The following is a 502,269-nucleotide window of genomic DNA, read 5'->3' on the forward strand; positions in this document are numbered from 1 at the left end:
AGTCCAGCCTGCCAGCCCGCAGTCCAGCGGTGGTTATACATCCGCTATAGACCCACACGTGGGACCGAGGCCCGGTCATGGTCGGCCGAGTGAGGATGTGCTGTCAAGGACTCACTGACTCACTCGGGCCAACACACTTCACACCCCAAGTTCATCCTCCGGGATGAACGAATCTAGACTTCCTGAGCATCTCATGGGAGCTGAAGAGAACCGCAAACCTGAGACCCTAAACAGTGACATCATTCAATTGCTCCCATTACGTTTTCTGAGAAGAAGTAGCCCAAGCATAATCAGCGACACTGTATGTTCAGAAGGAAAAAAGTGCAGTGTTTACACTTTATTTTTGACATAAAGAAGCCGTATTTACACAATACATTCATATTTTTAAGTATGATACAGCTCTCTGTAGAAAACCATTCCATCACAAAACAGCAACTTGTGACCCGGATTCCATCTTTAAAATATTAAATCAAATGAAAATATTCCTAATTTTATAGCCCATCACAGAGGGAGACTCTGAAGGGAGGCGGGAGTGAAGAGCAGGTGACAGCGAGGAACCCCATCCGACGGGGACAGAGACCAGGAGAGCCCGAGGCTGGGGCACATGCCCTCCCCCGCAACCCAGGTGACTTCCAAGGCCGAGGACGAAGCACCCCACTTACCACTGTGTCATCAGGCCGAGCGCGGCTCTGAAGGCGCAGCTCTGGCTACGCGGGGCCGGCGCCCTGGGCCTGGCTGGCAGCCTTCTCGCCCGAGAGCTCCTCTGAGCCCTCCCGCTCCCTGTTCCAGTCCTTTAGGCCCTCAGGCAGCGAGGTGTCCTCGTCTAGGCTGCCGGTGCCTTCCACAAATTCCTCATACGTAGACTTTTCCGCAAACGGTCTGGGGCCCAGGAGTTCCACCATGTCATTCTTGTCTAACACTTCTTTCTCTAACAGGAGCAGAGCAACCTGCAATGCGAACACCTGTGGTTAAACAGTCACCCAGCAACGTCTCTCCAATCTCATCACCTCCTATTTACAGTCAACCCCCTTCCCCAAAACAGTTTAGGACCACTGAAAAGAGATATTCATGGTCATGTCGCTTTAGAATAAGATGTGCAAAAATCCTGGAAAAACACGTGTCCCCACGAAGGGCGCGGCTGCACAGTGTGGTACATCCAAGTGGCCCGTGACTGTGCCCTGGATTTAGTGGGGGAGCTCTGTCCCTGACGCCACAGAAGGACATCCTTGGGGAGGAGAACCAGAGGCAGTGTCCCTGGGCCCCACCTGCTTCCAAAGAGGGGAGGTGCTCCCTCTGGCTTACAGAGCAGAAAGAAATCCTGCCAGGAAGTGTAAGGAAGTGATGCAAGTGACTGGGGGTGGGGGTGGAGGTGGGGGAAAGGGTGGAAACAGGGAAATTTTAAAAGGTGGTTGACAAAAATAAAGACAAATGAGGCAGAGACAAAATATGAAGCAGGAGATTAACGTGAAAATATGCATCTCGAAGTTCTGGTCTCTGTGTGGCTGAACCACAAGACTGACATGACACACAGCCACAGGAAAAGGGACCCCTGCCAACTACGGGTGGGGAGGTGAGGGACGGTATCAGGAGGACAGGGAACAGGGTCACATTAGACCCGCTGTTACCACTGCCTTTCTACTTCTGCTGCCACCACGGCACCATCTCAGGAAGTTAAAACACACCCACGGCTGCCTCTGCACTGGCCTCTGATTGTCCCCCTGGAGATGGCACCCTGCTGCCACTCTATTTTTTTTTAATTGGTATCTTTTTTCTTTAAAGATTTTTTATTTATTTATTTTGGCTGCGCCGGGTCTTAGTTGTAACGTGCGGACTCTTAGTTGCGGCATGCGAGATCTAGTTCCCCGATCACGTATCAAACCAAGGCCCCCTGCATTGGGAGCGCGGAGTCTTAACCACTGGACCACCAGGGAAGTCCCTGCCACTCTCCTTTAAATGATGAGTTTTTAAGCATTTCCACTCCAGATTCTTTCAGTACTCCCAACTATAAAACACAGGGGCCGGATGAGATCTCCATGAAGGGCGCCTCTAGCTCCAGAGCTGTGTTTCCCACAGAGCTCTGGAGGCCCCAGACACCCTGTCCTGCCCTTCCCTCTGCACCCCCTCCTCGCTCACTAAGGCCCCACACAGCGAGTCCTCCTCTCTTCCCCATGTTCACTGTAGCCTGATGAGCCGTCAGGGTGGATGTCAGCCTTCTCTGCCCTCTGCCCTCTCCCCTCAGAGCCCCTGTTGCAGGCCCCTCCCACCTACCCCGCGCTCTGTGAAAAGGCACCTCTGAAAACGCACCTCGGGCTCTGCCCAGCACAGCTCACAGTGGGCTTCTCTGAAGATCTGCTGATCGGACAGCATCATCTTAGAATAGCTTTTTTCTCTATCAGTCCTTTATAGAAGACTTTTCACCTGTGCTTTTATCATGAGTGTGGAATATTTAAAAAACAGAGATTCTCCATTTGGTTGCATGGATTCTGAATAAGAGTTTACTGGATGCAAGAAATCGACTGAATTAGAAAGGCTCCCTCCCTTTTGAAAGTGCTATCAAATGAGGCACGACCACGGAAGATACAAAGAATGTTTGTTCATGGAAGGTCATAATTAAGCAAAGGTCCTACATATCTAGTTTGGCTAATTCTTTCATTTGCTGTTCCACTGCCTCTTTACTCTGGAGGTGAAGAGCAGTGGTCAATCCCGATCAGGCCACCGGGCTCCACATTTGGAAGCACTTGGTGGGTGAGTGCAGGTTCAACTCTGTGTCTGGTGTTGTGAACAGACTTCGTTAATCCCACACTCACATTCCTAAGAACCGGAAGCCGGGATCATGCCCGCTGCTGCTCCTCCCACATCCCCCAGCCCCACAGAGACAGGAGACACAGCATGAGGATGGAGGAAGGAGCCTGGGATTAACAGGCACAGGGGACGTCGGTGTCTACAAACCAACCAACCAGTCAAGCCATCAGTCTCAACTCTTTCTGCAAAATCGTGCAGAGAATCATTGGTGCAGCCGGCACCCACCTTCTCCACATCTGCTTTCTTTTCTGTGAGAAGAGCGACTGTCCTCTTGTAAGCATCGTTGATAAGTATTCGTACTTCGTCATCTATTAGTCTGGCTGTGGCCTCGCTGTAAGGCTTTTCCAACACCATGTCCCCCTGACGGGGGAGGTCAAAGGAGATTTGTCCGACCTTTTCATTCATGCCGAACTGAACAATCTGAAAAAGAATGCGTGACTAGTGGTGGGCATCCATTTCTGCTCACAGGTTTTTATAAAATGGCAGCAAATCCACTGACAAGAAATCCACACTCCTCACTGCAGTACTACTCTTTTACCCGCAACGACACGGCAGCCTTGAGTTGGCCAAGTAGATCAGGGTGTTCTGCGTAGATGGAGGTTGGGAGGACAAGACCAGAGACCCACAGGCAACATCCACAAGGCAGGCGGCAAACGGGCAGGGACAAACCCCAATGGTGACGAGACCTGCTTGAAATCGCTCTGCACGGGGGAGAGGTGAGGACAGGCAAGGAGCATCTGACAGATGGGAGGAACCACCCAGGCCACCCAGAGGCTCTTCCCGCGCCGCCCGGGCTCCAGGAACCTGCGAGGGGCGTTGGCATTCTCCCTGAGTCCACAGGGCACAGCCTGTACCCCATGAAACCCCCACACTAATCACACCAAAACCCCACATTGAGAAGAAGCTGTGGAAGTAAAATCCAAACTGACAAGAAAAGAGAAGGCGCAGATAAAAGAGGGAAGCAGGAACAGATCAGAGAGTAGGAAGACATGTTTTTTACAATTTATGAAAACAGCAGGAAACTCTAAAACCGTAAAACTAGAAAAACTGTCTTAACCTACCTCCTTCCTAAGAGATGAGGAAAACAAACTTCATGTAAAAGTGGGCAACAGAAAAATCCCTTACAAAGTTATGAGAAAAAAGGAGCAGAATAATGTCTACACAGATAAGGGAAGTGGGATGGAGGGACGTCCATAAAACAGAAGAAAACTGCAACCCACAACTTCAGAAAAGGCTAACCGAAATCAGGAAGGTGACAGAAGATAAGAAAGAATAACATTAAGTCAGAATCAGAAAATTTAGATAAGGTGCTAACTCAGGAAATAAAAAAAGAAAACATTACAGTTATTTTTTAAAATGGAGATTAAACTAGAAAGAACACAAGAGCAAACAACCCCAACAAACAAATTCCTTAAGAAAAATTATTGGGTTTTTTGGGGGTTTTTTGGCAGTGCTGCGCGGCACATGCGATCTTAGTTCCCCAACCAGGGATATAACCCACGTCCCCTGTATTAGAAGCATGGAGTCTTAACCACTGGACCACCAGGGAAGTCCCAAGAAAAATGAGAGGTATGGGAAAGTAACAGGCCCAGAAGAGCTGACATACGAATAAAAGGAGTTCCCAAAGAAAGTCACTGACATCAAGTTCCACGACAGCAAAATGACCTTGTCTGGGGATGGAGGTGCCCGGGATAAACTTAAAGGCAACAGGGGAATGGCTGCTCCTAGCAGAAAGGATCAGAAGGGACAGGCACCAGGGAGTCCACGCGGGATCCCACAGGCTTGAAACTGAACGTAAACTCTACTGATGTGCTTTATACACTTAGTAATAAACCTGAAAGACCGAACTCTCAAAACAAGGGTTTCTTTTCCTAAGTTTTGATCGTTTTAAAATGGATTTCTCTTAAGAAGTAACCCTTGCCTGGAAAGCCTAGACCAGTCAAACAGCAGTGCTGTTCCAGAGCCGTTGGTGCAGGTGAGGATGCAAGACAACCCCGCCCACACTCACCTGGGCATACGCACTCTGGGTCACTTTTCGCAAGTCATCCTGAGCGCCGGTTGTGATTCTCCCAAAGAAGATCTCCTCTGACACACGGCCACCCAGAGTCATGCACATCCTGTCCAGAAGCTGCTCTTTGGTGTAGAGGTACTGCTCCTTGGGTAAGTATTGCGCATAGCCCAGCCCTTTGCCCCGAGGGATGATGGACACCTGATGAGGAGAACACACGGTGCGCTGAGGACAGCGGCCACTGGAGGCTGATGTGGAGCCACAGGGAGACTCACTGGCGAGGAAAGCACCACAACCTCGGCCTCAGGAGCTGGGTGGGAGGGCCCGTCCAGGAGAGCATTTTCTCTTAGGGTAACCTCACCTGAGAGGTCTATAAAGTATTTCTTGTCTCTTATAAAACTCAACTGGAAGTGTTCAGTCCTGACAACAGGGCTGCTGCTGAGTGGCGACCCCTCCAGACTTGACACCGGCCCCGCCTACCCCACTTTCCAGGAAGCAGACAGAGGGGCCAGCAGCCTTTGTTTTCTAGTCCTCCTGTTGCAATTGAGTAGATTCCTTTAATTTTTACAGTCAATGCTCCCAGTTACAGGTTACAGTTCAGTGAGTTCTGACAAACAGCCTCCTCCCACAACCAAGATACAAAACATCTTCCTCTTCTCTCCGAAATCCCCTTCCCCGCCCCCACAGATGAGTTGCAATTTCTACAACTGCGCGTAAATGGCCTCATACAGTATGGACTTCACTGTGTCTGGTCTCTGTGACTGTCCCCGAGACCCACCCCCACTGCCGGCTGTGTTAACAGTGTACTCGGCTCTACAGCCACGCAGCAATCACTGGGTAAACACATTAAACATCCACTCCTTCTTGAGGGACTTCGGGGCTCTTTCCGGTTTATTGCTATTACGGATAAAGCAGTAAAAGTATTCCATGGACATGTTTTTATTTCTCTTGGGTAAACTCACAGGAGTGGGACCGTTTGGTTGTATTGGAAGCATTTGTCACCTTTATGGGAAACTGCCGAACTGGTTTCCACGGTGGCTGTCCCGGGTCAGGTGCCCGCCCGCAGGCATGGGGTCCAGCTGGACTGACCTCGGGACATGTGGAGCTTCGGCAGGGTTCCACCCACATCTCCCGGTGACTTAGGGCATCCGGTATCTTCATGCGCCTAGCGCCCATTCCTATTCCTTCTCTCGGGAACTACATGCACATATATCTTGCCTATTATTTTACAGGGTTGCTTGTCTCTCTACCACTGAATTTTAAGAGTCTTTCATGTATTCCAGGTACACATCCTCTGTCATATACATGTACTACAATTATTTCCAGGGTGTGTGGCTTGCCTTTCATTTTCTATATGGAGTCAGGGAAACCCCCTGGGCAAGAGAGCCCCAGATGCCCAAGCCTGACCCATGGTAGCAACTGCTTTTCCAGAGTGAACCCCTCCAGCTTTTGCACATTTTTCTTTCCAAACTTTATAACTCATCTGTGTGACCCCTTCATCCCAACACCATCAGCAGATGTTCCTGCCACATGGCCCAGTGTGGCCACCATCTGTTCCACGCCAACTGCCTCACCTTCAGGAGGGGGTCTGCGTGCTCCAGATACCAGCCGGCAACTGCGTGGCCAGCCTCGTGGTATGCCACCGTCTTCTTCTCCTCGGGCTGCAGAACCTGAGTTTTTTTCTCTAAGCCTGACATACAGAACAGAAAACAAAACCCACTGCTTTAGTGACACCGACATCAAAAGAGATTTACACGATACCACACAGAGTCTCATCTAAATCATGACTCAGAGACTAAGCTGCCTGTGACCATGGAAGATTCCCAATCAGGGGCAGAACAAAGCAAAGCATCAACTTCAAAATATACAACCACCGCAAAACGCATTCACTACCCCACCCGAGGCCCACTTTCTCCTACTCTCCCACTCGAGTCACATATCTCGTTTTGAGAAGTAAACAGAAATGCAAAGTAAAATTCAGCACTAGGGTCAATTTGACACATAAAATTCACAGAAAACGAAGACATCTGGAAAGAGCTCACTGCCCAGTCTAGGCATCGGGAATCACCAAGTAGGGGGAGACAAGGACCTGGCTGAGGAGGCGGGCACACGAGGGTGGGAGGAGAGCCAGGCCCATGAGAGGCAGCAGCCCAGCACCCCCAGCTCTGCTGCTGCAGAGCAGCCCTGAGGAGGTGCCCCCGAGCCGGCCCGCGTGTTGCCAGAACTGAAGGACCCCCACTCCAGCCTGGATGAAGGCGGACGTGGAGCTCGCCCGCACCTCTGGGCTGTAGTCTGTACTGATACAAAGCTCACAGGTGACACCAGCTTTCTCGTGTTCCAGGTACTCATCTGAGAATTTCTCAACTGGTAACACGTTACGGAGTCTGGGAGACTGAAAAAGAAAAGAGGGCGAACTGTGTTCCCAAGGACTCAGCCCAGGACACGCACACGCCGCAGAGCCGCCAGTGGGTGGGGAGAGGCAGGTGGACAGCCCTGTGCTCCACAGACACAGACACGCAGTTCTCATGCTCCCAAAACACAAGAACCCCCAGCCTGTCACAGGATTTTCCCTCCTCAGCTCGCGATCCCATCACAGGGCGCATGCTGGCCCCAGAGGCTGAGCGTGAACGGCACGTCCGTGCCCCTTAGGCCAAGGGCTCTGCCCCACCCACCGCCCTGGCCTCTTTCACAAACTCACTTTCCTACTAAACACGCCCCCTCCCCCGCTCCCCCCCCCCCCCGCCCCGACCTAAAAGAACACAAATAGTCTTCTCCCGTGTTTACAGTGAGGTATTTTAATTCCACTCACAACTGGCATCTTAGACTTCTTCTTTTCCCTAACCAATCTCAAACGGTCCAGTCACTCACTCAGCCCCGCTACAACTCCCCCCCCGGCCCCCCTGCAGTGGCACCTACTCCTTGTCTCACCTGCTAATGAGCCGGCCAGGCCTGTGGCACAAAACAAGCTTCCGAAACTCTGCTGACAGCCGTTTCCCCCTCGGCTGTCGGCTGTGTGGCCCGTGCCTTCACCCACCCCACAGCACGGGAAACACGGCCGTGCGCAGGACCCCACGGGTATATCCCGCCCCAGCTCATTTCCCGCCAAACCAGCAGCCCCGAGGACGCCCTTCCCACCTGTGGCCATGAGGCTCCCACGCTCACGTCCGCTACCGCATGTTAAGGACCAGTAGGGGCTCTGCCTCCAGATACGTCCCTTCTTCAAAGATGCACCTTCCTGAACTATCACTGACTATCCTGTTACTCAGTGGCTCAGGAAAACTCGTGTTAGTACAATACTGGCCGTAAAACAATGTAAACAAAGCTCTTAAGCTTAACACTCAAGGCTAGCTAAAATCTAGGTTTCCACACCTCTCTCCACTTTGTCTTCCTTCCCACAGGAACTGGAGTCTGAGCAACTCACCTCCCTCCCTGAGGCACAGGCCATGATCTGCTCCTCTGCTCAACCTCGTTCACACCACATCCCCTCCTCCTCCTGAGCCCAGTTTAAACCTCGCTCTTCTGTGGAGCCTGCCTGGCTACAGTGCCATTCCCTCCTCTGAATGCCCAAGTTCTCGAACTGCTAGTTATCTTTTTACCGGTATTAACTATAAGCTCTTTAGAAAGCAAGGAAAACACGTTACTGGCCAACCCTGCTTGACAGGTGAGCATTTCCCGGTCAAACAGTTGTTACAGCTGTTCATCCAGCACCTATATCTAGCTTAGAGCACATTTAACTCATGCGATGAAATTTTTGGAAACAGGGAGGTTGTGAGTGTTTTAGAAAAACTAGATTCGGGGGAGGACACCTCCCTGCTTGCCGCCCGTGCAGCATGAGGGTGTCGTTTCAGACCCATCCAACAGGGTGCCGGCGAGCCCCAGGCCTGGGCAGATACATGCCCCGGCCTCAAACTCACGCCATCTGCCCTTGGTCGTGGGTCCCACCAGCTGCCTTACCGCCAATTACTCGTTCAATTGCTTGTTCGAAGTGTTTCTGATTTATGCAATCTGAAAGGTGTCTCGCAGCAATCAAAGCAGCTTCATTGCAGACGTTGGCAACATCGGCTCCTGTGAAAGGGACACACACAATGGCTCACCCACCAAATATACTTGAGCTCACTGGTCACACATTGTGAAGAAGGGAACCCGGGCCAACCGTCCACTAGCAGCAGGCTGTAGCGCTCAGTCCTGCCTGGCACAACCTGGCCCCTGAACTGTGCGCTGCAAGTATCAGCAGTAGACAGATGCCCACAGGCAGCCCTCCACCTTTAGAGACTGCGCAATGACAGCAAACTTAAGACGGTGCTTTAAAATGCCCATCAACTTAGTTCCACCATCTCTGTTGGGAAAGTGACTTAAGTGGATATTGGGCAATCTGCTGAAATATAATGAAATACATAGGCATTAAAATGACCTAATGCATTCAGTTAAACAACGAAAGTTAAACGTGAGAAGCTTGCCAAAAGTTTTCTAGATCCGAGAAAGTATATAAGGATGCAAATAGGCCATAACACAATGTATGTGCTCAACAAAAAATATTAAAAAGTCAGGCCCTGGGGACATTGAAGGTGCCTGTGCCCGTGTATATAACCTTCTCAGGCTGTAGACAGATGATCCCTTCTATTTCATGTTCAGTTCGGAAGAAGGGATAGAGGGAACAAGAAAGGAAGGGTCACATCCTGTAGACACAACAGCAGGTCATGCTCACCCACCTGAAAATCCTGGGGTCAAGGATGCGAGTCTTCTTGCCAGCTTCTCCTTTTCCAGTGCGCTGTCCAGTTTCAGTGGTCGGAGGTGAACTTTGAAAATAGAGGCTCTTCCTTTTATGTCCGGCGGTCCTTGAGAAATTATTTTTAAGGAAAAAAAAAAACCATAGTGAAACAGATGCACCCCTCCTCACAAGAACTGGCCTGAATCCAGGGAAAACCATCTCACCGATAAAGATTTGCCTGTCGAAGCGCCCCGGCCTCATCAGCGCGGGGTCCAGGATATCTGGTCGGTTGGTGCCCGCCAAAATGACCACATTCGTCGTTGTGTTAAAGCCTGGAAATAGAACAAAGGTATCACCATTGTTAAATGCCGTGAGGAGGAAGGTGACAGCGTGCCTGTCCAGAACGTATGAGCACGAGACACACCACTTTCGTTTTCTATTTATTCTAGTGATTTTTTAAGTCACAAACTTAATGATTATTCTTACTATTCATCTTGTTCTTAACGATTAAGTCATATACAGTATAAGACTTAAAGATTTAAGGATCAACTACTAAAGACAAATTACCAAAGATTTTAATTTATGTAACTAGAAAGGTAAATTATGTTGTCAACTTCAGAAAGTTTTAAAAAATCAGTAAGGTTAAATTTGCAAAGGAAGTGTCTGAACTCCCTGAGCCACAGGGACCACTCACTGCATATCTGAAGGCAGGCACCACCCCACCTCCAACCTCTTCTGCAGGCTCAGCCTGCTCGTCTGACTGGCCATTTCTCAAACGGCAATGCTGTGGCCACAGAGCAGGACCATCACCCCCAGGACCCAGGCGCTGAAGGAGCCTGGCCCGTTCCCCCAGGGTGGGCTCTGCTGTGCATGGGGGTCCGCAGAGCCGAGGAGCAGCCCCGCCTTCTCAGTCTGGCTCCCATGCCCGGCCCAGAAACGCAGACCCGCTCAAAATCTGCCAAATTCGCACTTGCTAACCCATGGGTTTTCCTGATCCTTCAGAATCATAAATGGTTTGAGAATGAGATTATGATTCTTTAGGGAAGCATTTCACCAGTTTTTCTCTTATTTGGCACCAGGTACAAATGCCATCTTAACACCAATATTAAGTTACAGCAGGCTGCCAGGCAAGACTATTTTGCTATTACCTGTACTGGAATAAAAGAGCCCTTCGATAGGGCTGTTTATTTTAGAGAATCTCTTTGCTCTCTGTTATCAGCACAGGACTCTCATTTTAGAAACATGAAGAACAATTAGAAAGCACAGTTCAAAACACAAAAGACTTGAACATTCACCATCCATTTCCACCAGCAGCTGGTTGAGGGTATTTTCCTGCTCACTCTGCCCCCCGAAGTTGCCCCTTCCTCTCTTCCTTCCCACAGCATCTATTTCATCGATGAAGAGGATGCAAGGGGCGTTCTTCCGAGCGAGGGCAAATAAGTCACGGACCTGGATGAAAATGTAAGCACAGGAGTCACTTGACAAGTGAGTGTTATCCTCCCAATAAAACACAGACATCAAGCTTCCTGTCCCCCAGGAAGGCCATCCTGTGTCACACACTGTACAGTACAAACTTAAAAAGTTACAAGCAGCAAAGAAGTCATGTGGCAAATGGTGGGAAACTAATGTAAGGTGAGCAAATATTATTTCTAAAAGCTCTTCAGTTATTGTTATGTAAGAAGCACGAACACCAACAAACTGACGCTACGTATCTTTGTCCTACTAAAAGGTAACAGGTAGAGTTGTAAAGATGGTATTCAGTTTACAAGTCCAACCACCCCGGGCTCCCTTCACGCCCGTGGCAGGCAGTAACAGCAGACACTTACTCAAAGACCCAGTGACGTGTACACACAGCAGAGGCATGACCCTCCCGAGCCCAGCCAGCTGTCACCCCACCCTCAGACCACGGCAGCAGGGACCCTGCGCCCACCTTCTGACCTGCTGAGTTAATACAGTGTGAGGTGAGACTTACTCTAGCTGGACCCACACCGACAAACATCTCCAAGAACTCAGATCCACTAACGGTGATGAAAGGGACGTTGGCTTCTCCGGCTGTGGCCTTCGCCAGCAGTGTCTTCCCAGTGCCTGGAGGACCGGTGAGAATGGCACCCTTCAGATACAAAAAAGAAAAAGTACATTTGACTAGAATTTCAGAAAAATAAATTGCATATCCATAAATAATTCCAAGGTATAAATCTGCCTACAAATTTTAGTGATATACACTAAATATTTCTTAAACTTGTGAACGATGATAATTATATTAGTAAGAATATTAGTAACATTAGTAAGAAGAGAAAGAAAATTATATAAGAAATATAGAGAAATACATTAGAAATTATATTAGAGAAACATAGAGAAAGTAATTATATTAGTGAGAAGAGAAAGGAAAAGACTATTAGAGATTAGAGACTATACTGTTTTAAAAAACTTGGTAAGAATGTGAAATTTGAAATACTTCTCTTACTTTCTAAGATTTTTAGTGTTGCTTTTTAGACCTAACAGTATATAAAGGGTGACTTAAGCTGAGAATCTACTAATAAATCACCTGAGGTTTACTTCAATAATTCAAGGAGACACAAATATCACACTTCCAACTTACATTTTGCTTATTTTCTTTCCTTTAAAATTTCACAAATGAAGTAAAAATCTAATAACCAATGATGAACTTAAAAAGAATACTGTTTGCTCAAACACTGTAATTACTTAAGTTGTGAAGATGCCTAAGTATGATGTGAACAGGTACACAAGTATAACAAATTATAAAACCATAAAATGTGACTTTTTATCCATGGAGGCAGGTAGGACATGAAATCAAGGAAGTGATGATTCCCTTTACAAAGGACTCTTTTGAAAGTAAACTTTATTAACGGGTTTTTAAAAGAATTAGTTAAACATTTTCTCTTCATTTACTTAACGCCTGAGCCTGGCCCTGGGGACACAAAGATGGGCAAGGCTACCCGCGGCGCGCAGTGGGTGCGGGGAGGTCTGTCCTCCACGGAGTCCTGGGCCATGTAACTGAGTTCCAGGCCAGGCCTGCTCATGTTGCTGAAGGAGAGACAGGGAGGTCACAGCAGAGGCAATGTGCTCGGGGCTGCTGAGAGGGGGATGTCTAAGTTGCCCTGGAGGGAGAAGGAAGCAAACCAAGGGGAGAGGACACACATTTTCTCGGGAACACACGCTACCTGCAAGAAGACACATCCACGCAGGACAGCCGACCTGAAGAGACGCGCAAGTTAAACGGAGACTAGTAAGTTAAGATGGAGGAAGGAGAGAAAAAGAGCTACTTTATAAGTAATCAAACTTCATAAAATTGTAACTTCAGAGATCAAGAAATACTTCAGAAGATTTTGGGGTTAATGAGCTGAAAACTGTCTTCTGAAAGTTCATTTTACCTTTGGGATTTTTGCTCCTAGGTCTTGATACTGCTTTGGGTTTTTCAGGAAATTCACAAATTCCATTATCTCTAGCTTGGCCTCCTCGCAGCCCGCCACATCTTTGAACTTCACATCTATCTCGTCCTTTAGGACCTTGGCAGTGGTTTCTCCGACACTGAAGAGTCCGCCCATGCCCCGGCCCGTGCGGCCGATGCCAGCCGGCCCCCTCCGGATGGTGTAGAGCAGGAAGGTGATGATGAGCACGGTGGGCAGCATGCTCAGCAGAAAGGAGCTGCGGGCCACACGACAGCGCAGCGCTCAGGCGGGCGGCCCTGGCTCGACTGCCCTGCGAGGGACCCGCCACCCCGTAACTGCACACAGTTTCTGCCTGTGCAACACCGGGCTATCCGGGTACATCTGAGGCACAAGGAGACTCTTAGTGTGTCAGTATCACTGAAGGAGAATCTCAGAAAGACCAAAGAAAAACCTGTTCTTAACACGTACGCTGTCCAGTGGTGCTTTATTCCTACCTCAAGAACCACCATTTACGCACAGGACAGACCTGTGATTGACTATCACTGCATCAAAATTTCAAAGAAATTTCGTTCAAATTGCTCATTTAACAATTTTAACATGATTCTGGTGTTAGCCTGGGTAGGAATTCCAGTTTCCTTATTGGAATGCATCAACTTATTCTGAAGAGATGTCTTCCAAATATTCAATCCTTGTGAAGGCAACAGTGGTGAAAGCTGTCTCTGGGTAGCTCGTGCAGACTCACAGAGACCCAGGGGCAGCGGTGCCCTCCAACCCGTGCCTGCCCTGTGGGGAGCGGTTCAGGGATGACCTACAGCCTTTTGCCTTCTGTTTGTCTTAATAAAGTCAATTTCCACACAACTATGGGCACAGACATATACTGGGTAACATAATGCTATTTAGATTAACTGACCCTAAGAAATTTAGGTCAAAACCTGGTACATGGTTTAGGTAAAAAACAAAACAAAACAAGAATAAAACCAGGATTAGCTTTCTAACTTTTCATCTATTATAAAATTTTAAATGCTGCTATAGCATTTAACCCATGAACAATTTACCTTTGGTTTATTTCTGGAGAAAAAAAATAAACACACTGATAGTAAAGGTTTAAGGAATGGTGCAACAAAACTTTGTGTAATGTTTCAGGACAAGCCTATAAAGTTAAGTAATTACATGATAACTTCGGGGACTAAGGGATATATTGCATCACGTGTGAAATAATTTTGGCAGCTAGCTGGATCTATTAATAAATACTGCAGGTAGATTGCAGGTCTACATACACCAAGACTCAAGAGAGTCCCTGAAGCCGAGTAAGACCATCAGCTCAATTAGCACGCTAGCTACCCCTTTCTCTGCTCTCTTACATTTACAAAAAAATTAAGCTTTATTTTTACTTTCACTCTCAAACTGGTAACTCTAAATCAAGGTATGTGTTCTGCATTTAATGCAAATGGGGTCACCACTAGGAGATCTACCAGGGCGTACATGGGTGAGCACTCAAAGGCCATGTATTCCCAAATAAGCCCAAAGACAAGCAACTCCTGAAATCAACAAGCTGTTCCTGAAAGACTTGGACCTGAAGTGGCCTTTCTAAAGACAAATAACCTTTAAGGGAAGAAGCAGCTCTGACCAGGGAGTTCTAAGAAGCATTACTTAAAAATCCTGGAAACTCTGTGAAATATATATGTAAAGGATAGTTAAAAGGTGGGAATGCTACCTGTTAACACAGAGGGGCTCTTTATGCTAAAATCCTACTCAAGAACGGTGCATTGGACATTAACCCCAAACCACTGCTTAATCAAGATAAATATTAACGTGTAGAAAATCAACCGGTCTCCAGCAAACTAGTAAGTTACAAATGGTTGAAAAGAACTCTGGCCAAACTGAGAGGCCTGTTGAGAATATAAAGTGTGATGCGCTGCCCCCTGGTGACAGATTACACAGTGAGCCCCAGGAGCACAGGCAGCCTCCTGTGTTCACAGACACGCTTCTTACCCGTCACTCTCAGCAATGTAGACCACAGGGACCCTATTCTCCCCTTCTATGCCCAATTCCTGCTGTAAAGTTTCCAGATTCCGCTCAAAGGTGTCCACACTGCCAATATTGAACCAGACATATTGCTGTAAGGATAGAAAAACAAAATATCCTAATTTTGTTAGGGGAATGAAGAGGAAACAAAAGGATTCAATTCACAAAGGGTTCAACTTTCCAATAATTTTTCAGAAATACTGCAAATTTACAAATTAAAAAACCCAACAATAACACAAGACTTGTTTTAACAATGCAGTGACTAAGCTTCACTCAGTGAGAACCCTTGACAAGCCTCAGCCAGTAAGCAATTCTATAGCAGCATTCCTCCACGGTCCTAAAATTGTAAACTTGAAAAATGAAAACTCTCTTTGAAAAGACAATCCTTTTCATAAACCAACAAGTGTCCTTTTCCTCTTGTCCACTTCCCAGGAACTTCTTAGCTGCCTGGTCCCAAACTAAATACCAGCCTGCAGCAGTAATGGCACTTCTCAGTGTTGGGACGGTTCCCAACCCCAGGTGCACCACGACGCCCTGGGTCCTCAGAAGGCGGTGCTATCACCGACCGCTAGGAGGCAGTTCCACCCAATGGGACAGAAATCCCCTCCAGTCACTGGACCTGGGAGTTCCTGGGACCCTAGGGAGGGACACCCAAAGGGCTGGAGGCAATGGCGATGCTCCCCGCCAGCACAAGGTTCCCCACTGTGCTGGCGTTTACTGTCCCCGTTTGACAGAGGACAAAACTACAGGGGTGATCTCACCGCCCACGGTTACACATCTAGGAAGTGGGTGGCTCTGAGCCCAGGCAGGCTGGCTCCAGGACCAGTGACAATAACCAGCAGGCCACACTGGCTCTCCGACACAACCACTCCCACCTCTGGAGCTTCCCCCGACACTGGCCCATTCCCAGCACCCGGCAAGTATCAGCTGCACTGCACAGCCCTGAAAGACTTTGTTCCTCCTCTAACCTGCGAACGCCTAAAAAACATGTAAACCTCAGACACTTGAGATGTGTACACAGACAAGAGCAACACGTCCCCGCAACCCTTTCACCACCAGGGTTACTGAGTGGGGGCCGTCACTCTGGTGTTTCTCTCCACGTGTCTAAAAACAAAAGATGGCGAGTAAGTTGTATAGTATCATATAACAATAGTTCTTGGTAAGTTGTTCACAAAGCTACACGATTCCTGTGGTTACAGGCCCCAAATGTGTCAACGACAGAACACTTCCCAACTTAGCTCCCACCACCAAAGGGGCAACAAGCTAAATGATGCCTCACATCAGAGTCGGGCAGACTAAGGCCCAGCAGCATGGAGATTCCAGGGACAAGACCTAGGTGAGACCCTCTGGGGTGGGTCCCAGCTCCGCAGGTGATTCCTATGCACACTGAGGTTTGACAACCACCACTGACCTACACAATCTCATTTGAGAGCTAAGCCCTAAGAGTATTAATGTCACTCCCATTTTAAAGATAAAGAGACTGAGGCTTCGAGGGGTTAGACCATAGAGCTAGTAAAGAGCAGAGCTTATCTGAGGCCAAGTGTGTCAGACTCCAAAGCCTGTGCTTATACAGCACAGCACAGCAATTAATATCGCTATGCCGTAAGTAGTTGGACACTGAAAATCTTATACCCATTTCCGAAAGCTTGAAATAGTCTTTATTAAACAGGCAATACGTATTCTCTGTAAAAAACTAAAGAAACACAAACATAATGAAAATAAAAAGCATCCATGACCTCAATATCCAGAGATAAACACTATTAGCAATTTTGATGTTGTTTTTTCAAGGTTTCATAATACCCCTTTTACAATCTTGAAATACGCACAATTTTGAAAAGAAATCAACATAAAACTTTAACTGTAATATAAAGGAGTGATACAAAGTAATTTATAAGATGGTACAAATTTCAATACAAAAATGCTTGTGCATGCCAGTACTAAGTGTAAAAACTGCTCCCCAGGGAGGAGCAGGCCCTACTGAGAGCCGAGCCCCAGCAGGCGATTAAAGAGGGACGTGAGGAGCCGCTACTGCTGACCAGGGGCCTAATGGTCCTGTTTATATGGTTCTAATTTTTTGCCCTATAAACAATGTTTTGGAGGACATCCTTGCACAGACACCTTTACATGCATCCCTAATTATTTCCCTAGGATTATTACTGAAGCAAAATTACTGGGTGTATGCGTACTTTCAAAACTGCTGATAAATACACTGCCAAACTGTCCTCTTGAAAGGGAGTGCCAATTTAATTCCCAGCACTAAAAGTCTGAGGAATAGTTCTGAGAAAAAAAAAAAGTAGCATGGTTATTAATGAACATTTCATCATAATATAAAGAGAATGGGGGGGGGATTAAGACAATTCAAACAACTTTCCTAACAGTGACTGAAATACCGAAGTCCTATGACGTTACAGATATTCTTATATTTACTGATACGTTATCAGAGACATGGTCACCATCAGTTCTCGTTTTCCTTAAATGTCGCCCCATCCAGGCAGGATGACAACGAAATGGTGAAGCGAAGCCATCCTGAGATAGAAGGGATGCAGCCTGGAAGAGGGCTGGCCCTAGGGGAGCTATAAGATCGCAGGATGCCCAGGGGCTAGGAGTGGGCCTGGGGGTCAGGTCCAGGAGGGCTGGGAATCACCTGGGAACCTCATCTGCCCCCTCCCCCCTCCCCCCCATAATCCCCTCAACCCACTCTGGGGTCTCTGGAACACAGTTCAAACTGGTTGCACAAGAAATACAATTTTTTTTTTTTTAATAAGAACAGAAATGGAAATTAAAATAATATAAAATCACAAAACAGTTGGGAAAGATATGACCAGAATGCTTTTTAAACTGATTTGACAAAAGCTGTCTTAAGACATAAGCAATTCAGATTTTAACACTTTTTTTCTTAACCAAACAACTGTTTTCTCAGTCTTGAAAAATCATAGATACTGGAATACTGAAAACTAGATTTCACTCACTGGTTCCTAAATGAATAGCCAACGTGATCACCAAACCAAACCAAACCAAACCAAAACCACTGGCCAGTCCCCGCACACATTACGGACACAACGTTCACATCCTCACTGTTAGTGAGGATCCTGGCTGCTGCGCTGCCCAGCTCCGACGTGGCCAGCACACATGGCTATCGCAACGTGAGGGAATGCTTGCTTTTCAGTTTTACATCTGAAAAGTAAATTTACATCAAATAAAGTCATTTACCCCATCAACAGGAGTTTTTCCTGGTGTAAAAGTCACTCGAACAAAACGCTTGTTGACGACTTCCAGTCTGTCTACCTGGAATTTTAAGAAGTTAAATATTCAAACATAAATTTACACAAAGACTTGAGATATTCTTTTAAGCTCATCTGAAATGCTTGTATTTCAGATACACAAAAGAATATAAAGTAAAGAAAGAAGACAATGTAAGGATTCCCCATGTTCCCCCTTCCGGCTTGAGAAAGAAAACATCACAAACACTGCTGAAGCCCCCAGTCACCCAGAGGTGGCCACTCCCTGCAGCGGGTGCTGGCCACCCCAAAGCAGGGCCTGGTCCTGGGCCACAGAGACCCAACCCTAAACAGACACTCACTTCTGCCTGTTTTTAAACTTTAAAAGTGGTCTCAACTGGCATGTACTTTTCTACAACTTTCTTTTTCTTCTGTCCTTGTATTTGTAAGGTCTTTCCTTGCTGACATGTCAGTTCTGCAGGGTACCCCATTTTATAAGTACACCCCAAGTTATTGGTCCATTCTCCTGTTCACAGACATTCAGACTGTTTCAAGTGCTCCCCCATCACAAACAATGTTGTTGTGAACATTCCAATGTATACCATCTGGACACATCTTCAAGAACTTCCCTGGGATACGTACCTGTAGATAAACACAGTCTGGCTAGGCTGCAGTGCAAAATCGCTCTGCAAAACACTACTGTCCTCACTTGCTATTAAAAGACTTTTAAATTTCTGCCCCTCTAGGGTATAAAATTGTTTAAACTTGATTTTCCTGCAAGCTCCTAACACAGGGTTCTGAAGATCACTTGCACACCTCACCCTGAGGCCTCTGGCTGCTGCGGAGTGGAGCACTTTTGGGGGGGGCCTGTTTCCTGTCGCTGTCAAGTCTGCTCTGGCAGGAAGTCTGGAAGGTACGAGCCCAATATGCTAAGTGAGGGAGCCCTGGAAGGTTCCAGGAGGAAGCGGAATGGGGGCTCACCACCTGGAAAGGACTGACTAGAGAACTCTACCCCCCGTAAAACTGCTGGGGCAACGGCAGACTGACTGCAGAGAACCAGCGGGTCAGGAGGAGATGTGGCTATAGAGCCAGGACCTGTCCCCACACTCGAAGGACATGAGTCACTTCTTAGAAAGCAGGCTCCTCACGACACCTGGGAATCACACATGTGAGAGCCTCACTTGCTTCAAAAATCTGAGTAGATAATCGTTTCCATTTTGTCCATCCTCACCTTACTGTACAGCCTTTAAAAATAATTTTAGATTCTTTATATTTCATTAAGTATTAATATCTTTATTTTATTCATTTCATTGATGAAAAATCCAGTATTGAGAGCTTAAATCATTTCCCCAAGGTTACAGAGCAGGCCTAATCCTGGTTCTCTTACTATCACTTTACTTCATTAATTCTAAGATGGGCATTTTTCATATTGTAACCTCTCAGACATTGGGATGCATGTTGACAACTGATGGTATTACACAGTTTCACTGACAGCTCACTTAATCTTTCTTAGTAACATGTAAAGTAACATGTGCCTTACAATCCACAGCATCTTAAATGAGCTGAAACAGGGTCTCACTGGGCAAAGACCCAGCCCGGGGGCACAGAGCTCATGCCCGGGCCTTCACTCAGAGCCCATGGCTCTCACTGTAAACACTGAGTCACCTATTCACCCACTTCCAGGCCCACAGGAGATTACAAGCAGTGAAGGTGTAAAGGAGCTGGGAGAGGCACCCAAGGGCACAAGAGGAATGATGGGAGCAGACGGGGATGCCAGAGCAACAGTCAGGAGCAGTGGCTCCAAAGCGAGGCTCTAGAATGAAAAGAAATAAAATGAGTTCGTGGTAAATTTGGGGACTGCTGGGTCAAAACAAACAGGTTCCTTGGTTGCAGTACTTTCCAGCATTAGAAAAATCCAACATGGGACTTGATGACGAACAAGCCTGGCTAACTTGGTGGCTGTTTATCACTTTATTGGCCTCACCCGCCTCACCCGAACCCCACCCTTTGAACCCCTGCAGCCTGCGGGCCCACACAATACTCACTACTCCTTTGGAAAGATAGTTATTGACAAAGTCCTTCCATGTGATTTCTCTCCCGGAGCTCTTGAATAGGAAGTAAAACAGGACTCCTCCCCAAAACAGGGCGGTCCAGAGAAAGTACATCCTGAATTCCTTGTCATCCCACGGAATGTCACCCTGGGCAAGGAAGGAGACATTTCTGTGAAGCATGCAATGTAACAACACGGTCTATGCTGTGCTGGATGAAAATTCTTTCCAATGCCATGAATGCCACCCCAGAGCCACAACGTCAACCACACAGTGTGGAATCAAACCTTCTGGAACCTGGACCACCAGTGAGAATCGTCTTTCTTCCCACCTCGTTTTCCACCACCACCAACTCCTCCTCCAGAAGGACGCGGGGCAGCTGCTGGCTTCGATTCTGTTCACAGACAGAGAGTGTGTACAGTGGCACGGCAGGATTTCCTATATCTCAGCATGTTTTCATTAATACTGTTTAATAAAGTTTTATTGCAAAACACATGGCAACTGATCAGTTACTAAACAAAGTGCTATGAGGAAGCCTGAGACTAAGAGAGAGAGGGGTAGCCCTCAGGGAGGCTCCCGGAGCTTCACATGCACACAGGGTCTCAAGAGCTCCACACTTATCCAAGGACCAGTAGACACACAACTCCGCCCATCTTAGAGATAAGAAAGGGGCTGACGTGCCTGCTGATCACCTGGTGCAGTGCTCAGTGACAGTGAGGAAGTGACAGAACTGGGATCTGAGTGCACATGAGCCATTCCTGAGTTCCCACCTGAAGATAAAAAGTAGGCGCCCCCGCCCTGCCCCAAGCCCTGAAGTGAACGCTGTTAAATTTCTTCTGCAGGAAAGACATGATTTTGATAACTGGCCAAAAACAAAACCACCACCACCACCAACAAACCCACCTCATCCCCATAAAATCTGTTGGTAAGAATCTGAAATTAGTCACTGTCATGAGTTGAACTGTGTCCTCCAAACTCATTTGCTGGAGTCCTACTCCCCAGTGATCTTAGGGTCTTCACCAAAATACACAAGTTGAAATGAGGTCACATGGGTGAGTCCTAATCCAATATGATTAATGTTCTTATAAAAAGGGGATATTTGGACACAGACATGCACAGAAAAAAGGCGATATGAAGAGACCCAGGCAGAAGATGGCCGTCTACAAGCCAAGGAGAAGGCCTGGAACAGACCCTTCCCTCACGATCCTCAGAAGAAACCAACCCTGCCACCTGCCGACGCACTGATCTTGGACATCCAGCCTCCAGAACTGAGAGACATATTGTTGCTTCTGACACCCAGTTGTGGAACTTTGTTCTGGCAGCCCTAGGAAACTAATACAGTCACGAATACCTTCCCTTTCCCCCACTTCTCCATCCTTTCAAAGACCCACAAATACTGTTCTGACATCTTCAACTCCTGGGAAGCCACCCCCTCACTGGGCAGGCCAGGAGGCCTCGGCACCCAGTCACCTGCAGGGCCTCATGGCCTGGGCTTCCTGTCATGCTCACCCCTCCGAGATGCACACAGGGAGCTCCCACACCCCTATCTTAAGTGAGGCAGGATCTCAGAGAGGCAAGCCCACCCCTAAGAGGACCAGGCCTGGGAAATAAAGAGGAGGCACATTTCTAAACTTGTTGAATGATGTCCCATGTACTCCAGGACAAAGTAACATATATGCAAAAGGTACCCAATAGGTTATATTTTAAAAGTGGACCAATCACCATTAATCAGCCCCGAACCAAGGTCAACAGGAAGTCGCCCGGTCACCAGCACTCCATCAGCCCACATAGCATTGCTCCTTCCTCGGCTCTGGCCTGGCTTTCATGCTCCACATTCTCTTAGCATATACTTGTCCCTCCAATGAGACCCAAGTTCACTTAAAAGCAAAGGCTATATTTTATTTTTCCTTACATTTCCCTAGAAGGAAACGATGTCAGCTGAATGCCAGCAAGTGCCGGGCACTGTGCTAAGTGCTATCACACGTGAAAGGGGAGCAGGGCCTGGGACATACACAGGCCCCCAAGCCGCCGGCTCTGACAAACCCTCTCTGAGTCACTAAGGGAAGATAATAAGTCTCTGAGGAACAACTTGAAAAACACTGCACTCAAAATACATGTCAAGTAAATTGCATGTATTGATAATATGTGCCAAATGTACTTACTAAATATGCAGTTAGGTATGACTGATACTGACCAGCCAATATCTCTAAGGTAACCTTCAATTAATTCAATTTGAAAAATGACAAGAAATATGAGCAGAAAATTAAGATAAAATGAAACAGAATTTTATATGTGCTCCTAGACTACAGTTTTAGAACTGACTTAAGGTTTTCTTTGTTCAGTGAAAACTATCAGCAACATCATATATTAGGGGAAAACAGTAAGTTCAAATATAATCTTTTGAAAAGGTACCTTTTTTTTCTCTCATAACTTCTTTAGGTTCACTAGTTTTTTTTCCATTTTTCCCATTGGGAAAGTATTTTTCAAATCCTGTTAGAAAAGGAAAAAAATACATAACCTCAAACTAAAATTCATGAAGTTTTGTGTACATGCTCTTTGTTTTAAAAGCAGCTGATTCATCACTAAAAAGCACAAGCTAGAAGTATAACATTGCTTGTGTAGGGAGTAAATCTAAGTCTAGATAATACAGCTCACAACCCCGGGGAGTCAGAGGAAAAGGCCTCACTGGCCTGCCCACCTCATTACCAACAAAGGTGCCACATCTGAAGGTGACACACTGTCATCACTGCAATCACACAGGAGGAGGTGGGGTGGGTTATAGAGGAGACATGACTTAGGAATCAACTGAAACAACCCCTCTGCACCTGCCCTGTCAACGCCCGCTGACAGCGAGTCTCCGTCACAAGACTGTCCACCGTCACAGTCACATCTGAATGTTTACCTTTTGGAGGCCGAGAACAGAATCTCTGATAAGCAGCAATCACATCTGTCAGAAGAGAACTTCTACTGGTTTTTGCTTGACTTGTAGCATATCGATAAAGCTGCAACACAACATATAAATAAAAGCATGAAGGTTACATTAAGGTAAGAATGAAAAGAGCTTCATTTCCTAATACCACCAAGTGGATGAATGCTTCTCCCTTCAACAGGAAGTTACAGACTAGCATAGAACAGCTCCCCCACCGAGGGAGGACTAGGGTTGTCCAGTCCTGGGCCACTCTAGTCCATCAAAGTACTTCAAATCATACCTAATTAAGAGCTGCAGCCCAATTATGATTCTCTACAAACACATTCACTCTGGCATTGTTTACTTAATTTGTAGCATTCAAAAGGCAAACTCTGACATGGAACATCTGCTGCCTCACTTGCAGGGTCTATCACACTACAAGGTCATTTACCTGAAATTACAGAACAATGCTGCTTGTGAACACAATACTAAATTTATCTGTGTTCAAAGACAAGAAAGTTATGGTCCAAATGTCACTGATAGTCCTTGTACTAGTAACACTTGCTAAAGGTATTTGATATACTGTCATCCTGACAAGTCCCTTTACAGATTTATCTCTTCTTTAAATAACATGTTGCTAAAAATTGTTTGTAAATACTGCCTATATAAGTAAGAGTATAATGTAAACAAACTGAACAAGCTCCTTATTAAATATTTAGGTGCACAATTAAAAGCAATCAACAGCTAGGTCCACTGAGGGGCTATATCCAAATTTGGCAGTGGAAAAGTTCAAGTAATCCTATCCTTTTGAAAAGTGAAAATTCACCACCATTTTTTAGGACAAGCTTTTACATACAGGTGAGAATGTTAAAAGTGAAGTTCATCTGCATTAGTATCCATCCTCACTTGCCTACTTTATGGTCTGATGAGAAAAATAAAATACCACAAAACCATATAAAATCACTTCACATCCATAAGTGTGGCCATAATAAAAAAGAGAGACAATAACAAGTGTTGGTGAGGATCTGCAGAAATTGGAACCCTTGTGCACTGCTGGGGTGATGGGTACAGCCACTTTGGGAAAGTTTGGTATTCTCAAAATGTTAAACATAGAGTTCAGTTACCACATGATCCAGCAAATCCACTCCTACTCAAGAAAATTGAAAACATATGTCCACACAAAACCTTGTACATGAATGTTCATAATAGCATTATTCATAATAGCCAAAAAGTGGAAACAACCCAAATGTCCATAAACCGATGATGAACAGACAAAATGTGGTATATGCACACAATGGAATTTTATTCAGCCATAAAAAAGGAATGAAGTACTGATACATGCTACCATGAAACCTTGAAAACATTATGCTAAGTTAAAGAAACCAAACACAAAAGGTCACATATTACATGATTCCATTTATATGAAATGTCCAAAATAGGCAAATCCACAGAGACTGTAGATTAGTAGTTGCCTGGGGCTGGAGGAATGGTTGGGGAGAAATGGGGCATGACTGCTACTGGTTATAGGGCTTCTTTTTGAGTGATGAAAATGTTCTGGAATTAGGTAGTGGTAATGGTTGCACAAACTTATGAATATACTAAAAACCATGGAACGGTACACTTGAAAACGGTGGATTTTATGATATCTAGATTAAATAATCAACTAAAAACCAAAAAAGAATGAGTTGATTTAATTCCAAATTAATACACAATTAATAGCAAAGTAGGACAGAAACACTGATACTGTTCTTGGTAGACAGCAATGCTGGTCTGAGAGAACTTGGAGCTTCTGTTATGTTGGGCCCTCCCTGACAGCTGGAACACTTGGCCTAAGAAATAACCACTGATAATGGATAAGAGTGTGTCATATGTGAATAAATATTTTCCAATGCCAAATCTATTACGGGTGTGGATTGAAATGACCTGTTATCCAAGCTGGACGGGGCAACAAGTCACTGAATATCTGCTCCAGGCCAGGTACTGCCAAGCAGTGGGGAGCCCACAGGGGGACCAGAACCAGTGCTGCCTCGAAGAAACTCAGAAGAGTAAGGAAGAGTCCTGGGAACAAATCAATTACAGGACAGTACAGCACGCGCAACAATACAAAACCTTAAGTAGAAAGGTACAGAGGTGGCACAGAGAAGGAAGTGGGTACATGTTTAAGGGACCTAGGCGTGTCACAGGGAAGTGACACCTAGCCTGGGATTTGAAAGACTCACAGTTCACCAGGCAAACAGTGTCAAAACTTTTAATTTTGGTGAAGTTGGAAATGTGATTTTTTGCATGATGATCTTCAACATATCTCAGGATATTAGGAGACTCACAGTCATGTACCTGCAGTGGGAGAAAACGACGAATGCCCAGGGATACTACTGTGAGGGTCAAATGTGATAATATATGGAAAAGCACTTTTAAAATTGTGTGGCAATACCCAGATTTACATTATCATTTCCAATCATTCTGAGAGTTACTTGAGAGCAAGGGTTCTTTATTAACACCATATTAAGCAAGTCTTTGTATCACAACAAAGTACAGAAATGGGTACACAGTATGTACTCCATAAACATTATTAGCTTGCTGAATAATCAGCCCCCTTTAGGCTCTCTTTTCAAATTGCACTGACCTGGAATACCTCTAGCAATAACCCCCGTGACTGTATTTAATGATGAGATTATTTTCTACAAAAGAACCATCAATTAAATTTTTTTCCTCTATCGAATCTAAGCCCATTCAAGGAATAATACATATAAAAGATTATGAATTTGCAAAATTTAAGTACAGAAGACCCCAATTTAGAGAATTAGGTTTTACGTCTGACGATGTACCTTTTAGTTGTGAAGCATCAGTTTCAACCCTTTGAGGATTATACCTGAGACCACACATCAAAATCTTTTCCCCAGGAACCTCACTGTGAGAACAGATTTTTTTTTAACAGATGGACAAACGCAGAGGAAAATCTGTCCTCTCAGCGTCCCTTGCAGGTAGCAGAGTAATGCCCTGGCGTCCCCACCCAGATCTTCAGGGCAGTACCAGGGAATATGTGGCACCGACATCCACAAGCAGGTGAGTTTCTTACACCTCAGCATCGAAGATTCACGGAAACTATAGTGCCACTCGAGAAAAAGTCCTTTTAGATAAAATTCCTGACAAAAACCCCTGCAAACTCACAAGGCAGATCCCTACCTGCTTATTACATGTCTGAGTCCAATATTCACAAGGGACAAAAGAGGAATTCGAGCAAGTTTAAACGGAGAAATGGATGTAATGCAAGAAACGGAAAAAAGGCCTAGTGCACGGCCATACTGAGTAAGAAACGAAGACGAATAACCCTGGCTGGCAAGGGGGTTTCGAGGAGGAAACATCAGGAATGCAGGTGCTATCACTGCCCTTTCCGTGGAAAGACTGAGAACACTTCCTCCAGGGCATCTGGAGACTGACCCCAGGGCTCGCCCACCACCCCCGGGGCTCCGTGCGCGGTCGTGGTCAACCTGCGCGAGGCAGGTCCGCCGCGGGCACAGCCGACATCGGCTCTGAGAGCCCGGGCCTGACGGTGGCAAAGCAGCTCCCCTCTGGGGAGTACACCGTTAACGACCCCGGTTATTAGGCGTCGTGTCCGCCGTGCGGCGACAGCCCCACCCCCGAGCCCTCGCCGCCGGCTCCCGACGCGCTCCGCTCCGCAGGCCTCCCGGGCCCAGGGCAGCCCCGCCGCCCCGAGGCCCGTCTCCACCCGGGCAGAGGACCCACGCCGAGAGCAGGGCCCGTGACCTTGACTCCCGGCGCCGGGCCGGAAGCGGGTCGCCGGCCGGAAGCGGGCCGGGGGCGCCGGACTCACCGTCCGCAGGCAGAGCCGTTCGGTGGGGTCCGCGCGGCCGCCAGGCACGAGCATCAGGGGCAGCCCGCGGGGCCGGCAGGCGCCCCGGCCCCACAGCAGCAGGCACCGGTGCGCCATGGCCGCCGGCGCGTCCCTCGGGCCGGGCGCTGACGGGCAAGCGGCCGCAAACGGCCCCACGCTCTCGGAGCTGAAGCCACTGTAGGGCTTGCCAGCCACCTTACGCTCTTCTGCGTCTGCTCGCGCCCCGCCCCGCCCCGGCGCGCTGACGTCAGCCGCACGGCGGCGTGACCTCGGGCCGCGGCCCCGCCTCTGTAAAGTTCAGGGTCAGGGCGGAGGTGGGGCCTGAGGGGAGGAGCTCAGATGGCGAGGCGGGGCCTGAGGGAGGAGCTCAGGGCGTGGGGCGGGGCTTGAGGGGAGGAGCTCAGAGGGAGGAGGGCGGGGCTTGGGCCGGGCGCCAACCTCGGCGCGGCACGGGCTGGAGCGCGGGTCGGCCCCGCCGAAGCCGATGGGGCTCAGACGGGTGGCCCTCTCCCTCAGGGCGGAGGCCGTCGTCGATCCTTCGGACACCTGTCTCGGTAGGTCCCTCGTCACATACTTGCTTGAGAGGCTATTTTCAGTGGGGCCTTGTCCGTGGCAGGCACCGTCCTAGGCCCTGGAGGAGCTAGGGCGGCCGTCAGGAACCGGACCCACAGCAGGTGAAAATGCGCGGCCATCAGTCTCTCAGCAGTGAGAGGAACTTGTGCTCCCAGACGAGGTGGAGTAGCGGGAAACGAGGGAAAATGTGTGAGATACTGTGACTGGTTAAGTCGTGTGGGCTCTGCCTGGGGGGAGGAGGGAGGGTTCTTTTCCGGTTCGGGTTCGAGTAGGCGAACGTGACCGTAGCTGAGATCCACACAGCACAGGCTTTATTCAGTGGCCAAAGAACGGAGAAGCGGGAACTGAGTTCACGGGTCAACTTCTGCCCGCCTGGCCGTGTCACCGGAGGGTAGGTTCTTGTTTCCTCACAGAATTCAGAGCCCCACACGGAGGCGAAGCGAGGGTTTACTGAGCGACCGCACGCTGTCGGGAGGGAGAGCGGGCTGCTCGGGTGAGCAGCTGCCCTGAGTTTCCTACCGCGAGTTGGTTATATGGGGCGTGGAAACAGCTGGGAAGAATATTTATTACAGGGCGCGACTGAGGGGAGACTTCTCTCGATCTCATTTCCCTTCTCCGCCTCCCCAAGGACGGGAGAGTTTTGGTCCTCTTTGGTCTTTTCAGGTCTGTCGTGGCCTCAGGTGCAGTATGGATACTGCCCGGGTCACAGTGTTAATTCTGTTGTAATGAGGCATAATGAGCAGAAGGTTACTTTCCGATGACGCTGGAGGTTCCTGCCTTTCTTGTTTGCCTCTAGGACCCCTGTGGTCAGAAGATGTATGATTTCCTGTCAGACTCTCATGCCTCCCTTCTCTGTTCTTATCTGGCCAACTGCCTGCTCCAACACTGGCCCCCTCAAGGAGTTTGGACCCTTAAAATCTTTTAAGGGTCAAAGGGTCAATGGTCCGTCTTATGAAGCTGCTTCAAGCCGAGCAGGGGCATTGTCCCTACCTGTGGGGTCCAGACCACCTTGCCATCTGTCAGAGATAGGGGTATCGGGGTCATTGGCAGAAGCAGGGATGGAAAGTGGGGAGTGGGGGAGGGGCTGCAACCCTGTCCAGGTGATGTTGATAGTCCCCATCTTCATGTGGGCTGGGTTGAAATCCCTGGCGTACCATCATCTGCAGGTGAAACTGTTGTAATCTGGAGGAAACAAACTTAACACGCAGGTTATAAAGGCAGGGGCCCAAAATCAGTAAAAGTACTATTGCAATCAGAGGTCCAAGTAGGGGTAGGAACCAGGGGTATGTAATACCCCTCTGACTACAGTCCCAATGGAGTCGGCGCTGGGGTTACCCTTTCCAAAGATGTATAGCCATTGAGCCTGTTTATATACCTTTTGGATATCTTCTTCATCTGGCCAGTGGCGTTGATGTAGGTGCAACATGTTTTATTGATTATTGTGCCTACCCCTCCCTTCTAAGCTAGGAGATAACCCAAGGCCAGTCTTTTACCATCACCACATTTGCTAGGGAGTTAAGGGAGGTTGAGAGTCTGGAGAGTGCATTCCCCGTACTCCTGGCCAGAGTAGGTAGAGTAAGTGACAGGTTACTAAGCGTTGCCTTGTGGTATGCAAAGCTTCCCTGTGGGACCACCAAGCCAATAGCAGCTCCAATTCCTGCCAGGAGGAGGCCAATCGCACACTGGAGCCAAGGATGGGGAATGGAGATATTTATATGGATATTACCCCAGGGACTAAAAAGGCGAGTGTGTAGGATCCCATGGTTAATCTTTTATGTATGCATTGGTAGCCCATGGCTCAGAGGAGACTCACATAGATGAGACCCTGCAGCCTTCCTTTTGGGTGGCCACAAATTATGAGGTGTCCCCTTGGAGCACATAGCCATGTCTGGGATCTGTTTTCCTGAAGAAGCTGGCTCTGCCAGGTGAGGTTAGGATTCATTGAGCAGGTGCAGCTGGGGCTAAGTGGCCCTCCTCAGATCCCCACCTCAGGCAAGTGGGTCTTATATGGGGGAAGAGGTTCCTCTTCATGTGAGGCAGTCACGTTATATTTTGTGAATGGAGGAGGTAGAGTGCCCCCTTTCCAGCTTCCAAAATGGGGGTAGGTCTTGGACTCCCGGGATCCCAGGGATGCCAGACATATCCAATGGGTAGAATTCTGTGTCTCATCTAGCTCTGTTGAGGTCACTTCAGGTGTCCCCCTTTTGCATTTGTATCTTTGAATAGACCTTCAACATATGGGTTGTGTTCTACCCCTAAAGATGGCTGTCAGATCATGCAATCTTGAAAGTTTGAAGATATGATCCCTGTGTGTTTTAGGAAAAGGCTGGGATCTTTCAGTCAAGTTAATGCAAATGACTGAGGACAGGTTAAAGCATGTCCAATTGACCGTGGAGAGAGGCTCTTCTGTAGGTGGGTCCCAAGACCAATTGGACTGGTTAAGAGTATAGAGGGAGGTGTTGGCCGAGGCTGGGTAGAAGATGGGCCACCCCGGGGCCTCATGGGAGTTGGCATGGCAGACCCAGAAGTTAGTAAGATTTTCATTTTTTCCTATGGTGGAGGAAATTTGTACTATGGAGTTGCCGCTCCATCCCCCTTGTGCAGATATCCACAGGAGGGAGAGAAATTTTAGGGTGAATAATGGCTTCATGGTGGCAGTGGCGAGCTAAAAGTGAACAGTCTTCTTTAAACCCAGCATGGACAGAGGAGTTCTTCCCTGGCAGGGGTGGTTAAGTGAACTGGTAAAATGTAAGTAAGAGAATAATAGCAAAAATGGTAAGAGTTCAACCCACCAAATCATTTTACGTATCTGCCAACGATGTCTGTCCTTTGAGTATATATTCAACTTCTTGGTTTTTAAATAGGAGCCTCAGGACTTTGGTAGGCTCACAGGTCCAGTTGGAAGTGTCTTCCTGTTCATAGCCAGGGTCCTGTTTGGATTTAAGAGGAACTGGCTTGATTTGGGACAGGTGAACCCAACTGTTGATCCCTTGTAATTTAACTGCAGTAGGGGTGCTGAGAAGGACCTAGTAAGGGCCCCTCCACTTGGGCAGTAATTGATCAGAGGGGGACCCTTCTCTCCATGTTTTTAAGAGGACAAAATCTCCCAGCTGAACATGAATGGGGTCAGTTTCCTGGCTGGGGGCCTGATTTTCCATATTCTGAAATCGCCTTTTGGACCAGTCCCAGATTAATTAGGTACTTAATAAGCTCACTGGTTTCAGTATCCACCAAAATGTCAGAGGATAAAAAGGGCCTACCATAAGTCATTTCAGACAGGCTGATCCCTAGCCCCATTTTAGGTGCCCCCCTGATTCTCAAGAGGGCTATAGGTAAAAACTTTGTCCAAGGTTCTAATGTCTCTTGACAAAGTTTAGCCAGGATTCTTTTCAAAGTTTGATTTGCCCTTTCCACCTTCCCCGATGGTTGAGGCCTTCAGGCAGCATGGAGGTGGTAGCAAATGCCTAGGGCAGTAGAGATTTTTTGGGTAACCCTAGCCATAAAAGAGGGACCGTTATCACTTAGTAAAGACCGTGGAAGTCCAAACAGAGGAATTATTTCCTTTAGTAATGCCTTTATTACCTCCTGAGCTCTCTCAGTCTTGGTTGAAGGCTTCCACCCATCCGGTAAAAGTGTCAATAAAGACCAGAAGATATTTATATCCCTGGGAGGATGGCATCTGGGTAAAGTCTATTTGCCAGTTCTCCTCTTCTTTGGATGGGCTGGAGGAGAGGCGGAGGTCTTAGTTTTCCCCCTGGGTTATTGTGGTAACATATATTACAGACCGCTGTGACCTCTAGGCTAGTCTGAGAAAGGCCCATGCCAGAGAAGACTTTTTCCACCAGGCTAGTCAAAGCATCCCACCCCAGATGAGAGAAGTCATAGAATGATTTTTAAATATTCCACTGTAATGCTCTGGACAGCATTATTGTTTGTTCCTTAATCCACAGCCATTGGGGCCCTCTTGGTATACCCTAGTTCAGGCCCACTCTATTTCCTTGATTGTGTACAGGGGTGACAACAAAGTGAGCTGGGGGTTGATTATGAGGGAGTAAGGTGGCCTGAGCTGAAGGTGTTTTTTTGTTTTTGCTTTTTGAATTTTTTTTTTTTTTTTTTTTTTTTTCGGTACGTGGGCCTCTCTCTGTTGTGGCCTCTCCCGTTGAGGAGCACAGGCTCCGAACGCACAGGCTCAGCGGCCATGGCTCACGGGCCCAGCCACTCCACAGCATGTGGGATCTTCCCAGACCGGGGCATGAACCTGTGTCCCCTGCATCAGCAGGCGGGCTCTCAACCACTGCGCAACCAGGGAAGCCCTGTTTTTTGAATTTTATTGAAGTATAGTTGATTTACAATGTTGTATTTCTGCTGTACAGCAAAGTGACTCAGTTATACACATATATGCATTCTTTTTCATATTCTTTTCCATTATGGTTTATCATAGGATATTGAATATGGTTCCCTGTGCTATATAGTAGGACCTTGTTGTTTATCCATTGTATATATAATAGTTTGCGTCTGCTAATCCCAGACTCCCAACCCTTCCCTCCCCCACTCCCCTCCCCCTTGGCAGCCACAGGTCTCTTCTCTATATCTGTGCATATGTTTCTGTTTCATAGATATGTTCATTCTTGTCATATTTTAGATTCCACATATAAGTGATATCATATGGTATTTGTATTTTTCTTTCTGACTTACTTTGCTTAGTAGAATAATATCTAGGTCCATCCATGTTGCTGCAAATGGTATTATTTCATTCTTTTTTTTTGGCTGAGTAGTATTGCATTGTGTGTGTGTGTGTGTGTGTGTGTGTGTGTGTGTGTGTGTATCACATCGACTTTATTACCCATTCATCTGTTGATGGACATTTAGGTTGTTCCCATGTGTTGGCTGTTGTGAATAGTGCTGCTATAAACATAGGGGTGCATGTATCTTTTAGTATTATAGTTTTGTCCAGATATATGCCCAGGAGTGGGATTGCTGGATCATATGGCTACTCTATTTTTAGTTTTTTGAGGAACCTCCCTACTGTTTTCTATAGTGGCTGCACCAATTTACATTCCTACCAATAGCGTAAGAGGGTTCCCTTTTCCCCACAACCTCTCCAGCATTTATTATTTGTACACTTTTTAATGATGGCCATTCTGACTGGTGTGAGGTGGTACCTCATTGTAGTTTTGATTTGCATTTCTCTAATAATTAGTGATGATGAGTATCTTTTCATGTGCCTATTGGCCTTCTGTATGTCTTCTTTGGAGAAATGTCTATTTAGGTCTTCTGCCTATTTTTTATTGGGTTGTTTGTTTCTGTGTTATTGAATTGTATGAGCTGTTTGTATATTTTGGAAATTAAGCCCTTGTTAGTCACATCATTTGCAAACATTTTCTGCCAGTCTTTAGGTTATCTTTTTTTTTTTTTTTTTTTTTTCCGGTACACGGGCCTCTCACTGTTGTGGCCTCTCCCGTTGCAGAGCACAGGCTCCGGATGCGCAGGCTCAGCGGCCATGGCTCACGGGCTTAGCCGCTCCACGGCATGTGGGATCTTCCCGGACCGGGACACAAATCCGTGTCCCCTGCATTGGCAGGAGGACTCTCAACTACTGAGCCACCAGGGAAGCCCCTGTAGGTTATCTTTTCATTTTGTTTATGCTTTCCTTTGCTGTGTAAAAGCTTTTAAGTTTGATTTGGTCCCATTTGTTTATTTTTGCTTTTATTTCTGTTGCCTTGGGAGACCTGAGAAAACATCTGTATGATTTGTGTCAGAGAATGTTTTGCCTATGTTCTCTTCTAGCAGTTTTATGTTGTCATGTCTTATGTTTAAATCTTTAATCCATTTTGAGTTTATTTTTCTATATGGTGTATTCTAACTTCATTGATTTGCATGTGACTGTCCAACTTTCCCAACACCACTTGCTGAAGAGACTCTCTCTTTCCCATTGGATATTCTTGCCGCCTTTGTCGAAGATTAATTGACCATAGGTGTGTGGGTTTATTTCTGGGCTCTCTATTCTGTTCCATTGATCCATATGTTTGTTTTTGTGCCAGTACCATGCTGCTTTGATTACTGTAGCTTTGTAGTATTGTCTGAAGTCTGGGAGGGTTGTGCCTCCTGCTTTGTTCTCTTTTCTCAGGATTGTTGTAGCAATAAATAAATAAATAAATTTATAAATTTCTGTGGTTTCCTATTTCTGTAGGCTGTCTTTTCATTTTGTTTATGGTTTCCTTTGATGTGTAAAAGCTTGTAAGGTTAATTAGGTCCTATTTGTTTATTTTTTGTTTTTATTTCTATTGTCTTGGGAGACTGACCTAAGAAAACATTGGTACGATTTATGTCAGAGAATGTTTTGCCTATGTTCTCTTCTAGGAGTTTTATGGTGTCACATCTTACATTTAAGTTTTTGACCATTTTGAGTTTATTTCTGTTTATGGGGAAAGGGTGTGTTCTAACTTCATTGATTTACATGTGGCTGTATGACTTTCCCATTACCACTTGCTGAAGAGACTGTCTTTTTCCCATTGGGTATTCTTGCCTCCTTTGTCGAAGATTAATTAACCATAGGTGTGTGGGTTTATTTCTGGGCTGTCTATTCTGTTCCATTGATCCATATGTCTGTTTTTGTGCCAGTACCACTCTGTTTTTCTTTTTGTTTTTGTTTTGATTTTGAGAATAATATGTTAACTTTTCCATACAACTGTATTGTAATGTCATTTTTAAATGTAAAGGAACATATCCTTACAAGACCAAAATAACCCACAGTCCATGAGATTGGATTTTCCTTTTTTGTTTGTTTCAACAAATGTGCACCACGATGGTTCAACAATAAGGCAAATGCCATGAATATGAAAGCTGTAGTTTGCAATATACCACATCTAGAACACAGGGGAGGTGAATTAGACACAAGTGGTACTCATTCTAATTAAACGATCAGGAAACATCATGACAAGTTGGTCTGCAGCATCAAAAGTGTCCATTTAAGTGTCTTTTTTCTTAATGATCAGAGGTCCCACATTGTCTCCAGTTTCTTCATTGTGTTTTGTGTGAGAGCCATCACAGAGTGGGAACTTCTCGGACCTCCAACAGTGGCAGTACACAACTTTATCTCCCAAATCCTCCATGTCAAAAGCATGTACTACCTTGGGGTTGTCTTTCCGGATGTGAGGGTTTACCATAGATTTGTTGTGATAATCTTTGACATAAAATCTTTTGTAAGCTAGATATCCAACTGCAACTGTCCCAGCAGCAATGGTAACCGCTGCAATCCATTCAGCTCATATGCTGGAAGTCATACTCATGGCGCTGTCGCTTGCAAGGATGTACACAAGACACTGAGCACTGACCGGCTCGAGTGCACAGCGGGAGTAAAGGTGCGACAGGCGTCTGTCCTAAGGGCGAACTGCAGGCTGCCAGTACCACTCTGTTTTGATTACTGTAGCTTTGTAGTACTGTCTGAAGTCTGGGAGGGTTATGCCTCCTGCATTGTTCTTTTTCCTCGGGATTGCTTTGGCAGTTTGGGTCTTTTATGATTCCATATAAATTTTAGGATTATTTGTTCTAGTTCTGTGAAAAATGTCAAGGGTTATTTGATAGGGATTGCATTAAATCTGTAGATTGCTTTGGGTAGTATGGCCGTTTTTACAATATTAATTCTTCCAATCCAAGAGCATGGGATTCTTTCCATTTCTATGAATCATCTTCAGTTTCCTTTATTAATGTTTTTTAGTTCTCAGCATATGTCTTTCAACTCCTTGCTCAGGTTTATTCCTAAATATTTTATTTTTGGGGTTGTGATTTTTAAGAGATGCCATTTTATTATATTACCTTTCTGATATTTCATTGTTGGTGTAAAGAAATGCAATCGGTTTCTGTATGTTAATCTTGTATCCTGCTACCTTGTTCTATTCGTTTATCAGTTCTAGTAGTTTTTGTGTGGACTCTTTAGGGTTTTCTCTGTATATTATCATGTCTTCTACATATAATGACAACTTTATCTCTTCTCTACCATTTGAATACTTTTATTTTTCTTTTCTGATTGCCGTGGCTAAAACTTCCAGTACTATGTTGAATAGAAGAGGTAAGAGTGGGCATCCTTGTCTTGTTCCAGATTTTAGCAGGAAGGCTTTCAGCTTTTCACTGTTGAGTATTATATTGGCCATTGGTTTGTCATAACTAGCTTTTATTATGTTGAGATATGTTCTCTCTATACCTTCTTTCAAAAGGGTTTTTATTATGAATGGATGTGGAATTTTATTGAATGCTTTTCCTGCATCTATTGAGATGATTGTTGTTTTTGTCTTTTCTTTTGTTGATGTGGTGTATCACATTGATTGATTTGCATGTGTTGAACCATCCTTGTGACCAACTTGGTCATGGTGTATGATCTTTATGTGTTGTTGGATTCAGTTTGCTAATATTTTTTTTGAGAATTTTTGCATCTATATTCACCAAAGATATTGACCTGTGATTTTCCTTTTTGGTGGTATCTCTTGGTATCTTTTGTGTGGTTTTGGTATCAGTGTGATGGTGGCTTCATAGAATGTCTTTGGGAGTGTTCCTTTCTATTCAGTTTTTGGAAGAGTTTGAGAAGGATCTGAATAAGTTGTTATTTGTATGTTTGGTAGAATTCACCTGTGAAACCATCTGGTCCTCAACTTTTGTTCGTAGGGAATTTTTATTTTTTATTTTTATTTATTTTTAAAATGTATTATTTTTTAAAATTTATTTTATTTATTTTGTTTTTGGCTGCATTGGGTCTTCACTGCTGCATGCGGACTTTCTCAAGGTGCAGTGAGGGGGGGCTACTCTTCATTGTGGTGAGCGGGCTTCTCATTGGGTGGCTTCTCTTTGTTGTGGAACACAATCTCTAGGCATGTGGGCTTCAGTAGTTGTGGCATGCGGGCTTCAGTAGTTGTGGCTCTTGGGCTCAGTACTTGTGGCTCATGACAGCTTCTTTTATGATTTGAAGATCTTGGATCATTGTATATTCCCCATTTGGTTTGAGAACACGTAGGATTGGAGTATTACAAGGAGATTGGCATGGCAACAAAAGCCCATATTTGATGAATTTTGAGATCAGGGATTGGAGGCTTCATCAAGCCTCTGGTTTTGTGGAGTATTGATGCTTGGAAGGGAAGTTATTAGCCTCCTTTAAGGTGATTTTCACAGGAGTGGCAATCTTTGCCTGTCATTAGATTTCCTGGTCCCAGACCTGTGGATGTATGAGTTCTTTAATTTCTGGGGAAATATTTTGAGCTGGACTGTCCATGTCTTGTATAATGCATAGTCTAGCCAAAAATAGGTCTTGGTTTTGGTTTACAGGGACAGTAAGTGTCACTTACTCAGGGAGAGAAAGATTTGGAAGAATGAAATCTCTTCCTAATAATGGGCTGGGGCATTCAGGCATGACCAGAAACTTGTGAGTTATAAGAAACTTGCACCAGATGCAAGTTAGAGGGGTGGTGAAATGTTTTCATTTTGGCCTTCCTTCTCCCCCAACAATAGAGCAGGTTTGGGGGGCCAGGGGCCTAGCGTGAGAAGTCAGGACAGAGTAAGTTGCTCCTGTGTCTAGTAGAAACTGGACAACCTGCCATGTCATTGGTCACCTGTGGTTCCTCCCATGTGATAATGACTTTCTTCTTGGGAGGTCCCAGGTCCCATCTATCAACCACTGCCATGACTGGCAAGGGGGAGGAATTTCCCCACTCCCTTTGGATATGAGGGCATTCCCTTCTCCAGTGGCCCATCTTCTTACAGAGTGGGAATGGTGTCTTGGGTGGAGGCTGAAACCTGTTTTCTGGGCATTCCTTGCTCCAGTGTTGGGGGCTCCCACAGTTAAAACAGCCTCCTTTACCTGGCGGGGGTCTTCTGGGAGTGCCTTTGGGGTGACCAGGAGGTGAGTTAGGTCCTGCCATGATGGCTGCCAGAAGCTTGGCTTGCTAATGGTCCCTTAAGTCATGCTGTTCCTTCCTTTCTTCCTCAGCCTGGTCTCTGTTGTTAAAGACACTGAAGGCCATATCGATAAGAAGGTTGCAAGGGGTTTTGGGGCCCCATGGCAAGCTTTTGACAGATGTTGGGGGCTGACAAGATAATGAAATGGGTTGCAAGTACCATGTGTCCCTCAGAAGTGTTTGGGTCAACAGTCATATACTTTTAGAGGGCATCTACCAGCCTGGCCTGAAATAGGGCTGGATTTTTGTCCTGACCTTGAGTGATCTCTTTAACCATCATAAATGACAGGTTTAATTATGTATAGTTTCATCCCTTCAATGAGGCAAAAGATCATGTGGTCTCTTTTAGGGATACCAGTTTAGCCTGGCTGATACTCCCAACTGGGATCAACCAGTGGCACTGCCATCATGCCCACAGGATAATGATTGGGTGGGGCAGCGTGTAATCCATCCACATATGCTTGAGCCTCTGCCCAAATGTAGGTGTTTTCCTCAGGGGTGCAGCAGTGGGAGATGGCAACATTCAGGTCCTTCTAAGTGAGGTTAAAGGAGAAATTTAGTCCCTAGAGTTCTTCAGTGAATCAGCTAGGGTCCTCCAAGAATGGGTGTAAGCGGGTGCAACACTGGTTAAAGCTGGACAAAGAAAAGAGCGCAGGCTCAGTAGTTGTGGTGCACAGGCTTAGTTGCTCTGCGGCACGTGGGATCTTCTGGGAACAGGGCTCGAACCCGTGTACCCTGCAGGCGGATTCTTGACCACTTCAGCACCAGGGAAGTCCCTGTATCATATTTTAGATTCTACATATAAGTGATATCATATTATATATATATATTGCATTTTCTTTATCCATTCATCTGTCAATGGACATTTAGGTTTGTGTGTGTGTGATATGATACTATGTTTTTATTTATTTATTTAATTAAAAATATCTTTATTGGAGTATAACTGCTTTACAATGTTGTGTTAGTTGCTGCTGTACAACAAAGTGAATCAGCTATATGTATACATATATCCCCATGTCCCGTCCCTCTTGAGCCTCCCTCCCGCCCTCCCTATCCCACCCCTCTAAGTGGTGACAAAGTACCGAGCTGATCTCCCTGTGCTATGCAGCAGCTTCCCACTAGCCATCCATTTTACATTTGGTAGTGTATATATGTCAGTGCTACTCTCTCACTTCATCCCAGCTTCTGCTTCCCACCCTGTGACCTCAAGTCTGTTCTCTACATCTGCGTCTCTATTCCTGCCCTGCCACTAGGTTCATCATTACCGTTTTTTCAGATTCCATATATGTGTGTTAGCATGCGGTATTTTTCTCTTTCTGACTTACTTCACTCTGTATGACAGACTCTAGGTCCATCCACCTCATTACAAATAACTCAATTTCATTCCTTTTTATGGCTGAGTAATATTCCATTGTATATATGTGCCACATCTTCTTTATCCATTCATCTGTCGATGGACATTTAGGTTGGTTCCATGGCCTGGCTATTGTATATAGTGCTTCAATGAACATTGCAGTACATGTATCTTTTTGAATTATGGTTTTTTCAGGGTATATGCCCAGTAGTGGGATTGCTGGGTCATATGGTAGTTCTATTTTTAGTTTTTTAAGGAACCTCCATACTGTTCTCCATAGTGACTGTATCAGTTTACATTCCCACCAACAGTGCAGGAGGGTTCCCTTTTCTCCACACCCTCTCCAGCATTTATTGTTTGTAGATTTTTTGATGATGGCCATTCTGACCGATGTGAGGTGATACCTCATTGTGGTTTTGATTTGCATTTCTCTATGTTTCCATGTCTTGACTATTGTAAATAGTGCTGCTATGAACATAGGGGTGCATGTATCTTTAATTTTAATTTAATTTTTTTTTTGGCTGTGCAATGTGGCATGCAGGATCTTAGTTCCCCAACCAGGGATTGAACCTGTGCCCTTGCAATGGAAGTGCTGATTCTTAACCACTGGACCACCAGAGAAGTCCTTGCATGTATCTTTTAGAATTATAGTGTTGAATGAGTATATGCCCAGGAGTGGGATTGCTGGATCATATGGCAACTCTATTTTTAGTTTTTTTGAGGAACCTCCCTACTGTTTTCCATAGTGGCTGCACCAATTTACGTTACCACCAGCAGTGTAAGAGAGTCCCCTTTTTTCCCCACCCTCTCCAGCATTTATTGCTTGTAGACCTTTTTTCTTTTTTTAAATAAATTTATTTTTATTTTTTGGCTGTGTCTTTGTTGCTGCGTGCGGGCTTTCTCTAGTTGTGACGAGCAGGGGCTACTCCTTGTTGTGGTGCACGGGCTTCTCATTGTGGTGGCTTCTCTTGTTGTGGAACACGGGCTCTAGGCACACGAGCTTCAGTAGTTGTGGCACGCGGGCTCACTAGTTTTGGCTCATGGGCTCTAGAGTGCAGGCTCAGTAGTTGTAGCTCATGGGCTTAGTTGCTCTGTGGCATGTGGGATCTTCCCAGACCAGGGCTCGAACCTGTGTCCCCTGCACTGGTAGGCGGATTCTTAACCGCTGAGCCATCTGGGAAGCCCTGTTTGTAGACTTTTTAATGATGGCCATTCTGACTGGTGTGAGGTGGTACCTCATTATGGTTTTGATTTGCATTTCTCTAATGATTAGTGATGTTGAGCATCTTTTCATGTGCCTATTGGCCATCTGTATGTCTTCTTTGAAGAAATGTCTATTTCGATCTTCTGCCCTTTTATCGATTGAGTTGTTTGTTTTTTGTTGTTGAATTGTATGAGCTGTTTGTTTTGGAAATCAATCCCTGTTGGTTGCATCATTTGCAAATATTTTCTCCCATTTTGTAGGTTGTCTTTTCATTTTGTTTGTGGTTTCCTTTGCTGTGAAGAAGCTTGTAAGGTTGATTAGGTCCCATTTGTTTATTTTTGTTTTTATTTCTATTGTCTTGGGAGACTTACCTAAGAAAATATTGGTACATTTTATGTCAGAGAATGTTTTGCCTATGATCTTTTCTAGGAGTTTCATGGTGTCATATCTTATGTTTAAGTCTTTAAGCCATTTTGAGTTTATTTTTGTGCATGGTGTGAGGGTGTGTTCTAACTTCATTGATTTATATGCAGCTGTCCAACTTTCCCAACACCACTTGTTGAAGAGACTGCCTTTTTCCCCTTTTTATATTCTTGCCTCCTTTTTTGAAGATTAATTGATTGTAGGTGTGTGGATTTATTTCTGGGCTCTCTGTTCTGTTCCATTGACCCATGTATCTGTTTTTATGCCAGTACCACTCTGTTTCGATTACTGTAGCTTTGTAGTATTTTCTGAAGTCTGGGAGGGTTATGTCTCCTGCTTTGTTCTTTTTTCCTGATTTTTGTTTTTGTTTTTTTTTGTGGTATGCGGGCCTCTCACTGTTGTGGCCTCTCCCGTTGTGGAGCACAGGCTCCGGATGCGCAGGGTCAGCGGCCATGGCTCACAGGCCCAGCCGCTCCGCGGCACGTGGGATCTTCCTGGACCGGGGCATGAACCCGTGTCCCCTGCATCAGCAGGCGGACTGTCAACCACTGCGCCACCAGGGAAGCCCTCCTGCTTTGTTCTTTTTCTTCAGGATTGCTTTAGCAATTCTGGGTCTTTTATGGTTCCATATAAATTTTAGGATTATTTGTTGTAGTTCCGTGAAAAATGTCATAGGTGATTTGATAAGGATCACATTAAATCTGTAGATTGCCCCCAACATACATATTTGAAACCCCAACTTCCAATGTGACTGTATTTAGAGATAATGCAATATCTCTTATGAATATACATGCAAAAATCCTCAACAAAATACTAGCAAACCAAAGCCAACATCATATTTGAAGGATTATACATCATGACCAAGTGGGATTTACCTCAGAATGTCAGGTTGGTTCAACATAAGAAAAGCAATCAACGTAATACATCACATTAATAGAATGATTTTTTAAAAATCACATGATTGCTCCCACAGTATGGCTGGCGACATTAGCTAGCGCTTGCTCTACTCTCTCTAACGGGGAAACAGCGGACTACAAGAGATTGAGCTGTACCTGCCTCTATTTCCAGCAGACTCACGTTCAACTTTCGCTCACCAAAAAAAAAAAAAAAAAAAAAGGGGGGAAATTTTATTAACCCTTTTTTTGTTGTTGTTTTTTGCGTTACGCAGGCCTCTCACTGTTGTGGCCTCTCCCATTGCGGAGCACAGGCTCCGGACGCGCAGGCTCAGCAGCCTTGGCTTCTACGGGCCCAGCCGCTCTGTGGCATGTGGGATCTTCCTGGACCAGGGCATGAACCTGTGTCCCCTGCATCGGCAGGTGGACTCTCCACCACTGTGCCACCAGGGAAGCCCTAGCCCTTTTTAAAAAAAAGTTAATATAATATTATAGCAAAAAAGGAACCTGAACTTTAGTAACACAGCTGGAACAATCCGCAGCGGCGGCAGCAGCGGCAGGAGAAGATATTTAATTTAGTTGATTTTCTGTGGTTGTTGGTTGTTCGCTAGTCTCACGGTGATGGAAGCTGCACATTTTTTTGAAGGGACCGAGAAGCTGCTGGAGGTTTGGTTCTCCAGGCAGCAACCCGATGCAAACCAAGGATCTGGGGATCTTTGCACCATCCCAGGATCCAAGTGGGACATACTTTTGAAGGATGTGCAATGTTCAATCATAAGTGTGACAAAAACTGACAAGCAGGAAGCTTATGTACTCAGTGAGAGTAGCATGTTTGTCTCTAAGAGATGTTTCATTTTGAAGACATGTGGTACCACCCTCTTGGTGAAAGCACTGGTTCCCCTGTTGAAACTTGCTAGGGATTACAGTGGGTTTGACTCAATTAAAAGCTTCTTTTATTCTCGTAAGAATTTCATGAAGCCTTCTCACCAAGGGTACCCACACCAGAATTTCCAGGAAGAAATAGAGTTTCTTAATGCAATTTTCCCAAGTGGAGCAGCATATTGTATGGGACGCATGAATTCTGATTGTTGGTACTTGTGTACTTCGGATTTCCCAGAGTCAGGTAATCAATCAGCCAGATCAAACCCTGGAAATTCTGATGAGTGAGCTTGACCCAGCAGTTATGGAACAGTTCTACATGAAAGATGGTGTTACTGCAAAGGATGTCACTCGTGAGAGTGGAATTCGTGACCTGATACCAGGTTCTGTCATTGATGCCACACTGTTCAGTCCTTGTGGGTATTCAGTGAATGGAATGAAATCGGATGGAACTTATTGGACTATTCACATCACTCCAGAATCAGAATTTTCTTATGTTAGCTTTGAAACAAACTTAAGTCAGACCTCCTATGATGACCTGATTGGGAAAGTTGTGGAAGTCTTCAAGCCAGGAAAATTTGTGACCACGCTGTTTGTAAATCAGAGTTCTAAATGTTGCACAGTGCTTTCTTCACCCCAGAATATTGAAGGTTTTAAACGTCTTGATTGCCAGAGTGATATGTTCAATGTTTACAATTTTGTTTTTACCAGTTTTGCTAAGAAGCAGCAACAACAGCAGAGTTGATTAAGAAAAATGAAGAAAAAACGCAAAAAGAGAACACACATAGAAGAAGGTGGTGGCTGCTTTTTAGATATTGATACCAAGGGCCATGCTTTCCATAACTACCACCTTGTAGTTGCAGAAAGCCCTAGATGTAATGATAGTGTAATCATTTTGAATTGTATGCATTATTATATCAAAGAGTTAGATATCTTGCATGAATGCTCTCTTCTGTGTTTAGGCATCCTATGCCACCCTTGCTGTGAAATTGAAGTGCATGTAGAAAAAACCTTTTACTATATCAAACTTTACAACATTTGTGAAGACAACTCAATTTGGTTTATGCACAGTGTATTATTTATCCAGGTATCATCCAGAATTCCCCACAGACAAGGCTTTCATCCTCATTAGGTGTTGGCCTCAGCCTAGCCATCTGAGACTGTTCTATTAAATTGCTACCAGGATTTTGCATCCAGTTACCTCCACTTTCTAGAACATATTCTCTACTAATTTAATTTGAGAAAAGAGCAAAGTTGACTCAATTTTGTATTTCTTCTTGTCCTCAAACAATTTTTGATTCTTTCTGGATTGATGCAGTGATGTTTTTGTTCCTTCCATATTTATAAATGAAACACTTTTTTAAGTGTTTCTAAACATAAATTCTACTTGGTTTGAAATCAAGTGGTTGGAACACTTTTGACTTTTAAACATGTTGTTGATTCAGAGCTTCATTGAAGAAGCTTTCAATCAGTGGATCAGTCCGATTCTGTAATTAGCGCACAGTACCTAATGTTATGGTGCTATTATGAGGACCAATGCTCAAAGTGGATTTTGTTCTTGAACAGTGTCCCAGTAGATCTGATGAACATTTATTGGCTTGATGTCTGATTCCTGCCCCCCACCCCCACCCCTGCCCAATAGATTTAAGATTTCCATTTAATGTTGAGAAAGTGCACAAATTTGTATGGAACAAAGCCTAGAAAAAATGAAAACATTAGATTGAATAGTAATCTAAATTAATCCTAGTGTGTATGATAGAGGAGGGAAAATTTTGGTGCCATAATTTCTCTCTTCATGGTGTTGGACTTAAATCAGTTGAAATGTATTTCTATACCACTGTTTAAGCTTCAATAAAGGTTTGCTTAATTTGTTGTCTAGTGACATTCAGAAACTTTTCTGTTTATGTATTTTTAAAAATAGTATACATGACCAAATACTAGACATCTAAAATTTTTATAATTAATTGAGTAAATCAATATTTAATGATCATTTTTAAAGATTTATGGGAGTTGTAATAAAGATAAGATCTCTAAGCTCCTGGGAGAACAGATTTAAACATTTTTTTGTTAGTGGCTTCATACCTGAAGTTCTAAGGAACTCATCTGGGCTATATACCAGGATATCAAAGAGTAGAGAGGGTGTAAGTAGTAAGAATAAGAATGCTAGAGTTTGGAGCTAGAAAAGTGAAAAGTTTGAAGGTGGAATAATCTAACATTTTTTATGAAATAGGCTCTTGATGGTGGGGTGGAGGCAGAGTCTAACTCATGGTTATTTCTATTAACTAGAACAGAGTTATGAGCTTTTGATCATTGTGCCATGCAGGTATATATCTCATCATCTGAGTTAAAAAGGGTTGATTGTAGAAAAGCGGGTTGTTACATATGTGTGCAATACCTACAGCACCCGATTCTTTTACGTGAACAGGTAACTGAGTTTGGCAGACACTGGTGTTAATCAGATTCAGGGACATAATCTGAAAAATATGGTAAATGTGATATCACACTATGAAAGATAAAAGGCTTTTATTATCCTAGCCAGATAACTCATCATTTTCTGGCTACCCACCTTCAAACTTGACATTCTCATCTACCCTTTTTGTCATAATGGAAGAAGTACTGGTCCTTTGGATTCTATCCACCCATTCCTACCTTCAGAGACTTTCTGAGTTCACTGCAAGCATGTCCACTGTTGATCACCATCAGTTTGTTTTACTTTTCTGGTTTCTTCCCACTTATGTTTGCTCCTTAGGGGCTACTTTATTAGTCCTTTACAGGATGACAAGTGTCATTTCTTATCCCAAACTGAACTCTCTTCAGACTACTTCTTGCAATCTAGCATTTTTCTGAGTTGTTCAAACCAGAAACCTAGGATGAAATTGAGGCAGGGTCATAGAGATCTGTTATGTGACTAAGATTGGAAGAAAACCATTGGCAGTGTCAAGAGATGTCCAATATGCTGTTGGATATGTGAGCTAGGAGCCCATAAAAATACATCGAGATTTGTAATCAAACATCTTAATTGGATGTATATTAAAAAAAATTGTACCTCGAACCTTCACACCCTAGCTTTGATAGTCCTCAATTCTGCTTTGGTACATTCATCTGTCCACTATACACACCTCTTATTAGGTAAGATTTATAAAATTGAAATACACAAATCTTAACTACAATTTTGAAAATGGATATTTTTAGCCCACAGCCATATCAGGACAAAGGAAGGTTCCCTTATACCCCTACGTAAGCAACAAAGCACTACCCCTACTTTAGTTGGTAGTTTAACTACTATCCATATTTTTTCACCATAGCCTAGGGTTTCCCTCCCCCCCCAGCTCTGAAACTAAATTGAATCACTTAATGCTTTCATTAATATAAAGTTTTGAGAGGTTGAACCATGTATTTCTTTTTATTGCTGAGTAGTATTCCATTGTATGAATGTACCACAATTTCTTTAGCTATTCTCCTGTTAATGAACACTTTGTTTCCAATTTGGGAAAAATATGAATAAAGCTGCTATGAACATTTGCATGTAAAAACAAAAAATCACATGATCATCTCGATACAGAAAAGGCATTTGACAAAATCCAACACCATTTCATTAGCGAAAACACTTGGAATACTAGGGAAGTTAACTTTCTCAACATAATAAAGGGTACTTGTGAAAAACCCACAGCTAACTTCTTACTCAATGGTGAAAGACTGAAATCTTTCCCTCTAAGATCACGAACAAGACAAGGATGCCCACTTTCACCACTACTATTTTTTTCTTTATAAATTTATTTATTTATGGCTGCATTTGGTCTTTCTCTAGTTGCAGTGAGCAGAGGCTACTCTTCGTTGAGGTGCATGGGCTTCTCGTTGCGGAGCATGGGCTGTAGGCACACGGGCTTCGGTAGTTGTGGCACGTGGGCTCAGTAGTTGTGGCTTGTGGGCTCTAGAGCGCAGGTTCAGTAGTTGTGGCGCACGGGCTTAGTTGCTCCGTGGCATGTGGCATCTTCTCGGACCAGAGCTTGAACCCGTTTCTCCTGCATTGGCAGGTGGATTCTTAACCACTGCGCCCCCAGGGAAGCCCTCACCACTACTATTTAACGTTGTACTGGAAGTTCTAGCCAGATCAATTAGGCAAGAAAAAGAAATATTAGGCATCCATATTGGAAAGGAAGAAGTAAAACTATCTGTATACACACATGACATGATCCTAATTATAGAAAATCATAAACAATCCATTAAAAGTTACTAGAACTAATAAATTCAGCAAAGTTGATGATATTAAATAGGGAGTGAAAGTCAATCTCTCATTCTCACTGCTTAAAGGTAATTTTCTTAGAGTTTTTTTTGGTGTGCTGTGTATGTGTCCATACAGTTTACATGTATTTACGAGCATATAAAGTATATTTTCATTTGAATGAAATTGTAGTTTATACACTTTGCTTTTCTGATTAACATATACTTTTGTATGTTAATAGCATATACTTCCACCCAGTTCTTTAATAAGCTTTCTGGTATTCTATGGGAAAAGTGTAACAGTTTCTAACCAAGGGTCAGTTAGACTGCTTCCAATTTATTTGTATCTCAGATGCTACAATGAACATTATTATTGATGCATATATATATATATATATACACACACACACACACGTGCCAGTATATATTCAGTGGATGATATCCCAGCAGAGAAATTGCTTGGTAAACATTATTACAAAAAATAAATAAATTACATGTGTTTGGGGGCTAGGACCCTGAGACTGCTCACGCGAAGCTGTGCTGCACAGTTTGTCCACCAGGTGGCAGGAGAGGTCTATTAATCTATTAGTCTATTAAAGGCAACTGTGCATTGTGCATTCAGAAAACTTTCAAGTATCACAGGCTGGTCTGGATTTTTTTCCTCCTAAATGATGTTACTGTTGTTCATCTATAACAATGCTAATTATTTTCTATAAGGTGAAGCTGATGTGATATTTTCCGTCTGTGGTGATGACTTGTGCTGCTGTTCCTGATAACGTGCCTCAAGTAAAGGAATCTAAAGACACAATATTAATATCTCCTACATGACAACGAATAAGAGAATGAATTACAACATCAAACCCTAACAATGCAAGTTTCATGAATGACAATAGCAGAACATTTAGAATATTCCTAGTCACCACTTTACTCGGTAGTGATCAAACATTTTTCTAAAACTATTGGTCACAGTAGTGCACACAAATCATAAAGTTCGTAAATTTTTCCTAGTTGTATCTTCTCGAGAGAAAACTGATGATTGTTTTGGACACCAGACCCCTTGGTCATAAGCCATCTTTGCAATGCCAGAGGCATAATGGGAATTGGATAGAATTAAAGTGCCCAGAAACAGAAATAAGGAGCAAAAGTTAGACTACTTATTGTAGAGACTTACTTCAGGAATTGTATTTAAGGGTTGGGAAGAGGAATTAATTACATAGAAACATATACCACAGAAAGTAAACGGTCACAGAGATATACTATTTTAATAAAACATGAGACTATCTTGGCTGTGTTGAGGTTCAGGATAGTTCTGACTCTGGTTAGAGAGCTGTCTCTGGATGATGATAATATTCCTACATAGGATCTTGGAAGATCTAGATGCTGATGGTGCCGGCTGGAATCCTGCCCTCCTGCCCTCTTGTTCTAACTGCATGGAGGGTTGAGGAATCCCTGTAAGTCAAATCTTCATGATCATTGTATTTCAGGATCAATTAAACATCAGAGCCTAATGAAGAATATCCATGACAGTGGGAAAGGAACGGCTCCAAAAGTTCTTCAAAACTCCTTACCTGCTGGGAGATTGATTTTCTATCTAAATTAAAAAGCTATTCTGGTACAGCAGTTTTCAAACTTATTTATTTTTAGCAGCAGACTCTTGTAAAAGTGAAATTTTGACACTGAATCTCAATATATAACATGTGAATAGCTTAACAAAAAAGACTAGGACCACCGGTTGAAAAGCCTCTCAATTTACCCCACAGGTGACCCACGAAGGCACTAGGGTTTCCTAAACTCGACCAGGTGGCTCTGCAGTGGTGACAACAGATGAAGCCCCACCCACCCTGGCCAACCTGCTCCCAGGTTTATGATGCCCTTGGAGTCATCCGTGACTCCCTGAACAAGCACTTATCTGGAGCTCGCTGTTTGCCAGGTACCGCAACCGAGCGTGGGCACACAGAAATGAGCCAGGCCTGGTCCCATCCCAGAGCTCAGTCTAGTGCAGGACGCCTTTCCAAACTCCAGAGCGCTGTGATTGCCTTGGCTGCTCATTAACAATGCCTGTTCCTGGGCCTCACCCCAGAGATAACAATTCAAAAGCTAAGAGAGAGGTCGAGCCTAGATACCTGCTTCCTTAATAAGCATAATCTGGTGGGAGAGACAGAAACACAAACTGGTGCAGTAATTCTAAAACAATGTGCTGAGAGTAACGATGGAGGTATAGGGCACAGCCGTAGGAGGGCGAGGGGGCCAAGGAGCACCCCAGGGCACAGCCAAACAGAGCTCTGGAGGGAGTGTGGCATGGTGTTGGGACACTGCTCTGAGGGGCCAGCTAGGGAGCTGTGCAGGAACCCAGAGAGGGTGGTGCTGGATAGAGCCAGGTCAGGAGTCAGCAGGGACAGTGACAGCAATACTAACCACAGTCATGTACTCTGTCCTCACTAATTCCCACAAGTCCCAAAGGACTTTTTGTTTTTTTTTTTACTAGTAGCGTTCCCATGTCAAGGATGATGATACTGACATTTGGAGAGGTTAGCAATTTGCAGAATGGGAGCCAGGACTGGAACCCAGGTTTGTTCCTCTTCAAACCCATGCCTTCAGCTACAACTATTAAATCGTATTGGCTCTTAAAGAATGTGGAAGAAGTAAGGGATTAAAACAATCTAGAAGAGGTAAATCCCAAAGGACTCGATGATTGTTTGGATGTAGGGGTCTAGCTTGGCGTGCCCGGGTGATGCCAGGGACCTGGGCAGTGAATCCTAGGAGAGGAGTCTGTTTAATATGGGAGATGTGTGGCCATGATGCATTTGAAGTAGGACCTAGAGAACACCGCGTGGGGAACTGGACAGATGGGTAGGAATGAGATGGAGAGGCAGGCTGGGGACTTAGTGGAAACCAGGACACTCAGTGAATCACTCAGGGAGCAGGTGTAGAGGGAGAAGAACAGAGAGGGAAGAGACGTGTGTCCTGGGAAGGACCAGTAAAGAGGATGCAGAGGGAGCAGAGGTCCCAGGAGAGAAAGCCCAGTACTTCTCACGCAGCACAGAGGCCCGGGGGAGGGGGACAGAACGGCACCCGTTGGACTGGAAGTGCAATGGTTACTGATGACTAACGAGAGGTTTCGGGAGCCCGTTCCAGCCTGCGGTGGAATACATAGTAGTAAAGGAGCGGGAAGAGCAGATGCAGACTCTTGCTTTGAAAGGTTTAGATGTGAAGTGGGGCACAGCTCCCAAGATGCTGTGTGGTGGGGCCAGGGGTCTCCATTTCTAATAGGCTCCTGGGCAGCTCTGCTGCTCCTGGACCAGACTTGGTGGAACAGAGTGAGTGAAATGGTGATCTTTGACCAAAAATGGAGGTAGCAGTATAGGACTTGAAGCCGGGTGTGACGTTCATCTGTGTTTAACAGTCATTGATATATTGTGTGCCTATTGGGTTTCTGACTCTGGAAGTAACAAGGTTAATGATAACCTAGTTCCTGATGGTCATAACACGTGGTGGTAAGTCTCAGATGCAAGTATGTGCAAGTAGTGATGGAACCACAGAGGTGCTGACACCTCTGTGAGCCGGGCTTGGCCACTGGGACCCAACAGCTGTGAGTAAGATGGCTTTGAAAGCGAGGCAGGTGCAGGTCACAGTGAGCCTAGAGGCCACCCTCACTGCGCTCCTGCCCTCGGGCCCCAGCTCCACCACTAAGTAGTGTCTCTACAGAGATGTTTCCTGGTTAGGGTCTTGGTTTCCCCACAACCTCTCACTGCAATGTTTTCTGACTGTCACCATCAGCCCAGTTTCTTCAGCCTCATGCTCAATCGTGTTTGTGGAAAATGCTGATTGTAAATGATGATGCTTTTTGCTTTTTTTCAGTGGTTTGAGAGACGGCAATTTATTTATTTTTGGCTGCATTGGGTCGTCATTGCTGCGCACGGGCTTTTCTCTAGTTGCGGTGAGCAGAGGCTACTCTTCATTACAGTGCACGGGCTTCTCATTGTGGTGGCTTCTCTTGTTGCGTAGCATGGGCCATAGGCATGAGGCATGCAGGCTCAGTAGTTGTGGCTCGCAGGCTCTAGAGCGCAGGCTCAGTAGTTGTGGCACACGGGCTTAGTTGCTCCACAGTATGTGGGATCTTCCTGGACCAGGGCTTGAACCTGTGTCCCTTGCGTTGGCAGGCAGATTCTTTACCACTGTGGCACCAGGGAAGTCCAATGATGATGCTTTTTAAAGCCAGAATGACAGCACTGAGCTCAGAGCCCAGCACAGGGCGTGTTTCATAGCTGGCCACAACGGCCAGTCACTGCAGCATGGCTGTGGCGGACTCATCTCAGCTCTGCCCTCAGAGTGTGATCACTCAGCGCACTTTTACACCTCCTCAAACCCCAGTCTGCTCGCTAATAAAATGGGCAGCAGAGCTGACATGGGAAGATCGCCGTGAGGTTAGAGCGCAGGTGGCAAAGGTGGAGTGTGTGGAGCGTGGAGATGGTGGGGCCAGGATCCTAGACCAGGTCTTTGGGCTGCTTCTGCTATCTCCCCACTTCACTGACTCATTGCACAGGTAGGCTCGGGATGACTGCTCGCTGTGGGTGTTGCGCTGGGTGCTGCCCTTACACCCCAGCTCTTTCTGCAGAGCGACACACTCTTCTCAAACTAGCATCTCGCTTCTCTGCATTTGAACTGTATTTGTCGAAGTGCAAGGTAAATACAAATCTAGAGTAAAAATGATTTTTCCCGAGTGCAAAAGGTAAGGGGTCTCTCCTTTACTTGTTCTTAGAGCATCTACTCTAAGACAGTTCTAAGTTGTCTTTTTGAGATCTATGTAAATGTTTTTATTTATTTTTAATTAAAAAAAATTTTTTTGGCTGCGTTGGGTCCTTGTTGCTGCACGTGGGCTTTCTCTAGTTGCGGCGAGCGGGGGCTACTCTTCGTTGCGCTGCCTGTGCTTCTCATTGCAGTGGCTTCTCTTGTTGGGGAGCACGGGCTCTAGGCATGCGGGCTTCAGTAGTTGCGGCACACGGGCTCAGTAGTTGCAACGGGTGGGCCCTAGAGCGTGCGGGCTTCAGTAGTTGTGGCGCATGGGCTCAGTAGTTGTGGCTTGTAGGCTTTAGAGTGCAGGATCAGTAGTTGTGGCGCACGGGCTTAATTGCTCTGCGGCATGTGGGATCTTCCTGGACCAGGGCTCGAACCCATGTCCCCTGAGTTGGCAGGCGGATTCTTAACCACTGCGCCACCAGCAAAGTCCTATGTAAATGTTTTTAAAGGCTAACTAGGCCTTTGGCCAGCTGAACAACCCAGGAATGTTTTTTCTCAGGGACTTGGGAGCCATCCTTTTGAAACATTAGCCTAACTTACAGGGAGCACCTGGCTTCAGGCTGCAACCCTACCTCCTATGGGAATGAGAAATATATTTCTCCTTTGGACACAGACAAGTAGTGAACCCAAGTGGCCACTCTAATTGCCGGGTGAACTTAAGATGAGCTCTGACAAGCGGTGCTGTCAGTCTTCTCACTTGACATCCGGGTCTCGAGGGTCGCACCTGCCTGGCTACATAAAGGGTTGGATAAAGGGTTGGATTTCGTGGGGTCTTCGAACCACACAGCAGACTGCCTGCGAGGGGCCTCACGTTCTGGTTTAAGGCCTTTCCACACTTGCTGCTTCCTCCCCCCCTCCCACCACACTCCGCGGAGAGACTTGTCGGGCTGGTGGGACACACTGTTCCTTATCCTTCCCAACAGTGGGAACCAGCGTGGTTGGAAGGAGCTTTGGGAGAATTTGGACCACCTGACCAGTAGGAATGAGCCCCGCCCCCATTTCCGCAGTGGCACTAGGGTCCCGCCCCCTCCCCGCCCCGTAGTCGGTGCTTGCTGCCGGCACAGCTACTGGCAGTGCCTCCGCGCAGCCGTGGTGCCGCCACTCTTGTGATGGGAGGGCGCCCAGTCCCGACCCGCCCACTCCCTAAACGCCCTACACACCGAGTCCACACGTTCCGCCCCCCGCGGAGCAGAGCATCCCGGGCCTGGAGCTTCCCGGGGCTTGGGGCACCCCGGGCCGCACTCTGCGTGGGCGACGATGAGGGTCTGGAGCTCGGAGCATGTGTTCGGGTGAGCCAGCTGCGGCCTCAGTGGGTCCAGACTGGCCTGGGCCTGGGCCGCGGCCTCCGGGAGGGCGGGCTCTGTCCCTCGTTGGGCCGCGCTGCGGGCAGTGACCTGCAAGGGCCCGGGGTGGCGGGACCGTGTCTTCGCCCCCGCCGGCCTGGCCTCACCTCGTGCGGGGCTGTCGCAAGGGGCGGGGGCGGGACCCGCCGAGTGGCTGATCACGGCCTCCAGAGGGAGCCGGCGTGGGCATGTGGGGGCTTTGGCCCTGAATGCACTGTGGGCACTGGAAAGCCTCCAGCTGATTAAAAGTGCCCTCGTGACCTAGGCGGTGTCTTCTCTTGTCACTTCATCTGTGACACTCTGAGCTCATTCTTTCATTTTTTTTTTTTTTTTTTTTTTTGCGGTAAACGGGCCTCTCACTGTTGTGGCCTCTCCCGTTGCGGAACATAGGCTCCGGACGCACAGGCTCAGCGGCCATGGCTCACGGGCCCAGCCGCTCCGCGGCATGTGGGATCTTCCCAGACCGGGGCACGAACCCGTGTCCCCTGCATCGGCAGGCGGATTCTCAACCACTGCGCCACCAGGGAAGCCCTCTTTCATATTTTTTAAAGGAACTAAGATTTTTAAATTCCTTGATCCCACTTAGAACAGCATTTCGTTTTTTTAATTAAAAAAATACTGCATGAAATAGAATTGTCATCCTTTGGCCTTTTCGTGTAAAATTATAATGAAAATTTATCAGTGGGTTAAAAACCTCCGAAATTATTTTAATGAAATCTTTAGACTTGATGGGATCCACTTTTAGTGTTGATTTTTATACAGCCTGCAGCCTGTAGAAAAATCTCGTCTGGGGTTCCTTCCCAGACTTACTCCAGAGATTTTCTCAGTTCTCCCAAAGATGGGGCATGCCGGGCACCATCTGGATGCAGAGGGGACAGGTTAAGTTCCTGCAAATGGTGGATGCCCAGGCTGTGCAGCTCAGGCCAGGACTGCCCTACAAATTCAGGAAATGTTGGTCGACAAGCGGAAGTGATTTGTCAGCTGTGAAAAGTCACTATTGATAACATTCACCCATTTAAATCATACAATTCAACGACTTTTAGTAAATTTACATAGTTGTACAGCATCTCCATAGTCCAGTTTTAGAACATTTCCTCATCCTACAAAGACCCCTCATGCCCGTCTGCAGTCACTCTCCACTCCTCTCCCCAGCCAGATCAGTATCAGCTTCCTGTTTCTATGGATTTGCCTTTCTGGACATTTCACATAAATGCAGTCATACACCAAACCGTCTTCTGTGTCTGGCTGCTTTCACCTAGCATGATGGTTGAGGTTTATCCGTGTGGTAGTGTGCATCCTTGCTTCGACCCTCACTTCATTCATTTTGTGTCCCTGGAACGTAGTAGGTGCTCAGTGAGGGACCAAGGAATATCCTGGGGAGCAGATGTCCTTTGAAATGAGGGCGACTGTCCACCAGAGTAATTCCTGTCAACCCCTGACCTCCTGTGGACTGGCCACAGATCTCCTCCCATTGATTTTTGAACTTAAAAGCCAAGCACCATGATGAGAATTGACAAATGTGGAAGACAGCTGGGGGGAGGTCACATGGCTGCCAGGGCGGGTGACATGATGCTGTGTGGCAGCATCACATCTGCAGGACAGTACAGATTTGGAAGTCTGGCTTTCTAGCTGAGCTTACCTTGGAGTTTTCCCCTTGCTCAGTCCCTTGAAATCCCTGATTTTTTTCCTCTGAGGATTACACACCTTTTTCTTTCTATACTTGTTTTCTTTTTATATGTTTGTTGAATATTTGATTGGAAATTAATAAATTTACTCTTGAAAGGCCAAAAATAATCAGGCACAAAGACTTAAAAATTTTTTAAATTGAAATACAGTTGATATACAATGTTGTATTAGTCCCTCCCACCCCCTTGCCGCACCACAGACATGTGAGATCTTAGTTCCCTGACCAGGGCTCAAACTGCACCCCTGCAATAGAAGCATGGAGTCTCAACCACTAGACCACCGGGGAAGTCCAACAATGTTGTATTTGTTTTAGGTGTACTGCAAAGTGATTCAGATTATATATATATATATATATATATACACACTCTTTTTTTGATTCTTTTCCATTATAGGTTATTACAAGATACTGAGTATAGTTCCCTGTGCTATACACAGGTCCTTGTTGGTTATGTATTTTATATATAGCAGTGTGTATATTTTAATTCCCAATTCCTAATTTAATTCCCTCCCTTCCCCCTTTGGTAATCGTAAGTTTGTTTTCTATGTCTGTGAGTCTATTTCTGTTTTGTAAGTAAGTTCATTTGTATCATTTTTTTAAGATTCCACATATAAGCAATATCATATGATATTTGTCTTTGCTTGACTTTTGCTTCACTTAGTATGATAATCTCCAGGTCCATCCATGTTGCTGCAAATGACATTACTTCATTCTTTTTTTGTAGCTGAATAGTATTTCATCATGTACATATACCACATCTTCTTTATCCGTTCATCTTTAGATGGACATTTAGGTTGCTTCCATATCTTGGCTATTGTAAACAGTGCTGCAGTGAACGTTGGGGTGCGTGTATCTTTTTGAATTATAGTTTTCTCTGGATATATGCCCAGGAATGGGATTGCAGGATCATATGGTAACTCTATTTTTAGTTTTTTGAGGAACGTCCCTACTGTTTTCCATAGTGGCTGCACCAATTTACATTTTCACAAACAGTGTAAGAGGGTTCCCTGTTCTCCACACCCTCTCCAGCATTTGTTATTTGTAGACTTTTTAATGATGGCCACTCTGACTGGTGTGAGGTGGCACCTCATTGTAATTTTGATTTACATTTCTCTAAGGATTAGCAATGTTGACCATCTTTTCATGTGCCTATTGGCCATCTGTGTGTCTTCTTTGGAGAAATGTCTATTTAGGTCTTTTGCCCATTTTTGGATTGGTTTTTTTTTGTTGTTGTTGTTGTTGTTATTGAGCTGTATGAGCTGTTTTTATATTTTGGAAATTAATCAGTTGCATCGTTTGCAAAATTTTCTCCCATTCCATAGGTTGTCTTTTTGTTTCATTTTGTTTCCTTTGCTGGAGCACGAAAACTTTTGAGTCAAGTTTTCCTCCATTGTTCACACACCGAAGAAACCCTGGGCACTGGAGATCAGACAGAGCTGAGAGCAGTATAAACTCCCACAGAAATAGAGAGCCCTTTGGTTCAAAGTAGATTAAATAGTAGTGGAAAATATAGGACTGAAATAGAAACATATAGAAAGGGACACTTAAAAATTAACAGGCTGGTAAATGCAGGTTTATAAATCCCATCCTTACAGCATTGACTGAGGTTTCAGGTGGACCATAACAAAATCTTTAATAACAGCCAGTATGAGTAGATTCCCAGCAGAGTCAAGGCTGTACACTGCTTGGATTCTAGCAGCTCCCAGGAGAGGTCTCTAGTAGGCAGTGTCCCTCTCACAGAAGTAAGGAGGAGAGGCTGCCCTAAAGCAGGCTTGCTCTCTGGCCAGGAGGAGGGAACCCCCTCCTTTTTTAAATAAGAGAAATGGAATGTTACAGGTAGGAGGTGAAGTGCCCACTGTCCCCTCCTAGTGCTGTTCCCTCCTCTCTCTCATAGGCGGTCATGATTGTGAACCTGGTGGGTAGCCTCCCGAAGGTATATGTTCCATAAACAAAATGTAGTATTGTTTGTTTTTTTAAAATAGAAATCACTGGCACCATCTTGTACAGATCTTTTCAGTTTCCCTTTCTTCTCAACAGTGTGTTCCTGAGATCTGTGCATGTGTGTGTATATCTATTTGAGATCTGTGTGTTTACATGTACACATACACATTTGTATCTCAGCTGTATAATATTCCAATATTCCATTTATTCCATAAAGAATATGTCACCATTTTTTCTTTCTCTTATTGAAGGGACATTGTTTCCCCCTTATTACAAATCATGTTGTGGTGACCACTCCTGTATATATTTCTGGGTCACTTAATCAAGGGCCTACTTAGGCCAGAAATCCTCAAATTCGTCAGCAGTAGGACCTCTTTACACTCTTAGAAAATATTGGGGACCCAAACAGTGTTTATTTATGTGGGTTAAATCTAATATTTACCATATTAGAAATTAAAACTGATAAATTTTAAGATATTTATTAATATATTAAAATTAACAGTAATAAACTCGTTACATTAACATAAATATTTCTTAAATTTAAAAAACCTGTAGTTTCCAAAACCCCTCAAAGTAGTAAGAGTGGCACTGTTTTGTTTATTTTTTTCCCAATTTCTATAATGTCAGGCTGCATAGACACTGTTTTTTTATAGTCAACAGATTTAATTTTTTATTTTATTTAAAAATAATTTAATTAATTTATTTTTTGGCTGCGTTGGGTCTTAGTTGCGGCACGCGGAATCTTTGTTGCAGCATGTGGGATCTTTCATTGCAGCACCTGAGCTTCTCTCTAGTGGCACATGGGCTCCAGAGCATGTGGGCTCTGTAGGTGCGGCATGTGGGCTCTCTAGTTGAGGCACACAGGCTCAGTAGTTGTGGTGCACAGGCTTAGTTGCCCCGTGGCACGTGGGATCTTAGTTCTCCGACCAGGGATCAGACCCGTGTCCCCTGCATTGGAAGGTGGCTTCTTTACCACTAGACTAGCAGGGAGATCCCTGCATGGACGCTAACTTGATGGTCCTGTCGGCTTCTGCATTCAGTGTTTGCAGCCTGTTGTTTTGGTTGAAGTAAATGATTAAAATCCAGCCTCACACTGTATGTGAGTAAAACCTATTTGGCAAAGGTATTTCAAAAGTCTCTGAAAATAGTTGTGGCTGTTCTTTGCTACTGCAACGAAACAAGTGGTAGTTTCTCAGATTAATTGCAGTGTAAAATCTGACACCATGAGGACCAGAGTAACTGGTCCGTCTCGTACTTTGAATGAGTCCTTCTCCCATGTGATCTGTGACGTCTCGCACTGGTCACTTGGCTGTGTGGGTCACCGGGTACAGTGTGGGGCAAGAAGCAGGCCCATGGTAGTGATGAAAGTTTTCTAAAATTCCAGTTTTCACTTAGAAGCTCAAGTTTTATCTTTGGCAGCAAATGCCATCAGGTGTTTTCCTCCAAGTGACAGGCTAACTTCATTAATCTTTGAGAAAATGCCTGTCCGACACACACGTCTGAGTGACCACAGTTTGTGGTCAGTAGTTTCAAGGAGAAGTGGTGGCTGGGGAAGCACAGTAGCTGGGCTGCCACCCCTGTGGCCGTCAGTGCTTCCCGACCAGCAAGTCCTCCCGCGTCCTTTCTGTGCCCTCGCTCAGAACCAGGAATCCTGGTGTAGTAAAATGAGTCCTTTTACTCTCTCCTCAGGGATGGGCCTTGAGTGCACAGCTCAGCAGTGACCACCATGCAGCCTTGGCCTGGCCGTCACTCCTAGGGAGAGGCTGGCAGTTTGTGGCCTGACTCGGGCTCCTGCAGCTTTGGCTGATGTTGTGCAGCCAGGAGGGCAGGCCCTCCCAGCAGCGCCCAGGCTCCTGGAGGGGCCAGAGAGCCCAGCTTTGCGGGCCTTGCTCCAAGAACCACTGGGCTGGCCCGGGTCTCTTGGGGTCTGAGCACTTTTCCTTCATCTTTTTTTTCTTTTAAATATATATTTATTTTATTTCATTTCATTTCCATTCCATTTTATTTTATTTTTTTATTTCATCACGCTGGGTCTTAGTTGCGGCAGGCGGGCTTTCTTTTTTAAAAAATATTTTATTTATGGTTGTGTTGGGTCTTCATTGCTGCACGCGGGCTTTCTCTAGTTGCGGCATGTGGGGGCTACTCTTTGTTGTGGTGCGTGGGCTTTTCACTGTAGTGGCTTCTCTTGTTGTGGAGCATGGGCTCTAGGTGCATGGGATTCAGTAGTTGTGGCACGCGAGCTCAGTACTTGTGGCTCACGGGCTTAGTTGCTCCGTGGCATGTGGGATCTTCCCAGACCAGGGCTTGAACCTGTGTCCCCTGCATTGGCAGGCGGATTCTTAACCACTGCACCACCAGGGAAGTCCCCACGCAGGCTTTCTTAGTTGCGGCTCATGGACTCCTCAGCTGTGGCCCACAGGCCGCTTAATTGTGGCATGTGAACTCCCATCTGCAGCATGTGGGATCCAGTTCCCTGACCAGGGATCGAACCTGGGCCCCCTGCATTGGGAGAGCAGGATCCTAACCACGGCGCCACCAGAGAAGTCCCTCCTTCAATTTTCTTTTTGGACTCATTATTATGCACGTTATGCAAGAGTGGAGACTGGAATAATGAGTGTAGTCCCCTCCTGCAGGCTAACGATGCCTCTCACAGATGTCTGGTCTCACGCGCCCCCATTCCCTGCTCCTTCCCCTGGGTTGTTGTAGGCAGGTCCCAGGCACCCTGTGTCCTCACCCCACTTCCTATTTCTGACATCCTCGCTGAGCGTAGAGTTGCCTTGTTCTTCCTCTCCAGTGCCCCCAAGTGGAACCAGCAATTGCCCCCTCCCTGGCTGCCAGCCTAGCCGTGCACCCCCAGCCCCTAGTGCTACTGCTGGCCCGTTCCTGCAGCATGGGCACGGAGGCCTCCCTGGGGCAGCTCACAGGCCACCGTGCTCACCATGAGCCTCGGCCAAGGCCTGGGGCCTTTATCCTGAGGATGAACTTCAGCAAGTCTCCCTTCTGCCTCTCCCAGGAGTGGGGCCCATTCACATGTACACCTGCAGGCCTGGCTTCCTGTTCCCACGTCCTCCTGACACTTGACATTGCCAGACTTCTCAGCTTTTGCCAGTCAAATGAGTATTGGGCTATTTTCTTTAACCAAGAAGTGTGTGATACTGACTTGTGTACTTAAACCTTGTAACTTAAAAAATATTATTTTTAAAAATAAATTTATTTATTTAGTTTTGGCTGCATTGGGGCTTCATTGCTGCACGTGGGCTTTCTCTAGTTGTGGCGAGTGGGGGCTACTCTTCATTGCTGTGCACGGGCTTCTTATTGTGGTAGCTTTTCTTGTTGTGGAGCACGGCCTCTAGGCACGTGGGCTTCAGTAGCTGTGGCATGGAGGCTCAGTAGTTGTGGCACACAGACTTAGTTGCTACGCGATATGCGGGATCTTCCCGGACCAGGGATCGAACCCGTGTTCCCTGCATTGGCAGGCAGATTCCTAACCACTGTGCCACCAGGGAAGTCTCTAAAAAATATTATTATGTTTATCCTTATCCTGCATCATTCTGTTGATGTCTGGAAATTATTTTTTATGTGTTTTAAGCACATTGTATTTAGTTGAAATCATCAATTAGAAAGATGCAAGGTTTCTATATAAAAGAAGCATTGTGTGAGATGTGCTTAATACAAATGTTTATCAACTTTTAGATAATTTCAATTAATTTTAGAAGGCAGACCCTATTCTGCCTAAAGTAATGATTTTTATGAGAACTACTCTGGGGAACTTGACTTACAAAGCTCACAGCTTATTTCCCTGGGCAGCCCCCATCCCCTGCCTCTGCTCTCATGAGTATGTGGATTCTCCCTCCTTCTGCAGAGTTGTCGACTGTGCTCCTGACAGTTCTTTTCCTGAGAAGAAAGGCTCCCTGTCCCCTGCAGAGTGATCAGGACCAGGCTCATCTCTGCTCCTTTGGAGCTGGTGGACATGTTAGTGCAGTGACACGATTCCATGGCTTGAAAAAGCATTTCTTTGTTAAAGAGCGGGGCTTCTGGACCTGACAGTGCAGAGGCCGTGGGTGTGACAGAAAAATCGTGGAGTAGGGGCTGGGAGGCCCGGCTCTAGTCTGCATCTCATTGCTAGCTTTTTGACCTGGGATGAGTGTTTTATGAGTATAAAGTAAATTCACGGTCAATAAGTTATATTTTAAAAGGACATCAAAGATGAAAAAAAAACCTTCAATATGTTCATAATCTTTAATGCTTAATTTAGTAATTCCATTCTAGAAATTTATCCTAAGGAAAAAGACCTGTTGAAAGGCTGGTGTGAACCAGTTTTCCCTGCTGTCTTCATTGTACAGTGAAGTTTGGACGCGATCAAAATAATCTGCCGGGGGGTGGGGGAGAGACCGTGCGGGGCCGGAGGGGCGTCGGCGTCCGGGTCCTCTGCCACCCTCGGCGCGGGGGTTGGTCCGGGAGGTCCGCGGTCGCTCGCGGCCCTCGCGCCAAAAAAATTAAAAAAAAAAAAATAATAATCCGCCAGAGGAGATTGGTTCAAGATGGCAGAGTAGAAGGATGTGTGCTCACTTCCTCTTCTCAGAGCACTGGAATCACAACTAACTGCTGAACAGTCATCGACAGGAAGACAGTGGAACTCACCAAAAAAGATACCCCATATCCAAAGACAAAGGAGAAGACACAATGAGACAGTAGGAGGGGCTCAATCACAATAAAACTAAATCCCATAACTGCTGGGTGGGTGGCTCACAAACTGGAGAGCACTTATACCACAGAAGTCTACCCACTGGAGTGACGGTTCTGAGCCCCACGTCAGGTTTCCCAACCTGGGGGTCCGGCAAAGGGAGGAGGAATTCCTAGAGAATCAGACTTTGAAGGCTAGCAGGATTTGATTGCAGGACTTTGACAGGACTGGGAGAAACAGAGATTCCACTCTTAGAGGGCACACACAAAGTAGTGTGTGCATTGGGACTCAGGGGAAGGAGCAGTGACCCCATAGGAGTCTGAACCAGACCTACCTGCTAGTGTTGGAGGATCTCCTACAGAGGAGGGGGTAGCTGTGTCTCACTGCTGGGACAGGGACACTGGCAGCAGAAGTTCTGGGAAGTACTCCTTGGTGTGAGCCCTCCCGGAGTCCACCATTATCCCCACCAAAGAGCAGGGTAGGCTCCCGTGTTGGGTTGCCTCAGGCCAAACAACCAACAGGGAGAGAACCCAGCCCCACCCATCAGCAGACAAGAGGGTTAAAGTTTTACTGAGCACTGCCCACCAGAGCGACACTCAGCTCTACCCCCCACCAGTCCCTCCCATCAGGAAACTGGCACAGACCTCTTAGATAGCCTCATCCACCAGAGGGAAGACAGCAGAAGCAAGAAGAACTACAGTCCTACAGCCTGTGGAACAAAAACCACATTCACAGAAAGATAGACACGATGAAATGGCAGAGGGCTATGTACCAGATGAAGGAACAAGATAAAACCCCAGGAAAACAACTAAATGAAGTGGAGGTAGGCAGCCTTTCAGAAAAGGAATTCAGAATAATGATAGTGAAGATGATTCAGGACCTCGGAAAAAGAATGGAGGCAAAGATGGAGAAGATGCAAGAAATGTTTAACAAAGACCTAGAAAAAGTAAAGAACAAACACCTTGAAGAATTAAAGAACAAACAAACAGAGATGAATAATACAATAACTGAAATGAAAAATACACTAGAAGGAATCAATAGCAGAATAACTGAGGCAGAAGACCGGATAAGTGACCTGGAAGACAGAATGGTGGAATTCACTGCCATGGAACAAAATAAAGAAAAAAATGAAAAGAAATGAAGACAGCCTAAGAGACCTCTGGGACAACGTTAAACGCAACAACATTTGCATTATAGGGGTCCCAGAAGGAGAAGAGAGAGAGAAAGGACTCAAGAAAATATTTGAAGAGATTATAGTCATAAACTTCCCTAACATGGGAAAGGAAATAGCTACCCAAGTCCAGGGAGCGCAGAGAGTCCCAGGCAGGATAAACCCAAGGAGAAACACGTGGAGACACATAGTAATCAAATTGACAAGAATTAAAGACAAAGAAAAATTATTGAAAGCAACAAGGGGAAAACGACAAATAACATACAAGGGAACTCCCATAAGGTTAACAGCTGATTTCTCAGCAGAAGCTCTACAAGCCAAAGGGGAGTGGCATGATATATTTAAAGTGATGAAAGGGAAGAACCTACAACCAAGATTACTCTACCCAGCAAGAATCTCATTCAGATTCGATGGAGAAATCAAAAGCTTTACAGACAAGCAAAAGCTAAGAGAATTCAGCACCACCAAACCAGCTCTACAAATGCTAAAGGAACTTTTCTAAGTGGGAAACACAAGAGAAGAAAAGGACCTACAAAAACAAACCCATAACAATTAAGAAAATGGTAATAGGAACATACATATCGATAATTACCTTAAACATGAATGGATTAAATGCTCCAACCAAAAGACACAGGCTTGCTGAATGGATACAAAAACAAGACCCGTATATATGCTGTCTACAAGAGACCCACTTCAGACCTAGGGGAACAAACAGACTGAAAGTGAGGGGATGGAAAAGATATTCCAGGCAAATGGAAATCAAAAGAAAGCTAGAGTAGCAATACTCATATCAGATAAAATAGACTTTAAAATAATGTTACAAGAGACAAGGAAGGACACTACATAATGATCAAGGGATCAATCCAAGAAGAAAATATAACAATTATAAATGTATATGCACCCAACATAGGAGCGCCTGAATACATATGGCAACTGCTAACAGCTATAAAAGAGGAAATGGACAGTAACACAATAATAGTGGGGGACTTTAACACCTCACTTACACCAATGGACAGATCATCCAAACAGAAAATAAGGAAACACAAGCTTTAAATGACACCATAAATAGACCAGATAGATTTAATTGATATTTATAGGACATTCCATCCAAAAACAGCAGATTACACTTTCTTCTCAAGTGCACATGGAACATTCTCCAGGATAGATCACATTTTGGGTCACAAATCAAGCCTCAGTAAATTTAAGAAAATTGAAATCATATCAAGCATCTTTTCTGACCACAATGCTATGAGATTAGAAATCAATTACAGGGAAAAAAAAAACGTTAAAAACACAAACACATGGAGGCTAAACAATATGTTACTAAATAACTAAGAGATCATTGAAGAAATCAAAGAGGAAATCAAAAAATACCTAGAGACAAATGACAATGAAAACACGATGATCCAAAACCTTTGGGATGCAGCAAAAGCAGTTCTAAGAGGGAAGTTTATAGCTATACAAGCCTACCTCAAGAAACAAGAGAAATCTCAAGTAAACAATCTAACCTTACACCTACAGGAACTAGAGAAAGAAGAACAAACAAAACCCAAAGTTAGCAGAAGGAAAGAAATCATAAAGATCAGAGCAGAAATAAATGAAATAGAAACAGAAAACAATAGCAAAGATCAATAAAACTAAAAGCTGGTTCTTTGAGAAGATTAAAAAAATTTATAGACCATTAGCCAGACTCATCAAGAAAAAGAGGGAGGGGACTCAAATCAATAAAATTAAAAATGAAAAAGGAGAAGTTACAACAGACACTGCAGAAATACAAAGCATCATAAGAGACTACTACAAGCAGTTCTATGCCAATAAAATGGAAAACTTGGAAGAAATGGACAAATTCTTAGAAAAGTATAACCTTCCAAGAATGAACCAGGAAGAAATAGAAAATATGAACAGACCAATCACAAGTAATGAAATTAAAACTGTGATTAAAAAACTTCCAACAAACAAAAGTCCAGGACCAGATGGCTTTAGAGATGAATTCTATCAAACATTTAGAGAAGAGCTAACACCCATCCTTCTCAAACTCTTCCAGAAAATTACAGAGGAAGGAACACTCCCAAGCTTATTCTATGAGGCCACCATCACCCTGATACCAAAACCAGACAAAGATATCACAAAAAAAGAAAATTACAGACCAATATCACTGATGAACATAGACACAAAAATGCTCAACAAAATACTAGCAAACTGAATCCAACAACACATTAAAAGGATCATACCCCATGATCAAGTGGGATTTATCCCAGGGATGCAAGGATTCTTCAATATATGCAAATCAATCAATGTGATACACTATATTAACAAATTTAAGAATAAAAACCATATGATCATCTGAATAGTTGCAGAAAAAGCATTTGACGAAATTCAACACCCATTTTTGATCAAAACTCTCCAGAAAGTGGGCATAGAGAGAACCTACCTCAACATAATAAAGGCCATATATGACAAACCCACAGCAAACATCATTCTCAATGGTGAAAAACTGAAAGCATTTCCTCTAAGATCAGGAACAAGACAAAGATGTCCACCTTTGTCACTGTTATTCAACATAGTTATGGAAGTTTTAGCCACAGCAATCAGAGAAGAAAAAGAAAAAAAAAGAATTCAAATCAGAAAAGAAGAAGTAAAATTTTCACTATTTGCAGTTGACACGATACTGTACGTGCATAGAGAATCCCAAAGATGCCACCAGAAAAGTACTAGAGCTAATCAGTGAATTTGGTAATGTAGCAGGATACAAAATTACTGCACTGAAATCTCTTGCATTCCTATAAACTAATGATGAAAAATCTGAAAGAGAAATTAAGGAAACACTCCCATTTACCATTGCAACAAAAAGAATAAAATACCTAGGAATAAACCTACCTAGGGAGACAAAGGACCTGTATGCAGAAAACTGTAAGACACTGATGAGAAAAATTAAGGATGATACAAACAGATGGAGAGATATACCATGTTCTTGGGTTGGAAGAATCATTATTGTGAAAATGACTATACTACCCAAAGCAATCTACAGATTCAATGCAATCCCTATCAAATTACCAATGGCGTTTTTTACAGAACTAGAACAAAAAGTCTTAAAATTTGTATGGAGACAGAAAAGACCCCGAATAGCCATAGCAGTCTTGAGGGAAAAAGACAGAGCTGGAGGAATCAGACTCCCTGACTTCAGACTATACTACAAAGCTACAGTAATCAAGACAACATAGTACTAGCACACAAACAGAAATATAGATCAATGAAACAGGATAGAAAGCCCAGAGATAATATCCATGCACCTATGGTCAAGTAATCTATGACAAAGGAGGCAAGGGTATACAATGGAGAAAAGACAGTCTCTTCAATAAGTGATGCTGGGAAAACTGGACAGCTATAGGTAAAAGAATGAAATTAGAACACTCCCTAACACCATACACAAAAATAAACTCAAAATGGATTCAAGACCTAAATTTAAGACCGGACTCTATAAAACTCTTAGAGGAAAACATAGGAAGAACACTCTTTGACATAAATCACAGCAAGATCTTTTTTGACCCACCTCCTAGAGTAATGGAAATAAAAGCAAAAATAAACAAACTGGACCTAATGAAACTTAAAATCTTTTGCAAAGCAAAGGCAACTACAAACAAGATGAAAAGACAACCTTCAGAATGGGAGAAAATATTTGCAAATGAATCAGTGGACAAAGGATTAATCTCCAAAATATATAAACAGCTCATGCAGTTCAATATTAAAAAAACAACCCAATCAGAAAATGGGCAGAAGACCTAAATAGACATTTCTCCAAAGAAGACACACAGATGGCCAAGAAGCACATGAAAAGCTGCTCAGCATCACTAATTATTAGAGAAATGCAAATCAAAAGTACAATGAGGTATCACCTCACACCAGTTAGAATGGGCATCATCAGAAAATCTACAAATAACTAATGCTGGAGAGGGTGTGGAGAAAAGGGAACCCTCTTGCACTGTTGGTGGAAATGTAAATTGATACAGCCACTATGGAGAACAGTATGGAGGTTCCTTAAAAAACTAAAAATAGAATTACCATATGATCCAGCAATCCCACTACTGGGTATATACCCAGAGAAAACCATATTTCAAAAAGACAAATGCACTCCAATATTCATTGCAGCACTATTTACAATAGCCAGGTCATGGAAACAACCTAAATGCCCAGCAAGAGATGAATGGATAAAGAAGATGTGGTACATATATACAGTGGAATATTACTCAGCCATAAAAAGGAATGAAATTGGGTCATTTGTAGAGACGGGGTGGATATACAGACTGTCATGCAAAGTGAAGCAAGTCAGAAAGAGAAAAACAAATCTCGTATATTAACGCATATATGTGGAACCTAGAAAAATGGTACAGATGAACCAGTTTGCAGGGCAGAAACAGGGACACGGATGTAGAGAACAAATGTATGGGCACCAAGGAAGGAAAGTGGCGTGGGGTGGTGGTGGTGTGATGAATTGGGAGATTGGGATTAACATATATACACTAATATGTATAAAATGGATAACTAATAAGAACCTGCTGTATAAAAAAATAAAATTCAAAAAAAATACCCCCCCAAAATGTTAGGTTTCCAGGATTAAATGATGATGAAAGTAATATAAATAAGAGAAAAACTAGTTTAAAAACATAATAATCCACCAGAGGGGTCTGTTTACACCGCTGTCCACAGGGTGGCCTGTTGTGCAGTTACTTAGAGTCATATTTCTGAAAATAGCCTCATGATGCAGGAAAATGTTCGTCTGTTACATATAAAAAGTGGTGATCAGTGCATGTAAGGAGCATGATCCCAGTTTAATTTCTGAGCGTGTGCATATCTGCATGCATGCGTGTCTCCAGGTCTTGGGTCTGGGCTGTGTCTGTACATGCCGCTCAAACCTGTGTGGGTACATATGGGGAAACAACGGTGTTTTGAGACACACTCACCTCTGTGGGGATGCACCCGGGCGCGCATTCTGAAGGAAAAACCAGGACAGCAGCACCTGGGGAAGGTCCACCCTGAGTACGCCAGACTCTGAGCCCTTGGATGCCCTTAGGGCTGCCGGCCTCAACAGGCACAGAGCTCCGGGGAGTAGGGGCAGCTGTGTGGTCTCTGACGGCAGGAAACAAACAGGGACACCGGTGTCCACCCCTCACTCCAGGGCTCAGGGCCAGAGGGGAGGAGTGGCGTCTACAGGACGCCTGCACAGACTTGTCTCCAGATAGTGAAATTGTGGATTTTTATTTTCCTCATCCTGTGTTATTTTTCAAAATTTCAAATACGTTTTTTAATAATCAGAAAACATATGTAGCCATTTCAAGTCACATACTGCTTAGAAGTTGGAACAAAGTAGTTACTTCAGGACCTCATGGCTGGGCAGCAGCTGCGGGCGATCCGTGTTGGGCAGGTGTGCTGCTTTGGCCTGTGGTGGACTGCAGGGGTGAGGCGGGCGGTCAGCAAAAGGGCCCCCATGGTTACTGCGACCAGGTGGAGGCAGGAATGAGCCCTGGCTCCCCCGGCCTTGAAGCCCACAGAGCAGCACGGAAGGTGGTGACAGGCAGGGGATAGGGACATTGTCTCTTGCCCAGAAGCCCCAGACCAAAGGATTCTGCCTCTTTAGGCTCTGCAGGGCTGGGGAAGGAGGGGTCCCTCAGCCAAGCTGGGATGGCCAGGCCTGAGCCTGGTCTGTGGCCCCCGCCCGCCCCCTGGTTGTCCAGGGGATCAGGGATCCAGGATCTGGGTCCAGAGCCCAACTCCTCAGGTGTATTTGTTGGAACAAAGCTTGAAGAACAGGGTTGACCTGACTTTGGACCCACTGCCCGCTCATGCTGGTGGTTGCGTTTTCCTCCAGCCACCCGTGGGACACAGTCATCAAGGCTGCCATGAGGAAGTACCCGAATCCCATGAACCCCAGCGTCGTGGGCGTCGACGTGCTGGAGCGCAGTGTGGACAGCCGGGGCCGGCTTCACAGCCACCGCCTCCTCAGCACTGAGTGGGGGCTGCCCGGCCTTGTGAGAGCGGTGAGCCCCCAGTGGAGCCCGGCTGCACCCACATGACCCCCAGCTACACTCACACAGCCATCTACACCCGCCGGCCCAGCTGGCACCCATATGCAGGGAATGACAACCTTCCCATTTGGGATTTCTGGGAAGCCCCAGAAATGGTTTGTTTCTCTGTGAATTGAGTTAATCATCCACCTGCGTGTTCAACACATCCCCTGACCCACCTGCAGTGGGGACACTGCCCACAGGACCCCCCAAACCCCATGACCCCCGGTCCCCCACCCCTTCCCCACACCCAGTCCCCCCACGTCAGCCTCATCGTCCTGCTTGGTGTGGCCTGAACCCCAGAGTTGGCTCCGCACAGCGGGGCCCAGGGTTGGGGGGTCAGGGTCGGTCCACAGCTGACTCACCAGCCAGACCTTGACCTCAACCTTGACCTCAGCGCCCCAGTTCCTGCCCTGCTTTCTCCTCTGTCTAAGCACTGGTCCCTATTTCCCTGATTTGTGTGTCCGTCCCACCTGCTGGACAGAGGCACCTGGAGGAGCTGGCGGTGCTGCTGCAGCCGCACCTGCGTCCCTGGTTGAAGAGATGGGTAGCGGATAGGAAATGGTGGTCGGTGTTCCAGGATGTAAGGTGGAGTTTCTAACACGTCACTATGCTGGTTTTGCTTTGTTTTTCAGATTTTGGGAACCAGTAGTACTTTGACATACATCAGAGAACATTCTATTGTGGATCCAGTGGGAAAGAAAATGGAGCTCTGTTCCACCAATGTAAGCAATGGCCACGATGGTGCGTAATGGCTTCATTTAATTTTATTTTCAGCCCACCTTTGGTCTAAGTGATCTTTTATTTTTAATAGAAAGGCTGACTTTATTTAGCAGTATCTTACTTGTCTTTTATTCCAGTATAAAAATGTATAGAAGAACACACATAATGATGTGAACACACCTTTGTAACCAGTGGGCAGGCCAGGGGACAGACTGGCAGCCCCAGGGCCCCCATGCGCCTCCCCAGTGCCTCCCCACCCCCCCAGCCGCCATCCTGCCTGCCAACAGCACACTCGGCTCTTCACAGCCACTGAAACAGCCACTTTTCTCCTGGCCTCCTCTCTCATGTCTCACAATGAAGAACCACTGATATTGGCCTAATGCACATTCAAAGAGGGTGTTGGGGAAAATGGGTGGCCCGGGAGCATGGTTTATGTCAGGCCCCTTATGCTGTGGGTCGTGTCACTGTGTGTGGAGGCTCCTTGGTTTACCTCCTGGACCTCTGCCCGTGGCCCCCTTTACTCGGCCCAGGCAGCCCTTCTGCAAAGCCACAGGGAGCCGGTTGGGTGTGTCCACATCAGCCATTACTGACAGTTTATATATTGTTCTCTCTTCTCCTTCACTTGGAAAATTCCTCTTCCTCCTTCAGGAAGGCTTAGTTTGTCGGTAAGGAGGGATGGTTCTTGCTGTTGTAGGAGGTCTAGTGGAAAGGAAGGGCTTTGGGCGGGACAGAAGCATGCCTGCATCCTGGTTATCACGGAATCTCTGTATGGCTGCGGGTGTCAGTGATCAACTGTTCTGAGCCTCACTTTCTTTGTCTAAAAAAGAACAAACCTCACTGTATTGTCCTGAGGATTAATGAAAGAAAATAAGGTTTATTAAATACAGAGCCTGTCATAAAAATATTGCACATACAATGATGACAGCTAATGATCCGGGCTCAGGTTTGGGTGGGGTGTGGAAGGAGGGCGGTGACCGTTGCCAGGAGGGGCCAGGGGCCAGGACGCGGTGTCTCTGGGCTGTACTTTGGCCGTGCCTCCTGGGCCTTGGCGGGCTTTGGCGTTTCTTCTGCTCTGGCTCCAGTAAGTGCAGATTTGGGGATGGGAGGTGGGGGCGCAGATGGTCTGGGAAGAAATGCAAGAGAAACAGAACCTACAGCCACTGTTTCCTGTTTTAAGATCACACTCACAAACTGGGTGTCAGTGAGCGAGAGGCTGGTGTACACACCCCACCCGGAGGACCCAGGAAGGTAAGCAGACATTGAACTCCAAGGCTGGGGTGGGGTGGGGGCTCCCCCCGCTCCCCGGCTCCTCAGCCCCTTCACTTCTTGCTCTTCTGCAGGACCGTGCTCACCCAAGAAGCCGTCATCACTGTGAAGGGGATCAACCTCGGCAGCTATCTGGAAAGTTTGATGGCCAACGTGATATCGTCCAATGCAAAGAAGGTACCATCTCTAGCTGTTTGGGGGCCAGACGAGCGGGGGTCCTACTGACCGCGGGCAGATGGGGAGGGCTCCAGGCCTGGGGGAGCACAGGCCAGCAAGGCAGCCACCCCTTCCAGGAGCCAAACCATCTGGGCTTAGTTAACAAGACACACCCCACACGTCCAGGACAGGTATTGGCGTGGGCAGGCAGGACACTTGGGATTTTCACCAGTTTCATATTTAATTGGCATTGAGTGGCTCCGGCTGAGCCTCTCCGTGTGCAGGGTTTCCCTTTGCCTCTCGCTCTGGTGGATTTGGGAGCGAGCCTTGTGGAGGGAGTGGGGGAGGGATGGACCAGGAGGCTGTCAGCCCGGGCCTCCTCTCCAGCGGGGTTGGCAAGAAGAGCTTGGGTGTTTGGAAGGCACATCCCAGGCAGTGCTGGGTGCCAGAGCAGGGCCTGGCTGTTTGCCCAGCTCCCTTTTTGCCATCCTCCTTCTGCCGCCACCCCGACTCTCCCCTCTCCCCTTCTCGCTCTCGTTCATTTTGGTCAGAAGAGATTCTTCATTCTGGGACCGGTGGGATGGCACCTAAGCCATCCTTCCCTTCCTACCACGCTTAGGTCACGGCTTGGCCAAGAGCCATTTATTCTTGCGTTTAGGCTCATTGGTCTAGTCACTAATACAGAGCCAGTCTGCCCTATTTTTAGAAAAATCCAGATTTGAGGAAGGTCAGCAGTAGCTCAGCTCAGTTCAAGAAAGTCGGGGAGGCCCCCTGCCCAGAGCAGCATGCATCATGTCCACTCTGCGAGCCCTGGGGACAGAGCTTGACCGACTCACTTTGTGTGTCCGGGGTCTGGCTTAGGGCAGGCCTGAGTGTCTGCTGAAGAATATTTTGGGAGGAAGGCAGCACTGGGTGAGACCAGAGTCACCTCAGCCCTTTATGAGAAAAGTCAGGGGAAACTCAGTGAGGCCAGATCAAGGTCTTTTATTTCACTTTATTTGGGGGTTGCTGTTTTGGAGGCCTATGGAGAATCACGGCCACCCCAGCTGTGGTTGCCATCCGACAGCATTCCAGACAAGTTTGGGGGATGCTGGGGCAGCCAGCGGCCTGAAGATGGAGAAGCCAGAGGGGAAACTGGAGGGGGAGATGGAGGTGGAGAGGCGGGTGGCCCCGCACGTGGTTCAGGAGCCAGAAGTTAGGGGTGACTCACGGAGGAGGCTGAGGGGCTGCGCTCCCATCACTGCTCTCAGTAGGTGACGGCACTCATGAGGGGTGCGGGCTCAGCGTAGCTCAAGCTGGGGCAGGAATTTCAGGCAGAACAGGTGCCACCTTATTTCTGGGGCTGAGAAGCTGCCTGCAGAACATCTTGGCTGCGTTTGCTGCAGAGCCTCAGGGCTGTCCCTGTGCATTTATGTGACCTGCATAGCCTGCTGTCTGCGGTGAGACAGGCAGGAAGGACTTCTGACACCAAGTTGAAATCTTTCTGTGTTGCTCCAGGGGTGGGCTGCTATTGAGTGGATAATTGAAAATGCTGAACGCGCCCTGAGCTAACGAGGCCTGCAGCGCCCCTTGTGCTGAGCGGCGGTAACTACAGGATTCTTGAACCTGGGGAGGATCTGGTGCCCGCTCACTGTGTGCATGGCCTGCGGCTGGGAGGGGGTCTGCAAGACACAGCTGCATGGGGGTCTCCAGCCCTGTAGTGAAAAACCTAACTGGGTTCATCCTCCTCCGAATGCACCAACTCGTTTCGTGGCAGGATTTATGTTCAGGTTTTTTACCTCGTCTCTGAGGGCAGTTCAGCTTCTCCTTCAAGCTGTTCTCAGCACATGGTCATGTGTCCCGGGACTGGTGTGTCCTCAGCAGGAAGGCTCTCACAAACAGGTCCAGACAGTGAGAAGCGCTGATCTTATGGGGGTAGTTTTCATCGGGGGCAAGACTAGAATACCTGCCCACGTTCCTGTGAACGTGCCCCAGGCCTGGGCGTCAGTGCTGTGGTGAGAAGGCAGCCCTCCTCCCCTCGTGCTGCCAGCTGTGCACCCTCACTGGCCAGTCACTTTTAGTGGCCGAAGCCGTTTGCAGCATCTCCATGAGCTTCACAAACACTCCTTGGTTTCCTAGGCCAAGTGGCTGGGGTGTCAGCGGATTTGACACTCGTGTGGTCAGCAGTCGTCTCTGTACTTCGTAAGGTCAGAGTTTCCTGCTTCCCTCTGTTCAGGGAATCCTTACACTCCTTCCTTGAACCTCCTCTTAATCTTGGCTTTCCGAGCTGTGCTGCTCTGGGCCCTGCTTCCCACCATCGTTCGGTTGGTCGGTCGGTCTGTAGCATGTGTGCACACTCAGCGCCTCTGTCAACAGACGTGAGCCCCATGGCTCAGGCTCCTTTAAGAACTTCCTGCTGATTTTGTTTAAGCCACTGACGCTTAGGTTTGCCAGGACCTTCACCTTGAACCCAGGATCATGACCTTCTTCCTTGGATGAACCACTAGGGTGACCTTATGCAGACAGCCTGCCCACCTTGTGGGCGTCCTGCTTGTGCATGTGTGTGTTTGATGGTGTGTGTGTTTGATGGTGTGTGTGGAGTGTGTGTGGTATGTATGTGATGCTGTCACTTTGAGTTATGGACTCTGTCACATTCTGTTTCTTCATACACTAGAGCTAAATTGCCTCAATCTTTAATCAGATGCCTCACCAAAAAAAAAACCATCAGAAAGCAGGAAAAGGAAGAGAAGAAGGAAAAAGCAAGTGTGGAGTGCGGTCCTGCCTGGGTTGGGAGAGGCGGGAGCTGCTGGGCCACAGCCTCCGCCAGGCTTGTTGGTCATGACCACACAGGGCAGGAGGCCCGGCTCGCGGTGGCGCCTGTGAAGCGAGGCCTGGGGAGCAGACCTGCTGGGAGGAGGCTGTGCCGCTGCTCTGTCCACTCCACGCTGAGCCATGCACCTGCTCTGCCACCCGAGCTGATTTGCTCAGACGGCTGTGGGGCCTTATCAGTCCTCCCTCAGCTCCAGCTCTCCTGCCGACTTTCGGGGTCTCACTAAAGAGCTTGTCTCTTTTCAGAGGACACCCTATTTCCCTCACTCACCCTTGATCCACAGTCTCACTGCCGGTCTTTTCACACACATCTGGCCACCAGTTGTCACCTCAGAGGCAGCTGACATGTGTCCCTGTCTTATCCCCATCACGGATCTGTACACGCTAGAGTCGGGGTGTCCACCCCGATGGCGACACAGGGACAGTTAGGATTGGTAGGGATAGCCGCATGCTCTGCCCTTGGGCTGCAACTAGACTGTCCCGCCATCCGGGGCCCCCAGCCGGACCACAGCCTGTGCTGCCCCTCACCACGCAGGCACCCACAGCCACTGTCAGGAGGTTGCAGCAAAAGGGCTGTGATTTCAAGCTCCCAGCTGTCCTGTTAGCATCAAGGTACCTCCCACTGGGAGTTCTAATTTTCTCATTTTCAAAAGTAAAATGTAGTATCTCTTTTAGTGTGCTTCAAATTATAAAAATTTTAGAGAAGCTCTCCTCCGTAAAGGATGGGTAGAACTATATTCTACTGTGGTTTTTTTAGATACTGCTTTTTCTTTGATAATAGTACTTCCAATCCGAAATGAAATGAAATTCATTTTTATTTTTATGAGAATATTTTATGCACATAGCGTAAGGTGAGATAGAGTTAAAAGTTTTATAACAAAAACAATCCCTCTTACCTCTTCTGCAAAGCACTCTTCTACCCTTCTGAGGGGACTGTTGACTCTTTTGGTAGTTTTTAGATTTACTGTTAGATTTCTAAATAAATAAGCATATTCTGCTATTTCTTGATTCAACAATTTTAGACGTTATCTGCTGACTTCCTGCTGTGGTAGATGCTTATTTTCTCTCTTAAATCTTCTTCCCCTCTCCCATTTCTCCAGTGTAGCTATATTGTACCTTATTGTTAAAAGCACATTGGGGGCTTCCCTGGTGGCGCAGTGGTTGAGAGAGTCTGCCTGCTGATGCGGGGGACTCGGGTTCGTGCCCCGGTCCGGGGAGATCCCACATGCCGCGGAGTGGCTGGGCCCGTGAGCCATGGCTGCTGAGCCTGTGCGTCCGGAGCCTGTGCTCCACAACGGGAGAGGCCACAACAGTGAGAGGCCCATGTACCACACACACACACACACACACACACACACACACACAAAAAAAAAAGCACATTGGTTCCATAATTAAAACATACATAACTATTGTTTACTACCAAGTGAAAAAGTGTACTGTAATTACATTTTCTTTCTTTAAAAAAAAAATATATTTGTTTATTTATTTTGGCTACGCCGGGTCTTATTTGCGGCATGCGGGATATTCGCTGCGACACGCAGGATCTTTAGTTGTGGCATGCGGACTTCTTAGTTGCGGCATGTGGGATCTAGTTCCCTGACCAGGGATTGAACCTGGGCCCCCTGCATCGGGAGCATGGACTCTTACCCACTGGACCACCAGGGAAGTTCCTACATTTTTCTTTCTTATGTAGCTTTTTTCTCCTTGAAGGTAGTAACTGTCTTATCCTCTTCATCTGTTTAATCTTATTTTTAGAAGTCTCTGGCTGAGTCCCCCACACTCTTCACCTGCTCTCTGCAGCACCTTGTGACATCCTTTTCCAAGGTCAGACCCTGTAGGTAGCGCACCCCTTTCTCATATCTCTGGCGCTGTACTTCCTGGAGGCCGGTCTTGCTTTCTCTGACCAGCAGCTGTGTGGCTGTCATCCCTCCTGGCCATTTCCTCGGCCCGTCTCCCCTCCTGGAGCCCTTGTCTCCTGACCTCTCTGCCTTCCTCTCTCTGTTTCTTACCACAGGATGGGGAAGGACACCCCATAGTAGCTTCCAAGATTTGGCACATCTGAAAATGTCCCTTCTGTTCCCACTCTTCACTCAAAGCTTGGTTGGACATAGAGCTGTAGATAAAATTACTTTCAGAATTTTGAAGGCACTGCTCCATCATTTTCCACTCCAATTCCTGAGCCTCTGTATGTGGGTTTTTTTTCTCTCTGAAAGCTTTCAGGATCTCTTTGTTCCTGATGTGAAATTTCATACAGCTAAGCCTTGTTTGAAGTGATCTTTTTAAAGCTCTCTGTGCTGCACTATGTGTGTTAAATTCCTGGTTTTGATGCTGCGCTACAATTATGTAAAACGTTACTGAGGGATGTTGGCTGTTCCTGTACTACCTTTGCAGCTTCCAGTGAGTCTACATTAATTTCAAAATTAAAGGTTAAAAAATACATAAATAAATAGTGACTTCATGGAAAATGGTAGAGGTGGGTGCTCCCACTTCTGAAACAAATCAATAAACAGTCCTCCCATTGAAACAGTCAATAAACTGGCAAGAAAAAATATGACAGAATCAACTTTTGTAGAACTCTGGATTCTAGTCAAATACCTAAACCAACAAGTGGGGCGCTGAATGAATCTTGAGTAACCCACCCTGCAGATTTTGGACTTCACAGCCTCCAAAAGTAGAGCAGCCAATTCCTTAAAATAAATCCCTGTGTGTATGTGTATACACACACACACACATTCTATTGGTTCTGTTTCTCTGGAGGACGCTGACTAATACACTATTGAAGCTAAAACTGGTATCAATTCAAACTAGATTTGTGTGTGTGTGTGTGTGTGTGTGTGTGTGTGTGTGGTACGCGGGCCTCTCACTGTTGTGGCCTCTCCCATTGCGGAGCACAGGCTCTGGACGCACAGGCTCAGTGGCCAGGGTCACTGGCCCAGCTGCTCCGCGGCATGCAGGATCTTCCTGGACCGGGGCACGAACCTGCGTCCCCTGCATCAGCAGGCAGACTCTCAACTACTGAACCACCAGGGAAGCCCCAAACTAGATTTTTATGAATTTAAGATGATAATTATAATTACCAGAATACCCAGTAAGAAAATAACTAAAAACTATATAAAAAATAAAACAAAGGGGGAATCAAAGTTTTATACTAGAAGAAAATCAAACATAATAGGAGGCAGTGAAGAAAGAATTCAGGAACAAAAGTTGTGAAATTTATAGAAAACAAATAGCAAAATGTAAGAAGTTAGTACATCTTTAACATTTACTTTAAAAGTAAATGGATTAAGTTTACCAATTAAAAGAGATTGGCAGAATGGATGAAAAAACATGATCCTACTATATATGCTATAAAAACCTATAAAAGCCTATAAAAAACTCACTTTAAAGCCAGAGAGATAAATAGGTTGCATGTGAAAGGATGGAAAAAGATATTCCATGAAAATGGTAACTAAAAGAGAGCTGAGCTGGGTGGCCACACTAATATCAGAAAAAGCCGAGTTTAAGGCAAAAATTGTTACAAAAGGCAAAGAAAGATAGATACATACCACACTACAGAACCCCCAAATATATGCAGCAAAAATTAGCAGAAGAGAGAAATAGACAATTCTATAACGATAGACTTCAATAGTCCACTTTCAATAATGGATAGAATGTCCGTTATTGGATAGGCAGAAGATCAGTAAATAAATGGAGGATTTGAAGTACACTGTAAACCAACTTGACCTAACACACATATAGAACACTTCACCCAATAACAGCAGAATACACATTTTTCTCAAGAGCACATGGAATATTCTCCAGCATAGACCATATGTTAGGCCAAAAACCAAGTGTCAGTAAATTTAAGAAGACTGAAATTATAGTATCTTTTGTGATCACAGTGAAATGAAGTTAGAAATCAGTAGCATAAGGAAAACTGGAAAATTCACAAATGTGGAATTTGAAAAACATACATCTAACAACCAGTGAGTCAAAGAAGAAATTGTAAGTGAAATCATAAAATGGGATGTATGAAAATGAAAACAACATATTAAAACTTATGCAGTGAGAGCAGTGCTCAGATGGAAATTCAGTTACTAACAGAAACATTAAAAAAAGAGGAAAGCTGTCAAATCATTAACCTGACTTTAAGGACCTAGAAAATGAAGAAGAAGCTAAATACATGGCTTGCAGAAGGAAAGAAATGATAAAGATTAGAGAAGAGATAAAATAGAAACTAGGAAAATAATAGAATTATTGAAACCAAAAGTTGTTTTGAAAAGATTAACAAAATTGACAAACCTTTAGTTAGACTGACCAAGAACAAAAGAGGATTCAAAATAAAAAAATCAGAATTGAAAGCAGGAGCATTACTACAGACCTTACAGAAGTAAAAGGATATAAGAAAATACAGGCATACCTCATTTTATTGCATTTCACTTACTGCACTTTGCAGATACTGCGGTTTTTTTGTTTTTTTGTTTTTTTTTACAAATTGAAGGTTTATGGCACCAAGCAAGTCTGTTGGCACCATTTTTCCAATGGCATTTGCTCACATCATGTTTCTGTGTCATGGTTTGGTAATTCTTGCAATATTTCATACTTTTTCATTATTATTATATTTGTTACGGGGATCTGTTATCAGTGATCTTTGATGTCACTACTACAACATGCTGAAGGCTCAGATAATTAGCATTTTTTAGCAATAAAGTATTTTTAAAGTATGTATATATATTTTTAGACATAATGGTATTGCATACTTAATATACTACAGTATAGCATAAACATAACTTTTATATGCACTGGGAAACCAAAAATTTCTTGTGACTCACTTTATTATGATATTCGCTTTATTTTCATTGTCTGGAATTGAACCTGCCATATCTCCAAGTAATGCCTGCACTATGAACGATTATACCAGAACAAATTAGATAACCTAAGTGAGATGGACAAATTTCTAGAAACACACAACTTACCAAAACTGATTCAGGAAAAAACAGAAAATCTCAACAGGCCTGTAACAGGTAGAGATTGAATCAGTAATTAAAAACCTCCCAACAAAGAAAAGTCCAAACATTAAAGAAGAATTAACACCAATCCTTCGCAAACTCTTCCAAAAAAACAGAGGAGGGAATACATCCTAACATTCTGAGAGACCGGTATTAGCCTGATACTAAAATTAGGTAAAGACACCCCCAGAAAATAAAACTACAGACTGATATCCTTTATGAGTATTGATGCAAAAATCCTTAACAAAACACTTGTAAGCTGAGTAGGAAATAGAGAATAGGAAAATAATAGAATTATTAAACCAGAGTTGTTTTGTTGAAAAGATTAACAAAATTGACAAACCTTCCAACTTTTTCACTAGTTTTTATCTTGGCAAACTGTATTCTAGATTTCTAAATCTTTCCTGTTCATTATGGCATCCTGTCCTTGCTTCCCTCCTGTCTACAGAGATGAGTGTGAAGGGAGCTTTCCTCTGTGTCCGTCTGTGTCGGGGGCTTTACTCTGACACACTCAGGGCGAAACATTGCCCCCTACACTGGGTGACCCTTTTCTGCAGTGAACCTCTTGTTCCATGACCTCTAAGTAACTGTATAATCTCATAGAGGTAATGGTCTAAACTTGTCATGTAGGGAGTTCTGTTCTAGAGGGAGACATGAACATTTGTCATTTTGGAAACCATGGTTTTTAAAAATATATATACGCATACATTTTTATTGCAGTATAGTTGATTTACAGTATTTTATAAAAGTTTCAGGTGTACTACATAGTGATTCAAAATTTTTAATGGTTATATTCCATTTATAGTCATTATAAAATATTGACTATATTCCCTATGCTGTACAATATATCCTTATTGCTTCTCTATTTTATACATAGTAGATTGTTCCTCTTAATCCCCCACCCCTATCATGCCCCTTCCCCTTCCCTCTCCCCACTGGTAACCTCTAGTTTGTTTTCTGTATCTGTGAGTCTGCGCAAACCACATTTTTGAAGCGGGGATAAAAGTTCCAGAAAGGGTGGATTCTTGTGAGTCTTCTACAATGGCTATAGTGTGCAGAAATCCCCTGTGTAGTTTTGGAGGAAGATTGCATTTTTAGGGCAACGACAGTTGTACATGTTAGTTATTTGGACTCTTTAATTCTCTGGTAGACTGAAGTTGGGTAAAAATAAGCACATGCATGTGCTGGGTTTTTATTCTCCTATATTTTCCATTATCAATACTTTTTTTTTCTTGGGGGGTATTAGTCATTAAGAAATCAGTAGTGATTATCTTCAAAATTTGTTTAGTGCAAAAGTTTGGCTTTGTAACTTTCAGTTTGGTCTGGAAGTGGAGTCAATATTTATTTTTATTTGGAATTCACCATTAGTACAGTAGCAAATGTTGTCTGACAGAATACACGAAGCTGAGTGTGGATGGCCATGTGAAATATAACCTTGATTTCTAATTTGAGAAATACTCTCTGCTACCATTTCTTAATGAGTATTTGTCAACACTGCTGTTGCACTGACCTTCAGAAGGTACCCCCAGCACCCAGGGGCGGCCCCCTCTCCTGAGATGGCCAAGGCAGGAGACTGGAGAACATGAGCGCAGTGGGACCTGACCGGGGCCTTCTTCCTTGGGACGATCCTCACTGCTATTCTCTCAGCCTGGTCACAAGGCCTTGGAGTGGGTTATCAGCTGCCTGAACTCAGAGCTGGAGGGGCTGGCAGCCCCCGCCTGTGCCAGGGCTTGAAGCACCACTGGCACCTGGCCTTGTGGTTCCCTGCACCCAGGACAGGAGACACAGAGTCCGGGCAGCAAGTTGACAGCCGGGGCTGCACACACACGCCCTACATGTGTGTCCAAGGGAATATTCATGGTTACTGCATGCGTACCTGGGGATGCTGAGGAGAGTGACTCTGAAAAGGGGCTGAATTTGCTACATTCGGGCCTGTTGTTCACCTTTACCTTTCTTTTTTTGGTGGAAAGATTTTTTGTTTAAGAAGTTAAACTTTTGATATCCCTTCCCTAGAAACCAAAGTATCAGGGTGAAAAAGGAATGGCTTTCTCACACTCTGTAACCTCCCACATTCAAATGGAAAGTTCTTGTGGGTGCTGATCCGCAGGTTTGCTGTGGTCAGAGATGGTGGATATTTGCCTCAGATTCTCAGGAAGGATGACCTGTCAGAGGGCGGGAGCAGGTTTTAAACGTGAGAGCCTGAGGTTGGCCTTGGAGCTTGTTAACATGACACATTCCAGGCCGTCAGCCCCGGGGCTCCTGCCAGGTCTGGCTGTGGCTGCTCAGACCAGGCCTGGCGCTCAGTGGCCCAGGGGCCCTGTGGTCCGTCAGGGGCTGGGCGTGGCCTCTGCCCAGCCTCCACCGACGTGCCCATACTCAAGTCTCATGTTCTACAAACATCACTTAATTTGTCAGACTTCATTATCTCCCACTGACCACAGACCTTAGATTTAATTACAGACATATGTTTTTAATTATACATATATAGTAACATAAAGAAAGCATCCTTATTTCACATTTTTATGTTTAACCAAACCAACCAGTTTAGTGTTTTAGAGAAATGAGTATCAGGAGGAGGTATTTATATTGATAATGTATTACTTATTTATTTTCTTGCCAAAAGCATAGAAATAAATCCAGAATTCTGCTGCCTTTCCTCAGTTTCCTGTGTTACATCCCTGTTATTGTGGCCCTGAAGTCTGGTAGGAATAAAAGTTGAAATGCACTAGTTACTGTGTCAAGTATGCAGATAAACCAGAAGTTACTGGGCTGATGTTCAAGAGAAACCGAGAGTATTTTTGGGAAGCTGGGCCCCAGGCCATCCCGTGGTGTGTGTAGGCGCCAGCCTCCTGGTCGGGTGGTCCCGCCTCGCCATTACTATAGAAGCAGTGCCAGGGGCTCTGGGATCAGAGGCTTCTCTTCTTGTAGGAAAAGCGATGGTGCTGAATATCCTTTGAAGAGTGTTCTGCCCATTTGGCATTAGAACCAACTGTTGCAAGTGTCTCTGATTTGAACCAGTGTCTTTTGGCTTCGTAAGAGTGGGTGACTTTTTGCGCCAGCATTTCTGTCCTCATGTTAAGAACGGGGTGCTTTGATGTATGAGTTACCTGCTGGGTGTCTGTTACGAGTTCCATTTTCTTCCAGAGTAGTCTTCCCTAGCAGACCTCCACTTATGGCTAGGCCTCAGTGAATGCCCATATATTAAGAACAGATTTTCGCAGGTTCTGTTACAACTTCAGTATCTAAAGGAGAGGCAGGGTCGTTCTGATGACTCTGGCGGCTAGGGAGACGGCGTGCGGGAGTGAACCGGGCAGACCACGTGACTCCTGAGCTTTTTTCCTGTCTGTAAAGTATGGACACTGGGATCTACCTCAAAGTATTCAACCAGAAAGCGAGGTGAAGGCCTCATGGCTCCCAGTCCACAGCGCTGTTTCTGCCTGTGCTGGCCTGTTGCTCGGCTGCAGAGTCCCTCGAGGGGACTACTGGTGGGGCTGGAATTGGGAACACTGGGCTTCACTGATGGAACATACTTTTTTTTTAAACAATGGTATGTTTTGTTTTTTAAAAAAACTTTTATAATCACTAGTAAGAGTTGAACTATCAACAGTGAAAGAGGCAGGTAGTAAGAAATGAATGGACACTGACTCAGTAGTGAATTGGATTTCTGGCCTTGACTTCTCATGTTCTATGCTTGTGTTTTCAGCTGTTATAGGACAGTTTGCTTAGGGAAGGAGTTGGCAAACCACAGCCCATGATGTGGGAATGTTTTTTGCATCTTTAAGGGTTGTACATAAACCCCTCCACACAGGAGCGTATGTGACAGAGACCTAAGAGGCCCATGAAGGCTGAAATATTTACCGTCTGGCCCTTTACAGTAAAAGTTTCTGTAAAGCCAACCCCTTTCTTAGAAATTCCACTGTATCTTTCAATCAACATAAATAAAACTAAATTTGGTCCCTTCCACCAAACTGCTTTCCTCTCCCCGCTTTCTAATCAGTGCTCCTTCCATTCATTTCCCAAGTACAAAACCTGAGGTATTTGAGACGTCTTCCCCCTGCTCTTTCTCTGTAGCCATTTGGAAACCAAATATTGCTCTAAAAGGTCTCATCAATTCTGTCTTCTCATTTCACCGTCCCTGTCTGGTTTAGGTGCTTATTGCGTGGGGTGGCTGGCTGCCTCCTGCTGACCACGCCCACATGTGGCCTCCTCCATAGAAAGGGCTGACCTGTGGGGCCAGTGAAATACTGCAGAATACCCCATCTTGGGCGTGGCTTCCCAGGCCGGTCATGAAAGATGTGGTCTGGGGCAAGCTGGATGCCAGGTTGTGCAGACATGGGAGGAGCCGTCCTGGAAGCAGATCCTCTGGCTCCAGTGAAGCCTTCAACTAAGTGTACCCACATTAGAGACCCAGGCTGGAACCACCCAGCTAGAGCTGCACCCCACCTCCTGACCCATAGAAACCTGTGAGGCACTAAATATTTATTATTAACTGATACTTCACCATGTACTAAGTACACTCACCTTTGAACTGGTCTCCCTTTCCTTCTGTTCCACTTCTTGTCAGATTACTCAAAAATAATCCTGTCATAACTCCCCTTGATTAAAAAGCTAGAGCAATTTCTCATTACCTTTGTTTTGTTTTTTATTTTTAAATTTTATTGGAGTATAGTTGATTTACAGTGTTGTGTTAGTTCCAGGTGTACAGCAAAGTGATTTAGTTATACATATATTCATTCTTTTTCAGATTGTTTTCTCAAATAGGTTTTCACAGAATATTGAGTAGAGTTCCCTGCGCTATACAGTAGGCCCTTGTTGGTTATCTGTCATATATAGCAGTGTGATTTATCCCTCTCCACCACGTTTCCTCTTTGGTAACCATAAGTTTGTTTCCGATATGTGTAAGTCTGTTTGTTTTGTAAATAAGTGCATTTGTATCATTTAGAAAAATTAGATTCCACATATGAGTGCTATCATATGATATTTGTCTTTCTCTGACTTACTTCACTTAGTGTGATAATCTGTAGGTCCATCCATGTTGCTGCAAATGGCATTATTTCATTCTTTTTTACGGCAGAGTAATATTCCGTCATATATATATGTACCACATCTTCTTTATCCATTCCTCTATTGATGGACATTTAGGTTGCATCCATGTATTGGCCATTGTAAATAGTGCTGCAGTGAACATTGGGGTGCATGTATCTTTTCGAATTATGATTTTCTCTGGATATATGCCCAGGAGTGGGATCGTTGGATCATATGGTAGCTCTATTTTTAGTTTAAGGAAGCTCCATACTGTTCTCCATATTGGTTATACCAATTGACATTCCCCACAACAGAGTATGAGGGTTCGCTTTCTCTACACCCTCTCTAGCATTTACTGTTTGTAGACTTTATGATGGTGACCATTCTGACCGAAGTGATACCTCACTGCAGTTTTGATTTGCATTCCTCTGATAATTAGTGATGTTGATGTCTTTTTATGTGTTTTTTGGCCATTTCTTTGTCTTCTTTGGAGAAATGTCTATTTAGATCTTCTGCCCATTTTGTGATTGGGTTGTTTGGTTTCTTTTTCTTTTTTTTTTTTTGATATAGCGCTGCATGAGCTGTTTGTATATTTTGGAGATTAATACTTTGTTGGTCACTTTGTTGGCAAATGGGGTTGGCAACCCCATTCTGTGGGTTGTCTTTTCATTTTGTTTATGCTTTGCAAAAGCTTTTAAGTTTAATTAGGTCCCATTTGTTTATTTTTGTTTTTATTTTCATTACTTCTAAAAGGTGGATCAAAGAAGACATTGCTGTAATTTATGTCAGAGAGTGTTCTGCCTATGTTTTCCTCTAGGAGTTTGATAGTGTCCAGCCTTACATTTAGGTCTTTGATCCATTCTGAGTTTATTTTTGTGTATGGTGTTAGAGAGTGTTCTAATTTCATTCTTTTACATGTAGCTGTTCAGTTTTCCCAGCACCATTTATTGAAGAGACTGTCTTTTCTCCACTGTATGTTCTTGCCTCCTCTGTTATAGATAAATTGACCATAGGTGCATAGGTTTATTTTTGGGCTTTCTATCCTGTTCCATTGATCTGTATTTCTGTTTTTGCACCAGTACCATACTGTTTTGATGACTGTAGCTTTGTAGTATAGTCAGGGAGCCTGATTCCTCCAGCTCCATTTTTCTTTCTCAGGGTTGCTTTGGCTATTTGGGGTCTTTTGTGTTTCCATACAAATTATAAAATTTTTTGTTCTAGTTCTGTGAAAAATGCCATTGGTAGTTTTTATTCTGGTCGTGCCTGACAGCCTGTGGGATCTTAGTTCCCTGACAAGGGATAAAACCTGTGCCCCCTGCATTGGAAGTGTGGAGCCTTAACCACTGGACCACCAGGGAAGCCCGCCATTGGTAATTTGATAGGGATTGCACTGAATCTGTAGATTGCCTTGGGTAGTATAGTCATTTTGACAATATTGATTCTTCCAATCAAGAACATGGTATATCTTTCTATCTATCTGTGTGATCTTCGATTTCTTTCATCAGCATCTTATAGTTTTCAGAGTAAAGGTCTTTTGTCTCCTCAGGTATGTTTACTCCTATATATATATATATATATATATATATATATGTATGTATGTATATATATATAAAAAGATCTATTTATTATTTATTTATTTATATTTTTGGCTGCGTTGAGTCTTCATTCTGGCATGTGGGATCTTTCATTGTGGCACGCAGGCTCTTCATTGTGGTGCGTGGGCTTCTCTCTAGTTGTGGCATGTGGGTTTTCTCTTCTCTAGTTGTGGTGCACAGGCTCCAGAACGTGTGGGCTCTGTGGTTTGTGGCATGCAGGCTCTAGTTGAGGCACGCAAGCTCAGTAGTTGTGGAATGCGGGCTTAGTTGCCCTGAGGCATGTGGGATCCAATTTTCCCAACCAGGGATGGAACCCAAGTCCCCTGCGTAGGAAGGAGGATTCTTTACCACTGGACCACCAGGGAAGTCCCTATTGCTATTTTATTCTCTTTGATGCGATGGTAAATGGGATTGTTTCCTTAATTTCTCTTTCTGATCTTTTGCTGTTAGTATGTAGGAATGCAAGAGATTTCTGTGTATTAATTTTGTATCCTGCAACTTTACTGAATTCACTGATGAGCTCTAGTTTTCTGGTAGCATCTTTAGGATTTTCTATGTATAGTATCATGTCATCTGCAAACAGTGACTGTTTTACTTCTTTTCCAGTTTGGGTCCCTTTTCTTTCTTTTTCTTCTCTGACTGCTGTGGCTAGGACTTCCACCAGTATGTTGAATAAAAGTCGCAACAGTGGACATCCTTGTCTCATTCCTGATCTTGGAGGGAATGCTTTCAGCTTTTCACTGTTGAGAATGATGTTAGCTCTGCGTTTGTTGTACATGGAGTTTATTATGTTGAGGTAAGTTCCCTCTATGCCCACTCTCACTGGAATCAAAACCAAGGTCTAGGCATTGGTCCAGATGATTCTGATCCAGGTGTCATCAGACCACACTTTGGGGCATATTGGGTCCCCTCCCTCCTCTGAACCCACCTTGAAATCTACTTCTATGAAGGTGTTCTTGACTGACACCAGCTCACAGCTTACTACAAATTCCTAGACATTTATATTGCTTTGGAGTTTTTTGAACTATTCACACATGTATTTGACCAGGAGCCAAGATGAGATGTTTACTTTGCATGCACAGCCCTGGGCATTCACTGAGTGCTTGGTGACATGAGGACTGGATTCAGAATCATAGCCCTTGGTGGGAAAAGCATGTGGAAACACAGCAGGGTCATGAGCACAGCATCAGAAGTGGTGACCTCAGCTTGTGATGCTGGGCTAGTGGTTTGACCTTGGGCAAATGACCACCTTGCTATTCCTATTTTTCAGATGTAAAAGAGGGTATGCACAGCACCTGCTTAGAGTTGAGTATCAGAGTTGTGGCTGAGGGTGCTTTGCACAGTACCTGATATGGAAAAGGGCTTGAAACCAAGCAGGAACCTGCAGGGCCTTTGTGGTGACAGACCCCGCCTTCTGTGTCCCCTGCCTCTTGTTTGTAGAAAAGCTTTAGTCTCCTAGGCCTTCCCCAATTTCCAAAGAGCAAATTTAATCAGAGAAGTGAGAAAATGCAGAAACAAATGAAAACAGTCAAGCAAGTCAAAGTAATGATAATTTAGCCATTAAACGAACTCAAGGACCTTTAGTTCCCCCTCAAGGGCTATAGGTAATATCCTGAACTATATCCTGAGTTGTTCTGCAGTTGTTTTACAGATACTAAACCCTCACCAGGTGGAGAAGTTAACTGCATGTTGACCACAAGTACATACACCCCTAGAGTGGTTAGAATCAGAAGGTTGATGATGTTAACTGCTGAAATACCAGCCTGTTAGCTCACCACCACCAATCAGACAAATGTCCACAGGCTGATATGGCACCCATGACCTTATCCCTCACTTTGCCTTTAAAAACCCTTGCCTGAAGGACATCAGGGAGTTTAGGTCTTTTGCTCACGAGCTGCCCATTCTCCTTGCTTGGCCCCATGTAGGGTGCCTTGCAATAAAGGCTGTACTTTCCTTCACCACAACCCAGTGTCAGTAGGTTAGCTTTGATGCATGTTTGGTGAGCAGACCCAAATTTGGCTGGAAAACAATTTTGGTGACCCAGGTGGGCCTTCCATCCCAAATGGGCATCTTGCCAATGGCACACTGGCTGCTGGCCATTGGCAGCTCATGGATCCTGTCCAGCAGCTGCCTGAGCACTTTTTTCTCAGGAGCAGCCCCAAGTGCTTGCACTGACTGGACATTGCTGGCCCATGGCAGTTTTGATTCCATGGTGAAGGAAACAAGGCTCTGGTCCTGATCTGGTCTGGTCTGTGAGACCTCTCTGGTAAGTGGCAGAACTTCCTATGTGACTACACCGGGGTATTCTTCCCTACTGGGTTGCCTTGCTTGGAATTTTCCTTTTGGTGAGGGCTGTGTGGAGGGGAGACGTAAAACTTGGTCATCTGGTTTTGGAATGCCACTTTAATTGGATTTCCCCTTCTGGGTCAAGGAGTCCCTCAGCCATCCAGCACTGCCTGGAGTGGTAATTGGAAAACTCCCTGTTAGACCAAGGCTGATCTGCACCCCTGTCTGGAATTCCAGATAAGAAACTTTCCATTCTCATGCTAGGGAACTACAACCCTGAAAGGCCACCAGATAACACTGCCTGGTTCTGATGTGTTTCTGGAAATATCCGCAAAATGAGAAAAAAGAGGGGGGAGGAATCGGAGCTCTGTTCCATCTCGTAGTCCCCTGAGATGTATTTTGCAAAACTGGGAGAGCTTTAGTTATGCTCCTACAAAGAGATAGAAAGAAAATGATTTTTCCAACACTGTGTGGCCACAATATTCTTTAGACTTGGGAAAAATTCCAAAACTGGTTCTTTTTTTACTCAGAGAAAACTGGCTTGATAAAATATTTTTTCAAAATTCTGACCCTGAGAGAACAAAACGTATTCCTAGGAGAGAAAGCTTTAAGTTATAACTCTTATCATGTCCTTGAAATGCAAACACCGTCCACAATGCCTGAGACTACAGCCTTGGGTTAATCAGTAGAACCTGAAACTGAAAGGAAAAAAGGGAAAAGAGGCTTAAAATTCAAGTGAGTAAACTTACTCCAACTGTTATTTATAAACTAATGAGTTTTATAATGTCTGATTCATGACTAAGTTTTAAAATAAAGCTATGAGATCTCTGATTCTGTCTTCATGTAAAAATGAATCTATGAATGAGCTCTATTTAATTTGCTTAAAGGAAATTAAGTGCTTATATAAATTCTCAGAAATACAACAGAATCTCTCATGTGATCTGGGGAATATTCAATATAAAATTAATATCTGGCATTAAAGTTACAGTTTGTTGGTTTAATTAATACAGAAATGTCTCTAGAGTCATCAATATTAAATATAATACTTTTATCATACCTAGATTTAATAGAAGCCAAATAAGTTCATATTATATCTGCTGTAAAATTTGTCAGCAAAAAAAATTAACTTGGTATGATGATATATTCATAAGCACTGAAATAGAGATAAATGGGATAGAAGCTTTTAGGTGAACTCTTTAGGAATAATTATGCTTTAATTTCTCCAGAGGTTGGTAACTTGAAATTTTAGAGTTTTACTAAATTAAGGTAAATGATGAGAATTCATTGAATGTCTAGATCATTTTTAATTAAGATAAAATACTGGAATATTGATTGCTAGGCAAGTCTAAGTTTGACTATCTTCTTATGAGAGAAAAGCTAAAAACGTATGTTTATTAGACAAACGTCTTAGACCATGTTAAAAGAAAGAAATTATGCTATGAGAAAACGTATGTTTTTAAAGGTTTATGGAATGTTTTCATTAAATGTGCCAGCCAGGAAATGCTGATGTAAGAAACAGTTCACAGTTGCTTGCTTCTTGGTTTTTGCTAGAGAATAAGGTTTTTAAAGCTTAAAAATTACAATATATATGCAATTAAACTACTAAAGATAGTAAGGGAAGCTTTACAATATGTAAAGAAAGTAGTATATATGTTGTCAGTGAGAGAAAGTATAAAGAATGGAAATATTTTGTTAGGTGAAAAAAAGTAATTTTATCCTAGAGCTGGTTGTTTCTGGATGAGAAAGAAAATAAGGGACAAACTAATATGGATACAGAAAGTGATAGAGTGTTTGTGGAAAAGGAACCTTGAGGAAAGAGTTTTGTTCATGGTCAACATTGGCTAAGATTAGATTCAATTTAATTAAGTAAATAAATTTTGTCACTAAAAGTAGGCTGGTACAAACTGGAGTTTGATTTTCTCTGTTAAGAGAACAAAGTTTTCCTGCAATATTGAGCTGCTTTTGATAACAGATTGTAAGCTTCATAGGTTTTTCCTTCTCTGGCTAACTTTGGGATGTTTCAAAGGGCCCGTAAAGCATCTCAGTGAGAAATATTAAACTAATTAGAATTATTTGGTATATTAAATTACATGAGAAGCATTAGCAAATGAGTGGTGATAAACATTCTTAGGTTATACTGTATGGATAAATGTCATTAGTGTAAGTGTTCTAGAAATTATATGAAGTTCCTAAAATTTGAATATGTCCTGATATTATGTTATCGGTCAGTTTTAGCTAATATCTTAAAATGTTGTATATCAACTTGGTTAAGTTTGTCCAATTGCATTTTGATAAGATCTTTACCTGTGCCTTTTTTCATCCATGGAGAGTTATTGTTTCACTCTGATGCTTTTGCAAAAATGCTTTATCTTCAAGACGATTCATAGAAAGGACTTTTGGACAAGTACAGGTTTCTGATAACTTTCAGATCATACAGCTGAACTCAGTAAGAAATTAAAGAATTATAATAGAAACCCTAATGACCTCATAAAACTGTTTACCAAATGTTTGTCTCCCTATCAAAATGGAAAGAAAATTCTCTAGTAAAGTTGTCACAGAGTATAACTAATCATGACATGTATCACTGCTTGTTTTAAGTCTATTGCTAGAAGCATATGTACAATGTTTATGAGACAATTCAGTATAATTGATAAAATGTATAGCCTATAAAATGCTTCCCCATTAATCTAGCTCTGAGCTTGTTTACTGTCAGTTTTCCCCCAATGTGGACAACTAGGCAAATGTGTGTACACACAAAAGTAGGTCTAGCACTGAGGGACAGGATAAGCGGGGCAGGCAACTACCACCCTGGCATCGAGGGACAAATATTTTGATCATCAATGCTTTCTATAGAAAGATTTACAATCAAAAGGGGAAAATGACGGAGGAGATTCTCACATATTGAGGTAGGGGGGCGTCATTATGGTGTACACATGATTTAACTTGAACTTTAGGCTAATCAAAACAGTCTGTTTATGGCCTATTAAACATACATCGTACATCTGCTTTAACCATTCAATGAAATAATGCATTTAAAAAAATAAAAATAGAATAACCATGGTTCAGACATCCAAATGGAGCTGGGTGTCCTTTGTGGACATGGTTTCAGACGTGTTCCTATATAACTGAGAACTTAAATTTTCTGAATTGTATCAGACTCAAGGATACCACCAGCTGTTCTCAAAACATTATCTGCTAGCAGCTGCCACCTTATGGTCATAAGGTCTCCTCTTGTAACTATGAAACCTTTCTCTTACTTTAGGAATAGTAATGGCAAATGAGACAACTCAAGACGTAGCCTCCCAGCAGAAGGCACTACATTCTTTAACAAGAATAATACAAGAAAATAAAATTGCTTTAAATTTTGTTTTAGCAAAAAAGGAGATATATGTGTAATGGCCAGTAGCTCCTACTATGTATATATTAACACCCCAGAAAAGCTGAAACCCAAATAAGTAGAATAATTCCAAAGGTTACTTGGTTACAGAATGTATGTAAAGAGGAATGACCCACTTCAAAACTTATTTTTTCTGATTGCTATCTGGAATAGGAAGACTCTTTCAGGGACTACTACCAGGGTATGCATTTTGGTCATTATCATCACTGTAATATTAGTACTAATTTTCAAATATTTGTTCAGGTGCTATGACAAAGGAATCAGGGACTTCCCTGGTGGTCTTAACTTCCCTGGTTAAGACTCCCATGTTTCCACTGCAGGGGGGTACAGGTTCAATCCCTGGTCGGGGAATTAAGATCCTGCATGCTGTGCGGTGAAAAAAAAAATGACAAAGCAATCAGAGAGGTAATATTTTTCATAATACAAAATATTGATGCTAAGCTTGAGACTTGAGAATTCTTTAAAATTAAAGGCAGTGAAAGATTTGACAGCCAATATGGTGGAGTAGAAAGACCAGGAGCTCACCTCCTCTCATGAGCACGCCAAAATCACAACTATCTGCAGAACAACACTGATGAAAAAGACTGGAACCTACCAGAAAAGATCTTCTAAAAAAAGCAACCCCAACGAGACAGGAGGGGCATACATATGATACAATCAAAATTCCATACCCCTCCCTTGGGTGGGCAACACACACCTGGAGAATAATTATATTGCAGAGGTTCTCCTACATCAGTGAGAGTTCTGAGCCCCACATCAGGCTCCCCAGTCTGGAGGTCCAGCACCAGCAAGATGAGCCCCCAGAGCATTTGGCTTTGAAGGCCAGCAGGGCTTAACTGGAGAAGGCCCACAGGACTGGGGAAATAAAGAGACTTCACTCTTAAAGGGTGCACACAAAACCTCATGCACACTGGGACCCAGGGCGAAAGCAGTAATTTGATAGGAGCCTGGGCCAGACCTACCTGCAGGTCTTGAAGAGTCTCCTGGAGAGGTGGGGGGTGGCTGCAGCTCACCCTGGAGACATAGACACTGGCGGCAGACATAGTGGGGAACTTTCAGCTGTGTGAACACTACTGAGGCTGGTGGCTGACATCTTGGATCATTAGTGCCAAGACCTGGCCCCACCAAACAGCCTGCAGGTGCCAGTGCTGGGACACCTACTGAAGGCCACTTCTCCAAGGTCAAGAAATGTAACCAACCTACCACATACATAACAATACAAACAGCAACTTAGACAAAATGATGCAGCAGAAGATTATGTTCCAGACGAAGGAAAAAGATAAAACCCCAGAAGAAGAACTAAGTGAAGTGGAGATAGGTAATCTACCCGAGAAAGAGTTCAGAGTAGAGATGATCAAAAGAACTCTGGAGGGGAATGGATGCACAGAGTGAGAAGTTTGAAGTTTTTCACAAAGAATTAGAAAACAGAACAACCAGAGATGAAGAATACAGTAACTGAAATGAAAAACACACGAGAAGGAATAGTAGATTAAATGATTCAGAAGAACAGATCAATGAGCTGGAAGACAGAGTAGCAGAAATCACTGCTGCTCAACGGAAAAAAATAAAAATGAAAAGAAATGGGGACAATTTGAGAGACCTCTGGGACAATATCAAGTGCACTAGTAGGGGTCCCAGAAGGAGAAGAGAGGGAGAAAGGGCCTGAGAAAATAAAGAGGTAAATAGCTGAAAACCTCCCTAACCTAGGAAAGGAAAAGAGCTACCCAAGATCAGGAAAGAGGAACACACCAAGATGCACTGTAGTCAAAATGACAAAATTTATAAAAGATAGAATATGAAAAGCAGAAAATAAAACACAAAGGAGCTCCCATAAGGCTATCAGCTGAGTTTTCAGCAGAAACTCTGCAGGCCAGAAGGAACTGGCACAATATATTTAAAGTGATGAAAGGGAAAAACCTACAACCAAGAATACTCTACCCAGCAAGGCTCTCATTCATATTTGATGGAGAAATCAAAAATTTTACAGCCAAGCAAAAGATAAAAGAATTCAGCACCACCACACCAGTTTTACAACAAATGTTAAAGGAAGTTCTCTAGGTGAAAAATAAAAGGCCACAACTAGAAACAAGAAAGCTGCAGAATGAAAAAGCTCACCAGTAAAGACAAACATACAGTAAAGGTAGGAAATCATCCACACACAAAGCTAGAAGGGGGGTTAAAAGACAAAAGTAGTAAAATCATCCGTATCCACAATAAGCAGTTAAGGGATAACAAAAACAACTAGATGTAAAATATGATATCAAAAACAGTAATTGTGAGGGGAGGAGAGTACAAATGCAGGGTATTTAAAATGCATTGGAAATTAAGAGATCAGCAACTTAAAATAATCATGTATATATAAATACTGCTATACCCAAACCTCATGGTAACCACAAGCCAAAAATCTGTAATAGATAAACACACAAAAAAGGAAAAGGAATCCAGACATAATACTAAAGATAGTCGTCAAATCACAACAGAACAAAGGAAGGAAAGAGGAAAAAAAAAGACCTACAAAAACAAATCCAAAATAATTAACAGGACTTCCCTGGTGGTCCAGTGGTTAGGACTACGGGCTTCCACCTCAGGGGACGTGGGTTCAATCCCTGGCCCAGGAACTAAGATCCCACATGCTGCACAGCCAAAAAAAAAAACCTAAAATGGCAGTAAGAACATGTGTACTGATAACTACATTGAATGTAAATGGACTAAATCCTCCAACCAAGAGAGACAGACTGGCTAAATGGATACAAAAACAAGACCCATATATATGCTACCTACAAGAGACTCACTTCAGATCTAGAAATTCATACAGACTGAAAATGAGGGGATGGAAAAAGGTGTTCCATGCAAATGGAAATCAAAAGAAAGAGTAGCAATACTTACATCAGACAAAATAGGCTTTAAATTGAAGACTGTTACAAGAGACAAAGAGGGACGCTACGTAAGAAGATATAACAATTGTAAACATATAGGCACCCAACATAGGAGCACCTCAATATATAAGGCAAATATTAACAGACATAAAAGAAGAAAGTGACAGTAACACAATAGTAGTGGGGGACCATAATACCCCACTTACATCAATGGACAACTCATCCAGACAGAAAATCAATAAGAAAACACAGGCCTTAAATAACACATTAGACCAACTCGACTTGATTGATATTTATAGAGCATTCCCTCCAAAAGCAGCAGAATACACATTTTTTTTCCAACTGCACGTGGAACATTCTCCAGGATAGATCACATGCTAGGTCACAAAACAAGCCTTGGTATGTTTAAGAAAATTGAAATCACACAAGCATCTTTTCCAACCACAACACTATGAGACTAGAAATGAACTACAAAAAAACAAAAACAAAAACAACCTGCAAGAAACCCAAACAGGTGGAAGCTAAACAACGTGCCACTAAACAACCAATGGCTCACTGAAGAAATCAAAGAGGAAGTTAAAAAATACCTAGAGACCAATGAAAATGAAAACACAATGACCCCAAAACCTATAGGACACGGCAAAAGCAGTTCTAAGAAGGAAGTTTATAAAGATACAAGCTTACCTCAGGAAACAAGTAAAGTCTCAGCCTAATTTTACACCTAAAGCAACTAGAGAAAGAAGAACAAACAAAACCCAAAGTTAGTAGAAGGAAAGAAATCATAAAGATCAGAGCAGAAATAAATGAAATAGAGACTAAAACAAAAACAAAACCAAAAAACAACAGAAAAGATCAGTGAAACCAAAAGCTGGTTCTTTGAAAAGATAAACAAAATTGATAAACCTTTAACCAGACTCATCATGAAAAAAAGAGGGCCCAAATCAATAAAATCACAAATGAAAAAGAAGTTAAAACCAATACCACAGAAATACAAAGGATCATAAGAGACCACTACAAGCAACTATATGCCAATAAAATGGACAACTTAGAAGAAACCGACAAATTCTTAGAAAGGTACAATCTCCCAAGACAGAACAAGGAAGAATTAGAATATGAACAGACCAATTACCAATACTAAAATTGAATAATGTAAAAACTCCCCCAAAACAAAAGTCCAGGACCAGATGGCTTCTTCACAGGTGAATTAGTGAAGAGTTAACACCCATCCTTCTGAAACTATTCAAAAAAATTGTAGAGGAAGGAACACTTCCAAACTCATTCTATGAAGCCACAATCACCCTGATGCCAAAACCAGACAAAGATACCACACTCAAAAAAAGAAAATTACAGGCCAATATCACTGATGAACATAGATGTAAAACTTAACAAAATGCTAGTGAACTGACTCCAACAATACACTAAAAGGATCATACACCATGATCAAGTGGGATTTATCCCAGGGATGCAAGTATTTCTCAACGTCCATGAATCAATCAATGCAATATAACATATTAACAAACTGAAGAATAAAAAACCATTCTGTCGGGCTACCCTGGTGGTGCAGTGGTTGAGAATCTGCCTGCTAATGCAGGGGACATGGGTTCGAGCCCTGGTCTGGGAGGATACCACATGCTGCGGAGCAACTGGGCCCGTGAGCCACAAGTACTGAGCCTGCGTGTCTGGAGCCTGTGCTCTGCAACAAGAGAGGCCGTGACAGTGAGAGGCCTGTGCACCACGATGAAGAGTGGCCCCCGCTCGCCGCAACTAGAGAAAGCCCTCTCACAGAAACGAAGACCCAACACAGCCATAAATAAATAAAAATTAAAAAAGAGTTCCAATTTCAACGGTCAGATACTCTTACAAATTCCCACAATCAGAAAAACAAACAAAAACAACAAAAACAAAAACATTCGATCATCTCAGTAGATGCAGAAAAAGCTTTTGATAAAATTCAACATCCACTTATGATAAACTCTTCAGAAAGTGGGCATAGAGAGAATATACCTCAACATAATAAACACCATATATGACAAACTCATACACAACAGCTAATATACCTAACAGTGAAAAGCTAAAACCATTCCCTATAAGAAAAGGAAGAAGACAAGGATGACCACACTTGCCATTTTTATTCAACATAGTTTTGGAAGTCATAGCCATGGCAATCAGAGAAGAAAATGAAATAAAAGGGATCCAAACTGGAAAAGAAGAGGTAAAACTGTTTGCAGATGACATACTATACACAGAAAATCCTAAAGATGCCACCTGAAAACTACTACAGCTCATCAATGAATCTGGTAAAGTTGCAGGGTACAAAATTAATACACAGAAATCTGTTGCATTTCTATAGATTAACAATGAACTATCAGAAAGAGAAATTAAGGAAATAATCCTATGTACCATTGCATCAAAAAGAATAAAATACTTAGGTATAAACCTACTTAAGGAGGCAAAAGACCCATACTCTGAAAACTATAAGACACTGATGAAAGAAACTGAAGACCACAAAGATGGAAAGATATAGTGTGTTCTTGGATTGGAAGACTCAATATTGTTAAAATGACTGTACTACCCAAAGTAATCTACAGATTCAATGAAATCCCTATCAAGTTACCAATGGCATTTTCACAGGATTAGAAAAAATTTTTTTTATTAGAACAAAGTTTTTTTTTAATTTGTATGGAAACAGAAAAGACCCTGAATAGCCAGAACAATCTTGGGAAAGAATGGAGCTGGAGCAATCATGCTCCCTGACTTCAGACTATACTACAAAGCTACATTCATCAAAACAGTATGGTACCGGCACAGAAACAGACACATAGATCAATGGGACAGAATAGATAGCCCAGAAATAAACCCATGAACTTATGGTCAATTAATCTATGACAAAGGAGGCAAGAATATACAATGGAGAAAAGACAGTCTCTCTTCAATAAGTGATGCTGGGAAAACTGGACAGTTACAGCTAAAAGAATGAAATTAGAACATTCTCTAACACCATATACAAAAATAAACTCAAAATGGATTAAAGACCTAAATGTAAGACCAGACATTATAAAACTACTAGAGGAAAACATAGGCAGAATGCTTTTTGACATAAATCGCAGCAATATTTTTTTTGGATCTGTTTCCTGGAGTAATGGAAACAAAAGCAGAAATAAATAAACTAAATAAACTTAAAAGCTTTTGCACAGCAAAGGAAACCATAAACAAAATGAAAAGACAGCCTATGGAATGGGAGAAAATTTTGTAAATGATGCAACCGACAAGGGATTGATTCCAAAATATACAAATAGCTCATACAATTCAATAACAAAAAAACCAAACAACCCAATCAAAAAATGGGCAGAACACAACAGCTGAGCCTGCGCTCTAGAGCCTGCGAGCCACAACTGCTGAGCCCAGGTGCCAGAACTGTTGAAGTCTGTGTGCCTGGAGCCTGTGCTCCACAACGGGAGAGTCCACCACAGTGAGAAACCCGCTCACCACAATGGAGAGTAGCCCCCACTCACTGCAACCAGAGAAAGCCCGCACACAGCAACAAAGACCCAACACAGCCAAAAATAAATAAATAAAATAAATAAATTTATTTTTTTTAAATGGACAGAAGATCTAAATAGACATTTCTCCAAAGAAGACACAGATGGCCAACAAGCACGTGAAAAGATGCTCAACATCACTAATTATTAGAGAAATGCAAATCAAAACTACAATGAGGTATCACCTCACACCAGTCAGAATGGCCATCACCAAAAAATCTACAAATAATAAATGCTGGAGAGGATGTGGGGGAAAGGGAACCCTCTTACACTGTTTTGGCAGGAATGTAAATTGGTGCAGCCACTACAGAGAACAGTATGGAGGTTCCTTAAAAAACTGCAAACAGAGTTACCATATGATCCAACAATCCCATTCCAGGGCATATATCGGGAAAAGATAAAAACTCTAATTCAAAGAGATACATGCACCCCAATGTTCATAGCAGAACTATTTACAATAGCCAAGACATGGAAGCAACCTAAGTGTCCATCAATGGATGGATGAATAAAGAAGCTGTGGTACATACATACAGTGGAATATTACTCAGCCATAAAAAAGAGTGAAATAATGCCATCTGCAACAACTAGGATGGACCTAGATTATCATACTAAGTGAAGTCAGAGAAAGACAAATATCATGCATCACTTATATGTGGAAAAAATGATACAAATGAACTTATATCCAAACAGAAATAGACCCACAGACATAGAAAACAAACTTACAGTTACCAAAGGGGAATGGGGGTGAGGGATAAATTAGGAATTGGGGATTAACATATACACACCACTATATATAAAACAGATAACCAACTGTATAGCACAGAGAACTATACTCAGTATATTGTAATAACCTATAAGGGAAAAGAATCTGAAAAAGAATACGTGTGTGTGTGTGTGTATACGCATACCCATGTATAACTGAATTACTTTGTTGTACACCTGAAACACTGTAAATCAATTATACCTTAACTTTAAAAAATAATGAAGTCAATGACTTTTCTCTCCTCTTATCCTGAAAATTTGGCTTTGCCCCCATTCAGCAGTTAGTAGCCAGAGCAGTCATCATTCCTGTTCCCCTCAGGATTGAGGAATATCAAAGAAAAGGGGGGACTGAAACCAGGCAGGACCCTGTGGGGCCTTCCTTGGTCACAAGGAAGACCACCCCCTCCTGTGTCCCCTGCTTCATTTGTAGAAAAGTTTTAGCCTCCTAGGCCTTCCCCAATTTCCAAAGAGCAAATTTAATCAGAGAAGTGAGAAAATGCAGAAACAAAGGAAAACAGTTAAGCAAGTCAAAACAATAGTTTAGCCATAAAACAAAGTCAAGGACCTTTAGTTCTTCCTCAAGGGTAATAGAAAATATCCTGAGTCATATCCTGAGTTGTTTTGCAGATACTAACTCCCCCACCAGATGCAGAAGTTAACTACACGCTGACCATCGGCACACAGACCCCCACAGAGTGGTTGGAACCAGTAGGATGATGATGTTGACTCCTGAAATACCACCCTGTTACCTCACCACCCACCAATCAAACAAACGTCCACAAGTTGATTAGGCACCCTGACCCTCTCCCTCACCTTGCCTTTAAAAACGCTTATCTGAAAGCCATCAGGGAGTTCGGGTCTTTTGATCATGAGCTGCCCATTCTCCTTGCCTGGCCCCATGTTGGGGTCCTGCAATAAATGCTGCACTTCCCTTCACAACCCGGTATCAGTAGATTAGCTTTGCTGTGTGTCGGGCGAGTGAAATCAAGTTTGGTTCAGTAGTTCAGTAACATGCTCAATTACTGGTAGCTATTATTAGCGACTAAAAATCAGCAAAATATTTTAAAAGTTATTAATAACAGCACAAAATATCTAATCTCATAAAGCTTACCTTTTATCTTCCCTTATTTTCTTTTCTTGGCCAAATTATTTTTATATGACAAATTTGAAATCATTTAATATATTTTATTTCAGCCCAGTTGGCACATAAATTTTAATCAAAGTATTATGATTACTACCATACTATGAAAGGGGCGAGTAGTAAAAAGGCAATGAGTACGAGCTCAGTGCTGATAAACATATGCTTTGCATTTACGTAGTGGCTTCGATTATGGGTCTTTTAACATCTGCCCATCAATTTGTTAATGGAAAAAAGCTGGGTCAGGAGGCTGGGCTGTACATGGTGGCTCCACCCAGGGGCTCTGGAAGTGGAAGAGTGCCTGGAGAGGAACTGTGATGAGTGGCATTTACAAGAGTGGGGTCGGAAACCCAGACTGGCAAGTAGGGTTTCTGCAAGCTGCAGGTGACCAACAGATGCATGAGCTGCTGACTCAAGCCCCCCTATTCTAATTGGCCACGTTAGGGCTGCAGTGACTTGTTGACTTAGGATTGTACTCCTGCCTTAAACGAAAAACAGGGCTGTATGTGGCCCTTATGTGTTAAAGAGCACAGACTACACACTGTGTCAGCTGTTTTGAAGACGTTGATGGTTCCATCTTTGCATTGCTGACTTACGCTCATTTCCATATTGAACCTGCTCATTCACTGACTCCACAAAAACCTTTATTGAGCACCTGTTGCATGCCAGATAGTTTTCCAAATCTAGGGATATGGTGGTAAAGAAATCTAACAAATATCCATCCATCCATGTCTTCATGGAACAATGTAATAGATGCTGAGTGCAGTGGAGAAAAAGAAGATGCAGAAGGAGTAGGAAGGGCAGGAAGCACTGCAGAGACATGGCAGTCGAGAAGCTATTGGAAGCAGCCCCTGGCCGGGGAGGAAGCCCGTTCTGTAGAGCTGTGAGACAGAACCAGGGAGTAAACAACTGCGTGAATGACACAAGGGCTCCGTCCCAGCTATTGGACCTGTTCGGTGATGGAACCTGGCAGAGCATAAGCATCTGCCTGGCCCTGGATGTGTTTCATCAGGGCTGAGAACTGTGAGGGCCAAAGAGACAAGCTTCTTGGCTGGGGGTCCCATTACCACACACAGGAGGTGTGTAGACTGGGGACCCCTGTAGCTGTGGTAACTATTTATTTGATCAAGCTCGACAGCAAGAGTTGTCTGTACTTTTGTTTCCACTTAACACAATTAAAAGTCTGTTACATGTAGTCATCCCTCCAGCTACTTGCTTCCCTTTACGTCTCGACAGGAGCACATGTCACACTGTGGGAACAGAGACCTGCCAAGACAGACCACGTCTTTCCATCTTGCAGGGCTGGGAGATGAACCACCAGTAACCGGACAGTGCCAACATAAAGTGGCGGGTGCAGAGGTGTCTGTTTGGCTTTTTTTTGTCTGTTTTTAATATATGTCAACTCATCTTTCTGTTTGTTTTTTTTTTTTAATTTTGGGAGATGGACTCAGGTTCTTTATAGCAAATAGTAAAACTGAACTTGCCTTTGCCTCCCCAAGTTTCAAATAAATGCAGCATATACTGTTTCTTGCATTCATGTAATATAATCAGGTTCATCATCAATACAGAGAAATATTGTTTAATAACACTTGGCTTCAGTAAAAGTGCTGGCATGGATGCACAAAGTTTCTCACTACAGTGGGTCATGCTCTTGGTTACTCACTGTTCAGTGTTTGTGCAGTACCGGTCCTTTGACCCTGTGTGTTGTGTCTCTCCTGGTTAAAAGTGACCTCAGAGACCACCTCGTCCAACACCCTCACTTTAAAATTGAAGAAACTGAAATCCAGAAATGTTAAGGTGCTTTCCCAATGTCTGATAGCTGTTTTGCTGCCATGCTACAGCACAGTTTAGTTAGAACCATTTCAGATACTTGAGACCAGGTACTGCTGGAAGGCTCTGCTTCACTAATTACACATTAGTGTTTTTTTTTTTTTCCAGTTATCAGAAAGCTCTTTTTGCAAGTGAATACCATTGTGGAGCAGAGTCAGCTCCAGTTCCTACCATGAAGGAGGTGTGCCCACCACCGGCTGCACCAGGAGGAGGGGCCGTGCAGAAGTGGGGTGTCCAGCTAATTACACCCACAGTGCTCAGTCCAAGCTCACAGTCTGTGGATCTGACTCCTTAAATGACCTTGAGATTGTGGTAGGATGACCCAAATCATCTTCCCTTCCTTGGTGGATAGCTGAAATCTTCTCAGGCTTCTTCTGTCTTTGGGATGTCTAAGATCAAAGTTTTTTTCCCTTTAAATGAGAAGTTATTCTGTTTTCTGTTTACACCTTAGCCTCCCTGCTGCAGGAGCTACACTGCTGAGGTTTACCTGTGCAGAATCTTGCTGTTCCTTCTCTTTCTTCCAAGTGATTTCCTGCAGCTTTTATACCATGTTTGCTTAGGAATTTGATATTCAGGTTAGCTCTCCAGAAATCCTCAATTTCTCTTTGGCATTTCCACTCTCCCCAACACTGTTGCTCCCGGAAAAGTTTGGGGTGTGACATTTTCTGCTGTGTTACCTTAGGGAAAGGAGCTGGGGGAGGTAGGCCAGGGACCAACAGATGATTCCTGCAGTTACATGGGAACATCAAAGCAAAGAATTACACAGAAGGGCAAACTTCTAGTGAGGCTGCCCCTTCTTTCTAGCCACTCCTGAAGGAAGGAAGTTCCTCCTTTTCTTTAATTCATAGACAGTCACGTTCGTTGGAGCTGCTGTGAGAGCACTCACTCCTAGTACAGGAGCCAGCGTCTGGCCCCCTGGGTGAGTGGAACATCCAGGTGATCTCTCAGCTTTTAAGCCCCAGGGACATAAGTGAACTTTAATTAATGCCCCAGTTTTCAAGAGCCCACTTTTTAGAGAACTGTGTCCTGTCAGTTCTGAAGCCCTTTTACTTCCACTACTTCGATGGTAAGGAAGTGGCTCAGATTTTGCCACCAGCATCACAATCCAACAGCAGAAACAGAGCTGTACAATGTTCCACACAGTAAAATCTATTCTAAATAGATAAATATATATACATCATACACATTTTAATGGAACGAGCCAGAACAGCATTGTGAATTCAGTCTGCCGGGTAACTGCACCTGAACATTTAATTAGCGCAAGCAGAATTTTATATTAAGTAGATTCTTAGCTCTTAAATTTTTTTGGATGAGCAAAGGGAGATGTTTCTAGACGTGGGCCTTAGGCTGACATGCAGGAAGAAGGCGCATTCTGATGAATGTATGTGTACGTGTGTGTGTAACTGGAGTCTTGAAACACATCATATGTGCAATCAAGCCCTTACCTAGAAGAGTTCTCCTTATGAAATTCTAGACTCTGATGATTTGCAACTATACAACTTCTCAACAGGAGCTGAGAAGGAAAAAGAAAGATGCAGTTAAATAAGGGTTACCCAGAGTTTCCCTTCCTGGTACGCGACCTCTCTGTGTCTCTGGAATCCAGGAGGCACAAGGCAAGGGCTGTGACCCGGATTCAGAAAGTCAGTGAACATTAGAATTGTGAGCTGACATCTTGTTACACATGTCACAGAGAAACTTCAGCGGAAGAAGAGCCTAAAATATATCTGGCAAATAAGTAATGAATTAATATCACAGTCAATATCACGTAATGTTTAAGATATGTAAAGGGCTAATGATGCTCTATATTTAGTTAACATAAAGACAAAAGAACTTTCCTAAATTCATTCTGGGTTTAATCTTCCTAATTTTTTCTCGACTGTTTAAGAGCTACAGCAAGAAATTTTCTTCATTGGACATTTTAAGAATATATACCTTGAGGAATTCGATTTAGGAAAAAAAATAAAAGCTTTATCTTTCTATATATAATTTGTCTCCATAGATGTGACTTCTTATATAATAATTGTTATATATACTATTTATAGATTTTAGTTTCCTACCCTGCTGAGCTGAAAAAGGAGGTAGGCTGCTCAGTGACACAGAAGAGTTACAGTGACTGCTCATTTTCATTTATTTTTCCAGTGTGGTTGTAGATTGTATTTCTCAAGCTGATCGTAAACTGCTGATGTCATATAAATATATCTTGTCTTCCCAACCTAGGTGGTTTCCAACAGCTAGTTACCAAAAGACATCATCATTTTACAACAGGAACTCCACACAGAAGGTATGATGGAAAGTCATTTATTTTCCCCTTGATAAATTTTAAAATAAAAGACTTTAATGGAAAATGTTTAGTACTGTCACGTCACGCTGAATGCCAGCAGTACCTTGACTTTTATACACACGGGAAGCCAGGTCAACGTGTACACATTTCCCCATGGCCCTTCAACAGTTTTGCATGTACAAAATTGTCTGCTATTTTGCTTTAGCAAACAGCAACATAATTTAAAACTTTCATGTCTCCTATGTGACACCTAAAATCCGTCCAACATTTATTAATACAGTTAGAAAAATAAAAGCCTTAAAAAATTCATGGTATGAGCTCACGGTGCTAATCACATGACATGAGTTTATGAGTTCATGGGATCTCATCAAATGTAAGATCATTTTAAAAACTCCTACATAACAACTTTCTGGTTTAATTTGTAAGGCTTAAGACTTGAAATCTAGTAAGACTGTTAAGTCGATGTACAAATCAATTACTTGATTTAACTTTTACTTGCCTTGGGAGAGTTAATTCTCATTGTCCACTGAATGAACGCCTTTCAAATATTAATAACTATATTACAGTATTTACAAGCTTTCTTATCTATCCTGAACTGATAGAAAGTTCAGCTGTGAGAAGGGTGAGCTCATGAGGCAGGGGATGCAAGGGAGGGTGTGAGCCTGGAGGGAGGGGCTGAAAGTGAAGCCCCCCGCTGGGATACATCAGGCTCCAGGAGACCAGCCAGCCAATGACACTGTTGTTGTCAGACCAGAAGTAAGTGCCAACAACCAGGACAAAGAGGAGGCCTGGGAAGGTGTGTTATCCCAGTAGGAAGGGAGGAAGGAAGCTAGGCCTCAGATCAAACGAGGCTAAGGACTGAAAGCATGCCCCACAGGCTGGCAGTGAATGACCCTCTGGAAGTTACCTGATTTGGCTGAGGTGCTGGGGATACATGCCATGGATAAGGGAGGGGGTAAGTGCAAGAATTTGTTTTGGCACCAGATAGCGATGCTGATTTGATTTCTACAATATTAGCTGTGCCATGTGCCCTTTTCTACTGTACTTTCTGCAAACTGTCCCACGGAGACCTACCACCCACTTGACCTCTTCAATACACTTGGTAAAGCCTGTTAGTGCTGTGGACAGTGCTGTGGACTCTGCTAAGAGGCGCCCACGATGCCCAGACAGCCTGCACAAGAGGCGCCCACGATGCCCAGACAGCCTGCACAATGTCACAAACCTGGAGAAGTGAAGTGAAAGACTAGATGTGCTAGATTTTATGTGCCTTGTGAATGTGGACGGCATTCTCATTTAGGGGGTTTAGTTTCTTGTGTTTTATTAACACCTGTAAACTAGTCGTTATTTTAAAAAGCACACTCTCCTAGGTCTGGTCTGTGCATGGATACAAACACCACCCCATCTCCCTTGCACCCTTCCTGGTGGTGGTTTAGAAGCTGCTCACAGCAAAATTTTATAAATTAGATTCACTCAATATACTGTTTAAAGCTCTTACGTGAGTCTTTAAAACTTTAAACGTTTCCATAATCAGTAAGGGTTCTCTGGTGGCCCACTTTTACATGCAAATACAGACAAACTGTTAACATGCATTACTTTAGTCAATTGGTAAAGTTTATTTTGTAAGTGTAAGTAATTTTAAGCCATTTACTAATTTATAAATTTCAGTCATGTAAAACCACTACCAGGGCAGTTCTGAGGTATTACTGTTAATTCACTATAGAATTATAGAAATGAAATTATAGAAATAGAAATTCGCTATAGAAATGTTCCTGTATTGTGAGGTGGTGTGAAGTGTGACTGCCCTGCCTTTTGGTGAGCGGTGCTGTCATGGCGCTGACTACAGATGTGTCCTAGAGAGCGTTCATGAAACTGCTTTGCGTGTGCATTAACCGAGCTTCCAACCATGACTGGCAACTTGACTGGCTGGTCTGCCAAGCGAACCAAAATCATAAAGACGGCCACGGAATGGGCCACACAAGTCGAGAAATGACAGGTGTACGGTGCTGCCTCAACCTGGCTTCATCAAAACCCATCCTACTCAAGTCACTTACAAGGAGAACATGTGCAAAAAGCATCCACAAAGCCTATCAGCAGGTTAATTTTAAATGAACTAGACCATGTTTTTTCTTTTAAAATTCATTTATAAAAATAAATTTCAGTTTGAGACCTCAGATACCAAATTGTGGCTTAATTTAATCATGATGGCAAGACTAAAGTTATAAAAACTGCGGTTGGAAATGTGGGTGCTCCAGCTCGTTCACTGCAGCGTGGCCGACGCACTCACAGCCCTTCTCCTATTGGCCAAAATACTCAACTTCTGGACAAACTTCTAGCCTGCCCTTGTCCCCAAACACCACAAAACTTTAAATCTTAGACCTCCAATATAAAACTACTAGTAACCATAATACATTCAAGATAAGGAAAGCCCTGCACCTGCCTCAAGAGACACCACCCCACTGCCCAGGCACAGACACAGCGTGGGGGACATGGGCGTCCACTGGAGCGTACAGCTTATTCAGATGCTTTGTACTGGAGCACGGAGTAAAGTCCCTCCCGAGTCTTTATCTCAGAGCAACAATAATTTAAAACCAGTTTGAGAGCATGAGCAAATCCTTGTAGGTTCTGTGCTGTGAGACGGTAACAGCCTGGCCCAGCCTCCAGGGATCTGTGTGCATCAGGTAGGAACACTGTCGGGTGGAAATGCCAATATGACTTACTGCTTAGACTGTGCTGACTTCGACGCCTGCATTAGACCGATTTCTCACACCAGAAGCTTTCTGCCTCAGTCAGAAAATTGAGGGACAGTAAAGAACTGAACTAAGGAAAAAGTTTCTGGCCTCCAAATCCCCCCCCACACAAAAGCAAGATTCAAACTACTGTCCTCTCTCAGTGCAGACAAGGAACTGGCTGATATGAACGCAGTGTTCAGTCTGTGGAACAGTGTGATGCAACAAAACCCTGATCTCATGCAAACCCGAACCAGTTAACTGCAGCGAGAAGACAGCCCCGCTCAGTGTTCTCTCATGAATGCGACTCTGCACACGAATGCACGGGGCTCAGACCTCACTGATGGTCCTCTCTGAAGGGCAGTACTCCGAAGGGCCTGCTGAGGACATGTAGAAAGACTGCGTTTTCCTTTTCAATCGGGCTCTTTTGTTGGCCAGCACCAGGCTATACCGGCTTGAGTTGATGATTTCTGAAATGAACTTTTTGCAGTCTACACACACCTCCATGGTGCTCCAGTCCTCCATCAACTCTTTGGGAAATTGGAGTTCTTCATCTGATTTGTCCGCAGACTTGGATTTTGAGGACAATCTGGAAAAAAACAAAACATTTACAACATCCATTATTGTTACTTATAGTTCTACTGCAATACTAAGAAAATATGTGCAAAAAAAGTAAACCTGTTGGCAAAACATGATGGAATGGGTGGGTGATTTAGTCATGTCAGTTTTGTCCAAAGAAGAAGTTATAATTGGCGACAACTTTCCAAAATATTTTTGGGGACTTCTCTGGTGGCGCAGTGGTTAAGAATACACCTGCCAATGCAGGGGACACGGGTTTGATTCCTGGTACGGGAAGATCCCACATGCCGCGGAGTAACTAAGCCCGTGTGCCACAACTACTGAAGCCCATCTGCCACAACAACTGACCCGTGTGCTGCAACTACTGAAGCTGCGTGCCTAGAGCCTGTGCTCCACAACAAGAGAAGCCACTGCAATGAGAAGCCTGCGCACCGCAATGAAGAGTAGCTCCCGCTCACCACAACTAGAGAAAGCCCACATGCAGCAATGAAAATCCAATGCAGCCAAAAAAAAAAAAGACATGTCAAATTATTTTTAAAAAAAGGAACAAAATTTTTAAGAAAGAAACCAGGAAACCTTTTATTAAGGAATAATAATACAGGACTTCCCTGGTGGCGCAGTGGTTAAGAATCCATCTGCCAATGCATTCAAGCCCTGGTCCTGGAAGATCCCACATGCTGTGGAGAAACTAAGCCCATGCGCCACAACTACTGAGCCTGCGCTCTAGAGCCTGTGAGCCACAACTACTGAGACCGTGTGCCATAACTACTGAAGCTTGTGCACCTAGAGCCCGTGCTCTGCAACAAGAGAAGCCACTGCAGTGAGAAGCCCGTGCGCCGCAACGAAGAGTAGCCCCCACTCGCCGCAACTAGAGAAAGCCCACGCGTAGCAACGAAGACCCAACGCAGCCAAAAATAAAAATAAATAAATAACGTTATATTAAAAAAATACTACTACTAAAAACTCTTAGTATACCTTCTAGAATTTTTGGAAAATAGGATATTCAGAGTATTCACCTGACTACTATACATAGATAGATCATGAACTTTAACAACCGAAATGAAATGAAGTACATGTTGCTAATCTCTCTGATGATTCAGAGAGAACTTCAAGTTCTTTCTCCAATGACCCTGTGTCATGGTTAATGAACATTAGTTAACTGTAGATGGTAGGTCAGACTACAAGAAACTGAAGTAAATTTATCTTAATCCTACAACAAATCCTGAAAAATTATCTTTGAGCCAGCTTTCTTGTCATTTTCGTATTTATCAAATGTGCTTCCCCCTCCACAACAATTCTCTATATCTGGGTGACTGACTATTTGGATTCCAGAGAGCTGGAGTTAACTAGACCAACATGATCATAAATGTTTTGGGTAGTTTTTGGAAATATCTAGGAACCATCTACTCATTCACTATTTTAATTAAACCAAACAGGAACGTAGAGCTAGTGCAGGAAAGAACAGACCGTAGTTCACCTGCCCTGAGCCCGTGGACAGCAGCCCATACTCAGAGGTCAGGATGGGGACCGAGCACAGGGGTAGGAACTTTGGGTACAGGTTAATGCTGGGCTCTCAGCTCCCTCAACTCACTGTCCACAGACCCTGACATGCAGAATGGCCACCGTCCAGCATCTGGCACCAACACCAGTGTCCCTCCCAAACAGGAGGCTGCTGGTGCATAAAACCCCAACACCCTGGGCCCTGCCAGCGTGTGGTCTGACCTCCTGTCTTTCTTAAGGACCAACACTAACCTTACTCTGCATTAAATGCAAAGGGATTGGTATTCGGGCACCTTTTTTCTTTTAAATTGTCAGCTCTTGGCATAAAGCTTTATTTCTGCCTTTACAATAGGAAAGTAAGCCAAAGTTATCACAGACTACTGTAAACACAGGATTAAAAAGATTTTTTTCAAAACTAAAGAAGGAAAAAGATTAGACTGTTATGTGCAAGTTTCCAACTCCATTGAAAACAAGGTCAGTTTTAAAGATGACTTTTAAAGGACACACAAAAGTAATTACTTCCAAAGTAGAAAAAAAATTAAACTGAGAGATTAAGTGTCTTTCAGGGAGCTAGCCATCATCCCTTTGTCATGTGACCATTGGCAAGTTTTGGAGATTTGTGTACAAGTCAAAACTATATTAAAACCAAGCCACCCACCCACCCAAACCCCTGCAAGCCAAAACCCCACCATATCACCACAGTCCTCAAAAGAGCTCTCGTCTTTCACAAAGATGCTCTGGAGACCCGGCCCCTTGCTCACCTGGCAATGCTCCGAAGTGGCCGATGGTGGCCAGTGGAGGGTTTTTCTGGCCTCATACAACTTTCCCCTCTCTGCAAGGCAGAAGGTCCCAATGAAAAGATAGGAAGGGTGGAGTATGGCTTGGAGGGCAGCCGCATCTAGTATCCCAAATAAAACTGAGAATGAGCAGTACTGTTAAAGAGGTAGAGTCAATAAAATTAGCACAAGTTGTGATTTCACTAAGCTTAGCTTACCTTTTTGCAACACTGTGAGCACACCGGCCTGTACACAAAATCAGAAGTGTTACTCAGCGTGATAACCATGAACGCAACTGCAGAGTTAGAGAAGCCGCAGGCTGCGTGGCTGTGAATTTCTACAGTAAGTCCCCTGGACACTCTGCTGCTTCTATCAGAATGTAACAAACTGAGACAACTGGATTGCCAAAAAGACAATCACACTGTAAAACTTAACTCTTACACTGTGTCCTATGAAAGGATCAACTTACGTCTGTTTGGGATTTTCTTACTTGTCTATCCTGGGATCACGTGACAGTCACATCTATTTTTTTCTGTTCAAACATGACATATTATTATTAGACCTATCTTGGATATGAAAAGAAATACATGCAGAGAAACTTTCCAGGCTTAATATCAAATAATTGTACACTCTTGAAGCAATCACTATTACTAACTTACAAGCACAGCACATGATAACAGACTAGATTATTTCTAATATTGTTCCTCAGAGAAAATTGATGAAACAGTGGATCCTTGACTGCTGTCATCAATTACAAAAGCCTTACCTCTTACAGAACTGACAGGTATAAGACCAAGTGAAGAAGGAAAATCTCCTGGTTCGGCAACAAAAGCAGAGCTAAAAAATAAAAATTTTAAAGGAGAAAAAGGCATTGCCAATAGTTAATTTCCTAATTTGCATGTTTGGACACACATTTATATGTGGAAAGTTTAGTAGACAAAGGGAGAAGAGCATTTAGAGACCCTTTTATTAAGTTTGGTTCTGTGATAATTATAATCTGCTCTGTATTTGATCATAATTCTACCTTTAAATGGTAATAAAAGGCCACAGTTCTCAAGGGTCTTGCCACCATGGAAGCAACCTGAAGAAGGTTTTGAAAAAGTGTTCTCTGTTTCTCAGATACATTTTCTCTACAATCCTTTAAAAGTATAACAACTCAGGGCAGACCTTGTTCTATGAAGGCATACCATTATTTATTATGGTGGTTTTAACCTTCTGGTTTTCAATTTCTCAGGGAGAAATAAAAATATTCACTTTTGTGAGCAAGGCAGAAGAGGGGACTGCCTGCCGCGGGGTAAGCCTCTTGCCTCCTAGAACCCCCCCAAAATCCTATGCCATCTGGCCAGCAGACAGTGTCCTCAGGGGACATGCCTGTGACTGACCAATCTTCTAACCCTGCTGATCCATCAACTGTAAGTGGCTCTACCTTTCCTTTTTTCAGAGCAGTGTAGACATCTTTATACTGTTGGTATTTTTCCAGCTCTGCCTTCACCAGGACCTGACGAATATGCATCACCTCCTCCACAGTAAGTGCTAGGCATTCCACTGGGTAGCAGAATTCCTCCTGAAATTCAAAATTCCACATGAATAAGAAGCTCCCACCACCCTTCTGGCAAGGCAAAGTTCCCCGTCAGATCAGTCACCTGTTAGTAGCTTCAGAGAAGAAAAGAGGTTTCCCAGTAAACACTGGAGCAGAGCTGGCTCACTCTGGGGACCACACAATTTCTAATTACACTGAGACAAGAGATGGCAGAAAACTTCTGGGGACCATGTGAAACACTGTAGCCACTGAAATTTCCAATTAATAAAATTTCCTCACATTTGTTTAGATGTTTTGCCTCAGGTATCTCTATTCCATGAAGTGGAGCTACATATCTATGCATTGAAATCTTGGGGAAAAAATGTTATTGTTCTAAACCAAATTTCTGTCAGTTTTCTCCTATGATTACACAAAGATATTATTTAGTTTTGTCTTGTATATATCTGCTAATAGATAAATAGCAAATCTACAACATTGGTACTGTTTTAAAAACTGATTTGTGGTACCCAAAATAGCCAAAAGAAGGTGGTTAGTGATTGATATTGAGAAGCATTATTTAGTGGTAAGTTACATCAGCACAGCCTAAAAACTCCTAACAGTGTGAGTGGAACTGGACCTGGAAGCCAGCAGGCACTCCCGTCAGGCTGCCCACGCTCTCCAGATCTCTCATCACTTTTAAACAACTGCGGAAGCACAGTCCGCACTGGACAGATGTAGAGACACTCAGAGAACTCTGACGATAAATATCGAAGTTGGCTGTCTTATGTTAATGGTTTCCCTAACAACAGTGGAGGAAGATGTTGATGTAACTGATCCCACTGAATAAAGAGCCTCACACCATCTGCTCCCCAGCCGGCCCTGCGCTTGATTGGTGGGCCCAGTAGAAAGACAGAACAGTTTTGTGCGCCCGCACCCTGCTGGGCTTCACAAGGGCCATTGTGGCAGAGCGACACAACCCCTATGTCCTCGGTGCACACACGCTGGTAACTCACGCCCACACACACAATAGTGCTGCGCACAGGCATTCTGGAATCAAACAAGCCAAAGGAGACAGCACAGGACTATGAGTGCAGTCAGTTTATGTAGTTTTAACATTTAGTTCTGTCTTTCAATCAGAGAAAAACAAAAATAAATTTAGGTTGCAAACTTGAAAAACATTAGCATTTACTAAAAAAAAAAAAAAAGTCATTTGCAGAACTACTGCTTCTTACAAATAATCAATAAAAAATCATCTCTGTTCAAGCTAACTTAGGGAAGATTAAATTTTCTAAAAATGTTTTGGAAAAGATCCTGCAATTGAACGTTTAAGATGAAGAGCTTAGTATCTGGAGGGTGGGAGGAGGATAATTCATGTGCTCTAGGATGTTTGATATACTCAAAAAAAAAAAACCCACCATCACCCAATTTTCTTTCAACGGGAAGAGCTTTCAAAGTTGGCATGTCCCATATTTCCTGAGCTTCGCTTGACCCTGAGAACAGAGTGTGGGAACAGGCTCACCTCTGAATGCTGGGCATCACAACTGTGCACAGATAGTAGGGTCAGCTGCACACGTCTGAACAGTGACTTTTCTCAGGTTCTGACACAGTTCATAAGCAGTATCCCTACGGTCATCTTTATTCATCAGCAACAAGCATGACTATCGTACATTTTCTGACAGTTACCTATGTGACAATATTGCTGAGCTGGAGTAAAATAACGTATGAATCTAGCAAACAAGCAGAAGACCACTCCCTGAGATTGGCTGTCGTGTATTAGGAAGATGGCGATGGTGCCAACGTCACAGCTGCTACACCTGGGTGGTGGGGACGCTCCACACAGAGCAACCCAGACAGCCTGCAGTTCCCGCCCCTCAGTCTCAAGTCATAAAAGGGCCCAGTCGAGCACACTTCCAACTTACTGCTTTGACCCATACACAAATCCAGTGTTCCACCAGATGTAATAAGAAATTGTGGATTTTTTTGTGTTCTTGTTCTTTTTTAAAATTTCAATCAGATTATCCTTTAGTTAAATACCTTCCATCAGGTAAAATGCTAATGTTTTAATTCTGATGCTTTCCCAAGGACAACAAAACTTTAATGCAACATGAAAGAAAATAATAGTTACTAGAATAGCTTTCATTATTTTTTTCAACTGACAAAAAATATTAATTCAACATCCCCAAAGCCAAATTAAACCTTAACAGATCTTGCTGAGATGCTGATGCCCCAAAATGTGAAGAGCACTCAGGGTTCTACCCATGAGCCGAGCCCTAGTCCCCGTTGTTACGATGGGCCAGGTCACGCCTGCAGCAGGCACTGACCTCAGTTCATGGCATGGACTCCAGGGACCAGAGCTGCACAACTCTGATTCTCTGGCTGCTCTGTGCTTCAGTGTGGTTTCCAAATTTAGGAAAGGGAAGCTAAATCTTAAAGAATTTTAATAGAGATTACAATATACTGTAGGAGCAGATGTGCCTTTAGAACTCACTGTTACGTATGTCACCAAAATGGCTGAGTTTTTGTTAAATATTCTGATTATATTTACCATTCAAAAGGGGTCAGAGTTAGGGAGCACAGAAATCAGACAGCATGGTGTATAATCTCTGGTTACTGAGCCAGAGAAGTGGAAATGGTCCTATTTTATAGAGTGTTCTTGGTTAGCAAAAACTTCATAAATAAGTAGCAGATATTTGACAATTATCCAAAACAACCATTGGTTTTTGTTTTTAATAAACCAAAGGAAGGCAGATTTAAATAAAAATAGCAAATATTAAGTTTAATTACTCTTTTCTTTTTTCAAGTTCACCTTTAAATTTCAAGGTGAATTCTCTGTCTAAAGTCACATGTAGACTTAGTAGACAGACTGTTTGGGGAGGATTGAAAATAAAAATGTCAGCAGATCTTCAGAAACAGCAGCAGGAGGGACAGGATTAAATGCCACCTCCGCATCTGACCATGTGCTCACAGGGCCAGATCGAAAATGAAAAAAAGAAGAGATTTATCCTGTATTTCACGGCAAATAAAGAGAAAGGAATCTGTTGTACCTCATTTACATTCAGTCTCTTTTCTAAACCAAGATGGGTCATAAAGAAAAACAAAGAAACCAGCTGCTGGTTCGCTTATCCAGGACAGGTCTGGTAAACAGAGGACTGTGGAGAGCCGGGCTGGGCGGCTGCCGACACCTGGTCAGCAGGTCAGCAGCTCGGGTCACATTGGGGGCAGGGGAAACCTCAATATGGTCCGAGGCTTTTTATCCTACTTAAGTTTGGAAACTATTATACTTCCTTTAAAAAATGTATTCTGTATGAAAATCTCAACAACAATACAAAATGAGAATTATTTAAAATATTTTAAATAATCACATCAATTAAAAAAAACTTCAAATTTCTCTCTTCAGAGAAGCACGGTGTTTTTTCATAACCACCACATAACATCTTGACCATCACAACACAGCTTTAAAGGTGCTGCAAAAGAGAAAGAGTGCCCAAGCCTCCCTGGCCAGGCAGCTGAGTGTGTGGGCAATGGCTCTTCTGAGGGTGGGGCGGCCCTGGGCTGGGGGAAGGCCCTGATTGGGGGGTGGGGGGTGAGGGGACATGGTTCAATCAGGGGGCTCAGAAGCACCGCCCACAGCCCCTCTGTGCTGATGCCGCTGCATTCTGAGTTTGTTGTCCTTTCACTATCGTCCCGTCAATTGAGATCATGGTGTGATCTACGCACGCATCTACCAAAGATTGGAATCAACAGTCAGAAGCAAAGTGTCCATCTAAGCTGTTAATTTTTGCAGAGTGCGGTAGCTGAGGGATCACTGCCAAAGAGGCAGAGAAGAAAATAATTCCCAGAACCAGCAGAAAGAGGCCAACCTTTGCGGATTTCCACCTGCTGGTAAAAGCTCTCTCACACAGATAATACATAGCCCCTGCTACCCCCAACAAGGCTGCCTCCAAAGGGTGAGAGCCGAGCAGAGAAGCTGTTTGAAGGGTAGAAAAAAGCGGTCGGAAAGGTGTCGTTGGCCATACTCTGGTTATCCTAGGAACCTGAACAATAGATAAAGGAAAAGAAAACGGCAGGGGAAAAAGAAAAGGAGAAAATAATGCTGAATATGAGTGACCTACAAATAGCGATTACAGAGCATGAAACAAAAATAAACAAAACAGAAACACCACGGAGGACGTTAATGGTAGATTCCACATGCAAGTCCATCTGCATCCACATGTATCAGTCAGGAGCCCAACCATGCCTAGAGAACCTCAGAGTTCACATGGCAACACTTCAGCTTTCCGGAACTCGGTTGTCCTGTGAACACTGAGTCTCCTGCACGGGGTTCGGGGGGATGCAGGCCAGAGGCGAATGCAGAAACATACACCACGCAGCTGCCCCTCCCCCAGTCGGTACTTAAAAACAAGTCGCCTTCATTTAGAGGCGTCATCCACAATCATCTGACCAAATGATGAAAAGAATTACACTTTCAACATCCTAAGGAAAGGGAGGAAGATACAATAAAAATGAAAATCAGTAACAACAAATACATTTCTGCCATTTTTAGTTGAGAGCTTATAAATACAAAACGATTCCATGTTTTCTAAAACATAGCTAAAATTTTAAATTATCATACTTTTAAAAACAATACTTACCAAGCTAGACGGCACTACCATTAAAGGAGTGTGATTTTATGGATTTCCCAAGATAAGCTACTGGCAAGAAAAGTCAGGACTTTGACCTGGAGGTTCTTTTGTCTCAGCTGGCGTCTAGAGGCACTTCGGGGGCAGAGTTCTGTGCCGACCACAGGTCTCCCCTGCCTGCTCACTGAGCCACTTCTCCGCCATGGCATGTGGGTTGTATCTTCCTCTCCTTCTCCACAAAAAACAACTGACAGCCGGACCACACACACCGAGTTCCCCTTCGCCAGGAAATATACCTCACGGGCCTTTCTTGGTAAAGCTTCCATCACTAGCCAAAAAATCCTTGTAGTTGATCTGACAGTTTCTTTACACTGATAATTTTAAAATTTAAGTCTAACCTCAACAATGATGTCATATGATCACAAGGCCAGGAACGCAGCTGAATACTAAACTGACTTCTAGGAAAAGCTGTGAAGAAAAGAATCTCCTAATCGTTGGACTTGTGAAAAAAAACAAAGGAGTTCTCTCTTTTTCAGTTGTGACAATAACTGTATTTTGCTAAATAACTTATTAACAAAAGTCTTTGGATTTTAAACTTTGAACCTGTCGGGTTAGAGTTCTGTTGTTCAGTTGGTAAACCACTGATGAGGCTGTACTTCACCATATATCAGTGTGTGGTGATTATTTTGGAGTTAGAGGAATCCTAACAGGAGTTGCCACGAAATCATTAGTTCTTTAATCACATTATTTGGGAATAGAGAAGACTGATCAAATTTCAACACTATCAGCATGGTCAAACTTCGTTTCTTCACAAGATCCATACTATCTCCCTTCACCTGGATGGAGGGACCTCTATCATTGCTTCATTTGAACCCCTGATGATTCATCACAGCGTAAAAGTATGGACTGAGTGTAGTCCAGTGTTTTATTCATGAGAATCTGAAGAACGATTAGGTATCAGGTTGGCTGCTGGTAGAATTATTGACTGAAGCCCTGCATCTTGCCTGCAAGTATTTCAGAAGTCAAGTGGGACAGAAAGAGTCTTTGCAGGCTTCCTCTGTCTGGCAGACCTGTTAGCTCTTCCTGGAAGGGCCTCGTGTGCCACATCCCCTGTCTGAGAAATGAGTAGCCACTACATGAGCCTGGAAGTCTCCGGAAGACAGCAAAAACTGTCAACCCGTCCAAATAGCTGTTTTGGCTCCAGTATCACAAAACATGCTTGAAAACAATGAACAATGGTTTTTCATGGATCAAAATTCTCCCCTTGGACTTCTGCCTCAATAAAAGAGTCTACTGTAGTCAGACTTCACTAAGTTTTCTGTTTAGTTTCAACAATTTTTAAGTGGATTAATGCTCTTTGAAAGGAAGGAAGTATTTCTTTAATAAATATCCATACTTTCAACCATTAATAAGTCTTCCGGGAAAAAGAAGGTACTTTAAATGAACAAAGAATGGTCAGACTTCATTTGGGTTACTCTTAGGTTTGGTTTGGTTTTCTTTAGCTACTAAAAACCAATAAGGTTATTTAAAGTTCAGTCTAGCTTTTGGAAGCTTCTCAAGGAAGCTAATGATTCCAAACCCTCTAACTGCTCGCAAGTTACTCTGCAGAGTCTGTCGGTTACTTACGAGAGACCGGGAGCTCTGCCTGGACGCTGGCAGGAACTGTCTCACGTTAGTGGGTGTTTCCTTTTCAATGGAATGTCGTCTCTGGGGTGGCTGCCGTCGTTCTGGCTGGGGTGTGGAGGACATGGGCAAGAACTTTGGAGGGTCTAAAGAAACGGAAGGAACCACATTGAAATCAACTCTCATAAAAAAAACTTAGGTTTTGAATTTCTAACAGAAAACCCTTTGTCATTTGTGACAAACACTGCATTCAAAGATGAAGTGTTTATTTTGTTGGAGAGGTATATTAAGATTGGAGGTCCCTAGGGGGATACTGGAAGGATTGTTATAGAAGAATCTTTGCAAGATAAACTTGCTACATAAATAGCAAGGAAAAGGAAAAAACAGTTTTTAACATTCATTCAAATTCATGCATAAAACACAATATAAATAGTCTCTCAGATTTGTAATACAAATGCCATCATGTTATTTTCCACAGAATTTTGCAATTAAAGAGTCTCAGGTTTTATTAAAAATTTTTTTTAATTGGACAAAAGACTTGTATTCAATAAAAAATTTTAAGAGCAAAATATTCAAGAAATAGATCTTGGGCTTTATTTTAAAAGCATGTAAAAATTATGTCTTCTGTGTGTCAAATCATACCAAAATTCTCAAGTGTACCCTCCTTTTACATTCTCCTTTTTGAAAATAAAATATGAAAACTCTTTCTTCTTGATGTGTATCAAGACATTTTATCCTTAGGTTTAAATCAAGCTTTATTTAAATTTCAAAAAATAAATTCCAGCTTCAATGTTAATACTATATACGCCACTGCTCCTCTGCCTAGGAATATTTGGGGACAGGGTTTAAAAGGAGACTGTCTCAGGGTCTGATTCACATTTTGGAAACATAAGGAGGACAACAGAAATCATTTCTGCTGTCAGAACTTTACTTCTGTTATTGATTTCTAATCAATTGGTAGCCACCCCAACTCACTTTTGTTTACTCTCTGCATGGAATATCTTTTTCTATGCTTTCACTTTCAATCTGTTTATGTCTTTGCATCTCAAGGAGTCTCTTGCATGTAGTTGGATCATGTGTTTATCCATTCTGCAAATATCTGTCTTTTGATTAGAGTTTAATCCATTTACATTGAAAGTAATTACTGATAAGAAGGGACTTACTTCTGTCATTGTGCTGTTTGTTTTCTATATGCCTTATAGCATTTCGTTCCTCATTTTCTGCATTCCTGTCCTGTTTTGTATTTAGTTGATTTTTTATAGTGAAATGTTTAAATTCCTTTCTCATTTACTTTTTGTTTATATCCTATAGCTATTTTCTTTGTGGTTACCATAGGGATTATATTTAAGATCCTAACTTTATAACACTATAATTTGGATTAATACCTGCTTAACTTCAGTAACACACAAAACCTCTGCTCCTATACAGCTCTGTCCCCCCATCCCTTTTAGTTCATGGTGTCACAGAATTACATCTTTATATATTGTCTGCCCCAAAACAGACTAATAATTCTTTTAAATGCTTGTCTCTCAAATTATAAAGAAAACAAGATTTGGAATTACAAACCAAAGTTACAGTAAAACTAGCTTCTGTACTAATAGTTCTTTTTTCTTTAAATGTATTAGCTTGTTAAATCATGCAGAAAACAAAAAGTACAGTTACAAACCATTGTTATAATAATATTAGCTTTCATAATTGCCCATCTATTTATCTTTATTGAGATCTTTATTTCTCCATATGGTTTTGAGTTACTGTCTAGTGTCCTATCATTTCACCCTACAGGACTCTTTTGAGCATTTCTTGAACGTAAGGTCTAATGGTCTTGAGTTCCCTCAGCTTTTGTTTATATGAGAATGTCTTGATTTCTCCCTCACTCTTGAAGGACAGTTTTGCCAGATATAGGATTCTCAGTTAATGGCTTTTTTCTTTTGGCACTTAGAATACAGTGGCCCAGGGTCTACTGGCCTCCAAAGTTTCTGATGAGAAGTCTGCTGAAAATCTTACTGAGATCCCTTGTGTGTGATGACACTCTTCTCTCTTGCTGCTTTCAAGATTCTTTGTCTTTTGAAATTTTGAATATACAGGTTTCCCCCACTATCTGAAAGAGTATTCCTATGAATCCTTTCATAAACTGAAATGGTATAAAGCAAAGAAGCAAATACCTTAGGACACATCTTGCTAACGAATGCACAAAATAAATCAAGGTAAAGCACAGATGCTCACAGACACAATTCAAAGTTATGGTGGCCTGATGCAAAGGCTGAACACTTTTTTTTTTTTTTTAATAGAAAATTGGGCTGGAGATTTAAATTTATTTATTTTATTTATTTTTATTTTTGGCTGCGTTGGGTCTTCATTGCTGCACACAGGCTTTCTCTAGTTGCGGTGAGTAGGGTCTACTCTTGGTTGTGGTGCGCAGGCTTCTCACTGCAGTGGCTTCTCTTGTTGCGGAGCACAGGTTCTAGGCACGTGAGCTTCAGTAGTTGTGGCACGCGGGCTCTAGAGCGCAGGCTCAGTAGTTGTGGTGCATGGGCTTATTTGCTCTGTGGCATGTGGGATCTTCCTGGACCAGGGCTCGAAGCCGTGTCCCCTGCATTGGCAGGTGGATTCTTAACCACTGTGCCACCAGGGAAGCCCTGAACACTATTTTTGCTTTTCAGCTTTTTTTTTTTAGTAAAAGCGAAAATCCTCTCCTGATTTCTTTCAGTTAGTGAAAACAGGTACCAATGTAGGTCTTTTATAAAAGTGAAGGGACATAAGGTGAACTTTTGAAAAGCAGGGGATACCTGTAATGTGTCTTGGTGTGGGTCTCTTGACTTCACCTCAGTTGAGCTTCTTGGATATTTATATTCATGTCTTTCATCAAACTTAGGAAGTTTTAGCCATTATTTCTGCAAATATTCTGCCCCTTTCTTTCTCCTTTGCTCCTGGGACTTCCACAACGCATATGTTGGTCCATTTGATGGTGTTCCACAGGTCCCTTAGTCTCTGCTTTTTTCAATCTTTTTTCTTTCTGTTCTTCAGTCTTGATAATTTCCACTTGCTAATTCTTTCTTTTGCCTACTCAAATCTGTCTTTGAATGCCTCTAGTGAATTTTTCATATCAGTTATTGTACTTTTCAGCCCCAGAATTTTTTTGTTTCTTTCTAGGTTTTCTCTCTATTGATATTTCCACTTTGTTCACACATTGTTTTTGTCAACTTTCCTCACATCTTCATTTCTTTGAGTGTCTTTAAAATTGTTGTTTTAATGTCTTTGCCTAGTATATCTGTCATCAGGTCTTTTTCTGGGTCCTATTTCTGTTACTTTGTTCTTCTGAATGAGCCATACTTTCCTGTTTCTTTATATGCCTTGTGATTTTTCGTTGAATACTGAACATTTGAATTTATCAGTGTGGTAACTCTGGAAGTCAGATTTTCCCCTTCCCCAGGGTTTGTTGGGTTTTGTTATTGTTTTTGTTTATTGTTTTTCTTACCATTGAAGGCTGATCTCTGAAGATCAGCCTGAGGTGTAAACTTAACATTTCCTCAGGTCTTTTATGAGCCATTCCCTGGGCGATCATAGTCACTTTCTAATTCTCCAATATGCATATGCCGTTGTTTTTGAATGTTCTAGCCTTTTCACTCTCGAAAGGGGAAACATGAAAAATGAAGGGGTGGGGGAAAGGCATCAGCCCTTTAAATCCCCTGGAGATGACTTCAGCTAGAGGGGAGGGGGTGAAGCTAGTAACAGTGCAACAATGGCTGCCTGCCTCTTTGCACCTTTGAAATCAGAAGCACTAATCAGCAATCAGAGGACAGATCCCCAATATTTGGAGGACAGGGTCCTTTTTGTCCATCCTGGCTCCTGCAAGCTGCTCTAAGAACAGCACACAGGGCTTCCCCTGGTGGCGCAGTGGTTGAGAGTCCGCCTGCTGATGTGGGGGATATGGGTTCGTGCCCCTGTCTGGGAGGATCCCACATGCCGCGGAGTGGCTGGGCCCGTGTGCCATGGCTGCCGAGCCTGCACGTCCAGAGCCTGTGCTCCACAACGGGAGAGGCCACAACAGTGAGAGGCCTGCGTACCGCAAAAAAAAGAACAGTACACAGCTGCCTGTCATGTGGCTGGGGGTGGGGGATGAGTAGCTGCCACTGTGCTATGAGCTGAAATCTACTGAAATTAACCCTGGAAGTTTTAGACATTCAACAGACTCCAGAGTTCCAAAAATAATTACATCAGACAAATTCTACCACTGCAATTATTGTCTAGGTGGAAAGACAAATTCCGGTGCCTCCTACTCTGCCATCTTCCCAGAATCCTCCCCTTTAATATATAATTTTTAATCCTTTAGATTGATCTTATAAATGAAAAGATTACCAACAGTATTTTTAAAAATCACTTAACTTTAGATTCTGTATTGCCTGAAGAGTTATAAAGGTGTTTTTACTATCTACACATGTACGTGGGTAAGGATGTGTATGTGTGTGTGTATGTGTAGTGGGGATAACAAGTGTGATTATTCAGAGCTTCTGGCTTAAATTTAGATAAGGAGGTAATTAATCTAAAAAATACAGACAGTTGACCTATTCCCTACAACTATTATCTGTAAGCCCAAAGGTGACTGATTTGTTATAAGGTGAGAATCTGAGACCCAACTGCCCATTTGGCCCTACCTTATGATGTCATTCTAGAAAAATAACAATATTTCTCTTCCTGACTAGTGAAATTCCAGGGTTAGTTCTTTAAGTAACTAGATACCCCAAATGACAACAAGGCACTTTGGGATTCCCTTTTTTAGGTCAAGTATGTTTTTTAAGGCATCTGACACTAGTTCTTTGTACTACAAATACTCACTCTTCCTTGTGGACACAGCCTCCAGAAAGGGAGCTTCAAGGAAGGAGGGAGATGCACTGCTGCTGGCTGACCTGGGCAGAGTTTCTTCCTGAGAAAGGCACAGGCAGACAGAGAGAGGAGAGAGAGAGAGAGAGAGAGAGAGAGAGAGAGAGAGAGAGAGAGAGAGAGAGAGAGAGAGAGAGATCTCATGCAAATTAATAATGTTCACTCATAAATATTTAACATGAGGCACCAAATTTTAATGTCAAAGTTTCAAGGCAAGTTGGAGACAAGCTAGAAAGGATCTAAAATTAGACATGTCTGGGTTGTGCCCTGGCTTAGTCCCTCATTAGAGTGATGTGACGCTGAGCAAGTTTCTTATCTTAATTTCATAATTTCCGTAGGTCACTACAAGGACAGATCTGAGAACACATTTAAAATGCTTACCACATTACCTAGCACACAAGAAATGGTGATTAATATTATCATGAGTGGAGTATTTAACACATTTATAAAAGTAATAGACTTGGAACCCCACAAGGGTAGATGTGGTGTATCTTTTTTTTTTTTTTTTTTTTTTTTTTTTTTTTTTTTTTTTTTTTGCGGTATGCGGGCCTCTCACTGCTGTGGCCTCTCCCGTTGTGGAGCACAGGCTCCGGACGCGCAGGCTCAGCAGCCATAGCTCACGGGCTTAGTTGCTCCGCGGCATGTGGGATCTTCCCGGACCAGGGCACGAACCCGTGTCCCCTGCATCGGCAGGCGGATTCTCAACCACTGCGCCACCAGGGAAGCCCGATGTGGTGTATCTTGTTCATTGTTGTTACCTAGTACCAAATCCATCACTTACTAAGTAATGATTAAATATTTGTTGAATGAATGAAAACAGATATTTCATGAAATGTCATATGAATCTAGAAAAATGTCTGCATTGTGCCAAATAAAGTTTAAATTCCAGGGCTTCCCTGGTGGTGCAGTGGTTGGGAGTCCGCCTGCCGATGCAGGGGACAAGGGTTCATGCCCCGGTCCAGGAGGATCCTGCATGCTGCGGAGCGGCTGGGCCCGTGAGCCATGGCTGCTGAGCCTGCGCGTCCAGAGCCTGTGCTCCGCAACGGGAGAGGCCACAACACTGGGAGGCCCGGTTACCAAAAAAAAAAAAAAAAAAAAAAAAAAAAATTTCTATTACCAGTGAGAAGAGACCTTCTTAATTTGTTTTAGACTATACCAAAATAAAGTATAATATTTATTCATGAAAAATTTACTATTTACTACATGACAGGGGATATACATTAACTAGAAGACAACTTATTTCCATAATGTGTATAGAAAACTGCTAAACATTTTTAAATATACAAGAAAGTTAGGTTAATATATTAATCTATGACTATGTGAAACAAATAGTGAAAATCTCTGACCTACTTAGTTAAGGTAACTTTAAGAATTAGCCATTCACTAAAAACAGGCTTTACCTAAAACCTGCTGCTGAAAGCGTTAGTTTTGAACACGCCTCACTACGAAGGATCTGGCCAAGGAACAAGAGAAGAAGAAAGCCTTGTAAACCGCAGGGTCCAAACAAAGCCAGTCTGAGCAGCAACCTCCGCATTCTTGATACTCACCACCAAGAACAAGTCAGGCAAGGTAAGCAAAGCCTCACCCCAGACACGCTGGAGGTCACACAAGTCTCTAGAAAAGCCAGCAAGAACTAGCATAATCCCCTTCTGCTTATGGAAGGTCAAAAAGGAAATAAAAGCTAAGAGCATCTCATAGGAAAAGAAAAAAAGGAGTCATACCAGGACTTTCCAGTAGTTATGAGGTGGGAGCTAGAAACAAACAGCAGAAACCACACACACACAAAAAAAACCTCAAACTGGATTAAAGACCTAAATACAGAGGAAAACATAGGCCGAACAGTCTTTGAAATAAATCATAGCATATTTTTTTGGATCCGTCTCCTAAAACAGGAAATAAAAGCAAAAATAAACAAATGGGACCTAATTAAACTTAAACTTCCTTTTGCACATCAAAGGAAACCACTGACAAAATGAAAAGACAACCTACTTACTAAAGGGGAGAAAATATTTGCAAATGGTATGACTCATAAGGGGTTAATATCCAACATATGTAAACAGTTCACACTATTTTTTTATTTTTTATTTTTTTGCGGTATGCGGGCCTCTCACTGTTGTGGCCTCTCCCGTTGCAGAGCACAGGCTCTGGACACACAGGCTCAGCGGCCATGGCTCACGGGCCCAGCCGCTCCGCGGCATGTGGGATCTTCCCAGACCGGGGCACGAACCCACGTCCCCTGCATCAGCAGGTGGACGCTCAACCACTGCGCCACCAGGGAAGCCCAGTTCACACTATTAAACATCAAAAAAAAAAAAAGATTAAAAAATGGGCAGAAGAACTAAACATTTTTCCAAACAGGAAATGCAGGTGGCCAATAGGTACATGAAAAGATGCTCAACACAGCTAATCATCAGGGAAATGCAAATCAAAACCACAATGAGTTATCACCTCATACCTGTCATTTTGATGTCAGAATCGCTATCATCAAAAAACAAAAAAAACCCCACAAATAACAAATGCTGGAGAGGATGTGTAGAAAAAGGAACCCTGGGGTACACTACTGACAAGAATATAAATTGGTCTAGCTGCTGTGAAAAACAGTATGGTGATTTCTCAATAAACTAAAAATAGAATTACCATATAACCCAGCAATTCCACTCCTGGGTATGTATCTGAAAAAAACAAAAACACTAATTCTGAAAGATACATGGACCCCAATGTTCACAGCAGTATTATTTACAGTAGCCAAGATATGGAAGCAACCTAACTGTCCACCAATAGATGAGTGGCTAGGTGTATATTTATATATATATATATATATATATATATACACACACACACACACACACACACACACACAAACACACATATACATACAATGGACTATTACTCAGCCATGAAAAAGAATAAAATTATGCCATTTACAGTAACATGGATGGATTTGGAGGGCACTGTGCTGAGTGAAATAAGTCAGAGAAAGGCAAATACTGTATGATCTCAATTATATGTGGGATCTAAAAAATACGACAAACTAGTGAATATAACAAAAAAGAAGCAAACTCACAGATATAGAGAACAAACTAGTGATTACCAGTGGTGAGAGGCAGTGGGGGAGGGGCAATAGAGGGGTAGGGGATTAAGAGGTACAAAGTACTATGTATAAAATAAGCTACAAGGGCTTCCCTGGTGGCACAGTGGTTAAGAATCTGCCTGCCAGTGTGGGGGACTTGGGTTCAAGCCCTGGTCCAGGAAGATCCCACATGCCATGGAACAACTAGGTCCGTGTGCCACAACTACTGAAGCTTGCACACCTAGAGGCTGTGCTCCACAACAAGAGAAGCCACCACAATGAGACGCCTGCGCAACGCAATGAAGAGTAGTAGCCTCTGCTCGCCGCAAGTAGAGAAAGCCCACGCGCAGCAATGAAGACCCAATGCAGCCAAATAAATAAATAAAATTTAAAAATAAAATAAAATAAGCTACAAGTATATATTGTACAACGTGGGGAATATAGCCAATATTTTTTAATAAGTGGAGGATAACCTTTAAAAATTGTCAATTACTGTATTTTACACTTGTAACGTATAATATTATACATCAACTATATATATAAAGTATTTACTTTATAGAAAGAAAGAAAGGAAGAAAGAAAGAAAACTAATCTTCACCAGGATTAGTTCCTGCCCCAGAGGAGTCATGGAGACGCCCAGAAAGGAACCAGGGGGCGTGTGGTGTCCCTGTCATGTCCACTCCCATTGACTCAACACTTTCTGCCTGGCTGAGGTGTTTCAATTGGTCTCTGACATCTCTTAACATTAGTCTTTCCTACGGCCTGGTCTGGTTTCTGCAATTTGCTTATTTGTATTGTCTGATCCAAGTTACTAGTCTCTGACACTAAGTTAGGCCTTTTCTAGTTCTATGTCCTGACCAATGACTCTTAATCAGGTCCTGGATGCAATGAGGTCACTGTCAGAAGTCCCACAGTTTTGCTCCCTGGGTGGCACTCTCACTGAAGGCTGCCAGACTCACCTCAGGTGCCAGCCTGGGCACCTAACTCACTTAACAGGAAGGAAAATCTCCCTCTTCCTGAAAAGAATCCCAGTGAAGGCACAGATACAGCTCCTTTGCTTAGCTTTCCTACTGAAAGCTTTGATATAGCTCCAATCAAAGCTTATCTTGACTTTTAAAATGTTACCTGGGACAGGCTAGCAGAGGTTATTAAAGATAAGCAAGAAACACTGAGGTTTAGAGTTTTAGGAAGAGAAAAAAAAAGTGATGGAAAAAGATCTGGTGTTGGGAGGTCTAGTTTAGCAGGGATTCTGCTACTGAAAAGTTGTCTGACTTTCTAAAGTTGGTCTCTATCTCTACTAGGGGCTCAGTTTTCTAACTGAAAAGTAATGACGTTAAACAAGATTTCTAAGCCCCTTTCCAGTTTAAGTTATTGTAAATTCAAGCATTCTCATATACTGCTAGTTGGAATACTACAAAGTTTATGAGATATGGAGATTTTGGAGTTAGACTTGGGTTTCAAATCCATCTCTATAATTTACTCTTTAACAATCTTAGTTCAAAGACAACACCTTTCTGTGTGTCTGTTTCCTTATCTTTTAAAGGATCATAGCTACTTCTAGGGTCTGATCAATTTATAATACCTAAAGTATAACATAGAGTTGGCTCAATAAAAAGTAGATATTAGAGCTTTCTTTAAGGAACTTGGCAATATGTATCAAAAACTATAAATATGTACATTCTTTCACCTAGCAAACATTCTTCTAGAAATATCCTGAAAAATAATTCAAAGCAAAAATGTATCATAAGGATGTTCACAATATTATTATTTATAATAACAGAAAACTGGTAACAGCTTAAATGTTCAAAAACAGGGGACTGGTGAAATATAATATGGCAAATTATTATGATATTATGATACCACACAGATATTTGGCATCATGTTGAAAAAGGATTAATCAGATGGGAAAATGCTCATAATATTTTGTTAAGTAAAAAAACATGGGTTAGTTCCAGTTCTGGCAAAATGGCAGATTAGATAACCTATTCCTACGGCCTCAAGCAGGGTATAAAGTCTCTGGGTCACTACCAGTAGCCCAGTTTCACAACTAGAAACTTTTAAGGACATCAATTCAAGCTTGTAGTTAATGCTGATTATTTAACTATTATAATTTAAACGCACAAAGCTGCTGGGTAAATCTAAGAGAAAAAAAAAATCCCTTTACTGGTTCTGCAACTGGAGGTCTCAGTTGAGACCTGACAGAAAGGAAGAAAATGCATTTCCTTGATGGAACAAAGGACGCACGGCATTAAGAAGACTGAGGGCAAGTCATCATCTCATGGCTCTGAAGAGGATTAAGGAGTTTTTCTTTCTACATAAAGCAGCTGAGTTTATGTTGATAAAGTAAATAATCCATTAATATTTCATTTCATAAGAATATCTGACTTATAATAATATATTGACTCTTTACAGGGAAATTTACTACTCAATGGGGGAATATTTAGACAGGAACCTGTTCTTTGTGATAATTTGGGCCCAAGTTTAAGTTAACCTCAAAGACAGCAAGGGGCAACAGGAACTTTCTGGTGCACAATGGAATCAAATGAAGTATGTCTGCAGAGGTTAGCAGAGCTGCTACCCTGGAACGGTGGCAGTTACCTCTTAGTATGAAGTCTCTGTGGAAGAGAAAATTAAATGAGATCATGTACGAAAGAGTTCACCATACAGTCGGTATTCTGGTGGCTGGAAGGGTTTTTTTGGTCTGTTTTTATTTTTGTTTTTGGCCATGCCGCATGGCTTGTAGGATCTTAGTTCCCCAACCAGGGATTGAACCCAGGCCCTTGGCAGTGAGAGCCTGCAGTCCTAACCACTGGATGACCAGGGAATTCCCCTGGAAGGTATTTCTTAAACCTGAGGGAAAAACCTCTGGTGGAGAGACTGCAAGGTCAGCAGGAGACGTGTGATCGTGCACAGCAGCACTTCCTCCAGGAGTGAGTACGGTGCCCCGTCCGCAGAGGGACGAGCTCAGTGTCAGGTGTGCTGGGACTTCCTAGGGGTCCCTTTCTCTGAGAATGGAAAAGGCATGAAGATGGGGAGGTGGCGGGGTAGGGAGTGGAGGGCAGGGCCTAGCCCCGCCTCCATTTCTAGCTGACCCGCCTTGTACTTTTACAGCTTTGATGTGAAGAAAAAGTTTTGGTCCTTAAATTTTTGGAAGCCACTCAGTAAATGGGAGGGAAGGAGGAAAAATGGGGAAGTGGTAATAAAATTGAGGGGATGGAAGAAAAGAGTAAGACCAGCCTTTTCTGAGCTTCTTCTTTATTTGGCCTCCACTGTCCTCCACTACAGGCCTGAGTCTTAGTCTTTGTTCCTGTGCAGTGCTCCACCAGGAATGCTTTAGACAAGTCAGACAGGCGGGGTCAGTCCGCTCCTCCACCCCCAGGGGAAGTCCAGGCCAGGAGGGGAGAAACAGGAGACCGGCTGTGACGTGGCCTGGCACATGCCACGAACAGCGGAAGCCCTCTGCCCACTGCGCTCCTCACCTGACTCCTCAGCCCAGGTCCTCCCTCTCCCTGAGGCTTCTCCAGCCCCCGGCCCCCTGATGGCATCACACACGGGTGGCTCAAGAGATGCCTGGCAGGCCGCGAGCACTCACCAAACACGTGTAATGACTCAGTGTATGCTTCTTATTTCCCATTTGGATTATAAGCAAGGGGACAAAGCCTTTCACACTGCTGTTCCTTTACTGCTTACTGAAGGCATTTGGTAAATATATGAATGGAAAAAATGGAGAGGCATTGGAAAAAAAAAAAGTTGGCGAAAAGGAAAAATAGGAGAAGAGTTAAAGAAAAAAGTGTGAAAAAACGTTACTATAAAATGTGAATGAAGACACTGTGCAATGTGATGTGGGATATATCTGTCTTAGTATCTGTGGCTATTTTTATAAGTGAGCAAATAGGACCAGAGATAAATCAATCTTGGTTTAGGAATTCCCTGACACCAGGAATCCATTAAGGTGGGGAAAAGAACATCCATCCATCAATTTAGAGAAGGCAGGACTCCTCAGCCTCTTTTCTGCTTTCATACTTATGGACAGAACTGCCACATTCTGGAGCTGGAGGAGACCTCAGATGGAGGAGACGGTGGTGGCTGACACAAAGGGACCTGTCTTCGTGTACTGTCCACAAAGCAGAGCCAGAGCCCACGGCACGTTCCTCACTAACTCACACTGTAAGGAAACCCGGCTTGAGTTTCAAGGTGCTTCGTTCATGTCTATAGAAACATCGGTTAATTATCAGGCTTTACAAGAGACATTTTTCTGAGTTCGCTTCAACCAGTCGGTAGATAATCTTAAAGAGGCTAAAGTTAAGAAAGCTTTTTAGGATGAACACAACTAATCTACCACAATTAAATTAAAGCTGAGTTTCATCAAAAGAAACCCTACGGAGCCTCAGAGAGGGCACCAAAACAAACAAACAAACAAACAAACAAACAAACAAAACACCTCTACTGCAACTTGGATTATCACAAAGCCCAAGTTTGAAATATAGCTGTTTAAAATTAAATCATCTGTGTTTTCTAAATTTTAAAGTTTGAATGTATTTAGAAGTTTTAAAATTCTATATTCAGAAGTTTTTTTTAAAAAAAGGAATGTAAGGCATTCTCACATTCAGCATCTTTGCCCTGCCCCTCCTTAGTACTTCAGAGCATCAGCTCTAAGGGAAGAGGACAGAGGGGTGTGCTTGCTCCAGTCCTGGCCCAGGACCATTCCCTCTGTTCCAGAAATCAGAGGTCCCCACCTTACTCCCAATCATGGGAACCATGATTGCCCAGGCCTGGACCAGCAGCCAGACAAAGACCAGGCTCAACACTTCTCAGCACCGTATTTCACACTTCCTTTCTAACTAATGGGCAGGCATGCAAACACAGCCTCGCTGTGATTAAGAGAACTGTGTCTAGCAAATCGTCTCAAGATTTGGATTTAGGGCATCAGCACAATATTTTCACGAAGAGGAAAACTAAGACAACTGCAGAGGCCACCCACTGCCCTTCTCATGGCCTGGGCATTCTAACTCAGGGCAGTGAAGGGTGAAGAAAGGACAGGAAGGGGGCCCTGGACACAGGGGACGGCGTGCTCCCTGCACCGGACACAGGTGCTCCCAGCAGACTCTGTGAGGGCGGCACTGGTGTCAGCACCGTCCAGCTTGGTCACCTCCAGCCACACGTGAGAACTCAATGAACTGAGTTTTAGATTTATTTAATATAATTTACATTTCAATCATCACAGTTCTAGTGGCTAACCACTAGATCTTCTTTTAATTTAAACTGTTGTTCTCACAGTTTAGCATGAATTTCTTTAAATACGTGAGTGTCTGTTGGGGATTAGGAGCTGGGAATATAAGGTGAATTCCGCACCTTCCCTCCTGGGAGCTTGCACTTGGTGAGAGAGAGAAATAAATGGATAATTATATTACAAAGGGTCAATTGCTCTAACACAACAGACGGATCAGAGGGTTATTATGGAATCGGAGAGGAGCTGGGTATAGGCTGCACGCAGATGCACAGAGCGGAGCAACAAGGGAGTGAGCAGGAAAGAGCAAGGGGCCCAGTGGGGCTGAAGGGTAAACTGAGGCAGAGTGATGTTGCAGGCACTAGATGGCGCAGGCTCTGACGCAGCTTCTTCAGGGACAGGAGCTTAGTCCTGTAAGTGGTAGGAAGCCTTCAAAAGGTTTCAAAGACAAAGACCCTAGTGGTATTTCCAAGATGGAATCAGGGAAGCTAGGAAGAAGGAAGATATGACTGATGAGAGAGCACATGCACTGAATTGGGCAGTAATAAGAATACTTCTTTACTATTCTTGAAGTTTGAAAAACATTTAGTGGCAAAATTGTTATTACTGATATTGCTGGATGAGGTGTGGAGACTGGTGAGGACATTATGAGAGAATAACTCCTCAAGTTCTAACTTGGATGAATGAGGAGAGAATGGAGCCAGCAACCGAGACAGCAGACAGGGTACTAGAAGCCTGCTGTGTGTAGCGTCGTTTGGCAGGGGGCGGGGAAATCATTTCATTTTATATAAGCTGACTTAGAGGGTCGGGTAGTGGACACATACAATAGTGACACTGCAGACAGAGGCTTGCAGAGATCTGGGAGCACCCACGTCAGGAACAGGAAGGATCTGCAGGGCATGGGTACAGTGTTGGGGGACTTGTCTGTTGGTGTTACTATTACAGAAAAAAACTTCAGTATGGATGTGTGAGTGTGTGTGTGTGTGTTTGTGTTGTAGAGAGAGAAGAATCTATGAAGATGTTTTTCTTTTTCCTTCCCCAAAACAAAGGGAAACATATTTAAGAAAATATAGGTATGAAAATTGTTGACTTATCTTAACCTCACTGTAATCTGAGACTACGTATGTATGTACAGCCACTATATTGGCCTTTATTAAATAACAGTAAGTAATCCACTGTTTCATTTCCTGCTAAATGAATGAATTTTAAACCTAACTTTAATTGACTGAAAAATGGGAAGAGATTAAGTAACAGCTGGAGCAACACGAGGACCGGTCGGAGGGCGCTCGCCTCCTGACCCTGAATCAGGACATGGGGGGCCGCGGGGCCTCACCTCCGAGTCAGAGCTGTCCAGCTCGGCCAGAGTTGGGGCTTTGAGGAGTTTCTTCCGCTGCACAGGCACCTGTTGTACGGCACCTGCCCCATTTTCGTTTGATTGTGACGTTAAACCTCCATTCACCATCGATGATTCCAGGACATTCTTTGGAGATGCAGGGGTAGCTACCTCTGGTAAAACAAAGGTGAAAGCTTACCTTTTCTTGAGCACAGAAAGGTAATCAGTGAACCAAAAAAACTTTTCCAAGTACCTGCACTTGGAATCACACCTGAGGTGATACGGCATTTCTACGTCATGCAAATACATCGAGGCTAGACACAGTAACACCTATGCATATACAACACTTGTGTTGACATTAACTGTCAGATTCAAATAAAGGAAACCTTTAAATGAATAATTATATATTCACATTTGTAGATAAAAATTTAGAGCTACAAGAAATACTACAGATAACTGACTCCAACTTCTCTATTTTCCAGGGGGCCAGAGAAGCTAACTTTCCTTTCAGCCTCTAAAGAGCTAGTAATCGATGGATCAGAGTGATGGCATGCACATATGGCTATAAGATCTGAAAGTGGTTTGATTTTAAAATAAAAGTAGCTAATAATCTATATGCATATAAACATGAACACAAAGACTCTGGGATACATTTCATCTGATAAAGCTGATTTTGATTATCCAAAGCTCAAATATGGATGGGAAGGCAGTGAAAGAAATGTGGCAGCACAGAGCATGGAGTACAGAGTACAGACTACAGAACACAAGAGCATACAGTATGGAGTATAGTGTACAGAGTAAAGAATAAGAGTATGTAGCATAACGTATAGAGTATACAGTATAGTTAAGATGCAGATGGTTTGGATTCAAAGTCTAGCTCTAGTTGTTTGACCTTGAGCAAGTTGCTTAAAACTTCATTCCTCTACTGTAAAATGGGGCTAACAACAGAAATGGGCTTGTTGTGAGGATTAAATAAGTTAACAACTGCATATAAAATACTTAATAGTGTGTGTAATAAAGGCAGTGCACAGTAAATGTTAGCAATTATTAACACTGACTTTTATCTCCATTTGTAAGTGAGTGAACTAAGGCTAAGGGTGATTCAGCCAGTCACACAGCCAGCGCAGCAGAGCTGACACTAGAATCCTTGTCGGTACTGATTCTAAAAGGCCACCTTTTTTTGTACTGGAGACTGTAATCTTCCAATTCAAGTGGAACTAATTTTCTTCAGTATTTCAATAACTAATAATTTTAATAACTAACTACTAAATTAGAGTATTTAAAAGTGAGAAAAAGCAGTCCCTGCATGATTTAACTCACAGACCAGCCCATAACCTGGTTTTTGCCCATGGAGCAGTCTGTGAAACTCCCATGGTCGGGGGTAAAGGGTATGCTGGGCACTGAAAAGACAGGATTAATGCTCATTTGTGTTGGGGGGTAAGCGTTGTACCTGAAGTAACTATAAAATACAAGAATGTTCTATTTATAGTAGCTCCCCCCAACATGTAATAGGTTTATGCTTGAAGTGGAAGAGGTGGATTTCCAGGTAACATTCAGAATGTAAGTATGTTCTAGTACAGCCTTCCTTGACATTATTTAAAAGAATTATGTAAATTATTTATTATAAATGATGTATATCTAACTTAATATTCACAATTTCTGCGTATTTTTAGATATCAAGAAGGCCAGAACTAGAACTGCTCTTGTGAACTAGAAGGAAGGGTTTGAGTAAGCAAGAAAGGAATGAGGAAAGGAAAAAAGGCAGGAAGAAGACAGACTTGTCATCAATCATTTATCATTTTACATAAAATGTTTAACAGAAAACTTGACAACGCATGAGTTAATTTTGTTATTACCTCTCCAGGTATTAAGTAGCTAGAACAAATATATGATTGGGGGATGGGGTGTGCTGAAGGGACAAAAGGGCAAAAGCAGCAAGTTTTTACAAAAATACAAAGGTTAAAATCTTTAAATAAAACTTTCATAAGGTGTAGACAGCAGTAGGCTGCCACACTTACGAGCGTAATTTAAAAGTCTTCCAGAGAGCAAAGGAGGAAATGATTGGGCTAACTGATTAATTCCTACTCAAGAAAAAAGGTAATGTTTAAATATGGTCTTGAAGTATCTTTTGAAAAATCGTATTCTATAGCACACATTTTTTACACACTTCCTCCAGAGGTTCACGCAGTAGCAGCAGCCAGTCTTCCAAGAAAAAGCATGTGCATCTCCCACCGGCCCAACTATCCACAGCCAACTGAGGCTCTGCCTAGAGACACAGTGAGCTTCTCCAGGCGGGTCTCACAGGTCCAAGCCAGAGTTTCCCTAAGGGTGAAGTCACCAGTGGTGTGTGGAGGAACATTAACACAGTTTTAATGGTTATATATTTACTGTTTCAGAAAAAATATAATTACTATACCAGATACATGATTTTATGGATGTTTTTGCTTAAGAAAAATTTTAAAGTCATTTATGGTAGATTTAAAAAGCTTAAACAGTACTGGTGGCACTTAAGTCTGGTAAAATCATGAGGGCGATGTCTGCACTGAAGTTTAGGGAACACTGTTAAGTGACAGTGACTGCCATGAGCTAATTTCATTCTCAGTGCAAGGTATCTGAGAAATTACCCAATAGCTCTCTAACTGCCTGAAGACTCTGCTGAGGTTGGTAACTGTACTTGAGCTCACTGACTCAAACTACTGAAATAAACACCTAGTACTCAATTCAAAGCTTTGGGATAAATGGAATTAACAGAAGAATATGTTATGTCCCAGTCAGGCTTCAGGATGATCTCCGTATGTAAGACTAAATACTCTGTGTGACTTTATCTAATACTGCATATTTGTAAAAGCCCCAGTTGAACATACTTTTAAGAGATATTTTTAAGTAGTTTTATTACTTATACTTTTCTGTTCAAATGAATGAATCCTCATTATCACTTTAGTGTATCTGGTGAGAAAACCAAACCCTTGGATAAGACTTTAGACTTCTTCTATATAAGACAGAATTTCTGGTGATATTTATAAGTAAGCAAACTATTTAAGATGCTACACAGAGCTTTAGAAGTCACATGCTTCAGGTTCAGAATCTAAAACGCACAACCATGATATTAAATACCTTATGTAATAAGTCTATTATTACATAGTGTAATAATTATGTCTGTTAGATACACCCAGGCTGCTGCCTTATTTAGTTGGAGGAAATATGGCTGAAATAAAGATTATATATTTAATATTTGCATCAGAAAAATAAATTATACCTACCTTAATTAATGTTGACTGGATTAACATTTTCCACTAAGAATTAGTATTTCTAAAACATACCTGAGCAGCAGAACATACTTCAATGTGTCCTAGTCTACACTTACGTGCATTACCTACCCTACACGTTTAAATATTTACTCCTTAGTTAGCTAATTTCCCAACCAAGAAATGCATCCCGATCTTTGCATTTAGGTTAGAAGAATGTATCAGTCTTTTCCATTTATAATTTGGGACATTTAAATTGGTTAGTCAAAATGACACAATGAAAACACAAGAAATCGAGAATGAAGCATGTGGAAATTTCAAAGTACACTAAGGTACAAAATAAATTATGGCAAATGATAAGCAGTGAAAGCAAATCAAAATTTTTTGTTGCTCCTTTTCATCGAGGAAGCTCAGCAGCACCAAGAGCTTTCTTCCCAACACAAGAACCCATCATATAACCTGTAAGACACGAACACACCTACATACATGTGTGTGGGCATGCACGCCATACAGGTCAGCCACCTGTGCCTACTTCACGGGAGCCAGCAGCCAGTGTGCTTAGGCAGCGGCCACTCCCAGAGAGCCCACCAGGGAGGAACATCTTTAGTAGGTATTTAGAAGAGATGGATCTTAGTATGTGTTGCCAATTTTTGGAGGTCAGCAGTAACACATATGTTCTCAAACATTTCTGAGTTTATTTTCAAGACCAAGTTTTTTTTTTTTTTACAAAGTTTACTCTGCAAATGGTTGATAAAATAAAAATTGTCAAATGGATAAAGAAAATAGAAAAAGCTCCTCAGTGGTCAGTCAAAAGTAGTAAGTGAAGACTATAACATATTTATCTGAGTTTCTTGAAAGTGCAAATATCAGTCATGCCTAAGAGAACTACAAATATACATAGAAATTCAAAAAGCAGTTGCGAACTATTTTAGCAGTTGGAAGATACTCAGTAAATATTCACAGACAGAACATGATACTAGAACTCTCTGGCTCTTTAAATATTAATTTGTATGTAAGATATGTCAACAATTCCATGGCATGTAAAAGAAAATTCTGGAAGGAAATACTAGTGCCAATATCTTATCTCATTTTACATTCAAAACAGCAGCTTCCAAAGTCGAAAATTCTAACGTGCAAAACATTTTATTGGGACTAAGTTGGCTTTGAAAATTTGTTCATATATAATTTAAAAATTCAATTTAAAAGGGGGGCTGATTTTACAGATCAAATTTAATCATTAATAGCTACTTGTTTCACTATTAGTCCCTGTCTATTTAACAGAAGGGCTCTAAACGTGTACTACAAACCCAGGACACATGATTATATTTTACAAACAAAGCCATTACAAAGCTCGTGTGTTTTTAGACTCTTAACCAGCACACAGAACCAGCGTGACAAGGCCCTACGCACAGGAGCACTGGGTACGCAGATAGCACTTGCCCCTTAACTGAGAAGCAGTCATCCTCTGAAGCAACTGACAGTTCTGAGTTCAACTACCTGAGTAACTGAGTGCTTTAGAGAGTAAGAAGTGTCAAAACTTTGTTTCTTGAAAGTGTTTTCTATGCTCTGAAGGCAGAGTTCTGTTAGACTCTGACTGCTGCTTTATGAGATTGGGGGTGGGGTGGGCACCGTGTTCCATGACCACAAGTGTCACAGTTTTTCCACAGGCTCTTGCAAGGCAACAGATTTATTACAGTTTTAATTTTTTTTAAGTATACTATTTTCAAAGAAACAGAATGTTTTATTTGACTGACCACAGCTTAGAAGAAGCCTTTCAATTTTCTTTTTTGACATGTTTGAACAAGCAGATGAATGAAATGTATTTCACAGAGACCACAAAACCCACGTCAGGTGTGAAAGTGCTTTTTTTTTTACCTGACAAGTCAAAACTGTAAGACATGCTAAGTGGCCGCATTGCTGAAAAAAGAAAACAAACAATAAAAAGAAAATAATTCAGCTGTTAGGATATACAGGGAAGATGGAAAAGGGAGGAGGGTTCAAGACCTGTGGTGGCACATTTCACACTTTAAGGCAGAAGGCAGTGAATAACAATCTGAAATACAATAAAACCATGCGTCTTAGTTTTAATTATATTACTAAGACTTGAAATGGAGTAACAATAAAAGAAAAAAATAACTTTTTAAAAACATGTTAAAAATGAAAGCATGTTAAAGATACAAACATTTTAGAATCACAGTACAGGACTTTTTACTTATATATAAGAGAGTTAACGAGAAAAAACTAGCCATGTTTTAAAACATGATTTTAGGGAACATACAAAATCTTTAAAATTTAACAACAAATGTATTCTTAAATAATTAATTTCAGGATGAAAATGTGGCTCTCTGCATACAGGTGAAACATCTTATAAAAAATCTCATTCAGGTACTATCAGCATCACAAAGTGTCACTAACTCTCTGTTGTAGGCAGTGTAACCTGGCAGTTGAAGCAAGGCCTCAGGAGCCACAGAGCCTGAGTTTGAACCTCAGCTCTGCCATTTACTAGCAGTGTGATTCCGGGCAAGTTATTTAACCTCTCTGTGCTTCAGTTACTTCATCTGTAAAATGGGAATAATGGTACCTATTTCATGGGATTGTTATAAAAATTAAATGATTCCATGCAAAAAAAGGTGCTCAGAATAGTGCTTAGCACATAGTAGAAGTTAAATAAATACAATCTCTTAGGAATAAACTTATTTCTTTCCTGTTGAAATCATTTGTTTTAGAAATTTTATTACATATACTAAAAAACACTGAATTGTATATTTTAAATGGATGAATTTTATGGTAGGTAAATTATATCCCAATAAAGCTGATTAAAAAAAGGTTATTACCAAGGTTTGACGAATTTGGGTATTCATAAGAGTGAGAATTACCTATTTTCATTGTAGCCCCATCCATCCTATGCCCCAGGTCAGGGAGGACAGGTGGCCGTGTGGTCAGAAGAGGAGAGAACCGCAGGTCCACAGGCTTGTCAGGCACAATGTCCCCCCAGCTCATGTTTCCAAGGCATACCGCATACAGTTCTAACACCCAAATTTAACAGAATGAAAGTATCTCTCCATATGCTTTTGGCAGATGTTTTTAAAGGAACAATTTACATTTACAACCCCAAATCTCATAGTATGAGATGTTAGAAAAGGTGTTGGGAAAAAGAAAATGATAAGATATGAACAAAGGCTGATGCAAAAGAATATTACTTTCAGACTTAACAGGAAAAAAATGGAGCTAGCCTGTAAAACAATAGGGAAATAGTCGAGTAAAAGACAACTTAGCCATGTGTTAGTAATCCGTCCTTATAAATAATGCTGTGGGGCATATTTAACGACGTGGGAAGATGTTCCTGCCCCACACAACGTTACATGGGGACATCAGACACTGTGCACACAGCTCTTGTCTCCACCTCATGATGCACAAGCTCCATCACAGCGCATGCCTCTGCTGGTGAAACTACGGGTAATAGTTCTTCTTTATACACTTCCCCAATTTCTACAGTGGGTTTCTACTTGCAATTACATGGAGGGGTAAGGTTTTAAAACTATTTAGGGAACTTTTCTTCAAGATAATTCTGCCAACTTTACCCAAACTCCCCAAGGGGAAACTTTATAGTAAGAACCAATGTAGGTCTGCAGAAAGAAGAGTCCAAATCTCTTACTTTCCAATTAAGGTACAAGAGCAATTTAAAAAGTAAGACTCTCATAGAACAATCACTTTCAATAACAGCTCAATTCTGGTTGTTGTGAAACACCAATTCGTCAGGTTAAAGTAAAATAAGATATACTATACAGAAAATTGATATTTAATTATTCTAAAGTAGATTTCCTGCTAGTTAGCATCTAACTTGTTGAAAATGAAATAGAAGAATATGTATATGACAAGGGCATGTGATGCCACTTCTATGCAACGTGCGGTGTCCCGTTGCCACCCACAAGGACTGCTGGTCTCCCGAACGCTCAGCCCTGGCCACCCCCATGCCCCTGATGGGCTGCTGTCGGTGCTGCAAGGGGAACATGTACCTGCTGCCCCGAGCCTTTCCTCTGTCAGCACCTGTGGGCAGGGACTCTGACACTGCTCGTCTCTCTACTCCAACAGCTGACACTGCTGTTTAATAAACACTTGGAAAAATGAAGGAACTATATGTCAAATATCATCCAAATCACACAAGCACGTTACGTCTGTCTTGTTCCTTTCTCTGTCCTGTTGGTGCTTCCACCGCAGTTTATAATCCGTTCTCTTTTCTCCTGAAAATCGTGAAGCTTACTTTTCTCATGGTAATATATTTGTTTTGCCTTATAATTTTGTTGAAAACTTTTCTATTACCCCATTATTCCTTCTAAAGGTACAGTAATTTAAAAAAATCCAGTCTTAAGCAGCCATCCTATAACACCGTTTCCTTATTTTTCCATAGTGGTTCTTACTCTTTGAGGCTGTGGACCCTTTAGGAATCTGAGCAAAGCTATGAACCCCCTCTCCAGAAAATGCACATACATACACTTTAGGAAATACATACAAATTTTTTATATTTCAAGGGATTCACAGACCGTCCTCAGGCTCATGCAAGGACTCCCAGAATAAGAACTCTCCATTTATGCCGTGTATATGTTCTGGCTCATTATTATATAAATGCTCATATGGATTTGTTTCAAACATCATTTTAAAGGGAAATACTTGCTGCCATAAAAATCAGACAGGGATAAATTCACACAGCCTGCCCTCACTCTGAAGCTCTGTACGTGGAAGGTACATGCTATTATTTCAACGCCTCTGGGAGTACTTTTCATCACTGTCCCTGCAGTGGAGACCAGGACATAACAACCAACAAGACAGACATGGGCCCTGCTGCCACGGAGGCCACAGTGTGACAGAATGGCCAAAAGTCAAACAAAAGAACATCACTGCGCAGTGACTGACAGTCATGGGAGGCAGGGAGAGCCGCTGGAGTGGATGCAACTGACCAGACAGAGAAGAGGAGAGCCTGGGTCAGAGCGGGGAGGACTAGAGAGACCTAGAAGTAAAACCCACAGGGCTTGGCTGTTGGGTAAGAGTCAGAGGTGATGCTGAGCAAACTGTCCTGGGCTCTGAGATGGGGAACCAGGAGGAGACAGTTTGAGGAGAAAGCAGGCGAGGTCACCAGTGGCTGCGGGGCTTGTCCTGCGTGAGGGGCAAGGAGGCCCTGCTCAGCAGACGGCTGCACGTGTGGGTCTGAACTTTCAGAGAAACCTGTGCTGTAGGGCGGGAGCTGAGGAAACCAGAAACAAACCCTGGAGGAGGATGTGGTTGCTCAGGGAGAGGGAGCCCGGGATAGAAACCGGACGACCAGGCAGGGCTTGAAAGAGGCAGAAGAGGTCGGAGGATAGAACCAGGAGACAGTGCCACAGGGCCGGCTCCTGTCCTGTTCAGGAGCCACGAGACTGTTTCCCTGAATTCTTTGGGCACCTTTAATCTTACAAATTGGAGGACAGCTGCATAAACAAAAATGTTTACATTTTATAATATGCTTTTGCTCTAAATGAAAATCAATGTGTGCTTATAAAAAACATTAAACATAATAAATATAAAGTAACGTGAGTAATAAGTTAAGTGATATCAGTAATAAGTGAATCTCTCATCACATAATACCATATCTTCAAACCATAATTAAGACAATAGAAACCTGAAGTAAAACTATGTATCACTTATATTTCTAAAATGTAATAACTTATCCATGTATATGTATTACAATTTATAAAGTATTTTGACCATGATCCTATTTAATTCTTACGTGAAAGTCATAATGAAGGTGTAGAGGACTTTTTATCCCCCTTCTGCTGACAAAGAAATCGATGCTCAGAGAGGTGAAGAGACCGTCCTAAAACCACAGCCTAGAGGTCGGCAGAGCTCTGTCCACTATGCAGCGTGGTGCTCTCCTACACTCAGCATCACGGGGCAACAATTTCCTATTCCATGAATCTCAAGTATAGACTTCCAGCGTGAGGGTGTGTGCGTGTGTGTGTGTGTGTGTGTGTGTGTGTGAGTGTGTGTGTGAAAGGGCCCTGCAGACGGCAGTCTCTCACTGGACTGCTGTGCTGTCTTACAGCGACGCCCCGGAGACGGCAGTCTCTCACTGGACTGCTGTGCTGTCTTCCAGCGACGCCCCAGACTCACCTAACCTGCTGCGTCTGGTTTCCTCTGGTGACACGGGCCGCAGCTTTCTTTCTGCTTTGATTTCTTCCAGGATCCTTTCATGGAGGCTCCTTGGCCGTGGTGGAGTAGGCTTCAGTTTTCTGGCTGAGGCCTTAGAAAAAATATAATGGCTATAGAGACTTGCTTGAGTAGTTGTCCTTAAATAATTTTTACTGAAGTCCACTCATACAGCACATTATGAAATTATATTTTACAGATTGCAACACTGCTTGATAAAAGACCATTTTCAAGCAATAGGGAGATTATTGGATATCACAGTGGTTCAGTCACATGTGCTCAAGTAACTTGAAGGAGTCAGCTTTGCTGCATCTGTAGTCATGCTCCCTACGTGCTACTGTGACAGGCAATCCATTGAAATGTAAGCTGTACGTACCTATTACGATTATTGTTTTTGAAAGTAACGTTTTTGAGTAAGTCATCACAACCTTCTCAGAGTATTAACTTCGTTCTATAGTTGAGGAAATACAGGCTCAGGGAGGCCGATCAACTCTCCCAGAGACATGTGGCCACTAGGTTGTGTAGCTAGTGTACAAATCCGGGCCCATCTGACTCCACGCTCTTTCTGCTCCACCACCACCCGCCTTCCTAAAATTATTTCCTACGTGGCCTCTTTCCCTTATTTTAAAAAGATTTATAAGAGGGATCATTAATTATGTTTTAGATGTTCACAAACTGAGAAAGAAACACCATCCCTGTTCCAGTTACTGAACATATTGGGGTTTGAGAGGCCTTGGTGAGCATTGGCTGTGGAGCTGGGGGGAAGTAAGTGTAGAACAGAGGAAATGCAAACCAACGTTCAAACCAGATCAGAACACCCTGATTCCATGGTCATTAGAAAGAACCCCGTCAACAGAGGAAGATAATACAAAAGAGGAGGTACAGCAGGGTGGATTTACTGTAAAACAGTATCAAAATGACAATTTAATCAAGGTGAAGTGTTTGTACCATAAAGTAAACAGGGAGGGCAGCCCACACCAGGAACTACTTGGTATCATATTCAGCTGTTATTCTAGGAGGTATTTGGCCAGATTTTGCACCATAACTCAGGTTGTTTGAGTTAAAATATCCTAAGACAGCCTGTATTGAATAATTTTAAGTACTTTTTTGTGACTTAAGAATGTAATTTACAGTTGGGCTTCATAACTGAGAATGAAAGCTCAGTGTAAATACTCCTTTAAGAGCTGAGTTCTAGAGGTCACAGGCTAGAGGAGAATACTTCATTATGTGCTGCTCTCCAAACAAGGGGAATATGTCAAATTACATACTGGATTTAAAGGAGGTCTTGATCTGATGAAGTCCAGGATGATTTCATGAGCACTTTTTTTTAACCGAGGGGGAATATCACCATTCACCTGAAAGGAGACAAGAAGTAGAAGATTCATGTGACTACAGGATTATCATTATAAGTTTCTGGGTACGTATGTCAATGTATGTCATTTCAAAATTACTGAAGTGGAATCTGGTTCCACCAAGGATGCATTTCAAATCAATAAAAATGGAGAGTAAATGGCTGAATGATTCAGAGCAAAAATAACTATGCAGAAATGAAGAAACTCCACGTCCACTTTAGTTCTATATTTGGGGAAATTATATGTAAGATGCATCCTTCCAACAAAAGGTTTCTACAATTATGAATGTAAATGGAAAAAGTAATACTATGCTTAATTACTGTATAATTTCAAATGTCTTTGGGACTTCCCTGGTGGTCCAGTGGTTAAGACTCTGTGCTTCCACTGCAGGGGGTGCGGGTTCAGTCCCTGGTCAGGGAGCTGGGATCTCATGTGCCAGGTGGCGTAGCCAAAACAACAACAACAAAAAGTCTTTTACCTCTTATTTTCATCCTTGTACAAAATCTTGGTAATGGGAAGGAGTGGGGACATGGTTCACATTCTTAGACAAAGCTGAGGCTCAGATCGAGGTGGTGTCTGCCCCCTTCACAGGGCCAGTGAGCAGAAGAGCATGGCAGGGGCCTGGTCTGAACCTGACTCTTGCCCTAACATCCTCTCTTTTTAAAGAAACAGGTTACAAAAATTTTAAGAAATTTAAGAAAAACCCACCAAAAAACCCCCACCTAAACTCACATTCTGACCACTCAGAAGGCACAGTTGTGGTGACCATAAGTCATACTTATTTCCCAACCTCATATGAAAAAACAGAACTGCTAGGCACTTTCTGTCATTATTCTCATAAAAGATAGATGAAAAAAGAAATGTTAACAAATTACAAATTAAAAAAACTGATGAATACCTTAAACTTCTCAAAATCCAGAAAATCAGCATACTATTTTTATTATGAACTGCCTGAAAATCTTCTATAATACTTTTTCACTCTACTTTGGTGACCTACTCTTTATCTTGTCATATTCTAATAATTTTATGATATCAATTTTATTGGAAAGAAAAAAGATAATTTGTTTATTCCTCTAGCATCAATAGTTGATATTTTTAAAATTTTGATAGGTTAGAAAGGTTTCTTTAAGCTTCACAATTTGTTATTGGAATGTCATGCCCAATTTTAGAATTATCGTAAAATTTGGTCAAACTTTTTAAAAGTATTTTCTTATCTGAATTTTAAGACTTCAGGGCATGGACAGTTTTGTTATGTACTTCCCAATCTTAATTACTGTTTTAATTGCTCAGGATCATTAATCAATTGGTTATTTTTTATTGCAGCTGTATGAGTTTTGATTTGTCAATGTCACTATTTTGTGTCACCTGAGAAATGAAGTTAATTAAAAAAAAAAGAACCTGAACTGCTGCTTCCAGGCCCAGTGGCTGCCCCTCACAAATGCGACCACTCAGGGTGTGTGACAAAACTGCTGACATTATCCACTCCCATTTTCCCTGTGCCCCCCGCCCCCCAGTCCTGAGTGAGGACAGGACAGCCCTAAGGTTAGAGTTAGGAGTGAAAGATGCCTGAGCTGAGCCAAGCTTGTGACCACTAGTACTTGGTTTAAGGAGGGCGTGTACCCAAGCAGCAGAGCTGGGGGCCTACCGTGGCACCACTCTTTACCCATGAACTTCATGTTACAAAAGACTTTTTAAAAAATCCTTATTGTATGAACAACTTAATCAGACCTTTCTATTCTACTCCTGAAAAGGATAACACATATCTTTCTAGCTATTTTTTTTAATTGGCATTTTTAAAAATTAATTTATTTTTTTATTTTATTTTTGGCTGCACTGGGTCTTCATTGCTGTGCTCAGGCTTCCTCTAGCTGTGGCGAGCAGGGGCTACTCTTCGTTGTAGTGCGCAAGCTTCTCATGTCGTGGAGCACGAGCTGTAGGTGCGCGGGCTCAGTAGTTGTGGCTCACTGGCTCTACAGCACAGGCTCGGTAGTGTGGCACACAGGCTTAGCTGCTCCGCAGCATGTAGGATCTTCCCAGATCAGGGCTCGAACCCGTGTCCCCTGCATTGGCAGGCAGATTCTTAACCGCTGAACCACCAGAGAAGCCCTCTTTCTACCTATTTTTCATATACTTTTATTTTAATGTTCTTTCCATCACAAGAGCAGGATTGAGTGAGATAATGGAGTCAATAAGGCCAAGGTTGTAAGTTCCATTCCCCAAACAAGCACATTAACATCAGTTTCCTCACTAGTCAGAAACTGGATCCTGGATCCCAATTACAAAATGTGTGTCAGTGCTCATGAGGGAGCTGGTAGGCCAGTATTGATGTGAGTGAGTCAGTCAAAGTCCTTACTAGCAGGAGGAAAAGTAACAGCAAATTCCATTCTGCTGCTGGGTCAGTGAAATCACTTTTTTAAAAATATAAATACAGAACACACCCTGAAACAAGCTCTCTGAAGCTGCAACAGTAAATGATTTCTAGATGAACACAAACAGTAGGCCCATAAGTAAATGAGACCAGTTATAGAACTTGATCTTACTTTTGAGCCACAATGCCTTAAACAAATAACTTCTATATAAAAAATGTTTAAGTTCCTACATCTTTATTTTTGTTTTGAATTTTATTAATTTATTTTTGTACAGCAGGTTCTTATTAGTTATCTATTTTATACATATTAGTCAATCCCAATCTCCCAATTCATCCCACCACCACCAACCCCCTGACTATACATTTTACAAGGATCTTTCATTACACTGGACTAGTCTTCTCAAATAATTGGTTTATACTTAAGAAAAAAGAGGTTAAGACAATTAGAAATAAAATGCCTCCTCTGTTAGGCATTAATCAAAGAAAGACAAAGTTTTCAAGAGCTCAAAAACATCAGAAAAACAACAGATCATCTGATCAAGCTTTAGACCAAGGTAAATAAATAGAGGGAACTTGGTAATGCTTAAAAAAAAAAAAAAGACCTTTAATGAGATATAGTTCACATATAAAATTCACCCTTTTATTTATTTTTTTTTGGCGGCACCACTCGGCATGTGGGATCTTAGTTTCCTGACAGGAATTGAACCCACGTCCTCTGTAGTGGAAGCATGGAGTCTTAACCACTGGACTGCCAGGGAAGTCCAAAATTCACTCTTTTAAAGTGTACAATTCAGGGTTCTAAGTAGTCACAAGGTTTTGCAATCACTACCAATAACTTCAGAGAAGTTTTATCACCCCAAAAGTATATGCTGCACCCATTAGCACTCATTCCTCATTCTTCCCTTCCCACAGCCATTGGCAGCCACTAATCCACTGTCTTACTGATGTGCCTACTCTGGAAATGTCAAATAAATGGAACCCCTCATACATTATGTAGCCTTTTGTGTCTGGCTTCTTCCACTTAGCATGTTTTCAAGATTCACGCAGGTGGTAGGATGTATTGGTACTTCATTCCTTTTTATGCCTGAATAATATTCCATTGTATATTACCCACTCATGAGCTGATAAACATTTGGATAGTTTCCACTTTATGGCTATTATAAATATGCTATGAACATTCATACATAAATTTTTGTGTGGACAAATGTTTTCATTTCTCTTAGGAGTGCATGTAATGGCTGGGCCGTAAACTCTATGTTTAACATCTTGAGGAATTAGCAAACTATTTTCCCAAGTGTGCACCATCTTACATTCCCACCAGTGATATGAGGGTTCCAATGTCTCCACATCCTCACCAGCATGTTATTTTTTGTGATTTTATTTTAGCCACTCTAGTAGGTGTAAAGTAGCATCTCACTGCAGTTTTGATTAGCATTTCCCTAATGACTAATAATGTTAATCATCTTTTCATGTGCTTATTGTCCATTTATATATCTTCTTCGGAGAATAATTCAAATTATTTGCCCACTTTCCACTGGGTTGTCTTTTTTATTGTTGAGCTTAAAAAATTCTTTATATGTCCTGGATACAAGTCCCTTTTTGGATATATGATTTGTAAATTTCTTCTCCCATTTTGTGGGTTGTCTTCACTTTCTTTATATTGTCTTTTAAATCACAAAAGTTTTAATTTTTGATCAAGTCCAATTTATTTTTTTTCTTTTGTTGCTGTACTTTTGGTGTCATATCTAAGAAAGCACTGCCTAATCTAAGATCACAAACCTGTTTTCTTCTATGAGTTTTATAGTTCTAGTTCTTAAATTTATGTCTTTCATCCATTTTGAGTTAACTTTTATATATAGTACAAGGTAGCAGTCCAACTTCACTCTTCTGCTTGTGAATATCCATCTGTCCTGGCATCATTTGTTGAAAAGACTGATATTTCCCTTTTGTCTTGGGATCCCACAGAAATCAACTGACAACAAATGAAGGGAATTATTTCTGGACTCTCAATTCTATTCCACTGATCTATGTTTATCTTTATGCCAACATCACACTGTCTTGATTACAGTTTCTTTGTAGTTAAGTTGTAAAATTAGGAAGGGTGAATCCTCCAACTTTGTTCTTTTTTCAAGATTGTCTTGGCTATTCTGGGTTCCTTGTAATTCCATGTGACTTTTAGGATCTGCTCATCAATTTCTGAAATGACTGGCCAGGGAGCAGCTGCAGCCCTACACGGGCATGGAGCGTGGCGCACGGCGCGCCCGAGCGTGACCGCCACGGCCACCTCCCTCGGTGAGGTTGCCTGTTCGGGATGCCTGCCCACTTACGCGGTCCTTGGGGCGCCTATGCCCCGCGCCTAGCCGTTGCCGCAGCTGCCGAAGAGGCAGTTCAGCAGCCGGCCGGGCTCTGGAGCACCCAAGCCCGCTTCAGGAAAGCGCTTCTGCTCCTTGACTACTGGCAGCCGAACACTGCCGGCCAACGATCTACATTTTTATTTTTAAAGGTGAGTTATTTGAAGTTCTCTGTTAGAATTAAAGCATTTTACCAAAACATTTTGAAAAAATTACATTGAAATGTTTTGTACTTCCATAACTTAATGTTCTAAATATAATCCCATATGGCTAAGCCATTCAATTCCCATCATGAGCATCACAAAATACAAAAAAAAAACTGGATTACTATGGTATAGTTATGTAGTTTAAACCTGAGGATTAAATTAAGAACTTTTTAGCATACCACTTCAGAAACAGATAGACTGTGTGAAAATCCTTTGTGTTTATTCTTTACAACAAAACTTTTTTAAAAGAAATTAGGAAGTGGCAGTATATTGATAACAGTAAATTTTTTAAAAAAATATATCCAGTTTTTGAATGATTAAATATGAGTAGCTGAATTTCCACTCTCATTTATCAGGTACATATATACATAACAAGGAACTAATCAAAATCTTAGCCTGTTAGACTAAAACTTGAAAACTTCCCCCACGTGAAACCAATCACCACTAGAACTGCCACCTGCCTAGTCCCCTGCACAGAGGCTCAGTATAAACGTATCCAAGTGAACTGCATGGAATTAGCCAGACAAAGAAAGACAGAAAAAGGAAAACAATAATGGGTACCACAAAGTAGTAACATGTTCTTCTTTACTTACTACTCACAACCTCCAAACTGTATAAACATGCACATAACAGGAGTCCCAGAGGGACTGGAAAGACAAGAAAGGACAAAGAAAATGTGAAGAACTAATGGCTAAAAACTTCCAAAATTTGATAACAATACAAATCTACTCATTCAAGAAGCTCTATAAACTCCAAGAGAGCCACAACAGAACACATTATAGTCAAGTTGTTGAAAGAAAAATATTGAAAGCAGCAAGAAGTGACTATCACATACAAGGGATCCTCAATCAGATGAACAGGTGATCTCTCACTAGAAACCATAAAGGCCAAAAGGCAGTGAGATAAGTTTAAAGACGGAAAAAAACATTGTCGGGGCTTCCCTGGTGGTGCAGTGGTTGGGAGTCCACCTGCCGATGCAGGGGACGCGGGTTCGTGCCCCGGTCCGGGAGGATCCCACATGCCGCAGAGCGGCTGGGCCCGTGAGCCATGGCCGCTGAGCCTGCGCGTCCGGAGCCTGTGCTCCGCAAGAAGAGAGGCCACAGCAGTGAGAGGCCCGCGTACCGCAAAAAAAAAAAAAAAAAAAAAAAAAAGAAGAATAAATTAAGACATTCCCAGGCAAACAAACACTAAGGGGGTTCATCACTAGTAACCCTGCCCTAAAGGGAGTTGTTCAGGCTTAAAGAAAAGGACAGTAGACAGAAATTTGAAGCCATGGGTTGTGGAATTACACATTTGTAACTTTTCTGTGAGCTTACTGTATTTTCCAACTTTTCTATATTGAGAAGAACATTTTCAACAAATAACATTACCAAAAAACAACCATTTGAGTCCATTAACAGTTTTCTTTGTTACTTACCATCACTTTTCGCAAAGTGTATCTTTTGGATCGAATGTCATCCATTAGCATCTCATAAGGGGTGAGCTGATATTCAATGGGCAGAGGGTTATACTGCCGCTCTTGGACCTTCTTGAGTTTTACTCCATTCCGCAAATCCCTCATCACCTGCACCCAGAATCGAGCCTGAAAGAGCCAAGGGTGGAGAGACATCCATGAATAAATTTACTAGTTTCCTCTAAAGAGCTATAGTCGTAAAGAAAATATTAAGAGCTTGGATTACAAAACACCAAGCAAACCAAAGAGAAACAATTTTAAAAATTAGATTTTAGGGTACTAAAAAGCAGGTAGGATGCCCGCAGAGAATCCACCAGCTCTAACTGCGGGGACACCTGGATAAAACCTTAACTCACCCCCTGTGCTACCTGCATCCATGGCCTCAGTTCCTCAGGCCCTCATGTTCCACCTATCAGGTGGCTTTGCTCACTGAAGAGGTGTGTGTTTCTCACACTAGACTTTGGGTTTGGCTCTATTACTTGCTTGGCCACTGGAATTTTAGTGGATATGACCTGACCAAAGGCTTCAACAACAAATGCACAATGGCTTGTCACTCTGCTCCTGTCACTGCCATGAGAACATCACACTTGGGTTGGCACGAGGCACACTGGCAGGATTATCCAGAAGGATGATGCACAGAGTAGAGCCACCACTCTGATCTGCAGACTCATGAGCTGAGTAAATGCTACCACTTTATGCCATGGTATTTTGTAGTGTTCAGTTACACAGCATTACTGTGACCACAGCTAACTGATATAGCCATCTACTGCTATCTGACATCCGGCAAGTTCAGAGGGGAACCTCTCTGAACCCTGGCTTCCTCATCAATAAAAGAAAATGGCACTTTATAACTTGAGATGATCAGAGCTGATGTATAGTGTTCTGCACATAGATGCTCAAAAATGACGATTTTTATGTTATTACTATCTCTGCACAAATTATTTAATATCAATTTTCTTATCTACAAATAATAGCAAGTTGCTCTGTCTGCCCTTCAAGAAAATGAAATACATGTGAAATATTTATTATAATTTAAAATATATTAAATGTGTTAATATTATACTTTAACCCTTTTGTTTTCCTGCCTATAAGATATCATATTCTCGGCTTCAGTAAAGAGAAAATCAATATGATATTTAACTGAAATATTATAGGTTGTTAAACATTAATAAGTGGCTCAATAGCTACATAATATATTTATTAAAAATCAAGTGACATATTTCATAAGAATTGCCTACATAACTGATTAAACTTCTCAAAAATGTCCTCAAAAAACAATTTATGATTTTTAAAAAATGTATACTATTTCTTATTCCCAAAAGGATTTGAGGTACTTAATATTGTAGTATAGCCATCAGAACATCTTCTAAAATATTAACATTTAAGACAAGTTCTTAGATTCTGCCATTAAAGATATCCTAATATAAATTCCTAAAATATTTAGATCTCTCCTTTGGGAATGCTCGTCTCAACTTCTCTTGCTCATTCCTTGAAGATCCAATTCAAATACCATCTCATTTTTAAAATACTGTCTCTTCTCTTCACCTCCTCAGGCTTTAAGACAACCTGACATATGAAACTTTGAATTCTCAAAACAGATAAATTAGTGATGATTACTCACATTAGAATCTTTTGCTATAATTTATAGAAAGATTCAAACAGACTCTTTTATATAGCCAGTTCGTTATATATTATTGTGGCAAAAATTTTACAAATGACTTTTCAGAAACTAAGTCACAGTTATATAAAATAATGGACAACTGTCACTGTATGTATTCCCAGAGATTTTATCATTTACCCCTTATTACACTAGAAAGATTCTGAGATGTATAGATTCTGCCATTAAATGTATTCTAATTCTCCTTTGTACTATTCCTCATTCCTTCTTCATTTCATTCTAATCTTTCTAGGTAGTTCATTTTCATGATCTTATGAAAAAGCAGCTGGTGATCTAGGCAAATGTAACTCCCTTTGGAGATAGTACGTCTCTTGTAAGTGATAATACTGTTTTAGATGAGGTTGCCTTAAGAGAGTTAACTAAATTTTTGGTTCAAGTTTACACTAGCTATTTGCTAACTTCTGAGCACCTGGAGTTATTTACCTGGCTTCAATGTCTTGGAAAAAAATTTTTAAATTTATTAACCGGGCTTCCCTGGTGGTGCAGTGGTTAAGAATCTGCCTGCCAATGCAGGGGACACGGGTTCAAGCCCTGGTCCAGAAAGATCCCACGTGCCGCGGAGCCACTAAGCCCGTGTGCCACAACTACTGAGCCTGCACTCTAGAGCCCGTGAAGCACAACTACTGAAACCCACGTGCCTAGAGCCCGTGCTCTGCAACAAGAAAAGCCACTGCAATGAGAGGCCCATGCACCGCAATGAAGAGTAGGTCCCACTTGCCGCAACTAGAGAAAGCCTGCGTGCAGCAACGAAGACCCAACACAGCCAAAAATAAATTTAAAAAAAATTTTTTTTTAACCAAGATGACATACACCTAGAGCAACACTATGCAAAGGAAACTGATAATCAATATTATTCTAAAGTGACAATACTAGCTTATAAGACAATATAGCCTACTTGTTTTTTAACCTTACTCTTAAATATTCCTGATTAATATCATTCCAAATATCTCAGGAAAGATATCACCCATAAATTAAGAATATTGCTAACAGGAAACACCCAAATGACCATCAACATAAGAATGGATAAACAAATTGTGATACTTACATACAATGGAATACTACTCAGCAATAAAAAGTATAAACTATGATACAGGCAACAACATGGATGAAATCTCCAAAGAATTATGCTGAATAAAAGAAGCCAAAAAAACCCCAGTATATACTATGTGATTATATTTACATAAAAGTGTAGAAAATGCAAGCTAATCTATAGTGACTGGTTGCCTGGAAACTAGGGAGGAGGGAGGCAGGAAGTAGGGTTACAAAGCAATACGAGGAGACGTGGGGTGATGGACAGGCTCACTGTCTTCTTATGGTGATGGTTTGTTTCACAGGTGTGAATGTGTATGCGTATATGTCAAACTTTTCAAACTGTACTTTTTAAACATGTGCAGCTTGTTGTATGTAGATTACATCTTAATAAAGCTGTTAGAAAAGAATATGACAATTGAAATCTAACATGGTCAAAGGTGACTCGTTCATATCCTCCAAATTTGTATCTTTTCCGATTCTGTCATTTAATGTCATTATTTATCCAGTATCCTTAACATGAAAAGTCAGAATCCTAAAACGTGCCTTCCTACATGGATCTAGTACTATGTTGGAAAAACAGTAGACAGTCAGTGAGTCACATGAATACACTGCAATCATCTGTTCTAGAAATCTGTCTTCTGTTTCACCAGGGCAGAACATTATAACGTATCACTCATTCTGCATCCCCAGGGCCCTAATCCAGTAACTATTCATTGGATAAATGAATGTACTACACTATAGTTTCACTCTTTCCTGAAACAGAGCTTAAACTTTGACTTCCACATAAGAGGATGCTAAGGTATTAATATAATTAGAAAGGTCAATATTTTAAAACACTGAAATTCTCAGAGACATTGGAGTGGTTCTAATAAAATTAGATAGTTTTAGAAAAATGGAATAGCTATTTCCTCAAATGTCAGGTTAGGCTTTCAAATTGGTATAATATCATTTCATACTATAGTCCTTAAGATAAACCATTTTAAAAAACATGATACGACTTCTTCAACACTAAACAGAACAGAGAGAATACCCAGCTATCTCACCCAGTCAGCGTTTTTCAGTTCCTCCAGGTCTGTGTTAGATTCATTACTCTTCTCCATTTCTTGAATCTTCTTCAGATTCTACCAATTAAAATTCAAATAAAACATTTAAGCACAAAATTTCATTAAGCTACCTTCTCAAATTAAAATTTCGAACGGATACCTTCAGATAAAATATACACAGAAGTGTTACTGAAGCAGATAGCACAGAATCTACTCCTCTGTAAATTTCAGCTAATTTCAGTAAATTAAAATAAATGCAGTCCTGCAGAGAAATGGACTGAGATTGTTCATTCTAATTTCCTTTGAGACCTTGTGGTTAAACCTCAGTCACAATATTAATTCACATCTTCTAAACTGTACTGACATTTCCTTCCCCATCAACCCCCACATTCAATCCATCATTAATCTCACAGATGTAACTTTCTCTCTTTATTACTTAAGTCCTCTTCTTTTTATCTCCACTGTAAATCCCTTAATCCAAACACCATCTTATTTGGTCTGGACCTCTGAAGCAGGTTGCCCCGGAGGCTAAGTGCTAAGCCTTCAGGCAACCATCAATTTAACCCCAACCACAACCCATGTTACAGGAGAAACTGAGGCTCACGGAAGCTAATATCTGGGGTACCCCAAGGTGAGTGACAGAGCAGGAGTGAAGCAAATGGAAGTGCCCCAGGGCCTCAGACAAGGTGAGTGATGGAGCAGGACTGAAGCAGACATGAGGTAAGACGTATGGAAGGGACAGCACACGATGAGCAGAGTGTTGGGAATGTAGCATCCAGACGCTTAAATAACCCTGAGAAAATGGACGGGTAAAGTTCTACTTTAACTTGGCCAGAATGAGTATTTACGAACTGGTATTACACAAAGAAAAGAATAGGATTTATGATTTGTACCTGGGCTTTGTACATAATGGGTACTTAATAGGTGGTGTGACATTATGTCAAAATCTGAGTAATAATCATTATTAACTAATTCAGGACTCTCAGTTTTCTGACTTTAAAGATATATCAGAGGTACTGGTATTACATTATTTCTGATATTCAAAATTCCTCATTTTTTGCTAGGGATTATTAGTTAGCTTTAAAAAAAATATATCTGATGACTTAAGCCATAATACCAAAATCAGAATTGAGCGGGGAAGAGACCGAAAAGGAGAAGCACACGTGTTATTTTGTTCATCTAATGACTGCAACCCAGGCTCCATTCCCAAAAGAATTAAAGTACATACTACTTGGGATTTCCCTGGCAGTCCAGTGGTTAAGACTCTGCGCTTCCTCTACAGGGGGCGCGGGTTGGATCCCTGGTTGGGGAACTTAAGATCCCACATGCCGTGCGGCGCAACTAAGATAAAAAATAAATAACATAACGTAAAATATTAAAAAAAAAAGTACACACTACTCAAATGACTAGAAGATTCCTCCAGGTTTTTTAACAATTAAAATGGTGAAAGAAAAGAGACTTCGGAGGTGAAATGCCTCTGGGCATCCTGTGACTCTATCAGGCTATGTCATCTATTTATCAGCAGCAACACTCAAACAATGACAGCTGAACTTAAGTCCCCATCTCCCTCTCCCTAGAAAGCTTTACCCCAGATGCCCACTTAGCTAATTCCCATATAGCCTTCTCATTCTTGCTCAAAGGTTACCTTCTCAATGGGGCCCGCCTTGACCACCCTATATAAATTCCAAGCCCCACACCCTGCCATGAGCAACCCCTAGTCTAAGTCTTTCTCCAAAGTCCATCCTGTCTCCAACAGTCCATATGATTTACTTAATATGTTCACTGTCTGCCTCTCCCTGACAGATTCCAAGCTTCCATGGGGAAGCAGTTTTGGTCTATTTTGTTCACTGTTGGGCTCCTCAAATCTCTAGAACAGTGCCTTGAACTTAGTAGGTACTTAGTAAATATTTGTTGAATATGTGAATTAAGATACTTTCAACCAAGAATGTTCAATCACTTAAATCTCTTCAATAGCTCTTATCACGTCAACTTTAATAAGCGGAAGCTCAATCAAACGAAAAATTTGTATTTTCTTCCCTAAACTGAGAATCCTCCGGAAGGATGGGACGGAGAAATCTTATCTTTCTGTCATATTTCTCCCATCACCTAAAAAGTCTGATCCCACAGCAACCACTTTATTGTTTATCCAATGATCTATAAACCAAAAGATAAGGAAAAGAGCTGAAAACACAGTGGAGAAACTCATCTTTACAAGCCTATGTTGTTTTTAAAAATTCCAATGGTCTCTAGGTCCTTTTAGGATCCAAACAAGAGAAGGCAAGACAAATGTACAGATACAGTAGAAGATGGGAGGTCTTTGGCAAGATGAAATCTTTATCTTTTTTCCTTGAGTCCTACTACTACTACCAAAAAGGTGATTACAGTAGGTCTCTGAATTGTTCTTTCTGCTTCAGCTTCTTCCTCATTTGGTTTATCTTCTCAATTCCCCATGTCGGGTTCTTAGTGTCTCTGTTGTGCCCCTCAAACTGGGGTGCCTATAAGTACTTCTGGGGAACTCTTTTAGTTAGAGCCTGTCCTGGGGATGTTGAGAGAGAGAGAAAGCCAGTTTGAGATACTGGATCCAGCTGTGCCTAAAGCTAGCTGTGCCCTTCGATTCCCAATTAAGGGAGTCAATAAATTCCTCCCCCTTCCACCCATGCTAATTTGAGTGGATTTCTGTCACTTGCAATGGAAAGAATTATGATTTAACATGTCCCCTTAGTCTAGAAATATGAGTTCATGCTTCTACATCTTAGGGGTAGTCTGGTGGAAGAGTACGAGAAGCATATGGCCCTTTTACCACCCAACTTTAACTGTTACTGTTCTCAGACACATCCCTGACAAAATGTAGCCAGGATGGTCTCACTGTTAAGACTTTAGACATCTCTGTCTTTACTTGTGCTGTGACAAAATCCCTAACTCCCTGCAGCTAAGAAAAACTATCTGCTGTCTATAATACTGAAGATAATTTAAATGAATGGCCTGAGAATTTCATGCTTCTTTATTTTTCTGAACAGCAAGTAGCACTAATTGTAGCTCAGATACTTCCTAGCTGTGTGACTCTGGATAGTTATACAAATGCTCTAGTCTTCAGGTTGATTTTCTCACCTGTAAAATGCAGCTGCTAATAAATACCTTTTCAATTTTGTTAACATTACATAAAATAATACAAAAGAAATATAGCATGTGGCCTGGCTCATATTAAGCAGATTAGTAGATATTAGTTATTTAGCATTTATTTAGTAGATACTAGTTACTATAAGCCAATGATATCTATGAAGATTTGATTGTGAACACTTCTACTCTATCACAAAAACATTTTATTCTTTTTTTAAAAATCATTTTATCTTTTAACAAATGAGACTTCTCTTTAGCCTCTTCGTGAAGTAAAAAAATCCTGACTCAGCAATAACTCAGTATAAAATAGCTGAGAATCTGTAAATACTGTAATTGAACAAGCTTGAACAAATATTCAACGAAGAATCTCAGGTTTCCTCATTACCAGCAACACAAATGAGTTATTTGAAAGTAAATTACAGGTTTTTATAGTTTTAGAAACAAGCTTCTGTCAGTTATATTCTAGCTTCTGAATAAGTTTTTTTTTTTTTTTTGCTTGTACAAATGTAAGAACAGATGCCAACCTGTGCTTGGAATAGGGTGAGAAAGTCCTAACTGAGAGCATCCACGTGGCAATTAACTCTCCCTATTTCTGACACAACCATTCTCAAGCTAGCAATTAGAACTGCTCTTTGCCAACATCTTTAGTTCCTAGTATCTTAAAAAATAAATAAAATCTACTCTGTGAATCACAAGTATATCAAATACTCAGAGTAATGTTAACGTATTGGCATAGATTCAACCACCACCCTTACTGACAATGTATTCATGTATTAACATAATATTTTAATAATAGCATTTTGATGATCACCCTTTTCCTCCATATTGTTAACCACTTAGAACTATTTGTTATTTAATGGTATTCCCCTGTGCAATGGATACATGTTTTCAGCTAGAAACTTTTAAATATGTAAAAATGAATGTTTCAATAATTCCTTGAAAAAAACTTTTTAAACTCAGTTAAAATACGCTAATATACTTTTAAAGAAATTACTTTCATAGATACCATTAAATACATCTCACAAGTGACAAAGTCACTAATACAAATATTGCCTATAAAAAATAGAACACGTATATTAGCCTCACAGAGTAAGAGCCATGATGTCATTCCTAATTCAGATACTTTTACCACAGAAAAGAAAAAGGACTTCCAAATTAATATTTTGGAAATTAGAGCACAAAAAAGCCCCCAATTACAGCAATTCTTGTGATAAATGGAAGTCTCCCATGCATATCAAGAGCTAATGGATAATTACTAAAGAATATGATTTATATTTTCATCAACCTTTATGACACTGTCTTAAAGATGTAACATGCTCCTTCTCCCAGAGGGGTGGAAGAGGGAGAAGACAGGAGAGAAAGCCAGAGCATTTTACTTAATGAAAAATGTAAAATGTTAAGATACTGAACTAAAAGTTGATATTCTGTAAAGCTCAATTTGAATTTATACAGTTCACTGCAGAAATTAGAAGAAGTATAGATGAAGTCATCAAAATGAAGGAAATGCATTTCTAGGTTCCAGGAAAGGAACACTGTTCCTCCATTCTCCCAATATTTTTGTAGACAAACACACACACACACACACACACACACACACACACACACTCACTGGCTGAGTGTTTAATGCCTGTCTCTGCCCCAAGTAGCTGGACTCACAGTATCTCCCTAAAGACATCGATCTGCCCTTTCGGTTTTTATACTCATTAACTGTTCACACCTACAGAAATGCAGTGATGATCATTATAAAACAATCATTAAAATATCAGAGACAATATTTACAAATTATATCACAAAAAGCTATTTTCTTAATAAATTAATACAAATCAGTAAGAAAGACCAATACTCCATTAGAAAAATGGGCAAAGAATATGAATACATAATTGAAAAATAGCTCTTAAGCATATGAAAAGGTACCTGATCTCATTCATTGTAAGGAAAATGTAAACTAAAACTATGAGATATAAATTATCACTTAGAAAAACACAATGTGAAGATGTAGAAAAATAGACACTCTTACACATTTCCAAGGAGAGTGTCAGTTGGTAAACCTCAATGGAGGACAATCTCATAAATTTTATGAAAATTATAAATGCACAATTTCTTTGACCCAGCAATTCTACTTTTAGGAATTTGTCTTACATATACAATCACACCCATGAAAAACAGGTTAAAAGCTATCCATTGCAGCATTGTTTATAAAGAGCAAAAAATTGGAAAAGACTTATTAGTTGTCAATAGAGGACAGATTAAATCAATTACAGTCTATCCACACAACAGAACATCATGGAGACACAAGAAGTGTAAACACTATGTGCTGATATAAAATGATCTACAGATTTATTATTAAACGAAAAAAGGAAAGTTCAGAACAGCATAAAAAAGTAAGAAAAAATATTGATATTTTTCTGTTAGTTATACATAAATCATCTGTGTAAGGACAAAGAAGAAATTAACAGTATTTGTTGCCTGTGGGAGAGACTGTGCAGCTAGGAGACAGAGGGAGAAGAGTACAGCTTCCTGCACTACTTCTGGACTCCGGGAGCTTGAACCATGTGAATTTTTTTATTTGTTAAAATAAAGTTAATTAAGTTCAAAAAGTTACAGGACCTGAAAAGTCTATAACTGAGTTCTGACATGATCTCTACATAAAAGATTCTTCTGAAGCATTTTAACAGGGCGAGTAGTGACAAAACGCAAAGAAACCTAAGGGCAGAGAGGGTAATTTCACTATTGCTGATGAGATGAGTGTTCTGCACATTTAGTAATATTCACAAAATAAATCAAATAGAAAAAAGATAGACTTTGACAAGGACTCTAAAAAAGTTACAAATAATAGATGATTTAATTAAAATGAACTAAATGGCAACCATAAACATACATCTGGTGGTAGATTCTTTCTTTCAAAAAATATGTTCACTCCTTGGAGGACTAGAAATCCGTTTTGGCTCTAGAGAGAAATTTCCAGTTAACTTAAATGTCATCGCAGTTTTACTACTGGAGGTGGAGGGAGCAGACATGGGAGGGAGAGGCCAGGAGTATGAGAAAGCTAATTAAAATATACTTCAACATGTGAATGAGATAGAGGTCTTGTGGCTTTATCTTTGTGAGTGCATTAAAGCAGAAAACAGTCTCAAGTCATGTCACAGCAGACGTCTTAGGAGTCAGTGTAACTGGCAATGGCATAATGATGTAGGTGGACTTGGTTATAATGGCTGTGAGATACTGGGTGGGAAATAGTTACATTTGATTTTTTTTCAACCAATTACAGGTTATAAAATGTGGTCATCTGATTTTAAACAATAGACAAAAGACAATTTCATAACAGCCTAACAATTCCAAAAACACTGTTTTCCCCCCTTAGCAACAGAAGATACTTTATATATACATATATAGTATTCTATTTTAAGTAAAATATTTTAGTACTATCTTGTTTAAGATTAACTGAGCTCAAAGATTTCATCACAAATTTATGATTCTTTTATAGGACTAACTGAAATAATATATGTAAATCACTTAATAAATGATTACAGCAATCATTCTGATTATATAGTATAAAATTACTCATATAATCTTTTGAAAACTCATAATGAACCATGCTGCTTTCCCACTCACCTTCTTAGCCCATAATTTCAATAAATGGTCAAATACTAGCAGCTAAAGATAGACTGGCTCTAATCTGGGCACCTAGAAATCATCCTCCCATTACAGGGTTTTATTAAATTTGGGTAAGATTTAACCAATCAGAAGAATTTGACTGGTGAGGTTTAAAATAAAGTCACATATAAGTGAGAATCACTCAAAAAACTTAGAAAATGGAGACACTGGCGTAATGTTCCTTCTAACAGCTGTATCTCTGAGTACTGGCAGAGGAAACAGGTGCCTCCACGGCGCCTCCATTCACACGCCACAGCCCACATCCTACTGCTGGACTGGCTGCTCCTGGGCTGTGGCTCTTACTGGAGTATCTTGTTCACCACTGTGTCCCCAGTGAAATGGAAATAGTGAGCACTGAATGCATGGCTGTTGGGAGAACTGCACAGTTAATGCGCACCACAGCCTTAGAGCAGTGTCTGCACAGGATAAGCATGGGAGAAATACTAGCTGTTATTCATTGTCGTAGCACCTGCCGTATAGGAGACACTTGACACAACTGTTGCATGAATGAATAAATTTTGCCAATTGATCCTAATTCCTTTGGGACCTAGTGCTTCTTTACTCGCCAGGATTTGCAATAGCCAAATATGGCTGCTGAATTCTCGCAGGTCCCCCGAAGTCCCCCAGTCTCTGCCCACCCTCACACTCAGGTTTATGGAATCCTCCTGTACATCCTCATCTCCTACTGCAAGATCCATTTTTGGTGTTTGTCACTATTTCTAAAACCTTAGAAAGGAGTGCTAATCCCAGTTCTTTCTATCACTATGGGCAGCTAATCGATTATAGTTTGTTAAACTGTGCTTCAGCTTTCCTCTCTATAAAATGAGATGGGATGCAAACGGTAGTACTGCCTACTTATCAGGACTATCACGAGGTTTAAAGTGCTCACAAAGGCAATGAATAAGAGATAGTCAGGGATTATAAATGTTTATGTGGAAGTGACATAAATTGTTTGAGCCCAGAGCTGCAGCTGTGGGCTTTGGATCTTTTTTCCCAAAGTACATACATTTCTTTAGAGTGGAACTCTTTGAAAAAATTATAAAAAACCAGTAGCATTCCATCTCACCCCCTACTCCTCAGGTTCCCACTTTGGACAGCAGCTCGAATACGAGGGGATGACTATAAAGGACTTAAGGCTGATTCTATTTTGCTCTATTTCTTCTTGAATGTTAATGTGTTAAACACTTATTTACTAGGTTGAAAAAAATCTCATTAATGAAGGGCCCTAGTGTTGCCCTAAGCTGAGGAAGCAGCAAGGGGAACATACCTAAAAAGACGATAAGAGATGCTGTCCTCGGTCCCTAATTCTATGACAGGGTTGGGAATATAAACATGGTCCTTGTCCCTAAGTAAGGATGTTCAGTCTAATGAAGAGCCAAATGTAAATGGTAATTCCAATACAGTGTGATAAATGACAGAAGCCAGAGCAAAGCACTCTATGAATGAACACAGAGAATAAAGAAATTAACTTTGATCAGCAAAAGCATTTCAGAACAGTGGACATCTGAGTTGGGTCTTAAGAATAAGTAGGCATTTTCTATGTGAGAGAAGAGAGGAAAAGGACATTTCCAGCAGGTGCAGAGGCCCTCGACAATCAGGGGCTGGAGGAAGGGTAGCAAAGCGTGAACACGTGGTGGGCAACAGGGAATGAAGAGCCCAGAGAGGTCAGATTGGGGCCCGGCTGTAAACGGTCCCTATGCTGTGCTAAGGGGTCTAAACTTTCCACCTACAAGCATCAAGGAGTCAACAAATCTTTACGCAGGGACGGAAAGCTGGAGGATAGACGGAACGCTGGAGGGCAGACTGTACACAGGGACAGAACGCTGGAGGATACAGTCTATCCTCCATTAGGAGGCTTTGCCACAGCTCAGGCAAGAGACGCAGACCACTGCACAAGCAAGGCACAGGTAAGAACACGAAGGAGGCTCTGCATCTGGAGACAAGTCAGGAGTGTCAGGGGACCACGATTCAAGAGAGGTGGCAGAAATCAGATGTCCAACACCTGAACCACAGTTCTCTAAGTCATTCAACGCTGATCCAAGATTTATTATACAGGCCCTATTACACTGCGGTTGCAGCAGTGAATTGGAGAGAAAAGGTATCTGCCCTCAGTGAGAATGTATCCTGGTGGCAGATATGAATGAGGGGGAAAAGAGACCAGCAAAACAACTCTAGACTGTGATGGCTGCTAGAAATGAAATACACAGAGTAATGTGACTTTAAAGAAACAGGCCGAGTGCACTCACTACATAAGAGCATTTAGGAGACGCCTCAGACGTCCTTTCAGCTGAGGACTGAAGGATACAAATGAAGAACCATAAGTGAGGTGGTGACTGAACATAGCATTTATAAGAGGAGTTTAAGATGTCAACAAGCAACTAAATAATCAAGCACCACAGGTGCAGTCACACTTGAGAAGAGAGAAAGATCATTATGATCGGATAATCGGAAATGACAATCTACACCGTGATAGCCTGCCTCTGAAGAAATCCAAGATGGCTTAATGATATTAGACATCTTATCCCTCAAAGATCAAGATGTTTGGGGGTATTCTACCTTCATTCTGGGGTTGTTTACATGTATGGCACAAGAAACTGCAAGGCGAGAGAAAATTTTCATCACTTTAAGTATATAATCTTCTAACAGAAATTACATGCTTTAAAAACCTTTTACGTGCCTTCTAATTAAGAGTTCTTATTGCAACGATATGAACATATGTTTCATAATGCTCAATTATTTTTATGTTCATTCACTTATGACTAATATTATTATATTAGGAATTTCTTCTTTCCAGGAATTTGTTTACCGTTAGATTTTAAAATACAGAAGTTTGGGACTTCCCTGGTGGTCCAGTGACTGAGACTCCGTGCTCCCAATGCAGGGGACCCGGGTTCGATCCCTGGTCAGGGAACTAGATCCCACATGCTGCAAGTAAAGGTCCTGCATGCTGCAACTAAGACCTGGTGCAGCCAAATACATAAATAAATAAATTTTAAAATAAATAAATAAAATACATAAGTTTCAGTCCCCACTGACATCAGTACAGTAGCAATGTCAGTATTGAGTTTACAGCTCAATATTGACAACACTGAGCTTTCCTATAAAATCTACAACACTGAACTGCTTTCCTATGAAATCCATCTTGAATTTAAAATATAATATAAAACTGGATAAAATATGATATAAAATAGTATACATTAACTTCCTAGCAAATTTTACTGGGAATGCATTTAAAATGTTTATCTGTATATATTTTGCCTACACAAAACAAGACTGGTACAAAAATGAGGAAAATCTTGAATGAACAAAGATTTAGTCACATGAATTGTACTTTCTGCAGAGCATTTTATGACTAGAAGGAATCTGAGCATGTCTATTTCGCCCCCACTTCCCTTTTTAAAGTAAACAGAAATCTAGCAAAGGCTATTTGACTTAAGCAGTCGCATGACTAATGAGTGGAAGAATATGATTCACCAACACAAAAGGGGCTTTAAAAAATGACTGGTGTTGATATAAATATTTTGAATATAATAAAAATGAAAAATGAGTTATTTGCTTGAAAACAAGATTTTTTTTCAAAAGGTTCTTTTTAAATAGTGTACTTCCCTGATACATCAAATTTTTTTTTACAATGATAAATAGAGTTACACCTCTACTGTGAAACAAAGGGTTTCCTGGAGAAGTGGGGTAGGGCACACTACACACTAAATGTGGAGGCAATAACGTTAGAAAAGGCTGGGAACATACTGGAATCAGTCAACCAACTTTCTAGTCTGGAAATAATTTTATCTCAGTCTTTGACATTTCCATATTACTTCATACCTAAACCTAACATGACATATCCCTCCTCCCATCCCATTTCCATCTGTGTGCGTGAGACACGTGCGCGCGCACACACACACACACACTCTCTCTCTCTCTCTCAAACACATGTTCCCTCATGAGCCCCCTTCTCCCCCAGCTCCAAATTTTATTCTCTCTGGCTCACACCCCCTTCTTCCCAACCCTGATTAAAAGCCTGTATCAAAGCGTACACCTGCACTTTCCTCCAGGGACTCTTGTCATCCATGTTCCAGGACAGTCTGTTGCTGGTGACTGTTCTTACAGGAAAACAGGAATAACCACAGAGAGCACCTTTGCCAGGCTGGAGAGCGGGATGAGGATGGAAACACGGGCATCAGAAGTGCTGAGAACTTCCTTCTATGGGAACCTCTAAGCTAAGCCTCAGTTTACTAATCTGCAAAGTGAGAGTGACAGGACTGGTCATGAAGACTAAATGAAGCAAACAACATCAGCCACTTTGTGGCTGTAGGGCTTAAAGTATGAGGAACTGATAAATAATTTCATGTAATAACAAAACCAGGGACTGAAGATCAAAAACTGCTTAGACAGCAATGAATTAAAGCATACTGCCATTAATATAATTTCCTTTTTTCCAACAAAGTAATTTACACTTGAAATTGCCAAGCTCAATCCTCCCCTCCCCACTGCACATGCTCACCAGCTCTAGCCAATCGAATTGGGCTGGGGGGGGTGTGTCACTGGCACAAGGGCACAGGCCGTCTCTTCTTTCACGCGACCCTATGCACTAAATGGACGGCTCAGACAGTCCCTCCATCTACACTTACGTATGAGGATATCAAATTGCTTATAAGACACAGGAACACGTACTCATTTTCAAGGATATCAAATTGCCTTTGAGACACAATAACAGCAGCCTATTCAAATCTTCTCTATCATTTGGAGAACCACCTTAAAGGGTCTCATTCATTGTTTAAGAAGCAAATCATCACATCATGAAAAGAGATCATAATGAAAATGAATTTGCTTTCTAAATAAATAGATGAACTACAAGGCCTTGTGCTTTGTAAAGTAGCTAGGTCTGGTAAATGTAATGACTACTTTATATAACAATTATATTACCTGGAAATAGGTTATGGGTTTTATATTTTAATAAACTGCCAACTGAGCATATAAGAAGTTTAATATAATTAAAATACTTTTGGTCTATCAAATCAATACATTATCAACAACTGAGCTCAAACATTTCAATACTAATACTTTACCCTAATTTTATACACGCACACAAAAGCACATGCACACACACAGATATATGGTTGTTTGAAACATACTGATAATCAGATAATCAATCAACCTGTTGAATCAGAGGTTATTACTTTGAAAATTCCAGTTGATATACAGTAACTCACAGGTATAGAAGAAAGATGGTCTGATTCTTTTTTTTAAAAAGAAATCCTAAAGGGCTTCCCTGGTGGCGCAGTGGTTGAGAATCCACCTGCCGATGCAGAGGACACGGGTTCGTGCCCTGGTCCGAGAAGATCCCACATGCCGCGGAGCGGCTGGACCCATGAGCCATGGACGCTGAGCCTGCGTGTCCGGAGCCTGTGCTCTGCAACAGGAGAGACCACAGCAGTGAGAGGCCCACGTACCGCAAAAAAAAAAAAAAAAAAAATCCCATGGGTTTTAATATTATTTATTTATTTATTGGCTGCGTCGGGTCTTTGTTGCTGCGCGCAGGTTTTCTCTAGTTGTGGCGAGCGGGGGCTACTCTTTTTTTTTTTTTTTTTTTTTGGTACGCGGACCTCTCACTGTTGTGGCCTCTCCTGTTGCAGGGCTCCGGACGCGCAGGCTCAGCAGCCATGGCTCATGGGCCCAGCCGCTCTGCAGCATGTGGGATCTTCCCGGACCAGGGCACGAACCCTCATCCCCTGCATCGGCAGGCGGACTCTCAACCACGGCGCCACCAGGGAAGCCCGGGGGCTACTCTTCATTGTGGGGCACGGGCTTCTCTTGTGGAGCACGGGCTTTAGGCATGCAGGCTTCAGTAGTCGCGGTGTGTGGGCTCAGTAGCTATAGCACACAGGCTCTAGAGTGCAGGCTCAGTCGTTGTGGCACACAGGCTCAGTAGCTGTGGCTCACGCGCTTTAGAGTGCAGGCTCAGTAGTTGTGGCGCACAGGCTTAGTTGCTCCGTGGCATGTGGGATCTTCCTGGACCAGGAATTGAACCATGTCCCCTGCACTGGTAGGCCGATTCTTATCCACTGTGCCACCAGGGAGGTCCCTCGTCTGATTCTTAAATTGTGTATTTTGAGATCTTCAGAAAAAATATCAAATTAGCCCTGAGTTTTTTATTACTAGTGTGAATTTAGCACTCTTGAGACTAGGTTAAAGGTTAAAATGACTAACATACATACATGAACTAATATGTATGAAAATTTTCTTTAATTTCAAGAAAAATGCATACATTGAAGAGGAAAGGGAAATCCATTTGGACCCTATAAGACTTTACTCCTAAAACCTCAGTATTGACAGGCAATTTATGTAGTATAAAATCTGTAATTAAATGGTACAGAATGTTCATGCCAGGATTTCCACATATTTTATAGCTTACCTTCTCAAGACTCACTAATAAGTTCTTATGTGTAAATTTAAAGAATGGAAAGGGCACTCAAAGGCCTCATCTATAGCCCACAAAACTTCCTGTATTTACTAGAAATATCTTGGTCAAAATGTTTCTAATAGTCAAAAATGCTTTCAAAACTGGCTTCTTTCAACCAGAACGTTTCTGAAGCTCTGAAAAAACAGACATAATGCATAAATCATTTCAGTTCAACAGACATTTCTAGAGTGTTTCCTACATGCACACTCTGCAGTAAGAGTCACCGAAAGGAAGATGATTCAAAACACAGTCATTCATCTCAAGCTCTATTTGGCCCAGTTGTGGAGAAACAGTTCGAAGACAAGCAAATAACTCCCAGGGAGTATGAGATGTGCAGGACTGAGGGGTATAAGACACAGAGGGAGTGAAGGGTGGAGGGAGGTACCACGTGAGCAGGCTTTAGGTGGGTAAACAGGAGCTTACCAAGACGGCAAGGCAGGGAGAGAATGCCAGGCAGAAAGAACAGAAATGTGCTAGGGTCACAGACATACAAGAAGCATGATATATTCGGAAAGTATAAGTAATTCTGACTGGATAGTGTAAAATGCAAAGAAGGGAGAGTTGAAAAGGAGAATAAAAACACAACTAGGTGAAATGCCATGAAGGCCTCGTGTGCAACACAATGGAGTTTGGTTTCACTCTCTAGGCCATGTGGAGCCATGTTAACCAGAAAGCAAAGTGCCTTGTCAGGCTGCCAGGTGTCCAGTGATCAGGAAGGAGGAGCCAAACTGAAAGTGACAACCACGCCCTTATTCCCTTACTGCAGCAGCCCAAACAAGAGGCCAACAAAGAGGTTTTGCTCTCCTTGCTCCATTTTCCCCTCAGAATGGCGCTGGGTAAGGTCAGGTGACAGGCGGTGCAGGTGGGTGATCTTCTCACTGTGGAAGAGCACTGGATAGCAGGGCCCTGCATATGTGGACCCGGGGCTGGTGGAGGGAAAGAGTAGAGGCAAGGGCCTTAGCGAAGGTCCTTCGAGTGCAGGCGCCGGGTGAGGAATGCAGGTGTGCGTGCCCCTGTGGCCTATGGGTGTGGCACACCAAGCTCGCCATCCCCTCCAGAAAACCAGAGTGCAGCAGTCAAGTCCCGTGTGGAAAGGGCAGCCCGCCCCCAGGAGGCCTGCCTGGGAAAGCAGGCCTCGGGTCAGGCCTGGAAGAACATGTGGAGGTTTGGGCCTGGAGCCAGACTCCTTGGGTCAGATCTGTGACCTACAGGAATCATTCCTGACAAAGTAGAAGGTGAACTGGATGGAGAGAATTTACAGAGATGAGACCAGCAGGAGGCTACTGTAATAACCCAGGTTGGTCATATGGGCCTGAACTCTTGGTGAAGTGACTAAACCTAAGCCACGTAGGACAAGAAGTGAATCCAGGAAGGACTGATATACTGTCAGAAAATAGCAGGGAGGGGAGGTCAAGGGACAATACTGGTTCAGGTGGCAGTGAGGGGAAGAGCTCAATGGGCAGGGGTTACAGTCAGGGGGTGAGGAAAGAAAGCCCATGATTTCCAAGGTGGAATGATCACAGGTTATCACAAGGACAAAGGTGTGTTCAGGTAAGCAGAGTGCTGAAGTAGAGGAGGTGTCAAGGAGACAAGCTAAAGTTCCTTTTATCAATCAAATCAGTCCAGATGATGGCAGATGACAGTGACAGTGGGTTCAAGAATAACAGAAGCGGATGGCATGAGGTTTTGGTACAAGTGTGAAGAGTCATTGTTTAGAAGCAGCAGAGAGAAAGAATATCACCAACCGACCACAGTCCAAAGATCTGAAGCTGTGGAGGACAGAGCAGCCTCCCACAAGAGGGAGTCAAGAGAAAGCACTGCCCTTGGGGGAGCGGGAGTCCTGAGAAGAGCCTGAGGGTACTGAGAAGTTCTTTTAAAAAATGGAGCAGAGTTTCCAGAAAGAAGAATGGAGATTCAAGGTTGTGCTTAGATCATGTCAACAAAGCTTTTGCTTCATTTTAATGAATTATAAATTATATATTAAGAAAAAAAGGCCCTGAACAAAGATAGCGGAGTATAAGGAGGTGCTCTCACTCCCCCTTGTGAGAACACCAGAATCACAACTAGCTGCTGGACAATCATCGACAGGAAGACACTGGAACTCACCAAAAAACATACCCCACATTCAAAGACAAAGGAGAAGCCGTGAGATGGTAGGAGGGGCGCAATCACATTAAAATCAAATCCCATAACTGCTGGGTGGGTGACTCACAGACTGGAGAACACTTATACCACAGAAGTCCACCCACGGGAGTGAAGGTTCTGAACCCCATGTCAGGCTTCCCAACCTGGGAGTCCAGCAACAGGAGGAAGAACTGCTAGAGAATCACACTTTGAAGGCTAGTGCAATCTGATTGCAGGACTGGGGGAAACAAAGCCTCCACTCTTGGAGGGCACACACAAAGTAGTGTGTGCATTGGGACCCAGGGGAAGGAGCAGTGACCCCATAGGAGTCTGAACCAGACCTACCTGCTAGTGTTGGAGGGTCTCCTGAAGAGGCGGGGGGGTGACTGTGCCTCACCATGTGGACAAGGACACTGGCAGCAGAAGTTCTGGGAAGTACTCCTTGGCGTGAGCCCTCCCAGAGTCTGCCATTAGCCCCACCAAAGAGCCTGGGTGGGCTCCAGTGTTGGGTTGCCTCAGGCCAAACAACCAACAGGGAGGGAACCCAGCCCCACCCATCAGCAGTCAAGCGGATTAAAGTATTACTGAGCTCTGCCCACCAGAGCAACACCCAGCTCTACCCACCACCAGTCCCTCCCATCAGGAAACTTGCACAAGCCTCTTAGATAGCCTCATCCACCAGAGGGCAGACAGCAGAAGCAAGAACTACAATCCTGCAGCCTGTGGAACAAAAACCACATTCACAGAAAGACAGGCAACATGAAAAGGCAGAGGGCTATGTACCAGATGAAGGGACAAGATACAACCCCAGAAAAACAATGAAATGAAGTGGAGATAGGCAACCTTCCAGAAAAAGAATTCAGAATAATGACATTGAAGATGATCCGGGACTTCGGAAAAACAAAGGAGGCAAAGATCAAGAAGATGCAAGAAATGTTTAACAAAGACCTAGAAGAATTAAAGAACAAACAAACAGAGATGAACAATACAATAACTGAAATGAAAACTACACTAGAAGGAATCAATAGCAGAATAACTGAGGCAGAAGAACGGATAAGTGACCTGGAAGACAGAATGGTGGAATTCACTGCTGCAGGACAGAATAAAGAAAAAAGAATGAAAAGAAAAGAAGACAGCCTAAGAGACCTCTGGGACAACATTAAGCGCAACAACATTCGCATTATAGGGGTCCCAGAAGGAGAAGAGAGAGAAAGGACCAGAGAAAATATTGAAGAGATTATAGTCGAACACTTCCCTAACATGGGTAAGTAAATTGCCACCCAATTCCAGGAAGCGCAGCGAGTCACATACAGGATAAACCCAAGGAGAAACATGCCGAGACACAGAGTAATAAAACTGGCAAAAATTAAAGACAAAGAATAATTGTTGAAAGCAGCAAGGGAAAAACGACAAGTAACATACAAGGAATTCCCGTAAGGTTAACAGCTTATTTCTCAGCAGAAGCTCTACAAGCCAGAAGGGAGTGGCATGATATACTTAAAGTGATGAAAGGCAAGAACCTACAGCGAAGATTACTCTACCCAGCAAGGATGTCATTCAGATTCTATGGAGAAATCAAAAGCTTTACAGACAAGCAAAAGCTAAGAGAATTCAGCACCACCAAACCAGCTCTACAACAAATGCTAAAGGAATTTCTCTAAGTGAGAAACACAAGAGGAGAAAAGGACCTACAAAAACAAACCCAAAACAATTAAGAAAATGGTCACAGGAACATACATATCGATAATTACCTTAAACGTGAATGGATTAAATGCTCCAACCAAAAGACACAGGCTTGCTGATGGATACAAAAACAAGACCTATATATATGCTGTCTACAGGAGACTCACTTCAGACCTAGGGACACATACAAACTGAAAGTGAGGGGATGGAAAGAGATATTCCATGCAAACAGAAATCAAAAGAAAGCTGGAGTAGCAATACTCATATCAGATAAAATAGACTTTAAAATAAAAAATGTTACAAGAGACAAGGAAGGACACCACATAATGATCAAGGGATATATCCAAGAAGAAGATATAACAGTTATAAATATATATGCACCCAACACAGGAGCACCTCAATACATAAGGCAACTGCTAACAGCTGTAAAAGAGGAAATCCACAGTAACACAATAATACTGGGGGACTTTAACACCTCACTTACACCAATGGACAGATCATCTAAAATGAAAATAAATAAGGGAACAGAAGCTTTAAATGATACAACAGACCAGATAGATTTAATTGATATTTATAGGACATTCCATCCAAAAACAGCAGACTACACTTTCTTCTCAAGTGCGCATGGAACGTTTTCCAGGATAGATCACAAATCAAGCCTCAGTAAATATAGGAAAATTGAAATCATATCAAGCATCTTTTCTGACCACAACGCTATGAGATTAGAAATGAATTACAGGGAAAAAAACGTAAAAGACACAAACACATGGAGGCTAAACAATACGTTACTAAATAACCAAGAGATCATTGAAGAAATCAAAGAGGAAATCAGAAAATACCTACAAATGACAATGAAAACACCAAAATCCAAAACCTATGGGATGCAGCAAAAGCAGTTCTAACAGGGAAGTTTATAGCTATACAAGCCTACCTCAAGAAACAAGAAAACTCTCAAATAAACAATCTAACCTTACACCTAAAGGAACTAGAGAAAGAAGAACAAACAAAACCCAAAGTTAGCAGAAGGAAAGAAATCATAAGGATCAGAGCAGAAATAAATGAAACAGAAACAAAGAAAACAGTAACAAAGATCAATAAAACTAGAAGCTGGTTCTTTGAGAAGATGAACAAAATTGATAAACCATTAGCCAGACTCATCAAGAAAAAGAGGGAGAGGACTCAAATCAATAAAATTAGAAATGACAAAGGAGAAGTTACAACAGACACCACAGAAATACAAAGCATCCTAAGAGACTACAACAAGCAACTCTATGTCAATAAAATGGACAACCTGGAAGAAATGGACAACTTCTTAGAAAGGTATAACCTTCCAAGACCGAACCAGGAAGAAACAGAAAATATGAACAGACCAATCACAAGTAATGAAATTGAAACTATGATTAAAAATCTTGCAACAAACAGAAGTCCAGGACCAGATGGCTTCACAGGTGAATTCTGTCAAACATTTAGAGAAGAGCTAACACCCATCCTTCTCAAACTCTTCCAAAAAACTGCAGAGGAAGGAACACTCCCAAACTCATTCTATGAGGCCATCATCACCCTGATACTAAAACCAGACAAAGATACTACAAAAAAAGAAAATTACAGACCAATATCACTGATGAATATAGATATAAAAATCCTCAACAAAAGACTAGCAAATAGAATCCAACAACACATTAAAATGTACATACACCATTATCAAGCGGAATTTATCCCAGGGATGCAAGGATTCTTCAATGTACGCAAATCAATCAATGTGATACATCATATTAACAAATTGAAGAATAAAAACCATATGATAATCTCAATAGATGCAGAAAAAGCTTTTGACAAAATTCAACACCCATTTATGATAAAAACTCTTCAGAAAGTGGGCACAGAGGGAACCTACCTCAACATAATAAAAGCTATATATGACAAACCCACAGCAAACATCAACCTCAATGATGAAAAACTGAAAGCATTTCCTCTAAGATCAGGAACAAGACAAGGATGTCCACTCTCACCACTATTATTCAACATAGTTTTGGAAGTTCTAGCCACGGCAATCAGAGAAGAAAAAGAAATAAAAGGAATACAAATTGGAAAAGAAGTAGTAAAACTGTCACTGTTTGCAGATGACATGGTACTATACACAGAGACTCCTAAAGAGGCCACCAGAAAACTACTAGAGCTAATCAATGAATTTGGTAAAGTTGAAGGATAAAAAATTAATGCACAGAAATCTCTTGCATTCCTATACACTAATGATAAAAAATCTGAAAGAGAAATTATGGAAACATTCCCATTTGCCACTGTAACAAAAAGAATAAAATACCTAGGACTAAACCTACCTAGGGAGACAAAAGACCTGTGTGCAGAAAACTATAAGACACTGATGAAAGAAATAAAAGATGATACCAACAGATGGAGAGATATACCATGTTCTTGGATTGGAAGAATCAATATTGTGAAAATAACTATACTACCCAAAGCAATCTACAGATTCAATGCAATCCCTATCAAATTACCAATGGCACTTTTTATGGAACTGGAACAAAAAATCTTAAAATCTGTATGGAGACACAAAAGTCCCCAAATAGCCAAAGCAGTCTTGAGGGAAAAAAACGGAGCTGGAGGAATCAGACTCCCTGACTTCAGACTATACTACAAAGCTACAGTAATCAAGACAATAGGGTATTGGCACAAAAAGAGAAACATAGATCAATGGAACAAGATAGAAAGCCCAGAGATAAACCCATGCACCTATGGTCAAGTAATCTATGACAAAGGAGGCAAGGATATACAATGGAGAAAAGGCAGTCTCTTCAATAAGTGGTGCTGGGAAAACTGGACTGCTATATGTAAAAGACTGAAATTAGAACACTCCCTAACACCATACACAAAAATAAACTCAAAATGGATTCGAGACCTAAATTTAAGACCGGACACTATAAAACTCTTAGAGGAAAACATAGGAAGAACACTCTTTGACATAAATCACAGCAAGATCTTTTTTGATCCACCTCCTAGAGTAATGGAAATAAAAACAAAAATAAACAAATGGGACCTAATGAAACTTAAAAGCTTTTGCACAGCAAAGGAAACCATAAACAAGACGAAAAGACAACCCTTAGAATGGGAGAAAATATCTGCAAACGAATCAACCAACAAAGGATTAATCTCCAAAATATATAAACAGCTCATGCAGCTCAATATTAAAAAAACAAACAACCCAATCAGCAAATGGGAAGAAGACCTAAATAGACATTTCTCCAAAGAAGACATACAGATGGCCAAGAAGCACATGAAAAGTTGCTCAACATCGCTAATTATTAGAGAAATGCAAATCAAAACTACAATGAGGTATCACTACACACCAGTTAGAATGGGCATCATCAGAAAATCTACAAACAACAAATGCTGGAGAGGGTGTGGAGAAAAGGGAACCCTCTTGCACTGTTGGTGGGAATGTAAATTGATACAGCCACTATGGAGAACAGTATGGAGGTTCCTTAAAAAACTAAAAATAGAATTACCATATGATCCAGCAATCCCACTACTGGGCATATACCCAGAGAAAACTATAATTCAAAGAGACACATGCACCCCAATGTTCATTGCAGCACTATTTACAATAGCCAGGTCATGGAAGCAACCTAAATGCCCAATGACAGACGAATGGATAAAGAAGATGTGGTACATATATACAATGGAATATTAGTCAGACATAAAAAAGGAACAAAACTGGGTCATTTGTTGAAACGTGGCTTGATCTAGAGACTGCCATACAGAGTGAAGTAAGTCAGAAAGAGAAAAACAAATATCGTATATTAATGCATGTATGTGGAACCTAGAAAAATGGTACACATGAACTGGTTTGCAGGGCAGAAGTTGAGACACAGATGTAGAGAACAAACGTATTGACACCAAGGGGGGAAAGCCGCCATGGGGTGGGGATGGTGGTGTGATGAATTGGGCATTGGGATTGACATGTATACACTGATGTGTATAAAACTGATGACTAATAAGAACCTGCTGTATAAAAAAAGAAAAAAGAAAAAGAATGGAAAATGTCAAGAAGAGGTCAGCAAAGTAAGGAACAAGAGTAGGAGATGAGTAAACAGGACACAAATCATGTCTATAAAGACCCAGATGTGGGGTGGTGCCAGAGGGTGACAGGGTGAGATATGGCCAAAACCCTGACCTCAAGGTCCCCAACCTTGACCAGGGCCTGGCTGGTCTCTATGGGCATCACAAAAGCCATCAATGGTTCCAAAAACTTGTGTTCTTTTACTCCATTTGTGAGCATTTTCTTTAAATAGACTTTAATTTAAATAAATAATCCCTTTCTAAGAATTCGTCTGGCAAAGTTTTCATCAAGAGCAAATAAAAAAAAATTGAAGCTCACTGGAATAGAAAATTTATTAATCCTGTTCTTTAAGCTCAGAAATGATTCCTAAGACTGTCTGTGTTGGAAGGGCTCTAAGAGCTCATTTGCTTCATTCTAACCCCACAGGACTCTACTTATGCCCTAAAAATAACACTAGCCTCTCTGGAGAAGACAATCTCAATTCCAACAAGCTAGAGAAGACAATTACCAAAAAAAAAGTAATCTTTTCAGTAAATCTACTCTTTACTAAAAACCTTAATTGAGGATGTGCTTTTGGATGTTTACTCAGAAGCTTTTAACTGGACCCTTTGTCCTCTGGTTCTGTCCAGGAGGAAAAGCTAGCTTATGACGTATTTATAATTATTCTTCAAATAACAATTAGTTGACCCTTTCTACCCGGTTAAAGACTTTCTTCTTGGGTCCAGTTCTATAAATTCCTAGAAAAATAGACATAACTTTCCATCAGCCTATCAAAAAAGACAGACTATAAGCATTATCCTGGTTAGAACTAAAGAGGAATGCTTGGAGCTCTTATTCATACATATAAAATGGATTTATTTAGGGTGATTTATTAAGCATGATCTGAATAAACTTACATATTACCAGAACTAATTAGTCGTATTTTATTTAATATAAGTTAGTATTTTCCTTCCTCCCTTACACATCCCATATGTGTCTCTCCCCAAACTGTTTGTCGTCGTGAGTTTTAAACTAGTGTTTCAGATAAACTCCATACTTCAGTCACAAAAGAAATGATACCCACCACTGATCATGTACTGAGCTCTTACTACGTGCCAGGTGCTTTACATTGATCTCAAGAATCTTCACAACTGTCTGTGGGATGTAAAATATGGCAATTCACCTTGTAAATAAATTAGAATGATTCTCTTTGGACTCTACACGTAATTTTTTTTCCAACTAAAATGTTTTTATTACACAAAATTTTATAAAAATTGAAAAATACAGAAGTTATATAAAGTAAAAAGGGAAAGCTCCCTCTACCCCACCCTGCCTCTGTACTCTTTCTATTCCATAGTACAGAGTTTGGAAGGTTTATTTTTATGTATTAAGTAGGTCAGCTGTGTTTCCCATTCTTGGATAAGTGGCCTTCTATAGGAGACATTCTATGGGGCCAGCAGCACACTCCCCTCTGGGCACCAGGGCTATATGTGACAGAATTGACCCTCTGTGGGCTGCATGGGCCTTCAGTTGAGGCAGGGCTAACTGCTGTGGGTGCGCTGGTGAGTGCGGCTGGACCCTGGCCTGGTTGGCTGCCAGCCCCTGCCTCAGGCAGTGACTACTGGCCCACTGTGAGTGGGTACACATAGTATTTTTAACTCATAGACACTGATAGATAATAAATAAAATAGCTAAAATGAGATTCTGGATTATCTGAAAGTTAATTCACATCTCCTGCATTAAATATTTAATCACATCCACTATAAAAGTTAAATTATCAGATGTGTAGCTTCCTCTCTGCATCCTTCTCCCTTCCTGAAAGACACACTAACATTTTTTTACAATGGACAAAAGAAGAGTGGCAGAAAGAGGGTGAAAAGCAAGTCATATGGAAAACTGACTAAACCAGTTCGGTAACATTTATTTTCCATTTGTAAGGAAGCTTTATGAAAATCTTTGTTTTATTAAATGGATTCACACAGTAATATTTTAAAGAACAGATTTAATTCTGCCTAAGCTGCTTCTTTCCTGAATGATTTTCAGCACTCATCAGAAGGATGGCAATAAATATTTTAAATAATATGATAGGCAATGTTGAAAACTCAGGTTTCTCTTTCACAATGCCATTAAATAGGAAAGCAGTAGTACTTACCTCCTTTGCACTCTTAATTTTAGTCAGAAATGTATGCAGCTCCATTGTCTCTGCAAACAGTGCACGACACACTGCCTGATAATGATTTGGTGCCTCTGATGCAGTTGGGAGATGAGCAGCACATAACTACAGAAGAGGAAAATAAAGGTACTTTTTTATTATCTGTGGGGTTTTTGTACCTTAAAAACAGACACACCCAGTATATTCACATTTTCATATTGGACAGCAAGGCAACCCCACAATTCCCATCACCCAAAGCTTAATGCATCACAAGACGACCAGTAAAGTCCACACAATTATATGGAAAAAGTGGTCCAGTAACTAACAAACACCCAGCAGCACAGATGAGCTTACTAGAATTAGTTAGCTTCTACTTGAAAATGATAGGGCATATGTAAAAGTTTTGGTTGGGAGTAGAAAGGGAACTACCAATTACCGAGTACTGATCAGAACTCAGGTATTTTAATAGCTACCATTTATTGAGTATTTATCATGCCATGTTTGACATGTCATATACACAGCATAATACCATTTACTCTTCAACGTAACCCTGAATTAGCACCGTTATATAGCAACAGAAACTAAGGCTTCAGAGGAGTCAAGTGACTTGTCCACAGTCATAAAGTTAACATAAGGGAGAAGGAGAATTTGACACAGTCCTATTTGATTCTGAAGCCCAGGATCATTCTAATACACACTGAGTTGTATAATTTAGTAAAAAGAATGTCAGGAAGACATGTGGACCACTGGGAAGATACCTCATCAGTAGATGGGGAGTGGAGGAAAGAGGACAGAGGGCAACTGGTGATACAACCAGTCCTAACGTCCTTTACAATACACAGCCCATAACCCCCACAGAACTACTTGTAGGTAAAAGATGCAATTTAACATCACGCACAACAATTTAGAAAATGCAAACACACCTTATTAGATTGGAAAAGACATCCTGTCAAGAGCCTAGTGCATTTTATTAAAAAAGATAATTTTATCTTCCTATAAAATAATAGTTTTGTATCTGTGTACAACAGTTATGTTTTAAGGTACTTCATTTGCATTAAAAAGTTGTAAGTTCTCCCTTATTCTTTACTATATTCAGTAAACTTGACATTAATACAATTACTGAAAATACACATTTATTATATTTAATAACTTGTATCTTTTGGAGAGTAAAAGATATCTTTATAGCTTATAATATCCTTCATAATGTCTTTTCTGTTATTTTTTCATTTGTAATAAGTACTGTATGCAATTTAATAGTTAGATTACTATCTTTAATAAAATATATTCTCAGGAAAATATCTTGAGTTTCAGTAAGAAACTTTTCCCACAGTACCAAAAACAGGCTAAGAATTGATTCCTTGGGAGCATGAAAAGCAAAAATCTCACAAGCTTAATTATTCACAGTGACCAGTGAACAGAGTATATTTTTTGCTCAACTATTTTTGTATGCAGAAAACAGCTTCCCATATAGAATTATCATTTCCAAGGTTATGAAAGGCATCTGCTAGGACTTTCACCTTTCACTAATCCCACAATTTTATATTCCAATTATATGTTCTGAATATGACATAACATTTTTGACTGTAATTCACAGTAAGAAATACATTTTAGGGGGCTTCCCTGTGGCACAGTGGTTGAGAGTCCACCTGCCAATACAGCGGACACGAGTTCAAGCGCTGGTCTGGGAAGATCCCGCATGCCGCAGAGCAACTAAGCCCGTGAGCCACAGCTACTGAGCCTGCACTCTAGAGCCCATGAGCGACAACTACCGAGCCCACGTGCCACAACTACTGAAGCCCGCGTGCCACAACTACTGAAGCCTGCGTGCCACAACTACTGAAGCCCGTGCGCCTAGAGCCTGTGCTCCACAAGAGAAGCCACCACAATAAGAAGACCGCACACCGCAACAAAGAGTAGCCCCTGCTCAATGCAACTAGAGAAAGCCCGCGTGCAGCAACGAAGACACAACGCAGCCAAAAATTAAACAAATAAATAAACAGAAATACATTTTACATAAGGATTCAAACGCATGCATATGTATATGTTTTATACACAAAAATTTCACAAAACAAAACTTACACATTCAATTGATTTCACAACCCACTAACAGGCTGTGCCCTGCAACTTGGAAAACACTGGTGTAAAACTCTAAAATTTTTTTAATGCACATGATATAATCTTATATGTAGAAAATCCACAAAAACTATTAGAACTAAGAAGCAATTTTAGCAAAGTTGTGGGATACATGATCAACACAAAAAAGTTCTATTTCTAAACAATACTAATGAACAATCAGAAAATGAAATTTAGAAAACAATACCATTTTTTTAAATAGCAAAAAAAATACTAAGGAATAAACTTAACCAAGGAGGTGCAAGACTTATACACTGAAAACTCTAAAGCATTGCTGAAAGAAATTAAAGAAGACTTACATAAATGGAAAGACATCCCGTATTCATGGAAGACTTAATATTGTTAAGACAGTAATACTACACAAAATGATCTACAGATTGAATGCAATCCCTAATTCCCAAAGGCCTGTTTTGAAGAAATGGAAAAGCTTATCCTAAAGTTCATACAGAATTGCAAGGGGCCCCAAATAGCTGAGACACTCTTAAAAAGAACAGAGCTAGAAGATTCAAACTTCCAAATTTCAAAACTTACCTCAAAGTTATACTAATCAAAACAAAGTGGTACTTGCATAAGAACAAACATACAGATCAATGAAATAGAACTGAGTCCAGAAATAAATCCCATATATCTATGACTGACTGATTTTTCACGAAAGTGCCCAGACCATTAAGTAGGGAAAGAATATTCTCTTCAACAAATGATGCTGGGAAAACTGGATATCCACATGCAAAAAAAAAAAAAAAAAAAAGTAGTGGTACCCCTATCTCACACCATACATAAATATTAACTCAAAATGGATCCGAGACCTAAATATAAGAACCAAAACTACTATAAAACTCTTAGACGAAACCATAGGCATAAACCTTCATGGTTGTGGATTCAATACTGGTTTTTAAGATATGATACCAAAAGCACAAGAAATAGCATATCTTGTTTTATTGCACTATACTGTGCATCGCAGATATTGTGTTTTTTTACAAATTACAAGTTTGTAGTGACCCTGCATTGGGCAAGTATATCAGTGCCATTTTTCCAACAGCATTTGTTCACTTCTTGTCTCTATGTCACATTTTGGCAATTCTCGCAATATTTCAAACTTTTTCATTATTATTACATTCATTATGGTGATCTGTGATCAGTGATTTTTGATATTACTATTGTAATTTTTTTGTTTTTTATTTTAAAATTAAGGTATGTATATTGTTTTAGACATAATGCTATTACACACTTAATAGACTACTGTATAGCATAAACATAACTTTTATATGCAATGGGGACCCAAAATATTCATGTAACTCGCTTTATTGCAATATTTGCTTTATTGCAGTGGTCTGGAACTAAACCTGCAATATCTCCAAGGTATGCCTATAAATGGATAAATTAGACTTCATCAAAGTTAAACATTTTTGTACATCAAAGGATACTATCAAGAGAGTGAAAAGATAATCCACAGAATCAGAGAAAATATTTGCACATCATATATCTAATAAGGATCTAGTATCCGGAATACATAAAGAACTCAAACTCAACAAAAGATAACCTAATTTAAAAATTGACTTGACTAGACATTTTTCCAAAGAAGGTATACAAATGGCCAAAAAGCACATAAAAAGATGCTTAACATCACTGGTCATTAGAAAATGCAAATCAAAACCACAATTAGATACCACTCACATCCACTAGAATGGCTATAAAAACAAAGAAAAAATGGAAAATAAGTGTTGGCAAGAATGTGGAGAGATTGGAACCCTTGTGTATTGCTGGTGGGAATGTAAAATGGTGAAGCCACTGTGAAAAATAGCTTGATGGTTCCCCCAAAGTTAAAGATAGTACCACGTGATCTAGCAACTCCATTCCTAGGTATATACCCCAAAGAATTGAAAGTAGGTGTTCAACCAAAAACTGGAACACAAATGTTCATACCAGCACTATTCATAGCAGCCAAAAGGTGGAAGAATTCCAATGTTCTAAACTGATGAATGGATAAACAAAATGTGGTATATTCACAAAATGGAATCTTACTAAGCCACAGAAGGGAAAAAGGTATTGACACATGCTACAACATGGATGAACCTTAAAAATATTATTTTAAGTCTAAGAAGCCAGACACAAAAGGCCACATACTGTATGATTCCATTCATATGAAATACCCAGAATACATAAATCCACAGAGACAGAAAGCTGATTAGTGGTTGCCAGAGGCTGAAGGAGGAGGGATGGGGAGAGATGGGTATGAGGTTTCCATCTGGGATAATGTAAAAGCTCTGGAACTAGACAGTGGTGATGGCTGGACAGTACTGTGGATGTACTTAATGGCACTAAATCGTACACGTTTAAATGGTTTAAATGGTAAATCGTATGTGTATTTTACCACAATTTTTAAATGTATAAAAAATTTTAAAAGAACAACGAAATTCTGCAAAGTTTCCATTGAGACAGGAGAAATAATCCCTCAGAGGAAAAATAACCCCAGTGGTTATTTCTGTGTCAATGAATTACTTGATATTTATTTTATTATTTGTGTTTATATGCATCTTCACCTCTAACCTTACAACAACCCAATTTAGAGATTTAGAATAGCTAAGTAATTTACCCAAGGACACACAGCGAGATAGCAGAACTGGAAAGGAACCCAGGCAGTCTAACTCTAGAGCCCAAGTCCTTATGCACTCCACCCTAGAATGAGAGTATATTACTCTTCCATTAAAGGAAATAATGTTCTTAAAGTGCTTAAGCATAGAGCATAGTATACAGTAAGCATGCAACAAAATCATCTTCTACAGTTACCAAAGAGGGGATAATTTGGGGGCAGAGGGACACAATTAGAAGGAACAGGTTCTGTCCCATATCTATCAACATGCCATTATATAACCTTTATAACAATTCATTTAACATTGCTGGGTTTCAGCTTATTTCTAAAAGGAGAAGACTAGGCTATATAATATCTTACTTAACCTACCTTTGCTGTTCTATGAATCAATTTTAAGCTAAACCAAAATGCTGGAGTTTATAGGATTCAATCTTAGATCTTTGGGTTTCTCTCTACTCACCTTAGCTGGTCTTGTCTACTCTAACTGCTTTAAATGCTACCTATAAGGCTGATGACTCCCCAACTCCTACTCTAGGCCACTGCTTTTTTGGTCAGGAAAAGAACTACATTACCTTTAATCTGGAAAGATACTTCACTAGGTAAAGAATTTTAGGTTCTATTCTAGAACTTTGACAATGTCATTCCAGTCTGTCTTCTAGATTCCATTGTTTCTGTTGAGAAGTCAGGTGCAGTCCAGTTTTTTCTCTGGCTTGATTTTAGACTCTGTGCTTGTGGTTTTTAGCAGTTTAAGTATGAAACTAGATTGTTTTCCATTTAATTTATCTTGCTCTTTTTGTTTGTGGGGCTTCCAAAATCTGCAGCATAGTGTTTTGCATTGTCTTGGGAAATTCTTAGTATGTCTTCAAATATGCCTTTCATCCTCTCTCTTCTTTGGCTCTCATTGGGACTTTAATTATGTGTACTGCTTTTATTCTTTTTGTGTCTGTGCTTCACTCTGAATATTTTCTATTGACAACGTTCCACTTCATTCTCTCTTCAGCTCCATCTAGTCTATTAAAACCATCCACTAAACTTTTATTTCAGTTACTTCATTTTTTGGTTCTCAAATTTCCAATAGGTTCTTTCTATATATTTTCCAGTTCTCTACTCAAAGTTTCAATCCTGACTCTTAGAATCCTGAACATCAATTAAAAGTCTATCTGACAACTCCATTATCTGAATTCTCTGTATAGAATCATTAATAATATTGCCAGAATTGAAATTAATTTTCTGAAAACTTCATTACACACATAAGACCTTGTTATATATTTTCAACAGAACTTGAAATTATCAGCAAACCTGGGCTAGACTGATGTGATTAGAAAAAAGACAGCCCACAATACTTTCTCACACTTGGAAACATTTTTTGGTCAAATAAGTTAGCATTTGTATTTTGAAGCAATGTACCAGCTAGGAAAATAATCTTTATCTGATACCAAATCAAAGATGTATGCCAGAGACTCTATTATCCATTGGCCTTTTACCCTAATTAGCGTCAAAATACTACACAGTAAAAGACCATAAAGGTTTTTTTTTAACTTTGGCACAATTAATTGAGAATACAGTTTTTGTTTAAACTCTAAATTACAAAGCGTTCAGCAATTCAAGTCACTCTTTATGTCTGGAGACACATACTGCAGTGTGTGTAAATAATATCACCTCAGAAGAGAAAAAGGCATAATCAAAATTGTATCTTCTGATATATTTAGGCTTTATATCACAGTCTTTTGTTGATAATATTAGACTCCAAATTTCCTCATAATTTATTCTCAACTGCTAAAATTCAAGTTTTAAAAAATATTCAGTTCACAAAGCTTAGAATTTTATTTGCAAAAATCTAAGTAGAATATTTTAAACCATAATTAAAATGTTTTGCCTAGTGAGTATAATCATGCATTTGTCATAAGAAATTAATAACAAAGATAATAACAAAGATCATCTTCATTAAATGCAGCATCATATAGTTAGGATAAATTACTAAATTTTTGCCTAAACCAGTGAGAAAATTAGCACATTCCCAGAAAATTTCAAAACTTAGAGAACAAACATTTTAAAGTACAGAGAACTGTAGTTTGTTCCTTGGAGTCACTCTAATTTGACTGATGGACTATGGTCACCCAACTAACCTATGTTAACACACCTTCACTCAGTAACAGAGAAGCTCAAACTAACATCATGGCTTCCCTTGGATATACTCCATTAAACCTACGCCAAATTTATACACAAATGAAAATAACAGACTCATTCCACTTCAGCTGTCTGTAATACATGTGCAATTTGAAGATGAAGATAAACTGTGCACTGGACTAATCTAGCTTGGTATAATAAAATTAGGGACTTCCCTGGCGGTCCAGTGGTTGGGACTTTGCCTTCCAATGCAGGCGGTGCGGGTTCGATCTCTAGCCGGGGACCAGGGATCCCACATGCCTTGCGGCCAAAAAACCCAAAAACGTAAAACAGAAGCAATATTGTGACGGAATCAATAAAGACTTTAAGAAGTGGTCCACATCAAAAAAAAAAAAAAAAAATCAAAAAACAATTTAAATAATATAGGGGGTTTTTTCTATTTTTAATCACATCTACAGTACTATCCTTTTCTTAAATTTTTCTCCTGATGAGTTTTCAAAATAGCATGTAAATTCTGACATTATGTGGCAAACCAAAAACATATTAGCTTTTTATAAGCAGGGCTTATTATTTGTAAACTATATTCTTATATTTACAGAAACATGCCAGATTTTTTTTGAAAGTATGAATTAACACTGGACATATAACTATTCATGGGCAATAACTTAATACAGCCATACTAAAATTTTACATATTTTATTTATTATACAAATGCTAAACAATAAGAGGAATGGAATTTCTGAAGCCATATGGTTCCCCCTGAATCACAATGCCATTAATACCATTTATGGTAAATCATAAATCAGCACAGTCTCTTTTATTTTTATAAACTATAGATTTATTGAAAACCATAACTCACCTACCATTTCTTTTTTTTCACATCTTTATTAGAGTATAATTGCCTTACAATGGTGTGTTAGTTTCTGCTTTACAACAAAGTGAATCAGTTATACATATACATATGTCCCCATATCTCTTCCCTTTTGCATCTCCCTCCCTCCCACCCTCCCTAGCCCACCCCTCTAGGCAGTCACAAAGCACCAAGCTGCTCTCCCTGTGCTATGCGGCTGCTTCCCACTAGCTACTGGTTTTACGTTTGGTAGTGTATGTATGTACATGCCACTCTCTCACTTTGTCCCAGCTTACCCTTCCCCCTCCCCATATCCTCAAGTCCATTCTCTAGTAGGTCTGCATCTTTATTCCTGAGCAGTCTCTTCTTTATACACATAGCAGTACACACAGAATTTTGTGGTCTTTTTTCAATTTATTAAAACAAAAATTTCCCATATTGCTTCATAACCCACATAATTATAATTTAAAGACCACATGATAATCCATGTAGTTGATATACCATTTCTTTGTGAGTCATTTATTTCCAGTTTCAGAACAGTATAAATAATGCTGTGATACACATCTCCACGTATCTATGTAACATTTTGTTTTAAAAAACATCTCTTTGTACTGAGAACAGATTGGTGATGCCAGTGGTTGGGGCTTGGGGGTACAGGGTGGGTGAAATGGTGAAGGTGGTCAAAAGGTACAAACTTCCAGTTATAAAATAAGTAAGTCCTAGGGATGTAAAGTACAGCATGGTGACTATAGTTAACAATACTGTATTATATATTTGAAAGCTGCTAAAAGAGTAGAGCTTAAAAGTTCTCATCACAAGGAAAAAAATTCATAACTATGTGTGGTGATGGATGATAACTAGCCTTATTGTGCTGATCATTTTGCAATTTATACAAATAGGGAATCATTATGCATATTGTACAAGTGAAACTAATATAATGTTATATGTCAGTTCTATCTAAGTTTAAAAAATTGCCCTCTTTGATAAATAAATAAAATTAAATTTAAAAAAAAGTCCACAGGGACTGGAAAGCAAAAAAAAAAAAAAAATTGACCTCTTTGAAAAATTCCTAATAGTAGTATTACTATGTGAAAAAATTTCAAACATATAAAAAATGAGGTGAATAGTATAATGAATTATAGTGTACCCATCACCCAATTTAGTAATTATCAATTCATGGCTAATCTTGTTTTATCTACATCCTCATCCACTTAAGCCTCTTCCTCCAGGTATATTTTACAACAAATCCCAGATATCTGAATTTCACATGTAAATATTTCAGCATATATCACTAAATGAGTTCTTTTTTAAAAAATATAACCACAATACTATTATATCTAAAAATATGAATAATTCCTAATATCATCAACTATACAGTAAGAGGTCAAATTTTCCTGATTATCTCAAATATATACCTAGTTTTATAATTTATTTCTTTTAATCAAGGTTCATTCTACTGTAATTGGTATATATTAAATTTCTTTTAATCTGTTTTTCCTCTCTCCCCTTCCTTTTATTTTATTTTATTATTTTTTTTTTGCAGTACACGGGCCTCTCACTGTTGTGGCCTCTCCCGTTGCGGAGCACAGGCTCCGGACGCGCAGGCTCAGCGGCCATGGCTCACGGGCCCAGCGGCTCTGCGGCATGTGGAATCTTCCCGGACTGGGGCATGAACACGTGTCCCCTTCATCGGCAGGCGGACTCTCAACCACTGCACCACCAGGGAAGCCCTCCCCTTCCTTTTAATTTCTAAGTTACTTGTTGAAGAAATTATGTGATTTGTGCTATAGTTTCCCACAATCTGATTTTGCTGATTGCGTCCCTATGGTGTTATTTTAAATGTTCCTATGTCCCCTGGACTTCCTATAAATTGGTAGTTAGATTAGTTACATCTAGAGGCTTGATCAGATTGTTTATTTGGCAAGAAGACTTTGCAGGTGGTGCTGTAAACTTCCATCGGAGGCACAGAAAGTCTGCTGGTTTCTTGTGATGCCACAATGCTATTATTTTGTAGAATCAGAATATTACCATTTTGCAATCCCTATTACTTCCCTTTCATTTATTAGTTGGAATACTTTTATAAAGAGACATTCATCCAAAACTCTTTGGTTGCCCTGAGGTGCTGTCCTTATGGAAAAGGCAGAATGGATTCTGTCTATATGCCAGTTGTCAAAATAATAAGTGGGTTAACAACTTGGTTAACAACTGAACCACCGCTAAAGGTGACCAAAAGGGTTTTATTAATTATTACTTATGTGTCCAGAGAATGAAGAATATTTGGTCTGCTTTAATCCATCACAGCTATTATTCTTATTGATGATCAAATTCTTCCATCTGACCAATGCGGGAGCCTCCTTGAGTTGGCTTCTGAGTCCTTTTTATGTAATTTAGTAATCTTGGATAGTCTGTTTGCTTTCTGGTATGACAAGATGTTCCAGTCTATTTTACACATTTCCTTCCCAGATCTGGAATTAGCCACTTCTCTAAGGAATTCTGGAATTCTTTTAGTAGGGAGTGGTATTCGGAGACCATGAGCTGGTGGCAGCTGTGCTCACTGCTACTATGTGATCGTTGCTTTCCAGGTCTGTCTATGTGGTCACGTTTCTGATGCGGTAACAGTTAGGCTCAGTTTGCTTTGGATTTGGGGAGAGTATATTTCTACATTCAGTTTTGTTTCATAATTATGTAAAATATTTATATGGTTTCTAAATCAAATCCACAGAATCAAGTACACTCATAGATGTGTATGTAGCTTTAATGGCTGTCCTGGTTTCTACTCTGGTTTATCTTTCCTATTTTTAAAAAAAATATATAAACAAATACTTTATATATATTCTTATCCATACATTTTCTTAGATAAATGCTGGCATACTATACATAATTTTCTACACCTTGTTTTCTCATGTAAATGATATATCCTGGAGATCTTTCCGCAGCCCTTTTGATAGTGATATAGTACGCCACTAGTTGGCTGTACCACAGTTAATTCACCATTCCCCTATTAATGGACATCTGGGATATTTCTAGCATTCTGCTATTATAAATAGTGAATAGTTTTAGACTTCTTAATATACTGTCAAATTATTTTATGTAAGAGCTATGTAAATTTACACTGCAGCTATCAATTACTGAGCAAAAAAATTTACCGTAATTTCTAATTTCAACAAAAGTAAATTCTTGTTTTCAAAAGAATGGCAAATGGTATTGCTTTATTTGCATTCCCTGATTATTAGCGGGACTGGATTGTGTAAGAGAACCAGGATCCACCAGGCTGAGTTCAGTGCCCCTCTCTGTGCCCTACAAGCCTCCCATGAACCTGTGCTGGTCCACCACTTTCATATGTTCAGATTATTCATAAGGGTACCCCTTCTAGAAAGACATCCTACACATTACAGACATTACAAATTTTTATTTATTATGATTCTCTTACAGATGGAAGTACAGTATCCTGAAGAAGGTAAGCAGACTGCTAATTTACACCAAGGTGTATGGGCTAGTATGGTCCTAGACACCAACCAGCAGGTCCATAATATTTACCTCACTGGCGTTCATTTAACCCCAGTTAAGTTCATCTCCAAGCACCTGATAGAGCGCTCAGAACACGGAAGGCACACTAAACGCTTCCTAAATATCTGAGAAGGTAAATGAATGCATGAGTAAGCTGAGACTTTTACATTAGTCTCAAATGAAGAACTTTGCTCATGTGCTATTCTCATACTAACTTCATTCACTTCTCACACACTCCTTTCACTCTTCCTCTCCACACACTGTCTCACGTCCTCCTCTTCCATCATCCTGCCCCTGGTCTCCTTAATCTTCCTTGCCTGCATACTTCACTTTCCATCACCACCACCATTTACTTCACGTCTTCAATCCCTTTTCTTTTCAACTAATGTTAACTGAAGGAATCTTTTCTAGGATATATTTACATATACAAAAATAATTTTTAGGAATGATCTTTTCTTAATACTTCCTGAAAGGCTCCACTTAGTTCTATATGTTTCTCAACAAACAATCTGAAAGAAAAATATTTTAGGTGTTATATTCTTAATTTAAGAGAAGAACACATTCTATAGCTGACATAAATTTGTGCCTGCAATTTATTCTGACCTATATGCAGTGGCAAAAAGCCTTGGAATGACTCAGAACAAAATGATATATGTGTTTATATTTTACTTGTTTATATCCTGTTTTTCTCCATTACAATTAAGAACCATAAAAACAGGGACCAATTGTATGTTGTTACTGGTAAATCCCTAGCACCTAGAAAAATGCCTGGCATATAGTAAGTGCTATTAAATTTTTATTCATGACAAGCACTATACTAGGTACTTTATATTAATTATGTTATTTAATTTAATCTGCACAAAACTCAATCAGGCAGATATTCTCACTTTACATAAGAATAAGGATCATAGGATTAAATAATCCAGGGTAAAACAATTGGTATAAAAATGGCAAAACCAGGGTTCCAATCTAAGTCCTACCTGACTATAAACCTCTGAATTTAACTTCCTCTCATTCACTCAGTTCAAAGAAGCTGGACAAGTCACACACCTCTCTGAGCCTTAGTTCTTTCATTTGTAAAATGGGTATAACAATGCCAACCCAATACCTTACAGTGTTACCATAAATCTCACATAACAATGGACGTGAAAGTAATTTTCAAGTGTAACACACCGTATACCAAATTGAAAGACTGGTAGGAATAACTGTTCAGGGGAAAAGTTACACAATAAAAAGGTCTTGCTCACTAAGAATTAAAAACAAATTGTCTCCAAGTTCCTAAATATTCTATTATTTATATTATTCAAACTTAGTTTCACATTTCTACTTTCAGCAAGGAGAAAGCATATATTTCTTCGTTAATTCTTGTCTTCTCTTCCAACAATGTAAACAGGAGCCAATTTACTAATTGAACATTTCAACCCACTGAGCAAATCACAAACTCCTATGTGTCACTATTTGACCATGAATAATGGGGTTTTATGATATATAAAATTCAGTTTACTTGTCAAATGTTTCAGCAATTATTTTTCTTCTCATGTAGCTAAAAGAAATATTCAGAACATATTGATACAGATGTGGAAATTTTTACTGATCAGTTTTGGTTAACATAGAAACTAAGAAACAAGGGGTGAGCATATGATATTCTCCAGTAAAATTCCTAAGAATGGAATTGGTAAACTTAGTTTTCCTCCAATCTATAAAACCTTTCTAAAAAAGCATTTTAATTATTTATTTTTCATATTATGATAGAAATAAGATAGGCAGGAGGGCAGACATAGTAGCTCAAATTAAAAAAACAATAAAACAGTGTAAGAGTTATCAGTTCAAACTGATGAATGTCCAAGAATCGTTTTTTATAAGTTAACATACTGAATGTCATTTAGTAGAACTGTAAGATTCCAATAACTCTCCAGGCCTCATCTTCCAAATCTGTAGTATACAAGAGCAATCTGGCCATGACATCTGTCATTTGACTGGTGCCAGGGTTAACCCACTGACATGGTTGGTTGGGTGGGTTTCCCCTCCTCCTTCACCATGCCCTGTTCCCCACCACAAATACCCACTAAACCACTACCAAAAACTGTTAGCTCAGTTTCAGAGGTATACACAGTTTTGTTTCTTTTTTTTAAATAAATTTATTTATTTATTTTTAAATTTATGGCTGTGTTGGGTCTTCGTTGCTGTATGCAGGCTTTCTCTATAGTTGTGGTGAGTGGGGGCTATTCTTCATTGTAGTGCGCGGGCTTCTCGTTGCGGTGGCTTCTCTTGTTGAAGAGCAGGGGCTCTAGGCACTCAGGCTTCAGTAGTTGTGGCTCGCGGGCTTAGCTGCTCCGTGGCATGTGGGATCTTCCCGGGCCAGGGCTCAAACCCGTGTCCCCCGCATTGGCAGGCGGATTCTTAACTGCTGCCACACCAGGGAAGTCCCAGTTTTGTTTCTTAATGGAAAACTTTTTACTCTTCATTTCTCACAGACTCGAGTATTTTTAGTTCCTTATTCACTTCATTTATGTTTTTTTCATTTGCATCATTTTTTAATTAGATTCCACATATAAGTGATATCATATAATATTTGTCTTTCTCTGACTTACTTCACTTAGTATGTTAATCTCTAGGTCCATCCATGTTGTTGCAAATGGCATTATTTCATTCTTTTTATGGCTGAGTAACATTCCACTGTATATATACACCGCATCTTCTTTATCCATTCATCTGTCAATGAACATTTAGGTTGTTTCCATGTCTTGGCTACTGTAAATAATACTGCAATGAACACTGGAGTGCAAGTATCTTTTTGAATTATGGTTTTCTCCAGATATATGCCCAGGAGTGGGACTGCTGGATCATATGGCAACTCTATTTTTAGTTTTTTAAGGAACCTCCATACTATTCTCCATAGTGGCTGTACCAATTTACATTCCCAGCAACAGTATAGAAGGGTTCCCTTTTCTCCACACCCTCTCTAGCATTTATTGTTTGTAGATTTTTTGATGATGGCCAATCTGACCAGTGTGAGGTGATACTTCATTATACTTTTGATTTACATTTCTCTAATAATTAGTGATGTTGAGCATCTTTTCATGTGCTTTTTGGACATCTATCTATCTTCTTTGGAGAAATGTCTATTTAGATCTTCTGCCCATTTTTTGATTGGGTTATCTGGTTTTTTGATATAGAGCTGCACGAGCTGTTGGTATATTTTGGAGATTAATCCCCTGTTGGTTGCTTCATTTGCAAATATTTTCTCCCATTCTGTGAGTTGTCTTTTCATTTTGTTTATGACTTCCTTTCCTATGCAAAAGTTTTAAAGTTTAATTAGGTATCATTTGTTTATTTTTGTTTTTATTTTCATTACACTAGGAGGTGGAACAAAAAAGATATTGCTGCGATTTATGTCAGAGAGTGTTCTGCCTATGTTTTCCTCTAAAAGTTTTATAGTATCCGGACTTACATTTAGGTCTTTAATCCATCTTGAGTTTATTTTTGTGTATGGTGTTAGAGAGTGTTCTAATCTACAGATTCAATGAAATCCCTATCAAATTACCAATGGCATTTTTCACAGAAGTAGAACAAAAAATTTTTAAATTTGCATGGAAACACAAAAGACCCTGAATAGCCAAAGCAATCTTGAGAAAGAAAAACAGAGCTGGATGAAGCGCCCTGACTTCAGACTATACTACAAAGCTACAGTAATCAAAACAGTATGGTACTGGCACAAAAACAGAAATATAGATCGATGGAACAGGATAGAAAGCCCAGAGATAAACCCACGCACCTATGGTCAACTAATCTATGACAAGGGAGGCAAGGATATATGATGGAGAAAAGACAGTCTCTTCAATAGGTGGTGCTGGGAAAACTGGACAGCTACATGTAAAAGAATGAAATTAGAACACATTTCACTTATAGCTGAAAGTCTAAGGACTATTATCAAATGCTAAATCACCATTCAGTTTTTTAAAATGAAATAACAACTCTTCAAAGAAAGAGGTACTACTGTAAACTTTACCTTCATGACATCTCTATAGGACCGGATTGCTGAGACTTTTCTCTTCTCATCTTCCTCCTCCTCCAGACCTTCATCTGCAGCCTCATAGCCCTCATCATTGCTGCCATCAGCCTCTACCGTGTTGGCCATGCGATCGATGAGCTGCTCCAGGGGAGGGCTTAATTCCCTTTCTTCATTCTCCTTCAAGCCATAGTCCAGTGCCTTATAAATAATAATTCCCAAAGATTCAATAACCTAGGAACATTAAGGAAGGTGGTTAATAGAGACGACTAAACATTTTTATAGAACTAACTGTAAGGCATAAAATATTTAGTATGATATAAGCTAGGTCTAATTTATTCCATTTCAGAAACATGACAAATTAAATTTGAAGAGATATTTAAAAGTCTCAACTATGCTTTTAAAAACATCTCAGATGGAAATTTTTGTGTGATTTCTTCAAACCAGTATATAACACATACAAAAACCCTTTTCATGTTTCTTAGATTTATATCATACACTAAAATCTGTATTCTCCATTTATATAAAATACCAACAATACCAACCAGGTTGCTTTTCCACATTTCCAAAAGATATTTTTGAGAACGGACAGAGTTATCAAAGATCATATCCATTCAGAACTCTTATGGCAATGCTTATCTAATTAGGGATTTCATAGACATACCAAGGATCTGAGACTGAAAAATCAATGATTGGTAGCAGCTAATGTAAGCTTGAACAACAACAATAACAAAATCTATTAATAGCCACATACGTACTGCTCATTGAGTTCCATTCAATTATTAGAAACACATATCCCTCATATGATGCAAACAAGTGAGAGACTTTCAAACTCTGAACTTTCAGTGTAGTGCATAGATAATCCTCCCTGCCACTCATCTCCACCACTACTATCTCCCAAGAAATACGTACCTGATTTATGAACACTGAATATACATCCCTGCCTACTATCACCCTGACAAATGCTTTGGGCTTTGGCCAATACAAAGAATTCTACTTTATTCCGCAACACTACCTTCTTTTCTGCTCAGAAAAATCACAGATAAATAACTTTTAAAAAATTTTTTACAATGCCAACAGCTCATTTTACCTTAGCTATTTTGGAGGGAAGAACACAGGAAATAAAGCCAAAGATGTAGGATTTTGCCACTCTTACCACTAACCATTTGACTCAGGGCAAATTATTTATTTTAGTTAAATTATTTATTTTCTTATCTGTAAAATGGGTATCAATGATATCTACATCTCATGGGGTTTTGTTAAGACTAAATGCATTTGCTACATGTGGAAGTTCTTAGTACATGACTTCTAACATGCACTGAGTAAATGTTATCTGCCCCCAGCTCACCCCTTTCCAATGTTTATACAGTTAATATACAGACATGCATATATCTTTCCTTCCCTTTATTCCATTTGTAGCCATAGTCAGTGCTGTGTTGTTGTTGTTTTTTTAAGTTGTTTATTTGGTACCCAAAAAAAGGAAAAGACAGAAGTTTTGACAATGAGTTAAATACATGGAGTCACTGTCAGCATATATTATAGCCCTTAAAAGCACTCAAGCATTCAATCAAAAAATCTCCACAAAATCTGAAATCTACCTTATCAAGTGAAATAATATTTTCTCAACACAAATTTCAAAATGAATAAAAGACTTATAAATTCTCAGCTTCTAATTTTTAAATAATACTGGGGTTTTTTGAGTAATATTTCTCATTGAAAATATGTAATATTTTCATTAGTTTTTAATGGTCTGACTGGAACTCTAACCACTATTTTCAAAGTTGTTTTGTGTGACAATGGATCTTCTGAGTTCCAAGTCAGCTGACTACTTTGTTCACCTCTTCTGGGGACCAAACCTCTCTCGACACCCCACCTCCATCCACCCATCTGTCCTGGAGAGGGTACCTGTTCTGTGTTTCCCTGGCAGAAGGTCCACACAGCCAGGGACACTCTCACCACAGGCAGGCACTACACTTAGGGCAGGGATTTTACCTTTCAGTTCAATGTCAGCAGAGCCTGGCATTGTGATGTACGTGTAATAAAAACCCGTCAACTTGAACCTAGAGCAATCACTTTAATAATCAGAGCATCATAGCTAATATAATGAAAACCTTAGACATCAAGAAAAGTTAAATTATGTTCAGTACATTCTTTTTAAGGCTGAGAAGGATTTATTTATTCACTTATTTATTTGGCTATGCTAGGTCTTAGTTGCAGCACGTGGGATCTTTGTTGCCACGTGTGGAATATTTAGTTGCAGCACACAGGATCTTTCAGTTGTGGAATGTGAACTCTCAGTTGTGGCATGTGGGATCTAGTTCCCTGACCAGGGATCAAACCTGGGCCCCCTGCGTTGGGAGCACGGAGTCTTAGCCACTGGACCACCATGGAAGTCCCAAGGCCGAGAAGGTCTTAATGCAATTATTCTCGCATAGAAGCTACATTTAACTGAGAGTCTTACGTGCTTGGATGAATCTAGCCATCTATATCCCTACCCCACCCCTACCCGAGCTGAAAAAAAGAATCCACAGTAAATACCAACACCAATGATGGCTTCAACCTTAGAAAGGACCCCAGAGCTGCCCAGCAAGCTTCATCCCCTTCCCCACTCAGGACTTTCCCTCAAGGGGCCGTCTGCTCCTCAGCTCTGCAGAGCTCCAACACCCCTTCTGCCTCTCTTGGTCTCAGCTGATAACTCTCCTTCATACTCCACTGCAAAGTGAAAGTCCCTAGATGAAAATGCACTCATTTTCCCAACTTCAAACGCACAATAGTATAGGCATCTACACTTACTTTGCCCTTCCTTCCTTTCACAGTGGAGGAAGTATCTCTCTTCCTATCAGAGGTCAATCCCACTCTCCCTGAACCTACCTCTCATGCCCCTCCAGCCACAATCCCGTTTCTGTGCTCCCTTTCCCAGCAAAGCTTCTCATAAGGGGCCGTCTTACACATATTGTCTCTCTTTTCTCTCCTTCTATTCACTGTTTAAGCCATTCCAGTCTGGCATCTAATCTTTTGAAGCCCCTGAAACCACAGGTAAAATCAAAAACAATCTATATATGCCAAAACTATTGAACAAATCTGTCCTTATCCCAAATGGCTGTTCAGTGGCATCAGACACAACTGACAATAGTCTTCTGTTCTACAGACTCTGGACTTCTGATTTCCTCTCAACTCAGCAGCCCCTCCTCCTCATTCTGCCTGTAGGTACCTTCTCCTGCAGCTGCATAAATGATGGAGTTCCTCAGAGTTCATGCATTCTACTCTCTTCCACGGTCTCTTGTAAACTACTTTTATCCATTACCAGTTCTACAAATATGATATGTGCTCTGTTGTTTCCTTAACTTATATTTCTAGCTCAGAGAAACTTGTTGCCTAGGTAGCTGAAAGAGCCTAACTGGTCTTCCTTTCCCCATTATCTCTTCTTTTCTATTCATTGTATACAGTGATGCAGGATTAATCTTTCCAAAGTGGTTTCAAACTATTTAACCTAGCAGTGACTAAATCTATATCAGTCAGGATTAACCAAATGTGTATTAGGTCAGGGCTCTCTAGAGAGAACCAATAGGATGTATATATTCATACAGAAAGCGATTTAGCATAGGAATTGGCTCGTGCAGTCATGGAGACCAGTAAGTCCCAAATCTGCAGGGTGAGTTAGGAGGCTGGAGACCCAGGAGAGTCGATGGAATGGTTCCCAGTCCAAAGGCCAGCAAGCTTGAGACCCAGGAAGAGCCAATATTTCAATTTGACTCCGAAGGCAGGAAAAAAGCCAATGTTCCAGCCCAAAAGCCATCAAGAAAAATTTTCTCTCTTACAGGAGGTCAGCTTTTTGTTCTATTCAGGCCTTCAACAGATTGGATGAGGCCCATCCACATTAGGAAGGACAATCTGCTTTGCTCAGTCTACTGATTTAAATGCTAGTCTCATTCAAAAACACCTTCATGGAGGAAACACCTAGAATAATGCTTGTTCAAATATCTGGGCAGCCCATGACTCAGTCAAGTTGACACATAAAACTAATTCCTTGTCAACTTGGCACTCATAAAGGTCTCCTTAAACCTTCATCACCAAAAGAAGACAATAATAAGGTCACAATTCCACCTAACATGACACAACTCTCTCGCATACAACCAAAAATCACTAACCCCTTCACAAGAGGATCAAAATCCTTGAGTGATTTATACTCTTCTCCTTTGATATCCCACAACTTTAAATGTAAAGTTAATAATACCTAAGTATTATGTATAAAATCAATATATCTTATGTTACATAATAAAGGGATCAGAGAGGGAAGAAAACAGAGATACTTGAGATACACATACATACATACATACTCAGAGGAAATACTCATGACAACCGCAGTCCTCGGGTCTATAACTGCTCATGTGGTCATAGATGGTATTTATAACCACCTTCTTCCAGTATCCATTCCATATTCCCTTTGCCTTTAGTAAGCACCTCAGCCGGTAGTGGTTCTTTCCTTTGATGGTGTGACATAAATCTTCATTCCTGCCATTAGTAGTCCTGCCTGGATTGGGTTGTGGTTCTCCCCTGATTTTAATCACAGGGCATGGTAATTCTAAGAGACACCTTAAGGGCTCTCCTGTATTCCAGACATACTCTTCCTTAGCTCCACTGAGGAGGAGCAGCCCAATCTCCCCTTGGGAATCAGGGCCAGTCACCCCAGACAGCACGGTAACTCCTTCTTTGCCTGCTGATTCACAGGAATGAGGAACCTGAAGTGGACGAGAAGCAGTCTTAACTTCCAATTCAATGGACTCATTGTTGTCTCCTGATGGAATTAGGACCTTCAGGCCAGCAGAGCAGAGGCAGAGCAGGAACAGGAAGCAAAAATGTCGCTGTGGGTCACTAGGGGCAATGGTGAGTGGTGGCCCTCCCATTTCTACCCCTTGATTCCTGACTTTGAGAAAAACAGCACCATATATTGGAGAACCCTGCCCCCAGCCCTGCAAGGGACTGCCACCTAGCTGTCATTGTAACAGAGTCTTTCAAAAGGCCATTCCACCATTCTATCACGACTGCTGCTTCAGGACAGCGGGGAACAGAGGAAGACCAGTGAATTCCATGGGCAGGGGCCCACTGCCATACTTCATTTGCTGTGATGAGAGTTCCTAGATCAGAAGCAATGCTGTGTGGACCCCATGATGGCAATCTGTAAGTCCATGGATGGGAGTTTTGGAAGAAGCACTGCATGAGGGAAGGTAAGTCCATACCCAGAGTCAATGTGTCTTCCAGGAAGGACAGAATACTGCCCCTTCCATGATGGAAATGGTCCAATGTAATCAACCTGCCACCAGGTAGCTGGCTGGTCACCCTGGGGAATGATGCCATACTGGGGACTCAGTGCTGATGTCTGCTGCTTCAGACTGGGCACTCAGTGGCGGCCGTAGCCAGGTTAGCCTTGGGTGAGTGGAAATCCATGTGTAACCCCCACCCCTGCCCCTGTAGCCACGTTCATGAGCCCACTGGGTGATGACAGGGGTGGCTGGGTGGTGTCCATACAACGGGTCATCCTATCCACTTGAATATTAAAATTCTCCTCTGCTGAGGTCACTCTTTGGTGAGCATTCACATGGGACACACATATCTTCATGTTTCTTGCCCACTCAGGGAGGTCTATCCATGTACCTCTCCCCAAATTCCCTTATCACCAACTTTCCAGGCATGTTCCTTCCAAGTCCTTGACCATCAAGTCACAGCCCAGGGATCGGTGTACAGTTGTACCTCGGACCATTTCTCTTTCAAGGAACAACCAGGTGCACTGCTGGAAGTTCTGCCCACCAGGAGGGCTTCTGCTCACTGCTGTCCTTCGGGGGTGCCCCAGAGACGGGCGGCAGTGCTGCAGCTGGTGCCCGCAGGCCAGGCAGAACCGTCTGTCTATCTGGCCTGAGTTTTCTCTTCCTCAGTCAACTGACTGTGGGCAACACCCCAAGAGGCCACAGGCAGGGACTGAAACAGAGAAGATAGTGTGTGTCGGGGGGCAATGACTCCACTCAAAACTAGCAGTTTTCTGGGTCACTTGGTAAATGGGCTGGAGTAGCACTCAAGTGAGGAATATGTTGCCTTCAAAGTCCAAAGAGGCCACCAGGCATTGTGCCTCTTTTCTGGTTGCAGGAGGGGCCTTGGAAGGGTTATCTTGACATGCCCCACACCACTGGACCCCTAGAAATTTCACTGAGGCAGACGGTCCCTGAATTTTTGTCAGATTTATTTCCCACCCTCTGACACACAAATGTCTTGCCAGTAAGTTTGGCATAGTTGCTACTTCTTGCTCACTAGATCTAATCAGCATAATGTCAGGAATAATGGGCGAGTGTGGTATCTTGTGGAAGAGAAAGGCACCCCTGTGAAATAAATTATGACACAGGGCTGGAGAGCTGATACACCTGAGGTAGGTCAGTGAAGGTGCAGCGCTGGCCTTGCCAGATGAAAGCAAACTGCTTTTAGTGGTCTTTACTGACAGGTACGGCGAGAAAGGCGTTTGTCAGGTCAATAGCTGTATACTAGGTGCCAGGGGATGTGTAAGTTGCCCAAGCAATGAAGCCACATCTGGTACAGCAGCTGCAACTGGAGCCACCACCTGGCTAAACTTACAATAATCTCCAAGATCCATCATTCTTCTGCACAAGCCAAATAGGCAGGTTGAATGGAGCTGTGGTGGGAGTCAGCACACCTGCATCTTTCAAGTCCTGGATGGTAACACTAATCTCCGCGGTCCCTCCAGGAATGTGGTGGTGTTGCTTTTGGTGTACTATTTTCCTAGGTAGAGGCCACTCTGCTGGCTTCTACTTGGTCTTCCCCACACACCAGCCCTTACTTCACAGGTCAGGGAACCAGACCTGTGAGGATGTCTATGCACTCCAGAACTGAAGAGATGACTGGGGAAATAACCAGATTCAGGATGGGTTCAGGAGAGCACTGTCCTCACTGTGAGACAGATCTGAACTAAAACTCTAGTGATCATCTGACCTCCATAAGCGCTGTTCTAACTGCTATACTGTGGTCACATTTTGAGTCTCCTAGAATCAGTGTCAGTTCAGAGCCAGTGTCCAGTAGTCCCCAAAAGGTCTGCTTGTTTCCTCTTCTCCAATGCTCAGTTACCCTGGTAAAAGGCTGTAGGTCCCTTTGGGGAAGGCTGGGAGAAAGATGAACAATGTAAATATCTGGCAGCATATTGGGGTCCTCTCCCCAAGGGGACCTCGTCTCTCCTTCATTCAAAGGATTCTGGACCTGTAAACGGCTCAAGTCTGGGAATTGATTGAGAAGCCATGACTCTCAGTTTTTATGATTCAAAGGTTAGACTTCTGTTCACTTAACCTAGACCTTTTCTGTTTATACCTATCAAGTGAGACTTTAGTGGGCTTCCTTCCTATCTATGTCACTTCTAAGAACACCATGATCAAGTAGCTAATGCCATAGGTCTCTGGGAGTCAGAGTATTCTAAATGCTGCTTTAAAAAATAAATAAATAAATGCTGCTTTGACTCTGCAATGTATTATGGTGACCACACCCACCGTGCCTTGTGGGTGTAGCTAAGTGCTACCACCGCAGGATCCAGTTATTCCCATTGCCTTTAGGTTTCCCAATTCAGTGACTGCAGTCCCCCCTCTGTAAGATCTAACCTACAAAGGAGGATGATCATAAAGCTCTTCAAGGGTACCAGGGCCCCCCTCATAAATTTATTTCTCACAATCATGGTAAAAGCTGTGTCTTCTAGACATTCCCAGGGTGGGTGAGTAGGTCTTAAATGACAAATCCACTCATAACTTTTTTCTCACTTGCTATAACTTTTCAACCTAATTTTCTTTTATTATCACTCATGAGCGCTGTTATCCGAATATACTAATTTCTTATTATTTCCTTTAAATGCTCTACACTTTGTCCCTAAGCTAGTATTCAGCATCATTCCTATTTTCTACATGGTCTTTCCCCCGTATTTTTGTATGCCCAAATCCTACTCATTTTTCCATCCCCATACTCAAAGCAATCTCCTCCATGGAAGACTCGTTAACCCTGATTTTACCATCACATCACAGTCTCTACCTACCCTTTTTTCCTAGATGAAAACAGTAATTTTTTCTTCAGACTAGCCATGACATTGACATACACCCTTACGTGCTTACGTTTCACTTTTTAAACTTGGGTTACAGTTAATTATGTATATGTATTAATCCCCCAACAAGACTAAGCTCTTTGATGGCAAAATCTTCTATGATTCATCTTTATGTTGTTTTTTTTTTTTTGCAGTACGTGGGCCTCTCCCGTTGTGGAGCACAGGCTCCGGACTCACAGGCTCAGCGGCCATGGCTCACGGGCCCAGCCACTCCGCGGCATATGGGATCTTCCTGGACCAGAGCACGAACCCGTGTCCCCTGCATCAGCAGGCGGACTCTCAACCACTGCACCACCAGGGAAGCCCCCATCTTTATATCTTAACATTATTTTATAAACAGCAAAGACTCAATAGTTAATAAATGAATTAACCAAAATATAAATTCTTTCCACTCTTATGGAAGTGGACATGTATGGTTGACAGCTGGATACAGATTTTATGGACAGAAGCCATGCCACCTAGTGGCATCCCAGCCCCAAACAGCTCTGAAACATTTTGGAGGGTCTCTTAGCTCAAGGATAGACTATGTCCAACCTGGTTTAAATGTCCCAAACCTATTCACCATTCCTGATTTAAACTTGAGCCATGCAGCAGTCCTATATTTAACCCAACCTCTTAGAAACATAGCATAACAAGGCTGGGCATTATTAGACTGACATGTACATCAGGTGACTCACCACTTTCATGGACTAAGGGAACCTCTAGCCTTTTGCTAGAGAAGCATATACCTAGTTCTTCACACACAGTCTTGAGCTGGGGATAAAGGGTGACCACCCAAAAAATAACTGAAACATAATAGTACCTGGACATACCAGCTTGCCTAAATATATACTTATTTATACTAATTTTAGAAGCTCATTTTCCAAAACTTGTGGAAATGTTAAGAAAATCCAAGAGAAAGAGCAGTATCAGATCTGAAATATTAATGAGTCACCAGTCTCCAAAGAGCTGGAAAATCATCGGTCATGTCCTGTCACAGTGGCACCTCTAACATTCATTAAAGTGAGCAGGAAGTGCAGTATAAAACCTTAACGTTAAATGGAACAAGTGAAGCACAGAAAGCTGTGGTTTTTAAGCCTAACTGATTGACAAAGGGTGGGAGAAGAAGGTATTAAATAAAATCACACATTCCAAAATTTAAGGCTGCTACGTCATGCCTAATTACCTCTCAGCTAGTGACAGGCGGCTATGAAGCCCATGGCTCTGGGGTAACAAGACACAGGAATGGAACTGCCTGGTCCCTGGCCTCAGACCCAGCCGTGCCGTCTGGAGGGCAGCCTCACACAGAGACAGCAGCCCACAAGCTAACACCATGCTTCGTGCAACCACCCAAGGTTAGCTACAAGTCCACCAAACCCATATCCCATCTTCCTCTGACCACACCACCCTTCATGTGGCCCCTCTTCATGTTGACTTGTACTTCCTAAAAATATTTGAGTCTGTATCTGTCTCCTTTACTAAAATGTAAACTTCTCTAGGACAGGGGTCAAGTATGATTCTTCCTGGTATTTGCTACAATGCCTAGCACTTTGCTTTACACAGAGTACAAGCTTTAAAATCTTTGTTAAACGTGTAAACTGCAGTAGCACAAAAGCCTTTAATGCCAAATCTGATGAAATGGGAATGACCCATATCAAGGGTGTCAAGCACAGCACCTGGCACTTGAGCTGACACCAACGAACAATAGTTGCTCTTGCCATCACCGTCCTGCCTCACTGCCAACAAACACCCCCTGTCACCAGCCTAAAAATTAAAACAAAAAGTTTCTTCATCTCTTCAAGTCCCCTTGCCAATTAGACAAATGGGACTTCCTTATATCTGTATAGCATTTTACTAAGCATGTTTTCCTTTATTTGTCACAATCCTGTTAAGTAGACATTATCCACATTTTAAAGACGAGGGAACTGAGCTTGAAAGAGGGTCAATAAATTGCTAATCGTCAGACAGTTAACAAGTAACAAAGTCAGCGGGGACTCCAACCTGGCCTTGTTACGTATGAAATTCCATACCCAGAATTCTACTATACCACAAAGCTGCACATGTGAACATCTCCTAGTCTGCCAATGTTTGTCTAAAATGTGGTGTCCAGAATTAAATCCTATTCCATGTGCGGTACAATCATCAGAGAATACACCAAATGAGCACCTTCCTCATTGCACACCACATGCTTCTATAAATACACCGTTTGCTATTCAGATTTCTGGTCAACTCATTAAATTGCTGATACCCTGGGTTTACAGTCAACCACAGTAGCCAAGTCAGAACCACCACATATTAGTTACACATCTTTCTCTCTTAGCCTGAGTCTGTAAAGATTTTTTTTAAGACATGGTAAAGCATTTTACATTTTTCTCAAATCTATTTAATCCTATTTATTTTGACTAATCATTTTAGCTTAGGAAAATCACTTAAAATCTAGAGTCCACCATCTAATTCATTATCTATCACTCCTAAACTTACAAAACCTATCATTGGGTATGCCTTCTGAGGCTTCAGAAAAGTGATTTAAATATTAAATAGGAGAGTTCCAAACAAGAAGACCTTCAGAAAACCAGAGACATTCTTCCCATGCTGACATCAATTACAATCTACCTTTGTAAATACTGACCTGACATTTATCCATCTTGCTCACAAAAATATTACAAAAGACTTACTAAAATTTCCTACTGCAATCTCTAAATACTAACTGTGGTACACTCATATCTAGTAAAACTTATCCCCCAGAAGCCTAGTTTTCTATTAGTTAATCTAGCTAATGTCCAGTGTACTTAGCGCCCTTCCCTTCACTCATTCAGTCAACAGATATTTACTAAGAATTAAGTGTATGTGGCGATGAAGGAATAGATGAGGTCTCTGGCCTTCAAAAAGCTTTTGTCCTAGGGAAAACAGATAATAAAGAAGACAAATGATTGTGCTACACATTATAATAAAAAAAGGAAGGGTGTCATGAGAGCATAATTTAATAGGCAGCCCTAATCTAGTCTGAAGATCAGGGTAGCCTTCATTAAGAAAATAAATTTTAGGACTTCCCTGGTGATGCAGTGGTTGAGAATCCACCTCCCAATGCAGGGGACATGGGTTTGATCCCTGGTCTGGAAAGATCCCACATGCCACGGAGCAACTAAGCCCGTGTGCCACAACTACTGAGCCTGCGCTCTAGAGCCCACGAGCCACAGCTGCTGAGCCCACGAGCTGCAACTACTGGAGCCCATGCTCCACAACAAGAGAAGCCACTGCAATTAGAAGCCCACGCACCACAAAGAAGAGTAGCCCCGCTCGCCACAACTAGAGAAAGCTGCGCAGCAACAAAGACCTAACACAGCCAAAAAATAAAGAAAGAGAGAGAAGAAGGAAGGAAGGGATGGAGGGAGGGAGGGAAGGAAAGAAGGAAGGAAGGAAGGAAGGAAGGAAGGGAGGGAGGGAGGGAGGGAGGGAGGAAGGAAGGAAGGAAATAAATTTTAAACTGAAACCTGAAAGGTAAGTAGAGTTAACCAGGATCAGAGGGGGTTAGAAAAGAAATCCAAAGAGAGGAAACAGTGAGTATGAGGGCCTAGAGGTCAGGAAGAACATGGTAGAAAAAAAAACTCCTGATGACAAGAGGAAGGGCTAGGATGAGGCTAGGGAGGTGGGGAAGGGTGATTCACAAACCACACAGGGCCTCAAAGGGTATCTGAAGGATATGAGTCGTCATCAAGTAAAAACCAGGGCAGGACCCTAAAGTGTTTTGGGGAATGGAACAATATGATCATATTTTTATTTTTAAAAGATATCATGCCACAGTAATCAAGACAGGGTGGTACTGGCAAAAGAACAGACAAAGATCAATGGAACAGAATACAGGGCCCAAAACAGACTCACAAAAATATAGCCAAGTGACCACTGACAAAGGAGCAAAGGCAATTTAAGGCAATTTAAAAGGATAGTCCTTGTTGGTGGGAATGTAAATTGATACAGCCACTATGGAGAACAGTATGGAGGTTCCTTAAAAAACTAAAAACAGAACTACCATATGACCCAGCAATCCCACTACTGGGCATATACCCTGAGAAAACCATAATTCAGAAAGAGTCATGTACCAAAATGTTCATTGCAGCTCTATTTACAATACCCAGGACATGGAAGCAACCTAAGTGTCCATCAACAGATGAAAGGATAAAGAAGATGTGGCACATATATACAATGGACTATTACTCAGCCATAAAAAGAAACGAAATTGAGTTATTTGTAGTGAGGTGGATGGACCTGGAGTCTGTCATACAGAGTGAAGTAAGTCAGAAAGAGAAAAACAAATACCGTATGCTAATACATATATATGGAATCTAAGAAAAAAAAATTTCATGAAGAGACTAGGGGTAGGACGGGAATAAAACATAGATCTACTAGAGCATGGACTTGAGGATATGGGGACGGGGAAGGGTAAGCTGTGACGAAGTGAGAGAGTGGCATGGACATATATACACTACCAAATGTAAAATAGATAGCTAGTGGGAAGCAGCTGCATAGCACAGGGAGATCAGCTTGGTGCTTTGTGACCACCTAGAGGGGTGGGATAGGGAGGGTGGGAGGGAGGGAGATGCAAGAGGGAAGAGATATGGGAACATATGTATATGTATAACTGATTCACTTTGTTGTAAAGCAGAAACTAACACACCATTGTAAAGCAATTATACTCCAATAAAGATGTTAAAAAAATAAACAAACAAACAAAAAACAACAAAAAGAGTCATGTACCACAATGTTCACTGCAGCTCTATTTACAATAGCCAGGACATGGAAGCAACCTAAGTGTCCATCGACAGATGAACCGATAAAGAAGATGTGGCACATATATACAATGGAAGATTACTCAGCCAGAAAAAGAAAGGAAATTGAGTTATTTGTAGTGAGGTGGATGGACCTAGAGTCTGTCATACAGAGTGAAGTAAGTCAGAAAGAGAAAAACAAATACTGTATGCTAACACATATATATGGAATCTTTAAAAAAAAATGGTCATGAAGAATCTAGGGTCAGGACAGGAATAAGACTCAGACCTACTAGAGAATGGACTTGAGGACACAGGGAGGGGGAAGGGTAAGCTGGGACAAAGTGAGAGAGTGTCATGTACATACATACACTACCAAATGTAAAGCCAGCAGCTAGTGGGAAGCAGCCGCATAGAACAGAGAGATCAGCTCGGTGCTTTGTGATCACCTAGAGGGGTGGGATAGGGAGGGTTGGAGGGAGGGAGACACAAGAGGGAAGAGATATGGGGATATATGTATATGTATAGCTGAATCACTACATTATAAAGCAGAAACACGCCATTGTAAAGCAATTATACTCCAATAAAGATGTTTAAAAAAATAAAATTAAATTAAAGGGTAGTCTTTTCTTCAAATGGTGCTGGAGCAGCTGGACATCCACATGCAAAAATATGAGTCTAGATTCAGGCTTTACACCTTACACAAAATTAACTCAAAAGGCATCACAAACCTAAAAGTAAAATACAAAACTCTAAAACTTAAAGATAACGTAGGAGAAAATCTAGATGAGTTCGGGTTTGGTGATTTTTTAAAGATACAATGCATGACCCATGAAAGAGAAAATTGGTAAGGTGGTCTTCATTATAATTAACAAATTCTGCTCCATGAAAGGCACTGTTCAGAGAATGAAACAACAAGCCACAGCTAGAAGAAAATATTTGCCAGATACATGTCTGATAATGGACTGGTATCCAAAATATACAAAGAATTCTTAAAACTCAAGAAGAAAATAACACTGGGAGTTCCCTGGTGGCCTAGTGGTTAGGATTCTGGGCTTTCGCTGCCGTGGCCTGGGTTTAAACCCTGGTCGAGGAACTGAGATCCAGCATGCCGCACGGTGTGGTCAAAAAATAAATTAAAATTACCCGGGTCTTCCCTGGTGGCGCAGTGGTTAAGAATCTGCCTGCCAATGCAGGGGACACAGATTCGAGCCCTGGTCTGGGAAGGTCCCACATGCCGCAGAGCGACTAAGCCCATGCACCACAACTACTGAGCCTGCGCTCTAGAGCCCACAAGCCACAACTACTGAAGCACGCACGCCTAGAGCCTGTGCTCCGCAACAAGAGAAGCCACCACAATGAGAAGCCCGCACACCGCAACAAAGAGTAGCCCCTACTCACCGCAACTAGAGAAAGCCCGTGCACAGTAACAAAGACCAACACAGCCAAAAATAAAATAAAATAAATAATTTTTTTTAAAAACGCTTAAAAAAAATTATCCAATTACAAGCCGTGCAAGTAATCAGAACAGATACCTCACCAAAGAAGATATACAGATGGCAAAGAGCATATGAAATGATGCTAAAGATCATTTGTCGGGCTTCCCTGGTGGAGCAGTGGTTGAGAGTCCGCCTGCCGATGCAGGGGACATGGGTTCGTGCCCCGGTCTGGGAAGATCCCACATGCTGCGGAGCGGCTGGGCCCGTGAGCCGTGGCCGCTGAGCCTGTGCGTCCGGAGCCTGTGCTCCGCAACAAGAGAGGCCCCAACAGTGAGAGGCCTGCGTACCACAAAAAAAAAAAAAAAAAGATCATTTGTCATCATAACTCGTACCAATGTTTTCTTAGGTGAGTCTCCCAAGGCAATATAAATAAAAGCAAAAATGAACAAATGGGACTTAATCAAACTTACAAGCTTTTGTACAGCAAAGGACATCATAAATGAGATGAAAAGCAGCCTACGGACTAGGAGAAAATATCTGCAAATGATGCGACTGACAAGGGCTTAATACAATCCAAAATACATGAACAGCTCATACAACTCAACAACAAAAAAACTTACAACCCAATAGAAAAATGGGCAGAAGACCTACATAGACATTTCTCCAAAAAAGACACACAGATGGCCAACAGGCACATGGAAAGATGCTCAACATTGCTAATTATTAGAGAAAAGCAAATCTAAACTATGATATACCACCACACGCTGGTCAGATGGTCATCATTAAAAAGACTACAAATAACAAATGTTGGAGAGGGTGTGAAGGAAAGGAAAACCTCCTACACTGTTGGTGGGAATGTAAGTTAGTGCAGCCACTATGAAAAACAGTATGGAGGTTCCTCAAAAAGCTCAAAATAGAGTTGCCATGTGATCCAGCAATCCCACTCCTGGGCATATATCGGACAAAACTATAATTCAAAAAGATACATACACCCCAATGTTCATAGCAGCACTATTCACAATAGCCAAGACATGGAAACAACCTAAATGTCCATCAACGGATGAATGGATAAAGAAGATATGATACAATCAATGGAATACTACTCAGCCATAAAAAGAATGAAGTAATGCCATTTACAACAACATGGATGGACTTAGAGATTACCACACTAAGTAAAGTAAGTCAGAAAGAGAAAGACAACTACCATATGATATCACTTATATGTGGAATCTGAAACATGACACAAATGAACCTATCTATGAAACAGAAACAGACTCACAAAGAGTACAGACTTGTGGTTGCCAAGGGGGAGGGAGGGAAGGATGGATTGGGAGCTTGGTGTTAGCGAATGCAAACTATTACATATAGAATGGAAATACAACAAGGTCCAACTGTATATCACAGGGAACTATCAATATATTCAATATCCTATGATAAACCATAATGGAAAAGAATATAAAAAAGAATGTTAAAAAAAAATCACATGTCATTAGGCAGTTGCAAATTAAAACAATGAGATCCCACTATAAGCCTACTAGAATGGCTAAAATCCCAAACAGTGGCATCATCAAATGCTGATGAGAATGTGGGGCAACAGGAACTCTCATTAATGGTTGGTGGGAATACAAAATGGTTCAGCCACTGTGGAAGACATTTTGGCAGTTTCTCACACAACTGAACATGCTCTTATCATACAATCAAGCAACTGCACTCCTTGGTATTTACCCAAATAAGTTGAAAACTCATGTCCACACAAATGTTTAGAGTAACTTTATTCATAACTGCCAAAACTTGGAAGCAACCAAGATGTTCTTCAATAGGTGAATGGATAAACTATGGTAAATCCATACAATGGACTATTATTTTTCAAAGAAAAAGAAATGAGCTGTCAAACTACAAAGACATGGAGGAAACTTAAAAGTAGATTGCTAAGTGAAAGAAGCCAATCTGAAAAGGCTAAATTCTAACTATATGACATTCTGGAAAAGGCAAAACTATGGAGAAAGTAAAAAGATCAGTGGCTGCTAAGGGTTGGGGTTGGGGGTAGGGGTGGGAAGAGATGAAATGGTGGTGCACAGGGATTTCTGAGGCAGTGAAATTGCTCTATATAATACATTAATGAGGGACATATCATTTATGTGTCACAACCCATAGAATGTACAACACAAAGAATGAACCCTAATAATGTAAACTATGGATTTTAGTTAGTAATAATAATAATGTATCAATATTGGTTAGTCAATTGTAACAAATGTACCATACCAATACAAGATGTAAATAATCAATGAAACTGGAGGAGGAGAGGGATATATAGGAACTCTGTAAGTTCCAACCAATTTTTCTGTTAACATAAAACTTCCCTAAAAGATATAAAGTCTATTAATTAAAATTTTTAAAAACACAGTATGGTTTAAAAAATATAGTATTAGAGAAAGGATCCAAAATGGGCTAGAACAGCTATGGGAAGATTAGCTAGGGGACTACTGCAGTAGTGTCCAGCTTAGGGATGATGGCTTCTTGGGCCAGGGTGATAAGAGTGGGTAGAAAGGAAATGGTGAGGATTTGAAGAGCTTTTAGCGGGGGTGGAATGGATAGGGGATAGGACTGGGCAGTGCAATAAATGGAGGGAAAAGGAACCAAAGTGATTTCCATGCAACTAACATGGAAAACAGTAGGAAAAAGAGTTTCTGAGAGAAAGGTAAGTTCAGACACCTATGAGAAACACAATCACAGGTGTTAGATAGGCAGCTATGTGGACTGCGAAGAGACTGTGATCTGGGGTCATGAAGTGGGATTCCTTGGCAAATAACTGGTCCATGAACTCATGAGAGTGTATGAGACAACCCCTGGAGAAAAACTACCCAAGAGATGGAGAACCAAACACTTAATGACTGGCCAGAGGACTAGACTGTAAAGGAGCAAGAGTATTGCGGAAGGGAGGGAAGGATGAAGACTGATATCACAAAAATCAAAGAGAGAAAATACTTCAAGAAGGAGGTCATGGTCCTGTGCATTGAATGTGGATTAGAGATAAGAAGAGGCCTAGGACACAGCTGCTGGATTTAGTGAGGCAGAGGTCACTGGTGACTTCATCAAGGGCAGTCTGGGGGAGTAAACAGTGCCCTGTGTAAACAGTACACTCAGAAATTTTTATGAATAGGAAGGGAAATATATGGCAGCAGCTAGAGATGAAGACAGGGCAGAGGTAGGGCTTTTTAAATTACTTTATTTGAAGACTACAAGTCTTAAGCATGTTTAAATGGTGATGGAAAGAAAATGGAAAGGAAAAAGCTGAAGATAATGAAAAGATAAGGGATCAGAATTCCTGCCAGTGATCTTTGTTTGGCAAGTCAGACCTCCAAAAGAGGTTAGTCACTTCTCAAAAACAAAAATCTTTCCATAAAATTTAGATATGCTTTTTTCTTTTATTAAGTGGGGGAAAAAAAGAGGTCCATTTACACATGCATGAGAGTTAGTCTTTTATTCAAAATTACTTCCTGAGCATTTTCTTTCTTTTTTTTTCTTTTTGGCGGTATGCAGGCCTCTCACTGTTGTGGCCTCTCCCGTGCGGAGCCTGTGCTCCGGACGGAAGCACAGGCTCAGCGGCCATGGCTCATGGGCCTAGCCGCTCCGCAGCATATGGGATCTTCCCGGACCGGGGCATGAACCCGTGTCCCCTGCATCGGCAGGTGGACTCTCAACCACTGCGCCACCAGGGAAGCCCCTACCTGAGCATTTTCTATGTGAACATCAGATAAATTCCTTAACATGCCATTTTAAATCTTTTACATTCTGAGCCCAGTGAACTTTTCTGTTCACAGCTCCACAAAGAGCCTATCACTTCAGTCATTTTCCTTTTGCTATACCTTTCTTTATTCATGTCATCCTCTGCCTATGGCATTTTTTGTCTGATAAATCCTACCTATACTTTTATCCCTCAGATCCCAGTACAGTGTGACCTGCTCTGTGAGACATTCCTAGTCACCCAGAGTTGATCATTTCCAACCTTGCCACCTTTCCCTGCTCTGTTTATCCAACTTTTATCATAGTACATGTGACTATTAATTGCATCCAGAACTGCAGAATCATTCTTTTCAAGTGTATCTGGAATGTTCACCAAGACAAACCCTATGCTATGCCAAAAAATAAAATGTCTCAATAAATTTCAAGATTGAAATATCAAAGATTATGTTTTCTGACAATGGAATGAAATAAGAAATCAGCTAACAAAGTAACTGGAACATTCCTAAGTACTGAAAAATTAAATAGCACACTTCTAAACCCTTGGGTCAAAGAAGAAATCTCAAGGGAAATTTTAAAATATTTAATGATAATGAAAACATATACCAAAATTTGTGGGATGCAACTAAAGCAGTTCTTAGAAATTTATAGCTTCACATGAATAGACAAACTCCCTGGAAGACACAGCTTATCAAAATTTGTAAGATCTCAACACTCAAAATTTGCAAGATCTCAACACTAAAAACTAGAAAGCATTGCTGAAAGAAATCAAAGATCTAAGTAAGCAGAGAAATACACCAAATTCATGGATTGAAACACTAAATATTGTTACAATGTCAGTTCTTTCAAATTGATGAAAAAGTCAATGCAATCCCAATAAAAACTCTACTAGGACTTTTGGAGGAAATGACAAACTAATTTAAAAATGCATGTGGAAATGCAAATGACCTAGAACAGCCAATTTGGGAAAAGAACAAAGTTAGATGATTTACACTACCTGATATCAAGGCTTACAAAAAAGCTGCAGTAATCAAGCCTCTATTGGTATTGGCATATGGAACAATAGAGAATCCATAATTAATCCTACACTATAAGAGCAACTGATTTTCAACAAAAATGCCAAAGTAGTTCAAAGAGGGAAGGATATCATTTCAACAAATGGTGCTGGAACAACTAGGTATCCATATGGAAAATTAATAAACACAGACCCCTACATCATATCATACACAAAAATTATTTTTAAATGGATCATACATTAAAATGTAAAACCTAAATCTATTAAACTTCTAGCAAAAAAACACAAGAAAAAATCTATATAACGTTAATAGTTTTTCATAGATTTTACATATTTTCTACATATATCCTCATGTTGTCTTTGAGATAGGCAAATATTTCTTATACAAAACACAAAAAGCATTCATAATAAAATGAGAAAATTAACAAATTAGATTTCATCAAAATTTAAAACTCTGCTCTTCAAAAGACCACAGTAACAAAATGAAAAGGCAAGTCACAGACCGTGCAAAAATATCTATAATATAGATGTATATACCTGACAAAAGACTTCAATCTAATATACATTTTAAAATTCTTACGACTCAATAATAAGATAAATAATCCAATTAAAATGGGTAAAAGATTTAAACATAAACTTCACAAAAGAATATCCACAAATGGCCTATAACAGTCACTGGGAAAATGCACATTAAAATGACTAGGTCATAATTTACATCCTCTAGAATGGCTAGCACTAAAAGACTGACAAGTATTGGTAAAGATGTGAAACAACTTGAATTCTCATACACTGCTGCTGTAAATAAAAAATGATACAACCACATCATAAAACAGTTTGGCAGTGCCTCACAAAAGTTAAACATAAATTTACCATATGACACACCAATTCCACTCCCAGTTACTTACCCAAGAGAAACAAAAATATATGTCCACAAAAGACTCATACATAAATGCTCACAGAATCTTTATTTGCAATAGCCCAAAACTGGAAACAACCCAACTGTCAATCAGCAAATGAATGGATGAACACATTGCAAAAGATCTACCCAGTGGACTACTACTCAGTCCTAATAGGAGCACACTATTAGTGCATGTAACAACACAGAGAAATCTCAAAAACACTCTGCTGAGCAAAACAGTGAACTAACAAGTACATTCTGCATGGTTACATTTATGTGAAATCGGGGCTGGGGGTATTGACTGCAGAGGGAACTTTCTGGGGCAATGAAATGATTGGGGTGGTGGCTACATGAGTGTACAAATTTGTTAAAACTCATCAAACTTGACATAAAATATCTGCATTTTGTTAGCTTGGTCCAGTCACTTAATCTCTATGCATCTAAGCCTCTACAAGAGTAAACTTGAAGAAAAATCATTGAAGTCCTTTCCAATCCTGATTCCTACAAGAACAGGAAAACTGCAGAATTGGAATACTAAAAGAAAATACAAAGGCTGTAACTATGTAGAGGTTTGCTTATGGAAATGTCACAGTTGAAGAATCAGAGGTTAATTGGACTTTTTTTCTCAGTAGCCCTTTGAGTAAATTGTACTTTAACAGGAGTAAAGTAAAATGACAGCAACTGCGGTCTCTGAAAACCCTAACTATCATAATGGGAACTTACCTGGACTGCTTTGTGGGGTCATTCAATTTGGAAATGATTCCCAACTTAAAAAACAACAACAAAAAATCCCCCCAAAACTCAGACCCTAAGGACTTTTTAGGAGAGGAAAAAAAACCGTATACACAAAAACATGTCAAGGACAATCAAATCTGAACAAGGCTAAGACCAAACCAGGAATTTTCCACTCTTGAGAGGAAAACATTTACATACACATACACAATGACTAGTAATAAAACTTACTTTTAAATGATTAGGGCTATATATACAATGAAATACTGTTCAGACTTAAAAAGGAATGAAATTCTGATATATGCTGTACCACGGATGACCCTCAATGAAATAAACCATTCACAAAAATACAAATATTATATAAATCCACTTATATGAAATATCTAGACTAGATAAATTCATAAAAACAGAAAGTAGATTAGAGGTCAGCAGGGAACTGGGGGAGGGGCAGGGAGTACTGTTTAATGAGCACAGAGGTTTTTTTAAAATAAATTTATTTCTTTGTTTTATTTATTTACTTTTGTCTGCGTTGGGTCTTCATTGCTACGCATGAGCTTTCTCTAGTTGCAGCAAGTGGGGGCTACTCTTCGTTGCAGTGCACAGGCTTCTCATTGCGGTGGCTTCTCTTGTTGCAGAGCCTGGGCTCTAGGTATGTGGGCTTCAGTAGTTGTGGCACACAGGCTCAGTAGTTGTGGCTCGTGGGCTCTAGAGCACAGGTTCAGTAGTTGTGGCGCATGGGCTTAGTTGCTCCGCGGCATGTGGGATCTTCCCCTACCAGGGCTCAGGCCCGTGTCCCCTGCACTGGCAGGCGGATTCTTAACCACTGCACCACCAGGGAGGTCCCAAGCACAGGATTTCTATTCGGATGATGAAAAAGTTTTGAAAAAGATAGCAGTGATAGTTGCACAACATTGTGAATGTAATTAATGCCGCTGTACACTTAAAATTTTATGCTATGTGTATTTTTACCACAATAATTTAAAAAAATGATGGTGGCTGCTCAGTTTCTTAGGAAGTGCTATCACTCAGCAACACTCAGTAAGGTCTGATTCTTCTCATCTACAGGGGTTAGTAATGTTTCCAAAAGGAAATAAAGGGACCAACTCTCCTCTCTACTTGGACACCAGAACCCCTTTTGAGCCACAGTTCCACTCCACACCACCGTTCTGTTTAGAGCCCTGAGTGGAGGCTCTAGGTACTTGAATCATCAAGCCTTGGAAACCACCTCTCACCAGCATTTGACACAGTTGACCAGGCCCTATTTTTTTAAATTGTATTCTCGTGATGCCACACTCTTCTATTTTTCTTCCCCTCTGGATTGATGACCGTGACAAGAACCTTTGACAGAGTGGGTCTCAGTGAAAACCTGAGGAGAAGAAATGGTGACCGTGGAACAGGATATGAACAGCCCTTTCTGGCTATTTCTGAAATGATGCTCTTAACAGGTACTTGGTACAGATGCAGCAAGGCAGATAGGGTGGTGGGAGAATGTGAAAATTCTCTTCAGGTTGTGTCTATTTTCTTGAGTAAAAAAAGCAGAGCTCATGGAACATTCTCCAGGATAGATCATATCTTGGGTCATATATCAAGTCTTGGTAAATTTAAGAAAATTGAAATCGTATCAAGTATCTTTTCCAACCACAATGCCATGAGACTAGATATCAATTACAGAAAAAGATCTGTAAAAAATACAAACACATGGAGGCTAAACAATACACTACTTAATAACCAAGTGATCACTGAAGAAATCAAAGAGGAAATCAAAAAATACCTAGAAACAAATGTCAATGGAGACATGACAACCCAAAATCTATGGGATGCAGCAAACGCAGTTCTAAGAGGGAAGTTTATAGCAATAAAATCCTACCTTAAGAAACAGGAAATATCTCAAATAAACAACCTAACCTTGCTCCTAAAGCAATTAGAGAAAGAAGAACAAAAAAAACCCAAAGTTAGTAGAAGGGAAGAAATCATAAAGATCAGATCAGATATAAATGAAAAAGAAATGAAGGAAATGATAGCAAAGATCAATAAAACTAAAAGCTGGTTCTTTGAGAAGATAAACAAAATTGATAAACCATTACCAGACTCATCAAGATAAAAAGGGAGAAGACTCAAATCAATAGAATTAGAAATGAAAAAGGAGAAGTAACTGACACTGCAGAAATACAAAGGATCATGAGAGATTACTACAAGCAACTCTATGCCAATAAAATGGACAATCTGGAAGAAATGGACAAATTCTTAGAAATGCACAACCTGCTGAGACTGAACCAGGGAGAAATAGAAAATATGAACAGACCAAGCACAAGCACTGAAATTGAAACTGTGATTAAAAATCTTCCAACAAACAAAAGCCCAGGACCAGATGGCTTCACAGGCGAATTCTATCAAACATTTAAAGAAGAGCTAACACCTATCCTCTCAAACTCTTCCCAAACATAGCAGAGGAAGGAACACTCCCAAACTCATTCTACAAGACCACCATCACCCTGATACCAAAACCAGACAAAGATGTCACAAAGAAAGAAAACTACAGGCCAATATCACTGATGAACATAGATGCAAAAATCCTCAAAAAAGTACTAGCAAACAGAATACAAAAGCACATTAAAAGGATCATACACCATAATCAAGTGGGGTTTATCCCAGGAATGCAAGGATTCTTCAATATATGCAAATCAATCAATGTGATAAACCATGTTAACAAATTGAAGGAGAAAAACCTTATGATCATCTCAATAGATGGAGAGAAAGCATCTGACAAGATTCAATACCCATTTATGATAAACCCTGCAGAAAGTAGGATGGGGGAACTTTCCTCAACATAATAAAGGCCACATATGACAAACCCACAGCCAACATCGTCTTCAATGGTGAAAAACTGAAACCATTTCCACTAAGATCAGGAACAAGACAAGGTTGACCACTCTCACCACTATTATTCAACACAGTTTTGGAAGTTTAGGCCACAGCAATCAGAGAAGAAAAAGAAATAAAATGAATCCAAATAGGAATAGAAGTAAAGCTGTCACTGTTTGCAGATGACATGATACTCTACACAGAGAATCCTAAAGATGCTACCAGGAAACTACTAGAGCTAATCAATGAATTTGGTAAAGTAGCAGGATACAAAATTAATGCACAGAAATCTCTTACATTCCTATCTACTAATGATGAAAAATGTGAAAGTGAAATTAAGAAAACACTCCCATTTACCACTGCAACAAAAAGAATAAAATATCTAGGAATAAACCTACCTAAGGAGACAAAAGACCTGAATGCAGAAAACTATAAAACACTGAGGAAAGAAATCAAAGCTGACATCAACAGATGCAGAGATATACCATGTTCTTGGATTGGAAGAATCAACATTGTGAAAATGACGCTACTACCCAAAGCAATCTATAGATTCAATGCAATCCCTATCAAACTACGAATGGCATTTTTCGCAGAACTAGAACAAAAAATTTCACAATTTGTATGGAAACACAAAAGACCCCAAATAGCCAAAGTAATCTTGAGAATGAAAAATGGAGCTGGAGGAATCAGGCTCCCTGACTTCAGACTATACTACAAAGCTACAGTAATCAAGACAGTATGGTACTGGCAAAAAAACAGAAATATAGATCAATGGAACAGGATAGAAAGCCCAGAGATAAACCCACACACATATGGTCACCTAATCTTTGATAAAGGAGTCAAGAATATACAGTGGACAAAAGACAGCCTCTTCAATAAGTGGTGCTGGGAAAACGGACAGGTACATGTAAAGGTATGAAATTAGAACACTCCCTAACACCATACACAAAAATAAACTCAAAATGGATTAAAGACCTAAATGTAAGGCCAGAGACTATCAAACTCTTAGAGGAAAACAGAGGCAGAACACTCTATGACATAAATCACAGCCAGATCCTTTTTGACCCACCTCCTACTGAAATGGAAATAAAAACAAAAATAAACAAATGGGACCCAATGAAACTTAAAAGCTTTTGCACAGCAAGGAAACCATAAACAAGACCAAAAGACAACCCTCAGAATGGGAGAAAATAGTTGCAAATGAAGCAACTGACAAAGGATTAATCTCCAAGATTTACAAGCAGCTCATGCAGCTCAATAACAAAAAAACAAACAACCCAATCAGAAAATGGGCAGAAGACCTAAATAGACATTTCTCTAAAGAAGATATACAGATTGCAAACAAACACATGAAAGAATGCTCAACATCATTAATCATTAGAGAAATGTCATTAGAGAAATGCAAATCAAAACTACAATGAGGTATCACCTCACACCAGTCAGAATGGCCATCATCAAAAAATCTAGAAACAATAAATGTTGGAGAGGGTGTGGAGAAAAGGGAACCCTCTTGCACTATTGGTGGGAATGTAAATTGATACAGCCACTGTGGAGAACAGTATGGAGGTTCCTTAAAAAACAAAAAATAGAATTACCATATAATCCAGCAATCCCACTACTGGGCATATACCCAGAGAAAACTATAATTCAAAGAGACACATGCACCCCAATGTTCATTGCAGCACTATTTACAATAGCCAGGTCATGGAAGTAACCTAAATGCCCACTGAACATACAAATGGATAAAGAAGATGTGGTACATATATACAATGGAATATTAGTCGGACATAAAACGGAACAAAATTGGGTCATTTGTTGAAACATGGCTGAATCTAGAGACTGTAATACAGAGTGAAATAAGTCAGAAAGAGAAAAACAAATACTGTATGCTAACACATATATATGGAATCTAAGAAAAAGAAAAAAGAAAAAAAGTCATGAAGAACCTAGGGGTAAGACAGGAATAAAGACACAGACCTATTAGAGAATGGACTTGAGGATACAGGGAGGGGGAAGGGTAAGCTGTGACAAAGTGAGAGAGTGGCACGGACATATATACACTACCAAACATAAAATAGCTAGTGGGAAGTAGCCGCATAGCACAGGGAGATCAGCTTAGTGGCTTGTGACCACCTAGAAGGGTGGGATAGGGAGGGTGGGAGGGAGGGAGACGCAAGAGGGAAGAGATATGGGAACATATGTATAAGTATAACTGATTCACTTTGTTATAAAGCAGAAACTAACACACCATTGTAAAGCAATTATACTCCAATAAAGATGTTTAAAAAAAAAATAAGCAGAGCTGCAGCTGGGAGTATTGGAGGGATGAAGGAAGAGAAAAGGTATGAAACAGTTCCCCAGCCATCAGGAAATGTGGCCTCTTTAAAAATCCAAGTTTTATCACGACCCTCTCTTGCTAAAATCCTTCACTACTTAAACAAAAACTGAAGGGCACTACATTAAAGAATCTCCCTGTAACTCCAGATCACATCTAGGAATGATTTCTTCAGTCAGAGAGAAAGTGGTGTGGGTGTGTCTGTGCGACAGGACACACGCACAAGCCTGGCCGAGACCCTGAGACTAACTGTGGATGGGGCGGCCATGCCTGCTCCAGAGTCACAGCAATATATACCATGAGTGAGTGCAACGACCGAGAGCTATAAGTTTATTTCCATTTTATTCACAAACTCAATTTTAATTAGAAAGAACTGGGCAATAAGCAATGAGGACAGTGTCAGGGTGAATCCACAGCTACACCATACACATGAGATGCTACGAATATTTGCCAATTACCAAATAAACAAGGTGATGCAAGTGAAATCCATAATAGTTAATGACATTATTAACATTAAAATCTATACATTCTAGGTGTCCTAGTTTTAACAGTAAAATAAGGCTTATTTATGCCTTTTTTCAAATAGCACATACTTGATTGCTTCATTTATGTTTAGGAAGTGAAGGTCTAGAAAACAAATCAAGCCTTTATTTCTTCAATTAAGTTCAATTTAAAATTAGATTACACATATTTATTTCTCCTCATAACATGGCAATTTCCTAAGTTCTTTATACAACTAATTTTATTTTAAAAAGATTATAAAACATAGTAATGTCCCAAATGTCCATCACCTGATGAATGGATAAACAAAATGTGGTACAGCCACACAACAGACTATTATCCAGCCACAAAAACGAATGAACCTTGAAAGCATTACACTAAGGGGAAGAAGCCAGCCACAACAGGACACAGATTGTATGGTTCTATTTATATGAAATATCCAGGGACTTCCCTGTAGGTGCAGTGGTTAAGAATCCGCCTACCAATGCAGGGGACACAGGTTCGATCCCTGGTCCAGGAAAATCCCACATGCTGAACAACTAAGCCCGCACGCCACGACTACTGAGCCCGTGTGCCACGACTACTGAGCCCGCATGCCACAACTACTGAAGGCTGTGCGCCTAGAGCCCATGCTCCACAAGAGAGAAGCCACTGCAATGAGAAGCCCACGCACCATGACAAAGAGTAGCCCCTGCTCGCCGCAGCTAGAGAAAGCCCACGCATAGCAACAAAGACCCAGCAAAGACAAAATCTAAAAATAAAAATAAAAAAAGAAAGAAAAAGAAATATCAATAATTAGCAAATCTATTGAGACAAAAAGTAGATTACTGGTTGCCAAGGGCCAGGGGCATTGGGGGAAATGAGGAATAAATGCTAATGCGTGCAAGAATTATTTTTGGGGTGAAGAAAATGTTCTAAAATTGATCATGGTAATGATTGCACAACTCTGTGAATATACTAAAAACCACTGAAACTATACACTTTAAATGGGCAAACTGTATGCCATGTGCATTGTATCTCAAAAAAGCTGTAGGGACTTGCCTGGTGGCGCGGTGGTTAAGAATCCACCTGCCGATGCAGGGGACACGGGTTCGATCCCTGCTCCAGGAAGATCCCACATGCCATGGAGCAACTAAGCCCGTGAGCCACAACTACTGAGCCTGCGCTCTAGTGCCCACTCACCACAACTACTGAAGCCTGTGTGCCTAGAGCCTGTGTTCTGCAACAAAGAGAAGCCACTGCAATGAGAAGCCCATGCACTGCAACAAGAGTAGACCCTGCTCACCACAACTAGAGAAAGCCCACATGCAGCAACGAAGACCCAACACAGCCAAAAATTAAATAAATAAATGAATGAATGAATGAATAAATAAAATAAAGTTTGAGGTGATCTGAACCACAGGAAGAACTGCAAACTCCTCAGGTGCACAAGGCCCAAGACCAGACTCTGCTCACCCCTCTAGCTTTCTCCCCCCAACTCTCTGGCCCATTCACACTCCAACAACTTTACTCACAGTGCCTCATGCCTCTGGGTCTCTGTGCATGTTGGTCCTATGTGGACCACCCCACAACCTAACAAACACATATATCCTTCTTTATTTACCATCAGTTCAACATGGCGTTTGGGAGTTACAACCATAAAAAGCTGGAGAAAAAGGAACTTGCCCTGAAATCCATCTCCTTCCACAGAATTAACGAATATGAATCATGACCTCTTTTCCAAAAACTTACTTACCATAAAGGAAAAACAATCCCATTTACTAGGTTCCTATTAAACTGGCTACTGTGTTAAGATATATATCCTAACTCACTTAACCGCAAGAAATAATGAGGTAATAGATTGAGGAAAGTTAAGTATCTTGTTCAAGGCCAGAGCAGGAATCTGAACTTTAGTCGAGATAATTACGAACCACATGATCTTTCTACTATACCAACTTGCTCTCCCAAAGTTGCTTCTTATATACAATGATGAGGAAAGCTCCTTGGATCTCTGGGACTCAGAACGTTAATGCAGTTGAAATGTCAGTCAAAAAAACCTAGAATAAAACCCAACATTAACGGAATGATGTGGTATCATACAGAAAGAACTGAAATCTAAGTACCATATTAAGAAATAGTATTTTTAATAGTCCAAAAGAAATACTGAGGTAAGAAATGGAAAAAGGCTAAGAACCACAGGATGGTTTGTCTAAAACTGTAGCTTAGAGTACAGATATGATGACAGAGTCCACTGGAGTCAATTGGTATACATAAAAATGGGCAGCATGCTTTATTCTAAACTGCAGCACTGCCTAGCAGGACTTTTTGGGTGATAACATGGTCTATATTTGTGCTTCCCAAAACTATAACCACTAGCCACACTTGAAATGTAGCCAGTATGACTGAGAAGACAAAATTTTAACTTTATTTCATATTAATTAATTTAAACTTAAAAAGACACAGGAAGGTAGTGGCTGCCATTCTGGACAATGCAGGTCTAGAGAAAGGAAAACAATGCCTTCTAGTGAGTCTACGCACAGGCTAGAGACAACAGAAAGAGCAGGGTATAATCACCAGAAAGGCCCAAAGTTTGAAAGTTGTGGAGCATTTTACAGCCCAGAGACCTAAAGGGTAATAAAGACAAGTAGTACCTAAAAGACACTAACATTTAACTGTCTTAAGGATGTTGCACAACAAAGGGACCAAGTCTTGTTATAAGCATCAGCTGATGAAGTTTATGTGAAAGCAATATATAAATGTAAGATAAACGTATATAAATTCTTACCATCTGGATAGACCTGGAGAAGACAGAAATTCACTTTTCTTTTTTCCAGGTGACTCTTCTATTTATCCTCAAGGGTAGGGGTTATGTTTTATTAGGTCTCTCTCCTGCACCTAGCACAGTGCCATGCACATGGCAGGTACTCCATAAACGTCTAATGAACTACTTAAGTGAGCAACTCTTTACTGAGTTTCCAAGCCAAGGATGACAGACAAGAACGCGAGAATAACCCACAGGTGAGTCCAGGAATCCTTGAAAATGGGGAACATGTCCCATGTCATCAAAAATAATCCTGGGGCTTCCCTGGTGGCGCAGTGGTTGAGAGTCCGCCTGCCGATGCAGGGGACACGGGTTTGTGCCCCAGTCTGGGAAGATCCCACATGCCGCGGAGCAGCTAGGCCCGTGAGCCATGGCCGCTGAGCCTGTGCGTCCAGAGCCTATGCTCCGCCAACGGGAGAGGCCACAACAGTGAGAGGCCCGCATACCGCAAAAATATATATATACATATATATATAATAATAATCCTGATAGGACTTCCCTGGTGGCTCAGTGAGTAAGACTCTGTGCTCACAATGCAGGGGGCTCAGATTCAATTCCCTGGTCAGGGAACTAAATCCTGCACACATGCTGCAAATAAGAACTGGTGCAGCATGCATGAGTGAATGAATGAATGAATAAATAAGTATTTTTTAAAAAGAAACACCCATCCTAAAATTTTAAATGTCAGGATTATTATTAATTTTTAAGTCAACAATCCTATGTTAGTCATTTCCACTGAAAGTTCTCAAACTACTTATTTAAAACATTATTACTATAGTACTTTGAGCTGAAGTAACTTTCATCTACGTTGCTTAAAGCACTTAATTAGTAACCATTATTTAAGGTTCTGTACTGTACAAAGTATAATTTCCATTTGAAAACAGGCAGATTAAAAGGTGAAAGTAAAAAAGCAAAAAGCGACACTTTTTTTTTAACTCTAACTTGATTAAATCTGAAAACACCGTCCCCACTAATATTTTTCCTTAACTATATCTACTGAATCAAAATTCATTAGGAGAGACTAATGTTCTAAACGCTTAGTTTCAGAATACAGACAAGGGACTTGAAGAATTACTTTTGCAATTATAGGTTTCACTAACAATTTTCTGCAAATCTAAAAGATTCACATTACCACGAAGTTTGCTCCTTGAAAGTAAGTTAATTTCCTTACTCCACAAATGACAACTCAAAACAATATCATGCGTACAAGAGAATAAACAAAAATCAGAATCAAGTCCTCTGAATCCTAGTCAGTTCTATATACTATAAACCATGATGAATGTCAGCTAAGAGAATCAGTATGTTAAAAACAGGAAGATGCCTAAGACCACCAGCCCAGACACTCATTTTGGGCTTTCATCCCTCTGACGAATGTTTCCAATGATTGACACTGTTGATATAAAGGCCCAGAGGCATGTTCAGCCCAACCATCTCCTGTAGGGCACATGAAAAAGATGCAGGAAAGCTGAAAGAATTATTTGAGAAAAAAGGAAAAATTTACCATTGCTGCTTTAGTGTTATTCAAATGGTGATAACCAGGTATAACTTAAAAAAGAGAGAGAGAGAGAGAGAGAGAGAGAGAGAGAGAGCGCTAAAATGTGGTATGTTTCCTCGCTTTAGGGGATCAGTGTTTCACTTCATAATTATTAACTATATCAGGAGTCACAAGTTGTCTCAAGATTAAAAGAAGTCCATAAAACATCAGTCCAGATTGTTCCAAATCTAGCTGATAATCACATTATCTGGTGGAATTTTTTGTTTGTTTCTTAGCATATGTATCCAGGCTCCATATCAGACCTACCAAATCAAAATCTCCAGGGTGTGGGGCCAGGTATGAGTACATTTTAAAGCTACCTAGATAATTCTAATAATCACCTATCCATTAATTGATTCATTCAATAAATGTTCACTGAGCACCTATGTACCAGGTATCATGCCTGGTGCTAGGGGTACAGTGGTAAAGGAAACAGACATAGTCTGGACCCTACACTCATGGAACTTAGTACAGGGGTCACAGAGATACACTGAACATCCACGTGAGGACTGTGGCAAACTGGAGAGTACAGGTCCTAAAAAGAGGCAGCAGCTTTACTATTTTAGCTGAATGTTTCCATGTAGGAGTGCATGACTGATATGGCCATATGTGATTTTTCAAAAAGGTAGGAAAAGGGGGTTGGCGGATCTAAATCAAAACGTGACAGATAACACAAAATAAGATAAAGGAAATGAGTTCAAATATATCAGAAATAATAATATATGTAAACAGGTGAAATGTCTATAAAAAGCAAAAGACTCTCAGATGAGATTTAAAAAAGAGATAATCTAGCAACATATTATTCACCACAAATATACCTAAAACAAAACAACACAGAAAGGCTTAAAATAAAAGGAGGGAAACGTGCATTCCAGAAAAATACAAATCAGAAGTAAGCCACAGTAACAATGTTAATATCCAAAAATGAGAACTTAAGGAAAGCAGTATTTAAAAGGGTAAAACAGGGCAACTCAAAAAATAATAATTATGAACTTGCATGTACCAAAAAATATAGCCTTAAAATATAACCACAAATATTTTACCTAAAACGAAAATTGTCAGAATTACAAAGTGAAAATGATAAGTCCTTAGTCACAACAGGAAATTTTAAAACATTTCCTTCAGAAACTTAGAAAACAGACAAAAAAATTAAGATGAAGAGTGTCTGAATAATATGATGAACCAGCCAAATGGAAAACATACACATACACACAGGTACATGCTTGTGTGTGACACTGGAGTAGTAAAACATGTCACCCTTCAAAGAATAAGCATAATTTTTCATTAGAAAAGCAAAAGTTAGAGAAACTGGAAAACTAAGAAACTTTGAAGGATGGAGAGAAGAGAAAGGGATAGCTAGGGTCCCACCAGACAGAAGGCTTTCAATGACAGCAGCAACAATTTAGATGTCATAGCGAAATATAATTCAGAAAGAAAATTCAGATAATTCTCTCTTTTGCTGAAAGCTAGTTATTCCTTCCACCCATATAAAAATGAGGTAAAGGCTAGAAAATTTAATAAAACATTTACAAAAAAATAAGTTATAGTGGGACTTCCCTGGTGGCGCAGTGTTTAAGAACCCTTTAAATGCTTGATTCAGTTAGCAATTTAAATTCAAGTTGTCAGGCTTCCCTGGTGGCGCAGTGGTTGAGAGTCTGCCTGCCAATACAGAGGACACAGGTTCGAGCCCTGGTCTGGGAAGATCCCACATGCCGCAGAGCAACTAAGCCAGTGCGCCACAATTACTAAACCTGCGCTCTAGAGCCCACGAGCCACAACTACTGAGCCTGCATGCTGCAACTACTGAAGCCCGTGAGCCTAGAGCCCGGGATCTGCAACAAGAGAAGCCACCGCAATGAGAAGCCCGCACACCGCAACGAAGAGTAGTCCCTGCTCGCCCCAACCAGAGAAAGCCCACGCGCAGCAATGAAGACCCAACGCAGCCAAAAATTAAATAAATAAATAAAAGTTATAATGAAAAACGGAAAATAATGTGATATCTGTCCATAGCAAAATGTCATGTTTTGGTTAAAAAGGTAGTCTCTAAAATTACTTGCCTGGGTTCACATCCTGGCTCCATTACTCATGTATTGTTGGAAAAGTTGCCTCACATATCTCTATGCCTGTCAGCTCATGTATAAAATGGGGATAATAACTGTACCTACTTCATAAGGTTCTTGTGAAGATAAAATGAGGTAACAATATATGCAAAGAGCTTAGAACAGTGCCTAACATACTGTAGCTTTCAAACCTGTTAGTGTTCCATCAATGAGGTACACAATGAGGCAGCTCTATGTGTATCAATATGTAAAATGATGCCCAGCATGTATTATAGTTTACAAGGCAGCTGCATAAAAACACTGATATACAAAAGCAATATGTATATAATAAACATATATGCCTGTGTATACATATACATTTATCTAGAAGAATATACAAACTGTTAACAGTTACCTCTGGTAAGTGAGACTAGAAGAGCTTGGCAAACAGTTTCTTTCTGTATTATGTGAATTTTTTGTAAGAGTCTATATTACTTTTATAAATTTTAAATTACAAAAAACGTAAAAATCATTTTTCACTTCTCAGTTATTTTGCCACCATAATCCTAAAACATTAAGCCCTATAGAGTAAACTGTTATTCGCACAACAAATTTGGTTTGACCCATGCCTACATTCATTCCTATGCCCATAAAACAATGATTCTTGAACCAAGATCCCAGGTTACCTTGGTATCCCACAGGCTGGAATGAAGCATCATGCCAACAAGATCCAAGAATAATAGCCTCTTCTAAATTACAGAAATGCTTGAATTAATGAAGACAATTCTCTCAAATCAATCTAATACACTTTTACTAGCAGATGATCAAACAAATTAACAACATGCAAATTTAAAATAACATCTATTTACAAGGAGTTGATTAGGCTTCATTCTATAGCTTTCTCATGGATGTGTATGCTTAAAGGGAAGTTATATAGATAAAGTCATTCTCTGCTAGTAAAATTATTTCAAGTTTATAAGACAGCTTATCATGTGTTCTATAACAAGCATGATGGCTCCATCCTCTGAATAAATGTGATAATCACTGCTCTGGATTTATCATCAGAAAAATTATAAGGCCTGTCAGAAAAATTATAATGTAGATATGGTGAGAAAATGCATATTTCATTTAACTGTCCTTTTAAAGATATTCCTGAATCTAGACCCTTAAAGAAAGCAAATACTGTCTGAGTCTATTATTAGAAATGACAGCTAACATTTACTTAGCATGAACTGTGTGCCAGTGACTATGCCAAGCACTCCATGTATACTCTGTATCATTAAATCATCACAGCAGTTCTATCAAGTAAGCATTATTCTTACCGTTTCCTTCTGATTAAGAAACTGAAGCACAGAGAAGTTAAGCAATTTGTTCAAAGTCACAGAGACAATAAAGAGGCAGAGCCACTAAAAAGCAGGTAGTACCTAAACTGTGGAGGTCATGGGGTGGTAAGGGATTATTATATACAAAATAAGATTCTACAAGACAAACGGAAAGACTACTGGATTGAGCAAAAGCAGACCAAAATCAGGATTCCAATTCTCCCACTTAGTAGCTCTGAGACTATCAAGAAAAATTTAATTTCCCTGGCTTCAGCTGCCTGGTCTGTATAATAAGGCAATGCTAGAGTGGTTCTGATGTAATTTCAAACTTTAAATAAATTGCTAAATATATATCTTAGTACTCATAAGGCAGCCAGAGCAACTGAATAAAAACAAAGGCTGGATCAACAGACCCAGGAAAACATTCTAAGAGAACCCTCTCCCTGAGTCGTTCTCAATTTCTGATACAGAGAACAGCCGATTCCTTAGGGTACCAGTTAAAAAGAGTCCCAACCCTTCCCAGTCCTGCTGAATTAGAACCTGCAAGGGAGGGTCTGGGACTCCACACTGTAACAACTCCTTAAGTGACCAGCATGCACTGGAGTTGGTGTCCCCTGACTTAGGTATTAGGGAGAATCTAGCTCAGTGTAAATGATCTATTCAACACTTTTGCTTTTTGAAGTTAGGAATTCCTTAAAATTGTTTAATTTTTAAAAAAATTAACAGCTTTCTTAAGATGTAATCACATACCACACAATTCACCCATTTAAAGTGGATAATTCAGTGGTTTTTCATATATTAACAGAGTTATGCAATCATGACCACAATCAATTTTAGAATATTTTCATCACCCCAAAAGAAACCCCAGACCCATTAGCAGTCACCATTTTCCCCTAACCCCATCCTCTCCCCCCCCAGTAGACAACCATTAAACTACTTTCTGTCTCTATAGATTTACCTATTCTGGACATTTCATACAAATGGAGTCATACAATATGTGGTCTTTTGTGACCAGCTTCTTTCACTTAGCATGTCTCACTACACACTCCATCCATGTGTCACTATTTCATTTATTTTTATTGCCAAACAACATTACATTGTGTGAAGGTACCTCATTTTATTCACCCATTTATCAGCTAATGACTGTTTAGTTGTTTCTAAAATGCCTAATTTTAATAGAGAAAAAAGGAGATTAGATAAAAATTTTTTGCATTAAGATTTTTCCAGGTAAACGTTATCAATGTACTCAATATGTTCACTACAGTAAACCTTACTACAAAGTAAAAAAAAGTACTACTTAGAGTTAATAGCATACTTTTACATATTACTAAAACAAATAGGCTACCAAAATATGAATATGATTATCACATGTTTAATAGCAGAGGTTTTTATTTCTAAACCGAATACTCTTTCTTTCAAAACCAGTTGTTAAATTCTGATTCTGCCACCGGAGGTTATGGCTTCTGTGCTGGAAAACTACTGACTTCACTTTACAGCTCACAATTGCTCTCCTTGTCCCACTTTTTTTTTTTTTTTTTTTTTAAAGCTCCGTGGACTTGCTCCAGTCTACTTCACAGACCTCGTTCTTTCTCCTCCCTTCCTTACTTGTCTAGTGCTGACCTACTAATTGTCCTTGCAGGCAAATCTGTCAGCTTGTGGAAGCACTTTTATTCAAAACTCTGGAAAACTACACTGATTTTCCTAAATCTTTTTTTTAACTTCAGAATTCTTTATTAAGCTTTCAATTTAAAACTTTATCCCTGCTTCAATTTAAGTTTCTTTTTCCACTTGAGATTAGGTAAAAAGCTTGCTTCTAATAATTGGCAAGTTCCATGGCACAACCATCTTTCTCACTGGACTCAGTGTGGTCAGGCTCACACCTGTTTTGGTCATTGTTGTATTCTCAGCACCCAGCAGAGAACACGGGTAGTTATTCATAGTCTTGTTGAAAGAGTGAAAACAGAAATCAGCTTGAAGTAGATTTTTATCATATAGCTAACATGTATTGAGCTTATTTATACATGCAGGGGCCTAGGCTAAACATTCTCATGCACATCTTACTGAATTCTCATCACAGTACTAAACCGGCAGTATGCATACTACCCCCTCCCAATTCAAAAGATGAAAAAACTGAGATTCAGTAAGCAACAGAACCAGAACTCAAACCCAGGTCTGCCTCAAAGCCCATGAACTTAACCTCCGTGCAGCTCTATTCACACAGTCAAAGCCAAAAGAGTTAAAGCCAAAAGAGCAAGCGAAAAAGAAGGAACACTCGTGACCACAGATCACACCACTTGGGGACCGAGGGAGGATGTCCGAAGGTGGCCTGTCCCTTTGGGGTTTCTGTAGAGAAGGCAGGCATACTCCTTCTACGACCTCTCTTCAAACATGCACTCAGGACAGAAGAGGCATAAAAATTTGCACTCAGGACAGAAGAGGCACAAAAATTTCCACGATACATGAAATGTCTTTCTCAGCCCCAGGGGCTACTGAAGTTGCTCTTATAAAAATGAACTCATTCTGAGTGGTTCACACCTCATAACTTCTGAAGCAAAAAGCTTCTGTGCTAAACTGAAAAAACAAACAAAAAAGGATAACCTGAGAAGAGTCAGGGCAAGGACAGCTGCTAATAACAAACTGCCAGCTCCTGTTGGTTCTAATGGAGTCACAGCCACCACCTCAACACTCACGCTCATCTGTGTCAAAAGAGGGAAGCAGGGAACACATTTCTTTAAGGATTAAATTAACCTTGCTACATAGAGAGTGGTTTAATGTGACAATGATATTAGGTTATCAAAATAAGTACTTTTCCATTGTCTGTTCATATTCAATTTATCTCCATAAAGGAAATTTATATTGATAAAGAACAGAGATTTGCATTTTTAAAAGCGTAGATGCATAATAAATACACTTTCAGGACTAGTTGGGATATTAGGATATTTTAATCTTGCCTCTCTTAGTAACATTTTTCCTATGTAACAATGAAAATATCATTCTAAAAGGCAACTCCTAAAAAATGATTCTGAAGAACTTAGGGGCAGGACAGGAATAAAGACGCAGACATAGAGAATGGACTTAAGGACACAGGGAGGGGGAAGGCTAAGCTGGGAAGAAGTAAGAGAGTAGCACTGACATATAAATACTACCAAATGTAAAATAGATAGCTAGTGGGAAGCAGCTGCATAGCACAGGGAGATCATAAGGAGGGTGGGAGAGAGACACAAGACGGAGGAGATATGGGGATATATGTATACGTATAGCTGATTCACTTTGTTATACATCAGAAACTAACACACCATTGTAAAGCAATTATACTCCAATAAAGATGTTAAATAAATAAATAAAAGGCATCTCCTAACTTCTGAATGGGTTATGTTCCAAAATTCCCTTTCAGTGCAGTCTGAAAACTAGAAATTAATTTTGCCCATAGAAAAGAAGTCATAAACAATTCCAATATTAGGCCACAATTGACTATTTAAATTGAAAATAAAGTACAATACAGGGAGGGGGAAGGGTAAACTGGGACAAAGTGAGAGAGTGGCATGGACATATATATACACTACCAAATGGAAAGTACATAGCTAGTGAGAAGCATTTGCATAGCACAGGGAGATCAGTTCAGGGCCTTCTGACCACCTAGAGGGGTGGGATAGGGAGGGTGGGAGGGAGGCACAAGAGGCAGGGGATATGGGGATATATGTATATGTACAGCTGATTCACTTTGTTATAAAGCAGAAACTAACACACCATTGTAAAGCAATTATACTCCAATGAAGATGTTAGAAAAGAAAAAAAAAGAAAGTGCAAAAGTAGTCTGAGTCCCACGTCCACCCTAGAGCCCCTGGACCCCTGAGTAGCGGAAGGCAGCACGGGCCCTGTGGAGTCTCCACAGCCAGCTGTGCGGCAGCAGCAGGGAGAGAAGGAGTGATAAGACCCCCCAGGGAGGCCCCTGCAGCACTAGCAGCAGGAGCACTGCAGCCTCTCGGACCACACAGCACCCTGCTTGAGTCAAGGACCTCCATCTGCACACGCTACTGTATACAGTTTGTGAAATGGGTTATGCAACGCCCATGACCTCTTCAGCTTTAATATACACTCACTGGGGAGTACTCAGTCAAAACGGTATCTATAAACAATATATAACCCCTTATTATCATCTCCATTTTTATCTATGGGAAAATAGATTCTACAGATTAAGTTATTTGCCAAATATCACAAAGCCACTGACATAGCAATGAAACAAACAGACGAAAGTCCCTGCCCTCCAAAGCCAACATTCTAGAAGAAAGAAAGAGAGACAACAAACAAGACTAATAAATAAATTACAGTATTATTAGAAGGTGCTGTGTTCTGTGGGGGAAAATGCCGTGTGAAGTGCCAGGGTGGTGGTGGGAGCAGCCTGCAATGTGAGCAGGACAGTCAGTGTAGACCTTACACCAGATGGTTACACAGGAGCAACTGGAAAGAGGTGAGAGGGCAGTATGTGAATATCTGGGGAGAGAGTTTTGGGCAGAAGGAACAGCCAGTGCAAAGGCCTTGGGGAGGATGTGGGCCTGGAATGTTCTGTCAACAGCAAGGTGGCCAGTATGTCTGAAGAAAAGCAAGCGAGAGTATGAATGAGAAGTAATGGAGCACCAGGCGCACGGGACCTTGCCAACTGCTCTAAGGACTCTGCCTTTTACGCTGAGGGAGTAGGGAGCCACTGAAGGTTGTGAGTAGAGGAATGACAATGATATAACTTACAACTAAAACTGAGAGCTTCTGGCTCTGAGACTCCAGCAGAATAAAGGCAGGAGGAAGGAGTGCTGGCGAGAGGTGGGCAGCTCCTGGTTGTATCAGGAATCAACGAGGACACCAAAGTTTCTGTCTTGACCAAATATGGAAGACTCTAGGAATAGCAGGTTTCGTGGGGAGGGGATCAGGAATTCAGTTTTACACAGATTAAGTTTGAGATGGCCATTAGATTTCTCAGAAGACCAGTAAATTGGCAGGCAATTTCAGGGGAGCAATGCAGGTTACAGATATCAAGTTGTAAGTCGTCAGCACCGAGATGATATTTAAAACAATGAGGCCAGATGAGATCACTGTCCTAGATTCAAAAGCTTGAATATAAAGAAAAGAATTCACCTGGATTTTCCTTATTCCGAGATAATAAAGAATTGTCAGCAGTTTTTAATTACTGAAGATTCATTTGAAGGGCTTTTACAATGTATGAAAATACTAATAATCTGTTAAACAAACGTAATATTATCACATTTTACACAAAGGAATAATCCCCTTTCTCATTCATGTGTCTTCTCTCAAGGGCAAGATTTTTCTTGTATATTTGTTCATCAGAAAAATCAGATGATTTCTGAGTTTATGGATCATCTAATCCAATTCCTTTCTTTTACAGAAAGAAAGATGAAGGTGAAGACAGGTAGGACAACCTGCCTAAATTCACACAACCAACCAGTGGCAGACCCCACGCCTGGTGTCCCTTCCACCCCAGCAGTCTTCCTGCAGAGCAGCGGCTCCCAGCCCACCCCTGTCTGCACACACCATCATCTACGCTCACCATGATGGCAACGGGACTGCTGTGTGGGGAGAGGGCAGAGCAGCTGACAAAGTTCCTCTGGGGACCTCACCAGGGCTGCCCTCACCCCAAGGTTGTGCTGCTTCCCAGTGGGATCACTACTGGAAGGAGTTAGTAAGATGAAAAAAGAAGGAAAAGAAAGGATAATTGTCAATTAATGACAATGCAGAGAACTGTGAAGCATTCACTACTACTATCTTATAAGCCTAATCAAGTGCTCTTATTTTCTGCTACTATTAGGTTCTCTGACCCATATCCAAATATTTGTTGTATGGTTATTTTTCTTGTTACCTGATCAAAGCCAAATTATTACGAGCCATTAGATACAAAAAAATAAGAGCCTTCAGCTTCATGCTATAGTTTTAAATCAAAATAATACCATAATTACAAAAGTTTCATCAGAGTTTATATCTAATTACTACTTAAGACAGGCTTAAAATATAAACAATATAAACTATTAACTGAAATTTGTTTAGAAAGCAAATTCTCTACTTAGAAAAGTTAAGACTGCCGATATGAGAATTACTAACATTATTGCTTAACTATCAATAAAGACTAATATATTAAGTATTCAAATAACAGATCAATTCATTCGCAATCCATAATACCAATAAATTTAAGAAAAGAAAATAAGAGTTGAAAATATTTTGTACACTAAAAACCACTTTACAAATAAAAGGTATTATTAATTATCATGCTTATCTGATAAATAAAAATACAAGATTGTTGAAGATCATCACTTAATGATGAACACTGGAAACTGAGGGGATTTCCATGCATTCATTCATTCAAAAATATATTTACTAAGAAGTTCGTCCTATATACCCGGCACTGCACTTAGGGCTGAGAAATACAATCGGAAATAAGACATAGTCCCTTTCCTGAAGGAGTTCATAATCTAGTGGGAGACACACTTAAGAAAGCATGCAATTAAAATACAGCAGACCGAATGCTTCCAGGAGTAAGTACAAAACGCCACCTATCAAGCACACTGAAGGGTCAACTAATTCAATCTGAGAAAACTTCCAAGAAGGAATAATAAGCTTAGGCTTAGCTAGGCAAAGCAGGAAGTGTGCTAGGAGCAGAAGGAAGAGCAATGCAAATATCTGAAAGTGAAAGAAAGACAAGCTTTCAAAGCCTTAATGGTGGATCAACATTACCAAAGTATAGCATGGGAAAGGGATGAAATGAGAGACATGCATAATTAAATATTAAGTGAATAAATAAATACCCTAAACATTGAGTAATGCAAGATTGGTTAAATAAATTATATCCATATAATAGAATATCGAGAAAGTAGAATAAATATCCATATAATAGAACACTATGCAAACATAAAATATGATGCTAAAATACATTTGATAACATGGAAAGTATTATTTAAACAAGTATCTATTGAGCATCTATTATGCACTGAGCTAGCTAGACAAAAAAATCAGGTTGCAAACCAGCATGTTCACATGTGATATAACTCTTATGGAAAACATACAAATCTCCATGGGAGCAAAGATAAAATTACAAAATGCTAACAGCATAATTGGGGAATGGGGTTGCAGTTGACTTTTTTCTTTTTTTTGCTTATCTTTATTTTCTAACCTTTCTCACCTTTTATAGAAGTTAGTATAAACAATCCAAAGTAGATTAGAAGCCCTTCCATAGGGCCAAGTATTATTTAAAGAAAACTACATGGGTAAATCTTCTATCACTGGGGACTTCCTTGGTGGCGCAGTGGTTAAGAATCCACCTGCCAACGCAGGGGACACGGGTTTGAGCCCTGGTCCGGGAATATCCCACATGCCACGGAGCACCTAAACCCGTGAGCCACAACTACTGAGCCTGCGCTCTAGAGCCCACAAGCCACAACTACCGAAGCCCGCGTGCCTAGAGCCCATGCTCCGCAACGAAGAGTGGCCCCCTCTTGCCGCAACTAGAGAAAGCCCATGCACAGCAACAAAGACCCAATGCAGGCAAAAATAAATAAATTTTTTTAAAAAATCTTCTATCGCTGGCTCTGGCAAACAGCAGACACCTAGAGTTGTATATGTGTTTTTAAAACAATTATCCAACTAACCTTTACTGAATGCCTGCCTTTTACCAGGCACTGAAATATGGATACAAAGATAAATGAGGCACATATTCTATTCAGTTTTATCATATGTGCAGGTTCCTGTGTGAACCATCACAGTCAAGATACAGAGCAGTTCCATCACCAGGAGGATCCCTTGTGTTGCCCTTTTATACCCACACCCCTGCCCTCTTGCACCTTCCCTCACTCCTAACTCCTGACAAGCACTCATCTGTTCTCCATTTATATCCTTTGGTCATTTCAGAAATGTTATATAAATGTAATCATTAATAACCTTTTGGAATTGGCTTTTTCTTTATTTTATTTTATTTATTTTTTTATTCCTTAAGTATTTTTATTTTAAAACTTCTTAATATTTAAAAAGTGTTTTTTAAAAAGTAATGCATATTAGAAAGAAAGTTAATACAAATTCATGATGAAAAAAAGTTCAGACAGTACAAGAGAATACACAGGAAGTCCCCCTCCCACCCCAGACCCCCAGTTTTCCAGACCTTCTCAGAAACAACCACTTCTATCAGTCTCCTGGATGACTTTCTATGCAATATAAGCTTTGGAAAAAAACCTTCTTTTTTTTAATTTTTGAATTTTTTTTATACAGCAGGTTCTTATTAGTCATCAATTTTATACACATCAGTGTATACATGTCAATCCCAATCGCCCAGTTCATCACACCACCCACCACCCCCCTGTGGCTTTCCCCCCTTGGTGTCCATACTTTTGTTCTCTACATCTGTATCTCAATTTCTGCCCTGCAAACGGGTTCATCTGTACCATTTTTCTAGGTTCCACATATATGCATTAATATATGATATTTGTTTTTCTCTTTCTGACTTACTTCACTCTGTATGACAGTCCCTAGATTGGAATTGGCTTTTTCATTCAGCATAACTCCCTGGGGATTCATCCAAGTTGTTGTGTGTATCAATATTTTCTTGCTGAGTAATATCCATGATGTGGATATACCAGTTGGTTGACAGCTGTATTGTTTCCAGTTTTTGACTATTATGAATAAAGTTGTTTTGAACATTCACGACAAAAAAAAAAGATAAATGAGGCACAGTCCTTGCCCTGAAAGGGCTCACAATCAAGCAGAGAAGACAGAAATGCAAACAGAAAGCATGAAAGGGTGAGGGAACTTTAGCAGAGACGACAAAGTGCTACAGAAGCACTGAGGACAAATACTTACAGAAGGTCAGAGCTGTAAAACAAGTATACCACTTCTGGCACTGCAGAAGTTGCTCTTAATATGTGCCTTATGGTTTCTCAAAAAACTGAAAACAGAACTACCATATGACCAGCAATTCCACTCCTGGATATGTATCTGAAAAAAACAAACAAACCCCAAAACTATAATTCGAAAAGATACATGCACCCCAGTGATCATAGCAGCACTATTTACAAATGCCAATATATGGAAGCAACCTCAGTGTCCATCAACAGATGAATGAATAAAGAAGATGTGGTACATATATACAATGGAATACTACTCAGTCATAAAAAAGAATGAAATTTTGCCATTTGCAACAACATGGATGGACTTGAAGGGCATTATGCTGGGTGAAATAAGTCAGACAGAGAAAGGTAAGCACTGTGTAATGTGATTTATATGTGGAATCTAAAAAAATATGACAAACTAGTGAATATTAACAAAAAAGAAACAGATTCACGGATATAGAGAACAAACTAGTGGTTACCGGTGAGAAGACGGAAGGGGGGAGGAGTAAGATAAGGGTAGCAGATTAAGAGGTACAAACTACTATGTATAAAATAAGCTACAAAGACATATAGTACAACACAGGGAATATAGCCAATATTTTATAACAACTATAAATGGAATATAATCTTTAAAAATTGTGAATCACTACAATGTATACCTGAAACTTACATAATATTGTACATTAACAATACCTCAATTTTTAAAAATGTGCTTCATGTACCCAGTGAGTCACATTTATCCCACGTCACTCTGATCAATTTGCCACAAGAAAATAAAGGTGGGGAGGGATTGGAGGAAACAGCAATTACACAGACCCAACCAGGCTCACAATGCAGGGCTGACACACTAAACCTGCCTTACAAGGAGCCATTGTAGGAGCTGCACAATGGCCCGCCCGGGAGAGCGGGTCAGACAGTCTCACTCCGGGCTGTCAAGGGCAGACACGCAGCTGGGTCTGACTGTGGAGGGACAGGGAGCTTTCTACTAAAGCCAAATAGCCAGAAAAGAGGAAGCCCAATATCACCCATCTTTCAGTGAAAGAAAACAATTGAAGGACAAAATAAAAGCCAGGAAAGAAGGCTAGAGTCTGCTCTTATTTCATCCACCAAATAAACCAAAACAATAATTTTCCCTTTGCTTTCACCTTAAAAACTCATCACCAGGGGTTCCCTGGTGGCGCAGTGGTTCAGAATCCGCCTGCCAATGCAGGGGATACGGGTCAAGCCCTGGTCTGGGAAGATTGCACATGCCACGGAGCAACTAAACCCGTGCGCCGCAACTACTGAGCCTGTGCTCTAGAGCCCGCAAGCCACAACTACTAAGCCCGGGTACCTAGAGCCTGTGCTCGGCAACAAGAGAAGCCACAGCGATGAGAAGCCCATGCACCGCAACAAAGAGTGGCCCCCACTCACCACAACTAGAGAAAGCCCACGTGCAGCAATGAAGACCCAACACAGCCAAAAATAAATAAATAAATTTATTTTTTAAAAAAACTCATCACCAACTCTTGAAATAGTTTTAATTTCCTATACTTATGTTGCCTTTTTCATTTCACAGACATTTCATTTTTCTCCTTCACCATACCACTTCCAGTTTTCTTTTAAAAAGGTAGGAACAATCAAATATAAGTATCAATCTAGCCACTTTGATTATTTAAACCTCTGTTACACACAAACTTAGGAAGAAATCTTTTTTCCTACAAAGTTCAAAGAGAAACAGGAAATATCCTAACAGTGTAAATCACATAAACAATTGTAATTTATTACTCATGTCAGATAGTCACTTGAAATGTCATTAGGAGGAGAAATCCATGGCTTATATAAAATTCATATATTACAATGACTGTGGCACTGAACCTAATTTAAAATCACACCTAATTTTGTTAACACATGGTTAATATTAATATTTAAAATGATGTGTCAATTCACAAAACACACAGCTGGGAGATACGACTTTTGTCACTGACTTTGTAACTGTCTATTGCATGTTCTTTAAGATCAATGTGGAGATGAGACCCTAACAGCACAAGTGCAGGAATGCACTGCCTGTTACCCCTTCCCTATTTCCTCCTCCACCTGGAAGGAGTGACCCGAAAAGCCTGCTCCAATCCTCACTACCCTATTACTTTATTGTAGCCAATAACAACAGCTCGTGACACAGGCCTTCCTGTCTTTCTTCCTTTGCTCCTCTATAATAACCAAAGTACCCCATTTGCATCATCTCTTACCTCAAAACTTCTACTCTTCATTTCATTTTTGCAACTTTAGTCTGTCTGTCTCTCACACACACAGTTATCTCAACCACCTGGCTTATTTGCAGTCCCAGGTGGGAAGAGAGCCCACCCACTGGGGCCACTCCCGCTCTTTTCTGGGCCTGAAGAACTAAAGAAGCCTGAAGAACTAAAGAAGCTGTCAGGTCGGAAATCCCAGCGAATCAGGCACCACCCACGGGTAAGAGACTTCTGGGGTAAGACAGGAAGTGATCAGGCTCTGCTTTAACCCCTGCTGATAGACCTTGAAGACTCACCCACAGGTATGAGCCAGAACAGCTTTCCTCTCCAAACTAGTGCCAAAAACTAAGGAGAAGCTGTACTACTATCTCTGCACCTGCCATTTTTCAGCATTTGCCAAACGAATGGTTTCATCTCAGGGCCTCCAAAATACTTCAACTGATTAAAGGAATGTTTGGAAAAAAAGGAAACTCTGCATAGTGATAATCTGCTGAGAATTAAATACTAACAACCTCCACAGCTGGCTTCTCTTGCACTCAGAGTATTCAAAAAAGCAGAGTAGATATGGGCCCTGCCATTTATTTATTTATTTATTTATTTATTTATTTATTTTTTGTGGTTTTTGTGGTATGCGGGCCTCTCACTGTTGTGGCCTCTCCCGTTGCGGGGCACAGGCTCCGGACGCGCAGGCCCAGCGGCCACGGCTCACGGGCCCAGCCGCTCCGCGGCACGTGGGATCCTCCCGGACCGGGGCACGAACCCGTATCCCCTGCATCATCAGGCGGACTCTCAACCACTGCGCCACCAGGGAAGCCCTATTTATTTATTTTTTAAACATCTGCTCACCTGCCTGCAACAGCTGCTTAACTTCTTTGCTCTGCTTTCTAGAGGGCATAACTAACAATGCAGGCTGGAGGAAGAGGAAAAGAGTGGACTCAAATGGCACAGATGACCAGATGACTGCATAGCTCGGTGTGTGGCCCTCCCTGCCCCCGGCTCCCCACCTTCACTCTCATCCAGCCCAGGACTGGACAGCACTGGAGTGGAGGCGGCGGTGAGGAGAGCCAAGGCCACCGGCCAGCATGAATGTGCAGAGGTGGCAGAAACTCCACATACTTTGGATTCTACATAAGACACTAGCTTGAGTCACCAAACTAAAGGGTATAGTTAAAATTGTTTTAAATATGTGGTATAAAATAAGAAAACAAAGTAATATCTATATCATTTACTCCTAACATATTTTTCTTATATGTCTTTGGTATAATTATGTCTTCCTAAAATACACATTTATTTTTCAAACTAAATTAGGATTGCACAATGATTATAAGACACTTCAAACCTAAAATTCCTTTCAAATTATGTTGGAAGCAATAATTCTTTCAAGAATACTCCCTAAATTCCTGATTCTTTATTAAAAGAAATGTTCTGAATTCTGCCTAAGATCTCCTTTGGAGAGTACATAAAATTCAAATTACATCTTAATGACCACATAAAAGAAAAAGAGTGTACTATTTTTATTTTTTTTACTGGGCGCAGGCTTTCTCTAGTTGCAGTAAGCAGGGGCTACTCTTCCTTGTGGTGCACAGGCTTCTCATTGCAGTGGTTTCTCTTGTTTGGAGCACGGGATCTAGGTGCACAGGCTTCAGTAGTTGTGGCTCGTGAGTTCTAGAGTGCAGGCTCAGCAGTTGGCACATGGACTTAGTTGCTCCGCAGCACATGGGATCTTCCCGGACCAGGGCTCGAACCCATGTCCCCTACATTGGCAGGCAGATTCTTAACCATTGCGCCACCAGGGAAGCCCCCAAAAATGTACTTCTATCACCACTTGCTTTCAGGCTGTATCTGTCCCAACATAACTTTAACGTAAATCACTGATTATATGTTTTTTGGTTTAAAAAAAAAAAAAAATGAAACTTCACCAGCCAAAATAACTACCAATTTAACAAACGTTTAAATGACAGAATAAGCTTTTTTGTTTGTTTGTTTGCGGTATGCGGGCCTCTCGCTGTTGTGTCCTCACCCGTCACGGAGCACAGGCTCCGGATGCGCAAGTTCAGCGGCCATGGCTCACGGACCTAGCCGCTCCACGGCATGTGGGATCTTCCCGGACCGGGGCATGAACCCGTGTCCCCTGCATCGGCAGGCGGACTCTCAACCACTGAGCCACCAGAGATGCCCAGAATAAGCTTTTTAAATGCAATTATTACCTAATGTTATCAATAAAATCTATTTTGATGAAAAAATACATAGTTTTAAGTTACCATTATTTATCTGTAAATAGATGCCCCAAATTAAGCTTAGTACTTTATGATCAACAGGGCAATAACAAAAAATAAGCCCATAAATTAACCTTAGTATATATAAATATAGATAACAAACATTCCATTTCAAATCAGTGAAGAAAAGTAGAAGAATCATTAGTTAACATCTTAGAAAACAATAAAATAGCATCCTTCACGTTGAACCATCCCCAAATTTTCAGGTAAAACTAAAATTTACTTTTCAAAGTACTAGAAAAAATGTGAAAATTTATCTGCCAATGGTATGGAAAAGACTTATTGCCTATTTAAGAGCAAAGAAATAATCCATTTTTAAAATTCTGTAGGACAACAAAAATAAACAAATGGGACCTAATGAAACTTAAAAGCTTTTGCACAGCAAAGGAAACCATAAAAAAGACGAAAAGACAACCCTCAGAATGGGAGAAAATATCTGCAAATGAAGCAACTGACAAAGGATTAATCTCCAAAATATACAAGCAACTCAATATCAAAAAAGAACAACCGAATCCAAAAATGGGCAGAAGACCTAAATAGACATTTCTCCAAAGAAGACATACAGATTGCCAACCAACACATGAAAAGATGCTCAATATCACTAATCATTAGAGAAATGCAAATCAAAACCACAATGAGGTATCACCTCACACCAGTCAGAATGGCCATTATCAAAAAATCTAGAAACAATAAATGCTGGAGAGGGTGTGGAGAAAAGGGAACACTCCTGCACAGTTGGTGGGAATGTAAATTGATACAGCCACTATGGAGAATATTATGGAGGTTCCTTAAAAACTAAAAATAGAAATAACATACTACCCAGCAATCCCACTACTGGGCATATACCCTGAGAAAACCATAATTCAAAAAGAGACATGTACCGCCATGTTCATTGCAGCACTATGTACAATAGCCAGGACATGGAACCAACCTAAATGTCCATCGACAGATGAATGGATAAAGAAGATGTGGCACATATATACAATAGAATATTACTCAGCCATAAAAAGGAACGAAATTGCGTTATCTGTAATGAGGTGGATGGACCTAGAGTCTGTCATACAGAGTGAGGTTAAGTCAGAAAGAGAAAAACAATATGCTAACGCAGTATGCTAACGCACATATATGGAATCTTAAAAAACGGTACTGATGAACCAAGTGAAAGGGCAGGAATAAAGACGGAGACATAAAGAATGGACTTGAGGACACAGTGGGGGAAGGGGAAGCTGGGACAAAGTGAGAGAGTAGCACTGACATATATACACTACCAAATGTAAAATGGATAGCTAGTGGGAAACTGCTGTATAGCACAGGGAGATCAGCTCGATGTTTTGTGATGATCTAGAGGGGTGGGATAGGGAGGGTGGGAAGGAGGTTCAAGAGGGAGAGGACATGGGGATATATGTATACATATAGCTGACTCTGTTGTACAGCAGAAACTAACACAACATTGTAAAGCAATTATACTCCAATAAAGATATAAAAAAAGTAAATTCTGTAGGACAAAAATACCATATATAATGTAAAAATGCCAAGAAATTGATTACAAACATTGCTAACATATACAACAGAACAATATGACATAACAAATAATGGGCTCTTACCCAACACGAAGATGAATATCGCAACAGAAAAGAAAGCAAAAGACATGAATGAACATATCACTAAAAAAGTTTAAATAATCAAAAATATGGTTTTTGTTGGTGTTGTTAAAAGTTCAATCATACTGACAATCAGAGAAGTATATATTTTTTAATGAGATGTCATTTCTGCCTACCCATTTAGAAAATATTCTTAAATGCTGATACTCAAAATATCACTGACTGTTCAGAAAAATGAACATTCTTTCTTTCGCATCATTTGTAGGATCATAAATTGGCACAATCTTTTGGGTGAACAGTTTGGAAATATGTCATCTTAAAAAATGTGTACACCCTTTGGTCTAGCTACTCCACTTCTCTGAATTATTTCCTTATGATAAATTCATAGATGTAACATTTAGTTTGTTTACCAAAGAATTTCTCATAATATAAAAAAACTGGAATCCTAATGTTCTATCCCAAAGGACTGGTTAAATGTACAGCCTTACAACTTAATGCTATATAATTGCTATATTATCAGATATTTAAAGATATGTAAAATATCCACAATATCCACAGCAATATGTATACTTCCATGCCTGTAAAACAAATTTTATATAGACACACACACACACACACACACACACACACACACACACTCCCCAATGGAAGAATATACAGTGTAATCCTATATCCATTATCAAGGATTGGTTCAGGAACAGGCAAGTCACAGTATCCGAGTCAACTGGAGACAAAGAAAGGTTTGCTGGGAGTGACTATCTCCCCAGGTGGGTAACTCTAGAAAAAGGAAATACAGAAATTCTCGAGACTTTTCTTGAGACATTTTCTTTAAGTTTAAAATTACATCAAAGTGAAAACGTCCAAAAAACTTAAACTGACATGAATGGCAAGGATATTTATTGGCTCAATGAGAAAACATGCAGCCCTGACTGTTACTGGCAACCATCTACAACCTCAGAGCAACCAGCTTTAGGATGAAGCTGACACTATGGGCTACAGAGCAGAGGGATGGAAAGAACCTGGCTATTTCCTAAGATTGCTGAGCTGCTAAATAAAGCCAACCTTAAAGTCCACCCCTCTGGACTTCCAGCTTTTGAGCCAATAAACGCCCTGTTGTCTGAGTTTTTTAGAACTTTTCATTTCAATATAATTTTAAACTAACAGAAAAGTCTCAACAACAGTCCTAATGCTTCACCCAAATTTATCAATAGTTAACATTCTGCCCCATTTGCTTTATGTTCTCTCTCTCCCAAACACACACACACACACACACACACACACACACACACACACACACACACACACACTCCTGAAACCATCTGAGAGTAAGTTACATACATCATGCCCATCTCTTCTCCAAATACTGTAGTGTTTATTTCCTAAAAATAAGGACCTGTCTTAGATGACCATAGTACAATTATCAAACTCAGGAAACTTAACATTGATACAACCTAATCCACAGTCTATACTCAAATTTCACCAACTGTCCCCAAAATATGTCCTTTGTTGCTATTTTTCCTAACCCAGGGTCACCCATCCCATCTGCTGTCATGTCTCATTCATCTCCTTTAATCTGGGGCAGTTCCTCTGCCTAGCATGACAATGACACTTGTGAAGAGCATCAGCCAGACTCTGGTCTCTCTCACATCTCCTCAGGTTCCGCGCACTTGGCAGAATACCTCAGAAGCGGTGCTGTGTCCCTTTCAGTGGGACAGGAGGCACACAGTGCTAGTTTGTGCCAATACTGGTGATGTTGACTTTGATACTGTGGCAGACAGACTCAGGTGTCCCCGTGACCCCAACCTCCTCGTGTTCATGCCCTGTGTGCCCTCCCTTGAGAGTGGGCAGGACCTGTGACTTGCTTCTAACCAAGAGAACAGAGCAAAGATGACAGGATGTTCGTAACTGCAAGTAAGTGATTATGTTACATAAGAGGTAACTTCCATCTTGCTGGAGCCCCCTCTCCCTTGCTGGCTGTGAGGAAGCAAGTAGCCACAATGGGGAAGCCACCTGCAAAGAAGCAGAGACAGCCTCTAAGCACGGAGGGCTTCCTCCCGCCAATGGCCAGCAAAACAGTGGAGGTGTCAGTCTTAAACCACAAGGAACGGAATGCAGCCAACAAGCACATAAGCAGGAAGTGGACCTGCCACAGTCGTGCCTCCAGATAACCCAGCCCTTGGTTAAAGTGTCATCAGACCCTAAGCAGAGGACCCAGCAAAGCCATGCCCAGGCTTCTGACTCACAGAAACTATGAGGTAATCTTAAGCTGCTAAATTTGGGGTAACAACTTTCTGGGCATTGTTACACAGCAATAGAAAATGAATACAGTCACACTTAAAGTGGTTCTGCCAGATTACCCCAATGTACTCTTTTTCCCTTTGAAATCAATATATAATTTATGGGAAGCTCCTCTGTAACTATGCCAACACCATAGGCCTCATCAAACTTTCACAGACTTAATAATCACTGGTAATTCTTGCTTAAGCCAACTATTACTACCATGTTTGAAAAATTATGATGTTCTATCCATCATCCCTTATACATTTATTAGTTGGTAATATGGGGAAAGAAGAACTTTCCCTTCTCCCCCATTTATTTATTCATGAATTTATCTACATGTCAAATACACTCACGGATTATTTTATTCCATAGCAGATTTAATCCACTGTCATTATTTATTGTGATAAATAACCAGATTCAGCCAGTAGGAGCTTCTTCAAGCTAACTCCTGAGTCCTTTTGACAAATCCCATAATTTTTTTTTTAACTGCCTTAATGAGATATCCTTTATTAACCATAAAATTCACTTATTTATTTATTGATTGACTGATTTTAATAGATCGTTATTGGAGTATAATTGCTTCACAATACTGTGTTAGTTTCTGTTGCACAACAAAGCTAATCAGCCATATGCATACACATGTCCCCATATCCCCTGCCTCTTGAGCCCCCCTCCCATCCTCCCTATTCCCCCCCTCTAGGTCATCACAAAGCACTGAGCCGATCTTCCTGTGCTATGCTGCTGCTTCCCACCAGCCAACAATTTTACATTCGGTAGTGTATATATGTCGATGCTACTCTCACTTTGCCCCAGCTTTGTCCTCCCACCCCATGTCCTCAAGTCCACTCTCTATGTCTACCTCTTTATTCCTGCCCTGCAACTTGATTCATCAGTACCATTTTGGGGTGAGGGAGGATTCCATTTATATGCGTTAGCATACAGTATGTTTTTTTCTCTTTCTGACTTACTTCACTCTGTATGACAGAATCTAGGTCCATCCACCTCACTACAAATATCTCAATTTCGTTTCTTTTTATGGCTGAGTAATATTCCATTGTATATATGTGCCACATCTTCTTCATCCATTCATCTGTTGATGGACACTTAGGTTGCTTCCATGTCCTGGCTATTGTAAATAGAGCTGCAATGAACATTTTGGTACATGTCTCTTTTTGAATTATGGTTTTCTCACGGTATATGCCCAGTAGTGGGATTGCTGGGTCATATGGTAGTTCTAGTTTTAGTTTTTCACCACACCCTTTCCAGCATTTATTGTTTCTAGATGTTTTGATAATGGCCATTCTGACTGGCGTGAGGTGACACCTCATAGTAGTTTTGATTTGCATTTCTCTAATGATTAGTGACGTTGGGCATCTTTTCATGTGCCTCTTGCCATCTGTATGTATTCCTTGATGAAATGTCTATTTTGGTCTTCTGCCCATTTTTTAACTGGATTGTTTGTTTTTTTGATATTGAGCTCCATGGGCTGTTTGTATATTTTGGCAACTAATCCTTTGTCTGTTGTTTCATTTGCAAATATTTTCTCTCATTCTGAGGGTTTTCTGTCTTGTTTATGGTTTCCTTTGCTATGCAAAAGCTTTTAAGTTTAATTAAGTCCCATTTGTTTATTTTTGTTTTTATTTCCATTACTCTAGGAGGTGGGTCAAAAAAGATCTTGCTATGGTTTATGTCAGAGTGTTTTTCCTATGTTTTCCTCTAAGAGTTTTACAGTGTCTAGTCTTACATTTAGGTTTTTAATCCATTTGGAGTTTATTTTTGTGTACGGTGTTAGGGAGTGTTCTAATTTCATTCTTTTACATGTAGCTGTCCAGTTTTCCCAGCACCACTTATTGAAGAGGCTGTCTTTTCTCCATTGTATATTCTTGCCTCCTTTGCCGTAAATTAGGTGCCCATATGTGCGTGGGTTTATCTCTGGGCATTCTATCATGTACCATTGATCTATATTTCTGTTTTTGTGCCAGTACCATACTGTCTTGATTATTGTAGCTTTGTGGTATAGTTTGAAGTCAGGGAGCCTGATTCTTCCAACTCTGTTTTTCTTTCTCAAGATTGCTTTGGCTATTCGGGGTCTTTTGTGTTTCCATACGAACTGTAAAATTTTTTGTCCTAATTCTGTGAAGAATGCCATTCGTAGTTTGATATGGATTGCATTGAATCTGTAGATTGCTTTGGGTAGTACAGTCATTTTCACAATATTGATTCTTCCAATCCAAGACCATGGTATATCTCTCCATCTGTTGATGTCAGCTTTGATTTCTTTCATCAGTGTTTTATAGTTTTCTGAGTATAAGTGTTTCGCCTCCTTAGGCAGCTTTATTCCTAGGTATTTTATTCTTTTTGTTGCAGTGGTAAATGGGAGTGTTTCCTTAATTTCAGATTTTTCATCATTAGTGTATAGGAATGCAAGAGATTTCTGTACATTAATTTTGTATCCTGTAACCTTACCAAATTCATTGATTAGTTCTAGTAGTTTTCTAGTGGCATCTTTAGGATTTTCTATGTATAGGATCATGTCATCCGCAAACAGTGACGGTTTTACTTCTTTTCCAATTTGTATTCCTTTTATTTCTTTTTCTTCTCTGATTGCTGTGGCTAGGACTTCCAAAACTATGTTGAGTTAGAGTGGACATCCTTGTTTTGTTCCTGATCTTAGTGGAAATGCTTTCAGTTTTCCACCATTGAGTATGATGCTTGGTGTGGGTTTGTCATATATGGCCTTTATTATGTTGAGGTAGGTTCCCTCTATGCCCATTTTCTGAAGAGTTTTAAACATAAATGATGTTGAATTTTATCAAAAGCTTTTTCTTTATCTATTGAGAAGATCATATGGTTTTTATTCCTTAATTTGTTAATGTGGTGTATCACTTTGATTGATTTTCATATATTGAAGAATCCTTGCATCCCTGGGATTAATTCCACTTGATGATGGTGTATGTTCCTTTTAATGTGCTGTTAGATTCTGTTTGCTAGTATTTTGTTCAGGATTTTTGCATCTATGTTGATCAGTGATATTGGTCTATAATCTTCTTTTTCTGTGATATAGTTTTCTGGTTTTGGTATCAGGGTGATGGTGGCTTCACAGAATGAATTTGGGAGTGTTTCTCCCTCTGCAACTTTTTGGAAGAGTTTGAGATGGATCGGTGTTAGCTCTTCTCTAAAGTTTGATAGAATTTGCCTTTGAAGCCATCTGGTCCTGGACTTTTGTTTGTTGGAAGAGTTTTAATTATAGTTTCAATTTCATTACTTGTGATAGGTCTGTTTATATTTTCTAATTCTTCCTGGTTCAGTCTTGGAAAATTGTACCTTTCCAAGAATTTGTCCATTTCTTCGTGGTTGTCCATTTTATTGGCATATAGTTGTTTGCAGTAGTCTCTTATAATCCTTTGTATTTCTGCAGTGTCAGCTGTGATTTCTCCTTTTTCATTTCTAATTTTATTGATTTGCATCCTTGCCCTTTTTATTCTTGATGAGTCTGGCTAACGATTTATCAATTTTGTATATCTTCTCAAAGAACCAGCTTTTAGTTTTAGTGATCTTTGTTATTGTTTTCTTCATTTCTATTTCATTCATTTCTTCTCTGATCTTTATGAATTCTTTCCTTCTACTGATTTTGCAGGTTCTTTGTTCTTCTCTCTCTAGTTGTTTTATAGGTAGGGTTAGATTGTTTATTTGAGATTTCTCTTGTTTCTTAAGGTGAGATTAAATTGCTATAAAGTTCCTTCTTAGAACCGCTTTTGCTGCATCCCATAGGTTTTGGGTCGTCGTGTTTTCATTGTCAAATTTTGTTTCTATGTATTTTTTTATTTCTTCTTTGATCTCTTGGTTATTTAGTAGCATACTGTTTAGCCTCCATGTATTTGTGTTTTTACAGTTTTTTCCTGTAACTGATTTCCAATCTCATAGCGTTGTGGTCGGAAAAGATGCTTGATACAGTTTCAATTTTCTTAAATTTTCCAAGGCTCGATTTGTGACCCAAGATGTGATCTATCCTGGAGAATATTCCACATGCACTTGAGAAGAAAGTGTATTCTGCCACTTTTGGGTGGAATGTCCTATAAATATCAATTAGATCTATCTGGTCTATTGTGTCATTTAAAGCTTGGGTTTCCTTATTAATTTTCTGTTTGAATGATCTGTCCATTGGTGTAAGTGGGGTGTTAAAGTCCCCTACTATTATTGTGTTATTGTTGATTTCTCCTTTCATGGTTGTTAGCATTTGCCTTATGTATTGAGGTGCTCCTATGTTGGGTGCATAAACATTTATAACTGTTATGTCTTCTTCTTGGACTGATCCTTTGATCATTATGTACTGTCCCTCCTTATCTCTTGTAACAGTCTTTATTTAAAATCTATTTTATCTGATACGAGTATTGCTACTACAGCTTTCTTCTGATTTCCATTTGCATGGAATATCTTTTTCCATCCCTTCACTTTCAGTCTGTATGTGTCCCTAGGTCTGAAGTGGGTCTCTTGTAGACAGTATATATACGGGTCTTGTTTTTGTATCCATTCAGCCAATCTATGTCTTTTGGTTGGGGGACTTAATCCATTTACATTCAAAGTTATTATCGATATGTATGTTCCTATTACCATTTTCTTAATAGTTTTGGGTTTGTTTTTGTGGGTCTTTTTCTTCTCTTGTGTTTCCCGCTTAGAGAAGTTTCTTTAGCATTTGTTGTAAAGCTGGTTTAGTGGTGCTTAATTCTCTTAGCTTTTGCTTGTCTTAAAAGCTTTTGACTTCTCCATCAAATCTGAATGAGATCCTTGCTGGGTAGAATAATCTTGGTTGTAGGTTTTTCTCTTTCAACACTTTAAGTATATCCTGCCACTCTGTTCTGGCCTGCAGAATTTCTGCTGAAAAATCAGCTGATAACCTTATGGGGATTCCTTTGTATATTATTTTTTGTTTTTCGCTTGTTGCTTTTAATATTTTTTATTTGAATTTAATTTTTGTTTGTTTGATTAATATGTGTCTTGAAGCTCAGCAGGCTCCCCAGGCCAAGTGGGTCATGCAATCACCCTCCACTCCTCTCCCGCTCCACCCAGAGGGCCCCTCCCGCCTACCTCTCCTGATCTCCCCAGCCTCAGGGTTGATGATCCTGTCTGGCCTCCACTTCTCTTCCCCCCCCGTCCCCCTATGTCCTACTGGTTCACTTTGGGGTTCCTCCTGTCTCCTTGGGCATCAGAATTCCTCCACCAGCAGCCGGGAGGCACCCAAGTTGTGGGGAGATGCTAACTCCGTGTCTTCCCACACTTCCATCTTGACCAATATTAGCCTTTTCTTAATTCACTTATTTAAAGTATACAGTTTGGAGATTTTTAGTTTATTTATAAAATTGTGCGACTATCACCACAATCTAATTCTCAAATTTTAATTTTTTATCACTCAAAAAACAAATTTCATGCCCATTTGCAGTCACCACCCTTCCAAATCCCAGCTCTGGGAAACCATTCATCTATTTTCTGTTTCTACAGATTTCCTTTTCTGGACATTTCATATAAATGAAATCACATAAAATGTGGTCTTTTGTGTCTGGATATTTCTCACATAGCATGTTTCTGAGGGTCATCTGTGTTGTAGCACTTGTTCCTCTTTACTGGCAAATACTATTCTCATTGTATGGACATGCTCCCTAATGTTTTGTATGATTCCCTCTCATCACAAGATGTTCTGGGATCATCTTGTATTTTTCCTTCTGCAGCCCTGGCATCTGCCATTTCTCCAAGGAACCTTGGCTACTTTTAGTGGGGAAGGCTATTTAGAAACCAATATCTGGGTGGCTAGAAGTGCTCAATGTTACAGGGGTGCCCCTACTGCTTCCAGGCCCTTTTGTAATACATGTATATGTACATATAAATATGTTTCTATAAACATAGACACACATATATACATGCATACAAACATAAAAGGTTGACCTACTTTTTGTTGCTTGCAATTGAGAGCATCCTAACTCACACAGACATCAGAGATGAGATAAAAATCCCTTCCTTTCAGGACTTCCCTGGCGGTCCAGTGGTTAACAATCTGCCTTCCAACCCAGGGGACAAGGGTTCAATCCCTGGTTGGGGAACTAAGATCCCACATGCCACAGGGCAACTAAGCCCACATGCTCTAGAGGCCACAAACCACAACTAGAGAAAAGCCCATGCACCACTACGAAAGATCCCGTATGCCGTAACTATGACCTGATGCAGACAAATAAATATTTTTTTCAAAAATCCCTTCCTTTTTCCATCTAGGAAGGAAAGGGCAGTAAAAAACACATTCGACTTTAAATTTCATTCTATTTTATAACTCTGAAACATATACCCAAAAGGCTTTGCTTGGGCCTTTTGACAAAGAAATCTCTTCCAAGCAATGATCTCAAATGCTTGATGTTAAATTTTTATTTTTACTTTCCTCTCTAGAAATCTGCATAGTAGGTACAAAACTATTTTGGTTGAGTTTGCCTATCAATGCCTATCAATTCATACACTGGCTTAGAGAATAGCTACTGAAGGGGAATTTCTCAGTCATGTGTTAGACTGAGTGTGAACTGTGAGTTCACCCTTTCAGACTGTCATTCCACATCAAACACATTCCAGATAAATGACAGCTAATTTTTTTTTAACCTTTCTGAGATACAGCCATGCTCAAAAAAATGATCAGCATCTCCATGGACCAGAAACAAACAGAAAAACAGCAATAAAAGGGCTGCAGTCATGATCTCTCAGCTTCTGTATCCAGTAGCAGCCAGGAGGTAGGGACTCATGCACAGTTGGAGACTTGGAATCAGTCTACTGTGTATGGCGGGGATAAGTCTGTTCTGCTGATGAAAACTGCAAATGCTGTGTAGCCTACAATTTGTAGTAAGTGGCACTGCCTGCTCAGGGACCGAATCTGTGAGATCTCTGATATCACTGTAGGATGAGTGCTCCAAGCCACTAGTATAAGCCAAAGAGTCAATGCCCTAGTTATATATGAAGTCCTTCTAAGGGCATCAGGAGTTAAAGAACCCACTGACATTTTAGGTAAACATTTAGTATATTTGAGTGCTTATTTTTCTGAGGAAGGGTTCATACTTTTCAACAGATTTTCAATGAGGTCGGTGATCCCCGTATAGTAAAGGACCACTGACCTAATACGTGTGTGAGTTAGCACAGAGTAAATCACTTGGTGGCTTCCAGAGCTTGCAGCTCAGTGTTTAGTTCTGTCATCTGTCCTCAAATATTTGAGTGCCAGACTGTTTGCAGAAATAAACACAAAATCTCTGCTTACTTATTAGTGGGGAAAGAGAAGAACCAGAGTGCAGTCTGTCTTTTTGAGAAAAAGACAGACCAAATCATGTCACTGCTCAAAACTCTCCAATGGTTGCACACCCATGTCCACTGCAGTACTATTTACAATGGCCAAGGCGGGGAATCAACCCAAGTGACCACCAAGAAACGAATGAATAAACAAAATGTTTTCTAAACACAGAGTGGAATATTATTCAACCTTAACAGGAAGAAAATTCTGACACATGCTACAACGCAAATGAACCTTGAGACATCACGCTAAGTGAAATAAGCCAACCACAAAAAGACAAATATTGTATGATCCCACTTATATGAAGTACCTAGAGCAGTCAAGTTCACACAGACAGAAAGTAGAATGGTGGTTGCCAGGGACTGTGGGGAGGGAGAGTTCTTGCTAGTAGCTCAGAGTTTCACTTTTTCAAGATGAAAAGATTCTGGAGCTCTGTTGCACAGCAATGTGAATACATTTAACACTGCTTAACTGTATGCTTAAAAATGGTTAAGATGGTAAATTTTATGTTTTTTACCATAATAAAAAAATTTTTAAATCACATTATTTTGTTTGCTAGCAAATCCTAGAGGACAAATGTCCAAACAACAAACCAGCAATAAGAGAAAAACTCAGAAATGTGATTAAAAATATCTCATACATTACCAATTATCAAAATAAGGAGACCTGTATGTAATAATTCAATTACATTGTCTGTGAGGTGAATTATTCCTAAGTAAGAGGGAATTAAATATGTAATAGTCCTCAAATAAATCTCTGTTGAATAGGTATGTCAGTATCTGTATTAGTGAGAGCAGTACTAGTTGCTGTAATAAACAAAGCTCTCCAGTGGTTTCCACACACTCTGTGGATGCTCACTGTGGCTCACAGGGCCCTGCATGATCTAGCCAGCTGCTACCTGGCTGACCTCCCCACCACCTCCCGGAGCCACACTGGCCTCCTTGATGTTCTGTGACCACGTGAGTACCTCTCTGTGCAGTGCCTTCACACTTGCTTTTTCTTCTGCCTGGCTTATTCCCTCACATCATTCAGATCTCTGCTCAAATGTCACCATGAAAGAGACCTTCACTCCTACAATATACCCTTCTCTTCTCTGTCCACTCTACCCCCTTGCCCACTTATGCTCTATTCCCTTGCCCTCCTTTATTTTCCTTCATAGCATTTAATACCATATATTATTTTATATACATTTATTTACATGTTATCTATAAACAATAGAATGTAAATCCACACAAGCAGAGGTTTTTGTCTGTCTTGTCCATTGTTATACTCTCAATGCATAAAACAGTGTCTGGCACAGGGTAGGTGCTTTCTTGTAGAAAGAAGGAAAAGGAAAGAGAGAGGTACTAGGAGAGAGGGAGGAGGGAGAGAAGGAGAAAGAAAGAAAGAGGGAGGAGGGAGTGGGAGGGAAGGGGGAGGGTGTGTCTCTGCACCTCCCTAGCTCAGGGGCTACTCTCCTGGTCTAGCTCCTTTCCAGGGCTGCTTATTTTACTAAAACCAGTAAATTATTTTCTCCCTTTACTTACCCGACTTTTACAGTTAACGGTGTTAATGTTCCCTTTTATTAGTACTCTACACATAATTAAAAACCTGACTTACTCTCGTACCTGCTGAACAGTGGGATAAAAGATAACTTTGTTAGGACACGCAACTTGCTTTTTACTTAGCTCAAGGTAAACAAACTGCAGAAAATATTTCAGTTATCTGCGAAGTCATCTAGTATAAGAAACACACTGTATCTCTCAGCTTTGTTACTATATTTGTTTGTGTGACTCAGGTACTGGTTTACATAAGATCAAATTTCCTGGTTTCTAATTGCTTGAGTAACTTGTGACGATCACAAGGTCCTGTTTCTTGAAAATGGATTGTGCTAATTCAACAATATTCCTGGAAAGGCTTTAAAAGAAATTGTAGTTCATCTTTTTAGGATGGCCTGGAACTGCTAACTTTCCCCTATGTCTCACATTTTTTTCTTTTGGGTCACCTTGTCAGATGCTTTCCACCTCAACCCTATTTCAATTTTCTCTCCTAGTGAAAATCATCGAGATCTCTAAAGACACTGAATTTTATGGGAATCTACTACACTATCGCTGACTTGTGGCCAGGCTCGAAGGCAATGAGCATGGCTTGTTGCCTCCCCTGCTCATCCCAGGCTTAGTCACAGGACTGGGTCTGAGTTTGGACAAACGGTGCAGAATGCTCGAGTCACTCAGAACTAGTAAGAAAGCAAATGTATGTTCACCTCACATACCTCCTCTCCACCCCAACATATACCACCCATGATGTCTCTTTTCTTATTACAAAAGAAAAATATATCCATTAGAAATCTCGGAAAATACAAGCAATCTAAAGGAACATTATAGGATGGACCTAGAGATAATCATACTAAGTGAAGTCAGACAAAGAAAGACAAATACCATATATCACTTACATGTGGAATCTAAAATATGATTCAAGTGCACTTATCTATGAAACAGGAACAGACTCACAGACATAGAAAACAAACTTATGGTTATCAAAGGGGAAGGAGGGGGAATAAATTAGGAGTTTGGGATTAGCAGATACAAACTACTATATATAAAACAGATAGGGCTTCCCTGGTGGCGCAGTGGTTGAGAGTCCGCCTGCCGATGCAGGGGACACGGGTTCGTGCCCCGGTCCGGGAAGATCCCACATGCCGCGGAGCGGCTGGGCCCGTGAGCCATGGCGGCTGGGCCTGCGCATCCGGAGCCTGTGCTCCGCAAGGGGAGAGGCCACAACAGTGAGAGGCCCGCGTACCACAAAAAAAAAAAAAAAAAAAAAAAAAAACAGATAAACAACAAAGTCCTACTGTATAGCACAGGGAACTATATTCATTATCTTATAATAACCCATAAGGGAAAAGAATATGAAAAAGAATATATATATGAATGAATCATTTTGCTATACAACAGAAACTAAAACATTGTAAATCAACTATACTTCAATGAAAAAAAAATTTTAATGAAAAACACTTATGACCTGACCCAATAAATGGAAGCATAATCCCTAATTTTAAAAATATATTTCAACATTTAAAAAAAGATTATATATATATAAAATATATACCTATATCTCACTTTTAACAGTTCATTATATTTGTCCTGTTCATATTTGTTAATAAAAATTGGATCATTTGGTACCTACTATTTGATAACCTGTTTTATACCAAAATGGACCATCTTTTCACACAAACAATTCTATTCCATCCATTTGTTTTTAATAATGTAGAGTCTTCTGCTGCACAACAGTGAGACAGCTAGACAGATGCTAACTTTTCTCTTATAAAAAGTGCTGCATTATAACTGAATCACTTTGCTGTACACCTGAAACTGATACAACATTGTTAATCAACTATGCTCCAATATAAAATAAATTATTTTTAAAAGTTCTGCAAATAAATATCTTCTTGCTACATTTTTGCACAGTTATTTCCTTTGAAAAAGTTCCTAGAAATATAATTAATGGATTAAACCCATGCTCTTCAATGATAAACTGCTCTCCAAAACATTAACTGCAATCTCTACTCCTACATTTGCATATGAAAATGCAGTATATAATATGTTTTGTGAATTCCTTTTACCAAAGTTTTACGTTAAGGTGATGACAATAATAATAATAGCAATAATATCTGCCATGCCAGGAGCTGTTCTAGGCACTTTTCCTATCTGATCTCTAATCCTTACAACCACCCCAGGGACAGGTGGTAATATCATCAGTTTACTGACAGGAAACTGGGGCTCACTAAGGTTAGGGGCTATACAGAAGCAAAATTGAGGATTAGTACTAGTTCCAGGCCTGCCTAACTCCAAAGCTCCCAAATGGGGCGAAATGATTTTAAAGAGAAGACACAGAGTCAGCCCTACAGCCCACGGCGCGCTGCAGAGCCCACAGCCACTAATCAGGAGCCCAGGGGCAGAATTTCAGAATTTTGCAAGCTGGCTGGCTAAACTTCTGACAGCTTAAAATTGGCCAAGTGGCAGTATTTAGACCACAGAAATCAGTGTTGTTTTATTTTGAGAGCCAGTTCACCAACAAAGCAAATTCAAGTACTCAAGTCTGACTTTGCTTTCACCGTCATCTCTCCCGGTCATTACCCAGGTGAGTAGGGCTGTTGTCTTTTTTTTCCCTAAGCAGTTGCCTGCTCCATTGCCAGGGAGAAGTCAGGGTCTCCCACCTGCTGGTGTCACAGGTAGCCCCACACACTCCTCTCCAGCACCCACCGCCCTACACCTCATCTGCCCTGAGATCTGCACCAGCACTAAGACCACCCTGCCTGTGTCCCCACTGATGGCAATGGGGACAGAAGCTACAGGTGCCCGTGACCCACCTCCCCACCTCGTATCCCACGAGGCTCCACAGTCCCCTCTTCTAGGCCTGGGCCCGCCCCTCCCCAACTCTTGAAATCCTTCCGTTGTGCACAACTAAGGGTTCCCTGTATCTTCAATTTCTCTGAATGCTCCCCCTTCCCCTTCTTGCTCTAACCTTGCACTCCCCAGGGGCAGTGCTGGTCCTGGCTGGCCTTTCTGTAATAATTCTCAAATCGCTGGGCCTGGAATTGGGAAGATGTCCTCCTTGCTTCTCACAGTGCCTCCTCGCCCACCTCCCTGACTCCCCCTCAAAGCTCCCCAGCTTTGCCTCTTCTGTCCCAGACAACACCTGCCCTCCTCGCTGCTCTCATCTGTGACTGTACACCACACAGTGCCAGGACGTGACCTGCGGCTTCACTGTCCTTCTCCTCCCTCAACTCTTGGTGATGTTAACAGGACCTTTCCACACCTTGGCTCTCGTTTCTGTGCCACCCACTGCCATGGCAATACCCCGGACCCCCTCATTACCAATAAGTGCAACTTTCCATCACCTCCATTTCAAGGGTCCCTTTCTTTGACAACCTCCTTCCAGCTTTCTAGTTCATTCCCTCTAGGAATTGACTCGAATAATCTTTTGACCCCACCAGGATCTCCAATCCATTGATCCTATGTTCTTTTCACTCTCCCTCACCTCCTTTGACTACACCACACACTGGTTAAACCCCACTCTTCACCTGCCTTTGACAACTGAATGTGGCTGGAGCAAAACAGAAAACTGGGGCTTCCCTGGTGGTACAGTGGTTGAGAGTCCGCCTGCCGATGCAGGGACGCGGATTCTGGCAGGATACCACATGTCGCGGAGCGGCTGGGCCCGTGAGCCATGGCCGCTGAGCCTGCGCGTCCGGAGGCTGTGCTCCGTGATGGGAGAGGCCACAACAGTGAGAGGCCCGCGTACCACACACACACACAAAAAAAAAACCAGAAAACTGTACTGACTGATCTTGCTTTAAATTTATTTAAATTTACAATTCTGCCTCTCATGTGGCTGGCTAATGAAGCCCAGAAGCCACCATTTCCTTAGCCCATGGACTCTCCTACTGTCCCAGCTGACTATCTCCCCTCCTCCTCTCCCATGTCCACATGCCAAGAAGGACCCCGCTACTCATGTCACTGTGAGGGCTGAAGTCATCAGAAGAGCACATCCACAAACCCCCTGCCATCACGTCTAACTGCCTTTGAACACCTCCCATACACACAGACTTTGTCTTCCCTCCTGTTACTCCACATGGACTGTCCTCATCCTGTGTGATGACAATTCCCAAGTCCTTCACTTGTGCTCTAGCTCCCACCCTCAAGGATAATTCACCAGCAATTCTCCCCTCTATTCTGCATCAACAGTCTTCCTTTGTATACTGGATCATTCCTGGATCAACATACAAATATGCTGTTACTTCTTTTATCAATACAAAAATAAAACAAAAACTAAGAACTCTTTGGGATCCCACCTTCCTCTCCAGCTATCGTCCTAACTCCTCCGCTTGCCGAGTTATCCAGACTCCCAAGTGGCCCCTGATAGTCCCCACACTTGGCACCTATTCTCTCATGTAGTGCCTCCCACACTGTGTCCACAGGACCAACAGAAAACAGCACAAGTGACGGAATGTGACTTCTAAGGCTAGGGCATCAAAGACATTCTAGCTTCTCGATCTTGGGTCACATTCTCTGCAAGAAGCCAGCCGCCGTTCTGCCTACGAGAAGGCCATGTGGTGAGGAACTGAGGCCCCTGCCGGCAGCTGTGTGAGGGAGCCACAGTGGAAGCAGAGGCCCTCCCCACCCCCCAGCTGAGCCCTAGGATGACCGCAACCCTGGCTGATATCCTGACTAAACCTCCTGAGAAACAGAGCCAGAGCACTCAGATAAGCCATTCCAGACCCACAGGAATGGTGAGAGAGCAAATGTTTGTTGTTTTAAGCCACTAAGTTTAAGAGTTATTTGTTATGTAGTAGATTAACTGATATACCCACAGTTTACAGGAAAATGCCTCAATAAGTTGTCTTTATTTACTGTCTCCAATTTCTTTCCTTTCTCTTTTAAACTCACTGCAGTATGACTTTTGCCCCCACACCACTACACCAACGCCGCCTGTCAGCAACCACCACACTGTCAAACTCAATAACCAATTCCTAGTTCTCATCTCACTTACCTGTTAGATAGCATTTCATACAGTAGGCCACTTCTCCTCCTAGATGTGCTTTAGTTACTCGGTGTCCTGGACATGACCCTCACATGGTTTTCCTCCTACTTTTCTGGTCACTTCTTCTGAGGCTTCTTCACTGGTTCCTCTTTGTCTCACTACCCTCTTAATGTTGCGGAATTCCAGGGCTCAGCCCTTAGTCCCTTCTCTTTTCTGTCTACCCTCATTCCTTTAGTGATCTCAAAAGTCTCATATTTACATAGTCCTACAGTGGTCTTTAAGGCCCTACATCCTTGGCTAATCAAAGTGTGGTCCTAACATCAGCAGCAGCAGCACCTGAGAGTTTGTTATCTCTGGCTCTACTCAAAACCATCCAAATCAGAATCTAAATTTTACCAAGATCCTTAGGGGGGTTGTATGCATATTAATGTTGGAAAAGCACTACCTTGGTGATCTGGTACCCCATTCCTCTCTGCTCCCACCACGATGGCCTCCTGCCATCACAGGAGCTCAGCAGATACTCTCCCACCTTCAGACTGGAGCAGTACTGTTTGCTCTGTCTGAAATGCTCTTCCCCAGATATCTAGATACTTGCTCCCTTACCTCCTTCAAGCTTTTGCTCATTTGTAACCATTTTGGGAGGTCCATTCTAATCACCTTGTTAAAAAATGCAAACCTACCACCATCACTACTACCACCATGCTCCCCATCACAGTTCTCTATATTACTTTTCTCCAACACACTCATAACCTTCTACATACTACAGTTTACTTATTTATCATATTTATTTTCTGTCTACCCCTAGTATAATGCAAATATTTGAGGGCCAAGATTTTTGTCTGTTTTGTTCACTGGTATCCAAATCCCAGAAGAGAGCCTAGACACAGCAAGCAGGTGCTCAAGAAATGTTTGTTGAAAAAGGACTCTAGTCTCCAATAGCTTCTTCAAGCACTTGGTAATCAACTCTGTGACTCAGGTGCCCCTGAAATCACTTCCTTCATTAGCACAGTTATTCATGCCTGGAATCTCTCTCCCCCTTGTCTACCTAGAATCTACTCAGTATATCTGAGAATAGGCATCTACTGTTTTACCAAGATTTAACCAAGCCCCTCAACATTCTGTTACTGCCTCCCCACTAAGCCTCATGATTTTTTAAAGATAATTCAGAACTAAAACTATTCTGGTCCCTTCAAATTTCTCATTTCTTAAATATTTCCATTCCTTCTTCTCCCTATTTCTTTAACCAAATGTGGCTATTGAGCAATTGAAGTGTGGCTAGCCCAAAGTGAGAAGTGCTGAAGCAAAATACACACCAGATTTGAAACACTTAGTATAAAAAAAAGATACAAAATAGTTCATTAATAATTCTCAAATTGATTACATGTTGACATATAATTCAGAAATAGTGGGTTAAATAAAATATATTATAAAAACTGATTTCACCTGTTTCATTTTATTTTTTAATGTGGCTACTAGCACATTTAAAATTACATATGTGGTCCCCTGTTATATTTCTATTGGACAGCACTGCTCTAAACAAGTTCCAAACAGAATGGTTGCTTCCTTCCTGGAAGAAATTCTTCCCGTAGTTTTTGTTTTAACAAGCAGGAGACTGGGAAAGAATGTGGGGGAATGCAACATGCAATTAAAAACAGAAACTAAAAATCTGTAATGCTTTGAAATTATCACTTTGATGGTCACTTGAAATCGAACATTTTAAGATAATATTCTTCAAAGACATATAATAATAGAGTACATTTAAGTGATATTGAAATACAATATTATCACTATCTGTAAAAATTCATCAAGCTACAACCTAATAATCTGTACACTTTTTTCAATGTCCTATACTTAAATATTTTAAAATATAATGTTAACACCACACAAATTAATTTAATCCAAACCAAGTGATTCTGTGTTTAAGGAAAAAGAAGATTCTTGCTTTTTCATGCTTCCTAAAAGTTAAAAGGAGTGAAATAAAAGCAACCTCCTCCTTTCATTTCCTCCCTTTAAAGTCAGAGCTCAGTAACAGATCACTTAAATACTACCCCTTCTCATCAGAATCTCCTTAGCAACCTTTTACAGCTTGTCATGGGTTGCAGAATTTTCCCATCTCCCATTCTTAAAAGGACCTGTGTCCCTTTCAGAACAAAGGAATTTAAAACAGAAAACAACAAGCTGTTTAAATAAAAATTTTAAGGTCACAATCTCCTTCAATGCTTTTGCCAGCTCCTTTCCTGTAAGCATTCTGCTTTCCTCCCTTCCCAAGTTAAAATCAGATCTGGTAACAATGACTCCTGCAAAAACAACAGGGGACACTTCTAACAATACCTGGCAGTCATAATTACAGGCCATACCTACTGGCCCAATACCATGAGACCCTGGGCTCATTTCACAATTACAGGTTGTGGATCCATTTTTAATTAATTTATTAAATTTATTTCCTGTGTAAGCTGTATAACAGTAATAGAATAATATATTTGAAAATACCTTAAAAAGAAAAGTACCAAATAATACAAATGATAATTGTTTTGCTCCTTTTTATTATGTTGGAATTAACTACCTAATTTTATTAACCATGCAGAAGGAAAAAATAAAATTCCAAGTTTAATAAAGCCAAATTTATATAAATAAGTTTAAGAAATCAGGTACTATTGCCTCTAGAGTAAAAAGAGAATATTTGTGTCCAAAGCGTGTATCCACTGTTCTCATTTTTGCCATGTTCATGTAATCCTAACCAAATTATTTACTTATTTATGTATTAAAACACAAGTTCTGGGACTTCCCTGGTGGTGCAATGGTTCAGAATCCGCCTGTCAGTGCAGGGGACACGGGTTCAAGCCCTGGTCCAGGAAGATCCCACATGCCGCAGAGCAACTAAGCCCATGCACCACAACTACTGAGCCTGCACTTTAAAGCCCGCAAGCCACAACTACTGAGCCCGCATACCACAACTACTGAAGCCTGCGTACCTACAGCCCATGCTCTTCAACAAGAGAAGCCACCACAATGAGAAGCCCGCACACTGCAACGAAGAGTAGCCCCCACTCGTTGCAACTAGAGAAAGCCCATGCAAAGCCACGAAGACCCAACGCAGCCAAACATTAATTAATTGATTATTTTAAAAAAACACCTCTGAATAAAAACATGGGAGTGCGACAAGTAAAGTCAGTCACCAACTCCTCACTGGAAAGCCATACATACCTTTTAAACTTATATCCTAGAAAGTACTCTTGCAATAAAGTTGATACTCTAAATAGAAAATGATCCTAAGGGGAAACAAAAAACAGCTCAAAATTCAGTTATACTAGGCCAAACTATGTTTCAACACACAAAAAATTTATATTTCTACTTGAACTATAAATTATATAAAGATTATTTCAAAAGTCTCTGATTTAGCATTCATATATTTAAATATTCTCTCATAGAACAGATTTGAAGTAAATAACTTAAAGAATTTGGGGGATTACGCCACCCTCTGAGTTCCATAAAAACAATTTTTTTTTTTTTTTTTTTGCAGTATACAGGCCTCTCACTGTTGTGGCCTCTCCGTTGCGGAGCACAGCCTCCGGACGCGCAGGCTCAGCGGCCATGGCCCATGCCCAGCTGCTCCGCGGCATGTGGGATCTTCCCGGACCGGGGCACGAGCCCGTGTCCGCTGCATCGGCAGGCGGACTCTCAACCACTGCTCCACCAGGGAAGCCCCATAAAAACAACGTTTAAAAAGAAACAGCAGGGCTTCCCTGGTGGCGCAGTGGTTGAGAGTCCGCCTGCCGATGCAGGAGACGCGGGTTCGTGCCCTGGTCCGGGAAGATCCCACATGCCGCGGAGCAACTAAGCCCGTGAGCCATGGCCGCTGAGCCTGTGCGTCCGGAGCCTGTGCTCCGCAACGGGAGAGGCCACAACAGTGAGAGGCCCGCATACCCCAAAAAAAAAAAAAAAAAAAAAAAAAAGAAACAGCAAGGGACTTCCCTGGTGGAGCAGCGTTTAAGAATCCGCCTGCCAATGTAGGGAACATGGGTTCAATTCCTGGTCCGGGAAGATCCCACATGCCGCAGAGCAACTAAGCCCACGTGCCACAACTACTGAGCCCACGCACCTAGAGCCCGTGCTCCGCAACAAGAGAAGCCACCACAATGAGAAGCCCGCGCATCACAATGAAGAGTAGTCCCTGCTGCTCACTGCAACTAGAGAAACCCCGTGCACAGCAAGGAAGACCCAACGCAGCCAAAAAAAATTAATTTTTTTAAAAAAGACTTAAAAAAAAAGAAACGGCAAGAAAATGAAATAAATGACATCCATATTGGAAGTGAAGAAGAAAAGCTATCTCTATTCACAGATGACATGATCTTGTACATAGAAAATCCTAGGGAATCTACTAAGAAACTACTAAAACTAATAAATGAGTTCAGCAAGATTGCAGGATACAAGATCATTATACAAAAATAAATTGTATTTCTAAATATTTACAGTGAACAATCCAAAAATGAAATTAAGAAAGCAATCCCATTTATAATCACATCAGGTCAATTGATTTTTGAAAGAGTACCAAGAGCATTCAATGAAGAAAAATAGTCTCTTCAAGAGATAGCTCTGGAACAACTGGATATCCACATGCAAAAGAATGATGTTGGACCCTTCATACCATATCTAAAAATTAATTTTTCTTTCCTTATTTATTTTTGGCTGCGCCACACAGCATGCAGGTTCTTAATTCCCCAACCAGGGATTAAACCCACACCCCCTGCAGTGGAAACATGGAGTCTTAACCACTGGACCACCAGGGAAGTCCCTAGCAATGCATTTCTAGATATGCCACCAAAACGAGAAAGAAAAAACAGAAGATTGGTCTTCATCAAAATTAAAAACTTTTGTGCTTGAAAGGATACCATCAAAAAAATAAAAAGAAAACTCACAGAATGGGGGGAAATATCTGCAAATCATATATCTGACAAGGGACTTATCTCTAGAATATATGAAGAACTATTACGACTCAATAATAAAAAGTCAAATAACCCAATTAAAAAATGGGCAAAGGATCCAAACAGACATTTCTACAAAGATGTACAAATGTCCAATAAAGCACATGAAAACATGCTCTGCTCAACATCAGTCATCAGGGAAATGCAAATCCATACCATGAGATGCCATTTCACACCCACTAGGATGGCAAGAACAAAAGTCAGATGATAAGGGGTGTTGGCGAGGATGTGGAAAAACCAAAACTTTCATACACTGCTGGTGCAGTGTGGCAGTTCCTCAAAAGTTAAAACACAGAGTTATCAGTTGACCCAACAAATTCTGCTCTTGTGTATATATCCAAGAGAAATGAAAACTTACATCCACACAAAAACCTGTACAGAAATGTTTATAGGAGAGTTATACATAATGGCCAAATGGTGGAAATGACTCATATGTCCATCAACTAATGAATGGGTAAAAACAAAATATGGTCTATCCATACAATTGAATATTCACAAATAAAAAGGAATGAAGTATTGATACATGCTATAACACAGATGAAGCCTGAAAACATTATGTAAAGTGAAAATCACAGTCAGTCACAAAAGACCACATATTATGATTCACTTACATGGAATGTCCAGAGCAGACAAATCTATAGAGAAAGAAAGTAAATTAGTGGTTGCTAGGGGAAGTGGGAAGATGAGGGATGATAGCTAAAGGGTAACAGATTTCTTTTAGAGGTGACAAAAATGTTCTAAAAGTGATTGTGGTGATGGCTGCGTAATTCTGTGAATATAACAAAAGCTAATGAATCACACACTTTAAATGGTCGGTTAACTTGTACAGTTTGTGAATTATATTTCAATAAACCTCTCACAAAAAATTAAGAAACACCATCATCAAAAGAAATTAGGTAATTATCACAATACCACAACATCAATTTTACTGCTAACAGGTTTTTCTTTTAAATATGTCTTACAATATCTGCCAAACACAATAAAATCTCTACAAAATTTAGGGAAGATGCCAAGAGACACCACACTGAACAGCAGAAGCTCTCTTAATCAGCCTCTGTCTAGCTGACTTACCCATCTCACACTCCCCAGTCCTCTAGAGACCATACTGACTGATCTGCGTGATAACTACTGGCCATGAACAGGCTAGCTACTCTTAGGTCACCAGGTAAGGGAGCTGAACGTTTACCACAGGTCAGTTGAGTCTGGTCCCAAACCTATTCATACAACTCTACTTATGTGACTACAAAAACAATTTAATTAAATGATGCTTTAACTGATGAAATGTGAATGCATAAAAACGATACCCCTCCTAACTACAAGCAAATGAAGATACGTAGAAAAATAAGAATGACCATAATGAAACAGAAGAAAATTTCAGAAGGAAATGATTTTTCCCTTGAAGAGACACTGGATCTATATCCAATCTTTAATACAGCCTCTAAGATCTGGCACCACTTGTCTGCCTCCATTTCCTGTACCTTCCCCCTCACACTCTCCATGCTGACATCCTGCTCTCTGTCAGTTTCAACAACAGCTTGCTCTCTGAGTCCTCACTATGATGTCCTTTTGCCTGGAAAGTTCCACTCCATACCCAAACCCTTTCCATCAGCCTGGCTAACTCCTTAAAGCCAAGTTTGTCATTTATACAAAGATACATGTATCCCTAAGAGTAGCACAGAAAGGTGCTCAAAGAATAAGTCAACTTTATTATGTATATATAGGAAGAAATGTCTAGAAGAATATTCTAAACAGTCATTACAACTAGATGGTAGGGTATGAAGTTATTTTAACTTCCTTCTCTGTATCTGCCTGTGATACAAAATACAACAAGCTAACATAATTTCTATAAATGAAGAAAGGTACTTTGAAAAGGAAATAAAAATCTACCTCCTTTGGACTTCTCTGGTGGTGCAGTGATTAAGAAAATCAGCCTGCCAATGCAGGGGACACGGGTTCGAGCCCTGGTCCAGGAAGATCCCACATGCCACGGAGCAACTAAGCCTGTGTGCCACAACTACTGAGCCTGCGCTCGAAAGCCCGTGAGGCACAACTACTGAAGCCCACGCGCCTAGAGCCCGTGCTCCACAACAAGAGAAGCCAGAGCAACGAGAGGCCCGCGCACCGCAACGAAGAGTAGCCCCCGCTCACCGCAGCTAGAGAAAGCCTACGCATAGCAATGAAGACACAATGCAGCCAAAAATAAATAAAATAAAATAAATATATTTTTAAAACAAAATCTAGCTCCTTTCCACTTTGATACTATCAGCATTGTATTATCTGTGTTGAAAATTTCTATTTTATCTTATTAAAAACATTTAAAATTTAAACTATTCATTAAGGCAGATTGATATGGCCCCTGGATATGGCAAATTATTAAGAAAACTTTCTACTCTATCATCAAAGTACTTAGAAGTGCTTAAGTTACCTGAAAGGTAAACTTTCTGTTCCTTCAAGAATAAAATGTTGGGCTTCCCTGGTGGCGCAGTGGTTGAGAATCCGCCTGCCGATGCAGGAGACACGGGTTCGTGCCCTGGTCCGGGAAGATCCCACATGCCGCGGAGCAACTAAGCTCGTGAGCCGTGGCCGCTGCGCCTGCGCATCCGGAGCCTGTGCTCCGCAATGGGAGAGGCCACAACAGTGAGAGGCCCGAATACCGCAAAAAAAAAAAAAAAGAATAAAATGTTTACTCCCAGATAATTTGGTTACTCTGAAATCCTTCGTGAGACATACGTAGAGTACAACTGTCAATGGTCTTCAAATATAGTAAAAACTACACAAAGTAACACTACTTGTTATAAATTTTGTGTCCTATAGTCAAACAATGTTGTTGTGGTCTGAGTGCAGGTTGGAAAAGAATTTCCAGACACAAGGCAGAATATAAGGAAGATAGAGTTTATTAAAGAGAAGGTCACTGCAAGAATAGCAGGCCTTAAAGGGTCGCTGCAAGAACAGCGGACTGACTTCCTGGTAGCCAGGGAAGTCGACCCCCTTTGTGGGCTAGTAGCCAACTTTTATAGCCTTAAGACAAAGAAAATTCCTGCTGTCAGGATGGCATTAGGTGATTGGTCAGGATGCTACAACATTACTACATGGTGATTATTTTGCCTAATATGGAGTCAGAGGGCTGTCGGTTTAGATTAGGAGATCCCATGGGAGCAGTTGCTATGGGGGCTCGGTTAATTCCAGAATTTTTGTCCTGTGTCCTTGATGTAGGGTGTCCTTGATGTAGGGCTCCACAAATGTCCCCTGTATTTACAACATGTACGACTGTACCACAGAAAGGCCATTTTGGTAATATTATCTGAGACAGAGTGAGAAGAGAGGGGAGCGATGGGAATGAGGGGGCAGAGGAGAGAGAGACAGAGGAGCTATCATGATGCCACCAGTCTATATCTGATGATACATGAAATCACATCATCAATATCTCACTACCAACCTCCATTAGTACTGACTCTCAGAAGTAACAACTCAAAGGTAGACACAATTTACTCTGAGGGCACACAAACTAATTTCCAGACCATATAAGTTAACGTCAATCAAATGGCTGTGTAAATTTAGGCATGTTTGGATTCTTTAATCCAAAAAGACAGGAAGCGGAATGTGATATACTTCCTCTTCCTTTTAGCCTGCTGATCAAGGAGAAAATGCTGCTGTTACCAGCAGTTAATTTGAACTTACTCTTCCAATCCTTTTAAAGAACACGTATCATCATTTTAACTTATCACACAATCCTGCTTATAAACCCTTAAATCAAGGTTTAAGATCAGACAATGCCTTCCAATAAAAGGGCAGATGTGATAGTAATACCTTTTTGTTTCTGCTAGATATTTCTAGATTTACTAAATGTGATATCAAATACTATTTTCACATAAAACAGGCTCGGGACTTTGCTGGTGGTGCAGTGGTTAAGAATTCGCCTGCCAATGCAGGGGACACGGGTTCGAGCCCTGGTCCGGTAAGATCCCACATGCTGTGCAGCAACTAAGCCCATGCGCCACAACTACTAAGCCTGTGCTACAACTACTGAGCCTGCGCTCTAGAGCCTGCAAGCCACAACTACTGAGCCCGCGTGCTGCAGCTACTGAAGCCCACATGCCTAGAGCCCGTGCTCTGCAACAAGAGAGGTCACCACAATGAGAAGCCTGCACACTGCAACAAGGAGTAGCTCCCACTCACCACAACTAGAGAAAGCCCATGCACAACAATGAAGACCCGACGCAGCCAAAAATAAATTTTTTTTAAAAAGGCTCACTATGCAGCTAAAGCTCATGTAAATATTTTTGTGAAGATATTACATACTTCTTTCATGCTTATTTTTTAGTTACTTTTGAAATTAACTGAGGGCTATCAAATGTCAATTAAAAGAGAGATTACTCATCCAACTATCACCATAAGTCTACATGAGCCAGAGGTAAAATCAAAGTACAGGGGGCTGATTTAGCTAAAGACAAAATGGATATTTTTTTTCGTATTATACTCTGCGTGAAAGCAGCAAACACCCACAGACTACCTTTGGCAGTTTATTTTAGGCTGCGCAGGAAACATAAAAATTTTTCACATAGTCCAGTTTGTATCAAAAACTGTACATAACCAGAATGCAACAAGTCCAAATACTAACTATGATGTATTTCTTGGCTCGTTCTCAAAATCTTTGGGTTTCCCCACAAAGCAGACTAATTCTACGTCTGATTTCCCAAGAGGTTAAAATATTGATATGTACCATAATTCTTGAGTCATTCTGAGTAATTTAGAATCAGACTAATTCACAAATTACTACAGTACAGACCCTACATTCACCTAACAATGGGGCTGGAGGTTCGTGGATGGCGTTTGTTCAATCCTTTGCCTGGTTTCCATTCAAAAGAAACATATTCCCGGGCTACATAATCCCAGGACTGAGTCATAGGTGAGAAGCATATACAGAATAAGGACAATTTCACTGTCCCCAATAGGGCACAAAATTAATTATCAGCATTATGCAGATGCCTCACACAGCAGACAAATAAAGGCTGGATAAACACAAACATAAGAAAAGTGAAGAGACCTGGTTCTGCAACATACTGGCTATATGGCCTTGGGCAAGTTACTTAACCTCTCTGTACTTTAGTTCTTATTTCCAAAATGAAAATAATAGTATCCAGGGTATATGCCCAGTAGTGGGACTGCTGGGTCATATGGTAGTTCTATTTTTAGTTTTTTAAGGAACCTCCATACTGTTCTCCATAGTGGCTGTATCAATTTACATTCCTACCAACAGTGCAAGAGTGTTCCCTTTTCTCCACACCCTCTCCAGCATTTATTGTTTCTAGATTTTTTGATGATGGCCATTCTGACCGGTGTGAGATGATATCTCATTGTAGTTTTGATTTGCATTTCTCTAATGATTAATGATGTTGAGCATTCTTTCATGTGTTTGTTTGCAATCTGTATATCTTCTTTGGAGAAATGTCTATTTAGGTCTTCTGCCCATTTTTGGATTGGGTTGTTTGTTTTCTTGTTATTGAGCTACATGAGTTGCTTACAAATTTTGGAGATTAATCCTTTGTCAGTTGCTTCATTTGCAACTATTTTCTTCCATTCTGAGGGTTGTCTTTTGGTCTTGTTTACGGTATCCTTTGCTGTGCAAAAGCTTTTAAGTTTCATTAGGTCCCATTTGTTTATTTTTGTTTTTATTTCCATTTCTCTAGGAGGTGGGTCAAAAAGGATCTTGCTGTGATTTAGAGTCATGTACCAAAATGTTCATTGCAGCTCTATTTACAATAGCCAGCACAAGGAAGCAACCTAAGTGTCCATCAACAGATGAATGGATAAAGAAGATGTGGCACATATATACAATGGAATATTACTCAGCCATAAAAAGAAATGAAACTGAGTTATTTGTAGTGAGGTGGATGGACCTGGAGTCTGTCATACAGAGTGAAGTAAGTCAGAAGGAGAAAAACAAATACCGTATGCTAGCACATATATATGGAATCTAAGAAAAAAAATGTCATGAAGAGACTAGGGGTAGGATGGGAATAAAACACAGACCTACTAGAGAATGGACTTGAGGATATGGGGAGGGGGGAGGGTAAGCTGTGACAAAGTGAGAGAGTGGCATGGACATATATACGCTACCAAATGTAAAATAGATAGCTAGTGGGAAGCAGCTGCATGGCACAGGGAGATCATCTCGGTGCTTTGTGACCACCTAGAGGGGTGGGATAGGGAGGGTGGGAGGGAGGGAGATGCAAGAGGGAAGAGATATGGGAACATATGTATATGTATAACTGATTCACTTTGTTGTAAAGCAGAAACTAACACACCATTGTAAAGCAATTATACTCCAATAAAGATGTTTAAAAAAAGTACAATAAAAATAAAAATAATAATAGTATCCACTTCATAAATTTCTTGTGAGAATTAAATTAATGCCTATAACAGTAACTCAGCATAGAGTAAGCTCTAAAGTATTTTTTAAAGATGTATGTGGGAATGAAATGGTAAGTACTTATGTACAGTACACATGAACTTTATTTCTAAGATGGGAAGATGAATCTTTTTCATAGTTTCCCTCAGTAAAGCTTAAATTTTTCTGCTATGCTCTGATTTTTACAAACTAGCTCTATCAAGATTAAAGTATTGACAAAAGTTATTTAACTTTATATAATGCTTTAACCAATTCCACTTAAAATACAGCAAATCCATCAAGGAGAACAGAACAGGATTGTCCTGGTTATTCATTTAACCTTCTTGCCTGCTAAAGGGAAAGGGCCTCTGAGTGCTACATAATTAACTGTAGTTAATAGAAGACAGAATGTGATGAAATTTGGAAAGCTAAAAACAATGAAAAGGTCTCAATTAAGATGCTTGAAAATTCAAATCTTTTATGTTTTAGTATTTTTAAGTGCTTAGACTTTTCTTCAAGTATAAGAGTATATAACCCACAAGACTATTTAAATAATGGCAGAAGGAAAAACTTGTAAACTGAGAGTGAAAGTTCCCCTAAACTGTGGTTGGGACTGCTTCCTTGACAAGCAAATGCCAAGTACAGGTCAGTCACTCAAGACTTTTTTTGTTGTTTTTTTTCCACTGAAGAGTTTATAAATTACCAATTTGAGCTGTGAGCCATTCTGAGAGGGGAGGCCGAGGGAGAGTAACACACTATTTACCTTGCAGGTCCTCCTCAAAACCAAAGGGACAGAATACAGATAAGTGGTTGCCAGGAGTTGTGGGGTGGGGAGGGAAAGATAAGAGGGGGAGGGGGGGTGAAGGAACTTGAACTTGACTGTGGAGATGGTGTTTGTCAAAACTCGAATAATTTTAACTAAAAAGTTTAAATTCTACTGTATGTAAATTATATCTTCAAAATATAGAAACAGCTGTAAAAAAAATTAAATTGCCTATTAAAGTAAAAATTTTGCATGTCTTTTAAAACAAATTACATGAAAGATTTCCTTTCGTGAGTTCAAACTCTGTAAAATACTTGTATAATCCAGTGTATTAAAAAAAATTTCCACACAGTGAGAAATAAGGAAAAACACCCGATTTTATTTATTTATTTTTTTCAGTACGCGGGCCTCTCACTGTTGTGGCCTCTCCCGTTGCGGAGCACAGGCTCCGGACGCGCAGGCTCAGCGGCCATGGCTCACGGGCCCAGCCGCTCCGCGGCATGTGGGATCTTCCCGGACCGGGGCACGAACCCGTGTCCCCTGCATCGGCAGGCGGATTCTCAACCACTGCGCCACCAGGGAAGCCCAAACACCCGATTTTAATAAACATTAAGCTATTCTTGAGGTACAAAATCCCGTAACAGTTATCTGAATGCCTATGTATGGCCTCCTTGCTTTCTCTAAAGTCCTAGTTTTGCTTGGTTTTTATGAATACAGGTAAAATATTAAAAAGAGGACTATCAGTAAAACTAGAAAATAATTCATGATTTTTATGTACTAAGAAAACTATTAAACAAACACTTCAAGTCACATCTTTCAGCCACGTGGAAAAGTGAGGGGGCTGCGGCTCCCCTCGGGTCTGGGAGCCTCGCCGGGAGTCGGACCTTCTTCTCCCCCATGGGAAGCCGCAAGCGTCCGCCGTGTTCATTCACCGGCTTCCACAACCACGACCCCACCGTGTTCATTCACCGGTTCCGCACTCCATGCTCGACCTGTACAGCGAGCCGCCTTAGGACAAGACCAGAGCGAAGAAAATGCGGCGCCGATGGAGCTCAGGCGCGCCCCTCCCTCCTCCCAGGGAGAGGGTGGGCGCACATGCGCCGTGGGACTCCAAGTGCTCTCGGTGGTCGAAGCCCCTTCCCACTCCTCCCACATGCACCGGGGTTCGCAGTCCTGGCCGGAGTGGACTCAACTCCAGAGAGGGCCCATGGGGCTTCTCACTTACAGGAGGTACAGGGAATCTCTTTTCTCAACAGAAAAGCAATTTTAGGGTGAAAAGAGGCCCTAGAAGTCACCGTTCTGACCCTCGCTCTCAAAACAGATTGGCTTCATCACTATATCACGGCTTTTCTCACCTTCCACCATCCACCTTAGGCCTCTGGTTTGACCTCTCTCGACCCCCAATTCCATTTCTCAGGAAGAAGTATCTCTGCTCTTCAGGCCCCAGCCCAACAGTTCTCAAACTAGTTAGTTTCAGGATCCCTTTTACACTCAAAAATTACCAGGGAGTCCAAGGATCTTTTGTTTATATGAGCTATAACCTATCAAACATTTATAGTATTAGAAATTAAAACTGAGAAATTTTTTAAACATCTTTATTGGAGTATAATTGCTTTACAATAGTGTGTTACTTTCTGCTTTATCACAAAGTGAATCAGCTATACATATACATATATCCCCATATCTCTTCCCTCTTGTGTCTCCCTCCCTCCCACCCCTCTAGGTGGTCACAAAGCACCGAGCTGATCTCCCTGTGCCATGCAGCTGCTTCCCACTAGCTATTTATTTTACGTTTGGTAGTGTATATATGTCCATGCCACTCTCTCACTTTGTCACAGCTTACCCTCCCCCCTCCCCATATCCTCAAGTCCATTCTCTAGTAGGTCTGTGTCTTTATTCCCGTCTTACCCCTAGGTTCTTCATGATCTTTTTTTTTTTCTTAGATTCCATATATATGTGCTAGCATACGGTATTTGTTTTTCTCTTTCTGACTTACTTCACTCTGTATGACAGACTCTAGGTCCATCCACCTCACTACAACTATCTCAATTTCGTTTCTTTTTATGGCTCAGTAATATTCCATTGTATATATGTGCCACATCTTCTTTATCCATTCATCTGTTGATGGACACTTAGGTTGCTTCCATGTCCTGGCTACTGTAAATAGAGCTGCAATGAACAGTTTGGTACATGACTCTTTTTGAATTATGGTTTTCTCAGGGTATGGGCCCAGTAGTGGGATTGCTGGGTCGTATGGTAGTTCTGTTTGTATAAAACCGAGAAATTTTGATTGAATCATTCAAATTAAATTGTTTAAAAATAATATTAAATATGTTAATATGTGTAACATTTTTATAGAAACTCAAAAAAAAAATAGTGAAAGGGGTGGTACTGTTTTACATTTTTGCAAAATCGCCCTCTCTTTCTGTCTCTGTCTCTCTCTCTGCCCCCTTTCTATCACTACCAGCACCAAATGTATGGTCTTCCCCAAGCTAAAAAACAAAACAAAACAAAACAAAACTTCCTACTTAAACTATCTCCTCCTTCTCTGGAGTCAAACTTCTTGAAAAAGTTCCCACTCCCTCTACTGCCCCTCCTTTTTATTATTTTAATTATCAAAGTAATATACAGTGACATTCTCATTTCAAAACAAATCCAAGCAATATAGATAAACCACCATCCACAATCCCAATCTGTTCCCAGAGGTAATGACCACTGTTACTCTAAAAAATACTCTGAACTCATTCTGTAAACTGAATATCACACTGAACTTTTTATTTTCTCATGATTTTCCCTCTCCAAACAGTTAGACCAAAAAGAAAAAAAAATCTGAGAGTTCTGTTTAGATTCCAATTCTTTTGATGATCCAAGTTATGGATCAAAGAGGAGATAACATGAAGTGACATTCCTATACAAAGCAAGTGCTAAACAAAATGTTAAAACCATGTTGATTTTATGGCAACAAAACATAGTAAGAATAATGAGATTTATGACTATGCCTAGTATGTAAAATCCTCACATTTCATTACCTAAATGCAGATGAATGCTGATTATATTTGTATCATTCTGATGTATATAATTGTGTCTTTAGAGTTTATCAAACTTTTTCACCTATATAATCACTTTAAAATTTACAACCCATGAGATTAACAGAGATTATCTTCAACATTTTATAAGTAAGAAAGCCAAAGTCCTGAGAGAAAAAACTACTAGTATGCTCAAAATTACATAGCTAGAAAGATGCACACCAGAAACCACAGACAGAACTTGTATTTTTGGACTCAAATCAAATCCCTATCCTTTATATCATATTGAACAATACATCAAATATTGTCACAATATAAAAATATTAAGTTCTTGCTCATCTTTACAGCTAATTTGGAAGAAATTACCTCTACTTCTCAAGTTGAACAGAAAACGTAAAATGCGTTGAATAACTTCTGAATGCAAAAAAGAATAAATTATTTTTCCTTCTCTATTATATAATATAATCCCTTAGGAAGCTGACATCTTACTTAAAATAACAATTAAAATTTAATAAAACCTACATCAACATGTAAATGTATTATAAAATTAGAAAAATAACTTCTTAAATCCTTAATTAGGCATTGCCATTAACAAAAGAGCTAAGACTCCTAATTAAGGATGATGCAACAGCTCCAGAAAAGACCACCACACATACATAATTCATTAATGCTGCCCTCATATTTCAGTGTCACCACTGAAATTTCTGCAAGGGACACATGGAGTCGCATAAATTTCACAATCCGAATTTTATTTAAATTATTAGAAAATAATAAACCTACTTATACAAATGACAAAGCATTTAATTCATCAATAATCTTGCTGAAACACTTTCCAAGTTCCTATTTTTTCCTACTCCCAGTCAACTCCATAGGAGTCCAACACATTTAAAAGATTTATTATGACACACTACATTGGATTATTTAAAAATTGAATGTAAACTACTTATTAAGGGCTCTGAATCTTAGTTAACTCCATTTCATAAACAACAACATAGGAAATTTTTTAAACTATGACTAAGCTGATCTTTATAACACACCTTGACATTTTAAAACTATGGACGAGATAACTGATTTTTCTTCACATTTTACTCTTCCTAAATATAAAAGATATATACTTGCTCTCAGTACATCCTTATCAGAAAACCAAAAACCCATAGTGAGATATTTCAGAACTCAAGTTAGTCTAAATAGAACTTCAAAGCTGCATTTCTGAGAGATATTTGAGGATTTCTCTTACCTCTGTTTCTGTACAATGTGAATATTCCAATTTACCTGTAATGAAAATACAAAAAGTTACTTTCAGAGGATTTTGGGTTTTTTATCATTGACAAAGAATATCTGAGCTATTCTGACTATGGCTTCATTATATCTATGAAAATTTATACAAAAAAAAAGGTATTAGAATGACCAAATTTCTGGAAGGTCCTGCTTAGGGATTTAAGTTTAAAAATACCCATAAGAGAATAATAAAGAAAAAGATGGGAAGAACATGCTTAACTGATAAGATATAAAACATACACACATATTTAATATACATATATAAATTAATGAAGGTAAAATAAAAATACTTTTTTCTTGCTTTCTTTTGAAAATAACTTAAAATACTTTAGAGGCCTTTAAAAGGTACCATTTAAAATACTTTTAAATACCTTAAAAAAATCTTTAAAAGATTCTTGGGCTCTTCCCTAAATATATTTCCAGTTTAAAGTTACACTGATCATTTCAATTAAAGCAGAAATGTTTCAAACTCCTATTTAATGTACGATGGCTGTGTTTCTTTAATACATAAATAGACACAACCATATAATTAATTTAGTAATTCTTCCAGTAGAGGATCATCTATAGAATAACCAGACTGAACAATATTTGGCTGCACCAACGTTAACATTTTCTCGTCATCACTGAGACATAATACCAAAGAACATGTACAGTTACATACTTCTGTCAATTTGGGTGATTAAAACATACTTTCAAAATTTAAAAAAATGCTATTTTTAAAGGAGAATCACTTATTAAATAGCTTTAACAAAAAGAATACATATTTATATTGGATGCTAAAAAACTTAATTTCCCCAGTCTACATTTCTTAAATTTCATTGTCCTAAGTTCAAATATATATTTATCTCTACCTCTTTCCCTCCACCCAAAACTATCTTTCCTCCTAGCTAACTCCTTCTCCCCAACAACTGATGGGTTGTTCCATCAGTCTGTGAGTTTTTTTTAATGATTAATGAGAATTTGTATACCTTAGAGTCTATGATGATACCACCAAAAAAAAATCATAAATAATGTTTTTATATGCCTCCTAACTCTTAAGATGAAAAATAAAGTTGATACCCACATTTCTGTTGACCTAATGATACTAATGTGAAATACTGGCTGAAATTGAGACCAGAAAATAAGGAACCTTGGGTTCTTTGAATTAAAAATGATATATAAGCAATAAATAATTTTAAATTATATGAAGACACAGATAAAATGGGTTTAATATATGTGTGTATATACTAGAGTTTGATAAATATATAACTGTTATTTATATATTTAGTGTTATATAAAATTATATATTATAGTTACATTTTTCATGTTATATATTATCTTTTATTTATTTATATATGACTGCTCAGAACATTAGTGCTTTTGGTAGATTAATTATACTTCACTCCTATAGAAATGGTAATTAATTTAACATAGGAAGTACTGTGGACAGGAATAGCTCACAGAAGGGCACAGAATACCTCTCAGCAAACATTTACTGAGTGTCTACTCTGTAAAGGAGGAAGAGGAAGGGAGAAAGACAAGCCATACAGATAGTAACCTCTTTGAGAGTACATGGATATACATCTTCGGTATGATACATTCTCAGGGTAAAAAGAATTACAAAGGAAAACAATTTTATGTAGTAGGTTTGTTGTTGGTAATAGCGTTGGTGAAAAATTCTGACACTATTTTGTATGTACTGTAGCACTGAGAAAACTAGTAAATACAGTGATATTGTTGGGAATCAGCAACAGAGGGAAAAGAATATACAAACCTAACATGTGGGAAGGAGAGAAGAGCCCTGCAGTGGCGAACTGGACCAAGAGGTATTATACAACTTCAGAAAACCATCTATTTCCTAGCTCTGCCCTCCAAAAGAGGGAGAAGCAACAGCACCCCAGTTTGCAAGAGCATTCCTAGCCCATTCCCACTCAAAGGAACCAGGACTCCCGGAAATTGGCAGAAATCAGGGCTGGGACAGGTAAATTATAAGATAAGCTAGAAATTATAAGATAAGCTTCATTACTTTGCACTAGAATGTAATGAAGTGCTCAAAGAATGACAGAGGTACAAGTCCTGTAAGATTTTTTCAGTGACCTCTACTATAAAACTGAAAATGCTTTCCTGTAAGAGTACTAAAATTTTTGTGAGAACACACGCTTCTTTCGGTTATTCAATCTGAACTGGTAAGTCACACAAATATGAAAAGGTGGTTAGGGACTTCCCTGGTGGTGTAGTAGTTAAGAATCAGCCTGCCAATGCAGGGGACACAGGTTCGAACCCTGGTCCGGGAAGATCCCACAGGCCGGGGAGCAACTAAGCCCACGAGCCACAAATACTGAAGCCTGTGTGCCTACAGCCCATGCTCCGCAACAAGAGAAGCCATCGCAATGAGAAACCCGCGCACCGCAATGAAGAGTAGCCCCCACTCGACACTACTATTGAAAGACCACGTGCAGCAGCAAAGACCCAATGCATCCAGAAATAAATTAAATAAATAAAGAAAGAAAGAAAGAAAAGGTGGTTAAGTATGAAGTACCTGACCACCTGTACTACTCTGCCATCCAAATCCCTGCTCAGACTGACCCAGGAATCAGAAAATCCCAATTACAGGACAGCAGAGCTTCAAGGATCCCTGGAAATGATCTTGCCCAATCCACTCATCCATAAATGGGTAATCTGAGCCTGAGGAGCCAAACATGAACAAAATGACAGAGAGAAAAGAAGCCTCCAAGGCTCCGACCTCTGCGCAAGTATCAGTGTGCTTTTGTTACCCTGCTCCCCCATTCCCACTTGCAGGGGCCAGTGTCCCAGCTACCTACCACTGATGACATTGTTTCTAGGGAAAAGCACCCCTGATTTAACAGTTGGAAACTTCCAGTATAGCACCTAGGATTTTCATGTGACACTTTTGAGCCTTTCTTCAAAGGCTGGCCACCTCTCTTTACAGAACCAGACCTAAGGGATCCCTCTAAAACCTATAATCTTATGACTTCACTTTCAACAATCCCATGACTTCACTTTCAACAATCCCAGTAACCTAATCTGATGGTAGGCCTAAGCAAGGTTTGAGATTATTAAATGCAGTAAATTAATTCTTTCAATTAAAGTAACAACTTTACTGATGTATTAATTCTATTAATTTTTATTAGGTTGAGTTTAATTAGAAGGCTAGATGTTATGTGATGATACAAAATAAAATCAAATATCTGAAATAGTATTTAAACATTAAGTTTCAAAATATTTTAACATTATCAAAGTACGTACACACTAGGAAGAGGGATGATTTGCATAGCAAGCCAAAAATTCATTTCAGTATTTCTCAAAAGGAAAGAGCATTTTAACAATGCTTCAAGAATCAAGGCTGGGGTTTAGACCCTTCTTTTTAATTAATTCTGAAATATCTGATGCTCTTAAGATTTACTAGAAAAGTTCCCTCATGTCCCAGGAAATAGAAAAACTAATGTCTTCCTATAAATTAACATAGAATGGCTTTAAGAAACTGCCATAAAGAACTCATCACCTAAGAAACACTGTCATCTTTAGCAGACATTTTAAATCTCAAATGTTGATAATCAGATAATCCCACTCAGCAGGCTTGCTCAATAAGGTACCAGAGGGAACACATCCCACCCAGTAGGCCACTCAAAGCCCTGCTGTTCACACAGCACTTTCTGAAACGGCTTCACCTCAATAGAATCACAAATTCTGATGAACCACACAACTATCTGGTGGAAATTAAGGCATAGTTTCAAAAAAATTCACAGATGTTCACAGAGGTGAATAACAGTTTTATATTAAGGTAGCACTCCAGTCTGCGGGGTAGAAACCTCAGCATATGGCTGAATTATCACAGTCACATTATCAATATGATTCAAATTAGCTGAATACACAAAAGGCAAACTATGCCTGCCAAAAAGACACAGAATCCCGGTAACTTTTAGGATGAATAAATGGCTCTTGAGAATTACTCTACAATTTTTTCCTATGTGACCAAACTCTGGGCAGTGTCTAGGTCTATCTGTTCTTTTTCATGGTGAAACAAAGCAGTATCAACAGGTACATCCGCCTTCTCGCCAGCTCACTCCTATCCCCCTTGTTCCTTCAATAAATATTTACTGAATACCTACTACATACTGCTGGTAACACTGATGATAAAGCAGCAAACAAGTCAGGCATGGTCCTTGCCTCATAGGGCTTACATGTTAGTGAACAGAGACCAAAGAAGGCAATCAAATAAAATAATTACAACTGGTAATCAATGCCATTAAGGACAGAAAAGGGAGAGAAAGAGAACAGCAGGAAAGACTCCTTGAGAAGATGACATTTAAATAGAGACCTTGAAGTGGGGTAGCAACTCACTGCAGGGTTGGGGAAGCCTCTGCTCTGAGGTGGCAGCTGTGGGAGGGCCCTGGAAGCTTCTGCAAGGACAGGCGGGGGCAGATCACATGGGCCTTGAAAGACAGTACAGGGAGTTTCAATTTGAGGTGAAGTACAATGGGAAGCTCATGGAGGATGCTAGGAAGAGCGTGAGCTGGTGCGAGATAGGTTTCCAGGTCAGTCATGCCATATGAAGAAAGAAGCAAAGAGGGTCAAAGTGAAAGCCTGCGGCCAGTGAGGAGGCCACTGTCACTGTCTTGGGGAGCAACGGGGCTGCCAGCCTGGTGGTGGCAGCATCCAGGAAGAAAAGCAGCGGATGCAAAGTATGAATCAGGAGCAGAACACACAGAACCTGCTGATGGGCTAATCAGGGGTGGAGTAGAGGAAGAAGGAAAGAAGGATGCCCTGAATATGCTTCATTTTTCCAAGGAAAGTATTCTCAACAACTTGATCAAAACTGATCAACAACAGCACTAGCTTAAGAACTCAAATATCTTATAAGGGAGAAGTAGTAGGCTTTTTGGACAGTTTTTATATTAATACTAGAAAAAAAAGAGAATAGTTTTGAACTGTTAACAGGCTGAAATTTAGCAATAAAATAATTCCTGCAGCCTAACCAAGCCTGGATTTCTGAAACACCATGGCCACTGAGGGCTTAGAATCCATGATCAGCATATACTTTGCTGGGGGGGTTGTTTGTTTGTTTTTAGGCCACGCAGTGCAGCATGTGGGTGGGATCTTAGTTTCCTGACCAGGGATCGAACCATGCCCCCTACACATTGGGAGCACAGAGCCTTAACCACTGGACTGCCAGGGAAGTCCCTAGTTTGCTGTTTCTGTATCAAAAGTAAGGACAGTGAAACTATGTAATCATTAGCTTATACCCAACTCCCCCATAAAATTATTTTTTCCAAGTTACATTTTTAATGAGGAAAAAAAAGCTATGCATTTGACATAAGAAACAGCTACATAGAGGATACTTTTATTTTGACTGTTAAATTATAAAATCATTATCCTCTATGTCAAACAAATTCACTAGTATAAATGCTCAAAGATTAACAGGAACATAGAATTTAGAAATGGGAGAAAACTAGTATACTCTCTAACCAACTAAAGAGTTTCATTAAGTTTCTCTTCTTGTCCTGGCTGTCAGGAAGAATGAAACAAAATTTAACTTTCCACCACCATAATGGCCCTGTGCTAATATATTTCTTCACAATTGCTGATGTTCAAGCAGTTGAGTATCTAAGTAAGCCTTTCTCTTGGCTGCCTTGGTAAGGCCATCTAGTAGAATAAGTATCAAGGACAAGCCTTTAGATTTTGACAGGCCTAGGTTCAAATCATCCTTCCATCACTTAATAATTGTGTGATGCGACTTTAAAATAAGATACTTCCCAGAGTTTTCAGCTTTCTCATCTACAAAAAAGTGGGATAATTCCAACCTCATGAGGCCAATATGAAAATTAAATGTAATAAAAAATGTTTTAAAGTGCTCTGCACGATGCCTACAGTAGGGGCTCAGCAACTGGTGGGCTTATCATCACAACCCTGTGGAAAGAAGGGTGACGCGGACACATGAAAATAAAGTCCTAAGTAAAACCGGCAGCGTGAATTAACAGAAAGATCTTAGTTATTCTTCAAAACTCTTGTGATAAAATGTTCTATAGAGAAACTGAATATAAATTTTTATGTTTACCAGATTACAACCATGTAAAAGAGGTAAAACTTTGAAATACAAAAAGTAGCTAAGTCATATGATGGATTGTTGTAAAATTCAGCTCATTTTTATACCTGCTCACTAAGCTCTTTAAAAGTCACTACCTTTTACTCTACACCTCTCTCCAGAGCTTCCTTAACACACACTCTCCTCTCTTCATGTGATGGTATCTGGGGGGATGACATCAGCAGAGGCTCAGGCCAGGGTGGTGGGGAGGGGGGTTTCATCAGTTATTACTCAAAAGTGAAAATAAGAAAGTATGGAATGGCCATATCCCATGAAGAGACTAAATAAGCCAAATAATGACACACACACCCCCAAAGATGTCCACATCCTCATCCTCAGACTCTGTGAATATATTACTTTAACGGCAAAGTGATTTGCAGCTGTGGTTAGTGGTCTTGAGGTGGGGAAGAGTACCGTGGATTATCCAGGTGGGACCAATGCGATCACAAGGGGCCTTACAAGAGATCCAGAGAAGGAGCGGTGGTGATGGAAGCAGAGGCTGGAGTGACATGATTGCAGGAAGGGGGACACAAAGTCAAGGGATTTGGAAAGCCTCACTAGAGGCTGGAAAAGGCAAGGAACAGATTTTCCCCTGGAGGCTCCTGAAGGAATACAGCCCTGCTAACAGCTCAGTTTCAGCCCATAGGACCCATTTTCAGACTTCTGACTGACAAAACTGTAGGATAATAATTTTGTATTGTTTTAAGCCACAAAATTATTGGTGATTTGTTACAGAAAACAAATACACAGACCATCAAAAAGTCAAAGCAGGGCTTCCCTGGTGGCGCAGTGGTTGAGAATCCGCCTGCCGATGCAGGGGACACGGGTTCGTGCCCCGGTCTGGGAAGATCCCACATGCCGTGGAGCAGCTGGGCCCGTGAGCCATGGCCACTGAGCCTGCGCATCCGGAGCCTGTGCTCCGCAATGGGAGAGGCCACAACAGTGAGAGGCCCGCGTACCACAAAAAAAAAAAAAAAAAAAAAAGTCAAAGCAATATGACGACCTCTCACCACCCCAAACATGACCCTCAGGCCACGCTGTATACTGGCAAATCCCATAGAGAATGACCCACAGGGTGCAGGACAACAGAGCACAGTGGTTAAGAGCAAGGACTCCAGGCCAGACTTTTGGGGTTTGAATCCCAGGTGGGCTGTTGGCTGTACTTAAGGCCTCTACACTTCACATCCCATTTGTAAGGTGGAGGTTAATAACAGTACCTATCACAGGGTTGTTGTGAGGAGCAAAAGTAATAAACTGCTTAGCCTGTCACCTGTCACATGATAAGTACTTGATAAAACATTAGCTCTATTACCACTTAAGTCTTTGAAGCATTCTCTCCAGGGAGAAAATAAGTCAAAAAGACTTTCTTCTTCCAAACCCAAAAAGCTGTGGTCCACAGACCGCTTGACCCCTCAGATATGGAGGTATAATTGACAGGCCCACACCCATGCCCTGGCCTGTAAGGAGGAAGCCCGCCATGCCATCTGTCCATCTTGAGCTGCGTCACCTGTACGTGCTGCGTCAGCCACGGGAGAAGACTCGGGGCTCACGGCCCTCACCCCACTCTCCTCTGCCGCCCTCCCCTCACCATCTTCTCTCCTCCCTGTCCCGTCCAGGGCATGTAGTGCTCATCGTCCACTGCCTGTGCACAGGCAGAGAGTCTTATCTTACCTCTCAAGTTCTCCTTCCAAAACTGACAGCACTAAGAATGATTCTAGTTATTATAATTTTTCATCTCCCTACCCTGAATAACTCTAGTTGAAAGCTTCATTCAGATGGACTGACAATTATTTTCACAAGGCCCCAACCTTAAAGGAAATGCTATGATCAATGGAACTATTCTGAACACCTCTGCCAGAAACATATTAAAGACAAAAGGCATCCATCCGAAATTTCTTAGACATTTCTAGATATCCATGCCATTCAAAACACCCCCACAATGCTCTTTTAAATTCTAAGAAAATAAATTATTGTTAATGAAATATTAATACTTCAAATTAATCCACACTTGCTTTACATGGATCAAACATATTCTACCTGCTGGTGTGAAGCCCAGACCTGAGAAGCACTGCTGTAAAACCTTCATTTTTACAGCTGGGGAAGCTAAAGCTCTGAAGAATAAAATGACTCAGTGAAGGTCAAAGAACTGGGACCAGTCATGAAGCCCAGTAAGGGAGAGACTAGGAAGCAACAAGTGCCCAGAAGTGAAGCACGGGTTGGCACTAGGAGGCAAAGTTCAAGAAAAAGTGAGAGTGGCATGGACATACACTACCAAACGTAAAATAGATAGCTAATGGGAAGCAGCCGTATAGCACAGGGAGATCAGCTCGGTGCTTTGTGACCACCTAGAGGGGTGGGATAGAGAGGGTGGGAGGGAGGGAGATGCAAGAGGGAAGAGATATGGGAACATATGTATATGTATAACTGATTCACTTTGTTGTAAAGCAGAAACTGACACACCATTGTAAAGCAATTTTACTCTAATAAAGATGTTAAAAAATAAATAAAATTTTAAAAAGAATATTAACAACAAATTTTGTTAAGTACAGGACTTTCAGGACAATGCCCCATGCATTGGTGGTCCAGCAGTTAAGACCCCATGCTCCCAATGCAGGGGGCCTGGGTTTGATCCCTGGTCAGGGAACTACATCACACATACCGCAACTAAGACCTGGCACAGCCAAATAAATAAATAATTTTTTTAAAAAATTTGCTAAGTATCACTTTGGTTTACTCATCCCCTGCTCACAATAAATGTGGGCAGAGAAAAAAAATATGCTGTGTTTATGTGAGCTTTATAAGTCCCTTTAATAAGACAAAGGAAACCCCTGAATAATCAGTGTGAACAATACACTTAATCACATTTTGTAGGATTTGGAGCATAATCTTACCATTTTAAGGAAGTGTAGAACTTAAAGCCATTATATGTTTCCTTGTATAATCAGCATTGCTCTTACAGATGACATTTTTTTTTTTTTTTTTGGCCACGCTGTGTGGCTTGTGAGATCTTAGTTCCCAGACCAGGGATTGAACCTGGGCCCTAGGCAATGAGAGCGAGGAGTCCTAACCACTGGACCGCCAGGGAATTCCCTTCAGATAACTGATTTTGATCCTGACCCTGGTGAGGAACATAACCTTTCATCTGAGTACCACTTATAGACGAAGCATTCATTCATCTCTTCACTCATGGACAACATGTTTGTGTGACAGGCTCTCCCCAGAATTTGACTCTCCTTCCTTGAGATCATCTGACCCCCACTGGCAGACTCCGCCCCAAGCCAGGCTCTAGAACCTTCAGCGTCAAGTCACCTTTGCCGTAAACCTCAAGTTTAACTCAATTCTGAGATGTGGGGGCTTCTGCTTTAACTTTGAGACTCAGACTGTACTTTGCATCCTAGATCCCGTAACTAAATCCTTTATTTTTTTTAAAAAAAAAAAAGGAAACAAGCCGTGGCTCGGCTTATTATTGCCAGTTGCCTTCCTAGGGACTACCTAGCCCTTGGACCTAATATCCCCAGCACAGACCACTTACTGGCCCTTATCTGCAGCCCCTGCCTCCCTTCTGGCTCTGCTTGCTCATCTGATGAACGAGCCCGGCTGACTGCCTTACAGAGCTACCACCCCTGATTTCTGTCTCTCCTCCACCACCAAACCCTCCCAACCTATTCCATGGCACTAGAGTAACCAAATATAACTGAGCCTGTTCTGAAATGAAAGTTCTAGTTAATACATTTTGTTAATTATTAGGTTATTTTTTTCTTTCTATTTGGCAACCTTAATTAACTAAACTTTATATCATCTCATAGAACAAACATCATTAAATGTCAAGTATTTTCTACTGAAAAATAATTACTTCAGTTTCAGCCTAACTTTTTTCAACAAAACTCAAATATTATCTTTGTCTGTTTCATGTAACTTGGCAACACTCAAAGCTTGTATAGCAAAGAGGTTTCCCCTCCTGTGCAGATTCTAGTCAAACAGTAGTGGCTGTCTAGGATGCCACTTTCAGAAGAGTTCTGAGGGCAGTTATGGGGTGGGAGGAGCCCGTGGCCATTTAGCAATGTTTCCATGGCACAGAGGGAGGGGCAGTGCAAAGGCCACATTTCTGACACTCCTGTGTTGGATGCGATGATGGAAGTTGTGGTCCTTTTCATGTACAGTCTGGATTTGGGTTAAAAAAATTTCCCTAGTGATATTAATCCAACCATTAGTTGCCTAAATTTCATGAGACCTCGAAAATACAGTGAGATCACAGCACTTTATCACTTTTCTTCAAGAACAAGGAGAACTTGGAGGGGAACTTCCCCAAGCCAAATCATAAAAAGAAGATGACTAGTGAGTGTCAATCCCAAATGTTCTCATATTTCCTATCAATTGAAAAAATCTGGCTGTCATGCATTTCATACTCTGTGTATTCTCCTAAGAATCTCCTCTCCACTGTAGCCTCTGATCAAGTACGAGACCATCCTAGCCAAGAGGAACCCTGCCAGAGGTATCTCAGGTACTTCTTCTATCCCCAGACTGAAGCTCCTTTAGATACAGCACCATAACTGCCATCTATATCCATTTGCCCAAATATGTTACTTATCCTCTATCAAGATTGGGTATACCTGATTTAAACTATAAAAACTACCTAGGCACACATTTTTATCTATTTAACCTTTAGTATATATACAGTGTGTATGTGTGTGTGTGTATATATATATTTATATTATACCTATGAGTAAAATATAGGGCTGGTCAAAAAGTTCGTTCAGGTTTTTAACCAACCCAATACTAAGTTCTTTAAATGCAAATGGAATCAAAATGACTATTAACTGCAAAAGGAGGTCAGAGTTAGGGATCAACTATCATTAGAAATTTTTTTTACAAATTTTAATCATTTCCCACCAATAAAATTTAATTTTATACACATCAGAAAAAAGAATAACCAAATGTTTCATCTAAGCTATGTCTTATCTTACAGTTCTCAAATGAAATTGGTTTCAACAGTTTAGGGGGAAAAGTTATATTTACATTCTTTTTTATTATTAATGTAAACAAGCCCCCCAAAACTCCTCCAAGGATTTAAAGGGGCCAAATTAAATTATGAAGAAGTGAATATCAAACAAGTTAGAAAGTGATAAAGTGAAAGAAAGCTAAATTCAAGAATACTATATGATTTTTTAAATTTAAAACTAGTATAACTGGTGGTCAAACACTAACTTTCCCTATTTTTTTTAATTAACATCTTTATTGGAGTATAGTTGCTTTACAATGGTGTGTTACTTTCTGCTTTATAACAAAGTGAATCAGCTATACATATACATATATCCCCATATCTCCTCCCTCCTGTGTCTTCCTCCACCCTCCCTATCCCACCCCTCTAGGTAGTCACAAAGCACCGAGCTGATCTCCCTGTGCTATGCGGCTGCTTCCCACTAGCTATTTTACGTTTGGTAGTATATATAAGTCCATGTCACTCTCTCACTTCGTGCCAGCTTACCCTCCCCCCTCCCTTTGTCCTCAAGTCCATTCTCTACGTCTGCGCCTTTATTCCTGTCCTGCTCCTAGGTTCTTCATAACCTTTTTTTTTTTTAGATCCCATATATACGTGTTAGCATACGGTATTTGTTTTTCTCTTTCTGACTTTCTTCACTCTGTATGACAGACTCTAGGTCCATCCACCTCATTACAAATAATTCAATTTCGTTTCTTTTTATGGCTCAGTAATATTCCATTGTATATATGTGCCACATCTTCTTTATCCATTCATCTGTCGATGGACACTTAGGTTGCTTCCATGTCCTGGCTATTGTAAACAGAGCTGCAATGAACATTATGGTACATGACTCTTTAATTATGGTTTTCTCAGGGTATATACTCAGTAGTGGGATTGCTGGGTCATATGGTAGTTCTATTTTTAGTTTTTTAAGCAACCTCCATACTGTTCTCCATAGTGGCTGTATCAATTTACATTCCCACCAACAGCACAAGAAGGTTCCTTTTTTTCCACACCCTCTCCAGCATTTACTGTATGTAGATTTTTTGATGATGGCCATTCTGACTGTTGTGAGGTGATACCTCATTGTAGTCTGATTTGTATTTCTGTAATGCTTACTGATGTTGAGCATCCTTTCATGTGTTGGTTGGCAATCTGTATATCTTCTTTAGAGAAATGTCTATTTAAGTCTTCTGCCCATTTTTGGATTGAGTGGGTTTTTTTTCTTTATTCAGCTGCATGAGCTGCTGGTAAATTCTGGAGATTAATCCTTTGTCAGTTGCTTCATTTGCAACTATTTTTTCCCATTCTGAGGGTTGTCTTTTCATCTTGTTTATGGTTTCTTTTGATGTGCAAAAGCTTTTAAGTTTCATTAGGTCCCATTTGTTTGTTTTTATTTCCATTTCTGTAGGAGGTGGGTCAAAAAGGATCTTGCTGTGATTTATGTCATAAAGTGTTTTGCCTGTTTTCCTCTAAGAGTTTTATAGTGTCTGGCCTTACATTTAGGTCTTTAATCCATTTTGAGTTTATTTTTGTGTATGGTGTTAGGGAGTGTGCTAATTTCATTCTTTTACATGTAGCTGTCCGGTTTTCCCAGCACAACTTATTGAAGAGGCTGTCTTTTCTCCATTGTATATTCTTGCCTCCTTTATCAAAAATAAGGTGACCGTATGTGCGTGGGTTTATCTCTGGGCTTTCTATCCTGTTCCACTGATCTATATTTCTGTTTTTGTGCCAGTACCATACTGTCTTGATTACTGTAGCTTTGTAGTATAGTCTGAAGTCAGGGAGCCTGATAACTCCAGCTCCATTTTTCTTTCTCAAGATTGTTTTGGCTATTCAGGGTCTTTTGTGTTTCCATACAAATTGTGAAATTTTTTGTTCTAGTTCTGTGAAAAATGTCATTCGTAGTTTGAGAGGGATTGCACTGAATCTGTAGATTGCTTTGAGTAGTAGAGTTATTTTCACAATGTTGATTCTTCCAATCCAAGAACATGGTATATCTTTCCATCTGTTTGTATCATCTTTAATTTCTTTCATCAGTGTCTTATAGTTTTCTGTATTCAGGTCTTTCTTCTCCTTAAGTAGATTCATTCCTAGGTATTTTATTCTTTTTCTTGCAATGGTAAATGGGAGTGTTTTCTTAATTTCACTTTCACATTTTTCATCACTAGTAGATAGGAATGTAAGAGATTTCTGTGCATTAATTTTGTATCCTGCTACTTTACCAAATTCATTGATTAGCTCTAGTAGTTTCCTGGTAGCATCTTTAGGATTCTCTATGTATAGTATCATGTCATCTGCAAACAGTGACAGCTTTACTTCTTCTTTTCAAATCTGGATTCTTTTTTTTCTTTTTCTTCTCTGATTGCTGTGGATAAAACTTCCAAAACTATGTTGAATAACAGTGGTGAGAGTAGGCAACCTTGTCTTGTTGCTGATCTTAGTGGAAATGGTTTCAGTTTTTCACCATTGAGAACAATGTTGGCTGTGGGTTTGTCATATATGGCCTTTGTTGTGTTGAGGAAAGTTCCCCCTATGCCTACTTTCTGGAGGGTTTTTATCATAAATAGGTGTTGAATTTTGTCAAAAGCTTTTTCTGCATCTATTGAGATGATCATATGGTTTTTATCCTTCAATTTGTTAATATGGTGTATCACATTGATTGATTTGCATATATTGAAGAATCCTTGCATTCCTGGGATAAACCCCACTTGATCATGGTGTATGATCCTTTTAATGTGCTGTTGGATGCTGTTTGCTAGTATTTTGTTGAGGATTTTTGCATTTATATTCATCAGTGATATTGGTCTGTAATTTCCTTTTTTGTAGTATCTTTGTCTGGTTTTGGTATCAGGGTGATGGTGGTCTCGTAGAATGAGTTTGGGAGTGTTCCTCCCTCTGCTACATTTTGGAAAAGTTTGTGAAGGACAGGTGCTAGCTCTTCTTTAAATGTTTGCTAGAATTCACCTGTGAAGCCATCTGGTCCTGGGCTTTTGTTTGTTGGAAGATTTTAAATCACAGTCTCAATTTCAGTGCTTGTGATTGGTCTGTTTCTATTTTCTGTTTCTTCCTGGTTCCGTCTCAGAAGGTTGTGCTTTTCTAAGAATTTGTCCATTTCTTCCAGGTTGTCCATTTTATTGGCATAGAGTTGCTTATAGTAATCTCTCATGATCCTTTGTATTTCTGCAGTGTCAGTTGTTACTTTTACTTTTTCATTTCTAATTCTACTGATTTGAGTCTTCTCCCTTTTTTTTCTTGGTGAGTCTGGCTAATGGTTTATCAATTTTGTTTATCTTCTCAAAAGGGGGTTGAGTATTGATGTGATTCATAGTATGCTGTAGCCCCCGAGTTTTAGTAATATGGCTGCAAGGACTATAGAGCCTGCGATGGTAGCTTCTACATGTGCTTTGTGTAATCAAAGGTGGAGGCCATAAAGGAGTATTTTTACTATAAAGGCTATCATGCCGGCCAGTCATATAAAGACGTTGGATCAGGAGTTGCATAGTGGTAAGGCTCAATATTGAAGTACTAGGAAATTCAGAGAGCCCGTGGTGTTTTGTATGTATATTAATGCCACTAGCAGTGGGAGTGATCCAACTAGTGTGTAGAATAAAAAAGAGTCCTGCAGTAAGGCATTCTGTTTGGTTACCTCAGCAGGTGATGATAGTAAGGGTAGGAATTAGTGTAGCTTCAAATATAATGTAAAATAGCATTAGTTCTGTGGTGGTAAATGTTATGATTAAAAATGTTTGTAATATGATTAGTATTGTCATGTATTTTTTTTTTTCGGATTAGTAGTTCTTTGAGTAGGTGAGATTGACTGGCTATTAGTATTAGAGGAAGGAGCCATATTGTTAGGACCAGTAATGGTGCGGATAGGGAGTCAGAGAAGAATATTAACGAGACGTTAAAGCTACTGTCACTGAATTGGTTAAGAAGAAGTAGGCTTGGCCTTCCCAGGTGGCGCAGTGGTTGAGAATCCACCTGCCAATGCAGGGGACACAGGTTCGAACCCTGGTCCGGGAAGATCCCACATGCCACGGAGTAACTAAGCCCATGAGCCACAACTACTGAGCCTGCGCTCTAGAGCATGTAAGCCATAACTACTGGAGCCCACGTGCCACAAGTACTGAAGCTTGCGCACCTATAGCCTATGCTCCGCAACAAGAGAAGCCACCACAATGAGAAGCACGTGCCCCACAACAAAGAGTAGCCCCCGCTTGCCACAACTAGAGAAAGCCTGCGTGCAGCAACAAAGACGCAACACAGCCATAAATAAATAAATAAAGTTTTTTAAAAAATGAAGAAGTGGGCTTGTGAAACTAATTAGTAGGCTATGGGTTGTGGAGTTAATTCAGATTATGTTGCTTTTTTCTTTTTTTTTTTTTTTTTTTTTGCGGTACGTGGGCCTCTCACCATTGTGGCCTCTCCCGCTGTGGAGCACAGACTCCGGACACACAGGCTCAGTGGCCATGGCTCACTGGCCTAGCCGCTCCGCAGCTTGTGGGATCTTCCCGGACTGGGGCACAAACCAGCGTCCCCTTCATCGGCAGGCAAACTCTCAACCACTGCACCACCAGGGAAGCCCTATGTTGCTTTTGATAATCAAGTTAGGGGTATTAGTATGACTGTGGGAATAATAAATTTCAGCATTGGAGAAGGTTGAGGTTTTGTACATAATCAGTGCCATAGGTATTTGATACTACTACTAGCAAGGCTAACCCGAGTGCTGCTTCACAGGCTGTGAACACCAGCAAGATGACTGGTATTATGCTGGCTAAAGTGTGAATTTAGGATTGCTAGGATCGCCAGGATGAATAGTGACAATATTATGCCTTCTAGACAGAGCAGTGAGGATATTAGGTGGGATTGATATATTAGTAATCCTATGAGGGATATAGTGAACACTATAATAATATTCATATTACTAAAGACACTTGGTAATTATGTGTCTAATCATAATCTAATGAGTCAAAACCACTTGTTTTGTTTTAAACTAAATACCATATTCAGCCCACTCCAGTCCCTTTTGAGTTCACGTGTAGGCCAGCCTAATTGCCAATAATGAGACTAAAAGTAAAGCCATGGGGCTTCCCTGGTGGCACAGTGGTTGAGAGTCCGCCTGCCGATGCAGGGGACATGGGTTCGTGCTCCGGTCCGGGAGGATCCCACATGCCGCGGAGCGGCTGGGCCCGTGAGCCATGGCCGCTGAGGCTGTGCGACCAGAGCCTGTGCTCTTCAAAGGGAGAGGCCACAACAGTGAGAGGCCTGCGTACCACCAAAAAAAAAAAAAAAAGTAAAGCCATGGTGAGTACTGTTTTTAGGTTGTTTGTTTCTCAGGGGAGGGGCAGTAGGAGAGCAATTTCTAGGTCAAAAAAGAGAAATGTGATCGCTACTAGGAAAAATTTTATGGAAAAAGGTAGGCAGGCGGATCCTATAGGGTCAAATCCGCATTCGTAAGGGCTTGTTTTTTCTGCGTGTTTAGTTGAGGGAGTCAGAAGGCAATGAGTACGAGTAATAAACCTAGCGTTGTATTTGTTAATAGGGTCAGTATTAAGTTTATTCTTCTTCTTCAAGGTACCGAAACGAACTGATTGGAAGTCAGCTGCACTAATTAATACTAAAAGAGTTATGAGCTTCCTCAATAGATATACACGAAAAGGAATAGTCAAACATCTACAAAATGTCAGTATCAAGCAGTGGCTTCAAAGCTGAAGTGGTGGTTGGATGTGAAGTGAAATTTTAATTGGCAAAGGAAACAAACAATAAGAAGGTAGATCCAATGATTACATGCAGTCCATGGAATCCTGTGGCTATGAAGGAAGCTGACCCGTAGACCCCATCTGAGATCATAAATGGGGCTTTGTAATACTCTGAGGCTTGTAGGAGTGTAAAATAGATACCAAGAGTAAATGTAATAAAGAGGGCTTGTAGAATATGCTTGCGATTTCCTTCCATAAGGCTATGGTGGGCCCAAGTAACAGACACGCCAGAGGCCAACAGCACGGAAGTGTTGAGAAGTGGTACTTCTAAGGGGTTTAGAGGGCAAATGCCTGTTGGTGTCCAGCACCCGCCTAACTCAGGGGTAGGGACGAGGCTTGAGTGATAGAAGGCTCAAAAGAAGCCGGTAAAAAAGAGGACTTCTGAGACAATAAATAAGATTATTCCGTATCGAAGTCCCTTTTGGACGGTTGGCGTGTGGTGGTCTTGGAAACTGCTTTCTCGAATAACATCTCGTCATCACTGATATATTGTTAGAGTGTTAGTTAGTAGGCCTAGTATTAGTAGAATTATTGAGTTGAAGTGGAATCATAGATTAGGCCTGATGTTATGAGAAGGGCTGAAAGGGCTCCTGTAAGGGGGTCAAGGACTAGGATTTACTATGTGGTACGCATGGATCTGATGTGTCATTATATGTTGTCATGAAGATATAAGCTTACTAAGAGGGTAAATACATAGCAACAGCGAATTCGAGGATAGTGAGTAGGGTGAGAATAATGAATGTAATGAGAGCCCTGAATGTGCTGATGCTTATTAGCATTAAGGTTGCTTCTCCGATTAGATATATTAATATTTGACCTGCTGTAATAATGGCTATTAATCACACAGCTAGTGCTACTGGTTGGATAAACCGGCTGATAGTTTCGATAATTACTAGCATGGGGATGAGAGGGGTGGGTGTGCCTTATGGTAGGAAGTGAGCTAACGATGCTTTTGTATTGTTGTGTAAACCTATAACCACGGTACCGGCTCATAGGGGAATGGCTATTCCCACATTCATTGAGAGCTGCGTGGTGGTTGTAAATGAGTGGGGCAGTGGTCCAAGAAGGTTGGTTGACCCAATAAATAGGATGAGTGACGTTAGTATTAGTGAGCAAGTCTGTCCTTTATGATTATAGATGCTTATTATTTGTTTTGATGTAAGTTGGATTAATCATGGTTGAAGGGAAGTTATGTGATTGTTAACTAGTCGTATTGATGTTGGAAATAAAATACTTGGGAATATAATAATTAAAATGACTATGGGGAGGCCCATTACTGTCAGGGTTATGAAAGAAGCAAACAAATTTTTGTTCATTCTGTTTCTCAAGGGGTAGGTTGTTTTTGCACTTTAGTGAGTGCTGACTCTGGGTTGGGGTAGTAGATATGCTTTGAGACTTTTAGTTGAAATATAATAAATAGTGTTAGAAATATAGATGAAATGGTAATTAATCATGTTGATATATCTCATTGTGGGCATATCATTAAGGAGAATCTTAGCTCTCGGTCTTTAACTTAAAAGGTTAACGCTAATCTAGCTTCTTAATGAGCATATAACATAGATGCAATCATTTTGCAAAGTATTTTAGAGACACTAACTCAAGGACAGTTGGCATGAAGCTGTGGTTTGATCCACAAATCTCTGAACACTCTCCATAATAAAAGCCTGGTTGTGTTGATATTAGGGTTGTTTGATTTAGGTGTCCTGGGATTGTATCTGTTTTTAGGCCCAAGGAAGGTACGGCTCATGAGTGTAATACGTCTTCAAAGGAGATTAGTATTCAGATTGTTACTTCTATGGGCAATACTACTCGGTTATCTACTTCTAGCAGTCGTAGTTCCCCTGGTTTTAGGTCTGATGTTGGGATTATATAGGAGTCAAAATTTACGTCTTCGTAGTCAGTATATTTATGGCTTCAGTATCATCGGTGACCTATAATTTTTACAGTAAGAGATGGATTATTAATTTCATCTACTATGTAAAGGATTCAAAATGACGGTAGGGCAATTAAGATCAAGATAATGGCCAGTAAGATAATCCAGATAGTTTCTACTTCTTGTGCGTCTATCGTGCTAGTATGTGCTAGCTTAGTTGTTAGTATTAGTGAAATAATATAAAGAACCAGGGAGCTAATTAAGAAGACAATTATTAGCGTGTGGTCATGAAAGTGTAGTAGCTCTTCCATGATGGGTGATGTTGCATCTTGAAAACCTAGTTGAAAGGGATATGCCATAGAGATGTACAAGATTTCCACCTGTGACTTAACTTCGACAAAGTTACATAAAATTTTACTAATATCTCGTCCATGGAGAAAGACATAGCGGTTATGGTGTTGGCTTGAAACTGATAAAAGAGGGTTCTACTCTTTTCTTTCTTGACTACTTTAGATTGATGTAGGTTAGCTCTTCAAATGTATTATATGCTGGAGGACATCCACTTAGTCACTCTAAATTTGTAGTAGTGAGTTCTACTGTTAGTACTTCTCATTTGGAAGCGAATGCTTCTCAGATAATGAAAGTTATCAGCATGACTGCTGTTAATAAGTTGAATAAGCCTATTGATGAGATAGTATTTCATGTTGTATAGGCATCTGGGTAGTCGGAGTATTGTCAAGGCATACCAGATAGGCCTAAAAAATGTTGTGGGAAGAAAGTTATGTTGACACCCACAAATATGATTACAAAGTGAACTTTTGCTCATGTTGAGTGTATATCCTGAGACTAGTGGGAATCAGTGCACAAATCCTCCTATGACAGCGAAAACAGCTCCCACTGAGAGCACATAGTGAAAGTGTGTGACTATATAGTAGGTAACATGAAAGACAATGTCTAATGATCAATTAGCTAGGACAATGCTTGTTAGTCTGCCGACTGTGAAAAGGAAAATGAAACCCAGGGCTCACATTATGGCCGGGGACCACTTAATATTACATCCATGGAGTGTTGCCAGTCAGCTAAACACTTTCACCATTGTGGGAATGGCAATAATTATAGTGGCTGATGTAAAATATGCTCGTGTGTCAACGTCTATACTCACTGTGACTATGTGGTGGGCTCATACAATGAACCCTAAGAATCCAATTGATATTATAGCTCATACTATACCCATGTATCCAAAAGGTTCTTTTCTTCCTAATAGGCTACAATGTGTGAAATCATCCCAAATCCAGGCAGGATTAAAATATATACTTCAGAGTGTCCAAAGAATCAAAATAGGTGTTGATATAAGTACGATTGGGTCTCCTCCCGCAGGATCGAAAAAGGTTGTGTTCAGGTTTCGATCAGTTAGCAATATAGTGATTCCAGCTGCTAGTACAGGTAAGGAGAATAGAAGCAATATTGCTGTGATTAGTACTGATCATATGAATAATGGTGTTTGATATTGGGTTATAGCGGGCAGTTTTATATTGATGATAGTGGTGATAAAATTGATAGCTCCAAGAATTAAGGATACACCAGCAAAGTATAGGGAAAAAATAGTAAGGTCAACTGAAGCTCCTGCATGTGCTAAGTTTCTGGCTAAGGATGGGTATACAGTTCAACCTGTACCCACACTGGCTTCAACTATTGATAATGCCAGTAGCAATAAGAAAGAAAGAGGGAGTAGTCAGAAACTCATATTATTTATATGGGGAAAAGCTATATCGGGTGCTCCAATTATTAGGGGCACTAGCCAATTTCCAAATCCACCAATCATAATGGGTATGACTATGAAGAAAATTATTACAAATTCATGGGCTGTTACTACCACGTTGTAAATCTGGTCGTCTCCGAGCAGTGTTCTGGGCTGACCTAGTTCAGCATGAATTAATAAGTTTAGGCCAGTGCCTACTATTCTGGCTCAAGCACCAAAGAGTAAGTATAAAGTACCAATATCATTATGGTTGGTTGAGAATAATCAGCGGTTTATGAACATAGGTAAAATGGCCGAGTAGGAATTAGACTGTAAATCTAAGAACAGAGGTTAAGTCCTCTTTTTGCCAAGTCCTATGATGAATTGATCATTTTGAATTGCAAATTTAAAGAAGCAGCTTTAACCCTGCCAGGGCTTCTCCAGGCCTTTTTTTTCTCTCGGCGGGAGAAGTAGATTGAAGCCAGCTGACTAGGGTATTTAGCTATTAACTAAAAATTCGTGGGAGATGTATCCCTCCAATCTAGTAAGGATTTAGCTTAATTAAAGTGTTTGACTTGCATTCAACTGATGTAAGATATAGTCTTGCAATCCTTATTAGGCAGGAATTAAGTAAATTGTACTTGCTTAAGGCTTTGAAGGCCCTTGTTCTGATTTAACCTAAATTCCTACTCTAAGATTGACAGTATTGGTGTGAGAGGTATTTTCCAAAAGATTGGAAAAGTAAGAGCATGGCCCAGATTGCTGAGAGTTTTGAAGTATTGTAGATATTACGATTATGGTTGGTAAAAGGATTGTTTGTTTTGTAGAGTCAAATATGGTTAATGCTGTGGAGTATGTAAGTTGTATGTAGAAGTACAGGTTAAGTAGTGCTGTGGTGGCTATAAGTGTGGGTAAGATAATACTATTGGTTTTTGTTATTTCTTGAATAATCATTCATTTAGGCATAGATAGTGGTGGGAGTCCTCCTATTGACAGCAGGGTGGTCATGATGAGGGTTGTGATGACAGGTGTTTTGTTTCATGTGTGTAATAGTGATAGTGTGGTGGTGGCTGAGCTGTGAATAAATAGTATGAATATAGTGAGGGTTATTACGATATAAATTACTAGGTTTAACATGATTATAGTTGGGTTATATAGTAAGATGGCTGTCATTCATCCTATGTGGGCAATTGATGAGTAAGCTATGATTTTTCGGAGTTGTGTTTGATTTAATCCTCCTCAACCTCCAACTAGAATAGGAAGTATAGACAGAGACAAGATTAGGTTTAGATTAATTGATGATGAGATTTGATAGAGGATTGATAGGGGTGCAAGTTTTTGTCATGTCAATAGAATTAGACCTGCTGTTAATGGGATGCCTTGTGTTACTTCGGGCACTCCAAAGTGAAAAGGGGACAGTCCTAGTTTTATGGATAGGGCTACTGTTATTACTGTTGATGCTGCTGGATTGAATAATTTTGTGATAGTCCACTGGCCAGAGTGTGAGAGGTTAATGACGACTGCTATTATAAGTAGTGTGGATGTGGTGGCTTGTTTTAGAAAATATTTAGTGGAGGCTTCTATGGCTCGTGGGTTAAAGTTTTTTGTATTATAATAGGGATGATGGCTATTATGTTTATTTCAAATCCAATTCAGGCTAGTAGTCAGTGGGAGCTGGTTATTATGATTATAGTTCCTAAAATGACAGTTACTAGGATAATGACAGAGAGGATGGGGTTTATTAGTACGGGAAGGATATAAACCAACATTTTCAGGGTATGGGCCCGATAGCTTGTTTAGCTGACCTTACTGTAGAATGTAGTGTAATATGGTAGCACGGAGAATTTTGAATTCTTAAGGGTAGGTTCAATTCCTATAATTCTAGAAACAAGAGGGCTTGAACTTCTATTATTTACTCCATCAAAATAATTCTTTTGTCAGACATATTTATGTTTGTGAGGGGGATGCTTGCCGTTATGATCGGTAGTGATATGTATCATATGCATAGGGCTAGTGTTAGAGGCAGGAAGCTTTTTCAGAGTAGGTATATTAACTGGTCATATTGGAATCGAGGATAGGATGCTCGAATTCATAGGAAAGATACGGTTAGCAATAATGTTTTAATGGTGAAGTTAATTGTGTATAGTTCTGGTGTATATGGGTTGTGGAATGCTCCTAGAAATAGGATTGTTGTGAACATGTTTATTATACTGACGTTGGCGTATTCTGCTAGGAAGAATATGGCGAAGGTGCCTGTTGCATATTCTACATTGAAGCTGGACACAAGTTCAGATTCTCCTTCTGTTAAATCAAAAGGGGCTCCGTTGGTTTCTGCTAGGGTGGAAATAAGTCATACTATGGCTAGTGGTCATGATGAGAAGATTAGCCATAGTTGTTCCTGTGTTGTGGTTAGGATTGATAGGGTGAAGGACCCGTTTATTAAGAGCTCTGATAAGAGGACAATTGCCAGTGTTACTTCGTATGAGACTGTTTGTGCTACTGCTCGTAAGGTCCCAATTAGTGCATACTTTGAGTTGGAGGCCCATCCAGATCATAGGATAGAGAATACGGCTAGATTTGATATTGCTAGCATGAATAACACCCCTAGATTTGTTGATGAGGGGGTATGGCATGTGTAGGGGGATTCATATTGTTAGGGCTAGAGTTAAGGCTAAGATGGGTGCAATGATAAATATGGAGGTGGAGGATGTGGCTGATTGTAGGGGTTCTTTAGTGAGTAGTTTGATTGCGTCAGCAATAGGTTGGAGTAGGCCGTGCGGTCCTACAATGTTTGGTCCTTTTCGGAATTGTATGTAGACTAGGATTTTTCGTTCTACTAATGTTAAGAATGCTACGGCTAGAAGAATAGGAATAATGAGCATTAGGATGTTGATTGTAAACATTTTGTTAGAGAGAGAATTTGAACCTCTGGGCATAAAGATTTAAGTTTTACACAATTGCCGGGCTCTGCCACCCTAACTAAACACTGGTCTCGGGTGATTGTTTTGTGTTTGCTTATTAAGTTGAGATTAGATCATTAATTGTTTTGAAGACACTTGTTTAAAGTGGGCCTTATTTCTCTTGTCCTTTCATACTGGGAGAAATGCGTAATAGACAGAAATCGACCTGGATTACTCAGGTCTGAACTCATCAGGTAGGACTTTAATTGCTGAACAAACGAACTCTTAATAGTGGTGACACCATTGGGATGTCCTGATCCAACACCAAGGTCGTAAACCCTATTGTCGATATAGACTCTAGAATAGGAGGATTGCGCTGTTATCCCTAGGGTAACTTGTTCCGTTAATCTATTTTTTGAATCAATAAGTGATATTATGCTTTGGCTACTGTGTCTAGGCTTTAACCACTCGGAGGTTTTTTTGTGCTCCAAGGTCACCCCAACCAAAACTGTCAACCCATGTGAAATTTTGTTATTCCTTAGTAGTTTAAGATTATGGTTTTGGGGGTTAACTGAAGCTCCCTAGGGTCTTCTTGTCTTATTTTGTAATCCCCGCCTCTTCACGGGGAGGTCAATTTCACTGATTAAAAGTAAGAAACAGGGCTTCCCTGGTGGCACAGTGGTTAAGAAGCTGCCTGCCAAGGCAGGGGACATGGGTTCGAGCCCTGGTTGGGGAAGATCCCACATGCCACGGAGCAGCTAAACCCATGCGCCACAACTACTGAGCCTGCAGGCGACAACTACTGAAGCCCACGCGCCTAGAGCCGTTGCTCCACAACAAGCGCAACAAGAGAATCCACCTCAATGAGAAGCCCACGCACCGCAACAAGGAGTAGCCCCCGCTCACCGCAACTAGAAAAAGCCCGCACGTAGCAACGAAGACCCAACGCAGACAAAAATAAATAAATAAATAAATTTTTTTTTTTTTTAAGTAAGACAGTAAAACCCTCGTGTAGCCATTCATACGAGTCTTTATTTAGAGATCAGATGATTACACTACCTTTGCATGGTCAGGATACTGCAGCTGTTTACAGCTGTTACTGGCAGGCGGTGCCTCTAATACTGGTGATGCTAGAGGTGATGTTTTTGGTAAACAGGCGGGGTTTATAATCGCTGAGTTCTTTTTACTTTTTTTAACCTTTCCTTGGGTGCACACCTGAGTTGGATTAACAGTGTATTTAATAAAGAGTTTAGTGTTGCACTGTATTTATTTACTGTTAATTATCAGTATATTATTAGTTGCAAGGAGAAATATTTCTTGTTACTCATATTAACAGTGTTGCTTCTATAATTTTATAGATTGGTCCAGCAGTAAGACTAGGAGTTGATTTACTTAATACTGGAATTGAGATGTGTTAGTTGTTGAGCTTTAATGCTTTCTTAATTGGTAGCTGCTTTTAAGCCAACTATGTTGTTGTTTGTTTTTACTCTCTAGTTAAGGTTGTACCCATTTCTAAAAAGCTGTACCTTTTTAGACAAATGTTTAAATATACGTTGAAACTTAGTATTATTTACCATTGAACTGAAATTCTTTTCCTGGACAACCAGCTATCACCAGGCTCGTTAGGCTCATCACCTCTACTTATAAATCTTCTATTTTGCCACACAGATGAGTTTGTACTAGTAGCTGTTCATAAGTAGCTCATCTGGTTTCGGGTAGTTTAGCTTAAGTTCTCTTTGTTAAGTTGTTGCTAGTTAAGTCATTATGCAAAAGGTACAAGGGATAAGCTTTGCTTTTTATTACTTTTAATGTTTCTTTCATCATTCCCTTACGGTACTTTCTCTGTAGCACTATCAACGTCTAAATTTCTATCTCCTATACTTTAGATGTCCGGTGAATGTTTTATTTGACTAGTGTTAGTATGGTGGGAAGAGTGTGGGCTAGGCTTAGTTTAAGGCATACAAAGGTTATATAATCTTCTAGGTGTAAATTAGGTGCTTTATTTAAGCTATGCCGTGGTTTATGCAAGCACAATTTCCAGTAATGCTTACCTTGTTACGACTTATCTCCTCTCATATAATTGATTAGCATATGTTAATAACTGTGGCTTTGTCATAGCACTTGAGGACGGTGACGGGCAGTGTGTGTGTACTTCATGGCCTTATTCAATTAAGTGCTCTTATTCAATTAAGTGCTCTATTAATTTACTACTAAATCCTCCTTTAGTTTTTAGGTTTCATAAAAACTTTCATATAGATAAAGGGTATTCTTGGTGTATAAAACATAGCCCATTTCTTCCCACCCCACAGGTTACACCTTGACCTAACGTTTTTGTGTTATAGTTGTGCTTACTTTTGCTCCTTTTTAGGGTTTGCTGAAGATGGAGATATATAGACTGGATTAGCAAGAGTTGGTGAGGCTTATCGGGGTTTATCGATCATAGAACAGGCTCCTCTAGAGGGGTGTGAAGCACCGCCAAATCCTTTGAGTTTTAAGCTGTTGCTAGTAGTACTCTGGCAAATAGTCTAGTTCTTAGGATTATCTGGGTTTAGGGCTAAGCACAGTAGGGTATCTAATCCCAGTTTGGGTCTTAGCTATCATGTAATCAGGATATGTTAAAGTCACTTTCATAGTTTATTTTTACTTTAATTATGGCTTTTTACAGCTTAATCAAGGTTTAATTTTATTTTGTATAATTCTTTAACACGCTTTACACCTAATTCTATTAATTCGGGTCAATCGTATGACCACAGTGGCTGGCATGAAATTTACCAACCCTTATTAATATGACTTAGTTGAACTTTCATTTATGGCTTAATCCTTATCACTGCTGTCTCCCGAAGGGGTGTGGTTGAGCAAGGAGTTGTGAGCTGCTGGTACAGCATGCTTGATACCTGCTCCTTTTAATCTTAGTGATTTAGAAGGCATTCTCAACGGAGTGTGGATATTTGCATGTGTAATTCTATTAAAAACTAACAAGAAGGCTGGGACCAAACCTGTACGTTCATGGGGCTAATGAGCCCATCTAGACATTTTCAGTGCCTTGCTTTAAGAAGTATTTAAGCTACAATAACTTGTTATATATTGGTGGTGTTTGTATGGTTGGGTTGTGTGGTTTGTGTCAGATTTAGTATTAAATTTTTGATAAAATGGCTGGCAAATCTAGGGGGATGTTTGTCTATATGGGTGGTGAATATCCAAGTAGCTCATTGGTATGATGGAGGGCGGTTTGAGGTTGAGTATATACCTGGAACAAATGCTACATTTGTTCACCAAAAGACATGTTTAATAGTGTTCACAGAAGCATTATTCATAATATCCAATAACTGGATGTCCAAATGCAAGATCCCAAAACTCCAATGTCCATCCAGAGTAGAATGCATAAATTATGGTCTAGTAATACAATGGAATATGACACTAAAATGTGAACGAACAAACTACAACTATATGCAACAATGTGGATCAATGTCACAAAGTTCAGAGAAAGAAGTCAGAAATAAGCTAATACTAGTTGATTCTATATATTTAAGCTCAAATACAGGCTAAACATATGGCATTAGAAGTCATGATGGTGGTGACTCGGGGTGGTTGGTGACTAAAAGGGTGCACAGGCAGACCTTCTGGGATGGTGGTAATGTTCTGTTCCTTGATCTGTGTCCTGCTAATGTGAGTGTACTCACATTGTGAAAAGTCATCATTTATGATTTATGCACTTTTCTGTTAGTTACATTTTAATTAAAATTCGCTTTAAAAATGAAGACAAAATAGAGACATTTCCAGACTAACAAAAACAGTGAATTCAACAGCGGCAGACCTGTACTAAAGTAAATACTAAAGGGAGGTCTTCAGGCAGGAGGAAAATAATCCCAGAAGAAAGTATAGTAATGTAGGAACAAACAAAGAGCATGGAAAGAGCAAATATGTGGAAAAACCCACATGAATATTAAACTGTACAAAAATATTATCTTATATTTAAAATCTATGATAAACTAAAATACATGTCAACAATAATAAAAAAGCAAAAGGAGATAAATGGTGTGACAGTTTCTCAGATCTCTGTATTGTCCAGAGAGTAATATAACTAGTAATTTATATGAAACTTTAATAAAAAGTCAATAATCTGGGACTGCCCTGGTGGTCCAGTGGTTGAGAATACGCCTTCCAATGCAGAGGGCGCACTTTGATCCCTGGTCAGGGATCTAAGATCCCACATGCCGCAGGGCAACTAAGCCCACGCGCCACAACTAAAGAGTCTGCGGGCCGCAACTAAGACCTGACGCAGGCAAAAATAAATAAATAAATTTTTTTAAAAGTCAATAATCCATGTTGTAAAGCAACTACAAAAAAGAACAGCAAAGCAATATACAATGAGCAAGCTAATGAAGGAAGAAATTTCAACAATTAAAAAATACTTAATCAAAAAGAAGGGACAGGGGCTTCCCTGGTGGCGCAGTGGTTGAGAATCCGCCTGCAGATGCAGGGGACACGGGTTCGTGCCCCGGTCCGGGAAGATCCCACATGCCGCGGAGCAGCTGGGCCCGTGAGCCATGGCCGCTGAGCCTGCGCGTCCGGAGCCTGTGCTCCGCAAAGGGAGAGGCCACAACAGTGAGAGGCCCGCATACCACCAAAAAAAAAAAAAAAAAAAAAAAAAAAAAAAAAAAAAAAGAAGGGACAGAAAGTTAATACAGAACTGGTGGGACAAATGGAAAGAGTAAGATAATGTGCTTTTAAATTACTGATTTTAAAAATCAGTAATTATATTAAATGTAAATAAATAATCCAATTTAAAAGTACATATTGCTATTATATTAGATAAAAAAACAAATCCAAACGATATCCTCCTTGTAAAAGACACACCTTAAATGTAAGAATATAAAAAAACTGATAGTGAAATTATGAAAAGGAATATACCATGCAAACATTAGTCAAAGAAAGCTGATGTAACTTTACACACGTAACTATAGCCACATTGACACAAAGGTCAATCCACCAAGACGTTATCACAACTCTAAATTTGTATTCATCTAAAAATTATAGTCTCAATATAAATAAAAATTGACAGAATAACCCATGGATCGAAGAAGAAATTACAATGGAAATCAGAAAGATACTCGAATTTAGTGATAATAAAAATGTGATGATATATCAAAACTTCTAGGAGAGTGACATGAGAAATATAGCAGAGTGAAAAACTTATATTCATCAAAACACACCATTAGGGCTTCCCTGGTGGCACAGTGGCTGAGAATCCGTCTGCCAATGCAGGGGACATGGGTTCGAGCCCTGGTCCGGGAAGATCCCACATGCCACGGAGCAGTTAAGCCCACGCGCCACAACTACTGAGCCTGTGCTCTAGAGCCTGCAAGCCACAATTACTGAGCCTGCATGCCACAACTAATGAAGCCCATGCGCCTAGAGCCCGTGCACCACAATGAATAGTCGTCCCCGCTCGCAGCAACTAGAGAAAGCCCGTGCGCAGCAACGAAGACCCAACGCAGCCAAAAATAAATGAATAAATAAATTTATTTAAAAAAAAATAACACCATTAACAATGTGAAAAGGAAAGCCACAGAGTTGGAGAAGATAACTGCAATACACACAGGTGGCCAATGGTTTGTATCCAGAGTACACAAAAATCAGAACATGTAAAAATAAGGAGAGACAAAACACAACAGAAGTAGGGTTGCAGTTATCAGGGGCTGGGGAAGGGGAGAACCAGCAGTTACTGCTTAACGGTTACAGTTTCAGTTTGGGGTGATGAAAAATTTTGGAAGTAGATAGTGGTGATGGTTGTACAACACTGTGAATGTAATTAATGCCATTAAATTAAATGGTTAAAATGGTAACTTTTATGTTATATATCTTATAAGAAAAAAACCTAATAGAGAAATAGTCAAAAGACCTGAACAGGAACTTCACAAAAGAGATACCCTCGTGGCCAATAAACATATGAAAAGGCACTCAACCTGATTAGCCATCTGATAAACACAACTTAAAACCATTATGAGATATGCACTAGTCAAACAGCTAAACTTATTTTTTAATAACATTTCCAAGTATTAGAGTGGATGTGGAGCAGCAGATACACTGTTAGTAAGAAAGGTAAAGTGAAACTAGCACTTTGTAAAACTGCTTGGCAATATCTACTAAAACTCAAGAGACGCACATGCAACAATCCAGCAAGTCTACTAGATATATACCTAAAACAGAAGTACATACATATATTCAGAAGTGTTCATAGCAATGTTATTTGAAATAGCTAAAAACTTCAAACAATTCATACATCCATCAACAGCAGAATGGGTAAATCAACTTTGGTTTTTTCATGCAGTTGAATACTGTATAGCAATAAAAACAAACTAAAGCAACACGCAACAACAAGCAATTTATCTCACAAACATGTTGAACAAAAGCAGCCAGACACAAAAAACACATAATGTAAGATTCCACACATATAAAGTTCATAAGCAAGCAAGCAAGCCCAATGTATGGTGATAAACTAAGACACTGATTACATGTGGAAGGCTACTTGTAATGTTCCTTTGTTCTTAATCAGGTTGGTATTTATGTGATTGTGTCATTAATGATTTGTGCACTTTTCTGTACGTATAGTGAACTTCCAAAAAAGTTTAAAAAGCCCAAGAAAATAAGTTTTGAGGAGGAAATGTCAAAAGAAATTAGATTTTTAGACAGAAGCGGTCAATGATTTAATTATCTTCAAATAGATACAACATATGCCAGAGTCTTTACAAAATTCTGATTACCAGCCTGTCATCACTAAAACCAAAAACAGCTGTTGAAATCTCATATGCAACTAGATGAAAACTGCTCAAACTGCATAGAAATCTGGTATAACATTTTCTTAATGTATTTTCTTTGTATGATGAGGATAATGCAAACAGCAAAATAAAACAAGGTATCTATTTAAAATCAATAGAATGCCAGTTAGATACTGCCCAGAGAACAGCAGTCTGGACCAGATAAGCCGAATAATAAATTCAATGCCCGTGCAAGAAAAAAAAATCTTGTCTTGTCCTGACCTTGTTATACTCCCACTCGAAAGTAACTACACAGAAATTAGAATTAGGGAAAATACCACTACCTTTCCTAATAAATACGTATTACTATTTATATACATCAGTATTTTTCTGGTCCCCTAAAATAATCACAATCCCATGTAACAGTCAAATACTTAGACAAGACCAAAAACCATTGCCTCAATGATAGATACTTAGTTTTCATCTCTTTTGTTTGTTTGGTTTAAGACATTTTACAAGCATTTTATCTACATGTTACACTTCAGAAACATAATGAAAATGCACAGGAACTTCCCTATGGTCCAGAGGTTAAGGCTCTGCACTCCCAATGCAGGGGGCTTGGGTTCGATCCCTGGGCAGGGAACTAGATCCCACACACTGTAACTAAAGATCCCACGTGCTGCAACTAAGACCCAGCGCAGCCAAATAAATAAATATTTTTTTAAAGTGTGTTACCCATTAAAAAAAAGTTAAAAAAGAAAATGCACATTTACAAAATGGGGAACAATTTCAAATCTGGTTGATTGTCAACATTCTGCATGGTTCTGCTGCTATTCTAGGGACACCTCTAGCCCAGAGGTGCCAGAAATACTTTCAAGAGGGAGGGCAGCGATGCCAAGATCTGTCACAAACCAGTTCTTTTTTATTTTTTTTTTAAATTTAATTAATTTTTTTTTTTTTTTTTGGCTGCATTGGGTCTTCATTGCTGCGTGCAGGCTTTCTCTAGTTGCAGACAGAGGGAGCTACTCTGCACTGCAGTGAGCGTGCTTCTCAGTGCAGTGGCTTCTCTTGTTGCGGAGCACAGGCTCTAGGCACACAGGCTTCAGTAGTTGTGGCTCGTGGGTTCTAGAGTGCAGGCTCAGTAGTTGTGGCACACAGGCTTAGTTGCTCCACAGCATGTGGGATCTTCCTGGACCAGAGCTCAAACCCATGTATCCTGCATTGGCAGGCAGATTCTCAACCACTGCACCACCAGGGAAGTGCCCTATTCCTGAGCATCTCTGTATCTCGGTCAATCCACACTTGACACCAGGTCACATTTCACTGACCTCCCCTCAGCTCCAATCCATTCAAGTTTATACCCCAATACAGGCTCCTCTGGCTTCAGTTCCCAGGTATATCTCCCTTCTGATAAACAGGTTGGGCAGACTGCTCTCTCCAAGCTTCCGTACTCAACTTGGCTCTATGGTATTTAATAGACAACTGCTGAACAAAGGAATGAATAGAATATACAGGCAGACAGTGGTGGGCAAGCCAGTAAAAGCAAGATACCAGACAGAGATACTTCCTAAATCTAACAAAGTATGAACAACAAAAATAACCAAAACTTTTACCATTTCAATTCTTCTTCCGTATTAAAAACAAAACCAGGGTAGAAGCAAGAAGAACTACAATCCTGCAGCCTGTGGAACAAAAACCACATTCACAGAAAGATAGACAAGATGAAAAGGCAGAGGGCTATGTACCAGATGAAGGAACAAGATAAAACCCCAGAAAAACAATGAAATGAAGTGGAGATAGGCAACCCTCCAGAAAAAGAATTCAGAATAATGATAGTGAAGATGATCCAAGAGCTCGGAAAAACAATGGAGGCAAAGATTGAGAAGATGCAAGAAATGTTTAACAAAGACCTAGAAGAATTAAAGAACAAACAGAGATGAACAATACAATAACTGAAATGAAAATTACACTAAAAGGAATCAATAGCAGAATAACTGAGGCAGAAGAACGGATAAGTGACCTGGAAGACAGAACGGTGGAATTCATTGCTACAGAACAGAATATAGAAAAAAGAATGAAAAGATATGAAGACAGCCTAAGAGACTTCTGGGACAAAATTAAATGCAACAATATTCGCATTTTAGGTGTCCCAGAAGGAGAAGAGAGAGAGAAAGGACCAGAGAAAATATTTGAAGAGATTATAGTTGAAAACTTTCCTAACATGGGAAAGGAAATAGCCACCCAAGTCCAGGAAGCACAGCAAGTCCCATACAGGATAAACTCAAGGAGAACACGCCGAGATACATAGTAATCAAATTGGCAAAATTAAAGACAAAGAAAAATTATTGAAAGCAGCAAGGGAAAAACGACAAATAACATACAAGGGAACTCCCATAAGGTTAAGAGCTGATTTCTCAGCAGAAACTCTACAAGTCAGAAGGGAGTCACATGATATACTTAAAGTGATGAAAGGCAAGAAACTACAACCAAAATTACTCTACCCGGCAAGGATCTCATTCAGATTCGATGGAGAAATCAAAAGCTTTACAGACAAGCAAAAGCTAAGAGAACTCAGCACCACCAAACCAGCTCTACAACAAATGCTAAAGGAACTTCTCTAAGTGGGAAACTAAGAGAAGAAGAAAGGGACCTACAAAAACAAACCCAAAACAATTAAAAAAATGGTCACAGGAACATACATATCGATAATTACCTTAAACGTGAATGGATTAAATGCTCCAACCAAAAGACACAGGCTTGCTGAATGGATAAAGAAACAAGATCCATATATATGTTGTCTACAAGAGACCCACTTCAGACCTAGGGACACATACAGACTGAAAGTGAGGGGATGGAAAAAGATATTCCATGCAAATGGAAATCAAAAGGAAGCTGGAGTAGCTATACTCGTATCAGATAAAACAGACTTTAAAATAAACAATGTTACAAGAGACAAGGAAGGACACTACATAATGATCAAGGGATCAATCCAAGAAGAAGATATAACAATTATAAATATATATGCACCCAACATAGGAGCACTCAATACATAAGGCAACTGCTAACAGCTATAACACCTCACTTACACCAATGGACAGATCATCCAAAACGAAAATAAATAAGTTAACAGAAGCTTTAAATGACACAACAGACCAGATAGATTTAATTGATATCTATAGGACATTCCATCCAAAAACAGCAGATTACACTTTCTTCTCAAGTGCTCACAGAACATTCTCCAGGATAGACCACATCTTGGGTCACAAATCAAGCCTCAGTAAATTTAAGAAAACTGAAATCATATCAAGCATCTTTACTGACCACAACGCTAAGAGATTAGAAATGAATTACAGGGGAAAAAAGTAACAAACACAAACGCATGGAGGCTAAATAATACATTACTAAATAACCAAGAGATCACTGAAGAAATCAAAGAGGAAATCAGAAAATACCTAGAGACAACTGACAATGAAAACACGACAATCCAAAACCTATGGGATGCAGCAAAAGCAGTTCTAAGAGGGAAGTTTATAGCTATACAAGCTTACCTCAAGAAACAAGAGAAATCTCAAGTAAACAATCTAACTTTACACCTATAGTAACCAGAGGAAGAAGAACGAACAAAACCCAAAGTTAGCAGAAGGAAAGAAATCATAGAGATCAGAGCAAAAATAAATGAAATATAAACAAAGAAAACAATAGCAAAGATCAATGAAACTAAAAGCTGGTTCTTTGAGAAGATGAACAAAATTGATAAACCATTAGCCAGACTCATCAAGAAAAAGAGGGAGAGGACTCAAATCAATAAAATTAGAAATGACAAAGGAGAAGTTACAACAGACACCACAGAAATACAAAGCATCCTAAGAGACTACAAGCAACTCTATGCCAATAAAATGGACAACCTGGAAGAAATGGACAACTTCTTAGAAAGGTATAACCTTCCAAGACCGAACCAGGAAGAAACAGAAAATATGAACAGACCAATCACAAATAATGAAATTGAAACTATGATTAAAAATCTTGCAACAAACAGAAGTCCAGGACCAGATGGCTTCACAGGTGAATTCTATCAAACATTTAGAGAAGAGCTAACACCCATCCTTCTCAAACTCTTCCAAAAAACTGCAGAGGAAGGAACACTCCCAAACTCATTCTATGAGGCCACCATCACCCTGATACTAAAGCCAGACAAAGATACTACAAAAAAAGAAAATTACAGACCAATATCACTGATGAATATAGATATAAAAATCTTCAACAAAATACTAGCAAATAGAATCCAACAACACATTAAAATGTACATACACCATTATTAAGCGGAATTTATCCCAGGGATGCAAGGATTCTTCAATATACGCAAATCAATCAATGTGATACATCATACTAACAAATTGAAGAATAAAAACCATATGATAATCTCAATAGATGCAGAAAAAGCTTTTGACAAAATTCAACACCCATTTTTGTTCAAAACTCTCCAAAAAGTGAGCATAGAGGGAACCTACCACAACATAATAAAGGCCATATACGACAAACCCACAGCAAACATCATTCGCAATGGTGAAAAACTGAAAGCATTTCCTCTAAGATCAGGAACAAGACAAGGATGTCCACTCTCACCACTATTATTCAACATAGTTTTGGAAGTCCTAGCCACGGCAATCAGAGAAGAAAAGAAAAGAAAAGGAATACAAATTGGAAAAGAAGTAAAACTGTCACTGTTTGCCGATGACATGATACTATACAAAGAGAATCCTAAAAATGCCACCAGAAAACTACTAAAGCTAATCAATGAATTTGGTAAAGCTGCAGAATACAAAATTAATGCACAGAAATCTCTTGTATTCCTATACACTAATGATAAAAAATCTGAAAGAGAAATTATGGAAACACTCCCATTTACCATTGCAACAAAAAGAATAAAATACCCAGGAATACACCTACCTAGGGAAACAAAAGACCTGTATGCAGAAAACTGTAAGACACTGATGAGAAAAATAAAGATGATACAAACAGATGGAGAGATATACCATGTTCTTGGATTGGAAGAATCGGTATTGTGAAAATGGCTATACTACCCAAAGCAATCTACAGATTCAATGCAATTCCTATCAAATTACCAATGGCATTTTTTACCGAACTATAACAAATCATCTCAAAATTTGTATGGAGACACAAAAGACCCCGAATAGCCAAAGCAGTCTTGAGGGAAAAAAACGGAGCTGGAGGAATCAGACTCCCTGACTTCAGACTATACTACAAAGCTACAGTAATCAAGAGAATATGGTACTGGCACAAAAAGAGAAACATAGATCAATGGAACAAGACAGAAAGCCCAGAGATAAACCCACGCACCCACGGTCAAGTAATCTATGACAAAGGAGGCAAGGATATACAATGGAGAAAAGGCAGTCTCTTCAATAAGTGGTGCTGGGAAAACTGGACTGCTACATGTAAAAGACTGAAATTAGAACACTCCCTAACACCATACGCAAAAATAAACTCAAAATGGATTCGAGACCTAAATGTAAGGCCAGACACTATAAAACTCTTAGAGGAAAACATAGGAAGAACATTCTTTGACATAAATCACAGCAAGATCTTTTTTGATCCACCTCCTAGGGTAATGGAAACAAAAACAAAAATAAACAAATGGGACCTAATGAAACTTAAAAGCTTTTGCACAGCAAAGGAAACCATAAACAAGACGAAAAGACAACCCTTAGAATGGGAGAAAATATTTGCAAACGAATCAACCGACAAAGGATTAATCTCCAAAATATATAAACAGCTCATGCAGCTCAATATTAAAAAAACAAACAACCCAATCAGCAAATGGGAAGAAGACCTAAATAGACATTTCTCCAAAGAAGACATACAGATGGCCAAGAAGCACATGAAAAGCTGCTCAACATCACTAATTATTAGAGAAATGCAAATCAAAACTACAATGAGGTATCATCTCACACCAGTTAGAATGGGCATCATCAGAAAATCTACAAACAACAAATGCTGGAGAGGGTGTGGAGAAAAGGGAACCCTCTTGCACTGTTGGTGGGAATGTAAATTGATACAGCCACTATGGAGAACAGTATGGAGGTTCCTTAAAAAACTAAAAATAGAATTACCATATGATCCAGCAATCCCACTACTGGGCATATACCCTGAGAAAACCATAATTCAAAAAGACACATGCACCCCAATGTTCATTGCAGCACTATTTACAATAGCCAGGTCATGGAAGCTACCTAAATGCCCATCGACCGACGAATGGATAAAGAAGTTGTGGTACATATATATAGTGGAATATTACTCAGCCATAAAAAGGAATGAAATTGAGTCATTTGTTGAAACGTGGATGGATCTAGACACTGTCATACAGAGTGAAGTTAAGTCAGAAAGAGAAAATCAAATATCGTATATTAACGCATGTATGTGGAACCTAGAAAAATGGTACAGATGAACCGGTTTGCAGGGCAGAAGTTGAGAGACAGATATACAGAACAAACATATGGACACCAAGGGGGGAAAGCCGCAGTGGGGTGGGGATGGTGGTGTGCTGAATTGGGCAATTGGGATTGACATGTATACACTGATGTGTATAAAATTGATGACTAATAAGAACCTGCAATATAAAAAGACAAAAAAAAAAACTAATACTAAACTTTCTTTGAGTTATTTGTATAGAAATATGTTAATACAAATGTTTCAGACATTACATGAAATTTCTAAAAATCTTATATGTTCTGGTGTAATGTTGTAAGTCATAATTCTAGTTATTAATGTATATCTCAGAAATAAAACAAACAAAAAAAACCACCTCGGTAACAACAAGGACACCCAGCCCTGAGCTCCTTGGAGATATATCTGATTCTAGGGCTGGGGCAGACAATACACATAAGCCTTGAAGCATCTTGTAGTGCCAGAAAGTAAGGATGTGCTCCAAAACACAAAAGGATGGGGCACATCAAAGGGATATGGGAGCCAACCTGAAGGAGCTTCCAATGGCCACAACTGGAACAATTTGAGCAACAAAAGTAACAGATAACAAAGCGTAACACATACATGGATCCAGACTTAATAAATGATTGAATAAATAAGTAAATGGGGAGAAGAATCAAATCTTCCTTGCAGAAGAATTCCAAAAAATACTAAGTAGATATTCACCACTCCAGGAGGAGGCCCCCGTGAATGCAGACTGGACTCAGTAACTCCCTTCCAAAGAATAAAGTACAGAAAAGGGAAAAACAGTAAAACTCTTTATTGGAGAAACCTGACAAACAAGGCTCACATCCCCAGTGGTGCTGCGTGGATATCATGTGCCTCAATCCAATGTGACGAGGGGAGCCCTTCCCCTTTCTGGTACTCTTCGCTCAAACGCACAACCCCAGCCTCGTCAAGAAAATAGCAGGCAAACCTAAATACAAGGACTTTCTGCAAAACCCCCAACCAGTACTCCTCAAGACTCTCAAGGTCATGGGAAACAAGGAAAGTCTGAGAAACTGCCACAGAGAGAAGAGACTAATGAGCCATGATGACTAAATGCAACTAGGTGTCCTGGGTGGGATTCTGGAACAGAAAAAGGACACTAATAGAAAAACTAGGGAACTCCAAGTGAAGTCTGAAGTTTAGTTAATAGTAATATGCCGTTAGTTAGTTTTGACCAACGTACCTAGTAATATAAGATGTTAACATTAAGGGAAACAGGTGAAAGGCACACAGGAACCCTCTGCACTATGTCTGCAACTTTTCTTCAATCTAAAATTATCTCAAAATTAAAAATTTATTTAAAAAACATTAAATTTAGCAACACGCAATATTTTCCTCATAGTTTTAAACAAGAATCTGGGAGACGGTAGTTTCTTTTTTTACTACTTAGCCAACAGGAAGCAAATGGGAAATATGACTCCAATATTATGAAAGTGGGATGGGACCTGTTGCCATTTTACAGAACCTACGAAGCAGGAAAGCGATTCCCACCTTACAAATAAAACAGGCAGAATGTGACTCATCATCTCTTATCAACATATAGTCCTTGGTAGATCAGTGACTTTTTTTCTTTCTAAAGTTGCATCAAAACTCTTAGTAAGGGCTTCCCTGGTGGTGCAGTGGTTAAGAATCCGCCTGCCAATGCAGGGGACACGGGTTCCAGCCCTGGTCCGGGAAGATCCCACATGCCGTGGAGCAACTAAGCCCGTAAGCCACAGCTACTGAGCCTGCGCTCTAGAGCCTGCGAGCCACAACTACTGAAGCCTTTGTGCCACAACTACTGAAGCCCGCGCGCCTAGAGCCTGTGCTCCGCAACAAGAGAAGCCACCGCAATGAGAAGCCGGCGCACCGCAACGAAGAGTAGCCCCCGCTCGCCTCAACTAGAGAAAGCCCGCACGCAGCAAGGAAAACCCACCGATTCCAAAAATAAAAAGAAATTTAAAAGTTTTTAAAAAAAGAAAAAGAAAAAACTCTTAGTAAGACAAATCATTTCCCAGGAGTCCCAGCTTACTTATGTACCTATATGTATCTGTGACTGATATTTTTCCACCGTTTTCCTTTGCACAAGGCAGAAATACAGATACAAAACCACAAATACATTATTCCAAAATTTCTCCCAAAAATGTCTGTGGCCATTCTCACACAACACAAATGGAAGTACACTGGAGAGTAAACTGGAGTCAAAAGTGACAGCAATCTTAACTGATTATGGCTAAAATACCTTAATCTTGCAAATGGTCATCTGGACACACGGTTAAAGCCCCCCCCCCCCAGGGGCCTAGAAGGGGACTGTTTAAGGGAGCAGGTTCCAAGTTGACCTGCGTTAGCTTCACGGTAAAGTGATCACTGTTTATGTTCTATTTTCTCCTCTATAATGACTAAACTTGGACACTGCTTGCACGTAGTAGGGACTCAGTGCATGTTTTTTAAATTGAATTAAGCCTACATATCTGGACATATTGTTCACATGGAATAATTCTTACTTATTGCTGTTAACTGACAAGGTATTTCACCAACCCCTAATACTGTCATTCACCCCCAACCGCTACCATGGACACACACACCTCAAGTATTCCTTTCATTTAATGATCGGAATGTAAACACTCAAGAAAAATATCAAGAGTGAACAAAAATTAATCTTTTTAAACATGTTTTCACTATTTCAACCTTCTCTGCAAATATTCTGTCTCTCTTTAAATTCAAAAAGGATATTATTCCAAGACCACTTCCCCACCAAATTGGCATGAACCCTGCCGAGAAGCCTCATGGATCACATCCTCTTTTCAAATCCCAAACAAAGCCCCAATGTTCCCTATACCAAGGGATGCCTTTATTAATATGCAAGCAGTCCTTCATTGTTCTTCCCAGGAAAACCTATCACTAACCTTACAATGATTTTAAATCAAGATGTGCTCATAATTTTGAAAGTGTTCTTTATACATCTAAAGCTAAAGGTACATCAAAAATTTTGAAACAAAATCTGAAACAAAGTTATTTTTGTCAGATGGGTATTTAAGGTCTACAAGGCTGCTAAGACCATGCAGTGGTTCTAAGCTCTAGTACTACCATTAACAGTTCTTTGTGGCATCCCAGAAAAAAACGAGTTATAATCTTGTGGAGATTGGAATATAACTAAACTCCATCAATGGCTACTTTCTAAAAGAAAGTGTATACTAAAATGTGTCTAAAGACCAGTTAAATGCCCTGATTAAAAACAGCAGATTGTATATCAAGAGCCTGAGTGCCTTTGACTCATTAATTAATGGTGTGAATGAAAACTTCACCAACCTGAATGTAATAAACTTTTACCAAACAATAAGGTCTTTTTATGACTACAAGTTCATAAACATTGGGGAAAATAAAAATTTTAAGTAAGCCACCTAAGATAAATCATAAACCCTCTTGATTCTAATCAACAAATCACCCTCCCGTCATCACAGAAATACTTGATAAAATATACTGCCCATTTTAAGATCCTGATTCATAATTTAATCTCTTCCTCTTAAGGTATTCTCTAAAGAACTAGTTTTCCTTCTTCTCCAATCTCCTTCAGTCCTATATCACACTGCTTTCATGGTCATGTTAGTAAATGACTTTAAGTTACATCTGAATGCTAAATAAAATTATCCATTCTTCACTGTTTTCTTCCAATATTGGTTTCATTTCCATGCCTCCCACATTTTTCTATTTCTCTTATATGTATTTCTAATTTTTTTAATTCAACCGGAATGTGAATATTCTGTACGTGTCAATACTATTAAAACAAGAATAAAATCAATTACTGATACATCCAATTCCAAAACAAGTCAAGAATGAGTGTGAAGTGCTATTTCTTCCTATGGGACTAAATGGAGCGATACTGCTGATAGTGGTAAGAACCAACTATTCAACTCAACAGCAGAGAACAGTGGCCAGCTGAAAGATTCACACGCTTGAAGATTACAGCTGGGATCCATTTCCCCACACTAAACACAATCCATGACACCACCCACCATTGGCTAGACCAATGGTTCTCAACAGGGGACAGGTGTCCATGTCTGAAGAGTTTACTCAGGGAAGGGGGGCAGGTGATTACTGGCATCTGGTGGGTAGAGACCAGGGATGCTGCTAAGCATCCTACACAGGCACAGGACAGCCCCCACACAAATAGTTATTCAGTCAAAAATGTCAGTGCATAGGCTGAGAATCCCTGACCTAGACATGTGTCCCAATTCTGAGTAAAAAATACAGAACAGCTAGACAGAGGCACCGTGGTGCTGTGAAAGGACCGCAAGATCAGGAGAGGGAGAGACCTAAAACTTACTGAGTACCTGCTACATACCAAGCCTTGCGTTAAGCACTTTACCCATACCATCTCACTTAAACCTCTATCCCATAGGGAAAAAGTGATCTATTCTCACTTTACTGATGAGAAGGTTTCACTCAGGGAGATTAAGGAACTTATTCAAGGTCACTCAGCTAGAAAGGGGAGGAATCATGATTCCAATTCAAACCAAATCTGTTCCATTCCACAATACTACAAAGGCTAGAGGTTAAAAGACCTGGATTTGATTCAAAGAGTTACCAGTATGAATTCAAGCACATCACTTAACTTCCTAAACCTGCATTTAGAAAATAAGTCAATGGATAACACATGGAAATACAAATGCTGTCGACTGCCACCATACAATCATGTTAAACATCTTACAATGAAAAACAAAGTGCTTCTTAAAATGGAGGTTCAAGATTACCATTTTTCCTTAAAAATAGAATTTATACAAGTGTGCGGAATACCAAGTTATACAGCATTTTTAAGAATCAGGGTAAATGTTCAGAAGACATTGTGCCTTCCATAGCCACACAACTACTCTTAATACTAAAAAGAAATATATCTAATATAAACACTATTTTAGTATGAATTTCCCAAATTTTTAATCAATCGGCCCTAAAATGCTCAAGACCATATCGGCAACTTTGATTGGGCTCTCTCCACAAGTGGCAGCAAAGGTCACAAGCAGAACTAATTAGGAAGAGGATGGATTAGAAGTCCATTACTGCTGCTGCAGTAAATAACTCTGCCATTCTCTCCAGAAAGAGAGAATGTATTACATTGAAGTCAACACTTTATCATTCATATGAATGATACAAAAAGTAATTCATTTCAACACAAGGTTATGATTTTTTTAAAAACTACCACCAGAATCCATTAGTCTTTGACAACTAAACTACTAGTAGGTCCACAAACATAACTTGAACTCTGGGATTAAGTTCAAGGACAATGTAAATCCAGTTCGTTCCTTCTGGAAATCACCACTACAAATGCTACTTCTAAAAGGAGGTTGTATACAACCATTTTTCCCCTTGAAACACTGGATCTCAAGGTATGACTTTGCTGTATTTTATGAAAGTATCTTTTCATATCATATTAATACACTTTAAATAAATTATAATTGCAAGTATTTCCCACTAATATTGTCCAAGTTTAAAAGCAATAGACACATCAAATGAACTAAAAAACTGTTTGAAATAATTTCAAAAGAATCGTAAAAAGACTGGCTTTAAATAAATTAAAACTCTAAGTCTGTTTACCTGACACCGAAAATAAATAATAAATATTCTGTTGGAGTTGAAAGAATTGATAACATACTCTTGACTCTTCTCTATTTTAATCAATTTAATAAGTCACTTTACTAATTCTGAAGTACATCTTTCACCTTAAGCATTTTAACACTTCCATCAACTTTTTAAGTAAGGGTGTATTTTCTTTTTTTAATGTTTTTAATAGATCTGTCTCTCAAAATGCTGAATTAGATAAAAAGTGATTGGAGGAACCTATTATCAACATTCTCTTCATCATCAATAGATATTTGGGTAAGCCGTAGCTATATGTTGATGGGTAGGTGATAATCTTGAAGAATTTACATTAGATAATGACCTAAGTAAAATCCATTTTATCTAGTTATCTGACATCCTGTCAACTTTTTACTTTACAAGCTTGTTTTTCATCACAACAAATATTAATGTACAGGGAAATCGTATTGTTTATTTTTATGTTAATTCAGCCTCTTCTTCATTTCTCCCAAAATAGCAGCATTCTCCTCAGGGCTCAGATTTTTTTACATTCCCAACCAAGGGAATATCGTTGCCAGTCTTTTTAAAGTACAATCGGCTGACAACTCCTTGCGAAAGCGCAAGCCCTCCTGCCAGCGCATCACCCCCTCCCCACCAGGTCTTGGTGAACGCCTGCAGCGCCGAACACATCCCACCCGGGCTCGGCCGCGAGCAGCACGAGCGCGCAGAGCCGGCCTCCCGCGTCCGGGGACCGACCCACTCCCCTTCTCCGGGGCCTCGGTGCCCCGACAGGCCGCGCACTGACACTCGGACCCCCGCCCCACTCCCGGCGCAGCCGCCCGCTCCCCGCCCAAGCTCCTGCCCACGCTCAGACCTACGCGGGCCGCGCTCGGCCGCAGGCCCTGCCCGCTTCCCTGGCCTCCCGTGAGCTGTGGGGGGCCGCGGGGCGGAAGGGCCCGGGGCGGGGGTCCTCCGTGGAGCCGTGAGAGATGTGGGGGTCGCTGTACGGAAAGGGCCCGGGGCCTTGGCGAGGGTCCTCCACTAGGAGATTGGGGTGGAGAGAGCGGCGCCGGGGCAGAAGGGCCGGGGACTGGGGGGCGAGGTCCTCCTGGGGCCTCCTGGGGAGTGGGGGGTCCTCCGTGGGCCGTGGGAGATGGGGGCCGCGGGGAGGAAGGGCACGGGGCTAGGGGTCGCGGGGGGTGGGGGAAGGGTCCGAGGCGGGGTCCTTCTGTGGGAGAAGGGGGTCGCGGGGGACAGCTCACCCGCGGCGGCGGCCGGCTCTCCCGCGTCGCCGGCGGCGGGCGCCAGGGTGACGGCGCCGTCCCTCCACAGGCGGATCTGCGCGGCCGAGCGCACCCGGCGGCGGGGCTGGCGGCGGCCAGCGTCCGCGGCGCGCAGGGAGCCGCAGCACTGGTAGCACACGGCCCACGCCTGCTCCTCATTGATGGGCTGATTGTAGAGCCGCAGGATTTCCTCCAGGCTCAGCGCGTGCTGTGGGCCCGCGGCCGCCCCGGGGTCCGGAGGCCCCTCGCCGCCCTCCGGGCCGGCCGGCTGAGCCATCCCGTGGGTCGCGCCGCGCTCTGGGCGCTGCGTCTCCTCAGCTGAGGAGCATAGTCTCCGCGCACCGCCGCCGCCGCCTCATCCCCGGAACCCCGCCCAGCGGGCCGCGCGCGCCGCCGCAGGGACGGGGGTGGACAGGGCGGAGACCAGGCCGGGGACGGGCCACAGGTCGGGCCGGAGAACCGGACAGGAGAGTGCCAGGATACGAGACGCGATGCTGCGCGCCCGACAAGACCGCAGACAGCCGGTAGCAGCGCAATGGCGTCCGCGAACCCGCCCTCCGAGCCCCGCCCCAGGGGCGCGCCCCGACTAAAACCCCGCCCCCGCTTAGAACCCCGCCTCCATGGTCCTCCTGGGTCCTCCCCGCCCTCTGAGTCCGGCCTCTGTCCCGGGTTCTCCTAGCACACCGAGCCCCGACCCCGGGTTGGCCCCGCCCCTGGGGGGGTCCGCCCCGCCCCGCACGTGCACCCACACCCGCGCCAACTCCAGCGCCCTGGTCCAGTCTCCGCGCACTGGCCGACTTCGTAGTCCTCTGGCCTCTCCTCCCGCGTCCCCATGCCCTCCCCTGCTCCGTCGAATACTGTCGCCATCAACGCACCGGAGCGTTCGCTTAGATAACGTCCCTCTCCACTCTTAACTCCATCCTAAGCCCCACGAGGACAGGGTCTTTTCGGGTTTTGATCACTGGCTTCTCCCAAGCGCACAGATCAGGGCCTGGGGTAGAAGCTTGTTGCAAACAATCTGCAGACGTCCCTCGGATTCGCTTGTGACATTTGTACAACTCTTCACCAAGATGATATTCCCAGTGACCACATGCCTCGTAGCCCAGTTAACCCAGTCTATCCATACCTCATAGAACCGATAGCACAGGGGCAAAACTGAACTGGGGCATTCAGCCATAGAATAAAAGACGGCAGTCCTCCTGGGCCTGGGCCTCGCTGAACTCATTAAGTGTACAATAAAACACATAATTCTTAGATAAAACAATCGCTCATTGGCAAATAAGTTTAACTGGTAACATTCCACTCTGATACTAGTCCCGTATGAGAATCTTAGTGTTGAAAGCATCAACCAAGTAAGAAATGGATCTATGCTAAGTACCAATAAACCTTCTAAGGCAGTTTTATGTGCAGTATTAATATTGCACTCTCAACATCTGCATCTTGCCATAGAAATTACAACAGTCATTGTAATGCCTAAGACACCACAGTACATACAGCAGGAGTCGGGAGAAGAGAGGAAAGCAGAAGGATATAAGAGTAAGAAATTGAAAGACGGGAGGAAAAAGTTTCTCCCTAGGCACCCTATTATAATTTCATCACAAGAAATACAAAAAAAAAAAACCCTTTAAAGTAACATCACTTAATTGTGTGTCCATAATCCAATTTGTAAAAATGCATCCAATTTGTAAAAATCCTTTTGTAAAAAAAAGGTCTAATGTCTTACATGATATAGATAGGATAGATAGGTATAGATATACAAAACCTCTTGATTAAAAACATAGAAACAGGGCTTTCCAGGTGGTGCAGTGGTTGAGAATCCTCCTGCTGATGCAGGGGACACGGGTTCGTGCCCCGGTCTGGGAAGATCCCACATGCCGTGGAGCGGCTAGGCCCGTGAGCCATGGCCGCTGAGCCTGCGCGTCCGGAGCCTGTGCTCTGCAACGGGAGAGGCCACAACAGTGACAGGCCCGCGTACCGCAAAAAAACCCCACAAAAACACATAGAAACAATTACTAAATTTTGCTAGTTTGCTTAGGCCCTGTGTGAATTTTGAAAATACAAACGGCTTTAAAAATACTGAATTTTTTGTCATCTTAGTGCCCCGACCAGGGATGGAACCCGCGCCCTCTGCAGTCGAAGAGCGGAGTCTTACCCACAGGACCGCCACAGAAGTCCCTAAAATGCTAATTTGAACAATGCAGGAAAACAGCGGATCTACTTTTATAGACAATAGCACCATCTTCTGGCCTTATGGGATATTGCTGCAGTGTTGAGCTTGGACAACAGCCAAAAATCACTAACATTTTTGTCCTTGCCTCACCCCTCAAAAGACAAGCAAATGATTTAATCAACTGAGCAATCCATGAGCCAGACACCTGCTACCCCTGGCACAGTAAATCTCAAGTAAAGATAACGATGACAGGAAGAAGGAATGAAGTGGAAGTGAGGAAAAGAAGTACAAATTTTATCTCAAATGTTATCTTTAAAACCAATTCACAACAGAAGGATGTTTTTCCCTTCCTAAGTGATAATTTTTTTAATATGAATACATTTTAGAAAGAAAAATACTTTGGTACTGAATCACAGGAATATACAGTATTACATATAACAAAAGGGCTTTTGTTTTGTTTTTGCCAAACACAAATTCATGATTAATATACTGTGTAAACTTCTTGCCTTTGTGAGCTTATATGGAATTAAGTTGAGGCAAGATGACAAGTTAAATGTTTCATCCTTCTGTATGCAGTAAAAATAAAAGGTAAATCCTTAAAAAAATCCTAGCTATCTTCTATTATATTGATAAATCTAGTCAATGTATACCCTGAACACTTGATGCTTTTTTATACAAAGACAGTATAATTGTACTAGTATTTATATGATTTTCAGAACCCTTTGAAATTTTGATAAGCCCCACTGTCCATCACCCCCAGGACTCTTAGAAAGTGACTGCTGACAGCTCAAAGGCTCTCAGAGGCTGACACAATCTCTGCAGGTCCAAGCAACATTGTAGGATAACCCGGGACCTCCCCATTTTCTTTTTCAACTCAAAATCGAAGATTCAGATACCTTTATGTACAGTATACTTTGTTCCAATTTCTGTCATTGATTTTTTTTTTATCCTGTGGCTTCACCACCCTTAAAAAATTGCTCTGTGTGGTTAAAATATGTGAACAACTCAAATCAACATTTGAATGCCGTCTTCAAAGTGCCGCGAGGTCTGTGAAAAGTGGTGGCCTGTGTTAACTCCAAATACGACTTTAGTTTTTGTTAATTTTATTGTTGTATTTATTTTAAAAACAGAACCCTTGAAATGTTTTCTTATATTTAATTATCACTTTTGCAGAATAAATGTACTTCATGCTTCACACTCTCGATGTGCCAGCTGAGCTGCTCCGAGTCTTTCGGGGAGCACACTGCCTGTGCAGCCCAAGCTTATCCCAGTCACTCCCAGACAATTGCTCCTAAGAGGCACATTCACCTAGAAAAGTGCACCAAAAAGGAAAAAAACAGAACAGCATATTTTTTTCAGCGTTATAACCTAAGTTTTTCACTACCTACAATTATAATACCTTATAACTTTACAGTGATATTTTATACTTTCAAAGTGCTTTCTTCAGTTATACAACTTGAAGATCAGATATTATTTATCTCACAGATGACATCGTACAGATGACAAAATACAGGGCTGGTAATGAAAGATGTAGACTGGGATCCAGGCCTCCTGATCAGCCCAGATCTTTCTGCTACACTAAAACATCTCTCAACTAGCCCAGAACAATAAAAAAAGTCCTCACACTTCATCCCACCCTGTACCAAGCAGGAGTACAGTAAAAAACAGATGCTTTAAAATTTGTACGTACCAATATGATCGATTAAACTTCTGATAGTTTAAATACTTTAAATAAATGATGTGATGCCCCATCTCCCTTGATTGGTCCTTGTGAATTCATTAGCACTTAAGTTTCAACCCAGCAGTTATCTCCCTATAGTAGTACTCATCTTCAAAGCGATTTATATGACTTCATCCCCATCAAAGGGCTGTAAATGATCACTTCTCTAAGGAGGTGAATTCCATCAACAATCCTAAATGCAATTTGAAACTCATCTCTTGTAATCAGGTATCAGATTGAATATTAACCAAAATCTTTAAAAATCTGTCATGAAAATTAACATCTAACCTTATATGCAGAACTAGAAGTACACAGGCCAGATAAGAACACAACAGAATTGGTTTCCTCAAGTCTATAAACTTGTAAAGAATTAGCTTTTTTCTTATGGCAAAGACACATGTTTATTGGAAAACATTTAGTAAATATCCATTAATGATCTTTTACTAAGTTATAACCCAAACCAGGGTTTTTCCACATTTTCATTCTGCATCATCTAATATGTAGGTTTACCTATCCTACCTTGATTAGATCAATTTATATACCTATTAATAAAAATTGAGGAAAAGTAGAGGAATGAGGTAAAAGATGAACAGTAGCGTATCGGTGTGTCCATGGGGGACTCTGGAAAATCCTAGGCCAAACAATAGTCATGTTTTAACTTCTTAATGTGATTCTCCTTTGAAACAATTATTTTAAAACCAACAAGGAGAGATGGTATTCTCATCCTGAATATAAGTGAAATTATTAGCTTCAATTAGTTATGATTTGATTTGGAAAAATCTCATAGATCTAAATTTTAAGCCAAGCCACTATTTTACACTTAGGGAAATTTGAGTCTGCAGGAGATATGTGATTTACTTTAAATTACTGCTAGTTGCCAAAAGTAATTCAAATATACTTCCTGGGCTTCCCTGGTGGCGCAGTGGTTGAGAATCCGCCTGCCGATGCAGGGGACACGGGTTCGTGCCCAGGTCCGGGAAGATCCCACATGCCGCGGAGCGGCTGGGCCCGTGAGCCATGGCCGCTGAGCCTGCGCGTCCGGAGCCTGTGCTCCGCAACGGGAGAGGCCACAACAGTGAGAGGCCCGCGTACCACAAAAAAAAAAAAAAAAAAAAAAAAAAAAAAAAAAAAAAAAATATATATATATATATATATATATATATATATACTTCCTATAACATAAGCTTTCCAAATGCTCTTTTTTAGCCATATTGCCTAGTTCTCATTGGATTTCAAAAGTTAGGATAAGCAGTAGTTCACTTAATTCCAATGGGAAATAGAAAATAACATAAGGCACTAAATATATCTTTGATAGAAAAATGTTGATGTTTAACAATAATTGCTTGAAAATATAGATTCTCAATGAAACTTTTAAGAGACCAGAGTTTCAGGTTGTTTAAGGTAGAGACAATCCATTTTCAGGTCAAACTCATACCTTATTGATGAGACAAAGCTAAACTATTTTTTTCAAACCTCTGTTAATTTCTGCTTATCTTTATACCAAAAAAAGAAAAAAAATGGCCCTTTCTTTTTGCTCAGAAAATCTTGTCTTTTCCCCCTAATGTACATAGGTAGAAGTCTAGAGCTGCTCTCACATCTAGAATTCTACTCTGACCCTGTTAAAGGCTCATTTCTCTTCCAAAGTCAACATGTAACCAACACACATGTGGCTCACCTTCTAATTAAATTAAATAAGCAATGAATTAAGCACCTTCTAGCTATCCTCTAAGCCTTGCCTTGGTAATTTTTGTGGAAGGTTATAGGTACAGCTGTACTCCTTATATTTATTCACTCACTGTTCTGTGAACCTGAATTCCTGTGGCCTCTTGATCCTTTCTCAAGAGTCATTCATGGAGCACGTCTTTCTCCTATTTGCTATGCATTCTCATTCCTCTCAAGAATTGAAAGTTGTAACCCTTACTCCTACTTTCTGCCTAGTTATCATAATCCTTTTAAAGAGAAGAAAATCATTGACATTGAAATTCATAAAGACATGACTCCCAGATTTCAACCTGAAGCTCTACAATATTTTAAACAACTTCCTCACTATTCTTTTAATGGTATTATTATTCCCTTGCAAGATTTGGTAAGTAATGGTCATTCTTCAACTGTAATACTTGCATAATGCCACTGACATTTTCAGTTTTAACTAAATAATATTCATTTTTTTCTTTTTAGCAGAAGCAAATTTTAATTTTACTTATGTTACAGGATTATAAATATTGGGCCAACTTTCCTCATCCACAGCAGAGCACCAAAGTAACCACCCAGATAATGTAGGCCAACTATTCACAACCTTTATTCTGATTTAACACATAACATAGAAGACATTCATTTATATAACAATCCTACAAGCATATCTAGGGATATTTGAAATTCTCAGCCACCTACCTATTTATACTTCCACTGATTTCTCTGCACTCAAGAAAGCATGTCATTATGCAAGACAATGAACATGACAAAACTAAACACCTAACAGCATAGGCTTAGCACCTTAAGTTTGCCTTAATTATTTTACAGTAAATTAACACATTAATATTTAAATGAAATTTTTTTCAAAGCACCTAAAAATGTGTAAAGTAACTAAGAAGAACTTATAAAGTAATAGAAGTGTATTAAAAGAGATTACCCACAACTCCAGGCAGGTCCCCTCTCATAATCTCATTTTACAAGCAGGCAAATGAGGCCTGGCCCAGAAAGATCAGCCTGCTGCAGTTCTGTCGTTATCAACTCAGATATAAGACCGTAGCTGGTCATCAACTTTTACCTGTACAGACCACAACACGAAAACTAGCATTTTCAGTGATTAAGTAGAGTACCAACTGATTGGAATCTCTATTATACATATTTTAGAACAAAAATATAACGTGAAGACATTCAGTATCTCAAAAAGACTTTAATTAATTCTGAATATGTCTTTGAAAAAGAACCTAATATTGCTATGGAAAATTAAAAAGAAGTAACTACTGAATTAATTTCATCTACCATATTTAAAACAACCTCTACTTGTAATATATAAGCTATTTAACCTATTCTTACAATCAGGTTTATTAAAAACTGAAGGTTCCAATTTAACATGTTTTAACTAATCCAAAGACACTAGTTTTAGTAATATAATGCCAGAAAAAAAGTAATCAAGTTTCATTTGACACATTATAACTTTAGTTTAAAAAAATTAAAAATTCCATATATTTAACAATCCAGTCAAAAGGCAGAGTGGAAAAAAAACAAGATTCTACTATATGCCATCCATGGGAGATACACTTTATGTTGAAAGATACAGATTACTTGAAAGTTAAAGGATGGAAGAAGATATAATCATGCAAACAGCAACCATAAGAAAGCAAAACAGAGTTTAAAACAAAAATATTATTATACATAAATAAAAATATTATTAGAGATAAAAGAATATATGCATATAACAATTATAAATATATATAACAGAGCACCAAAATACATGAAGCAAAAACTGACAGGAATGGAGACTTCCCTCATAGTCCAGTGGTTAGGACTCTGCACTTTCACTGCTGTGAGCCTGGGTTCAATCCCTGATCAGGGAACTAAGATCCTGCCAGTGGCATGGCATGGCAAAAAAAACCCAAACCTGACAGGAATGAAGGGAGAAATAGGCAATTCAACAATAACAGTTGTTGACTTCAATATTCCACTTTCATTAGTGATTGAACAACTAGGTTAGAACCACTAATGGACAGATCAGCAGGAAATATTTGAACAACACTATACCCAGCAGGCATCTAGAGAACACTCCACCCAACAACAGGATATACATTTTTCTCAAGTGCACACGTGAACATTCTCCAGGATAAGCAGTATAAAACAAACCTCAATAAATGTGAAAGGATAGAAATAATACAGAGTATGTTCCCCAACCACAATAGAATGAAATTAGAAATCAATGTAGCAGGGGAAAAAATTGGGTAACTCACAAATACATGGAAATCAACACATTCCTAAATAGCCAATGGGTTAAAGAAGAAATCAAATGGGAAATCAGAAAATACTTTGAGATGGAGGAAAATGAAGAACAACGTACCAAAACTTATGGGATGCACCTAAAACAGTGCTTAGAGGAAAATTTATAGCTGTAAATGACTATATTAAGAAGAACAATCTCAAATCAATAACCTGTGTACCTTACACTAGAAAAAGAAGAGCAACTAAACCTAAAGCAAGAAGGACACAAATAACAAAGATCAGGGTGGAAATTAATGAAACAGGGAATAGAAAAACAAAGAAAAATCAATAAAACCAAAACCCAATTCTTTGAAAAGATCAACAAAATTGACAAACCCTTAGCTAGACTGACCAAGAAAAAAAAAGGACTCCAATTACTAGAATAAGAAATGAAAGAGAGGACATTACCATTGACCTTATAGGAATAAAAAGGTATAAAGGAATACTATGAACAACTGTATTATACATCAAAATTAGATAACTTAGATGAAATGGACAAATTCCTATAGAGACACAAACTACCAAAACTGCCTTAAGAAGAAAAATAGACAATCTGGATAGACCTATAACACCAGAAGAGATTGACTTAGTAATCAAAAAACTACACAACGTAACACCCAGGCCCAGATGGCTTCCAAATTCTACCAATTAAAGTAAGAAATGACAAAAATTTTTCAAACTCTTCCCCAAAAATAGAGTGGGGGGGCTGGGGGAGGGACACTTCCAACTCATTTTATGAGACCAGTATTACTCTGATACCAAAATCAAAGACATCACAAGGAAAGTAAACTACAAACCAGTATCGCTTGTGAATATAGGCACAAAAATCCTCAACAAAATAGTACTAGCAAACTGAACACAGCAACATATAAAAAGAATTATACACCTTGACCAAGTACAATTTGTCCCAGAAATTCACGGTTGGTTTAACATTTGATAATTAATTCATGTAATACGCCATGTCAATAGAATAAGAAACAAAAAGCACATAATCGTCTCAATAGACACGGAAAGAGTATTTGACAAAACCCAGTACCCTTTTGTGATAAAAATTTTTTAAAGGAGGAGTAAAATGGAACTCCCTCAACCTAATAAAAGGGCATCAATGAAAAAACCAGTCAACATCACACTTAATGGTGAAAGACTAGATGATTTCCCCTGAGATCATGAATAAGACAAGGATGTCCGCTTTTACCACTTCTATTCAACATTGTGTTGGGGGTACCAGCCAGGGCAATTAGGCAAATAAGTGAATGAATAAGTAAATACATCCAGAGTGGAAAAGAAGTAAAACTATCTCTCCTTGCAGAAAACTTGATTGTGTATGAAGAAAATCCTAAGGAATCCACCAAAAGATAAAAACTATTAGAACAAATAAGTGAGTTCAGCAAGGCTGCAGGATACATCCATATACAGAAATCAATTGTATTTCTATACATCTTCAATGAACAATGCAAAAATAAAATTAAGGGAAAAAATCCATTTACAATAGCATCAAAAAGAATAATAGGAATAAATTTAACAAAAGAAGTGCAAAACTTACACTCTGAAAACTACAAACATTGTTGAAGGAAATTAAAGATTTAAAATAAATGTGAAAACAACCCATGCTCATGAATCATAAGGTTTAGTTAGCATTGTTAAGATGGTGATACTACCCAAAGCAAGGCATAAATTCAAGGCAACCTAGAATCCTGCCTTCCTTTTTGTAGAAACTGACAAGCTGATTCTAAAATTCATATGGAATTGCAAAGGACCCAGAATAGCCAAAACAATCTTGAAAAAGGACAAAGTTGGAAGACTCTCACACTTCCCAATTTCAAAACTTACAACAAAGTAGTGATAATCAAAATGTATGGTACCAGCACAACAGAAGAGACGAGCACAACATGAACATGCATCTGTAATTATAACTGAAGTTGTGCTCTAGATGTAGAATATGCTATAAACTATATGTTAAGCTTCTTCAAAATTGGATGGCTTCTAGCTCATGTGTTTGGTTATTTTGTTAAGATTTTATATACGCTTTGGCTAGTCTCAAATGATTTCTTAACTACCAACTGCTAGAAAGCAATGCTACTTTCATTGGTATAACGTGTAGGTACATGTTAAAAAACAGATCTGGGCTTCCCTGGTGGCGCAGTGGTTGAGAGTCTGCCTGCCAGTGCAGGGGACACGGGTTCGAGCCCTGGTCTGGGAAGATCCCACATGCCGCGGAGCAACTAGGCCCGTGAGCCACAACTACTGAGCCTGAGCGTCTGGAGTTTGTGCTCCACAAGAGAGGCCACGACAGTGAGAGGCCCGCGCACTGTGATGAAGAGCGGCCCCCACTGGCCACAACTAGAGAAAGCCCTTGCACAGAAATGAAGACCCAACACAGCCAAAAACAAATAAACAAAAAACAGATCTAACTCCTATACTTATCTACTTAAGTAGAAAGTACAAAATTGTTACCTGAGTTAAAAAAAAAATTATGAAACTGCAAACTGTAGTCTAACTTAAGCTATTTTCTTGTTTAGTAGAGCATGAAACCATAAGTTTGAATTAGCTTAAGCAATTCATGGTTCATAACTAATGTCTTCCAATGGTGAGATATCTGGCACAGGATACTACTTTATGAGATATACTATTTTCAGACATAAGCCTTCAGTTCATTTGGCTCAACTCTTATCTTTGTTAAGAAGTAGAAAAATGGGTTTCAAATGTGTGTACCTTCCAGAACTGCCAGGTTATAGATGCTTTTGCAGATCATAGCTAAAAATGTATATTCCTCAATACTAGAAAATACCTTAAAGGCACCTGGAGTGTTCAGTTAGTTGAAACTGAATTTAGTTAAGTTTTATTCAACAAGTTCATGCTTGACTAATGAAGTTTCTAGGTTTCTGATATTCTATGAAATAAATATACCTATTATATATTACATATGTAGAGAGAACTACGTTAGTGCACATATCGTCAAAAAGAACACATTAGGGACTCCCCTGGTGGTGCAGTGGTTAAGACTCTGCGCTCCCAATGCAGGGGGCCCAGGTTCAATCCTTGGCCAGGGAACAAGATCCCACTTGCATACATACCATAAGTAAGAGTTCGCATGCCACAACTAAGGAGCCCACCTGCTGCAACTAAGGTGCTGGTGAGTTGCAACTAAAGGAGCCCACCTCCCGCTACTTAAGACCCAGCACGGGACGAAGTGAGAGAGTAGCATGGACTTATATATACTACCAAATATAAAATAGATAGCTAGCGGGAAGCAGCCGCATAGCACAGGGAGATCAGCTCGGTGCTTTGTGACCAACTAGAGGGGTGGGATAGGGAGGGTGGGAGGAAGACACAAGAGGGAGGAGATATGGGGATATATGTATATGTATAGCTGATTCACTTTGTTATAAAGCAGAAACTAACACACCACTGTAAAGCAATTATACTCCAATAAAGATGTTAAAAAAAAAACAACCCAGCACAACCAAATAAATATATAAATAAATAAATATTTTTTAAAAGAACACAACAGAAGCATTATATTTTAAAAAGTTTACAATTTTAATAGAAAAACAATTTTTATGACAGAGCTAAATATACAAGGTAAATTTAATTTTTAAAATGAAAAATTATTAGTAAGAAGAATAGCAGAATTCTAGTGATAAAAGGACTGAAATAATATTTGGAAATAAACCATCTTTTAAGGAAAATATTAATTCATGCCAGACTCTATTAAAGTGCATAAAAAGGAAATTTATTTTAGAATTTACACCAAAGGCGCATTATAAGTACCTGTGTTGCTCTGGCACAATAAGACAGAAAGCCCAGCCTCAAAGACAACACAGCCTTGATCTCATATATTATACAATCTGCCTCTTAGTATGTGCCTCATAAAGAGTTTGTTCCAGAAGTTGAAAACTACAAGACACTTTCTCTGTCAATAGCTTTGTGAGTAACTGCAGCAACAGAGTAAAAGTCTAACTCATATCTCGCTAATCCTCTAAAGTCATGTCAGTCTCTCAAGAAACTCCTGATCGTTTTCAATAAAAATTGATACAGGAGGGATATTTTCAGACCTTTTAAACAAGTGAAATCATAAATAGTTATCATACGTAAAAATAAAACAAAAAGTAAATTTTAGGATATCTTTAGGTTTTATTTTTTAAAACATTAAATCATCTTATTTGTGATGGTGAATTAAAGTGATGAAAAGAATAACTTGCACAGCCAACAGTACACAGTCACTTTCCTAAGAAGCCCAGCGGGAGAAGGAACTGAACCGAGAGCTGTGCAGAGGCTGACGGACCTGCAAAGTAATCCATCAGGCAGCTTCTTACAGTCAAACTGCTACAGCCTCTTTCTTCAACACTCACTGTGCTCAATTTAAAATCAAACATCCACATGGAGACGCTCACAGAGGCTTATTTTTCAGTGGCCTCACACACAATTCTGATTTAGATTTGTCACATATACATCGATGTTTTTACCACAAACTGTGGTTTCAGAAGATGGACTCCATGAGAGGCTAGTAATGAATCCTCTGACCACAGAAAATCAGCCAGCAATAGACTGCCAGTATCAATTACAGAAAACAATTTCTCAACATCATAACAAAAGGGTATGATAAATTTTTTCTAAAATACCCAATTCACTTTTATAATGAATCAAACTAACAAATATTTATAAATTATTTGTGTACTTTCAAGTGCAGTTTGTTTTGTTACTAATATTTATGCTTTTCTGGTACTAGTTTTTTCCCTGCTCCTGCATCCAAATCTTCCCATAACTCTCTGGAAAGTCACAAATATCCCTATGGTTATGGGTAAACACCACAAAAGTGGTAAATTCATCAAAATGTATTTTCACCTATGCAATAAATAAATCTGTTGTGAAGTTAAAGTCTCCTAACTTATATAAAATATTCCCATTAATCTATGAAAAATAATCATATTAATTTTACTATGGCTCAAACCCTTAGACAAATAACTTTCTGATTACCTGTTAATGTAAAGAAAACTGAGTAAATTTTATATTCATATTTAAACTACTGACTACCTATAAACAAAGTAGCATTTATTAAAATAGGATACACACTTAATTTATACTAACTTCCACTCAGATTTATGTAAGTTTTTTATCCTTAATTTTTAAATACACACATCATGATTTTTTTCAAACATTATTAGGTATATACAAAAGTGAAATATGACATCCAAGCCAGACTGTGATTTTTAAAATAATGAACCTGTAAACAGCTAGTAATGTATCAATACGACGTGTAAAATTCCAATAAAATACAGGTATATTCTTATAGCAATGTTAGTTAGTCCTATAGTACCGAGCGATATTTACAAGCAAACATGATCCAAACAGCACATGCAGATTCAGGGTAAGTAAACACTCGGACACGAACTGCCAGTCGCACCTGGTCTCCACGGCAACAGATTATTTCTTCACAGAAAGGAGACCTACAGAAGAAAGAAAATGTATTCAATTAAGAAATGAATTTAGGTTTTACTTTCCTATTCCCAAGAAAGTCAGTATTTAAAATGATTTTTAGGGATAGGGAGGGTGGGAGGGAGACGCAAGAGGGAGGCGATACAGGGATATATGTATACGTATAGCTGGTTCACTCTGTTATACAGCAGAAACTAACACACCATTGTAAAGCAATTATACTCCAATAAAGATGTTAAAAAAATGATTTTTAAAAATCCTGTCTCTGCTACCAATGGCTCTGTAATTTTGGTAAAACTATTCAAATTATAAACTGTTTCCTCATAGTCTGTAAATTTTTTAAGTGACGCTAGATAAGATCAGTGATCCTCAACTAGATTGCACCAAACCCACTGGGAAAATTATCCCGAACTCTCTAGAGCTACATTCCAGTCCTAATGAATCACAACATGTGGCAAGAGGATACATCATAAGAGCTGCCTGTGTGACTCTGAAGTCATTCCTAAATGAGAACCATACTGATGGCTGAGATTAAGTCAGAAACATCTATGATGTCACAATCCACCTACCGAAGGCATGTGGCAAAGGCGCGCCGTGCATTTCTATACACAAAGTGTATCGGGAACCCTTTAAATGTGTGACCATCAGGTACAGCCCTCCTAATAGCATCCTGAAATTCTTCATTGCCTGCAGATATACTGGTTGTACGCTCAAATTCATAAGATGCCAGAGCTGGTGATAAGAGATAGGAAAGCTGGTCTTCCCAAACAGTAGTGAGGCCAAGATCCTACAACAATCAAAAGGGAAACTGATTATTTTATTGATTATTTTAATAATTGATTATTTTAATATATGCCAAAAGATTTTTTAAAACCTGTCATAACTTTCTTAACTTCCTATTATTATAAGGATACACAGAAGTAAAAATTATAAAAGAAACCACAGGTATCAGGTTTTACTTCTTAGAGAATCAACAAAAATCGGCCAATGCAATGATGTAAGTGAAGGCTCCAAATCCTGTACTTCCTTAATATCCACAAGACCATAAGGAATCATCCTACTGCAGAAGACACTGTGTCACTGAATTCTGAGGTCACATTTTACTTAACTTCAAAGAGTTTAGCAAGATTGAATCTGCTTAATTTGATTGCACCCACCATAAATTCAACTGTAGTATGGGAGAAAAGTCAACAAACAAATTGCATATATAATTAAACTCATATATTTACCAAGCATTTATTCTGTAAAAGGTACCGAAGAGCACAGGCTTTAGGCCCTCAAGGAACTTAAAACATGTTGAAGGCAATTCTAATGTCATTTATAACATCAAATGAACTATTGCTATCTAGACACGTGATTTTCTTAAAATGTTACAAACAAACTCAAAATTCTAAATATTTTGATTATCATAACAGGTCTAATTTCACATTCAGTTACAACTGGTTTCAAGTGATTCCAAGGTCTATGATCACCTATATTTTTCCTCGAAATCCCACTTGCTGGTTTACAGACACCATTAACTTAGCTAGTGATCATCAATAGCATCCAGCTCAGTTTTGTTTTCTTTTTCTATACAAAGTAACTCTTATAATGTAATAAAATATCGGTTTTATTTGTGAACAGGAGCTAAGAAAACTAAAAAGCAATACAAGCAATGGAGGGCACAAGGCAGGGGCTTTGGCTTCCAGCAGTGCAGTGAGCTGGGGCCCTGACCCACCTATTGCTGCATACACACTACAGATGTCACGTTAAATACTTCCCAAAACATATTCCTAAATGCTTTGAGGAGTTGGCAAGTAGGTAAGATTTTAGAGGCCAAATTAAGAGTAATTGGGGGCTTCCCTGGTGGCGCAGTGGTTGAGAATCCGCCTGCCGATGCAGGGGTCACGGGTTCGTGCCCTGGTCCGGGAAGATCCCACATGCCGCGGAGCACCTAAGCCCGTGAGCCATGGCCGCTGGGCCTGCGCGTCCGGAGCCTGTGCTCCACAACGGGAGAGGCCACAGCAGTGAGAGGCCCGCATACAGCAAAAAAAAAAAAAAAAAAAAAAAAAAAAAAAAAAAAAGAGTAATTGGGAGCCCAGAGAACATACTTGATAATCAGCTTGCCTTTGATGGTCTCAAGGAACATGAGTATCAGGGCTCACCCAAGGTGGGGAGTCTACTAGGGAATCCCTAAAGGTGAATTAGAAATCAATCCTCTGTAGAAGTTTTGGACTCTAGTCTTTTGCTGGTTATATGTGTGGCAAATAACTTTTCCCACTCCAAGGCTGCTTTTTAACTCTCTTAATGATTTCTTTTGATGAACATAAGTTCTTAAAATATACTAACCTTTTCCTTTATGATTAGTTCTTTTTATGTCTCCTTTAAGGCCCTTTACAAAAGAAATCTAAATGACTAATAAGAAGTTTGATCTCATTAGTAATCAGGGAAATGCAAATTAAAGACACAATGAGGATACCATCTTACATCTACCTACTTTAATGTAATAGAAAAACAAAACAAACTAAACAAACCTGGAAAAAAATGAATGAAATTACATGCCCCCCCCAAAAAAATTATTAAATACATAAACAAATGAAAAAACTGCATGAAAGCACAAACGTCAGTGTTAATTACCTTCCTGTGTTCCGACACGAGTAGCCTGAGCTGCATTTCAATTTCATTGCTTGTTACCGAAGCATCGATCGTGGATGCACACAGCGGAGGGAAGGGAGGGAGCGACGTGGTGGCCCCTGGCGCACACACGGATTTAATTGCTTCCTCACTCATGGGTTTCCATTTGGACTCATCATTCAAATCAAACACACAGCTTTCTACTGAGTCAGAGGGCTGACAGTTTCCCAGGAACATCTGATGATTGAAAACACAACCGATTGTTCGATACGGGTACAACGGTTTGGGCTGTTCAGCAGCTGAAGGTTCATCAGGATTGGTAGGTTTGTGGAGGTACCTAAAAAAGGTTAATCATAATTTTATATAATAAGAACTTAAAAATTAAGACAACAGCAGCTTATTGAGGAAAAAAATTATTCTAACACTTAAGGTCATAACTATTTCCCTGGACTATAGTTTAATACTTGTTCTTCCTTCTTCTATTTCCACAATTTGATTACTCTATGTTAATTGTATGGCACATCTTATGATATAGAACCAATTTTATTCCTTTAACACAAGAACATATTCTGTGTATAGCATTAAGATCAAAAACATTTATCAGATAACCAAATAATGGTTACACATTTTTAGGTACAACTAACTAAAATAATTATCAACGAAGGAAAAAGAAAACCCAGGAAAATGAGAAGAGGGCCCAGGGCTGTGCCTTCAAAACTCCCACATTTGAAGATAAAATGAAGGAAAACAGAGAACAGCCAAAGAGGAATAATGAAAACTGAAACACAGTGCTACGAGAGAAGCTAAGGAAGAGAATGTTCCAGGAAGGAGGGAACATTTCACTCTTTAAAAATATGATGACACTGAAAAAAAGTACAGTGGATTTACCAACACAGAGTTGGTAACCACATCAAATTTTCAAAAGAAATGATTTACAACTTGTATTTATTTTTAGGCTTAGGGAGATCATCAGGAAAAACATATGCCGGGACATCCCTGGTGGTCCAGTGGTTAAGACTCCACACTTCCACTGCAGGGGGCGCGGGTTTGATCCCTTCTCGGGGAACTAAGATCCCGCATGCCATGTGGCATGCACAGCCAAAAAAAAAAAAGAAAAGAAAAGAAAAAACATAAGCCAATTACACAAAATTTAAAATAAACATAATTTATTTTTTATTAATACCATGTTGGTAAAGAACATTTTAGGTGTACAAATTTTCTTAGAGTTTATTTCCTAGCTATCTTACTTGAAGTAATTTTTTTTTTTTTTTTTTTTTTTTGTGGTATGCGGGCCTCTCACTGCTGCGGCCTCTCCTGCTGTGGAGCACAGGCTCCGGACGCACAGGTCCAGTGGCCACAGCCCACGGGCCCAGCCGCTCCGCAGCACGCGGGATCCTCCCGGACCGGGGCACAAACCCGCGCCCCCCACATCGGCAGGTGGACCCCCAACCACTGAGCCAAAAGGGAAGCCCAGTAATTTTTTACATAACCAAAATTATCAATACGTGTCTTCGACTATCATCAATACAAAGAACCTATAGTTTACAACATTTTCACCTTCATGTTAATATCCTTATAAACTTAGTTGACAAACCTGTGTCCTGTTAAACTCTCCCAAAAAGTGATGGTTCCATCAGTCCCACACGTCATAACCCACGCATGGGGCACTCCCTTGGCCTTTGTCCCGACACAGACAAAGGCTTCCAGCCCATATCCGAGAAGGAGGCTGCACAGGAGGTTGGCATGGTCTTCACAGTCTCCCTGGAAATGAAAGGAAGTAAAATTAACTATTTACTCTTTCATATTGTTTCCTCTTTAAATATTTAAATACAAAATTGCAATTAAAAAGTATTATTAAATTTTCACTTTTAATCATTAGTCCAGTGTTAAGCTAAAACAATGAGGAGAAAAAAGAACATAAAAAATTTTAAAAGCACCTATTTTACGAAGTCAGTGCCTACAAATCTGATAGTCATAATATGTACACTTCAAGATTCCAAAGTTTATAAAGAACTCATACAACATAGAAAGAAAAGCAGTACCAATTAAAGAGAAATAGCTAAAGGGCATGAACACACAAGCTGACAAATCATATAGTAGGAAATGAAAATAAATGGGAAAACACTCAAACTTAAATTAAAACAATGAACTAAAGTATCTATACATGATTATTTTAAGGAAATACATACATAGAAAAAAATGATTGGATATAAGAACAGAACACCAACAATAGCTACAATTAGTGTAGATTAATATACATATAGTTTCCCCTTCTCTTGTCTAAACTCTTTGATAATGTTATATTACTTTCACAATTTTAAAAAGTTATGAAACAACAAAAATAATAGAAAATATCTGACATTTTCTGTGAAAAAAGTATTAAAATTAATTAAACAGTAAGGTTATAATTATATGAAGATATATATTTAAGTGTAGGACTACAGGTAATATACAAAAGCAAAAATAACTATCGAGTTCAGTGTTAGAATGAGGGATGATTTCTTTCCCCCAAAATTTTGCATTAGTGGCTCTACACTGCTGTCTTTTAATTAACAATAATAAAACAAATAGCATCTTATAATCGTTAAATTGACTTTTGAAAAATATAATATCCAACCTTTTAGACCCAGTTATTTCTATACATGAGATTTTGTATTAGAAAAAAATTTCAGGGCTTCCCTGGTGGTGCAGTGGTTGAGAGTCCGCCTGCTGATGCAGGGGACATGGGTTCATGCCCCGGTTCGGGAAGATCCCACATGCCGGCTAGGCCCATGAGCCATGGCCGCTGAGCCTGTGCATCCGGAGCCTGTGCTCCGCAACAGGTGAGGCCACAACAGTTGAGAGGCCCGTGTACCGCAAAAAAAAAAAAAAAAAAAAAAAAAAAATTTCAAAAGAAAAATAACAATACAACCAAAGACATTCAATGCAAAAATTCATTCACAGTGATATCAAAAAAATTGGAAGCAAGCCTAACTTGGCCAAAAGAAACAGTCCTATGATGGCAAAACAGATCCTATGACAGCAAAACAGTTAAGTAGATTTTGTATATCAACTCATGAAAACTTTATTCAGCCATTAAAAGGTGGAGATCATAATGACTGTAGCAACACATAGGAAAATGTTCAAAGCATAATGCTAATTTATAAAAGCAGGGCACAAAATTTTATCTATATCAATTATAATTATGGAAAAAATCATATACACACAGGAGAGAAACATAAAAATATAAAGATAGATGAAAAATAGAATTATGGGTGAAATTTCACCTTTACTGTTGTAAAGCTATTGTTTGTGCAAGAAAAATATTTTAAATAATTTTCAAACTTCTAAGTCAAGCTGTGCCATCTCTTCAAATAAACTCAGGTAAAGAAAATAAAACAGAAAATCAAGGGGGGTGATTATTTGTTTTACAAAAGAATTATTTAGATAATAATTTAAAATATGTACCATTCCTACTATATTTGAAATTTTTATTTTAAGTTTAAATCCATACATACAACTTCTGGGAACTACAATTTGGGAATAAATCAAAATAATTTTTTTGATAAGTAATGTTTAACTGTTTTCAATTATCTTTAAAAATCTTTCCAATTGACAAATCAATCTCTAATCTAAATGGTTTCTTCCAATGTATAAGCTTTGCCTTGTGAATACCCATATGTACTATTTACACAACTTCAGACTAAAAATTATTTCAAAACAATAATACATTAAAGAAATTTATTTTTTCTGTTGTGTTTCAACAGAGTTGGAATGCTAAATATAGTCTTGTTTTCATAATATCATCAAAATTTTTAGAACACAGAAAATTAGAAAATATATCATAAAATATAAAATTCGTTTACTGAAATCAATTCATTTACATTCAACATCAATATATATATACAAATTCTTAAATATATACTTATATTTGAAACTAAATACCGTGAAATCCAACATTTTTTTCCATATTCATTTTGTAACTGCCATTTTCTCTTTAAAAAAAGAAAAGTACCATCTAAGCAAATTTTAACCCATGAATAGTACTAAGAGACCATGGTTCTGGTCTTGGTGCTATTAATTCACTGTTTACCTCTCCACCTTGGTTTCTGACACTATAGTACTTGTAGGTCCCTACACCTCACAAAAACCACATTATGTTAAATAACAAATTACATGAGAAAATAAAGATTTTTTTTTTAATGTACTGACATTTAAATGTTAAGGAAAATGATGAAAACAAGACCCTGACTAGTTCAAATTGACAATACGTACTTTTTTCCGAAGTTAATTCTTTTACAAATACACCATAAACTCACAATAACTATGATGTACTTGTTTTTAGCTCTATTATGTGTGTAGGATACCTTGTTTCTACAGAGAAAGGCCAGCAGAGTGCACCACTGTTCCTGTTTACCTCCTCCTCCGATAACAGGGGCTCTTTCATAACCAAGGACATTAACAAATCTTGCTGCTTGCCTTGGAGTATCCAGAAGCCTCCCAGCTCGAAGTGGTCTAACATAAGAACAGACTGGTCTATTTATCCCATTTTCATCCTGGAGGAGAAGGGGAAAACATTATCTGTAATGACAGGTGAATCATTCCCAATTTTAACATTTTTTCTTAGAATACATTAATGAAAGAAAGTAATTCTGGACACCACTTCTCAAGTGCTCACCTTACATGTAGCACTAGGCTGCTGAGTGTTGTTCATGCAATTTTTCTGTTAATCCTCATAACATCTTATTATTTTCATTTCATCGATAAAGAAACTGAAGCTACACGCAGAGCAACTAAGCCCATGTGCCACAACTACTGAGCCCTCGTGCCACAACTACTGAAGCCCGCACACCTACAGCCTGTGCTCTGCAACTAGAGAAGCCACCACAATGAGAAGCCCGCACACTGCAACGAAGAACAGCCCCCGCTCGCTGCAACTAGAGAAAGCCGGCACACAGCAATGAAGACGCAGCCAAAAATAAATAAATAAAATAAAAAATAAATAAAGTTAAAGAAACTGAAGCTACAGCTATTACACAACAGAGCCAGGATTCAAACACTGAGCCATCTGACTCCAAAGCCTGTGACAGTAAGAACTTAAACCATCGTATGACCCAGCAATCCCACTCCTGGATGTACATCCAAAGCAACTGAAATCAGCATCTCAAACAGATACCTACACACCCATCCCAGGTCACTGCAGCATTATTCACAACGGCCAAATTAGGGAAACACCTAAGTGTCCGTCAAGGGATGAATGGATAAAGAAGGTGTGGTGTGTATGTATACACAACAGGACATTATTCACCTCTTCCGTGTGCCATTTCTCCGATCCACTTCCTCCCTCCCTCCCTATGCAGGTCCCCTCTCTGGTCCGGGATTCCACAGGGCAGTGAATAACCACATCCCAGACTATATAGACAGCAGGGAGCCAGTTATACCTCAACTGGTTTCTCTTCACCCTTGTCCTAACATCACCTGCCCAGTCATTCAACGTATAGACAACGCTATTGGAAAGTCAGAAGCCACTTCCCGCATTTCCACCACCAGTCAACTAGGTTTCCCATTCTCAAGCTCCTCATCTAGAAACTGAACCATTTTTAGCCTGTTCTAAAATCTAGGGAATGTAGGTTAAAGCTAGACAAATGTATAGGATCTGAGAAATACTACCCAAAGTACTACACTATACTCATATGAAAGCACCTGCTCGAGGCTGAATACACATAAAATATTTGAATGGTTCCTCAGAAGTTGTAAAAAAAAAAAAAAATGGATCTGATCATTTATCTTATGTTGGTTCATTAATAAGAGAAAATGGGCTTAGGATACAGAAAAAATAGAGGCAGAGGGACTTCCCTGGAGGTCCAGCAGTTAAGACTCCACGCTCCCAATGCAAAGGACCCAGGTTTGAACCCTGGTTAGGGAACTAGATCCCACATGCTGCAACTAAAGATCTCGCGTGCCCAACTAAGACCTGGCACAGCCAAATAAAAATAAATAAATATTTTAAAATTATAATAAAAATAAACAATAGAGGCAGAGATACATAACTAAAATGCTGTAAAATATTGCTGGTCACCAGCTTAGAGACCTGGGTTAAATAAAATTATTACATGTAATATTGTTTGCCTTAAAGACTACCCTAACAGGGCTTCCCTGGTGGCGCAGTGGTTGAGAATCCGCCTGCCGATGCAGGAGACACGGGTTCGTGCCCTGGTCCGGGAAGATCCCACATGCCGCGGAGCAACTAAGCCCGTGAGCCATGGCCGCCAGGCCTGCGCGTCCGGAGCCTGTGCTCCGCAACGGGAGAGGCCACAACAGTGAGAGGCCCGCATACCGCAAAAAAAAAAAAAAAAAAAAAAAAAAGTACCCTAACAAAAAAATACATGCCTACGCTCTGAATTCTGTACATGAAAGTTGAATTTATATATAAATTGCAAAGTGTCCCAGTACTTAATTATTTAGTACAAAGTATCTATCAAGGACACACCCCAAGTTAAACAAAATGAGTTTTCATCTAGTTTAAATCAAATATATTCAAAAAAGGTTTAGAAAAACAACTGAAAAAGAAAACCAAAATAAAACAAAGATTGTGTTATGTCACTCACCTACTTACTACTGTAGGAGAGTACTACAAAATCAACATTCTATTTTATAAATAAACTTTCATTTGTCTGGAATAAATAAATTTTACAAATTCAAGTTAAATGAAATTTACATTTACAACAGTAAATCTCAAATAAATACATTTTACAAATTCAAGTTAAATGAAGTTTACATTTACAACAGTAAATCTCAAATACAGGTGTGAAGCTTTCTCATACAACTTACAAACCTGTGCAAAAATCTTAACCAGCCGTGAATTGTGTGAGGGTCGAATTTGCAAATATTCTCTCCACCACTGCTTAGCATACACAAGAAATAACCGCTCTTTCTCTGCAGTTTTCTGACGTTCCAAAGCAAGCTTGAAATTAAAAATATATATATCAATTTATATTCATTCTGCTTAATTACTTACTTCAAATACGTAACAAATCTCTGCATTTCCTCCACTGTTACCAGTACCCTAATCAAAAACACCACCATTGCTTGTCTGTAAGGGGCTCCTAACTGGTCTCCCTGTTCTCACACTTTCCAGGACAATCCAGTCTCCATACAATAGTCAGAGCCACCATTTTTGACCCCAGACAAAAATTTTTTAATAATGATTCATATTGTCCTTCTCTTGCTTAAAACTAATAAATAATTTTCTAAAAAGAGAACACTTTCTACAATTAACAGGTAAATATACTATTATGAAAACACACACACAAAGAAGAGAAATTCAGGATTATTTACCTGTGTGTTCACTACTTCCTGAGATAATGTTTGATTGAGTGGTGGGTACATCTCAAGTTTTATATTTAAAATTCCCACAGAAACTTTTGATTCTGTGCCTGTAAATGTAAATAAATGTAACTTAAGAAGTTTCAATACTATATATATTTAGTCAATCAAAGTTTAACCAAAATAATTTAAGAATTTTTGTACTTTACCACTTACATGGAATAAAGATAATATTTAATATCATCTTTAATATTCATATTAAAAATGAACCAAATCAAACTAGTTTTTATTTTGTTCAAAGGCCTTTATCTAGTTATAAGGAGATTACCTATTTTCTTAGCTTCCAAATCACATTTTAAAGGACTTTTCAGACCTAAAGAATTTATGATTCTTGATTTTTATCTTCATTAAAAACAAAGTCAAAGCAACTGTTTATTTTCTTCTTCTTTTTTTCAGTACCAATAATGTATATATGTCAATCCCAGTCTCCCAGTTCCTCCCACCCCACGCCCCCTTGGTATCCATACATTTGTTCTCTATGTCTGTGTCTTTATTTCTGCTTTGCAAATAAGATCATCTGTACCATTTTTCTAGATTCTGCATATATGCATTATTACACGATATTTGTTTTCCTCTTTCTGGCTTACTTCACTCTGTGTGACACTCTCTAGGTCCATCCACGTCTCTACAAATGACCCGATTTCATTCCTTTTTACGGCTGAGTACAAAGCAACTGTTAACACTTCATTCTCAGAAAATATTTATACATTGTCACATATAGTAATTTCCATTTATCCCTTCCCATTTTTCACATTACATGTGAGTACAAATTTTTAATCCATGCCTGGATCTAAAGAATTAGAGAACAAATATACTTCACACCAGAACTATTTAATATTTCTTTGATGAATCAGAAATTTCCAGGTCATTCTATGACTATCGTGTTAGGTCTATTTGAAAACAAATAATAGGTAACTCTTTTGAGAATAAATATCCTGGGACTTCCCTGGTGGTCCAGTGGTTAAGACCCTGCACTCCTAATGCAAGGGCCCCAGGTTCAATCCCTGCTCAGGGAACCAGATCCTGCATGCCGCAACTAAGACCCAGCACAGCCAAATAAATAAATAAATACATATTTTAAAAAATCTCCTACATAGAGCTTTCTCCCTACTATTTACTTATGGAAAAAATGTATTCTGGGTTCTAACTTATCAAAATCTAAATTACTAAAGCTCTATTGTCCACTGGCCAAGTTTAACTCTGTAACCAAATTTCAATACCACAAGTATTGGGTCGGCCAAAAGGTTCGTCCAGGTTTTTCCATAAGATCTTTTTGGTCAACCCAGTAATTGCATAATATGTAGTGTTTAAAACAGTGCAGGTTTTATTTTGTTTTTCATTCCATTAGCAAATATGTATTACATATCAGGTAGCATGCAAGAGTCCAGGAAAACAATGGTGACAAGACAGGTACCATCTCCGTTCTCAAACAATACTACCGTTGATACTGACATTGAGCAAATTAGCCCTTCTTTGAGCCCCTTTCTCACCTGTAAAAGGTTAGAAGAATACCTACTCCATGTTCTGCAAGAACCACTGGTACAGGAAGGCCCTGGCACTGATGGGATGCGCAGTATTCTGGGCTGTGCTAGGATGGAGGTTGTCACGTATGGGTGAGTGAGTTCGTGCGTGTGTGAAGGATCTTAACTTTTTTTTTTTTTTTTTTTGTGGTACTCGGGCCTCTCACTGCTGTGGCCTCTCCCGTTGCGGAGCACAGGCTCCGGACGCGCAGGCTCAGTGGCCATGGCTCACGGGCCCAGCCGCTCCGCAGCATGTGGGATCTTCCCGGACCAGTGCACGAACCCGTGTCCCCTGCATCAGCAGGCGGATTCTCAACCACTGCGCCACCAGGGAAGCCCTTAACTTTCTTTATAGCAAATAAATTTGGAGGAAAAAAGCTGTCAAGATTTCTTTATGCATCTCACAGAAAAAAACTTTTTTTCCTTTAGACAAGGCCAGAGTGACTGTGAAGTTCTATACTCACACTACTCAAGACATTTCCTAAAACTATAATACTGGAGTCCAATTGTAATTCCAATGAAACTCTTTTTACACGTTTCCCCCTTGGCTTACAAAGGCATTTTTAAAATGTAAAATGTATTTACAAACCAACTGTGGCTATAAAAAGGTAACAGTGATATTAATCATCATACCTACACCCATAAGTTCCACAGTAAGATTGGTCACTCCATTTTCTGAGCCCAAAACCGATCGCCATTCAAGAAAATAGGATGCTACCAAAGTGGTCTCGGCAAATATGTCTGTTTTGATTAGCACCATATGAACTGGGTCACTTATTGATAACATTGTTGTTGAATCAGCCATTCTAGTTCCATCACCTAGCAACATAAACAAAAAAAATTATACCACATTACATATCCAGTTAGACCAACGTAAAAGATTACTTTCATTGAAAAGGATACTAATAATAAACAAATAAAATCAAACACAGCAAGTTGGCAATGCCTCAGGAAGCATGCTACAGAATGGGAATAAAAGCACAGTCCTATTTGTATCACTAACTTTTGAGAGGACTGGTGGAACTGTGACAAGTTACCTAGTTACTTAATGCATATTGGTGTTTTCTGACCTCTAAGAGGTAAGTCTGCTCTTCAGAAGTACATAAATAATATATGCTACCATAATAAAAGGCCTTCAAATATGTCAACATTCCCCTTTAATATTTCCCTTTAATAAAGGTACCATTATTCCCCTTTAATAAAGGTATTTTAGGAATAAAATACCTTTATACCAAACAACCACTGTATTATCTACACAAAACTGAAAGATCCAGCACCTTGGAGCCAGCAATTTAAGCCACTAACTGCCTTATTAAGGTAACATTTTTCACCGAGTGAAAAATAACAAAATTTTAGTAGTGCATTAGCCATCTCAGTAATCTAAAATTCTGAACATATAATTATAAAACTGTTAAGTTTACAAATATGTTATAAAGATTTTGATATTGACAACTAAAATATGTAAGATACCTTTACAGAAAGAAACAATATGAAATAATTACAGTAATCACGCATCATAATTTTAAAGTCATAAAAATGAGTAATAGATTCACATCCAAACTTTGATTGTAAAAGTTACGTGACATCGTAAATCTAACCATCTTTCATAAATGAGGAGGATCCTGTCTCATTCTCCACTTAACAAGCATTTAAATTTTTATTACTAAAGAACCAACCATTAAAACATTCAAAAAATAATATTCAGGGAAAACTAATTTGCAAAAAATAAAGCAAGAAGGTAGGTATAAGTAGTTTACGTAGAAAAAAGCATAGAGGGAAAAAAAATAAAACAAAAGACTGGGAGATTCATCCAGTATAAATCTCTCCTTAAGCAGAAGTTGTTTATTGCAGAAATTGTACTGCAATAAAACCTAACAAAGATTTACAAAATTAAATGGCAATTTATTATTGCTCCTTACCTAAATTTTCTCTGTGTACTTCAAGTAAAAAACCATCATGAAAATCTGGTTCACAGGCACATGGAACAGGTTTAGAACGAAAACGTTGGTTTCGAAAATGTAAACATAAAGTAAAGGTTGAACAAGCTTGTCCTGGTAAAGGCTCAGGTTCTTGCAGATGTTCCAAGAAAGCTTTTCCACCCAAAACCTGAAGGTAAAGATACCTCCGTGTTGGATCAATATTAGCTGTAAAGTGTAGCAATATATATGAGGAAACTGCCAATTAACTTAAGCAATGTGATCAAGACAACAGGAAATAATAACTTGACAGAAATAAAACCAAAGACTAAATAAAGAGTAACATATTTACTATATACCAGGCCCCTGTGTACCCCTTGAAGAAAAGATACCTAATACGGTATCTTTTTCTGAATTTACACTCTGGCTACTTTCTCTCAGCTAGAAAGGAGTCAGAGCCAAGGTTTAGGATACCTTTATTTTTTAGTTGCTTATCCAACATTCCTTCACCTCCACAAACCAACTCAGTCAATTACCAACTCAGCTAGTATACTTGTTAGATAATTACACTGCCATTAAAAAAGCAAGGCTGTATATAAGATATATTAATAAAATATGAGAAACAGGTGGTCCTGTTTTTGCTTCCACCCACCCAGCTAGACATTAAATCTTCTGATATACTTCATGCAAAATAGAATCTAAGTTTTTTGGATGATTAATCACAAAAATATAAGTATTTCATTCTGGAAAAAAAATCGAAATGTTTTTTATCAAATACCAAACAGTACAGCCCATCAATATGCAGTACTATCCACAACTAAATTAATATTAAAAGGAAATACACATACTTTTTTTTAACAACGTTGATTGTTTATCAGTAAAGCCAACAGGTTGTTTTGGAGAGGAAGGGAGTTCTTGATCAACATTATCCTAGAATGGCAGAAAAAAATCAAAACAAATTAGAAAACAAAAATTATAGTTAAGCAAGGAAATGCCAATAATGGGACTAAGAACTGAACCAAAAGTAGACAGGATAAAACCCCCTCAAAATGTCCTTACTTTCCTAGCATAGTTAAAATAATGAAAAGCCTGCCAAAACAGTAATGCAACTGGTCACTCCTAAAGTCTAACACGAAGGAATTAATGTTCAAGCCATGTCCACAGAATGCTAAAACAAATTCTGAACACTTTACAGAAGGTTAAATTTTCTCCAAACCTCATATAACATCTGGCTTGTGATTCCACCAGGAACAGAACTGATTTTAATAAGGAAGTGACACATTCACACAGCAGAAGCTGTTACTAGGTCAATTTTTATAACAAATGAGTTTATAAACCTCAAAAACCAAAAAAGGATGCTGTACTAAAACACTTATTCCCTGGTGTATTATGAAGTCCATCCAATTTTCACAATATATTACCTAGGTATTGAGGTCACAGTATCTCATTATTGCCTCATTTTCAAGACCTACTTACTAATTTGTGCACTGAGAGGCTATCACCTCACTACTGACCTATTTGTATGAAAAGATTTGAAGGTTCTTATGCAGACAATTATTTTCTTAAAGAAACTGATAATTTGTTCATCTTAGAAAACACAGTACCAAAAGAATGTGTTTATTTCAAAAATAAGCTTAATCTAGAAAAATTATAGAATATTAGTAAAAAAGAATTAGGTTGGAGTGAACTAATTTGACTAATATATATACTTAAAGTTACAGACCTAGAAAATAACAAGAGAAAAAACTCTCACTGTAAAGGGAATAATCAGGTCCATAACTCCAGTTTCACTGAGGCATAATTCTACCCGCTCCATTCAAGGGTAGAGTAGCTCATACTTGAGACAAGGATATTACTAGACAAAATGGTCTTATTTTAAAAGTAGTTTTACTAAAAGGAGAGGTCCCAAATATGGACCCTATGAGCAACAGTAAGCATGAGAATATACTTAGACTCTCAAATTTTTTCCTCTAAAAGATCACTCACAGTAACAAAATTAAGTTCTTTCATCACATCATCAATGATTCCCCGGCGTCTAAGGGCTTTGATCAAATCTTCGGTTGATAACTGTTGTTGATCAGGTGCCAGTTCTTCCCGTATGGTTTCAGCAAGGATTTCTCTTATCCTGCCATGGACATCCATCTATGCAGAAAACTCGCATTACGACTTACAACGTTACAAATCAGTCAAAGATTGCCAACTAGCTAACTCCTTTCTAAAATACTGACCCGCCCCCCCCCAAAAAAAATAATCATAATGAGAGTGTAGATAGACTAAATTCAGAAAGACATCTAAAGTAACAATAAACGTGAAACTATCACCGAAATTCACTGAGAATAAAGATAACGTTTTTAAAAGGAAAAAAAACTTTAAAGATGAATTTTTTGGTACAAATCCTAGAAATATGCTAGCATTTCCCCACAAATAACACTCAACCGAAACCAGCCTTTTGAGAGTAGAGCAGAGACCTGCAGGAAACGATCAAAGGCTAAATGTCAGCTTTCAACTTTTTAGATGTGACCGTGAGTTAACTAAGTGACCCTTTATGAATCTGGGGGACACAGTGCCGTGTCAGGATCACGGCGGGGCTGAAAGACGCCGACACTCGGCACAGACGCGCGGCGGGCGGGAGGCGGCTGCTGCGGGGTCCCAGCTGAGCCCCGAGGACCGACAGCACTTCCACTCCAGAGCACCGGCAGCCCCTCCGCCGCCACCTCCCCAGTGAAGCGACGGCCTGCGGCCCCACAGCCGTGCTCGACGCGGCTCCGCGGGACTTGCCTCCCGCCCCAGCCCGGCCCCCGCCGCGCCTCGCCTCGCCTTGCTCAGCTGCTGGTGGATGAGCTGCTTCAGCTCGGACGCCTTCTCTGGAGGTAACGACATGCTGGGCTCCCCTTCGGGTGCCCCGGCCGCCGAAGCGTCTCCGCAGCGGAGCGAGAGCCCGCGACCGCTCGACTCGCGCGCTCCCGGGCCGCCGCGTCAGGCAGGCGGGGAAACCGGGCGGCGCCAACTGCTATTTCCAAACGGCGGCCGGGCTGCCCCCGCGCCGCCTGTCAGTCATCTCGGCCAGCGCCCCCCGCTCGGCCCCGCCCGCCGCCTCCGCGCTGTGCCCGCCGGCTCCCCGCGGCGCCGCCCCTGCCACCGCCCCTCCACGCAGGCCCTGCCGCGCGCCGCCTCGGCAGACAGTGGGACGGGCACCTCAGGACCCCGCGCCGGGGGCCTCGAAGGACCCCGCGCCTAAGGCCTCGTAGGACCCCGCGCGCCTCCCGCCTGCACTTCCGGCCGCAGGCTCTTCCAGCTGTAGCAGCCGACTAGACCATGTTCGTCCCCTGCAGGGACTCGGTCCCCGAGCTCGCGGGGTGCACGCTCCTGATGGTGAGTCCGGCCTCGGGGGAGGGGGCGGGGTGGGGGTCCGAGCGGCGGTCCCCGGACGCGCGCGAGTTTGCGGCCCCGAGTCCTGGTGGCTGAGAGCGGAACGTGCGGGGGAGTGACCTGTGCTCAGCTGGTGTAGTACGGGCCACTCGCTTTACATTTCATCCTGGAAAACCTTTTCTCAGCTAGTTCGGGAGTCAGGTTCAAGCTAGCCAATCGTTGTCATTAGCCTGGAAACTACAGACGGGTTGCTGAAGACTTTTGCTCACTCAGTGAGCGTTCTGTGGTGTCAAAATGTGACAAAAAGACTAGATTTTTGTCCTCAAGGAGTTTGCAGTTTAGTTGGAAACACATGTATATAAGTAAGGCTAGAACGTTGAAAAAGATACAGAAAGGGCCTAGTATTTATTGGGAGGGGGAGGGACCCAAGGACCTCTTAAGAAAAGCTTCATATTTGGAATTTAAAAAACAAACAAACAAACAAAAACTTATAGAGGGCTTCCCTGGTGGCGCAGTGGTTGAGAGTCCGCCTGCCAATGCAGGGGACACGGGTTCGTGCCCCGGTCCAGGAAGATCCCACATGCCGCGGAGTGGCTGGGCCCGTGAGCCATGGCCACTGAGCCTGCGCGTCCGGAGCCTGTGCTCCGCAACGGGAAGGGCCACGACAGTGAAAGGCCCGCGTACCGGAAAAAAAAAAAAAAAAAAAAAAGTTTAAAAAAACTTATAGATACAGAGAACGGATTGGTGCTTGCCAGTAGGGGTGGATAAATTGGGTGAAGGGGGTCAAAAATACAAATCTCGGGCTTCCCTGATGGTGCAGTGGTTGAGAGTCCGCCTGCCGATGCAGGGGACGCGGGTTCGTGCCCCAGGCCGGGAAGATCCCACATGCTGCGGAGCGGCTGGGCCCGTGAGCCATGGCCACTGAGCCTGCGCGTCCGGAGCCTGTGCTCCGCAACAGGAGAGGCCACAACAGTGAGAGGCCCGCGTACCACAAAAAAAAAAAAAAAAGTACAAATCTCTAGTCAAAAATAAGTCGTGGGATGTAACTCGAAGCATGGTGACTATAGTTAATACTGTATTGTACATTTGAAAGTTGTTAACAGAGTAGATCTTAAGAAGTTCTCATTACAAGAAAAAAAGTTTTTTCTGCCTGAGTGGTGTTGGTTGCTAACTAGACCTGTTGAGGAGATCATATTGCAGTATGTACAGATGTCGAATCACAATGTTGTACACCTGAAATTAATATAATGTTATATGTCAATTATATCTTAGTTTTTTAAAAGGATGATGGTAATAGAAAAGTTACTTTTTGATAATTTTCATCATAATAGTGCACACAAGAAATATTAATGGGGACTTGCCTGGTGGTCCAGTGGTTAGGACTTCACCCTTCCACTGCAGGGAGCACAGGTTTGATCCCTGGTCCAGGAACTAAGATCTCGTATGCTGCGTGGCCAAAAAAGAAATAAAATGTCAATAAATACTTAAATTAGCATGTGATAGTGTACTGAGGAAGGAAATTTGACTTCATTTCAAAGTATCTCCCTGAAAAATATTTATTAATCACAAAAGAGAAAAGGCGTTTTTGCAGGAGATACCTGGCAAGAAAAAAAGAAAAAGAAAAATGTCATAGAGAAAGTAATGTCCAAAAGATACTAGTGGTACCCTTGACAGTGGAGTGGTAAAGAGGGAAGCCATGCTGGGTTGAAGAAATGGAAGATTCATTCCATTGGGGTATTCAGTAAGTGTTCAATCAGTAGTCTGAAAGGTGGAGCTAATGAAGGGGTCAGAATCCAGCTGTGATTCACCTGAGCATAAGCATGCAGTACCAGTACTGTGATTGTTGTTTTCTGACTAAACTTTTTAAAGTGTGCTAATTTGGTTGACTTAATGAATATATTATTTTACTGTTTCAGCCAGCAGTATCTGTTGGAAATGTTGGCCAGCTTGCAATAGATCTGATTATTTCTACACTGAATATGTGTAAGATTGGTTACTTCTATACTGATTGTCTTGTGCCGATGGTTGGAAACAATCCATATGCAACTGCAGAAGAAAATTCAACAGAACTCAGTATAAATGCTGAAGGTGTGTTATATTCTCCTACAAGGTAGAGTTGTTTTAAATCAGAATCAGACCCTCCTAGTATGTCCTGCAGCACCTGGCACCGGCTCTGTGCAGAGTTCAGGGCACTGTGTTCTCCTCTCCTGCATACACCCTGGTTTAGGCCTTAGCCTTTCCTAAATGGCAGCTCCCTTGAGAGATGTGGTTGTATTTGTATCCTTGGATGGAATTTGAGATACCTATTTGTTTAACGTGGGGTTTTTCCCTTTTATCCTCAGTTTTATTTTCTCTCCTTACTGGCGTGGGTAAGCATCATTAATACCAGGGAGAGAGAATTCCACTGGGCTCAGTCTCGTATGTTTAATATATGCTACCTCACACAGGCCTCTGCCATCCTTTCACGTTGTAGAATCCGTCGTAACACTGACGAGGCTCAGAGAGGCCGAGTTTCCTAACACTGCAGTAGGTGTGGGCTCTTCCCACGCCATACATCTCCACAGTTCCTTGTTGCACTGTCAAGCTGGGTTAGTTGGGGCACACAGTTTACAGCCCCCGACCACTGTGTTCATGATGAGACTGCCCTTCGGGAGGAGAGGAAAACAAAGGAGCCTCCAGTTACCTGGCATGATGAGCAGCTGCTGCCTTGGCCTCTCAGTCTTCGGTTTACCAGTTTAAGGTAGAAGCCAAAGGTGACAGGATGACAGAGGAGCATGAAAGACCGTAGGTGGACCGAGAAACAAGTGAGGAAGCATTTTGGGTCAGTCTTATTAACCATGTCATTAGCTTGCGATAATGAAATACACTTTAGAAAGATGGTTTTGTTAACACTAGATAATTTCAATTATTGCCTTGAAGGACAAAGGACTATAAATGGTAGAACTAGAATTTTTATATTTAGACTAATGATAACAACTGTCATTTGTTGAGTATCTCCTCTGAGCTGAACACTGTGTATTTACATGTGTTAATTCACTTAATGCTCATAACTACTCCATGGGTGGTTTTATAGTTCAGGGAACCAGTGCACAGAGAAGTTATGGTCCCATGATTAATCGAGCCAGCCTGACCCAGAGACCTGCCTCCCCGTCACCTGCTAATGCACCTTCGCTCCAGCGGAAGACCCACTGGCTTTTTCCTCTGACACAAACTGGCAGCAGGTCTATTGGGTACAGTTCTTTAATCCACTTTTTAATTTTTTAAGATGAGGTGTCTTTTTGAAATAAATTATAGACATCACAACATTCCACCCCCAAATATGTAAGTATGCACCTCTTATAGTACATTTTTTTACATAGCTAAAACACCATTGCATTTAACAAAATTAGCAATATCTTCCTATACCCTATCCATATTCAGAGAGGCCCAGTTTACCCAAAACTGTCCTTTAAAGTTAGTTTGTCCAGACCAGGCCATAGTACTTCTGATTATCATGCCTTTGAAATCTGTTACCCTACATAATCTCTTTCCCTTCTTTGCAAAACTGATTTATTGAAGGAAAAAACTGGACACATTGTCCTATAGAATGTCCCACCTTCTACGTTTGTCTGATTGCTTCATGTGGTGTCATTTGCTATGTTCCTCTAGTTTCTGTATTTTATGAAACTGGAGTTAGGAAAAAAGGTTATTTAAAAGCTAAATATTTTTGGCCAGAATACATGAAAGGCGATGTTACATCACCTGACAAGAAAAAGGATCTGGAAAACAGGGTCTTAACAACATAAAAAGACCTTCGTGATACACTGGTGGAGAACACAAGTGTTGCTGTTGTAGAAAGTGGTACATCTTATATATTAAAGCTCAGCCTGCCCTTTTCCTTAATTCCTAGACCTCCTGCTGTAGCCTCCTTTGCCCCACACATACCTGGTGGTCAGCAGACTCGCTGATGTAGTACAGCCCCGGCCACCCCACGTGCACCAGTCCAATGAGACAACCCTGAAAAGACCTGTATAACAAGAGAGACGTGATCCACCAAAGGCTGTGCCCAAGTCTAGGGTTATTTGTAATCTTTTTACAGTAACTGAAAGCTTACCCCTTGGCACAGTGGCCTAATCACGTGTCCTCGGGCACTCTGTATTTTGTCCTTGGGTCATTTTGGAGCTTCTCATTCTTGGAGGTGAAGTTGGGCAGGACCTCTTAAGCATCAGTAAAGTGGGCCCCTTGTAGAATCTGATGAAAATTCTGGATCCTTTTTGCAGAAAAAATTCACACAGGTCGACTCACAAAAATTTTTGCATGTTATTTTAGGTCTTTCAAAAACTCCTAAAGAACACAAATGTACCTATTGCGGGTATTTTATTACACAGCTAACATTTGCCACATGTTATTCTTCCTTCTTCTAATCCCAATGACTGTTGCTGTTCTCTAGAGAGAAGGGGAAAGAATATCAGAAACCAAAAACGGTCTTAAGAATGATGTCATTTGTCATAATGCTAGAAATTTCTAGGGGAATAATTCTCTGGTTTTACAGTCAAAGAAGAGAAATAGGGGCTTCCCTGGTGGCGCAGTGGTTGAGAATCCGCCTGCCGATGCAGGAGACACGGGTTCGTGCCCTGGTCCGGGAAGATCCCACATGCCGCGGAGCGACTAAGCCCGTGAGCCATGGCCGCTGGGCCTGTGCGTCCGGAGCCTGGGCTCCGCAACGGGAGAGGCCACAACAGTGAGAGGCCCGCATACCGCAAAAAAAAAAAAAAAAAAAAAAAAAAAGAAGAGAAATAATTTTTGATAATTTTCTTACAGTTAACTTTTCAGCACTGAATGTATTCCATAGAATAAAGCCCACAGGTGAATTCTGAGGTATTAAAGTGTTTTGTTTTAACTAAATGACATAGTGCATATGTTCTATATTTTAACTATCAAAAACATTTAGATACAGAAGTTGTCCTAGTTCAGCTTTTTATCATTATAACTTCACTTGTATGACTCCTTCAATTTAACTATCACTTGGTTTCATTTTCTTGGACTTGCAGTGTATGCATCGCCTTCAAAGAAACTAGTGGCTCTTCAGTTAAGATCCATTTTTATTAAGGTTAGTATGTTATTTTTGCCTTCTTAAGTTTATTAAAGTACAATATAATGAGAAAATACTGAGTCATTATCATTAAGACTCAGAAATCATTTCTTTGTTTATGTTTATACGGTTAAGCAAGGTCTGATTCTATAGAGAAATATTCATAAAATTTCGGAGTTGTTAGTATTATTTCATGAATATATTGAAAGGAATCGGGACATATAGCTTGGGTCTTATATATTCCCGATTCACGTAGCATTGGTGAAAAACTTTAAGCATATAAATATTACAGGTTTATTCTATTTGAGTTACATTTCAAACTGGTGGCATCTACATAAAAATTATATATATATGAAAATATTTTCTGAATCCAACTTCTTTCATCTTCCGCTGCCACCACTCCAGTCCAGCCACCCCCTCCCTCATGCCCGGATTCTGCTTCCGCACCACCCGCCCCGCAGACAGCTCCACTCATGATCCTTTAAATCTCAATCAAAGCACGTCACTTCTGCCTTCCAAACATGCCAGTAGCTTCCCATCTCAAAGAGAGTTCACAGCCCTCACCATGGCCCGACAGGCCCTACATCTCTGACGTGGCAGCCACTAGACACATGTAGCTGTTTAAATTTTGACTCACTCATTAAAAGTAAGTAAAATTAAAAATTCAGTTCCTCTGTCCCAGTAGCCACACTGCAAGTTCTCCACAGCCATGCGTGGCGAGCAGCTGCCGTAAAGAGCATTTGGTTACCTTGGAGCGTCTGCGGGGCAGCTCGTTCCCTGGCCCCACATCCAGCTGTCCTGCGTGCCTGTCCCTTGCTCCCCCTCTTACTTGCCCTGCTCCAGCCACGCTGGCCACCCTGTGCTGTTCAAACACATTAAGCTCATCCTGTCTCAGTCTTCACAGTAGTTTCTCTGCCTGGACCACTTTTCCACTGGACACCTGAATGGCTCACTTCCTTTAGTCTTTGCTTAACTGTCCCTCATCAGAAAGGCCTCCCCCCAGCACCATTTCTCTCCTCTTATCCTGAGCTAGTTTTCTTCTTGACTCCTCACTTCCCACCTCTGATAGAAAGGAAGTTCCCTGAGAAAAGTGACAAGGTGTCATTCACTCCTGTATCCTCGGCTTCTAGACAGAGCCTTGGTGTAGAGTGGATTGAGGTACCACCTGTTCAGGGGGATAGAAAGGTCTCCCCTTCCTGGGGGACCTTCCACACACCCCCACAGTCACCATGTTGTAGGAGCGGGATCTCACGGGTGCACTTCTTCACGTCTGGCCTCCTTTACTCCACATTCTGTCTGCGACGTGCTTCCACATTGTTGCAGGTGGAGGTAATTACTTCCTTCTCACCTCTGTGCATGAATCTGTTGTGTAAATAAACCATGATTTACCCATACTGTTGATGGAACATTTGATTTTTTTCCAGTTTGAGGCTATCATGAATGGATCTATGGTTATTTTAATATTTATCACTCTTTCCTTAGTTAACAATATCACACATAAAGTTTGGCAGTGAGAGTTCTAGCATTTTTACATTGTGCCACGTGGCTTTTTTGTTCTCTTCCTAATATCAGTGTAAGTTCGAGAAGTAAGATGGACAATTCAGACACTTCTAAATGAATTTTTTTAAATTTTTATTTATTTATTGGCTGTGTTGGGTCTTTGTTGCTGCATGTGGGCTTTCTCTAGTTGTGGCAAGCAGGGGCTACTCTTGGTTGTGGTGCGCAGGCGTTGGGCGGGGGCTGCTCGGCTTCTCATTGCAGTGGCTTCTCTTGTTGCAGAGCACAGGCTCTAGGCACGTGGGCTTTGGCAGTTGCAGCACGCAGGCTCAGTAGTTGTGGCTTGCGGGCTCTAGAGCACAGGCTCAATAGTTGTGGCGCACAGGCTTAGTTGCTCCATGGCATGTGGGATCTTCCCAGACCAGGGCTCAAACCCATGTCCCCTGCATTGGCAGGCAGATTCTTAACCACTGTGCCACCAGGGAAGTCCCTGAAATTGTTGATAGATGTAAATAAAGAGTGATTTCAAAGTAGCAAACATTTTTTGAGCATAGATAATTTGCACCAATAATTCTCTAAATACTTCAAGGCATGTTTCTCTACTCAGTCCTCACAACAATCCTAGGAGGCAGATGCTAATTATTTTCATTTTACAAGTGAGAAATCGGAAACACAGAAGCTCAGGCAGCTTGCTCAAGCCGTGTGGTCCATGGGTGGAGCCAGCATTCTAGACCCGGCAGCCTGGCTCTGGAGCTGGCCTCTCTTAACCACGACACAAACTGCCCTTCTGTTTTTAAAAGGTAGCCGTTTCTTACCTGTGTTTTAAATTTTATTGAATAATTATTTTATTAATAGTCTCTGAAAAGAGTTTCCATAAAGTGGGTTTTCCCCCCAAATTTTATGACTCAGATCAGTCACCTGTTCACATCGTGCCACACCTGCTTGATTCTCTTTGTGCAAGTACACACAGTTTCCTCCTGCCAAACAGTCCAAAAGGAGGCTGCTGACATCATGTTGCTCACTCCATATGAGAAGGGGACTCTCCTTCACACACAACCTCACTACCACAACACTGCCACACACCTAGAAAGTCAGCATTCAGTGAATTATTAAGTACTAGCATTCAACATATTCAGATTCCCCAGTTGTTCCCCAGATATCCTTCAATTCTGGATCCAGGCAAGGTTTGTGTGTTGCCTTAGGCTGTTAGATCTTTTCAGTTGGTGTTCAGGGTAGAGCTGCCCTCCTCTTTCTGTGATTCAGAATATTGATACCTCTGAGGGACCCAGGCCAGATTTTCAGCCTTCTGGATTCACCTAACTGTTTCTTTCTGATCAGATTTGGGGCAGAAATTTCTGGCAAGAACGTCTCATAGATAACCACGTGGTGGTTTTTGAGTAACAATAGATCACTGAAGTACAGAACAGGGAAATTGAAATCTAGATTCCTCACACTTACCTTATCTCTACTTGTAAAGATAAAATAAATAGTCATTGTGGGGTGCCTTCAAGATGGTGGAGGAGTAAGACGTGGTGATCACCTTCCTCCCCACAAATACATCAAAACTACATCTACATGTGGAACAGCTCCTACAGAACACCTACTGAACGCTGGCAGAAGACCTCAGACTTCCCAAAAGGCAAGAAACTCCCCATATACCTGCATACGGCAAAAGAAAAAAGGAAAAACAGAGACAAAAGAATAGGGACAGGACCTGCACCTCTGGGAGGGAGCTGTGAAGAAGGAAAAGTTTCCACACACTAGGAAGCCCCTTCACTGGTGGAGATGGGGGGTGGCTGGGGGGAAGCTTTGGAGCCACAGAGGAGAGCGCAGCAACAGGGGGGTGCAGAGGGCAAAGTGGAGAGATTCCCGTGCTGAGGATTGGTGCTGACCAGCACTCACCAGCCCGAGAGGCTTGTCTGCTCACCCACTGGGGCACGTGGGGACTGGGAGCTGAGGCTCAGGCATCGGAGGTCAGATCCCAGGGAGAGGACTGGGGTTGGCTGTGTGAAGACAGCCTGAAGGGGGCTAGTGTGCCACAGCTAACAGGGAGGGAGTCCAGGGTAAATTCTGGACCTGTCTAAGATGCAAGAGACCATTGTTTGGGGATACGCGAGGAGAGGGGATTCAGAGCACCACCTAAACAACCTCCAGAGATGGGTGTGAGCTGTAGCTATCAGTGCGGACCCCAGAGACGGGCATGAGATGCTAAGGCTGCTGCTGCAGCCACCAAGAAGCCTGTGTGCAAGCACAGGTCACTATCCACACCTCCCCTCCTGGGAGCCTGTGTGGCCCACCACTGCCAGTGTCCTGTGATCCAGGGACAGCTTCCCCGGGAGAACACATGGTGCACCTCAGGCTGTTGCAACGTCACGCCAGCCTCTGCCACCACAGGCTCGCCTCACATTCCATACCCCTCCCTCCCCTCAGCTTGAGTGAGCCAGAGCCCCCTAAGCAGCCACTTCTTTAACCCTGTCCTGTCTGGGTGGGGAAGAGATGTCCTCACGTGACCTACACACAGAAGCAGGGCCAAATCCAAAGCTGAACCCCAGGAGCTGTGTGAACAAAGAAGAGAAAGGAAAATCTCTCTCAGCAGCCTCAGGAGCAGCGGATTAAATCTCCACAATCAACTTGATGTACCCTACATCTCTGGAATACCTGAATAGACAACAAATCATCCCAAAATTGAGGCAGTGGACTTTGGTAGCAGCTGTAGACTTGGGGTTTTCCTTCTGTATCTAATTTGTTTCTGGTTTTTTGTTGTTGTTGTTTCTGGTTTTATGTTTTTAGTTTAGTATTTAGAGCTTATTATCATTGGTAGATTTGTTTATTGATTTGGTTGCTCTCTTCCTTTTTTATTATTTAATATATATATATTTTTTCCTCTTTCTCTTTTTGTGAGTGTGTATGTGTATGCTTCTTTGTGTGATTTTGTCTGTATACATTTGCATTTGCCATTTGTCCTAGGGTTCTGACTGAGCATTATTTGGTTTTGGGGGGGTTTTTTAGTATAGTTTTTAGCACTTGTTATCATTGTTGGATTAGTTTTTTGGTTTGGTTGCTCATGAGAGATTACTACAAGCACCTATATGCCAATAAAATGGACAACCTGGAAGAAATGGACAAATTCTTAGAAAAGCACAACCTGCCAAGGCTGAACCAGGAAGAAATAGAAAATATAAACAGACCAATTACAAGCACTGAAATTGAAACTGTCATTAAAAATCTTCAAACAAACAAAAGCCCAGGACCAGATGGCTTCACAGGCAAATTCTATCAAACATTTAGAGAAGAGCTAACACCTATCCTTCGCAAACTCTTCCAAAATATAGCAGAGGGAGGAACACTCGCAAACTCATTCTACGAGGCCACCATCACCCTGATACCAAAACCAGACAAAGATACCACAAAAAAAAAAAAGCTACAGGCCAATATCACTGATGAACATAGATGCAAAAGTCCTGAACAAAATACTAGCAAACAGAATCCAGCAGCACATTAAAAGGATCAATACACCATGATCAAGTGGGGTTTATCCCAGTAATGCAAGGATTCTTCAATATATGAAAATCAATCAATGTGATAAACCATGTTAACAAATTGAAGGAGAAAAACCATATAATCATCTCATTAGATGCAGAAACGGTTTCAACAAAATTCAACAACCATTTATGATAAAAACCCTCTAGAAAGTAGACATAGAGGGAACTTACCTCAACATAACAAAGGCCATATATGACAAACCCATAGCCAACATCGTTCTCAATGGTGAAAAACTGAAACCATTTCCACTAAGATCAGGAACAAGGCAAGGTTGCCCACTCTCACCACTATTATTCAACATAGTTTTGGAAGTTTTAGCCACAGCAATCAGAGAAGAAAAAGAAATAAAAGGAATACAAATTGGAAAAGAAGAAGCACAACTGTCACTGTTTGCAGATGACATACTATACGTAGAGAATCCTAAAGATGCTACCAGAAAACTACCAGAGCTAATAAATGAATTTGGTAAAGTAGCAGGATACAAAATTAATGCACAGAAATCTCTTGCATTCCTATACACTAATGATGAAAAATCTGAAAAAGAAATTAAGGAAACAATCCCATTTACCATTGCAACAAAAAGAATAAAATACCTAGGAATAAACCTACCTAAGGAGACAAAACACCTGTATGCAGAAAACTATAAGACACTGTTGAAAGAAATTAAAGATGATACTGACAGATGGAGAGATACACCATGTTCTTGGATTGGAAGAATCAACATTGTGAAAATGACGCTACTACCCAAAGCAATCTACAGATCCAGTGCAATCCCTATCACACTACCAATGGCATTTTTCACAGAACTAGAACAAAAAATTTCACAATTTGTATGGAAACACAAAAGACCCCGAATAGCCAAAGCAATCTTGAGAATGAAAAATGGAGCTGGAGGAATCAGGCTCCCTGACTTCAGACTATACTAGAAAACTACAGTAATCAAGACAGTATGGTACTGGCACAAAAACAGAAATATAGATCAATGGAACAGGATAGAGAGCCCAGAGATAAACCCACGCACCTATGGTCACCTTATCTTTGATAAAGGAGGCAAGAATATACAGTGGAGAAAAGACAGCCTCTTCAGCAAGTGGGGCTGGGAAAAATGGACAGCTACATGTAAAAGAATGAAATTAGCACACTCCCTAACACCATACACAAAAATAAACTCAAAATGGATTAAAGACCTAAATGTAAGGCCAGACACTATAGAGCTCTTAGAGGAAAACATAGGCAGAACACTCCATGACATAAATCACAGCAAGTTCCTTTTTGACCCACCTCCTGGAGAAATGGAAATAAAAACAAAAGTAAATAAATGGGACCTAATGAAAGTTAAAGCTTTTGCATGGCAAAGGAAACCATAAACAAGATGAAAAGACAACCCTTAGAATGGGAGAAAATATTTGCAAACAAAGCAACTGACAAAGGATTAATCTCCAGAATATACAAGCAGCTCATGCAGCTCAATATCAAAAAACAATCCAATCCAAAAATGGGCAGAAGACCGAAACAGACATTTCTCCAAAGAAGATATACAGATTGCCAACAAACACATGAAAGGATGCTGAACATCACTAATCATTTAGAGAAATGCAAATCAAAACTACAATGAGGTATCACCTCACACCGGTCAGAATGGCCATCATCATAAAATCTACAAACAATAAATGCTGGAGAGGGTGTGGAGAAAGGGAACCCTCTTGCACTGTTGGTGGGAATGTAAATTGATACAGCCACTATGGAGAACAGTATGGAGGTTTCTTAAAAAACTACAAATAGAACTACCATACAACCCAGCAATCCCACTATATATATATATCCTGAGAAAACCATAATTCGAAAGAGTCATGTGCCACAATGTTCATTGCAGCTCTATTTTCAATAGCCAGGACTTGGAAGCAACCTAAGTGTCCATCAACAGATGAATGGTTAAAGAAGATGTGGCACATATATACAATGGAATATTACTCAGCCATAAAAAGAAACAATATTGAGTCATTTGTAGTGAGGTGGATGGACCTAAAGTCTGTCATACAGAGTGGAGTAAGTCAGAAAGAGAAAAACAAATACTGTATGCTAACACATATATATAGAATTTAAAAAAAAACAAAAAAATTGTCACGAAGAACCTAGTGGCAAGACAGGAATAAAGATGCAGACCTACTAGAGAATGGACTTGAGGATATGGGGAGGGAGAAGGGTAAGCTGGGACAAAGTGAGAGAGTGGCATGGACATATATACACTACCAAATGGAAAGTAGATAGCTAGTGGGAAGCAGCCACATAGCACAGGGAGATCAGCTTGGTGCTTTGTGACCACTCTGAGGGGTGGGATTAGGGAGGGTGGGAGGGAGATGCAAGAGGGAGGAGATATGGGGATGTATGTATACGTATAGCTGATTCAGTTTGTTATACAGCAAAAACTAACACACCATTGTAAAGCAATTCTACTCCAATAAAGATGTTAAAAAAAATAATAACAATAGGACTTCCCTGGTGGCGCAGTGGTTGAGAGTCCGCCTGCCGATGCAGGGGACACGGGTTCGTGCCCCGGTCTGGGAAGATCCCACATGCTGCAGAGCGGCTGGGCCCGTGAGCCATGGCCACTGAGCCTGCGCGTCCAGAGCCTGTATTCCGCAACGGGGGAGGCCACAGCAATGAGAGGCCCATGTACTGCAAGAAAAATTTTTTTAAAAAAGAAATAGTCATTGCTCCTCATCTTTCACCTTCAGTCTAAGGACAGTAAGTGGATCTAAAAATAATTATAATTTTAGTATATACAAACTATATATCATCACATACCATGGGTTATGTGATGATAACCTAAATAAAATAACCTTAAAACCTAGTCTAAATACTATATAGACTACTCTTATTATAACTCTAGGATCTAACTTTTCTATTTTTGTTTTATTCTTTCAATGGTATACAAAGTATAAATCAAAGTCATTCTGTGAGAAACTGCTTTCCTGGGTGAAAAGCAGCAACTGTGCCAAAGTTGTTGTTCTTTCAAGCAGCCACTCGTATCACCGTAATGACCTCCAGCTCCGCAGGTATGTCTCTGTCTTTGGAAAAGTATTTTGCTATGGTTTATACAGTTATTAGGATGATTTCTGTATTAAAAGGTTAAAATAAAAATTTAAAGCCATGTATATCCTTTCTTGTCCTCCCTGGAATTTAGAAAGAAGGAGGTAAAGAACATGAGCCAGGAGGAGTAGAGGTGGGGGGCCCTTGACATTCCCAGGGCTGCAGCACTGGGATCCTAGGGTAAAAGCGGGAATGGTTCTGGAGCCGTGCTCTGCTGTGTGGTATCACATGCCTGGCAGCACCACAAACCTCAGCTGATGAAGAGAAAGGAGAAAGGGTACCTGATGTTTGTTGGTTGATCGTTTTTCAAAGACTGGATTGATGTTTCTATTTATTTCCATATATTCAACCATTTGTATTTGCAGAACTCCAGTTGCCTTTAAGTATAGCTCCCAGGCATGTCAGATTGAATTCTTAAATAGAAAACAAAGTATCCAAGACTTAAAAATCTAAACTAGTTTATTACATTATAATTTCTTCACCTGTAAAATTCTGATGAAGAAATTATTAGCCAAGAGTAACCTTTCAAGACTAGACTTAGTTTCTGGGACTCTCACAGTGGGCCTGGTGGAGCGTGGCTGTGGACATCTTCACGCTGGCCTGGCCTTGGGTTAAGTTTTCCTGTGTCTACGCTCTCCCCTAAATTTGTAAATAGCAAGTCAGAGCAATATTTTTACATGTTGCTCTTCCATAGACTGCTAAAACGCGTGTTTTGCTTTGTGCAGCAGAATATATGGAGAACAAGATAATTTTTGCTAAAAGAACTGTTAACTGTCTTAATGTACGTATTTGTGAGTTTTTAGTTAATTATATGATTGTTTCCAGTACTCCCTTCAGGTACCTACTTACACCTTCCATGCAAAAAAGTGTTCAGAATAAAATACAGAGCCTTAACTGGGAAGAAATGGAAAAAAGCCCACGCATTCCTGAAATAGATGATTCTGAGTTTTGTGTCCGTATTCCTGGAGGAGGTATCACAAAAAAACTCTATGACGAAGGGTGAGCTTACCTGTATATTTGCTGCCCATCTTATCTGAAAATGAAAGTAAGATAACTGGGATAGTGTTTGGAGTACTTACTGGAACTCTGAAAATCTCTTCATTAAATAGGTACCATGTTACATTCAGGCGAAAGATTGAAATGTGGTTATAGAATTGGTTCCTGAAAAGCCATATTTAATGCTTTATTATGTGTGTCATGTTAGGGGTCCTAATACATATTCTGTGCAACCTCTGCAGTCAGTCCTCTTTGCAGTGGCGGTGGTGGTGAGATGTACATAACATTAAATTAACCATTTTTAAGTATACAGTTAAGTGACATTCAGTACATTCATTGTTCTGTACCCATCACCACCATCCACTTTCAGAACTTTGTCATTGTTCTAAATAGAAGATCTATACTCATTAAATAACTCTTGTTTTATACCTGAAAATCTATGCTCTTATTAAAACCATCATTTCCTTCAACTTTTGTTTTTTTCCTAGTCTATCTTCCATTCGTGTTTTCACTTCTTTCCCTGTCTAGCTTATGCCCTTTAGTATAATATATTATTTCACCTCTTTTCTTACCACAGCCTAAAAGCCCTGGCCACCTGGTTATTCTCCACACCTGCCCTACAAACCACCAGCTTTGAATTCATTCAGGCCACATCACCCATGGCCTGCACTTCTGTCAGACCATAGACTGCGGGGCTTAAACAACAGAAATGTATTTGTTCACAGCTCTGGAGGCTGGAGGTCAGGGTGCCGGCCTGGTCGGGTTCTGGGGAGGGCCCTCTTCCTGGCCTGCAGACGGCCACCTTCTGGCTGTGTCCTCACGCAGCAGAGAGAGAGCTCCTTCTTTCCTTGTAAGGCCATGGTCCCATCGGATTAGGGCCCCCTCCTGTGACCTTTCACTGAATTACCTCCTGCCTCCAGATACAGTCGCCCGTGGGTGAGGCTTCCACTTGTAGGTTCTGGAGGGACACAGTCCAGGACACAGCAGCTGCTGTCAGGGTCTCTTGATCGATCCCCTACTGCCTCATTCTGACCTGCCCTGACCACCTCAGCAGCGATGCTGGAATTAACTTTCTAAAATGCAAAACTGATCACAAGCCTCCCTGAGTAAAAATCCATCAGCAGTTTTACTTGCCTTTTGCGGAATCTGGTTCATCCTCCTCAGTGTGCCATCCAGAGCCCTCCAGGCCCCTCTGGCCTGGCCCCCCAGGTGCGCTCTGCACAGATGCTGGCTTCCTGGCCCTCACGGTGTCCCCAGAGCTGTCGCATTCTTCCTTGCTTTTGTTCTCTCTCCTTTTCTCCTCGTCTCCTTTGCAACAACCTACCCGCTTTGCCAGAGTTGGCCCCACGTCGCCTCCTGTATGTCCTTGCTGGTCTCGCCCTTCTCCGTGGGGGGAGGGGGATTCTGCTCTCTTCGTGCTCCCCCCGCACTCTGCCCCTTCAAACTGACTTCTTGCTTCTTTGCAAGTCAGTCTCCTGTCTTTGCTTCTGGCCGTGTCAGAGTAGCTGATAGCAGACTTGCCCTCCTGCCATAAACAATTGGAAACTGGACAACATTAATGAAACAGCTGTTCATCAGACATTGGACACCATGCAGCACTCAGCTGTGAAGCCTGGGAGAAAGCAGTAGAGTCCTGCTATTGCCCCAGCTTCCTGCTGGACTGCAGCATGGGGTGGGGAGACAGGCAGAGTGCAGCCATCTTGCTAAGTCGAGGGGACTGGAGACCAGAGTTGGGGTGGCTGACACAGCTGGAGACTATGAGGCAGAGAACCAGAGGGGGACAGCTGCTGGGGGAAGAGCTCTGGGGCCTGCTTGAGCCCTCCTCAACCCTGAGCTCACAAGTATAGGGTGAAACTGTGAGGGCAGAGAACAAGCTCTGGGCAGCTGTTAACTTTGCCCACAAAGTTAGCAACACTAGACAAAATATTATGAAAGACATGTTCCTCATAGAACATTTTGCAAATGTAGAATAGTCAAAAGAAACAATATTTTAAATACTCAGTTCTGTCACCTAGAATAAACTACCACTACTAATTTCTTGGTCTGTTTTCTGTTTTGAATTAAATTGTTTTCTGTTTTGAATTAAACATTTTGAATTAAATGTTTGTATCTGCAAGAAACCGCAGCTCTACCATCTGTAGCTTTAAAATTCATGCTATTTACGATATTTCTCACAAAATTGATGTTCTTTTAATTTTCCAGCGCAAATCTTGGTGTGGGGCAGGAACATTCATGTGCCCAGGGTGGGTGTTACATGGTTCCTAGTTTTGTCCCTACAAATAGAAGATACATAAGTGATCTTGTGATGTGGCATCTCCTTGCCTAAAACCTGGCAGATTATCTCAGCTATAAAAACAGGCACACTGGAACCATCATCTTGTATCAGTAGAAGAATATCTAATTATTCTTTTTAATTGTTGTAGCTGTTCTAAAGAAATCCCAATGGTGATTCTGCTGAAATTCGTTTCGGAAGGAGACAATATCCCAGATGCGTTAGGTCTTGTTGAATATCTTAATGAATGGCTTCAGATAATCAAACCATGTGTAAGTTTCACTAAAGCTTAAGTCTCTGATTTCTCTGGTTATGTATTCATAAACTTGCATTTTTACATGCTATATAAGTAGACCAAATAAGTGAAAGTTTATGTTAAATTTAGACATCTTTATATAAAATTTAAGTTAGCTGAACTTTTCAAAAGAAGACAGCTAAGCAACCTGTTGTCTACAGTTGTTTCATTAAGGCTGATTTTCAAAAAAAAAAAAAGGAAAATCTTAAGTACTTTGTTGTATTTATTCTTAGTGTTGCATTAATTATACCAGGCAGCTTTTTATAAGGATAAACAAGTCCTCTTTGGAATTCAGGTTTTTCTTTTTTTTTTAAGCAAAGGTATAGCTTTGTGAGCAATACTTTAGCTATTCAATATGCATTATAATTAAAATACTTTTCTCTATTATGAAATAAGAACATGACACCCAGGGAAATCAGTTAGCCTTTAGACATAACAGAAGTAACCTAAGCCTGCTTTACATGGTAGGTGACTGTCTTTTTAATTCAGGCTTTTTTTGAAGAACAAATTGATACAAATCACACAGCATTGATTTTTTTTTTTTAACCACTATTTCTTTTGAATTTGATTTTGCTCCATGGACTCTATTTATAGCCTTTCTGGTTCATATCTTTATGGTTTGGAAATTGAGGAAATTTATCTTCAGCTGATATAAAGACACAAATGTATTACTTTGTTTCTTCCTTACAATAAATCACAGCAAGAAGTGTCAAAACCAAAAGGAACAACGACAACAAAGGGAGAGTTTTGTAATACGTGTTAAAAGGAGATTTAGTGATAAAGTTGAAGGATTACAATATTTTGTTCTTCAATTGCAGCGTGATGACCCCTCAGCATCTGCCTTGCCATGGAAAATGCCGAGTTCCTGGAGGTTACTCTTTGGCAGTGGTCTTCCCCCTGCACTTTTCTGATCCGTTTTCAGTTTTATACCTTATGTCCCAAGATACTTACTACCAACACAACTGTTAAACAACTATATAAAAAGAATGTATTAGGAAATCTTTACTTTTCACAGAAAAATCTCAAAGAAAAATGGATTAACAAAAGGTTGTTTTTGCCATGCTTTTCATCATATACAACAAATGTAAATTTTGTGCAATAAAGTGTTTCCTAAGTAATTTTATCTGAATTTTTTTAAACTCAGACTTCTATATTAGTTTCCTATGTCTGCTGTAACAAATTACCACAAACTTAGTGGCTTAAGACAAAATAAATCTATTATCTTAGAATTCTGGAAGTCAGAATTCCAGAATAGGTCTCACTGGGCTAAGTCAAGGTGCTGGCAGGGCTGCGTTTTCTCTGGAGGGTCTTGGAAAGAATCCGTTTCCTACCGCTTTCCAGCTTCTAGAAGCTGCAGCATTCATGGGTTCATGGCTCCTTCCTCCATCCAGAATAATTTCCCCATCTCAAAAGAGTTTGAGTATAAGAGAAGAGATTTTCGTTTTTGAGTGCCTACTACATACCAGTCACTTTTTACCTGCTATTTTGTGTTACATCTGTGCCTTGGCTTTCTCATCTGTAAAATGAGGGCTTATAATATTAAGGGGTACACCCTACTCCATAGCGCTCAGTAAATGATTTATTTCTGATAAATTATTCTGGATTCTATAGCCTGATGTGTTTCCCTTTGGGAAACTATTGTGGGGTTGGGATGTCAGCCAGATGATGGGATAGGAAGTCCCAGCCCTTGACCCAACAGAGACACCACTTACAAATCAAAATACCTTTATGGGAAGCAGAAGCCAGTTAAAGAGTTCCAGTTCCCCAGGCAAGTCCAGAGTTGAGAACAGCTGCACTGAAAACAGAAGAGCGGTTTCACTTTACCTACAACTGTCCCTCACTCAAGCCAACAGCTCAGCATGTTGGGAGAAAGTCACAGCTCGAGGCTTCTGGGGGATGGAGGGGTAGGGAAGAGGGGACTGCATCCAATGGGTTGGCTTTTTGCAGGGCCGCTGGAGTGGCTGGTTTCTGCCTTGACTGACTTGGAGCCCTGATGAAACTGGCAGAGTTTAGATGGCAGGGGGCCACTGAAAGCAAAGGCGGGGTTGGGGGTGGGGGGCAGGAGTGGTGTGCTGCAGCCCCAGAGAGTCTGCAGTGCCACAGACAGGTCAGCAACATCTCTACACAGTCCAAATGCACCCAATTGGAGGGAAAGAGAAGAATAAAGTGTGGGTCCAACAGTCCAGCTTCTCAGAGGGTTGTTGAGGGACCGTTATCTGTCTCACCTGACTCAGGATGCTGATGGGGGGATGGCATACTTTGGATGCCTGGGGACTGCTGAGGACAAAGGGGAGAGTGGCACCTTGCTGCTGCAGCACCAGAGAACAAGCCTCGGACACCACAGGGAGCAAGAGATGACAAGCGCCTAAAAAAGGAACCTGCAATTCTCTCTAACTGGGAAATTACATGCACAAGCCCAGAGAAACTATGTCCTCCAAAAAGGATTTCTGAGGCCCCCAGACTCCCCAGCTAGCCCAACTGGTGAAGGTCTTCCCTGTAAGAAGACAGAGAGGTGGCTGTTTAATCAAATACATAAAACTCAACAACAACCACAAAATCATGAGGCACAAGAATAAACAAACATGGCTCAATCAAAAGAACAAAAGAAACCAATCTCCAGAAACCAATCCCAAGGAAACAGAAATCTATGAATTACATGACAGCATTCAAATTAATTGTCTTAAAGAAGCACAGTGATCTACAAGAGCACAGACAACCAAGTGGATTAAGAACAGTGCATGAACAAAATGAGAATATCATCAAAGAGATAGAAACTATTTTTAAAAGAACCATACAAAAATTCTGGAGCTGAAGAATATAATAACTAAATTGAAATAGTCACTAGAGGGGTTCAACAGCAGACTTGATCAGGCAGAAGAAAGAATCAACAATTTTGATGATTGAAATTAACCAAGTCAGAGGAATAAAAAAGAGACTGATGAAAAGTGGACAAAGCCTAAGGGACCTATAAAGCAGCATAAAATGGACCAACATATGTATTATGAGAGTCCAAGAAGGAGCAAAGAGAGACAAAGCATATTTTTAAAAATAATAGGGGCTTCCCTGGTGGCGCAGTGGTTGAGAGTCCGCCTGCTGATGCAGGGGACACGGGTTCGTGCCCCTGTCTGGGAAGATCCCACATGCCGCAGAGCGGCTAGGCCCGTGAGCCGTGGCCACTGAGCCTGCGCGTCCGGAGCCTGTGCTCTGCAATGGGAGAGGCCACAGCAGTGAGAGGCCCACATACTGCAAAATAAATAAATAAATAAATAAAATGACAGGGACTTCCCTGTTGGTCCAGTGATTAAGACTCTGTGCTTCCAATGCAGGGGGAGTGGGTTTGATCCCTGGTCAGGGAACTAAGATCCCACATGCCAGGTGGCACTGCAAAAAAAAAAAAAAAAAAACAACTTTTCTAATCTGAGAAAGGAAGTGGATTTGAGAAGCTCAAAAGACTCCAAATAGGATGAACCTAAACAGCCCCCACCCAAGACACCTTTTAATCAAAAAACTGTCAAAAATCAAAGACAGAATCTTGAAAGTAGCAAGAGAAAAGCAACTCGTCACAAGTGAGTTCCCGTAAGATAATAAGCAGATATCTCAGCAGAAAACTTAGAGGCCAGAAGGGAGTGGGATGATATATTGAAAATGCTGAAAAGAAAAAAAATGTGCCAGTCAAGGATATTATCCTGAGGCTTCCCTGGTGGCACAGTGGTTAAGAATCTGCCTGCTGATGCAGGGGACACGGGTTCAAGCCCTGGTCCAGGAAGATCCCACATGCCACGGAGCAACTAAGCCCATGCACCACAACTACTGAGCCTGCATGCCACAAATGCTGAAGCCCGTGCACCTAGAGCCTGTGCTCTGCAACAAGAGAAGCCACTGCAATGAGAAGCCTGTGCACTGCAATGAAGAGGAGCTCCTGCTCACTGCAACTAGAGAAAGCCCACACACAGCAATGAAGACCCAACGCAGCCAAAAATAAATTTTAAAAACTTAAAAAAAAAAAAAAAGGATGCTACCCAGCAAAACTGTCCTTCACAAATTAAGAAATAAAGACTTTCCGTGGTGAACAAAACCCGAGGGAGTTCATCACCACTAGATGTGACTTACAGGAAATGCTAAAGCAAGTCCTGCAAGTTGAAACAAAAAGATGTTAGACAGCAACGTGAAAACATATAAAAATATAAAATGCTCTGGTAAAATTAAATAGACAAATACAGAATCTAGTAATGGTGTAAAGGTGTTGTGTAAAGCACTTTTAATTCTGGTATAGAATTTAAAAGATAAAAGCATAAAAATGACTATAAAACTGTTAATGGATAAATAATATATAAAGATGTAAACAAAGTGAAGGTGGAGAGATATAAAAGAATAGAGTTTTTGTAGGTGATTCAAGTTGTTATCAGCATAGAATAGATTGTTTTAAGATGTCTTATGTAAGCCTCACAGTAACCACAAAGTAAATATCTATAGAAGTTATACAAAAGAAAATGAGGAAAAAATTAAAGCATGTCAACACACACAAAAAATCAAAGAAACACAAAGAAAGGCAGCAAGAGGAAAAGAGGGACAAAAAAAAAACTAACAAATTAACAAAGTGCCAATAGTAAGTGCTATCATCTGAATGTTCCCATCCCCCAAAAGTCATATGTTGAAATCCTCATCCCCAAAGTGATAGTATCAGGAGGTAGGGCCTTTGGGAAGTGGTTAGGTCATGAAGATGGAGCCCTCATGAATGGGATTACTGCTCTCATAGAAGAGCCTACAGAGAGCAAGCTTGCCCTTTCCCACCACATGAGGGCACAGCAAGAAGGCACCATCTATGAGGAAGCAGGTGCTCATCAGACACCAAATCTGCCAACACCATGATCTTGGACTTCCCAGCTTATAGAACTGTGAGAAATAAATTGTTGTTTATAAGCCACTTTGTTTATGGTATTGCATAGTAGTTCAAACAGACTAACACAGTAAGTCCTTCACTATCAGTAATTACTTTAATTGTAAATGTATTAAATTTCCCAAACAAAAGACATAGAGTGGCTGAATGGACTAAAAAAAAATGCAATTATATACAGTCTACAAGAGATTCACCTTACATATAAAGACACACACAGGCTGAAAATGAAAGGATAGGAAAGGATTCCACATAAATAATAACCAGAATAGAGCAGGGGTGGCTATACTAATATCAGACAAAACAAACTTTAAGTCAAAAACTCTCACTAGAGAAAAAGAAGGACATTTTACAAGATAAAAGTGTCAATATACAAGGAAGATATAACAATTATTAACATATATACTCCCAACATCAGAACACCCAAATATACAAAGCAAACTGACAAAATTGAAGAGAGAAATAGACAATAACACAATAATAGTATAAGTTTTCAATACTCCATTTTCTTTTTTTTTTAACATCTTTATTGGAGTATAATTGCTTTACAATTGTGTCTTAGTTTCTGCTTTATAACAAAGTGAATCAGTTATACATATCTCCATTTTCAATAATGGATAGAACAACCAGATAGAAGACCAGTAAGGAAACAGAGGACTTGAACAACACTATAGATTGATTGTACCTAACAGACACATGCAGAATACTCCACCCAACAGCAGCAGAATACATGTTCTTCTCAAGTACACATGGAATATTCTCCAGGATAGATCACACGTTAGGCCAAAAAAAAAAAAGTCTTAACAAATTTAAGAACATTGAAATCATACCAAGTATCTTTTCTGACTAATATGGGATGAAACTATAAATCAGTTGTTGTAAAAAATAAACTGGAAAATTAACAAATAAGTGGAAATTAAACAACATATTTTTGAACAATGAATGGGTCAAAGAACAACTGACAAGTGAAACTAGGAAATATCTTCAAACAAATGAAAATGAAAGCACAACATATGCAAACTTATGGGATGCAGTACTAAGATAGAAGTTTATAATAGTAAACACCTACATTAAAATAGAAGAAATTTCTCAAATCAACAATCTCACATTATACCTCAGGGAAGTAGAACAACTTTAACCCAAAGTTAGCAGAAAGAAGAAAACAACAAAGATTAGAGAAGAAATAAAATAAAGAATAGGGAGGGGCTTCCCTGGTGGCACAGTGGTTGAGAATCCACCTGTCAATGCAGGGGACATGGGTTCAAGCCCTAGTCCGGGAAGATCCCACATGCCGTGGAGCAACCAAGCCCATGCACCACAACTACTGAGCTTGAGCTCTACAGCCTGCGAGCCACAACTACTGAAGCCCGCATGCCACAACTACTGAAGCTTGTGTGCCTACAGCCTGTGCTCCTCAACAAGAGAAGCCATCGTAATGAGAAGCCTGCACACTGCAACAAGGAGTAGCTCCCGCTCACTGCAACTAGAGAAAGCCACATGCAGCAATGAAGACTCAATGCAGCCAATAAAAAAATAAAATATATTTTAAAAAATAAAGAATAGGGAATTCCCTGGTGGTCCAGTGGTTAGGACCTCACAATTTCACTGCCGAGGGCCTAGTTCACTCCCTGGTTGGGGAACTAAGATCCTGCAAGCCATGCGGTGTGGTCAAATAAATAAATAAATAAATAACTTTAAAGATAAAATAAAGAATAGAAAAAAGTCAATGAAAGTAAGAGTTGGTTTTTGAAAAGACAAACAAAATTGACAAAACTTTAGCTAGACTAAGAAGAAAAGAGAAGACTCAAATAACTAAAATCACAAATGAAAAAGAGACTACAACTGATGCCACAGGAATGAAACAGATTATAAGAAACTATGATGAACAATTATATGCCAACAAATTGGATAATCTAGAAGAAATGAATAAATTCCTAGAAACATACAAGCTAGTAAGACTGAACCATGAAGAAATAGAAACTATGAAAAGGCTATTTCAAAAGAAGGTTGAATCAATCAATTATCAAAAACCACCCAACAAAGAAAAGCTCAGGGACTTGCCTGGTGGTGCGGCGGTTAAGAATATGCCTGCCAATGCAGGGGACATGGGTTCAAGCCTTGGTCTGGGAAGATCTCACATGTCGCGGAGCAACTAAGTCTGAGCGCCGCAGCTACTGAGCCTGTGTGCTACAACTACTGAAGTCCATGTGCCTAGAGCCCATGCTCTGCAACAAGAGAAGCCACTACAATGAGAAGCCCGTGAACCGCAACAAAAAGTAGCCCCTGCTTGCTGCAACTAGAGAAAGCCTGTGTGCAGCAATGAAGACTCAATGCAGCCAAAAATAAGAAGAAATTTAAAAAAGAAAAGCCCAGGACCTGATGGCTTCATTGGAGCATTCTACCAAATATTTAAAGAAAAATTAATACCAATCCTTCTCAAATTCTTCCCAAAACTTGAAGAGGAGGAAACACTTCCTAACACATTTTATGAATCCAGCATTACTCGATACCAAGCCAAAGATACAAAGAACAAAACAAAAACAACAACAACAAAAACAACTATAAACCAATATCTCTGATGAATATAGATGCAAAAATCCTCAACAAAATACTAGCACTTTCAAAAGATTATACACCATGAAAAAGTGGGATTTATCCCTGGAATGCAAGAATAGTTCAACAAATTTATACATGTTAATACAACACATTAACAAAAAATACAAAAATCACGTGATCACCTTAACTGATGCAGGAAAAGCACTTGACAAAACTCAACACCCTTTCATGATAAACACTCAAGAAACTAGGAACAGAAAGAAACTACCTAAATGAAGGTAATTTCATAATGAAGGTCATATATGAAAAGCTCACAGCTAACATCATACCCAACAGGGGAAAAAAAAAGTTTTTCCTCCACAATTAGGAAGAGGCAAGGATGCCCACTATTGCCACTTCTATTCACCATAGTCCTGAAAGTCCTAGCCAGGGAAATTGGGCAACAGAAAATAATGGTATCCAAATTGGGAAGAAGTAAAATTATCTGCTAGCAGATGACATTGTCTTATATGTAGAAATCCCACATGTGTGAACACGTGTCCTTCTGTGTGAGCATGCCCACACACGCTTATGTAGAGTGTAAAGGTAAGGTGACACACTCAGTTTTGAGCACCCAGGCACGTCTGCATCTGTGCTGAATGACCCGTTCTCACAAGCAGGTCCGGCACGTGGAGTGGCCGTCCCATCCGCACTGGCTTTATTTGGTCGAAAAGCATGGGTGGTTCCCAGACGGGAGCCAACGCTGAAGCCTCTCCCAACCCCGTCCATCCCGCCCAGGGGGGTTCCCACTCCCTTCAGTGTAAAATGAGGCCACCCAGCATCACTGTGCCAGCACATCCCAACCAGACCATCTTCTCCTCCATCTTCTCCTCTATCACGGCCTTCTTAGAAGTCAGGCAGATGAATTTCAATAGAGAGAAATTCATTCTTACTTTTCAATATTTCACTTCTCAGTAATTGACATTTTTGGCGTTGAGACAAGTTTGAAAATAGTAATATTTAGTAAATATTTAGTGAGCACCTACTATGTGCCAGGCACGGTTCCAGCACTGCAGACCCCTGCCCTCTTGGGAGTTAACATGGATGAACAGGCCATGAACAGGAATCACTGTAAAAATGTATCGCGTACTGCATGTGGAAAGGCAGGGGCATGACAGGAAAGGAAGATTGGCCCGGGGTGCAGTCAGGGTCAGCGTAGTTTCTAACGTCCCTGTCTTGCTCTCACACTAAACATCTCTGGTACCTCCCTAAGTGTGTCACCCAAGCCTCTGTCCTCTCCTGACCCACATCCCGCCTCAACCAGGCCGTCCGTGCACATGCAGGCCTGGACCCTCACCGGCTTCCCCGCCCACCAGGCCCCAAGCCAGGCTCCAGCTCTGTCTGACTCGCGGATGGTGTGCCGGGGTGGCCCACTTCCCAAAGGCTTTGGGGACCGTCTGTGGTCCTCTGAACTCCCTGGTGTTTGCCAACCACTGCCCACATTCAGGCCCTGGACCACGGGCCTCCCTGAGTTGCTGCTGAACCACGTCAGTCCTGGAGGGTGAGCATCACCTCAGGATTTAACTCAGCTGCCTTATGGGTGTGTGATAGGCCCCAGGAAAACCCCTGTTGGATAAGTGAAGTACAAACCACTAAGGAGAGACATGCGCACAACTTCTAGATGGTACCAGACCTCCTCCCTGCTCTTAGAGGAGTGAACAGAAGGATGGAGGCGATTCTGTCAACCTCTCTGCCAAACACTAGTTTTCAATCTTTGAGCAATTGTTTATAAAACTGATTTGACATAAGACATCATATTTTCAAGCCACTTATATTTTCTATTATTACTCTCTGGAACTGTTCTGTGAAAGATTTTTGGTTGCTTGCTTATAAAACTCTAAATTATGGCCTGCCTGGTTAATAAGCAGTTAGAATCCCATTCAATCGACTCTGCCATTGAGGTCAAGTCCAGCAGATTCTGTGTACTGTGCCCAGCCATAGCCAATGCCATACAATAACTCTGAATGTGGTCACGACGATTCACATCCCGAGAAGCTCTTTTTCAAGAGGTGGGAAATGTCAGCAGGCATTTGAGAACATTTCTTCCAGGAATTGCTTTTCGGTGGCTGTGCCCCTGAAGGACACAGAGGACAGACTCTGCAAAAGGCCGCAGGTGTCTGGCAGAGTCTGCATCTGCTCTGGGGCCCTTGGACTGGCACAAGGAAAACGCAGCCCTAGCCCTAAGGTTTTATTGACAGCACCTGCTGGAAACCGCCCTGAACTTGAACACAAGCCAAATATAATTAAAGCACAAATTGATGAGGTTTTAAAAAAAAGGTTAAAACTGATCATTTGGAAGCTCCTAGGGGCCAAGTGGACAAAGAATGGCGTTAAAGGCCGAGGTCCACAGAGAGGTCCAGCCTCAGCCCAAACACCGGAAACTCAGACGAAACGGAGCCCGTGAAACCCTTGAGACTTGGTTAGTAGGACTTACGCACACCGCAGCCTCGTAGACTCTGTCTCCATGGCTGGTCTGTCCTCCTCCTTCTTCCCTGGACCCCGCATCTTCTTCACCTTCTGACCCTGACCTGCTGTCACTTATTCCAGGGGAGTCTGGAGATGTGCTTGGGGTAAACATGAAGCCTGGCTCATGGGGAGTCAGGGGAGGCCTCACGCCAACGGCCTCACTCTTCACGCCTCCTGGAGTCTGAGCCCCTGGGGCCCGGGACGGACCCCCTGTGCGTCCAGCCTGCACCGACCCACGTCCCTCTCCGGCTTTGGGTCTTTCTTCCCCTCCTCAGGCTGCAGGCCACCGTCTCTCTTCCTGAGTTCCTCCCTGGGCGCCCTCTCCTCCCTGCCAAGGTGGGGAGTCTGCAGGGGGAAGAGGTGAGGAGAGCCCATCCCCTGGCGGGTGCGCCTGGGGGCAAAGAGCCATCAATCACCAATGAAGAGGAACAACTGAAAATCCTTAGCGTGTGAAGCTTCACCTTATGAGTGAAGCCCCAATCCACCCTCGCTCTCTTGTTTGGCCCAACACAAGGGACACCTGGTGTGATTCCCGAAACTAGCCAGGCCAACAGGTTCCCTAGGGGGTGGGTGGCTGCCAAGTTGTGCCCACCCACCTCGAGTTCCAGGATGCGGGAAAGCAGTCAAATAGAGACCCTCAGGCAAACACAGGGGAGGGGTCTTTAACTCGCCAGCCAGTACGACCAACCAAGGGATTTCGAGAGAATGATTGACACTGATAGGGTTTACTGTATTTTAACTTTGGAATGTGAGTATAGCAGAGTGTAGTGTAAGTGTAATGACAGAGAGCTCAAAATGGCTTAAGAGAACAAAAGAAAATTTGGACTCAGTAACAGGAAGGCAATTTACACATTTAATGACGTCAGCTGGACTCTGTCCCGCTCCATTTTTTTTTCCTTTTTAACCAAACCGTCTTCATTTCTTAACTGCTTTCTGCTGTGTTGGACTCTTAGCCCGCCGCCCCACCCCGCCCCGCCTCCCACTCTCCAGTGGGGGTGGGGCGTCCCAGCAAGCCGAGGCCAACACCCACCAGGCCTCAAGTCCAGTGAAAATGCTCTGCTTCTCCACGGGGCCTAATAAAGCCCAGAAACACGAGCCACACCCTGAACTAATGATTGTGTGTGGGGTTGGTCAGGTAACGCACTTGAGAGATGGGACTTGGCCCCATCAACCCTTCCAAGTACATACGCGGGGGCTGTACTGTGTAGGACATTTTCTATATTTTTTCAGAATTGTATAATGAAGTGTTTAGGAGCACATATATGATGTATGTAATTTATTTCACAATGTTTTACTAAAAACAGATAAAGCAAATATGGAAAAAATAATCCTTATATCTAGCTAGTTGATGGGTATATATTTATATTATTCTCTCTACTTTTATCTGTAGTACTTAAATATTTCTTTTCTTTTCTTTTCTTTTTTTGTGAGGGTGCTGTGCCGTGCAGCTTGTGGGATCTTAGTTCCATGACCAGGGATTGAACCTGAGCCCTCAGCAGTAAAAGCACCGAGTCCTAACCACTGAACCGCCAGGTAATTCCCTTAACTATTTCATAAGTTAAAAAAATAAATGCCCACACAATTATTTTCAAGTAAGTATTTTCAAAAGTGATTTTTAAAATAAAATCATAACATTTCTACATGAAATTCTGCTAGAACTATAAGGTGTCATACAGTTTTTCCTTTTTAAAATAAATTTATTTATTTTTGGCTGTGTTAGGTCTTTGTTGCTGTACGCGGGCTTTCTCCAGTGGCAGCGAGCGGGGGCTACTCTTCATTGCGGTGCCTGGGCTTCTCATTGCGGTGGCTTCTCTTGTTACCGAGCACAGGTTCTAGGCATGCGGACTTCAGTAGTTGTGGTGCACGGGCTCAGTAGTTGGGGCTCACGGGCTCTAGAGCGCAGGCTCAGTAGTTGTGGCGCATAGGCTTAGTTCCTCTGCAGCATGTGGGATCTTCCCGGACCAGGGCTCAAACCCATGTTCCCTGCATTGGCAGGTGGATTCTTAACCACTGTGCCACCAGGGAAGCCCTCTTATACAGTTTAATCAAAACTTTTAAAATTAAAAACTAGACATTATGCATTCATTTCTTAGAGCTGTGAAAACAAATTATCACAAACTGGATGGCCTAAAATCACAGACATTTTGTCTCTCACAGTTCTGGGGGCAGAAGTTGGAAACCCAGTTGTTCACAAGGCCGTGCTCTCTGAAGGCTCTGAGGAGTATGTTTCCCTGCCTCTTCCAGCCTGCGTTGGTGGCCAGCCATCCTCAGTGATCCTTAGTTTGTAGACTGGTCACTTCAGTGCCTGTGTCCATCTTCACATGGCTTCCCCTGTGTCTCTTCTCCTCTTTTCATAACAACACCAGTCTTGTTGGATTAGGGCCCACTTACTCCAGGGTGACTTCATTTTTGCTTAACTCATTACACCTGCAGTGACTCTATTTCTAATTAGGGGTCTGGGAGGGACATGAATTTGGGGGGACACTAATCAACCTCAAGAGTTTTATACATTTGCCTGTGGACCTGTTTGGCCAGGTTGTGCCAGGGGGTCGTTCCTGGCTGTGCTTAGAGTTCCTGAAGGGCAAAGTTGTCCTCAGAAGTACTGAAATAAGGTGTAAACCGATGGCTCAGTGTAGGACCAGAGACGCAGGTTTCAGTTTGCATCAGGTGTAGCTGAAGGTAATCTCTGAATACACTTCTTTCCCTCTTCATATCAGTGTTCTAAGACAAGAAAGCTTAGAGGTTTTATAGTTTTTAAAATACAAAGTAGGGCTTCCCTGGTGGCGCAGTGGTTGAGAATCCGCCTGCCGATGCAGGAGACACGGGTTCGTGCCCTGGTCCGGGAAGATCCCACATGCCGCGGAGCAACTAAGCCCGTGAGCCATGGCCGCTGGGCCTGCGCGTCCGGAGCCTGTGCTCCGCAGCGGGAGAGGCCACAACAGTGAGAGGCCCGCATACCACAAAAAAAAAAAAAAAAAAAAAAAAAAAAATACAAAGTATTTTGGTTTCAGAATTTATTTGCTTAGCTACTTCGGAAGGAGTTGACGTCATGTCATCCCCGGGACTAGGTAAGACAGAGCAGACTACACAGTGCACAAATATTTGATTTTAGGACTGGGAAAAATTGTCCATTTGAGAAACTGAATATGAAATCGTTTGCTCTCAAATACACAAATGTTCTCTGTGAAATATGACTGCATGGCCACAATAATTAAAATATTATTTCCCTGGATTTTGAGTCTGTCACTGAGTTTCTTGGTTATTTATTTTATATCAGATTTATAAGGTCCAGGAATTTTATTTAATGCAAAGGATTATCTCCGGTTTCATTTAGGTGAACCAAAATGGAATAATATGCACACACAACCAGGAGGGTATATAGCTGTCAGCAAATGTCCCCACCTCCCTGCAACTCACTCTCCCAATTGGCTCTTCTCCATGGAACCACAGCTAATCCTGTGATATCTTTCCCTTCAGACCTTTAACATGAATATTGAAACTACTTATATGTTTCTGTGAGTGAATGTGTGTAGTTGTTTATTTATACATAAGTTGAATTAGATCACATGTATTTTGGATTTTGGGACAACTTGTTATTTTTTTTAACTAAGCTATCCACCATGATCACACTGACACATCCCGCGTCAGTGTACAGTGTTTCATTCTGCATCGATAACCATTTATTTAGTCCACGCCCCTCTCGATGGACATTTAAGTGTCTCCAATTTTGGAAATCCTCATTTTTACAGGGAGTTTTCAGCTGACAGTACCCTTTTGTTAGCAGTAGCTTTGGTTCAGCTCTTTAAAGGAAACTGGGGGAAAAAAAAAAGGTTGGGATGCAGCAACAAAGGACAGTTTCTCCATCATCTTTTTTATTGTTGCCACTAACATTAACCAAATATTAAAGAGTGAAAAGCAAAGGGGACTTCTGGTTTCCAGCTCAGCATGGAAGGCACCTTGGAAGTGGTTACTGTCCTAACAAGTAAAAGTTGAACAAACTGAAAAATTAACAACTCTTGGGGCTTCCCTGGTGGCACAGTGGTTGAGAGTCCGCCTGCTGATTCAGGGGACGCGGGTTTGTGCCCCGGTCTGGGAAGATCCCACGTGCCGCGGAGCGGCTGGGCCCGTGAGCCATGGCCGCTGAGCCTGCGCGTCCGGAGCCTGTGCTCTGCAACAGGAGACGCCACAACAGTGAGAGGCCCGCGTACCGGAAAAAAAAAAAAAAAAAAATTAACAACTCTTCTTAGATGCAGTGGGGTCACAGGGAAAATGGCTGCCCCCCTACATTACAGAGACGGACAGGCAGATACAGATAATCACAACTTATCGGGGCAAAAACCCATGAGCAAAATTTCCCAGAGTAGGAAATCCTGAAGTGTGACTGACAAATTGCTGGAGGCTCGGTGTGGACAGGCCTGAGAGTGAAAAAGCCCAAGGGCCCCAGTAGGGGTAGGAGGGCCATATATTTGTGAGTTTTATCTCCAGGAGCTCTACCAGTTTCTCAAAGTGAATATCAGAGAAAAAAATCCTCGTGTTTAGGACAGGGGGAGGGGAAAAGCAACAATTCTGAAGTTCACCAGAGCGTTCTGTTCTTCTTAACAAGGTCTGTCCTCAGGAGAAACTATTTCCCCAGAGCCTAATGTGCTGGGGTTTTATCAGATCCTACACTCTAGGCTCCTGTCTTTCCTGAGGCCATGGAGGTGGGGCACGAGGGGGGCAGGGAATGAGGATCACGTGTGAAGGACACAGTCCGGTCTGAGACCGAGACTTAGTCACAGGACCACAGGATGCTTCCTGACCCCCTCATCTTACTGCCACATCACTGGAGGCCTATTTATACCAGTTCCTTTTACCCAGTACATAATATCCTGCTACACAGAAAAAATGAGAAGGCATACCGAAGGCAAAACACACAATTTGAAGAGATGGGGCCAGCTTTAGAATTAGACATGACAGGAGTGTTGAAATTTTCAGTCCAAGAACTTAAGACAACTATGATTAATATAAAGGCTCTAAGGGATAAAGTATACAACATCCAAGAACAGAGGGGCAATGTAACAGAGATGGAAATCTTTAGAAAGAATCAAAAAGGAATGCTAGAGCTCAGAAACACTGACAGAAATAAAGGATGCCTTGGATGGGCTTGTTAGTAGACCGGAAACAGCTGAGGGAAGAATCTCTGAGATTGAGGTTATGTCCATAGAATCTTCCAAAACTGAAAAGTAAAGAGAAAAAAGAATGAAAAAAATAAATAGAAAGTCCAAGGATTGGGAGAAATAAGTGAAGGGGATTAAGAGGTTCAAACTTCCAGGAAGTTGCCTGGTGGTCTAGTGGTTAGGTTTCTGGGCTCTCACTGCTGAGGGCCTGGGTTCAATCCCTGGTCGGGGAACTGAGATCCTCCCAAGCCACGCGGTGCAGCCAAAAAAAAAATCGTATGGAGGGAAAAGAGGTACAAACTTCCAGTTATAAAATAAATAAGTCACAAGGATGTAATGTATAGCACAGGGAATACAGTCAATAATATTACAGTAATGCTGTATGGTGACTGATGGTTTTTAGACTTACCATTTTGAAAATTTGTAATGTATATACATGTCAAATCACTATGAAACTAATATAATATTGTATGTCAACTACACTTCAGTGAAAAAAATTTTTTCAAGAAAATCCAAGAAATGTGAGACAACTACAAAATGTGTAATATATGCATAGTGGGAATACCAGAAAGTGAAGAAAGAGAAAAAAGGAAAAGAAATATTTGAAGCAATAATGATTAAGAATTTCCCCCAAATTAATATCAGACACGAAACCACAGGTCCAGGAATCTCAGAGAACACAAAGTATGGGAAATGCCGATAAACTACACCTGAGCATATCATTTTCAAGCTACACAAAATCAAAAATAAATAAAAAGTTTTAAAAGAAGTCAGGAGGAAAAGTACTTTACTTATAAAAGAGGAAAGATAAGAATTACATTCAGGGCTTCCCTGGTGGCAGTGGTTAAGAATCTACCTGCCAATGCATGAGACACGGGTTTGAGCCCTGGTCCGGGAAGATCCCACATGCTGCGGAGGAACTACTAAGCCCATGCGCCACAACTACTGAGCCTGCGTTCTAGAGCCCGCAAGCCACAACTACTGAGCCCACATGCCACAACTACTGAAGCCCATGCTCCTACACCCTATGCTCTGCAACAAGAGAAGCCACCGCAATGAGGAGCCCGCGCACCGCAACCAAGAGTAGCCCCTGCTCACCACAACTAGAGAAAAGCCTGCACGCAGCAACAAAGACCGAACACAGACGAAAATAAATAAATTTATATTTTTAAAAATTACATCTAAATTCTCAAAAAGCATGCAAGAAAAGCGTAGAATAAAATAAAGTGTTGAGAGAAAAAACACCAATTCAGAATTCTGTTTCCTGTTAAACTATTCTTCAAAAGTGAAGAAGAGGACTCTGGGAAGATGGTAGAACGGGGAGCACCAGGAATCTGTCTCCCCACCCAGACAGCACTGCACTGGCAGAACCTGCCTGATGCAACTAGTCTGGAACTTGAGTCCATTGAAGGCTTCCAACTTCACCCCACACCCCCAGTTCCCCTGCCCAGAAGTGGCCATGCTTTTTGAGTTTTCCTTTTTGGTGAATCCACCAAAGACTCTATCTGCTATCAGATATTAACTGAAGCTCCCTCAGATCCTCCTGTAAGTTACACGGTGACCCTGACGACCTCTCGGGGCAGACACATCCAGTGCTCTGAGAGGAAGTGAACAAGGAAGACCCAAGCTTACTGTGAGACTTAAAAGCCAGGTTTCTGAGACCCACAGCATCATCGTGAAAGCAAACATTTTTTGCTAGTAATGGTTGAGTTGTTTTTATTTTTTTTTAAAAATTGAGTAATAACATACAGATAGTAAAGTGCACAAATCTTAAATTTGCAGCTTGATTTTTACTTATTTATTTATTTATTTAAATTGATTTATTATATTTATTTATTTTTGGCTGTGTTGGGTCTTCTTTGCTGTGCACGGGCTTTTCTCTAATTGTGGTGAGCGGGGGCTATTCTTCGTCGCGGTGCGCGGACTTCTCATTGCGGTGGCTTCTCTTGTTGCGGAGCACAGGCGCTAAGTGTGCGGGCCTCAGTAGTCGTGGCACTCAGGCTCAGTAGTTATGGCTCACGGGCTTATCAGCTCCACGGCATGTGGGATCTTCCCAGACCAGGACTTGAACCCGTGTCCCCTGCATTGGCAGGCAGATTCTCAACCACTGTGCCACCAGGGAAGCCCCTACAGCTTGATTTTTAAATATGTGAAAACCCATGGAACCCATCCCCAGACATCCAGAAAGGAGTCAGGCTTTTGAGAAAAAAATGGCGTTTTTGAATTCCAAAAGGCTAAGAACCCAAAGGAATTAAAGCACAGAGTTTATACATTAAAATGTCTTCAAAAAGAGATAAAATGTTATTACCTAGAAGAAAAAAAATTGTCTCTCAGAAGACATCCTGCTTCCCACTGAGGCCAAGAATGGGGTTGGTAGGTGTTAAGGACCGAATTGTGTCCCCTGATTCATATGTTGAAGCCCTAACCTCCAACCTGACTGTTTGAGGAGACAGGACTTTTCGGGAAGCACTTAGGTTAAATGAGGTCATTAGGGTGGCCCTGGTCCGATAGGGCTGGCATCCTCACAATAGGCAGATGCTCTGGGCAGTCCCCTCTCCACACACAGGCGCCAGGGAAAGGCCACGTGAGAACGTGGGAGAAGGCAGCTGTCTACAGGCCAGGAGGAGAGGCCTCGCCAACACCAGCCTTAGGGTTTTGGAACAAAACCCACACTATCCTCAGTCAATAACTGTTCTCCTTTGAGAAATTGCTTTGGCCAGTTGCTGGGTCCTCCTGAGTGCTTGGTCGTGAACCACCAAGTTATCACGTGGCCTGAGTGTCCATCGTGAACCTGGAGTGTCTGACCACTGGGCCACGATGACCCAGCAGTCTGCATCCCTGACTGACTCCATGAGTGCAGACCTCAGCCGGCCACGGAGGAGCCAGTTAAATGGCTGAGGACTGAGGTCTGAATGCCTCGAGTTTGCATGAATATTAAACTCACTTTGGCTGCTGGTCACCTATCATAACAGTAATTAAGTTTCAGTCCTGTTTCATAAACTGGACTCCTTTGACACGGGCCCTCCTGTTAAGGTTTTCCACAGGGTTACAAGGCTTCTCCCTCAAGGAGCACTCAGAGGCGACCATGCTTCCTCTCCGGCTGAGCCCCAGGACCCAAATCGATCTGTGTCTCCAACCCCCATCACCACTCCCCTCACTAATCTGAGCAACAGAGAGATGTTCCTGTGTTTCCCACTTCCATGGATTTGGATTTTACAGGGGGACACCCAGACACTAATCACCTTAACCCAAAGAATAGTGAGAATTTAGGCATAACAGAAACAAGGAAATTCGATTTCAGTCATTACATTTTTGTTTTTCCATTAAAAAAAAATCAACAGTCAAGCCTGGCTCTGATTCAAATAATAAAGACATTGGTTAAGCAAACCCCAACTATAAACTTCATAGCATCAAGCCTTCTGGGTTCCAGGGTTTGTTCCACAAGACTGGAGGCTCACAGGATGCCATGATGAGGCCCAGCTTCTCCAGGTGGAGGCCCAGCAGCCTCAGAAGAACATCACCAATGGAATCACCTTGGCTCCAGGTCTGCCCACAGCCTCACCGTCCAAGACACGTCACTAGTCAGAGGCCTAGATGGGGTTTAGGGTTAATAACTCATGATAAGGAAACTCACAGAACACTGAGCTATGAAGTCAAACAGGCCAATTTGCTTGTTTAAAAAAAAAAATCTGTGCATTTTTCTCAACCTGGACTGTGCATGTTTTGCCTAGAGGAAGACAGCTTATCTGAAAATTGGCTGGTAAGCAAGAAATCAAAACAAGAATTTTGGTTGTCTGATTCAAAAGCTAAACTGCATCAAATCCTTTAGCCTGATGGATCCATGTCTGGAACAGGAATATTCCTTCCTGTGAAACAGACACTTCCCTCAGCACTTTCTGCAGCGTTGCGTTTTCCTTGAACTCTGTGACAGACACATTCCTTTTCTAGCTGTAACGACTGGGTTTCACTAGTCTTTGTTCTGCTCAGGGACCACTTTCTGTCTGTGACACCCAACGTTCTGGCCTCACCCGTCTTGTGATTTTTTTTTTTTTTTTTTTTTTTTTGCGGTACGCGGGCCTCTCACTGTTGTGGCCTCTCCCTTTGCGGAGCACAGGCTCCGGACGCACAGGCTCAGCGGCCATGGCTCACGGACCTAGCCACTCCACGGCATGTGGGATCTTCCCGGACCGGGGCATGAACCCGTGTCCCCTGCATTGGCAGGCGGATTCTCAACCACTGCGCCACCAGGGAAGCCCCCGTCTTGTGATTTTATGTCCAGTTTTCAGAGCTCAGCCGTATTCCCCATTCCCTCCGAGTTCTGCTTCCGTGAACGATTTTCTGTTAACTGTGGTGTACTTTAACAGCCCTTTCATCTAGTGCTGTGTTTAACTTCACGCCATCTTTCTAGTATTTGTTCTTTCCCATCACAAAATGATTTGAGAATGTACCCAAAACGGGCAATTTGAGAGCACCGAAAAGAATGGTTCCATGCATTTAAATGAACAGCAAAATTTTTTTAAATGAAAACTTCATTGGTCACTTCCAGAGTTTATTAGGGCACTAGCTCCTTATTCTGAAAACTGGCAAATCTCAAGAAAGAATCAGGCAACATTGATCCTGACTTGACTGTACAAACTATTTCAGAGCCATGTAATAGAAGAATCACAGCTGGTAACTGCAGAAGGAGACAGAATGAGAAAATTACCACATTGCTTCCTCTGATGAAGTGACAGATATAGGGGATGAGCAGTAATGGCAGCTAACACCCACCAGGTGACAGGTCCAGGGTGCTTCGTAAGGATGGGTCAGCCTGATTCCACCTGCACCTCCCAAGCCATCAGCTCTAAGAGCCGCCGGGTGTGACACACAAGTGCACTCACCACCCGTGCAGCATCCAGGCTGAGAATGTTGCACCTGCACCCAATCCAGCTCAACAGAGTCAGGACAGAGGGGAGCCTATTAAATAACACCACAAGGATATAATCAGCTAAATCCCAGATGTGGGAAATTCTATAGGACGAAGGAGCCAGCGTTTTCTACAAATAAATGGGGGGGTTGTGGATAAGGGGAGGGAGGGAGGCTGTTAGAGGTTATCAGAGGCCTCGGAGCATTTTAACAAGATGTAACGTGAGGACTTTGGATCCTGATTCAAACAAATTGACAGGAAAGATCGTTTCTGAGATAACTGGAAAGTCGAAGATAGACCAAGTATTAGAAGACAGTAAGTAATGAACACTAATTTTGTTGAGTGGGATAACGATAGTGTCATATCTGTTAGTGACACAAAATTACAGGCTCCAGGTGAGATGGCTTGGTATCTGGGGGTGGGTGGCAGGTGAAACAAGAATGGCAGGAAGCTGAGAACTGCTGAAGCCGGACGACAAATACACAGAAGGCCACCATACCGTCCTCTTTACTTCTGTGTATATTTAACAGCCCTTTCATCTAGTGCTGTGTTTAAGCAAACTCTTCCTGTAAAGAGCCAGACAGTAAATATTTTTGGCTTTGCAGGCCATACGGTCTCTGTCATAAGTCCTCAACTCCGCCACCATGGCAAAAAAGTAAACAAATGTAACACATAAACATATGGCATGGCTGTGCTCCAAGGAAACTTGATAAAACAGGCAGTGGGCGGAACTTGGCAAATCCTGAACAAGGGAAACCAAGTCACCGATGGGAAGAGAACTCATGGCTTCAATAGAAAAGTAATAGAATAAAATCCAGCTACTGAATACTGTGCGAGAAGCACACACGGGGACTGTGCACAGCTACACAGGGAGGAGGGTGTTTCCAAATATGGGCGATACGCTGGGGGCTGGGGTTCAGAGGTCAAATGCAGACACCTGTGCTCTGGGGGCTCCCCTTTCCTCCCCAGCTTTAATATTTGTTCTGCATGTACAGCGTCGGACTACATAGCACTACACGCTAAAGTCTCCCCACTTCAACCCGCCCTTAGCTTTAGCTCACTAAGTGACTACCTGTTCCTCACCACCACACCTTGTGTCAGCATCTTTCTAGCCATTTTGTTGTCTGAAGCTTGTTCTCCAGAAGGTTCCTAAGGAGGAACTCATGAGAATAGTACCCCGAAATCTTTTATGTTGATAACTTTTTTTTTTTTTGGCTGTATCGGGTCTTAGTTGTGGCACTTCGGGTCTTTGTTGAGGCATGTGGGTTCTTCATTGTGGTGCACGAGCTTCTCTCTAGTTGTGGCGTGCAGGTTTCTTTTTTCTCTCTCTAGTTGTGGTGTGCGGGCTCCAGGGCTCGTGGGCTCAGTAGCTGTGGTGCACAGGCTTAGTTGCTCTACGGCATGTGGGATCTTAGTTCCCCGACCAGGGATAGAAACTGCATCCCCTGCATTGGAAGGTGGATTCTCAACCACTGGACCACCAGGGAAGTCCTTATGTTGATAACTTTCAACATCACTTTTACTGGATTTTATATCCTTGACTCACAATTTTTTTTTTTTTTTTTTCCAGTACGCGGGCCTCTCACTGCTGTGGCCTCTCCCGTTGCGGACCACAGGCTCCGGACGCACAGGCTCAGCGGTCATGGCTCACGGACCCAGCTGCTCCGTGGCATGTGGGATCTTCCCGGACCGGGGCATGAACCCGTGTCCCCTGCATCAGCAGGTGGACTCTCAACCACTGCGCCACTAGGGAAGCCCGACTCACATTTTCTTGACATGAGGATCTAAACATATCTTCTGGCATGGAGTGCTGCTGGACTGCAAATAAAAAGAAAACATGTCCCTTGGGCAAGAAGAGCACATGACTTGCAAAGCAAAGAAAGTCAGGTTACCATCAAAGTTAGGCATTTCACTAGAACATGACAATTGTGGCAGCTTTGGGTTGATATTCTCAGGAGTACTCTCTCAATATGAAGTTTCAAGTATTTTTATTTCTGGAAACTTTTCTTGGTTACATGTTAGTGTTCTGTTCACTCTGCGTTTCTCAGGGACGTTCTTTGGCATCTTCAATATCGTCACCTTCACTTGAATCATTTTTAAGTCTTCCTTTATTTCTTAATAATCTTTTCAGAATAGTTTTAGATTTACAAAAAAATTACAAAGGGTACAGAGAGTTCCCGTATACCCCACAGTTTCTCTTCCTAATAACATCTTACATTAGAATGGTAGATACATTTGTCACAATTAATGAACTAATGTTAATACATTATTATTAGCTAAAGTTCATACTTTATTCGTATTTCCTTAGTTTTCACCTAATGTCCTTTTTCTGCTCCAGGATCCTGTCCAGGACATATTACATTTAGTCACCCTCTCTCCTTGGGCTCCTCAGGGCTGTGACAGTTTCTCAGACTTTCCTTGTTTTTGATGACCTTGACAGTTTGGGGGAGGACTGGTTTGGTATCCCCTCAACTGGGATTTGTCTGATGTTTTTCTCTTGATTAGACTGGGGTTATGTGTTTTGAGGAGGAAGACCATAGAGGAAAAGTGACCTTCTCATCACATGGTGCTAAGAGTATATACTATCAACACGACTTATCTCTGCTGACGTTGACCTTGATCATCTGGCTGAAGGCCTAATGTATTTTTTTATCGCAATATAAGTAACACATCCTTTAGGTAACAGTAACGTTGATATTAGTGAATATTTAAGAGCTGGCAACCGCGCCAAGCATTTTAGATGCCTTTACGCCTCTCAACAACCCTGAAGTATACATACTATTATTCCCACTTCACAGATAAATAATTAGGGAGAACATTCCCACAACACACACACACGATTGTGCTAAAAATACATAAAATTTACCATTTTCATCTGCACAATTGTGACATTAAGTGCATTAACATTGTTATGCAGCCACTACCACCACCATCTCCAGAACTTTCCATCTTCCCAATATTATACATTTCTTACCCTTGTTGAGCATCACCAGTCTTTTGGTCTTTCAAAGGTTCAAATGGCTCCAGTTTATCAGGCCCACCTTGAACATTCCTGTGGGTGGAGAGCTCATGTTGGTGCTTCCAACTTGACTTCATCTTTACTTTTTTTTGTATCTTTACTGAGCTCTGACAAATAAAATTGTAAGCTTTTTAAAGTGTATGCCATGATTATCTGATATGTGTATATGTTGAGATCTTTACTTCATTTGCTCTGAAACGCGAGCATGCTGGACTTGGTGGCACCCTGGACGTCAGCCACGTGTGTTGTGCTTGGCTGCCTTGCTGTGATGTAGCATCACCACCGCTCCCCTCTGATGCCGATAACACATTTCCCAGGACCTTCTTCCCTGGGTAGTTCCGGTTTAGAGGCTGCAAAGGAGAGAAACACGCACCGAACTTTGTTGTCTCGGCTTCCTTCCTATGCACCAGACACTCAGAAGTACTGGGATGGGGGAGTGAGGGGCCCCTCAACCACCCCGTGTCTCAGGCCACACACTGTCCTGGCTCCATCCGGGAGGAGTCAGCTCACTCCTTGGTTTCCCAACTCTCTGTCCCAAGTCTGATCTCAGTGGAGGGGTTTTCACATCCACCCCACTTGAGAGTAGCTGCAGCATTTCAGGTGGGCTAAGAATTGTCAGGAAGAGACCCATCCAAAGACTCACAGGTTACATTAAATTCCTGATTCAACTAAGATAAACTTTTATCAAAAGTAGGCAATCACACAGGACAGTGGCAGATACAGCTTATTTCAGAGGAGCTTCCCTTGGCCTCTAGAAACCTCGGAGTGACATGCCCCTGACTCTCAGAGACCACTGGGTAGGGTCTCACCAGATCTGGAAACTTTGATCCTTGCTTTGATGCTGCCGTTTCCAAACGGGCTCACATCGGCATTTGGAAAGAACACAGGCTAGCAATCTATGCACTGCGCTTTACCCCAACACATTCAAACGGACTCCTCGTATCTTGAGCCAAACTTCTTGTAAGGCCACATCCTTATCCAAGTAGAGCAGCAGAATGAGGACCCAGAGATCCTGAATGATGTCTCTGCTTCTGCTTTCCCAAAGCCCGGTTCTTCACATCTAACTAGGTACCTTTTCACTTCCACCACAGTGCTTACCACTAGTTTTAACTGCATGTGTATTTGCTTATTTACACGTGTGCTGTATGACTTTCCCACAAGACTGCAGCAGACCACAACCACATTCCCCTCGTCACTGAATATGCAATGCCTAGTACAGCACCTAGCACGTTAAGTGTTCAATAAACATTCATCCAACGAATGAACAAGGAATATTCCACTAATTCCAAATGTTTTGTCACAGTTGCAACTTGGGTGCCCATTAAGGAAGACAGGGCATCACACCTAAAGCACAAGCAACAAAATAAAAAATAAACAAGTGGGACATCAAACTAAAAAACTTCTGCACAGCAAAAAAAAGCCATCAACAAAGTAAAAAGACAACCTACTGAATGGGAGGAAATATTTGCAAACCATATGTCTGATAAGGGGTTAATATCCAAAATATATAGAGAACTCATACAACAGCAAAAAACCAAATAACCCAGTTAAAAAGATGGGCAAAGAACCTGTACATTTTTCCAAAGAAGACATACAGATGGCCAAGAAGTAAATGAAAAGATGCTCAATATTGCTAGTCATTAGGGAAATGCAAATCAAAACCACGAGATATCACCTCACACCTGTCAGAATGGCTATTATCCAAAGGAGAAGAAATAACATGTTGACAAGGAGGTGAAGAAAAGGGGACCCTTGTACACTGTTGGTGGGAATGTAAGTTGGTGTAGCTACTATGGAAAACAGCACAGAGGTTCCTCAAAAAATTAAAAGTAGAACTACCAGATGACCCAGCAATTCCACTTCTGGGTATTTATTTGAAGAAAACGAAAACTCTTAATTCAAAAAGACATCTGCATCCCCATGCTTACAATAGCCAAGATACAGAAATAACCTAAGTGTTATCAATTGATAAATGGATAACGAAAATGTGGTATGCATACAACGGAATACTATTCACCCCCAAAAATGAAAAAAACTTGCCATTTGCAACAACATGGATGGTGAGAGCATGATGCTGAGTGAAATAAATCAAAGAAAAAACATATACTGTGATTTTGCAAATATGTGGAATTTAAAATATCAAAACTCCAAACTCAGAGAAAAAGAGATTAGATTTGTAGATACCAGGGTGGGTGGGTGGGTGGGTGCAGTGGGGCGGGGGAGGGACTGGAGGAAGGTTGTCAAAAGGTGAAGACATCCAGTTCCAGTAAGTCCTAGGGATGTGATGTGATGCACGGCACGGTGATTGCAGCAAACACTGCCGTATGATACGCAGGAAAGTTAAGACAGCAGATCCCAAGAGTTCTCATCACAAGGACAAATTTCCTTTTTTTATTGTATCTGTGTAAGATGATGGATGTTAACCATACTTACTATGCTAATTATTTCACAGTATGGTTGACCCTTGAACAACACAGGGCTTGTTGGTGCCCACCCTCCAAGTAGCAGAAAATCCTTGTATAACTTAGTTGGCCCTCTGTATCCATGGTTCCACATCCATGGATTCAACCAACTGTGAGTCATGTAGGACTGTAGTATTTACTACTGAAAAAATTCTGTGCCTAAGTGCACCTGCACAGTTCAAGGGTCAACCGTATAAGCAAATCAAACCATCGTGTTGTACAATTTAAACTTATACAGTGATGTATGTCAATTATTTCTCAATAAAACTGGAAAAAAAATGTATATAAATGGACTCACAGCAGCCAAAAAGATGAAATGGTGCAAACAGCATGCTGGGGGCTTTGGGGTTTAAAATGGAGGCAAATTTTTCTAAGGTGGCATCAGAGAATTTCAAGGAGGGTAAAACCAGATCTTTACTTTAAATCACTTGTGAGGCAGAGTGGAATGGCAGGAAAGCCTGCTGCCGTCACCCCCACATGCAATGAAGGTGTAAGCTAAAGCAAGGCAGTGGAAGAGATTTGGTGAGTTGACTGGATGTGGAGCCTAAGTGGAGGAACTGAGAATGAACTTCAGTTTCCTGGCACATGCTACCGAATAACCAGGTAAACACGGGAGGAAGATGAGATGGGGATGAAAGAGACCACACTCAGGTTTGGAGCTTAAGGAATTAATGCAATGACCATTCATGGATCTAGATGTATGGGTTTAACTCAGAGGTGATGTCTGGCCGGGAGTCGAAGAAGTTACATGTAGTCAGCACAGAGGTATTAGATAAAGACTTGGGCAAAGATGAGATCCTCCAACGCTGAAATCAAAGGCTCAAAGACAAGACCTTGGGAATTCCAATATACGAGTCAGGCAGGAGAGAAATAAGAGTGAAAAGGCAACCTACTGAATGAGAGAAAATATTTGTAAGCCATGTATCTGATAAAGGGTTAGTCTCCAAAATATACAAGGAACTCCTACAACTCAACAGCAAAAAAACTAACCCAGTTAAAGAGTAAAGGACTTACTGAAATAGACATTTCTCCAAAGAGGACATACAGATGGCCAACAGGTATATGAAAAAATGTTCAACATCACTAATCATCAGGGAAATGCAAATGAAAACCACAATGAGATATCACCTTATAACTGTAAGGATGCTATTATCAAAAAAAAAAAAACAAGTGATGGGGAAGATAAGGTGAAATTGGAGCCCTCATGTACTGTTTGTTGGTGGCAATGCAAAATGGTACAGCTGCTATGGAAAACAGTATGGAAGTTCCTCAAGAAATTAAAAATACAACCACCACATGATCCAGCAATCCAGCTTCTGGGTATCTATCCAAAAGAACTGAAGTCAGGATCTTAAAGACATATTAGCACTCCCAAGTTCACTACAGTACTATTCACAATAGTCAACATGTGGAAACAACCTAAAGGTCCATTGACAGAGGAATGGATTAAAAAGTGTAGTATAGGGCTTCCCTGGTGGCGCAATGGTTGAGAATCCGCCTGCCAATGCAGGGGGCGCGGGTTCGTGCCCCGGTCCAGGAGGATCCCACGTGCCGCGGAGCGGCTGGGCCCGTGAGCCATGGCCGCTGAGCCTGCGCGTCCGGAGCCTGTGCTCCGCAACGGGGGAGAGGCCACAACAGTGAGAGGCCCGCGTACCACAAAAAAAAAAAAAAAAAAAAAAAAAGTGTAGTATATACAGACAATGGAATACTGCTCAGCTTTATAAAACAGGCATGAGCCTTGAGAACATTACACTAAGTGAAACAAGCTAGTCAGTCACAGAAAGCCAAACACTGGATATTCCTCTTACATAAAAGTATCTAAAAGTTTAATTCGTAGAATCAAAGAGTGGAATGGTGGTTGCCAAGGGCTGGTGGGAGAGGGAGTGGGTGGATACTAATCAACAGGCATAAAGTTTCGGTTAAGCAAGATGAGAACAGTCTAATGTCTGCTGGACAGAACTGTAGCTACGGTCAACAGTACCATAAATGTGTTGTATACTTAAAAAGTTAAGAGGGTAGGTCTCGTGTGGTATTCTTACCACAATAAAAAATAAAATTTAAAAAAAAGAAAAGAGGAAGAGGAGTCAGGCAGGACTGAGAAAACCCAGAGAAGTCTTACTTGAGTCTATGGAGAAGCTTCAAAGGAGTTCATTCTGCTGTCAAGAAGTCATTCGAGGGAAGAATTAAAGAGTGTCAACTGCATTTGGTACAGTATGAGCTAAGACGACCTTTACGGGCCATTTTTGGAGTGACGCAAGAGAAAGTCACAATCTTCGGGGAGAGTATCGGGAAGTCAGGAAATAGAGGTAGCTGAGTGCGGAAAACGCTTTCAAAAAGCTTTGTCGACACACTGGAGGATTATCTTGCTGTACTTTGTGGTATAACGAACTTTCCATGCATTCTTTAGGAAAGATTTAATAGGAATTAATAACGTTTGCTTACTCCTAAAATAGACTAAAACCCCATGGACAACAAGGCAAAAAGGAAAATGGGAGTCATTAAATTTGTGAAAGATGATATAGATTATTCAATGAATGGTGTTACAGAACTTTCACAGTTGTCAAAACAAAAACAGTGAGTTGTCACGTCACAGTGATGCTCACGTGACGCAGACGTGAGTGTCTCTGGATGAGTATCACCAGGACTGAGGACTGAGTGGACTCAGAGCCCAAACCCAGCACGTGGTCGGGAAATTAGACGGTCAAGAGGCCAAATGCCCCCTAAGGAAGGAACCTTTGGTCTCTTTACAACAGGAGGTGTTTAGAGGAAAGCACAACCTCCAAGGAGAGAGTAAACACTGTGATTTTAAAAACTGCACTGAATTGCTGTACTTATCTAAAATTGATTTAAGGGGATTCCCTGGTGGCGCAGTGGTTAGGAGTCCGCCTGCTAATTCAGGGGACGCGGGTTCATGCCCCGGTCTGGGAAGATCCTACATGCCGCGGAGCTGCTGGGCCTGTAAGCCATGGCCACTGAGCCTGCGCATCCAGAGCCTGTGCTCCACAACGGGAGAGGCCACAACAGTGAGAGGCCTGCATACCGCAAAATAAAATTGATTTAATACCATTATCCATATTAATATTTTTCCAGGTAACAAAAGGGATATTATAACTTTCCTTTTGTTGCATTCACCTAACCTATATTGATAGGGTAACTAAATAAACATCTTAAAAAACCAACGGGCCAATATTTTGAACCAATTTCAATTTAAATGTCAGTTGCTAGTTATAAAAACTTGAGAGCAAACCCTTAGGAAAACATTATTTGAAGCAGAGCTGTCCTAAGATAATGCACACAAACCAACACAGCCTATTTAATAAAAATATTTAATGCTGCCAAAAAGTATAAAAATACAGTAGGAATGGCAGTACAATACAAAGTAGTCTTTCCTAATTCATTTCTTTTACATCTCTCTACATTTCACACACGCATTAAAAAACTTAACAATGCATCAAATGAAAGTGTTCTGCAAAGTCTTCTGCTGGTGGTGTTCTTCGTTCCCTGGATGTAAGGTTTACTTTGTAAACAGACAAATGTGAGGCAATCTACAGGCTTATCAAGCCTCACTAAGTTTCCGGAGTGGGCTTCAGGTCTTGCTTTGCACATCAATGGTTCAAAATTTATAGCTGCAGAACATTCTCAAGTCATGAATATTTAGGTGTCTGTCAATCTTGGCCTAAAACATAAAATAAGAAGTCATCTATTCAATTCATATTTACCAAACACACAGACATAACACAGATACACACAAACATAAAAGGACTAACAATGAACTAAAAAGGCAACCAAAAAACATTCCAACACATCACACTCAATCACACTGAGTGCTTCGCTGTTACCTTGGTAAACTGCTTATGTGCTTGATTTTCAAACAGAATTGGTGGTGTGAGATAGACTCATGTTAAAGCACCATAACTCTCACTCTTTTACAAGAATTAATAACTATGAATTTTTTTAGGTCATCCTGCATTACTCAAGAAATGACCTCCATGTGAGCTATACTGACAGACAGACAGTTAAAAAAAAAATGTACCCACAACAGTTTAGCAAGATTATAGGGTATGTGCTAGACTTACCAATACTTTGGAATTCAATGCAAAAGTCTAATCCAATTTGGACCTCCACTGTATCATACTGCTAAAAATATTATGAATGTAATGTATGAACATAAAGTTGGTTTATATCTTTAACTCATGGACTGTTAGCAGCATGCTTTTTGTCCTGAAGGGTAATACTAATGATCACAGAAATACAGAACTGAAGTGACATGATTTAAGTATTAAAAGAAAACACAGACATAAAATAATTGATAGATTTATTGTACTTTAATGCCAAAAAGTAAAGATAAATGAGAGTTTAAACAAGTGATAGAGAGATGAAATAACAACTAATTTAAGGGCAGGTGAGTTTTTAATGTTATTTCACAATATTTGCAAATAGCTGAACTTCTGAGGTGGTAACTGGTATTTCCCCTCAACGTCCCTTGCTCTGACAAAAAACCCCCCCAGATCTAAATACTTGTCATTATTGTGCCTCCACGTGTATAAATAGGAGATATAAACCACACCCACACATTTATCCAAAACATTTAGTCAAAACCCCCAATACTACGAGTTGGCTTCTTCCTGACTGCTGGCTCCTTGGTGTCTCATTTCCAGCACTGACAGAGAAATGTCCAGACACCAAGGAAGCATTCTTGTTAGGTGCCTGTGGTCCCAGAAACTACCACAGGTGCTTCTTGCAGGGACCTGAGAACCCTGAACCAAAGTGGCTGATGTGAGGAAAGGAGCTTCTGACTGACCCTGAGTGCTGCAAAATATGCATGTGTTTACCACACCTTCAGAAGTCCCCTTGTTAAAACCAAGGAACTGATCCAGTCAGAGTGAATGAAATAATGGTTTGGTTTAGAGAGTGCTCTGATGTTCCAGTATTATTCTGGCTCCGTGGTAGTTCAAACTGTTCCACAAAATTTTTTGGAGGGGAAAACTTTGATTTGTTTCACTTAGAAAATAAAATGAGGGTTATTTTGGATTTTAATGGGTAACAGTAGCTGTCTAATGCTTTTCCATTTAAATATTCCATAAAAACAGGTTGCGTGTGACATAATGGGAAAGTGTGAGGCCTGGAGTTACTGGGATTCTACAGACTGGAGTTCAAATCTCAGCTCTGTCGTGATCTAGATGTAAAACCTTGGACAAGTTACTTATTCTTTGACTCAGTTTTCTCGTCTGAAAATCGGGTAATGGGATGCACCTTGGAGAGGTGTATCTACTGACTGGCAGAACCGGCAGGTGTTGCCTCCCCAACGGCATGTTAAAGACACACTCAGCAAGGATGAACCACCCCTTAGAACAACTAAAAGGTCTTGACAGGGGCTGGCTCCACACCAAAGTAGTTCTTTCCACCAGATACTCATCCTTGCTTTATTGAAAAGAGTCCCGCACACTTCTCTGCGGTGAGCAAGGCACTCACTACCTTACAGACAACATCACCTTACCCAGTGGGAAACTCCCGAATTACCCAAACTCAAAATAACTTCAGGTTTTTTATTGTAGTAATTTGAAATATCAACATCATCATGTCTAAAAAATCTATGCCAAATTAGAGCAACAATAAAGAATTGATGCTTTTCTTTAAAAAATGGTCTCCATAAAGAAAAAAATTCCCATTCCATTCTCCTCATAGCTCCCCCAACATACCATGTGATGGAAAACCAGACAATAGTATTAGACTCTGCAAGCAATATCCTCCCTAAATCCTAAAATTCCCATATTCCACTCTAAATTATAAAACCCAAACAGAAATGAGTACCAATGATTGGATTTTTCATTCTCCCACTGGACTGCACAGAGATGGTGATAGCGTTTGAGAATTCTCGTTGTCAGGTTGTTACTGATAAAGACAATCCCTCGACCCAACTAAAAGCCCCTCGGGCTGAGTCACTGCTTAGCCGGGGCAGTACTCTGAAACATGACATCACTCATCCACATTCAGCAGAACAAGAGGACACCTGGCATTTCTAACTTATCTGCTGTTGTAGGGGCTGTGGGTGCTGCTGTCCCAGAAACAGTGCTTTGAAGACAGATACAAGGAAAGATGGAATCAAATCCAAACCAATGAACTAGGGAAAAGATGAAAGACACAGGTCAACTCCAGAATAAATCATCCAGGGGACGACCAAGACCTGTATTTTAAGTCAAAAGAACTTAATTTTATTATGTGAAAAAATACTGAATTTCTGTTTTTCAAAACTTTATTTATAAGATGACTATCATCTAGATAAGTCAACACCAAATAAGGGTTTCCTGAAGTAAGAGAGACTTGAATAGCTGTGATGTAGAAATGGGAGCCCAGAACACACCACCCCTGCCAGGCACTCAGCTCCAGCAGGGGACTGACTTGGGAGTCCTAACCTCAGCCACCCCGCCCTTGTCCATGCTTTCTACCCCACTAACAAACCCACAGGGACCTGCTGGAACCAGAAATAAGTCACTGCTGATGGAAGGTGTGACTCTTAGACTCTTGCCTGGACATAGGGAGAAATGGATGATAGACATAATGGCATTAGACCTACAATATACTGTATTTTAAAAGTCTCTGTAAGACTCGTGTCTGAAAGTAAAAATCAAGGCAGACTAGATTTTAAAATCTGTACAATAACCAGGCAGTCACTCTGGAAATGTACTCACTAAAAGAGAGTATACAACTGTCAATAAAATATTTCTAACATACTCAGGTTCTAGCCTGTGTCTGTTCACACAGAATCTAGTCAGAGATATTTTTCTAAGAGGGAAACGACTTGCAGAAGTTAAGTCTTTCTTTGAGAATTTAATTCTAAAATACACTCTACATGAGCGTCTTCAATGATGGCAACAGGAGAGAAGGTAGAAAGGTCAAGTCTCAGGCTGACTCTGGTTCAGCAACACCACCACCTGCTGCACAGGCTTGTGAGGTTACCAGGAGAACACGTGGGAAGCCCCAGCACCATGCCCGGCACCACAGAAATGACCTCTAAGTGGGAACAACTATCACTGTCAAGGACGCTGAAAGCAAAGATGGAACTGATACAGAAGCTGGAGGACTGCTCCATGCCAGAAACTACTTTTTAAACCAATGTGTATTTTTTTTTAATTCAAACCATCAATTCTAGTTTATTTGAAACAAAAGGGACATGCACAAGTGTACATAAAATTAACTTAAGGGCACAATTCCTTCCTCTGACGCACCTATTTAAAAAAAATCAACTTTTTAACTTCCTTTCTTTTTGTTCATTCCTTGGTAGAAATACTAATACATAATGAAATGGACCAAAAATTTAGAAGAGGATAAGGACAGAGCAAATATATGAAACATCTAAACATGAGAAGTCGTCTGTACATTACCAAAGTTCTCTATGCACTTTTACATCATTTTTATGCCACATACGGATAAACTAAATATGGAGAACTGTATTTGTAGATATTCTACACATGCAAGCATAGATAAAAATCAGTAGTAGGATGGCATAAAATGCTTGGCTGCACGTGGAAATGAGTACAGAGCCCGTTGGTACAGCCAGAAAAGACGGTGCTGAATCAGGGGTGCTGTCAGTTTATCATCGGCAGGAGCAGATACAAACACAAATGAACTAGGTATTAATGCAGATAGTCTTTCTTAAAAATAATAAAGCTTCTGGCTTTTTTATTAAGAAAATACCAGCACCTCATCGAAGTCAAACCGTACAACTGATTTTCAGCATCTGTTCTAATCAGAAAACATCACGAAGACCTACAAACACAAGTTCTGGGAAGATGCACACCCACCGTGGTTGCCGACTCCTCTGCTGTTCCCTGAGGGCAGGACCCCACCTGGCCCGCCCCTCTGACTAGACGCCTTCTTTAATAAAGGTCAGGCACGTGGCCACGCATTTTCAATAATTAGTATAGGGCACCCACCAAAAACACAATCCCTGGTAAAAATTAACATGCTCTCCTCAGGGATGTGCTTGGAGGAGGAAAGATGACTAACATTTGCAGCAGCAATAGTTTATCAACAAGTGTCCACTACACTGGATGTGATTTTTAAAATACATTATGGCAAACATCTCCAGAAGGACGGGAAGCAAAGAGCAAAGCTGAAGCACTGAGCCCCACGAAGCACGTCCACTCTGCCCAAGGACAAGGGTATCATTATCAGCTTGTGTTTCCCATAAAGTCTTTGCCTTTTATTGAAAGCAAGGCGACCCCCAGTGGGAATTGAATAGGTCTACCTGTATTTGACTTGCAGAGTAATACTGTATTTTAGCAAAGATAAACCACAGCAAATTGGAAAGAAAGATTTTAAACCAATAACGACCTAAAATGTAAGGGTCATGGTGCCTGAACACAGGGGTGATGCAGGCAGACACAGCAACATCCCTCTTACCTCCTTCCATGTAAAGGTTACAGGACACAGCAGTGCTGAGCGGGGCGTGGGCACGTGACACAAACTGTCCTCCAAACACAGAACCACCTGCATCCTGCTCTCATACTCTCAGCATAACTCAACCCACTCGAGAAGGCTATTCGAACCAACTCAAAAGTCTATCTATACCTATGGTTTTCAAACTGTTGTTTAAATGATCACTGCCCGCTGAAAATAATTAAACCTCGTGCAGCAATCGTACCTAGTATGTAAAGTGGATAAAGCAGAGGCAGCCTACTTTATCTGCTGGAAGTAAAGGTTGGAGGTAAAGGTTGGCAGCTTGGGGTCCTTCCTACCACCTCCTGGTGACCCCTTAGAAATCCAACAAGCATAGTTTGAAAACCACTGAAATAATGTGATTTCATTATTTCAGCAGATAAATTTATAACAACTATTTAAAGTTTAAGTAAAACAAGTTAAACACTGAAAGGAATGTTATGATCTGAAGAAACCTAGCACTCAAATGAGCAGTTAGGTTCATTAAACAATATGCTCTAAAATACCCATTAAGAAGTTAAAGGGACAGTGCAGGTCTGAACATCATTATACTATTTATTGAAGTAGAAAAACCTTAAAAAGTTTTTACTGCAAAACTTCAGTCTAATAAACTGAAATCACGGATGATAAAATGCTGCTCGTTATTTTTATTTCTTAAATTATGGTTTACCCCAATTATAAATTAGGGTAATTACATTGAAATTTTCCTGAAAAATAAACAGTATTAATCATGGGCTTTACAGAAACCAGTTTCTTTACAAAGTCTTGACCAACTGTTACCTGACTACGCCAGTAAGGAGAATTTTCCTTCAAAGATATTTTTAGAGAAAATTTTTGTTTCTTTTTCTTTTTAAAATTGGGAAAACTGTAAAACATAAAAGAAATGCAAATATATAGTAAAAATTGCTTATTCAGAGTTCTACCTGCTCATATCAAACTTTTCTTCAGGAAAATGTATCCAGTACAATTGAATCAACATACACTTTATTATTTTTTTTTGTGGTAACAGATATTTTTTCAAATTGAGCTTTTAAAAAGTACATTTAACTATAAAAGTAAGATTAAATAGGTACTTATAAAATATATTTACCCTGCAATGGTTAAGAATATAAAATGTTGATGCCCATGTGAACAGTACATTATACATTACACGCATTACTTAAAGGTCATTTTCTTTCCAGTAATAATGTCCATAAAACCACAATATTTATTGCTTATATCAAGTGCAGGTTAAAATCCAGACAGCCTCCAAAAACGAATCCTCGTGATAAAGGACTTCTCAGTCTGGTCAGGTGAAATATTACACTTAACATGTATGAATACAGTTGAAAATGTACCAGTTCTTAAGAAGCATTCAAGTCTTTATTTTAGGGAGCGGGTACAGTGTGGGCAGCGCCTTGGGGTGCTGAGGGGACTGCACACCCCAATTCTCTGTGGGTGTCTAGTCAACTGCACCGTCTGGCGTCTGAGGAGTTTGCTAACAGATGAACCCCTGTGATTCATGCAACACTGTCAGCTACCAGTGCCGAAGCTTGCGGGGCAAAATTAATTATTTATAGGGCATTTTGCTGAAAAAACAGTGTCCAGCCAACAAAAGCGCCAACCAAAATGACGGACACAAACCCCATCTTAGTGAGAATAGGTTGCCAATATAACCACCTTTTCCTTTTTCGTTCGGTCTCGTTCAGCCTCTGCTTCATCTGCTGCACCTTCTGAGCTGTGCTGGCTTTCCTGTCTTCCCGAAGGCGCTTGCGCAGAGCACTGTGAACAAACAAGAGCACATCAGCAGGGCTGGGCTCAACCATGCAGGCAGAGCACACACACCCCGCCCACCCCACTTCTCAACTCATTCAGACGCTGGAACTAAAAGGGGAAAAGCTTCAATACTGTAAATGGTCCAGAGATGCACTCAGGTAATTCAATGACAATTGCTGGTACAGTTTTATGTAAATAAATATTTTTAGTAGGACTTGAAAAGAAGCATGGTGTCAGTATTTTTTTCTTTCTTTGCTAGCCAGCCAGCAGGAGTGGGAAGACAGAGGGTCCCCAGGCATCTGATCCTCTTTGGAGTTCATATTTGATTTTTCACAAAGGCCTCTACACTTAACATTTCCTTGAATATTCTGCTATGTGAGTGCCTACTGCTGTCTGCCCATCCCTTTTCTAGCTCCCATTTTCCTATTCAACACAGAATTTTTGTTCCAAAGGAAGCTCTGACTCTGGGATCATGGTCCCGAACAACACAAAGAATGGCCAAAGGCTACATGAAAACTACTATTTTTTTCCCTTGAAAAAAATCTCACAAGCCTAAGATGGCAGCCACCATAAAGAAGACAGCAGCAGAAGACGTCAATGTTACTTTTGAAAATCAACAAAAGACATACAGATTTGCAAGGAATACAAGCAGAATCACAGAGCTGAAGGAAGAAACAGAAGTAAAAAAGAAACAACTCCCAAACTTAGAAGATGCTTGTTAGGACATCATGCTTGCAGACGAGGACTGCTTAATGACACCTCATCAGACTGGTAATGTTTTCATTAGCCATTCTCAAGAAGAAACACGAGAAATGCTAGAAGAAGCAAAGAAAAACTTGCAAGAAGAAACTGACGCCTTACCATCCAGAGTGGAATCAATTCAGCGGGTGTTAGCAGATTTGAGAATTCAGTTATATGAAAAATTTGGGAGCAACACAAACCCTGAAGCTGATGAAAGCTAAACATTTTATAACACCAAATGATATGGAAAGCAAAACTTAAAAATTTTTTTTCACTTTTTTAATGGAAACTTGCTTACTTTCACATCTTGCTTACTTATGTTTTTTAAAAAAACGACAGTATTCATCTATGTATTTTGCATAACAATTGTATCATGTGTAGGGGTTTTATGTCATGTTATTAAAATCAGTTAATAAAAAAAAAAATCTCACAAAATCCATCTCCTCTTTTCACTTACTGCTTATACTACAGCAAAAGCCTAACCAGTTTCCATGCCTTCAGAGTAAATACTATGCCCCAGTAATTATTCTGAAGCACAGCTCTGATGGTATGGCTTGATTAAAAATCTTCAATTCCTTTTCAGCATCTACTACATTAAGAGGCAGCTTTTTTTCCTTGCCCAAATGTTTAACCTGTATCTAACAGTGAAAAACAATCAGAGGAATCCAGATTGTGAGGCATCCTAAAAGGCAACTCATCTATAAGCTGCAATGTCCAGCAACGGGGGAAAACTAAAGGTGGTGGATAGTCCCAGGTCAAAGGAGACTAAAGAACCACATCAACCAAATACAATGCATGATCCTGGATCAGATCTCAAATTATTTTTTTAAATAGCTATAGAGACTGAGATCATAAAAATGTTCCAAAATTACATTATGGCGATGGCCACAGAACTCTGTACATATACTCAATCCAGTAAACTGTACGCTCTAAATTTTGTGAACTCTATGCTATGTAAATTATATCTCAGTACAGTTATTTTCTGTAAAGCTTTAAGGTGGATTTTTTTTTTATAATTAGAGAACTCTAAATATGGACTACACATTAGATTATTTTATCAACGTTAAATTACGTGGGAATATTGGCACCTTCAGACATTGCTGATGGGAAGGTGAAGTGATGCAGCCGCTTGGAAAACTGGCCAAAAAATGCTCAACACGGAGTGGCCACGTGTGGCCCAGCAACCCCACTCCTAGTTACACACCCAAGAGACAAGAGCACATGTTCTCCTGCCATGTACAACCTCGTTCTCACCCAAATATATATATTTTTTGCTGTTCTCCAAGTTTGTTTCCTTCTAAACTAAGAAACCTCTTCTCTCTGGTTCTCTCACCCTCTAGAGCCCTTCTATTCTCATCCTATGGCATTTCATTTATAGTAAATAATTTATGTTGCTAGTCTGGGTTCTTGTTTTGTCCCCTAAGTGTATTAGCAGCTTGGGAACTATATTTTGCTCATCTCCATATGCTCTGCAGTCTTCCTAATGTCTTTTTCACTTTAACTTATCACACACACAGGTATCTCTGGCTGTGTGAACTCTACCTGAGTATTTCCTACAATGACTTGCAAAAATTATTACTCAGAATTCACTCTCTAGACTGAAAATTCACTATAACAAGTATGTGTGTACCTGCCAATAAAAAAAATTACACTGTAGTCAAGATCAGGCAAAACATATATAAAATATATAAAAGGATACAGAGCTCCCAGTATTATTTCCTGACTTAAAACTAGTAAATCTAAGGTAGAAGAAGAAACAACTTTATGCTTTAACTTGTAGTCTAAACCACTGAAGCCACACATAAGGAGTAACACTGCTAAGTCATAATGAACTCTTCAGTATGATATATAGCAACTTACTATGTACTGTAATATGCTACCTTTTATAAAATTTCAGGCAATTTTTATACTGGGGAAATACAGAACTAAAGCTATAATGTATAGGAGACCTTAACGATTTTCACAGCACATCCCAAGAACCCACTGTAACAAATATGACTACAGCATAAAATTTTCCATAAGAAAAAGCATATTTGACAAAAAGAAAAGAAAAAAAGTCTTTCAGAGATATTGAAGAGAGGGAGTAAAAGAGCTTATTCACTTTTCTGAGAGACTCACACCTCAGGACACCAGCTTCATAATGTGTGAGATATTTGGAGCCCGAGAAATGTAATTTTTCAAGTTTAAAAACTTGAAGAGTTTACACATTCATATGGATTCAAAACTCAAAAAGTATAGGGCATTTTATGTGATTTTTTTTGAAAAATATTTTTTTCTTCCAATAACAGAATTAAGTTGAAATATTCATTTAATTATTTCATAATGGTATTAAAGGCATATTATCAATTACATTGTAACAGTAGCATGAACACTATATAACTGTACAAACGGCAGGTATTCATACTGTTTTCTGCACCATACTACACATTTTAGCATCTAATTATATTAACTCTTACACTCAATAAGTATTGTGTTAAACCATTTTCCAATAGGTTTCTGTCTTTAAGTATTAGCTTCTTTTAGATCAATGATGTCATTATATACTACTTAAATGCCCTTAAGTAATAAATAAATGGTTACATTAATTCAATACACTAAAGGTCTATATTAGTTCCCATCCACAGAACTTATTAAAAGTCTCATCTTTTCAAGCATTGTTATTGCAGTAACCTTACCTCTCGCTGTTTTCCTCCAGAGTATCTTGAATTTTAGAGGACAGTCCTGTATACCTGTCACTTGTCAGTTTTTCTTCTTCTAGGCCTATCCTGTTCCCATTGTATTTTTCAGTCATTATTTTGGTTGTTGAATGATCGAAAACAGGACATACATCTTCCTTAGAAAGTTCTTTCCACCGTTTCTAAGTAGGGAAGAGAAATGAGAAACAAATGCAAACACTAAAGTTTTGACTTTCCTTAAATCAAATTTATGAAACTGAAATTCTATATTTAACTTAAGAAAAACCTGTGATGCTAACATACGAATGAAAAAGAAAAACGTGTTTTGTCATACCACTTCTAGCTACGTATATTTTAAGTTGAATATTTAATAATAATAAAGCATTTTTAATAAATCTATCTATCTATCTATCTATCTATCTATCTATCTATCTATCTATCTATCTTAGTTGCATTGGGTCTTCATTGCTGCGTGTGGGCTTTCTCTAGTTGCAGCAAGTAGGGGCTACTCTTTGTTGTGGTGCATGGGCTTCTCATCGCGGTGGTTTCTCTTGTTGTGGAGCACAGGCTCTAGGCACATGGGTTTCAGTAGCTGTGGCACGTGGGCTCAGTAGTTGTGACTCGTGGGCTCTAGAGCACAGGCTCAGTAGTTGTGGCAAATGGGCTTAGCTGCTCTGCAGCATGTGGGATCCTCCCGGACCAGGGCTTGAACCCGTGTCCCCTGCATTGGCAGGAGGATTCTGAACCACTGTGCCACCAGGGAAGTCCCAATAATAAAGCATTTAATATTGATGCACATCAGTATATAGTTGAATACAATAATCTTTATAAAACGTAGTGACTTTAACCTCACCAAAATACAGGTCCTAGTAAGATCTTCACCAAAGTCAGATTTTGCTGTCTCCTAATCCAGAGGCATGTGCCTCTGGAAGGGTGACCAAGATGGCCCTTGAATGTGACCCAGTGTGCCCTGCTCATTGCCACTGTCCAGTTTAGCGGAGAACCAATGGTGAGACCTCCCAGCAGGTCCCTGCAGTGCCAGAGGCCTTCAAGTTGACTGTCCCCACCAGGTATACCCGCAGCCCAGGAAGATGGCTGGACACTGGGTTGGGAAGACTCCTCAGCACGCCTGGACTTCAGATCAGGCAGGATTTAGACCAAGATGAAGAGACATCCTATCTTCCTCCAATGAAACAGAACTTTCACCTGCCTTGGGACTTGTGACTAATGAGATGACAGCTAACGAGTAGCAGAGTCGGAATTTGAACCCCTCACAAGGCTCTGTATCTTGGAAATAATCATCAGTGTCAGACACCAGATAGTTTAAGTATCCAACAAAAATGTTAACTGTCTCCAGAATGCATGCTGGTCAATTCCTCACTGAGATCTAGTTACAGCAACTTGGCTTATACTTGGGCAAAACTCAACAATGTCAATAAACAAGATGATGCCAAAAACCAAGTCTTACTGGACCACTTCCCAGAATATGCAACAAATCCAGAATCTGTCAACAGGAAGAGTCAGCAGGAGGGTTGGGGGAGAAAGAGAGATTTAATGCTAGTGAATTTTAAAAAGAAAAAACAAAGGGCAATGTCATTTTGCCAGGTCTCTGGGCAGCAAACTCACTCAACTTTGCCTCCCCTGTGACACACCTGGCAAGCAGGCTCCAGGCTCACCTGCCTTGGCGGTGCTGCTGGTGCTGCCAACTGTGAGGCCAGGGACCCAGCACTGCCCTCGGCTCCCATTTGGAGCAGACGGGGCTGCTCACCTCCCCCGACTGCACACTCAGCTGAACTGCACTCGCGGAGCAATGCCCCCACACCATCCGCAACCCCACCCCCATTTCTCACTGAAGAAAGTCCCTCGAAGGAGCTGTAAAGTGATGTATTTAAACTCAAAACCCACTGTAATTTGTTAAAAGTATATATTTACTTATAACTTTATTAGTTGTGTATTTTATGTGATTATCACCACAAACAGTTACTGGTTTCAGATAACAGTCACTTTAGATGTGAATATTAACAGCTCTCCTTTGTCCTGGCAGGTTCTAAATCATTTTATATCCACATATGCCAGAAATCTTCACAGGAAAACTAACATGAAACTGTAGCCAATAATGAAAACACCACTCATATCCCATAAATCTAGATTAAGACTGAAGGTAAAGACAGAGGTCCCCTTTAGGAAAAAGAACCAGAGACGAAGCTTACACAGTGTGGGTGCTTCTGGACAGATGGCGTCCCTCACCCCACTGCCATCAACTCACACTCGAAAAGCTTCCTTCTTTCTTCTTACAAATATTAATTTTCCCCAAAAATCAGAGTTAAAGGGGAGGAGGCAGATGTATGGAGAGAAAGACAAGTCCATAAACTGCCTATCACATCCTTGTATGTCCTATGAGACACTTTTTGGGACACGGGACAGAGTCATGCAGTTTGGAGTATCCACATTAACAAAGTAACTCTAGATCTTTGTAACAATAAAGTTTTATGATTTAAGATTTCAGGGAAATTTATTTCTCTGAGATTTCTGGTCTAAGCTAAGGTTCTAGTATAGCACTGTCCAATGAAATGTAATGTGAGCCACATATATAACTTAAAAAATGTCTAACAGCCACGTTTTATTTTTTTACTATTTTTTATTTTATTTTATTTTTGGTTGTGGTGGGTTTTCGTTGCTGTGTGCCAGCAGTGAGTGGGGGCTACACTTCATCGCAGTGCGTGGGCTGCTCATTGTGGTGGCTTCTCTTGTTGCGGAGCACAGGTTCTAGGCACGCGGGCTTCAGTAGTTGTGGCGCCCAGGCTCAGTAGTTGTGGTTCACGGGCTCTAGAGCGCATGCTCAGTAGTTGTGTCACATGAGCTTAGTTGCTCCGCAGCATGTGGGATCTTCCTGGACCAGGGCTCGAACCCGTGTCCCCTGCGTTGGCAGGCGGATTCTTAACCACTGAGCCACCAGGGAAGTCCCAACAGCCACTTTTTAAAAAAGATGAATTTTGACAAGATGTTTTATTTAATTCAACATTTAAAAATATTGTCATTTGAATATATAATCAATATTTTTTTAATTACTGAGATATTTTACACTTTTTCTCCCTATATTTGTACATCTTATACTTTAAGCAGAACTCGATTCAGACTGGCTACATCTCAACACTCAACAGAACACGTGGCCCCAGCATTTGACAGTGGGGTTCCAGAAGGAGAAAATATCTACATAAAATGAACAAGTCCATATGCATAAATACGCAGTCCTGGAAGAATACACACAAGCCTCAATGGTTACATATTTGGGGGGTGAGTTAGCGAGGACTTCTACTTTGTAAATGATATACTTTCACATTCTCTGAACTCTTTTATACTCAATATGTACTAATCAATTATCTAAAATTTTAAAAATTTCACAGCATCATATAAATTATTAGAGCCTTGCTAAGATCATTTCTGTGGAAACTGAGCCCTCCGGAAGGGTAACAGGCTTTCTGATACTGAGCACTTGAAAAATAGAGACATTTCCAACATCCCATCTGGACAGAGGCAGAGGACGCCTGGGTCTGTCTGAATGAGGGATAAAGGTGCTGAGGCAGAGATCTGACGGCCACACCGCACCAGATAAACTGGGGTAGGAAAAGTTCTTCCGAGCCACAAACTGCACTGTCATGACAATAGGGACCACACAAAAGCCCGTCCATAAAACTCATCTCTGTGGGGAAAACGATCTGCACAGGAAGCACATATATATTCTAAAACTAAAGGAATGAAATTTGAAAAAAGATTAAGGTGGAGCAAGCGGTAGTATCCAAAGGACAGCACACGTTCCATAGAGTTACTCAGTCTGGAAGAACAGCCAGGAAATTAGCAAGGAAGCAACAGAAGTGTGTGGGGAAAACCTCTGCATGTAAACTGGCACACACAAGCTGAGATTAGAGACCTGTTCCTAATCCTGAACATCTGAGGTAACGTCGGAGGAGGGTCTCGTGCCTCATGGGCTTAATCTTCACGTACCAACCACTTTACAGACTGATGTTTCTCTTCATTAAAAATTATTCTTTAGAGGGCTTCCCTGGTGGTGCAGCAGTTAAGAATCCACCTGCCAATGCAGGGGACACGGGTTCAAGCTCTGGTCTGGGAAAATCCCACATGCCACAGAGCAACTAAGCCCGTGAGCCACAACTACTGAGCCTGCGTGCCACAACTACTGAAGCCCACATGCCTAGAGCCCGTGCTCCGCAACAGAGAAGCCACTGCAATGAAAAGCCCACGCACTGCAAAGAAGAGTAGCCCCAGCTCGCCACAACTAGAGAAAGCCCACGTGCAGCAACGAAAACCCAACTCAGCCAAAAATAAATAAATAAATAATCTAATTAATTTAAAAAAATTATTCTTTAATGCTAAAGATTTGGGGGAGGGAACTTTTTAAATAAAACTTAAAATTTTTATTGATAAATACAATAGATTGTCTTGAATAGTTAAAATAAAACCAATGATCGGAACAAAAAAGTTAGCTGATAAATAAAATTGCTTAAGAATATTTAAATGTCTGTGTAATCCATGCAACACTTAACTACTTATATCTCATTCCATTTTGACAGATGGTGTGATCTCAGTTATAAAGGAGGGCTTATTCAGAATATTCCTGCTTTGGTTAGTAATCACAGAAGCTGAAGAGCAAGCAAACGGTTCATGTGAGAGAAAAATAAAGAATTCCACCTGCTTATGTCCAATTCCATATGATCAGCTCAGACAAGAAACCGGTGTCTGTTGTTACTTCTGTTTCTATTTCACATGTTATGTTAGTACATAAACACAGATTTCTGATAATCAGTCTTTGAACTTAGCTTTTACAAATGTGGAATAAAAATACCTTCATGAGAATAAAGCCACCAACCAGAGAAAAATAACATTCTCCTGGAATTTCATTACGTTTGCTGCAAGTACTCAAGATGCTCGCTCATTGTTATAAAAGATAAAATATCTATGATATAAACTAAGTGTTCTTGTATAACTCCAGATCAGGTTTTTAATGGGGCAAAAGTAGTTAAATTTTCTGGTTATTTTAATGATGAAATGCTTAAACCCTCCTTTACAAGAAACCTTACTTTCTTTAATGAAATTGTGTCCCCACTTGGGCTTCTGAGTAACAGGCAGGATTTAACATGAGGCTGAGGTACACAGGAGGAGGGGGGCATACATTTTACAATCTTAGGGGCCAGCTGGATTTACCACATTAATGTAAACATGTTTTTTTGGAAGGAAGGGAGAAGACACATGCGTAAACGGAGTGCAGCTACGTGATGCAAATCGTATGTGATACAGTTTACCTGTATACTTGAATCTCCCTTTATAAACTTTGCTCCTTCTATTATAGTCATGTATGAAAATCTGAGTTGATCTGGTGTCTGAATCAGCCCCATTCGGTATTTTCTCATATTCAGTAACAGTTGTTTAATATTAATATTGTCTCCTTTTTCCATCTGCAAGAAAGGTAAACATTATTCAAGCCTTTTGTTGTTAAGAGTCCAGGAAAGAGAAGCAGTACAGGAAAACCGCTAGGAGCAAATCAAGTCAGCACAGGTTGCCCGTCTGCCCTGTCCAGGCAGCAGAGGGAGGACTCCTGGCCCTTCAGCTAACTCACAGTTGGCTCCAACCAACAGGAATCTCATTCACTCTGGCTAGTGGTTGGTCGAAGGGAGGATTTATGGCCCATTCTGGCTTAATGTAAGGATAAATACATCGAGATTAGTGCCTTTCTTTTTTAAGAAGGTCTTGGCAGGAGTAAATCTTTTCGTTTGGCGCCCCTCTGCCTTCACATCTGTGTACAGCAGCCACCTGAGGGTGCTGGAGCAGAAAGGCAGAAACAGCCAGACCCACAAGGACACCGTGGAGCCGCTGCACCAGCTGGGGCTGGATCCATGCAGTCCCACCCCAACCAGAAAAGAGAACAGCTGCTGAAGTTACATTTGGCAGGGAACAGGCAAACACATGATCCAGTTTTAATATTTACCATTAACAGAACAGATGCTTAGAGTTCTTAAACATGTCAAAGTTAACATAACAAGCTGCTTTTGACTGAAGTATAGGATATTAGGCAGAATGGTAAGTAACACAGTAGACGTGCTAAGATACCCTCCCCATCAACCTAAAGGGAGGAAAGGCACAGGCCGGTACCCAGGCTGGGGCTGGGAAGGCTGGTGGAGAAAGAACACAGTCCTCGGGCACAACAGGAACCTCAGGGAATGAAATTAAAACCCACACTCACCGAGGGCTTAGAAAGTGTTCTAAATGCACTCATCCACTTAATTCTTATGACAGTCCTGGGAGGAGAATACTCTCACTCTCTGCAGTTTGTAAATAAGGAAACCAAGGCAAGAAGGAATTCAATATCATCTACCAACTGATGTTTGAAAAATAAGAAGGGTGGGGGGACCCATCATTTAGGTTAACAAAAGCTACCAGGAAAAGTCTCCTTCAAGAGCTCTAGAATTATCTTGGATGCAGCCCCACCAGTCACAGCAAGAGGCAACTGAAAGGATGTGAATGAGAGTTTTTGGTTTTTCTAAAAGAAGGCAGAAGTTCAAGTTTGAAAAACACAGTTCTGGGATCCTGACATTCAAGCTTACTTCTGCCAGTGGAAACAATAAAAAGGTACAGAAGACTGAAATGAGGTCACTTACCAGAACAAGACAAGTGTCCACCAGAGAAAAGGTGCCTGACCGCCCGATGCCGGCACTACAGTGGATCACCGCAGGCCCGTGTTCAGGATTCAAAGAGCCAGACTCTCGCACTTTAAATAAGAAATTGAGAAATGAAGCTGGTGATTCAGGGACTCCGAAATCTGGCCAGGTAGTATAATGAAAGTGAGATATTGTTCTGGTTTCACCACTCTAAAAAGTGAAAATCAAGGGGGGAAATATTAGTTCTGAGTTTTTTCTTTTAAAAGTCTACTGCAGAAAGATGTGTTTTGTGTAATGTACCATGATTTTTCATTTGGTTTTTGATAATCACATACACAAGTGTGGGAAGATTTTCTTTAGGAGAATTTAGAATATATTAATAATAACTAACACTTCTGTAACACATTATTTTGTATGCATGTTCTAAGCTTTTTATTTATTAACTCAACCCATACAACAATCCTATCAAAACCCATTTTCCAGATGAGAAAACTGAGGCGAAGGGTTAAGTAATGCACCCAAGGTCACACATCAGAAAATGGCAGAGGCAGGATCAGAGCAGCACTTGGGTTCCCAACCACAGACCTGCACAATACATGCTGCCAGGATTTTCTTTAATTCATACATCATGAGTGGATTCTATTCTATTTTTTAAAATTTCTACCAGTTTAATTTTACATTCTTCAATGGTTTCCTTTTTAAGAATTTCAAAGTTTTAAAAAATATAATGTTCCCCATTATATGAGTTATCTTTTAGATTCTGCTATACAGGCACAGAGGAACAACTCAAGAATTAATTTAAAGAAACAATCTTTACATTTTTAACTGAAATTGCTCTCCTAATTGCTGCTTTTCCCCATGGTAACAATTTCCAATCCTAGAACTGTTGACATGCCTTTGTTGATGTGCTAACATGGTTTACCAACATGCTAAGTGTTTCCTGTCTCGTAAAGCCTGCCTGGCACTCACCAGCACTTCCTGGATATTCTCGACGACCTTTATTTCTGACTAACTCATTATGAAAACGTTCCTTGGCTTTTGCCAAAGGCCCTCTGCCCCCAGGAGCACTTCTCTGCTTTCTGCTCTTCATTCACAGAGGGAGCAGCGACCCGCTAACACATCTTTGCACAGTGTTTCAGCTTTAATTACAGGACTATTTTGGAAGAAGAAGCCATGGAAGCAGCATAAAAACCCCTGGTTTTTTTAATGGTTACTTTTTTTTTTTTTTTTTTCGGTACTATGCGGGCCTCTCACTGCCGCGGCCCCTCCCCCTTTGCGGAGCACAGGCTCCGGACGCGAAGGCTCAGCGGCCATGGCTCACGGGCCCAGCAGCTCCGCTGCATGCGGGATCCTCCCGGACCGGGGCATGAACCTGTGTCCCCTGCATCGGCAGGCAGACTCCCAACCACTGCGCCACCAGAGAAGCCCTTTAATGGTAACTTTTATAGCATCTACCTTTCAATACAAATTTACAAAATTAAATTTAGCTTTCTTTTTTAAAAAAATAATATTTCCCTTTTTTCAGTACAAATTAAGACTCCTAAGTCCCAGATTCAGTTATATGAGGTACAGCACTGATTAAATACAGTGCAGAAGTTAAAAAAAATTTTAATCATACACATTTAGTGACTAATTTTTCTTGACATCCAGCTTTCATAATTCCAAGTACACTGTGATCCATAGGTTCTCAGTACACTGAAGGTACTAGAAGATTTCCTATTACTAACTAAAAACGCTCACTGTGATTATTAAAATTCAAAACATTTCCTTTTAAATTCCAAATTAATTATGCTAAGTGAAAGTGACAGACTCTAAAGGCTGTATACTGTACGATTCCATTTACATGACAGCATGGAAAAGACAAAATTATAGGAATTGAAACCAGCCCAGTGGTAGCCAGGAGCTGGGAGTGGGGCCGGGCTGACTGTACACACGCAGCATGAGGAACGCGCACACACGCGTGCGTGCGTGTGTGTGTGTGTATCTAGGGAATGGTGAAAGAACTGTTCTTTATCTTGACTGGGCAGGTGGTGACACGAATGCACTATCAAAACTCAGATCTGTATATCAAAAAGATTGTATCTTACTGTATGTAAAAACAGTGTTTAAAACATTCCAAATTAAGGAGGCTAAACTGTAGCTTCCTTCTAGAAAACCGTAAATGGCAGCCATCTGATACCCACACAGGACTAGGGTCCGAAGTCCTTTCCTCCATCAGCCCAGGCACACGGTTAACTCAACCGCATCTTCCTTTAAATGGGGCCTCAGATTCCAGTGGGTGTCTTTAACCCTCTCCCCCGACAGCTGCCCTGCTGCAGTCCTCAGCCACCACACTGTGCTGACCATGCATAGAGGCCCAGCCCTGGTCCACATGGGCCTCAGCCAGGTGATGGACCTGCTGGAGGTCCCAGGCCTAGGAGGGGTGGCGCCAGGGCCTTGCTCCCAGGGGAGTGCTCCCTAGGGTGTGGCCTATACAGTGTAGGTTCAACTATGAATCACCTCCTGGCCCCAAACCTACAGTTAACCCACAATCCTGGGCAACTACTTGCTTTTTCTTTGCTTGTATGATTTTGGCTCAAGACTAGTGGCCTCTTTATTTCTTTCAAATTCAGGTCACACTGTCTGGGATGCTCAAAGCCAGTTCCCAGAAATGCTCACCACTGTATAATACAGTCTTTCTCACTAACAGATTTTTGAAAATCCATCTTTTTCTTCCCTGTAGGACCAGACTAAAGAACTTCTTAGAGGTTAATTTTGTATTAATTCACTCCTACTGAAACAAGATTAAAAAAACTTAGCTCACAAAAATCACATAATTCCCTAAGGGCCACAGAAGTAATGAGATCCATATGTTTACTACTCTGGTATAAAAAAAAGTTTACATGAACGATTGGATACCTTTTCCCTCTTTTTCATGCTGGAAAAAAAACGAGAAGCAGAGGAAAGGGTTCCAAAGCATACAGAGCTAAAACAAAATTCATATTTATTCCAAAAAGTCTCTACATTTAGACTCTACAGTTTCTGACAAACTCCTAGTTTCAAACAGCGGACTCACCCTTCCCTCCTGCTCGGTCACCAAGCCCCTCAGTCCTGCTGTGACACCCAGTCAGCTCCGTCCCTTCTCACTGCCACCCCTCACACCCCACTTCAGCCGGTCTGCACACACCTGCCCAGTTTTCTCCATAAGGCACTACATCATGGACACCACCCTGTACACAAAGATGTCAGCAGTTCACCGTTCTTCTCAGGGCAAAATTTCATTTACATTTTTTGAAGAATTTTAAATGTAATGTCTTTGAATCAGATGACAAGCTCATGGTACATGGAGGCCAGGAAGCTAAACTAAGAGCTGAGTAGGTACAAGAGCTGAGAGCCTGGGGGCAATTTAAGTGTGTGCCATCTAGAGCCATTCAAATGCAAGTTAACTATAACTGTTATCAATATGAGTAAGACTATAAATGTTCTATTATTACTTAAAAATCTATACAGCTCTACAGCCCGAGGCTCAATTTTCACACTTTAGGCACAGAAAGAAGGTAGCAAGATTGTTTCCAAGGGTTTCACAAGCCCCAGTTCCATCACCTGTAAATGGGGTTTAAGAAAGTACTGATCTCACAAGGCTGCTGTGAAGGGTAAACAAGGGAACACCTGCACGTGGTGGCATGTGAAGAGATGCGGTAACCTCTGACACAATGACACACTCGCTGCTGCCTTTACCGCAGCCCCTGATCCACTCCCATCAACTGTAACCTCTCCACATTTCCAACCTCCTCACCTGTGTTTCTGCTCCACCTGGAGAGAAGCAAGCTTGTCGACCCTGCCTCCCTTGAGGTCACTGCCCTAGTTCAGTCCCTCACCAGCTCCTGCAGGATACCGCACTGGCTGTGTTAAATACCTGGTCACCATAACTCACTCTGGAAGATGACCAGAACCCCCAGGTGGTGAGGGGAGGAGAGCACCAGGGCAGGGGGCAAGGGGCCGGGTTCTAAGCAGGGGGTAGGGCAATGCCCAAGGCATGGTCGGGAGAGGCAAGGCAGGGACTGGCCGGGGACTCCTGCACCGGCCACGGAAGGGCTTCCCAGACCCCAGTGGAAGGACCAAACCATGTTTCAGGACAAGCACTCAGGTGTGCGGTGGTGAACAGGGTACTCGGTGCAACCGCACAGGGGGTACAAGGGCAACAGGTAAGGACCCTGCCCATGGGGAGCTGAAAACCTTGTTATGGTGTCAAAATGTACACAAGTGCTGCACAAGCTGGGAAATGGTAAAATTTAAATTATGAAGAGAAGCGTAAGAAGATCTTAGCTGTTAGGAGTGAATGCATCACAGATACATTAAGTGACCAAAGTGAGAAGTGGGCACAAGCTGGACAGAAGAGTACACAGGACATAAACAGACAGGAGAGGAGGATGCCCGGGTGGCATCTAACCCTGCTCTGGGCAAATCTACAGGGGCAGAGAAATAGAACTCAGCATGACAACAGCCTTCCTGGAACTTGATACACATAAAGCTGGCCAAGGACACTACAGAAAACGGTGAAGGCCAACTAAACAGAAAAGCCTGAAAGACAAGTTCTCCAGATGACCTGGGATTTTAAAAGCCCCTCAAAACTATCTTCATAGCTTAAGCCACAAGGCCCCTTTAAAAGCAGACATGGAATCTCTTCATGTGGGGGCAAAAGTTCAAAGTCTGAGTTCTCATCACGACGCTGGAAAGGGCTGCTGGTGCCGTACTGCCCACCAGATGTGAGGTCTCTATGGAGCAGTGCCTGACAGGAGGCAGCTCTGGCCCCAGATCTGTTAAGAGGCACAGCCAGACTCCTTTAGAAGCAACCTGGTCCTCTGAACCTCAGGAGCCTCCACCCAGACCTGCAGGTGAAGCCGGCTGTCCCTCCCCTACTTCATCATCACCTTCTCCACTGCCCTGGCTCCTGCAGCCCTTCCCAACTCCAAGGGAGCCGCTGACAACAGGAGACGCCACACTGAGTCTGAGGCACTGTCAGAGCATTAATTCACTCGATCATCGTAACAACCCTACAAGGCAGGTGCGTCATCATCCTCGTTTTGCAGATGAGAAAACGGAGGCACAGAGGTTAAATAATGGGACCAGTCATGCAGCCAGGAGTGGTAGAGCTGGGATTTAAACTCAGGCCACATAGTTCCTGAGTCTAAATACTTAACCAAATGCAATTCTGTCTCTCCTACTGAAACGCTACTTTATTCTTCTAACACAACCAAATGCAATTCTGTCTTTCCTACTGAAATGCTACTTTATTCTTCTAACACTCCTAGCTCTTACTAAAGATTGTAAAATAGAACATAAACTGTTGCTATTTAATTATGGTATACTCTGAACCCAGGGCAGTAAGAAATCACACAGTTGCTAGCAATTAAAACGTAGTGGTTGGCCTGTTCCCAGGGCGGGCTCAACTTCAGAAACTTTAGAACCAAGGATCTTCCTTTACAACAATCAGCATCTTTTTCAAAAGACTTGGTCCCATCTCATTAGAAGTTAGGAGATCTGGACTTGAGTTCTGGTCTGTCACTTATTAACTGAGTAATCTATTTGTGGAAAAAAAATCCATTAACCTCATGGATTTTCAGGTTATTTATTTTAAGTATGAAAAACAGGGATATTAAGAATATTTACTCTGTCCACATTTTAGGAAGACTGTAGGACAAATGATACATATATGAAAATACTTTGCAAAGTGACAAAGAAAATACAAAAGTTATTCTATCTTATTATTATTTGAGGTGTAATCAATGCTCAGGACAGAGAAAAATACCTATGCCCACCTCCTTCTAAATCAATTTTAATGCCACAAGCAGACGAGGTACCTGGGATAAGTAAACACCACGAGAAGATGATTCCAAGACCCATGAGAACTTTATGGAAATGCAGCTCTGTTTCTGGGAATGAGCACTGGACAACCCAGGACCAAGTAGTAGCTGATGTATTTCAATGCAGCTTAAGATACATGCAAATGTATGTATGTTTGTATGTATGTTTGGAATCATTGGTACAAAACAAATACAGTGAGGAGATTCATAAAGAAGCCTCCTCCCTGGATGACCTAAGAGATCCCATAATAAGCTTAGCTATGAAAGTTATGGAAGCTGGACCTGGCCCGAAGCACTCGGCACACATCTGTACTTATAGTACATAATAAAAAACAGAGAGGTGTTTCAGAAGATCAACCATAAAAGGTACTTCTGCATATCTAAAAAGTGTATATATCTCCCTTCACTACAAAGCTTTTTTTTTTTGGTTAATGATCACACGTTAATCACTCAATTCACTTAATAGTTAACTAAAACAGTATCTCCCTTTAGACTAGATACATTCCCAAAGCCATTTTTGGGCAAACATTTTCCTATTTTCTAGTTTTTCTAGTTTCTGAGAGCATTTCAGTATCACTCTTATTTCATATTTTCTAGTTAGTTATTCTAATTACAAACCAAAGAAGGCAAAGAGGTAAGTGGGAAGAGGGGAGAAGTATCTCAATCTTCAGCCTGACAACAGCAGGCTCACAACCCACCCTATGCCTGTATCTCAACCAAGTACCAGGAACGAGTCTTATATTTTTGGAAAAAAATCCAAGTAAATGTTCTTGAGACCATATGGTAAATTTACTTCACCATTTTCACCAGTTCAATAAAGACAAATTTCCGCGTGACTAATCCCTTGAATTAACAACACTCTCAACAGTAGTATCAGAGCTGGCGTTTACCAGGCACCTGGTCTGTGTCAGGGCCTCTGCACACACACCCTCACCCGACCCCATAACGGCCCTGAGAGGGAGGCACCACCATCTCTATCCCACAGATGAGGACAGACTTCAGGAGGTCTGGGAGCAGGTACACTAAGTAGCAGAGCTGGATGTGAATCCAGGTTGGCCTGATTCTAAAGCCCTCTCTCTTAATCCCCGACTAATTTTAGTAAGTTATTCTGAATCCTCAAATATTTACCTGACCTTTAAAATTCTTAGTTTCTAGGGTTTCTTAAGAGCCCTCAGAGAGCTACCACATATAGGAACAATATCTATAAGGAAAAGGTTATGGCTGTACACTATTACAGGTATTATTGAAATGAATGGGCTGCCCCAAACTTCATATCTAAGAACAAAGAATAATCCTTAAAATCATCATATAAAGCCCCATCGTTTGGGCATGAAAAGTCTTACATTGGTGTTTCCTAACTGCAGCAGATGGACTGTATAATAGGACTTCACATCTTCCGACAGGAACTTCACACTGAAGCCTGTTTCCTTAAACAGCATCTCTCGGTCATCCTTTGTTGGCCAGTACTGTGCACATTTAACCTAAATTTAAGAATATGCATATGACTTTTTTTAGTTTATGGACATAATGAAACCATAAAAAGCTGGAAAGGAAAACAAACCACACACACTATATATATTTTTCAAGTACCCAAATCTAAGAATAGTTCGCACTACGTTTGATGTTTAATGTATTTTAATAAGATTGACATCTTACAAAAGCAGGTTTGTAAAATGTTCCTCTAACTTATACACTAAAAAAAAAACCATAAACAGATATCATGTTCATAAAATGAAAATCAATTTGTCATTTCTAAAGCAGGGTAACATATGTTTTAACATCATACTGGCATTCACACTATGTTTCTATAAATATCAAACTCTTACAAGAATCTTATCTTCAAACAGTATTGAAAAGGCTTTATTTTACAAGTATTTTCCATAAATACCAGTTAATCTACTACTAAATACTAGTACATATCTAGAAATAACATTGCATACCTACTTACTAAAATTAAGTCAGGGAAAGAATTAGAAGATAAGCTCCCTTTACCTAGAGTTGTTACATTTTGGCAGAACTATTGACATGGAATTTGTATTTGTGACAGTAAAAACATCTTCCCAAAAGCCAAATTATGAAGCCAGCAGGCTGAGGTAAGGTGAGCTAGAGTCATTTCATTAGGAAAGAACACCAGAAAAACATCCTTGTAAAATATGGCCATTTCTCCTTTTCCAAATCACAAATAGCTACAACAATAAAAATGTTTCCAAAACAAATGAATACTATGAGCTGACACTTCAAAAGGTCAGCTAAAAGACATTTAAAAAATGACACAAGTGAAAGAGCATAAATTAGAATTCGAACAACTCAGAAATGAGGTGACAAAAGAAAAAAGATTCAGAAATAATAGAACACATTTCATCAACAAAGACTAATTAATTAAATTAGGGAAAAGAGATGTGACTAAACATAACAGATTATGCCTTAAGAGAAAAAGGAGGACATTTTTAAAATAAAAAAGAAATGAAGAGAGAGACAAATAGCATTAGAGAAAATGTGACAAACATAAAAAATAAGCAAAGAAAATCTAATACATGTATAATAGGAGGACCCAAGAAAAGGACACCAAAGCAAGCAAGGGAACAGAATAAATGTCAACAAGTATAATTCAATAAATTTTTATTTAAAGAAAGAAAAAATGTCTGAAATCACATACTGAAAGAGCACTCTATGCCCCTGGACAAACTGACCCAGAATGACCAACACAGAAATATTTTGGTAAAATTATTGGGATTTGAAGGAAAAAAATCCTTTGGGTAACCTAGGTAAAAAGAATAAGTGACTAATAAAGGAAATAAAGATGTCCATTTGACTTTGACAGTAATTTGTAATGACAGAAGAAAATGAAGTAATACATTTAAGTTGTTCAAAGAAAAGCAAATATGAGCCAAAGATTTTATATTCTGCCAAACTGTTAAGCACTGAGCCAGCAGATTAACTGTAAGACACCAGGGACTATGGTGCCAATGAGTCCTTCCTCAGGATCCTCTGGAGTATGAGCTACAGACAGAATGACTGGAGAGACACCTCAACATATACAGACCTACACAAAAGGGGCATAAGGGACAGAGTATAATGTGCTATAAACTCTGACAATGCACATAAAGTACAACTTAAAAAAAAACAGAGAATGGGAAAAGCAAAACATTTTAAACTTTTTTTCAGTAGTTATTTTGGTGATGGAGTTGATTTTGTTATAAGTATTTTCTGTGTGCAATATCAGACAAAGTAAAAGAGTCACTATAAGATATTTGACATCACTAGTGTCTTTGAGAACCAGAATTCATGGTATGGAAAACACTGTAACAGATAAAGGATAGAAAGGGTTGAGCCAACCCCTATAGGCCTAAATTTGAATCAGAAATATCAGTACGAACACTAGCACTGTGTTATCTTAACACACAAACATATTTTTCCTTAGCTCTGTTCACTGAAAAGACTAACCCAGTGGCAACAAACATCCCTATTTTTGTTGTGACCCTGAAATACCACTGCCCACTGAAATAAATTAAGGCCTCTTAAAGAAATGGCTGATTCTTACACAAGAGTTTAAGATGAGCCTGCAATATGGAGTCATTCCAGACAGCAAGTAGCTATGAAGACTCTTGGGTCTGTGTAAAAGAACTCAGGGCCCAACTTGAAGAGCTTCCTGCTGGCCAGTGAAGGGACAATCTGACTACAAATAAGGATAATAACTGCCATGGAGTGAAATGAATCAAGGATGTTTGAATCCATGACTTCACAGTACCTGATGCCCTCCCACCCTGCCCCCACACCAAGAAAACCTAAGTGGTCACATGTTGAGGACACTAGGGAATCAACTTCTTTTGAAAACTGCTTTTCCTATTTAAAAGTGGCCAAGTAACAAAAGTGGGAGGTTGCTTTTTTTTTTTAATAGAAGCATTCCAACAAGAGCTCCTGGAATATCACTATTTTATATCCCCTAATTAATTAAGGAGCTAAACACCGACCAGCAACAGCTGCCACCATCATTACGCTGACAAACATTATGCCCCCACCCACAGGTGACCTTCCCCCAGACAATTAAACCTGACTCTAGATCTAACCACCGTAAATATGATTTCTGGTGGCAGTCTTATCTTTTTATTATACTAATTACACTGCAGAATGAGGGATGAAACTTATAATCCTCTAGTTGGCAATGCTGCTCAAAATGTCCCAACTGATAGAGCCCCCATCACTTGAAGCATGAAAACCACTGTAAACGACTATGCTGACATTGCTGGACACTCTAGTATGTTAACGCCACTTCAGATCTGAAACAGACTAGAAAAACCTTCACTACCATTGAAAACTGGCAACTATTAATTTAGAAAAAAGGAAGAGGGGGCTTCCCTGGTGGCACAGTGGTTGAGAGTCCGCCTGCCAATGCAGGGGACACGGGTTCGTGCCCCGGTCCAGGAAGATCCCACATGCCGCAGAGCGGCTGGGCCTGTGAGCCATGCCGTTGGGCCTGTGCGTCCAGAGCCTGTGCTCTGCAACAGGAGAGGCCACAGCAGTGAGAGGCCTGCATACTGCAAAAAAAAAAAAAAAAAAGAAAGAAAAAAGGAAGAGGAATTTCCCTGGTGGTGCAGTGGATAGGAATCTGCCTGCCAATGCAGGGGACGCGGGTTCGATCCCTGGTCCGGGAAGATCCTGCATGCTGCGGAGTAACTAGGCTCATGTGCCACAACTACTGAGCCTGAGCTCTAGAACCCATGTGCCACAACTACTGAGCCCGCAGGGCTAGAGCCCATGCTCTGCAACAAGAGAAGCCCCCACTTGACTAGAGAGCCCGTGCGCAGCAATGAAGACTCAACGCAGCCAAAAATAAATTAAATTAAATCTTAAAAAAAAAAATAGGAAGAATCAGGAACCTGAAGAAGCAGAGCAGTCTAAGACCTCAGGGATGAAAGAGACCGGACAGACATACTTTCCAATTTGTATGTTTGACAGAAGAGGACCCTAAAGCCAAAGAAGCTGAAAGACTTACCCAATGTCACACCACTAATTAGCACTGGGTTTAGACTGCACTTCAAATGTCAATAAATTTATACATTTCCATACTTACTGCCTTGTGACCTAAGAGCCAATGGTAATTTATAAAGGTTTTAGAAACCTGTCACTTTAATCTTGTATAAAATTTCCAGGATTTTGATAATAATAAATTGTAAAGATTGTGATAAAGCCTAGGTATTCCAAAGATCTAAATACCACTACTAGCCAATACTGGCTCCATTATACTTATATTTTGGAGGGTAGTGGTCCGCAACTGTTATTTAAATATTTAAGGTAAAAAAGGAAAAGGATACATTAGCTCTTCTGGTCAGAATCACCCTGACCACTAGCCTTTAGCAATTAAAGCCAAAACTAATGAATGAATATCCCAAAAGAAATAAGAAAATATTTATAAGTTAACAATCACAGGCAGTACACTAAGTTGTAAATATCAAGTATTACTCACCGATTCTTTCTCCACAATTCGGTTTAGCATGACAACTGCTTTGGTCTTTTGCTGCCAAACCATGAGCCAGAAATGACAACCTGTATTAGGAAGTGGACCCTGTAAGAACAGAGAAGGAAAGGTAGGTAAGAGAAAGGGGACGGAGTAGGGCTCTGAGGAAACTCCTTCAGGGAAGCTTCTCGTCTGAGAACAGTGTTATCGGATCATAAAGAGTAAATCTAGACTTTAAATCCACTTGAACTAAAAACATGTCTGTGCTAGTGTGGATTACTGATTATCAATGATCAAAACTGACTTTTATTTACTTAGGCAGAAAAGAAAAAATTTCAGGCTCCCAGGTGACTTTCAGAGTTGAGGGCTGGAGAATCAGGCTTGGGTAGGAACAAACGTCAAGGCAAGATTTTGTCCAAAGAGGAGTGGGCTTGGGACAGTACTCCCTACCTGTCACTAACATCACCTGCTTTGCTGGTACTACCATCCTAAGGTGGCCGTAGTACTCACGCACAACCTGTAAGCAAACCAGGGTCAAAATCGCAGGCGCCAAGATCTACGGGTTGTGTTCTAGCTGCAAAGGAGGCAGGCAAAGGCGATTTCTGTCCCCTCCGGTCTCTGCCGCAGAAAGAGAGGCCCTGCCTTCCATGATGAGGGCAGCCCTGCAAAGGAGGAAGTCTGTGCCAGCACTGGCCTGCAACCAACCCAAGTTAGCTACAAAGAGAATTCCAGAAAAAGCAGAAATTTCAAAAAAGCCGAACCACTATGAAACTGTTAATCTACAAAACCAGAGAATGTGTAACCTCAAGAGCAGAGTTAAAAGGGGTAACGGTGTATATCACAATATTGCCATGGAGAAAAAAAATCAAATCATATTATGAATTTCTAATTACCTTCACATTTTGATTAATGGGTAGCACAGGGCAGAATAAAAGGCAAACGAGATGAGAAGGCCATGCCCAAACTTTAACTATTTTAAGTGAGTAAAGATTAACATGAACAAGGTTTGACTGTACCTCCAGTAACTCAACAACATTCACCTCGCAGGACGCTGGGAGGCCAGATCTCACTAGAGCTTCAGCTCCACATGGAAAACAAGGCAATTCAAGTGGTGCTACACTGAAAGCAGCTTTAGGGCAGTTGTACCCCTGGTGTGTAGTGGGTGTTGGGTAAATATCATTTGAACTAATAAACTCAAGTTCTAAGTCATACAAATGCTAGAAAGGGATTGGGAATCCTGAGGAGCTGCACCCTCAGGTTTGAGGGACTGTTCCCCTCCTTCGGTGCATGTTATCCAATACTTGAGTTACTTCCAAAACCAAACAGTGTGAAGGTAAAAATAGCAATGAGAAGATCCCCAGTAAAATGAATGCCGTTTCTTTCGTCTAAAAAAATGGACAGATCAGTTCACCAATGAAGTCACTCCTTAGCGTGTTCATGCACATGCATGTGCACACGCGCGCAAACACACACACACACATACACACATTCTGTTAGTGGTTCTGAAATGGGAGAGGGTTTCTCAGCCCTTCCACTTACCAGCAATACTACCTATTTTTCTTGTGCAAAATGGAGATCTATACCAAGGGACTGATATATACGTTTTTAATTTCCATAAAACTCAGAGGGAAAAGATGACAAAAATAATAAGCAACACAGGACAATGAGAACAACTGCAGTTTTAATAAACATTTAGCATCTCTGGTTTTCTCTATCCTTTGAAATATTTTCTGTGCGTGTTCTCTGTTCCAACGTACTAGATACAAAGGCAAAAGCAGTCTCAGATGTCAAAGAGCTTACGACAGAGGCAAGGAACGGAAACACATCAAGCACCACAAGAGTAAGGGGTAAACCATCAGGTCTGCAGGAGTAGGAAGGATACTGGCGCAGAGCCTTAAAAATGAAGAGGGCACTGACATGGGAGAAGAAAGGGTAGGGAATCAGGATCCATTCCCAGCATAAAGAAAGGCATATGCAAGTTTAGGGGACATCTGGGAAAAGACAGCTAGATTGCTGAGGGCAACGTGGAGGTACGCGGTAGGAAACTGCACCTGCAGAGTGGGATGGTCTCGAATGCAAGAAATAGTCACCGAACTCTTCTTTAAGGAGTAAAGGGATATGACCAGATTCATATGTCACAAAAAATAATTCTGGTGGAATTGTTAAAGATGGATTAGGAAGGACGGACTGGTGGCAAGGAAATAAGAAGCTACCACTTTGGTGCAGATAAAATTCAAGAGAGCTCTGAAGGAGTGCAGGGCAGCAGAACAAAGGAAAGTATTAGACACATGAGGAGGACAGCTTTAACCCAGATGAGAAAAATAGGAAGGGGGCTGGAATGGTTTAAAAAAAAAGAAAAAAAAAAGGAAGAGTTCGACATAGAAAATGCAGAATTTGTGACATCAATTGGTCATGTGTGTAAAAACACCCATATGGACATTGAAAAATATAAGGCAGGGGGTGGAGGCAGGGGTGGGACTCAGGAAATAAGAAAAAGCTGAAGACGGGCTTCTGAGTCCCATTTAGAATGAGGGGGGAGGGACTCTTGTCAGGACACAAAATAACTGTCCAACATGGACAGGAGGTTTAAATGAGATCACTAGGGTATGAGTCAGGCATTTTCTTTTTCGTGATGAGATTTATAATGTTTTATAAAAGGGTTATTACTATCATTACTACTAATAATAAAAAGCAGCAACAAATGCCACAATAAATACTCCATGAAGTACTCACCATAGTACCAGGCACTATATGAGTTTTTATCAGCATTGTTCTATATATAGATAATAGAGATAAATATCAATAATATAGGTACACACTTGACTCTCGAACAACACGGGTTTGAACGGTGGGGGTCCACATATAGGCAGATTTTTTTCAATAAATACACAGTTGGCCCTCTTATCCATGGGTTCCTCATCCGCAGAATCAACCAACCTCAGATGGCAAACTTAATACATGATCCATGACTGGTGTAATCTGTATATGTGGAATCCCAAGGACAGAGAAGGACCAACTATGCACTTGAGCACCCATGGGTTCTGGCATCTGCAGAGGATCCTGGAAGCAAACCCCCACAGACACCAAGGGACGACAGCACAGGCTTGGGGAATAAGTAATGTGTCCAAGGTCACACAGTAGTTTCAAGGCAGCAGATCTGAATAATTAAGAGCAGAACCATGCAGTCTACGGAGACTGTGTAACTTCACATCCTGGCCTCATCCCACTTGTTTTAGACCTTGGTTAAGTTATTTGAAGTTCCTTTGTCTCTTTAGGTGATTCCTTGTGTTAACATACAGATAACAATAGTATTTACCACAGAGGGTTATCCTGAGGCTTAAATTATACAAAACATAAAATACAGAACAGTGTTAAAAACTGCTAGCTGTTACTATTTACAACAGCTAAGACATGGAAGACATCTAAGAGTCCATCTACAGATGAACAGATAAAGATGTGGTACATATATACAATGGAATACTGCTCAGCCATAAAAAATAATGAAATAATGCCATTTGCAGCAACATGGATGGACCTAGAGATTATCATTCTAAGTAATTCAGACAAAGACAAATACTATATGATATCACTTACATGTGGAATCTAAAATATGATACAAAAGAAATTATTTACAAAACAGAAACAGACTCACAGACAGAAAACATACTTACGGTTACCAAAGGGGAAAGGGGAGAAGGGATAATTTAGGAGTTTAGGATTCACAAATAAACACTACCATCTATAAAATAACAGGGTTTACTGTGTAGCTCAGGGAACTATATTCAGTAACTTGTAATAACCTACAACAGCAAATAATCTGAAAAAGAACAGATATAGATGTATTTGTGTGTATATAACTTAATCACTTTTTGTATACCTGAAACTACATACGGTAAATCAACTACAGTTCAATAAAATAATAAATAAAAGATTGCTAGCTCGGGGACTTCCTTGGTGGCACAGTAATTAAGAATCCGCCTGCCAATGCAGGGAACACGGGTTTGAGCCCTGGTCCGGGAAGATCCCACATGCCATGAAGCAACTAAGCTCGTGCTCCACAACTACTGAGACTGCTCTCTAGAGCCCATGAGCCACAACTACTGAGCCCATGTGCCAAAACTACTGAAGCCTGCGCGCCTAGAGCCCATGCTCAGCAACAAGAGAAGCCACCACAATGAGAAGCCTGTGCACTGCAACAAAGAGCAGCCCCCGCTCCCTGCAACTAGAGAAAGCCCACAAACAGCAACAAAGACCCAACACAGCCAAAAATAAATATATACATATTAATTAATTAATTTAAAAAAGATTGCTAGCTGCTAGCTGTTAATTTTACTTCCCACTAGGATGTGAAGTTCATAATGGCAGTTTTATGAATGGCTGTTTTATTCAAACAATGCTGCCACAAAGTAGGTACTCAAAGCTTTGCTGGATGAATGAACATCCAGTGAAGCAGCCAGACTGGGATTCAAATACAGATACCATGAGTCCAGAGTCTACCCTCTTTCTTAAGATACAAAGGTTCAAAATGTGGTCCCAGGGAGCTGAAGTGATGAGTGTAGACTGGACGGGGGAAAAAACCTAAGTCAGAATCTGGAGAAACAACTGCATTTTTAGAGACTAAAGATGAGAAAGAGGAATGGATAAAAAACACATGAAAAAAAGAGAGAGGGCTTCCCTGGTGGCGCAGTGGTTGAGAATCCGCCTGCCGATGCAGGAGACACGGGTTCGTGCCCGGGTCCGGGAAGATCCCACATGCCGCGGAGCGGCTGGGCCCGTGAGCCATGGCCTCTGAGCCTGTGCGTCGGGAGCCTGTGCTCCACAACGGGAGAGGCCACAACAGTGAGAGGCCCGCGTACCACAAAAAAAAAAAAGAGAGAGAGAGAGAAAGAAAGGGTGTGATAAGGAATCTAGGGTAATTATTCTTTTCTGTTTTTTATCATTATGGTTTTTTCAAATAGAAAGTAAATTTTTTTAACTCTAAAACTGAGTTTATTAAAAACATGAATGCGCATAAGAAAAACTTCAAATATTACAGAAAATGGCAAATTAAAGTCTCTCTTTTTTCCTAATTCCCAGAAATAATCAGTAAGAATAGCAGGTGTATAATTTATTTAGCCAGCCCCTTGCAGACTGTTTCAGTTCTACTATTTCTGGCCCTATGCTATTAAAATGAAGTTGTAACAAACAACCTCACATGTATCTTTATGTCTTTACATATTAGACCTCTGAGTATTATAAACTTTTAAATCCCTGCTGATCTGACAGGAGAAAAGTGGTAACTGATTGCTGGTTTAAATTTATATTCCCTAATTACTAGAAAAGTTGAGCATCTCTTTATATGTATATTGTCTATCTTTATTTCTTTTCTTTGAACTGTGAATTTATGTTCTTTGCCATTTTTTTTCATGGATTGTTTCTCTTTTTCTTGATTTACAGGAGCTGCTTTACTTCAAGTAAAAAAAGAGTAATTAATTCTTGTTTCCTGTGAATTAGAGATAGTATAACAGTTCATAGTTACATTAATTTGAATATCTTCTTACCATTTTCAACCGTTTTCACTTTCAGTAACAGGTTATTCTGATCTGAAATGGGTTCTTTAAAAATCTCAAACATTATAAATACACAGCTTATCTTTTTTAAAATTTAAGTATAGTTGATTTACAATACTGTGTTAGTTACAGGTGTAGAGCAAAGTGATTCAGTTACATACATATATTTTTTCAGATTACACTCCATTATAGGTGATTGCAAGATACTGAATAATACAGCTTATCTTTTGAATATTTAAAAATCATTAACTGAGGGAAATGAGAGCACTGTTAATTAAATCTATTATTTAATAAACAAAGGGTAGCTGGTGTGGATAAACCAAAATCATTTCTGCTATCTCAGAGTGGAAGAAAAGTGCTGCTGGAACATGGGTGTGGCTGGTGTGCTGAGAAGCGATCGGGCAGGAGGCCAAAGGGGCAGCAGGCTCCTGGGCCTCCCTGTTGGTTGTCTGGGCACCTGGCTCACACCCTCACCTGCCCTGACATCCAAGCCCTGTCCACACTCTGAAAATACACACCAGGGCGGGGCAGAGAAGAGCTTTCAAAGGGCCTCTCGTTCTGATTCAAGTGATGTAAAGAGAAGCAGAAGGTAACAAAGCATCAACAAACCAAGGCTTTGTACAAAATATTCAATATAAAGCAAGGAGGACAACTGGCCAGAAAAGAACCGGCCTAGCCAAATTTCACGAACAACTTTCCTTCAGAGAACGTGTAACACTGAAGATTACTTTTATCTGAAATATACACAGCTGCAAAACATTATAACACCATTCATTACATAACAACAGAAAAAAATGAAATAGCATTTCATCTCCAAAAGAAGACAGGACACACTTTTCGCTGTGTTTTAAAGAAGACCAATCACAAGAATGGCAATCAGGCATCGGCTGCACATCACACCACTTGCCTGTGTTAAGATGTAACTCCTCTGCGCCTCTTCTATGTCAACTAAGCTGGCATTAATATAATCATTTTCAGCATTTTGCAGTTTAACACGACTGTGATCATCTGAAACAGAGCATGACAAATCATACCGTCATTTCAAACTTGCATTTCTTTTTTATTTTAATATTAACTTTCTGGATATTTATAAAATGATAGAAGAGACAAAGAAAAATAAATTAGCACCCCAGTAGAGTCAAATCCCAAATTACTCCCCTTTTTACTACATTTTAAAAAGATTATTTATTATTTTTGGCTGCGTCAGGTCTTAGTTGTGGCACACGGGATCTTTGTTGAGGCATGCAGGATCTTTCATTGCGGCACACAGGCTTCTCTCTAGTTGTGGCACGCAGGCTCCAGGGCACATGGGCTCTGTAGTTTGCGGCACACAGGCTCTCTAGTTGACACACACGAGCTCAGTAGTTGTGGTGCATGGGCTTAGTTGCCCTGCAGCAGGTAGGACCTTAGTTCCTTGACCAGGGATTGAACATGCATGCCCTGCATTGTAAAACGGATTCTTTACCACTGGACCCCCAAGGAAGTCCCCCAAATTACTCCCTTTTTTAAAAATGAAGTACAAAGATGAAATCCTTTTGTTTGTTACTGTGTGTTAGAAGGAAGTGCTTCTGTTAGTGGTAGTTTAGCTGTTGTTTAACTAGAAAAACTGACCAAAGAGTAAAACATAGTAAAAGAAATAAAGCACCTATCTTCCTAAAAGTAAAAGGATGGTAGATTCTTGATGCCTAAGAACTAATAGATCTACCTACAAAAAACAATGCCCTCAAATAAACAAGACCAGATCCCCACAGTAACTACATTTCATTTTCTTCATTCAACAGATGTGCATTCAACTATATATAAATAATTTTTAGCACTTAATTATATAATTAGATCAAGTGCTAAACTATATTTAACACACTTGGACTATTCTAATTCTTTAAAAGACAACTAAAGATACTTCATTACTTAGATTGTGTTATAACAGTTTAGATATACTAGTTTTTAAAAGTGAAAATCTCACAGATTTAGAATTGATGCTAATTTAAATACGTGGAGCACAAAACTTTACCTATATCATTTTGGAGGGAAGGGAAGAGAAGACACTGCGAGAGGAAGCACATGTATAATAACAGAACTAGTGTTAACTTAGAATTCTAAATATATGACAGGCAGAGGCATATGACTGAATTACAGCCTACATGTACGTTTGATGTCTAACTAGAGAAAACGTTCTATTGTAAACTGCTCCCCTCAAGGCAATACCAAACAATGATTCTCTCCCCAACTTTTTTTCTTTTTTATAAGGTTTAATTTTAGAAAATCTTTTTTTTAATTTATTTTTTTTAAACATCTTTATTGGAGTATAACTGTTTTACAATGGTGTGTTAGTTTCTGCTTTACAACAAAGTCCCCCACTTGTAAACTAAAAAAACTGTTCACATTACCTCCATGTGAAAGAAAATGTTAAATGGCTTTAGTTCCACACATCAATTTATGTGAGATGTTTCTGCTGGATTGAACCCAAGACCTCTGTAAATATTACACGTCATGTGCAAACAGGAAAAGCGAAGGTCTTGTTATAGTAAATCACTTATACTAGTTCTCGGAAAGATGATGTCAACAGTCACTTTTTTTTTTAAACAGTCATTTTTTTTTAACAGTTTGATCACTCTTTAACTGTTATGTGAGAGTAAAAAAGTCAGCTATATAATTAACAAAATAAAGACCATACGCCTCCTAGATAACACATATCAGAAGAATAATGCATGCCTTTAGAATGCTACACAATCCCTAAAATTCAAGTTCTGCTAAAATATAATACCAAAGGAACGTATTTCCTCATGCTGTAATCACAGAAACCCTGGAGACTAATCATATCTATTGCACAAGTGAAAAAAGCACTTTGGCAAAAGCAAGAATCCACAGGCACTGGGAAGGTTCCCCTACAGGGCACTGGGAATTCAGTTATCCAGCAAGTCATCCAGACCCTTCCATAGCCTGGAGAAAGACCTCAGGGGTGTTTTAAGGGTATCTGACATGCCGCCTTCAGGACTTTGAACTGGGTTCACTGTTATTTTCTCTCCAGTGTTAACATCTACACCTGGTGTCACTCCAGCTCATTAAAAACATGAATCACACACCCCCAGATCCGTTCCCTGGAGCCCGAGTGCTGACCAGTAGGGGAGCAGGGTGTTACCTGAAAGGCACCCCCCAAAAGGAAGGTAATCCTTGGGAAAAGTCTAGCTATTTAGAACTGGCTACAAGTGTTGGCTGAACCTATGTTTTCTCCTCAGGACTGATTTTTAAAAAAATTTTCAGCTACATCTAACATCATTTTAATTCTTCTGTTCCATTAAGAAGATTAATAAAAAATGCAAAGCATGTAACTTTTTGATTCAGAAGAGAATCTGTATAGAGAAAAAAACGTAAGAGTTTCTTGTGTTAAATGAAACATATCACTTTAACACTACCTACCAAGTAAGTATAAACATTTCAGGAAGTGAAACTATCAAAGCCTTTTTATGAGGAATTGTGACTTGATGATTTATATTCTCTGGCAATGATAACAAAGAGAGTCAAAGCCTCTTTTCCCACGAAGAACCACTTACTGTCTGGTCTGAAATATCTGTGAGGGTGACATGGGTCCTCTTAACACTTGAGGTCAAGTGTCTCCTCTCCCTGCCCATCATGACTGGTCAGCCCCAAACCAAACTTCTGACTTCTGAGTTAGAAAAAAACCCAGGAAGTTATATGCTTTCTCCTCTCCCCAAAGCAGTTGATCCTGCCTAAGAATCTCTGAAATGAGACTACCAGATCAGAGTCCCACAATCTTGGGGCCATCAGCACTTTATCATCATTCTAAGTGTATGGTTATCCCCCACTTCCTTATCTTTTAAAGGATCCAGCCAAAGGAGGAAATGATGATTCAAACTGTATTGCAGGAGAGGCCACAAAAGTAACCAAACCACACCTCACAGGAAATCTGATTTCTCAACATCTAATACCACCACCAGCAGGACGATCAAGAATGCATACTTTTCTCCACAGTGGCATCATCAGGGTGAGTGAAGAAATGCATACCCCATGGACTGCGGCAATGAGCTGGATTAGGCAAACTTCCAACCACGAGTCCCTGCACCTCCCACCCGCAAACAGCCTGTTTTCTGAGAAATGGCTTCATCTGTCAAGAAATGACTGGCTCTAGCTGCGGCCTGAGCTGACAACACAGATTAGCTTCCTCTTTCAATACTGTCACAATGAGCTTTTTTCCCCCATCCCACCCCACCCCCAGTTTCACTTTTTTTCATTATTGCAAAGACATCTCCTTGTGGAAAGTCTTCCAGGTCAAACAGGAAGGGCTCACATTTATGCCGAGGCAGAGATCAAGAACAATGAACAGAAACTGAGCAGAAGACTATCAGCACAGCTTTAACAGACTTCCTGCTTCAGGCTCCATTCTCAACAGGGGACAGTAAGCGTTCGGCACTGATTTCCACACCATGTGGCACTTCCCAGCCAAGAATGTAAGCATCTGACAGATGTGTCAACTCTCTTCAATCCTACAAGTAGATACTGGAGGCACAAATAACATGAATTTTCTCTCAAAAATCAAGCAATGAGCCAAAAGCAAAGCTAGAGCTAAACCCCCGTCAGCATCGGCATGGCCATGTTAGTGGAGAAGAAACAAGCCATCATGCAGAGGGTCAGCATCTCAGCTGTCTCCTCAGCAAAGTAAAACCATATGAGCTGAACTGTTCCTTTTCTGATGACATAACCAACCACAACGGCTGTTCAGGACTTTTCACTCCTGCGACGTGTCAGGTGCTCGCTGCTCTCCACCCTCACCCCTCACACCGAGTCATGTTGTGCGCATTTTGCTGACACTCGAGCCAGTCAAGTCATCAGTCTCAATCGCACCCTAGAAAAGCAGCAGCAGAGGCCCAGAGACGCCCCAGATCCTCCCCAGCATCGCCGCCCACCCTGCTCTTTGCCTCAGGGATGACTTCCGCCTCCATCTCTGCACACACACCTCACCTCTTTAAGGCCTGGCCCAGGACTTCCCTTCTCCAATGGAAGCCCCCCTCCTGCACATCCCGCCCACCAGACGATGTGCTCTTTAAATTGACCACCTTCCACACCTCGTCAACACATACATGCCAGGAGCCAGGCAACCAGGACAGAGAGATAAGACATTATTTGTTTCAAGCTTTTTAAAAGAAAAAAAATCCTATCGGGAAATGAGTCCTAGTGCCGTACTGCGCTGCGCTGAGTATGGTGGGAGCAGACCAGAGTAAGAGGAGGGGAGGGGGTTTCCAGCAGGAGGAGCAGCTGGAAGAGGAGCACAGGGGCCGTCGAGAAGGACCGGGAGGAGGAGAGGCCCTGGCAACTCCGCACAAGCACCTGAGCTTCGAGGAAAGAAAGAGCAGCAGACAGAGGACGGGCTGGAACGAGGAGGACGGCCTGACACTCAGGCGGTCCCATCCATCGGGGCCTGTGGCGCAGCCACATGGACCAGCCACCACCGATGCTGTGTGGAGCACACAGCGGGCTCGGTCTCCTCCAAACGAGGGGCCAGCTGCCTGCACATGTCCACCTCTCTCAATCCATCATGATTCCAAGTTCCTAACCTTGACAGGACAATGTTAACTGGTTAAATTCTGCCTCCGCACATCCCCAAACTGAAAAAGGCCCCTTGAATCCACCCCAGAGTCTCTAAGATGGAAAGAAGACTGGGAGGTGTCCTTACAAAACTGGTAAAGGTCACCACTGTCGCTTGAACATGGTCACCTTTCCTCTTCGATAGCATCTGTAAAACAAGACATGGGACTTCCCTTGTGGCGCAGTGGTTGAGAGTCTGCCTGCCAATGCAGGGGACACGGGTTCGAGCCCTGGTCTGGAAAGATCCCCCATGCCGCGGAGCAACTAAGCTGGTGCACCACAACTACTGAGCCTGTGCACTAGAGCCTGCGAGCCACAACTACTGAAGCCCATGCACCTAGAGCCTGTGCTCTGCAATAAGAGAAGCCACCACAATGAGAAGCCCACACACCACAACAAAGAGTAGCCCCTGCTCGCCACAACTACAGAAAGCCCACTTGCAGCAACGAAGACCCAATGCAGCCAAAAATAAATAAACAAATAAATTAATTAAAAAACAAGACACACCACACTTTGGTCTCATACAATCAGTGGCAGCTCACCACTTTCCTTGAAGCTCAGATCTCTCCTTCTAGGAGAAAGGAAGGGAGAGGGGGTTGGGGGACAAATGGTATTTCCCTTTCATCCACAAACCCAGGCCCCTGGAACCCATCCACACCCCTGGGGAGCTTACCTTCTCAGAAAGGGAGACAGCAATAAGCAAAATAATTAAGTATTTTTTATTACATGTTATGCAGTAATAAACCCTATGGGAAAAAAGAGCAGAGTAAAGGGCAGCTGTGCTGGGAAGGGGGACAGGTTGCAATTCTAAACAGGTGGTCAGGCTGGGCCTCACTGTGACAGTGACACTGAAGCAAAGACTTAGAGGAGGTCAGCCACATGAATATTTGGGTCAAGAGGGTGCCACGCACAGAGAAGAGTGAAGGCTTTGTGATGGGTACATGCCTCACGTTTGGGGATGGCAACTGCGGCACAAGCCCCGTGAACAAAGGGAAGAGAAGCGCCTGAAACTTAGGTTCAGAGTTGAGAGATCCTGTAACTGATTCATTAGTCTCAACTCCTAAATCCAACTATCAGAGAAAAGGGGCTTCTACTTCCATTTTCTCGTAGCACCTACCAGCACGGTGTCGTAACAATTTAGGCTGGCAAGTGGTCAAGCACTGTTTATACAATGAATTCCAGAAAATGTTCACATTCAAACTGTTAAGCTGTGGTAGAATTTTTTTTAGAATGACATGATACTATTAAAACACTCTAAACATCAGCAGGAGATGAAACTACAACTCACTTGAGGAGTAAAGTAATTCAGCAAAAAACAAGAGCTCAGAAAGCTTCAGGACTTTTTCTTTTTCTTTTCTTTTCTTTTTTTTTTTGCAGTATGCAGTCCTCTCACTGCTGTGGCCTCTCCCGCTGCGGAGCACAGGCTCCGGACGCGCAGGCTCAGCGGCCATGGCTCATGGGCCCAGCCGCTCTGCAGCATTTGGGATCCTCCTGGACCAGGGCATGAACTCGTGTCCCCTGCATCGGCAGGCCCACTCTCAACCACTGCGCCACCAGGGAAGCCCCGATTCAGGACTTTTTAGTAGAGGCAGCTAGAATCATGTGGCCAGATGAGAGAACAGTGAGGGAGGCGAAGGGGTGTGGGTGTGGCCCCAGGGTCTGCTCTGGCTCCACTGGCCCCCATGGCCAAAGAAGCCGCTGTGAACTGCACAGAGCAGGGCGGCCCCCGGAGGTGCGGGCCCAGGACCCGAAACCCAGCACTGGTCCCTGGGCCTCTTTCTCATCCGTTAAGAGGAAACGGCCAGACTACACTGGTCCTTCTCCACTATTTCTACTGACTGACCCTCATTTATACCCTAAACGTGTCAAGTACAGAACTCCTCAAAAAGTCCTGTTTTATCTTAAAAATTTACAGAAACTTAAAAATTCTACTTTGCTATGTATCTGTATTTCAATATATCAACCACTCCTTCCCCCAATGCCCGTTCTGAGTATAACGGATGGTCCTGGAGGATGTGCCCAGCTTCCTCACTGACTTAAGGGCTCTCCCTGCAGCCCCGGTGCAGCTCCAACACCAGAGCTGTCCACGCGACGCAGTGGCTACAGGCGGGACCTGCCATGACAAGGCTCCAGCCCACTCAGCGCCCAGGCCTCAGCCATCGGCATGGCCAGGGACCCTGACAAGTTCACCGCATCCCACCCCCGCCTCGCACAGTGCCCTACCCAGGACCCGATTCAGGAAGGCCGTGAAATCCAGAAACCTGGAAAGACACTGGAATAACCCTCAGACCTGATACCCTGTCTCCTGTTTTGCAGGCAACACTCGTATGGAGCGGTTTTATTACGTGTGCAAACTCATGCACCTGCCACCACAAGCTCCTCTGTGCCCCCTTCAGAGTCTCTCTTCTCCGACCCGTCCTGACCCAGTGATCTGCCCTCTCCTGCAACAGAGGCACCATTCCCAGAATGCTGTATAAATGGAATCACGCAGGAGGTAACCTTGAGACTGGACTCTGCTCAGTGGGAGTCCTCTGGGGCCCACCCAAGCTGCTGCAGGGCACGGCGAGCTTCCCATGGCAGGAACAAAAGAACCATGGTGTGTTGACCACTTACCCACTGATGGACACTTGGGTCGTTTCCAATTTGGAGCTCTTACAAACAAAGCTGCTCTGAACACCAATGTTCACATTTCTGTGTGGACATAAGGTTGCAATTCTTGGAGATAAATGTCCAGTAGTGCAGCGGCTGCATCATATAAGGTAATCAAGAAGGTGCCACACTACGTTCCAGAGCGGCTACACCGTCCACCGTCCTCCGTCCTCCCTGCCGCGCAGGAGATCCAGCTTCTCCGCGTCCTTGGAGTCCGCGGCCGTCATTTCAGCTCCTCTAGTATGTTTGTCACAATCACTCACCACCATGGTTTTAATTGCTTTTCTCTAATGGTTAGTGATGTTTTCCATGTACTTATGTGCCATCTACGTTCACATCTTCTGCCCATTTCTGAATTGGACTGTTTGGGATTTTTACTGCTGTATTTTCAGAGTTCTGTATATATTCTAGATATGAGTTCTTTGTGGTTTATAAATATTTTCTCCCACTCTGTCCTTGTCTCTCCATCCTACTAACGGGGTCTTTCACAAAGCAAAAGTTTTAAATTTTGCTTTAGTCCACTTTGTTGATTTTTTTTCTTTTAAGGATTGTGCTCTTGATATCATGTTAAGAACTCTTCATCAAAAACCAAAAACGGAGATAGAACCAAAGATCAAAATCCTAACAGTTAATGAGAAATAAGTAAAAGAGCTGTTTACACAATGGATTTTGACAATAAGTGCATTTAGTCTTTATTTTTTAATAATTTTAAAATTTTTAAATTTATTTATTTATTTATGGCTACATTGGGTCTTCGTTGCTACACGAGGACCTTCTCTAGTTGCGGCGAGCGGGGGCTATTCTTCCTTGCAGTGTATAGGTTTCTCACTGCAGTGGCTTCTCTTGTTGTGGAGCACGGGCTCTAGGCACGTGGGCTTCAGGAGTTGTGGCACGTGGGCTCAGTAGTTGTGGCGCACGAACTTAGTTGCTCTGTGGCATGTGGGATCTTCCCAAACCAGGGCTCGAACCCATGTCCCCTGCACTGGCAGGCACCAGGGAAGTCCCTGGTCTTTATTTTTATAAAGTCCCAGTCTTTATTTATAATTTATTTATTAATTATTTGTTTTTATTTATTTATTTATTTGTAATTCATAACTTTATTTTTATAAAGTCCCAGTCTGTATTTTTAAACTTTAGATATGATGAGGAAGAATGTTAGCAAATATTTACAGAAGAGTTACCATAACATTTAAATTATATCTATACTTATTCTGATTTTTTTTTTTTTTTTTTGCGATACGCGGGCCTCTCACTGTTGTGGCCTCTCCCGTTGCGGAGCACAGGCTCTGGACGCACAGGCCCAGCGACCATGGCTCACGGGCCCAGCCACTCCTTGGCATGTGGGATCTTCCCAGACCGGGGCACAAACCCGTGTCCCCTGCATCGGCAGGCAGACTCTCAACCACTGCACCACCAGGGAAGCCCCTGATTACTTTTATACAATAGTTTTTATCTAAGTGTGCTTAGCAAGAAAGATGACAAGCACATTCTTGTCATATACAGAAATCTGTTTTCATAAATTGAAAGTTTATTGTCTTATAATTCTGAGACTATCTAAATGTTTATTAATTACTTGATTTGTCTGTGAATTTTCTGGATTATCTATGCAGAAAAAAACCATATAATTCATAACTGTAATGGTTTTGAAACATGCCCACAGTTCTTTGTGACAACTCTCCCCTCTTGAATCCGGATGAACAGAAATGTGGTATAGGTGATGTGTGACTTCAAAGGAGAGGTGACACAGCTCCCGGCTAGACTCTAAGGATGCTCACTCCTTCAACTCAGGGGCTACTGGTGAGGAAGTCCAGGTCACATGGAGATGCCATGTGCAGGTGTTGCAGCTGACAGTTTACCACTGGGTGAGGGTCCAGGTGACCCAGCCAGGCCACCACCTGAGCTATGCTGCCTGGGAGATGGTGAGCAAGACCTGCCTGCGTCCAGTCAGCCTCCCGATTCCAGATGTGGTGAGTGACTGTTAGGGTTTGAGGGGGTTAGTTAGACAGCAGCAGTTCCCAATCCTTATGCCTTCATTTATTATACTTCTCTTACTGTAGTGTCCGGGACCCAAAGTGGAAGTGTTACTTGTGGGCACCCTTGTCTTGTCCTCGAGTTTTAAAAATGTTTGTAACACGTTATCATTAAGAGTAATGTGACTGTATGTGTCCTCTCATATTAGTTACAGAAGTTTCCTTCTGTTTCTAGTTTGATACGTTATTTGTTTTTAATCAGGAGAAAGAACTGACTTTAAATAATCTTTTTGCATCTATTGAGATATTAATATGGCTTTTTCTCCTTTGCCTTGTTACTAAGGTTAATTACATTTATAAGACTGTCTAATTCTAAGCCACCCTTACATTGCTAAAATAAACTTAATAGAGATACTGCTGTATTCAGTTTCCTAACCTTTCTTTAGGATTTTTACATCTACATTGATGAAGTAGATACGCCTGTAACTTTTAATCCTCTCACTAAACTTTTCTGGTTTGGAAATCCAAATTATCTAATAGCCTCACAAAAGGAACTGAGGAGTATTCTCTTTTTCTGTTCTCAGGGAGAGTTTTTATTATTATTAAGACATGCCCGTTGGGACTTCCCTGATGGTGCAGTGGTTAAGAATCGCCTGCCAGTGCAGGGGACACGGGTTCGAGCCCTGGTCCAGGAAGATCCCACGTGCTATGGAGCAACTAAGACCGTGCACCACAACTACTGAAGCCTGCGTGCCTAAAAGCCTGTGCTGTGCAGCAAGAGAAGACACTGCAATGAGAAGCCTGCGCACCACAATGAAGAGTAGCCCCCGCTCGCCGTAACGCAACTTAGAGAAAGCCCCGTGCAGCAACGAAGACCCAACACAGTCAAAAATAAATAAAATAAATAAATAAATTTATTTTAAAAAGACACACCTGTTAAAGCATCCAGTCCCAGTGTTTTCTTAGTGGAAAAAATTTTTAAATTAATTTAATTTATTTAGCTGTCACAGGTCTACTTAGACTCTACTTCTCCTTTAATCTGTGTTGGTAAATTCTACTTTTCCAGGAGTCTGTTCCATTTCTTCTAACTGATCACATTTATTGCCATAATTGTTTGCAGTACTCTAGCTTTATAATTCCTTTTACATCTGTATTGATGTTCCCCTTTTTTCTCCTAATATTGTTTATATGCACCTGTCTCTTTCTGGGGTTTCTGTTTTGTTTTTAAGTATTTACTGTATGTATGTATGTATGTTTATTTATTTATTTAGCTGCGCTGGGTCTTAGTTGTGGCATGCAGGATCTTTGTTGCGGAATGTGGGGTTTTTTAGTTGAGGCATGTGGAATCTTTTTAGTTGTGGCATGCGGGATCTTTTAGTTGTGGCATGCGGTATCTAGTTCTCTGACCAGGGATTGAACCTGGGCACCCTTCATTGGGAGCATGGAGTCTTAGCCACTGAACCACCAGGGAAGTCCCTGTCTCTCTGGTTTCTATATTTTGTTTTATTTTTCTTGCTCAATCTTGCCAGTTTATTAGTCTTATCAAGGAACTAATAATTTGGTTTTGTTTGGTCCTTTGATTTCTATTCTTCTTTTATTTTTGTATTATTTCCTTTCTGCTTTTTGTTTTGTTTTTATTCTGTTACTTTTACTCTAAGCACTTTAATTTTCAGCCTTTTGTTTTAATACAAACATTTAAGACAGTGTATTTTTTTTTTTTTTTTTTTTTTTTTTTTGCGGTTTGCGAAGACAGTGTATTTTTTTGCAGTACTCTTTTTGCTGCTTTATGCAAGTTCTGATAAGTAGAATTTTACCTATTGTTCACTTTTAAGTTTCCATTATGATTTCCTCTTAACCCATGAATCAATTAGAAATCTTTAAATCTCCAAATTTATAGGAATTTTTATCTTTTTATTAATAATCTATAATTTAATTGCATTACAGTCAAAGAACATGGTAAGACAGTAATTCTTAAACTGTTTTAAGAGTTACTTTTAGAGCCTAGTCAATTACAAATATTCCATGTAAGTCCTAGAAGAATGTGAATTCTCTAATTGTTGGAGAATAGGTTCTATATATAACATTTTATATATTTTTCTTATTAAATAAAGCTTAACTGTGTGGTCCAAATCTTCTACTTCTTTACTAATATTTTGCCTTAAGAAGTCTGTGAACAGGCTTCCCTGGTGGCGCAGTGGTTAAGAATCCGCCTGCCAATGTAGGGGACTCAGGTTCGAGCCCTGGTCCAGGAAGATCCCACATGCCGCGGAGAAACTAAGCCCGTGCACCCCAACTACTGAACCTGTGCTCTAGAGCCCACGAGCCACAACTACTGAGCCCGTGAGCCACAACTACTGAGCCCACACACCACAACTACTGAAGACTGCGTGCCTAGAGCCTGTGCTCCGCAACAAGAGAAGCCACCGCATTGAGAAGCCTGCACACTGCAACGAAGAGTAGCCCCCGCTCGCCGCATCTAGAGAAAGCCCATGCGCAGCAACGAAGACACAACGCAGCCAAAACTAAAAATAAATTAAATAAATAAATGAAAAAAGTCTGTGAATATAGAATTGTCCATTTCTTTCTGTAATTCTATTCATTTTTGCCTTATATACCTTGAGACTATTTTATTAGGTGAATACAAATGTCATAGCTGATACTGCCATGTGCATTCAGAGTAGCTATGCCACTTGCTGAGATCTTTTTTTAGGAGGTGGGGAGCACAGAAAGCCTGAATGTCTTCCTTACTTCCTCCTCCCCACCTAGTAATTTATTTTAAAAGTGTGTTTATTGAGAATCTTCTTGTTTTACGGAAGTAAGAAACTAGGGACTATCTAACCTGCCACACTACTGGAATCAGAAGTCCACGTGTTACTTTAAACACTGATGGATGAACCTTGAGGGCATTATGCTATGTGAAATAAGCCAATCACAAAAGAAACACTGTATGATTCCATTTCTATGAGGCACCTGAAGTGATCAGACTCTGAGAAAGAGGAAGTAGAATGGTGACTGCCAGGGGCTGAGGGAGGGCGTAGGGTTTCAGTCACACAAGATGACAAGAGCTGTCATACAACAATTGTGCATACAGCCAGCAACACCATGATGGACACCTACAAACTGTTAAAAGGGTAAATTTACGGTATGTGTTTTTACCACAAACAAAACAAAACAAAACAAAAAAACTACTCTTTCACCTCCTTTTAGATCAAATAGTAAACTTGGATTTCTATGTGCAAAGCAAATATAGTAAGGAATATTTCAAATTCTGGCAGCTGTCTCTAACAGTACAAATACAATTTTCAAAATGATGACTACAACCTTTCTTTTCTCAACCAACCACCTTCTGGCCAATCTCTTCTACAATTACCTCATGGTTAAGTGAGACAAATAAGGCATCTTTTCAGTCATGGCAATTATACAAAGACTGCAGACTTCTTAAAATTCTATTTCAAAATACCCCTCTTTGGGACCTGCCTGGCAATTATACAAAGACTGTAGACTTCTTAAAATTATTTCTATTTCAAAATATCCCTCTTTGGGACCTGCCTGGCTATCCAGAGGGTAGGACTCTGAGCTCCCAATGCAGGGGGCCCGGGTTCATTCCCTGGTCAGGGAACTAGATCCCGCATGCATGCCACAGCTAAGAAGCCCACACACTGCAACAAGGATCCCGTGAGCTGCAACTAAGACCTGGCACAGCCAAAATAAATAAATAAATAAATATTAGAGGAAAAAAACACCCCACAAAATACCCCTCTTTGAATATGTACCTCATATTCATACCTCCAAATGTAGTTTCAAGCTGGGCATATAAGAATCACGTAAGGAGTTTGTTTAAAAATACACTTCCAGACTTGATGAATCAAAATCTAGAAAGATCTGTGATTCTGAATTAAAAACAAACAAACAAAAAACAATTCCTGGGCTTCCCTGGTGGCACAGTGGTTGAGAATCCGCCTGCTGATGCAGCGGATATGGGTTCGTGCCCCGGTCCGGGAAGATCCCACATGCCGCGGAGAGGCTAGGCCCATGAGCCATGGCTGCTGAGCCTGCGCGACCGGAGCCTGTGCTCCGCAACGGGAGAGGCCACAACAGTGAGAGGCCCGCATACCACCAAAAAAATACCCCCCCAAACCCCCCAAAATTCCTTTTGATTGCTTGCAAACATGTCATTGTCTGCTTTGCACTCAGTATTTTTTATTTTTATTTTATTTATTTATTTATTTATTTATTTATTTATTTATTTTTTTGTGGTACACGGGCCTCTCACCGCTGTGGCCTCTCCCTTTGGGGAGCACAGGCTCCGGACGCGCAGGCTCAGCAGCCATGGCTCACGGGCCCAGCCGCTCCGCGGCATGTGGGATCTTCCCGGACCGGGGCACGAACCCGCGTCCCCTGCATCGGCAGGCGGGCTCTCAACCACTGCGCCACCAGGGAAGCCCTGCACTCAGTATTATCTATGTTTATTTCCTGTATGGATGCTTAGAAATTCTTTATATGAAAAATAGTTGCTGGTTTAAAACAGACTATTTTAATAAAGTAAAAAAGAAAAAAATTATCTTAAAAGCTGCCCCTAACTCCTTAAGCAGAGCTGAGTGCCTCTTCTCGGCTCCACCAGCACTGTGCCATCTCCTGACAAACAAAGCACAGCAGGCACGTACACATACACACAACCCGCCCCCACTGCACGTATGTTGTTGGCAGGCAGGGCATGTGGACTCACGTTCCGCTCAGGCACAGCACAATGGCAGACATGCAGCTGGTTTTCAATACACGTTTTCTGAACAAAGCCAACAACTGTATGGGACTCTGTATGGAAATGATGTAACGACTCTCAATCAAGAAAGGTATACCAGCATCACCTCAGGAACTTTGAAAAAGTACCTATTCCCAGGTCCACCTGGATTTAGTGGGAGTCACCAGTTCCATGACCTCCTCTCCTGTGTGAGGATAACACCCCTGGGAAGTGGTTGTTTAGATGGTATTTGGGGAAAGAGGACTTTGAGTGAAATCGGTCAAAGAGAGAGGAAGCCTATTCCAAATGGGAATGATATTCAAAAACTGTTAAAAACAGGGCATGTTGGTGCCAAGTGAGTCACCAAAACAAACAATTTGTAGGAAAATGGCTACAAAAGGCCTTGTATGGTAATGCTAAAGCACTTTAACTTTTCATAAAACTGAGGAGCACTACTGAAGACAGGAGTGGAGGACAGACTTGCATCACACAGAGATTGCTCTGGATACCATGTGGGGGTCGGACTGAGGTGGGAACAGAACGGAGACTAGTTAAGAGGCTGCTGTAATAACCCAGGCCTGAACCAAGCCAGTATGAACAGAGAACAGGTTTGAAATATACTATGGAAATGGAATTATAATTACTTAGTCACCAACAAGATGTGGGAGCTGAATGAAGAGAGGTTTGAGTTTCTAGCTGCAGCAAGTGTGCGGCTAATGGTAGCCCTTATGAACATGGGGATAAAGCAGAAAGAACAGATTAGGGCTGGGACTGAGGGACTGTGGGGAAGGCATTCTGAGCCTGAGGTGGCTACATCATATCAAGACAGCGAAGTGCGTAAGTGGTTCTGTAGCCGAGAATAGAGATGTAGGCTGCAGATGAGATCTGGGGTTGGAAGCAGAGATGGCAACTGAACTCACAGAAAATGAGGCCATTCACACAAGAAGAGGAGGAGACAGAGGCAGAGACAGAGCCCTGAAGACAAAGACAAGTGAGGAAGAGAAGTTCTGAAAAGGTGTGATCAGCCAGAAAAGTAACAGCAAAATCAAGAAAAATATGGACTTAGGGAAGGAAGGCACGGTTGACAATGCTGAAAGTCACAGAGGGATAAGAAAAGACACCGATGGAAAGTTCCTCATTGCATTAGAAAACTAGAAAGCGCACAATACTTTAGAATAAAAGTTTCAGTGGGGAGGCTGGGGTAGAACCATGGCTGAAGAATGCGTGGGTGATGAGAGTGGAGAGACAGACAGGGTAGTGCACGCTTCTAAGATTCTGTGTGTGTGTGTGTGTGCGTGTGTGTGTGCATGCACATGCACATGCCTGTGTCTCTGTAGGTGACAAAGTGATAGCTGGAGTGCGATATATGGGTGTTGAGGTCGGAAGAGATTGGAGCACATCTGAATAATAAGGGAAGAGAGTTATTAGAAAGAGGTTGAAGCTATGAAGAAGAGGGGTGATGGTGGAGTGTGAGGCCCATGAGGAGGCACCCAGCATCAAACACAAATGCAGCACACCAGCAGCCCTAAAGAGGATGCCTACGCTCACCCACTGAAACCAAACATGGGAATCCTCTGAGCAGTAAGGCAGCTTAATTCAATATCTGAAGGTGGGATCCATCAGAACAAAAATAAAATCACTTGATGAACACATTTTTAAAGCCTTGGTGTTACAACTGTTCACAAAACCGTGTGTGTGTGTGTGTGTGTGTGTGTGTGTGTGTGTGTGCGCGTGCACGCACATGCACATGCACAGCAGAATCTAAGTCCAACCACAGGGAACTGTTACATAAAGATTGAGCTGCCCAAAGCCACTGTGGAAGCCACTAAAAGACTGTGTTCAGGACAGGAAACGTCTACAACATGTGGCCACACAGGAGAAAAGCTGCAGGTCAGTGTGTGCAGGATTCCAGCTGAATTTAAAAGAATGTACATACACGTTTACACAGACAAATACCGAAAGAATATAAACCCAATAGTATTTGCTTGTTTTTAAATGATGAGAGTTTTTCCTTTACACATTTCTGTGTTTTAAAACTTTTCAAGTAGTAGTAAATACACACTACTTTTGTAATTAGGGGAAAAAACAAATTACACCAATAAGTATTTTAAGAAATACTTATAAAAGCTATGGAATAATATGAAAAGAAGTAGACATATATGACTATACATACACATATATATGATTACAATTATTCTGAAAAGAGAAAAATCATGTGTAAGAAAAAAGATTGCTAAGAAATGTATCAATTAATGGTGGCTGTGTTGGAGGAGGAAATAATTATGGGCAATTTTCCTTCATTCTACTATTTTATGCCCTGAAAATTTTCTTTAAAGAACATATACTACGTTAGTATGAAAAAAAAATCACCATACTTACCAACCCCGACCCCAATCTTTTCCACCATGTCCCTCCTCCTACGACACACACACCCATACCCCCCACAAGTACTTACATGGGCTTACATCTCTGTATCTGTTTCGATTTCTGTTTTCTGGAAACTTGGCCACTCTATGAGGATAGTCATGGGACTCACTGCGAATTTCCTTAAAATAACAAAAACATATTTTAATATTTCTCTTAAATTTTATATAGCAAAACAGATACTTTCCAAGCCAGTATAAAATAACTTTCACTGAGCACTTAGGATAGGTCAAGTACTATGAAAAGCACATCATCGACGTGATCTCATTCAATTCTCACAACACCAGTGGGAAAGATTACCTTTCCCATTTTGCATGTCAGGGGTGACAGGCTTTCAGGGGTTAAATGATCTACCAAAGGTCCCAGAGCTAATAAGCGTGAGACGCCAGGACTGAATCAAGGTCCTTCAAGCAGAAGGCTCTGCTCTCATACACGTTCACTGCCTTGCCATGTTCAACACCTACAGCAATGTTAACAGTTTATGTGACAACTGATGCAAAGGAGGAATCTAAGGTTACCACATCATATTCAAATTTTCCAACTAAACTCTCTGAATATTATCTACCTATATTTCAGAGCTTCTATCTTAAAATTTTAATCTATTTCTTTATCTTCATGCCATATAACTGTTACTTTATTCTGAACCCAGGTATTCTCTAAGCTCTATTTTCTAGAGCTACAAATGCTCATTTTTAGGACCTTTATGGTTCTTGGTATTCCACTACAGAAGAAATTCTATGCCAGTAAGCCTTCACTAGGCACTCAGCTACTTGGTGTATCCATCATGACCAGCTTTTTCTCCCAAATGGAACATTATGCTAAGAATTCAGGTAAAACCAGAAACATACCAAAAAAAAACCCCAAAGACTATGCATTAACAGCAAAAATTAATTTGGGCTTCTGCTCATACTACCATGTCTGGAGAAACAGTATTTTAAAAGTTAGGTACCAAGACTTCCCTGGTGGCGCAGTGGTTAAGAATCCGTCTGCCAACGCAGGGGACACAGGTTCAAGCCCTGGTCCAGGAAGATTCCACATGCCGCGGAGCAATGAAACCTGTGTGTCACAACTACTGAGCCTGTGCTCTAGAGCTTGTGAGCCACAACTACTGAGCCCACGTGCTACAACTACTGAAGCCTGCGTGCCTAGAGCCCGTGCTCCGCAACAAGAAAAGCCACCGCAATGAGAAGCCCACATACTGCAATGAAGAGTAGCCCCTCCTCACTGCAACTAGAGAAAGCCCGCACACAGCAATGAAGAGCCAACTCAGCCAAACATAAATAAATAAATCCATTTTTAAAAAAGTTAGGCACCAGGTAATTTTATAAATTAAGCATAAATATGTTATTCAGGTAATTTTCCTACCATCCTGCCTGTCACCACTCAACAGCCCTAGGACAGGTAACTTTCTAGCTCATATTTTTACCCAATGGGCCTTCCAATACCCAAGAGTAGGGAACAGAGACCACCTCTCAGTGCAAGAAATCACAGCCTCTTTGTGCAAACAGCATGGGGGTTCAACATGTTGATGCAGTCCTTTTGGAAAATGCAATCTGCCACACACAGAGGAACAGAAACACACACATACACATGTTACAATTGTTGCTACTGACTTTTTAATGCTACTCTCACACGCAGCAATCTTGCTAAGCTCTCTAACATTTGGTAGCTGGTTCTGAATCACTCAATACCAGCGAACAGTGATAATTCTGTCTCCCTTATACTTCATATTTCTCATTCATACCTCATTTCTTTTTATCTAATTGCGTTGGCTAGGACCTCTTATTCAATGTCAAATAGAAATATTTTTTCCCTGATTTTGAAAGAACTGCTTCTAAGGTTTAACCACTAAGTGTAATATTTGCTTTAGGTTTCTGGTGGATATACCCCTTTCAGGTTAAGAAGGTTCCCCTCAGTAATTTCTAGTTTACTAAATGTTTCTTTCATCATGAATGGGTGTTGAATTTTACTCAATGTTAACCCTGCATTCATGGATATGATCTTAACTTTTCTCCTTTAATCTAGTAATGTACTGAATTACAATAATAGATTTTCATTTAGATATGCATTTAAGGTTCCTTCATGTCTTTTCATGGCTTGATAGCTCATTTCTTTTTAGTGCTGAATGATATTCTATTGTTTGGATGTACCACCATTATTTTAAGATGTATGCATCTACATTTTTAAGTTGAACTGACCTCTAATTTTCTTGTCCCATATAATTTATTCAGTTTTAGTATCAAAGCTCTACTAGCCTCATACAGTAAGTTGGACAGAAATATTACCTTTTAGCTTCAAATACTTTTCCATGAAAGCATATCATGACAAATTACTGTGGATGAAAAAAGAAATAAAGCTTCATATCCACTGATTAACTATAAAAGATTTTAAGTGTCAAATAATAAGTTTTATATGTAAAGTTAAACACATTCAGGTCTTGGATTATATCTGTATAATCTCAAACACTTCAGAGTTGAAAAACTACAGAGTGCAAGTAATTTTATATTCCAAGTTAATAATTGATATAAAAGAAAAACATTAATTTAAAACAATACTAAAACATGCATGTTGAGAGTTCTGCATCAAATGCAGAGAAAATAATTGACAAGAATAAGAAATTCTAAGAACATCAGGCAGGTGAGGAGAGAGAAGAAGTGCTCCAACACTTTGCTGCAGAGCGTACACTGCTGTAATGTTTCTGTGAGAACAATTTGATAAGGTTGTAAGTTTGAGCCACCAATTTTGCCTCCAGGAATTTATATCACATACAGCCATATACCTGTATGTACCAGGATGTTCACTGTACATAACAGTGGAAAACTGGCAGCAACCTCAGTGCCCTGCGGGAATAAAGTAGAGATGAGGGGAAGCGGGGGGACAGGAAAGGGACACAAGTGCTGCAAACACTTGCGTGGGATGGTCTCAAGGACACACTGTGAAAAAGGTATGAAAGATGTTGAGTAGCTCTCACCTCCATCCACTCAAACATAACTATGCCTGAGAACACAATGAATAATTCTAGAACGAGTCAAAATACTAGTAACTTGTGGGGCAGAAGACTGGGGGACCGAACATCTAGGGGAAGGTAGAGATTTATATAACTAAAAATTTGCTTTGATTATAAAATATTTCAAACAAAAAAATATAGATAATAGGACACTCCATGTTCCCATCAGTGAGATTAAACATCTGTTACCATTTTTGCCATATTTGTTTCTAATCTCTTCTCTTAGAAAAGGTATAAAGTACATCAGACACAGCTTTTCTCTACCCTGCTCCTCTCTCCTTTCCAAAGTAACCTTCCATCATTCTAACTTCTTTTTATTGGAAACCTTTTGTGCCATTTAAATTTTAAAGCATATACTCACATATTCTTTAGTTTATATACTACTTAAAAATAAACTAGCTAAAATAGTAATAAATACTAGTGTAATATCAGTCTTAATGCTAATAAGTAGTTGGTTTTTTTTTTTTTTTTTTTTGCGGTACGCTGGCCTCTCACTGTTGTGGCCTCTCCCGTTGCGGAGCACAGGCTCCCGACGCACAGGCTCAGTGGCCATGGCTCACGGGCCCAGCCACTCCGCAGCATGTGGGATCTTCCCGGACCGGGGCACGAACCTGTGTCCCCTGCATCGGCAGGCGGACTCTCAACCACTGCGTCACCAGGGAAGCCCCAGAATATATTTTTTAAAAGAACTCCTACAACTAAAATATAAAACAATTTTTAAAAGGGCATTATACGAGCCCTTCTTCAGTACTCCTGTTATGCTTATACACCAGTCCATCTGTTGGTTGCTGTTTCCAGTTTTTAGCCTAAAAAATGGTTTTTTTGTGTACACTATAACTAATCATTACTGATACTGCAAAAAAAGAATAGGGCAGGGCCCCAAGTATTGGGGCAGGGAAGAGATCTTAATTTACAACATCATAAAACATACATTTTCTCGGTTACTTTTTTTTTAAAGAGAGAATTCTTACAGAGTTCATTTTCCCATATTTCTAATGTTATCATTATTATTTGTTCTCCTTTACCTTTCTTTAATTTCAGTGCATTTAGGAAGAACCCCAGTACTTTAGAAAGTGGCTCCAGAGGTATGTACTAGTTGCCTATTCCAACATTGATTCTTTCTTACTAAAGGTTTCTGAATGTATTTTCTGACTTACAAAGAGCCCAACTAAGAGCCTGTATTTCCCAGCCTCTCATACAACTAAGAATAGTCATGGGATACAGTTCTGGCCAATCAATGGGAATAAGCAGAAATCACTAGGTTGGGATGCAGGAGAGCTTTGATCAAAAGGGCTGGCTCAGTTGAATACAGGCTCTGATGTGGGGGGAGAGGGGTGGGAAAGGGCAGGAGCTATCTGGTGACCCCAAGGTAAAAGCACATCCTGAGGAAGGCCAAGCAGAAATAGAGTAGACTGGGTCATCTAAGACTTGATGGAGCCATAGTAACAGCTCTGGACTCCTATCTCCAGAATTCTCATCACACAAGAAATGGAAGTCCCTGTTTGTTGCTGCCTGATTTTCTTTCCAAGCAGCTAAATGCATGTCTCTAATACACACAGTAGAGCCAAATCTCAACAATAACTAGATCTGACACTGATGAGGCATTTTCAGGACCACCCAAGACACAAAAATAAACAATTTTATAAGCACTTTATGAGAGCAATAAAATACAGGTGTTTCTCAAAATGGGGATGGGAAAGGCAAGTGTTGAACTATTCCCTAGGTCTATCATATTCGGCAAAATAAGCCTCTACTAATGTTCTGATTTTGAAATGTTCCCCTCCTATAGCAGAGAGAACCCATAAACACTGGCCCTAAATACACAAAGGATGTCTCTGTTAGCAGTAAAACCTGTCAACCTCAGCAGTGCTGACATTTGGGCTAGATAACTAACCCTGTTGCGGGCCCTCTTGTGCCTGGCAGGATGTTTAACAGCAGCGCCCGGTCTCTACTTGTTAGATTGGCAGTAGCACCCCCTCTCCCAGATGTGACCACCAAAATTCTCTTCTGACATGTCCCCGGACAGCAAAATCTACCACCAATACACCCCACCAACACCCAGCTGAGAATCACTGTTCTAATCTAGCGCCCACTCCGACCTTTAATAAAGCTAAATTTAAATGGGAAAGATCTCTGTTTTAAAGAATAATTTAACCAAAATAAAAATTTTAATCCTATTGATTTTTATATGATTTTTTGCTCAAAAAAGCTAGGAATAATTGACTCACTAGTTATTTCTTTCTTAGTGGCAATGATCCAAAATGTAACTAACTCATGCACAAGTGTCTTTCATAGAGTTATTTATGACGTTGAAAGGCTAGAAATAACCTAAATGTTCAATGTCAGGGAAAAGACTGGTTGTACAAATCATGGTGCATCCAAATGAATACTGTGCAGCCATTTAAAAGAAAAGGCACTCATGCCAGTAGTCGCATAAATTCATACAGTCTCCTGGAATGGTAATATATGACATAAACAAAGGCATAACAAACCAATAAATGGAACTGAGCTCCTATTTGGGAGAACAATTCATTCAGTTCCTCAGCTGTATTTGAAATTTACATATATGCGTGAGCTGACTATATTAAGATTGCCCAACACCTCCTTTTCCTAAGGATCTGGAAAGGAACTCATGCAAATCTGACTTGTTCTTCCCTAAAGATAACTTCTCTTGTCTTTTCTTTACCCTGAATAGTTAGAAAACTCATCAGAATGCATCCTGGCTTTTATGCTTTTTAAATATATTCCTGGTGGAGACTCTGACCTTGAGACTCAAGGTGTTCCTCAGCTCAAAGATGTTCCTCAGCTCAAAGATGTTCTTCCACTATTACTTCAGTTATTGCTTCATCTGTCTCCTTTGCTCTCTCTTCCAGGAACTCCAATCACAGATTTGAGACCTTCCTGTGTTTTAAATGCTCTCTTACTATTCATTTAAAATACCTTTTCCCTAAATTCTGCAAGGTTTTTTTCCAAGCTAACTTGGTATTGTGTACTATCTATTCTGCTAGTGAGTCCTGATTTTTTAACAGTCACATTCTATAATTTCAAGAACTCTTTCCTGTTCTCAGCTTATTTTATTTTTACAATCTGCACTTGTCATATTGGGAATCTGAATTCCACTTTTCTCTATTTTTTTATACTATTTGGCATACTCTAAATGATAGTCTCATTTTCTTCAAGTGCTGAGTTTTTCATATGTCTAGCATTTCTTTGTTCATCTTTACAGAAAGGATCAGCCCTTACCTAAGGTTTTGTGGACACTCATACTGTTTACTATCAGAATCCTCTGAAAAAAAAAAAAAAAGAATCCTCTGAGTCTCAAATATGTGGGTGGGACCCTTCTCTAGTGTCAAATAATAATGTGGATTTTTTCTTATACTGTGTTTTGGGCATTTCAGTGATCAATAAGAACAACAAAAAAGCTTCTACTGCATGGAATTAAAGACCTAGAAAATTATATCCTTTTCTCATTTTCTATTACTTTTCTTGCTGCCAATTTTTACTACTATTTGCACAATTGTCTCTGACACCTTTCTCTTTAAAATCAGACCTCAGACTTTTCCTTGGAACTATCAAGGAGCCTGTCTAGTAAGTGGCATAAGAAAAGCACGCTCACATTTAAAGTAAACACAGGAAGAGAATTTATTTTTGCCTGAGGGCATAACAGTGCATGAACAGACCAGAATGATGAGCAAGCAGATGTCAGGTCAACAAGCTGGGAAAGATGGGTCCAAGCAGAAAAAGAGCTGTGCGAAGTCAGAAAGATGTGAATGTATGTAATGAATGAAAGAATGATTAACTGATGTCTTGCAAGAAGTATAAGCAACACAAGACTTGTGGTACACGAGAGACGGAAATGCAAGACATGAGGATGAACAGGTGGAGAGAGATCAGATTATGCAGGCATTGGTTCATACTTCACTCACTCAACACACATACAGGGATTCTGCAAATTATGAAGATAGTGTTGCAAATGGAGGGGCAGGAGGAAGGAAAGATGGATTATTCTACAAACAGTATGATAAAAGCAAGCAGTTATTTAGGAAAAAAAAATTAATTGATCAGGAACAAGACAAGGATTCCCACTTTCACCACTTCTATTCAACATAGTAATGGAAGTTCTACCTGAGCAATTAGGCAAAAAAACCCAGTAGGCATCCAAGTTGGAAAGAAAGTTGTTAAACTATCTCTATTTACAAATGATGTGATCTCATGTGTAGAAAACCCCAAAGAATCCCCAAAACGATTGTTAGAGCTAATAAACAAATTCAGCAAAGTTGCAAAACACAAAATCAACACCCCAAAATCAGTTGTGTTTCTATACACTAGCAGTGAACAATTCAAAAATAAATGAAATTAAGAAAGCAGGGGCTTCCCTGGTGGCGCAGTGGTTGAGAGTCCGCGTGCTGATGCAGGAGACACGGGTTCGTGTCCTGGTCCAGGAAGATCCCACAGGCCGCAGAGCAGCTGGGCCCATGAGCCATGGCCGCTGGGCCTGCGCATCCGGAGCCTGTGCTCTGCAGCGGGAGAGGCCACAGCAGTGAGAGGCCCACGTACCACAAAAAAAAAAAAAAAAAAAAAAAAAGAAAGCAATCCCGGCCTTCCCTGGTGGTGCAGTGGTTGAGAATCTGCCTGCCAATGCAGGGGAAACGGGTTGAAGCCCTGGTCTGGGAAGATCCCACATGCCGCGGAGCAACTGGGCCCGTGAGCCACAACTACTGAGGCTGCGCGTCTGGAGCCTGTGCTCCTCAATAAGAGAGGCCGCGACAGTGAGAGACCTGTGCACCACGATGAAGAGTGGCCCCCGCTTGCCACAACTAGAGAAAGCCCTCGCACAGAAACGAAGACCCAACACAGCAATCAATCAATCAATCAGTCAATCAATAGATTAAAAAAAAAAGAAATTAACCCTCAGAGGGACTTCCCTGGTGGTGCAGTGGTTGAGACTCCATGCTCCCAATACAGGGGGCCCGGGTTAGATCCCTGGTCAGGAAACCAGATCCCACATGCATGCCGCAACCAAGAGTTCGCATGCCACAACAAAGGAACCGGCGAGCTGCAATTAAAGAGCCTGTGAGCCACAACTAAGGAACCTGCCTGCCACAACTAAGACCAGGTGCAACCAAATAAATAAATAAATATTTTTTTAAAAAAGAAAGAAAGAAACCCTCAGATCTATGGTCAACTGATTTTCAACAAGGGGGCCAAGACCATCCAATGTGGAAAAGACAGTTTTTTCAACAAATGGTGTTGGGAAAACAAGACATCCACATGTAAAATAATGAAGTTGCACTATTACCATATACCTTACACAAAAATTAACTAAAAATGGATCAAAGACCTAAATGTAAGAGCTAAAACTATAAGAAACTCTTAGAAGAAAACATAGGGATTGAGAAGTTTCATGATCTTGAATTTGGCAATGGTTTCTTAAATTATGACACCAAAAGCACAGGCAACAGAAGAAAAATAGATAAAATGGACTTCATCCAAATTAAAGACTTAAGTGCATAAAATGACACTATTTAAAGAGTGAAAAGAAAACTCACAGATTGGGAGAAAATATTTATATACCGTGTATCTGATGATATTAATAACCAGAATATCTAAAGAACTGCTACAATTCAACAACAAAAGGACAATTTAAAAATAGGCAAAGACACTTGGGTCTTCCCTGGTGGTCCAGTGGTTAAGATTCCAAGCTCCCAATGCAGGGGGCCTGGATTCAATCCCTGGTCAGAATCCGCATGCCACAACTAAGAGCTCGCATGCTGCAACTAAGACTCGGCACAGCCAAAGAAATAAATATATATTTTTTAAAGATAGGCAAAGACACTTACTAGAATGGCCAAAATCTAAAACACTGACAACACCAAATGATAACAAGGATGTAGAGCAACAGTAACTCTCATTCTCTGCTGGTGGGAATACAAAATGGTTGAGCCATTCTGGAAGACAATTTGGTGCTTTCTAACAAAACTGCACATACAATCCAGCAATCATGCTCCTTGGTGTTTACCCAAAGGAGCTGAAAACGTACGTCCATATAAAAACCTGCACATGGATGTTTATATCAGCTTTATTCATAACTGCCAAAACTTGGAAGCAACAAATGTGTCCTTCAAGGGTTGAATGGATAAATTGTGACACATCCAGACAATGGAATATTAATCAGTGTGAAAAAGAAATGAGCTATAAAGCCATGAAAAGACATGGAATAACTTTAAAATGCATATTACTAAGTAAAAGAAGCCAATCTGAAAAGGCTACATACTGTATGACTCCAACTATATAACATTCTGGAAAAAAAACCAACCCATGGAAACAGTAAAAGATCAGTGGTTGTCAGGGGTTGCAGGGATGACAAAGTGGAGCACAGAGGATTTGTAAAAATACTGTGTATTATGCCATAGTGATGGATACATGTCACATAGTACATCAGTCCAAACCCATTGAATATACAACACCAAGAGTGAACCTTAATGTAAACTACGGATTTTGGTGATTATTATCTGTCAGTGTAGGTTCCTGGGTTGAAACAAATGTGTCACTCGGGTGCGGGGTGGGGGGATGTTGATAATGGTGTGGGGTCAGGGGGTATATAAGAAATCTGTCTCTCAAGTCTGCTGTGAACCTGAAACCACTCTAGAAAAGTAAAGTCTTAATTAAATGCAAACCAAAAAAAGGCAAAGGACTTGAATAGTCATTTCTCCAAAGATTCAGAAATGGTCAACAGCACATGAAAAAGATGCTCAACATTCTTAGTCATTAGGGAAATGCAAATCTAAACCACAGTGACATACCTACTACGCATGACCATAATTTTTTAAATGGTAAATAACAAGTGTTAGGATGTGAGGAAAGCAGAAACCTCAAACATTGCTGGTGGTAATATAAAATGTTGCAGCCACTATGGAAAACAATTTAGCAGTTCCTCCAATGCTAAACACAGAACTACTATATTATCCAGCAATTCCACTTCTAGGTCCAAACCAAAAGAATTAAAACCAGGAACTCCAATGAACACTTGCACAGCAATGTTCACAACAGCATTATTCACAATAGCCAAAAGGTGGAAACAATCCAAATGTTCATTACCAGACAGAGAAACAAAATGTGGTATACCCATACAAAAAAAATATTAGTCAGCCATAAAAAAGGAATAAGGTTGTTACAGACGACAACATGGCTCAACGTTAAAAACATTATGTTGGGTGAAATTATCCAGACACAAAAGAACAAATATTGTATGTTTCCACTTGTATGAGGTACCTAGAAGAGGCAAATTCACAGAGCTAGAAAGTAAAGCACAGGTTACCAGGGGCTGGGGGAGGAGGGACTAGGGAGTTATTGCTTAATGGGTACAGAGTTTCTGTTTGGGGTGCTGAAGGGGTTTGGGAAATGGTGGTGATGGTAGCACAACACTGTAAATGGAATAAATGACACTGCAGAGAGGGCAGACAGCAGAAGCAGGAAGAACAACAATTCTGCAGCCTGTGGAATTAAAACCACGTTCACAGAAAAAGACAAAATGAAAAGACAGAAAACTATGTACCAGATGAAGGAACAAGATAAAACCCCAGAAAAACAACTAAATGAAGTGGAGATGGGCAACCTTCCAGAAAAAGAATTCAGAATAATGATAGTGAAGATGATACAGGACCTCAGAAAAACAATACAAGCAAAAATCAAGAAAATGCAAGAAATGTTTAACAAAGACCTAGAAGAATTAAAGAACAAACGCCTAAGACTTAAATAACAAACAAAAAGAGATGAACAATATAATAACTGAAATGAAAACTACACTAGAAGGAATCAATAGCAGAATAATTGAGGCAGAAGAACAGATAAGTGACCTGGAAGACAGAATGGTGGAATTCACTGCCATGGAACAGAATAAAGAAAAAAGAATGAAAAGATATGAAGACAGCCTGGGACAACATTAAACACACCAACACTTGCATTATAGGGTGTCCCAGAAAGAGAAGAGAGACAGAAAGAACCCAAGGAAATATTTGAAGAGATTATAGTCAAAAACTTCCCTAACATGGGAAAGAAAATAGCCACCCAAGTCCAGGAAATGCAGAGTCCCAGGCAGGATAAACCCAGTGAGAAACACACCAAGATACAAAGTAATCAAATAAACAACAATTAAAGACAAAGAAAAAAATTTTTAAAGCAACAAGGGAAAAATGACAAATAACATACAAGGGAACTCCCATAAGGTTAACAGCTGATTTCTCAGCAGAAACTCTACATGCCAGAAGGGAGTGGCATGATATACTAAAAGCGATGAAAGAGAAGAACCTACAACCAAGAATACTCTACCTGGCAAGGACCTCATTCAGATTCGATTGACAAATCAAAAGCTTTACAGGGCTTCCCTGGTGGCGCTGTGGTTGAGAGTCTGCCTGCCAATGCAGGGGACACTGGTTCGTGCCCTGGTCCAGGAGGATCCCACATGTCGCGGAGTGGTTAGGCCCATGAGCCATGGCCGCTGAGCCTGCACATCCGGAGTCTGTGCTCCACAACAGGAGAGGCCACAACAGTGAGAGGCCCACGTACCGCAAAAAGAAAAAAAGCTTTACAGACAAGCAGAAGCTAAGAGAATTCAGCATCACCAAACCAGCTCTACAACAAATGCTAAAGGAACTTCTCTAAGTGGGAAACACAAGACAAGAAAAGGACCTACAAAAACAAACCCAAAACAATTAAGAAAATGGTAATAGAAACATACATATCGATAATAACCTTGAATGTGAACGGACTAAATGCTCCAACCAAAAGACACAGGCTTGCTGAATGGAAACAAAAACAAGACCCATACATATGCTGTCTACAAGAGACCCACTTCAGACCTAGGGACACATACAGACTGAAAGTGAGGGCATGGAAAGATATTCCATGCAAATGGAAATCAAAAGAAAACTAGAGTACCAAATACTCATATCAGATAAAACAGACTTTATAGAATGTTACAAGAAACAAGAAAGGACACTACATAATGATCAAGGGATCAATCCAAGAAGAAGAGATAACAATTATAAATATATATGCACCCAACACAGAAGCACCTCAATACATAAAGCAAATGCTAACAGCTATAAAAGAAAAAATTGACAGTAACATAATAATAGAGGGGAACTTTAACACCTCACTTACACCAATGGACAGATCATCCAGACAGAAAATTAATAAGGAAAGAGAACCTTTAAATGACACCGTAGACCAGAGAGATTTAATTGATATTTATAGGACGTTCCATCCGAAAACAGCAGATTACACTTCGTTCTCAAGTGCACACGGAATCTATTCTCCTGGATCTATTCTTCAGGATAGATCACAACTTGGGTCACAAATCAAGCCTCAGTAAATTTAAGAAAACTGAAATCATATCGAGCATCTTTTCTGAACACAGCGCTATGAGATTAGAAATCAATTACAGGTAAAAAAATTGGAAGCTAAACAATACATTACTAAGTAACCAAGAGATCACTGAAGAAGTCAAGGAGAAAATCAAAGAATACCTAGAGACAAATGACAACGAAAACAAGCCAATCCAAAACCTATGGGAATGCAGCAAAAGCAGTTCTAAGAGGGAAGTTTATAGCAATACAAGCCTACGTCAAGAAACAAGAAAAACCTCAAATGAACAATGTAAACATACACCTAAAGAAACTAGAGAAAGAAGAACAAACAAAACCCAAAGTTAGTAGAAGGAAAGAAATCATAAAGATCAGAGCAGAAATAAATGAAATAGAAACAAAGAAAACAATAGCAAAGATCAATAAAACTAAAAGCTGGTTCTTCGAGAAGATAAACAAAACTGATAAACCTTTAGCCAGACTCATCAAGAAAAAGAGGGAGAAGACTCAAATCAATAAAATTAGAAATGAAAAAGGAGAAGTTACAACAGACACCGCAGAAATACAAAGCATAAGAAACTGCTACAAGCAACCCTACGCCAATAAAATGGACAACCTGGAAAATGGACAAATTCTTAGAAAGGTATAACCTTCCAAGACTGAACCAGGAAGAAATAGAAAATATGAATGGACCAATCACAAATAATGAAATTGAAACTGTGATTAAAAATCTTCCAACAGGGCTTCCCTGGTGGTGCAGTGGTTGAGAGCCCACCTGCCAATGCAGGGGACAAGGGTTCGTGCCCCGGTCTGGGAAGATCCCACATGCCACAGAGCGGCTGGGCCCGTGAGCCATGGCCGTTGAGCCTGCACGTCCGGAGCCTGTGCTCCTCAATGGGAGAGGCCACAACAGTGAGAGGCCTGCGTACCGCAAAAAAAAAAAAAAAAAAAAAAAAAAAAAAAATCTTCCAACAAACAAAAGTCCAGGAGCAGGTGGCTTCACAGGTGAATTCTATCAAACATTTAGAGAAGAGCTAACACCCGTTCTTCTCAAACTCTTCCAAAAAATTGCAGAGGAAGGAACACTCCCAAACTCATTCTATGAGGCCACCATCACCCTGATACCAAAATCTGACAAAGATACTTCAAAAAAAATAAAATTACAGACCAATATCACTGATGAACATAGATGCAAAAATCCTCAACAAAATACTAGCCATCAGAATCCAACAACACATGAAAAGGATCATATACCATGATCAAGTGGGATTCATCCCATGGATGCAAGGATTCTTCAATATACAAATCAATCAATGTGATACAACATATTAACAAATTGGAGAAAAACCATATGATCACCTCAATAGATGCAGAAAAAGCTTTTGACAAAATTCAACACCCATTTGTGATAAAAACTCTCCAGAAAACGGGCATAGAGGGAACCTACCCCAACATAATAAAGGCCATATATGACAAACGCAAAGCAAACATCATTCTCAATGGTGAAAAACTGAAAGCATTTCCTCTAAGATCAGGAACAAGACAAGGATGTCCACTCTCACCACTATTATTCAACATAGTTTGGGATGTCCTAGCCACTGCAATCGGAGAAGAAAAAGAAATAAAAGGGATACAAATTGGAAAAAAAGTAAAACAGTGTTTGCAGATGACACACTATACATAGACAACCCTAAAGATGCCAAGAGAAAACTACTAGAGCTAATCAATGAATTTGGTAAAGTTGCAAGATACAAAATTAATTCACAGAAATCTCTTGCATTCCTATACACTAAAAATGAAAGACCAGAAAAAGAAATTAAGGAAACAATCCCATTTACCACTGCAACAAAAAGAATAAAATACCTAGGAATAAACCTACCTAAGGAGGTAAAAGACCTGTATTCAGAAAGCTATAAGACATTGATGAAAGAAATCCAAGATTACAAAAACAGTTGGAGAGATATACCATGTTCTTGGATTGTAAGAATCAATATTGTGAAAATGACTATACTACCCAAAGCAGTCTACACATTCAACACAATCCTTATCAAATTACCAATGGCATTTTCTACAGAATGAGAACAAAAAGTCTTAAAATTTGTATGGGGACACAAAAGACCCCGAATAGCCAAGGCAGGCTTCAGGGGAAATAAAGGAGCTGGGGGAATGAGACTCCCTGACTTCAGACAATACTACAAAGCTACAGTAATCAAGACAATATGGTACTGGGACAAAAACGGAAATATAGAACAATGGAACCGGATAGAAAGCCCAGAGATAAACCCACGCACCTATGGTCAACCAATCTATGACAAAGGATGCAAGGATATACAATGGAGAAAAGATAATGTCTTCAATAAGTGGTGCTGGGAAAACTGGACAGCTACATGTAAAAGAACGAAATTAGAACACTACCTAACTCTATACAGAAAAACAAACGCAAAACGGAATAAAGACCTAAATGTAAGACTGGACAGTATAAAACTCTCAGAGGAAAACATAGGAAGAACACTCTTTGACATGAATCACAGCAAGATCTTTTTTGACCCACCTCCTAGAGTAATGAAAATAAAAAAAATAAAATAAACAAATGAAACCTAAAGAAATTTAAAAGCTTTTGCACAGCAAAGGAAACTATCAACAAGACAAAAAGACAGCCCTCAGAATGGGAGAAAATATTTGCAAACGAATCAATGGACAGAGGATTAATCTCCAAAATATAGAAACAGCTCATGCAGCTCAATATGAAAAAAACAAACAACCCAATCAAAAAATGGACAGAAGACCTAAAGAGCCATCTCTCCAAAGAAGACATACAGATGGCCAAGAGGCACATGAAAAGCTGCTCAACATCTCTAATTATTAGAGAAATGCAAATCAAAACTACAATGAGGTATCACCTCACACCAGTTAGAATGGGCATCATCAGAAAATCTACGAACAACAAATGCTGGAGAGGGTGTGGAGAAAAGGGAACCCTCTTGCACTGTTGGTGGGAATGTAAATTGATACAGCTACTGTGGAGAACAGTATGGAAGTTCTTTAAAAAACTAAAAATAGAATTACCATATGACCCAGCAATCCCACTACTGGGCATATACCCAGAGAAAACCATAATTCAAAAAGATACACGCACCCCAATATTCATTGCAGCACTATTTACAATAGCCAGGTCATGGAAGCAACCTAAATGCCCATCAACAGATGAATGGATAAAGAAGATGTGGTACAGCGGAATATTACTCAGCCATAAAAAGGAACGAAATTGGGTCATTTGTAGAGACGTGGATAGACCCAGAGACTGTCATATAGAGTGAAGTAGGTCAGAAAGAGAAAAACAAATATCGCATAATAACGCAAATATGTGGAATCTAGAAAAATGGTACAGATGAACCAGTTTGAAAGGGAGAAACAGAGACAAAGATGTAGAGAACAAACCTATGGACACCATGGGAGGAAAGTGGGGTAGGGATGGTGGTGGTGGTGGTTGTGGGATGAAGTGGGAGATTGGGATTGACACATATACACTAAAATGTATAAAATAAATAACTAATAACCTGCTGTATAAAATCAATCAATAAATAAATTTTAAAAATCATTACATTGTATAATTTTAAATGGTTGACATGGCAAATTGTTACTCATTTTTTACCACAAAAACAATTTAATTGGGTGTCTACCTCATTCCTTATACCAAAATCAAGCCCTGGTTGAGCAACGATTTAAACAGAAATAAAACCATAAAACTGTTGAAAAACACTGGAGAAAATACTTTGTAATCATAGAGAAGCTCTCTCTGAGCCATGGCACAAAAACTTAGAAAGGTTGATAAATCTGATTTCATAAATATTTAAAATTTCTACATAAAAAAAGATCATAAACGAGGTCAAAAGATAATCCATAAATTTAAAAAGTATTTATAATATATGACAAACGCTTAACTTCCTTAATATGTAAAGAGCTCTTACATATCAGAAAGAGAAAGGAAAAAGAAATGACTTTTTAAAATAAAAACTGTTTAATTTCATTCATAATAAGAGAACTGCACAATATAACAACAGTAAGACCATTTTCCACCTATCAGACAAAGATTAAAAAACTAGGTAAAGGTGTAGGGAAACAGGCACTTTCTTATACTATTTATTGATAGACATGTACAACTTCTTTGGAAGGTTATTCACTGCAGCATTGCTTACCATAGCTAAAGACTAGAAATAACCCACATGTCCATTATAGATGAGTGCTTAAATAATGAATACCGTTCAACTGTTAAAATGAACACATGAGATATAAAAGGATGGATTTTCAAAATATAAGTGAAAAAAGCAAGGTGCAAAACAGTATGCTGTTTGTTTCACAGGGGTTGGATAGAGAGAGAGGGAGTGAGAAGGGAGAGAGGAGCGTGATCACCTACAGGGAAGGAATGAGGGAACATGGGGTAAGTGACTTACTTTTCCACTACACACCCTTCTGTACTGTCCTCATTTTTGCCATGTTCATGTAATCCTAACCAAATTATTTACTTATTTATGTATTAAACGACAAGCTCTGGGAGCTCCCTGGTGGTACAGTGGTTAAGAATCCGCCTGCCAATGCTGGGGACACGGGTTTGAGCCCTGGTCCGGGAAGATCCTACATGCCATGGAGCAACTAAGCCCGTGCACCACAATTATTGAGCCTGCGTGCCACAACTGCTAAGCCCACGTGCCACAACTACTGAAGCCTGTGCACCTAGAGCCCATGCTCCGCAACAAGAGAAGCCACCACAATGAGAAGACCACGCACCGCAACAAAGAGTAGCCCTCGCTCGCTGCAACTAGAAAAAGCCTGAGCACAGCAAGGAAGACCCAATGCAGCCAAAAATAAATTAATTAATTTAAAAAAAAATACACACAAGCTCTAAAATTCAGTCCTGGACTCCTATCTGGATCTACTTTAACTGCACTGTAAATGTGGAAAAGTTGAATCTCATTTGTAGCCACCTACAAATGAGTTACATAGCATTTGAGTGATACAAAGTAGGAGTTCAGTCAAGCTATGCTATTTTATTCTTTTTTTTCAAATAAATTTATTCATTTATTTTTGGCTGCGTTGGGTCTTCGTTGCTGCGCACGGGCCCCCTCTAGTTGTGGCAAGCGGGGGCCACTCTTCGTTGCGGTGTGCAGGCTTCTCATTGCGGTGGCCTCTGTTGTGGAGCACGGGCCCTAGAATGCGTGGGCTTCAGTAGTTGTGGCACGAGGGCTCAGTGGTTGCGGCCCGCAGGCTCTAGAACATAGGCTCAGTAGTTGTGGCATACGTGCTTAGTTGCTCCGCGGCATGTGGGATCTTCCTGGACCAGGGCTTGAACCCACGTCCCCTGCATTGGCAGGCAGATTCCCAACCACTGCACCACCAGGGAAGTCCCTATTTTATTCTTATTAAAGTATTTTCCTCACAGAGGAGGGCCTCTCAAAAAGAAGTGTGATACATAGCAGAACTTATTCCACCAGGAATCTTATCTCCCCAACCAGCGACAGGCATAATACGAAGAACCATAACCAACTGGATACCCTGACACATGCAACATATTTAGCTTCCTACCTCATTGTGTCCATCCACAGGATCTTTATACAGAGTATATGCACAAAGATTTGACTAATAAAACAAAGTGAACACTTAACCATCATATAATTCAGGATTCACTTAGGGACCTTAAGTATAAAGAAAGAAATTTCAGTATTTCTCTCATAAGTAGAAACTATCAATTTGGGATTACCTTAAAGTCCTACTTTTTTCTTATAAAATTAATATCTCTTTTCCAATTTCCTAAATTCTTATTTGCTGTTCCTTCACAACAGCTCGAGGTAGAATATTCTAAAGTACAACAAGGATATAACGTTTTCTGTGTATTATATAGAACAAGGCTATGTACCAAACACTAAAGTATTATTTAATACTATATCATAATAAAGTGTTATAACTATCTCACCCTGACAATGTTACAGTAATAGAGATTTTAAAAAATAAAAACTTAAGATTTGAAATGTGAACCTATGTTTTCACTGGTTGAGGCATACATCAGTTCTCACTGTAGTGGAGGACCACCTGGATGGTCTAATGTCCCAGCCTTGACTTGGGGGAGTGGGCCACCCCCTGGGAACCTTACCCCAGGCCGCCTCAAGAATTCCTGGAAGCACTACTAAGTAAGAGGAAATGATAGCTTTCAGAGTATAAGGTTGTTTGAATACAGTAAAAGAAGAAACAAAATAATTCAGTATGAGATTTTCTTTAGAGGAATGAAGGCAGTTTAACACAAAGTTATCAGTGATCAGTGACATGACCCAAATGAACTAGGTGATAGAACAAAGAGCATATTAAATCAGAGTCCTGGGTTGTGAAAGGAATAGGAGCACATAAAAACAAACAAACCTCCCAAACTGAAAAAGATACCAGAAATCCACAGATACACGTTTCCTGGAGGTCATCAACCTCAACAGTTCTTAGGGATCTATGATACCCTTGAAATCACATGCCAAATGTGGGGTAATTGTATGTATGTGGTCATGTCTCTTGTTCACAGGTTTCATCTTAAAGGTGTCTAAAGGTGTCCACGATCTTTAAAAGCAAGGATTTCACTGTTAAGTCAAAACAGCTTCCTGAAACATTACTACTACTGTACCATAAATAGAACATTAAATTAGCACTACATTAAATACATTTAAAATAGCACTACACTCACTTCAGACAACAGCCCAGCAAGGTACAACAGCATTCCAACTAAGAATGTAACAGAAAAGTTTACTATTCTGCTCAGAACAGCAGAGTCAGAACTTACATGCTTTAACACTTAGCCTGCTGAACTGTATCTGTTCCTTAGTTATCAGCTGCTATGTTTTAAGTTTATATGCTAAATTGACTTAGTATACGGTTAGTCGCTATTATCCAAAGTAACCAAGGGTATTATCCAAAGTTCTAAATTACTAGTTGGTTTAAATATTCTCTGCCCCTAACAGTTTACCAATAAGAAATCATTTTAATGGCACCACCAACAGGGAACAGAGCATGGAGAATCCAGATAAGAATTTCCAGGGGAGGGCTTCCCTGGTGGCGCAGTGGTTGAGAATCCGCCTGCCGATGCAGGGGACACGGGTTCGTGCCCTGGTCCGGGAAGATCCCACATGCCGCGGAGCAACTAAGCCTGTGAGCCGTGGCCGCTAGGCCTGCGCGTCCGGAGCCTGTGCTCCGCAACGGGAGAGGCCACAACAGTGAGAGGCCCGCATACCGCAAAAAAAAAAAAAAAAAAAAAAAAAAAAAGAATTTCCAGGGGAAACAAATCATATGAATGCTTATCTGAGAAAGTGAAGAGCACACATATGGTAATTTTAATTCTGCTCTCCTAGATCTTATCTGTCCATAACTCTGGTTTACTCTTTGGAAGAGTGAACAGAGTAAGAAAACAAAGCAATCAGACAGGGTGTCCGAACCGCAGGAGTCTGCAAGAGCTGTGACAGTTCTCCAACTGGGAACAGGGAATTCTTGTGGATACTAATGATCTGGAAGAAGCCAAAAAGGGCTATTGGAGATTCTGGTTAAAATCAAAAAACTGAACGAGAGGCAAGCTAGAAAGAGCCTATAGGGGACAACAAAGCTATCTGGATTTCCATGATTATAGGTATCAGTAACCTACAGAACCTGTCAAAGGCAAAAACAGTATTATTTCTAGTTCTATATTCTTCACTGGAGAATCATTCCCCCAGCTGCTTTTCCTTAAAGCAGTGGTTCTTACCTTCTGAGGAATCACAGAGCTCCATTTAAGAATCTGACCAAAGTTGTACTTCCCTGGTGGTTCAGAATTCGCCTGCCAATGCAGGGGACATGGGTTCGAGCCCTGGTCCAGGAATATCCCACATGCTGCAGAGCAACTTAAGCCCGTGTGCCCCAACTACTGAACTATAATCTAGAGCCTGCGAGCCACAACTACTAAACCAGCATGCCACAACTACTGAAGCCCACGCACCTAGAGCCCATGCTCTGCATCAAGAGAAGCCACCGCAATGAGAAGCCCATGCACTGCAATGAAGAGTAGCCCCCGCTCGCCACAACTAGAGAAAGCCCATGTGCAGCAATGAAGACCCAATGCAGCCAAAAATAAATAAATAAAATAATTTTTTTAAAAAAGAAAGAATCTGACCAAAGCTATGGAATCCCCCAGAAACTACATCCTCCAGGGCATTCACTCAAGTTAGCACAGTTTCAGGGGACTTGAAAATCCCTTTCCAGTCTAATCCATGGATCCCAGATGCTGTTTTAAAGGCCTCCAGTCCCAAAATGACCCAACCTATTATAACACATTCTACTCTCTCCTTGCCGTCAAAAATGTAGATGATTCTCTCAGTACCATTAATCTCAAGTAGATCAAAAGAAGCAACATAGGCTGTCATGCTGGTCAAGCAGGACAGTGCTGTAGTGAGAATCACAAGGACGGGATTTAGGCCCCCGCTGTATCACTAATGGATATGGTAACCTTACAGAAGTCACAACCTCGTGCTGGACAGTTTCTCCTCAGCTGTGAGTGAGGGGTTGGAATAAACCAAGGTGCTGACATCTTACAAATGGAGCAGTACTCTTGTTTAGAGAATACTATCTGAGCATCTAACACACTGCAGGCCTACAGGCAGATGGTGGGGAAACAAAGGAAAATGAGGCAGTCCTCAAGGAGCCAGACAGACAAGTAGACAGTTATAAAGCAATGTGACTGGACTTTCCTGGTGGTGCAGTGGTTAAGAATCTGCCTGCCAATTCAGGCAACATGGGTTTGAGCACTGGTCCGGAAAGATTCCACATGCCGTGGAGTAACTAAGCACGCCCACCACAGCTACTGAAGCCCGTGCCTAGAGACTGTGCTCCACAACAAGAGAAGCCACCGCAATGAGAAGCCCACGCACCTCAACGAAGAGTAGCCCCTGCTCGCCACAACTAGAGAAAGCCCGCACGCAGCAACGAAGACCCAACATAGCCAAAAATAAATAAATAAATATATATATTTTTAAAAATAAAAATAAAACAATGTGACTCATACTCTAATAAAAGAATATAGAGGGTTCAGGAATCAGAGAATGAGCATATAACTAAAGTCTAGTCTTGGAGACACTTCCCAGAAAATAAGGTAGGCAAAGAGTATGTCCAACATGTGCAAAGACTCCAAGGTGTGAGAAAGCAGGTGCTTCTCAAGGAAATTCAAGGAGTTTAATACGGCAAGCACTGAGAACTTAAAGGCTGGCAGGAGAATGTGCAACAGACACTGCAAGGGAAGTGTTTTACAATACGACAGCTTTGATTTATCCTCCACACTGGCTGCTCACTGTAAGTACTAGAAGAATAGAGTTCATTTGATATTTAACTTCTAAAAATTAGTTGAATCACAAATGGTAAAAACTGCTCTTACTCTGACAGTATTTGAACTACAAATTTCTAATAAAGAAAAATGACCAGTCAGTTAAGAGTTCCATAAGTCTGATTAATCAACCAAATTCCTTCTGAGCTACCACTTACTAGAAACATTATTCCATGACCTAGCTTTTGCCATTTCCCTACAGTTTTACTCTCTTCCCCGAAAGGCTCACAGAACTCCATTCCTTTCCTCTGCCCTTCTAATGCCCCAGCCTGATTCAGACAGCAATCATCAGTGACAAAGGAAAAGCAAAAAGCAATCATGAACATTTCTCAAAAAGCCAGAATTAATCTCAGACTACATTAATGTTATTAGTCTGTCGCTCAGACAATTTAGACTTTTCCAGCAATCTCACTTCTGCCAACCATGCCCGTCCAAGGCAAGTCTTCTGCCGTGTGCTCCTGATCCCATCAACTCCTGCTTCCTGAGGTTTCTGGTTCCAATAATCTTCCCTTCTCTTTCTTCAACCTCCAGTCTCTTTAGGCTTCCCCCCTCCCCAATTATGTGAACACACCAAGTCACCCATCTGTGGTAGGAAGTCATGTTCAACAAACACATATCAAGTGCCCACTAGATGCCTGAATCTGCACAAGGCATTGGCACAGCCTGCAGGAAGGCTAATGAGGCCAAGAAAAGATAAACTAAGAGTCAGCTCCAACCCAGTCATTCATTCCCAGAAACCTCCCATTTCAAAAGTTATGTTATAAAAGCAACTGTTCAAAGGGGGTAAAAAGAGTAAGGGGCCAGGGCTCCCCTGGTGGTGCAGTGGTTAAGAATCTGCCTGCCAATGCAAGGGACAGGGGTTTGAGCCCTGGCCTGGGAAGATCCCACATGCCACGGAACAACTAAGCCTGTGTGCCACAACTGCTGAGCCTGCACTCTAGAGCCTGTGAGCCACAACTACTGAGCCCATGTGCCACAATTAATGAAGCCCATGTGCCTAGAGCCCGTGCTCCGCAACAAGAGAAGCCATGACAATGAGAAGCCTGCACACCGCAACAAAAAGTAGCCCCCACTCACAACTACAGAAAGCCCGCGCACAGCAACAAAGACCCAATGTGGCCAAAAATAAAAACAAATAAATAAGAAAAAAAATTTTTAAAGGGTAAGGGGCCAGAGTATCAGTCTCAAAATAATGCATTCACTTTTCCTACAAGACTTTGAATAATAAGGTATAAAGCAAAAGTCCTCACACTGCTAAGCAAGTCTAGCTCTTAGTTATATTTAGCTTTTTTGCTCAGGAGCAAAACCTTTCTTTTCCTAGTCAAATTTGTATAGCCAAAAAAAAGCATAACTCTTCTCAAACGTTATCATCAATATACCCACTGCTGTGATCTACAAAGAAGAAAGCCCACTGTAACACTTTTTCCTACTCAAACGATAGTGGTTTGCTTAACAGAAACTGTGGTCTCAAAGTCCTGTGCTGCTGTATCACGTCCAATGTCCTGTCTTGAAAGGGGAGGCCATGGGACACTATGGGTACATAACAGGGGATCCCACCCTGCAAGGGAGGGCCGGGAAGCTCCTCCCACTGCCTCACCCTGAGGAAGTGAGACTCCAGGAATGAGGAGGAGGTAGTTAAGCAAAGGGGGAAAGAAAAAGGGAAAGATAAGTTGTGCTCAGGCAAAGGGAACTACTATATCTACTTCCCTTCCCTTAAGGGAAGGACAGACAGCACATTTCAAGGAGCAGAAGAACCCAATGACAAAGAGGGAAGAAAGTCATATGGTGAGGCAGGACCTGTGGTCTTGTGAGCCGTGGCAGGGGTTTGAAGTCTACATGGTGAGCAATGGGAAACCACTGAAGGTTTAAAGCAGGGAAGTCACATACTCATGCTTCATTTCAGCCACCATTCCCCACTCCATCCCACATCTGACTTCTGTATTCCACTCAACTTGCTCTTTTCAAGGAATCTGTTTATCTTCTAGCCATTAATTTAACGGGCACTTTCGGTTTTGACCTTGTTGGTGCCCCTGCAGCACATGCCTGCTGAACATCAGCTCCCTCCACACCCACCACCAATTTTCCCCCCACTTCTATGGCTATTCCTCTCTAGCCTTCTTTTTGCAAGCTCCTCTTTCTCTACCTATGCCCTTAAACATTGCTATCTGTCAAGACTCTGTCCTTGGCTTTCAGCATTTCCAAACCCTGTTTTCCCTAAGTGATCTCACCTGCATCTAGGACCTCAAATACCATCTGCATGCTCATGATGTCCAAAATCATTTACAGCTCAGACCTCTCCTGAACTCCAAATTTATATATTAAACTAGTCCCATTTCGATGTCTTACAGGAAGCAAATTGAACAGTTTCAAAACCAAACAAATCTATCCCCTTAGCATTTCAAATCTGTATCTCCCCTTCATTCTTCCTGCCACTGCCTGAGTTCAAGAGCTCAACATCTCTCCTCAGGTTGACTCCCAAAGACCCACCTCCCTGTACCAGCTGCCCAGTTAGCCACACCCAACCCACAGCTAGAATGGACTTGCTAAAAGGTAAAGAGAATATGATTGCGGTACTTCCAAGCATCAAATTCCACAGTGGGTCCTATCAACTAGCTCACAGTCCTCAGACTTATCTACAAGGGCCCACGGGCTCCGTCTTACTGTCTGGCCTTGTCCCCAAGGCACCTCAACGTCATACCGCACTCTGCACCAGGCTCAGCCGTTGGCAGTTCTCTTGGCCTTCTATGCTCTGTGTCTCTGCACACACACATTTCTTTCTCCTCTGAACACTAATTCTCTCCCTCCTTCATTCTCCTCCCCTGGCCGACTTGTCCTTCAAGACTCAGGCAAGACCCTACCTCCTCCAGGAAGCTGCACCAGGACTCCCAAATGCATCCTGTGGGGGATGCACAGCACCCTGTGCTTAACACGAGCTTCTGCGTTCTTACTCTCATGTTTTCATCTGCTTCTTCCCTAGTTACCACTCTCCACTCGGCTGGATCCTGGAGAGCAGGGACTCCGTCTAACATTGGCACATGATAAGGTGTTACAAGTGAGTAAATGAAAATATGGAATTGTGATGAGGCCTTCAAGAGACCAAGTCCCAGAAGGTGAGTGCCTCAGGAGCAGGAACCTGGTCAGTGGCTCTCTGCTGAATCCCCAAGGCTCAGGGCAGGGTGCACAGCGCAATCTGTAGAATGGCTGAGTGGATGTTTAGAGTCAAAGGAAAACAGAGTCAAAACTCTCCTGGACTTGCTTTCCATTTTTTCCTGGTTTGTGACCAACTTTAACAAAACACCAGTGTATACTGCATGATTTGTACTGACCAAACAAATGCTCTTGTTCTTCCACTAGGAAAAAAAATAATAATAAGAGCTTTGACCAACCCACTAAAGGATTCCTAGGCAGAAGCCCATGGAAGGATTTCCTGAACTCTATGAAACTGAAGGCAATTTTCAGTGGATATAAATGCATTTTTCTGGTGAGATGGATTACACTTTTCACTGAATATTCATGGATATTAATGATAAAAAAAAAGTCAAACTACTTAATCAAAATGTCAAGCTGAATTAGGCTGTAGTATGCACCGTCTCGTCTCAAACCTGTATTTTGATAAACCACTCGCAACCTGGGGACAGCAGCCTCTCCTAAAACAAATGTAACTGGAGAAGACACAGCTGGCAGGCTCTCACTTAGAGCTTCCTACCAGAATTTGCATTTAAAACTTCCTATAATTGGGAAAGTCCTTACCAGCATTCTCTGACACACTCTGACCCACGTGAATCAGCGTATTTATGACACATCCTGCTAATGTGCTCAAGAAGAAAACGTTACATTACGAACATAATGACAAGAGGAACTGTCATCTAATTAAACGGGAAGGGGAAAAGCACGGGAGCATCTAGATTTACAGGAAAACCCTTTTTGTGTGTATTTTACTGTACACAGAGCAACCTGAGCAACGGGAGCAGCATTTAGCTCACAACCACTCACTGCAATCCTGGAAATAACATGCAATAATTAGCAGTAGGAAGCAAACAACTATGTCACTTTAAAGGAGATAAAATGAAGTTCTGCTCGATCGAAAGGCTCCGTGGTTGACCCAGGAGACCGTCCCAGGGCGCGTCTCCACGAGGTGACCAGAAATCACGCCGGGCGCCTGCGTTCTGGGAGCTGCCTCACGACGCCCGGAGACTCGAGCCCCTCAGGCCGGGCCCCGGGGCGCGGACGACCCCTCGGCGCCTACCCTGACTCACCGAGCTACTTCCAGAAAGCTCTGAGGGGGCGACGGCGTGCCGGGGACGCTCGGGCCGCGGCTGCCCGGACGCCCCACCGCGGTTCCGCGACCCTCCCCGGCTCCCCGACCCCCCGACCCCCCGACTCTCCGACCCCCCGACCCCCTGACCTCGCGGCCGCCCCCTGTACCGTCGCGTCCACGCCCACGCCCGCCCCCCGGCACCGCCCCCCGGAGCCCACTGCGCCTGCGCGCATGCGGCCGCCCCAACCCCGAGCTCCCGAGCGCCGAGGCCCGGGCGGCGCACGCGCGCCCTGAGGTGGCCCGCGCGCCGCCACTTCCGCCCCAGCGGGAGTCGGCGGAGGCGGCGAGTGCCGGTGGATGCCGGCATGCGCAAGCCAGGTCTTCGGAAGGGGCGGCGGTGGCTGCGCGAGCCCGCCACTCACCAGGTACAGCTGCTGCCAGCGATTCTGAGCGTCCAACTCATCAAACTCCCGCTCGATGGCGGCCGACATGGCGCCGGCCGCGAGCTGGCGCGAGGGAGCCTGCGCCGGCGGAGAGGCTCGGGCCCCGCACGATCAGGGAAGCGCGCAGCCGCTGCCGCGCATGCGTCCGCCACGCCCCCACGCTGCCCCGGCCGCAGGGAAAGTACCTGGTTCGTGACGTCAGCGCGCCGGCTGCGCCGCGCGGGGCGGGGCGGCGGGGGAGGCGAGGCCCAGGCGGTGCCCAGGTGGAGGGGGCGGGGCTTGGCGGCGCCAGAGGCCGGGCTCCGGGGAGAGCAGTCAGTTGAGTACCTTGGGGTTTGATTTTTATTTTGAATGTCCTCTAGGTCAGTTTAGCGGCCTGTGCACCACTTTGTCCTCTCGGAAAATGTAAACCAGGACTGCTTCCCGCTCCTGGGCGCCCGCTGGTTTTGTGCCAAATAAACCGCTGCAGCAAAAGGAGAAGCAACCTCTCCTGGAGGTTGGAGACTACAGCTTGTTAAGTGAACGTTACACAACTTAAAAGTTAGTGTTACCTGTAAAAAGAGCAAATTGTCTGTTACCAAAAAAGTGCTGATTATGGAAATCATCTCGCTTCACATAGGGAAACTCATCTGCTTAGGACACCTTATCATCTTCAGTAAGAAATGTGAAGGGTTAGAAAAACGTTAGTGTGCTGTCCAACACTAAAATTTAAATTTTAATTAAAATTAAATGAAATGACAAAGATTCTCTCCTTGACCAAACTCTACTCAGGATCCTCTGAGCTCTTTTTCAGCTAAGTCTCAACTTTTGGGCTTCCCTGTTTCTCTCTGCATTGTCGAATTTTAGCAAGAATCCCCCATTCTCAGTATCTGGTTACTCTTAATTTTTTTTTTCTTTTTTTTTTTTTTTTTTTTTTTTTGGCCACACCTCAGGGCATGCAGAACCTCCCTGGACCAGAAATCGAACCTGCACCCCCTGCAGTGAAAGCACGGAGTCTTATCCCCTGGACCACTAGGGAAGTCTCTCATCACTCTTGATATTTAACCAGGTTCCGCGTCTTCTGCCATCCCCCGGGGTGACATCTGATATCCGTGGCCTGCCTTCAGCTAGAATCCTATTAGGCTTACCCAGAACCCCCCAGTGCTTCCTCTGTTAAAAACAAAACTACAGACCCAAAATGAAGTCGCTTGGGAAGCCCCGTGTCACCAAACCTAAACTTGATGGTAGTTTCAGCTCTCCCAGAAATGGAACTTAAAGCAAGAGTCACTAATCACCACTGGTTAGGTGATCTGCCTGATAGACCCCTGCCCTCGACCCTGCAGTAACCAGTTCACTTCTCTGCCTGAGATAACTCCCTTGTTCCAACTCCCTACTACCTGTAAGTCTTTCATTTTGTGTAGCTTCTTGGAGCTCCTGTCCATCTGCCCAATACATGAATCATTTAATAAAGCCAATAAGATCTTTAAATTTTACTCAGTTGAATTTCATTTTTTAACACCTCTTAGTAATTTTCCATCCACTGACCCCCACCCCGTCCCCCAGCTTGGCTATAAATTCCCACTTCCCATTCTGAATTTGGAGTTGAGCCCAATCTCTCCCCGACTGCAAGACCCATTGCCATTGTCCCTATACCTGTCACAGTAGTCACCCCACACACACCTTGAATAAAGTTTTCCTTACCTCATCATCTTCTACAAGTATCAGGAATAATTTTTTTCTTTAACAGAAATTGAGAATTCAGTTCCTCAGTTGAATTAGCCACATTTCAAATGCTCAATAGCCACATGAGCTAGTGGCTAAAGTATTGCAGAGCATACAAATCATCGAAGTTCTGTGGAACGGAGCTACATGAGACTTTTAAAATACTTGGGGAAAAAAAGTGTCCTTACACACATAAAATAATGAAAACACTGATCAGAAAAAAACCAGTAAGCTGTGGTAGCAAGAAGAAACTGTAATAAAGAAAATTAAGCAGCCAATCAGCGTTTCTACTTACAGAGTGTAATTAAGGAATATATAAGGTCTCCCTCCAGAAGTGCCCCACAATCTAATTGTCCTGGTTTCTGAAGTTCTGTCCTTGAAACTGATTATTTAGATTAAAGGCAGGGTATCTCCTGGGATACCCCATGATTCTTAGCATCAATCCCCTCATCAAATCTTGATCTCAAAGCAACAGTTCTTGTCACCAGATGCACACCATCATTCAGGAACTCACTTGTCAACCCCCAGTTGGGGGAGCAGCGCTAGCCCTCTAACGGTTTGTCCTAGTTTGCTGCGAGCAGCTAGGATTCTAAGGCAGTGGTTCTCACCCCAGCAGCATCTGCATTGACTGCGAGCCATGAAATGAACAGATGAACTACATTCCCCACGTGGCACCGTCTACCTCATTCCATGGGGGAGATGGGTTGCCCTGGACCCTCCAGTCGCCCTAGAGAGGCTCAGCATGGCCTCCAGCGGTTGGTGCTCCTGATGGTATCTTTCAGTTGTGAGACACATGGGAGGGGCAGAGAGCAGAGGAGGAAATGAACGGAGAGAGAAGCACAGTGGTAGGAGAATTACTGCTTCGGAGACAATTAGGAGGTATTTTTATGACCACAGGAAATTTGAGAAGGAGCAATGTCTACAGAGGATTTCTGGGATGTTTCTGGGGTATATCCTGTGAAAACTCCTGGAACAAGACTTGAAGAAAACTGATAAGAAAGATCTAAAGTATTCTTCAAAGCTTGTGTAGTTGGATTTTTGTTTCATTTGAATGAAAGTTCATGCAGACAGGGGTCCAGGAGCCTGGCTTGTATAGTCAAGTGGCATGAGGGTCCACAGACGTTAAATAATGTTGAAGCAATCTAGTAAAGCTTCTCAAACTCAACTTATTCAAATCTGGATTCAAGACCTTATTGTTGAGACCTGCTTCTTTTTCTGCATTCTCTCTCCCATCACCCATTTACTCAAGCCACAAACCTGGACGATAACCTCACCGTCTCCCCATCCTTTCTCTTCTGTGTCTAACAGGTCACTTGATTCTGTTGATTCTTCCTTCTAAGGACTCTCTCTCTGCTCCACTCTGTCCCCCCTGCTGCTCCCTTAGTTGAGGTTTCGTCATCTTCCTGCCTTGTCTCCTGTCCCATCTAACTGTATGATGTCCCATTTGGGAATCCCAAGTCCAGCATAGTGCCTGGAATACAGTAGATGAAAAACAAACGTGACTGAATGGATCTCTGTTGGACATTTAGATTGTTTCCAATTTTCCTGCCATATAAAAATGCTGCAATATCCTTTTTGGATATAGCTCCTCCCTCCTTTTTAAGGATTATTTCCTTTGGATAAATACCCAGAAGTGGAATTATTGGGCAAAAAGGTATCACTGTTATCTCCATTTAGATTTTCCCAGAAGCAAGCCCTGAGAAGGAGATTTGAGTGCAAGTATGTTATGTGGGAGGTGATGCCAGGAAACCCTGGTGAAAGAGTGTGGAAGGGAGGCAGGAACAGGAAGGAAGGAAGCCGCAAAGGGTTTGTTAACAACCCGTTACCGCTGTAGGCAACTGGACCTGGTTCCCCTGGAGAGCTCCAAGAGGAAGTCCAGAACTACTGCTGAGCTATCCAAACCGAAAAGCAAGGAAGCTGGGGTGTTACCACCAACTCCTCACTTGTCATGGTTTGCAGAAAGCTTCTAGAAGCTCTTGGTGCTCTGGCACTCCAGCTTGCCCTGGTGTAAACTGAGCGTGTTCCTGCTGTGGATGCGTGTCTACTTCTCCCCCTGATTCACATGTTGAAATGTAGATGGGACCTTTGGGAGGCAATTTCGTCACAACGGTGGAGCCTCATTAAAAGAAACCTCAGCGAGTTCTGTTGCTCCTTTACTGCCGCACAGGGGGAAACGGCGAGAAGACAAAAGACAGCCATCTATGAGCCAGGAAGCTGGCTCTCATTAGACACTACATCTGCTGGCATTTGATCTTGGACTTCCTAGCCTCCAGAACTGTGAGAAATAAATGCTTGAGCCAGCACATCTATGGGATTTTGATTATAGCAGCCCAAATGGACAGTTCCCATGGCCAGAACATCTTTAAGCAGAAAATAGTCTCTAAGAGTACAGGTGGCTGTTGAGGGGATATGGGCAGGGCACTTAGAGAATCTGCTAAAGATATTTTTGTAGCTTTTGAAATGCAATACTAAATTGCTTTATGAAGGAAGAAAACCAATGTATACTACAGGTAGACATCTAAAACTATATGAGTTTACCCACATCCCTAGTAACATTAGCAATTATCATTATTCTTAAGAAACTTAGCATATTTGAATGCACTGAATTTTTTTCCTTTTGCTTTTTGTTTATCTACAGCTGCTCCCCACTTCCTATTACTTTATGCTTGTGTGTAAATTGGGCTGCAATTTACACTTGAATTATAACAAAGTTAATATAAAAACACAAAGGAATTGTTGTTGCAAAAAGCTTTTTCTGCCAGGTGGAACAGAGGCTCTACACAGTTTTAATTAATATTTTTTTATTAAAAATTGTTTATGAAGTATGTTTTTGCTATGGAAAACACATTCAAATCCCCAGATCTTAATCAGGTGCACTCAGCGTCATAGCAGTATGAATTCTATCTTTGAGCACCTCTCCCTTCTTGCCCTGGGGTTTCTCTGATGCTGACGCATGGCACACCCTAAAGAACCCACTATTCCCCCAAACACGCCTAACTCAGAAGCTCAGGGAAGTTAGCACGGGTGGAGTCACTCTTGACCAATGATGATTTATTTCTTCTTTCACCCTCAGGCACACGGTCCTGAGATACATTTCTTAAGGTTTCTTGTGGGGCCCCAGTGGGGATGAGCACCATTTGTACCTAGTGGTGGCCAACATGATAAGGCATCCTCCTGTCAGCGTTGTCTCCTTACCTGTTCACACCCCCATCCTATACCATTGCCCCCTAGAAGCACTTTCCCAGATTCCTGCACATGAGCCTTTGTCTCAGGCTCTGCTTTCAGGGATTCCAGCTAAGACATTTAGTCTCAGAAGTGGTCCTAGAAACAGACTTTCTGGATGGGATTTTGGAGCCGTGGCACACAGCAATCCGGAACACATTGCTGGAGGTGAGTGGCTGGCGGTAACATCACAATTACTAAGCATCTCACCTGCGGTGCTTGGGATGAGGTGCAGGTGGGAGGAAGAAACATGGGGCTGCGTGGTGGCTCCAGCAGCTAAATGGATAAAGATACTGGAGGTGGCTGGACTTTGTCAAATGCTTTGGAAGACTTGAACAAAGTAAAAGACAGGTTTTGATCGCCATCTATCAACTCGAGTCAAGTCGTGGAGGCAGCGGAGCCCCTATGGCCATGTTCAAGGAGACAGCTCCTTAGTCCCAAGAATGTGCTGGATGAAAATCAGGCACCAAACCTGCTGTAATGAAAACAGAGATGCAAAGGGGAATAAATGCATGGCCATAAAAGTTCTCATCATCAAAATCAGAGACACAAGAAATATTTGGGTGGATGACCCTGAGAATCTTGCAACTCCAGATCTTTTGGACCCTCCAGGTACACCCCCCATTCTGGCTAGATTCGCCTGAAGAGGTGTCCCAAAATGGTGCTTCTACTTCTCCAGATTTACCCTGCACCACGTGTTGCCTCTTGACTGATAATCAGAGTCCACTCTCAGCGCAGCTTGAGTTGGGAAAAACAGTTCATACTTCAGGAAGAAAGCTTATACAATCAAAAGAATTGTAAGGCCTGGCTCACATGCACCAATAGAAAGGAGAAGAAAATGGGCAATTGTAAATTTTAAGGTGTTGAATGGAGAAGGAGGGAAGTATGAGGATGGGTAGCGGACAATTTATTGATACAGAAACACTGAAGATTTGGGAGTCCTTGTGATGACACCTGCATCCACTCCTAAATCACTGCTAGAATAGCTTCTCGAAGCGCAGACAGGATGATGATCCACAGTGAATGAGCTGAAGTTTGAACTTCCTTGGCAGAGTACTAGAAAAGGTCAGGGAGCTTGGATGTTAGAATGGCTCCACTCTGTGGGAGCAGAGACCCCACCGTCTGGCTGTGTTCCTTGGGAGACTTGAGAGGAGTTCCCTTCCTAAAGCACAAGGAGTGCACTGGTGAGGGAGGCACGGTCATTTCTGAGAGGCTGGTGGGACACGTCCTTTGTGGGCCAGAGCTGACCAGTGAAACGTGCTGCTGATGGGGTTGACGGAGTCCTGGAATAGCGGTGGAGGGAGAGATGCACCAGATGAAATGGCCAGAGTAAAAGTTCCTGGACCTGTGAAGTTGTGCCCTGGTGACTGATAGATCCAGGGGCTCTGCTCTGGGGGTGAGAGACAGCAGCTGGCCAACTAGGGTCCAAGTGTTGGAAAGCTGAAGTTTGAAGTTAGCCACAGCAATGGAAAATCACAATCTCTCATTCACTGTCCAAAGCCAAATCAAATCACAGACCTGAAAGCACAATGATTGAAGGGAAGGCTGCCAAGGCTTCCCCTTGATGAAGGACACTGCAACACCACTACAATGGTAAATGATAAACATGACCCACCCCTTCCCCAAAGGAACCTACAGTCACATGTCAGGATAATGGTGCCCAAGCAAATGGGTAGAGAATCTGGGGTGAACTGAAATACTGTTATGTTCCTGCAGTTAGAGTTGGGCTTATGAAGGCAGGTGATGATTGGAGTTCCGATCCAAGAGCACCCTGCAGCGGGTCCACTGGGTCCACTGGGGACCTGCCTGGGGTTATTTCCCAGTTCCACATGTATAATTGGGATGATGCATGGTAGTTTGCAGAATCCTTACAAGGATTTCCTGACAGGTAAAATAAGAGCCATGGGGAGAAGTCACTGAAACTGCCCCCAACCCATCAAAATAAAAGTTAGGAGCAATCCTAGGAGGAATTGCTGAGAGTAACAACCAGAGGGATGTTGGGATGGAGGATGGTGGTCTTCATCAAAAACCAGAAGGATCGTGGAAGGTAAGGGTGGATGAGTGTAAACTGAACTAAGTAGTAACCCAATCATAGGTGCCTGGCCCAACGCAGTGCTAACTGAGCAATCAATGGTTTCCAGCACTTATTACGTGGCTGTTCTCCTCAACATCCATCAATAAAGGGGGTCAGAAGCGAGCTCTCACTATCTTTCCTGGGACTTTGACTTCCTGTCATAGTGTGGTCCTCTGGGATCGCGATCTTCTCGGCATCTGCACTGGTTCACTATTTGAGCTGCTCATCCCAAGTGAATCTACTTTTGATCCTCTTTGTGGATCCTCCTCATTTGCATAGATGGCTGACATCGGAAAATACACATATGTATTTTCTTGAGGCCTCACTTGAAATTAAGACTTCTGTATTACTTTTTAAATTGGTAATATATTATTTTTAAAACTTATATTAAGTAAAATATGACATGATGTTCATATTTGTTCATTCCAGGTGGTAGCTACATGGATATTTGTCTTATTTTTGTGTTGTTTTGTTCTGTTTTTGGTATCTTTTTTAATGTGGTAAAATACAACACAAAATTTTCCTTTTTAATGTGTATAATTCAGTGGTGTAAAGTACATTCACCATGTCTGTCACCACCACCATTTCTAGACTTTTTCAGCACCCTGAACGAAACCCCCACACCTTAAATTATTTTTATAAATAAACAAACTATAAAGGTTAATAAATAATTTTTAAATTTTTATTTATTTTTATGTTTTTTTATTGAAGTATAGTTGGATTGCAATGCTGTGTCAATTACTGCTGTACAGCAAAGTGATTCAGTTATACATTCTTTTTCATTTCTTTTCTGTTATGGTTTATCACAGGATATTGAATATAGTTCCCTGTGCTATGCGGTAGGACCTTGTTAATTTTTTTAAAATAGTTATTTATTTATTTAGGCTGCCGGGTCTTAGTTGCGGCACAGGGGATCTTTGTTTCGACATGCGACATGCAGGATCTAGCTCCCCAACCAGGGATCAAACTGGCCCCCTGCATTGGGAGTGGGGAGTCTTACCCACTGGACCACCAGGGAAGTCCCCTTAAATAATTTTTAAGAACGGAAACCGGAGCAGAGTTTTTCTTGGAGGATGTCAGCCATCGGCTCAGCAAGGAGTGGGGTGGGGTGCACAGGCCGCAGTGTGGTACCCAGAGGCCTTCACCATCTGAGTCACACTGAGACCAGAGCCCCGTGAGCTCCATCGTCCCATCACCTGCTGCTCCCTCACCTTCAGGTCTCCTCGTTTCTCTGGGAAGTCGGTCCTGTGCTTTCAGAGTGAGCAGTACGTCTCTCTGTGCTGTGAGCGGCCCCATCGATGCCACCTGGCACCTGTTACAATTTCCTGCTGGTCTTGCCTCTCAGGTGGCAGCTCCTCGGGGACGCAGCTGCAGGACTCCATCCTCCCGCTGCCACCAGCACCGGCCCAGCTCTGAGAACGCTCCTCCTTCCCTCGTTTCCACGCAGTCGCAGGGACACGGCCCTGAGCGGGCATCTCTGTGGGCAGGTGGCAGGGTGGACACCTGCGGACGCCAGAAGGAAACTTTCACACAACTGCCTACTGAAAATCACGTTGACTTATGCTGAGTCTCATGAAAAGAAAGTAAATTCCCTTAATTTAAATTTAGAAATACAACAGCTGACCTTCAGGCTTCAGTTTAATTTTCATAGTTCCATTGAAATGTCTCACTACAATTTGTTGAATCAATCCTCTACTGTTGGGCATTTAGGTTGTTTCCAACTTTTCACTATTATAAATAACAGTAAAATAATGTGTGTTGCCACAGTTCCCTCTAGAGCCGCCATCCTAATTCCCTTCCCCTGTGTGACCAAGGCCTGGGAGCCTGGAAGTACGAATTGGCCGTGAAAATCCGGGATGTGCGGTGCCCTAGACAAATGGACACAACTTGTCTTAAAACAAATGTATGCACAGCTCGTTTTAAGAATATATTACAGGGGTCTTCCCTGGTGGTCCAGTGGTAAAGAATCTGCCTTCCAATGCAGGGGACGCGGGTTCCATCCCTGGTCAAGGAACTAAGATCCCACATGCTGCGGGGCAACTAAGCCCGCAGGCCACAACTACTGAGCTCTTTGCCTCAACTAGAGCCCGCATACTGCAAACTACAGAAACCATGCGCCACAGCTAGAGAGAAGCTAGCTGGCACATAACGAAAGATCCCGCCTGCAGCAACTAAGACCAATACAGCCATAAATAAATAAATAAATGATAAATAAATCTTTTCCAAACAAAGAATATATTACAAAATTCATAGGTCTGTGTGATGTAAATGGATTTATTGATAAAGATTTAAAATAGCGGCCAGAGAAGAGACACGTCCACGCCTGTTTGCTGTCCATCAGGGCCTGTGAAGGTTCTCTGTGGTGTCCTGGCTTCCATTTGAGAGAAAGCAGCCACCTGGTGGCCGCTTGCAGTACGTGGCCCTGGCACCTGTCAGTGCTGCCCAGTGGGGACCGTCCTGCCGCTGCGCACCATCGCCTCAGGGGCTGCAGCATGGGGTCTGCGCGGGGGTCTGTGCCCTGGCTTCCGTGGGGCCCCTGCGCTCCTCCGCCGTGGCCCCTGCTGCGGTTACCCAGAGTGAGATGGAGGATGCAGGCGAAAGTTCCTTTTCTGGGGGTGAAGGTACTGTTTGGAATCTTATGGCACAAAGTAGAACAACCTCCCAACCATGTCTTTTCTTGTCCTCTTTAAGCTATAATCACCACACTCTTAGAATGTGATCCCCTCCAGGGTTGCTCCACCCTGGCTTCCCCACCTACCACCAGCTGGGGTGGCTTCGTGTCGATAAGCAGAGGTTCATCCCGGAGGACTTGAGACTGACCAGGTAAAGCAAGACATCATCCCAGTGATCGGAGGCAAGAGGCCATCAGTGGAGGTCCTGCCTGCGTTGGAGAGCAGAGGTCACACAGGCCCCCAGAGGTAGGTGTGTTGTGGCCACTTTGGGTGTCAGCCCTCTGCCCTCAGGGGCTGTGGCCAAAGCAGCATCCAACCCAGATAAGCCACGTGGAGCCACACACATGGACCAAAGTGGTGGAGAGTCGCCCAAACCTGTGTGTTAGTACCGCTGTGGACCCCATCTCTCGAGCCTCTCTGGGAAAGAAGCACTGTACCAGCAAGGGGTTGTGGTCCCCTTGCCACCCGCCCCCCGAATTACCCCACCGACAGAGTTTTGGGTCCCTCCCTCCTCCCCTCCATGCCCGCCAGCTCGTTGGGACTAGAGCAGAGAGTCCATGTGTGCCCTGAAGGAGAGAGCTGGGCTGTGAGATTCTGAGCGACCTGGCCTGGGACTAGTGTGCCCACCCATGTGGCCCCGCCTCAGGGGGAGGCAGAAGACGTTGAGAAATGCAGGACACAGGGAGCTTCTGGCTCCAGATCCCCCATCTAAAGGCAGAGCCCAGACTACCACCCACAGCAGTAACTGAATGATGGCTGAGAGGGAGGATTATTTTTATTGCCACTGTCAGTGGTGAGTCTAATACCAGCCAAGCAAATGTGGAAAGTCTCATACCCTCCAGTCAGGGGCACCCCCGTGCTCTGTTTAGCCAGACTGTTGGAAAATGTACAGGAATAGCTTATAAAGCAAAGGAGGCAAGTATGGGGACACTTAGTTCTTATCAACTAAAGATAACTTCTCATGCTGATTTTTTAGTATTCCTCTTCCAGCTACAAGTCGGCTTCATAGGCTATTGGATCCCTTACTCTCTTTAGCTAGGCTTCCAGACTAACTTTTGTTAAAGTGTCATTGCAAGGAAGGCTAATGTTTTCACAGAGCCTGCCAAAATAGATAGGAATGACTTTAAAAAAAAAAAAAAAAAAAAAAAAACAGTTCCAGGAAACAAGTAATAACCTTTTTAAAACAAAGATCCGGAGTCTGGATTTGTGAAAAATGCTGTATCAACGCTCCCTTTAATATTCCGGGGATTATTTTAAAGCAAAAGTAAGGGTTTAATTAACAAAAATATGTGGCTTAAAAGACTGTGGGAGATTTTGGAATTTTTTTAAAACTAATTTTTTTAAACTAATTTTTAATTTTTAATACAAGGAAAGGTAAGACCTTTCCTTGTATTGTGAGAGTGAATGATAATTGTTTCTTCATTACATAGATTTTAAACTTGGTGAAACTTTTAGTCTTTAACCATCCAGCATTCTCTAGGATGTCGCATTAGCTTTCAAATGAAAAATTTACATAAGTAGTTCTGCCTTTTTGATTCTCTTCCAGGGAAGAAAGAAAAGAAGAAAGGGAGGGGGGAGACAGGAAGGAGAGGAAAGAAGTGGGGGGAAAGAGAGAGGAAGAGAGAGAGAGAGAAAAGGAAGGAATGGAGGGAGGAAGAAAGGGAGGGAGGGAGAAAGAGAGAGAGAGAGAAAAGATAGAAACTTCTGGGTTCAGTTAATGGATCATCCATCTAATGACATCCATTTGTGTCTGTGTTTGAAGGTCACTACCAGCAGACAGTCCCTTCCCCCTGAATTCTCAGTAGTGCCCCCTTGCAAAGCCAGCCTGTTGTACTTATCTCTGGTCTACATGACTAGATTGTTTGGGGGCAAGAGTTGATTAGAATCGTTTTGGAAAACTGACTTCTCTCATTCAGATATAGCTTTTCCGGAGCAGAGTATTTTCAGAACACTTACTGGCAGCATAACATAGATGATATCACAGAAGTAATTCCCGCACTGCTGAGCTGCTCAATTCCCCAGTTAAACACTGCTCTGATGTCACCAGCCTCCCGCCAGGAGGGCTGCCAAAGTCGTGTGCACTTAAAAAGCCTCTCACCACCCCAGGAAAACTGCTATTCACTAATATTAATTGCAAATAGCAAGTAATTCTTTTTTTAAAAAATTAATTTATTCATATATTTTTTTATTTTTGGCTGCATTGGGTCTTCGTTGCTGTGCACGGGCTTTCTCTAGTTGTGGCGAGCGGGGGGCTACTCTTCATTGTGCTGTGAGGGCTTCTCATTGTGGTGGCTTCTCTTAGTCCAGAGCAGGGGCTCTAGGCACACAGGCTTCAGTAGTTGTGGCACACGAGATCAGTAGCTGTGGCTCCCAGGCTCTAGAGCACAGGCTCAGTAGTTGGGGCACACGGGCTTAGTTGCTCCATGGCATGTGGGATCTTCCCGGACCAGGGCTTGAACCCGTGTCCCCTGCATTGGCAGGTGGATTCTTAACCACTGTGCCACCAGCGAAGTCCATAATTCTTTTACCTAATCAATACTTTGTGTATTTTAAATATACAGATTTAGACATACTTAATTTGTTGTAGAGATTTGCAAATTTTTAACCAAAAATTTAAAATTTCAAGTGATTTAGTCTGATCCTCACAGTACACCAGCATCACAGAGTCAGGAATATGAAAAGATGTGAAGTTGCAATTTCTGCATGTTTGCTACACCTTTGTCCCAGGCAATAGGTGACGTAAAAATACAGAAATACCAAGAACATTGGCATGGTGCAGGAATGCATAGTCCCTGCTCACAGAAAGACATCTACAAAAGATGTCTAATCCGCTTGTGTTCCTGGTCCCAAGTTTGGACGCCTGCAGGATGTAAAATGGCGTTTGCATGGTGACGTCTCTGCACTTTGTAGCTCTGTTATTCTAGGAACCCATCGTTGCACCAATGCGGAGAATTCCTGCTTCTGCGAAGGAGGGAGGTGAGCGGCCAGGGAAAGCCTCACGCCCTCACAGTCTGGCTTCTGTCCTGCTGTCACCCCTCAGAGATGGGTGAGGCCGCAAGGGCTCTGTGGTCACCAGGTTGAAGAGGACTGGTCCCGGCTCAGTTAACTCAGTTAACCAACCCCAACAAGCGTCATAGTCACATCCCCACAAATCACAAAGCAGAGGGCACCATGCTGGAATCCCAAAGAGGTCCCCCAGGGATGCTGAGGGGCCAGGACTCATAATAGCAGGAAGCTAAGTTGCTAGAGCCTGTGTGTGTCAGGCTGGCCCCCGCCCTGGCCCCAGCCCTGGCCCCAGCTCAGATCACACTGCCCACCAGGGGAGCCAGGCCACCAGCTCACCTAAGCCAGCCAGACATTCCTTCTCAAGAAATGGGACTTTGCAGCCAGAGACCAAGCCAGTCATACAGAGGGAGACCCTACAGCTCTAAGACCCTGGGGAGCTGCAACCAGTTGAAGGCAGAAGCCCAGCGCATTACGGAGGAATCTGGTCTGGAGAGAGGAGGGTCCATACAGAGCCGTGGAAAGTGAAGACATCGTGACCCCAGAAACACAGAGAGAGGCGGCCTCTCGGATGGCTTTGAATCCCCAGTGTGGCCCAGATGCATTCTTTCCAGTCCTTAGTCATCAGGGGCTTAGGGCACTTACACCGTCTGGTTACACCCGCTTAGAGAGACCAAAAGTTCCCTGAGACACCACTAAATATTCAGCTAGTTTGTGAAGGCTGCAACATGTTTCATTTTATGAAATAAACCAAGCATGGCTTATTTATAAATCCCCCATTGTTTCCAATATTTTGCATTAGAAGCATCCTTGTAGTTGAATCTCTGAATACATCCACATTTTTTTTCTAGAGCTGAATTCCAAGAAGTGTAATTGCTGGACTGTGTGGATATTTTAAAACGTATTGCGTATTTCCTTCAACTAACTTGTATTTGGACGAGCAGTGTATGGCAGCCCCTGTTTAAATCTATCCCCCCAAAACTTACTGGTTTTTGTCATTCTTATTTTTTTTGTCCATGCCAATATGTTAGGTTGAAAATAAGTCCTTCATTTAAAATTTTCATTTTATTGATTGAACTTTTTCTCAGATATTGATGGGCACTTATATTTGTGTGTGTGCATGTGTACGTGCATATGCACACACCTTGAGTTCATGACCTTTGCTTATTTTCCGTTGTTGTGGTCAACATTTTCTTATTGATCTGTAAGAGATTTTCAAGTTAACCCATTATCTGTCATCATGGCTTAAATATTTTTCTGATTTATTGTTTGATTTTAAAATTTTGTTTGTGCTTTTTGACACAGAGTTTTGCAATGCTTTCCCTTATTCTATTTAAAATTAGGAAAATAATATCTGACCATTAAAAAACCAACAACAAAAATATGTAAAATAAAACTGTGAAATTCCCCCACTTGTTCACCCCCTCAACCCCAATCCCAATCCCAATCCCAGGGGGCCCATTTGGGGTCCTTTCTATCTCTGTCTACAGTTAACCCCTTAGTGATTCATTTGAATGCCTGGCTTTAGATACTATTTATACTGCTAACATGCAAATTTCTATCTCCTACAACTGCCCTCTCCTCTGAACTTGACTCAAATATACAACTGCCTGGTCAACACCTCCACTCTCCTACCAAAGAGGCATCTCAAACCTGACGTGTCTAAGGAATTCCCTGGCAGTCTGGTCGTTAGGACACCATGCTTTCACTGCTGAGGGCCCAGCTTCAATCCCTGGTCAGGGAACTGAAAAGAGAAAAAGAAAGAAAAAAAAAAAAACCTGACATGTCTGTATCAGGTAGAATGCTCTGGGCTACCTGTAATGTAACTTGAACTCCAAGGTTTGTTGGGAAAGTCCTGAGGTAGGCGGTAGGTCAGCAGTAGCTCAATGAGCAGCATGCCTGCTCTGAGCTCTGCCCTCCTGTGAGGCCAGCTTGCCCTCAAGCTGGATCAGGATAGTTGCCGTGGTACCAACTTCACTGCTGTGTACCACAGTGTCCAGAGGAAGAAGGGACATTGTTTTTTGGTGGATCTCTCTTAGGGAAGTATAGACTTTGTTGTCATAAGTCCCCAGAAAACTTCTGAACCTGTTCCTAAACCTTCCCTCTGGCCAATGGAATGCCCTGCACTGATTGTCTTAGGCCAGGATTCCTGAATTAGCCATTACAGGAGAGATGCAATGACTCTTAGATCCATTAGGCCAACTCTGGAGAAGAAGGTGAAACCAGCTTTTTCTGAATCACCTGGAGCAGATGAAAAACTGGTAAATACATGGAAGAAATCAGAATGCTATTAGGCAGGGGAAAATGTGTGCTCACTAGGAAGTCATCAGTGTCCAAATGAGATGTGTTTTTACTTCCTTCCCTCCCAGTCTATTCCCTCTTAGTTCTACCAACCTTAGTAAATGGCATGGCCATAATCACAATCATCAAACAAGACTTCCAGGAGTAGCATTTGATTCTTCTGGTCACCCACCCCTCTCAACCTCTGTGCTATTGTTGACATTCATTTTATTTTCTATATATCAAATAAAAGCCTTGATACATTATTTTTTTTTCCCTTAAGCAGTAAATTGACCTTAAAGAAATTAAGAAAAGAAAAAGATATATATTTTATATTGACCCATTTCTTTACCTTTTTCTAGCATTTTAGGTCCAGGTTTCTATCTGGTATAATTTCACTTCAGCTTTTGCTTCACTGAAAACATCTTTATTTCACCTTTGTTTTTTGAAGGATGTTTTCACTGTGATATAGAATTCTAAGTTGACAGTTTTTTTTCCTGTACTTCAAAAATGTCATTTCATTGCCTTTTGGCTTAAATTGTTTCTTTTTTCTTTTCTTTTCTTTTTTGGCCACACTGTGCAGCTTGAGGGACCTTAGTTCCCTGACCAGGGCTTGAGCTTGGGCCCATGGCAGTGAAGGCTTGGAGTCCTAACCACTGGACTGCCAGGGAAGTCCCTGGCTTAAATTATTTCTAATGACAAGACAGCGAGCATTCTTTTTTTTTCAACATCTTTATTGGAGTATAATTGCTTTACATTGCTGTGTTAGATTCTGCTGTATAACAAAGTGAATCAGCTATACGTATACATATATCCCCATATCTCCTCCCCCTTGTGTCTCCCTCCCACCCTCCCTATCCCAACCCTCTAGGTGGTCACAAAGCACCAAGCTGATCTCCCTGTACTATACAGCTGCTTCCCACTAGCTATCTATTTTAAATTTGGTAGTGTATATATGTCAATGCCACTCTCTCACTTTGTCCCAAGTCAGCTAGCATTCTTATTAGTGTTCTCGTGTAATCTTTTTTCTCTCGCTCTGCTTAAGATTTTCTCTTATCTTTGGCTTTCAACAATGGACTATAATGTGCCAAAGTGTGGTTTTATTTACATTTTTCCCTCTGGGGCTTGTTGACTTTTTTGAATTTATAGTTAATGTTTCTCATCAAAATTGAGAGATTTATCACCATTATTTCTTCAAAAAATTTTCTACCCCATTCTTTTTTTTTTTTTTTTTTTTTTTTTGTGGTATGCGTGCCTCTCACTGCTGTGGCCTCTCCCGTTGCAGAGCACAGGCTCCCGACGCACAGGACCAGCAGCCATGGCTCACGGGCCCAGCTGCTCCGCGGCATGTGGGAACCTCCCAGACCAGGGCATGGAGCCGTGCCCCCTGCATCGGCAGGTGGATTCTCAACCACTGCGCCACCAGGGAAGCCCTACCCCATTCTTTTTCTTTTTGGGACATCAATCCCACATATGTTGGGCTGCTTGTCATCTCAGAGGTCACTGATGCACTCTTTATTTGTTTTTGTTTTGTTTTGTTTTGTTTCTATTTTATTCTCTCTTGCTTCCACCTGGATAATTTCTTTTTTTCTTTCTTTTTTTTTTTTCTGGTACGTGGGCCTCTCACTGTCATGGCCTCTCCCGTTGCGGAGCACAGGCTCCAGACACGCAGGTTCAGCGGCCATGGCTCACGGGCCCAGCCGCTCCGCAGCATGTGGGATCTTCCTGGACCGGGGCACAAACCCGTGCCCCCTGCATTGGCAGGCGGATTCTCAACCACTGCGCCACCAGGGAAGCCCCAGCCTGGATAATTTCTAATGAATTCTTTTCAAGTTCACTGAATCTTTCTTTTGTAGTATCCAATCTGATGTTAAATCTATCCAATGAATTTTAAATTTTTATATGTTATATTTTTTCAGTTCTAGAATTCCCATTTTGTTTTTTTATAAAGTTACTATTTTTATATTTTTTGTAAATCCTTTAACATTTTTTAAATAGTTATTTTTTAGTTCTTGATTGCAAATTCCAATAACTAGTTCTCTGTGGATCTGCTTCTATTGACTATGTTTTCTCTTGATAACTGGTCATATTTTCCTTCTTCTTCACATGTAGCACAATTTTTGTCATCTTCTTTACATAGTGCAAGAAAGAATAGTGAAGACTGAAATATAGATTTTGTGTGTGTGTTTTGTTTATCTCCAAAAGAGAGTAAGTCCTTTCCTTCGTCTGATGATTAGGGTGGGAGCTGATCATTTCTGATCCTCACAGAGTTGCAATGAGCTGGTGCTGGGCCACAACTTCAGTTAGACTGAGTTCGTGTGAGATCAGCTCACCCCTGATACCCTTGTAGCAGCTACCTTTTGATCTTGTCAGAGTTTGATATGGAAGGGAGTTGGACTACAATTTTAGGTGTTTTGTTGTTTGTTTGTTTTTGGCTGTACCACGCAGCTTGTGGGATCCTGACCAGGCACAGTGAACGTGCCAAGTCCTAACCACTGGACCATGAGGGTATTCCCCAATTTTAGGTATTTTTGATTCACCTTTAGATTCAATTGCATCAAGATTCCAGAAGCCAAAGTCTGTGTGATGCATGGGACTTTATGACTACATTCTCTTACCAGCTCCTCCTCCACTACCCTCTACTTCTGTGATGAGGAGGCAGGGTGGGGATTATTCAGCCAAGAGCTTTGTCCTTGAGTTTGGGGCTCTTCCAGAGTCTAATCAACACTGCTAGTGCTCACTGTCCTCTAAGGCTTAGCCAGCTTCATGCCTTCAAATCCCCTCTATGGCAGGCTTGCTGCTCCTGCCTGTACACCAACTAGGTGTCTGCCTCCAGACGTGAAAGCTGGCGCAACTCTCTGGTCACCTATGAAAGTCTCCTTTCTCTCTAAATTCAGGTCATTGGAGTTTGTTTCCACCACTGTTCGTTGGGTCCATAGAAAATATGATTACTACTTTATTCAGGTTTTTCTTGTTGGTACTATGAGAGGGAAGGATTTTCATGTCCTTCTATGTCCTAACGGGAATCAGACTTCAGAATATCTTAGATGTCTTTGCTTCTTTTCTTTCCTTCACTCCTCATATCCAATTTCTCTGCAAGTTCTGGCAGCTACAGCTACAGCTACAGTATAAATCCTGAGCCCATCCACTACTGTCCATCTCTAGTGATTCTGCCTGTGCTGGTAACATCACTCACTAGGTCACTGAGGCAGCCTCCTAACTGACCTCCATGTTTGTACTCATGACCCCTCTATCTTCCAGTCTCCACAGAGGAGCCAGAAGTCTTATTTAAATAAAAAATCAGATTCCCTTTCTCAAAATCAACGGTTGTTTACCATTGTATCTGGACTAAAATCCAAGTTCCTTGTCACAGCCCACAGTGTTCTACTTTATCCAGTTCTTCTGTAGTAGGGGTTATTGTACCCTTTTTACAGATAAGAACACTGAGGCTCAGAGAGTAAGTGATTTCTCCAAGATCACACATTTCTATTCTGTTGTTTTAAATATAACTTATACACATATAATAACTGTTCTCATTTTTAAAAAATTATTAATTATATAAAATTATAATTAGACTGTGATGGTCTAAGATAAAAAGAAGTGAGAAGTGTCAAATATGGTATGAATTTCTGTGGTGCTGCACTCTTAAAACTTTTATCTTGGAGTCAGCATCTTCATCACTATGTGTAATTTTACTACAGTTTGAGACAGGGAGGTGTGATGTTGTCTGAAGGTGGCTTCTGATTCCATGAGTTTATGAATGTTTTAGTTGATTCTCGAAAAACATTAATTAATTTTTCAGTGTAGTGAGAAGAATATCTCAAAAGAACATTATATGGACTACTTCCCAGCCCCGAAAGTATTTCCCTTTACTTTTAAAGTCTGTGTTAAGCTGTACGAAGGCTTTATTTCAAGCTGTCTCATAAATCTCACCTTTCTCATTTAAAAAAAAAAAATTTGCGTGCTCAACTTGAATTAACTCTGTCAGTACCCAGGCAGAAATTAGGTTACTATCCAAAACAGAAAATAACAATTGTTGGTGAGGATGTGGAGAAATTCGAACACTTTTTCACTGTTGGCAGAATGTAAAATGGTGTAGCCACTGTGGAAAACACTATGGAGGTTTCTCAAAAATTTAAAAATAGAATTCCACTTCTGGGTACATAACCAAAAGAGTTAAAATCTGGGTCTTGAATAGACATTTGTACACCCATGTTCATGGCAGCATTTTCACAATACTAAAACATGGATGCAACCCAAGTGTCCATTGACTGATGAATGGATAAACAACATGTGGAATAGTCATACAACTGCATATTATTCCATCTTAAAAAGGAAGGAAGTTCTGCAATATGTTACAACATGGACGAATCATGAGGACTTAAGTGAAATAAGCCAGTCACAAAAAAGACAAACACTATATGAGTCCACTTTTATGAAATACTCAAGTAGTCAAAATCATAAAGACAGAAAGTATTACAGTGGTTGTCAGGGGCTGAGGGGAGGAGAGAATGGGAATTAATGCTTAAAAGGTATAGAGTTTCAGATTTATAAGGTAAAAAGAGTTATGGGAATGGGTGTCAGTGATGGCTGCACAACAATATGAATACCACTGAACTGCACACTTAGAAATGGTTAAGGTGGTAAACTTTGTTATGTGCATTTTAATACAATACAAAAATTAGAATTAAATTTTTTTTTAAAGATTTAGAGTCTACCAGTCATTTAAGTTATCTTACTTTATATAGATACATAAGAAAGGTTGATCTTACTGAATTAAGGCAGGTCATTCTGTGTAGATAGAAAGCCGGAATGTAGCCAATGGTATTTCCAATCCACCTCTGTTGAGAATAACTTAATAACCTTCAGTTTAGTATATGCTTGTAAAGTTTGTTAAATTTAGATAAAGAAATTTAACTCTTTGGTTGTGGAAATTCATACACACACACTACTAATGTAGAGAAAGGGGCAATGATCTATGATAATACAAAATGTTACCATAAAGATTCATTCTTTTATAAATTTAATGGCTGTTAGTAAAAGCTCCTGAGATCACCCAGACTCCTTCATAATGAAAGAGGTGATGTGTCCCTCATGCCCATTTGTGAGCTTTGTGCCAAACTAAATTTTAACAAGAGCCATAAAGAAAAGTTTTGCTGCCAAACCACAAACTATGCTCAAAAAACACAAAACAGCAAAGAAATAAAAAGTTAAACAAAAACAAACAAGTGTAGGGCTTTGTGAGGCCAGAATAAACCACATGCCATAGAAAAGTCATCATAGGCGGGGAATGTCAAGGGATGGGGGGTCTTGGGTCTCAGTCTCAGGGGATGCCATCCCCCTGACATCTCTCATGGCACCCAGAGTCTCCCTGCAGCTGCGGTGGCCTCTGCATCGTCAACGAAGATCATCCAAGTAACCGACTACTCAAGCAACTTCACCAAATCACGTTCGTGGGGCACTTGATACATAAAGGTTTATTATTTTCCAACTAGATAGCACTGATTAGGAAAGGAAGAAAAGACTCCATTTGAACCATCAAGCTGCCGCTTTTAGAAAAATCTTTCAAACATTTTAACAGCAAATAACCTGGTATTTACCAAAAAGCTCATGTAAGCATGTGAAATGCCACATTTTATCTGCTTAAGAAAAAGATTCTTACCTAAGGGATACTTCCGTGAACCATAAATATTTTTTTTTAATGGCTGGTTTTTATCATTCAGGGGAATGAAGTTTAGCATTAAACAGTTCAGGATCAGATTTTTAAAATCTATACTTAAATAAATTCTACTCATGAAAACCATGATGTCAATAAGCTTAGTAAAGAGGGGGACTTTCCTGGTGGTCCAGTGGTTAAGAATCTGCCTTCCAATGCAGGGGACAAGAGTTAGATACCTGGTCAGGGAACTAGATCCCACATGCTGTGGGTCAACAAAGCCGGTATGCTGCAACTACCGAGCCCCCGTGCTCTAGAGCCTGCATGCCACGACTAGAGAGCCCTCGTGCAGCAACTAGAGAGCCTGCGTGCAGCAACTACTGAGCCCATGCACCACAACTAGAGAAGCCTGTGTGCCACAGCAAAGATCCCGTGTGCCGCAACTAAGACCCGACACAGCCAAATAATAATAATAATATTGATAATAATAATAAGCTTAGTAAAGAAGTGTGCATTGAAAAAATATTCAAGAAAGTGGGGCTGTTCTGTGCAAACCCACTTTTCAGGGCAGGGAAGTAACACAGGTAATTCCAGCTGTGCACCAATGGGTCAATACTGTCTTATTTACACGTGAGTGCAGTATTGTCATTGAAAGATCACTGAATTGCTAGCATTCTACCAAATTATTCCAGCTTTGGCCCTGGGAGCTCTTCCAGTTGGCTCCTGTGTCCTTTGAGGAAGATACTAGAAACCAAGATCTGCCTCAGGTCTGCTCAGCTGACAAAGCAAGGAAATGTGTGCTTACTAATACCTAGAAGTATTTCAAAACGTAAAAATCTGTATCTGTATTCAGTTATAGTGGAGTTTATACTGATGTTTCCAACTCTACTTCATTACCATAAAAATCATTTTAGCCTTCCCCCTTTTCTGTCTTTTTTTAAAAAAAATTATTTATTTGGCTGTGCTGGGTCTTAGTTGTGGCACGTGGAATCTTCGTTGTGGCATGCGGGATCTTTAGTGGCATGCAAACTCAGTTGCAGCATGCGAGATCTATTTCCCCCACCAGGGATCAAACCCGTGCCCCCTGCATTGCGTGCGCAGAGTCTTAGCCACTGGACCACCAGGGAAGTACCACACTCCACGCCTTTTCTTATCTGTGATCTCCTATTTCAACATTGAGGAACCTGGTTCCCACCAAATATCTTCCATTTACTAAATTGTTCAATATATGTGTAGCAGTTTCACAATTGTTGACCCGAATCCCTTAAAAGGAATTTTGAGGCAGGGTACAGCGACTAGAGAAAAAAAAGAAGGTTGGAGAGGAGCCAGAGGGGCCAAAAATCCAATGGGACTGGGGAGTAAGTGGGCCAGGAAAACGTTTCTGGTGACAGAGTTCCAGACTTACAAGAACAAAGAGGTCTCCAGCAAATGTGGAGAGATGTACTTCCTCACTTAGAAGGCGAGAAATGCAGAGTTAAGCGGTGAGGCCACTGTTATCTATCACGCAAGGAAAAATAGAAAAGCACAATGATACCCCAGGACTTCCAGAGGGTGTGGGGATACTGCTGGTGAGGCTATGACCGAGGCAACATTGCAAAGGGTCCATCCAGTCAGAGCTTACACAGTGCACCTGCTCTGTGACCCAGCATCTTCACCAGGATGCTCATTATGTGCTGTGTGTAAAGCAACAAACTGGACCCAAGTGTCCACCAGTGGGAGACTGGTCACAATGCCTGGCACATATAAACGCTCACTAAATGTTTATTGAATGAATGAATGCATATGTACATGCATAAAATGAAATATTTAGAGCAGTTAAAATATATATATATATACATATATATATATACGCACATACACCTATACCTAAAAGAGGGCCAAGATATAATGTGGAGTGAAAAACACAAATTACAAAGTAATCTTATTTATGATAGGATCCAATTTTTGAAAAAATATATATGCGTAATAAATTTCTGGAAGAATACATTTTAAAACACATAATTCTGGTTATTTCTGGAGAGCAGAAATGGAAGAAGGGAGAAAGTGCTAAAGGTGTATCTATCTTTCCCTTTGTTTTTTGAGTTTTAAAATCATGACCGTTTAATACTCTTATATAATAAAAAGGGTAAATAATCTCATTGCCACATGACTTCCTTTGTGTTTATATAACTTTTTGTCTGTGTTGCTATTTAGAGTAAATTGTTTATACAAAGGTTAAACAAAATCAAAGGACAAACATCTCTCGTATTCAATTTTAAATGATATTTATGTGATGTTTATGTCCTCCATAACCCCAACCCTTCACTGAGCTTTGCCAGTGACTTAGGTACTTTGTGTGCATTTATTTTAGGGAACTTAATCAACACAGCAAAGGAACACGGGTACGAGGAGGTTGAGGATTCATGGCAGCCGAACTTGGAAACAAGGTGACTGGGAGGAATGTCAAGCCCTGATGAACAGCGTAGGACTTTTGAGGGGGTCCCAGGGTAGCTGTGTCAGCCGTCCCACAGGGATCTTGGTTTGAGCCATATTTCATTTACCATTGAAAGAAAGGCTGACCCACTGAGGCTTAGGTTGCAAGTTAAAGACCACAGGCTGTGAACCACAGCTTCTGGGAGCACAGAGGAGAGAGTGGCTGTCATCTGTGTCCATGTAGCTGGGAAACTTCACAAAGGACAGGATGCTTAGGCTGCACTGTGAAGTGAATAGGAAAGTTTGCTAGGAGGAGGGGTGGCAGAGGAGCACTTCAGGAATAGGACAAACTATCTTCCTGGCAGCCTTGTAGTTAGCCCATGACCAGTTCTGTCTGTCGAGAAAAAATTCATCAGTAGTCAATCTAAGAAAGAAATGGAGAAATTTATTCAGCCAACCTGAGGATTATAACCTGGGAGACAGTCTTTCAGAAAGCTCCAAGGACTGTTCTGCCAGTTAGAAGTCAAAGCACAGTTCTACACGTTTTTGAGGCAAAGGGTTATACATCAAATGACGTATTGACAATTTACCTAGTCCAGTTCTTCACGTACAAAGTGAGTAGTGAGTCATTGTGATCCCTTAAAGCATTAGGAAGGAACGTTATCTCCTAAGGAGATCTGGTTAATGCAGGTGCACAACACACACTAAAGGGGAGGAAGGAGGCACAAACAGGCAGAGAAAATTTTTATGTTTAAGTTTTTCTTGTCTTGCCATAAAATATGTATTTTACTTTATCACGTCCAATGGGCCATGAAAGAAAGTGATGTGTGTCAGTTGCAGATTGAGGCAATGAGGTGTCCTTCCAGCCCTCGAGCTCTCCCTGAGCCTCCCTGAGACAGCCTGGGAGCTGCAGGAGGTGAGTGGACTGATGCCCCGAGTCCCTACGTGGACAGGAGCTGTCCCAGGGAGCACTGGCCTGAGGACCACTGAGGAAGCAAGAAACGTATACTGATCAATTGACACATGCCATCTTCTTGGTAACACGCTGCTGCCTTGTGTGCACCAAACCGTTCCTATGGTCTCAGCTTTGCTACAATTTCTGTTGCCTCCAAAACTCAAACTCCAGGTCCCGCCTATTTTCCAGGTTGGATCGTCTAGACTCCTGTCGGTTCTGTGAGCCCCAATATCTCTCCATAAGTGTTGCTTATGTTTAAGGTGGCAACCAAGAAACCTGATGGATATACACTAAATGCGGTAAAAAACCAAATTAACTTTATACCAAATGCCATTTACAGTAAACAGTACAATATTTCAGTTCCAGCATAATTATAAAGGTACAGCTTTTGAATCAGTTTGCTCATTTTCTGATATACCAAATCCCACTTCAGCCCATAAGTGGTTTAATAAAATGAGATCCTATCACTTGACATGGAATGCAGCACAGGAATTTGGACGGCTTCTGGGAGATCATGAATTTCCCACGTGAACAAAGATGCACGATGGTGGCAACAGATGAGGCGCACAAGTCCGGACACAGCAAGTAGGTCAGCCGAGCAGGACACAAAGAAACTGCAGAAACACAGGGGTTGAGGCGAGTGGACAGGAGCTCTCTACTGCAGGGCTCAGGACATCATGGGGAGGAGGGAGACCACCGACTGTACTGAGGGGAGAACAGGTACAGCAGGAACATGATGCGTTACAAAATGCTGTTGTCTAAATAATCTGTATTGAATCTTCAAAGAACCCTCTGAGGGGGGGTATTACCTCATTTTGAAAATGGGGAAACCAAGCCTCAATCAAAGGAATCCATTTTTGCCTGGAAGGCCCAGAAGGCAGAGCCTGGGCCAAAGGGTCAAGTGCTCCATTTTTCAGGGGTGCAGCTGCAGGGAGCAGAGGTCAAGGCCGAGGAACCAAACCAGAAGGAAGAAGAGCTGGCTGGAGACAGCGATTTGGAGACAGCAGCTTGGAGTCAGCACTGCTAAGTGCAGGCGACCATCCCTGGGACAGTCCTGCAAGCGGCTGAACAACTGGACCTCAGAACAGCCACCAGCTCCAGCATCCTGGGCAGAAGATCACCTCACGGGGAGTTAACACCCACATAGCACATGGGCACTGAGGGTGAGTCCACTCATCCCATGCCTCCTTGTCAACTGAGAGCCTGGGCAGGAGGCCAGAGGGACAGACAGAAGCCAAGTGCCATGAGGCAGCATCGGCCTGAGGTCAGTGGGAAGCAGAGACAAGCATGTGGAGAAGACCAGAGGTGTCTGGCGGCTGTTGGGCTGGACTTGGAATTTGTTCCAGGCCTTCTGTTACAGCAAGTGAGTGAGCAGAGGTAAGTGAAGGTGGGACTTAAGTTACACCCCAGGTTGTAGACAGTCCAAGACCCTAGGGGCTTATTTAGTTTATGAGAATCCCAGGAATATTTTTAGTATGATGTAGGACTTTCTGTTAGTCTTATAGGCAGAAACAGCATAAATTGTTCATGGATATGAGTATGATTTAAAATTTTAGCATGAAAGAATATATGGAGCTGATTTTCATTTGTTTACGATTTGAACAAATATATTTGTGCCTGCCAATGTATTAATCATTCACTCCAGGTGGACAAACTATGATCTAGGTATAGCGAGTAATGAAATACCTTGGCAGTCAGTGCTTCTTGTTTCCCAGAGATGGGAAAATTGTTTATAGGTGAGAGTTCCTTATTCCAAACCTCTCACGTGGAAGTAAACTTCTGTGGGTATAAAATTTCCCATCTCACCCCTGTCTTCCAGCCATAGTATAAATAAGGCTCCTGCATTAAAAAACACTGTGGGTATGATGTGAGAAACGGAATCAATATGATGATGGATGATTCACAAACATTTATGTAGACTGAGGTTTGTTTTTGAATTGGATTTCATTGTTACTGCAGATTATTCAATGGATACTGAGTTATTACTAGCAAGTTCTATTCGTTGCCTGGAAAGCATCCGTCACCAGGTGGTGCAGCCCTGACCAACGGGAATAGATGCAGAAGAACCATGACGTCGTCCTCCAGCATCTGCAGAGGAAATGTCTATCTGCTAATTCACTGAGGTCTGCGCTCAACAAGGACTTTGGATAAATAGGACTAGGACAAGGATAAATAGCAATATCAGCATATCCATTCATCACATACAGTGGCTAATATGTGTTTTTCATGCAGCTTTCTAAGAATTAGCATTTACTCAGAAAACTGTCGTTTACTCTTGTTGAAGTTCTCATCTATAATCATAAAAATCAATAATTTCATTTGAATTTACTTGCTTTTCTTACCATCATGTAAATCATTATTAAATGAAACCAAATGATAAGCTTTTCCTCTCTAAGTGGAAGTGCACATACAGTTTATTTTAAAACATTTTGCGAAGCAACATCACTTTCTGAAGACAATAATTGCCTGGCAAGTTATTCTCTGATGGCCCAGTGCTATTCTTGTCACATTCAGGAGCTTCTTGATGCAGGAAAGCCTCAGGGGACAGAATAAGCAACGTCCTTGCTGCTCTAAAGATGGGTCAAAGGGAAAGAGGCCCAGACTCCTTACTCTCTCCAAACTGAGGGGTTAAATGAGCTCAGGTCCTGGCTCTCCGAGCGCATGTGTGGCACAGACACAGAAAATGAGAGGCTGATGGCAGCAGGAGCCCAGGTAAAGATATGGCTCTGCCTGCAAAGCCTGTGCTGAGCTTGACCCTCCCTGGCCCCCCTTGGGAACTGCTTGTACTTCTGCATCCCCAGGTCCAGAGAGGCATGAGAAATGTGGAAGGGCCAGGACAGATGCCCATCTGCAGGCTGAATGGGGGCTTCCCAGCTAACTGTCTGCCCTGCTTGAACTCCCTCCCTCCTCTTGGCCCTCCAGCCACCTGGCCCCTTGATGTTACCAGGTACAAAAGAGTAGGCAGAACATTCAGGAGATGTGGCCTTGGGAAGGAGATGTGGGAGCTGTGTTCTGATCTGGACCAAATCAGGGTAGGAGTGTTATCGAACCCAAGTCTGTGTGCCTGATGCACTGAACACTGGAGCTTGGAACAGAGAAAGGTTTATTGCAGGGCCAAGCAGGGAGAATGGGCAGCTTGTGCACAAAAGGCCTGAACTCCCTGATGGTTTCTGGGGAAGACGTTTTTGTTTTTTTAAATAATAAATAAATTTATTTATTTATTTATTTTTGGCTGCTTTGGGTCTTCATTGCTACTCATGGGCTTTCTCTAGTTGCGGCAAGTGGGGGCTACTTTTCATTGTAGAGGGGCCTACTCTTCATTGCAGTGTGTGGGCTTCTCATTGTAGTGGCTTCCCTTGTTGCGGAGCACAGGTTCTAGGCATGTGGGCTCAGTAGTTGTGGCATGCGGGCTTCAGTAGTTGTGGCTCACGGGCTTCAGTAGTTGTGGCTTGCAGGCTCTAGAGCACAGGCTCACTAGCTGTGGTGCACGGGCTTAGTTGCTCCGCGGCATGTGGGATCTTCCTGGACCAGGGCTTGAACCCGTGGCGATTCTTAACCACTGTGCCAAGAGGGAAGTCCCCGGGGAAGAGCTTTTATAGGCAAAATCCAGGGGGAGGTCTGCAGGGTGTGTGGCCTTCCTCTGATTGGTTGATGGGGAGGTACTGAGTGATGTTCCAGGAATCTCAATCATCAGCCTTCTGGTTCCAACCAGTCTAGGGTCCACATGCTTGTGCTTGGCTTGAAGTGACCATCCTCCACCTGGGTGGGGGCCTTAGTTGCTATAGAAAGTCTCAGAGATCTATATCAGATGGTTACATGCATCCCTTGAGGGGGAGCCAGGACCCTGCCCCATCCTGCTCTATGTCTGTGAGTGCTCCTCCTTTGTTTCTGCCTCCTCTCACTTCCCTAATCAGTAATGAATCTGCCCCTTGGAACTCAGGGAAGGTCTAGGAGGCTGAAGCCTTTTTCCCACAAGTAAGAAACAGAGGACTTGGAAAGGCTTTTGTAACGGGGAGGCCCCACAGGGTCCTCTCGGTTTCAACCCCCCTTTTGAAACTCCTCAGTCTTGAGGGGAACAGGTATTGGAATCATAAATTCAGCAGAGGAACTCAGTTTTAGGGAGACTGGGTTTCAGGATGAGCCTCACAGAAAACGGCAGGAAAAAGGTGAAATGCCAAGAAAGGGGAATAAAAAAGGGACAGGGACACACACAGGCACCTGCTGGTGGGATGACCATCAGGGACTCCTTGGATCTGACCTGGGTCCTGCCAGGTAGTGGGACAGTGGCCGGGCAGGAAGGGCGCTGGGTTTCCAGGGACCATCAAGAGCATTCAGAGGGCATAGGCCCCTCAGGATGTCCAAACGGTCTCCCTGTGCCTGACATGCCCTCTTCCATGAGCAAGTTTTAGTGGCAGCTGCATGTCCCAGGAAGATTCAGGAGTCCTGGGACCCGCACGTCCAGCCAGGGGTACAGGGGGCGGAGGCGACGTTATTTCCTCCTCTGTGTTACCTTCTTGGTGTGGAAAAGTCTCTGTGTCCTTTGCTTTTAGAGAAAACTATGCCTTTTTATTTTGTTTGCATCTTTTTATTAATTCCTGCCTGTTTTGACACCAACATACATCCTCACACATTCACAGGAAGATTCCAGAACGAGAATGGTAACCTGTATCCACTTCCGGCCACAAGTCACATCTTCTCTACCATTTCCCACTTCCTCCCAGATAGAGCTCCTGTAAGGAGTAAGGTCCTCTCCTGTCCCCTCTCCAGCAGAGCTCTTTGCAAAGCTTAGGGTGAAACATTTGTGGCACAAGGAGCTTTTCATCACCTGGATGTGTCCTCTTGCTGTATTCCCCTAGTTCATCCCAGAAAAGGAGGAGCACAGCTAAGGGAAAACTACAGTTTGGTGATTAGTGAGGCTTCCCCCTTGGATGGTAGTCCTGGCTGGAAGCCAACCTCCATGAGACAGCTCAGAGGGCAGCAGCAGCGTGGGACCATGACACGCTGACTCCTTGAATGGAGGGTGGTGTCATGCCTGCCACTCAAATATGGTCCGGGGGTCAGTGTCACCATCACCTGTGAGTTTATCAGAAATAAAGAACCTGGTCCCAACCAGGCCCCCTAAGCCAGAATCTGCAGTTCTCAGACCTCTAGGCAACACACCTTAGAGTTTGGGAAACCCTCGTGAAGGGGGCAAGGCCCTGGGCTTGGAACTGGAAAACCCGAGCTCTGGTGCCAGGTCTGAGTTTTACCAGCTGCGTGACCCCTGAGTCCAGCTCCTTGTGTGCAGCCGCAGACAGCATGCCAGTCCTTTCCATCCCTTCCACAAGAGTATTGCAGTCAGTTAACCTAACATAAAAACAAAAGAGCATTCTCTAAAGTGTGCACGCTGACTAAAGCTGCTTCGTCTGTGTGTCAAGGCTCACGCAGTGCGGGGCAGACACGAGCCTTGGTCGTGAGAGTGACCTGGTTCAGTGCTATGAATCATTGACATGCACAGTGCAACCTTCAGTCTTGGAATTTTGCATTTAGAAAAAACCTGCAAAGCCAGACTCTGTGTGACTGTCAGCCACTGCTGCCTCCTTTCCCGTCCACGGTCAATTGGAGAATCTGATGCACAGGTGTTTGGAAACTAAATACGCAGTGGAGACGCTATTTTCAAGGATTTCCTTATGTATCTAAAGCGTTATAACTGTCCCCTCCTCCCACACCAGGCTTTCACGCAGGGTGAATATTGGTGACCTGGAAATTTTGCCTAAGATAGAAGATTCTGCATAAATATGAGAAATTCTGATCTGAAGCCCTGACACTGTCCCAAGAGCCAGTTAGCACCAAGGGTTCTGCATTTGATTGCCTTTATTTATTGCCACACTCTTCCTAGTGCTATTATTAACTCCATTATAGGGGTGAGAAGAGGAGGTACAGAGCTATTAATTGACTGGTAAAGTAATTAAACACAGAGGCTGACAGACTGGATGGCTGCGATGCCTTGGCAGCCCGCATGAGCAAACCCACACCAAAGCCAGAGTCAGGGCATCGAATCCCAGAGGACGAAGCGACAGGACAACCATAGACAGCTCAACTCTCCCAAATAGAGCCCCTGCGTAAGCTGCAGCCAAGCAAATAATTCCCTGGCTTTGTTTCTACATCTTTATAAAAACCTGACCTCGCTCCCCCTGTGGAGGGTGCCTAACCACATTCCAACTCATGCACTCAAATAAACTCTTGAAATGTTTAATGTGCCTCATTTTATCATTTAACAGGATTCGCCAAAGTTCACGAGGCAGGCTGGGGTCGAAGCCACGTCAACACCAGGCCTTCTGACTCCAAGCCCTGCCCCATGGACCCTGATCTCGTCCTCCAGAAAACAAAGGAAACAAGCACCAGGTGAGTGGCCTCAACCTTGGCATCACCTGGGCATCGTAGGGAGATTAAAAAGTAATAATGTCACATAGACCTGGGGGGGAGGGGTGTAAATATCCCCAGGTCATTTGTCTGAAAAAAGCCTTGCATCCAGAATATATAAGGACTTCTCACAAATGAAGAACAAAAAGACAAACAATCCAGTGTTTAAAAATAGGCAAAAGACTTGAACAGACGCTTCACAAAAGTAGACTCTTGAATAGCCAATAAGCACATGAAAAGGGGCTCAACATCATCAGCAACAAAAGGACTGAAAACCAAAGGACAGTGAGTGTCCTTTCACACCCACTGGGGCGGGGTAGGGGCTAACAGCAGAGTGACAGCACCAAATCGTTGAGCAAGGATGTGGAGCAACCTGGTGCATCACTGTTGGGTGTGTAAGTAGCCCAGTCACATTGGACAATGTTAGCAGATTCATATAAAGTCACAAACCCATCTAATCTTCAATGTAGCAATTCCACCCCGACATACGTAATGGAGAGAAATGAATGACTAGGTTCCTAAAAGAGACTTTTCCAAGAATGCTCAAAGCAGCCTTGTTCCAGTAATCCAGTGTGACTGAAAAACCACCCCCAAAGCCAGCAGCATATAACCACCATTGCTCCTGCTCATGAATTCCATGGTCAGGAGTTGAGAGGGACACAGCTCCCCAACCACGGCCCACCCACAGCCAGGCCTGGCAGAGCCACCCACGTGGCTCCTCACTCTCTCCTGGCCCTGGGGCAGGGCTGGCTGAAGTCTGGGCTCAGCCATTGTCCACGGTAGCCTTTCGGGTAGGGTGGGCCCAGCATAGCCAGGCTGCTTCCATGGCAGCCTGGGCTCAGAGGCAAGTGTTCCCCGAGAAACGTCCCAGCTTTGCAAAGCTGTGTGGCCTCTCATTTATACCCTCAGAAGTAACGTAACGTCTGTGATAGTCTGCTCAGTCCGCCAGAACAAAATACTGCAGGCTGGATGGCTTAAACAACAGACATTTATTTTCTCACAGTTCTGAAGGCTGGAAAGTCCAAGATCAAAGACTGGTGTTCGGTGAGGGCTCTCTTCCTGGCTTGCAGACGGCCACCTTCTCACCATGTCCTCACGAGGCCTTTCTTCTGTACACACAGAGAGAGAACTCTGGTCTCTCTTCCTCATTTTATAAGAACACCAGACCTATCAGATCAGGGTCCTTCTTCATGACCTCATTTAACCTTAATTACTCCCTATAGGCCCTGTCTCCAAACACAGTCACATGGAGGGGGGGAGGTTAGGGCTTCAACATATGAATTTGGAAACACAACTCAGTCTAGAACAATCTCACTTCCACTGTCTTTATTAGTCGAAGCAGCTCCAGCAGGAGGGGATGTGAGGACCATTTTGTGACCATCCTTTAAAATCACTATGTAATTGTTCATAATAACCCCAAACCGTAAACAACCCAAAAATCCATCAACATCAACATCAAAATGGATAAATTGCAAATATTCATATAATCAAATGCTATTTAGCAATAAAAAGGAATGTACAACCACGTAGATGAATCTCAAAAACATTGTTTGGAAAAAAAGAAGCCACACCACCAAAAAATACACAGTGTGATTCCACTTATATGAAGTCCAAGAACAGGCAAAACTCACTATGGTGATGTCAGAAAGTGGTTGCCTTGGCGTGGGGGGTGCTCAGAATTCACTGCAGAGGGGTGATCTCACTTTCTGTTGTGATGGGAATTTACTGTATCTTGTCTTGGGTGGTGGACACATGGGTGTGTACAACTGTGAAAATGCTTTGAGCTGAACACTTAAGATATGGACATTTTGTTGTCATGAGGACTATTTCTCTATTTAAAGAAAAAAGTAATGCTGCTGCTGCCTGGGTGCTGGTACTGCCAGAGATTGTGGCTCAGTTAATCTGGGGCTTCAAAAGTTCCCCATGTGATTCCAGCATAAAGCAAAGGTGGGGGCATCTGCACCAGGCCAGAGTCTGTCCTTGAGGGGAGGGAAAGGCTTGTGTAATTCCCTTCTATAGAACCCAGTGCTTGCTCTGTGTGTGTTTCCTACGGCTGCTGTATACCGCAAATTTTGTAGCTTAAAACAACCCAAACTTATCCTCTTACAGTTCTGGAGGCCAGCAGTTCAAAATGAGTCTTAAGGGGCTAAAACCAAGGGCTTGTTCCTTTTGGAGGGTCCAGGAGAGCATCTGCTTCCAGAGGCGCCCACATTCCCTGGCTCGCAGTCACTTCACACTAGACTCTTCCTCTCATCACATCACCTTTTCCTTTGACGTTGACCCTCCTGCACCCCCTTTAGAAGGACTATATTGATTTCATCAGGCCCTCCTGGATAATCCAGGGTAATCTCCCCATCTCAAGACCCTTAATCACATCTGCCCAGTTCCTTTACCATGTAAGGCAACCTCTTCACAGGCCCTGGGGATTAGGACACAGACCTGAGGGGCCTTTAACCGGCTGCTCAAAATGCAGTTGTTCAGATATCGGAGGGAGACCTGACCCCTCGCCTGGAATCTTGGAATGCAAAAGGCTCGGGAATTTTCCATAGCCATCTCCAACAATTCTGAAAAGTGACCTGCAAAAGACTTCCCCATTTCCCTAGGCTCCTCAGCACTGCGCATCAGTGTCCCAAATAACCAGCTGGGTAGTGATTGCATGAACAGAAAACTCCATTTTCTTTCTCAGGTCCCAGGACAAGAAGCCCCATGATATGAGATCTGGAAGACAGGAGCTGCCCTGTGTCCCAAGGAGAGAGAAGCTATGGGGGGGGGCAGTTAGAGAGAGATGGGGGACACAGAAGAAGCTCAGTCCCTGCCTCTCCCTCGGACTGAGGACTGAGTGGAGACCAGCTGCTTCTTAAGAGTAGTGTGTGCCAGGACCCGTTGTGAGGTGCCCCCTCCTGCTCTCTTTCCTCCTCACTCTCACCCTCTCCCTCTCTCATTTTGTTGCCTAAATTCCTGACAAGGAACATCACAGAGTATCCTTCCTTCACACCCCAGTTGAGGACTCCAAGGTCGCCGGGTCCTGTCCACACTGGCTCCGTCCTCCAGTCACCCCTCCACCTCCCACCCGGCCACACCCAGCCACACCAACCTCCTTTCACCCAAACTCCCCAGACCTGTCTGTTCTGCTTGATACCCGTCAAATGACAAACATCCTAAGGGTCAGATGTGTCGGCTGGCAGAGGGCTTGGCCCCTGGAGCCCAGCCATGGACACCAGTTAGGAAACTACTGGTCTGGGCCCTCTCTGAGGTCCTTTCCACCAGTAAAAGTCCATTATCCTATAATTTTACTCCTACTGCGTCCTTTTAATATGTAATACAAATTAGAGTGTGAAGAACAGCTCCTGGGGGTGTGCTTTCCTTACACCCAGCAATGCAGGCACCCTGGTTCTGAAGCACAGAGCCTTCTTGGCATTTCAGTCCAAAGCTGCCCTCTGAACCCTGTGCAGGAAGGAGGCTGAGTCCTTCATCCCAACCCCAAATGCTGTTGCTTCTACACCA

The 502,269-nt window shown here is 41.3% G+C and overlaps 6 protein-coding genes, 1 long non-coding RNA gene, 1 other non-coding gene and 3 pseudogenes across 44 annotated transcripts; 6 read left to right on the top strand and 5 right to left on the bottom strand.

Annotated features, from left to right (window-relative positions):
• Window positions 1-306: 306 nt before the first annotated feature.
• AFG3L2 (AFG3 like matrix AAA peptidase subunit 2) lies at window positions 307-27,249 on the bottom strand. The gene is made up of 17 exons (XM_059039708.2): window positions 26,960-27,249; window positions 23,122-23,221; window positions 22,632-22,709; window positions 20,507-20,613; window positions 20,217-20,369; window positions 18,164-18,238; window positions 14,921-15,045; window positions 12,911-13,184; window positions 11,491-11,628; window positions 10,814-10,967; window positions 9,743-9,850; window positions 9,520-9,645; window positions 8,765-8,875; window positions 6,385-6,500; window positions 4,811-5,011; window positions 3,028-3,222; window positions 307-947 (listed from the first exon to the last, which is right to left on the bottom strand). Exons 1-17 carry the CDS (start codon window positions 27,074-27,076, stop codon window positions 708-710), a joined length of 2,418 nt encoding a protein of 805 aa, XP_058895691.1. The 5' UTR covers window positions 27,077-27,249; the 3' UTR covers window positions 307-707.
• Window positions 27,250-27,390: 141 nt separating this feature from the next.
• PRELID3A (PRELI domain containing 3A) lies at window positions 27,391-109,692 on the top strand. 26 transcript variants are annotated; one of them, XM_067015806.1, is made up of 7 exons: window positions 52,316-52,554; window positions 67,952-68,120; window positions 68,783-68,872; window positions 70,048-70,118; window positions 70,211-70,313; window positions 102,754-102,817; window positions 109,633-109,692. In XM_067015806.1, exons 1-6 carry the CDS (start codon window positions 52,523-52,525, stop codon window positions 102,769-102,771), a joined length of 483 nt encoding a protein of 160 aa, XP_066871907.1. In that variant the 5' UTR covers window positions 52,316-52,522; the 3' UTR covers window positions 102,772-102,817; window positions 109,633-109,692. The 26 variants fall into 26 exon arrangements, with proteins under 26 accessions (XP_066871905.1, XP_058895902.2, XP_066871909.1 ...); XM_067015793.1 differs by having other exon boundaries at window positions 68,783-68,891; window positions 109,633-109,685; XM_067015800.1 differs by lacking the exons at window positions 102,754-102,817; window positions 109,633-109,692 and adding exons at window positions 71,790-71,876; window positions 99,460-99,475.
• On the bottom strand, window positions 34,377-34,842 carry LOC131742292 (CDGSH iron-sulfur domain-containing protein 1 pseudogene; annotated as a pseudogene).
• On the top strand, window positions 41,934-43,085 carry LOC131742282 (S-adenosylmethionine decarboxylase proenzyme pseudogene; annotated as a pseudogene).
• SPIRE1 (spire type actin nucleation factor 1) lies at window positions 102,819-315,632 on the bottom strand. 6 transcript variants are annotated; one of them, XM_067015786.1, is made up of 18 exons: window positions 315,066-315,632; window positions 271,624-271,658; window positions 190,036-190,269; window positions 174,820-174,945; window positions 151,576-151,653; window positions 147,787-147,951; window positions 141,361-141,447; window positions 140,057-140,186; window positions 135,788-135,829; window positions 130,668-130,840; window positions 120,993-121,080; window positions 116,163-116,305; window positions 113,778-113,951; window positions 109,825-109,962; window positions 109,165-109,235; window positions 108,617-108,644; window positions 108,384-108,520; window positions 102,819-106,132 (listed from the first exon to the last, which is right to left on the bottom strand). In XM_067015786.1, exons 1-18 carry the CDS (start codon window positions 315,361-315,363, stop codon window positions 105,874-105,876), a joined length of 2,406 nt encoding a protein of 801 aa, XP_066871887.1. In that variant the 5' UTR covers window positions 315,364-315,632; the 3' UTR covers window positions 102,819-105,873. The 6 variants fall into 6 exon arrangements, with proteins under 6 accessions (XP_066871887.1, XP_058895843.1, XP_066871888.1 ...); XM_059039860.2 differs by lacking the exon at window positions 135,788-135,829; XM_067015787.1 differs by lacking the exon at window positions 113,778-113,951.
• An 11,036-nt stretch (window positions 315,633-326,668) lies between these two features.
• On the bottom strand, window positions 326,669-344,806 carry CEP76 (centrosomal protein 76). The gene is made up of 12 exons (XM_059039872.2): window positions 344,619-344,806; window positions 343,788-343,943; window positions 342,650-342,731; window positions 341,805-342,029; window positions 340,519-340,704; window positions 338,318-338,415; window positions 337,815-337,943; window positions 335,347-335,535; window positions 332,595-332,761; window positions 331,004-331,337; window positions 328,957-329,174; window positions 326,669-328,398 (listed from the first exon to the last, which is right to left on the bottom strand). The coding sequence occupies exons 1-12, from the start codon at window positions 344,679-344,681 to the stop codon at window positions 328,260-328,262; spliced, it is 1,986 nt and encodes a 661-aa protein (XP_058895855.1). The 5' UTR covers window positions 344,682-344,806; the 3' UTR covers window positions 326,669-328,259.
• TRNAR-CCU (transfer RNA arginine (anticodon CCU)) lies at window positions 339,309-339,381 on the top strand. The gene has a single exon. It is a non-coding gene; the product is annotated as a tRNA-Arg (tRNA).
• Window positions 344,807-344,899: 93 nt separating the features above from the next.
• PSMG2 (proteasome assembly chaperone 2) lies at window positions 344,900-363,052 on the top strand. The gene is made up of 7 exons (XM_059039916.2): window positions 344,900-345,173; window positions 347,087-347,258; window positions 350,201-350,259; window positions 358,219-358,337; window positions 359,197-359,370; window positions 361,791-361,911; window positions 362,753-363,052. Exons 1-7 carry the CDS (start codon window positions 345,117-345,119, stop codon window positions 362,843-362,845), a joined length of 795 nt encoding a protein of 264 aa, XP_058895899.1. The 5' UTR covers window positions 344,900-345,116; the 3' UTR covers window positions 362,846-363,052.
• A 27,692-nt stretch (window positions 363,053-390,744) lies between these two features.
• PTPN2 (protein tyrosine phosphatase non-receptor type 2) lies at window positions 390,745-468,571 on the bottom strand. 6 transcript variants are annotated; one of them, XM_067015765.1, is made up of 12 exons: window positions 468,368-468,540; window positions 441,974-442,064; window positions 432,775-433,431; window positions 425,468-425,568; window positions 419,021-419,119; window positions 414,900-415,037; window positions 407,714-407,923; window positions 406,361-406,513; window positions 401,043-401,224; window positions 397,531-397,632; window positions 396,652-396,736; window positions 393,358-393,553 (listed from the first exon to the last, which is right to left on the bottom strand). In XM_067015765.1, the coding sequence occupies exons 5-12, from the start codon at window positions 419,081-419,083 to the stop codon at window positions 393,452-393,454; spliced, it is 1,035 nt and encodes a 344-aa protein (XP_066871866.1). In that variant the 5' UTR covers window positions 419,084-419,119; window positions 425,468-425,568; window positions 432,775-433,431; window positions 441,974-442,064; window positions 468,368-468,540; the 3' UTR covers window positions 393,358-393,451. The 6 variants fall into 6 exon arrangements, with proteins under 6 accessions (XP_066871863.1, XP_066871864.1, XP_058895860.1 ...); XM_067015762.1 differs by lacking the exons at window positions 393,358-393,553; window positions 432,775-433,431 and adding an exon at window positions 390,745-391,108 and having other exon boundaries at window positions 468,368-468,551; XM_067015761.1 differs by lacking the exon at window positions 432,775-433,431 and having other exon boundaries at window positions 468,368-468,551.
• Window positions 398,113-398,588, top strand: LOC131742291 (prefoldin subunit 4 pseudogene; annotated as a pseudogene).
• LOC136792740 (uncharacterized) lies at window positions 468,204-469,860 on the top strand. 2 transcript variants are annotated; one of them, XR_010837021.1, is made up of 3 exons: window positions 468,204-468,370; window positions 468,751-468,928; window positions 469,321-469,860. It is a non-coding gene; the product is annotated as an uncharacterized lncRNA (long non-coding RNA). The 2 variants fall into 2 exon arrangements; XR_010837022.1 differs by having other exon boundaries at window positions 468,205-468,576.
• The last annotated feature ends 32,409 nt before the right edge of the window (window positions 469,861-502,269 follow it).

The sequence above is a fragment of the Kogia breviceps genome, chromosome 15, assembly GCF_026419965.1.
Source record: "Kogia breviceps isolate mKogBre1 chromosome 15, mKogBre1 haplotype 1, whole genome shotgun sequence".
Taxonomy (NCBI): Eukaryota; Metazoa; Chordata; class Mammalia; order Artiodactyla; family Physeteridae; genus Kogia; species Kogia breviceps.

What these genes read in the sequence shown, in the direction of transcription:
- AFG3L2 (XM_059039708.2), bottom strand. Translation starts at nt 27,076, where the DNA reads ATGGCGCACCGGTGCCTGCTGCTGTGGGGCCGGGGCGCCTGCCGGCCC. An exon ending in ACTATCTTTCCAAAGGAGTA is followed by an intron (nt 18,239 to 20,216) that starts GTGAGTATTGTG and finishes TTAAAATTCCAG; the next exon opens with GTAGACAGACTGGAAGTCGT. An exon ending in GAAAAACTCCTGTTGATGGG is followed by an intron (nt 15,046 to 18,163) that starts GTAAATGACTTT and finishes CTATCCTTACAG; the next exon opens with CAATATGTCTGGTTCAATAT.
- PRELID3A (XM_067015790.1), top strand. Translation starts at nt 52,523, where the DNA reads ATGAGGGTCTGGAGCTCGGAGCATGTGTTCGG. An exon ending in TGCCCGGCCTTGTGAGAGCG is followed by an intron (nt 68,121 to 68,782) that starts GTGAGCCCCCAG and finishes TTTGTTTTTCAG; the next exon opens with ATTTTGGGAACCAGTAGTAC. An exon ending in CACCCGGAGGACCCAGGAAG is followed by an intron (nt 70,119 to 70,210) that starts GTAAGCAGACAT and finishes GCTCTTCTGCAG; the next exon opens with GACCGTGCTCACCCAAGAAG.
- SPIRE1 (XM_067015786.1), bottom strand. Translation starts at nt 315,363, where the DNA reads ATGGCTCAGCCGGCCGGCCCGGAGGGCGGCGAGGGGCCTCCGGACCCC. An exon ending in GGCAGAGCTCCCGGTCTCTC is followed by an intron (nt 113,952 to 116,162) that starts GTAAGTAACCGA and finishes TCTATTGTTCAG; the next exon opens with GTTCCTAGGATAACCAGAGT. An exon ending in CCACTTCGGAGCATTGCCAG is followed by an intron (nt 106,133 to 108,383) that starts GTGAGCAAGGGG and finishes GTTTTTTTCCAG; the next exon opens with ATTGTCCTCAAAATCCAAGT.
- CEP76 (XM_059039872.2), bottom strand. Translation starts at nt 344,681, where the DNA reads ATGTCGTTACCTCCAGAGAAGGCGTCCGAGCTGAAGCAGCTCATCCAC. An exon ending in TGGTTAAGATTTTTGCACAG is followed by an intron (nt 335,536 to 337,814) that starts GTTTGTAAGTTG and finishes CTTCTCCTCCAG; the next exon opens with GATGAAAATGGGATAAATAG. An exon ending in GAGAGTTTAACAGGACACAG is followed by an intron (nt 331,338 to 332,594) that starts GTTTGTCAACTA and finishes AACCTTTTTTAG; the next exon opens with GTACCTCCACAAACCTACCA.
- PSMG2 (XM_059039916.2), top strand. Translation starts at nt 345,117, where the DNA reads ATGTTCGTCCCCTGCAGGGACTCGGTCCCCGAGCTCGCGGGGTGCACG. An exon ending in ACTCAGTATAAATGCTGAAG is followed by an intron (nt 347,259 to 350,200) that starts GTGTGTTATATT and finishes TTGGACTTGCAG; the next exon opens with TGTATGCATCGCCTTCAAAG. An exon ending in AAAAAACTCTATGACGAAGG is followed by an intron (nt 359,371 to 361,790) that starts GTGAGCTTACCT and finishes TAATTGTTGTAG; the next exon opens with CTGTTCTAAAGAAATCCCAA.
- PTPN2 (XM_067015761.1), bottom strand. Translation starts at nt 468,436, where the DNA reads ATGTCGGCCGCCATCGAGCGGGAGTTTGATGAGTTGGACGCTCAGAAT. An exon ending in GGAGTTACATCTTAACACAG is followed by an intron (nt 419,120 to 425,467) that starts GCAAGTGGTGTG and finishes CTGTTCTTACAG; the next exon opens with GGTCCACTTCCTAATACAGG. An exon ending in CTCCTTACTGGCGTAGTCAG is followed by an intron (nt 393,554 to 396,651) that starts GTAACAGTTGGT and finishes TCTTTTCCCTAG; the next exon opens with TTCATTGGTTTGGATTTGAT.